Genomic DNA, 418,823 nt, shown 5'->3' with positions numbered 1-418,823 from the left:
TTTTTTTTTTTGGAAATTTATGATCCAAATGCAGTGGATTTTTTATTTACAGTAAATTCTAAAAATAATGTGTATAATTTAAGTCAACTAAAAACCAAGGCGAAGCTATCTCAATCTTCAAATTGAGACAAAATACAAACATAACTTACCTCCAATAAATAAAATACGCATATAATATATACAATAGAACCACGGCTGATGACTAATAGATTTCAAACTTCGAAGTTCTTATTGATGATCAGCTTAGGTTACTAAAAATGCAGATGGTGCCTTTGGAACTTTATAAGATACAAAATCACTTCACGTCAACAGAGACGCGTTATTTCGCATTACCGGAGATTTGTATTCGTTTTTGTAAGTTGAATACAAATTTATTCAATGATAAAGGCCAATCCACGTTGAATTATTATCGGTGTACGATAATTTAGTGATTGTTGCCTGTGCTTACAGGATGTCTTAATATGCCTGAGATAACAGAATAAATATTAGTGGATACTTAGATCTATAATATCATATGTATCACCTCTTTAATACGTGACATCGCTGGAATATTTTGAGGAAGGTTAAACAAAAATGAATTATTGAAAAGAGTATATAGTGATTTTATGAAGGATTATTTGAATTCGGGTCACATGGAATTGGTTAAAAATAATTTGGATGCTCGTTATAAGGCTAACTACATTCCACATCAATGTGTTACAAAAGAGTAGTTCAACGACTAAACTACGTGTTGTCTTCGATGGTTCTGCGAAGTCGGGTAATGGTGTGTCGCTTAATGAATGTTTGGTGTGGTGGGGCCTAAGGTTCAGAAGGTATTTGAAACTATTCTTTTGAGGTTTAGGTTACATGAGATAGTTTTTGTAGCGAACATAAAACAAATGTTTCGAGGAATATTGGTAAGCGATGATAGGGACTATCAGCGAATTTTGTGGCGAGATTCATCGTTTGATTCGGTTCGTGAATATAGACTTCGAACGGTCTCGTACGGCCTCTCTTCTTCTCCGTATCTCGCAATACGGACTTTGGAACAGCTGGCCTCTGATGAAGGGCACAATTATCCAAATGCTGCTAAGGTTCTAGTTAACGATATCTTTGTCCATGACATCGTGAGCGGAGCAGCAAATTTGAAGTCTGCACTAAAATTAAAGGATGAACTCATAGCTTTATGTTCTCGTGGGTGTTTCGAACTTCGCAAGTGGGCAAGTAACAATCCTTCTGTGTTGATTAATATTCCTGAATGTGATAAGGAACTTAGTGTGAATAAAATATTTATTTAAGAGAAAGTTAATAAAATATTTTAAGTAAATGTCATTTTATTAAGCACATTTTTTCATAAAGATATTGGACTCTATTGTCCCCTTTGAGTCACCAAAATGACTGTCTTGGAAAAATCCCAAGATGAAATGGCCCCATAACTACCGAAAGTCAAAGCTGCTTGTCAAAGAGTTTGAGTAGAGGCTGCTATTCCAAAAAAACTGTTTAACTTTTTTGTTTTGAACTGTTTTAATAGATGTGAGGATTTCGTCATTCAGACCAGATATATTCATTTTCTATAGGCAAGTTTAACTTATAGTACTTAAAGAGCTTACAGTAGGTATAGTTGGAAAATAACATAACCAAAGAAAGAAAAAATGTATGAATATTACGATGTTACAAATGAGCTAACTAAAAATGACTATGTGGTTAATTAATATGCGGTAGAATTAGGAGCAAGAGGTACCTATACCTGTAAAATCTCTTTAGTCGTCTAAAGAATCTGGGCCTGTCAAGAACTGTATTAAGTTCAATGTTAGGAGTATCTAAAGGTACGCTAACAAGTTCCTACCAAAAGAGCGATGAAATTCGAGCAGAGAAGCTGAACGGTAATGCGCATTGCAAAGACTGAGTCTTGGAATGCTGGGAATATAACTTTAAACCGAATCTTACCTTTAATCCTTTTGGAAACTCAACTTAAATAGAATCCACATTAACGGTTGATATTCATTACAAATAAATTATTTGTTAGACCATGACAATTATTACGAAATTAAGACAGAGATCCTGTTTTAGCCAATCAGCTAGCCATTTAATTGTCAATTAAATCCCACAGTGACTTGGGATCCAGGTAGCTTTTAAGTTTAACATGTTTTCTGGATATATATATCCACAGTGGATTAAATGTTTCGAATCGAAACTAATACTTATAAATTGAACAGAAGCAGAAAAAGGAAGAGATCGTCCATCAAAATGCATATTAAAATGAATGATGATTTTTTTATGAGAGAATTTAACAATTTTGCATTTTGAGACTTTTTTTCCGTCTCCTTCCTTAATATAGCGTAAAATAGAACTAAGTTTTTTAGTTACATTTGTAATGTAATTGTAAGTTTAGACAAGACAAGACATGACAACTGATCCATGATCTTGATGTCACATGCTAATAGACGTATCTGTAAGGAGATTTGAAAGAGGGGGATTATTTAAATGCAACATTTTAAATTTGAGAATTGACACATTGACACTAAGGTGAGCTGATATATCTAAAGTCATTTAAAATAAATTCTTTGATCAGCTAAACGGATATTTGGATTAAAAATACTAAGACTGCATTGCATCCTTCGTGGAAACAAATGTAGATTTGAAAAGGAATTCTCTGTTTTCAAAATATCTTCTAATCTTTTCTGTTTTATATATTCCATAACTTTACATAGAGCAATGGCTTTGAAAGATGATCATTCATTTTTAAGATCATTACACGGTAAAAAATAAAACAATTTCTACATTTATATTTATTTGAAGAAGGTATTTGTATTTATTACGAAAACGGGATGCCAAACGGTTTATCTGATTTCTACAATACGTCTAGTAATACTCTGAAAACGAGTCAAGGTACATTCAAGCTCAGATAGAGAGAGTATATTTATGGAGTCAGGAGTTACGTCATAACAGTTCAAATTATCTAAGTTTGAAACGAGGGCGAGAGCTAATTTATCAGCAACATTGGATAACCAAAATGTCACATTTTATGAGATATTCATTTTTAATTGAAGTTTTTTTTATGAAGTTCAATCGAGACATGTTTAGTCGATAAATATTCAGCTGCTGTCTTATATTTGCAAAGTTACAGTCCTACCAGGGTGGAGATGGTTGTCTTGGATGTTTATGAGCATATATCATCTTCTAAGCCCAATATCTTAATATTCTTATGATTCAACTGATCAATTTATGAATTTCATTATCAATTGAAATTCATCAAATAGTTATCCCAATTAACTCAAATATAAAATAAATTATAAAAGAGATCTAGGCAAACAACCATTTTATTTTGTATTCGACATTATTATAGGATAATGGCTACTTCCATATGCAAAGAGTGTTTCAAATAATGTTGGAACCAAACAAGTAGAACTAAAAGATAAATCTAGTACACTTTCTCTTTCAGGATTTTCATTTGAATTAAATTTGCTTTGATGTTTTTGCGAAAGTAATAATGGTTTAAAAAGAATTACACCAAAAGTTGTATGAAGTAAGTACATAGGTAGTAAATATGCCGAGGAATAGTGAAACTTTATCAGAAATGTAGAGAATGCTTAAAAACAAAATAATAGTTTTAAAAAATGTAAACACGCTTTTACCAGTGCCTACAGCACTAAAATAAAATAAAAAACATCATAATCTAGCCAATGCTCTATATTTATAATTTATTTTGTTCATAGCTGTATAAACCGTGAACTTTCGCGCTCTTGATTATTATATATGGTCTAAAATATTTTGTTTAATTTAGGTCTGTTAGTTTTATTTCCAAAAATTATCTAGATGACATTACTAGTCTTTTAAATCGCACTGACGTTTTGTGCAAATGATTTACATAGTAATATAAGTTCATAACAATAAAGTGAATTGTTCAAGAGCATGAAAGTTTAATTAATCCATTTAATAGTTCTGTGTTGACAATACCTTTATTTATAAAACAACAATATTCGATTTAATTAACAACTTCGCCGTCATTTTTCACAAATCCATAACGTATGCTAAAGATTTTTTTTTCGATTAAAGGTCAAAGTTGTCTATCTATCTATGTTCATTGTTTTGTTATTAAGAGTTACCATATATAAATAATAAAACCATTTAAAAGACACAAAAACTAATGAAGTCTTCACATATATGTCACAAACAGAGACGGAGACTAAAATTATAAATTAATTAAGCAATTCTAAGAATTTATGTAAAACATGAAGACAAAAACAAATTAAAACTTCTGGTGTCACTGGAATAGGCTATACTTGTTTTATTTATTGGTGAGGCCTTTCATAAACATGCGTGTCTCTTGAGATGTGGTAAAAAAGTGTATTGCATTATTTTACTCGACGTCATGTTGTAGTCACCTGGTCATCGATACCGCTCGTAAATATATGCTCGTAAATATCGAGAAATATCATCTATTTTGTAACACCTTCAAATACTGACTCACTTACAAAGGAGTACAAATTACTTTGGATACTAATTACAGTGGAGCAGGAGAGAATTTGTTTTGAGAAGCCCAAGTCAACTTGCTTAAAACAACCAATAGGTTGTCAAAAAATCATTCACCGGGTACAATCACATTCAGTGGAGTTTATTTTTCTTCTCATAATGAATAATTATAAATTACAATAATGTTGTAATTTACAATTATTCATTTTAAGTATATATGAAATAGTCTGGAAGCAATCATTTTATTCCCAAAGCTTGCCTAAAAAATCATTAATTTTATAATATCCCTTAGCATACAAGTTCCTTAATGATTCTGTTAAATTTTGCAATTACAAGTACTAGTAGGTAGTCATCAGGAAACAATTTAGTTACCTTGTCAGATAATAGTCATAGTTCCGGCTAATAGGGGTGACCTACGACAGTTTTTATAGATTCACATTGGAAGAAACGTATTAAAAGAGACATTAAAAAAATCTCACCCAGTTAGTAGTTTTGATGTGAATCTTAAAATATAAATAAATTTAGAATTTATAAGAATTAATTTAATGCGTGATGATGTAGGTAATAAGGATAATTTTAATTGTAATCAACTATAATTAATTTATTGATAAGCAATTAATTATACAATTGCGCAACGTGCATGCTTTGAGACAATTGAAAAGAAACTTTTTGTTATAAATCTTGTCATGGCAATTATTGAAATTCGGTGATCATGAAACATAATATTATTCTTAGCGATCTAAAATCAATATTAAATAATGTTAAAATTATTAATTTATTCCATTATTATCTAACTTGATTTTTTTTCAAAGAACGAAAGATGTCATTTAATTTGATATATTCGGTGGCATAGCAATCGTAGGGCAAGGCAGTACGGAGCGCCAGGGCCTTGTAAGTTAAGGCCTCCTATCCATACATAATATCCATACATATGAAGAAGAAGAAAAAAAAGAAAATCGTCTATAGGTATATTCTAATGTATATAAAATCAACTTGTAGTTAATTTACTTAAATTCTCATAGCATGCGCTGTTTACCTAAGCACGCCTCTACTAGGCATTTTGTTTTGAAGTTTATAATTTTGTAACTGTCATAGATGTGTACAAATGTTATTTATTGGTACACGTAACAAACGAAACAAAAAAAATAATAAAATATACTTATAACTGATATGACGGAATTTTTTGTTTAAATAAAACCACATTATTTTCTCTATTTTTATATATTCATTCAGACAACGGTACACTGTGACAATAACAAACTTAAAATGTAATTGATACACATACTACATAATAATTGATCTGATGAACTGTTACTAAATGATTTTGAATCTGTTATATGATACTGTCAACTACACGGTACACGGGTAGACATTTAGTTATATCGAAGAAATACACCAATTTTATAATTGTACTTAATGAAATACGAGAGACAGGCTAATTTAGGCGCTCAGTGTTCACTGTCCGATTACAAATAATACAAGAATTTACTGGCCAAGTTAATAATCTTGTTGCTCCTTAACCTAAAATGTGAAATTTGACATATTCATAAGAAATTAAAAACTTATCGATAAATAAAAACTTTGCACAGACAAATAATTCATAAACAATAGATAGGTACCTCGTTGTTAATAACTATTTTCAGAAAACGATCGGACAACGAACACGCCATATATCATACTTCAGTTTATAATCTCTGATCACATTTAAAACATCCATTTACCCGGTAATTATTCCAGGAACACAAGTTGTTGAAAAATAAACCTTAACAACAATAATTGCATTTAACATAACCGTATAACGATATTAACTATCGTGAAATGAATTAAAATAAGGTTATAACTAAAATCTTTACATTTTTAAATTATATTTTTATCACTCCTGTGCATTCAAACAAATCTAAGAGAGAAAAAAAATCTGTTATTCGTAGTGACACCAACTTAATATTGAGTCTTAACATACTATACACTAAATAACTAACTAATATGATGTTTAGTTCATCGTTTGAAATATCATCAAAAATAGGACTTCAGTTAAAACTAAAATGCAAAAATTTTTACTGGCTTCATAAGTATAAGGTGATGTCTTCACGAATAGTAGGTACCTTCAAATTAACACGAATCTCAAATATGAAAACACGGAGCATTAACATATACACGGAAATACAAAAGAAATCGTCATAATTACACAGGAATAATAAAAATGTCTCCAGTACATTCTGTAATAATAAGCTATAGGTACAAAATCAATTGATAGATCAAAAAGCGAATGATATTTCTAACAAGTACATACTATTTTATAATTTAATCGATACCCACGGGAAAAGTTTCTACTTAAAACTAAACAGTCACATGTAATACAATACTTTGAAATAAAAACTTTTTGGTTGCTCAGCAGGTAAGGAAAGTAAATACTTTGAGCCCAAAATGGCGGAAGGATTTTGTAACTAAAAAAAATAATAAATAATTAATAATAAAACAGTAATAGTGCAAGTTACATGTTGCAAAACAATGTTGTTCTTTACAATAAAAATATGAATATATTTATTTTATCACAAAAGTATATAAAAAGAATATATTATCGGACTTGGAAAAATTGTCATGCAATGCAGCACACGGTGCGTGTCGCCAGTAATGATTTAAATAGCTAAAATATAAATTAATAAAGTATCGAATAAAATCGCCTCGTTAGGTGTAGGTATAATATCACTACATACAAGTAATCTTTACTTAACTATCACGAAAATAATATAGTCACTTATATTTTATGTAATCGAAATGTATAGGTACTTTCAATCCAATACAATAAATTAATTAGGTAATGTTTATTATCATAACTACGAAATCCAAATGTGATGCAAACCGAACTTCAGTTCAAACAAATGGCACATTGCACGTATGCATTGTTTTCTGATATTTTTATTTATAAAGAAAATATAATAGAATTAATTTTGACGCCGAATAATCAGCTAACGCTTGCCTGTCAGGGTAATACCACATCGGCCAAATATATAATTTTATGTATATTTTTTACTATATAATAGTCATATGTATTTAATTTTTATATAATAATTTTGAATTTTTATTAATCTTACTTTTAATAGTTAAGCACGTTCAGTGCGGTCGAGCGGCGGCGCGGCGCGGGTGCGCACGCGTCGCTAACATCACGCCGCGCCGCCGCGGGCCGCTTCCAGCCGATCATCGCCGCACCCGTTCCAACACTTACCGTGGTCAAAAATTTGGAAGGCACTTTCTACTTTTTTTCAAAAATTTTAATTTACTTTTTGAACACATTAGCCTAAACTTACACAATAGAAAATATGCGTAGTAACATTTACCAAATTTACGCAATTCATCCGAAACGTATAGGCCGTTTATATAATTTTTATTTTTTTTTAAATTTTACCTATAGTTAACTTTATTTCCAAAAGGATAGCCAAAAGTTTCAACACTAGATCTGAATCGCAAATGTATTTTTAATAATTTGGTCTCATTTTATACACTAATTTCCAAACTTTAACCGAACCAGATAATCCAAATTCCAAACAATAGTGAGATATCAAGGCCACTTGAAGACTTATTTTAAACATGCTTCACGAGCTAGTTCTGCGACGAGACTCGCGCGGACGGAGCGCGGCGCAGCGCACGCCGTGGCCGGTAGGTACCGGACCGAACCGGGCCTGTTAGCAGTCCGCGCTCCGCCTTCCCCCTCAATTGTTAAATGTGATAACGCCAACGAATGTCGCCAACAATATCTAAATCATGGTATACCCCTTACGGCAAGAAGATTTGTATACTACGATTTTTTTCCCGCCGAAAGTGTGAATCAAAATAACATTGTATTCAGGAGAGGTGTTAAAACAAATTTGTACATATACACCTTAATACATGTATTCACGCTAACAACGTTCGTGGGAACGATACTGTGATGCCGGCCTGCCGGGTCGGGTCACCGGAGCGTGACGGGCGTAACCCCGCGGCCGGAGTCGCCAGCGTGAATGATGAATACTACAAATAGTTACACAGCTAATCTAAGTTAATTGAAATGTATACTCTAAGTTACACAATAGGTAGGTCAGCAGACGCTCGAATGAATGACATCCAACGCTTGGCGATTTCTGTGTTCCTAAACCTAATGGGCAAGCCGATGTTCCTCCTAACATTAACCAATGAATCTGATATAACGATTAAAATCCATTAAGATTTGCAATATTTAAAATGTGATAACAACACTAGTCGACTCGAGTCTTCTTGTATAGACAGAGATAGCCATCCCTTAGGCGTTTCGTATTGAAGGCGAAATACACTGGAGATATTTCGAAAAAGTCTGACGGAAGTCGAGTCGACGGTAGTTATGCTATCGTTTCCATAATCTAACATCTACATATTAATGCTCGATAAACGCACGAGGAACTTTAGACACAAAAAGCTGAGCGACATCGATATAATATTAATTGAAGTCAATGCGGAGAGGTCGGTCGAGCCCCGAACATCTAATTTAGCCTAACATTTGGAACAATCACTACTGGCTAAGGATACATCTATGTTACATTTGGCGATCACTAAGTCTACCGAACGTGGTGGAGTCCCTGCACGACAAACATGCACGAGTAACAGACTCGGGGGAGGCCGCAAGCATCACACCACATCGTGCTAAAGAGAAATTGACATCGACCTGACGATTAAATGGAACATACATCTATGCTTTATGTAAAGATAACATCTAGAGCTAATTTATATTCATGATTTTCTCTTACGCATACACATGTAGGTAGCTGATTTATAATGAATAGGTATACCAAACAGTCTTTTGAATCCGGCCAAATGTTTTTAATTTTGATACCTCTACGTTCACAGATGGATCTAAGACGTTTATAAGCTTACAAGTAATTAGTTAGTCCTACTATGAGCGCGGCGGCGGCGGCGAACATCTGTCGCGCCGCCCGCGCTCTCCTCCGTCCATTTACCAAAAAATATATACTCGAAGTATGTAATCGAAGCATACATAAACGACAATGTATATTGAAAATAATAATTATTATTAAACTAAAAATATTCCTTCATAATAATAATACGAAATTCGTAACTAAACAACAAGCAATTTATTGCACAGCGAGTCCATTTTAAATAATTAATTAAATGTGATAAAATAATGCCGATACAATCATATTGATTAAATACTTCCGTCTCTGCGCAGCGAGGGAAGCGCTCGCGCTCCCGCTCCGACTGCGCGAGGAGTCCCGCTCCCGCTCCGCTTAAAAGTAGCCAACAGAGTTGCGGTTCGGGACGAAGTAAGGATAAGCGGGCAGCGGCGGGGGGATGCCGACTGGCGTATGAGCCGGCGCCGCGCCCGCGGCCTCGCTTCAGATGTTCTCCGCACGGGCCTCCGCCGGAGGCGGCTCCATCTTGACTGGAAGCGGTGTCGACAAATCCTTGCCGTTCTTAGCGATCGAAACCGGTGTTTTAGGCGGGCCCATGTCAGTTATCTCAGCGACGACGTCACGTTCTCCATAGCGGCTGTCAGGACGGGGTGAAGCAAAGGGGCGGAACGGATCTGCAGGCTTCGGTGGTTCCAGAGCGTGGCCAGGTGGTGGTGGTGAGCAGAGTGGTGATTCTAGTCCGGCAGAGAGCGGCGAGGGTAGACGTGGTGACTGAAGGGGCAACGGGGGCAGTCCGAGGTGCGGCGGGTGGTCGGGTGGTCGTTGAGCAGCAACCACCATATTGCACATCTGGCGACGAAGACCATGTGCCACGGCAGCCACGGCAGCAGCGGCAGCTGCATTTGGAGATACGCCACCCTCGCGCCCATTGCCGCATGCAACAGGGTACGCGTTCTGCACGTTCATACCATCCTGTAACACGCATGCGCCAACATGGTTAGCCGCTTAACAATTAGTGACAGTTTTTCGCATAGTTACAAATATGATAAATTCGCTGATTTTAAAACAAATTTTACAAAAACATTTAAAACGTTACATACATCGTTTACCAGAAGAAATAATGGTACATCAATTAAATCTATAATAAAATTCGCTAAGGCAGTAATATTAATATAAGTACGCAAAGCACGCTCGCAAGTGAAAATATAAAAATGATTAACGGGCATAATATCACACGCATTAACAATGTCAAGAGCGAACCATTGGGGACGTTCGCACGGGGTTCAATACTGACCGTGATGGCAGGATAGACGGGGAGCACCTCCTCCTTGATGTGATGCGTGGAGTGTGGAGCGTGCGAGTCTCTGAAGACCACGGCACGAATCACACCGCGGATGTGCTCGTCTGGCCATACTCCCAGCAGGATGCGCTGAGGCCTTCCGCGACCTTTTGGTCTCAAATCTGCAATGAGTCACAACCGTAAAGCGTGAACAGACAAAGCACAACCACAAAATTGACTGAGGTTACTTGTTATGCTATGACAAAAATTATTGAATCCGATAATTGATGTCGTAACGAACAGTAACAAACTCAATAACATGTTAGCTTTATAATATTCTCAAATTCTCCACGACAAAGAAACATTTCATTCGTTAAATTCAAATAATTCTTTGATCGTATCAGGGGTAATCTTTGCAATATAAAACCGTTAATATTATTTAACACAATATGTAATCGAAATTAATTTAGCATTAATAGATTTCCCTATATTGAAGAGGTACCTCAGGAGAATATGAAAGTAGATTGTTACTTAATAATACTTAAGCTAAATTCGCAAGATAACATGTTTCAAATCGCAATGTCAAGTTTTAGACAATGTTCGCATATATAAACAATTCGCAATGCAAAATATAAATACTCATCATCATAATATAAAAGACGGTAGTTTTAAAAATCTTCAAAGTAATTCACGGGTTTCCGATTTTTCCTTAAGCCAGAAATATCAATCACAACTCAACATCGAACGTAAGTAAGTTTTCTCATTAGTCCGTTAGATGCTAGTGTCGTAAGGTAGAGTTTTCAATGTATCAGGTTCCCGTAGACCTAATACGAAATCTGAGTTCGTAATCCAATGTAGGCATTAAAAATTCTCTGTCGTCGCCAGGTCCAATCAGAAACCCGTGGCATTGGCTTAGCGAGTAGCAAATGAATGTTGTATTTCAGATATTCGTTCAGAAATGTTTTTACTACTATTTTCTACATGCACTTGTATAAATTGGATTTGAGAAAATTATTTTTTCCAACATGATTGATGTATTATCAACATTATCTCGACGTTAATAATAAATTAATCTTTTGAATTAAAATTAAAATCTGTATCGATTTTATGACAAGATTTATCGAATCATTAGAAGTAAACGAGAGGTGGTGATATAGATAACTTGATCACGTAATTTAGTAAATGAGTTGGAAATTAAAGTTTTTAGAAACTCAATTTACATACGGTTTCAGAGAGATTAAGCAATGGCGAACTCGAATAACTTTATTACCAAACATGGAATGAATTATTAAAACACGTCTTTTAATTATTATAAGGTGACCAATCTAGATTGTTAGAATTATACAAATTTCATTTGCTATTAACATAATGGTTGAGGAGTCACGTACCTGCACCGCCATCAGCGCTGGGTCCCAGCATGTTATGGACTCGGTTGGCGTAGAGAACGAACGTTGGGTATGGTATATCGTATTTCCTTGCAGCTTGAGACAGGGACAGTCCTTCCTTCAGTACGGAGAATATGGCTTCAGCCATGGTCTCAGGGCGCCAAGACTTGAGTGGGCCGCGTTCGCGGAATCTTAGGTTGTGTACGAGGCTCTGGTTCGTATTCCAGCACTTCTGCCACATCGACTGCAGCTGATACTGGTAGCTATCTGCTGGAAATGAAAACATTCTTTTTATAATAGTTGTAAATTTAGTTTTATGTCTGACAGTATCATTACACGACAATGGCAATCTTACTTATAGAAAAAAAAGTAATCATATTAGTTTGAGATTAATAACTGTGACATCGTGAAATTTAGCACATATAATTTGTTTTTTTTTTAATGGGGAAGGTTTTTAAACTATCCGATTTATCTCGTCACTAGATGGCACTGCAAGCATATCAACTTCAACTGTGGCAATTGGTGAAAATTTTAGCACAGTTGATATTTCAATGTAAGTCTTATCGGTAAATAGTTTACTAACACATTTGAAGAGGCATGGCAATGCATTTTTGATAGTAGGTAGTATATATATGTGTATTTATATACTGTACATATCATTGTATTGTCATTTTGTGTCAATAATCAATTTTACAAAGGCATATATATGAGCTTTATTTAATAAACTACCTCTAAAACATAATCAATCGGAGGTATACAAGACACATTATAAATAAATAAAAAACGTGCAAAATAATACGAAATCTAATATACTGACCTCCTGAAGATATCTGTAATAAATAGGAATATAATGATTATAGCAAAAAAAAAACAACATTATTTAATCAGTAAACTGTATTTTTTCAGAAAAGAAAAAATATAAAATATGTCTACGATTTCGTTTAAATGAAGCCGGCAAAGTTTATGTAGATTTGTCGAATTAAACTTCGTAAACTTTGCCAGATCATACCTTTCATAGTAAGATTTTAGTTTAGCAAACATTTTTCTTATTTTCTAGATATTTATAGAACACTTATTATATCTAATGTACATGAAATGTACACAGTATTTGTTGTTTTAAACAGAGAAAAGATAAAGTGTACGATCATAGTCGCATAAAAAACATATAATATCTAGAAAATGGAAAAATATATTGAATTTAACATAACAGAATAGAATTACAGACGCTTGGCTTTCAAGACAAGCTTTATTTTATCACAATCGTATCGTAACAAAACGAAAAACGTAGATCTTACACAAAGTTCGCTTATTTTATTCCGAACAATATTTTTTGGATTAATCAAATTATATTTAATTTAATTATATTTAAACATTGTGAGGAAACCTGCCTATTACGAAAGAGATTCTGAGAATATCGCTTCAGGCTCCATAAGTCTGCAGTGAAGCGAATCGTGGGCTAGGCTCCCAATTGCAGCTCCGCTTTAAAGGAGGAGCTCTGCTCGCGAAATTTATCTCAAATGTAATAACGGTATTATATATATATATATCCTTGGAATAAATAAAATAAGCTTATAACATTAAGTACATGGAGTATTATTTCAGTTTTTGTTTAAACAAAATGACAAATTAATTTAATAAGATACGATATAAAGTTTTTCTAAAGAGTATTGATTAAAAGTGAAATTCTATAATTAAACATTTTTTTTAATCAACAGAAGTTATATAACGCAAAAACTTCTTAATAGAAGTTGTAGTTTCCGTCAATATCGCATACAAATTTACAAACATCGCAACGTTAATATAAGTATTTATATAAAAAATGTAGGTATGTATTACCACCATAATAGCATAACAATATAACTTGCTATTTTATGACATATTCCTTAATAATTGAGTGTTCAAAAAATTTGACACCTATCACTACGGTACGCATTCATAATAAAATGAACCATGTAAATATTTGACATTTGCGAAAAAATATAAATCAACGTTGAAACCTATCGTATATAATCTTAATATGAGCAAATAATAATAATAATATTGTAGTAAATTACTATATCTAAAATATGATCTTAATTCGGTATACAAACTAAATTAAAATCGTAATGTATACTCGCATATTTATTGAAGTTTAATAAACGAGTTGAGCTGTAACGATTGTTGCAAAAATTATCGATTAATTATATCGATATTTCTGAATAAAAAAAATTACGAGTGAAAGTTATTCGAAACTGCAGTTGGTTTGCATGTAATTGTAAGCAGTAAACAAAGAAAGTGATGTGTCTTTTAATTGTAATATTGATGAGAAACTATATTAAATAATAATACATTAACTCCATCTAATAAGTTTAGACAGTTGTTAGTTTTCATATTTGAAATCGCTTCGTGTTTCATCCAACAGTGCTTTTGATTTGCTTTATATGTGATTGTTATTGTTATTCTGCCTATGTTTAATGAAATACTACATTAATATAAATTCATACAGTGATATTATGTGACACTATAAATTTGAATTCGTGATATATAAGAATAATGTTTGAAAGTTATTGTGCCAATGTCATTTTCAATCTGTTACCTCTATTTCTGACGTTTCGGTTGGAATGTTTGTATTAAAATTAATGATATATATATTTTTTTTAAAAAACGTTTTTCAACGTCGACTAATTAAACATGTAAAACAAAGACCGCTTAGTCCCATAAACAATTTAAATGTAACTTTGGTTACCTACAATTTTTTTTTTGAATACGATTCGAGTGTTGTATTACAAGTTAAAAACATCGCAACTATTATAATAAGTCAAGATATGATTTCGCTAAATTAATATTATCTTAATTAAAAATCGTATCATCGCGGTTCTAGTGGTAACATATTTCAATATTTTAATTGTCTCGAGTCTGCACATGGAACTGCCTTCAGTGGCCTCTCGAATTATATACGCAATTAAAGACGGAATTTGATTTTATCTCAATAGTAAACTGCACAAGTTTTGATTGCGATTACAATTACAAGCTTTTATTTAGCTTCACTTGTTACTAAGGCGGGTCGGATTTCCACATGATTGAGTGATTTTTAAATGAAATTCCAATAAAACGATAGCGCTTGTACTTGGGATGTATTTGACACTCTTAAGTTGACTTGTCCCTTCATCCGCGTATGAGTCGGGAGAGGGGGGATTTGTTAGGTACCCTATGTCCTTTTTAGTACCCCTGAGATAGAGTCAAAGGTGTGAGACGTTTTGAATAAATTAATTTTCCAATTTATTTTATTATTCAGGCTGGCAATACAATACAATAAAAATGCAAGGCACAAGGGACTTATCATCTCAGTACCCAAGGTTGGTGAAGCATTGGATGAATGTAAGGAATAATCAAAAGTCTATGGTCAGTGACGACCACTTATCATCAGGTGACCCATAGGCTCGTCCACCTACCTACGCTATATAAAAGAAACCGGACGTGATCTGTGGAAATTATATTTTTAGGGTTTAGAACTAAATTTTAACACTAATTGTAAGCTGACGTTTTGATTTGTTTTCATGATATTATTCTTTTGCAGGACGAAAGACCATACTAGTATTTTTATCGTAAATTCTCCGTCACATTATTCACCACATTCATCCATTCGATCACGGATCTGTCAACTTTAAAAATCTTTTTTTTGTTCCATACTATATAATATTAAATATACTCATACTACATGATTCCTTCGACTTTATTTGTCTTTTTAAAAAAAAACGATGTCATAATATTTATTCCTAGAAATCTTTTTTTCGTTTAACATTGTGAAAATTATAGTAGTCAAAATAATTACATAAAAATCAATAACATACGTTTTTTAATTGTATTTCTTTGTTTTAACTGTATTGCATCTGTATCTGTGTAGTACTGACGTTACATGACATTACATGACATGACATGACACGGATCAGTTAAGCAATCAATGTCTATCTTGTTAATGAACTTGGCTATTACTAATACGAGATGCACCAAAGATAACAGCCTCTTGTTCCTTAAATTAATATGTACTGCCTAACCGTATATGTCTCGATTGTGTTACATGATAACCGAGTCCATTTATTATTCGCCCTGTCACTCCCCCGATGTCGGATGTAGGGGTGAAATAATGTGAATGCTTACGTATGATGTATTCGGAAGTGGATTGACAGAATTTAATTAACTACAATATTTAAATATCGAAGAACAATAAATAGCAATTCTTATTGAAAGACCGATGCTAAGGATTTATTCATATGGTTCTTTTTTGAATCTGGAACGATCGTTTTTTTTTGTTCGTTTCGGAAAACGTCGGCTGTTGATAGTAGATTTAGCCGTCAAAGGAGAAACGAGAATACGTTGCTGTTGCTCCAATTATTATAATTATCATTAACCTTCGATATATACCTAAGCGTAAAATATTACATGGAGCTTGATGCCTTGTATACATTCTTTAAATAAATTGAAATAAAATAATCTTTGTTTTTACTAATTGTTTATTGTAAAAATCGTTATAGCCCAAGTTTCGTTTTAAGGGTCGTCTTCCGTTCGAGGAACTATTATAGTACAGGTGGTCCCGTATGTCTCGTTCCCTTCACTATTTATCAACGAGGCAATATTTTCGACTTTATGCTAACGACAGAAGAGTAAACCTGAATGGTTCTTGTTACCTTTTATTATTTGTGTGTTTTTAAACAATATGTTACAACGACGGTCGAATTTAATTTGTTTTGATAGAGAACTATAGTATCTATATTAAGCACTGGCAATACAAATATTTAACAAATAGAAAAAAGATTAAAACTTTATACAAAAATATGCACAGTTTTTTTTCTTAAAATAGTGTTCTTATTATGATATTAAATTCTATAAATGCTTGAGTATAAATTTGTATATAAATGGTTTTTAAATTATGAGCACCCAATTTAAACTACTAATATTATTAAGTATTTTCTTTAGACCTATATCTATATAATTTATTAAGAATAATTGAAAAGTACTGACAGTTCAATTATTCTTTATTGGGAAGAAATGTGTCATAAAATTTAACTAATGGTATTTCTTATAACATAGAAGATATTTTAATATTATAACACAACAGAATAAGGCACGTATTACCTAATAAGTACATAATTATATATGATTACTTGTAAACTAACAGCAATTTTAATAATAATCAGTCAAATTCAAATTGCGTTATTATATAAACTTACATTATATTTAAGTACAATTACGGCGTGATTATTCCATTTTCAAATCTATTATTCTATCAATAATATTTCTAAAGATCAAACACTTCCGCGGAAGTTTTATAGAATTAATTGTTCTTTGTTATTCTTTCTGATCGTTACCAACTCTCACCTATAATAATTTAAAAAATCATAGTTTCTTATGCCTTAATTTATGATTTTATAGGACAGCCTTAAAATTCTCTATTCATATTCTGAATAATATATAAGAGTATTCGAAAAAACTTTTACTGAATTAAGCATTTTACGTTTAATAATTAATCGGTAACGAAAAAGTAACAAAACGCTGGAAAGTTATTTCCATTCGCCAAAATTATTAATGCAACTGTTGGCCGTGAGGTTGGTTTGATTGCATTATAAAATTATTGACTAGGGGACCCCCTAGCTACAAATACGGAAAATTCGATAGATTGAAACTTAACTTGGTTAGAAATATGTATAAAATACACTTTAACTTTCTGAATCATTTTTTTTTTCGTTTTATTGATAAGCCGACAATTTTTCTCTGTTACAAGGTACAGGGGAAGATTGACAAGAAAGAGTATAGTCATCGTTTTAAAAACATTTGACGATTTAATTAATTTTATAACAGAATAATAGGCTTGAACAAAGATCTATTTTAAAGTCACAGTTACTAAAAAATATTGAAATACGATTAAGACTTCATACGTTAAATGAAAATTAACAGATTGTCCAGGATTGTAATGAATCCATAACACGTTTTAGTATTTTTTAAATTAATATATAATTCTTCTATAGTTTCGTAAAGCATGTGTCTCTTACCTCCCACACTTCCCTTATACGTGATATGTTTAAAATATTACTACATAAAAATATTATTATTTTAAAGATCAATTAAGATTCATCATCGGTATGGTGTTCAGTTTTAACTTTCGAACTTTTCGTTTTGGTTGACCCCTCGTAATAGAGCGATACTATGGAATGCTTTTTACAGAATGCCCACCACCATCTAAAACCAGTAAGACCTATGAACACAAAACTTGGATCTCTGCTTCGTCTTAGTTTTTCGACAAAAACCAGAACTTCAGCTAGTGATTTTTTAGTTCGCCGATTATATGGCGAGACGCTTGTCTCGCAACAGAAGTCTAATACGGCCCTTTCCTCGCTACTAAGTAACCCTGCCTCGTCTAGTACTGCCATTCTCTTAGATTTTCCTAATATATTATCGTACAGTGTCCCTTTAGGTATTCCATAGTGTGTAGCTGCTTGCGTAAACCTCATTCGCTGCGTGACGACCGCTTGTATCGCTTCTTGGAGTTGACTCTGCGTCCATGTGGGAGCTTTCAGCTTGAGTGTATGACCGTGGAATTCTGATTGACAGATAAAAGCAAGAACGCCACGTATAAACAAACTATCTATAATCCGTACCAATAAAGAGTCTCTTCGTAAGATAAATAGTTGTTACAAAGCTTCATAGATTTCTATTATTAGGTCTCACGTGAGAAATTTGAACATTGTAGTAATGTTTGTCCATCGGGGGAGTATCGCTGTGTATTATAAACAATAAAATAGCTGTGTAATAAAACTACAATATAATTAATGGTTTTTACAATTGCGAGCGATGAAATTGCGGCATATGTTCACTAGATTACTACCCGGAATAGTATCATTTTAAACAATAAAGAATTGACGCTGTAAATAATGGGAGTCATAGTTTTCCTAGACAGAATTTTCTCACGCCCCGACTGACGGTACTTTAGTTGTTACTTGTATGTGAATAATGTTACTACATTATTTGTACGGATTATGATAATGCAATAGAATAGAAAAATATTACAAAGTGCTACGTGCAAAATAATAAGTTATTGATCACGCAACCGGGATTATACAACTGTTTACAATTGAATAACATTTTTACATAAGAATTGTGAAATAATTTTAATTGAAATAGTATATATTATATTGTAACACGCATTTAACACTCGTGTGTAAAATACGTACGTTCAAAATAATTAATCTCGATTGCGAGAACACGAACGGAATAAATTATTAAAAACATACATAAGTGCGGAACGTAATTTTAAAATGAGATAATACCAGAACATTTAACTGACCTGCAATCGAAGATGTAGAAGCGCCGAGCCAAGCGTGAGAGTTCTCGAGCAATTTTGCCTGTGGACAAAAAACATTTTGTTAATTACATTATAGATAAAATCAGACATAGACTTTTATGACATACTCAAATCCTATTGGTAATATACGAATAAGAAATTAAATCCCAGTGGTTAGAACGCGTGCATCTTAACCGATGATTTCGGGTTCGAACCCAGGCAAGCACCACTGTATTTTCATGTGCTTAATTTGTGTTTATAATTCATCTCGTGCTCAGCGGTGAAGGAAAACATCGTGAGGAAACCTGCATAGGTCGAATTTCAACGAAATTCTGCCACTGTATTCCACCGACCGTGCAGCGTGGTGGAATATGCTCCAAACCTTATCCTCAAAGGGAGGGAGGCCTTAGCCCAGCAGTGGGAAATTTACAGGCTGCTAACGTAAGAAATTAAATTACTTACGTACAAATGCAAGAGTTATGTGCAATATTATAGTTATATTATGGTAAGGTTAGGTACATATACCTATAAAATATAACGAATATAATTGTTTTCGTCGTAGTTTCATTCTTATAAATACGTTGTGTTACTTTAAAATATTTATTTCTGTTGTTTTCTTAATAAATTAAAATTAAATCAGAATAAAGACTACATTAAATAATAAATTTTAAACAAACATATGCCAGTTGTTGCAAATGTCAGGCGCAAGCTTTTTGTAATTTTTAGGTAAACATTAAAATTTCGCTGATGAAGGTAACCGCAGAGCACTTTTAAATACGTCCACAATGTCATTTTTGTACGATGCTATGTGTCACTGACGCTGCCGGGTTGTTCCCGAAAACAGCGACATCTTGTGGCGTATCAGAACAAACATTTTGACATTATAAATTCCATGATAACAGTTTACACAATTTTCGATGCGAGCGAAATAATTGTAACCATTATATATTTTATATACGTTTGTAGTACACGTAGGTACGATGTTACAGAACAGGGCTGGCAGTTACCGAAAAATTACCTTATGCTTCTCGGGAATCGACTCCGGCAGGGGTAATATCGTTTATATTTACATAATTCAGCACATGCCGTGGTATTGATATTATATTTAGGTATAAATTGTTTGCCCGCGCGTACCTAATAATATTATGGGCAAGTCGCTCGCGCGGCGCGTTCATAAATCTATTTTATCGTACGCGAGCAATAAATTTTATTTTGGGATCTTTAATTCTTTGTTATTGAATTGGATTTTAGTGTTTTATTCGGGTAAACAAACAATACATCGGAACGTTTCAACCGGTACTTAGGGCACGTGCGCACGATTGCGACTCGCCGCGCGGCTCGGCGTCGCGCGTCAACCTAATACAATCTTTTATTTGTAGATTCTATTGTTACTCATTTACAGCTGCCCATTACAAGGCGCTTTTGTCTGCATTCACAATTAAAACTTCGATAATGTTTAGTTGTAGCGAGGCACAAAGAATGCCGCTCTTTGCGAAGGCGATTTACTGTTTCAATGTAAATAAACCCGACGGAACGATAGGCGGGAATACAGTAGCATTAGATAAAATGTCCGATCGTAAACTTCCTGTTCGAGATCGGGAGGTATAAATTAATGAATCGATCTTTTCATCTCGCCGTTACAAATGCTCTTGCACACTGCGCCGTGGAATGTCTATGAAAAAATAGTTAGGAACAAGATGACCTACTTACATATGTATGCATTGTTCAAGGGAAGTACAAGGGATATTAAATCATCCAAAAAACTATAAAGCAATCGAAGATTAGTTTAAGAAACAAAATAAAAAATAATCACTTTCATTATTTCCTCTATAATCGATATGACATTTAACACATCCGATATAAAAGATTTGTCGTGTATATTTGATGTATTATTAAATCGTAAAGCCTTTTTTGCGAATATTCCGTATTTTTCCTCTATAATTCAAAGTGCACTATACAACACCTGGGCTTGGATAAATCCCCTTAATAAAAAAAATGAAAAAAGAAACTAGTGTGCAATTCTACCAGATAAAACCTCCGAAAATAATCCTCGCATAAATGAATGTATCAAATAATATGTATACGGGGCTGGCCAGTAAAATTATTGCCAACTTTCTAATAGTCAGTAAGAAAGAAACGGTAAATGACTGTAAATAGTTGGCGGGGTTAAGGGACTGGAGGGGAAGACCTTGAAATTCATTACTAAGCGTAATTGATTGAATAGTGTTTGGATTTGATATAAAATTATAATATTTTTGTATATTCAAATTGCCAAATTAACATCTCACAGTTATAGGTATATAACATAATAAAAATTCAGAACATTTCGATTAGATATTCATAAATGCGTAGTTACAAATTCTAGTTGCGATTCTACTAAGGGAAATAATTATAGTTATAACAACAAATGTATTGAAAATATTATTAGACAATACCGTAATCTATTTGAATTTCATAGTTAATAAACACTTATTTATAATTGCGTTTTAACTTGACATCCTTTAATAATTCGTAAGTCCTGGTCGTTTAGGTTTATTTTGATGACAAAATACTCATACAACAGAGAGGGTTGTTTGCAAATTAGCTTAAAGTGTTTTTGAACTGTAACTTTATAACAATACGGTTTTAAATACTTTGCATATATTGTTTGTATGGTCGACGTATATTTCTAATAGTTCATTTCTATTTCGTGATTATAATTGTTCGATGTGACTGCTACAACGTGTTTAGCTCGACGCAACTTGTATTTTAATTACAATGTCACATTTCTCGAATAAATACATGATATTAGCGTATAATACAAACATCATAATTTATATTGAATTATTTTCATATACATTTCGTATATAATATTTATTATATTTAATGACGTGACTAGTTTGATCTCGTTTTGCTGATTTACAATTCATCGGGACAAGATATTCTCTAAATTATACATTATTAATAATATGTGTACTAATAATGACACATGGATTTGTTTGGACAAAATGTTGCCATAAAAAATATTATATTTTAAACATTGTATTAATACGTAAATTTTATTATCTCTACGTTATCTCGCATCACGGGGGGGAAGCGCGTAAAGCGTTTTTCCAGCGAGAAAAAAAAAAAAAAAAAGGCCAATAATATATATGTACCTACAACAGAAGTTATAAATGAAGATTAGGACTATAAATAATAATTTTGAATTCAGGTATAAAATTTTAAATGCATTAATTTTAAAATAAGCATTTATCAAATATTGAATATGATGTCGGAATTGTCGATTGTACTTTTTCATAACAACATTGATGGTCTGCTATACTAAACGGTTCGTAGAGCAAGGTCATAAGGTGATCGCTGACTACATCGGCATAAATTGATCTCAATTCGAATTAATAATATTTCCTCTTGATATTTTAATTAGTACAACGCTGTGGTCAGTGTTGACTGATATCGTTAATTCTAGATATTACCAACGAGAACATGAAATACTTGCTTGTCACGGCAATTGTCTAAATTTAAAGCGGACGAAATTGCGAAGCACAACTTCACTTTTATTAATATTATATTCCACAACCATATCCTAGCCAGGCTGCGTTCTCTGATATAAAGTTTAATATTAAAAAAGAGTCTCATCATTTATTAGATTACAAAAAGCGTCGATACCGTTTTGTTCTTGAATATTTTGTGCAAAGCGATCTCAAGAATGTACGAGTAGCCAATAATCTTATAGATGCTGACGATCGTTCGTTACGATATTGAAATAGAAGTGAAGTTTGACTATTTTTTCAATGATATAGACAAAATTGTCAGAATAGGCCGTATCCCAAACAACAAAATAACATTTTAATATGTTAAATTTCCTTTTTAATCGAATTAGTTGTTAGAAAAATAAATGATACTTATTTCTTTGAAATATATGAATAATAATTGTATGTTTATTTACTTTGTCGCCAATTAGTTAAAAAAACGAACATTTTAATCGGTTTGCATAAGGCCGGCGCCAGCCCCCACCACCCACATTATAGAGCCTAACGTCTAAATGATACTCCCCTTATAATAATGGTTTCAACGACCTCTGCAAAGCAATCGACGAACGCTGTACATATAATCAAAATGTGAAAACATACTATAAATGAGCGTTTATCGTTTAATTTTAAATCGAAATTGCTTTATTTTTTTAAACAATCTAGGAATGCGCTATTTTATGCCAAGAATATGTATGATGTAAAATATTTCTTAAATTTTTGAAAGTATGTTTCACTTTGTAAAGATAAATAATATTTTATTGAGGGAAATCGGTTTGTTTCATGATTTCGGCAAATATAATTCCACTGGTTCATCTCGGCTCTCCTCTGAACCGTATAAGGATTGTAATAGTGTTATCATTACACCAATCAAGTGAATTATATAAATGTCTATACAGACGAGATTACACAAAGCGGCCGCTAAACACGATGTTATTAAATAAAGATACATAGTTTTGATAACCGAGAAACGAAGAATGTTGAGAGGCGAATAGCATTACCGACTTCCCAGTCTCAAATGAGTATAATATACCTCTTATTACATTATCCTATTTTACCGGCTACTGGTCCATGTGAAACTTATTGCGTACGGAGTACGGAACGCCGTAATGTACTTCCGTATTACGAAAATTACCATCATGTATGTAGAATTACCATAATACGAATTATTCACGAAAATATTACACGTTAATATTACAACATTACCTTATAAATGAATAATGACTATATTGAATTCGTCATTGAAATCATTAATTTACGGTTGAAACGCGAAAGTCACAGATGACAACAGATGACACGGCGTTGAAATGGAATATAGCCCCGTAACAGATAGCAAGCAGACTCATCGAAGCGTAGTCGTTAATGAATAAAAAGCAACTGAACAGTGAATAGTTATTTAACACGTTCCTTCCATTTCAATAAATCGTACGAGCATTTCAAGAGTCCCACCGAGCAGCCGCAGCCGTACAAACAAGTGTTAAGTAGTACCTATAAAAAACGGGGTGGTATTATTATCGATTTCAATTTGTTGAGACACTTAAGCCGTTTCCACATTACGGGTGATTCATTTGTGTTACGAGATGGCGAAGAATGGGGAGGCGAGGATCTACTGCGAAGGATAAAACTAATCACACATCCTCTCGACGGAGGTGGGACGTGGTTGCAGTGACGGCGGGGAGGTTAAAAAGTAACATCCTGGACGCAGATCTCTTTATTGACTAACTGACTGGCAATGGTCGCGTGGAATAGTTATTAGTAAAAAAAATCTAATTTTAACATTTAGTATTTTATACGTAATCATTGTCTCTGTAGGGTTATTCCCTATGAATAAAAATATACCCAGCATCGTTTGTATAGTTAAAAATAAAATGTATCACATTGAAAGGAACAACTGTATATTTAGCGGCGTATCGTTCGTCGCGGCGTGACCGCGACCGTGCCCGCTGCCGCCCGCAGTGTGGCCGCACGTCGCCGCACCGCCTCTGCATTATCCATTTCCACATTACTGTCTTTTTGTTCCACGTTTGATTGTTTAAGCGTGCGTCGATGTGGTACCCAATGGTTATTTTTTTTTTCTATAGCGCTTTCACTTGAAATGGCTTCAGTCAATTGTGAAATATGTTGCTCTTATTGTTTCAGAAGAACAATAACTGCCTTCATTTTATATGTTTACAGTGTCTAAAGGCTTGATAGGCACTTTTCTATTCCACCCTCCTATTTGCCATTGTTGCACTGTTTCTAGTGCTATCGCTGTGCCTACGTGGGACACTATTCATGTGTATTTCATTCATTAATAATTTGCTATTTTAATTCTTATTTTATCGTTACCCGTCTAATCATACATGATATTGTAAAGTTAGATAAAAAAAAAATACATGCATTTTTTGAGTTTCCATATTTAAAATTAATTCCAATTATATCGGCTATTCTATTAGTCCTTGGTCATCATAGTACACTACCTTCGTAAAACTACTAACAAAACAATCTGCTGTATATAAACCATATGATATATTCTAAGGAGTACGTCATAATGTGTCGTAATTTGAGGGTAAAATCATTGATCAACCGAAATGAGAAACTTACATTTTCAATTTCACCCGTTTCATTTCGTAAGTAGGTAATGATTTTTCAAAAACACTATACCGTTTTTCTTTTACTCATAAAGAGAACGCCTGCATTATATATTTTAAACATTGAAAAGGGTTCTTTACAAACTTTCATCCATAATTTTAATAATTAAATCGTTATCCCTATATTGTCTATTAATTTTTAATTACAATGTAAAAAATCTGTAAAATTACTATATGGAAACTCAATAAAAATAATTGACCAACATTAAATAAAATCGTATTAAATTAAACTAATTGCAATTTTATTCGATACACTATTTTTATATATTTATTAAGTTACTGTACCTGAGTATCATTAACACATCTTTTTTAATAAGCAACAATTGAGAGAATTTATAAGAATACTTTTGGAATAATAAGAACGCATCTTGGCTATTTCTAAATTAAAAAAAAAATGAGTTTCTTCTTTGTTTTTATTTTTCGAATCAGTTGTTATTTTTTACTAAGTATTTGTAACACTTCGACGTTGAATAAATATAGATTTAGAAGAATTCCAAAAGATCTCTGAGAACACATGTCTTATACATTCACTTTGGAATGACATCATATTTATAACTGCGTACTTTTTAGTGTTACCAGTCTTAAATTAATGTTTATCAAGTATTCTAATACAAAATGTGTTATTTATAACATTTAATGGTAAGTTATTACACCTAAGTGGCATTTATTTGTTTATTATGTACTTTGGAAAATAACGCAATGTAAGCACAGATAATTTTCCACGGTCACTGTTGTATTTATCGAATGTTTTATTCCACTGGATGTGCTATTATGTCCTGCTCATTACAAAATAACGTTATAAATGCAACCGTTGTTTTGTTATAAGAAACGTTTATTATTTAAAACGTGATATTAAATTCAAGTCAGTTGTGGTTTACTAGGTTTCGGGGGTATTGTTTAAATTTTTAACTAGCAACCCTGTTTCTAGTGTTTGCTCGTATAATATTCTAAATTCGTTACGTCTTTTGAATGATTAATGTATGTTAATATAAAATTTTATATGAATATATATCAAGTGACAGAATTATTATTATAATATTAAAATATGTAATTTATAAATTATAATACGCACGAAATCATACATAAAATTTTAACTTTGTTAATTGAAAAATATTAAATGTTCCTATTCAATTAACTTTCACACTCTTTATATATAATATTATCAATAAATAAAAAGTAGAGAATAAGTAATCATTTTAATAATTAAAATAAGTAGTTCATTGAATATGATTGTTCGATAACCGGTTATAACTACAAATTTAAGTTTAACTCAATTCGCCAAGAACAAAACGATTAATTTTTAACTTAAATCTCATAAATAATCAAATGTTTTAAGTAAACCATAAACGGGACTCCGTTCTGGCGGAAGCTAGCACGCGTGTTTTTAGACGAGAAGTTTACGAAACAACACACTGTTGGGCACACAAAAGTTTTAATTCTTCGCATTAATTACAGCGCTGTCGTATCTGCAAAGTCAAATATTAGTGAGCGCTGGTACTTATGCAAAACGAGTAAGATTTTATTTAACTTCGGCGTAGTTTTGGCGCTGGTGACGATGTAAGCAAGACAAACATGTTAATTATCACCCCGGTCTCCTCTCGGCCCCCTCCACCGCCCCCGAACGGTCCCCCGACACCCTAACACTCCCAATTATTACGGCAGCGACCGGGCGCAATGACTGAATTATTTACTGCCAACTTTGTCGAACATTTGTTTTTAATTTAAAACGACTTTTATACCTACGTAGAAATTATAACAGAGATATATTATGCATTGCGAAGGCTGAACCTGGCATGATGTGGATAGAACGAACTGAATAAGTAATGTACAAGTTCCGTATTATGTCCCGTATGAAATATTTATACAGCGCTCTTTATTTCGGCACCCGTATGGGAAAACTTGCCGTTCACAAATTATTTAGTTATGTTGACATCGTGTGATCGTTACACATTAAATAGTCACAGGACGAGCAAGTAAATAATTGCTAGTCGCGTTCCTTAACACGCAATTTGCACGCTCGTAAAAAATATAAATTATTAATAGAGAAAAAACATGTATATTTCATTATTTATAAACGACTTCCTAATAAAATGTTGTATTTATGTTATGTATACTCCTTTCCAGTGATGGATGGAAAATCATTGGAAAATACAAATCTTTAGACCGGGCGGCGCTTATCGCATCGCAGAAGCAAAGTCGCGGTCCGCGTCGGAAGGTCGCGTTCATTATGCACAACGCGACTACGTAACATACGAATCGCAGCTACCAATTTGTTCATAATTCCCCCGAGGTACACGCATTAGTGATTTACGTTTAGTCAGGTACTTTCGATGTGGTAGTCGCAAATATGCAGGTGAAAAGCCTGGCGATAGCCCATGAATACGGAAAGGTAGAGCGGCTATGAATGTTGTGGTGTCACTCATTTGTCTAATTCAGAAAACAAGTTAACGTTAGCGAGCTTCATTAGCCTCTAGATTCGCGTCGTTAATGATATTTATAGTTTTTGTGTAAACTAGACAAGTACACATGTGACTGAAAATGCATTTTCTTTTGTTAGATTCTACAAGCATTACATAATTTATTATTATAGCAAGTAATGTAAGACACATTACAGCAACCGAATACATTATTATTTATTTTCGAATAGAACAATGATATTAATATTAAATACAATGAATTTGATAATTTATTTTGAAATATAAGAAAACGTAGCTTCATGAAAACAACCGTGAGTCACGGCCACATTTATTAGTACAAAATTAAACGATAACACAATTACTAACAGTCCACATATACCTACGTAACAGCCGAGAAAATTTTCGCCCGCATCTGTTTATAATTAATTTAGAACATTAATACTGCATTTTACGACTCAATGTCTATTGTTTTGTTTTCATATATACGCTTTGAGCATAGCGTGCCATTATGTTTTGTTAAATTAAAATCGGCGCTCCGCTATACCCATATTCCTTGAGAAAATGGCGGGCGAGCTCATCATTTCTTCGTAATCAAACGTAAACATAATAAGTATTCGCTATAATACATTTCATTTCATATTCCGAAACCTCAGAATAATTTAAAATAATTCGCTAACCCAATTTTGTACTGTAGTAGTTATAAAAAATACTCACGTAGCTGCCACTTAACTAAAACTAAAAGTACAGTTTAAAAATAATTACGAGCACAGTATATTGCAAGAAACATTTACAAATAGTAGAATATGATTTTAATACCGGCATGCAAAGCGTATCGGAAAAGTTTCAAAATACTTCGCAAACTTTCCGAGCGCGGACCCGTTTAAACGTTTTTAATAAACGAATGGCTGTTCCCGTTTTCAAAATATTTTTTGACGTATGTTCTTATTCAAACTACGCTCCGTTATGGGATATTATAATATTGTAATTATCGAGCAGTGACGCAGGCTAACTGTTTTCGCAGCCTAACAAGTTGTCAGCGTTTAATGCGAGCTGTCCTTCAAAACGTAATTGGAAGGGGTAAAATAAAAATAGAATTAAAAAGTGAACAACGGAACGCGCTAAAGTTTAAGCGGCAACTAATTAAAAAACAAAACGAAAAAGAAGCGTACTTCAGCGCGGGGAAACTGGCTTTCCCGAATTAAAACTCGTTCTTTTTCGCGCGCTTTCCCTTTCGTCCAGCTAATGAGGGTTAAGGACCTTCGTGTGTTGACGCCATTTTGTTCTATTTACAAATCCGTTCGCGTATTGTTGCGCCTGTGGGTGCAGCGATTTTTTTTGTCACAAGCGTGTTTTACAAGGCCCGCATTTATTAAATATTCTATGAATTGTCCCAGTCATAGCTTTGCCTTGATCATTGATCTGAAATCTAATATATTTTTGGGGGTCTATACACCCAAAATATACTAATAATAATTATTATATATTTGTTTATTAATAAAAATGCGTGCACGTATTTTTGGACAGCCCTTGGATTGAAAACTTTCTCTCCGACTACGTTCACATAATAGATGTATAAGTTTGTTCTGAAATTGTCAGGAAAATAATATGAAAGTTTAATATTAATCGGATCATCAGTTATGGGCGACTTAGTAGAAAAATAACAAACAAAAGTTATCTCTTTATAACACTAATACGATTCTTAAAGCCATACTTATGAATATGTTATTTATTTTTTATCTTAATTTAATTCTGATATTTCAATTAATATTTAATACTTAACATGGTCTATTAGCATTCAACTGACAGTGGAGTTTTATGTTCCACTCTTTATTGATGTCTTTGTCACAGTACTTGTATTTGAACACAGTATTACTGTGTTTAAAATGCATATAACCCTCAAAATCTCGCGATACGCTTAAAAAACGAGGAGCTAGGAAAATTTAAGGGGAACGACTAAATTTTACTTTACGGGAAACTGTGCGTTTTTGTTATAATGTGGTAGGCTTTTAAAAATTTATTTTCTAATTCTGTGAGACAAACGTCAAAGGTGCCGGCGCTTATGAAAGTGAGCATATATTGTCTCACGTGACCCTTAAAAAAAGGAAGCAATTTTCACATAAATTGAAAATTTTCTATTTTAAAAAATGCAGCTGTAAGTTAAAATGTTTTTAATTTTGAAACATTACAAAAATATTTCAGTGCATTTCAATCTACCTAAACGATTGCACATATATACTGGCAGTTTTTATTTATATAATAAAGATTGTTTTCTTAATATAAAAATAAAATAATAATCGAATTTCGAACGATCGAACGGAAACATATTCGGGTGTTCATTATTCGAAATCAGGTAGTACATATATAATTTGTTCTCAAGTTATGCGTGTAAAATTAAATCTCGGATAAAAAATTCATCACAAAGCTTCATCGATTACCTACGAATTTAATCAAAATGTAATTCGTTACATTAACTTAAGAGTATAAAATCAACAATTCTTAGTAGGAATAATATGAATTAAATACTACAAATAAACAAGCAGATAAAGATAAAAACGAACTGCTTTAGACTACTTGCAAATATTGCTATTATGCAATCTTAAATAATTAATTGGTTCAGTGATCTATACATTTTTTGAGCTATAAACTAAGCCTACGAAATAAATCGATTGTATTATTGCTGTGTTCCGTAATGAAGGATAGCCAGTGTAATATGAACACGAGGGACACAACATCTAAGATCCGTAACGCACTGATATAACGCGCGATTTATAGAACGCGGACAGGTTTTGGCTAAATATTGCAATTTCAAATCGGCAAAGTGAGTTTTCATGTTCGCAATTTGTGTTTGTAAATTATATTTTTAATGGCGGTTAAGGAAAATATCGTAAGGAAACATACAATTGTTTCGTGTATGAAATTCATCTGAATGATTAAATCAACCGATCAACATGGGAGCAGCGTCATGGTACAATAAGTTCTAGAAACCATTAGAGAATCCCTCATCTGGAACTTTGTAACCCTAATCGTCACTATAGGTTTTAGATAAGGTTTGAATTAGGCACTGGTAAATATTCGAAACTTATTTTGATAATAAATGTATTGAAGGTGATCATTGAACATTTAAAAAATATTATCGCGTTTAAAACTAACTCACCATCTCCATAAGCATCGTCTTATTATATTTAAACAGTCGGAGTGTAGCAAATACATTCGTGCTAAAGTGTTCAAAACGTATGTCTTCGCGTTGCTTTAAAGACACGGTGTGAGCGCAGCGCGACGAGCGTCTCAACAATGTTCTTGTTTACACTCCGCCCTCCTTCCTTTGAACCCATGTGGCCCGAGGAAACGCGGTGTAAACAAAACTTTCTCGTAATGTTTAATTAAATTAATCAGTCGGTTGATTAGTCGATGGTCCGGTAAACACGCACGCTTTGATCTCCCACAATTGTTGTGTTTAGCGGCGCCCGCGCCAGCGTTTACTTTGCGAGACAAAAGTTATCAATTATATTAATGGTGCCCATTTTGTTGCCCCGAATTTTTCTTTCATTATCATTTTATGATAATATAAACAATATATTTTTTTTAGTACAAAATGTATTTTTGTAAAATTCTTACATATTATATTGTTTTTTCTTTAATTAAATTAAAACAATAAAAAAAAAAACTATCGTAATGAAATCAAAGGAAGGGCAAAAGTATTACGAAAGATGTACGTAACGTAGCTAACCTCTTTGTTGAAACTCTATCTAACAACTTTATAATAAAAATGTGAAATCTTTTATCTTTCGTATAGATACGGACTAACAATAGCATTGTTTAGCTAAAACATAATACTTATTGTAGGTGTTGCTCGCGTGCGGCCGACAGACCGACAGACGTGGCGCCTCGGATCTTTAATGTCCGCTAATAATAAATTTTGTTTAACATATAACTGTTGGACGGCGAAACAAATGCGAGGACGACGTACTGAAAACGTCAATTTGAGATGAAAGTCCCACTCGATAGTATTCTTATTATATCTGACTAATTTGTAATCGCTGTGAGCCATACTTGTTTCTTTGAACGTGTTAATAATTATATTTACATTCTACGTTATATTTTTTATTCATATTAAAGTATAGAAAAAAGCACAGTCGTCTCCAGGCTGTATATGTTATTAGCAACAAGTGTAGATAAAAAAAAACGGTTCGTTTCTTTCGCCGGTTCTAATTCTGGGATAGATTTTTGAGAATTAAATCAAAGTCAACTTTGAAATATGTCCGTGTAAAATTATCAATAATGTAATAGGTACGTTACGCGTATGTTCAAAATACGAAAAACGTTGATCGTTATCATAATTGTAATTGGCATCTCTACATAATATAGTTTATTAATAAATACCACTTTTGAGGGCTAACGGATAGGATTCAATTGCAATGCAAGATGTCTCAAGTACTGTCGATTCAATTTGAATTTAAATTGAAAATATACTTTATTCAAACTTTTACAAGCACTCTTGTGTTATCAATGTCGACAGACGATATCAATTTCAATCTAGTAGCTAACTTTAAAATCATTTATCAAAACGGCAAAGTATAGTCGTGCTGCTATTCGTTTTGACGTTATATTTGATTAAGTTAAATCCTAGTGCAATTTGCAACGAATCGAATGTGTTTAATATATATGGTATATGGGTAAATTCAAACCAATATATAGTTGGGTGTATTTTAAAACGCACCGGTTAATAATTTCATTTTATATTTTATTAACCAAGATTGTAGACTTCAGAGCTTTATTTGGATGCAGAATTCAATTATTGAGGTGGCTCACTTGTTTTGTAGATAGCAGTGGCGTGTTCGGCGAATTGTAATTAGTTCGATTTCCGTTCCACGCTTATATTTGTTAAAGGCGCAATTTTGGTCACAATACTAAATACGATTTTGTTTGTCCGTTTAATTCCGTGAAATCATTAATTCTGCAGTATTGAATAATGTAAGCGAAATAAGTTCACTCATTCGAACTGTTATTTTGAATCAAAAAGTATCGAGGACCTTTTAAATCGAGTCGGTTAAGTATTTTGTAAGTTGGCAATATTGTTATCTAATGCGGTGATAACTTTTTGTCGTAATGTAACGGTAATTATCATTTACATATTATAATATAAGGGTTGACAAAATAATCTTAGCTATTTCTATTTTTAATATTAAATGTTACGTTTATATTATTTATCGAGGAATGCTCGACGGGTGTTTGTCATTTGACAACGTGATCTCTACGTGTACGTTTCGTGATCAGAATAATTAACATCACGAATGACGAAACTGTGAAACGCTGCTACTTATATTATTATATCGTTAATTAATATCTTCTTCAAAACACGTTTCATTGTTTGGAGTAAGTATTCAATATATTGGTATAACAGTGGTGCTTCAGTGAGGCATTACAAAAAAAGTCTTCTCGTTTACATATATAAAAATCATACATTGCATGAGCCGAGGTGGCCCAGTGGCTTGAACGAGTACATCTTAACTGATGATTGCCGGTTCCAATCCAGGCAAGCTGGGCAACCTACTGAAATTTCATGTGCTGAATTTGTGTTTACAATTCATCTCGTGCTCGGTGGTGAAGGAAAACATCGTAAGGAAACCTGCATGTGTCTAATTTCAAAGAAAATTTAGCACATGTGAATCCATCACGTATGCATCACGGAGCGGCGTAGTATATGCTCCTAATCCTCAAAGGGAGAGGTGGCCTTAGCCCAGCAGTGGAGAATTTACAAGCTGTTACTATAAATCGTACATTAAATATATGCAAAAATTAGAAAGTAAAATAATCGGTATAACGTTCGAAAACAATAACACACATTGGCATTAAGCGTTTAATGGTTTTCTTTAAAAAACAAACGAACAAAGGCAGGAAACGTCAGAAGAAAACGGTATTTTTGTTCGGAATGCCGCCGCCATCGAATGCAACGTTTTATTGCATATTAGACGTATTTATAAACCGATTGCAACACCCCCTCTACCCCCTTCCACCCTACCCGATACAAGGTTCCAGTACGCAATCTAATTCCATGACCCAATAGTACATTGATTGATCAAAATTTCAATGGAAAATGACTGGTTGCTAACTAACGAGTCGAGATTCCGATATTAAAATACTTATCATATAATTAAAGAAGAAGTTCCCTGTAAGGTTAGAACGATAAAATAATATATAGATGAATAAAATAACTGGAATGAGCATTCGTTGATTTCCATGCAGGATTAAAAATAACTTAAATGTATTTAATTACCAATGTAAGTCAACAGTCGGAAAAGAGGAATTACTGACTGTCTTGCAGGTTCTTCTCGGTGGTACATATCGAATCAGTGATCATTTTAAATTTATTGTTGTACACAGACGATTCACAAGAGCTTGCTTTATTAAAGTATATTTTGATTTGATTGATCCAGCTTAAGAAATTTTTAGTAAAAATCTGTCAAAACTAGAAACAGAATAAAAAATAAAATCTAACGTAACATTAATTGCCCTATTCACGTTAAAACATATCCGTTCGTATATCGAAGAGTCGTATCGTTTATTTCAACTTTGTTCAAATTGACCGAAACGGTTGACGTTCCTATTTTTGTAGCATTATGTATCTACAGCGATCACCCGCCTGTGAAATTGCTAACAACGAATAATACGGAGATAGCAGATCGTGTAACAATGCCTCGTATTTGCGTAAGTGGTTCTCGTCAACAACTTAGCTTGGCACTTGATTTTTCTAACTTTATTCCGACTCAAAGGAAATATTTTGCGAGCGTCCTCTGTCTTGAGATGAAATATGCAGCGGCCAAACGTAAGATGGTCTACTTTTGCAACGTTTAATATTGAATTTTAAAATAATTAAACGATTTAGTTGTGGAAAAATGTACATTAATTATGACGATTTTTAAAATGTACAAAAGGGCTTCATGATGGTTATTTTTTAAGCTAAAACAGCAAGTAACACGAAATTAGATAGATAGAACTATACAAATAAACGTATTTAATAGAATTTATTTAAAATCAATTTTGGTCTAAAATCCATATGCATCATGCTCACGGAGTATGTTACAGTTTGAATAAAAATAGCGGCAAGCAGGGCCGAAATAATAATAATAAATGTGAGTTTACCTTCGTTTTATAACAATACAACAATAAATATGCATATGTATTGTAGAAATAATATATGACTGTAATGTAACTAGTTATAAAAATTTTTTTTTTGTGTTATTTCTGAACTGATGTTAGATTATATTTAACTTACAGTGACAGTACAAATCGAAATATATGTGTGCTTCTATGTCTCTCTTTGGGTTTTGTTTTCATTAATTTTATTTTTACAAATCATATCAAAATACGAAAAAAAATATATTATAGATATAAACAAACATCCTCAGCTTCTTTCGATTCGCTGATAGTTTATGCAGCATGGTACATTTGTCGTTGCTAATATATATAAAAAAAGTTTTTAATTTTAATTTGGATCTAATCTGGAAAACAGATAATAAAATAATTGTAATAAATAAAAAGATATTTTTTAAAGTTTTTATAAAGAGTTCATAATATAAATAATGTTATATAAACATTTAATTTAATTATTTAATACGTAACGACGCAATGACGATAATATAATTAATATTATGGAGACACATATAATAAATCAGAACTAAAGGAAAACAAAATTTATTTATTACGGACGGAGAGACGCAGTTCCGCTTGCGACTATACATTCTGTACACATTTTACGCTTTTCTCGTCATAACAGAACAGATATCTTGGTTATTATACTATTTGCATACAGCGGATCCTTCGATATGAGATAATGCGAATAGCGAACGTCGGGAAAATCTTGGCAATGTTACTTTTAAGATATTATTGTGTCTGTAATTACTATGATATGTATTGCATATGAATACACGGTTGTTTTGAAATTGGAACACTGAATACTTCATTTATTACATTTATTTAAGAGTGTTTTAAGCTTGAGATATTATTATTGAACATGACTATACAAAAATGATCATTTAGGACATGTGGTCGATACGTCTCTTTAATGACTTACGTATACGATCTTTATGCGATTGTCAACGATTAATTGTGTCGAAATGTAAGCGTATGTATTGTGATGTAGAGTTACGTGTTCTGTGCACTTTACTAGCATTTAATATGTGAACTATTAAAAAAAGATAAACTATATTTGTCTTTAACAATATAAGTTAAAGCGAAATGTGAACGACTTCATAAAAAAACCGTAAATCTTTGCCACTAAATCTGGCTAAGAAGTGTACGAATGCCCAACAGCATCAATAACTTGACATTGTTAACGCTGTTTGAAGCTACGTCAGATGGACGTTTAGACTATATTGAAATATCGTCGAAAACACGAGCGTCGAGCACGTATACCTTGTTACGTTTACAATGATACACGTTTCTGTCATCTTGATATAGATATACAGGATAATGTTCTCTAGCCCACCGTTACACGGCACACAATCCCATACACGTCATAAATAAATTTCACCTCAACGATACATCATGAAGAGACGTGAACGAAACCCGCGCTGACCGCTGTTATGAACAATTTCAAACCAATAAATGCTACTGAACAATGAACGGGTCGATCACGAAAAAATCATCTACAAGGCGATCGTGCGCGGGAGTTGCACGAACGTAAACGGTAGTCGTGTTCGCCCGCCCGCGGGGCTGACGCATTGCCTCTTGCCGTATGTCACAGGGTCTCAGCCCGCTACTTTGTTTACCTGAATTTGGACGCGGAGATAATTATTTAGGTATAGCCTGGAATCCAATAATTCAACTCTATCAGTACTGTGAACTAGACATTTAAACATATATAAAAATAATGTACTGTGCTAACAATTTGTACTACTAATATTAATTTAAGATAATATTTTGCGTACAGATAACTGTCGTGACATTTGACGTATGTGTAGATTTTAAAAATAAATATCAAAAGCGCCCAGTTAAAGACAATTTAAAGTAACGGCGTAATTAATTTTCGATTGTAATTAATTCCAAGACGTTTACAGTTAAGATTCAACTCTTCTGTATTTATTTAATATTGTATTTTTTAGCTGTGATCATTAGCTATATACATTATACATGTATATATATTATATAACAGAAACTTCAAAATTATTCATAATTTTCACTAATATTTTCTATAAAAGTTATAATACAATTATACTAACATTTAATAATATATAGCGAATATAAACGAAAGGAATAAATATAAAATACTAGATTATGTTATAAAGGTTCCACGAGAAACACACAGAGCCGATAAAGCATATAAAAACCACGCCCAATTATGTACTATTAAACAATATAATCCTTTCTAGGTCGCGCATGTTATATACAGAGGGCCTTTGATTGGTGAGCCAATAATTTTCACTGTACACCTACTATCACGGAGGCTGTCCATATAACACGCAACAGGTGGCTCAACGATATTTTAATAAAAAAGTAAAACTTTTTTTTTATTAAACTAACGACTCGATAGCGATGTGTTCAGTTTACTGTGAAGGCGTACGTTTTATAGACGTTTATTTAAATTGATTTCGTACTTAAACAATGTTGTACTCGTGTAATATTGATTAACATTTAACGTTAAATGGATTGTGTTATTTGAACGTCTTACGAGACGTTCCGTTACTATTTCGATATATCATATTTTAGTTTTTTTTTTTTTTAATATTTCGAAATATTTTTGTATAAACATGCAACTTAATAATTCCTCATGAAGTATGGTATATAATTTAATGAACTTAATTTCGTATAACCGTCTGCATAAATAACGCGGACACGAAACAGCTTTTTATAATATATAAAATGACACGCGTTATTTTAAATGTACCGCGAATGTTCAACAAAAAGTACCGAGAGGTTGCATAAAGGCATACGAAATAATTTCGCACCGATGCCCTTACTACAAACACGAATATACCTTCAACAAATTACATGCTTGCATTATATTTCGTACAAAACACAAGGGCTACAATATTTTATAAAATATACAACAGTTTAAATGATAATTTATACGCCATTGTTATTCATTGATGTTATTATATGTATATTTTTCCATTGTTTCAAATCAGAGCATATTTCATGCATTTAAGTGCTAAAAGATCGTGTACAGCGACCAATCGATGCTATATCGCTTTATTGTTACTATTCTAAGCTATGAAATGGAATATTAATATGTATTTATCGCTTGTTTGAACTATATGCGTACATAGAATACGTTGGTATATTTATTTAAAGAAAATTATTGAAATTTATTGCGTTAATTTAAAATTGAAATTGTATGCATCACGCATTCAATGGATGCAGTGACGTTCATATCTGTGAATGTTTAACATTTCAAATTCAACTCACTATACGAAACTGCCAGCCCTCGTTGTGATAGATCGTTTAAATAAATATAGTTCATACTTTAGTTGTGCCTACTCGTTTGGTTTATACGGCGACACGCGTAAACATGTAGGAAATTATAAGAGAAATATATATTAGAGATGGTAAGAAATTAAATTAAAAAAAATATATAATTATGTTTAAATACAAAAGAAAAAACCATATAAAATTCCCAGGATGGAAAAAGGATGTTTACAAATTGCGCCGACCACCCGCGTTTACCTCATTTCGTAAGCGAATGAGTTCCGACAGGAATTTCACGAATTTGTCATTTTGAAGCCAGTTAAAATTTTTTCTTAATTATTTTAATGACGGGTATCCATGACGGTGGTATGAGAAATAAAATAAACATATATTTTGAAACTAAATTTCATAAAGAATTTAAAATTAATTTGCAATAAAATAAAAACGTCTGTGTCAGACTTGATAAATATATGCATTGATAAGGAAAATGCTATTTGAAGGAATGCTACTAAATTCACTAAAATAATGTTGTACCGCCTACTAGAGCATAGATCGTTGACTCGTAAGCGTTTTCGAATATCCACGTAAATCGATTTATCTCCTTAATTCATGCATAGCTTTTGATGAACTACAGTCTGAATTTGTTCGTATTGTTTTCTGAGCGTGTGTGAGTACATTCGGCGTGTTAACATAGCACACATGCAATTGCCCGTTATTTATATTTAAGACTCGGAGGAAACCGTGTCGTCGGTATAATGTAAAGACAAATATAGAAGCAGGAGAGACTCGTGGCGAAATGTATTCAATTCATATTCAATTTAAAAAAAATATCCTTTAAAATTTACGAAACGCCTATTATTTAACTATAATTTAATTGTTATCGTTGTTAAAAATTGGCCTAATTTTTTGAGATTTATTATTTACATATAGATTTTTCTATATCAAAAGGAAAGAGATAGAATACTTTTTTAAAAAGACAAGCATAAAGAAACTCTGGTATGTACAAATGAAAAATAAAAATAATAGTAAGTCAATCTTAAGTTATTTATTACAGTTTAAATAAGAAAACAAATGTGTTTGCACTTTGCTACAACAAGGCGTTTACTGTTCAAACTTTCACCTTGATTATTCTTGTATATTTTATAGGTCTCGACAAGAACCCAAGCTGACTAGTGACTAAGGAGGGTGTATGGGCTCATAATTCAACACTCAACACTAGTAATAGGCTTTCAATAATTCTAGTTAATGGTGTTATATAATTCAATACTGCATCGTGAACTCGATTCCGTGACTGAATAATAAATAAACAATCCATTATTTTAGTTCTTCGTTGACAGAATTTAATTTGTAAGAATCGTATAAATGTTTAACAAAGAATGGATTATAGCTCTCAGCTTGTTTCACTGTGATTTGTGATTAGCATAATATTTTCGATTAGTTTTGAAACCTTCTCTATGATAAAGTGCATTTTATTTATAATTCTAATATTTTTAAAAATGCAGTTTTTTTACCAGTATCACGTGATTGCTAGTGTCTTTGATATGGATTTTCCTATTTTTTAGTTCGTAGGTTCGGACATAAGCTGGTAGCTCACGTTGTCCGAACTATTAAATATGCTAATAAGTATATATTTTGAGATGTAGCTATGTTTTTTTATTGTATATGTAGGCGGTCGGGTAAATAGGCCACCACTTTTCTTATACATGGGTGCTGTAATAAATATTAACCATTCTTTAAATCGCCAAACCGTGACCTGCCTTGGGATCAAATATATCATATCCCTACAGTGGCTCACTCACCCTTCAAACCAGAACACAACAATACTAAATATTATTGCTGTTTGGCGGTAGAATAGCTGATGAGTGGGTGGTACCAATCCAGACGGGCAAAAATGCGCCAACAAGTGATTATTATGCCAAAGAACTTGTAGTTGTAGTGAGTCAAGAAAACGCTACGTTAAGTATTTTACGTTTGTTGATCTTTTAAATGTATGTATTTAACGGATAAGTCACAGTGACAGTGACGTTATGAAAATGGGGAAAGAAATAAAAGATAGTTTACTTTACTTGTATTCAAATATCAATCTTTATCAAAATAAATAATAAGAATGATTTTATGCGTTGTTTGTTAGTTGAATTGTTATTCATATATTGCAATTCGGACGAAGTGCTTTTAGAGATATTAGATAATATTTGAATAATCCCATGAAAAAATGACTATTGGGGAAAGAGCTGTTTTTAGCACATCGTGGGCGTGTAGACAGCTTGGCTCAATATTTATAGTATTAGGTACGATATTCGATTGAACAACACTATTAAAAAAAACACTAAATATGAACCTGGTATATATATATATATTGTCTCAAATAATGTAATAAATGAAATTCATCTTTTAAAAACAATAATATCATATGCCTAATAAAGTCATTTCATTTTATTTCTTCGTAATCGGGTAAAAGTCACAACATCATTGATCTTTCGAATGTAAAAATGAATGAATGTAATGAATGAATGTGTGTTTCGAAGGAATTGAATGAACAACTTTGCTTGCAACTATTACTTATAAAGAAAGTCATAAATATTTCGGAACACTGAAAATAATGTCCATTATAATTTTCGTAATGACAACACTAATCTTTTATATTTTCTATTTAAGGCGGTGTTATTAATGGAATATTGGAAAATGGACTGAAAATCCTCGATGTCGGTTTTTGGATTTTGCGAAAGAGCGAACGGGTATTACCTTTTAGGATTTAACTATAATTGATGAAAAAAAGTCATAGTTCTTTGTATCATTTTATGCAGGGATAGAGGGAGAGGCGTGTGCGGGAGAGGTATTCGTAGGCAAGCTCTATCATAAAACTTTTCCATATTCATTAGTCTATTAATTCGGCAACAGTATTTTTTAAAATTTCATAAGCATTTTTAAATTTCGATACGATTTTTAGAGTATTTAATATTTAATAAAACGGAAAACATATTTCAAAACTAGTGAAGCATGTCGAAGGGAAATAATTGAAAATACGGTTGAACGATATTTAGAAATTATTCTGAGAAGTATTCCTTAATAATCTGTAATTTATAAATTTAACGAACTTTTTTCTTTAAAACAATTTGAACAGAAAAATACACTCGTTAAAGAGATATAAAATTCCATTTCTTTCTTTACATTCTCTAACAGAATGAGCTACCGAGCGTGACGTCACTATATAATTTACAACAATAACGTATTATTATAATAAAACAAAGCTCTAACGGAATATCTTAATAGATGTTCGTCCACAACGGCGAACGAAAGCCTAATTGTCGGTTGTTAATAGCGGATCAATATATATCTAATTTGTAACACAAATGTACATTTCCACACACGTGCACACACACACTCACATACTCAAACAAAACTCTTTGTTTCCTTCCGTTTACAGAATATAATTGAACAGTTATATTAATTCAATAGTACTTAAGTTTCCTTTCATCACAAATATGAAGATCTGTTGAAGGAAATTAGAATTCAGGATTTTATATCGGCAATCAACTATAGCAAATAATAAAACTAAATTTATGACTAAATTCGTAATCGTAAGTGATTTTATTTATATTTAGTGTCACAAAAGTTCTGCATCAAACCGAGCAACAAATTCCCGCTGATTTGAACCCGATGGGGAAAAACGTTAATAGGCGCAGAGCAGCGTAGAGGATATACTAAAAACGGGCAAAGTATAATTTTGATGAGACGTACGTCATCGAAATGATGTTACGTCAAGTATGAAAAGGGATTAGAATAATATTTTGGAAAGACATATTTTTTGTATTTGTATATAAAAATAAAACTACCGCGACCGTGATTCGCGTAACCTATTTTAAAATCTTAACAGGAAACAATAAAAAAGGAATCAAACCCTTTATAAATTAATATGTAGTCAGTAACCGGAGCACGCGTTAGCGTACTACTTCGAATCGGGGCTATTGGATTACAGGCAACGATAAATAAAGACTAAAATAATGTTTTATATGTAAATACGGGGTATTGTTACAGTAACGAGGCTTGCTAAATCACAATATGAGTTTGATTTATATCTCAACGCTCCGCTTACCGCCTCCATGGGAGGGCTATAAAAATCCTGCCGAAATGCAAAGAGTACGGAATCGACGGTCGTAGCAGGCTAACACAAACATAGTTTTAGCAAAACAGTTCATATTTCAATTGTGTTAGGGGCGGGAATCGAAAAGCAGCCCGAACTCTCTGACCTGTTGCGAGGTGTACTTCTCTTAATTGGTCACTTTAAGCCGTAAAGAAACACGTAATTCATAAAATTCCAACGCGTAACGCGTAATCCGAGCGTCGAAGCAGTAAAGCCATTTACAACCATTTAGTCATTATGAGTAATCGTTTTTAAATCAGGTATTATTTGTGGCTAAGGTTTTACGGATTTAAGTCATTTAAAGCTGTCTCCTCTTTACTTTAATTTAACTCCAATTATATTACTTTGTCGCATTATTATGACGAATAAGCTAGGTATAAATATAGGGACGCAAAGTTTCAATGACCTTTTTATTAATTTATTCGAATAGGGATTTTTTTATTATAAAATGCGGATAAAGTTTCATATGGATATCGACGTCTCATTACATATTATAATGGTATGATATGGTTATATCTGATATGTATCGATATATTTTTAATTGAACAAAAACTAACATCGAAGGGCGAAGCGAATGCTGTACATACAACTATGTTTATGTATATATAGTTATTGGTTGTGTAAAATTTTAGTTCAATCTATTTTGTAGAACTATTTAAAAATTCAGTTCAATATTTGACTGACATGTTAACTTATACAAAAAAACTGAAAACTACCACAATACTTGTAAAGTGGTATTCGTATTCAGTACGTTTTCGGATCATTTACGCTATAATAGAACTTTTTTATTATTACATCAATTCGTGTAACTTCAATTACAATTTGATAATACACATTAGAATGGCATACAATTATTACTGCATAAATCTAGGTTCATTAATAGACATCTTGCGGTTCTCGTACAATTAGCGTATTGTGTTATACTCGAGGCGTCTACCTCGAGCGCGTCACTAATTATTCCAAGGGTCTGTACGCGGGCTAACAAGGTGGTAACGTGTCGATAACAATGCGAGACCATCGTCCATTGCCGCGTGTTCGTCTATCAATAATAGACGTGCTGCTTCCGTAGAAGCCACCTAATCAAATTAACGAACTAATCTCGCAACGTTCAACCGAGGAAATTCATTAATATCCTGCCTCAGTGCGAATAGATGAAAAAGTAACAGTGTGGACACGGCCGGGTCAACTGGCCATGTTTGTTTTCGCTTTTAAATATTATATGTTTTTTAATGACAAGTTATTTTTTTTCATTTAATTTTGCTTTCGTGTTCACAGTGTGGGATGTACTTTGTATCTGACGACGACCACGACGACCATAACTCGACTCCTAATTTTTAAGTTTCGAATAAGTTTACAGTAGCTGTGATTATACTAGTGTGTTCTTTAAATTTTATATTTATTGCAATGATGTCGTATATTACTTTAGTTTATCGATCGCCAATCGATATACAAAACCGTTCGGAAAATTGCTTTAATTAAAATTAAATAATTTCACTTAAATTTAAACCGCTTTGTTATGAACGACGAAAAACTATATTAATTCTTATCGTACTAATTAAATAATAATCATTTTATAAATATTTTATGAATGATGTTCAAAAAGTTTCTTATATAATTATCAGGTGCGCCTTCTATCGTAGTATGATTGAAATATTCATGCAAATTACAACGATATCTGTACAAGGTATGAAATCAACTGTATGTACTTAGAATGCGAAGCACTTTTTATATATAAGACTAGCTGAACCTTCTGGCTTTACATCTGCGAAATTTAAAAACTTTACCTTTAGAATTAATAGTCACCCCCATTTTACCCCTTCAAGGGATGAACTAAGAAGAGTAGCCTATGACCATTCCCGAGACTCAAACTATCTTTGTACCAAATATTATCTAAATCGGCTCAGCTTTTTAAGCGTGAAGAGGTTACAGACAGAGTTTTACTTTCGCAACTGTCATATCGGTATAGATTGACATTATTTAGTACCTACTATTATAAATGAGATCAATCAGAAATTCATTTGCAAATTGTTGTAACATTTAACCAATAAAATGTTTGAGTTTATCTTAATAAATGATCTCGTTCAAACCAGATTGAACCAGTAATGTCGTATATAGACGACAAATTTTTAATATCCTGTTTAGAAAATTCGTTTCGATGTAAACGCTTAAATGAACATTTTCATTTTCCGACATTAAACTAAAACGCGTTTGCTGTAGCATTCTTTATATTTATTGAATACAAAAAGTATTCAAATACGGGAGTTTATTAAGTATTTTTTAACTATATATCCGAAGATAAACGACGGCAAAGACAAAACACTTATAAATAGGCATTTTAAGAAATGTTTGCTGTGTTGTAAACTGTATAAACATACACCAAAACAACAAAAAACTTAAGATGTTTATATCTCTTTTGCCTTACACTGGCTCATTAACCATTCAAGCTGAAACACAGCAATACAAAGTATTCCTGTGTGGCGGTAGGACGAAACATAAAGTCCTACAACCAGAAATAAAAAATATTTATTCGATCTAAATAGTCATATGCAAATAATTTAAACCCGCTTAAGCCCGTTTGGCTTTGGCTGACAGTGACGTAGTTAACCAATCACGTCAATTCAACAATTCAAGCTTACTTAGTATCTTAGACTATGTTTCAACATTTTTATACATCGCAATGAATTTGAAACCGAGATGGGTAGAATGCGTAGATTTTTACCGAAAATTGCGGGTTCAAACCCGGGCAAGGCTCGAAAGAATTTACATGATCTGAATTTGTTTTTAAAATTCATCTCGTGAAGAGAGATGAGATTTTTTTTTTGCGAGGAATCATGACGGAAAAAAATCTTCCACTGTTACATTCACATAGCCGCTTTGGAGCAGCGTTGTGGAATAAGTTCCAATCCTTCTCCTCAAACGGAGAGGTTTACCTTAACAGTAATGGGACATTTAAATGCCGTTCTAATTAACCTTTATTTAACATGAGTTTTTTTTTAAATACTCATGATATTGAAATAGATAAAGAAAACTTATAATATAACATTAGTATGGCAGATTTAATTTAATGCGATGCAACCTTCAGTTAACGTGACATACGCCTATTATAATAAATTGCACTTTAATTAACAACAATACCACGATTTAACTTGTCAACGCTAAAATATGCTACGTAATATGGCATTCTAAATGTGTTCTCAGAGTTTTATTAAAACATTAAATACCACATAGTATTATGTGTGTGTAATTAGGGAATTATTAAAGTAAGTTCAGATTTATATAAATTAATATATAAAGTCTGTAAATATTACCATCATCAACATCTCTTACATTGGATTAGAACTTAATCCATCACGCTGCTTCAATGGATACCTGGCAGAAGTTTATCCGGCAAACGCGCTTTCTACAAGATGTTTTCATTTATCGCCGAACACGTGATTAATTATACACAATGCGTCAGGCGATTCTTTCCCAGATTTGAACCCTAGTCCTCAGTTTGATTTACGTGTTCTAGCCATAGAGCCATCGCGGTACGTATCATTAATATCTAAATACAAATACAGCAATAGATCTTAGGTACTAACATTTTATAAGTAAGTATATTAACGAAATATCATCGAGTCGGTCAAAATTTTAATGATCTACCCAAAAGTAAAATTAGATATAAAGAATATTTAAAATGTACGTAAACGAGAATCGAATACGAAAATCAGTCGTAAATAATAATCGAGAGGCGAGTATCGAGTCGTCACGGAAATTGCGCAATTTGACTTTACTTTAAAAGGTATCGAGACCCTGAGTGAATGTGACGGATATAGACTGAAACATATTACAATCATTGCTTCACGGAACTGAAGAGAAATTGATATCAATATGTGATTTGAAGAACATCCAACGATTTTTTATAAGTTTTATTTAATTCGAATTCAAAAATATTCTATTATTTGAGTAATCGTCGATAAACACGTATGAGTACGATTTGTGCCGTCGTTCGAATGAAAACGCTAAAAAAATCGTCTTATACAAAAGTCACAGTCCGTTAAATCGTCGTATCATGTGACATTAATTCAATGAATACAGAATTAAAACGAAAAAAACTTTATTTATTTATTAATTAAGTGAATTTTAACAAACCAGGTGTCGGTTTATTGTTAACACTCATAGACATAGGCAGCAATGACACATACACAAATGCAACTGTCCGTGTATATATTAGCTACGTACATTAATATCACATAATGTAGAATACGCTTATACGTTAACCACCGATTTCCATATACACTAATAAGTCTAATTATGTTTCTGTCGTCTAGACATCGGAAGTGTGTACTTGGCCTATTCAATAATAAATTAATCAGGATGTTTTATTGGATGCTTATAAGGCTTTGTGTATGCTCGTCTGGATAAGAGACCTAATCGGTTATTCTACCGCAGAACAGTAATTATTTGCCTCGCCAGGTATGTAAGGTGAGTGAGCCAGTGTAATTACGGTTACAAAGGAACATAATTATTATCATCTTAGTTCCTATGGTTGGCCGCGCAATGGGGTTGTACGGAACGATTAATATTTCTTTCACTACAAAATCTACCGGCGAGAGTGACCACTACGCCGGAGAGTGTTCAAGCGCAGGTCAGCGTTACGTGCTCTCTGAGACTCTAATTATCTTAGAACTAATTACCATTTTATAAGCGAGCCTACTAGATCACCAGGACAGGTAACTTTAAAATTATAGAATTATATATATTTAAAATTATTATTATATAGGTATTACGTAGGATTTTATATCAATCAACTGCAACCCTATGTTTATAGGTATGTTATGCAAACACATTTCAGTTTAATAAATTATGGTTTTTTTCTAAATTTCATTTCTAATTTAATTTTCAGTTGATAGTTTCAGGATGGACATAGATCATAATATAATATTTTTAAATGTTGCATATTTTGACATATAACCAATGTCCAAAAACTGTATGAAAATAATGAATCAGACAATATTTTTCATTCTTATATAAAACTCATTTTGTGTAAGCATTCTTAATAAAAACTACTGTTAGTTATTTTAATTTAAGATTAACCTTTTTGAAGAAACGCATAAAATATACACGTATATTTTATTAAGTATATAGAATATATACTTATATTATAATAGGTAAAGTAACCTTGTCAGCCTGTAATTTGCTTGCATATATGAGTGTGTTTAGAGTACGAGCAGATAGTTCGTTTTTCTCGATATTAATTGTATCGAATCATCTTTGATGTAAACTTAACATAACTTGACTTGTACCATAATTTTATATCTACAAAGCCTAATCGTGAAAACTCAAAATTTTACTATTAATAAATATAAAATAAATAAAATGTAACGTTAGTTACGAATACACATTTATGCAATAATAAAAACCAATGGATGCCATCGGGTATAACGATTCCACAAAAAAACAATAATAGGCCTCAATCTTGCCACAATCCTCGTCATTTCTATAGAGATAAGATTATCGTAAGTAGATCTACTTATTAAAATCTTAGTAATATAATATATGCAAATGTTTGGATGTATGTTTCAAAAACAATCACGTCAGAACGGTTGAACGGATCGGGAAGAAAATTGACACGGATAGTCAGGAATAGTACATAGGTTATTTTTAATAAATGTACCTAACAGCTACTCTCAGACGCGGGAAATAATGGAATAACAGAAAACTCATTCATACAAAAAAAAGTCTATCCGCAATTCTCGATACGGAATCCAGATATCAAACAAAACAATTTCTATCAAGAATTGAATACATTTTCTATATACTTGACATTTCGATATAATGGCGCCGGGACCGGCAAAAAGTACCCGCCATAGTTTATTATTCAAGAATTTTTCGCTCGACTCGAACCACCAGCGGCAGAACAGCAGCGTTAGTGCGTTATTACCAATTGTTTTAATATTGCCAACAATGTATTGTTTTTATGAGCAGTGTTATGGAATTGTTCAGGAATGAAACACCTACAAACATGGAGTAATCGCAAGTAATTCCTGTAGCAGCGAAAACCTTTCCCCTGGGGTGGAAGCCGCTAGGGCGTGCTTTCAGGGCTGCTAAGCACGTGAAAAACACTCTTCGCCTCAAAAACACTTAAAAACTTAACTTAATTACTATTATTGAAAAATTATCACAGTGTCGTTAAATTCAGCAGAAAATATATTTCGTAATGATTTATTCATTATACTTATGCAGTAATTAATTGTCGTTTAATAATCACCTGACTACGGCTAATTTATTTATGAAGTTATATTATTTCAAATGTTAATAGATTTTACAAGGAACATAAATGAAAATGTTTTACCTCAAACACAGTTGGTAGTGTAATTGTATAATAAATTAATATTTATTAGTATGAATATTTTATAAATGTACTATCTTTATATTCTTTTATCTTTATAATCTATAAATATATTATCTACAATCTACAAAACGTGTACAATAGGCGAGTTTAATGTTGAATGTGTTGGCTAACATTACATATGGACGAAATTAAATGAGCGATATTAATATTATACAAAAGTCGTCATTATTTGTATAAGCCAATTGACTTGATTCTGATATAGAATTAACCAATCACCGTGGGATTATATCCCGAAATCAAATAAGGTTCAACATTTTGGCCTATCGCGCTGCGTTTCACTAACAGATTTGCAACGGGATGCGTTTGATAAATAGATAACTTGACGATTCAAGATTATTATTACAACGTCCTGACGTCACTAAAAAACAACTGAATCCATTTGTCACTATTTCGACAATCTACTATAATTTTATGACTTCTCACATAAAGGTCAACTAAAATAAATATTTTTTTTATTAACGTTGCAAATTGTATTTTGTTTAAGCTCATGAATATAGGAAGGGACACGGCTTGTATTAATATTTAATTTATTTAAATAAGTATTAATGTTGTGTTTCAAAATATTAATTTTAAACGCAAAAAAATTTTTACTGTATCTGTATCTTTAATAGATAGATAAAAACGATCATGTAGTTTCTTTTTTATGTTTTTTGTCATCAACAAATCCTTATATCAATTTTCATTCCACCTAATTTGTCAACTTATAGTCTATAAAAATGCTTTACGACATAATATATACAAATAAATAAAACTCTTTTTGTTTATTGTATATATTGTATATAATAACATTTATGCTCTTATCGTACTTGCAATAAAAAATAAATAAATCGTATCTTACGATTAACAAAATTAATTCAGAACTAATTCTAAAGTAGTAACTAGTTACAAAATGTTATCTTTATTTACAACGCGAACGAGTTTCGAAATTGATATTATCTACACTTTACAAATGTAGCTTTTATAATTTCGCGTGTAATTAAGTTGTAATCGTGTAATTCTCTATTATAAATGTAATAAAAACTAAGTTGTGCTTATCGCTTATTTAGATGTGACGTATGAGTACAGCAGTGGAAGGACATTGTATATTTCATTAGGCTTTACTTCTAATTGTGTATAAATAATTTATTCATTTTATTAACGTCATGTGAATGTTAGAAATATTAAAAAAATCTTTCGTTTTTAATATGACAGCTAATGATGAATATGATTCTAAAAGGGAATAAACAAAAGAGACGATTTAATGAATGATTCTATGCTATGAAAGGTTGTAAATTTAATTTAATGTGAGGTAATATTTTGGCAGCCCTGGGGAGGGGAACAAAGCCGGCTATCGCATACTTGATGTTATCATAATGATTATTAACATGTGAAACCCGGTGCCAGGCACCGCCGCGCGCCCCAGATATGTTTGACATCAGTCAGTTATTTTAATACAAGCAATTAGAGGTTTCCACTATTCGCGCTAGCAAAGTTTTCGATTAGCCTGTGGTTGTCTTTAAGTGGATTTTAAATTGCTCGCGGAATCGATCGGCTCGGTAATGTTTCACGAAAATCGGTCGTGTTTCGTCGAATACCTTTGTCGAGTTGGAAAATATTGCCTGAACTTGTAACGGTTGTTACGTTTATAGAACTTATTAAACTTATTCTTAAAATTGAGCAATTGGTTCGACTGTTGATATGAATAAAAGTTTTTTTTTTCATATTATAATAAAGCCATAGTTTTTTATTATTCGATTCTGGTATGAGTTCTGGTGAAATTGGTTTTATTATTACATTTTATAAGTTAAAATATAGTTCGTTTAACACGAATAATATTAGCGATGCTTTTATAGAGGCAGACAAGATTTAACTTTGCTAGAAAATTCATTAAATTAATTTCAAGTCTGAAGGCGCCGGTAATGGCGTCAGAGAGCTTTAATAGCTAGATAAAATCCACTTCAGCTCCATAACTTAATCCTGTTTATTATAAATATAAATACACGCATGAATTCGCGTTTATAATTGCGGAAAGTTGTCCTGTGATCTAATATTTAACGTTAGTTGGTAACTATGAGAAATTTGTATTAAGTTTTTTTTATTAAAAATCGTATTGAACATTTTATCGGTTGCTTTTTTTTTTAAATTTAATGAGCACAACGACGTGCAATATTCGGTCCAGTGATTGATTCATGGTCAAAATAATAAGTTACGCGTGGTGCTTGAATTATAGTGAGTTAAATTCCACTACATTTTTATTAAATATAATATTATGATTATCCAGGAGTACATTTCTCAGATCATGTTACATAATGTCAGTATAAACTCACGTTTTAGTGTATTCTGTAGACAGTCTAAGGTTTGGTAAAGACCTAAGGAATTCACAATGGTAAACTGAAAAGTATGCTGATATTTTGACCTATAAATAACTAAATCAACTTTAGCATAATATAAGCACCGCATGGTGGTAAGACCCGACTGGGTAGATATTCTACCTCTAAACAATACTTAATATTGTTGTTCCGGTATGAAGGGTGAGTGACCCAGTGAAAGTACAGGTACAGGTTGGTGATGCATTGTCTATGGGCGATGGTGACCACTTACCATCAGGTGGGTGGTTGTAAAATTATACCATAACACAGACAGAAAAGTGGACATTTAATATAAATTATTAATAAAATAGTGCATAGTTTTTACCGAATTAACAAAACAAAAAAAAACATAACTGTAGCTCGTAGCTTGTACATAAATTCACACATTTTTGCCTCTCTAAAAAGGTGCTGCTGTTTTATCCCGGTAAATAATGTCCTTTGGGAGTAAAGTGTACGCACGTCAAACGCTAGACAACAGGACCACTTTGTATACGTTGTTTAATATTTCGCATGAAAGAATGGATTTATAAATATGTTAGGCGGGTGGATTTCGCACTAGTATTAAACATTATACGTGATATGTTTTCATCAAACTTTAATATTTAGAAAATTCCGTTCGATTTTTACGACGCTATCTTTGTTATTTTAATACCATTATATTTACTGGAAATATATGCAATATGTGTAATTTAGGTTTTTTTTAAACATGGCAACTCTTTAGTTTTACAAAAAATATTCGGTAAAACTGTATATTATTGGTTTGAAGAGTGAATAAGCCAGTGTTTTTACGCTCAGGCAAAAGGGACATAACATCTCCAAAGGTTAGTGGCGGATTGTAAGGAATTGTAAAACTTTCTTACGGCACCAAAGACAATGGGCAGTCGTGTTATGTAATAAATAAAAATGTATTTTGAATTTACACGTGTAATAGGATATAATACAATTAAGGCAGTCCTATACAATTATATTTCTAATAATATTCATTGAGGTTCAATTAAAATACCTACGACAAATAAAGAATACTTCCAAATGAAGAAGTAACATTAAATGCGTGGAATGTTTGTAAAATAAAGAAAAACATCGCATAATGTCACACGTAGTCAAATATCATTAATTGTTCCTAGTAAATATCTATGTGCATACATTTTTTTCCTAATTTGATGCTGTTTGTTGACCAACCTTTGTGTCGGTCATGAAAAAACATTTTTAAGTTTGTCTCTCAAGCAGTATTTTGACGCTGAAATGTTTTATCGGTAATTCCAAATGGCAACATCCTGTGTAACCTTTGTAACTTTTCGCTATCTCGAGTCATTGAGTATTTTGACCTTGAAATACATGTTGGTGGTTGTTTTTAAGAATACCATTTGCTCCTTACCAAGGTTACGACGTCTCTTCTCTAGTGGAGTATAACTAACTGCGCAGGACATTACAAAGCATAGGTGTGTGCGTAGACATGGGTGCCCTTTAATCCCTCCCTCTTACAATCCGATGAGAGGACAAATCTTACAGGAACAACGGTTTAACGTGATTTTCTTACGGGATTATAAGCACTGTTAATTTTCATAACTCTGGACTTCTACTAATAATTTCTTGATTGAAAAACTCAATAACTCATTAATGGTCCAAACCTGATTCAAAACCAGGACTTCATCATTTGCGATTCTTATAGCTAGTCAATCGAGGCAATCATTGTCATGAAAATAACGCATATGCGATCCTACTAAGAGCACTCCTTAACGTTACTAGTTGGATATTCCTAGTATCATGTTGCAAAGTAAGAACCAACTAAGAATAGTACTAAGAAAAAGTTTATTATTCTTATACATAGTCAAGAAAGAGTATTTTGAAAACCGTGTACCGAGTTTCATATATTGAGTGAGAATTGTTTTTTTTTTTTAATTTATCGCTTTGTTATCTTTGACTTTAGAAAACCTATTCTAGTCCCGACGATCAATGCATCTCATACGCTGCTATCCTAGATGCAGATTAATATGAACTAAACGAGATTGCTTTGTACGTCCGTCCGTGATGTGGAAGGGTTACTATTAACAACGTGTGTCCTCAGAGACGTAGAATGAAATGACAGTTAACTGAATGTACGTTCCGTACGTATCGTGCGGTCGGGACCGAATACTGATTTGGGTAAATTGTATTCGTAAGACGAGTAAGCCTATTTGAGGATTGCGTGTGTTTGCATTAACTGAGCTGCGGAGAGTTCGAGATTACATACGGGAATATCGAACGGGACGTCTGAAACAATATGTGACGGTCAAACATACGGCTGTATGGCATCGGGCTGCGATAATCGTTTTGTACCCACGCACCGGTTTCTCTGTTGAGGTTTTACGGTGTTGATGCATTAACAGACTGTAAGATGTCTTTGATAAAACCTAGTCCGTTGGGTTCCAACTTTACAATGCGGAATACAGACTATGGAAGATTCAAATTTTATTTAGAATACTGTAGTCAGTTTATGTATGTATAGATTTATTCGTATAGTATACAACTGTTACTTAAGCCAATTACTAAATTTTCAAATCGATACTTAAATAAAAAATATGTCTATTTTTAGCTAAGCCATAACAGAGGAAATAACGGCTTCTGTTTTCAAATAACACATTGAAATAAAGGTAGACTTTTAAGAAGTCCACAATATTACAAAATCTTGAAAATTTATCCACTATGAAAAGTTTACTTTAGTTAGTACGGATAAAGAATTATTTAGTTATAGAGTAGTATTCTCAAAAATATGTTTAGTAATCTTAATATTTTACGGGTGAAATTATGGCATGAGTCTAGTCCAGCGTCTAAATTACATGAAGCGTACGAGTTGATATTAGGATGGACTATGAAAACGAAATGTGAGAATAAATGCTAAAAGAAAATCTGGTGCACGGCCATTAGCGTATAGCTAGTTGTATTACGAACGTGCCAGCTATTCGGGTATTACAAGCCTCTCATTTTTCGTAAAAAGGCACAATGAAAAATGGACATCGCACTTTTACTTTGAAACGTGATGAATTTGAAAAAAATGATATTTTGAAGGCAACGCGTCAATAATGTTAGAAAATTTTTATTCAATATTTTTATATATGTTTCTACAATTATTATATATATTAGATAACAGATGTCCGTAAATCCACAACAGCGCGATTTTTAAGGCATTTTCTGCCTCGCACAACCACTCTGTGGAACCAGCTTTCGCCGGCGGTTTTTCCGAACCGATACGACTTGGGAACCTTCAAGAAAAGAGCGTACTTATTTCTTAAAGGCCGGCAACGCACCTGTAACCCCCCTTGTTGTGTTGCAGATGTCCATAGGCGGTGGTAATCACTTTCCATCAGGTGAGTCTCCTGCTCGTTTGCCCCCTATATCATAAAAAAAAAAATACAATTTCGATCTTATAAGATCTGTATTATCAATTTGATTAATTGTATAGAAATATTTCAATACATTCATAATATGTGCCAGTCACGTCATGAAATACGGAATAAATCGATAGTGAAGGTTCTTTTAAAACTTTGACAAGTTGAATCAAAGTGCCATTTACCAACACTGTATGCGGTAAAGTAGTTAACGAACATTGAATTTTGATGAATTCGATATTAAGTCTTGTCGACCATTTTCTTCCTTGTTTTAACGTCGAGCGTTTAGACGGTCTATATATTTTTATCATATTGTGTCGTTATTGTAAGCGAATGAGTTGATCCAATAAAATAATTAAAAATGCGTGTTTGTTTGTTTTAATGTCGACTGTATTAAAAAGTCCTGCAAAATCTAAAGATACTGACCAAATTATATTTTAAACCGAATATGTGCTAATATTTTATAGAGGTAAAATTTATTTGTAGATATATGCCGTAATTCATGATCTAATCCTAAAATAAAATCACCGGTTGAAAGTTTCGTTCCTGAGTGCTATATACATTATATTTATATCATATCATTGAACCGGCAGCATTATTATATAATTTTACCCATGCCAAAAACCATTGCCACAATTTTACCTCCTCGAGTGGTGAATAAAAAAATGTAAGTCTTTTCTTTCCCGGGAGTCAAAATACCTCTATACTAAATTTAATTTAAATCAGATCAGCAGTTTAAGTGTGAAGAGGCAGACAGACTGAAGAGATAACAGACAGAGTTACTTTTGCATTTATGATATGGTATAGATTGCACACGTTTCACGGTACGTGCTACTCGCTACTAACAAATATACCAAAATATGTAATCGATTTTATAAAAGTTAATCAAATATCGACTTTGTGGATTTGTTTACATAGACGAGAAATTTAAACGCATCATGCTTATCATTCCGCTTTAAAATTAATTACAAACTATATATTTATTAAGTTCAAAGTTCTTGTAAATGAACATATTCCATTCAGCTTAGCTAATATGTAGTTCGGCACATATCAGAATATGTGTATCTCATATTCAAATCAAAGAGCGCCCTATTAAGGAAGACACAGGTAAGGAAACTGGGTGCCAATTTACTAAATACTTGTCACGTTAACCCAATCGAATCGAATCGTAATCGTTGACGTTTAGCCGCTCTCTTATTCTACTAAAACAACGATCCCATTGTGGTTCGTTCGAAGTTGGATCGGAATAGAATGAGGAACGTATCATCGCCGTTATAAGTTAGTAGAATTGGTCCCCAGCAGGTAGCGAAAAAGGTACCCAAGAAAACGCAGCGAAGTAGCGCGGTGGTATAAGCTCTAATTCCGTCTCCAATATTGCCTATTATCTGTACGTCCTAAATTCCCCGCTTGTATTCGGGATGTAAGTGTATGATTTGAATACAGAGTATTGCTACAGTAGAGTCCCGAAATGTCGAAGACCACGCGAATTTAGTCTACAGTAGCAGCGCCTTAGTAGCAATTATTGTTATCATCCTTATATCGTGTTCTGTAATAAATGAAACAGTTTATCTTTTAAGTAATATGATTTTAGTACGTTTGCCTAAAGACCTTTTATTATATCGTCAACAGAATGCGTTAGCTTGTATCAAAGGGATAATAAAAAGATTTAAATAAAATATTAACGTTATATTAAAATTTATAATAAAGTTATCATGACATCAACGGTGCAAATGTATGAGTTTAGATTAAGCTTGATGTTAGAGCGAAAATTAATGTATTCAACTGTTAATCGACATCCACTATTATGGTCTCCGAATGTTACTCATATTCATTTACACGTAACATGTATTTAATTGAGTTCTTACTGCATGTTATTGAAAATCCATTTAGCACGAGTCAATCTCCATTTTAGCAGGATCCAGCTCGCACCGAAGTTTAGCTTATTTTTCAGCGTGGCAAAGTCAAACGAGCTCGAGTGACACGCGGGCGTGACGTTAACTGACGTCACAGGCTTTAATATTCATATAGAAAATATTAGGCGGACGGGCGCTAGTAGGGGTCGGGGCTGAGGGCCCGGGGGTCACCGATCGGCCCCTCGCGCCCGTGGCCACTCCAACACGCTCTGCTCGCCTTTAATGAACTTTATGTCGCCGACCGGAATAGGAGAACACTTCTTTGCCGGCTTTGCTGCTATCGTATGTTACTCGGAACAAAGCCCGCGAGTGAAGTCGCTTGGAAAGGGAGCGCTTGGCACTTTTGCTCTTTCTTATTGTTTTCGTTTTTTGTGAGGCGTGTATAGGTCCGATATCGCGATCGCTGCAGGTGATGAGTGCGATGTTGGGGGCGTGCAATGTCTATGTCGACGTCGCGTCGGAAGTATTTGATGTTCCCGCGAATCAACACGGAAACGAGCAATACGAAATCGCGCGGACGGGTCACTAAAATATTGATAAAAAAACCGAATCGAATGTTAGCTTTACAAAGCAGCAAACTCGCAATATATATGAATACCTTGATTAGGATCGCCAACCGTGATGACCGAGTCCAATCGGCTTATACTTTTTATCTTTGCCTGAATTACATGTTGACAGAGCGTTCATTTTGGTTTCCGTGTTCACAGAATTGTAATTATTGCTGTGAGATGTATTGAAACCTATAATAAAGCAACAATTTCCTTCATTATACTTATATATTTAGTTATAGATTGCGTTAAAGATATTAATGTCATATGATCATTGTGTCGCTTAAATGATTTTAATTTAACGCGCTTAAACTTCAAAATGTTGATAATATTATAATTGCATACAATAATGTACCATTAAACAATTTCGAAATTGTTCTTGCAAATCATAGGTCGATAATTTATTTAATAAAAATATAGTCAATTTTGTTATTCCAAATTTCATTTTATTTTATTTTAAGTAATAATTACAAAATTTAACAATTATTAATATTAAACATTATAATAAACGTATTTATAGTGCCTACATATGAAAACGTATATGACAATATTTATTTGTTTGGATGTTCTTAAAAGAATTACAAATGAATTAAGTTTAGATAAAGAGAAAGATTGAGAAGATGCTGCCTTTATAAAATCAAAACGTCGGAAAATATTAAAGGATCTACATGTACTTCTCACAATAGACTATTTAATCCACACGACAGGTCGCTTCTAAATTTAAAGCATCTATGTCCGTCAGACTGGGAACTATTTCTATATGAAACTGTGATTCATATAAAATAAATTTTAGGCCGTCAAGTTATCATTTCTTTTTGCTTACTTTTATGATAAAGGTGGAGCAAATGGGCCACCTGATGTAAAGTGGTCACAACCGTCCATAGTTAATGGCGCTATAAGAAATATTAATCATTCCTTACGTTGCCAATGCGCAACTAAACTTGGGACCTAATACGTTATGTTGCTTGTGCCTGTAGTTACACCGACTCACTCAGCTTTCAAATCGTAACACAACAATACTTCGTACTGCTGTTTAGCGGTAGAGTATCTGATGGGTGGTACCTGCCCAGACGGGCTAGCACAATGCCCGACCACCAAGTATTTACTCATCTTTTATATATTTATCTAAACATAATCCATAGTACACATCAAAGTTTTTGTTAAAATGCAGAAACGAAAAGATAATGGACACATTGGACGTATACAGGATGTCATCGCTCACGTTTATTTTAAAAACATTTTACACAGCATAAGCTACCTTGTTAGCAGTTTTACAAAACGAAATTGCAAGCTGAAATTATTACTGCAAATCCAGAAATTTTGCTCGCCTAAATAAAGTTAAAGGTTCTCTTATTATTAATATTCCACTTCGTACATGATTTTAATAATTTTAAAAATGGTTTTTGGTACATTTGTTAATATAACTACTGACTTGTTTTCGGTCTTAAAAAAAACGCTAAGCTAAATGTAATCGCTAAGCTTGCTTTTGTTTGTATAAATATTAATATAAATATATTTATTTATAAAGAACATACGAAGTTTTCTATTTTTAATATGGTACGATTTATCCGCTTAGTCTAGTCCTTTAGTTGTCATAGCAGATTTAATTTCGTATATACACATATTATAAATATACGTGCGAAATTAACGCACCGATTTTAGCGTTCTTGTTTATGATCATTTGTCCTGATACGAGAGGAGGCCGTAGCGTAGCGCCGGGACATCTAATGCCTGTTACAACTTACTACAAATATTATATATTCTACAATCAGAAACTAGTGTATTGACATACATTCGAGATATTCATTCAATGACAATTTCGCCAAAACGTAAGGGGTTAAGCTGACGCTGACCGTTTCATTCATATTACAATCTGCACATAATTCAATAGAATCCGTCAATTGTACTTATTGTTCTACCTCGGTATTGTCCGGAAGAGAGATTTGGACATTGCAAGTATTACCTTTGAACAAATTATTGTAATATATTACGCACATCGTACAAAACCAAAAACAAAAAAAAAAAAACTGTGTTTAACCTTCAAGATATACATTTTTTATAGAACCGTTTTATCTAATCCGCGCGAAGCTGCGATGAGTATCTTGTATATAATAATAAATAACGCGAAAAGAGTTTAATTAATCACTGATAACAAATTCCAAAACAGACGGCAAATTTATGTGGTTTTATTAATTACTTGAACGAATCAAGTGACTTTACTCTTGTTTCTAGAGAAGAAAAGAATTCCACAGACGAATAGCTAGATTAATAAAGAAGTTGGTATGTCGAATGGAGAAGCATTTCTAAAAGTCAATTATTTTTGAAAAACAAAAAGAAAAACGACAGTGAACAGAGATTAAAAACTTTAGACACGATTTTAAAGTAGATTTAAAATAAATAAAATATATTTTCTTAAATAACTTGTAGAAAATTCAATAAGCTGTAGTTGGGAATATACTACTAAGTTAGGTCTAAATCTTTAAGCCGATAATAGTCTAGTCTTCATAAACAAAAGCCCAATGGAATAGGCTTTATTCGGGTCTAAACTAATCTAGGATTGCTTGGATATGATGCTGGTAATATCACATCGTGCTATTATAATAAACCTACGGATTTGTGGTTGTCCTAAAATAATATTATCCTGTAATTCACTATTGTCCGTGTGTTCATTGATATCGCCCTGATTATTACAGTCAAGGTTTCGGTTATTTAATTAATTAGCTATATTTATTATGTTTTTTATCTCTTTTTTTAGTAGTAATAAATAAGTTTACTTTTATTAAGTTTTTTTTTTATTTTGTGCTGGGGGAAATTCTACTTTTTTATACCGGTTACCGTTAGTGGTTCGTTGCGTTTGCAGAATAGTATAACGACAACGATTATGTTTCGATTCGACAGTGATAAACTGTTAATTTGTTAGTAGAATTCGGGCCCAAGCTGTAATGTCTCACTGATTGGTTAAGGTTTCTCTGCTTAAGAACGTAAGACTAATACGTAGGCCGTGCCGTCAAACGGATTACCCCCCTCCCGCCGCTGCAATCTATTCACTTGTGATGACTGACCCATGTACATACATTCATACATACATACAGAACTGCTTCTCTGTTAATGTTTATACTGCACACGCAACAAAAATAAATTTATTTTAGTAACGGAACTGTGTTTTTTATTTTTTTTAATATTTATTTATTTTATTAATTATGATTTTTAATAAACATCAATTTCGATGTTTTACTTCTGCAGCGTCTCGTATGCTCTTCTTTGGTTAAATGTCGAATATCTATACAATTTGAAAGCCATAGTAAATAAAAAGTATCTAATTTAATACGAAAATAATAAAATACAGTTAGGATATCCTTACTAGGTCAGTGATGCTTAAAAACCTATACGGCACCTGTGGACCTAGGAGCTTAAGTTTTCAAGTGTTTTAAGATTTGGTACGAAGAAACACTATGAAAAGAACTTATTTTATAATATATGTGCTGAGTGCTATAGTTCTGTATGTCGCGTTTGTAGATGATTTTTTATGTTATAGTAAAAAAAGATTTAAGTTAAAAGTTGTTTATGAACCGAAATTATCAACAACACAAAACATAAGTAGTAATATAAGTTTTAGACGTATTTAATTTGACAGGATTATTTTCTAGATATATAATAAACTTACTGAAAATATTCTTAGTAATATTTTTACTTGGATAATAAAATGCTATAGGTAATTCAATCCGTCTAATACTTTACCGCGTTCTCTAAGAGATAATTATCGGGAACGAACTTCACATTGTTTTTTTTTTATATTTTTCATTCTATAAGCCGTCACAGTTGTAAATTTATAATTTTGTTCTATTTATCATTTTATGTATGATAATGCAATTTAGATTTTAATTTATTTTATAATTTTAAAATAAATTATAGGTTACGCTTTTAATAAATTACTATTAATAATTACCAATTAATAAAAATGATTAATTAATTATTATTAGGCGATCCATCGGGCAAATACATCAGTATTCCTTTCTTGCCACCATATCACGCCGTCAAGATTTACACAGTAATTATTTTTAATTCATATTTGTATATATTTAAGGACTTCATATTGATAATTCTTCTTTTTATGTAAATAAAGATGTAATAATTAATAAGATTTAAATAAATTATCGTTCGAACTTCGATAATTTGAAGATGTAAAATATTTTTGAAAGAAGGCATTAGCGACTAGCGACAATATGATTCAAGACATCACTTTAAACTATAATTACTATTTTTAAATTAGATTTCATTGTTATTAGAATAATATATTATATATTTTTAGTCTAAGACGTGGGCAGTTTAATTAAAAAATCGTTTTATTTTGTTGATAAAATATAAATTGTATTTTAAAAGTAAATACTATATGACGAATAAAAGTTACGAGTCCTACATGATAAATTTTGTTTACAGAATGAGACATTACATTTATCAGCAGGTGTCTAGTGCCCTAATGAAATGACCTATATCTGCGTTACGCCTCTAGGACGTTAATGGGAGTTAGAGGCAGCGGAGCGTATTTTTTGACCTGGATAGGGCTTTAATTAGGTTTCCCGCTCTGGTCACACTTGAACTAATCTAGTTAAGACAGATTTACGCGCCGATTTCGTTACTTTTGAGATATTTCTCGTTGAAAATTTCATACACCTATACAAAAAAATAAGTAAAAGATTGTTTTACATATTTCTAAATAATATGATCATATTTTTGGAGTAAACAATTTATTTGAGAGAATCACGTCGAGTCAATTGGTAATCGTTTACAAACCACGCCTCGTCACAACATCTGCATAGGGTACATGCCTCGAAGCGAGTCGACGTTACCGAAAATCAGTTATGGTGTGGTCGCAAAATGATGAATCAACAATTTTGACTTGACTGCCTTGCCGGGTGAGCGAGGGTGTATATAGGGGAAAGGGGAAGGGAGTTAGATCGATTCCTATTCTGCGGTAATTAGAATCGCGCTGCTAAATACAACTTGTATTCGAATTTCATATCGAGTTTCGGTGCGTTCCTTATCTTAGTTTCGTTGGATATCAAACTTAAATATTAAATAAAAACAAGGATGATTTTTCACAGTCATGTAATTATATACAGTCATTAATATTACAGCAAAAATATAGAGTGTTTTTGCTTAACATTAAAATAATAAATCACTGATATTCATTTGAGTTTCAGCCGAATACTTTTTCTTTAAGTTGGAATAAGTATTTAAAGTGGTATATTTATTATAATATTAAGTATCTTTTCACAATGATATCGTCAAAGGATGAAAGTTATAAATGGTCTTGATGTAATCGTCAAAGAGTCCACAACTGCGTGAAGCGTGAACTTCATAGACGCCTGATATATCCGAGACACGGTTAAGTATAGTACCGATTATGATAATAATTATATCTGCTACAATGATTTCCTCGCTATATTATAGTTATATATTATGTTTTTATACAACGTCGTAAAGTTTTGTTTCATTTGTTACAAGCGGTAGCAGGATATTTAACGATTTTAGAATTTTTTATCGTATTATAATTTATTTACTTAATAATAAAATTATTCTTACTTTTTATGCGTATAAAGAAGCCAGTTGAGATTTTTCATATCACTGACATAATAATATATTAAGATTACTGGATTTAGCATTTTCATCAGAAGCCGTTCTTTGACTGTACTTCGATGTCAGACACGCGCTCCCTAGAATTGTATAGTTTTAGGATTTTTTGTGTGAACATTCTTACAAAAATGTGTGTTGCTTATTGTTATGTTAACGGTACGAGAATAATTACATTAATTGTCGATTTTGTAAAGATGTATATTCGCGTTGGAATTTATAAGCTATTGGAAATTGTTACACTGTATAATATTTTGATTTAAATAGCATTGGAGTCATGCGATTCGATAAATATATTTATAATTTTACGATTACATATTACATAATACAAAAAGGAAACTTATAAAAGGTACATACGTACGAAGTCAGTTCTTCTCAGTCTTTTTATTTAATATTCTTTGTCGCATACGATATAATGGTCCTAATTCGATTTCGAAACGACATTTGGAAATATTATTATTGACGACAAGCGGAATAAAATCACATTATTTCTCTATACCGACGTTGCATGACATGAATTTCGCATAATTGCGATATAATTCCGTTTTACGATCATTACTAGATACAATATATTTCTTCCGCGGTTTTATTTGAATTCTATAATCGCGTGTTAATGTAACATTTTGTTATAAAAAATCGTAACGGTTTCATGATTGTTTGACGGAACGAGAGAATCAAAGAAGTCGGGAATATATAATTAATACACGTGGCGACTGTATGTTAGAAAATCGATCTTTATATTATTTCATTAAAACAACGTCCGCAATAAATTATTTATAATTGGAAATAGAGAGTAAAAAAGAAATTAGCGATCGAAGATAAATTAGCACTTCAACGAATTCATTCAAATAAAAAATACTGATCATGCAACGTTTTAGTTATGTATAAAACGCAATAAATATGTTAATTAATTACAGCGAATTTATTATTAGACATGAAATATTAATAGCGATTGTACGAAATCTAAAACGCGAAAAACCGGTCGCCACCGACTCCGGACGATCGGACTGATTGGGTGGAAATGACGGCTCGAGTCGGCTGGGAAAATGATCGGTATCAGTTAAAGTAGACCATTTTCAAAATCGGCACTGTTGTCCAGTGCGAGCCGTCGATATATAGAGCCGTCCCTACAAATCCCGAGCAAGACATTTTCCGTGATGCAGCCACCGGTCTCTTTGTACGGGCGCAATCAGCCGCCGGCGTACCCAGCAATTATTCAAAATACATCAGGCAATATTAGATAGGTGGGCCGGCCGATGCGTTTTGCATTGCGAATCAGTCGGACTTTGTGGAAGAGCGACTGGGGAGTACTAGTGTTTATACGCCGTCACCGACAGATTGTGGGGCCAGCCTTTTGCTAAATTGTCAGCGCACTTGGGGATTGTCGATGGCGGGACCACGGCTAAAACGTTAATGGCCTCCCGTTATCACAAAACTACGTTAAGGGGAAGGCTCGCGTGCAAAGCGGCTGCGGCGAAATGCAATCGCCGGTTCGACTCCACAATGATCGGCCTACGAGATACCAGCACGACTGCTACTATCATTATGTTCCTTTTTATTTTCCTAACACATTGCTTCAATTACAAAAAAACTCAATATAATATTTCGTATCAGCAGATCCGAACGACAGCAGTTCGTTTAAAGAATACTCTATTCTCTGTTATAAATAATTCAATATAATAGTTATCGTCAGTCGTCCGTATCTTGACGAAAATAAATTTAGCATAAAGTTATCGACCGTTCGGTTATATAGTAACGGATACAACCATCTTCGATAAATGTAGTGCCATAGTTAATGCATGCAAAGTATAATCAGTGTTACTGTAAAAAAAATAAGATTAATTAAAAAAAAATATGTTAGTTTGTGTAAATAAAAATATACAAATAAGTAAGACAGGTCGAGTGACGTGTTACAGAATATAACCTTGTACTCGATAGGATTTTAAGGACTAACGAAGCGGTAGATGCAGCCGTCGTTTGCTAATAAATGTCTAGCGATGCTTAAAATACCTCTCGGGGATTCGGGCATAAATAAAGGCCATTACAATACGAATGATCATTGGCGAAATGTTTAACTTGAGGCCTGTGTTCGCTCGCATTAGTATTCCCTTTGCGCAGTTTGTAGCTGTGCCGTACATTATTTGTATACACTAAGCATGAAATGTTGCCAAGCAAACGTGTACTATTTGCGTGGAGGTTTAGAAAGCAGACGCGGGGGCGCAGGGAGGCGACGGTGGCGGCCGGGCCCCCTTTGTACTCTCCTCTGTGCGCCTCCCCCGTGCGTGCACGGATGAGAAACACTCACCCACTCTGAGGTTTCAATATTCCATACCGAAATGCATTCAATTGCAACATTTTTAGACAAATGGAAAAGGAACTGCGTCCCCGCGCGTCCCTTTGATAAAAACTTAAGCGGAGCGATTTATTTCATTTTCCTTTGTCGCTGTGAAATTTAGCGACGAGACGAAAGTGGCCTCGGTCCAAATTTTTATTTGGTGGATGTCTATTTTAGAAAATGTCGGCCAGAAGGATGGAATCTAATAAATCGCTAGAACGACGATTTCCCTCCCTCTTTTATTTTGTGACCTCAAACTTTGTACTTCAGCGGCGTTACAAAATTGAATATTTTTCAATTTTTGCTTAAGCTAGGAAAATATAAAGTGAGTTGTGAGTTGTTTTTTTTACGTTCTTCATCGAACCCTCTAGTTTACAATGAGCGATAAGATGACATCGTTACGAATAAAAGCAATGTTTTATCAATTAAACAGAATAGAGCAAACCGCAAGAATCAGTCTATTGTCAACAATTGCGAGACCGCCCGTTGAGCGTTAACAATATTTCTATAATGTAATCTAATCATCTATTAGCCCTCGGTTTCCTGTTGAGCGCACACGAGTCCTGACCTATTGGAGAGCAAATATACATATAGAGGCTACACTTATGCGAGAGCATACAACGATTATATTTCCCGTACAAATGGTTATCATTTGTCCTGATAAAGGTTAGATTTAGTAGTTTTTATTTTCTTTAGTTTTGCTCGAATAAATAACAGAAAAATTTATTCAGTATGAGTAATAAAATGAAACAGTTAAAACGTAGTTGTAATAATAATGTGTAAGTATAATTCATAGAACGATACATAAAATCCATATTCTATTAAACGGAAAAGTACAATACGATCTTGTAAATTATTTTTAATTATATTCAAAGTCGATAAGTTAGCAACAAGATAAGTATAGCAACTTTCAAAATCGATATCACTATTAAGGGTTGACAGTACACTTATGCTTTTTAAAGACCTTTTAAAACTATTATTGCTTACGGACAAAACTGAATATGACTATATAAATTATTGAGTGATCATGGAAGGGTAACCGATCTATATAATAACTGTAGATTAATTCGTATAGCTTCGTTAATGAAATAATGCATTAACAACACTAAGCAAATTCACTATACTCAATATTAAAGGTGTCACAGCAATGCTGACCGATGAGTATGACGGATGGTTTTGATGTACTCTTGTACACCTGGATATGTTCGTTCAATATAAGTTTAATATTCAACAATTAGCATTATACATAATATTATAATTATACATAATATGTATGTAATTTGAGTTTACTTTTGAATCAATAGTTGTTGTGTTTAAAATTGATTTCAGCGGAATTTGAAGGAAAACATCGTTAGGAAATATGTGCTACAATAGTACTAACAATCCGCTTTGTAAATGCGGAAGGAACGCCAAAGTTCTTCTCAAGAGGCTTTTGTCCAGCAGTGGGTTATTCACCGGCAATGTAGTATATTTTATCAACCGTTTTATTCAATGTTGTACTGTAAATACTCAATACAATGTCTATTACTTTGCTCATTTATTCATAAACTGCTGATTAAAAAACGATATCGATGTTATAGACAAATGTTGGCTCTCATAACGCAGCATATAGTACAGGTGTACTACGTAATTTGATTACACTACCTACCAAGTCTATAAATTAGAATTCCCTTTGACATATTACAAAGTAATACTTAAATAGGAAGTTACATAATACGCATAATTTAATGTATAGTATAAATTTATTGTTTATACTTTCTTGTTTATTAATTAAATAATGCCAACACAAAAATAATAAATTGTGTCACGACAAAAACCACGAAAGTTTATCTTGTGACTTTTCGTCTCTGGATCTGCTTACAATATAAGTAGATATAGTTACTAATACAACTTGAACTGATATTTTTTATTCTTATTGGTCATTTCTGATCTACAAGTTTCGTTATCTAAAGCATTCATTAAGCGAGGGATCATGAGAGAGCCGGTATGTTGTCGGATTTATTGTTAACTGGAATATTTACTATTTTGTTCTTGTGTCAACCAACGAGCTTTTATGTGAAAGCAATTCATTAAAATTAAGTATAATTCCCTAGATAATGTTCGAATAAGTTTTTTAAAATAATATCATAGAGACTGAATAAATATATTAAGCAAAGCTTTGAGCAATTTTTTTTCGATTTAATTATGGTAAAGTGTTTTGCTCGACCACCCTCAGGAGGTATTAACTCTCCGAGGTAAATTGTGTAAATTAAACCGAGTTAGATATTAATTTTATAAAATTAGCTTCAATATGAAATGTTTAATTGCTCTTAGAAAGGAGTAGTCGGTATTAAAGTATAAAGTGAGAATTTTCTAATAAAGCGTCGTGTATTACTGAATACAGGGTGTTTTCATTTTAACGTCGAACGAAAAATTTTAACTTTTATCCGTCTTTCTAAGACAATATTATATGTTATGGTTTATATTTCAATTGTCATTTCCTCAATATGCCATTTTCATTTGAAACACTTGGATCTATCCAAAGGAGTGTAAAAAGTTTCTTAGACAGATAAGTAACACCCTTATTGCCTCCAATGTGACGGGGTGGCTGGTTCATTTTTCGCACAGAGAATTGGATTTGCGTTTCAACGGCGAAGCTAGAATTCTTGCCACCATTCCACGCGGTCATGATTTTGTAGTAACTATTTTTAATTTTAATCTATATACATTTACTGTCTCTCATGTTATTTAAATAATGAAAATTAAAAAAATATCTGAAACTACTTACAAATTAAATCATGAAAATTACACACTTTGAATATTTATCGTGATAACTATTCGTTATTTATTTTTAATTCAATACTTTGATATTACTAGTGCTGTAACTAAGCAATTTAAAGCTTTACACACAAATATCGACATATCTGTCTAATTATATCGATTCTATGGCATTAATTTAATTTTGACGTAGTAATTTTGTAAGTAAATTATATTCTAACAAAGGTTGCCGTACAAACAGACTATAAACGAAATTTCATTTATAAAGCGTGTTATAGTATGTGATAGATTTTAATTTGGAATTCGATATTATTCAGTGGGAATAATTACAGTAATTACACTTTCTGATTGCTCATTTATGTTTGTATATATAATATATTGTAAATAGTAAATCGTTCAAATGTAGGCGTTTTGTCACAAACGTACACGTTTTGGTGTTTAAATGTGTTTTATTTAGTCAAAAAGAAGCTAAGTATTTCGTTTTGTATCACGTGACTCTAATTATATAAGCGTCTAAGCAAATAAATGTTTTAATGTACGTAATTATTTAATGCCTGGGATGCAATGGCTATTTTGTAAAGCTAAACCTGAAGTGCAAATACAACTATTAAAAGTTTTAACTCAATCGGATAAATGATGCCGAGAGCGTAAAATATTTAAATGCAACTAGCACTAATTTTAGGTTTAAAATTTATTGTGGTGGTCAACTATGTGCAGACACGTATCGGGTAGGATTTTCTATTGTGATACCATGATATTTGTGAATCAAAAAATTAGAAGTAGTTTGACTGTCAGTTTTTTTTTTGTGTGTTATAATCGAACAAAATTAAAATGATCATGATTGAATTACTGTACGGTATGTTAAACTTGGCCATTTAATAAAATAAGACCTATTCCGCATAAGTTTATTAAGTATAGAGTAATATTTAATTACATAAATTATTAACATATTTATTGTAACTTTTAATTAGCCATTAAAATAAGCGTTGCGATGCAACAATGCAATAAAAATAAATTATGTTAAAATCGTACATCATTTTATGTTTTGTAACATGTTGAGATATTTAAAACCAGTCATCCGATTGAAAGTGTGTCCAGAAACAAAACTCCAGGTAAAACGACTTTATGACACACGTGACAAGAATTAGTGTCAAAAGACAAAATAAAATTGATTTACAATGAATCTCTGGTGATTGAGAAGGAATGATTTGGATAAGAAACGGTTCTGAGCTATCCACAAACTTCATACGATAGTTCGAAAGATTTGACAAAAAGTTGTCTGCTTGATGAAATAAATCCCAGAAACAATTGGTTTGAATCCAGATTTTAACAGAGGTCCTCGAAATTTCCATCATATAAGTTTCCCTCTATTATTCATATAATTATATTATATTCACCAGACAAACGAGGCAGTTTAAGACTAATCAGTATACCAGTGACCAAATCGATTGCAAAAGCTCGGTTAAAAATTAAGGTTCAAACCAAAATTTAGGGGAAAGACGTTATATTACCTAAACATAAGTGTGACAACCTCACGAAGATGTAGCTTAACATAAAAACGTCTAAAATTTAAAATTATGGACAGCCTAAGCGAATTTCTCCAAGTTATTAATATATCAGTATTCGATTTATTATTAAAAAAAAATCGTAACATCAATCATCAATTGAATTAATTCAAGTAATAAAATCACGCAATGAACATATTATATTGCAATGTATTTGTGTTAAATTATATTCCAACAAATAACATAAAACAAAATCGCGTGTCTTCGAAATTCGTCTATTTTTTGTATTACAAAACGATCCATTTTTTTTTTCAATTACGTCATATTTATTTATGAATTAATTTTCATTCCCTTGCATTTTAAATATCGAATTTAAAAAACAAAATGTTTTATTATAATCGATGTTTACCTTAATAGTTTTAAACGTGAATATTATTCATGAATTTTTATTGTGGATTGAAAATAAACAGACATATCAAATTTCCAAGCTGGATATAATAGAAAGATTTAATAAAAAATCATGGAAACAACTCTGTGCACATTAGATACAAAAATAAATGATTTTTTATTGTAATAAAGTTTCAATCTAAACTAGCGGTAGGTGATAATAAATGAAGGTATAAATCGGGCAGAGTCGGGGGCGTAGGCCAGTGCACCATAATTTGACTGTTTAATCGGTACGTGCTGCATATTGGGCGCAATATTTAAGCGAATCAGGCGATAAATTTCGTTCGCGCTGCTCGCCTTGATGATTCACGAGCGGTTTGTCCTACGAAATAGATTTTACCATTTTGTTTACATTGTTTACATATATTATTAATTCCGTATCTACTGTTAACTACGTGACTGTCTCGTCGGCTTAGTGATTAGCTTCGTAGTGCATATAACGAGGTCTCAAATTCGAGTTGAAATAAAAAGACAAATGTAACTTTTATCTTTTAAGAATATTTCAGTCGCAACTCACAACCCTGTTAGGAAGTAGACTGTGTTACGATCCCGAGCTTCGGAAGTCATGTCCTTTAGTACCGCGTCTGAATTCTTCCCGATCATGTCGCATAGCCGTCCCATGAATATACTCGTAGTAAAATAGTTTTTACTATATTCATGTGAACACACGGAGTGTTTTATTCCTTTAGATCGGTCATCATAACCGAAATTCGCACGAATACAATATTTTATTCGTAAAATAATATAACGTTTAATTGGGTATATTTATATCTTTTAATTTGAGTAGCAGTCATTTTTCAGTTTGATTTGATAAAGTAAATTCTATCGCACAAACTTGAATCTACTTATCTACGTTCTCTCGTCATTATAATTGTTTACTATATTTATTTACTAAACACATTTAGGAACACTCGAATTAACCTCCTCGAAAACCGCGAAGTTTAAATATCTTATTCGAATCAAACTAACATACCGTTACACATTTTGGACGTGAACGTCTTGAAATTAGTTTTTATAGCATTTAAGAAAACTGATGATAACCAAATCGGGGTATACAGTTACAAATTTATCATCTCCGTCCAAAATTTTATGACGCAACTCGAAAGACAAAGGATCAAAGAATTCTTAACGGATTTAATCGCGTATATTAATTATTTTATTTTAACATCCCGACGTTTCGAGCACTTTGCAGTGTTCGTGGTCACGGGCAGACTGGATGTTAAAATAAAATAATTAATATACGCGATTAAATCCGTTAAAAAACTAGTTTTATTTCAATGTGTAATAATCGCGAAAATCTAAGACAACATTATCAAAGAATTCGTTAAGTTGAGTGAAGATCTTGACACATCGCACGCGGGGTAGGGCGTCGCGCCGCCACTCTGAGGTCGTTTCGCTGCATCATATCCTTATAGTACTAATGTTGACTCAGAAAGAAGCTACAATGTTTTATTAAGTTTCACTTGTCAGCAAAGTCTATCTATCTATTACGTATATACATAAATCCATGTCTGAAATAAATATACTTAATATAGGAAATCGGCCAATGTCGGCCTATACTCGTCAAAAAGCCAAATCAAAATATACAAACTATAGTGTTAGGCTTCTCAAGAGCAATCAAGTGATACTCATATAACGTAAAAGAATGATGTCGTCTGAGCGGATATCCCAAGGCGAAATATGTCTTAGATCAAAAATTCTTTAGCATCGCTAGACAATACTTCTATTAATTTGACGACTCTCAGAAATCTGTATTATATTTGTTTCGTACTATTATCACCTCTTTATTTGATATCCATTCTTAAGTCGATGAAAGGTAAATGTTGTCATCGCAAATAAAAAAGAAATGCGAAGGACTTTCTTGTTTTATTTACAATAGTCTTACGTTTAATCATAATCATACCTGATGGTGATGGTAAGTGCTGGTGTAGTCTAAGACGCTTGCCTAGAAGATGCTAATTCGTTCTTTCCGTGTATCTAAATGATCATAGTAAAACACAGACGCTATGATATCTCATATTTTCGCTATGCGCAAGAAAAAGGAAGGAGGTTAAAGTTAAGGAAGTTAAACGCTTATTTTATACTTAAACGTACCTGATCTTGATATAAAGTGTAAAATTGTTCAAGTGTGAAGTACTGCTTCACCTTGTTTAGGATGCCAAATTTTTTGGCAGCGACTATAGGTTTAGAGTCGATAGAAGTTTGTAGTGGATGCAATCGTGATACCTTAGATCAATTTTATCGTTAAGTCACAGATAGTTGGAAGGTAAAAGGACTTTGGCAGTGAATAGCACCGTACCCGTTTTAGTGAGGTTAAATTCTAAATCCGTACCACCTGGAGACCATCTATGTCAGAAAATCGCTTCTTGAATTTAGAGTTCAAAATTATTATGACGTACATATTCAAAGAAAATATTACCTGTAACGTACGCGTATTTACATAAATTTCGCGGCCGTATTCACGACGCAGCGTCACCCCGATTTTTTGTTGAATTTTAATATCCACTGGCAGCATTGTCTCGTATCTCAATTAATAATATTATGAATGGGTTACTTATTATGTTTGAATGTCTGTTACTCAAAAACGTCAAAACTGCTGAAATGTATCGAATAAAACTTAATAAAGTTTAGTAAGGGATAAAATACGTAACCTGTTTTGATTGCTTTTTAATTTATAAAAATTAATTTATATATTTTTTTTATTTTCATTTATTTCTAATACGAAACGTTTATAAAACGGCTTATGTAGTATGTGTAATATATGTTTTAAATAAAATCTACAGATATTACCGTATATTTACATTTTTAATTTCAGTGCAATTTTCTAATGATACAAAATAAGGTGGACACACATTTGAGCACCCGCCTTTATAAAATTCGTTAATGGCTAATACGCAAACACCGTACACGGAACGAGCGAAAACAATGATATGGGAAATAAAAAACAAGTTACAATTTCATTACGTTGCATTTTAAAGTAATATCTTGCCGTAAGCGAATTATAGCTGAATATTCAACGAGCAAACGGTCGCGGATAAGCGTGTATGCATCAAATATTGTATTATTAACGCCCCTATTTAAATAGCAATACGGTTTGTGCTCGCCGGATACTGCCTCATAAAGTATGAAACACTCCCGTTAAACGATTCAACCTATAAAACGTATAGCGTACGTTTAAACTACAGATACTCAAAATTAAAACTGTTAAAACAGTAGAAATTTAAATGAAAAGACATGGATAAGTTGATATTTAAGGACCGGCAAACGCGCTCCGCGACTTGAACATCGGGGATGATTTTTATATACGCTTTGGCAGATATAAAAACTTGGAATTCCTTTGAAAAGAAAAACACTTGGCTTTTTTCATAAGCTCGGCCCGTTTCGCAGGTACAAATAACGTTTTAACGCTTTTGTATATAAATAATAGAAAAACGAGATACGTCACGTGTTTAATTTGTTGTTGAGTATTATGAATTGCGTTTTTAATATTATGTTCATATGTATCTAACTATCACAACGTAGGTGCGTAGCCGTCATATATCATATATCACAGTCAGGGTTAGAAAATGAGGAGATTCCTCACACACTGGCGTTTTACGTCGTCGTACGTCGAGTCGTCCGGTCGTCGACATCTAATTTTTATAATAGAACAAAAGAAGCAAACAATGGGTATGCCGAGATATAGGCAGAGTCGCAACATAACACAAGTGAGCTTATGTTTGATTGAACGCATAAGAATGTGGGGTTCAGTCGGTGCCGCGGGTTAGACAGAGAGAGACGACCGGGGGAGAGGGACGGCAACATCGCAATTACCTCGTGAGATTGTTGAATAAATTTACATTCAGTTGATTGAAATAATAATGAAATTGCTAGGGCACACTCTGTAGCTCCGTACGCGATATTTAAATTAATAATAAAATCATAATGTTACACAAATCGCGCACGTGATACGCGCCGCCATCTCTATGATAATTAGGTTCTTTCTCGTGCCGTCTTTTGTTTTGAATAATTCAAATTTAATTCAAATTTTCTGCGAGTATTTTATTTGACTCCCCACCCTTATTACTTTGATAATGAGATGCTTGAAAATAAAATGCACTGAAAGTTAATACTTTTACTTAAATCATTAAAAAATATATGTTATTTAAGAAGAGCATACTTGCACATACACTTGAATCATCGTATGAGATAATTGGAATCCAGAACTGCCACCGATTCAAAATAAAGATTCTACCGAGAAGAATCGTCAAGAAACGGAGTAAGACAGATCAGACAGTTGAGTCAATACAACATTTAAATATATTAACATATTGCATGTACATTATCTTTTATAATTTATAAAAAAAACTACATATTTTTAGCATTAAAATAAAAAATGTACAAGATAATTATTCTGCTGTCACTCTTTCATTGTCACGTTTAATTTTAAACGAGGTATACTTAGTGCTTTGATAATTTATAAGTAAAAACACAGTAAATGCTACGATGCATTCAATTACTTAAAAAATAATATCTTTGATGTCAAGGAGTGCAAGTCGTTAATTACGAAGAAATAGAAAGAAAATTAAAGCCTCACACTTGTATCGGAAATTAATATACCGTTGAAACAACACACTTTAATTTGTTCTTTATTAATATCACGTAATTGAAATTAAATTTTTAATAATATATAATGAAAATTGAAAGCTTATTATCAACTTATAAATGAATAATGTTTTCTGATAAATAAATGCACAATTTAAACAGCATGCATAATTATTTATTTATAAAACATACAAAAGTTAACAACGCCACAATCATATTTTAGATTAAAAATAAATGAAACATCTTACACAATATTAATTCAGTAAAAACATACTGTATTAACATTATTATCGGAATAACGAGGTAATACACCGTAACAAAAGTTATTATGTAAACAACAAAAATGTTACGGTAAGAAAATTGAGAAAAAGTTCAGACGCGATGTTTTAAGAAACATCACCCTTGACCTAACTCAAGGGTCAACAGAACAAACATATTGGTAACTATTCGAACGGAAAAATCGGGCGACCACGTGACTTGACTCGACCAAGTCACGGCGGTCTCCGGCCGCGAGTTATCCCATGTCGAGCACGGGTCTAGCTAAGCCGGTGCGGATGTTTCGACCCTGACCTAGCGCAAGTGCTGGGCGGGTCACGCGGGTGGGAGGGTGACACGGGGCATTCACCTTGAGACGTACGATACAAGCGATCGCGAAGGGGAAATAGGTACCTATCTCTCAGAACCCCCTTTCTCTCCTGTTTCTATACAATTCGGTCCACTACTCTAAATCTAGCGTCAGTTCATATTTTGTTTACGTTTTCGATCGATTGTTTTATGACTTGTTTATAAAAACTATTTACTATAAGATAAAATTATATCCTGAAATGCCGGACCTGATATAGACTTTTACCTCAAAACCTTGTAATTATATATTTGATTATCTTTGCGCTGGCGTTGGTAAGCTAAAATATATTCTTTTCATGTCGATATCATTGATTCTGTTCAACTTCTGTCAAAAGCGGTTAGCACAAAAGACCATTCAAATGCTGATAGACTGTGGCCAGCTGGCTGGGATTAGAACATTGAATAGATATTCTGAGCCTCTATATATAAAAATGGACGAAAACATTTCGACAATAGCTACGAAGATTCGAGTTAAAATCGTCTGCATCACATAAAAATTATAAGTTCTTTTTTATACCAAATAAACAGTAAGACTAAAAATTAATCCAATTAATCACTTTACTCGATTCTAATCAACAGAAATGAGAAAAATTATACAATCATTTAATTGACTTATGCAACGAGCTTACAGTAAACAGGTAGAGCGAATCAAACGGCACTATTTTCAAGGACTAATGTTCAACATGCCATAATCATAGGCCATACACCTAAACATTTAGCGCGAGATCTTAACACAATTTACTCAATGACGGCTAAAAGCAGGTGTAGGTGTTAAATTGCAATATCCACGTTCGGAAACGTCGGCATCACAGATGTTGCCCGCTGATTAGTTCTGAGGAAGTGGATAAAGTAGGACGTGGCAAAGTGACCGGAGTCCGCATCCGTTGGCGTCCTAGCTAAACTGACTAACGACGAACGAATTAGTCCTTATTCTATGTTCCGTGCTGTTCGTCTTTTACGTTTGTTGGTGTAACGAAGCTGACTGTTTATGATTTATCTCGCGATCTACAAACGGCAAAACAAAACAAGCGATAATAATATATGTACATTTTCTATTTTCTTTTTTTTTTATAAATGTGGGATTTAGAAAGCGTTATGTTTAGACACACCCAAGTAAAGCTTTTTAAATTTATAAGTTATTCAAAAATTTATGATGCATTGCTTTTCTATGAAGTGATGTTTTTAAAGTTAATGTTCGTAGTTTCATGTAACCCAGTGAATGAAATACGTGAATCGTAAACGAAGTACACTTTTTCAATCCGGGCAAGTATAGCTTATTTCTCAAGTAGTTCATTTTTGTTTGTAATTCATATGATGTTCTGCAATGAAACAAAAAAATCTTGAGGGTTCATGTGAGCTTGGTATAATTCTGCCAAATTTATATAAAGCAATCCGCAGTAACTTAACAGTGAATTATAGTAGCAGATTATTTTAAATAAAACCATGCTACAAAGTTAAAATAAATTAATCTACTTCTAAATTTAAAATTATATAATAAGTAATGAATGCAAAAATTAATAAAACTTCAATCACACTTGAACAAGTATTGGTTTCGAGGGAAGTTTGACATTTATCTTCTAATATCAGCATTGTGATCCACCGGAACTTTGAATATCTATCCCAGACATTTTCCCAGGCTTCCACGTTTTTGACGTTCGAGATGTTCAGTTCGGATACCGATAAGACCGGAGATTGAACTAAAATTTATTTATGAATCATATCATCAACGTTTGTTGTAATGTGATCGTATCGTATATCTGACTACCGTATCGAAACTGTCAGGAATTGAAAAATTCTAAGTAAAAGTCAGAGTTGACGTTAAAGTATTTATTAGTTAAATGTCAGCAAAACGACTTACTTTTATTTTTCCTTTACAAATTCTTCGTATCAAACATTAAATATAGACGTAAAATTGACTTTCATCGAAAGCAAAGTCGAAATTTGCGTCGTTTATTTCAGTAAGTCGTAAAGCAAAAGGGTATCAAAACAACTTAAGATTACACATCATTTAAAATTACCTATTAAGATTAAAACACGGATACATGCGATGTTTATACTATATTTTCTTTAGTGGTAAATTTGTGATTCATCTTATATGAAAAGAATTGTCTACAATATCATGGGAGTATAAAATATGTACTACTAGTTGATAATCCGTAGCGGAGCGAGGCGCGTTGAAGATCGAATCTCTATCTTATATTTTTATCTAAGGAATATTTTTTAATATGGAACGTCTGTAGCCGCATGGTATTACCGACTATAATACCGTGACGGCAAACGACACGAAGATATAAACCTTTGTATGAGTTCGTGTGACACATATACCTATCTTATAAAGATTAATTTTATGATCTCTTTGTTTTTATATATTAAAATTTATTATTGTTTATTCGTTTTCTATAATGATTAAATATTTCAATAAAAATCAACCTTAATGTTTTCTACCTACCGAGTCGTCGGCGGGTGCCTTTGTAATTATTATACAAATACAAATCAAAAGGGTCTTTGTTTATACACTCGCAATGTGAGTTACACTAACTACTTCTTACATCGCTACACGAAGTTCAACCTCAGAAAATGTTTAACTCCTAAACCTGTAGAGTATTTATATATTTATACGTAATTAATCCAATTGATTAATAATAAATTGTAATGAATGATAAATTAAAAGTCGAGTGTAAATATACAGTTATCAATGTACGCTCTGTGATGTTGAACGACATGAGGTGCGAATATAATATCCGAATAGAAATTGTTACGTATGACAAGTTAAGATGACTTTTGTTCAGTATATATAGATTGACTTCAATTTATATAAAAATATTTGATTGATTTTTAATTTTTATGTGTGATATATTGGTTAAATTATATATTCCAATAATTTTATATACTTAATGAAGTTTTCTAGAAATATGAGTAAAGAAACACGCTGAAATTATTAGACACAATTCTCAAGTGAAGTGTGAACTGTTATTGATTATAATGAAGAAAAACCCGATAAAAGAATATAAAACAATAATTAACATAAAATTGTGAAGAAATCCGGAACGAGATGCGGAGACGGTGAAAAAACTTAGCCTCGGTCTGTTACACGTTTTAATGAAACTATAAACAAAACGATAAATATATCGGTATACGGTATATCGTCCGAATAATCATTCAATCAATCAGCCGTCCTTCTCACACTTGATTGGAGTGATAGAGAGGACTAATTATAGTAGTTCGGGCAGCCATCTAAAAGCGTGACGTGATTTTCACACCCGCGATATATAAGTGCAATCATCAATACACTCACTTAATTAAACACGTCACATAATTATAGCTCGTATTGCAATCATACAAAGAGCACTATCGTATAAACTCAATGCTCCAGCTAACGTAATAAAGCTACAAGAAAGAGTGCAGTTATGTTCTGTTTTTGTTTAATATAATAAATCAATGATGCGTTGTTTCTCAATTATTATTCTTCATTAAATTATATTTTAATTATCTTATTCTCGGAGTGTAATTTAGAAATTTATATTAAACACGTTTGTCTAACTATTTATGTAATCGATTAAAAATGTGAGATCTTATTTGTATTGTCGCCTTAGTTAATTGAACATGTTAAGATCTTTTTTTACTTTGAGTTGATATTTAAGGTACGATAAATGTAATTTTATTTTGCATATAAGGAGATTAATTAAGTCAATTGAATTAAATTAGACTAGAATACCATTTACGTGAATACTACGAATAGAAACAAACGACCAGCTTACACTTGGCATGAAATCGTTTTAAAAATGTGCGAATAAGCGAATACCGTAAGCGATAACCTGTAATAATATGAATAAGCAGTAGAATAACGCGTCCTAAATGTTGAATATAGAATAAGATTAGCGTCTGCCATCTCAATCGCGTTAAACGTTGCGCTCTCAAAGCTAATTCTCGCCGGTGGATGCACTATGTCGTTGACGTTTTCCGTCACCCGCCCGAAAAGCACTTTCGGAGCGTAAAGCCTCCGGAGGGCGTGGGGGTGCCCCCACCTCGACTTCGAAAAAAGGCGATGCACTTCGAATTGTTCCTTTTATGTCCGCAATCGATCGTTTCGGTAAAGCAGCGAGTTTTATCTGTCCGGCGCGAGGCCTTCACACGTGGTAGCCTAATTGGGAGTTCCTGGGATATTCGATTAGAAAAAATGTCTCTTTAGATACTGTGGGTGGGCGTGGGAAAGGTGCGGTTCCTGGTCGCTGCGCCTCATCATTTATTCCGTCCTAATGCATCGAGAAAAATGCAGCGACTATACATGACTCTTATAGAACGTTTTATTATTTATGTTCATAGTTTATTCAGCTTCAAGCCTGTGTCAAAACGGTTTGAACGGCGTGTGCTCTCCGAAATACAGTTCGCGTTTGTACTTACCTGGGACTTTGATGACTGCTTTATTTCCGGATTCTTAGTATTAAACTTTGCTTACCTGTAAGAAAAAGAGTACATATTAAAATATTGTCGTATAAACAGGTGAATTAAATATTAGCAATTATAGCTGTAAATATGTTACTCGTGATAACGCTAAGTTCTTTTGTTGTTAGTCATTACAATGTTATTAGATCGGGCTATGCTGTACTTTCTTATTTACCATCTAAGAACTCATCAAGTTGTTTCTCGCCCAAAAGCAATATATTTACTAGTTCGACGACGTATTTTAGTCAAATACATTTAATATTTTATTCTTGGCTATAAAATTTATAAATGACTGTAAAAATATAAGTATTATCTCAATATCTATTCAACATACATTTCTTTACTGTGGAATGTTTTATGCAGACGTTCATAAAGACGATTCATATTTATTTTATACATGAGTTCCGGTCGCGATTATAGAGTGGATGGTTTTATTCATTACTTAGAAGGAACTGTTTAAATTATCTGTATTATTTATATATACATATATATAATATATAATGAAATCTTTAGTAACATAAAGTGCAACGACCTGGGAGTTTTGAGTTTAATTAAAAATATGTTGAACTGAAGTAATAGTTTTTTTATTGAAATAAAAGAAAATAAATAACTTGTATTTATAACGATTTTGACTATTTAAAATAAAGTTTAGAATATTAAATTAGAAACAAACTTTGAAAATTATTAACATTATTATAACATAATTTATTTAACTGTTCAATATTCTTAACACAACTTATTTAGTCTAAAGATTTTTTTTTATGAACTGAAAAAAGCGAATTCGTGTGTAAATGTTGTTTATTTAAAAATGTTAACTAAAACTATTTTGATATTGATATAATCGAACGGAGTTTTTACTTAACAATCGATAAAAACTGGATTATCTTTGGAGTGTAACGGATCATGATCGTAATTATGTTATACCTACACGTTCACGTGAAAGCAGCAATTGTTGTTATATGAAAATTTGGTGCCGCACTTCACAAAATGGTCGTATAACCGACGACATTTCAGTTTGCAGTTAACGATCGTTAAATGCAAATTTAAAAATGTAAAAAGAACAATTATCTTACACGTCTCAACAATACAATAATTTCAATAAATATTATACTGGCAACATTATAAGGGGCTTGTTAATTAGCAACACTGTTGCATCCGTCAGAATGGATAATTACAACACGATTGCATTAATTTATTTTCATTTAATTGTTATCAATATTCATAGTAATTATGCTGTCTACTGGACTTTATGGTAAGGATGATTTTCAGTGATTGTGCGATATTTTAATAAACAAACATTGATACTCCGTAACAACTTACTAGGTATCGTATTTCATCTGTGAAATTTTCAACTCTTACGGTATTGCGCTTTGTAAATGTTATCCTTTTTTTCGTTATTATCTATCTAGTATCGAGTTTTTTCTTACGTAATATCTGCATGTAAAGGTGATAGCGATTTTTTTTTTTCGGGTATTATTTTTCGGCAGGAATTATTCGAGTATTCCATTTGCCCATTCGTTTTACTGGCAAAAAGCATAATCTTTCACTATGTCGAGTTTGATTAAAATCCGTTCAATCGTTTTCGCGCGACACCTACGTGCATGACGGATGAATAAAATGTTTAAAAAACATATGGATTTATCTTCTATTTTGATGACAATATTATAATATATTATCAATAAATATATACGTAATCAGAAGCTTTGCTTTAAATGTCGTCTTCGAGAACATTTCAAACATCTTATTTTGTTTTTCTTATGTATTTGTAAACCTTAAATGTATAAAAAATAACCTTTCACAGTTTATGAATTTAATTATGAGCAATTTTTTTGAGTATTATTTTAATTGTTATACTAAGCCCTTTAATTTATTAGGCGCCGTCATTTTTTTTTTGGTTAATTAAAATAAATTTATAAAAAAACATTTTCACATAATATTATTTATACAAAAGATTCATATAGTTCTGTTGAAACATTAAATATGTAATATAATTTAACATTATGGCTTCAATCAAATTAAAAGGTATATCCGATTTATGTTCAGTACTACAAACTACTTTTAACAAGTTCTGATTGTACATAATTGAATTATTATTAGCTGAACGATTGTACAGTGAACGTCATGTTAGTATAAGAAAATAAAATTCACAAGAATACAAAATGGTCTGTAAAGACTTAATGACAGAGTGCAAGGCAAAGTCGTTTCTTTAAATCAATCGGCTCGTATTACGAAATTAAACAAAGCCTCAGGTTCAATTTTCTCCATATGTCGCCTTAATTATTTACTAGGTAAGCATTTTATCGGTTTATTTTGTGCTTATCTACATACAACTAGTACACACAATATGTTTATGTTTTACGAGATTAAAATAAGTATTTTTGTTTTGAAAAGGACGTTGTGACCACGAAATAGGAAAATAAGATACGTCCTTATGTATGGCCGATTTCAATGTTAAACACGAACGAAGATCCATTATTCTTGCCACCATTACGGGTTTTATACGCCCAAAGAGAGGTTTTCGTCCCATTCAAATAAAAACAACACTCTTGCAGAATTTTGGCAACTATTAATAGAAAAAAAAATGACACAAATCTATTCTGGCCCTCGCAATATTGATATTCCGCGTTAGATAAATTGATGAGTGTCGGAGACTGCATAAAGGCCTGTCGGATATAACTTACTCCTCCAATTTTCGTTATAATATACCTAAATACGACATTTTATTAAAAACAAAAGGTAGTTAAGTATTGGATAATAAGTGAGGAAAGTACAAGTTGGAGTTCCTTGGCTCTCCGAAAATGTAACGGAAATCGAAGTCAGAGGTGACGGTATTTATTAGTACAGATATAATCCGAACTGTAATTACGTTCTTATATCAAACAGAACACCGTGTAAGTGCCGAGCGCTATCTTGTATTTTTCTCTCATAGAAATTTTATATGGGAAAGGAAATTTCTTACTTTATATCTGAGAATGGCAATTATCTAACGTAATATCTAGATGAAAACATGACGTTAAATTTTTATTATTTTACATTGGAGAAGTATTGAGGAGAATGGTCGTCTTTATCGGTCGCATATAAAATTCAACGCGTGAAAACGATTCAAGTAAAGCTTGAAATTCCGTGGGCTTATTGTTACTGTTAATCAGTTTAGGGATACAAAATTGAGAATCCAATCACTGTCCACCGTTGACTATTGCATTTAATGCTAGTTTTCCACTGAAATAATTGCAACTTTTTTAAATCTGTAGAAAGTCTCCGAATAAAGACACTATAGCATAAATTTGTCGAAAGTCGAGTAAATTTGTAAAAGCTATTGTCAGCGTTGATAGCACAAATGTTGCCAGTTTTCCTTTAGTGGAGACACAGGTTTAGGTGCGTCCAATTAAGCTGTGATCAAGTTCCATGCCGTAACTCTTGACTATAGGTGCAGGTTCAAATCGTGATTTGTATTAGTTCAATTTTATGCCTAATAAAACTTTTGTTTTAAATAACTTAATTATTTTATGTTACATTACATGTTTATATGGCTAGGACTATTTAGTTAAATAGATTGTACTTAAGCTTTTTTTTTTAATGTTATAGGGGCGATAATAAACGAGCAGGAGGCTCACCTGATGGAAAGTGATTACCACCGCCCATGGACATCGGCAACACCAGAGGGGTTGCAGGTGCGTTGCTGGCCTTTTAGGAAGGAGTACCCTCTTTTTTTTAAGGTTCCCAAGTCGTTCGGAAAAACCGCCAGCGAAAGCTGGTTCCACAGAGTATTTTAAATGCGAAATATCATATGTATCTTAATCACAATTGAACTGCTAAACAGAACATAATATGGCTTTGGAAGTACTTCTATCTAAAAATAACACGATTTAAGAGGTGATAAATTCACCTTGCGAAGATCCACAACCCTCTCTGTGTTGGCTGAGAAAGATATCACAGGTCTGTTCAGGACGTCTCATACTGCACTGATTACTAACGACAGACGGGTCGCAAAACAATTAATGCGCATTAATTAAGTAAAAAAATATATTCTCAATTTATTGCAAAAACAAACCGAAGGTTCCCTTGGTGTTCTGAAATTTGATGAGCTGATGTCAATAAAAAAATCTTGCAATACATCAGGTCAGGACTAAAAAGTGAAAATTACGTAAATTTTGCTTATTTATTTATATTACTTCTAATTGTTTTATACATTGTTTTTTTTTGAAATGCAAAGGAAATGCTATAAATATTGTAAATGAAATTATGTCTATTTTTAAGATTTTTCGATAAATATTATTTGAAAAAGGTTTTAATCCAAACAGAGTCACTATTTTAATATCATCTCAACTCGTTGATCTCGGGGTTTGCGGTTCATTGATGGTATTCGTATACTGTTTACTCTGCTTATGTACATCTTATCTTCGTTGTTTTTGTATCTATGTACAATGTGCAAATAAAAAACTGTTCATTATCCTTTTCAACTCTCTCAAATAATTTTATTTTTTGTTTGTTTGCCAGACAAAGACGATTTTAAAAAAAAAAACAAATCGATTCGTGCATATTCATGTACGTTTTATATTAAATTATGATTATGGCCAAAATTTTGAAAATTAGTTGAACAACAGAATACATAAATTTTCAATTCAATTTAAATCGATAATATTACGCGTATATTATATAGTTTACTTAGTAGCATGTGCGATATGTAATTTATGTATCTATTTGCAATTTAATCATACCTCATTATTATACATTTGTTATATATAATTTAAAATTATTATCGCGACTACGTTTATTATATTAATATTTGTATTAGAGTGTAGTTCACTACGACGCATACGAAGTAAATAATGAATTTTAATTTAGTTACTTGTATTGTACTTCTATAAGGCTAAGCGGTTTGATAAATAATAACGTATAGTTAAATGTTTAAGTTTGAAAATAGAACTTTATTTTAAAATCGTTTTGAAATTTATTAAATAGAATTAAATTTAAACTTTTTGTCTGTCTGCGTGTCTGTACGTATATACTTTTTAAATAGCAAAGACGACATTTATGTGTTAATCGAAAATAGCAACGGAAAATGGAAATAGTTTTACTCTAGTCACATATTGCTATTGCTTCATTTAAAGTTCTGATATTATTAAAATTATATAAGTTATTATATGCAAAATATATAAAAAGATTTAAAAACATATAATTAACTTAAATTAATTTATTTATTGTTGCATTATAAATGACGACCTATCAATAAATATTTTAACGTAATGAAGCTTAAAACACGAATAAAAATATTCTTTATTACATATTAGTACACCGTATCTTTGAAAATAACATAAAATTAAAGAATATGGACTCAGTAAGGAGATTCTTTCAAAAAATGTACGGATTTAAGTTAGAGTCGTTACATACCAATACATATTAATTTAATAATTATTAAAAAGTAAAGTAGCAGGATTCGCATTCACAGTGTGTTAAATAATATATAAATAATAAATAAATCGTATCAGATTAACACAAAATACCTAAAGTAACATTACTCGTGTATTTTTTTTAAACGAGTAAATGACACTAATTGAACGATGCATACTAATACAATCTATCACTAAATAGCGTAACAGTGGGTAAGCAAAACAAACGATCTAATTGTATTCTATTCAATTTCTATTGTAATTTCATTATTCATGCAGCGATGCCCCACTTCAGTGCGTAATTTAAAATTTAATAACAGCAAAGTGCGCTCGCCCAGCACAGCGAAAGATAACTTATTGCATTTCATTTTTTTAGTACCTTCCCCCGGGTACACCTTTTAATATTTGACTCTTGCAGCTAAATCATCATGAAAAATGAGAAAACGCGAACAAAACAATTACTTTCACGATTCAATCGCAAATATCCGCTCGTAAGTACGCGATATTGTACTACGTGTCGAAGTCGAATGAAATGAAAACAAATGACACGTTCAAAGTTTTAAATTAATTTAAAATAATATGTTGTCAGCGGTAATCATCTTAAATGTATTCCAAGGAATACAGCGTATGTTACAGTTCGCATTGAAATAAGACTTTACATGGAATTTATGTTTTACCTACAAATGATTTTTAGGCCTTACCTTCGCGAATGGACATTTTTTCCAATCTACATTCGTTTCATTGTCACGGCTAACGCAAATGGAAATGGATGTATGGAGTGATGCGATTCAATCCTGGACTCTACCCAAACCAAAAATGATTTATATGATCACTAATTGATAGAACACACGAATTCGTAGTCACGGTTTCAAAACGTCCAAGCTCCAAAATGGAGATAAAAGGTAAGTATTATGATAAAGAAGGTCAATAAAAATGGAATCGTATAATTTATAATAAATCAAGAAGATTTTTCGAAAACATGTAAAAATAGCTCACGTAAATTTCTAAATCTTATTAAAAAGTCAAATTTGTGGGTCAAGATTTTATTTTTCATGTAATACAGTTTCGACGTCTGTCTGTGCGTCTGGTAGAAATAGAGCGAGCTAGGCCGTGCAAAGATATTGCGTACAAGTAAAGTTTTGCAATACAAAGATCCATTGTAACGCCCTATATTCTTGGCTATTTGGTAATATCACATGAATAACGCATGAAATGTTAATGTACATATATGCTATCTTTCTTCGTCGGGATCTGGGTCGACGGGCCTGTGTCATACTTACAAATATTAATAATAACGGCGCGAAGGAAGGAGACAAATAATTTGCGCTACTGAATAAATATTTAAAGACATATCGCTTTTTATTCATTCTTGATGTTTTCACTTAATACGATTCGGATCGTGTGAGCTATATGTTAACTATGTTGATGCGATAATACTACTAATATAATTTGGTAGTTTTATGCTATTTTATAATCGCTAGCTACTTTGTGGTTACAATACAATCTAAGGATCCATAGACTAAGGTCTTAAGGATCAAATCAAAAGCCAATGAGTATCGATAGAACTACGTCCTGATTAAGGTAAATATTGATTTTAGATTTGTGATATTCTTTATATTTTTAATAATGTAACTAGTAGTAGTTGTTAAATTTCATTTAATACCATTTTGGTGACATTATTCATAATTATATACATCTCATTAGGACCTTGTCAAATTTAATGGAACGACAACTCTTCCGTTAGGTGATCTTTTCTAGCAGATCCGTTCAGACTTCAGTTCCTCTAGTCTTTTAGGTTACATACCAACTCTTCTTGAAAAACATAATTCGTCATATTTGGATTCTAAGTGCTGCCCTTATTAAATTATCATTGAATACTTTGATCTATATACGATTTGTAAAGTTAAAGCCTAACATCCTTATGGTTCTTAATCTTACGATATTATAAAATTCGCCTTTAAAAAAACCTGAAGGAACTTAATAAATTATATACGTGACATATACCTAACATATGTAGATGTAAATAAATAATCAAAACCAAACTCAGACATATGTATATATACGATTCACAGCATGTTATTATGAAAAATTTAAATCAACTTTAGTCTCTATAGTTGCAATTTACGTCATTGTTCTCGATGTTACAATGCACATTTAGTTTTATATTTAATTACCTACGCGCTAAAGACTATTTTGGAATGTAAATTAAAAAAATAATTGCGCAAAAAAGTTAGGATGCATTCGTGCTTAATCACATTACATCTTTGGCTTCGTTCATTCGTATTTTTTTGGAATATACCGTCATTCCCCGCGGACGGAGGAAAAAAACCCTCACATTGTGATATATTTCCTACAAGCATTGTTTATCACAGATACTCTTATCTAATTACTGTAATTTGCTTATCTTTGCACTCGATCACAGTGTGTGAAGTGAAATAAAAGCAATCAAATAATATAATTAGTTTAAAGTAACCAAAGTATCGTTAATGATTTTTAAAGGTTTTATTTAAACGTTCCACATTAAGAAACTTATCCGAGCTCTTGGCGGTAACTCGTACACACACGCCTACTGTTTAAATGCATCATTACACGATGCAGCGCCGCAGAATCACACATTAAATAAGTTTATATTTTACCAAGCGTAACATTATCGTTTGGGTTGAGAAGAAATTCTGTCGATCTTTACAATTCTTTTTTACATTACGACAACTCGCTCGTATTTCGGCGAGGCCTATCCCAAAGAAGAAAAGCCATTTACAAATATCAGTCACTTTTAATATATTCGCACCTAACACATAGCGCAATCGAGCGATCATCACGACCAGAAAATAATCAGACGCACGCTTCAATGCCCAATAAGATATAACGTCGCCAAGTTCTTATAACAAAGGAAAACCTAATAACTTTTATTGATACGTCAAGAAACATTATAATACAGTCGTATAAGTTGAGGACGATAATCATTATATTTAGACGTGGGACGTGAGTCTGGAAATTAGTACATTTATGTACTGTACACCACAGTACTGAATTCAAGACTCGCCCACTTTCATCGCTAATTGATAAAACAATTACGCCATTTATCATCAATAAGAAATTTAAGTATCCGATTCCACGGCACACCCTTCATTATTTAACGTGAAACAGAATTGTCCATTTGTTTTAATTTACGTTGAAGCGTACGTATAAACAATTAAGAATATTGATACACTCCGTATTAGCCAATGTTCGTTGGCATATAATTGATATTAAACCTATGTAATTGGAATAATAAAACACACATCGCTATACAAGGCGTTGTGACATACATTATTTAAATCAATCTAATATTTCAAATGTCAGTCTGTTTGTTATTTAATCACGACCAAGGAACCGTTTGTAATGAAATTTGACAATGATGATTTGAAGAATGTACGGATATCAATTATGAGAATTATAAATAACTGTGAAGGCGGATACCGGGAATAATTAAGGAATTAACATTCAAGTAACTGTTATGTTAATATTTAATTTCTTACCAGAATTATCAGTGGTAAAATATTAAGTAATATTTTGTCGATCGCTCGCCTTCAAAACAATCTATCCTGAAACGTTTAAAGAGAAATACAAAGATCCTTTTCCATAAAATGTGGGCTCAAAATAACTGTAACGAAAGCTATAAGGATTAAATCGTTCGAATCACGTGGTATTTACAAACCGATCCGTATCAGGTATCGGTGCAAGTTTGCGGTAAAAACTAACTCGGATTGAAGCTAGTCAACGCGATAGCCCGCTAATTGCCCGGGCCAATTATTACGCCACCAGGCCACCTGTCCACTGAGGCGTTACTCTAGACTTGTTATAGATATGCTATGCTTCAATACACTAACGAAACGTTTCAGTCATTACGGTTATTTATGAATAATGGAAGTAATTGTCCAAATATATGTATATGATATTACTACACATTATTCTAGTAGAGCTAATATATTTTTTATTTTTTACTGAAGGATATTTTTATTCACATAAGCGATTAATATTTATGAAACAATAGCTATACGTCCGGTTTACATTTACGTTACAGGAAATTATATAAAAGTACTTAGGTCTTGTGTTTTTTTCGGCCAATGTCGTTCCAGGGCGGACACAGAACAAGAAGAAGCCAAAGTTTCATCACAATTGGATCTATGATTTCAGAACGCATAGAGGACAAACGAGGTAAGAGGTTTAAGAGGTTAAATTATGTCTTTTTTTTCGTTCGTTTTATTTCCGCGCTATCAACTCACCGTTGTCACTGCGGCCGCTTTTGATACGTGTTAGTGGATAGTGGGCTTTACTTTACTATGGCTGCGAGCCTTTTTGGTCTCACTAAAATCCGTCCGATGTTTGCCCTCCGACCTATCTATCCCGTTATTAAAACGAAACGTAGCACGTTTACGCGCACTCGCCGCGTTCGAAAATATTGGATTCTGAATGGTAGAAAAAGTTCGCACGGAAGAAAACGTTGCAAAATGATTGTGGCTTATATTGCCCACACTCGTGTCTACTCTCGAAGCACGGTTTAATATCGTGTGATAACTGACTGTATTTGTACTATATTTCGTCCTTATTCTATAATATTACGTTACGCCATAATATAAGTTTGATTTCATCTTTAGTCGGTCTTATTAATCGTCAAAAATAAAATAGGAATTAAATAACTCTTCGATATAATGATTATTACGTTTCTGTTTTCTATATACCGCCGATATTAAATAAATAGCCGGGAAACTTAATAAAATATGAACATATGACTGGCTGAGCGTTTATTTCCTTTGCCGCGGCAATAAAACTGCGCCCATAAATATTTTTAACCCATATATTTGATAACTTCCATTAGAGATACAAATAAAAGTAAAGTATCGTAAATATAAACGGAGAAAATATTATACAAATTAAACGGGGGAAATGTTTTGGGTACTTTCGAAATGAAGATTTGTATTGTATTTTTACATTTACGCATGTCATTTTTATTTATACTGGCTTTATATCGGTAATTCAATTTATATCGCTATGATAATGGTGATTATATTTATTTCAGTAATATCGTATTTCACTGTGTTAAAAAAGTACTGAACACTACGGATTTCACTTGGTGGTAGGGCTAGGTCTCGTCTGGGTAGGTACCACCCACTCATCTTTATTCTACCGCCAAGCAGCAATAGTTTATATTGTTGTGTTTCGGTATGAAGGATGAGTGAGCCAGTATAACCATAGATAAAGGGGCCATAATATCTTAGTTCCTTAGTGACGCATCCACGATGTAACGAATGGTTTAAATTTCTTATGGCGCCAATGGCGGTGATGATTATTTATCATCAGGTACTTGTCCATCCACCTATAATTTATATGAGTGAGCCACTGTCACTACAGGCACAAGGGACATAATATCTTGTTTCTCAATGTCGGTGACGCATTGGTGATATAAGGTATGGTTAATATCTCTTACAGAGGGCGTCTATGGGTGGTGACCAATTATTAGATATACCATCAGGTGACTCATTTCACGTCAGCCTACCGGAAAGATCACGTAGGACTAACGGCTTAACATTTGTCGCGTCCCTCCCGACTACTACTGAAAACTACTTAGAAAACTCAACTTTCGCGTTATCTCAAGATCTAAAACGTTATAAGTTAACCAACGTACATACAACGGGAGTAGGTCTTAACATACAGGATATCCAGCAAGACGAAAGTAATATAAGTAAGTGTTTATAAAACCGTTTAAAGTGTATAATTTTCTGTCACTTCCCAGTAACATATATTATGATGTAATTCATAAGTAGATTTGACGTTATTATATTACTATTGATTATTTGATTCTACATATTATGACGAAGGATATTTTTATACTTTGGTATATATATTCGTGTTTACCGCAAGATTCGGTTATACACCGCAAAAACACCTACAATTCTTGTACACGCATTATCAGATATATTAAAATTGTTTTGTGATTATTATTAAAATCGGTTCGTTTTAAATTTTAAAATAGATAAATAAAAGAAAAAATGAAATTTTCAACGCGGTCGTCGGTGTTGTGATGTATGGATGAAATCGCATCGTTCAGGTATCATTTCGATGTATACCGGCGAATGTTATAGGATTCCCTCTCCGGTCGAATGCCCAATGTTTATCTCTTTTTGTTAACATCAACGTTTGTTTTATTACGTACATTTATTACCACATTTTATGTATCATTTTGATTTATATATGTGATATCAAAATACGATATTTCATAGCGGAATCATAGACACCGAAAGCGTACCCAATTGACCCCACGTAACATTTTATTACTGCAATAACAGCGATGTTCAACGCGACGGTTTAATCATTAACTTTAAACGAAATTAAAAACTTCCCTTAAAATGTTACAAAGCAAACATTTCTTTATTAATTTACGAATTAACAAGAGATAAATAAATCGAGCATAGTCGGGGCCGACGATAAATGTATTCACCCGTTTTGTTAATACTTGGACATTTAAATGATATAATAAATTTGCATTATCGTCGCCGGCCGACAAAATTGTTTTCAGCCTCGTGTGGCTTAATCCATTAAACCCTGTACATTATCAGCTGGTTCCGTAGAAATAGTAAAAATTAGCATTGAAAAACTTTAAAGAATAGTGATTCAGAATGTAGGTATAACTTATTTCTTAAATTATGATATGATAAATCCAAATATACTGATATTATTAAACTCGAATGGTTGTATATTTGAACGCCTTAGCTGAGGAAATTACCGAAAATTTGATAATAAATTGGGCTAAATAAGTCTATTATGAAGGAAGGTTCTAGGCATCTAGCGGAGCAACCATAAACGTCAGCTGATCTAGAAAATTGTAAGTAGTTAATATGTGTATCAAATATATGAAACGCAAAGTAAGTCGTATCCCACGTCTAGTTATGAAATAATCATGAGAATTAATCTTTAGAATATCTAACTTAAACATTCTTTTAAAAATGAAATAAGTACTTCAATTTTATTGAAATTACTATTTATTTCACACTATTTGAAATTTTGTACAAGATAATAAAAGTAGAGATATTAATAAGAATATGAATATAAAATTTTAATGTCAATGTCATTTATTAGTCAATAACAGTATTTGATTTCATTTCGGTGTAGATTGCGACCAATAACTTACAGAATATTAATATAGGTGGTAGAATTAGAGTACTTATTTCCGATGAACTTATTATGCTCTACGTTTAAGAAACAACGAAACAGTTGTACAAAACAATTTTCTTTCATTATTTTAAAAGAAATTGCTCAGCAGTTACGCCGATCTTAATACCGGTTTGGATAGGAAATGCCTTACTTCCAATTGCTCTACGATGTCAAGGTGAGTGAGAAGTACAAGATATAAATCGCTCAGACTATAACAGAATATTGCCAATTACTAAATATACGCTAATGCCTTTAGAAGAGATGATCGCTCCATATGATAATAATATTCTCCTTGTAACTTTTCGTATTATACGTAGAAAAAAATGAAAGCAATAAATGAAAATATTATCTAGAAAATCCAGCAGCATTATTAGCGCCAACTGTGCAGATAAAAAGAAGAAAGGTGTACTCTCAATGAGATTAGCTTTTATTTTCACGAGAGCTTTAAAAGGCCGGGCTACGTGGATCAGTGCGAAAGGGAGGAGAGCGTACATTGATACACGATTCGTTGGTCAGAGAACGATAAAAGTACTATAATTTAAATGTGTAAACTACAAATAAAGCAAATGATGTATAATATGAACAGTACACTTTTGATTAATTAAAGTATAATTCATATAATTAAAAACATATCAGTGAAATATGGCATGTGATTAAAAAAAGTATTTTGACAGATACTTATTTGATTTGTAATTAAGCCGTGTCATTTTAAACAGTTTACACATTTAACGAATTTATTTAAAATTAATAAAGACGGCCAAAGAAACGCCCGAGGCCATGGGTTGTGGTACTTTACGAAATGTAAACTATTCCTTAAGCTGACAATAGTCGCCATCTTTTGAATCCGTTAAAAGAAAGGTTTTTGTCTTAATAAGAATTCAGAGACGTTAATTTGCCGCTTCTCGGTAAGTGTGGTAACCACTTAACAACAAGCGGCAAAATATTTTCACTTTAAAAAATATTTAACAATGGCTTAAAATTTCGATTCGCCGCTATGGGAAATAAGATATCAGGACCCCGTACATATAATTACACTGGCTCACTCACTCGACCGTTAAACCGAATACAAAATATGTTTGAAAAGTAAATGAAAAGACCACCATCGACCATATTTAAGTATATATGTAAATACGTGTGAAGTGGCTGTTACTTAACAAATAACGATGGTGGTAAAATGGCTGAAATGTATTAATTGTTAGGATTTTAAATACAGCAAGGACATTTGCGAGCATTTTAAGTTGCAAGCAGTTGAGAAACACGTTGGTGTGTTTCGAAATGAGTATCATAAACCGAAAATCGAAAAAAAAACAAACGTTATAAGTGACCGTAATCGGAAAATTAATGATAAACTATGCGAAAATGTATTTACTAGTTTCCATACATGGAATAATTTACTTTTTAAACAAAAAAATAACGCGTAATGTTTTTATAATTAATTTTTTTACTAGTTCCGTAAAAACTTGATTCAAACGCGCACATTTTTTTAACACTTACGTACGCACGATTTGGATCCGTTATAGAGATCAAAATATCTGACTATGTCCTTGAAGCGATCAACTATAAAATGACGTTCATGATTAAGACGGATCCAATAAAAATGATAAACAAAATAAAATACCATGTGTAATGTTCTAAAGTTTGACGACTTTGGAGATCGTCGAGTGTCTTCACGCCTTTCTCGGCACTGTAATGTCCTATGTAACGAAACAAAAATACAATGATTAAAGGTAAATATAGCTAAATATATCTCGAAATAGTTGACCGTAAGAGCCAGTCTAGATCACGTGAATTTTAACGGAAAATAACAAGACTTTACCCGGTTAGCACCAGTGAGTTTTAATGTTTATAATTTATGTTTGAGTGAACTTGTGTGTGAATGTGACGAATAATTTAATTTCTTCTCATTCGCATCGAAACATCATGGAATAATATCCGAGACTTTTCTTCGATGTTAAAGTGAAATCCGACTCTACAGGCAGTGGTACATTTACAGAGAACTTTAGTTGTACTAAAAAATCAATAAGTCACGAATCATAAACGCAACATAAGCTTAGAAGTCAAATATTTGTTAATCAATGCACGGAATGGTCGCCAGTGCTCGAAGTTAAATATAACTGAATCGAATATATACGTCGAAAAACAAATATTTCATCAAACAGTTAATTGTTTCGCGAAAAAAGGTTTTGAAACTAACACAATACATCTATGGGCCGCATTTAACGGGGCGCGAAATAAAATGAAATCTATCCGATGGAATGTACAGTCAGCTGGTTAAATGGTTTAACAAAACCAGTACAGCCAAGCTTATGGACAAAAGCAAATGTAACGTTCAACAACTGGCTTCGACCATCATTTCGTACAGCTGAGTGTACCCAGGGGTGCATCCTTTTGATTGTTGCCATATTTCACCCGCAAGCTTTCCGATTGTTCGGAATATCATTTTATAGGTAACGTCATATACTCTTTATGCGTTTCACTGATATGTCACTTTTTAATAAATATATTTTTATATTTTTAATAGTTCGTATTAATATCAAATAAAAATAAGACATATTTAATATAGTATATGCCTATTCTATTCTTTATATAAGCAATTCCAATTTAACCAATGCACAAAACTATGAAATTATTTTATGTAATTTATATTTTATACTACATCCAAATTTATTTTATTTAAATTTTAATAAAATGTATTTGTATAAATAAATGAATACAAAATTGTCATATATATTTATGTATCACTAATATTAGTAACAAAGCAGTCGCTGTGCCCGCGACTTCGTGCGCGTTTGAATTTTACAAATAAGTTATTGTTGTAGCCTAAGTTACTCCTTATTACATCAAATATCTGCCAGTTAATGTCCCGTTAAAATCGGTTCAGCCATTCCATAGATTAGCCGGAACAAACAGACAACACAAAGAAACGCAGAGATAGACAACTCCGTCCGCCGTTCTTAAAGAATTGTCGTCCCGTCGGACCATGACCGGACGGCGGATCCGGGAGTGTTGAGATCAAGTCTTGGGACAACAGAAGCGCCCCAGTAAGTCTCTAATAATTTTTTTTTGTTTGAAGGGAAACCGCCACGACAGTGAATCCGAGCGCTTGTTGTGCTTAAAACGTGCAAGACATGATAGTAAGGGAATACGTTATGATAGTGAGGTGCACTCTACCTGTGTTCGCGCACGCAGTCCTGCACTGTAATATCTACTTCGCAATCGGCTAGTTTCTCTTGAGAATGGCCGCCGTGGCTTAATCGACATTTACATTTACAATTAGTACTTTCTGATGTATATTATACATAAATTAAAAGATTAAAATGCGTAAGAAAAAGCGGAAAGGTCACTTATCTTAATTTGTAGCCGTAACGGAAAGCAACGGCTAATGAGCTTTCTTAATTTTATTTGTAGTTTAATAAACGACTAGAACTCCATTTACACTGAAATGTATATTTAAGCGTATGAAAACATACCACATCAATGGGGCCACATAAACCAACTTATGAAGCATTGACTATTTGCCGAGAATTAAATCAAATTTAAACAATTCTCAGATCCAAAAGTGGCCTCAACTCACCAGCGCGGATCAAATATTGACCCGCGTTCAACACGTAAAATTTGCCCGCGAAAAACATTCGCAAACAATATAATTACGACACGACCGAACGGGGACCGAAAGCGGACGGTATAGTTCACAAATTAGTTTGGCAGCGAAAAATTTAATTGAACGGACGATTCCGATGTGCCGCGTACGGTGATGTATTAACATTTATTGGTTTACAAATTAAAGATAACCCGGACATCGCCCGCGGCGAAATTTGCACCGTGGTTTTTTTTAATCGACGAAAGTATGCGCTGTATTAAAATCGCGCGCTAATCGGTAGCGCGAAGCGTTTATTAATGGACGAGCCCTTTTTTAATCTGTAGTAAAAATGTTTCGAGGTGCGTTTGCGACCGTTTCGCGTTTGATCGATATGAAATTATTTCCTATAAATTATGCAGCGTCAAGGCTCAAATTTATCGCACTTTATTTACAACTTTTATTTGTTTCAATAATATAAACTGAAAACGTTCGAAGATTAACGGCTTTCACATTTCGCGAAATACGATACGTCCAATATGTGTAAGTTGCTCGAGGTGAAAAATGTACAAATACAATTTACAAAAAGGCAAACGATCAAAAATTATATTTCACTTATTACGAATATGTAAATATATTAAATGTTTATTGAATAAATCAATATTCATTTGCAGAACGTATTCATTTTTATTAAATTTGTTGATAATTTTGAGAACAAGGTAATAATTTCGATGAAACATATATAAACAGGTATTATCTGAACTCTCAGCAGCGTTGCTTCTTATAGTAGAATTATAAATGTAAAATATTTCAAATTATTAATATTTTTTGTTTTAAATTAAATGAAACGTCGAATTAAAAGATTTTCATTAACAGCCTCTCGTACTAAAATCTGTTTAGTTTATTGTTTATTTATGCTGAGAATATATTAGTTTGAAAATTGTGTATATTATGACAAGTACTTCTGTATTTATATTTGTCGTGTACAATAAAAGACGTCCAATCTTTTATAATATTCTTTATTATATTAAATCATTAATTTAATTATGAACATATAAATACGGCTGTAACTCTAAATCATTTCACTAATAATAAATAGCACTGGAAAAGTAATTTAGTAAGTCTTTAAGAGCTATTAAACGCAATCGGATTATTCGTAAATAGGCAGGCTCCCTGTCCCTAACCGCACACGTCCTATCATCCTCAGATTAGTCCTATTCTGTTCGTCATTCGCAATGCAATTGATACGTTGTTTTTATGAAAATATTCTCGTCTAAAAAAGATCAAATCAATTTCATGATTGGATTCGGATTTGTTTTGGATTACAATGTAAGTTTTCAAAATAATAATCGAGGAAAAAATAGCTTTATTTAATTTAATAATTTATAATTAAATAGTATTGAAAAAAATAACAATTCAAAGATTATTTTTTTTCTTTTATAAATAACAGTTATCATTATTATCAAGTCAAAGATAAACCGATCAGTATAATATTAATATCGTTTAAAATAAACTTAAATATATTCCCAGTATTAGCTAAGTGACTATAGAGACGAGCATAGTAAGACTCATTAGGTATTCCTTACATTGATAATGAGCTGTCTATTATAGTGTCACCTTGTGTCTGTGGAATCACTGGCTCACTCTAACTTCACAGTAGTAACACTCTGTAAATATCCCGCCTCAGACCTCTAATCTCGAGGAGAAGGCTTAGATCTTAACACATGCTTTCCTTTATCACCGAGCAGACCCCGAGATAAATTATAAACAGAAATTGCTTCATGAAACATGGAAATTTATATTTTTGTTTACTGATCGGCGCTAAACTGAGCCGGTACACAACCCTACCTGGTTATGCATATGTACTAATCACTAATCAGAGATAGAGTGCATTTAAGCACGATTTTTGCCATAGTGATCGTATATTGATGTATTTGGAATTTAGTTGTTGTATTGAATCTGTGTAATCTTCTAACCTACATTAAGGATATTTATATATCTCTGGAAGAAGTGACGAAAAGTATATACTTTGTCATTTACGTAATTATATAATTTTGTTCTGTATGCTACTTACTCTGTGATGAAATGCAATTCTTTTGTAATCTTTATTAACTTGCAACGAAAACCTCACAAAGGAGTTCTTATAATATTTTTCTGAAGCTCTGTAGAAAAGTGCAAAGTGTAAGGTGAGAATATCTTATAATTTTACAAAGTAAAGTATAAAACCTCTTCTGACGGTAGCATATTTTTTTTTAAATACTTTTTCTGTTTTGACGAGACTAAGGCGACATTTTTTTAGCCATTTTATATTCATTTTGTGGAAACTAGTTTCATTACCTAAAAGGTATTTAATTACTATGTTGAACTATATAAACATGTATGTTTATATGTGTATAGTTAGAATATTTATAACACTTAGAAAACTATATAAAAAATGTATAAATTATACATAAATTTAAATTTATATTGTCTTTCAATTTACTGGCGCTGGAATTGCAGCTGCTTCTCTCTATACGGGCATCAATTTCCTTTTTATATGGAACTTTTTAATAAAACGAAATATTATAAAATTAATATTATAAAGGAAAGATTTTATTTATTTTTTGTAAAATGGTTAACAACAATCATAAAAAAATCTGATCAATTTAATTTCATCATAAATTCTTCGCCAAGTAGTATTATTTAGACATTAATGGTGTTTAGTATAATAATATATAAGCTCAGTTTATAAAAATATCAGGGTTCGCGGATATATATCAGCGGATATATATCAATTGATTTTTTCCTATCTTCTGAACAACACTCATAGATCTATGCTTAAGGCCAGACTCTGAATGATTACTTTTTATGATTAGTTGATTACAAATTAATATTAAAATAAAATTTGTTGATTTATCTCACAAGCAAATGAAGATATAATAATGAAAGATACTTGTTTTTTAAGTGTTCATTAAAATTTTCTTTCTCAAATAGATAGACACTAATTCCTTTGTTACTTTTTTTAAATAATTTCGACACTTGTATTATTGTACAAATTCCTTTCACATTTTTAAGTCTTTACAGAATTAAATTCGTTTCGTTTTCTTAGCTTGGATATATATCAGATATATATCGGATATATATACAAGTTAATCCCTTAAACATTATAGTATGTAAAAAAATTTTCGTTGTACAGGTACTGACGTGTAACGCTTCCAAATATAAATATAATTTGTCCGCAAAGTTGATGTAGAGCGAAGTGCTTTAAAACGAATTTTCAGGGATACTAATACAAATTTTAGTGATTCAAAATGAATCTAAAAAGAAATATTCGTTTTTCCACAAAACGACCGTAATTTTATTCCCGCAAAGCTGAAACGACTCTGAAATAATATGTGCTCTACATTTTCCTACTTAGTGTTTTGTGATTATTATATAAGCTAATTAGTATTACGGAAGAGACGATGTTTAACTTCTGACTCAGTAATAAGCTTCTTAGATGTAACATAAATTACATCAGAAGACTTACTCAGTTCATACATATATTTCGAACAATACATCCATCGTTATTTTATTCAAAAGAGATTCTACGCTTTATAAAAATATTTAATATTTTAAAATATTTTAGTTTCACATAAAATTGGTTGATTGTATATTATTTAATGTAAATTCCGAAACTAATATCGAAGTAAATACGAACAAGCGACTATAGAATACTTCACGCTATTGATTACAAAGCCTGCCATCTCAGTAATGCCGGCTTACAAATCGCCGAATGACATCTCAATCTAGTGCTGTAGCCGGCTATATTTATGGGCGTCAAGAGCTCCAAAAAGACTAGTTACGTACCCCGGCTCGGTCGTGTATTTTTTACGTTTGCACCAACGTAACTTTGCGTCGGACGACTTTTGCATATTTCACCGTTTTGTTTCGCCGTGTCAAATAATTTATTTCAACTCGCACTGTATTCGAGTCTGGACGTTGTTTAGGACGTAGCTCTGATTGTTACATTGTGTGGGAATGAAGTTTGCGATGCTGTTATTTTTTTTAGGAGAGTAAATTTCATAGAAATGCACCTTTATAACGCTTACTAAATATAATATTCGTTATTCAGAATTCGACATTACATTAAACTTACACGTCTATACAAAGTAAATATAATATTAAATCGAATTTGATGACAATTATTTGTTACAGTAGACAAATTGATGAAAATAAATTAAATATGTATATTATGTACGTATTGTTATGTAAGAAACGTTACGAGAACGCAATACATATCAAACGAAGAATTTTGTATTTAAGTACAAACGTCACTTGAAATAACGAATTTGAAATACAATACAACGAGTATTTTATTTCTATTTTCTTTTAGGCGAGATGAAAAAAGGACTAATCTAGCTGCGATTACTATTGACAATGAAACAAACCGACCAATGGAAGAGCTAAAGGTGACAATGGGGGATAGTCGAGGTCCAATAGCAATTGTGAGTATCGAATGGTTTCATTAGTTAAAACGCGTCGACTGCAGACGGTAAATGGGTGAAATGGAAACTTTTGAGGGTGGAAACATGTAGTAACTATCGCCTCAAAATCAGACAATCGAAGGAACGACAATTATACCGTACAATAAATAGTTAAATGTACAATTCAAAAACATTGAATGATAGATAGATGTATGTAGTAGTATTAAATTATTTTAAGTTAAAATTGAATTATGAAGCGTAATATAATTACCATTATAAAATGAAATTACGTCAATCATTTTAATTTAACGCTATTAGAAACGCGTAAACGCATCGTTCGATATTGAATGTTCAAATATTTGGTATCAATTGAAAATCGTGTTACATGACATTTTCACACGAAAATGAATGAAATCTATTCCAAACGATACACGTTTCGAATCAAACGCACTTGAATACTTCACACATTCGCGACACATTCCATGTCAGGGCGAGAATTAAAACTATTCTGTCGATTTAACAGTCGAATAGCATTCGAGTAGCGAATCGCCATTTATTGAGTAACACGAAAAATCGTTAGTATATTCAGTCAATAAGGTAAAAGAAGGCAATATGTATTCGTAACAGATTAGTTTAAAAGACAGTCGGGAGCGACATGGGACACAATCGAGCCTGCGGAACGAATAGAAAACGACTGAGATCAATTAAAAGCGGCCAGGACGGGAACAGGGCATGGAATTAAAAGCTAAACTTCGTTACCATCGTGTTATCATCAGAATTGAAAGAAACTTGTTACGTCTATGTAGCTATGATTCCAATTTCAAAGCGGATTCGACGCCTTGATTGGTTCCCGGTGTGTACAAGGATTGATCGAGGAATACGTGATTCTTGCCTATTATGACTCAATCTCCTGTGTTTGCACGCAAAATTGTCTCCGGCTACTTTTTATAATAAGCGCCGTCTCGCAACTGTCTACGGATCCAGCGTGCCAATAGGCCTATCTATCTTCTCTAAGCGCTAGCAACTTTGCTTGGTAGTGGGGCTTTCTGCAAGCCAGTATGGAGGTAGGTACTATCCAGCCATCATATGTTCTACTGCTAAACAGTAATACATAGTATCGTTGTGTTCCGGTTTGCAGGCTGAGTGAGCTAGTATAACTATACGTAAAAGGGCCATAACATCTTAGTTCCAAAGGTTTGTGGCGCATTCACGATGGAGCGAATGGTTTAAATTTCTTATGGCGATGAAGATGATGACCAATTACCATCAGATGCCTATTTGTCCATCATATAATTTATACATAAAAAAAATATAACGTTTTTCTAAAAGGACGTAACTCAAAGAAAGTAAAACGCAAATAAAACGGTATCTTTCACTATGGTACCGACTATTCAACCTATTTTTTATTTTTAATTATCATTCAGTTACTACATCGAGATGTCATATCTTAACTATTTTTGAGGAGAATTGAGGAATTGTCGTCACTTAATGCACATGGAAAATATTTTTAAATGTCGACATTAAAACCATTTTCAAATTGAGACGGAAATAACAATACATAACGATATACATCAGAAAACGAAATGACATATACTTATGTTTTTTATCTCGAACTCAAGTTATTAAAGGGCTTCCAGCTGCAGTACTTATTGTTAAGACAATAAAAACTAAAATATACTAACAGTTTACATTGTTAACGCTTAGGGAAGATACCTCTATTGAAGTTTGATAAAAACATTTCAAAGGCGACGCCGGATGCGTTTATAAATGGCAAAATATCTTCAAGTTGACATTAGGGTCTATTTATAATAGTCGTAAGAAGTAAATGTGAGAAATTATTTGTCACCTATTCATATGCTTTTTATGTTAAATATAACAATTTATACGCGCAACGAATGCAATACCATTTTTGGTTGAGTCGAAGTTTTTTAATTTTATCTCGCTATGAATATCCAAAATTTATTAACGCATTATAGTTTGAATACATGTTAAGATCGATCATTTTATAATGTAGAATAAAACAATAATCGAGCAATGTCTTGGGGAATTTAATTTTAATCTGTTTAAAAATGAAGGACGAATCTGACATTTAAGCTGTTTTAGAAAGAAAATCATAAAGTCGGCACTTATGCCCTAATAAGCATTTTATTGTGATTGGATTGCAGATACATTGTTTGTCGTTAAATAATTAAATGTATGAACATTGTTAATTAATTTACTTTGCTTATTTCGCTTTAGTATTTAATAATATTTAATAATTTCTTAAGCGCTCTATTATATATTTTCTGGTCTTGTAGAATTCGCAGCACGAACAACCAAATCCTTTGAGATATTTAAAGTGACTTTTTATCGTTGAACTAATTTGTATACGTTAATTATTTAAAATAATTAGTATTATGAGGATATCATTTAAGATAAGTACATTTTTAATTTTAAAATTCTACATATTTAACTATATTTTTCGTTACCCTGGTCGACGTGACCTAAGTTTATAATTAATTCGGTCTTTGCGTACACATTTTGGACATTAATTTAATAAAATTATAAAAAATATATATAGAGAATCGTAATTTAATTTGATCACACTTTTTTGTCCATTAATTATTTAAATAAAGTCGATGACAGCTTACACTGGTTCCTGTGATATATTCATATCACTACGCTAAACGTCACTGCAAGCGTTTTCGCGTGGACGAGGATTGTCATTACAGTAAGGGTTACACGCGTGACGATTTTAACATAAACATAACAGCATAACATGGCAATTTCATCAAACGGTCTACGAGAACACACGACGTTGATGACTGACGTCAAAACTGTCGTTTACATAGTCGTGACGGTCTACCAGAATGTATTTGTCTTTCAAACAGATCCAAATAATTTTATACTAACAAAAGTAAATACGAAATCGCAAAACAAGACCATTTATACCCAATCATTTAGAGACCAGATATGATACGTATTGAATTACTGTAACTGGTGATCCCCGTGACACGAAGCGTCAGCAACAAAAGTTTTATCGAAGTAAATAAATATCGCAAATTTGACGATGTAAGTTAAGTCAGTAGACATCTTCGATCCACTGTAATTATGCAAATGGTATTCGATTATGGATCAAAATCGTACGTTACATTTTCCCTCGATTAACGATCTTCAAACCCGATTGATTAAGGCAAGAGTACTTATCTATACCGTTGCAAAAAATGGTTCAAGTTCAGTAGCTTTTTATCGAATAATATGATATTTTGCTCTGTAAAAAACCGTCTAAATGGGTAACGACTCACTCACCACATAGCCGTAGATACCACACTGCAATACTTAACATTATGTTTCGGATTGAAGGGTGAGTGATACTGAATGACGAGCACGAGGGCCATAACTGCTTAGTTCCCAAGGTTGGTGGCGAATGTGTGATATAATGGATGGTTCATATTTCTATAATCCAACAGCTATGGGCTTACTATTAGACGGCTCGTTTGCCATACTGTCTCCTAATTTAAATTAAAAAAATATATATTTTCAATCCATCCTATTTCGAAATTCGAATGCATTGAATGCATAATTGCTCAAAGTTCTCGCTACGTTATACGCTAACCGTTATCAATATCTAAGTATAGCTCGAAGACCACAACAAATACGAAAACAAAAACACCGCACCGTAAATAACAATCGAAAGTTCCCGAGTTTCCTTCAAAGCGTAAATAATTAAAAATAAAACAAAAAGGTAATTAAAACACGCCTTTGAAAGCGGTAAACAGTTATATCCAACGTAGCGCTGTCGCCAACTCGCAGTTTTACGAATAAATAGCAATACAATTATAGAGAACTTTACGATCAAACCGCGCATTTAAACTTCTTAATAGTAATGTTATGAACATTAATAATTAGATTTATATTTATATTGTATGGCACTAGTTACATAAATAATTGTAGGTCTCGGTCGATCGGTTGGATGGTATTAGAACTGTCTTTTTAAAAACTTTATCAGTAATTGTATTGGTCAAGCTAGGTCACCATAGTCTTTAAGCTTGGTTTTCAAAATTCACGTTTAAATGTAATCCGATTCATATGTTACGTTTATATATTTTTTGATAATCATATGCTATATATGTAGGCATGTTTTTTTAGATGTCGCTTATCATGTCAACGTAGGTGAAGAGATAATTGTCGGTCCGGGCGCTTTAGGAGCGAACGCTGCCAAAACTGTAACAGATACAAAAAAACAACTTTGTATGTAAAACTTGTATATTTGCGTATGTTCACAGCACTATATAAATCTTCCGTCGATAAGTTATATTAGCAAAGATAACATATATAGGAATAAAAAATATCAGTTAAGTCGTACTAAAACAAAAACAGTAATAACTCGATTATTCAGATCGATACAATAATGTTAATTACTACATAATTTTTCCAAAAATATTACGAAACGAAACCCTAATTAAATCCTTGCGAAGTCAGGACGCGTAGCGAGCAATCATATATGTGAGAAAAATTTCAACGAGCTACCAAAAAATAGTCATAATTAACGTACAATTTATTTTTAACATTTTGACAATAAAACTCATAATGACACCTTAAAACAATATGCACTCGATCACTCTTACCTTTAAAACGTAATAACGGGAATATTTATTTTCATGAAACAAGTAAAAAAAACCTTATTGGATTTTGTTCTCACTGTCCTTTCAACGTATTTTCACGTTAAACAAGGCAGAAAAAGGAAGAGGCAACTTTATAATATCGGGTAAAAAAACACGCGGCGACACAGCGAAAAGTCAAACAGTGGACGGACAAACAAGCCTTGGCCGGGCCATTAAAATTTATCACCGGCTACACAAATAGTGGCAAAACCGTATAAACTTTGTAAGTAAGTTTGGTGTTTATTAAATAAAACATTTGGCCGTACTTAGTGGCGACCGCTGAAGGTACCTAACTTACTCAAAACTAATACATAATTTAGTGAAACACGCCATGTCTGATGGTTTATTCAAACTCACATTTTCAGTCTCGGCTAGCCATATTGACTATACATAATGCATATCAAGAAGCCAGACATATATTGTTATATTCTACTAAATGAAATGAGAATATATTAAAATCATCGAACTTCATTTCCATTTATAATATAAAAAACCATTTATAAATCTGTTTATAGTTATTTATATTACTTAATACAATAAACATCTAATATAAATTGTATTGTAAGAAATCTCGCTTGAAATATTCTACGTAAAAAGTTCCAAGAATCTTCAACTCCAGCACAGCTATAGCGGTGCGGTATTGTGTAACAAATTTTTACATTTTACTTCTTTGGTTTCTTTCAGGAGTTATTTAATATCACTTTGGTGTTGTCTCAATTGAACGGAAGGGTAATATCGCGCTTTGATTCTATACTACTTTATTTTAAATAAAAGTCACAGAAGACCTTTTGACAGTATACAATTTTTTGTTAAACTTTTGTTATTATATTCTTGAAAATATGTTTTCGTTTATTGAAGTGTTTAAAAAATCTTACTCTTACTCTACGTACATATCTCTGTCGCGCTTGCTAATAACTCGGCGTTGTATAAACGAAATCAATTTGTTTTGTTGGGTATCAGAGGGACCGGTTCGTTAGGGCGAGTTCCAGCAGAATCAATCGTGCACCGCATCACAAATATGTCGCGTGCGTTAGATATGAGTGACCATCAATATGGACCCGATTAGACTGGGAGAGGGGAGGTATTATCTTGAGAGTGAAGGAGCGTTAGTCGCGTTGGCGTGCATTTTGCATGAGCCGGCGCTGACGTGCAAGCGAGACAGCCGCGTGAGAGGGACGCCCTCTGGATCTACATTTAAAGCGCATTGTAAGCAAACGCATTATTAATGTATCTGTTTTAGTTGTTGGGGAGTACCGGCGCGCCGGGCTGCCAAGAGCGGCCCGAGTTATTCATGCTTCATGCATACACCATTCATATTTGATTCCTTTTAATTCGGAGCGTCTTTCGTCTACGAGGTTCGTCGGTGACGTTTCATTTAGCGAGCTAGTTGCACGTGTACCTACGTTACGCGCCGCGTCACTCCTATGAATACGTTAATGTGTAAAAAGAACTCACATGACAACACTTGCAATTGGATTCCTTTTTATTTACTTAGCTCTTTATTTATTCAGCTATATAATGTCAATAAAAATATACTAATAAAAATCCGTTCATTAGGTTATATAAGTTTTAATTGAACTTTATTTTATTGACAAATACATGAAGTATTTGATATAAAAATAAAGTTTCGAGTTAATAAACAATTTCAATAGCTTTGAAAGGTAAAATATTGATAAAGTCGAATGTAGGAGTACAACAGACGATGCTACACGCATCAGACTTCGATATTTGTGAACTAGAATGGAATTTCGAACGTATAACGGGAAGTATCGCAACGCAAGCAAATAGAATAATCGTTAGCACAATCGATTCAATGTGACGCGCATAGACACGCGAGGGTTAAAAGGAAAGTATTTCGAAACAAACCCGCGACTCAAGGCGGCAAAGCCCGCGCTCACAAAGAGTCACTCCACAATTTTCTCAAAAAAAAAACCGCGCGCGAGCGCAAACGGCACCCGGAGTGCAATTCAAATGGCTCGACCCGCACGTACGTACATAAGTTATTAAAAAAAGTGTGCCTTTGCCGTAGGTTTTAATAAAAATAGTCGTCTCGCGCAACCCTTTGTCAGAACATCAGAGGAGCTTGTGCCATACCTCTATTAATGTGGGGGCTGCCTCGAAGACGCACAGGGCCGCATTCATACGATACATTAATTAGCAGCCGAGCGACCGCTTCGCTACGCTGCCCTGCTTACCTCATAAACCATTTACTCGTACCGAATTATCAAAGTACACCGATTATTATCGCTAAATTAAAATATGCCATAAAAACACTTTCCCGAGGGAAGGAACTGAAAGAAATCGTAACAAGAAACTAAAGGAACGGCTGCTTCGAATTGCAACAGCATTTTCCCATTTACCGCTCAGCGGAAAATTCAATTAAAAGAAAAAAAACGTTCTTAGATTTAAATTACGAAATCGAATTTATTTCTGTTGCTCATACTTTTTCATATTTGGAGAACTGGGTTAGGGGTAAATAAATTGAAACTTTGCCAGCTGCCACACTGTAGCTTATGTAAACAGGATTGGAAGCTTAATTACGACATTTATTAAGTGTAACTAAAAACAAGCATTCTGCCAAATGTTTAATGCTAATGTATTAAACATTAAAACACTCCATTTTTTTTGAATGACACTTAATTTTGAGCAAATAATCGTAACAAATATTTATAATTCATAAAAACTAAACAGCTCTCATTCGAAAATACGTAATCTCTGATCTGATCTGATTTGATGTGTAAGTACGAACAAAATAAATAAAAAAAATCACATCAAGGTCGGCCCTGTCCTGTCGCGTCTCGTCTCGTCAGGTCGCTCCGCGCGAATGAATGGGACAAACACTGAATTCTTTTTCGTGAAAGACCATCACATCGCGACATTCGCTCACATAATAATCCACAAACACGGACCCGTGAATGGAGCTTTAACCTCTCAAAGTAGCGCGCTTAAAAGATATATAAAGGATATAGATACAATCTCGGACTTCAGACATAAACATAATAAATTAAAAATCTACACATCATAAATATTATTAATCTTTTTCACATTAGCAACACTATAATCATTATGATTGTATACATTAAAAAAGATAAAATCAATATTAATTACAATACCTAATTCAAAAATATTTACTGTAAAATATATAAATAGGTAATTTAAAAACGGAAATGCCTTTCATACTAATAAATAGTAATTAAAAGATTGTGTTAATCGTTCAAAGGAGGCCGGAAAGTATCCTGGTTGTGGCCGTGGCTAACAACACCCCCTAACCCCTGACTCCCAGGTCGTTTACGCCGAGTTTGAAGATTATGTCAATGATTCATAATCGCCGCTACCTGGTGAGGGGGATATAGCGATGGACATTGAAGAAAATAAATAGAATAAAATATATAGAGTCAGGTAATAGATACGACCCAAGACTCTTTTAATAACTGGCCATTGTAAAGTCTTGAGCGGGGAATTGAATTGTAAGATTTCTTTTCAATTATTTGTAAAGTTTTTCTGCGCGATTTCAAAAGCTGAATTGAAATTCTGAAGCGCTAGATAAAACTATGAAAGTAAAAACGACAAATCTTGGATGCGCTTCCTTTATTAAACTTTATATAGGAAATGATATCTCTTGAAGTAAATTGTTTTTAATATTTCAATCATTATAAAGATTCCAACGTTGCAATTTACCGCTTCACCGTTATAACGACACTGCGTTAAAAAGCGTTGAATACGTGTGAGTACACTTCTTATTCCATCTCTTAAATGATTCATAATAGTTCTAGTATAAACAAAAATACCCGTTTAACAAGTTCACCACAGAAACGCTAAGCGCCTCTCCAGATTTACATGCAAAACGATATCCCACCGGATGTGCCAGTAATGATAATGTTTTTTCATGGAAGGGGTCATACAATTTGCAGCATTTTTCATCTGACATAATCTTAACGCGTGCTTTGTATAAACGGAGACAGGTATGTGTCAACTATGAATTTTGAAACGTGCACACACTACCGAGAGTCGAAAGTCGTATAAATTTAACAACACACATCACTTAAGATATTAATGAGTGCATCCGTAATAGACGAAACATACACATGAAATTCAAATTTGTACCGCGGGTCGGGAGCGGGCTCTTCTACATATTTTAGTAGGCAACGGAGTGTGAATTAGAATCTTTTGTTAGCATTTAGAACGTCAGTAGTGGAAAACAATGCGTGTCTAGTAGTATCTCAACTTACAGCACATCTAAGCTAGATCAACGTCACGCTAGCTCGTAGACCAGTTTCGTAGACCATCTACGACGTAGCGTGGTTTGTTCTACTGATTGCTTATTTCGTGCATAATGCGAGGTGTTGCTCGGAAGTGTTAGTCCATGATAAGGTGGAGGGCGCTACATAGAATTCTCAAGTTTCATGCATATGAGAATACTGACAAACCTCCTTTGTGCCTGCAAAAACAAAGTATAACTATCGTATAAATGTGTGTACAGCATAAGTTATATTAACAATTTAATTAATATATTAGTTGAATAATATTTATATTTAGTGGACCTTGTATGTATGACTTTTGTTCGTGAAATTTTGAAAACAATATTAAAATTCTGTTTAAAAGTGAATAATTTTATTTTTTTTATTATTGGATCAAGGAGCGTTCAAAACAGTGCTTCGTTCAGGTATAAAGAAATTCGATTAGGGGTGCGACAAAAGATTTATAGTTTCTATAGAAAAAGTAATTAGCGAAAACGAAAGAAAGCCGGGCGTTGGAAAAGTCATTGGACATAATTCATAACAAACAGAAATAACGGGAAGTTCGTTCGGCGCGGGTAGGCAATGAATAATTCCCTAACTGCGAACACCCTTCACCCCCCCTCCTTCCCCCTAACGCCCCAGTAGGGGCACCGCGAAAAAAGTACACGACCCGGTCGAGTTTTATAGTCCGGGGAAAAATAGGAGGTAGCCAAAATATCTATATACGGTGCATACAAAAAGTAGAAAAAACTACAATCCCGCTGGCATGAATAAGTGAGTGGACCTTCATATAGAAAAAGTAAGGCAACAAAAACAGAAAAAAATCGTGGGGATGCGGCACAAGGGGACGGAAAGAGGGCTGCACCTCGCGGGCGCGCCAAATCCTGGTACAGGTCTATTAACTAACAAAAGAGTAACACTTCGACGGCATTCCGACCGGCGCGAGCGGGAGCGGGGCGACCACCGAAGCCATTTCGCCGCTCGTAAGAGGTACGTGAAACCATTTACGCTATTAAAGATTGCATGCACACGGCCCTTTCTCGATCAACTTCCCAATGAGAATTACCTATCGGTGCAATTTTGTTTAGCGGTTTCATAACACTTTTTTTTTGTAATTCTATAAATTAAACCAATTGTTGTATAAATAACAATTCTTACGAAGGGAAATAGAACTTCGCCAATGCTCGGCAAATGATGTCTACTGAGAAAAACACAATGTGCAACGATCGTTTTTCAACGTCCAGCTGTGCATAAATCAAATACGGCCAATACAAGTGGAACAACGTAAACATAAACACTAAATTGCATGATTTTTTTCTATATACATTGTTCTCGACAACTGTTAATGTACTGTTAACGATTTCAAAAAATTACTTTTATTATCGGCTAATATCTTGATATGAGTTTTCTTTATGCGCTTTATCGTATACGATATTGTTTGTGTGTGGAACGTGTTTATGTGTGTTACACATTAAACACACATCAGCGTTTATTAAGAGTAAGGAACATTTCGACACCTACAATTTATACTACGCTAACTCGAATTTTAGTGAAAATCGTTTTTTTTATGTCAAGTTGCTTAAAATATGTTATTTTATACGTATTCATAAAATCGTGAAGAAATATATAAAATTGACGAAATTACAAATTTATACAACGCTAACTAAAGGCAATTTTTTAAATCAATAAATTTATATAACGCTAACAATTATTAGCGAAGTGTACGCACACTTTCGAGTTAGCGTGGTATAAATTGTTGGTGGCAATTTTTAAATTCACTCAATATTATAAAAATTAACTTTATTAAATTTTACAATGGTTGAACTGTTGGTGTATTGCATGTTTTCAATGAACTTAACGCCGCTGTCAGGATTGTAACACGATTATTACTTAGCTCTATTATGAGTTCCCTGTATCGTATATAAAGGCTATCGGTTGGCGTCACGTCGGCGGGAAGAAGTTAATGTATAAAGCTTTTGACCTGAGCTTGGTCGCGTATCTCGTTACTACTAATTATTACTTGAGACTAAAAAATAACCTGACATGAAGTTAAGCTAGATTATATATATGTATAACAGACACTTATGAAAAAGTGACGTCAGAAGATTTATAGAATTAGGCATTTCCTATTTAATTCAAATAATATTTAAATTCAATGAATATAAGTCTAGTTGATTTTTTGTTAAATCATAAGTCGTTGAATACTCGATAAAGCCTATTAAATTTTAAATTCATATCATACAAAACATATGAGGCTTCGTCGTAACAAAAGCAAAATCTCAGTAACTTAGAGATTTATTTAAATGCGTCACAAAGGTATGCATAACATCTAAATACACTATATACCGCGTATCACTATATTAATGGATTGGGAGTACTCTTGCGAAATTCAATCACAATGTGAGCATAATAAAAAAAAACATTATAGGAAAGCCAGCGCAAACACGACGTAATACCACTAAAATCTAGGTACATAAATACATCAAAGGACATAGAACTGTATTTCTAATATTCGGAACGCGAACTGAGACGCGTTTGTTATTTAACAGTTTTTAAAACCGATCGACTTTGAACAATTTATTAAATTCACTGCTTAAAGCACTTCTCGTATATACGAAGATACATTATGTTATTAATTTTTCAACAGCTATTTAAATATTATATTATTACAGAATTACTTTTTTATAAAAATATATGAGATATTCACATCGTCATGTAAATTTGTATTTATCCTTGCGAAATTGGAATTTTATATCAAATGGGAATTACATATTAAATATGACGTGGCATATAATAACAAAACGTTGGAACACGAAGTTATAAATAGATTGAATACAAACTTGAAGTTCAAACTTTTCGAAAAAATAATACCAACATATTGTTCATCAATTTATTTTAGTATACAATTTAATAAAAAAAATGTAATAACTTAGAGTGCATACAATACGGACCGTAAATTAGAAATAAAACGTAACATAAAAATCTTAAAGTATAAAGATCAAAACTCATATTTTTCTAATACATTGTAGGGTTAAGTGCACCAACGGGGAGAAGTGGTATATTTAAAGATTAATAGACATATACTTACAAGCGTATACGTTTGCTTTTTGACTTAAAGTTGATTACATGTGGATTTAAAATAAAATTTTTAATTATGTATTGTATTTAAGTGTTTGTGAATCAATTCACGTACAAACGTATCAGACGATGATTTCTGGACTGTTTTATTTCATAAGTTAGCCATTGTTTCTGTGGCCGGTGCTGTGGTCGGGTTTATGCTTTTATTAAAGTGATTAAATATCATGGCGTAAAGCCAGCGACGCCAGCCGGCTTAATTTCAACAGATCGAGTTCCTTTTTCGTAACCCATAAGTTAATTTACAGCGGTTCAATGACTTGTGGCGGCTTGAAATAGTGAAGTCTCCACAATACCATTGCTTGATATCATTATAAGTAATTATCGTTTTATCTGAACACTTCGTGTCATGTTTTAATAGATTTATTATTTCAATTTCGTACGACGTTCATGTTAGGTATTTTATACATCAACTTTTTTAATTGCGTGTTTATGTCGGAACTGGGAACGAAATGCCTTCAGCCCTTTCAATCATACATTGTCAGTCTTTAATAGTTTGTATTAACAAACCCGACAGCTGACAATTTAGCACTAGCCTTGTACCTCTTGCTCAGTTTGATCTACTTCGAATGTTTTATTCTTCAGAAGTTAAAACATATTTTTGTAAATGTTATTTTGCCCGTGCATGCATAAGTACTACTGTCGATTCAAAGGCTTCGCTGTCATTGCTATGATATTACATTCTTTAGAAAAAAAACAAAACAATGGATAAAACTTTAATCAAACGTCATCCGTCCGCACCGTTCGCAGTAATCACACCAAAATTCGTGTGACGTGGATTAACTACGAAGATAAAAAGTCCGGACGGCGCGGCGGTGCACTTATTAATAAAAAAAGCGAACACAAAGTGCAAAATAAAAAAGATGCGATTCAGTCTTCAATACGCCATACCATTGTTTGAATAAAAGTGGGCCACGAAACAGGCGGCGAAGGGAATCGGCAAGCCAACCACCCACGTCATTAAACCTGCCGCGACAGGCAGACACCTCTGAAGAATGTGCTCTTAATAAGTCATCAGCTAAGTAAAGCTCCCGCGCGAGGGCGAGAGGGAGAGAGGTGGGGTGGCGCGGCGTTCGCACAAAAAATGACACAAAGTATAAAATCTGCATACAGTAATGGGAGTAGTAGCCTCTGAGAGGCTGCGGCGTGCAGGGATCAAAGGTGAACAGGCCTCGGCAGGCCTCCGCGGCGCGTGACATCTGCAATGTTAGGCTTTATTAAAACTTTGTATCGATTTTGTACGCTGCACTATGTGACGACGTTTTTGTTAGTTAAAAGATTAAGTAACTCTCAGAAAATGAGCGCTCATTTTATACGTACGCTATTTTAATTTTCTCACAATAATTTGATCTGAATTTAGATAGCGGCGCGAACATAAAGTAAATGTATTTCCTAGTTAGTTTTCGTGATTTAATGTTCATACATTGATGACGTACCGATGTGACGCGGCACGTAACCTTCTGATTTAGGTCTAATACAGGCGAATTATTTTGATAATGCACTAAATTTTGGATGATGCTGAGCTGAATAGATAAATAGTTTTAGGTATCACCTACCATAGATTTGACCGTTTGTGTTATAAATAGAATAATTCCGAGCGGGCTGTATTTATAAATTGGCCTCTGAATAAAGGTCAGTTGTGTTTAAAGATTACAAAAAGCGTATTCAAAACGACGGAAACACGTGTTCCAATTATTTTCACAATTCAAAATTAGAATCGCACAATATACGAACGAGTTTGCACGGTCAAAAGAATTACCATTGTTTTATTTTTATCATAAACTATTATCCTAAGGTTTTTAATACAATCGTCGGCAACAAAGAGTCAAATGGGAACAAAAGCGGTACTGAGTGGTTCAGGACTGTCCTTACTCTTTGGTGTCGCGTCAAGTAATATAACTCTTTCTCGTTGTGATAACGCATTGTTCATAGAGGGAATTACTTTGTCCCCTCCGTTTTAACCCGCAAGTGTTACCCCCATCACTTGAGAAAGACACTCAGGTGAAAAGCAGTCCGAACTCGTGAACATTACATCGCTCACATCAGCGCAATAATTAATTACAATTATTACCTAATCTTAATAAAATAATATATTATAAATATTCACGAAGAAACGATTTCATTGCTAAATAACATAATTCATAAATGCGAAATTTGTAAATCACATATAAAATCATAGCAAAACATCTTCTATTTAAATAATTGACGAGCCTCTACAAAAACACGTCAAGTGTCGTTTGTATAGAGCAAATAAATGCACGACGCGTCGTCGTCACTTGAAAAAGTAATATTGAGAGGTAAACAAGCTCATCTATCCTTAATTATCGGGAAAGTAACATTCGTAATAATCAATTTCGCGACTGCGACCTAACGACTGAAACACTTACTTGCCGTCGCTCGAGGTTTTAGAAAAAGGGGAGAGGGACAAATAGCTACTCGCGAGTTGATTGCAGCTCAAAGCGAAAGTTGTAAATCAAACGGAAATTTCAAAGATAGTTAAAATATGTAATATATAATGACAATTTCAATGGTTCTCCGCGAGACGAGTAATTGATGGTAGACGTTTTTAAAAGCAAAATAATTAATTGGCTAAGCCGCCGTATGACGGCTCTTTGATACCAATTGATTACCAATTCAAAACAAGAGGAGACAAATGGGTTGAGATTCATTAGGAATTTCTCCATTCATTCTTGGTGAGGCTCAGACTTATAAGAGACTCGAAATGAAATAGATAATTCCTGTGTACGGGATATCGATCAGTTATTTTTAAAATGTTTCAATTACAAAACTGACGATTAATTACATTTCCTCCAAAAATCTATTTTAAAATAAAATTGTATACAATAAAGTTTAAATTAATTAATTAATAATAATGAAATATAGAAATTATTACCGTTGAGAAATTTTAAATTGGAGTGAGAATAAACAAAACAAACAAATATTTTGAATGAAGCATTTAAATCAACCTACATAAGGGCTCATAGAACACTATATACTCAGCATTACCTATAATTTTTATTTGAAAAAAAGTTATTAACGCCGTCGTCGCTAACGGATGTGTAATTATTAGTTAAATATGTAGTTCAAACATATTAAACATTAATCGGACAAGCGGTTCGTTTTTTAATTGGTCACGTTCAAGTATCGATTTTGTGAATCCTCCCCTCGGAAGCTCGCCCTGGCCGGCCATAAAAAAATAAACGGCATTATATTTTGGACGTTCGGCTCCGAAACGATTGTCGTTCTCTCTCGCTTCGCTTTCTTCGTCCTTTTCTTTTTAATTCGCCGTATTTTTATTTGCTATGATAAATTGTAGCGGCGGGTGGGGCCCCCTTTTGTTTCGGTAATTTTTTATGTCTGGTGTTTCGCTTAATTGCGTGGTGGTTTACGGAAGCTCATTGTGGCTATGTGGGTCAGACTCCCAGACGACAGCATGACCCGTTTACCTTGCAACCTTCTCATGGACGAACAGACAGCTACAATTAATGAATGTGGAAATAACGACCTACTTTTTAAATGGAGTTAGAACAATGAAAAATTAATTGTGATAACTATATAACGTCGGTGTGCGGCCAGCTTAAACGCTGCACACATTTCTTTATTAGATTCAGAATATTTTTCTATTAACATGAAGGCGATGGTTTCATTTACTATAGTAGATGTCATAATTGTTTTCACAAAACGTGTCAAGGTAAGTACGATAGAGTGACATAATTTAATGATTATTATTTTTATTTAATTGAATTATATTTCTTGCATTATTTAATTAACCAATTAAATTACTACACGCCACATTTCCAATAGAATGTTAATTTAAAAAACCAGTGAAAAATTAAATTAAATAATAAAATGTTATTATTTATAAAGTAATAAAAGTTTGTGAAATGTTTACGTTGAATTAATTACTTTTTATTATTCATCACATTGGGTTAATACTAAATAATATTTGACGAGAAATATTGCGATTACGACAAATTCTGCGAACTGTATCGTCAGGACTATTATTCAATGTCGGAAGAATAGAATGCGTTCATTATATTGTGTTCGCGTAAAAAGTAAACATTATATAATAGCAGGATATTGCGATCCAGTATCAAAACTATTAGTGGCAAGTGACACGAGAGGTATACGACACCGGGGATTTGTATATCTATATTGTCTTGTCGTGTTATGATATAAGCGTTAGGTGTCTTATTTGATTTGAGATATCAATTTGCGATCGCTTACCGATTATAACGTTTTTAGTAATAAGAATCTCTTCCGTTTTTCATGTTACGAGGAGTAATAATAGTTAGTTTTATAATATGTATACACCCCCTAACTAAAGAGGGCTGTTATAAGCGGGTTGAAAGTTAGGGTTAGTATGATGGGAATTATATAACAAGAGAAAATTCTTTAAAAGTACGTGAATTTTACGTACGCCGCTTTACCTCAATTTTAACATAAATCTAAAAGAAAATGAATTTCCGAAAAACATCCCGCTCTTAAACGCGTTGCACTCGATTTTTTCCGAACAAAATCCCATGTAAGCATCAGAATCTATTTTTACCCGAAACAGCGTTCTAGTTTGGAAGTAAAAAAATCTTCTGTGAACAAAGTGGGTCAAAAAAATGCTTTGACACTTGCCTTGTAGTCTTGTATTGGGAATGTTTCAGGCGAGAGCTTAAAACCAAGTGCAAACAGTTTTTTTTTTACTGTCGAACGTGAGTTAATAATTATGGTCCGCTGCAGTCGCCACATAATTGTCACATCCCTCTTATGTCAACAATGCCACCCCCTGATATAATAAAAAAACACCCCTTGAATTTTTATAACATGCATTCCGCGATAGACGATATGTTTGTGAAGCAATAAAACTAATTGCACTACAGTATATTACCGCTGTCAACAAACTGTTCCTTATAAAGCCTCAGTTATTCATATAAGGTGACGACTGTTACAATAATTGCTCATGAGTATGACTTTTATATTTTTCTTTAAACGAATAAATATAAATTGCATCGTCCGTCACATCAATTATGTAAACAAAAGAGCATTTCACTTACATTTGCACATGTTTAAAGGTTCATAGTTCGATACGAAAATATATATACATATGAGGTTAAAAAATTCACGTATGAAACATAGACATAGCCGATAGAACGCCGTACGTGCCTTCGTTGTAACGGAGAATCGAGTTAGTCGTTGAAGCACTGACGTCGTAATGTGCATAATTCGGTAAAAGTTTACTCGCCACGACGACCGACTAACGCAATGGTCATTCGTATTAGGCCTCGGTAAAATTTATTATCAAATATGTGTGCATACATAGATGGCAATATTATACATGAACAAAATTAAAAAAATATATATATATTCCATATATCCTGTAACAATGAAACATTTGACTATGTGATTTTTATTTCAATAAATTCGACTTGTTGCGATTATACTTCAGATGAAATTTATGATAGTTGATTGGTGTAAAACAAAATAATAATCCTAGCGGAGATTATAATATCGGAAAAACTCTGACGAGAACGTAAACAAGAATATCGTTTGTATATTATAAAATTTGCTAATTAATATTATTGGTAATCCTAAAATGTTTCGACCAATTAATAATAAATACAAAAATAAAATAATAAGACCATTTATTTTATTACTACACGTTTCAAGTTACAACAATCGTTACATTACACAATAACGGCGTGTAATGTTGATTACAGAAACTTACAGTAAAACATTTCTGTATCTTTGAGCAAAAAAATGAACCGGTAGCTTCTTAATTTATCTATTTTACGGTATCATTGTGAAATGGTTTTTGAACGGCATTCAGTTGGAAATAAGATTTATTTAAGCTAGAGTCGGCGGCCGATAGGACGGCGGACGTGCAGCTGTTGTAACGCGGAATCGAGTTAGTGTCTGGAGCTGATGACATCGAGTAATCTGCATCATTCAGTGAAAAGTTTCCCGACCGGAGACCACTAAGTCCTTGTAACGTATCTCCATAATATTTAAAATACACACCACACTTTGCATAGTTTAAAGACGTTGATATAAAAAATATACTCGATACAAAATTTGCGCTGAGTTATAGCTGATTTATATTAAAGTAATAATATTACATTAATTCAATTACACTTTTAATGTTCGCTTAAAATCAAATAGAAAAATGCATTTTGATTTATATTACCGGAGCACTTAAAAGTAAAAACGGCAACGTAACGCTTCAGTTTCAATGATTCAAAGTATGAATACGCTAACAAATTAAATCGCTGTCTTCTATAGGTATATACTTGTATTTATTGCCCGTAATACTTTTTCGGTTGCGATGTGAAATTGCAATCGTGAGGGCACACAGAGAAATAAAAACCTTTGATTAAAAAAGTTGAGTCGAGCGGAAAGTCAGGCCTCAAGCTTGACTTTCCGCTTCAATTTCGAGTTGCAAGTGTTTAGAAATTAAAATGCGAAAAACCTGTCCCTAAAATCACGAAGACTCCAGTTCGAATCGCAAGTGCTGTGTTTGATTATACTCTTTCTACACGCGTCCATTTAAGATCTTGACCCACTTATATATGCCGTCGAAAGTGCATGCTTAGTGTGACCGCGCGTTATGCCGCTCTTTGACAGGGCTCGTACGAATGCTCTCAGACAGTCTAGTAGGTTTAGAAGATAGAGATCGTCGAATATTTTACGATACTTTTCCTTAGTGTTTACTGAAGGCTTTCTATTAGTTTTAGAATTAGAACAGCGTTTGTGATGCTCTCACAGATAGCGCGACAGGCTTCGGTGGGAGCTTGAGCGCTAGCGGCGGCGGGCACGTCGTAGCCCCATTAAAACTGCTTCGGGCCCCGCGCGCTCCGCCACGACCGTCCCTCCTCATAAAATATTAAAAATTCAATTGCGCTTCTCTTTATTTTAACTCCCTCGCCTCCTCCGCGACACCCGCCTTCCCGTACAATATAAAATGAAAAATGTATTCGAAAAATAACGTTCGCCTATTATTTATAATTTGTGCTATAGGTACTCCCTGAACGGCCACCCTCCGAGTCAAAGTTTATAAAATACACTTTTGAAACATTCAGACGGCATTCAGTCCTGGAAAGCCGACAAGCTAGCGAGAAATTTAATAACTAAAGCTGTTTTGCTGTCATTAAAGATTAAAAATAGTTTATTTAATTAAAAAGTTCCTAAGCAATTCATTTAACCTAGCTTTAACCATTCGAAAAGGAATCATTTTAAAGGAGTAGCTGTTATGATAAATTTTAACAAATTATCTTAATTATTTAGAATGATTAGACATTTAATTTAATTTATTAAAACATTGGTTAGATTTAAGTATTTTGGCGCGTTATTTTTCTTACAAATCAATACTTTCATAAAAAAACTAGTGTCGTCTAATATTCAACTCATATTTATTCCAGTCGAAGTATTCAAAACAAATCGTTCTCATCCGTTTAATCCGTAACATTTTTGAGTTTTTTTATGATACGAATATTTCAACGATGCGCTATTATTTCCCAGTAGAAACACACGAAATGATGGAGCTATTTGCAATTGTACATATTTCATTCAATCAATTATAACAAATCATGTAAATATTCCAAGCGTAGATTGAACGAAGAATTTTATTATTTTGTTATTAAATCTTCCAATGGAACGCGATGGTTGGCGTATAGGCATTAAAACTAGTGATATTGCATTCGAATTTCAAAATGCGAGCGAATATTCCGCGAAACATAGACAGAACATTGACACTCGGCGCGAAGTGCAAACGACAAAGATTCGGCCCTGTCTACACCTTCCCTCAAAACACTCGAGCTCTTTTGTTTCAAAAGTCCATTACGGAGGCGGCGTTCACAAAAACGCAACCAAATTTGCGCAATTGCAATAACTAGTGCCTTTGTAAACTTTTTCGCTTCTGATTCTTGTGTTATTTTCATTGTAACAAAGCAAATTGACCACAGGTGAAATGAAAAAAAAAGCACCCCCTCATAGTATATAATAATTGTGTTAAACAAACGAACGTAAACTGTTTTAAATATGTATTTTAATATTGTAGTAATATATGTTGCAATTGAGACGGTAATGTATCAAATTTCTATCATTGCAATCCTTTGATATATTCATATAAATTCTGTCAGGTTATTAATGTTGGCGTTATTTACAAAATTACAGTTTCCACGTATAGGTAGGTAGGTAGTGCCAACAATTCATCGTTTAGAGTAAATAGGGCATTGTTATACCAATAACAGTACTTACTTACCACCGGCCGCTCGACTCTAATTCATTTCAGCTCGAAACCAAAACAAAATTGTTCGCTTACCTGAAAAAAATGAACACGATTCAATCAAATAATTCAAATTTATGAAACCAATAAAAATCTCTGTATTCTAAATTAATTGGTAATAAAACGGTAACATAACGTAGAAAGAGATACAGTTCAAACAGAGCGTCACTAAAGTTACGCGTACGCGTAAAAAAGGATATTTTTGAGTCGCAAAAAAGGATTATAAAAATCGTTATGCTGTTTATAAACAGGGTGCAAACTGCGCTCATATCGCGACGCCGCTCGCTATTGTTACCGCACAAGTTCAGAGGACAATTTTTTACATTTTTATTACATACTAGCTTAAACTGTTTCGTTGAGCGAATGTTCGTAGGTGATTCGCTATAAAGTTAAAAACAATGACCAAAACATAAAACTTTATTTTTTCCTTATTAACTTTAACTCTAGTTTGTTCGTTATTTGATAGTCGCGGAAATAATTCTAGTCCTCTTATTTAAAACAAGGTTTTGAAATGTTACAGCACCAATATTATATTCGTAGTTTGTCGGAAACTGGACTCGGTACTGTCATATTAAACAATTGGAACTTTGTATTTGTAAGTATTAATGAACTTTTTTGAAATCTACGATAAAGTTCATTAGTACTTATAAAAGTCTAGACAGTTCGTGGTATTATTTTTGTTGGATCACGTGAAACTACTTTCAATGTTAAATAAAATATTTAAATATTTGAGATTTAATTTTGAATTATTTATAAAATTCATTATAAGAAGAACATTTTGAAAGAAACATTTTTTTTCTACTACTTATTATTATTACATATATAATTATTTTAGTAAACATATACAGTATGCAGTACAGAATACAAGAACCAAAAAAAGTCGTTGATTATTTTCCTCATAAAAATAAATCAATATATATGATTAATATATACTTATGTTTAATAAAAGAACGTAACAAAGTGAAACGCATAAAGTTCTCACAGAGCAATAGTAACTGCCATTCGCAAAATACCGCATCGCATACTCCGATACTCGTGCGACCTGCGGCGTATCGGTGGTATTTTCCAGATTTTCAGCTCTCAGACCCGAGGCCCGAGGCTCTGTTAAGAATCCCACTGGTCCGCGTTTGAATTTCGAACGGGTACGTCAGATATGCGAACAGTAATTTCGAAACACTTCATTACACTGCGAGCTGATCGCGGTAACATTGTAAGCGCGTTTTCGTGTTCAGCTTTCGCGATTTTTGTTCGTTTCAATGATAGCTGGGTTAAAATTCGGAAATTAACTTCTCTTTTACGAAAAACAAATATAAATAAAAAAATAATATAAAAAGGTTACTTATTTTTTAGTTCAAAGTATAGAAGAAACGAAAAGACATTGAATTAGTCGAAAAAAAAACAACTTCTGTTGTCTGCTACAAAAGGCGATATGCTTTTATATTTTGACAATAGCTTCACAGCTAGTGTTAGACGACTGGGAGGAAATGATGTGTCTATCATAATCTTCGGGGGACATTGAAAAGCTTGGGAAACAGATGGAATTGCTAGCACGCATTGAAGAATGAGTGCGTGCAATTATCGCGTTTGTTATAAAGCCTCTTTGTAGATTACACATCTGTGATGTTATACTAAAATAGTAAACGAGATATAAACACTAATTCATATGAAATAGACGTATTGATTCCAAATCGTTACTTAACTTGCAATGTAGTGATATTTTTTCCATGTATTATATACATTGAACTATGTCTTCGTTTATTCATCTGTCCATGATATATACAAATCGTACAAAGTTTTTCCAAGTTTTACTATTTAAATTTTAGTACACGTATAAAACGTAATTTGAAGATACCTAATAATTTAATTTCAATATGTATAATAAAATAATTATATATATTCTGAGAGAGAATGATTACTTTCTTAACGGATAGTTAAAAATGTGCATCCTAATATTCAACGTCAGTGCAGCTTTTAGCGAGGTCGTCGTAAACATAATAAACTGAGCGGTGGCGAGCTGCGCGCGATATGACAATGCATTATTTTGCAATATGCGATACTAAAATTGTCTAAGCACAGCACCCCTGCCTAAACTAATGCACACAGAGACGCGGGGCACGCACACCGATGCGTAGCTCTTGCACCCCACAGCACCGCTACGATACAGGCTGTTCGAATAATTATTGTTTAGAAGTTTTAAATTTACGAAAATATTTAAACAAGTTATATAAATATTTGAACATGATAATCTATTATTAATATTCGTAATATGAGTCAATATATATAAAAAATCTATACAATTTTCAACAAAGATAAACTTTTAATTATATTATTTTGTATGTATGTAGCTACGGTACACAATACATAGAATGAATGAATGATATAAATCCGAAACAAAAAAATAATAAAAAGACGAATTTACATACTAGTAATATTTCTCTGGCGTTCTAATACGCGTAGGCTTCCAGCCTGTATACCGTGTAGGCGCGGCGTCTATTTGTTTTGCCATAGCTTTGTCGGCCTAGGGACATGCAGGTCATTAATTGTTGTAAACGCCAGCTCCTAATCGATAGCGCGCAACGTTCGATTCCAGTTTATATTAATGCTATTTGTGCTAACCGTGCCCACTATCACTCTAACTACCGCTTTGACACCGTCATTGCTTTTTGTTCGTACGCGGCGACCACCTTCATGTATTTATGCGGCAGGTGGAATAGGTGACAGTGATTTTTTTTTACTGTTGCGCGATCAATTATAAGTCGTATATACTCTGTTGTTGATAATTTTTTTCATAAAGTTAAGGAGTTAAGAGTGTACTGATAGTGTTACAACGTTTTTAAAGCAGTATATGCGATTTGAGTAGTTATTTGTACACATTTGAGATATTAATAAATTTAACATACTAAGTATGCATTGATTAATATTATTTTTTATATCAATTATCAATCTATATACCCCCTGTATGTAAACTACTTTTAACTTTTTTTTATTAAAGATAAGTACGTAAAAAAATGTTTAGGTCATTTAATAAAATAATAATTGTTATTGTATATAGCGGCTTTTCAAAATAAATATTACTCAGGGAGTAAGTTGAACAACGTCATTTTCTTTTTTCGCATGTAATGTCAGAATAAAAGGTTATTGTTTAACTAAACAACCGCTAAGCAACGTTCTAAGGAAGGTCATGTATAACATTATAATAATTATATTCAATGGAAAGTGAACAGAAATATTTTATTATAGATAGAAACCTTTACTATTCATTAAAGAAAACCGAGGAAATAATTAATTATCACTTCGATTAAATTAATTAAATTGTAATTGTAAGAAATACATGTAATAGGTATATATATTATTTATATTTTGTATTCTAACGCAGAACATTAATTGGAATAAAATTTGTACATAATTAAACAAGAGAATGCAATTTACGAAGAATATTTGCTAATACATTAATAAGTTATGAGGACCTAACGTAATTACTTAACGAGAATACTCCTGAGGCTTCAAAGTTAAGATTCATTATCTTATAGTGTTATACGCATTAATTATAAAAATATGCAAAATTAGTGCTACGGCCATACCAACGGAACGTACGATCTTTGAACGTGTATAAGATGTATAAATAATTAGTGAAATTTTATTAGTAGAAGCCGTATAATTTTAAAGGTGATAACTGTTGTAGTAATCGTATAGCTAAATAATACTTCTTGATTAATACACTAGCTAGTCTCCTTACATTTGAATATGAAGAATGGGTTCAGTTACGTAAGATGGGATATACGGCGATGAACGAACACGAGGATCACCCCATGTCATCATCACCAGACGATTACAAGATATTTCATACGAATCTCCCTTTATAGATAACTAGTATTTTCCCGCGGTATTTTTTCTCTCAAATAATAATATAGTGATACAGTGTCTGCTTTTTCTATTTTGGTTTTGTGTTTTGCTTTGCATTATTTAATCATTTTATATCAATGTAACGTCACAATTTCAATTGATGCTTACTGAGAATTAGACAATTTTTGATTAGATCTTTTGTTTATTTTTTTAAATATAACGGTATCTTGATTGATTTTTTTAAAATTTTAAGCGCTATTTCATGATACCCATGTTACGCGAGTATAGGGTACATTTTATATCTTCTTATTACGCATATCATTTCACCAAAAGAGCAAGAGGGAACACAATAAAAAAGTTAAAAAACAGACTTGTCTACGTGGGTACTTTGTTTTGCTAAACTCCGGTTTAAAGGGTGAATATAAATACAGGCACAAGGGACATCATATTTAAGCTAATGGTTCCGTATAGTCTGCGCATTAATGGTGCTTGGAATTATTTCAAGCAATTTATCAAATATTTGTATTACTTACTCTTTGAAACAATTTTAAACCAAAAATTTACATACTTAAACTTCTTACAGTGCCTGCCTTTATGGGCATAGCCGAATAGTTATACCCGTTACGTCACCACATCTACCTTAAAATATACATATACGAACAAAAAAACAACGTCGATATTGATTAAATAACATATCAACAAGATGAAGTCGATTTGTTACGTTATTTAGAAACGTATAACATTTTTTGTTGCTAAAACATGTTTGTAGCAAGTTTCGAATAAGCTAAATTGTATATGAAATGACATATTCTGATAAAACTTGTAAACATTCTTTGTTCTCCGTTGTTGATTTAGTGTAATGAGAACACAATCGTTTATAACATCTGTTTCGAAGTAAAGTTGCTGGATTACTTTACTCGATTTAAACAAAGTTTTTAAACATAAACATTTGTATACTCGGTCGCTCGGTGTGCATTGTTAATACTTTGTGCTATTAGATATTATTTCGCATAATGATATATGAATTTTGTAAATTATATTGTAGGTGCTAGCTCTAAGGATGCAGATCTAGATGTCCAGGGTTCATCGCCGGGTCGAGCCACTAAAATATAATTGTCATCTCAACGTCATCGTTGATTCAAGATATTCTCGCTAGTAGCATTAAAGATGGCAGTGTTAAAACTAAAAGCTGTTAGTTCGGCCACTGAACTCGCTCCAGTCATGATGGATTGCCATGACATCAGATTATTCCATGACGCAATAGACCTATGTTCTCCTGCATTATTGTCGATGTCGTTGAAAACGATATCATACCGAAAGCACACCTGTCTATTTTTTCCCTGATTACGACTGAACTCCTGAACCGATCGTGACATGAAGTCTGGAATTTGTATAAGGATATATACGACTGCATAAAATTAATAATAATTTTCGTAAACCAATTATTACACTGAGAATTGCGAATTGAAAATTAAAATTTAATGAAAACAAAAACTATTTAATGAAACATTAGTATATAAATCTCTTAATTTAATAAATAGTAAAAACAATACTGAGATATATAAAAATAATTATGTTGTGTGCATATTTAAAATATTAAAATCGCTACCCGCTTCAGCTTATGCCTGTACCATGTGATGGACTGTATTCAATTTTCAGCTAGTCGGTATGCGTGTAACGAGCGTATTATTTGAGCTCGATTTCTAATCACCATCGAATTTGTAATAATGATTTCCTCTAAAATATAGGACGATTTAACGAATGCATAGACAAGCCATGGCATTTCTTGAGGATTCACTTAAAGCGAATATCTGTAATGAAGTGAATTACGCATCTGACGAATTAGTTTATAATCTATAGCTATTGTCTGTTATTAAGACAAAAAACAATCAAATAATTTCGAAATAGAAAGTTATTAAACATAAAAAATGTACATTTCCTTACATTTTATATGAAATGAATTCAATCAAATGTATATCGTTCGAAAGAATTGTCATTAAAGTGAATTAAATATTGAAGCGCTGTTCAAGCGCACGCTATATCAATATCATATAATATTAATTAATTTTAATATATAATCTAGCCGCTTGATATAAAAATACAATATTTTATGCTTTTTTTTCCTTATCTAAATATATTTGTGTTGTGAATTGCAAGTTTTATATGTATTCAAGTTATGTTAACTACTCACTCCATTGATATGGAATTATCATATTATTATGAGAGCTACAAGATAGACATTGACTATACAGCGTGTTTATATATTGAATAATTTATGAGGTAAAGCTAATTATGTCAACATAGTCGGAGAGAAAACGCTCGGTCTGGAGGCTTTACTGTGATCGCTTATAAATTTATTACGTAATAATCTACCTAGTAGATATACATATATAAATACCTACTAGAATATACACAAAAATGACAATTACAGACTAATAAATCATTACATATTATAAAACATTGTCTGTCTGTCGGTCTGAACGCGATAAACTCAGAAACTACCAAAGGTATTTTCATTCAGTACGAAATGCTTCATAAAGAAGACGTTGTTGATTGTTAAAGATATCAAGAAAAAACATCCAGGCTGGAAGCTTTCCTTGTGTGCTTGTAGACCCAGTGAAAGTCGGGCCGAGTAGCTAGTGAATAATTATAATTACATTAGTTGTTGATTCGATTCGATTCGGAGAGAAGTCGAAGAGCGTCACGGGGCGTGGGATAAGCATTATCTACAGGCTAAATGGCTTGGCGTAATAGTCAACGTATTTAAAATACCCGTTCAAATACACTTACAAAATAGCACAGACAGATATTTTGTGCCCTTGAAATTTTTAATACAGGCTTGCCCAAAAAGAAATTATATATAAAAACTTAAAAGGAATACACAATAAAGTCTTAAGTACTGGAGATGGGTCGGTTAGCTTATATAAAGGATGTTGAATAAACAAAAAAAGACAAATAAGTAAATGAATGGAAAAATACGCACAATTATATTAATCATATATTAATAGATACCAACTAAGTAATTGCTGTATAACAAAGCATGAAACGCAATTCATGTGGCTGTAATTAAAGTAAATAATAATATTATACAGGTAAGCGTTTTAATACGTTGTCATATTAATATATTAAGCATAAACAGAGGTAACTTCAGTTTTTTTTCAAAAACTTTATTAAGACGAGGTTCTATAACACCAGTGGTACCTATTTAACATAGTACAAAAAACAGTTTTTAAAAGAATGTAATGTCGTGTGTTACGTCAAAACCCCAAATTCTAAATTTAAAATATTACGCATTATTTAAAATAAATAAATATAATCGTGATTTTAAATTTGGAAGTAAAGAATAGATTTCTATTTCACATATTAGGCATGTTCTACACACCGCCGCCCGCCCTTGTCCGCGCCATCCTAGACCGATTCAATTTTCGTGCCGACCGCTATCGGGCGGAAATTGTTGAGAGCCCCTTGGTGCCCGCAACTCGAGTTGTGCCGCTTTGAATGTTCTGTTGAAAACGACCAGTCTATTTAGGTCCTTATGTGTATCTGTATTTAATGGAGTGCTATTCTATTTTAGAGTGGAATGTTATTTTTTTAATATGTTTTGTGGAATTTATAAAATAATAGCGACTTTTTTAGTTAAGATTGTGCTTGATATGTACGTTATATTAACATTGAGTACGCTTATTTTTTAAGCGTGTTTTTCTTACCTTATCATGACTTTAATAATTTTCTAAATAAACAATTAAGGTCTTGGTCTTGTTTTTTGTTCAGATGTTATAAAAAAGTAACGTTTGAAATAAATTTCACAATAAAACTGATTATCGATGCTAGTTTTATAATATCGCGTGACGCGAGAAAATGTTTTCTAAAGTAATTGTCATTTTTCATTAAATAAACGATATTGTAACTGTAATAAATGTTAATAACTGTAATTATGAGAAAGACGGAGATTGGTTAATGACTTTTATTTATATAAGAAATTATCGTCGCATTTCAAATTTAATTGATTTTTAGTGATAGAGGTAAACGCAATTTTACTTACATAAGTCTATGGATTGGTGTTAAAAGGGTCAATATCAATCAAAAACAGAAATATACGAATACAAATGAATAAAGAACGAATATATAAAAGATTATATAGTTATATATAAGATTAATACTAAGAGGAATTTATTATAAATGTCAGTCTATCCGGCCCATATTTGTACGATTAATACGGCAGCCAAGAATACATGTTTAAAATTTTATGCATCTTTCTCTTGAATGCATATTAATGTAATCCATTGTGACAATCGATGTTAGTACCACTAGTAAGCTTAAATAATATGTGATCTAAATAAGAATAAGGACGTCAATGACCCCGACCCGGCAACTGATACTTGCAAGTACTGTTTACAAAAAAATAAAAAAAATATTGCATTTTATAAGTAGTGAAATTAATTGTAATTTTGTAATAACAATTACATGTATTACCACAAGTTTTTTTTTTTTTTTAATAAAGATATTTTTACTTTATTTATTTTTAATAACATCTTAAAGTTCACCATTGTTGATAATAATGATGATGTTGACGACGATGAGTACTCTAAGAATGATGCAAAAATGAGCATTTGTAAATGTTGTAGAGTTAGCTTTATATTTAAACTTTTGAATTCAAGGAAAGTGAGGAAGGTAAAAAAAGTGTTTTGTAAATAATTTTCTTTCAAAAATGTGTTTTTTTTTTCTAACCATACTTAACCTCTGCTATACTGTTTTACTGCTATAACAATACAACATAGCGAAAAATCATTCTTGTTATTATTTCGAACGCATTGAAATACTAACTGAAACATATTATCTACTTAATATAATTCTAATATTTTAGAATTATTTTAATATATATTAATATATATTTTCGCTATGTTGTATTACACTGACTAATAGACAGACTGCACGGCCAATTACAGCCTTACCTGTTGTGCCCATCAGGATTAAATTTTACATGCAAATTTCTTAAGGAGTTACGATGAGCTAAGAGTAAGTCTTGTCACTAAGTTCATCACCTAAGAGGGTGAAACTTAGGATGAAAGTTTCTATGGAAGATCCGTACAAAATGCAAATACAATAGGTATTAGTAGTGAAATTATTTTTGAACTTATATAATAATTTATTGAATCGTCAACTCAAAACGTATAAAACTATTAAATCAGAAATAACAATTACTTTTGATACTAACCAATGAACTTGCAAATGTCACCCTGAACGTAGTCTAAATACTATTGTCGATTAAACTGACAACTCAAATAACGCTTGATTCAATTACTCGAAGCGATCTCTATGACTTCGATTTATAGGCTTTCAAATTTTAATTCGAATCCTATTACTTTCGACCGGCTCAGGAATCTATAATGGCACTCGTGCGCGCATTCCAAATTCATAAGCAATTGAAAAGCAATTCGTTGATAAATACAATTGCCGGGCATGCCGGATGCTCCCCAATTGAACGGGATATTATCCATCTATTGCAATTCGAAGCTGCCCCATTACCTTGCGCCTACGTCAGTCGGCGACACTTCTAATCAATTATAACATTCCTGTGGGCCTAGACAAAGTTACATAGTGATTGACGAATTAGTTTGCAGAAACGACCAAAATGTATTGAAATGACATAAGTATTATTCGATATGCCATTTGATCAATGACGGACGGATGGAAACGACTTGGATATTAATACAATACTCTAGGCCAATTCTCACTTCGAAAATCGATTTCATTATCTATCGAATACATTTGCCGAAAATCTCTAAAGTTAGGAATCGATTTTGGAATTATTTTCTACATATTGCCTTGTTGGTCCATTGTCTAGGTGATAACTACAATACTCGCCGTCCAAAGTTCGTTTCTGAGTCAGGTTATTAAAAAACCGAAGATTTTTTGTGAGCTTTTAGTACGAGCACGAAATTAATGATTTGTAATTTTATTCTCACACCTTGTATGTCAATGATCACTTCAAATTGAACTCTACAATGTACCATACATAGCTAGTCCTCGAGATTATCTGCTGTGGCCAAAATTCGCTCAGGAAGCCTCGAAATTCAATGTAATTGTCTAAACGTGCTGTTTTCGTAAATAATTAAATACGTATCCATTGTCAGATTGGTTAATGAAAGAGATTGATATTGTCTGAAATTACTAAGAAACCTGTAAATAACATTTAATTTTAAACATAGACCACGTTTTCTTTATACATAAAACGCTTGATTGAGACTTTCAAAATTGTTGGAACTTTATCTCACGCATCGACATTTATAAAAAAAATTATAAAAACAACAAAATACGCGCTTATAGAACCTTAAAGTAATATCATATGGCAATTGCCTAAGAACAGAAATATGTTGATGCAAAAAAAAAAATTTCGAAACATTTAGAAGACAAGTGACATTAAAAATTATGTATAACATTTACGTTTTAATTTCTTGTTCGTGTTAAAATGTTTGATATGTAATCGATCCCTGATGCAAGTCATATAATTTATCGTAATCTAAATACTCATTCTCCATATAGGCTATTTGCAGGAACGACAATTGCGACAAAAAACTGCGTGACATTTTTATAACATTATTAGAGTTCTCTTGGAGTTCGTTTCAAAAACTATTAGTTATATTTATGTACAAATGTACTCAGCTTTCTTAGACCTGATTGCCCATTTGTGTGACACGGGTAATTAACTCAGTGGTATTGAGTTGTTGCTATTATTGCAAGAATATCAAAATAATGTTTTTTTTTTTTTATTTATGTGATCGAAGATTTTAATACAGTTTGAATTTATCTTTTATATTTTTGTGTTTAAGTTTGTTTTTAAATGTCAATTTTTTTTTTATTGACTCATTGGCAGTTCGACGTTGTCGCTTTATAAAACTTTAGCACAATTTTAAACTTTGTTGGCCGGATCTGTTTCATATGATTATTAATTTTAATTTCCATATCATGTATGAGACGTCAATTAATTTGATGGTTTATGACCAATAATTTTATGTATGACGTATCTAGCTTGTCGGAACCTCGGGCGAAACCCTCAGCGTACAACTCAATTCGTACTTGGTAACTTTTGTAATAATCCAACCGGAACATTACGTCTGTATTTTAATTACGTAATTTGTAAGAAACCGTGTATTTATTAATTTTTTTCGTAATTACATTTCATTTGTAAACTTTTCCAAAAACCATATAAAGATGATTCTCTTTTTTTATGAATAATAAAATTTGTCATTTATATAAAACGAAGTGGCAATAATTAATACATAAAATAAAGAAAAAGAAACGTTTCACGTATCTATATAACGAAATATATTAATAATACTTTAGAAAATCAAAAGCAATGCTCATTCATTGTTTTGATTTTCGTATTCATAGTAACACTATTACGAATAACGAACAACACTAGTCTTAGTTATTCTACTGCTAATTAAAACAAATTAGTTTTTGACATATTATTAAAATGTAAAGAAATAATCTAAACGTAATCGAAGTCGATCATTTAATTGCATACATTATTATAGTGACGCAATAGTAACAATAAAGTACGCAAACACTCTACCGAAAACATTTCTAAACACTCGTAGATTCCTACAATCATTAACGAACGATAGATCAACAAGCCTTACAACGTTATACCGAATCATACAAACAAATAGCGCTGGACATATTATCGACGCGTGTTATCAACGTTTGCCCCGCATGTCCTGATCAAGCATTGTGCTGGATCGCATTACTAAAAGTGAATTAGGAACACTCAGGTCAGGTGTACCCGCACCTGCCTTTACGATAAACAATGGGCGTACAGATATCATTTATCGATAACGTAAATATAATTTGCGCTTGACATCATTAGCGCTTAATTTATTTAATGCTCGGTACTGGAGGATTTCATCTTTTTTTTGCAAATTATACGCGGAATATGTTCAATTTTATATTACATGTAACGAATGTTTTTTTTTATCTTCGTAAGTAGGAGTAGAAGTTTCAAAAGTGTTTTTTATGTTAAAATAAAAATATTATGATTGTAATTATGAGAGATCAGCCAACGACCACAGATGTATTTTGATTTTCCTACATTTTACAGTGGTTACAATATTATTTATTATCTGTCAGTGTATTATGAAAATAAATCTCAAAGGCGAAAATGAATTGATAAAAGTTGTGAAATAAAGATTAAAGTTTTTAAAAGAAGTCATCGACAAGCAACAAAACGACGAGAGGAGGCTGGGGACAAAGCGGTACTAATCAGGCGCATTTGTTGAACGTCACCCCCGCGTCCTCTATTGCGTATAATTAACTGGACCTGAGAGTACACTTTACCAGTGATTGATTTCGGATCTTCTTCCGGTCTAAATTATTAATAATAATTAAACAATAACATCTACAAACTATGATTTTGATTTTTAAATAATATCAATATCTTGAGAATCTCTCGAAAGTGATAGTTTAATGTTCAAACTATTAACTAGATTATTGAGACGCTTACAAATCATATTATAGCATTTAATTTTTAATGTAATCTACAAATTTACGGAAACTCACTAATTAAATTTGTATATAGAAATGTTCACAAAACGTGAGAGAAAAATAGATCTTAAGTGAAGGTGAGGATCATAAATGATACGTGTATTAATTTTAATAATCACCATTTGCATTTCTTTATTCTACGGAGAGTGCAAAACACTATGACAAAAGATTTACCAGATTTTCACAGCAGACATATCCGATGCCAAACTTCCTTGGGAATTGTTTTTTCCGTGTGTTAGTTCCTCGTATATGGATAATTACGTGCATACGTGCTCGAATGATGGACGCGTTTCACGAAAAATCCCTTAGCAGGCTCTTATGACACCCACGAGTTGATGGGGTGGCTCTATTCTACTCTACCGGAACCACGCGGCAATTTTGAAAAGGTAATGTCGTCATAAAAAGGTTTAAATCATAATTAAGGAATTATCTCAGCACAACGTCGGGGGATTGCTTGTTGAAAATAAGGGAACAATGCTTCAAAGGGAGATTCGCTTATAGTAGTTACAAAAAAAGTAATCAAGAACCCTCCTCTAAAACATCATTACGCTATTTCGAAATCAAAGTAGTTTTAAATAGATTTAATTACTCTGTAGTCTGTAAATATCGACTATTTATATTAAATATATTCTAAGCTAATATTCAGTAAAAGCTAACTTTAATAGCTATGTTGAGATAATAAAACGGACGTAACTTTATAAGGGTTGGGGTTACGAGTGATTGACGTAATAAGTTGTAAAAGGCAAGGTCGTACTCGTATTATTATCAGACAATTGAATATTTGAAATAAACGCATAATACCGTATCATAGAAGTCGAACTTTTCATTTCTTGAGGTCTTCTCAAACACCTTATAAAATCTATCGACATATCCAATCTAGCATCTGACGTGTACCTTTACAACAACGATCGAATACAAAAAAACGATCGAGACCAGAAATCAAAAGTGTTATTTACTTAGGAAAGCGCACCGAACGTAACATAAAATTCATATTAATAATTCAGCGGCACCATTACATAGCTCCGGAGATGTTGAATCGACCTGAGGAAACTACGCTCTTAAATATTTGATCACAGGCGTTATATGTATTGCAATTTTCATTAATGATTGATAAGGATTTGAGTTGGGGAAGGCAGGCTGGCCAACGCCCATACATAACTTATGTCACCCGTGCGCTGCTAATCTCAGTGAGGACCAATATTGGTGTATATAGCGAACGTACTGTATTTATTGCCCCAAACCAATGAAATGCAGCTTAAACAGGTATAATTAAAAAATCTAACTAATTGAGGGAGTGCCTTAAGCACTAAAAAAAAATACGAACGTAGGCGAGATTAAAATGAGATTATTATTTTTAAGCATTAGTATATTTATTGTATCTCAAGTTATTAAGCTTGCGTAATGAGGTTAAGATTCTTTGAAATATTAATCTTCAATCAAAATAACTTTACACATTTTTATTGAAATTATTAATAAATCAACAGAGCTAAAAGATAAATTATGACGGCATAATAAAAACTACTCATTTAATAAATGGTATCGAAATTAAAAAAAAGGATTTCAAAATGAACGCGACTCACACCACACTCATTATAGCTATTCAGGGCTTAATTATAATAGCGCGAATTACGTAGTCATTATAGGAAAAAATGAAAGTAATACTTAATCGAAAAATCTGTACATCGAACATCATTATACGTACAAAGGGTGCATTGGCTGAAAACCGTTAGGTACAAGTCTTTTTACAATGGCCGCGTCAACGTGCTACGTATTGTAGTCGCGAGCGAAGTTTGCTTTTGTTGATTGTGAAGTTGAAGGTATCGAGGCGAGATAGTGACGCGTTTGTTCAAAGGACCTTTGATGGCGAGTGAATTAATCGGTGGTTGTCCGCGCGTCAAAATGATCGCCCCCGAGATAACTGACAGTGGCAGTGTGGCGTCGTATGCGTTCCACCCGTCATAGCAGTCGTACGCGACACTCGTGGACACAAGCACCCAAAGTTTAACGCAGACACGTCGACGATGTCAAGTGTTTATTTCAGGTTAATCTTACTGGTATTTATGTATGTATGTTTGACTATTACTCACAGATTCATATTATATCTAATAAAACTAGATGAACAAGCGACCTTGTGGAAGTTAGAAGTTTTAAATTCGCTCATAGACCTATCTATCTCTAATAAGATATTTAATAACGCTGCTATTTTCGGCTTTAAATAACGTATTAACCTTTAATGAAAAGATGAACAATCATTTAATATGTTCTTTCCATTACAACATAAACCAAGTTTTTTTTATGGAGTTACGAACACTTAGACAAGATGAAAATTACAAAATATAAATCCATATTTTTAGTCGAAACAATCGATGCGGTAATTAGTTGTAAAGCGTGAGAATATTTAGTAACGAATATTTTAATAAAATAGCTTAACATATATAAACTAACTTCGCACTTTTCCGAATAACCAAAATTTTTCAAGCTCGTGATATTTTACGGTAAAAATTCACCAATATAGGTATGTAGTTATACAAGAACAATAGTAGATAACGAAGAGCGAGTGTTTGATATTCGAATCAACGTAAAAACATTCGGTCATCGCTGCCAAAACCCGCGCTGGCAGAACACATGTAGATGCCAAACAAATAATTTGCCAGCCAATAACAGCCAATGGGAAAATAGTAATTTATACGGCACTCGTGCTAATCAGGAGTGTGATATTCGACAGTCGGCAAGATAAGTTGCTTATAGCAATAATTATTACAAATTAAGTGTATCTATTACACTAGCAGACATATATACGATAGTAATTATATTGTATGTGTAATATGACACATTCCCTAAGCACTTACAGAGGATATATAACGTTGTAATTTCTGTGTGCTCGAAAAATAATATAAATATTTTCGTATTGACGCGCTAAAATGATAATTTGAATGGGTCGATTGTATAGATTTAAAAAAGCAAAAATACATTACAATGTTCGGTTTAATCCAAATTTTTCATTATTCCAAAGTTTTATCGGCGTGACATTTTTAATGAAAAACTCTATTGATATATTATGTAATATATACTTATAAATTTTCTTTATATAACCAGTACTAAGGATGAGTGGTTCTAAATTTGTAAGAAATATTATATAATCTCTTACAAAGGCATGAATTTAATATAAGAATAGAGAAATAGACTAAAGTATCATCTAATATTCATAATAACGAAGGAACTTGCGTTCAAGAAAGTATGCTCTGAAGAAAAGTATCACAAAGAGGTCTAAGATATGTATAAAGTATTCTATGTCTACAAACTTTAAAATGGACGTATTTTTATTAAAGATTTTAAATTATACGATGCACTAAAATGTGAGAGAAATTCTTCTGATCTGGACCAAACGTCCTCCGAATTAATAGATTTCTCGATCAATCCACGCTACGTGTTGCAACCTACTAATTCTAAATTAAAGCTCCAATCGCTCTAACGGAAAATTCGCTGCGGCGAATATTCGCGTGGCGAGAACGGCGACGCGTCTTGCTACTGAAATAAATGGACGAAAATGTACCAAGCATGCCACGGCCAGCGGCGACCGACGGTGGCGGTGACCAAAAATTCTAGAGAATATTTATTAATATTGTTTAAAATTTCGCTCTCGATTTATAATACACGCGGTCATCACAACCGACCGAGCGATTTGCCGCTTCGCGTATCGCACCGCCGTTCGCGCCGCTCGTTCCCGTGACCAGGCGGTAAGTAAGTATGCATACGCGATTGTAGATTGAGCCGCGTTTACAGTTCGAAATCCCGGCCCGAAATTATTGTGTACTTTCCTCGGGGCCCACGCGTCCCGGATATCTAATCTGCAAGCGTTAACTCGATCGGAAACAATGTGTGCGAAGCTTTATGTATTTCACAGAGAAGAGTTAGATACGGACGCAATAAACGAGAGGACTACAACAGTTCGACTGTTTGCTGCATTCGTGATCATATCAATCGACTTAAATATTCATACGCTCTCAACACTAACGAATGTTGGGTATTCACTGCATATCATGTAGGTAATGCCGCACGTAGACGCTCACTGAGAAATTCTAATCTGCGTATTGATGATACAAAATATGACATATAACAAATTTATTATAAAATAAATATTGATATTATTCGAATTCAATTAATTCTATATTGTAAATAGAAATTATTAATCGATTTTATTTCTTACTTTAATTAAATATAATCAAAATACGAAATGGACATTTTTCATATCGATTACTCCGAATTCGTTTACATTTCAAATGATTTAAAATTTACCTCTTAAATTATATTTTTTTTAATTTATAGCCAAACGTAACGTATCTAATATCGATTTGGTGTTAAAGCAACCCGGTAAGACTGGCTGTATTTCTATACAAAATTTGTGTAATGCTGATAGCAGGCAGTGGGAGCGCATACCCCCCGATCTAAACAAGCGGACATAGGAAGTATCGTTGCGATGCGTAAACAACGGGGACATTTTGCAATTCTGATTCATTATGTGCAGTGCACAATAGACGAACGCGTCTTCATAGGGATTCAAAGTACCGTAACGTTGTGATTCAATATGCGTTCCCCACCCGAGGGGTCACTGGTTCAAATCCTGCTGCACACAGCCGAGGTTTCGAGTACTTATTTTGTGTTTCAAATATAATCTCCGGCATATAGTTAATTGAAATTGTCATTAACGTAACAATAAAAGTGTGTGTCATTGTAGTGAACACGAATCATGGATGGATTCAAATTAAACAATAAAACGTAGAAACAATAAACCTAACACGAAATGTAGCAAATGTTGGCTTCCTTATTATACTATTCGAGCAAGCTTATACGGCCTTCACATCGAATTAGAACAATTAGACCGAGTAATTTAATTATAATAAACCATTAAATTGATATTACCCACTAAAATTAAAATGATTATCAATTAAGAAATAATATATTTCGATACATCAACGAAACTGTTCTGTTATGAATGGCAAAAATACATAGCATTGCTTGTCAAATCGACACGTTTCAAATAATTCGTCAACTACAAAGATTTCTCTTCAGTTTAATTCTAATAGACGAGAATGTGAGGAGTTGACAAGCAATGATCAAATATTGAAGTAAGCATGGGCAGTCATACAACATTTCACGATGTTGTGTACCTATTTAGCTTACACGCTCTCAATTAAGGACCTCCATTCTACGAGGCTTTGATGAAGCACACCCTCTTTCGTTATAGCTCAACTTTGGACCGAACGGCCACATCAAACAAAGGACTCGATTATTACGCACACAACGCTCGATGCACACGACGACAATAATCAAAATTATTTTGCGCGTAAGTGTATTGCACACGTGACGCTTACGTAAGTATCCAATACAGAAAAGAAAAAACATTTTTTATTGAATTAAATATTCGATTATTTAAAAATCGATTCGTTATTTAATATTATAATATCTAAAGATTTAACAAATGAATCGCACGAGTTCCGCGCAAGTGATGCCGCGGGTTAGAACTAATTGTCGTAATATAATAATGAGGTGATACGACATATATATATATATATATATATATATATATATATATATATATATATATATATAAGTGTGATCGGTTCACGTTAATGCCGAATAATCGAATGAATCGATAATTCGATAGGTTTGTATACGTTAAACATTGGCGTTATCAAATATCTGCTCTCAGGCGTATTTCATAATTACAGCTCGATTAGTCTATCTAATTCCTGCGTATGTTAGCCAATATGGGTTCCTCGTAAGTATTATTAGCTTAAGTTATACTATTTACAAAATAAAATAATTAAACTATTTAATATATTTTTTTTTTAAATCAAAGATTGAGTTCCAGGAAATATATCCTTAAAACTATTGACAGTTCCACAATAGCTTTATGGTTGATTAAGAATTTAATGAGTTTCTAGTTTTTTATTTTTTTTAAACATAATTATTAATTTTAGTATAATTAATTGCACTTTTTAGTCAATTCACAAGTCGAGTATTACACAGTTAAAATTATTATACATCACTAAAACGTATTGAATATACTTAGATATCCAAACAATTGTAATCTTAAGTCATACCGAAAGGTTGAAGGTCAGGAAAATTAATCAGTCGACTTGGTGGTAGGGAGATACCATTCATTCATCATGTATTCTAACGCCATTAAGTAATACTTCATATTGTTGTGCACACAAGGGACATTTTAATCCCCGACGCTGTTGGTGCATTGGCTTTGTAAGGAATGGTTAAAATTTCGTAGGGCTTCTATGTATATGGACAGTGAATAAAATAATCTTTAATGAAAAATTTTATTAATATCATAATTGTCTTATTCCATCTAGATATTTTAATTTCTTAGAGAAATATAAGGATTCAATTTGAAATAAATCACGATATTACTTCCAAGCAATTTAAAAGGATCAGTATGAAAATTATTGCGAAAAAATAAACATTTTTTAATATTAGCCATTTGTGTAAAGTTAAACATCACCAGTCGCGATAAATGGAACGTACCTACTGAATTATTCTAATAGGTTTATTATAATTTGATTTAAGAATTCATTTTTAGCTCCCAATGATGATTGATATCAACGGACAGTATAATATCACGCTGCGTAACGGAACGACTAACAATTTTTTTTTTAAATTACGTCAAATTTCATCAAAGAATTAGAGGTTAATTAAAATCCGTCCAAAAACACGAATACATGATAGCACAATTTATAAACTTAAAGAACAAATTGGCACTTGCTCGAATTCGAACTGTCCTGGATAAGAACCTCGGTTTAGATTTACAGGATCAACTCGTCCTTACACAGATAGATCAACTTATGTATAATCACATCCAACTAACAAGTCACACTACTTCTATAGAACTAAAACCCGAATTGAGAGGAAAACATGACATAAACGTATTGGACGTCTAATGAAGGCTGATTCGAATTGATGTATCGATTGTTTCGTTCTCTAGTTGAGGCAGGTCGGGTTCCACGCCGAATGGCAGGCAAATTTTTAGCTCCTATCGATTAAGATGTAAGGGCGAAAATGGCGTACACTTCATTTGTCCATCGTACATGGGGACGAATTGCCGATAGAAACAGGTAATACGTATAATGGTTTTGGGTAAAGAGGAAAGTGCGTCGCAGGATTCAAGCTAATTTTGGAGAAGGCATTATCGTTTATTCACGTCATTAAATTGATTTTATTTTATGTTACGGTGGCATCTATTTTCTGAATTCTAAATTGCTTATAGAAATTAGTACATACCATCAACTCTAATTTAATTTATTTTGTAACTAAGTCTTCATATATATAATTGTTTTACTCGGATACTACGATTGCAGCGTAATTGGTGCAATCAATTTTGAACATACCTTGCAGAGTTAATTCACCGAGATTTTGGCCACGCTAGAAAATAGATTATTCGTATCTACCGTATATCAGAGCAAAACCGCTGCAAATCCAAAATGGGCCGTACTAATTCGTAGCTCCGGTCGGGCCTTAGCGCAGAGGCTGCGTGAGCAAATCAAGTTTGCTATGGCGCATCCCTTGATAATTTGTTCTAATTGAAATTCAAGTCATTGACATGGTCAACCGACTTAATCGAATATCCCAGAGCATACTCGTGTGTCTGGTTCGACGTGCTGCGATAGTACGATAGGAAAAATGTATATGACCTTCGGATTTCCTATGTCTCTATTTTAGTGACTTTACGATTATTGCGTAAAAGAAAATGAGATAAATTGTCGGAACTTTACAAATCAACGGTCTTTGAATTTGAGAAATATAAAGATTACCAATAACGTCATAAAAAAAACATAAGTCGTAAAAGCGCACAAATTCCTTAAACATGAACGAGATACAAAGAATCCTGATGATTGTCTTTGAATAATAAAACGACTTTCGCTAAAAGTGAAACATCATACTTAAACTCATAACTATATACAAAGCATATTATTTCGTCACAATTAAAGAGCTGTCATTTTATTTAAAATCACCGATTAAGATGTGTTTTTCTTATTATGATTAATGTATAACTTCCAAGAGGCAATCTTATTAACGATAAGTGTGTCCAAAAAAGTAGCGGAGAACAGGCTCAATATTAATGACGACCACTTTCCGCCACGTCGTTCGTGATTTCTCTGTAAATAAATTTCGTAAAAACTTTCGCAACGTCAGCCTTTCAAGGTTTCATTTTTATTTAGAAATATGAACAATAAAGTGTATAGAGAGAAATTAAAGTCAAAACCTGGCACTCGTTTGTCCATCCACGTCGACTTAGTCGGAAAAATGTGGCGCAAATAGCGCGGAATAGTTCCACGACCCGCGAAAGCGGACTCTATTCGGACATGTGTTAACAATTCAGAAGCGAGTGGAGTCGAGTAATGTTTGTCGGTAAAAGTTGCGGGCCGTCCCGTCACGGCGGGCTAACAGGTTGCCAAATTTGCCACTATTTTTACGTGTCCCGTTCAGTGATGTGACGGCGCACCTGTTGTTTGCCGAATTAAACAAAAACGCCGCGCTGTCAATACTCGATAAAACCTATTTAAAGCTTCGATGCCATTCAATCTCGCTGGATGATTTCATAGAGCAAAGGCTTTTAGTTACGCTCCGATGTCACAGTGTAATTTGGTTACGTTGGGCATCAAAAACGCAAAAAGAATTAAGTGCTTTTTATCCAGGTTCTTTTCATAAATAAATTTATAAAATGTAAACATTGTGAACTTTGAATATCTACAACGATTCTTAGTTCTTGGATAAACTAATGACGGCTAAACTTGACTCTATATACTCTGGGTAGTTCATAATTTGAATGTATAGAATCTATATTTAATTTAAATTATTTTACAATCTACAAAATGAATGTTGCACCTCGTATGCTGTAGGCGTCGTCAATTAAAAAGATCAACTAATCCTTTATTCGACTAACTACATAAAATATTCACACTACATGACCTGACAAAAGCTCACGTAAACAACAGGTTTACGATTTATCCCCGCGTATCCATGTGTCAGCGAATTTAAAACTGTCCCATCACTAGTGCGTGAAGTGCGGTGATCGGGATGATCCGAGCGGGCCAATTAAACGGTTTTTACGTAGCCACATATTTGTCCCGGATAATGCTGTGCGTGTCCCGGTGCGATGCGGTGTGGGGTGACGCTATCGAATTTTTAGACCACTAGTTGCGCGGATTTAAATGAGTAATACAAAACATTTATGTAGCGCTGGAATGACTTCAATACCTATTTGTGGCAAATTTAACATATCGTTTATCGAATAAGTATCGTTGATGAGAGTTTTAAATAATACTTAAATACTTACAAAATATCTAATGCTTAATTCCACTTCGGCTAATTTAGTCTCGGATCTCGGTGTTTTACAGCCACTAGTTGCGCGTTTTTGTCCACTGGTTGCACGGTTTTAAATTGCATGAGCATTACGTAAATAGCATCGAAGTTAATCTGATTAGAACATGATAATTAAAAACTGTTAGAGGAAATAAATGGCAAAACCTGTATTGAAACCGGGTTCAGTGAATATGTTTCTATAGAGTTAATTTTTTCGTCGGTGGTTATGTTTTGTGCGAGTTTGTGTGGGTTCTTTGCTGACCAATTGTTCTAACGCTACATAACAATTATTTGTATGTATGTACGATGTACTGCATATTGAAGGTACACGACATCATGTTCCCTATTTGGTGGTGAGTTGACGGTGCAAAAAGTGTTTTTTCTACAATTGGTCAAATTACTCGAATGCCTACCCGAGTTATTGACAAAAGGAGTAATGCCTAAGTAATTTTCACGTTTTTCATAAAAACGTGCTTTGGTATAATAAATAGCTGCGTTCAATTCAAGATAAACTCAAAAGAAAGCATTATTCTTATAAAATAAAAGATAGGTAATATAAAGTGTTATATATCTGAATGAAAAATTTACGTCGTCATGATAAATTTATGCTAGTCGATTCTAGCATCCAGTGCGCATAATATTTGATTTATACACACATATTATACATGTTATTCATCGTATATTTGAATGTATAATGATATTGAAATCTACTGAATCTACTTCATAAAAAAAAAAATTAACTGACTGGCTGACACAAAACGCCTAAACCGTTGGGCCTTACAATTTAGCTCAGAAATTCGAATGTAGATGTGGAGGTAAATAAGGGATGAATGTTTGTATGGAAATTCGTCAGTCCCGAAATGTGGAAATTGGTATTTTCGCTTCTGTTAATAAGTTAATCATGTGTGTAGCGTTCTTGAAAATTCATCACCTAAGATGGTGTAGGTGATAAACGTTTCTATCGAAATTAGTGTTGTTCTAAGTAGAAATATGGAAAAGGGTGTCGCTTGTGAGTAAAAGCCAATCGTTTTAGCGGTTTTTAAATTTCATCCTTTAAGTTGGTGAAATTGGGAAATAAATAAAGTTTCAGATACATAAATAACCATGCTGAATATAAGAAAACAAGTATTGCTATCAAATTTACGAAAAAAATATTCTGTTTTAAATTCGTAAAACTCAACAAATTAAAATAGTACAGTAGACTACTTAGCTACCTACGCAAAAAAGGTATTATTATTTTAAAGTCGTAAAATAAGCAAGTTAATTACCGTAATAAAAAAATGTTTCAAAATGATATCAACTATCTTAATCTAACATTACGAGTCTAGTCGTCATTAAAAAATAATCCTGCTATATTAAAAATACTGAATTTAAACCTATTAGGTACTATTATTGCAATCGAAATTCTAACATCCAATACTCCTGCCTTAATTTTCTTGCGTGGTTGTGATTCTATGAATGAGTTCATAAATAGGTGAATTAATTTTACTTTCAACTCGATTATTTTGAGTCGAAATTACTTGGTTTATCGGTTATAATTTAATCCTACTAAATTACACTAATACTATGAAACAATCAATTTAGCGCCAAGTGATCCGTGCAACCGAACCCAACCAGCCTACTTACTGCATATATACAAATCACTACAACACAACGCTTTTTTCATATGTGTGTTACAAACTATTTTTTACATCGTCGAAATATTTTCTTTTTTTATTCTTGTCTATTCGATCACTGGCTGTGTTCACAGATTTATTCGCCTCGCCGTTAAATAAAAAAAAGTAGTTTGTCCATACAATGTGCATACTACTGCGTATATTGTACGTAAATGATTACAAAGTTTTATTAAAATCAGAGACAAGCAGGAAATGTTAATATTCAAAATACATATAATTATTTAACAACCACTGTTTTCATAACTTTCAACATTATTATGTAACAAAGTTTGATATACACAAACTGTGAATGTCCCACTACTGAGTTGAGGCTTTTCCGTTAAGAACATTTGAAGCTTATTCCGGCTGCTCTAAATTGTTTTATACAAATGTGGCAGATTTGCATTTCGTATGGAAGTCTACATAGATTTCCTCACAATTAAAAAAAAAAAAACAAATTAAGAAAATGTTTCTGGTCAAGAATTTTTCGAAGCAGGAATTAATATAATGTTCAAAATATCAATAAATATTGTACGTCGCATACAGTTTCTGGATAGAGTTTTACATCAAAGCCTACGCAGGAAGCTACTTATAAAGTGTGCACTTCTCTTTACACTCTTCGTTTTATATACGGACAAGGGTCTTTAGCTGAGGCGAAGGGTTTTGAAAGGATACAAAAAAGATCGTTTTAGATGTTACTTTACTTACTTTTAAGATTTTCAAATGCTTTAAATATTAATGATAGTTATCCGAACTACGTATTATATTATGTGATTTACATATATGTTTTTTTAAGTATTTTTAAACGACTAATTATGAAATTGTTTATATTTTGATACATATATACACGCGCTAATCATAATTAATGTATCGTATGTATAATGTGCAGCATATATGTATAATAATAGAGGCTAATTTATTTTTACTACAAAATAACATTCATGAAATTTCAAAATAACAATTGTGAAAATTTCCAAAGACTCGATATGAATGATGGCCATTCAGGTTCAGTACTGCAAGCCCGGGCAATTTCATTAATCTCGATATCATCTTGAACTGACTGACTGACGCCGTGACGTCACGTCCGACGTCACATGCACCGCTAAGTGTCCACCGACACCCATCCAAGAACATGCACGGAATAATCAACTCTATATCATTTCATTTAGTCAAAAAATTCCATTTATCCACGTCGGTCACACGTTGATTTTTTAATTGAATATTCGTAAACAATTTAAAGGCAATCAGGATATGGAGACCACTATATAAAGCTGCAAACATGCCAATTTAAATGTTAACGTCACAGGTCTATCAACGTGTCAGTTAAATCAGTGAAATGATGAATTAAATTCCGTGTAAAACTCGATACCGACGTCAAATGGATTGAGCCAATTATTATATCAAACTTCGCGATTGAGCGCGCGGAACTGCTACATGTACGGGATAGACGAACATACACCTTCTACTATCTTAGTGCATTGTTTAATTTTGTATTCCCAGTTTAAAAATTTACTTCTACTATATATTAGGTATGTTTTTTTTTTAATTACAAGATTAATCCAGCTCTGAACGTTACCGTGGCAAACATTCCGATTCAAATAATGTTTGCATAAAAAATATTATTCCTAATTGCCTGTCACTTAAGGCGATGCAACTGACGCGTTGCAAAGTATCGAATTATGAGGCGTTCCGCCTAAAATATTGACGAAACAATACAAAATCGAAAGTCAAAAACACAGTCGGTAATTAATTACACGCAATGCCAATAGAAGGGACACGGAGCGTTATACAGACGCGTAATTCTAAATATAATCGATCCTCCACCCTAATGCATTAACGGAGTCCGCTGCGACGGGGGAATCATCGGCCAAATTTTTATTATGCATATTTTTTAATTTTATTTTTTTCACCCCCTCGCCGCTTTGTGACTGCATGTGCCAGTATTAAATCAATACCGTCCGAGGCGGCTTATTCTTTTTGCTAGTATGGGGCGAACGTTTGGGCTCACCTTCTGAGCGCGCGACTCTAATGGAAGGTCGACGTTATGAAACTCGCTACATTCGAAACATGGAGTCATATATTTTGCATCCATTTTTACCAGCCTCTGCATCCTAAAACATAGGCCGGCTTATGTTTTAGAGATGAATTTCACCCTGATGCGGCAGGACCTCGCGCGGAGATGTGTGATTTTAGTTCGGAGCTTCATAAAAGTGCATCAGTTCCATTATTCATTTTACTACGCCGAACGTCAAAGGAATTCCACGTCTTCAAAAAAATAAAATCGCTTTCACCCTTGCGAATATTGAGGTTTCGAATTTCGGTAACGATATTCCCGTATGCATAATAACATTTTAGGCAATACATGCATGATCAGGAAAGTACTAATTTAAAACGTATAATATCTCCGAAAATGTAATCACAGCTACAACGATTCTTATTAGCAATCTACAAGAGTTTCCTGCGTGTCATTCTTGTGCTAACACTGTCAATAGGGACCGTCTGTCACGATCGCGTAAATTGACCATTGAACATGCGGCGCCGAGTGTTCGCGACGGTTCATCGATTTAAAATCTAAAAATTCGATCGTTTTTTTTTTTTAATTTTATTTAAAGTTATTCAATGTTTAACTATACTTGTCTTGCAACAGAAAAAAGTAACTATTTAAACAACCTCGATGTATTAAATATAACAAGATAAAACAAATAAAATAAAATTGTAAATTACAGATACTTAGTACGCATAGGTTGATGAAAAACGAAAAACAAAAGTATATAGTCATATAAAAACCTTTTTGCATTTAAAATTAAAAATGGATACGAATTGTTAAAAAATGTCATTCTAGTAGTGATCAAGCTGTTTTGGAAGCAAGTAAATGTCAGTCGGCTATTACGTGAAGGTCGGTAGCATTCGCCATAAATTATTCATTAGACCGCCGATCGAGATTCATTTCTTTAATATCTAATAAATGGTGACTAAACAACCCCTGGATACGTTTAATCCCCGACGTGCTTGCGACTTATCGATGAAATGCTCTTGTTAAAATTTTTAACGTTTTATAACTTGTGTTGTATACGCCATCTTGGCGTTGAAAGAAATATTTGTTTGTAACACAATCTATTGAATTTTTTCCGATATGAAACCAACGCGCATTTAGAGTCCAAATCTTCTCAAGAGGGAGTAGATGACGTTACTTATAAATACGCTACTGTGTCATAATTATTATAGTGTAAATTTAGACTTTAGAAATTCTTTTGTCTACCGTTATTTTATTACACACTGAACTGAATATGAAATTATAAATAGTGTTAAATAAGAAAGATTGAAATTGCAAATACAAAAATGTATTAATCAATTAAGCAGCTATCGTTGTAATAATATCGATGGAAACTATGTCACATCACTACTTCAAAGTTGAAGCGCTATTAAAGGTAATTTTATAAAGATAATCGCTTAAAAATCGCCTTGTCTAGTAGGTACATATCAATGACAATCGCTAGATTTAATGGCATCGTAGCGATATCCAATATAAATTGAAAGACATTTTATTTCTTTTAATATTCGTCTTGTTATTTTAAAAATGGAAACAAACAAACAATATAAATAGTTGTACATAAAGCTGCATTTACATGACCTATTTTTATAATTAGTCATATTTATGATCAAAACGATGTTTTGTACATTAGCGTGGAGCAAGGGACAGACAGTCTGGTTCATGGATTGTAAAAAAAAAAAAAACGAAAAGCTACGGAAGGAGGCAGTGTTACGTGCCAAAATTTTCAGAGCTCCTAGTCACGGGGATGCATGGACGCAAATGCAGATATATGGTTTCCTTTTAGCTTTACATCGGAATAAAAATTGGTAACGAGTTTATACGTTTCAGCGTTAATCTTCATGGTAACGCTGGTAGAAATATAAAAAAAAAGTTATGTAGATACTTGTAGAGATAAAGATACGACTGGTTTCGTTTGATGTTTTCGTAATATTTTTAAGTTGATCAGTAATAATTGTACTGGCCTTTGTTTCAACGTTTACAGCATGCGTTTAAAAGTGTTGTTCGAGAGGTATGATCATCTTGTTATTACAATGACAAGAAAAATATACTGCTTGTGACAGTTTTTGATAAAGTCCGATACGGGTCGCGAGTTTGATTCCAGTATTTAGTGTACACAGTTCTGAGTATGTATTATTTTCATTAATCACCGAAGATCCGGTTACACTTATGACAAGACCTTGAAGATGGTATTTAATTTAACAAAAATATATTATATTTGTTAGAGCTCAGACGGACCTTTAGCTGAATTTTATACAAAAACCAGTAACCATAAATGTTTATCATTGTATATATTACTATTATTGTATGTCACGTGCAATATACGAAAAAGTTGGAAAGTGACATAAATTTCTCCAATGATGTGACGTCATTATAGGTAAGTAAAACAAAAAAAAACATTTAATCTGATTATTTTATTTTTTAAATCCAACAATCGCGCAATATTTGACAGACGTAATTCTTTTATTTTCATTTTAACGATTCTTTTTTTAAAACACAAATAAGCAACCAATACAGTTAACATGCAGTTGTATCCACACGGTCACTAAATGTTTTATTCAGCGACAGCCACATTGAAACCCTTTTGGGATAATAAAGGTTGGAAATGACAGCTTCGATGAAACGTTTTAAAAATGTAGAAGAAGCTATTATAATTTATTGACACCAGTACAATAGTCGTGTCGTCCGTTTGTATTAGACGTTTATGGGTTATTAGCTGTACTAACTATCATTTGTAAACTACAATATTGATTTTATACGTCATTTACACAATGCAGTAATATTATAATGACATAATATTCAGGTGATCACTACTGGGCTATGATTGCTGTTTGCATGGCTTTTATATCGTTAGTCTTTTTTTATATAGTGTTGTGCATTTAAAATAAACATTAATTTTTATTATCTTTTTATTATCTGCAGCGATAGTATTAAAAATATTTCGCTGTTATCAGAGCTATCATCTCTAAAGATTGTAAAGATGCACCTGTATTATGTATGAGCTAATTTTAATACTTATTTGTAGCAAATGTACGAAAGACGACTTTTTCGCTTTTCAGTTGCCCTTTACAATAACGCTTATAACAGAGAAATCTATATTCTCCACTTTAAGCCAAACAGGCTGTGCGGTCCCTCTCTCTGCGGACAACAAAAACGTCATAACTCATGTTATTATAAATTCAAAAAAGACATATTTTAAATTGTTACTCAGGAATCAATACAACGACCCTCGACACTGAGGTCGCTTTTGCAGCTCATTTTGCTCGTCGTATGCGCAGAGAGCTGAAACCGATGCACTGCGCACACACTTTACTCGTCCGACCCCACGAGTTATATTTCACATTAAATTCTTCCCCTATTGTTCATTCGCACCCATTATAATTATTCCGAGCGGGATATAAAACAAGCAATCTATACGCGGTCCCGTCTAAGCTGAGATCGAAGGGGTAGCTACAACAATAACGGATTATAAAAAAAATATGCACAATAATAAATTTCATATTTACGACAAAAATATTAAAAATTTTCAGACGAATTTGAGAAGAAAACACCCTATGTTTTCGTTAGAGACAAAAACAAGTTAAACGAAAGAAACGAACAAAATATTCGAATTAATTTCATCGCGTATTCAATAATGCTACTTTTAAAAGTGTACCTAGTTTAATTCAAGCATTGGCTAGTACATAAATCAAATGATTTTTCGTTTCAACCAACGTAAAAGCCAGAAGTAATCTATGGTAGACACATATTAGATTTTTATAAAAAATCACATTTCGTTTTTCGTACCAAATACGAGCTTATTTCTTGAGTTAATACTCGAAACATTAGCACAACGGAAAATGAAAAATATAGATAAAACTGTGAAAAAATTGACCAGCGAAATTGGAAAATATAGTCTATACCCAAACTGGTAAATTAAATGATTGAAATTTTTATTGCGAGTTTTAATACGAAAAGAGCTAAGTAGATTGAGCGTCGCTCGTCTAGAATTCACACTACTTGACCGATCCGAATAAAAGGCGCTTTCATCTCAGCGTCTCAAAGTATTTGTCCCAAATATCGGATTACGACTTTATAAAGTAAATAGCAGCAGCATGCAGTCCTGATGCTGGGCTAAGGGTTTAATTTAGAGAAAGTGTCTTCTCCATCATTTTCCTCCGATGCAAATTATAATATGTGTCTGGTTCCACCTCACACATTCAAATTACCTAACGACGCTCACTCTAACCGCAGAAATAAAATAGTTTGAATCCGTTACCCTAGTTGTGAGAATGCAAAGACATTCATTTCATTCATTTCATTCATGCAAAGACATTCTCACCACTAGGCCATCCCGATCCGATTCCATTTATAGTATTAAGAATAATACAATTTATATTTCAAGTAGTATCCTATTACATACTAACAATTACCTTCTGAAATTAGTAAAGTTTGTAAGTGTTGTTTAACTTTAATATTAGTTTAACAAGTTTGTTCCTGTACGTATTTATAGATAATTAATTATGACGATACGGAAACGTATAGTTAGTTTGTCTTTAGTAATTTAATAATGACGTTCTTCAAACCATTATAATTACACGTACCTATGTATGGTTATGAGTGTATCTACTTTAGCGAAACTAATTTTCATTATTAATTGTTATTTAATTAAGATTAAAAAATATATTTTTTATTAGAGCCGAGTTGACCCAGTGGTTAGAACGCGTGCATCTTAACCGATGATTTCGGGTTCAAACCCAGGCAAGCACCACTGAATTTACATGTGCTTAATTTGTGTTTATAATTCATCTCGTGCTCGGCGGTGAAGGAAAACATCGTGAGGAAACCTGCCTTTATCTAATTTCAACGAAAGTCTGGCATATGTGAATTCCACTAACCCGCATTGGAGCAGCGTTGTGGAATATGCTCCAAACCTTCTCCTCAATGGGAGAGGAGGCCTTAGCCCAGCAGTGGGAAATTTACAGGATGTTAATGTAAATTTAGAATTAATTTCATATTATAAAAACTATGTTAAAGAATCGATGTTTCCAGCACTTATAAATTAGTTGTGTAGTGGATTTTTTTATTGCCCTGCATTCAGTATGGCTTCGAAATTGCATTTATATCTAGATGAAATCATTAAATGAATTTCTTTTATACAGCATCTAGTAAAAGTAACGTGAATAGTTTACCCGTCGTCTGAATTAAGCACGGACACAAATTTCAAATAAGTATATCTTATTTATAAATGTTTCTCTTCCCGTTCACATTTCTCCGATCGAAATGTTAATTGCGATTGTGTTTGTATGAGTTATTATACGTGAGTTATAGATTTTTGTAGAAAAATTCTAGGAGCGTAGGAACTTTTTGTAATAAGTGAATTTTTCCATATTACGGTCTCCTGGAAACCTCTGGGAAATGGCATAAATATGCAAACATAGCTTAATGAATACACTCAATAGAAGCGAGCTCATACAATAGCATAGTATTGCACAAGTACAGCGACACAGCAACCTAGCCAGCAACTCGTATAGCTAGCATTAAAAAAGGGTTTTGTTAAAATCATCAAAACGCGCCAACTGAAAACGTCCACAGCGCACGTGGAAGTAAAATTAGCTGCATAAAAAATACTACTTTTATTGCCCCATAGAAGGCATTCAGGCAGTGTTTCGCTAATTCACAGAAGGGCTGAGAGCGCGAGTTTCACACTTACGTGAATCAGTGCGTGAGCTAAGTAAATTCATAGTGCTCCAACCGCCGGACTAATTTAATGAGAGGGCCTTTTCAACGGGCCGCGCCCCGAGAGCGTCATACGTCGCATTAAAATGAGATTTAACACTGAAATGTCATAATTAAGGCACTACACCGCACCCGCACCCCGCGCGCCTCACCCGCGCCGCCTTCTCTGCGTGCCGATGAAAATGTTTGAGAACAAGCTACTTAATTATTGTGACTCTTTGCCTATAAGAAATTCTGATTTGTGACCTGGGGGAGCGAGACGTTTTAATAGTGCGAAGGTAGACGAGTTATTTCTCGAGCACCGTTCGAGTTCGGTGTCGCCGTCTATGAGGATAACTCACCTTCAAGTCAATACGAGCGGAAGCGATACACGTTTTGCAGCGCAGTATGAGTAAATATACTACACGATAGTAGTACAAAAACTTCTGACCGAATTATTGTCAAAACATGAGTTACAATTTGTAATCTCGCTTGGGGCAGTCGACGCGGCGCCGTGTTTACACGTGCGTTACGGTACATCGAAATAAATTAAACTTTACGATTCGCGTACGAGCTTAAATAAAATTAAACGCTCCTTGTGATGCTTTTGATAGAGACACCGTCGTAACACATTATTGCCGGCGCTATAACGACATCATACAAATTATCTCGACTACAAACGATGCGACGCGGCACGCGACTCGCAAACATTTTTAGAGCTATTATCCGGCGCGAAAAATTCAGCGACGCAAAGCTTTACCGCTTTCAATGATCCACTAACGTGCGACTGACGTTGAAATATAGTGAAACTACAAATTAAGAGACAATTCACACCACTAGGTGAGCGTGTAATTTTTGAGCTCGCGGCGACAGAGTACATTGTCGCGACGATGAAAGGGTGCAGTCGGCGCTATTAAAACTTACGGCGATACGCGTGAATATAAAAAAAGTATCGTAGACGGTGCGGATAAAATAAAAGCGTTGGCACACGAAGAAAATGAAAGGGGTAATTGCGGCTACGGCCACAAAAAAGCCAGAGCACTAAACTAAAAGAAGCTGTTAGCGTTTAAGTCGTGTAACAATCTGAAAGGCGTAACATATACTGGCGTATTTATTCAGCACCGGGCTCGCTTTGCCGCTAAAAGCTTCACCTATGTTTGATATTTTTAAAGACGGGAAATGCACAACTTAATACCGACTTTCTTTGAGATGTTTATTGAGCGGAATAGCAAAATCGACGACAAGTACCTTAATGTTATTCTCTTTATGTTTAAAGAGTTTTAAGTTAGACTTACCGATCCGGAAAAAACCGATAAACTGTAAACCTGCAACCGGCAACTTACCTGGAAATATAAAACATTTTTATTAAATAAAATATATACAAAGATCTTCACTTAAATTACAAATTAGACATTAAATTACTTATTTGATTTACTTTTTAAATCGTAAGAATCTTTAGCTGAATAGAATATTATATGTGAAATTTTAGCTCCAGAGTAAAACATACAAGAGTATAACTATAAAAATTCATGTAAATTTTTAAATTATCTCGACTCAAGAAGGTCATGGTTGCTCTGTGCATTGAATATAAAAGTACTTTTTTTATTGTTAATTATTATATGCCAGATTTGTCTTTAAACATGTAGGTGTAACCTCTTACATCGTACAAGGATGAATGAACCTAATACAATTAATTTTAGAAGTCAACAATTTAGTAATATAGGTATTACGACAAACTGAATATCAAAATGTTCAATTATCTACTTTACGTTTAATCATTAATTCAAAAGGCAATTAATTTTATTCTCAATTGCAACAAATTATTATTTAATATAAGCTTAATATGTTTAATTAAATAAATTAATATTTATAAATGATCATTGCTATAAAAAGCCGAACATATTACGTTGTTTCGTTGTGAAATAAATAAACAATCGTTCATTATTTTATAAATATTTTTTAAATAAAAATTAAATGTAATGCGGGTCGCGATAATATTATACAGGTCTCTTTAACATTAATGCAGTGTATAATTTTTAATACAGACATATTTCAACATAAATACAAATCGTTATCATTTATCTTTTATAACCATCTTTCATATTCCGGCGATGTCCACGCATCGTATAAAAAGAGCCGGTCTCACCAAACACTTCGACTTCGTGAATTGTATAGAAAAAGCGTTATAATGGAATCGTAAATCACGTCGTCTGTGTCTAATTAGTCCTCGCATTTAAATATACAAAACTTTATTACTCCAACAATTCTTACATTTTTAAACGTACAAGCAACAGCGGAGCGCTTAAAATCGTACGTACGTAGCGCGTAATGATATACGCGTTACGAACGGAGACATCGCGCACGACGAATTAGCTACATAGATTCGTGCATTTTAAAAACATGTTTGTACAATATTCCTTTGTCCACTTTCAAAGAATCGCCTGCTAGCTGGAAGATGGGCCGGGCTCTATGTAATTAGACCAATTTAAATCTTAATTAATATTAATTGTCCGACGTCGGAACGAATCTGTCGTAAAGGACCATCGTGAAAAAAAGTCTTAATGGAGACGCAGCGTTTTATTACATTAAAAGAATTAAATACCACGGAAAATTGAAGTATGTTAAAATTCGAACAGTCGGCGGAGACGCGCGGCGGCGCGGCGCGGCGTCTCTCCGGCTTTGACGCGCACTCGAGTGCACACGTTACGTTCCACGGGCGAGACTTTGTTCTCAGAGTTTTTTACGCGACTGTACAGTAAAATAATACTTGCCTCTATAAAAGCCGGGCCCATTGTTGTCGCTTAAATATAAAATGATGCCCCGTAAGTTCTCTTAACGCGGATGTTATCATTTATTATTCTATTACATTACTTAGTCATTTCAATGTTGTATTTCGTTCCGGCGTTCGTAACGGCCGAGGCCGACGAGAGACGCAGAATTATGCATCCACGTACGTATTAATACGTCAAAGGCAGGCTAGCGACATTTGTTGCTTTTATACGCTTAACTAGGACAATTCCTAATGATGATGGGAGCTAGCGGAAATTTGATAATTTTGTGACCGAGTCGGCGTATCTAAATGACCGCTTTAAGAAATTGTCACAACACATGAAGGTAAAATTCGCTATTTGTCGGTACGAACTGGTGCGTAGTCCTATGTTTATTTTACTCGAGATAGAAAAATTAAATCACAAGTTCAGTACCCTCGCCCTCTTAATCATATTAATGCACAGAGCACCTGCACATCGCTTAGGTGCCTATTATTCTCACAACAGAAAAATGAAAGGGTTTCTGGGTACGTAACGAAAAAATGCATGAATGTACATATGTGGACTTTGATGACAACGAATGAGGAAGCGGGACGAGCGACTGTACCCCTAATTGTCGAGGAAATAAAGGCGACCAGCCGACCCGGGCAGGTAGTGGGCCCTCGTCGACGAACGTACACGAGGATAATTTATTTTTATTTCGTCATAAATATTAATGAGATTATCCCGCATAATGTAAATGTCCGCGATGTTGGCAAACGAATATTATTTATTGTAAAGTTTTCAATATTATTTTTTTCAACCGACTACTTATACAGACTTACCGCCCGACGATGCGTTACGATTCCTAATTAATAGAACTTAAGTTGATCTTTAAAATTAAATTTTAAACACTTTCGACTGTGATTCTCCTGCGAAGAAGTGACTCATACAACTTAAAATTTTTAATTATATTTTTAATTGCCATGAAATGATTACTGACAACTACAAATTAAAACGCAGGTAATAAATAAAAACGCTAAACGATTTTTCTTTTTGGTTTCAAATTTAATATATTATATTTCATATTGTAATTCGATTATTAATAAACTTTCTGTTACGATCGAATCGTGCCATAATCAGAATTGCCCGCATACATAATATATGATAAGAATAATTTCACACAGATTGGATCTTGTTTTTATTAAAAATCTCATCTCTACCTACCTGTATTCGGTTTAAATTCGACGCGTTATATCTTCGTCAACATATCATATTTATTTATATTAAATAACTTAAAACATATGAACGATATAAAGAAAACAAATAGCATTTATGGCATCTGAAATTGCAATAAAATGTAAACATATATACGAAAATTTATTGCATACTCGAAACGTAATTGAGTTTTATTGTAGTAAAAAAATATATATACGAGTATAATATACAATTACGTGTAATAAAATATTATACGTAGGTATTTTTCCGTTTACAACATTCTTTGTATGCCACGATAATATCAGTTCGATTTACTAATGTATCTTATTACCGTCGTCACAGAACTCATAATCCAACGACGTAACTTTATAGCCCATTGTACTAGACGTTAAAAATCTGCAAAAAACATAATTATCACACTTAATCGTAATGGTAAAGGTTAAACTTAACTTATATAAATAAGGATTATACTATACATTCGTTTAAGAGTCGAAATTGCCCAGTGGATAGGTTGCATCAATCACAACCGAAGGTCACGGGTTTCAATACCGACAAGTAAAACTGACATTTAATGTTCTTAATTTGTGTTTATAATAACTCATATCGTGCTGGACGACGTAATAAAATATAGTGAGGATACTGACATGACCTGGACGATATTCAGTCACGTATATGAGTATCCACCGATCCACATTGAAGTTCGATGGTGGGCTAAGATTTCTCCTCCTTAAAAGGATTTGAGCAGCGGTTTTATTTTATATGTGTGGATGTAACGTTTCTATGAAAATTATTGAGAAACTTTTATTATGAAAGCAATCATTGATTTTGGTATTATAGTACGGCAATGTTTTAGGTCAATATATCATTGAGTCTGGCTCCCCGGTATCGCTCAGTTGCTATCATATCATAATTTACTGTTGTAGTACAATTTGAAACATACCGCATTTATTTATTTAAATTACAAGTAGACATATTACGTATATTATAAACTGATGATGACGATTATTCATATAAAAGTATGAATTGACTTTATCGTTAGTTTTTAAACGCGTTTATAAGGTTTTCGATGTTATGGAATCAAGAAACAACCTTTTTAAGAAGGTACTAAGCAATACAATATATTAAATAATAATATACCAGGGTAACAGATATGTATAGGATAGCCTACACTTTTATTTCAAAGGTGCACGTTGTCTAATCCATTCCTTGAAGTTAACTATTATCATTACGTAAATGTAATAAAACAAATCAAATTTTAAATCGAATACAGTCTGAATCTTTTAGATCTAAGCGTATAATAATTTACTTCATTCAATAAAATCTGCTTAAATTATAACAAATCATTAAACACAATCAAACAATCTCGCAAGCACGACCGTCGACCAACTAGCATTTAAAATAGCTCCGGAACGAGACAGGCTCTTAATTATATGAAATCATTTATATAAATATAGTTCGAAATCTTTTAGCGCCGTATATCATACGGGCCCAAGGTCGGCATTCGCGCAGCATCGCAGCGAAAGCTATAATTATAACAATTAAGAAAAGAGTAAAGAATAAAATGTTGCAATTAAATACGAGAGGCGGTAAAAGTGGCGCGAGGTTGATACGAAATAATAGGAAGAAAATGCACGGGGGACGACAAATGGAAAACAATAATTAGCAAGAAACGGTTAACGTACTCGTACATACATTAAGTATATTACTAATGAGTTATTTTATGTCCATAAAAACGTTCCCATTCCAACAAACCGGAAGAGGATAAAAAGGGCGTTTTTTTGCGTTATTATTCGTGGGATATTACAGCTTATGAGATTGAGATAAAAAGGAAAGTTGCGTGTACTAATACGGTCAACGATATGGTTTTGCTGAGGATTGTACCGGGCGAGTGGCAGCTGGTCGTAAGGCGGATTACTCACGATCGAAACGATATTTTTTTTGGTAATATTTTGTTGTACGTTTTATTTTTCTAGAATCTGATTTAAATAGACAATTGGTTTGTTTTAATATTTATTATTAAAATACGTTTGGTTTACTTTGAATTATAATCATTAGTGTCAGTACCACGAACATTAAAATTTCGAAATTGTTTCATTCTCGTAAATTTCTTACAAAAAGCATTCTCAATAAATTATTAGAAATAACTAATTAATAATGTTTTTTTTAGTAAACAGTTAAATATTACAATAACTAAAGTGTCGAAATAAAGATGAGTATGTTTTGAAAATTCTACATTGTACGACGTACGGACTCTAGACACAGTGTCGTCGCGATGTGGATGTCCTACAACGTTGTTAACAAGCATACGTCACCCACACTCATCTCGTCATGCCATATCCGACGTTAAGACAAAAAAAAACTATTTAATCCTCGACTTTCGTAAGACACTTAATTGACTAAATTAATAATGATCCATACGTTGCGACTTTTTGTTCGTTGTCAATGACTATCCTTGTATTTGATTATTAGTTTGAACGATGACGTCGTTATAATTATGTAGATGCTGATTTTTTTTTTACTAACAAGGCAATTGTAATTGTCCGTACAGCCCAGATATATATATATATACATTAAAAAAATAATGCATTATAATTCACAAATATTTATCATTTTTTTATATTTATAAAACTAATTGTTATGGTATGCAAAAATGGATAATAAACTATGTCATATTTAAAAAAAAAATGTCATAACTCGTAACAGGAACAATAGTTAAACGGACAAGTTGTTACTTAGTATTCAAATGACAAAGCTATTAACACAAGCAACACCTGGCGCTGGTGTCGATATAAATAGGGGTCGTGAAGAATAAAAATGTTATTGATTTCATATTTACGGAGCTACACGCCCCAAATAATAATTAACGAATATTGTAAAGCAATTTTACATTCATTTTTATTATCTGGACTAGATAGACTTTAACAGGACTATTTATTTGACGGGCTTTCTTAGATTCTGTCATATCATGTTAATTTGATATACGAATACGCAGTCATAACTTTCTTTTAAAGAAAACAGCGATTATGAATTATTAAAAATGGACGGTTAAAATATCACTTCGATCCCATACTATGCCGGTAGCCAAAGAAATGTTTACAAAGAACCGAGACCGAGAGAACGCGCTTGCCGGTACCATTCTTCGTCGAAGCAATAAAAATATAAAGATAAATAATTATAATAACACGGTAGATTAGATACAATGTTAATTAGCCCATTGTTCGACAAAGTGAATAGATATCGGGTTTTAGTATAAAGAAACGCAGTTGAATAAACCTATCACAAAAACTCGGTACTCATAGACGACGCACACACGCTCCGAGGGAAAATTATATTACATACGTACCGGAGCACACACGCTTAAACAACAATGTAGCCGGGAAGGTCGCGGCGCTATTAATAAAATGAAATAAAAATAAAATATAATTATAATTATTCGCCCGCATTCGTGCGCCGGCGCGAGTGTCGATAGCCCAGTGAGGGGAACAATAAAATATACTTTAATTAGAAGCGAGTCGGTGTCGATGTCGGTTCCGGAGGGCGTTGAACCGCTGTGTATACATTAGGACAACAGCGGCTATCGATCATTTTTCGCGTAAGTTCACGATACGATCGCGTCACTATGGGAAATAGATTGCTTTCATGAATGCACGAATTAGCACGTTAGCTTCGGAGCTGTCGCGAGGAAATGGTCTTTCGTACAAATAGATCATAACGACACATTTTGTAATGAGGTGTTAAAATCGCAACTTATGAACTTCTGCGTCGTTCGATATGTTAAAATAAACATTGCGCTTCGGAAATGTTTATTCTTTTTTATGTTACGAAAATTAATTTTAATAAATTGAATACAAAAAAGGTACGCATAATTGTCGTTTAAAATAATTAATGTCAGTAGGTATAACGAGTCATCAATAAGTAATTAAACCAGCCCTGCAACTTATACATTATTATAATTATTTTATAAGCGGCCTAAAATATTGAACTTTCCTTATTATTGTTTTAATTAATCAGAAAACTTGCGCTCGTAGCTGAATCATCGTTTAATCGTCGTCGTAGACGGACTCCTTAGAAATTTCATTTAGATTACTTGGCTAGGTACGTGAATAGAGGCATCGAATTCATACGGAATAGATTTTTTATAGTATTGCCATGTGTTAAATAAGAAATATATTTAACGGAAATATCAATATAAAAACCTACGTTTAACATTAAAATAAATTCTTTACAATAAACAATAATTTAGTTTTTTATTTCAAACTTTAATCTAACCATAAAATACATTATAAGCCGATATTGTACAGTAGCTAACAATGTTAAAAAACATGATACTAGTGACAATATCGAAGATTTATTATTTATATATACATAATATACATCGTGCAAGTGTTAATATATTTAATTACGTTTGAACACTTCGTTACAATGTTATATTCCAACTGTAACCTGTTCCGCGGATCACGATACCACTCGCAATAATTCAATAGAGTTATTAAACATACATACATACATTTTTATTTAAGCCGCCTTAAAAAAAAAAAAAAAAAACGATAATAAGTACAATATCGCAGACTGTAATTACGAATTATAATTCTTCCTTTTATTAATTTTAAACGGTACACGTTTCTGTTTTCTCTTGTATTATATTATTGTTGAATAAAATATCATATTTGATTATCAACTCACCTGTCAATGTTGACATTTTCGATGTTTTTTAAGTTATAATTATTGTCCCTGTAATTAGCTGATTCGTTTTTTATTTAGTCACCGTATATATATATATATATATTTATATATAGACAACCTACGTTTCCTCAATAACGAATCGATCTTTATGCTTCATTATCATATATCTGATTGATAAATTTAAATACGAACCAAATATGTATTAACAGATCTATTTAACATTATTGACATGTTACACTTCTTGTCGTACTTAGTTAAATTTCTAGAGAATCAGGGAAAGGTTCGCGAGTTCTTAATATAAAAGCAAAAACCGTAGTACCCACAGTAATCGAAAAAATTTATAATTAAAATCGCAGCGCGAAATGGGAAGTTTGATATTATTACAAAGTCGAGCGCACGAACTCTGCCGACTAGTAAAGTGAACATTCAAAAACAATCTGCCGTTTTAAAAAATTCTCTCAGCAAGGAGAGAAACTATGCAAACGCAGGATTAACAAGAGCATTCGATGCACGCCGAAAGTAAAACATTTGTTAAAATAACAGGTACAACTGTGTTGCAAATAAACTAAATGCGTTGAGTTATCCGTTAAAATGTCGATAGTTATATGCAGGCACGTTGTTTCAGTTAAATTAAAACGATTCGATCGCTGTATCAATCTTGAGAGTTGAGAAGTATGCGAGAACTAGTACCAGCACCGTGTAATAGAGATAATAATTAGAATATCTGCCAAAACATGCAAAAGTTACGTCCGAAATGCCTATATACGGTAACTCAAAAGAGCTCATACCGTCTTCCATAAAAGCACATAATTCTTTACGGCTAACGAAGCAGGCACTCGTCTTGTTTATTAGAGTATCCGGACATGTTCGTCTATTGCATTTAACCTTCAACGACTATATCCACGTTCGTGAAAGGATGCCAGGGTGAACCAAATTATAAAACAAGCATTTCCGCATATGGCGAAAATAATGCAATATCGTCGCTAGCTAACTCCATTAACTGGCTTTAATTTCATAATATCGGAAAATGGCGAGTAACCTTTCATAACTAGCCCTCAGATAAAAAGTTGCCTTGAAATTTTCTGGTTCATTGTATCCCGGACCGGAGCGAGTCTTTTCATCGTGTTCTATTTGATGTCAAACGTCGACATTTATTATAGCGTAAATATCGATATGACAAAATTTAGACTTAAAAAAAAAATATGCTTTTGATATATATTTATATATAAAATTTATTTTAAGAAAACAAATGGTAAATGGTACGTAGTCACCATCGCTAATAGATATTATAACTGCGTAAAGCATAAGCCACTTCGATAGTCGAAACGACACCAACCATGAGATCTTAGATGTTATATCCCTTGAGCCTGTAATTATACTGGCTCACTCAAGCTTCTATCCGAACCACAGCGATACAGAGTATCAATGTTTGGCGGTAGAATAATTGATGAGCGGGTGAAACCCACCCAGACGCTTGCACAAAGCCCTACCACCGGGTGATCAAAACAATAACATTAATAGCAGACAATACCACCCTTTCATAAGCTTCATTTCATATAACAAATATCACTAACAAGTTAAGTCGCAGAAAATTCTTCTAAGATATGGAGTGAGTAGCTCAAATGCAATTGTTTGAAACGTAAGTTTATATCGCCAAGCGTAATACGCTTGAAATATCTTGAAATATCTATTATCGTGTTTTCTATATTTCTCCTACAATGTGTACCTCGAAATTGACGTACAACTCACTAGTTTACTTTTTCTTTTCTATCATCTTACCTTCATTTTTCAAACAATTCCAACAATACATGTCTCCGAGAATACTTTGCACTACTTAGAAATGAACGCAAAAGAGTAACGTGATATGTCGTTGAATAAACTAATACAAAGTATATTAGAAAAATATTGAATTATGACTTTCTCTACACCGATAAATAATTGAGCCATTATAGCTTAAATAACCCACTTGCTACGTTGAATTCTGAATCAATTCTCAAGTTTGTGAAGCAAGTATACAAGCTTAATAGATCGCATTGAGTTGGACATAACCCTATATTAAAGAGTTTCCGTAGACCCGACTCTAATAAATGACAGTCGCGATTTATTCCCAAACAAAATCTCAAGTACAAAATTGAACTCTATAATATTATAATAAGTTCGAAATTGAATCGGCTGTTATTTTAAATTCGCGATCTTACAATGATACCAGCAATCCTCGGCGTATTCAAAAGTTCTGAACCCAATTGATATCGAGCAGGCGATAACATGCTTTATTGTCGGCAATTAAGGTTTGCTGTTATTTGCGTATAATAAGGCAGTTATCACCTTTATACTCGTAATGTAAGTTGTTCCTAAGGACGTCCATTACAGTCGCAATCGAGCCACACTACCTTTCTTATCTCTTTATGAAGTAGGCAGTTGATACATATTATTATAAAAAAGTAATTCTTGTGAGTATTTTTACAAGTGATCCGTTCTGGTTTAATGGTGATGCAATAAAAGATTTTCCTAATAAAATAACTTAATATGTATTATATTAAGTCGCGTCAAAAGACTCCTTTGTCTGGACTAATACGCGGGACATTTATTCTAATTTATTACTAAAAATAAAGTAAAAGAAACACTTAAGTCGATTTGTTACAATTTAATATTGCATCAAAAATTAATTAAGCTAAAGATATCACTGATGTAACAAAATCATAAGTCAATTCGAAATATAAAATAAGAATACGCGAAAGGAGACGGCGATATATCCAATAAGAGCAAAAAATATGTCATGTAACAGAATAACTAATTAAACGAGACAAAATTAAAACACTAAAACGTTGTTCAATAATTTCATACAAAAATTTTAACCGTCGACAAAACCGGCAGTGTGGAACGACCTGACTCCCACATACCTCATTTGTTATAAGCCACATTATAATCACATATTGTATCGGATAATAAATAGAAAAAGCGACAATAGGAATAACGAGTCACAAATAGACGTCTAATAATGAAATTGTATGTATATAAATACAGGTTCGTGTGTGCGTGCCGGTCTGTGGGATCGTTTAATAGATGCTTTGGGTAATTTAATAAGGTCGCTTCCGTGTGCTTTGCATATTGTCGTTGCCACATACATCTGGACGTATTGGAATTTCATCAGAGCATGCTTAGAAGATACAGAGCCCGTGATGATCATAAGTTTTGATCGGTTCAAATTCCTCCGTCTCAAGAGTCACACAGACTCTTCGTCGTGTTAAAGTGAGTGCTGTTGATATCTTTCGTATAGCTTGTTCTCGAAATTCACCTATAGACCAGTTTTGACGAGTTTTAACCAATTTTTGGAAGATTTTTTAATATAAATAATAATCATAATTTATTTACTAATATCTTCTATTTTTGTGTTAAATAAATACTATTTTCATATATATTGAAGCTTACGCAAGCGAGGTACGTATATTAGTCGGAATAAATGCAAGATTATAAAAAAATAGGTATCTCGTTTTACATTTTAAGATTTTGCAAGTAAAGATATGCTTAACATAATTTTATATTCACTAATGTAAATTGTATAAAGGACTGCGTAGATTATTTGTCAAGTTTAAAAAATCTATGTATATCAGAATTCATTTTATGTATGTATATAAGAATAAATATATCATATTAGAAAGTAAACTGGGCGTAATTGCTTATAACATAGGTGGATGTACAATTAATTTTGTCAAATTGAATTCCTGGAAACTCTAGTTGCCCGAAGGACCAGGTCTCATTAAATAGAGCAATAAATAAAAATCTTATAAGTATCTTGTATATTTTATTCAGTCGGAATAAGTATTAGATTTTAATGTGTACAGTTTATTTATCGTAGATTTTGATTCCGATTATTATAACTATCACCTACTGGTAATCATAACACGTAAGAATGGAAATCGTTCCGCTCTTCGCCGTTCATTCTTAATGAGTTGAGGTCAAGGAAAGAAAAATGTAAAGATATCACAATCAGATACTGGGTAAGTATTTTTTAAGGAGTTATATTATATTATATATTATTTTTTAGATTTTAAAATAACGTTAGTATATTTATATGTACTCTTGGGCACAACTAGCTGCCCCTCTATTGTTGATTGAAATTCATAGCCAACGCATTCGCTGTCCACTAACATATCGCTTAAAGATATTTTACTATTAAACATACAAAAATAGAAGATAATCGTAAACCGTATCCCTTACGACAGACTACAATAAATCATTGAAAATCATAAGAAATCAAAGCTCAACGAACATCGAATGAATCTATAAAACATTCGATAATATGGTACAATACTCGCCCCGTCGCGATGTTCATAAACGGTGTAGTCCCTTTTTTCCGTCATAAAAAGATCACCGTATACGCAGATCCAGCAACATAGTATGCGCTAACCTTAAATAGCAATTGCTTATCCATTTCCCAGTTTTTCTTAACAACCTCGTTATAAGCCCGTCATATTGAAAACAAACTCGATATTCGTAGGCGAGTTAATATTATTTTAGCATTCGACTTTAATTAGCCCTTTTCACGAATAAGGTGTTATTACTTGACACCAGTCGGACGCCCGAGTGCCATAACTCACTTCAAGATAACCATAAGTCTTATGTCTATCACCATAAAGGTTATTGTGTAATAAAATATTAATTTATCGATTATTATTTATTAAAGCGTAGCAATAAAAAAATATTTAAATGGCGCACCTTTATTAGGTTAAAGTCGTAAATATTGATGTGTTGCAAATATTTCTTTTTTCAATTAATTTCGCTTGTAAAAACGTCTTTTTTTCGATTCGTTCGTACGATATTATGTATGACGTGTGACATTTAAATTAGTCTACAATATACTTTTAAGCTTAAATAAATTAATCTTAAAACATACGTTTGTTTCACAACAAAACTAAAAACGTATTGACGCTGAGATACGAAAAAAGCAACTTTGAACTCGGCCTCGTCTTGATATTTACCGATGCATTTACTTCATACCATTTGGTCTTATTCGTATTAAATAATAAAATACAATAAAAACGACTCATACATAAATATTCCGAGCGCTCAAAAGTGCAAAGATTAAAACATCTCCGTACAATGTATAACTCATGTTTGTTATTTAGCGCCGAACAATGTGGAAGGAATTACACCATAAAAAGTAGAACCGAATTCAGCGGATCAATAGTTTGAGCACAAACAAAGTTGGTTTCCATGCAGACGGTGCAGAAAGTGCTCGGTGGGCTCTTGTATTTTTAATATCCCCCGCCCCCGGGCCCCTCGGCCGGGCCCCCGTTTTAACATAATATAAAATTATAAGCGACATGAATCACGATAATGCGGCGCGGGCCTGTGTGCGCGGCCAATTCACAACTTTGCCGAGACTCACTCCACTACCTCCCCGCCATAGACTATCGGGTAGCAGTGTCCTTATTTATTTTTATTTTTCTTCGAAGTTTGTCAACTAATTACTTAAGATAGTTTTAGTGATTACTGAATATTCTTTATTAAGGTTGATGTTTGGTAAACGACGTAACTTATATAGATATTCAACGATTTTGCAATTTAGCATATTTTGAATATTTTTTTTCTTTTTTTCTACGAGTTTGCTTGCTTATAGTACATGTTATTGAAAAAGTAAGAATATCACAGTAATCTTATTTTTCTTATACATATGTTAAAATAGATTCAATAACAAACGCATAAAATCAATTATCCTTCTGCCTTCCTTACTCTGTGTCGCCTCGCGCGGCGCGGGCAAAAAGAAAAGTTTAATTTTTATAAGACAAGAAATTTATTATAGCTGATGGTCGTGTCGACTTCGCGTTCCTTCGGAAACGGAACGTAAAAATCGACCCGGCGAACTTGCACACTGTGACCCGAAATCCGACATTCTCCACCGCCTTACTTTAAACCATTATTATTTTATACGGATGTCAATTTCACAAACAATAGCCTCTGTTTATTATTTTATATTGATCAAATTATAATTAAACTGACGAGTTAAATTAATAAAATATAAATTAAACTTCCTATCCTTTAAGTCAGTATGGATGAGGTCAACAGTTTAAGCACAATTTGTTTTTTGACATTTTACAAGATTGAATTACTCTAAAGAGAATCGGCAAGAATATCAGTACTAACTCCAAAGAGTCATAACTCCTAATATAATCGTAGTTTGTTTCCTAAGAAAATATTATAAATTAGTTATATCACAAGGAATATTAACTATAAATTTATTTATGGTTTTTTTTTAATTTCATTTGTTTCTCAATGATATATAAAAAAAAAAACAGTAGCTATTAATAGTTACCAAATTACATTTTAAACTATAAGTTTTTACTTGGGAGATGTCTGCAAGATATGTTTGTAATGTTTGTAATAATAATGTTCTACTGTTTGTTAACATCCCAGAATCTCTGAAGCCGTAATACCATTGACTCGAAGAAAATAACTATAATCAACGAACAGTATCAATATCAGTTAGTTATCTGCTAACTTTTCTTCGGCGTACTGCGCAGATAAGTCCTTCTATTAAGTATAATAAATGAGGTTTCACTGAAGAAGTTTCGTATCGAAAGTAATTCCTAATGATTTTAAAAATGAAATTAATCAACTTCGAATATAGCTGAAAATGAACTTAAAATCGAAAAATTATTAATATCTTTATTGCGAAGACTTAATACGAAGCCCCAATGCACTACATACTCTGTATCCCTTAGAAACATAATATATAAATATAATAACTGATACCTTTATAAATTATCTATACTAATATAATAAATTATAAACTCTGTCTGTTATCTTTTGGTATGGAGATAGTTTGAGTCCCCAAAATAAATATAGGCTACTTTTTTAATTCACCTCCCGAGGGGGTAAAATGGTTGGTCACGGTTTGTGCGCTATAGGTAATATTTGATAAATTTCACGCGAGTAAAGCCGCAGGTTCAGCTAGTAATAATAAATAGTGACGATGATAAATTGTAAATGGCAGGCTAACCTGGCGTGGAAATTTGAAAATAGAAATTTAAAATTCTATAAGGGTTCATTTTTTATGCCAATATTCAAGCGAGTATATGTGGGCTTCAAAAGCTATTGTATCCGTACAATAATCAAAGTGTGGCACTATTATATTTAATTTAAATTAACTTATTAATTGACGTTTCTTTTGCGAATTGTATATTGTAAACTGAATGCTATATTAATAAGTTCTAAAACATAATCAAAATGAATTATCCGCTTGCACAGTGTGCAAATTTATCTAACGAATTCTTACTAATTATATATTTATTGAAATTGCTTATAATATGTCTAAAGTACTGTATAATATAATATAGATTACTTTATATTAAAACAAGTAGCATAAACAACGACTCAAACCTTGTCTATGTTCTTAAAAGCTTTTTAAGACCGTGTAATACGTCCAAATTGTACAGAATCAAATTCTTTATAATCTTCATTAATTATAAAAATAGGACCTCCAGATTAGGCCATGTACACGCCATGTCGGGTACGTGCTCTAATTCATAATGAAACTTAGGTAGCATAAAATTTGGTGATTAAAACCTGCGCTTCATTGCAATTTAAAGAAATATCTCTCTTAAAAAATACCTTTATGTATCAGAATATTATTAACATAAAATTCAATGCAATAATTTTTTTTTTCATAATATAATCATAGTTTTAATCTACGTATGTTTTGATTTTTGATTTAACATTATTCATTGAATTATATATTTAAAAATTTGCAATCACTTTCAATACTCGACTGAATTAAGAAACTGGAATGTGCAAGATTTATGTTGAAAGAATAAATTAAATATTGTTATTGGAACCAATGTAAACATTCATTACTAGTGATCGCTTGCAACTATACTTGTGTTTCTCAAATAGAGATTTAATAAATATTTTTCATATTGATCTCATAACATTTTTGTTTCTTTTTTTTTTTAATATAATCGTTGTCGAAGCCTTGTTTGTTTATAATTTGTTTTATGAACGCATTAGATGCCATGTCTGTAACACGTGTCATATACATACATATATGGTATACATGTATATACCAACTAGGAAAACCTGGCGAAATTTATACAACTTTACCTACGGCACACAAACGGTCGAAACGGTGTAAAAAAGCCTAGCCTATATCCCTACCGGGGACTCAAACTATTTCAATACCAAATTTCATCTAAATAGGTTCAGCGTGATAAGGTAACAGATAGAATTACTTTCGCATTTATAATTAGTAGATATAGATAGTCGCTAATACGAATTGAGACAAGCAAAAGTATGTCTTCGCTTGCACAATCAATTTAAGTAATTCATCTCACGTTTGGCGGTAGGATAACATCTTAAACTTAATCTGCGTGGTGGAGTTAGGCATTAGTCCAGCTGTGGTTTATTTACCGCCTGTAACTTTACGAAAATCATTTGCCTGTAAATGCAACAAACACAAAACTCAATATAACTTTATATTAGATATATTCGATCTTATTTATTTAGCGTAAACATTTACGTCAGATGTATTATTGTACTGCGGTGTATTAATATAAAAACAAGTTATCGTTTAAATGTTAATCGCACATTAAAAATATTTCCTTATTTTAAAAGAGAAAACGGGAATATATTCCTTTAAGTGATTGCATTAGAGGCTCATATTCGGTTCGCCTTACCACGAAATAAAATTCGAAAAAATAACGTACGCTACAAACGCATATCAAATTAATTTATGAAAACTTCAGAGGAATGTGAATGAACCTTTATTTTTAACTCGAGGTTAGTGGTTGAAATAAATCTGACCGAAGATATGAAAAGGTCCTTATTTCCATTGTAGCTTTGTTCAATAATTTAATAATATATAAATGTGCTACTGGTGGGCTTCTCCTTCGAGAAAAAAGGTTGGATATTATTCCACCTCGCCGCCAATGAAACATGTGGCATAATTTTATCATAGGTAGGTTTCCGTGTGATGTTTGCCCTTGCGAAAAAGTTTTTTTGAAAAAAAAAAAAATTAAAGCTGGTAACTGAACTGAACCTGGTTTGACTCCGCTATCTTCATAAGATTCACTTGTTCTAACTACGCAGCAATGTCGGCTATCGATTTTTTTAAAATGATAAGCTATAATTACTTTAGTGCACTGTATCCCTAGAAATAGTTGGATAGCTTGATGGAGAAGTCTATTGGCTTTTTTAATACGATTAAGGAACTAATCTGGAAGTGGAACAGGAAATGCATTGCCAGACACTTAAACATCGAAGTAATTCTATTTTTAAAATTGAATTAAAATAATTTAATGTAGTAATAAATTTACCTTTTTTATACTACTTCGAAGACTTGCAAATGGATTACTTTGTAATAATCGGTCAACTATAGACACTGATAAGTTTAAACCCAGTAATCATCATTCCCTTAAATATGTGATTCATCTCTTGTGCTTGTAATTATAGAGTCTTACTTTATTTGGTAGTATATTAAATAAAGAAAGAATTATATAAAATTTAATTATTAGAGTTCGCACGTTAAATTACGCAATTGACTAAGGATACGAAACGTATAAAATCGTTCCGATTTATAATCAACGCACAATTAAAACTACGGAATCTAGAAATTTGAAATGTATGTTTATTTCATAAAGCTGGTTGTTCAAACCGGTGTATCTATGCAGAAAAGATTTTTGTAAATCTCAGCTAAGTATGCATTATATCCGGACGGATGGTAAAGCTATGTTTAGGTAATAGATGTTTTTGATTGAAATCCAAATAAGCTAGTGTAAATGGGTTATAAATATGATATAACTAAGCGGCTGACACGCGAAAACGTTTTAATTAACTCAGAAGACGGAAATAGTCTTAAAAAAAAACAGCATTTCTTAAAGTTTTTACACCAAGACCTAAATTAAAATATAACGTGCATTTCAGAGAATTGCACTCAGCTTTTTGTACTGAGAAACAAACATTATATAATTGAAATACATTCAAAATATATACTGGGTAGATATACATCGTGGATTAATTTATTAACATATGGAAAACGATCACGGGGTTGTCTTAATAGACATATAATATATGTATGTTTCGTCGATTCGCATTCAACCAATCTTGGATAAAATTGAATGCATTTTAATCAACGATTCGACAAAACATTTTTTGCGAGTCAAGTATTTATTAATAATGCATTTATTAAATTTTCCTTTGAGTAATATTGAGACAATTTAAAAATTTGTTAAAGCATTTTCAAAGTGGAAACATAAGCTGAATTGATATTCGTGATTGGCGTTTATAAAAACAATACAAATTTATATAAGAAATTTTACCAGGATCTCTATCGAGTATATTTATACTAATATTAATGAGGCGAAAGTAACTCTATTAAAGTCTTGTTGTGGTTCTTTCACGGTCAATCAACAAAACCGAATTTTACAAAATTTCGTATGAAGCAAGCTTGAACTACAAGGGAGGACTTAGGCTATTTTCAAGCTAACACCTAACGGCCAATCCATTCGAAACGAGCGAACCTGTGGGCGCCAACTTGTAAACAGTTATGTATATTGTATAATGAAGGATGAGTCTTTATAGTCAATTGAGTACCAAAACTTTCATTTTAGTTTTTTCATTCGTCTAGAAATGACACATTTAAATTTTCGATGTTTTGTTGTTCGTTAAGAAATTATCTACAATGTGAAATTGGTTTGAGCCCATAGTACTAATAAGATAATTTACAGGTACATTGTGTATACTTTTAATATTTTTAATAAATAATATTCTAATGTCAATAAAACACTGACCTATCCTAACTGAAATTATGAATGCGTGAGTATGTTTAATTGTTTGTTACGCTTTCACGTCTTAACTAATCAGCTAATCAAGCGATGATCATGAATTTTGTTGTACAGTAAATGACTTAGGGTACCTAACACCTGCTCCACCTTCCTAACACGCGGGCGGAAACTCGTATATAAATTGTGTATAATTAATACGTAGTATATTTTAAATTAATCGTACAACAAGTCCTATTTAACTATCGGAATGTACATCATAATAATTTTGGACATTCGTAAAATCATTATTAAAAAACAAAACGATAACAGACAGATTCATACAATAAGGTTAGATACATTTATTTTCTCAAAAAATTTACATTTAAATCACTCACAGAGAAAATAACAAAACAATTTGTAGAAAAATTAAGTCGAATCGATATACATAATACGATAAATATGACTATAATCTAATAAAATCAGTACAATGTAAACAAGTATGGATATTTTTTTAGTGTGAAGTAGGGTAGTCTAGTTAAAAAATATAGTGCGTATACAAAGTAATGATAACTAAGGAAGGTGACGTATTAGATTTATCCGATGTTTTTGTATTGGTGTGTATATTCATTCATATACATACTCACACTACCGATGTTGAATGAAATAAATAGTATGACATTACATTGTTTAACGTAATAATTTAATAAGTCACGTACCAAAAAATAAATTAATTGTACCGACACATTGCAGCTGCGTTGAAAAACCTGAAGTTAGAAATTAAAATTAACCCCCCAACGAGTCTTAATTGGCATCGAAAATAATTAAAAAAATTCCGATTCTTGACGACGCGTCGACACGAGAACTGACGAAGGGAGCCGAGCGGGCCCGAGCCGAAGTAGACATTGTCGATAATTACCCGTGCTGCCATAATCGTATTTAATTACAACTATACAAGTCAGAATTGCACCCGTTTGAAGTATTCATTATTAATATTAATTTACCATAAGAACGGGTTTTGAGTGGAGCCCGATAACTCTGGTCGTGCTCAATTCACCCTGCAAAAATTATACGATAGAAATATGTTACGCGTCGGCTATGTCTACCCATTCACACGTAACATAGCTGTTATTCGATACTTTAGCCCACATTTATTGGAAAGTTTTATTTTAAATATTACAAAAAAATAAAATAAAAGAAAAATAACTTATTGCCAGCAGTAGAGGTCGAATCAATAGGTCTTTGAATATAATAATATATATACATAAAACCGAAAACAATTAAAAATAAAAATTGCTTTTAATTCGATGAAGTGCGAACATCGCTTAAATAAGGCAACCCTTGTAAAACGGTTGACATTTGAAACCTAATAGGATATTTATATCGATAATTATTTCATCCACCGTGAGTACAATGGTTGGAAAAAGTAGCGCGTCCGTATCTACCATTGCAAAAAGTCGCTTAGAAATTTTAATTTTTACAATCTATTGAACAATGTCTTAAACTTTTTTTTAAATATTATTATGTACTTAATGTCAAGGTCTGAACGTATCTGAAGGTTTGGAACTTATTACATTTATACACAGAACTTTCATCCGGCGCATCCTCTCTTCTCGTCTCGAGGTTTCCTTAACCGCCGAATAAAAGATACATTAACATGAGAAATCAGTAGTTCTTTCCGAAATTTAACCTGTAAGGCAACATGTTTTACCAAATAGGTCACAGTGGCTTAGCTTATCCAAATCAATCCATAACAATAATTTTTGGCTGCGGCATCTCTCGCTAGTTGCTGAGTCGTAGGTTCAAGCTATCTTTAGAGCAAATTTCATTGAATTCGGTTGAACGGTTTAGCACTGATAGATAGATAAAATTACTTCCGCATTTATAATATTTTTATAGATTGCAAGTATCTTATTGCATTAATGTAATATTTTAAAAAAAAAAAACCGAACCCTGAAGTCAAATGATTAAAAAGCGATACGTCTAAATATGTAAATATTTGTGAGTGGCATAAAGTTCCACATTATTGATATACTCACATCCAATGAATGTTTCATATTAAATTGCATAAGTTCAGTGTGATCACACAGACTCGCCTCGGGGAACTCGTTTAATTTATACAAGACACGCATATAATCGTGTATAACAAATTGATTTTTAATCAGACGATTAGATCGATTACGCGACTATGTCATGATATGTTATTAACTTATACATTGTTTATTTACGAAATCGTTTATTTCAACTAAACTTTTTGATCAATCAAATAATATCTTCTCTTAAAACTTTCTTTACGTGAACAAATTTATCGTCTAGCGGAAACCGAGGCCGTGGTGGATTTTTCTTAACTATCTACTGTACAATTATTGAAGCAATATTATTAATCAGGGAAATCAGTTGAATTACTTTGTAACGAAATAAACTTATAACAATTTATTATTACTTTTGATAGTTCGAAGCTGTGTAGTTACACTTTTATACATACAATTCCCCTTATTGGTTTGGTTGAAATGTTTGTCGCAAAGACGAATACGTCGATATAGCAATATTATACCTTGACATTATAATGGAAATGTAGGAAATATAAGATTTATCGATACACAATATTCATACATACATACATACATATATGGTAACCTATTATATATATTTCATGTTTTTCTTAAAGGCTAAACATAATTAGTAATAAAGAATTTAGACCGACCCGCGCCCCGCGAATAAACAAATATAAAAATTTATTACAAAATCGCGCAACATAAGAAAAACACCGAATATCAGTAACGTAGCGGGCGCGATAAAAAATACGTTCACTAAATAAAAAAAAATCATACGGCAAATTTTTATTATTTCAACATTTTATTTATCATCTAAATCGGCGTTTACGACGGCGAACAATGCCGAGCTCCGAACTGAACAAAAGTGGGACGCAAATAAAGAAAACAATAAAATTAGAATACATAAACACATAAAAACGGCATCTAGAACATTCGCGGCGGCGCATGCGTCCCGAACCACCGCACATTACTTCGCAGCTCCAAGAAATTAAAACCAGTGTTGCCAAACTATCACTTCCTATTCCCTTACATATGAAAGATAGAAGTTACTCATTAAAAGACACACCCTTAAGGGACGCAACAATTATTATCACCTACTGGCAACACTGCATAAAATTGCCAACTCTTCCGCGATTCAATTATTATTCTTATTTATCTCACTGTAGAAATATTTACATCTCGTCGTTTTACTGAAAACAATTCACACCGAAATAGTTTTCTACAATCATATTTAAATTACGTATCGTCTTAAATTAAAAAAATAAACTACTTACAGTATGTAAGAGTGAAATATAAAATGCATCTTTTTATACGCGCGAATTCCTCATGATGCGCGCTTGGCTGAGTCACATTATTTTTGCATTTATGCATTTTTGTATGTGTATATTGGTCGAGTAATTGAGATAAATACAATAATAATGGGAACAAAATGAGCTACTATTATGGTTAACCATTGTGAAAAATTGATTTTTAGAATTATTTCATTTTGCAGCGAAAACGTTGAGTCCGTATTCCATTAACGAAATAAGTCTGAAAAGTTCACTTCGCCATTATGTAGATGAGTTGAAAAAGTTGTTGCGAGCCAAAGTATTAGTACATTGTCGAACAATTACATACATTAATCTGTTTAAACCTACTCTCGAACGTAAAATATCTAAAACGAATATAATATATCCCACGTCCTGTCAAAAATGACAGTTTTATTATCAATCCAGTTCATTTGACACAATAAGGTCTCGAGAACTTTCAATGTAAATCTTAATAGCAATACATCGCATTATGACGCGCTATATAACACTATATCGCCTCTAATCCATTGCGCGAATACTTCTAAACGGTAAGATCTTGAATATTATGGACATGATAACACATACTATATAGAAAAAACTAAAATAAACCTAATAACCTTGTATTAGAACCTTAAGTCGTTTGCAGCGAGAACAACGCTTGAGAACTTACATCGTCTGAGCGAGTACTGTCGCGTAGAAAAGGATCAAAGCGAGGAAAGTGTTTGTTGGATTTAAACTTGATGTGTTAGAACGTTCAATGTATTTGAATACATCGTAACTTGAACTTCAATAGGCTTGAATCGATACAAATGGACACATACATGTATGATATTTTTACTTAAATGTACATTTGTGTTAACGAATTTTAATTGTATCTAAGATGGCCTCAAAATGGGTTTTTTAACCAGAGCAAAGCGTCTTATGTTTTGCCTTACATATGTTCATACAAAAACATTTTCTGACATTACATAATGGTTTAATCAATTAGTATAGACAAGTATTATGACAGTTCCATACCTTGCAAACGTTTTACAAATTATAAATTAATTGATAAAAAGGGAGAATAAATCAGAAATCGATAACTTGTACGTGTAAACACGGTTTTCGTTTGTTCATAATTCATTAATAACGTTTAAAATTTAGATAGTTAATATCGTCGATAGTAATGAAATGTAATCCTTTAGCTTTATCGAAATTGTATTCATATTAAAATTGAATAGAACAAAATATATGTGATAATATTGTCAGAATCGTTGCGCGTGAATGTACGCTCACAATAATACATATACACTTGTATCAGATAAAATTATTCAAATGATACGATCTATTGTTTCAGAAACAATGATAATATTATAATTTCATATGTACGGCAAATATTTATGTAAGTGGGGTGGTGCAGTGGGATATCGGATATGTATTCGTTGTCAATGAGCTATACCCGCGACTCTGTTCGTCTTATCTAGCTCAGTCATTGGGAACGTTACAGACTGTTCAACGACACATTGTACTTCTGTAAAATATATGTAATGTCCTTCTGCATTTCGACCACAGCAGCTGAACTCGACTCAATAGACAGAATAGCTAGATATAATAGAGCTCCAAGTGTGTGCGTTACTAAATACCTTTCGAGATACGTGAATATCGTCCACTTAACTCCGGATGGCTAGTGCTGTATAAATTTTAACAAAAAGAAAATTATCGCTATTTAACTAACGAAATTTAGTCTTTATTCAAAATACTATGTATTATACACTATGTATTATACAAATTTCATTGTTTTCTTTAATAATGATTCCATATGACAACAAAATTTGTTTACATAAAATATCAGTATCGCCGCTTTGTGATTGATTTATATTAAGCTTATTTGATTACTGGACCTTTTTGTTCAGTGTACATATAGTGTAAATTCATATACAATATATTTCAGCCTTTCAGTAATAAAATGTCATATCAATATCAACACCGATCAATATAGGTTTTATAATGTGGAGAGTTATATTGTTGCCGTTTTCGTCCTGAGTCCGATTGAATTCATTTTTTTTTTTTTAAATAAAACACACGTAAGACATTCTATTGTATGTGTTTATATTGTAATACGGATTTCTGTTTGTTATTTTCAACAATATCACTGTAAATTTTAATTTATAAATGACGTATGTGCGTTTATATCAATTGCGTATATATATAAATAAAACGAACATTTAAATAAATTGTAGGTCACTTAAATCCGTAGGTGTCGTAAGGGCAGACTAAAGGAGTTTTCCTCAAGCGCTGTCTATCAATCTAGCGCGTAACCGCTTCAACCACCCGTAGGGTCGCGGGGAGTAAACCTAGTAAAAACATTCCCAAGGAGGTCGGTCGTAAAAGTTCGCCAAATCTTTTTTTTTTTTAATATAATTTACTCACTACCCAAAATAAATGGGATAAGGGTTATAGTCACGAAAAAATCTATCACCAACTTATAGTATATGATGTTTTTGTTTTATGATTTACATCAAAATCGTATACTCATCTATCAAAACGGGACATTTAAATAAATTGTAAATTACAATGAACGTACTCTGTGCCGTCGACCTCGCCGTCTCAAAACATAAGGACCAGTACACACTGACTCCCGTTAACTACTTCATAATTTATTCATTGTATTCCGAGTATTAATTAAATACTATTGAGTCTTAACTTTAAAGTCTTATCTGCTTTTATTAACAAATTCCTATAAGTTAGTAAAAACGTTTTTTAATATTATAATATTTTGCTCGATAATATTATAATATAATACAAATATTTTACAAATGAAACGATTTTTTGTTATAACATAAATTGATATGTACAAGTGCCTTAACACACACACGAAGACATTACTTATAATTCACAATTACATACACAATGTGTTATATGTACACGAATATAAGGTGATACATTCGAATACAGGATCACAAATGAAATCGACCTTCGCATTATAATGGCGATATTGCTTTATCGTAATAAATGACCGTCGCGAGAGTACCTACTCGATGTGGCCGCGTTATACAATATATATTAATTGTCGAAAGAGAAATAAAAGTTCAAATTGTAAAACGACTATGTGTGAAAGCATTAACACCTTTATTTGGTCATTTTATCGTTTGCACTTTTCGGTAAAAAGGGAATCCTTAGGGTGGAAAACGTCGGTCCGTCTCTAATGTTCGCGATTTGTTAGATGTTGTCTGTGGCGCATTTATTTGGAGTGAAATAACACTGAATTGTTTTATTTACATTGATACCTCAAGCGTGGAAGAGGTTTTGTAAAATGTAAACTGATATAGCATATTATTATACGTAGGTACATTTTGTTCTATTGTGTTTTAAATTAAATATTATTTGATTTACGAGTCGGATTGCGACTTTACAAAATTGTATTAGAATATTAATAATTATGTTGTTTTATTTGTTTATCATTATTTCCACTTGTTTTATTATGATTTTAAACAGAACTCTGTACATAATTTGGCGTAAATAAAGGGAGCAGTTCGTCGTTTGAACGATTGAACTTCAATTTCGCCATTTTTAAATATGAGTGTGCTATGTATTTTATATTATTGTTTGTTGAGCTTTCGTATTCTAAACACTGAGTCGATCATTACGAAAATTTTCATACGCATTGCCAGTTGCACAAAATAGAACATAGGGTACCTAACACTTGCAATTTCTTCTGAAACGTATTCGACACCGCAAAAAAATTTACAACTATTGTGAATATAATATACTTGCTCGCGTAATATCATCATTTCTATTTCATTGAAATAACATATAAAAGTAAAACGCCGTGTCGCTCTGAGCTGATCCCTGGCATATATCGATCACTCGTCTATTGTACTTGTCAGTTCATCCCACTTAAATAGTGAATAAAGAAAACGATAACACGTAGTAAACAAACAAATACGAGAGCCAAAATCAATTGTTCTCGACCTCATTTCCCAGACCTTGACCGTTATGGATGCCATCGAACTTTAATCCCAGTTCCGCGACACCGAAGTCGTTTCAAATATCCGTCACTGTTTGTGGACTAGTTACAGTCGGTAAATGTCCGTACTTCTCTCATTCACTTCTCATCCTTTCCTTTTGAGGAATATACTTAAAAGCATCCTACTAGGTTGCTGCGGATCGTTAGGAAACTTAGGTAACTAGGAAAGGTATTTTTCTTAAATGCCAATTAAGCACATGAAAATTTATTTATTGGTCACGTGTTCAAATCTTTGGGTCGTCTCAGTTCATTTCTGATCAAACTATACTTTAATACATTGCTAAATATTGATTGATAGTCAACTTGGATTGTCTTCGGATATGAATATCTAAGGGAATGCACACACGACGTAGGCCGATACCAATATTCAGTGCACACTGTTTGTTGTCAGGATCTCGTGGATTATTCACGTGACCTTGAAATATGAAACCGATTAAATCCGAAATGCCACGAGTATAAATAATTTAGATTTTTTCACAGTACTCTAAAATTGTAAATAACGTTAGATTATAATCTATCTCGCGAGATTGTAAACTGTCGAAAGATTGTGAACGATGATTCAACTACCAATAAAACGCATAAAATTTCGATAGTTTATAATCTTTCAGTTAGGTTTGAGTTTATATAATTTAACCGAAATAGAAATTTTGATAGATTGCAATCTGACGAAAAATAATGTGTTAAATATTGTTAGCGGTACGCTACCATTCGCAATCTTTTGACAGTTTACATTCTCGATAAATAAACTATATTATAGTCTTAAAATATTTAAAATTTTACGGTGATACATATAAGAGCCTCGAAGGTTTAATAAGGGTAAATAGAATATATGCTGTCAAGGAATTTGGATCAGAAGTGCTATTCTATAAGAAGAAGAGTCTTTGGAAATCGTCTTACGCCGTTACGCTTTTTCGATGCGTGTAATGTGTCTCCTTTAGCAGTAATTATTACTATCAATTTTACCTATGAGTTACATATATTTCCCGATTCCGCAAAAGTGTGATTAATTCTCAGTTGTTGTTTGAAAGTATTTTTAAATATTGCATAAAAAGGCGAAGTAGACGCAATAAAGAGTACTGGCTCTTCTGGCTCAGTACGTGCGGAAAGATCGCTTGGGGCTATACAGATTGTATTATTTATATTTGCTTTATTTAAAACGATATCTGCATAAAATCTTAATTGAGGCTTTTTGACAGACATGATAAAATAATATGTATATATTATTTAACACTACTGATTACTGGCAATAGTTTGGGCATTTCATTAAGTTGACCTATAAATACCCCCTCTCTGTAGGGACTTCCCCTGATTTTGAAAAAAAAACTTAGGAACTTAGTCCACTACGCATCACATGACATGTGCCACATGCAGGTTTCCTTACAATATTTGATTCAGTCAAGAACGAAACGTATTATAAACGCAAATTATATACATGAAAACAATTTTCCGATAAAAGAAAAGCGGTTAGAAGTCCAGTGGTTAGAACACGGGGCCCATTGAGAATATTTAATTAATACTACTTAATTTTGACTTATTGTATTAATATGAGCATTTAAGTGGGATCTAGATAACTAAATGATGTAACATTTTAAACTAGGGAATAATTCTCAACTTTACTAACATATAACATAGATGTTAACATATTACCATTGAAGTTGGCACATATAATATATACAGACAAGCCTGTATTAAAACAGGGTGGAGCGGGCGCAAAGAACCTGGACCTAACCTTGCCTCATCGATAAGGCGTCCAAGACATTATCTTATAAATATTTTTTTGGGGGGAGGCAAGAGCACAAAAACTGCTTTAATTCGAGGTCTTGTTGTGTTTTTGGGGCAAATATATGTTTACACGGATGGTTTATATATTACCTTTAGTTCAGTTTTGTTCATCTGAATATTTCAAAATACTATCATGTTTGAAAGAATTATTTTTTTCCAATAATATTTCCAAGATTGCAGGACGATCATCGTCCAAGTATTCCTTATACGTTTGCTTGCATTTAAAGCTGTTTCTTTACTCGAAGACATTGGCCATCTTAAGTTTAAAACAAGTTTTATAATATTAATTTACATTCAAGTAACTAACAAACTATATAATTTTATAGGTTCCGTAATATAATATTAAACATGTCATTCGAAAACTTAACCATTCAAATATTATAATTAATTCATCTATTACTATTCGTTGTTCAATTCCTTGTTCAAAAACATATGTTTTACACATACGCAAAAATATACATAAAAGACACTCCTCTCTCAAATAATAAGTAATTTTCATCTACTAAATAAACATGTACGTCAAATTGAATGTATTTATTGTTTAAATATCTTATAAATTATTTATTAATTTAAGTAACAGGAATAAATAAATTTAACAATTTAATAATTTTTATTTTCGCTTGCATTTATACTGTTATTTAAAGAAACTTCATTCTTTATTTGAAAGCGCTGGTCCTTGGATATAGTAGGGCATTTTGAAAATGCTTCTGAGTTAGATAGCCCGTTTATTGTCATTGGTTATAGAATATATTCTGCCACCGTACGACTAAAGTACGAATAAGGACGGGGTAACCTTTAACGCAGTAAAACCGCGCGAAGCAGTTAGAATTTAATATGATAAGAAACAGGTAGGTACGAATTACTATCGTAATGAATTAAAATATATGTACATAGAATGTATAATCATACAATCTACATTATAAACAATTGAAAATAACTGCAATTATAACTCCGATGAGAGTATTTTACATTGTGAGTGAAAAAAATATTTATAAATAGTATAAGGTTCAGTCGGTCGGAAAATAATTACTCCTGTTGTAAAACCGTTGCTTCATTAAGGGGGAGACGTAGATACTAAGTCGCGACCGCAGCTATCGATACACTTAGAATAACGTATCACTTATGGTCGTGGTTTGAGGATTATTTTGTTTGTATTACTTAAGCTGAAAAATAGTTTTCTGTTCTATATGTGACCTTTAAAAGTTACAATTGTTCATATTAATAAACGTCATAATAAAGAGCTGAGATTTTCTAGCGGAAAAAAAACCCTAATTGTTGAGTTACAGATTTAAATGAGGGCAAGCACTGAATTTTCATGTGCTCAATTATAGTGTTTATAATTCAATTCATTCTGCATGTGTCAGATGAAAGTCTGCCACATGTGTTTCCCGTATTGGAATTGCTTAGTTGTATGTGCTCCTTATCATCAATATGAGCTTAGCTTGCTATGTTTGTTTGTCAGTTTGTTTCGATACATTCTTCCAAGCGTAAAGTCACTTCCATTCCCCCACAGATCGTATACTTTGTACGATGGTTTAGTACCGATGGCAAAATATTTTTATGGCTCCAAACGAAAGGAACTCCCCCACGTTTAACAGCACAGACGCGAAATTTTATAAACACATTCAATTGTCTATGTGCTTCCAAGACAAAACTCAGTTAAACGCTTATAGGAAAATAATAGGGTAGATACTCAGTACGCTGGGATATTAAAACGTTCCAAAGACTCAAATTACTGCATCTCAAGCTTTTTCGGGTGAATAGAATCACAATCGTAGACGTTATGTAATGTGAAACGTCTATTTGAAAAAGACCGACTCGTATGCCGTGACGGCAAACGACATGACTCTCTCCTATACCCTCAACCTCCTCACCGTCGCCGATCTCTACTGCTTCTTTACTTTACGCTTGTGTGTGTGGCGCGCGTATACTACGTATATACTTCGTTGCGTCTACTAATGAGTCAGACTACACGCAATAAAAATATATTTATTATATGTAAACTATTTTACTCCATATTTATGAATTGATTTTCTTTAATTATTAGTTCTTGCAATTAAGATTAAATCTGTTCGGTATTCCATGCCCACAATTTATAAAAAAAATATCTTAGAAAAGCAAACGATTTAATTAACGATTAAACGTTTTTAAGACAAAATTCTTATACACTGGGATTGTATGGTGTAATTTTCGTCCACTTCGTTATATACTAACTAATACAAATGATAAATATAAAGGAAAAATATAATGACAAAGTAGTTATATGTATATTACAAATAATAGTTGATGTCAATAATACTTTGTAATAACAAAGTATTATTAAAGGGTCATACAAAACAATGTCTACCAGATAACCTAACGGTATAAATAAATAATTCACTTCACAGGTGACATAACTATGAAATATATTTATAGTTGTGTATATCTTTAAAAATCCGTTTTACTCGACTCGATTTTAGTTGATGAATTCACAAATTGAATCGGAAAGGGAGCGTCAGACATGCTTTTTTAATTAGCACAAATCGAATGCAATCGTTTTTGTGAAAAAAAATGAAATGAAAGAAGGAAGAGTCGCTTGAATTTATTAGCATCATGTTTATTAGCATGACGAGATAAGAAAAACCTTTTTTGTAAAAAGTTATACACGATTTCATAAATTATACTAATTATATTTATATTAAGATTTGTCTTTATAATAATCGAAATATACTTAATTCAATTAAACTTTAATAAGTACTGTTGAGTCGACTTTGTATAAGGATGAAATGCTTATATGTCAAACTAACGAAATTAATTCGTTTATATTGTAATAATAATAATTATTTTATGTATCCTCTGTGGAATTCAATGACTCTAGCTTTTCGTTTACAGTGGTCCACCTTAAGACATAATACTCTATACCTACTTAGTATATATTTAAATAATATCGTTAGTGCATAGCAACAAGAAGTGGATCTGAGTCTTGCAGCGTTGGAAGTACATATATATCTATATATTGGTACGTGAAGGCATATCTTTGTACCCCTTTTTTAGTATATAACGCGCAGCAGTGCAAGATTTGGCATCATTTTATAACTGGCTTACACTTTTAGGCCGGAACACATCAATACTAAGTAAGGTAGGTAAAATATGTGATGAGGCACTGGTATCACAAAGTATGTGACGAATTCATTTCGCATGTGTATATGCGTACCCAAGAGAAGAGAGCTTTGTCCAGCTGAGACATTAACGGACAGACCTATACGTTTAATATAAATAAAACTGTTAAACGATTCGATATACCCAACTAAACAAGCTTCTTACTTTAAAATACATATTAATTTAATAAAAAAAAAAAATAGTAACTATAGCGATGTAATCGTAAAATATATGAAATTATTGCCCAGCTGCCTAATAATAATACTCAACAGTAAAGACGGCTCAATGATACGGCGCGTTCGAACGAACACTATATTTAATTTGCGACATTATGTATGCATATTTTAAAATTATACAGAACCAATAAATATGCACAATTCCATCTCGTTGAGTGGCAATTAAATAGGATAGCGTTGCTTCATTGCTCTGTAATCTATACTTACAATTCATGCTAATTATTAAATCGATGACAGCGCTTTACAAGAGTTAAAAAATAAAATACGAAATATTTACATACAAAATTTAATATGAATAGTATGTGCAAGTAAAAGATTTAAGAGATGATATCACAATTCACGGAACATATAACATATTTTCAGCATAGCGGAATTCCATGGAATCACAAGTTACCTTTCATAAGTTTAAAATACTGAAATCCAACATCGAATAATCGAGAAATATATTACATTTATTTACGGAATATGAAAATAATTTTAATTGATTGCTTATCACGTATTATAAAGAAAAATAAGAACATTGGTAACGTTAAATGTATAAGATACATTTATAATATTAATCAATATACCTACACTGATATTATAACAGCGAACGTAAATATGTCTGTTACAGTTAACGGCTAAACCATTTGATTTAATTTGGTATGAAGTCAGCCTAAACCTAAAGAAAGGGCATAGGCTGCTTTTTATACTAAAGCCTACTTTGAGTGAGATGAAATTTCGCACGGGGTTCCCTTCTAGAACGCAGGAGGATTTTTTAAATTAAACTCTTAAGGGGTTTAATTTGGGATGAGAGGTTGTATGGCAATTCATCATTTCTGATGTTACGTTTACGTTAATGAGTTAAAAACAGGTATTGATGATTTTTTTCAAATACATAATCAAAGGTCAAACTGAGGATGAATGTTTGTATAGAAGATTGTCACTCTTGAAAGTTAGAAGTATGGAAATCGGTGTTTATGCTTTTTTGTGTGACTAATTATATTACCTGAGTGAATGAAATCAGTAGTTCAACTTTTTTAAATCTTATATATCAAATATAAAGATCATCCCTTAAGGAGATCAAAAAATATATATATTCAATTATAATAAATGAGAAGACTTGTTTGCAATGGCTAAATGCTATCTGCTAAATCAGTATACACAAGACTTATACCACGCATTTCTGGATAGGTATAAGTTTATAATATTATCCTAAATACAGCAGCGTTTCGTCCTTTCACCAACTTAAAATTTTTGACTTTTGGTGTGACGTGTGCGAATTACATGTCCTTATAAAAAATAATCTGCTAACGAGACTCATATTTCAGCAATATTGAAACTGTAATCCGACATTATGCGTCCTCCGACCTTTGTGTATCATAGCATGTACAAAGTATATACATCCTGTATATTTTAGATCGTATTTACTTGAAACGTAAAGAATATAAGCGATCAAAGTATTATATATTATTATATATAACTAATTATCGGTAACGAATATGTGAGAGGGGGAAGGGAGGGGGGTTTCGTATATATCAAAATATTTTATTAATATATAACTGATATTTGGCCACGTATAGCTGTGCGCGTGAGAATAGGGAGGAGGGGTCGGTTATGGCATCCGTTCCTGTTTTTGATACAAATTTTGAAAAATGGGCATTTTAAAATTTATATCAATAATATTAATAGCAAATGTTATAGAATGGTTAAATCAAAATTTAAAGTTTTGAATTTATCGGAGAATAAGTCATAAAAATTCAATCAAATTGTAATTTCAATAGGCTTTCAAAGATATTGTGCACGAAGCAATTTATTAAGAAATTTCGCTTCTATGATATTGGTACCCACAAAAAGCTTTGTTTCGTATTATTGGATACGAAACCCTTCTACGTGCCGGAATACTTAAAATTCTAAGCAAAAGCCATTATGAATTCATCGTTTATTATTCAACAATCGCAAGAGATAGGTTTAATCGGACAGCATGGTCTATTGATTCTATATGCATTATGACTAACCTATACAAGACGTTAAGAAAAAATATTTAACAAGCTAGTTAACCGTCCTGACTTCGCACGTATTAAAGTATTTATAATACGTTTGTATGAAGGACAGCGAAATAAGGGAGAGAGATTCACAGAACACCTTAACAAATTGTCGTCATAATCGGATGAAAAGTTTAGAAAAGCCTTCAGAACAAACGAAGATTATTTAAATTTTACTTAAAAAAACATCACTAACTCTTGGAATACTTCCATACAATGCGAGATCTTCGTTAGGTATGATTGGAGCTAAAAAGAAACTTAAGTATAAAACATTTAATAAAGCGAAGTGCAACAGATGAGTGCAAATAGATTTTAATATGTATGAGTGCATTGACACTTGTAGGTAATACAACGATCAAAGGAATAACACCTTTATATACGTCAGTATAAAGTACACTATCGTTTCGATGACGCGTAATAAGTATTGACAAAGGTAATTTCGCTCAATCAACACTAGTGATGTATAATCGTGATTTATAATTTTTTTATACATTCTTATCTGTATTTTTAAATCAACTCCACACACGCATAATTTGATTTACTATTTTTAATTAATCAAGAAAAAAATATTTGTTTTAATTAACTTTTAATGTTCAAATAAAGATCGACATTTTGTCCTAATAACTGAGCGTACAGTTAGATGGATATCTAACTATTTATTGATTATGATTTAAATGTCGGATTGGATGATAGTATGGATTTTATTATATTTTCTATCATCTTTTTAAGCCCAGACAATAGTCGGTGTCAGGGAAATGTGTCCCGATAAACTATTATCTTTCGATGTATATTGGAGGAATATTAAATTTGGACGGTTAATCTTAAATTAAATTTAAATATCATAAAAAATGAAGTATTAATAAAAGAACATGTACATTGATGTACGTTGACTTTCATTCTGCCAATGACAACACACGTCATGTAAAAGCTAAAAAACCATATAATTTCTTTGAAATTTGAGTTTTTTTTAGTAATGACCTATCGACCAGCTGAGCCTCTTCTTCGGTTATCAATTAACGAACGAATTTCAACCAATGAATGACTCCTACTATTAATTGCTATACAAATTTATTTATTTTTATATCATATGTAATTAAAATTATTCTTATATTATATTACTATCCAGGACAAAATGTAATTAAGTCGTTTCACCCTATTTATGTCAGAGCATCTGCTGAAATTGCAATCGATTTTTTTTTTGTATCGGCACCGGTATAGTCTTCGCAAACCTTACTTGCCAATATAAAAAAAGAGCGCGTTGAAAATTTTTCCTTGTTATTACTACTTGATAGTCGTGAATTTTCGTCACTGGCAGTTATCAAGTTATTTGGTACACGTTTAGAGATTTCAAAAACGATTTTATCAAGAATATGTCACACGTGGTATATTATTTGCATAACATTTAAATTGTTTTCAATAGATATTTCGGCACGCAGCGTCCCAATATTCAAGGCTTCGGCTTTATCCTATTATTTACAATAACAGACGACTCTGATACGATCTACTTTATAAAAAATGACGCTTGTCTAACTGTATATCTATTGAAGTAAAAATACTTTTGACATGTGTTCGGAGAAGGAAATCATTGCGGATGAAATTCTTCCTCGTATGTACCCACTGCACTGGAGCAGCTTGGACGAATATATTACAGTCCGTTTTTATAGGAGAAGCCCTTACCCAGTAGTGGGATATTTACGGGCTGTTATTTTTGTATATATTTACATAAAAACTGTTATTTTTTATTAATCATAAAACAACGTTTCATAATAAATGAACTTACTACGCAAATTGTCTGCGTATTTCTTTTTACACACAACAGACACAATGAATAATTTTTATTACAATTGATAATCGATCGTACGAATTCCGATTCCAATTACTAATTAACATTATTACGCTACAAATGTACAAAGTAAATAAGAAGATATATAAAAAAACGAACCATTGTTTTCTGAATAGCCCTACGATTGAGCGAGCCGATATATATTATGCAAACTAATTTTATACATATAAGAAAACAGAGTTGAAACAAAACATACTATTCGAGACCTTAATTCACGCGATAAATAATACAGAGCCACTCTTCACTGCAACTTGAATACAAATTGGATAATTAAAGTTAAGCGGTGTACGTATATAAACCAAACACATCACATCCCCACAACATTGAAAGCACACACGACCGGGCAACGCAACGCGATCTCTATTCACAATAACCGGGTCGAAAGACACGGAACCGGTCGCATAAATAACAGGAAACAATTCTATTTGGGATAAAAATTGTGATGATTGCGTCCATTGCTTTTTCACGTTCGTAAGTACAAGTAAATAGTCAATATAGGTGTTAATAGAGTCGTACGTACATTAACCGGTTAGTTTATAATATATATAATCACCGGGTAAAATATTTTTGTAACAAAAGTTCTAGGTGTTCTTAATAAATTTCTTCAATACACGAAACGGGAATTTGTATAACGAAATTCCGATTTACTAAAAAATCATATTTGTTTTACATAGTCCGTTCATTGAGAAAGTTTATAGTTAGAGGATAAACGAGACGGCTATTGCGTATTAAAAAAATTCATTACGCTCTCATGCTTGAAGACAATAATAATAATCATTTGATCCACGCTTTAAACGTATACAACTTTCTATCGAGGCTCAATACTTCATAATGACATTTTATTTAGGCGAATTAAATATATATATAAGATTTTATTGCTTCAGCGATGACTTCTAACATCGACTGTACACTAAAACGCGTCACGGAAAACTACACGCACTAAATTTTCTTTTCTAAATATTTCCATAGTAAAAACTCGTTAATATAGTTAATGTGTGATGCGGGCCTGTGACTTAATTCATCATACGCTTTAAACGACGCCATTCGAAATAATTATTTTTATAAAACGTATAAGAAATATTTATAATTTGAGATACAAACACTTGGTCTTAAGACTTTTTGGAGCCCATCTGAGTTACCGCTAAAAACCAATACTTAGTACTGCATTGTTTCGGTTTGAAGGTCAAGTGGTCAGTGTAATTACAGTTATGAGATACTTAGTTGTCAAGGTTGGTGGAGTGTTAACAGTGTAAGGGAAGATTAACGTTATATATAATACCAATATCTTTAAGCGATGGTAGACTAACTTAAATTAAAAAAAGGATACGTTAAACAGGCGTACAAAAATCAAATTCTTCTAAATATATCGAGACTACATTGTACCCTATTGTCGAACCAAGGTCGTACGTTATAATATTCTGGACTCCGTGTATTTATGTACCGTCAAACCGCATCGAGTAATGTGCCGCATTTGTGCGGTTTGATATTGCGTTGATAATATTTTATTTCCATAAAATAATAAAAAGAAACGTATATGTCACGGGGCGCCCGATAGACGTGAAACATCGAAATTTATGGTTATTGTGGTAACAAATAAATAAATATTGAGAAAAATATATAAAAACATGGTTACGTGAATAAAATAAATATATTTTTCTTTTATTATAATAATATAAAGACACCGAAATATAGTATGCGCCACGCACATCCAAGAAAGTAAGAGCGACTGAGGAGAAGGAGAACGCCAGAAGAGAGTCGATCGTAGCCCCAAGGAACGCCAAAACATTGTATCACATCAAATATTATCAAGGCCGCTTCCAGTATGATCTTTAATATTTATTTTCCACCTACCACATATGGTTACCACAAAGTTATGAAAAACTACTAAGATTATAATCTTTTAAATATTCCAATTTAATTTAAATAATCAAAACCTCACACGGATCCACTCAAAAGCTGTGTTACAAACGAATCAACGAATAAACATTCAAATAAATAGAGGTAATATTTTAGCAACTCGAACAAAACCTTATAATTATAATATATCAAATTCGCAAAGATCGCGTTGGGTCAAACAAATCAAGCAAAACATTAGTCAAAGATTGATCTCAATTAACGTATTATAATTTAAACGTTCTTGCCTACTCGCGGCCATGTGACGAATCTTTTCAACGATCAGCTTTGTGAGCGACACAATGTAAAATCCACTTTACTTGTCCGCCGACTGACACAATGCTCCCAATGAGTCACAATAGTGAATTAAGTATTATTTTAAATTGACGTAATTGAAAAATATGCAGTCGCTCGCGCGCACTGCTCGAATAAATTGATTCATGTATAATATTGGCAAAGATTAAACGTGGCGACAGGTGGGACGATAATTACGACTATGTGTTAAACTCACGTCAATTCAAACTTGCATTTTAATTTACCTTTTAAGTATAATATGTCAATATAAGATAATGTTATGTATCTTTACAAACACAATCTTTAATTAAATGTACATGACATTTGATGACTCTTCATAGTTTTTTTTTTTTTTGTGATCATTGATATATTATTTTTAATGCCTCTAATTAATTACAAAACACTTCTATCGGTTTTAAAAATGCAATTGTTTTATCATGTATATATAAATCACCCTTGAGTGTTTTTTTTTTTTTAATTTTCGCCTAACAAATATTTGTATTTGCATGGACAGTGGTTTTGTCAGTCATTGTGATTAATATATTTTTTCTTTACTTCGATTGTCATGACTACATTTCGTTTAATCTGTGCCCGCGCGAGGGCCAACGTACCGACTGACGGCCACAAGGCAAATAAAATGTTATTAATACCACCATGCTGCAAATAGTCATTGCTGAATATAAATTTTATTTATTATATTTTATTTAATATATAATAAATGCTCATTAATATACAATACATATTAACTTATATATGTCTGATAATTTAATTTACAATGATTTGGCATGAAATATATGTATTTACGTTATATTGTAGTCTATTTGCAATTCTGCTCTGAAACATGCAGTTTCAAATCATATTCTGTCTCATGTACCACTATCTAAATTATCTCAAATTCATCATATTACGAAGAGGCCTCTTACCCACCTCTGGGATTAATCAGCTGTTAATATACTCTGTTTTATTTTTACTCGCCTTTCAAATAACGTATCATAACGTATCACAATAAAAAAAATATTATCATCTCAAGTTACAATCCGATTAACATTACTACAAAACAAATTATAGAACACATGTAAAAATTATAAAAAAAAATTACCCTCGCCGATATCGAACCCCGAAACCATCGGAGCGAGGACAGAACACTGTAATTATGGACGTTATAAGCCTTTCGGAGGGTTATTAGCATTTTTTTCTAACAAAAAATATAATAATGTTAATAACAATGTGGAAATAACACCGTCTACGTGACTATACAATAGTTTACGACAAAAACTAAACTAAAACAATCTAAAAAGACAAAAGTCCAAAATACATTTGTATATTTTCAATTATTTAGCGAATAGAGACACATCAAAAATGTTGTATTCACATAACACTATCTATGTAGTAATCTTAACAATTTGCAAGACTCGGCGGTCATTAATAAAAAAAAAACGTGTGTTTTTTTTATATGATTTATTAGTTCTACAATAATAATCGTTACATAAAAAAGGTACTTCATGCTTTGATCATGATCGCTGCTTATAAAATAAAATTTAGATTAGTAATATTAAACGAAATTAAAGTTTTTATATATAAGTTTTTATAGATGTAGTCAACACAAAACACGATAAGAATAATAGGCGACTGATCTGTCATGTAAGTATTCAATAATTTGTAATGATTATTGTAATATAATTTACTTTAAACTTTAATATTATCTATAAAACTATATTTCAACCGAGACGGCTCACCAGCATAAACGAAGATGTTCATTTCAAACCCGATTATTTTTAATTATAATTCATCTCACGCTGGAAGTGAAGTACAACATCGTGAGGAAAACTGCATCTGTTGGATGAGGATATGTCACATATTTTATGTACCCGATCTGAGGAAGCAGAGGATGACCTAGTTGGTCATTTATAGGCGATTACTTGTTTTTTCAGTCGATTGCTGATGTTAAGTGGTTTCCACCGACAAAAGTTAGTGTAAAAAATATTTACCTACACCGAAAATGGACAATTAACCACGACAGTTAAACTGTTTTGTCTTTTGTGCCGATAATTACACCGGCTCACTCACCCTTTAAACCGCAATACCGCTATAGAAAGTAGGTGCTTTTGGCGTTGTATTTCAACGCACAGATAATTCAGTGGTACCCACAAAAAGTTTTCCCATCTGTAGTTTTTTTTATGTTACATAACTTTTATAGTGTAATTAATATTTATAAGTTCCTTTAAAATATTAATAATATTTTTGTCAAAATAAGTCAGTTTAAAAACAAATGTTTGCGTTACCACAAGTCTGAACCTGTCAGAATCTATTTAAATTGAATTCGAACATGTTGAAATAACCGTGATAGCGCAGTAACCACTTGGATGTTTTCGAAGATCACGAGTACAAATGATACATTAAAATGTATTTAACAAAAATGCGCTTTCATTCGTATCGAAAGAAATGATAAAATATTACGTGTTTAATTAGAAGAAGAAGTAATTCTTCTCTGCTCCAGAGATATTGATTGGAATTTGATTAGTAAATTAGGTTCCAAATCTTTAACAATAAGAGATGCATTTGCGCGCGGTGATATCACGGGATATCTACCACTAGCAAAATATATATCAAGTTAGCTGCAGAGGAAATATTCTATTGCCCATGTATGCCAACAGAGATGGAATCTCCGAAGTGCTGTCAGCTTCCTAACAGTCACTAATATACCTATGACAGAAAAGTCTTTTTCTAGATCCGACTTGGAATTAAAATCCGGGTTATCGAGATCTGAAGCCTCTCGACTAACTAGACAATTTATTGCATTATAAACCATTAATTTGTCGTACGTTATATTAAATTAAATTCAAATCAAATATCAATAGTGTAAATAATCTTAGGTTTTACTGGAATATCTTAAGATTTTCCAGTAAAACCTAAGCTAAGATTTACAGATTATGTAAATGTAAATGTCCATAAAATTTTGGGATTTGAACTTTTACCATCATTCACTTGGTAAATCTTAGGATTTACATGTCAGGTTAGGTTAGGTTCGAATGGTAAAAGTCCGAAGAAGTCGTTACTTTATAATAAATACTTACATTTACCAAGACATGTCGGTAAATCTAAGGTTTTACTGGGAAATCTTAAGATTTACCTTAGTTCGAGTTCTTACAGTGACATATATATTAAAAATAGCTATATATTTAGTTGTAACATTTCACATATAAATATCGAGTTCCTTATATAATAACGACGAAATCCGCGAACAAAATCGACCCGTAAACGTTGTATATTTATTTATAACGTTAATAACATGATGGCTAGCGTCGGCCGAGCATTAGGGCATATTATTTTAACTTATAATACACACGCAAGCAATTATAGTCCATTCCAAATGATAGCACCGGTATACTTATTACGACTGTTATAACTTATACGATACAACCTGAAATTATTAATATAATATTCTGATCATCTTGACTCGATCAACTTTGTTCTCGCGTCTTTGTCTGTATATATAAAAATTAATTCAGTTCAATAATCGAATGTATGTTCAACGGAAATCGACGAAGTCGCATAGCGTTTGTATGTACATAATGAGTGTAAATTACATATGTATTTGATTTATCACGTAATCAAATAAATCAATCTTTATTCGAGTAGTCTTTTACAAGCACTTTTGAATCGTCATTTAAGAATCTATTTAAAGTAAAGCTACCACCGGTTCGGAATGTGAAGAACCGGCAAGAAACTCAGTAATTACTCTATTTCAATATCTAAAAATACAGTCATGTCAGTTAAATACAATTATATATGTATGTTATGTACTCTGCCTGGAAGTCAACAAGCATTAACTCCACGCTTTTTTATCATCTATATAATCTTGTATCGAATAATATGCCTTCCTTACCAATGTATTTTTTTTACAAATGATTTGAATTTATGAAATGGCAAAGTTAAAAATGTCTCAACAATTGACCTATTGAATTGAATAATTTGACGAAAGCGAATTTCGAAATCGTTGTGACTATTGTCGGTTGCACTTTGTCTAGTCCCCTTTGCAGTGCTATTCTGTAAGAACTCGCTTTGTACCTCACGTCTGACGTTTGTCGGAAATCGACTTACGGTGATACGTCATTTCTTTAAACGTTATGATCATACTTCCACGTCTGGAAGCACGATCGATTTCTAAGGTAAGTTTTCGAGTTTTATATTACGAATAGTTCAATCGGTCAAAACAATAAAACGTATTGTTTTATCACTAAAATTTTAACAAGCTTGATTGATAGAGATTTTTATAAGCCATTTCAGAAGCATTCCAATTTCGAGCGTCATATCAATCAAAGGTAGGGCTGTGTCGGTATGAAAATTTTGTTGATAAGGAATCTTTTATACTAATCACATTAAATGCTTATAAATTATTCATTACATTACATTAGCAGCCTGTAAATTTCCCACTGCTGGGTTAAGGCCTCCTCTCCCTATGAGGAGACCACGCTACTCCAATGCGGGTTGGTGGAATACACATGTGGCAGAATTTCGTTAAAATTAGACACATGCAGGTTTCCTCACGATGTTTTCCTTCACCGCCGAGCACGAGATGAATTAAGATGCACGCGTTCTGGGCCACTGGGCCATCTCGGCTTCGATATAATATATATATATATAAATTATATAGGTTATTATAATTATAAAAATTGCAAGCATCTTTCACATTTACTTTGACGATCGGTTGATTGAAGCTTGTCATTCATTCGTTCATTCGAACTATTGTAATTGACTCTGTCCAACACGACAATCCAAAGAAAGAAGTGATGGCTAAATATATAACAGTTATTAGTATCAACGTTATAAAACATCAATGATCACTTCGCATAAATTGAATACCACTAGATGCATAATGGAATGAACGGGCGACCTCTTTTGCAGAAGCCACAAAAGATGCACCACTGCACCAATTGGTTCCAAGCAAATGAAACTGCAAATACTATTTTAGTTATAATTTATTTTTATTCATACTAATATTTTAAATGATAACGTTTGTTTTTTTTGTTGGTTTGTCCTTTCATGTAACGATTAGCAACGGATTAAAGTTATTAGCGTCGTATAACACTAGATCTCGAAGAGAGACGAAGAGACTGTCTGTCTGCCTTTCACAGCCAATCCACTGCATATAGTTGAATAAATTTTGATATGGAGCAAGCTTAAAATCCAAAGAAGGATATAGCCTACTTTTTATTATTAACACCTGACGACAAAACCCCAAAACGCGAGCAAAGCCGCGGGCGATACGTAGTTAATTACATTTGAGTTTGCATTAAACGAGAATGTGGATTAATTCGAATCGAATAGTGAGAAAGGAATTAGCCGAGAGATTGCGGTATACTTGATACGTATTAGTTGTATTCTCAAAATTGTACTAATTGATATTTTAAACATCATATAAAAATAGAGCCCTTTGATATGAGAGCTGGCAGAATTATTTACAATTCCTGACATTGTAAACGCGCCGCCAGTCACAGGACTCAGATGTTATGTCCCTTGTGCGTGTAATTACACCGGCTCACTCACTCTTCAAACTGGAACTCGGCATTACAAGTTATTGGTGTTTGGCGGTAGTCTAACTAATACTGATAATGGTAACTAACGAGTGGTTGGTAATTACCCTGACGGGACATTCCGTATTATATATTATCCGAGATAAATAACGGAAATGAATTTAAATTATTTTTCTGTTGTTGAACTGATCATTAAATAGAAAAAAGAAACTTGAACGTAAATACTACACGAGTATCGATGTAGTCAAGATTGTTTATTTTTCTATTATTTTTAAAGACTCAAATATTTCGTTATAGAAAATCTAATTTATCATTAATTCATTTTTGAATAATGAATATGTTTTAAAATTCGTTTCTAGAGATTGTAAAAAAATTGCAGAAGACGCTCTGCAGTACTTTGCTGGTTCTATTGGCGTGATGTTCCTGGAAACATCACGCTAGTGCCGTAGATCAAGGCCGTGAACGAAGAAAACAAAACAATAATTTTTATATTGCAAACTTATTATGTATAAATGGTGCAGACTTGCACAGTGCTATCTTATGATACTGTTCTTAAATTTTATTTGAATAAATATGTATTCCAAGTTTTCTTTCTTATTTTAAATTCTAAAGGTTATGAACGTAATACGAACGAAAATTTAAACCACCATTTTTTTTTATTGTGGTTCATTAAACTTTTTACAATGGTGTAATAAATTGAAGTAAATCATTAAAGTAAAATTATGAAGAGATTATAAATGTAAAATAATTAATTTGTTAATGAATGTTAAAGATAAATAAAAAAAAAAAACAAGATAATGCGATCAGAGAATCAGTGTTTCATAGTCTGAATTTTGACCGAGAATGTTAACAAGCTAAAATGTATATGTTAACTTTTGAATAATCTCACGACAACATACTAACTTTATTTGGTGGTGTTACGTAAACATTTAAATTTGATCCGTAATTTTATGACTACTACATTGCTCGTACATATAATAAATTAATATATGTGTGTGTACGTACATTATAAAATTACAGACAAATAATAAAATCTAGCACATTTAAAAAGACAAATCAAGTACATTTTCATTTTGTATAAATGTCAGATGAGAGAGCTTGAATTTATTTACACATATATTATTTATTTATAGATACACTACAAACGACATATTTTAGGTAATGTATTGTATGTAAGTATTGTATTTAGTTTAACGTTAAATATAGAAAATAACCGCATTATAATTTAGACGGCAAAGAAATAAAACAGGCGACGAAAGGTACGATACGAAACGTCTTATCCGCGGCTCTCGCGAACATAAAGACAACCGTCGTTTTAATATGTTTGGACACGTCAAAAACATTTTATATGATCGCCTGTACCTATGTGTAAATTTAGCTGAGACATTCTGTTGGTAGATTTTTTAGTTTCCAACTAAACAAACAGACGGACAGTTCAAACACGCTATGTTATTGTGAACAGATTTTTCATTTCGTCCTCTATTCTATTGTTCGCGGCGCGCGCGCTCTGCCTCGCTACACGCGATTATCGTCGTTATTTATAAATACTTAGAGAATAGTTTCCCGTGTACCGACACCGTGTGACATTGAAACTAAAATACGGTTCCATTTAAATTTAAATATAATAAAAGTATAATGGCCGCTAAACAAAAAGTCATTTTATTGCTGCTCTCATATTTTATTATTTTCTCATCTTCGTTCGTCCGACCTAAATTAGTCGGTCGGTATTGGGAGTTTTGATTTTGCATACAATATCACTAGAGGAATATTGTATGCAAACATTTCTTGCTTACCTTATCGGTAATTGAGTGTACGGTGAATAATAAAACATAAGACGGAGGTATTAAGTTTAGAATCATTTGCGACCGATCGAGTGATAAAAAAGAAAATACTCTTATTGTTTAAATTATGTTACGATTTACTCGACCGAAAAGTGAATAGAATTTATTATTTTAGTTCGAATTCAAAACACGATCACAGTGCAGTGGAACAATAGATTATTATTATTGTAGCGTGGATGCGGACGGCTATTTGTATAAGATGCGTCCATCTTGCGTCTTCGGTAGGGCTGGTATAATCGTAAAATTCGCGCCCATTTTGTATCTTTCATTTTTAAAGATCGAATGTTTACAATCTTTATAATCTATATATATTATGTTATCACATGTACCTAAATAGTGATAAAAAATAATTTCTTTTAATTATTTCATGTAACAGAATCTGTTAAATCAGCTTAAGGAAAGTTATTATAAATATTTTGTAATATAGAAGTTTGGTAAGGATCGATTTTTTGTAGCTGAATTTCAATGTAGTTGCAGCCCTGGGGCTGGGGGATAATAACCGTTATCGTATTTATAAAGGACAGCGTTTGAGGGTCAGTGTGGTACGCGGTGGTACGCGCCCTAGCGCATTGTTCGTACGACCGAAACGAGAGCGTGTACAAGTGCCAACATATGTCTTATTTATTGTTACGCTCGTTTACGCCTACGTCAACATATGTTACGCGGTTAAGTCAATTAAGAATCGACCAATATACATATTCAATGAGTTTATCTAGATCGTAACTCCAGCTGTATTCTTAAATTACAACCTACTCGACGGTCTATTTGATTGAATTTAAATGGCAATTGGATAATTGTGAAGATCTATTGGTACATTGTTACGGACTGATTGGGGATGCGACCGCCGCGAATTCTAAGCGTGCTAAGGCAATTTGTCGAACAGACGCGCGACTCGCGGCTGTAGGAAGTTCGCAGTCGTTCGCAGCGCATCGCCGCGACCCGCATTCCCGGTCCGCACCCCATTACAATAATCTGTGAGCGAATGAGATGGCAACATTAGAAGCGAACGGTTGCCATTACGTCGAATAAAAAGAAAAGTTATTATATTTTTTATTGGGGAGGGCCGCCACCCTCGCCGCCAAGAGGGTTATTTTTATTTTATTCGAAAAGTTTATTTTCCGTTTGTTTTTAACTTCTATATTCGCGACGCGAGAGCTGAAAGTCGCGCGGCAGGCACGCACGCACTCAATGACTCACTAATGCGTGCCGCATCATTATATTTTTATATTTAAACTTTGCCAGGGAACAACATTAAAATGAGAAAAGTTGGCCCCGTATTATTATACGGCGGTGCGGGCGCGGGCGTAGCGCCACCGGCTTCCGATCTCGGTTTAATATCGCTCCACGGCTTAATACATTCGCTTTGTTTCAATTTTGTTTACTGCTAACTGAGTATTATTCGATGGAATGAGCTAGTAAACGCTAAAATAAATTCCTCGCGATGCTAAAACTTTAACCGCCCGACTTACATAAAATATGACTATTGCATTAAAAAATTGTAACCGTAAGCATGAATGTAATGTAAGCAGCTCAGTTGTTCATCAGTATCGCCTAAGCCTAATTTTGTTATAACCAGTAATTCCCAAATCATAAACCAACATTTCCGTTTATACCTTTGTACGACACCACTTACAAAAAATGCACATGGAATAAAGCATCAAAGCCTTCAAAACGCGCGTCGATCCGGAACTAACCTGATCCTTAGAGACGATACTTAAAGATTCACGCCCCATGTAAGTCCGAAGCTCTTAATATCCGATCAGCGACGTCTGAGTGCAAACAAATTAGGTGTCAAACGTGCGCGACCACCGTGTGTGCGGGGCTCCCACCTCCGACCGCGCATGTTGGCCTTTCCTCTTAAAACCTGAGGTAGTCTATTTGCCCCCCAAAAATAAAGTAGTTCACCAAGATTTTTAACAAGTAAACCCGAAACGAACTCGATATACAATAGAACGACCAGCCGAGCACTATTGACTCACTATCAATACCAGACTAAGCGTAGCTAACAATAAGGGCGGGTAAAACGCATCTAATTGCTGTTAAAACATTCGAACCTCGAACACAGTACGATTTAAAAGTGATATTCTCAAACCATAAAGCAGTTTCACATGGGCATGTGAAATATTTATCTTAATATTATAAGTAAACTTAAAGGCTGCCCGGCCCTTCTGCTCTACGCCGCGTGGGAGGTCTTGATACTTTCAATAATAAATATATTTTTTTTTGCTTGTTCATAACAAAACAAAACATTATTTAAATATATAGTTTAAAACAATGTCTACTGGAAACAACAATCATCTTACCTACATATATTTAAATATTACCTTCAGTGCCTATTAAATATAATTGTTAAATTTGCCCATTTTTTACCTCAAAATTATATTATGATTCATGTTAGAATTAGCGGTAAAGCCGAGGCCACCGGTGCAAGGACAGTACACTTTAATGTAGTAACAATAGCTCGGCAACTTAAAGATTATTATTAATACAAACTCGATATCCTATCAAGTTTGTATAAATGCTAATGTTTTAGATCATTCACGCATTTGGCTCTACAATTAAATGACGCGTACGTCTCGTTGTCACGCGGTAAGCATATATTCGAATGTACAGTCCTTATTTCCAGACCCAAGATACAAAGATACACGGAGAGCATATCCCTTTTAATTGTAACTTATTTATTGTATAGTTTTTATATGTCACCAATACAGTGTAACAGCGTTCTTTAAAAAAAGAATCATTAATCAAATCAAATTATTTAAAGTTCAGCTTATTTGGAAACAAATATTAAATAATTATTATATTACATTGAACCTGGACACTTCCAACCGTAGCAACGTTTTTGTTCGACTGTAATTCTTAAAGTTAGCAAATACAATCAATCAAGTATCAAATACTAGCAATCCGAGTAGGAAATTTCAATTAGGTACATAGTAGTGGAGGCAGCGAGGCTCCCTTCGCGCCAGGCCCTTGCGCGCCCTTTGTTTGTGAATACATTTAAATACTATACCGTAGCGGTGCGTCCGGTTTTAAAGAATAAACACAGAACATCAATATTTGGACACAAGCAATAATTTACGAACGTTGTCCTTTTTCGATGCTCTGTTGCCACCCCCGGAACGAAGATGGCACTGATATTGGATTGGACATTTGTAATAAAAAAAAAACTATTTAACATTTTGTAACACGGACGGACGTTAACGAATGCTTCGAGAGTAGCCGTCTCGTCATCCTAAATATTTTTAAGACGAATTATTTTTAATTACAAAAAGGAATCGCTGATTTATTAATAAAAACTATATTTTTTCATTAAATTCCACGTCATATTATCATTTGTTTTTTTTTTTGTATTTTTGGACGATGTGATATTGTGATGAAAATACATTATCTTTTAACATTCGATTACAGGATTCATAGTTTACGCTAGCTATTGAACGTACCTTTATCGACTAATTTGTAATTTGAAAACCGGTACTTGTTAGCGTAACTGTGGCGGACAATTAGAGATGGATATTGACAAGAAAATAAAAATAACCGGCTAGATGGCTGCCAGCAAACAGATTTATGATTGATACCACTGTATCTCTTATATTTTATTCAATAGCATCAAATTTAATAGCAATATTGCGGATATTTTCGTTACACTACGGATTTAAAAAAAATTAATAACCTTAATTTACCAATGGGGTCTTTTAAACCCCACTAAAAAAAAACTACAAACAGCAGCAGTATAATACCTATATGATAAGGATAAAATCGTTGCCAAAAAGTTTGGGCGTATATGGATTAATTACAAGGTTGTAAATTGTTGTATGCGAATGATAACATCACACACATGATTATATTAATAAGCAAGATTAGAGCATCAATAAGAATTTATCACGGTACCGTCTTTTAAAACATCCTAGTAAACTAAGACAAAGAAATTTCACCAAAAGAAAAACTACAGATGTTAATTTAACTCTAACTTAAAACAATACTAGCCAGTTAATATATGCGACGTTCAACGTTAATATTTTTAAATATTATAGCTCAGTATGCTCTATCTCAGATCTACAAACAGATGGTGTAGTATTGACACCAGGGCGGCACGGTTAGGGTTTACTTAAGACATTTTTGATTTGAATGTAAAATCTATGAGATGGATTTCTTGCAAAAAGACTTATTTCAAACTACTGAACTTTACCTCCAATTTTTTTAATGTACTCTCAAGATATATATAAACTATTTGTTCTGCAATTGGAACTAAATTTTCAAATTATAAAAGACACTCACACACTGACAATGACAATGGACGACAAAAATAATTGGGTGTAGTTGAAAAATATGCATCTGTACTGTACGTATGACATATAAGATTACAACTTTAATACATATTATACATACAAATTCTATAAATCTCACTCCGTATACTCATATCTCTGTTATTAATATGTAACTAACCCTCCACGAAGTTCAAACTGTTCAAATAAAACTAAACATTCCCTAAGCAAAACACTCTGTAGGAATTCCTTATCCCTGTCTTTATATTAAAACTATCACTAGCCGTCGTAGCTTTGAACGAGGAAAGTTAATAATATGTATTTACTCGTATATTTGCTTTTTCAGCGCGTAATATTTGTTTAATGCCACAGACATGTATCATCGTATCAAGTCGAAATATAGCTCAAGTAAACGCTCACGAACATTTTTCATTTTAGAAGATTATTGTAAACTAGTGGTCGGCTTCGGCTTCGCTCGCGTAAGGTTTGGTCAGGCATAAATTCTTTCTTAGGGTTCAAACCTCATACCAAATTTCATCGTATTCGGTTTAGTTGTTTGACCGTGAAATAGGAACAGACAGACGTACAGTCAGAGTAACTTTTAAAATATTAGTAAAAATGTAAACTACTTTATTCGATTCTACGGCGATCGAAATCAATATTTACTCTTTTCAATCAATCAAATAACTATGGTATGTTAATAAAATACAATTTAAATATCGTGCCAGTAAATCAACAAATACATAATACACACTTTTTTTTATCAACTACGACTAAATAATCTCGCTTTGAATAATATGCTAGATTTATTTATGTTTTCTTTTTAACATATGATTAAAATTTATGATTTTGAAAAGTAAAAACATTTATAATTTAAGCAGAATCGCTTCTTTGTTTTTGTATAATAGACTAAACTTTGAATTTATTGCACGTATTTCTTAATAAATAGTCTTTCTAATACCTAGTACCTAGTATTAATATTCTCTATATTGTAAGACTAATTCCGTCAAATCTCAAGTGTAATTCAAGTCTTGCAATTTCACGCGCTTTTAATTAATATTGCATACATAAATATATATTATACCGATTATATTTCTGACGATTTATAAGTACGACTTAACTTCTTAATTTTGTAAGATTATACTGTTACATAATACATAACTTTACTAAATTGTCGGACTATCTAACCTGAAAAGAATCAATCAATTTCACCAGTTTTGTAAGATAAATATTATCGGTGAACTAAACCTTCGTATTGACTATGCAACATAATTTGTTTATATATTTATTTCCATTTACTTCTAAGTAATTGTAGCAGTAATAATAGCAATTATGAACAAATTATTGCGTGTATATATTTAGCTTACAATCATTACAATAACAATCTATTATAAATGATACTATTGAACATTTATATATCACTTTATCATATTAAAAGTGGTAGAGGATAGCGAGACTTCCATAAATGTACCTCACTTTTAGTTACCTGTCTTCCCTTCTGTGTTAAAAACAAAACACGCCAGATTCATAGATAATAAATCGAATCAACCGTCCAGAAAGCCTACAGGTTTTATTATTCGCTCAGTCAATGAGAGTAGCAACTGATTTAATAAATTACGCAAAGATATCCGTAATTTATTTCCCGAGTGAGACTTTAAAATAGTTCTCGTTTAATAAGACAAGCTGGACAATTGTTTGATGAATTATAATGTGGTACGAAGGTCGGTCACAGCATATTGTGCCAAAACTTCGAAATTAATAACTTCGGAAACGCGCATAATGCCACGGCATTCCGATCCCAAAGTGCTGGTGATAAACGCCAAATTCGTATCGGACCCGAGCGGAAATTCTTTAATTTATATTTTTCTAGAATAACAAGTCATTGTACAAATATAATTACACGTTGAGAGTATAAATAAATAAAAGTATACGCATGCGAAGTGTACGGTAAATATACAAGTTTCGGCTTCTTAAATTTTGAATCTTAAACTGTTGTTAATAAAGGCTAGATTGCAACGAAGTTCTAGAATACACTGTTAGCTCACCTCAACTCCTTAATCTGATATACAATTGAACCAATTCTAACGAATGACCGTCAAATTGATATAATAACTGTAATCGTGAGACAATCATATTTATTGAGAAAAATACACTACGGTACTGTCTGGCAATATGCTTATTATTTACTTATAAGACTCTATTCATGTTTGTAAGGCACAATATCAGTTATCAGAGAGAATATATCAAAGAAGAATAACAGTAAATTTTATATTTTTACTATTGTCTGAATAAAAATTTCGAACACCAATGAAAAACTAGGTACATTTTAAAATTTGCAAGAGCTTTGAAACATCCTTTGATTAATATTAGGATATCGGGTTACGACAAACTGACGTTTTTACGTTACGCTGTTTACATTTTCACGTTGAAAAAATTAAAAAGGATTTTAGGTTCTCCAGCGCCGAGTGTGAGCACATCGTTTGATCACATCAAATGATCTGAAGAGTAGGATTCATTTATAAATGTATAATTGCATTAAGAATTATATTACACAACCGACAGTGAGTTTATTTTTTTGATACGCTTAATATCTTTAATTCGTACGATATAGCGTACTTATCACCTCTAAACAACCCCTCACTACACTCTAGTAAGTAATGTTATTTATCTATGATACCTATAATGCAAATACGTATGCGTTATCTGTTGTAATATTTAAGCTTATAATTTTTTAACTGCTAAGTATTTTTTTAAGAAAAAGTTTTGGAACTAAAATCTACGCTAGTTCAATTTCTCGTGGAATGATATGTGACCGGCTTTAAACTCGCTAATCACGTGCTATAATTACTGAGACGTCTCGACAAAACACCGTCGGCCATATCTACTTACTTGTATTTTACTACGTGTAGTAACTTTCGTTGTTAGTCCATAAAAAGGAAAATATCAAAATATAAATATAAAGGTAATTATATATTGTGAGATATATTATCGCCAGGGGCTATCGAAACACTCTATTGACATATTTATAATTTAACATAAACACAAATTTAATCGCGAACACAGCTTTACGTCATTCATAAAACTACATCAAAAACTAATTTAGGTACGCCAGAGTTATAAACGAAACGAACTTATTCGATTATATATAAATTACGAACATGTATTTTAATATAACTTCTACATTTAATAATTGTGTATATAAATTGTTAGAATGTATCATTTTTAAAAAATCTTACCGTTGGGTCCTTCTTAATATTTTTATTTGAAACATATTTTGGCGCGCCTTTAGCGTAAGATCACGTGTGCCGTGACGGTAAACGGACATACCGTGTAACGTTCTCACACCGTCACGCTCTCTTTTCTTCTTAATATTTATTTATAATAACGAAACTGTTTTTATATTAATTTTATCACATATTGTATTATTCTACTTTTCTTTGATTATAAATTTATTTTACACCAATTTCGAAGTTTCAGATAACGCGTCTCGTTTTTATTTTAATCTTTTTTTACGTCGTCTGCTTTTCCAAATCATTTATCCAATTCAGATCGATCTTTGCACAATTGATATTGACACTTGCAAGAAGGTTATTTCGTCCCCTCAAGGCACAGAAGGTGCCGCGCGTGTCGTATCGGATTATAGTTTACAAGAAAAGGTAAAGAGATTTAATTAATATGTACTTGTACACGTATGCCGGATATTAATTAGTACAACTTGGAGAGAATTTTGAGGCAAATCTACTAGTGCTTAATTATATGGAAGATTAAATTATGAATAATATTTAAAAAATAATGGAGCATGTTTAATTTCTGGAATTAGGTTTTTATGTTTACCTAATTATGGAAATGGTTTTTTTTTTAATTTAAATTTCAAATACATTAATTAATTATTAAATGCGACGTGAAATAATTGATTATTGTTAATTTTTATACGTATAAATCGATAACCATTCACGTATTTTATTAAAACACAAAAAAAAAACACTTAACAATTTTAAGTTTTTCACTCATATAGCCTTCTACAAACATAATATCAAAGAGATTTATGTCTTTATCAAAATATGTTGATGAAAATTGAATTGCCGAAAGATAACTATGATGGATTTAGCTTAATTACAATATTATCTAAATTTCGAAAAGAGAAGTAATTTATAATACTCATAATTACAATAACAGCCCACTATTAAGTACTTACATCCTATGGACACCGATCAATACACGTAATCCTTATAGTCAAGGAGATAAAGTAGAAAATACCTTAGCACGAACGATGTACGACGCTAAACAAAATGCTGTCTATAAAAATATAATATTATTTAAGAATCAGAGCGTTCTATATTTTTTTATGTACGCTCATTTAACTGTTATAATTAATTCAGTCGGTACTAAACAAGGCGAATTTTAATATATTCGTATAGACGGCAGTTAAGTTTTATGTTCGTTAGTCGCTGACAAAACAATGGTAACTGGTGCTCTCTGTGTCCGTCACGGATCCGTGTTTCACTGGATGCGATACTGATTTTATAAATTCACTAGTGACACGCAATGACTTCGTTTGAGCGCGTGAGTATTTTTTATTTTTATTTTTTTGATATGGACTTCGTTTTCTTATGACCTTCTTCATATCATTACATGTATTAAGCTTTCGTAATTGATTAGGTTACATTAATTTGTTTTCATTTTTAGCTATAACATTAATTAAGGAAAACAGAAAAATATATATAGGAAGGCATCATTCAAAATTAACTAGCTAGAAGTAGTATTACTCCACCAGCTTGTCTTTGAACAAAATTATTCATTTACGAAAATTAGTATAGATACTTATTTTAATAATATTCACGGCATAATTAAAACTTTTTATGTTCATACAAAAAGAAAACTATATTTCGTATTGTCATATCCATATTTATTAGCTCCGTGCTATACCGCTTTGTAAATAACTTTGATCCGACGTTAGATAACGTCCATTACAAGGTAACTGCTGTATTTTATCATATATGAATAATAAAGAATTGCACTTTTTTCTAATCTATTTTTAAAATAACTGTAATAACACAAATACTAAACGCAATTTCGGGGAAAAACCAGTATAAGATTATATCGTCCGGTCAGAGCAGGGCTTGTATGTACGAAGTGCTAATTAAAAATATAATATTTTATTCACGTGAGTGATAAAATTAATATTCGACGTGTAATTACGTAGAAGTATTACGTTAGTTAAGATAATGGCGAGAGTTAAATTTTTCTCATATTTGTAGACGTCGCGGGTGGCCATGTTATATATTTTTTTCTAGAACATTCATTACTTAAGTCATTCGAAACTACTGTTGTACGTCATGTAATTCTCGATGCAATGTATCGTGTCAGCGATCTATCAGCCCGTAGTGCATTCTACTGAATCCTTATTTCTATATCTCTTAAGTATTCTTTTAAATGTATCTTTTTCTGTGCTATAACAAAAAACGACTAATTGTTCGTGTTTAAAGCTTATTAATTATTAGACCTTACAAATGTGATACGGTGCGGCCACGTCGCGGTGTTAAGGAGTTCATGTGGTAAGACGATACTAGATTTTAATTTGTACTAATGTAAAAAAGTGTTAGTACTCAGGAGCTACCCGTCCAATTTGAAAATTCATTTTTGCCTTATGCAGCTCAAGGCACGAGCAATCCATCAAACTGTAGTCGGTTAATCATTAAAATGCAACATTAATTTATATTTCAAAGTCTCTTTGATTTTAAAGAATCGAGGTCAATTTGTTAGTAAATTATTGTACGTAATATGAATAAAATTGTCACACAAAAATTAACATTGCAATCTTTTCGATCCGTCCAAAACGTGTGAACTCGAAACGGAATGAATAAGAATAAGTCTACCTGTTACAGATATATAATTAATTAATTATTTATGAATTTTACTATCCGTAGTTAATTAAACTTAATCATAAGTCTCCATATAATATAAGCGTCGAACAAAAAATATAATAATTACTTTTAAAAATGCTAGACAAAAACCATCAAATAATATTTTTATAAAAATAAATGTTTTTTATTGGAAAAACCGGAGTTTCATAAGTGCCGTGATGTTCCGTTTGTTGTTAAGCTTATGTACTCAACAATACTTCCGAGTAAACTGGGCAATGATTTATTTAGATTGAAAAATTTGGTTCACAGAACCGGCGAGATGATGGTCACTTCGTCTGACCGGATTCGGCCAGAGAGGGATTATAAAGGTGAAAACCACGTGGCATATTATGCACTCTCATAATCCGATGAGACGACAATTCCAGTAAGACAGGAAAAAGATCAAGTGCTGAACTGACGGCTTTACGTGTTTTCCGAGGCATTGAAGTGTAAATAAACGTTCCCATTGTTCAGTCCGGACTGCTACTGAAGATTCGACGGTTCGAAACGGGATTCGAACGCTCTGTGACCTTACTTACTTGACCAACGAGGCAGTCTGACTAACGTTATTATTATGTCAATGTTTTAAATTTGATAGAGCCACGAGACGTTACCTACTTCGCATATTCTTTCATCTATTTTTTTTTATAATATCGGTAGGCGGACTTGCAAATGGGCCACCTTATTGTAAGTGATCACCACCGCCCATAGACAATGGCGTTGTAAGAAATATTAACCATTCCTTACATCAAATGAGCCACCAACCTTGGGAACTAAGATGTTATGTCCCTTGTGCCTGTAGTTACACTGGCTCAGTCATCCTTCAAACCGGAACACATCGATACTGAGTACTGCTGTTTGGCGGTAGAATATCTGATGAATGGGTGGTACCTACCCAGACGGGCTTACATAAAGTCCTACCACCAGGTATATATTGCAGGATATTATTGATTTATTTATTATTTACTTGAAATATTTTGTTCCGTTCGAGCGTGACCGCTTAAAACGTAACATTAAAATTTATGCATATTAATTATTCGGTTATTATTTTATCGTTTCAAATTTCTCAATCCAAACAATACTTTCTTATATTATTTTCCAAAGGCTTTTTATTCTAAAGTGACATTTTGTTAACGTGTTTTCAAACGGCTTTACAATTAAATAATTCGGCTTCCTCATTTCTTTGTGACTCGAACTTTTTATTTAAAACAATACTTACCTGATTCTTTCTACTTTGACAATGTAACGAATACGTACCTGAAAAAAAACAAATAATTATAAATATTACAAAGAATACGGTGGGATATAAAGTAACGGGCTGAAAATTTCCCACGAGTGGGCAAAGGTCGCCTCGCCTCTATGGTTTGGGCCTGATTCAAAGTTTTATGTCTAAGCATCTATAGTACTATATCTACCCCACTGACGACGTCAAGATGAATTATAAACTGTAGTGCTTGCTAAGATTCACGTGTTCTTACCCTTCATCTATCTAGCCTCGTTTGTGTCATAGTCTGACAAGTTAGAAATAGATTAAAACAGATTTATAATAAGCCAGCAATATAGATAATAAAATAATTATATATTAAGCGTCACGGATCATTTTCAATTTTTTACTGTTGATAGGGACATTGTTACAACGTCACCGTAACTAAAGTTAATTAAATCATCCATTCATCAGCCTTTAAAGATGCTCTACTGGACATAGGCCTCCCCTAATTGGCGCCGCTCCGGCTGGTCCTGTGCCCTGAACCCAGTTAATTAAATATTTCGACACTATCAATATTATTTTCAACCTTTTCGTACCTAAATAATAAATACATAAATGGAAAACAGTATTTAAATTTTTCTGTCAATTAATAAATTTAAAACTCATGTCATTACGTTTGTATATTTACTCGCGGAGGCGCGCGAAAAATGATAAAGTATATTTTAGTCGTATCAAATTATTTCAATTTGTATAGTCGGATCTTAACAGAGTTCCGTGTTTAAATTGTGTTTATAATACATCTCGTGTGCGGCAGTGCGGAAAAGTATATCGAGAGGCCTTTGCACATCCGCGGTACATTTATGGACTGTTCCTCAGAGATTGTGTGCAAATGAACCATTTCCAATCTCTACAATTTTATTCTAGGATTTAACTTTTAAATGTTCAGTCTTAATAGAAAACTTATTAATAGAAGCAATAGTTATTTTAGTAAGACGTAAAAATGCACCACGCACGAACTATGATGCGTAGTGAACTAAAGAATATTTCGTAAAAATCAAACAAACGAAATGTTTATAGTTGAAATTAACGCACATTATGAGCGTACGAGCAGCTTCCAAAGTGACTCACGAGGGAGTTGCGGTTTTAGAAATAGCGGTAATAGACGAAGACGGTAGAATTCCATTTAAAAAATCTATCCGGTTTATTACGATATTAACCATTTTTATACTAATATTTTTCTCGTGTAATTTACAGTTAAATCTTACAAGATCAACGTACAGGTACCATATTTGTTTTGAATAGAGATTTTTTGTTGCTAAAACTTTGGGAGATTCCATAATTACGATTCTCAGAATATATTAAAAAGTTTTATTATATATAAATAATTCAATAATTACATATTTAAAAATAAAAACAGTGTTATTTTACCATCTACAATTTTAAATAATAATAATATTTTTAATTACGACTAGGCCGTGCTGGTGCGACCGACGAATTTTGCCACGCAAACAGCAAGGGCATAAGGAGACGCAATGGGCCGCGGAATAGGCTAGGCACCAATAAAATTTAACCTTTAACGGTACCCGAGATATAATGGACAATAGAATGGAACGTACGAGGAATTTTTCATGACGTATCCTATGATTGTTTTTTGCAGTTAATAAAAATATTTGTCATGAGTATTTAAAGATTTTTGTTATTCGATTGGCTTGAAAACCGCGCCGCGGTTTGCCGCTTCGCTGTCACAGCGCCGTCCTTGATCATGGCCAAGCGATTAACTTATTAGTTTTGTTGATGTAAGATTAATAGCGATATCATTATTTTTAGCAAAACCAACAAAGGACGGTATCTGGTATATACTATTTACTAAAAGACTCACCAAAATGCGCTTCATGTTCTGCTATAAGTTTTATGTGAATAGATTTAGTAGTGTTTTTTTTCAAACAAACAAACTCGTACTTATTTATTTAATTATAGTTATATAGTTAAGAGTTTAAATGACACACACGTGAGAATTTTGATTTAAAGATGGTTCCGCATATGTCCTGCTGAGCTTAGTCAACATATGGCTCCGATCCCGTAATAATATATTCAACGTAGGACACAGTGATTTTTGTGTCAATCAAATTGACAGTTACGGTTAAACCGATAACAATTTAAAATTCAACCGATCTCTAAGTATCTAAAACGAAAATTTTAAATATCAATTCAATTTCAAAATGATATAAATAAATAATCGAAAATATTCCTTAAACATTAAATATAATAAATATCATGTACTAACGCTGTAAGCAAAAGTATTATTTTCCATTAACATATGTCTACGTCTTGTTAAATAAATAAATAAAAAAAAAGATAACGGCTAACTATGAATAAATTTAAATGTAATGTTGAATAATTAGTCTTATTTTATTATAATTAGTGTAAAATATCGCATCGATGATTAAATCACATAAATATATACTTTTAATAAAGTAAAAAAGTTTTTAATCATATGTAAAACAATTAGAGGACGCGGAAATAAAAAAAACCGCTCCGCTCATCGTAACGTTCACAGTCACGCCACGCATTTCACGTACACGTCATTCTAACTAATATTTTCCACTCGGCCCATTGTATATTGTTAGCGTTTCTTATTAAAACTTTTGTTTTTTAGCCTACTTATAGCTGTGGCCTGGAAGGGCCGAGCGATGAGTAGATATGCAAAACAACCTGTAATTCCATTCCGTAGTCAACTTGAATACATTTCGTGTAATTGCCGCGGCACTGTTATTATAATATATAAATAATAAACAAATTGCATCTGTTTCCTTCAATTACACTGCCTACGTATTAAGCTGGTTCGGGGCGGGAAGTAATCTTTAATGTAGTTGCAAAGTTGCACGGCCATTAATCTAGTTTTATCCGGTTATGCTGTTATTTATAAATTCAACTTATATAAATATATGCGTATATAACCGCATAAGGAATTGTATGAAAGTGTAAAGGAATACGGCACGATATACTAATTCAAATACTTTTAAATATTTTGATATTATGCATGTCTTCCGTGAGCCTCGCTGATACATTTTTATAGTTTATATTATTTTTGATTGAATACAATTTGAATACGAATAATTAACTCGACATTTTTTCTCCGGTACCCAGGCTTATGCCGCTACAGGGTATTGTGGGATGTGGGACTAAATCCACCGCGATGACCGTCTTCATCACGGATCGCAGTTACTGTGTATCGTGTTGATATAACACTTTTGCGGAATTTCCCGTGCTGTGCTCTCTTCAGTAGAAGAAGGTGATCTATCGCCCCTCTACCCGCATTCCTCGCTAGTGCGGTAGCGAGAGGTCAACCAGGCTGCCGTCCACCTTAGTGCTGTCTTAAATACGATCACGAATCATAACATTGTAAAACGATGATTCAAAAGTGCTCTAATTGAATAGACTTTTGATTTCGATCTAAATTTAACACGATTTTGAATAGAACTTGGTAGATTATTCCACATACTTAAATATATCTTTATATCGCTCAGCTCCGCTACATTTTAGGGAGTTAAGTATTGAAACAATAAAATGAATAATTATTTACGACCCGTACACTATATTACGGTTGCAGCTTACCGATTCTGCTATTCGAAATTATCGAACAAAAACGCTTCGATTCCAATTTTCTCGTACGGTCGTGTTAATGTGTCGTAAAACTCCATTATAAGTATTTATAAGGAGCCATAATAGGTACCTTAATTATAGAGTCGATAGTCGAGCGACTGTGGCAAGTTTAAAGAAAAATAATAAGTAGACATAATCATAACAACAAAGTGCTATTAACGTCATTAAAAAGGTGCAAAATTATACACTAGATTATTCCATCCGAACGAAAACAAATGCAGAAAAGAAAGAAAGGGCCCTTTTTTCCCGCCTCAAGAATTATTTATCGATAAAACGTTGTCCGATTATATTATTGGACTTGCCGCAGTTGCTTTGTACAAATATTTCTATAATCAAATAGATGCTATTGAATTTTATCCGTATTAGTTTGCAATTTCAATACGCTTAAGTGAACACCTTATTCGCTAATAACTACGTTACAATATTTATAATTATATAAAAAGGCTAACACTATTGTAATAGAAGCATTAACCTCGCACATTCAGACAGAACTAATCAACTATAACCCCGTGATAATATAATCCAATGAACGGGAAGAGAATTTACTAAACATTATTACGTTATAAGTCTCTCTTTAAGGTAAAATTTTTATCTCGACAAATCAAACTTTAATGGAGTCTTCGCCATTGTGAACTCTATTGATCACCAATGACTTTGGTATGTGAATCTTCACGGAATGTCATCGGTTTCTCTTGGCCGCGTACATAACCAATACATTATAATCTTTGTAATGGAACCAGAATAACAGTTATATTTCATACAAAATACTGAGAAAGTTACGGAGAAATCTTTATCATATTCGCTAGACGTACCAGCTTCACACGGATGCCGAAGGCAGGACGAGATGAGTTTGAACTTCTGACTTACACAGATAATGACCGGTTCTGGTTATTTTGGAAAACATAGAAGATCGGAAGGGAAGCGCCGGTGTGTTGGCGCGGACAGGGATACCGCCGCGCATACGCTGGAGGCGTTTCCCACATGGGATGTGGAAAGATAAATTTTGGTCCGCAATGTTAGAGGAGACCTCTCCTTGCGAGACAATCTACATACCACCATACGAAAAAATAATCTACATAAAACGTTAGACCCGTTGAAAGTGTTATTGCTTTTCAGCAAAGCAAGACGAAGACTAGACGAACGCATCGTATCGAACTGAAACTCAGTACATATATTCTCAACGTTCCGCGTCTGAAACCGTGACGGACTAGTATATAGTAACATAATATGAACATAGAATTACGTACTCTCCGGAGACGCTCGGTTGCCTTCACTGATATATGTCATAAAACATAATTTGCATCTGCTAATTATGTCATTGGCCGTGTCCACTCATGCGCCGTTATAAAATGCACTACCACACATACAAACGTACGACGAACGGACATGCAACATTTTTTCGAATGTATAATTATTAGCTTTTTACCTTAGCCATGTTTGTTAACGGGTTGAAAAGGGTTGTACCAGTTACCAAATATTAAAAGTACCAGATAACAAAATATAATGGAATATTTGCCTGGATTGACCATTTAATGATATTACGTCGGCGTATAGACTCGTCATTTATAGACAAATGGCGGATTCAGGTAGATTAAATGTTATATTCGATGTAGAAAGCGGGTTAAAGTGTGTTGTTGTGTTCGATGTTTAGTTACTAAATTCATTTACCGAATTAGTAAATAACACAACGCAATGCAATACTAGCAACACATTGATATCAATCTTTTTGAATACGACTAAACGTACATTTAAAAGATAGATCATTAGGACAAAGAGATAGAAAAGAGTTTATTACCTTACATTTTACCGACTACAAGTAAGTTTATCAATTAAACAATTATAAAGTTTGTATTACACAAATACAATTGTAAAATCACAAAATATAATTTATCACAAGACAAATTAAAATACAAACTATACGGTATATACAATACGGAATTTCGTTTTAAAATATCAACTGTTTTTAATTTATTACATTTGATGTCGTTGTGACATTTTTATACGCAAGGACCTATTTTATATTGAGCTTCGTACGGAGTATGGACAGGGTAACCAGATGCCCTATATTACCAAAGCATTACCATATAATTTTATTACTGGCGACATTATGAATGACTAGATCATGATTAATGTTTTTAACCGATTTCAAAAAAGGAAAAGGTCCTATATACGACCCGTTTATTATTTTTAACGCCATTATTTCTTTGAAGTATATTAATGGCAATATATCTTTTGTTTTTATTGAGTGATATATAGTTATTATCTGTAGCTAATAGGATGTATTATTAGCCGCGTTGGACACAATAATCGTGTGTTACTAGATAAATAAATAAAACCAGAAAGGAAAAAAAATTTTTTTTGGATGTCTTAAGTTATCTTCAAAATTCAAATTTAAAAAAAGTGAATAGTAATAGTGAGTAGCAAACGAGCAGGGGGCTCACCAGATGGAAAGTGATTACCACCGCCCATGGAATTTTGTATACGTTTTTTATTTTTTTTCTTATACAGCCCTAGTACTGCTATCTAACTGGCCAGTAACTTTTTACGCTCTCTAAAATTTATTCTTTGTTAAATCGTAATACTTTAGTTAATTGCAATCAAAGAATCCTCTTTAATTTTCTGAACATCTACGGCTGAAGCTCTTCAAAATGAGACCATAACCGATTTTTTATGTGCAACCATTAATATATAAGTTTCTACTACATCTGTCTCTGTTATTAAAATATGTCACTCAAAATTAAGTTAATTAATTAATTTTACATTTACCTTTTGAAAATTAAGTACTTATTATATTTAGCAAAAGTCCTTCAACCATATAAACTAGTATGATGTATTTTTTAAATATAATTATATACTTAATGTGGATCAATTAATTTTAAATATCTAAACAGTTTGCATTAAAAAAAGGTTGTCATGTACCTGGCGCAGCAATCTCTCACTGGGCTTGGTGACCCAAAAAAAGGGTCGACTGAACTATCCACACTGTTTACCTCCCGTATCGGTTAAATATTATGCAGTCTGCTAATAGACCAGCTTCGTATCATTTATCTACCTAATAAAGCCTTTCAACGAAGCAAATCATTATACAATAGACTATGTAAGTTAACGGTAGTTGCCGTTTAATTATATAATGTACGACTCAATAATCACAGCCGTAACTTTTTTCATTGTGAATGATCTATCATTGTTTATAAAAAATAGGTTACGTACGTAAATGACAGTTGTTCGACGGTACTCGCTCAGCGGAAATTTTAATTTTAAAGTCGACACGATATAATTTAAACAGTGATCAATTACGAAGGTAAAAAACGCACCTGACAATTAATTATTATTCAGCAAAAATGTTTTATAAGATATGATACAGAGACTTCAAAATTAATTTTCTAAAAGTTTTTTTTTTTTTTATAATTAGACGTTCCGAATTTCGTAGACAAGACTAACCCTTATTCTACCTCACAGGAACTGATTCGAATTTCATGTGCTGTTCTGAAATTTTACTTCGAATATTAAAAATTTTCGAACTTGTTGCGAGATACTGATTAATTTTTTTAACAACTTATAACAAGGCGTAGTATTTGGTAACTGTTCTTAAGCTTAAAAAAATATACGATGAGTCAAAAAATTTAAAACGAAGCTTGTTTTCAATTGGTTCCTAAAATGCAGGAGTGGTTGCAAAGTCAATATTATTCTACCGCAGAATGAAATACAATATATCTAAGGTATATCATTATTATTAAGAATCTAAATAAACTATATTGAATGAGATGCGTACAAGACCTAGTATCGTCATTTCTCAGATAAAAGTACGTACTAATTGTAAAATATTTTACAAAATGTTATTTAAAATGTAAAATAAACTCATAGGGGCTGTAACGTTATAGTTCGCACACAACCCTACCACCCGTACACATAAAACATTGAAAATATCAGAAAAGCAGAGCTCAAAGTATATTATTATATCACCGATAGACAATAAATTATTTTAAGATATATTTACTAGTGAACTAAAACAAAACTAAAATAACTAATACAATGTACATAATGCTTATGCCAGCATATACACCGCTTTTCGGATAAGGTGTTAGTGCGTAAAATAATTTACAGTAAGACGCACAGCGCAGTTTCTCCTCTTTTAAATTTAGACATGGCGTGACAAGCGAAAATTTAAAGTTCTCGTATTCTTCAATTCATTAATCTTTGATGATATTCATATCTTTTAAAAAACCGTAAATAGACGTCGTGTCAAGCCGCTTCTTTGTTAACTGCTAAATTATTTTCGGGCTAAAGAGCTTTCAAATGAATATTTTGTTGATTTTTTTATAAAATGTAAAGAGGCCAATGACACAGTTTTATGGTCTAAATGTCTTTTGGAATATATGTACGACTACCTATGCACGTTTCAGACGAAACGAAATGGATGAATTTCAATGAAGCCCGACGTGGGCAATGCTTAAACCAATAGATTGAAAACTTTTAAATCCGAGTAATATAATTACGGGGTTCCCCAAAAATATTCGAAAAATGTTTAACTTATTTTCGTAGAAAAACGAATAATTTCCTTTTTAAAATTGTTTAAATCGCAATTATTGAAATTCCCAAACTCCAAGTTATTATAATCAAAACTGAATATGAACGACTTTAATACATTTTGTTACTGAAAATAATATTATACCGTAAATTCGGCTAACACCAATGGCGTGTAAAAGCATTTCATAACGCATTCAAGCAGCTGAAGCGCTTTTAAACAAGAATTTTAAGGTGAACGATATCGTTGACAGTGTTAAAATATATGTATTAGGAACTAGGTTTAGGTGTTTTTTAATATGATCGGTTAGTGTGAGAGTTCGCCATCATATTCTCGACGAAATTTATAGCTGTTTTTTTTTTTTAAATAAACAAGGCGACGATGTAATATTTTCGGCTTAGATTTAGTACGTATTAGAAATAGGTAGCAAAGGAAGAATCTGTCTAAAAGGAAATAACTTAAAATATAAATAAACCGTCGAAATACAACAAATAACAGACTGAAGTTAATATAAATATTTAATTACCACGTTCGAAATGTTTTTATAAAGCTTTTGTTAGAATAATTCATAACTATGAAATTGAATAACGTCGAGCTATATATAGAAAATGTAGTTTCACTTCCGAACGTGATTTATAATTTGATCACATTTACACTTTACACATAAACCTATTTTCACTAAATAGAAATGTTTTTTATTTTAACTATTGAGTATGTATTTTTAAAACAATTTCTCTACTGAAATACTCCGTGAATCATTGCATATAAGTACTTTCACATTCTAATAAGTAGAAATTTAATAATACTTGATTTTGCTTATCGGTCGTTTATAGTTATAGTAAAATAAGTAATATGTATTTATGTGGAACTAAATCAATTGGAAAAACTATGAAATTCTGATTATTTATTTATTAGTAATCCAACAGTGTTTCAATAGTACAATATTAAATGTTTTAATATTTTTTTTAAATGGCAACTAACATATCTGAGAATATATATGGATCTATAAGATCATGAGACTTTAAGAATACGAGACAGTAAATTTGTATGTAGGTGAGTGTGACGTTGTTGAAAACAACGGACTGCTTGTCAAATTGTTTAATTGGTTCTGTTGCGGTGGATTAACAGTTGAATCAGAATAGTCGGCTAATACTTTTTTATGAAATATATGGAAAATGGGTAGGCGGCTCATCTGATGGCTAGTGAATACTAAAGCCCATGGACATTTGATATACTGGGAGACTTGCAGGTGCGCAACTGGACTTTTAATGACTGATAGGATGACAATAGACTAAGCGCTGTTCCCTGAGGACAGTTCTGCTAAATACCGGGAAGGGATCTTCACTTTTACTGGATGAAAATTCCACATAATATACAGAATTATTTTACAGTTATGAAGCTATTCTTCGTCCACTTAGTCCATGATATAAACAAATGAACATTACAAATAAAACGCTTCTATAAGAGACCAGATAATGCTGAATCCATACCACGTGTAATCAGTTCAGTATAAAACTAATGCATTAATAAGCGAACACGTATATATATATATAATTATATTTGTTAGGGTAAAGACTTTTTATATTGCCACATATTAAAAAATACACCGCTTTACATATGCACAAATAAAAAATATTCTTGAATAATATCTCGACCTGACGTTGTACGAGCACATACTTTTAATCTTTTATCTTCAGGCCTTTAATTGGGAGTGATAAGTCGATGTGCCTGCAAGTTTTTTATATATAGTATTTCAGTACAACAATTATACTAGTATAATTTTTGTGCACAAAAATCAAACAATATCGAAATATAATTTTCGTAGGAGAACTTTGAGAAGCACACACCTACTTAAATGCATTACATACACACATATCTATACATATGTATGAAACTCAAGAGGAAAACATAATTAGAGAAGATGCGATACGTGAGAGTAACGAAATTTAGGAAGGTTGTAATGAGAATGTCTCATTAACCGTATAATTCAACTATAATGTAATAAGTTTAGAACTTATACGACCGATTATTTCTATAAAACCAGTACTTGTTAATTTTAGACACACTTAACCGGGTTGGATTATAATATTTCAAATATAGCCAAGAGTTAATAAAACTATATCATTACGTTTGACAGTTACCATAGAATATATAATATCACATTTAAAAGAGGATAAGAGAAGGCCATTTTAATAAAACGAATTTAAATATATTAACAGAATATTTATGAATGAATGTTTAGGATTATTGGTTAAATTACGTCTAACATTTCGATAACTGGAAAACCAGATAGCAATCAAATAAACTGTCATTTCATTTCAACCACAAAATGTATAAAGGCGTAAAGTGTAGTTAATACCAAAAACTTCAACAATACAAAACTATTGCGGGCCGTGATTAATAATTGGAAATGAATTTACGTCGTTAATTGTTTATTAACCTTCAACCTTTCTATCTCAATTTAATAATTGCTTCATTTTAACATCACTTGGACGTGTTAATGTTTTAGTAGTTAATTATAAATAATATATAAATTAAATGTTGAATATGCGCTGTAGAAATAAAACTGTACATTTATAGAATATTTGATGAGATGATTAGTCGAAGTCAGTTTATTTAGTTATAGGGCCATATCGAATATATTGAGTTATAAAAATATTTTTCTTCTAGCTTAGGTTTAAGATGTAAACACTTCAAGATTTAAATTAATCTTGTTACGGTAATAGTTAAACCTTCTTTGAGTGCTAAGGCAATATCAGGCTCATATATGAATAAAATCTGCTACGTGTTCACCACATTAGAACATCATGATATATACTCCGAACGAGAGATGACCTGAACTAAGGGACTTTATAGTCTGCGTCTTTATATATTTATATGCACTTTAAATTTTAATATTTATTCTTTAAAGCCAATCAAACAAGCTTTCAGTAGAAAGTTCGACGTCTTTTGATTGAATCGAAGTTTCAAATCGTTAAAAAAACTTTTTTATTTTCTTAATTTTTTATCAAAATTAGTCAAGTGAAGGTTTGTAATGATCTTTTAGAAAATACTATAATTTATTTTCATTATCATAATTGTCACCGTATATGTTATAAGATTGCTGTGAAGTGTTCTCGAAGGCTGATGTTAGTAGCGAGTAGGATGATAAGAAAGTTTGAAATCAAAATAATTTCTCGTGAGCTGGATGCAGTATCGTCGAACATTTGTAATATATGAAATAATTTTCATTAAAGTGGAAGCTGAGGAATTTATCAATGAGCTCTTGAAGATTTATTGGAAATACTTCAGGTGTTTGGCCTTTGTCTAAGGAAATTTTAAAGAATTTCTCAATATAATAGCCATTTCTAGATAGCTTTCTGGTAAAGCAAGCGTGACTTGACATTATTAAAACCTTTATTGGAAAGCCGGACGAAGAAATATTATATTCGGCATTAGCATTCTCTTTAGAAAACCTTTCCTATTCTATTACGCTTTTATAAAGTTTTATTAAAAAACTAATCTTCTTCGGTGACTCTAGTTACTTTTAAACTTAACTTCTTGACCATCTTTTAAAACTATCCACTTTTATACGCTTAAAGTTAATAATAAATTGTTGTATAACCTGATTTTTTAACTATTGTTAACATTTTCCGATCCGATAGCATATGTTCATTAATTTGGATAAATACTGATGAGTTTTTATATTAGTTAAGTTATTGACGAAACATTTAGGAAACTTAAATCTACAGCTACTACGCAATGAAGCAGTTTACTGGAATAAACGGCAAAATCTTCTTAAAAGAGAAAAGTTATTTTTTCAAAAGTAAGATAATTACGTACTAAGCAGAAAATTATTTTACATATTAGTACCATATTTATTAGTACCATACTAAGAACAAAACGCTATCAAGTAAAGTATTTGATAATTTTGTACCCAAAAAATTTGCATCTCTCCGTCATACTTATTATTATGAAACGGATGAAAATTACGTGAGGCTGCGCTATGTTCATTAACACCATCGTAATATTAAGTCTTGTTACTGAGATCAAATCCTATATAAAAAGTATTACAAGGTAATCTCAATCTAATATATCTCTCTTTGACTACTCTTAATAAAATATATTCTGTCTTCTTGAGTAATGTAATACACACGCAGACAAATTAATAATATTCTTTCGTATTTATATTCTCATAGTTAAATTGATCTCAATAATAATAAATGCCAAAGTATGTTACTAAAACACGCTCGAACAACCAAATCGTTTATGTCGTGGAACCACAAGAATGTTATATTTTAATTTACGAAAGGCAAGCGACGGCTTTCTACTACTTTACTTATAAAAATCACATTAAATATTTTATATCCATTATAAATTTACAATGTCGTTTGGATCTTAAAACTTGAACGCTGTGTCAAAACAAACGATCTTAAGGCTTTATAAGGGTTAGATTATGTAAGTGTATACAACCAGTGAAGAGCAGAGCTATGTTACGGCATCAAGCGTGACGCGAAAGCGTTACATATGAGAAATAAGGAGAAAATGTTCTATTACTTTTAGGTTTGGGTTCATATGTACAATTTTAACCACTTGATAAGCTTACTTATTTTAGTCATTTTAAGTACTTAACATAATTGTATAGTGTAATAGAAATATAATTGATATTAATTCACTCCCGTAGAAAATTTGCTTGTAAAACGTCTGCATAGTTAAGATTAACATTCAAAATCATACACTAACATACACTACATTTTGTTATACGTGCATGATGTTCTAATGTGACATCACAATTGTTGCAATTAATTAATAAATAAATAAATTATGTTAAATCATTTACAAACACAATAGAATGTTATAAAATTATTTAGCATAAGATGTGAAGATATATCGCTGTTTAGTTTGGATGGATCGCAGGACTAAGACGTTGTCGCGTGTTGTTCGTTGAAGTGCAAGAAACAAGTGCTGATTTCATCTCTACGCTTGTCCGTTCAAGACTGTTACGTTTTGTGACTTAATCTCATTGTTTGAACAGTTAAATGGATTGTTATCCATCGATTTAAAACTTTTTAAAGAACCCTTATGAAGTGGGCCATTATTATACAGGCTGTTAGTTTTTACTAATTATAATACAAAGATTAATTTTCTATGAAAATCTATGACTGATTTATTTTAATTCGGTCAAAACAAAACAACATATTTATATATCCGTGTTTCAAACTATCCGTCTATTTTATATAGGTCATTGCCACGGTGTATTTATCTAGTGTAAATAAAAAAAACACAACTATGACACGTAAAACTTCAAGGTCTATAATTCGAGTGCATCGTTTCTATATGTAACGTTTCTGACGTTAAAATGTTTTCTTTAACGTAATGAGTTAAGCTGTAATTTGTATACATAAAAATTACTGTAGGTACTAATGTTAGTACTCTGCGTTTCTAAGCCATCGATGCGATCGAGACGAAAAATTGGTTTTCTATGCACGAGCTAAGATTCCTTACCTAAAAAAAAAAACAAAAATATATCTTCGTCTATAATTTGTCTTTTAGTTATGTTAGTTTGTAAATTTAATATAAATAAAAAAATAATAATCCATTTTTAAAATAATTACTATAAATACAATATAAATAATATTTACAAAGCACTGAATACGATAACTTCTGTTAGATACGCTAACAACCACTAATAGTGCTTGTAATAATAAACACGTGACAACGCCTAAACGGTATTTAAACGGCGTTTAGCGTAAAGTCGAGCCCCGAGGCAACGTGTCTAGCTCTTTCTCGTACCTTTTTACGTTATAGCATTTTATTAAAAGCAAAAATAAAGCTCATCTACAACTTGATGAACTATTTTTAGTTCTAAATATTCATAGTCATATTTATACTATATATTTACTAATATTATAAATGCTAGAGTATATCTGTCTGTCTGTGCTTTCTCGACTAAGCCACTGAACATATTTTGATGAAATTTCGTACGGAGTAAGCTTAAGCCTCAATAAAGATATTAGATTTATTTTTTTTATTTACCTCTTGAGCTGTTAAAATATCTAGTAGTGAAATATCTTGACAGCACATATAACATTTACAGTTTTGATACTAAAAAACTTTATCTTAATAACAATCGTATCCAAAATTCGTACACCAGTTGTTAAAGGAAGTAGCCAGGCCAGGAGAAAATATTTAGCAGCGTGATATTAGCCTTAAGGTTTAAAAGATGCTTTCCAATTGCCTAAACGTATGGCGCCCTAACGTCGCACTAATCTATAAATCTACTAGACGGATTTGGACAATATTTTAGCGTAAAATCTACGTAGCGTAAGGTCATCTACTTAGAACAATAAAAGAGGTTACAGATGATATGACATTACGTTATGAGCGACGGGGGCTCGATTTGAATAATATTAATTAGTGTGATAAAGAAAATTTGATTTTATATTTACGAATGATTTTTTTTTAATTGAAAGTCTTTTTATACAAATTCAACTGCCAAGATTATTACTTTATTGCCAACTTTAACAGCCAGTCTGTTATCCGACCGTACGTACATATCGATATCTTCTAAATTATTCATTCGAATGACGTCGTGTAACAGATAATTATCATCTATATCAAATGTCCAACTTAACTAATATATTAATTTGAATAAGGATAAACAATAGTGTTTCTTTCCGAATCGGTAAAATTTCGACAATAAATAAAAAGTGTATTGCTTCTATAGAAATGTATCTAAATCTATAATTTTGAGAAAGTGGTACATATTTGTGGTGTGGTAAGCATAACTTTTAATAATTATGAGTGTATCTCAGAAGATACATGTTATTGTGAACTTATTTGTAGGCCTCTTTAATACCTTTAATTTTCGGGTACATTGTTTTAATGTATCACCTTTATTTAGTTAGCTTTAGCCAATAAACCGTATTAATGTTTAGGAATGATTTAGAAGGAGTATTATAATATAAATATAATATAAACGTTATTAATGACATATTTTATGTACCGGTAACAATGTAACACGTGTAACTTTATATTTACTAATATTCTTGACGAATTTACGCGTCATATTCGCGAAAGTATATAAATCGGCATTCATGACATCATTAATGTAACAAATAATAAATTACCCAGACACGTGTTAACGCGTAAACGATTTTAAAACTATGTTTAACGTAATAGGCGACGGCCCCGCGGGCCAATCTAGTGTCTATTTGTTTTTATTAAACTGTTATTAAAAGGTATATTCTAGATTGTAACCTTTAAATTATTCACCTAATGGTAAGGTAAGGTACCTTTGAATATGCTGACAATTTAATATTACTGATTATTTTCGATCAATATTTTTCATAAATAACTACAAAATACTGATAAAGTTATATTATATGTAAGAATTAACTCATAATTCAACGAAGAACTCAATTGTGAAATCGAAACGTGACACAGACGATAACATTTATTGGTTAGACGAATTTAAATAGCGAATCGGTGTAAGTCGATTTTTAATATTTCACGAGTGAGATGAAAAATTATTATTATATCGATGTAAATATGAATTGAATTATATAATGCTATAAAAAAATATAACATTACCAATATTCAACTCCGAGGTCATTAAACGCTGCGTCTACAAACGCCCTAAGCTACAATCATGTTCAACGCCAATACACCTTTAAATTGACATTCGCATCGAATATAATATTAAAATAATAATCAAAACACCGTCTTAGGTAACAAAGTGATAGTCTTATGATACTCACCGCGAAACATTATAATTGAACACTTAACATTTTAAATGCAAATTCGGAACCGCAAAAAAAAAAACAAATCGTTTAATATGTACACGTCTTCGACACGTATAACGTTTAAAATATTCATAAGGGATTCTTTAATTATAATAACATCTGGATTTAAATTATAAACAGCAATATAGCACCGTATATCTGGGTACGCTTTATAAATTTTAAAAACGCGCCAACCGTGGATAATTTGTCTAATCGTGTTCCGTCATAATTGCATATTATATGTAGTTTTATTTATTCATTAATGTATGTTTAATCTAGCATTAGTTGAGGAGAAAGCTACGCGTTGAATTGTCGTGTTTCAAATCAAATTTAGAGATAATTTATTTATATTGTTTTCTGACGGAGTTAATAGTGTGAGGTAACTTTTTCGTCTAGATGTGGTTTTATTGAATCAACTCTTAATTGTTTTTAATAAATAACATATTTCATATAAAAAGTTATTAAATAAAAGCGTTAAAAGTTTCAACAATAAATTAAAAAAACACGAATGCAATTTTAAGGCTCACTCATACGTAACCCCAACAAAACTGGACTGATACGTTCAGACAGCACGAATAAACAATTATTATTATTATGTTGAATATTGTCATTTATTGAGCACCGACCGGCGAGCCGGTCATTGAAATATCATCGGGTCTGCATATCTTGCCGGAAATCAGACGTAGTACCAGTAAGTATAAAGGTAAATTTATACAATGTAACGAAATAAAATGAGCCGCTTAAAAAAAAATATTTCATGTTCTCAATATTCATAATTTATTTTCTTGTTTTAATTTTATTTTCGTATCACAAATAATTAAGTGATTGTAACGTGTATTCCGTATTAGTATAGCGCACTTCGCAATCTTGATAATTGACATTTTTAAATTTTAACATAATTTAACGAGTTTGTGCGTCTGCGGTTCTGCATATCTACCTATATGTATGTGTAATAAGAAAACAACATGGTTTAGTTAAAAAATAACCTACATAATATGTAGGTTATTTTTTTGTATTAGGTTATGTTGTTTTCTAAATTTCATAAGTTGATAAAATGTCACAGTTCAACTAGAAATTTAAAAAAAAACATGCAACAAATTAAGCGAAATTAATATTATGATTATTATCGTATAATTAATATTGTTTTATTTGTATATAATGATGTAAGTAAAGGATTTAGAAGGATTTCTTTTGTTTTAATTAAAAAACAAAAAACCTAATTGTAATCGAAATGAATTATAAATTGATAAAATATAAAATGTTTTTTCCTTTCTTAACTTTATATATTTTATCCGAATTCAATTTCGGAAACGGAAATTGTTCAAGTCTGTCGTCGCCTTATATTCCACAGGTGGCTGGCGACCTTTAACAACATCTCGAGACACGAAAAACCTTAGAACAGTTACACTAGAAATGGCTCAATCGTTATTTAAATAATTTTCCATAAAATACATTTATATTATATACTAGCTAGCCGTCTCGACTTCGCACGGATTGAATATAAACAGGTTTCTATTGAAGGACACATTGCTTTTTTTTTTAAATATTTAGGTAAACATATAAATATTAATCTTTATTTAGTAGAAGATTAGCTCTTACACGCTCGCTTCGCTGAGCAGGTAAAGAATAAATATTAAATATAAATAAATATTGGACAACATCACATACATTACTCTGATCCCAATGTAAGTAGCTAAAGCACTTGTGTTATGGAAATCAGAAGTAACGACGGTACCACAGACACCCAGACCCAAGACAACATAGAAAACTAATGAACTTTTTCTACATCGACTCGGCCGGGAATCGAACCCGGGACCTCAGAGTGGCGTACCCATGAAAACCGGTGTACACACTACTCGACCACGGAGGTCGTCAAGACCTCCGAAGAAGAAGGATTTACGGAATTCCAATTCGTCGATTGGTTATAGTCATAGTCGTTCAGTAGTTTTCACTTGATTGTCACACAAAGATAAAATATCATTACATATTCCTCTTCGTTCGGGTTGCAGGAGGTTCAAATAAATCGGGCGCCGATATATATTGCTGATGATGGTCAAGACTTGAGCGATCGGAGATTGTTTTTAAAAATTTGTTAACGCTTGTTGTACTTCAGACAAAGCTGATTATGTATTTATAAAAGATAACACGAAATTTAAATGACTAAAATAAATACTAAATAGTACGTACGTAGAAATAACATAAATTCTATAAAACTTCGGAATACAAAGGCATCATCATAGTAATTGATAACAGCATTTTAAAACGGCTAACATGATATACGGACGATATCTACAGAAATCTACATAAATTACGTTCGGTTACAATTAATTTGAACGTTATCAATGGAATTACGACAAATTTGAAATAAATAAATAAAACAAATGAATATAACCGTATTTGACATTTCGCCATCTGTAATTATAGTAAGGAAGGTCTAATTGCACATGCAATTAATCAATTAACCAAGCTATTACAGAGTAATCCTTTTAAAATTTACTTTTTATAACTGATAAGAAATTATGAATTACTTTGAAGATAATGGATACAGGTATAATATGATAAGGGCTGGTATACGACATTTGAAAATATTCTACGCTCGTTTTTGAATTGCAAAAATTGTTTATTAATTTTTTTAGATCCACCTTTACCGTGGATATGTAATTCGAATCATTTCAGATCCAAAGACAATGAATTTTCATACCCAGGATAGGTTCCAGACGAAGGAACTCCTCAACCGTAACCAGCATTGACAAGAAAGTTTGTATAAACATTTAATTTGACAAGCCGTTTAAGTGTCGCCATATTTAAAAAGGATATTGTTGTAAAAAAACATGCAAGCGACCGAGCGACAATGATGCATTTATTATTTATATAAGCTTTTAAAAAAAGTTAAATAGAAGTCAAACATCATATTTTAAATACACTACACAACTTTCTTAAACTTCCGATACACCGGGAATTCTATAATAATATTCCACTATAAATACATTTTAATCTCATGTCAACTACGTTAAAGGTAAAGAGAACCTTGGATTTAGAATAAGTCTATTTTCAGGCAAGATATTTCATTGACATGAACTCTGTAATAATGACTAAAACTCGATGGCAGGGCTTTGTACAAACTGGTTTGGGTAGATACCACTCACTCATCATATATCCTAGCGCCACACAGCAGTGCTTTGTATTATTGTTCCGGCTTGAAGGATGAGTGAGCCAGTATAACTGCAGACACAAGGGACAAAATTACTAAGATCCCTCGGTTGGTGGTGCATTGGAGATGTTAGGAAAGACATCAGTTTCTTACGGCGCCAATATCAATATGGCTGTGGTGAGCACTTACCATCAGGTGGCCCAATAGATTTAATTAGGTTTTTTTTAACAGACAGAGAAACATAAAACGAATATTTATTATCTTTCGGTCAACGTATTAGATATATGAAGGCTTAATGTACCTATTTACTTTTACGCCTACCTCGCAAAATATACTTACGTATATAATACAGAATAATATTGACGACCTCCGTGGTCGAGTAGTGTGTACACCGGTTTTCATGGGTACGCCACTCCCAAGTTCCGGGTTCGATTCCCGGCCGAGTCGATGTAGAAAAAGTCCATTAGTTTTCTACGTTGTCTTGGGTCTGGGTGTTTGTGGTACCGTCGTTACTTCTGATTTTCAGCTTTAGCTACTTACATTGGGATCAGAGTAATGTATGTGATATATGTATGTATGCTAATGACAAAATAACATACCATTAGCGTCACTAAATACGACTATAGACAGAATGTAAGAATAGCATTTACCTATGTAATACAGAATTCAAATGACCATTATACCATTAGCAGATAAAATACGACGTAATGATGAAGTAAAATAAATAAGATCTAGTTTGAACTAGTTTTTTCTACTAATTTCCAGTTTCGCTTAGATCGTGTTTAATCTTATCGATGTAAAATTCACTCTTTGTCTGTCTGCATCTGTACTAGCTTCGCCGAGGAGTAAAAAACAAAGAAAAAATATTCATTGGGGGTCTTACCATGCTTATCAATTATTCTACCAAACTGCTGATAAACAATGAATACTTTTTTTCTCGGTTTCAAAGTGCGAGTGAGTCGGTATAATCACAAGGACAACTATAGATACAATAAGGAATCGTTCCTACTTTACTACTTCTTTCTACTACGCGTTCTGCAATGCTACTGATCTATTTCCGAGATGAGCACTCACTTTCAGATAGCAAATATAACACAGGCCTTATAACGCATGATTACATTTAAACGTTTTGCAGTAATGAAACGTTGTCGTATTTTAACGTCATTTACCGATTAAGTTGAAAATTTGGCATAGGTACCATCAATGTATTATATCGCTCCACCGATTATATTTCAAGGGGATTTAAAACATATAAAATTTGATAGTAAATAATGTCTGCTATTTTTATGATCTATGAATGAAATTTAAGTTTTTTTTTGTGTTTGTCAAAGACAGCAAACTACACAGCCTACGTTATTATATACCGTTATTAATACCTGCCTGTAATTTCTTGACTTTAACAGTCGAACAATAAACTATTAGTAAGCAAATTTCATCTGAATTTGCTCCATGCTATACAATACCTACATGATTTTATAGACGAAAAAGGCGTCTAGGTAATATTCGTTGATATATACATTATACAGTATATTTAAATGTTATGTATGTACTTGACTTTGTAGTTTCATTTAAGAAAAAGTATAATTGAATTTTTTGTCAGTTCTACTCACAATAAAATCATTATTACATAACGATTCAAAATATATATTTATTATCATAACTCTATATGTCTTTCTGTTGCTCCACCAGGCGACCAACAACTAAAACACGAGCGAAGCCGCGATCGATGTCTCCATTTCATTCCTAACAACTTAAAAACGGACGTACCTGAAATACCGTTTTACAATCACATTTATTTAATAGCTTTGATAGTGTTACTCAATGTGGTGCAATTCCGCGATTATCATTGCCATTGGCTTGTTAGTGCGATTAATTTGCGGCGTTATAATATTGGATACTAATTACTTTAGCTAAGTGGCCGTGTCGCTTTCTATGGACGGGCAGGGAACGTTGGGTCGGATTATATCGTGTTATGCGTTAGATCGCTTCATTAACGTCGTCCATTGAAGAAATTAATTATATTTCCAACGAATGTTTCATTTTATAAATGTAGTTCGCATTAAAACTATAACGTCATATTTGAATTTTGCGAACAAACCTGTATAATATAATACTCTTATTATATTATTAATGTGTGTGTATTATTGGGATTTAGAGACATTCGTTCGTGTATTAATTATCGTTCGAAATTGTTATATTTTATTACAAGTGAGCTGATACAATAGTGTTTTTTCTCTATTTAAGAATGCGGTGAGTGCATCTGTATCATCTCTTACAAAACTTCTTTCACCGACGGTTCTCTGACAGTTATCGTGTTAGAGATATAAGCGATAAGACTACCTTTGTCGTAATTGCAATGAGTGCATCATTTGTTTTTGATTATTTTAATATAATATTATATACATAATAGTAGTAATACTTACAGTATATACAATGTTTCTCTCCCATTCATTCATTTTACACTCTTTCTCTCTCTCTCTCTCTCTAACAAACAAACACATAAATAGTGTGTATGTATGTATTCTAGGCCGCTTATTAAGCTTATATCGTCAATAAATGCAAATACTTCCTATAATAATATAACATAAGCTTACAATCCGATAACAAAATCGGTAGGAATAAGGTCGCGTTAAGTACTTTTTATTTAATACTAGGTGTTTCCTGCGACTCGGTAGGTGTTGTGATTTCCTGTCAATCACGTAATTTGCATACGTTCCTTATCAAGGATTTGATTATGTCAAATTTCAAGTATGTATCACGGTAAGGATTTATATAAATAATAAAATTTTTTTTGCATGGCGAGGGGTAGAATTAAGCTGTATCATACTAGAAGTATGATCTTAGTACACGATAAATAATGAATTTGATTGCATTGAATCGATATCGTCAAGACAGACTAAATATTTAGTTGTATATTCCCGGTATTTACTGTCAGGGTCGCGTCCTTGCATCCTCGGGATGCCCGAATTATTGGATACGCGATTGTGACCTACTGTCCTCGCCGATTGGCAGACAACATTTAACTAATTTACTCTAGGTAGACCTACTGTCGAATAGGCCATCTAAAGGTAAGTAGTTACGACCGGTATAGTAATTGATACCGTATGAAATATAAACAATTTTTACGCCGTCAGTGCGCCGCCACCCATGACTATGAGATATGTCCCTTGTGCGTGTAATATTAGCTCATTCACCCTTCAAAAACCGTCATTAATAATTGTTGCTATTTGGCGATATAATAAATGATGATTAGCTGGTTACCTCGATACATGCGACCCAACAATCGAATTTCCAACGTTTTAAGAAAATAATAATAATAATGTTAAGTTCTCTCCACAAAACATGATCATTCAATGATTAAAAAGTGATATTTATATCCATATCATATTCCGAATGTGTGAATTTTAAGTGAACGATTTTCGTGTGTTATTTTATAACGATAAAGCGTATATATTCAAAAAGCATATGTAGATCTATTTCAATCATCAGTGTACTAAAAATAATCCCTTATTTAATTTACGAAAAGGATCTGTATCGCCTTTGTCGATAACGTTATATAATATTATATACTACATATTAAACTTTTTTTTTTTAATTTATTGAACGAATGAATTAAAATATGAGTTTTCAGTTTAAATAAAAACTCTATACGAATGTCGTGAGCATTGCATTCCTTAATAACTTTGAAATCGAAGGCTCTCATCTCCATCGAAGTTTTAAACTAAGTTGTATAGAAATAAAAATTGTGCCTCGATGTTTTTACTTAACGTCTAAACTTACGTATCAAGTTATAGAATAGTTCAAGTGTGTACGTTTCTTGGGCTCGAAATAAATATTAACAAAAATAACTTCTTTAAAACAAACGTTTTAATTTAATTGCATTTATAGCGATATATTATTTACATGTTTAACGTTGCTTATGAAAATAATGTTACCGTTTAACATCAATACCTAATCAAATCAAATTAATTTATTTAGTATTAACATTTACTATCTGAAGCATTACACTTACTTATTGACTGTCAAAATAAACACCACCACCGAAAAAGAAAATACCCTGACTGGAGATGAAATGGCGAAATAAACTCGGCGGCTTTATGTCTTTTTATGCATGTTTACCTACATATATTGAATATCAAGAAATAGCCAGGACGCGATCGTTTCATTCCCAATGTGTGCTATCAACCATGAACTCACTAATTGTATAATAACGTCTTGCACACAGGCGTTCTTTAACATTATTTTGTTTTAATTTTTCAACAGAGGCATTTAGAACGCTTTCTAGGATCCTGTTGTAAAAAAAAAGAAACTCGCAGTCCAGTAACAGAAGTAATAAGTTTGTGTTTGGACTGAATATATATTGAGTTGAGTTGAGTTGAGTTGCAACAGTTAATATCTTGATTTCTTTTACTCTATATTGTGCTCCGGTTAAGGGTGAATAAGCCCTATAATCACAGACTCAAGGGATATGACAAATCCAGCGGTGCGCGCATTGACGGTCAGGCGTAGTTTATACTTAAGACGATTTAACAAAAGGAAAAAACAAATTAAAAAAATATATTGCAGGTATCAATCAAGTCGAGATGGCTCAGTGGTTAGGAAACATAAATCTTAACCAATGATTGCGGTGTCAAACCACAGCAAGCATTAATTATTATGTGCTTAATTTGTGTTTATTATTAATTCCGTGACATCGTGAGAAAACCTACATGTGTCAAATTAAAATCTGTATCATGGGTATCCACTAAACCACATTGGAAAACCAGGTGGAATTAGCTTCTGACTGCAGTGGGACATTCAAAAGCACTCTTAATTTTGATAAAGTTTATAATGTAACGATTGTTTAAAATTTATTTACTATACAATTTAAATGAATCAACAATCCCAAATGAGTTCGACTTCGGCTATAAAATAGATACAGTAAGTATTCATGTGTATGTTTTTCTTGTCTTAAATATGAAAATCACGTTTTTTTATTATATAAGAATGATTCTCACTTATTTCTCATGTCGGAGATGCGTTCAAAAACTGGCCTAGATAAGATTAAAGGATTAACTTTATTATCTCCGTGTGTTTAATCATTGATAATAATCCGCGGACTTACCGCCATATAGTCCAAATAATATTATCTATTGTTATTAAGGAGACTTGAATATATTTAATTTGAATATAAGATGTCGTAAAGATAAGCTTAAACAACATTGAAAAAAAATTGCAATTTTTCTGTTTTCCTTTCGCGGTTTAATTATTGTTTACTGAGGTACCGACCTTACTTCTCTTTCTCATATATATACATGCATATCGCAATTTTATATACCTTATAACCCTTTAGAGAGATGATATAGCAAGCGCCCAGGGCGCTCTGAAGCCGAGATCTGTGACGTTGTATGTTATAGCAAGCAAATGGGACACGGCGGGCGCGGTGTTGTTTAAACGTGGCGCGCTATTTGTTTGGTGACAAATAAAATGTGTAGGTATGAAGCATACGACACTGAAAGAAATATGTCTGAAATTAAAAAAAACAGTATGGAACGGGTGTTATATTTATCAAATATTATAAGTACTTCAAATTATTAGACAAAGACAGGTGTTTTATGTGGGTAGAGTTGTGTATCGTACATAGGTGGGGTTTGGGCCCGGGACGTCGCGTCGCATGTCTCGAAGTCCCGGAACTTTTCCAGATTCAACAGAATCGGGACCCGGCTATTCTGTTAGGCTGTTTCTATAATTTGATTAGCTTTCTACGGTACCAAACGTCACAAGATATTTTTTTTTTAATTTAAATATTTACCACGGCAAATAATACTTTATGAAGTCTTTTTTTTAAATATAAAAATATATTACAAAATTAAATTATATAGTATATACTTAATGTTTTTAACATTTTTAGATAAGATTTTTCATTGATTTAATAATATTAATATTAATGCAGTCAGTCACTAGTCAGACACTAGTGCCATGAGATAATCTCTACGTCCGGCCCACGAGTGGGCAAATAGGTACAACCAAATTCACATCTACAGGTCGTTCGAAAGTTCGCCCCAATTATTTTCGACGATACTACTTTTCCAACAACGTTGATCATTTGTTTGAATTATAAATCAAAATTGATCACGTGAACAACTCCGTGCTGACCTGAATCTGAACCTAAATATATGACTGAAGTAATTAATAATTGCTTGAAATTTAAATTCCGATGAATTCCACTAAGGTTCTATATTTAGGGTTCCGTAATAAAAACGGTATTTTTTATCGCATTTTATAAATAATTACTGAAGTGAACTTGTTCGAACATGTTTACCGTCTTAGACAGCAAAAAAACGGCTGACAATCAGAGTAATTTATTTTGGCCCGCGGCTTTAAGTAAAAACGTGCGCAAACGCAGATTTATCTCTTTTCTCTACCTTGCCGATGAGACAATCACACAAGATCAGTAAATACTGATGAGACAATCATACAAGATCAGTAAACCACAATGATCAATTATCACGTACTTGTCCGTGATGTAAAAGCTTAAAGTTCGCAGCAACAATATTTTTTAGACCTACGAAGGTTTTCACCAGGGATTCGGGATTTCACGTATTAAAAGCAGCCACCAGACCAAAGAGGAAGTCATTAATGTTTCTAACGCGTATACTACGACTGACCTTTTAAACGCTTCGTGAACCAACATCGAATACAAATGTAAATAAATCTATTATAAAAACTTTTAATAAATAAAGCAAGGCAAATCCGTCTTGACGTTATTCCCAAAATACACTGATTGTGTATTATTTATTTACAAAAAAAGGCATTTTTTTATATAATGTCCTTATATGTACCTGCTTTGTTCAATAATAAATATTCTTTTATTGCGCGCGCATATATACTATCCATAAATAATCAACTACACGGTTATTTTTTAATAAACGATTTAAATAAAGAATGTTGAACTTCCTTCGTGACGTTTACAAGTACGTATAAAATCAAAAATATTTCTTTCAAAGAATTAAAAAAGCAACGTGTTACGTCTTAATTAGTAATATTTATTCTGGCTGTCCACGCGTAAGCGGGTCACATGTACCGACGGTGTAAGGCTGTTGACACAAGAGCGGTCACAAGGATCGACGGTGTAAACAAAAAAGACCTTAATTCATTTGAAATGGCACTTTCCTCTTATCTCTGTTGTTTTAAATTAAAACAATAAAACAGATAACGTGTGTGCACTGGCTTATTGAGCCTAGTAATGAGAATGGCCGATGTTTGTCCAAACACAAATTGTGAAAGATATAACTTTGTCTTATTGTGTAATGTAGACTCGCGGGCTGATACAAGTATATTTTTTTTTCATGAGAAATAACATAGCGGCCGTTTGATCTCATGTTTGATTAACAAAATTAACAAACCGTACCTTATTTGAATCGCCTTAAGGACATCGTTTGTTTTGCAATAATTAGGTATGTACTCATCCGAATGAACGAAGTAAAGTTGGCATCGGAAATTACATTCATTAAATTCAATCAATACTCAATACTAAAAAGGGAAAAAATTGCCACGGGACGCTCGGCAGACGTGAAACATCGAAATCGTTGGTTATTGCAAGAATTTATAATTAAAGAAAAGCAATAAATAATTATGAAGACAAATAAATCAAAACAAAGACTTTCCTTAATATAATTAAGATTTTTTTATTATTATTATTTTATTATTATTTCAATAGCGACGGTGAGGAGGCACGATGACATAAGAGATCGTCAAGCCGTTTGCCGCCTTACCCCATATGCTCACCAATAGTTATATCACATCGAAAAACTTATTAAAAAAACAACAAACACATTCGTCTTCATAATATTTAAAATAGAAAAAAACGTCGCGGCTCCGTTACTACACCCGTCCCAAACAAACACGGGCATTTGCTCGAATCGTATTTAAATCGAGTTATCGCATAGAGCGTTTAATATTTTATGAAAGCAAGTAGCGAGTCTGGTTCGTCGACCGCGGTTGACACTTATTCGAATTTAAATTCCCGATACCCGCCGAATAGCTACCGGGATCACTCATCCATTCACGCGGACGACGCGAAAATATCTTCATTGGACTGGTTCCTTCCAATTAGCTGTCGGACGATTTAATTTTTCACGCACTTCAAAGGTTTAATTCTAAATTCAAATTTAGTTTCCGAAATTCTTTAAACGGTTCACATGGAGACAATTCTGCGGAAAGTATTTCAGTATGTAAGATTCATAAAACATCTAAACTATTCATATATTTCCCTATGATACATCACAAGACGCAAATGTAAGTTTTGCGCAATTGGCTCGTGCAAAAAATCTATTACATATAAACATCAAACACATAAACATCTCAACGTAAACTGTCAATTGAATTGTTTTCCATAACGCAAATGTATTGCGATCACGTCATTGGGCTTCAGCTCAAACTAGACTCAAGTATGAGACAAGACAAGGTTCGAAGTCGGAGCTGTCACTAAGTTTCTTAAGTAATTGCGATTATTTGGATATTTTAAAGTAACGCATGTTGATCATTAAAATATATTCACTTGCTTATTATAAGAAATTATAGTAGGTTTTTTATTATAGATAAATATTATCGTACATAGACTTCGATTTAATGTTCTCGGTAGATTGTGTTATTGTCGGTCAATAATGATATTATTTAGACTTAAAACCTTTCCTTTTACCGGTTTTTCCTTTAAATTTTAAAGTAAACTCACGCTCGTAAAAAAATAACATATAATTTTTTTAATTTATTAAACAAAGGCAGACGAACAAATGCGTAACCCGAACATAAGTGGTGACCACCACCCGTAGTTATTGTAAGAAATATTAACCGTTCCTTGCACCTGTAATTACACTGACTCATTCACTATTGAAACAGCAACACAACAATACAAATTATTATTGTTCGGCAGTAGAATGACAGACATGAGTGTGTGGTACCCATCCAGATGGTACCATAAGCAATATAAAGAAGTGATAATTAGAAGACAACGACATAAAAATTTCGTAATTTATATAAAAAAAAAGTCGCGGATAAATTATGTAACTGAAACATGAGCGATATTAAATGAAACACACAGTTCGATTCTAAAGAACCGTGAATTCTATACACGTTATATATTTTTTAATTTCACGCCCAAATACATATTAATTGCTGATATAAATATATGTTCAATACGAGTTTACAAAGGAATTATATTGAAACACTTTAAAACAATTGAATTTCAGAGCAATCACAACCTTATTCTTCCACTAAAAATTATAACCAACGAACGAAAAAAGGGTTTTTTGCCCAAGCGTAAACAAAAAAAAACGAGCGATTCTGTTGTATTCATTTTAAATAAATTTCAAATTTTTATCATTTACAAATAGCAAAATATTTATTGTTAGTTAAAATTAAAACATTTTGATAACATTTTATTTATTTACCGTCAATTTAATTCCATCATTGAGATTTCCGTCGCTGTTCTCAATAAATTATTTGTAATGTTTATTTTTTCATAAACAGAAAATCGTTCACGACTAATATGATGGAATATGTAATAACGAATCGAATATTTAATAATGATCAGTCAAATTCAATACGAAGAGATAATTTCATATGATTTTATTGAAACTGTGAACAGTAACCAGATCAATGCTAGACGTGTCAGTTACAATTGCATTGCTTGATTTATAATTAATAAAATTATCTTTAAATGTAACTTTGTTGTATAAATTATACAATTATTTTTACATTATTAGTGTTTCTGAAAATAGTCTACAATATGATTATAATCACGGTTTTATAAGAAGACTTAAATAACTATCCTATCCTTTTCCTCCCAGTTACGGAAATGAGATGGCAATATTTAATCTTGTCAGATCTGTTTAGTTTAGAGATTCTGAATCAAGCAAAAGAATCGATAAAAATAAACACTCCGTCTAAATAAATCAACGAGGACGATACTGAGGTCTTCGTCAACCCTTTATAATGTGCTCCTGACCCATCCCGGCCTGCCCTTCCTCAATTGAGACTAACGAATTGCGCAGAAGATACATATATAAGTTTGGCGAGATATCCTTTTGGAAAGCAGTCGCAAATAAAATTCTTATTAAATATCCCGTTTGAATTATAACAGTAACAAAAAACAAAACCGTATATAAAAGAAAGAGACAGAGGATACAGAGGGAAAGGTCGCCTGGAGGGGGGAGGGGGCATGCCGCTTTTTCCTAACATAACCATTTCTAATCCTTCACTATACTGTAAGCCGCGTAATAGAACTTCGTTCCAATAAATGCACTTTCTTTGAAAAAACAGGTGCTCTAGCGAGTACGCATATACAGGTGTACTCTCTATTCCTTACTCTCGTGGTCTTGGAAGTGCAAACTGACACGTTCACCGGCAGTGTTTTTAATCTTTCCAAATCCACTAAGAATTTATCGACAGAATATACCAATAAATTTTGTTTGCTCGATTCAAAATTTAAACCCGAGACGTAATGATCCCTGAACACTAGCAACTAAACCGACGAGGTAGTTACTAAAATCGTATTGGATCAATTGGATTGGGAACCAACCGCTTCGTACCTATATACAGTTTACGGAAGATTTAAAAGGTATACAAAAAGATGATTTGAGTCCAATTTAGTTTGCCTAGAATTATCTATTTTGAACTGCAATACTGTGATGAGAAAATAAATTACTGAATTGAACGAAAACTATATCAGAGAATATAATTTGACACTAATGGATGCGAAGCGAAAGACAGTAGGGTTTTGTGCTAGCCCGTCTGGGTATGTCCCACTCATCAGATATTCTACCGCCAAACGGCATTTCATTAGTATTGTTGTATTCATATGTCTATGGTAGGTGGTGACCACTTACCATCAGGTGGCTTATTTGCCCGTCCGCCTCCCAATTACATAAAAAAAGAAATTTTGCCGTACCTACCTAATAACATTATCAAACCTTACCGGATTAAAATTTGGTAACTTTTTTCAAAATCATAAAGTTACCTCTACATATTAAGCCATTCACTATTTTGACGTGATAAGATTGAATACTTTATATATATATCTCGAATGATGTCTGATTTACTTTTAAGGTGACGTCACATCCAAATTAGGTCATGCGCTTATTCACAAAAACAATATCAAGTTGTGAATCATTTTGAAATGTAAATAAATTATCGTTATCATAACGACTAACGAACAATTGTTTTAGAGTTGTTTAGTATATTATTCAGTCTTCGCGTTTCGATAGTGAAACAGGGCATGCGCTTAATCTAGGAAACTAATTAGCTACCGAATGCTATGCTTTCGGCCTACATTCGAATATCACCTCTATATCAGAATGCGATAAAGTTCTTTTCACTTCGCACATTAATTTTAAACGTGTATAAGGTTGTAAAGGATTTATTTGGCTTTTCACATTTAAACTTTAAGATAAAACAAGATTCGGATGTACAGTTACATTAACTGTAAAACATACCATTTCGATTGAAGTTATCTTGAGTAGCGGCATTTTAAACCTATGTCGTTGTTAACTTACCTACTTTTATAAAATTAAAAAAAAAAAACGATTTGTAATCATGTATTGTCTGTTCTATCTAGCTTAACTTTTGCATTTATAATATTAGTAGGATTTAATATTAGTATACGTCATTGAATTGAAGGTTTGTAAGGCTTTCTAACTCGGCTCCGATTTGAATAGAAATACACGTGGAAGTATTTAATAACAAATGTAACTTACGTCGAAGATTTCCTTTAGAAGTGAGCACGAGAATGAGAAGTGAGAACTCCGTGATGCTTTCCCGGGCTAAATCCGCAACCTTGATTACGGTTTTTTATTAATGTTGGTAAAAAGTCCTATTGTAATAATCGTAACATTTATTTAATTTTAGTTTTATTTATATATTATCTTTTTTGACAGCATCTAGACACATTTAATGAATACGTCATTACGAAGGCCGGGTAGGTAACTGCATCGGGGCGCATCGACTGGGGCACCTCGCCAGAGATGAAGAGAATGGTAATGTTGAAGTCAAATATTACTTGATTACAGTGCTGACATAGCATTGTAGGTAATATATTTAAAAAAAAAAAATCATAATTATGTTATGGTAGAAAAAATATTTTAGAAAGTTGTTAAAGAAGTGCTTTGCCTAGGGGCCCCGACATTGATAATCTCGCCTTGGTTATATCATTGTAAGAGAACACCTTTACCAGAGACTGGGATATTATGTGCTTGTAATTTAATTGGTTCAGTGTAAATTCAAAGTAGAACACGGCAACACAAAGTAATTCTGAAATGATAAGAGGGTTCCTGCCTAGTTGGACATGTTAAATTGATTCAAATATGCTAAGTTTCTAGACATGAACTTGAGGTATGATTAGAGATGGGTGTGAACCGTATGAAGATCGGAAAAATAATTTAGCGAGCCATTGCTAGTTGCATATATATGGATTTGTTAGATTACGCTATTTTCAACTGAGTTAGATTACATAGACTTAGATTTAATTTGTGTTAATAAAAATCATTTCGCGCACCCTGTCGAAGGAAACCTGCATGAGGTAAATGCTCCAATAGGAAGAACTTCTAGAGGCCTTAGTCCAAAAGCAGAATTATGTCACTTCATACTACGTATTGTACGTTGGTACCTGGTAGGTATATTAAGTAAGTACATTCAACTTTAGTTTGAAAAAACATCAACATTATCATTCATCGTTCAACTTAAGTATTTTATAAGACGTCAATAACACGATCTAAATGAATTTGTAATTTTTTAATGTGTGGATAATCCATCCGCCTCCTCGCGTGACAATGATATATAGACAATTGTTTTCTACGAGAAACATCGGCGCGTGCACATGCGATGATAAACTATAAACCTTTTCAGATCTTTCTAATGAATATATATTTCTATCAAGTCCTAGTAAGTAGTTTTTTTATAAACCACATTGTCGGTTGCGTTGTCACAATTAATAAACATTTCAGATTTTTGAAGTTTACCTACGAATCTGAAACTTAGATACTAACACGGGTTATTCAATGAAAAAAAAAATCTTCATGACTGAATTTATTTTCTCTCATCATAAGAACCTAGATTTAATTTATGAAAATGGCATTTAAATAATTAAAAAAAAAAACAACATCGAATGCAGCCATAAAACCACGTTTATCAGAGCTAAGACGTCAGAATTAATCGAACAGACTATAATAAATAGCCTTATCGGCAGTATAAATTAATCACTGGCCTAATACTTACTATATTTTTTTTTCTTACTTTTTTAATTACGCGCGTTAATTGAAATACGTGTCGCACGTGTTCTTTCACGCTTATAAAGCTTTACTAATGAACTATTGTTTATTTTAATATTTATACATTTATGAATATGTTTATAGATTTCTAACTGGAACGTACTTTAACAGATTACAACGAGCCATAGGTATGAACGGAGAAAGCTTTGAACTAAATTATTAAAAAAAAAACATATGAACGATGGTACCTACTTAGTTAGGCATTAAAGATTAATCGTGTTGACGAATGCACAAGATAACGATGTCATCGAAACCTTTCGCCGTTATAATCAATATAACAACTAGAACGTCCTTAAAGGAATTTCAATATTTAATCATTTATAAATTTTAAAAGGTATTTGAATCAAAAGAAGAACGAAATATATATCTATACATACTTTAAAATCGTGTATAAAAACGATTGGTGGATTTTGTACCACACTATATCTTACCTAGGTACCAATATAATTATGTGAATCGACCAAACTATATTAATTTTTATTAATGAGGTCTTCGCTGTTTATGTTATATTTATTAAATGAATATATATTGATATCTCTTAAATAAACAATAATACTGATCAACCCCTTTCATAAATTCCAGTCCAAGCGACATTAACGAAATATTAGCTTCCGTGAACCGACTTCAATGAACAACGCGTCGCTATAATCAAGAAAGTCCATCAAGTCTTCAATAACAAAAATTATTGGAGAAATCATCAATCATTCAGTAACAAAACTCAGCGGAAGAGGTATTACTTAAATGATGTTATTTCTAGTGTAATACATACCTATATAAGCACTTTTAGATATGTGTCGTAAGTTTTTATTTAAATTAATTATTTTAAGAGGTCAATGAACTCATAAAAATCAGATCGAAAAAAAAAAAAACAAAAAGAAACATTATAAGTGAGCGTTTAATATTGAAGACCCTTCGGTGTGTAATTATTTATGATTTCTCAATGTTTTTGTTTATTTTCTTACGAATATGACACGAAAAATAAAACATTTTTCGAAACATTAATCGTACGTAACACGACAAACGCTTCGAACAGCCACCGCAAAGTCAAACCCGCAGTTACATGACTAATTGAACATTTAAACTTCCACCGTAACGCCCTAAGTTCAAACTGACTGAGACACGTGTCGCAGTAGACAACGAGACGACTTGGGGTTACTTTAACCGACTCTGAAAAGAGGTTCTCTTTTAAGCCGTATGTTACTATTCGATTGATTTTATAATTCATTGTATCCTAATATATTTAAAAAAATTGCCTGATTAAAATTAAATAATTTAAGTACGATATTAACGGAAAAAATAATGTCCGAAATACATTTTAAATATAGAATTCATTTGCAAAAATAGTCTGCCTACATAACTTTGTACATACTAAGGATATTAGATATTGCATCAAGGTCCTAAGATTGATTTTTCATTCGCTACATTTAATGTAGACTATTATAGACCTATCTATAAGCAATATTTAATCAACTAAAACTAAACGATATTACACCTAAGTTTAAACTTTAATTTATTTTATAATTAAAGTAATTACTGTTGTACTTAACTGTTATATTCATAACACTTTTGGCAAATACCTACTGGCAAACCTATTACATGCATAACTACGTCTAAATGAATTTTGCATGCTTATATGCAGGTATGTAACAGTTTCGGCGTACGTTAAAATGAACTCTCAAAGTGAAATTACAGCGATGTTAATATCAAACGATGACAACAACGTCACGTCAACAACTACAGCAAGCGAGTGTCACGTCGCGTCGCCGGTCGCGACGTCCTGCGCCCTTCGATTGACGCCCTTTTACACACAATAACTATAACGCCATGCGTAGATATAAATATACATCGATAATTTGTATTTGAAATGAAATAATGATTATCATTTAAATTTAGAATGTAGATGTACAAAAAAGAAGCATGTTTGTTAAATTTAAAATTTTGAATGATTTAATTTAATAAAAAATTAATAATTAATAGTTTTATGTTTTTGATGTCTTCATTCATAATTATCAAACGAACGGGTCGCCAAAGCGGCGTAGGTATTTAATGTACGTAATAAAAACTTAACGGAATTAAACAATACGTTAACGCAAAAATACAAAGAAAATCGTAAATATACAAATGTTTAAAATATCGATAAGAAGCTATTGTTGCTCAGGCATTTTTCGAAATGCTGTTAATTTTGAACTCAATAGCACAAACATTCACTTATCTATGCTTATTGCAATGCTAATTGTGGTAGAACAATATCCTTTTGTTATAAGAAAGACCCAGTTTTAGTTCGCAAATACTAAATTACTCTCACCAACAACATTCAAGAACAATAGGTCGAAAACAATTTAATATAACGCATTCGAAACGCTGTGTTGCCACACTTATAAAATCCTACCGTTTTAGTAGATTGCAATATTATCACCGAAGCATGGATAATTTATATTTAATATTATATGATTATATCTACATACTCGAATGCATAATTTCATTATTAATTTATTTGAATTTAGAACGTTTTCAAATATTGCTCGGACTTGGTACTAACGAGATTACGATTCGCGTAGTTTTTAGACGTACGTTTTTTTTGTTTATAATATACAGACTTGTGTATGATTTTGTAACGTATTCCTATAGTATTTTATTTTTATTCAGTAAGGATATTTTCTTAGTGTGTATGTGATTTCGATATCTAAAATATGAATTAATGTAAGCTGACATTAAACTGGATGAAAATATTTGTGTTTGCAGAGATTGGCTAGTTTACAGGTCCGGAATTAGTGATCTAGATCTAGACAACGAAGTAATGGAGGCCCTTAATTATATTCAAATTAAATTGAAAAAAATATTTCATACATTTTATTCAATAATTTATTGCGATTAAATTATCTCAACAAACATTATGTAAATACATATAGGTACCTACTTTTTATAATTACTCAGAATTTAAGGTACCTTCGTACTTACTTGGTACTTGTAACATATTACTGTACCTATAAATGTACCTACCTGCACAAAAATATATTATCTTGAAATTGTTAATTTTGACCAAACTATGTTTTGTTTAGATGTTTCAAATGTCTCTAGAGGTGGTCTGCTCTGGATGGGCTCCCCCAAATCCGGCTCTGGTAGTTAATATACTTTTACCATATCTCACGTCTCATATTCTCGTGCACAAGGCGTGTTAATAAGCTTACAAAATGAAATGCGTTATAATTAATATTTCAAAGAGTAATAAAACTATTAATTATACGATATTTGATATTGTTTTTTTGCTTTATCAGTATAATACGTTAAAAATTTATTAATAGAAATTTATGTACCTGTAGTAGGTACCTATATACCTTGGTAATTTTTATATACATGATTATTTTAATTTATTTAAGAAGTGACCTATGATTAAATTTATCTAAATGAAAATATATTATTTGATTATATGTAGTAATGAATTTATAAATTCAAAAAATATTAAAAATAATATAATATTTGTTAAAATGCCTTTAAAATAATTCCTCAATGCGAAATCCAACATTTATGGACGTATGACTCTTTAAAAGCAATATCACCACGCGTGCTTTGTTAGCAAAGTTAATAAAATTTGATAAAAATAAATCTAAATATGTACTAAGTAATTGGTTTGATACTTTTATTTATATATTATTATTTTATAACAATTTTATACTAACAAAATGTATAAAGTTACCGTCTCCTTGAGCAAACTTAAAATAGTGAATCTTTGGCGCCGCGAGAGAATCGAAACAATGTCCTAGTATCTCAAACAGCTGAGCTACTTGGCTGCGTTGTCGCGCGATTTAAAACCTTATTACTATCAAATTAGAGTCGAAACTAAATCGTTCACATCCTTCAATAAACAAAAATATCAATAGTTATCGTAACTATTTAAATTGACTCTTGATCATCTTATTATTATTTTCGAAGCGATTGAAAGAGACGTTAATACCTATGAGATGATGGTCGCGGCAAATAAGCCTTATGCAAAACACAAACAAATACGTAAATACCTATCTAATTAAAAAAATATACCCACAGGCAGAAATGCTGATGGATGAAAAATCGCGAAATAACACAAAGTACAACGATACTAATAAAATTGAAATGAATCTCCGCATCGTGAAAGTTACGAAAATAAATATTTAATAACTAACCGTTAAATAAATAATTCCCGCGAACAAAATGAGCTAATAGCGATTCGGAAAGGAAATTTTGCGAGAAAGGGGCGAAAGAAAGGGGAGGGAGATGGCGGGAGAGGTTTTCCACTTACCCGTTCCTCCTCGCGGATCATCTCGGCGATGCCGGGGCGGATGTCCACGTCGTCGACGTGCAGCGCGGGCGCGTTGGGCGCGTCGGGCGGCGCGTGCAGCAAGTCAGCGGGCGCGCCGGCACCGGCGGGCGACACGCGCGGGCTGCCCGCCGGGCTGCGCTCCGCCGATCGCCGACGAGCTTTAGCCGAGGCGCCGCCTGGGGAATCGCCCTCGCGGCTGCCAGGCCGCTTTCCAGCGCGGGCTTCCAGACCGCCGCCCGCCCGCAGCACGGCGTGCTCACCGCTCACATCCGTCAGACCCCTGATCTTCAGGGTCTCGGCTACCTTCAACAGCGCGGTGATCTGATCTTGCGACACGTTGATCTCTCCACGGTACATGAAATCTACCACCGCCTTCAGGTCGCAGTACTTAATATCGCGCATTATTATGATCGGGTGCCGGCAGGGGTTGTCCATGAACAGGGTCTGGAAGTAGGGGCTGCATGCCGAGAGCACCACTTTGTGCGCCTTCAGGCTCTGACCCTCGCAGGCGAGCGTGACGTCCACGAAGGACTCGGTCTGGAGCAGCTGATCGAAGCAATTGGCGAGATTCGTCTGATAATTATTCCATCGGAGACAGAACTGCTGGGGCGAGCCGTCGGCGGCTTCCCGGCCGTCCATCGCCGCGGATTCCTCCTCGGCCGGCATGGTTTTAGCGGCAGCGGGCTCGCATCTGCAATATAACGCGTGAGGAATGAAGTGCGCGACGCATGCACCGCGGGCGACGACTCGCGAGGCACTGAGCGGCGGGCTATCGTAGCGGGGCGCGCGGGCGGGGCCGGAGGCGGCGCGTGCCGCAAGCGAATGGCCGCCGCGCGCCGCCCCTCGCCACGCCCCCGCGCCCGCGCGCACTCCGCCACCCGCGCTCCCCCGCCCGCGCCTGCATCGATCGCGCGGCGCCCGCGCACGCCCGCGTGCACGACGTGCTGCAGCACGCCTACTGCACGACTAGCTCCTACTAGCTCAGCTCTACCGTGTCATTTGGACTACGATTGAATATATCTTATTTAATAATTCCTTTTTTGATATGATCGCATTGCGATTTCAGCATAAACAAGATACATTCGTGATATTGCGAGAAATTTTGCAATACACGCAGAATATATCATTGATATTTTGTATCCCAGATAATACATGAACTGCAGGAATAGAATATTTTAAAAAGCCTGTAAAATAGTTAAATAGCAAGTAGGCATTGAAACCCGGGGCTTGTTTGATTTACTACTTTCGTTAGTAGGTAAATATTAGCACATACCTAATTATAAATTCTAAACGACATGACTTTAAAATGAGAAAAACGGGGGACTACAAAATTCGATGTGAATATGGAGTAGGTACCTTAATTTCAATGTTAATTGCTACCTGCTTCGTGCACAGGTTCCTATTTGTGCATGTAGTAGGTAACTTCCTACTTAGAGGTACAACTAGGTAAAGAGTATTTGATGTGAATAAGCTAATAAAGTAATTTGAAAGGTATGATTTAAGTCACTATAATGATAGTATATAACTGGTGACAAGACAACACATATAAAATACTCCTAGCTCGCTCGCTTCGTCACTGAATGACATACCTAGCACATCAGGTCGCGAGTTCAAATCAAAACTTATATTACTTCGATTGCTATATTTGTGTGGAATTGCTCTCAATACATATAAAAAAAGTCTTAATTGTCACGAAACGTAAAGTTGAGATGTCCTTATAAAAAGTCTATATTATTAACTATTGTGTATTTGGACTTTTTTATTTATTAGGTAACGTTAAGTTTTCGCAGGTTTCTCTCTTTCTGTCATGTTTGATTTGATATTAGAAAGAAAAAGATAGCGTTGTTTTAATCATTTACCCCCCGTTCTACATTTACAGATACAACTGTGTTGTTTTGAAAAGAAAATTTATCTATTTCAGAATAAATATTAAAAAAAAACTATTCAGTAAAAATAATGAAACTACTTACTACTACTGAAAAAGTAATTGTTGAAAACACATGAACGCTGATGAAACATTTTTACTATTTTTATATTTATTTTAAACGTAATATTCTAAAAGGTATTGTATTAAACAGCCGGTAAATATTGCACCTGTCAAAGTCGTCCTCCTTAGTAACATTGGAGCATAATCCGCCACGCTGATGTAATGCACTTAGTATTCAGCTTCCGAAAATCAGATGAATTATACCTAAATGCTAATTAATCATATCTATGACATCACAGTGGAGACTAAACGGATTTGAGAGATCCACGCGTTCTATTTCCATCCCTTGCTTTTATTAAACTATCGACCTGCCCCGACTTCGCACGGGTGAAAGTAACTAAATAGACAAAGAGACGTACAGTTAGCAAAAAAAATTAAGTAAGTATATTCATTATAGGTATAGGTATATTTTATTTATTTATTAGTTTATATGTAAATAAAAATATGACCGATTTAAAAATTGGTTCGAATTTTAATTATATTGTTATTGTTTTTTACATTTGTTTTGTGAAATTTATATAAGTAGATCCAAATTTCGGTAAATTTAACTGTTTTGTTCAAAATTGTACTATAACAGACATTTAGATTACGTAATGCTTTATTTAGGTATTAAGAAACATCAGAACTTCCCTACACTTAGGTAGGTACCTATATCTAAATCAAATAGATATAAGTATAAATATTTTAAGAATACATATTTTTTTCTATGATATCGGTTGGCTGACGGGCAAATGAGTTACGTGGTAAGTGGTCACCACCGCCCGTAGACATTACCACTGTAAAAAATATTAAACAAAAGATTGTTTCATGAACATGGGCAGTAGTTACACTGACTCACTCAATCTTTAAACCCGAACACAACAATACTAAGTAGAGTGGTATCTATTGCTGCTTGGCTGTAGAAATTATGATGAGTAGGTGGTACCTACCCAGACGAGCTTGCATAAAACCTTACCAGCAAGTAAACCTACCTACTACATAAAATTTAATGCCTAATAACAATACTGTAACACTACAAATCGCTAAATACATTTTTATGACAATACTTAAAAAAGTATGAATAAAAGTGAACTAAAACAATAAATTAGATTAAAATGTAAATGTCTAAAACAATATATTTATAACAAAATAAATATATTAGTAATATTGTTGTAAATATATTCTATATGATGCCGCGCATCGTTTCATCGTTATTTTATACTAGACTGTAAATAGATATAGCTATCACTCAATACGTAGATTTGTAAACTGTTGCAACGTTGCAGATTATCTACAACTTTGCGATAACAGTTCGTATTGTTGATTGCACTCAGTATTAGTACAACAATGTATGCACCCCAAGATCGTTTCGAAAACACAACTAATAAAAAGAATTCTTGAAATCTTTGGAAAGCATAAAAAATCACCGAACATTCGAGATCGAATTCATACCAACAAAATAATAATAATAATTCAATTAACTTTTTTTCTACTTGGTGGTAGGGCTTTGTGCAAGCCCGGCTGGGTAGGTACCACCCACTCATCAGATATTCTACCGCCAAATAACAGTACTCTGTATTGTTGTGTTCCGGCTAGAAGGGTGAGTGAGCCAGTGTTATCACAGGCACAAGGGACATAACATCTTAGTTCCCGAGGTTGGTGGCGCATAGGTGATGTAAGGAATGGTTAATATTTCTCACAGCGCCTTTGTCTATGGGCGGTGGTGACCACTTACCATCAGGTGGCCCATATCGCCCGCCAACTGACGCCATAAAAAAATAAATAAATAAATTTGAACGAGTACTCTCTTATGTCAAGGTAACATCTAAAATCTCTTTTAACCGAGGTGCAAGGTACGTATACAATATTAACATATACACAAATGGTGTGGTACCATCTGACGGTCAACTCTAGAACCGCGCACGCTCATTGGTCAAATCAAATAGCGCGCACTTCTCCGGCTTCCTGTTACACACTTCCGTCCCTTTTCACGAAATCACTGTTTACAGGAAAACGGAAAGATATTACACATAAAAATTTAACACAAACTAAGTATTTTATAAATACAAAGATATATTTTTTTTTATTATGACTGTATTTATTATAGTTTTAGCAAATCTTAAGTAGATATAAATCTATTTAAATATCATATGCATTTTAATAAAATAATCCCTACAAATTTGATCTAATTGGTACTTTTTTCGCTGTTATTGTAGGTATTCATAGTCGTTTCACGCACACTAAGACATCTCATTAGCACAAGCGTTGAATGAATAGAACTATTAATTCCGTTGATTAATTACGTCACAAACCGTGCAAATTCGACAACATTATATTAATATCATAATGAATAATAATCGTTGTTTTTTTTTTAAATTGTAGTATTAAAACGTATTCGATACATTGCCACATATAAAAATTGGAACATCACATTTTTAGTAATAATCTATCTCTGATCAGCTTAAACGCGTAGATACCACGAAATGACGTTCGCTCTAAAAACAGGAAATGAAACATGAGTCAAACAAATTGCATTTTTTGGTAACTTTCTATGCGAGGCTTACAGACTCAATATTTATTAATAAAGGATATTAATTTTTTTATTAATTTATTTCTGTCATTAACTAGGTACTACTGAATGTGTGCTTACTGATACTTTACTAATATTATAAATGAAAATGTAACTCTGTCTGTCACCCCTTCACGCTTCAACCGCTGAACTGATTTAGACGAAATTTGGTATTGAGTTAGTTTGAGTCCCAGGAAACGGTGGCTACTTTTATAAAATCACTCTTCGAGGAGGTAAAATGATGAGTGACGGTTTGTGTGCTACAGGTTCCAGGTGTGGTTTACACGTGTTTTATTAATTCCACGCGGGTAAAGCCGCAGGTTCTGCTAGTTATCTATAAAATCTTTATATATGACGGGATATTTATTTTAAATATATGTAATTCTATACTATACTACCGGCTCGAACCTATTTTATAGGCTATAGGTGCGATAAAACGCAAATAAACACTACCCCTATTACAGGTCAATAATAAAAGTCGCTTCATATCTTTTTACTTGATTGTAGAGCTTTGTGCAAACTTGTCTAAGGTTGGTACTATCCACTCATTAGACATTCTACCGCCAATACTTAGTATTATTTAGTTAGTGAAGGGAGTAAGCTAGTGTAACTACAGGCACAAGGGACATAACATCTTAGCTCCCAAGGTTGGTGGCGCATTTATGTGTTGTAAGGAATGGTTATTATTTCTTACAGCGCCATTCGCCCGACCACATAAAATTACATTTAATAAATCTAATACCGTAAAACCTAATACTTAGTAGGGATTTCGACCCGTTCGACTAGTTGACTCGTATAAACTTAGTCATGTAGACTAAGTTTATACGAGTCAACTAGACCACACCAAATGCCCAAGGACATACAAAGAAACACCAATGCTGCTCGTGACTAAACCCTAATAATTAAAAATAAATAAACTTCAATCAAGTAGTTCTTTATAGCACTTTTGTACCGTGATGTTAAAGAATTCAATTAAATGTAAAGCTTCACCGATTCACAATGTTGATTCTGAAGAGAAAAACTTCAGTACTCTTTCTTAAATAAAATAAATACACAGACCATTATACCTAGACATTTTAATTGTTATACCCTGTATGGAAATCAAACTCAATACTTTATTATCACTCATACATTTCTGCAATGTATAGCTGTATCTGTTTATATACATATTTTTATTTTTTTATAGTTGTAATGGAATAGGCGTTTGTCTTCCATTTCACCCGATGGAAAGTGTAGATGAAGACGAAGGTGGTACACGCCCATCCAAAAGAAACCTGTTCACTCTACTCTTAAGGGTATATATGATTGATATTTATGAATAGATGAACTAAAAGATATGATCAAAATTTTATTACAGAAATGAACGTCAAGTGTTCAGTTCCTGGTAGTATATCTTGACTGCGGAGTCGGATACTTGCTGGTGTAACTTTATAAATTTATTTCAATGGCGCTTCGCTGTTGATTGTCAAGTTTGGACCATCTGTAAGGCGCCACAGAACCAGAAGGTATCTTTAAAAACTTTTGTAGGGCACTGCTTGCGCCTGGTATGCTTAAGACGGGACTATGTCGCGGGTGGTATGGGCGTATTGCATTGAAACTGTAATTAGGTGTTCATTAAACCATCCCAAATGGAAATATTCTCGAACTCTCCAATATTATAATTAGACTCTTTTCAGTAGAACGATAATAGTATCGTTATTTCAAGTGTTACCATAATAGTTACTACAAAAACAAACAAAATTTAATAAACAAGTTAGCTGTCGAACTGTTCTAATTGTTGTTCTGTAACCTGAGTTTTAATTAAAGTATCGATAAATGTGGATTCAATTGAAGTCCCGAAACTAGTGATTCCTAAAAATACTGTTACATCGGTTATATTAAATACACCATTTTTAATGTTCGTTTAATGAGAAAAGGTATGTAAAAGGAATGATAGCCCAGTGGTTAGACTACGTAAATCTTAGCCGAGTACTTCTGGTAGTCAGTAGTGGAGTCAAACACGAGGTAGCAATCATGGAATTTTTATGTGTTAATACCTAGGTATATTGCGAGCTCAGTGCTGCACGGTGTAATAAGCTTCAAGCCTTCTACTGTAAAGCAGAAGGCCTAAGTGGGACATATACAGACTGTTACTTATTTTATTTAACATGACCATAGATAACGAATTACTTTTCTTGTTTATTTAATTGAATGTATTAATGATGAACAAACAGATTATCTACGATGATGACGCAGCGACGTATTATGTTTTAGTGAATTGAAACATAAAAGATAAACTATCACCAGCTCATCTTTTATAAAATATATTTAAGTAAATTAAGGTATATATCTTGATAATATTATTCCATAAGCGTAGGTATCCCTATTTAAAAATGATATACTTTTTTTACGTCGCTGTTAAAACGCGTCACGCGTTTCCTTCACGTGGAAGTAGTGGAGGGCGCCAAACACCAGCGGTACCCTCTACATACGGACTCCTTTCCGGCGGGCGCCACGGGATCGCTTTCGCATACTATCGTGACCGTCAGGTTGGCCTGCCTATGCGGGCCTCCATTTCCAATAATATACGTATGTTAAAGAGAAAGAAATTAATTTAATGAATGAAGACGGGACGAAATGACTCATTCAAAACGTTTTTCAAAAAATATGTCCTTAAAACTTAGAACACGCGGTAGAAGTGAAACGTATTGCGTCTGATTTACCTAAGCGTTACAAAAAACAACGACGTTTAAATTTAAACATTTTTGCACTTAAAATTTGATTTATATTAATATGATAATTAAAGACAGATTAATTACTTTAGTTGTTTAACGTAAAGAAAATACTTTATTTTGTTTAGATATAGTCTTTATACGTACATATATTATAAATCTCCTGTACGTGTGTATGTAAATTAACTTCTAATAAACGGTTGGACCGATTTCGATGAATTTTGTGTGTGTTTGAGTAGGATTATATTGGACCCGGTAGGTGGAACTGCAGTCGGAAATTAAATACAATTCTTATTACGCCCGAGCGAAGTCGGAGTGGCAGCTAGTCTTTTAAAGAATGCCTTTATAATCGGCTGTAATTTATATAACTGGATATAAAAATAAGTACCCGATTTGTTTATTTTTTATAAAACTTGTATTAAGCACTACCTACCTAATTAATTATTTTTATTATTTTAAATAATGTAAATATAAAAGAACAAACTTAAATATGTACGTAACTAAATTTGTACTATGAACAAATCATTCAGACAAAATTAGAAAACGAGGACACAATACAAACTAAAGTAACACAGCTTATAAAAACTTTGATGTAAAAAAACTCTTATATATAACTTTATAACACTAGTGAGATCGTTTAATTAATAGATAGATTATATTCGATTAATTTGACATCGATGTTAAGATGAGCTATTTGATTAGCCGTTCAGTAGCCGGCCAATAATTCTTGGTGCAACATAAAACGGTTTGTGGCTACGACCACACCTGTGTAACCAAGCGAGATAACTGCATCAAAGAGCCTTCGTACGAACTTGGGCGCACAAGTGTGACCACGGCATTCATATGACCAGTTCCAAGCCGACTTCACACGCGTGCAATTGAACTATTTCAACCAAAACATACCAATGTATAATATAATTATATTCACAGAAAAAATGTTCTTAATTTGAATTTTGATCGTTTTGACCAAATAAAAAAGGTTCTAAGCAACATTATTATAATTCAAATTTAGATTTATATTATACATAATAATAGTTATAATTAAATTATTTATAAGAATTAAATGTATTTTGTTTTACTAATTATAATGTTTAACGAAAACAAGTTTAATTCAATTTTATTTTTTAAGATAGTTCATATATTTGTGTGTGTGTGTGTTTTTTTTGTGATATTATAATAAAAATTAACATATTAAATAAGAGAGACAGAAAGAATTATGCATGTTGTAATTGCTTTACCGGCGGAATTATTGTAAGCGGGAACTTTTTTTTTAAGAAGAACTTCCGACCGCGGCTTATCCTGCGTGTGAGGTTGGGGGGACAGTGTCGCAGGTGTTAGGTAACCTATGTCTTGTCTTTTATGTATATAAACTAGATGATCGGGATTACTATTTAAAATAAATAAAATATCTAGCGAAAAAATTAATTGGCAAATAATTGTGGTTTAATTACCATCTAATAAATATATCATACCTGCATGTCGCAGGTAACCTTAAATAGTCATTCAAATAACAGCCTAGCCTTTGTATTAAACGATGTCGTTAAACAAGCGGCCTGCATGACATTTAGCCGATACATCTTCCGTTCGTAGAATATTGAAATTTGTTTTAGACTCATCTGAAAATAGACATAGACATTCTAAAAATGTGTTGAAGTTTACCTACTTTATAAACAACACTATAAATATTTTATTTATTATCATTATTGACGTTTTATATTTTGATTACGATTACCTGTTAAAGCGTTACTAAAGCTTGCAGTTTCCGTCGTTAGCATAACTGTAAACCGTAATTGAAACTGTGTAAAGGAAACAAGAGCACGAATAAGTGCTGGGGTTGATTTTTTTATTGACTCGCACTAATAGAATAAAAAATAATAAATATACTTCGTTCCTTATTTTGCAGAGCGTCGAAGAATACTAGGAGAAGTCTATATAATGTACTAGCGACCCGACAGAATGTCTTACAACGTTCACAGTTCACATTAGACTATACAAACTGCTCTGCGTTTTAAATCTGTAATATCTTCGAAAATATTCACTTAAATTACATGCTATATAGGGCCATATTGATCTATATTAAATGCACAATGTATTAAGGTACTTAATTGGGTAAGGATTAATGCTGTATTGCTAAGCGTACATAGGGACAGACAGCGGTAAGCTACTTTTATTTATACTATGTACCTAATAGTAATGTATTATATCATACTAATATTTTTAAAATGTATAAGACATAACATATTCTATCAGCCACAAGCATATCCATCCGAGCGACCCAGTTTAAGCTATTTTAAAGGTTTAAAACCTCGTGTAAATGCCACATTTATATAAAATACAATCTATACATTTTACGGTATACATATTTCAAAAGGCAACCTTTATTTAATCAATTATATTTATATAAAAGGGGTACCTGTCGAAGCGTATGCTTATTTACCTATAAGTACTTTTTATAACAAGACCTGGCTTTCGTCTTTTCTTATCCATTATATTCAAATATATATATAGTATAATTGTTTTGATTGCCTTCTTGGCTAGATTGCGAGGTTGCGGATCCCGAGCCCCGAGGTCTCGCATTCAAACCCGTGGTCGGGCAAAATAAGTGTCATTTTCGCAAGTTTAAAGTTTATTTCCAGTCCTTTTTATAATACGTATAACCATGACTTATGATTGATAAACGCTGCCTCGAACTATTTATAAACTTATAAGTTTAACATAAAAAATGTTTACGTGTTTCGTTTCTTATTTTAATAGTGAAAAGCATCCGGACCGAATACAATTTTTCCTAACTACGTTATTGCGTAACGACTACTGGTAAACACACAATATATAGTTTTTGTCCGTCTTTTAAATGTATTACCCAAATGTATTCGAGTAATGACAATAAGTAAATAATATACTCGAGGTCAAAGAATGTCTATGAAAGTTTTATCTGTACTATTTTCGTTTAAACCACTTAACGGATTTTGATACGGTTTTTACTGATAGAAAGAGCGATAGATGATTTCTTTTTTAAATGTATAATTTGTAAATATTTCGTACAATATGGCTGTACTTTGACTGTGTGTACTATAAAGTTGTCTTCTTCCGTTCACATGGCTAACGGTGGCTAAACCTCTGGAGATAAATTAAAACAAGGTACTAGAAAAAGTATTTGTATATCGTATAAGGTACACTACATAACTTCCTTTATCTTTCGATTACAGATTAGTTAAAATTCCCGTATTAACTACTAAACCTTATTCAGATACGTCAGTTCCTTTGGGCCTATAATATAGATTAAATTTGTCTAATACCTACTCTATATCATTCAAATGAATACTTTAGGAGATATCACCGATTCCAGATTACATGCAATCAAAAATCGTTCGCTGCAAAACGGGCGGTCAGATTAAAATTACCCAAATTTGAATCTATAAGCTGTGGACAATTTTTGATATCTGTTTCACAATAATATTACGTCTCAAACTAAGTTTTCCAAACAAACTAAATAATAAATCAACGTTAGTTAATATTTAGGTAATATTTCTCACTTCACATCTTATTTTATTTCGTAAGAAATTGACCGTGAGAAGTCGGTGCGAGTTGCTAGTAACTAATATATTTTACAACATTTATACTTACGTATAAAGCTAAAGAGTTTGTTTCAACACACCCACATCTGGATCTATCAAGACAATTTATAAAAAAATGAGTTTCTATTGAACAAGTTATACTATATGTAATATCACTCTACGATCTAGGAGGAGTAACGTTTAACGCGTGTTAAACTACACGGAGCTGCTAGTATCGTACGAAAATAAATAAGTCCTGCCCTGGCTTCTCGCTTCAACACATAGACATGATCCGTTGGCATGCGGATAGTTCAGATATGGAAACACATATAGACCTTATATTTATACCAATAAAGTTGTATGAATTCCACTAGAGCCTTGCAAACGGCATTGCCGTTGATCAATAAAATAACCTAAAATAAAACTACATATTGACGTTCCTATTTAAAATACTAAACTAAACTATGTATCGAAAATTTAGAATCGAATTTAATCTTGATAATAATGGGATTGCATAAAGTAGACCGATATGCGTATTAAAAAGTTTAATTTTAGACAAATAGAAACGAAATAGATTCGATTCACAACGAAACGCTTATAACTTCGATAATGCAGTTTATTTTTTGTTAGACTAGGTTAGTGTCTTTATAATTTCCGTGCAGGTTATCGGGTAGTGCTGACATCGGGACGACACGTTGGTGCCGACATCGGAGAGAGTTCGAATACAATTCAAGAGTTTACCGAGCCTTCAAATAGAGTCTCATAACATATGTTTCTATAATATGCTAAGCATTGTGGGACTGTCATATTCACTAATCACTTATTTAGACATAATAATTGTTAATGTATTCCATCGTGTCTGTTAGATAATACATAATATACATATATAGAGAAAGCAATTCCGTTCCAGCCAGGTGTTCCACAACACATCCTATTTGGATTTATTTTTTATATGGCCCGCTTTAATTGGTCACCATTATATTTTGTCGGGGGAGACTGACTTTTCCCATTAAATCCATGAGTTATGTCTAGGGTATCGAAGTTCCAAGTATTACGAGATAAAACAGGGCATTCATCTGCCATAGTACCAGTAACGCGAAAAGGTAGCGCGTGAGTCGTATCGGATATACCAATTTATTAATGTACCATGGAAGATATGTTTTGCGCGTTGGGCTCTTGGGGGTAAGAAAGACGTACGCTGTGCCAGCAAACGACGTGACACTCTCGTATGACAGCATACTATACTGATTTAAGGTTCAAGCCCAGGCAAGCACCACTGAATTTTTATGTGCTTAATTTAATAATTCATCTCGTGCTCGTCGTTGAAGGAAAACATCGTGAGGAAACCTGCCTGTGTCTAATTTCAACGAAATTCTGCCACATGTGTATTCCACCAACTCGCATTGGAGCAGCGTGTTCTAATATGCTCCAAACCTACTCAAAGGGAGAGGAGGCCTTAGCCCAGCAGTGGTACATTTACGGGCTATTAATGTAATGTAAAATGTAATGATATACATCACTTAGTATATATATAACATTAATGAGATATATTTATTTTACTAATGGTACCCTATGTTTTCTTTAATTATATATTGTTTCAATAACCATTAAATTGGATGTAACAAATCTTGCAGGCGTCATCATAAAGGCGTGACGGCCACTTTTTTTCTTATTTAGAGTCATTGCATTAGTATTTATATGCTAATTACTGCAAAGTCTTTTTTCATACTAAGTATATATTTAATTTATGTATGCATTGCCATCTAATTTGCAGTTACAATATGTTTAACACCGCACAAAAATTTCAATAATTTATTAGAATCTGTCTTATTATATAAAATACATTTGGATGATAGTTTCTATACAACTAGTGAATGTTTTTACACTTAATTCCAATATGCGGGATGTGTTTTAGTTATGAGTAATTAAAATATTATAATAATTCGTAGAAATGAATAAGAAACAGCTCTTTGGTTTCGTTTGTTGTGTTTGTAAACTTCGATAGTTTTAACGTGTAATTTAATCTTGACGTTTCAAATTTAAGTGCTAGGAGGAATCTGTTTAACACTTTCTAGAATACCGATATACAGATAAATTAATTAGAGTTTTTGTTGCATCGTTCTTAATACAGTACAATATAAATAAGATGTATATTCAATTAAAATAAAATAAATAAATAAAAATAGAACAACTATAGACATCTATTACTTTACTGATTCTCAGTGTTAATTGGCTTAATATTTTTTATAGAGGATCACTTTATTTCCAATACGGATATGCATTAAGTTTTTCAACTTTATTATGAATATTTAATTTCGTCGTTCCTTTAATAGTATCGCTATATTATCTTTTTTACATAACAATACATCACAGTATTTTTTAAATTGTTAAATTATAAAAGGCGTGCATATTTAATTCAATGAGACGATTAATGAAAACAAGATAAATATTGAAAATTACAAAATAATTTAAAAAAAAAACCTACGAATAAACAGCTGATTCAAAACAAAATCTCAATAAGAACGTGCTTGGCTCTAAATAAGATACAAATATAAGTTTATTTCGAAACAAACATCGAAAATATATTGCACGCCAGAAGGGCATAGAGAGTCGTAGTGAAGGAGTATGGTAACATAAAATTGTTCTACGAAGCCGGTTGTATGTTGGCACAGCCGTATAAAATATACAGAGTGGCCCTCGGCGAGCCGTAAACAAATACACACGGAGAACTAAACTACTAGACAAGACTTTTTGCAAACGCATCGCGTTTTGTATTCCAATGTCGCAGTTTTATTTTCTCATATTTCAAGTTCTAACTAAATTTCTGTATACTGTTATAAAAATACATCACTAAGTGTATCGAAGTGAGCAAGACCCTAGTCAATTTAAAAAAAATGCTTAAATTTAAATAACTAATTTTATTTTTACTAGTAACGTTAAGGATCTCAGTAATCGTTTCTCAAATGTTGGTAGGTACAGCTTACATCGGTGCAGGAACAATACAATGGTATATAACCGTTTGTGTATTTGTACGTTTCTATGTCTGTATACAATTATTATTATTACTTAATTATTATAATTATTACTAAGCAGTCTGAAAGTGTTTTACGCAGGCATTATAAAATGAGTTCATTGTTAACTATGGAGGTGTACTGTACGCCATTCACAGGCCGTTAATGTTAGCTTTAGATCTATGTAGATAACATTACAGATATACGAATTAAACATGCTCACGTTCCGTCATTCCATGTAATATGAAATTTGCTTAACGTCCGATCTGACACATTCTAAAGTCAAATCGTAAAGGGTTGAAAAAACAGTCTGTGTTAACAAAAATACATAACATATCAACAAAATATGACATACCGACAATGTAATTTAATTTTATGTATTCAATTTAAATTGATTTTTTTATTTATTATTTTGGGAAACCAAATGGAACACGGCATGATAATTGACAACAAGTGATATTCGCCCACTGGTACCTACTGTATTCAGCCGGTTAATATGTCGCCGTCGACGTCATCTAAAGGTGACTTCTAGGATGTTACGGTTCTAGAGCCTCTTTCATATAATTACACTATTACTCCATTCAACCCGGAACAACGATACAACGTAGGTACTGTTTTCCGATTTAAAACGCATATAGACTTTTCTCGTGTATATAGGCGACTTGCTCTTGCTCGACTTCATAGTTTCCTTCAATATATGAATGTATGATGAAATCATTGATATATTATAGTCAAGTATTCATTAGACTGCCAGCTAAGCAGAAAATATTTTTCCACTGTAACAAGAGTTGGTTAGTTCGTTGACCGCTTGTGTTGTCGTCATCACACATATCCAATGACGCTAAGGCCGGTTACATACTAGCTAAACATTATAATTATTTCATATACTATGAAGTGCTAGTAATAGATACGTAACAAAACTATGCCGTGGACACCGCTATTAATATTTAATTTTTGGTTTTTTTCGTGTAAGTTCTATAAAAAATATCCAGTAAAACAAAGGTATCGACAATTATTATTATTTTAGATAACCACGACGTGTTGTCTTAATACGGTACTTCTTAGTAAACGTTAAAAAAGACCTACTACGATTCTCTAGTAAGCTTTGAATAATGAAAAGAAATTATTTAATATTTTACCATAATATATAAATACAAAGACCCTTATATAATAGCCCTATCTTTAATTCGTTCCGAAAACCGATACGACCCAAAGGTGAGAAACACTAACACGTGTATAAATCCGGGCAAGCATTACAAAGTTTCCACGTGCTTAACTGTTCGGCGAAAAAGAAAAACATCGTAACGAATTTTGTATGTCCGTTTAAGCTGTAATCGTGGTTGTATATTAAACAGTTTTAGGACTTCCAACCTGATTACTTCAAGTTTAATTATCTTAACTGGCTAAGAAACAAATCATAATTAATTTAATTCTTATTTTGATGTTACAATTACAGTATACTGTGGCAGAATAACATTAAACCAATGACGAATACGTAATTAAAAAAAAAAACATATTAGAAAGAGACTGTCAAATCATAAACACGGCGGTTTTAAATCAAACACGCCACATAAAATGTCCATCCGGCATTTTTTTCATTATTTTACATCTCTCATAAAAGTATGTGACGACAAGTCGGGTCACGCGAGGGTCATCAAATTAAATTGTAGCATAAACTGGTCTAAATCGTAACCTGTAGTGGCTGTACGCTACACGTTATTAATTAAGTTATAAAAAAGTCATAGGAAAATTAACATGTTTATGAGTCAACACTGAGTTGATTAGTTCTTTGTTCTGTTAGCGCCATCTCTTATCGCGTTTAGTAAACTTGCGGACAGTTTAAAACAACAAGCGCCTTTTGGTATATAATGAACAGAAAATTTACTTGTTCCTGATAAATTGGTGATATAATCTTTAAGTTTTTTTACTTACTGCTTAATATTGTTAGTATTTCAATGTTTATATTATCTACCACCAGATATTTTTAAGTACAATTATCATCCTAACTAACATTACAAACGCACTAGTGAGTTATTTAATTAATTTGTTTCATATTTAATCGACTCAAGCGATCATTTTACATACGTTGTCAGTAATTAATAAAAATCGATTTATTATGTGATGGGTATTCAATAACAGCTTTAAATAATACCGATTTCCGACAGCTAAGCAAATCTCTAAGTTGCTTTGAGAAGTTTTGGCTCTAATGGTAGAATTCTTTATCATAAATACTTAGTGAAGATGATTATTATGTTCATTATCTACCATGCTGTTTCCAGCAAAGACATATAACACAAGTCTATGCGTAGACCTACGCAGAGAGTACGTATTACATTACTCTCAGATCTGAAGGCGGACTAACGGCTTTACTAGCTTTCAAGGAGCGAGAGTGTAATGCTAATTTTCAACTACCAAGCTACATATAAGAATTTCTGCCTTAAAAATATTTATTTTATGACTATGAATTAGACTCAAGCATACATTGTACAATATGATATTATATATTTAGGTCATGTATATGATATAAAGCCTCCCGGTGTTGCGGATGAGCCTCCTGTTCGTTTGCCACCTTTGACATAAAAAAAAAAATATAGAGATATATGTAATTTTCTGATCGCTATTTTATTAACTTCGTTTGTAATGAAACCCTGATTGAAATACTTGAAATATTGTTAGTAAGTTTTTGATATATTAAATAAAATAAAATGTTTTAATATTGACGTTTTGCAAAATTTATTTCACAGCTATTGTATCGCTCGGTTTCATTGTTATATTTTAAAATTAAAAAAAAAAAATTTAATTAAAATTTAATAAAAAGGCACGTAATGATTGATATCTGGTTTAGATGAACAAGAACCGGACAACTATGATCATAATGTTCATGTTTATATTATTTATAAAACCAAATATATGAAATGAGCACTATACAAAACAAAGAGATATATTAAACAACGACCAAGCCCGTATCAAGTCGAGTAACATAATAAGACTCGAGGAACTAATATTTGTCCACCATATTTATAAAGTCGGCTTAATTGCCTGTTCTGGAGTTTTCCGAGTATCGTTGGACTTGATGTGAGCCGCCAGGAAACTGAGTCACATCATAGAGAGACTTAATGTCGTATTGTGGTTAGTACTAAACCATCTTATAATAACTTTGTACCTATAATAAAATTAATCTTTCAGTAGCAAATCAATTTGCACGAATGAGTTATAATCTGGATCCCTTTACATTGACTTGATCAATTGCTGAGCGTAGTCTCTCCTCTTGAAAAGGTTCCGAATAATTCCACCACGTTTTCCAAAAGGGGTTGGTCACACACGGGACAGGATTTTAATGCGACTCATGTCGGTATGTTCACGATGCTTAAACACATTATATAGAATTTAGATTAAGATCTTACGCGAATTTGACACTGATATCTTCGGTTAAAGCCACCACTTTGCCATCTCGACTCATCAAATCGATATACCGTTACAAAAATATTTCATAGATAAGCCTGCAGGCCATAACAAAACTAAAATATGTTCAACAAATAGGTTCCGTGTACAGCGAAAGGACTGGCAAGCCGATGTTAGGGTTAAAACGCCACATCGAACAGTAGGCATACCTTTCAACAACATTGAATTTTCGAATTTAATAACAATTCACCTCAGCTCGCTCAATCTCTATTTACTAAACACGGTTTGGATAAACTTCCAAATAACAGAAACCGGATTTTGTCATGAAATTTGGCATAGATAACATTGGACTACCCAGGAGTCACCTTAAAATGATTCTTGGCGACTCGAACTATTTTACAAGCAACAATTAGAACATTGATTAAATAATAATAAAGGAATAACAATTAATGTTTTATTAAAATTAATAATTATTAAAAATTAGTAATATTTCTAATGCTTAAATATTTACTTTTCAATATTTAAGTACACGGAATTATCAAAAACGCTGTAAAATTATGTCTTTAAGTCATAAAAACTTTAATACCGATTTCTGCAATCATCTAACATCAGAAATGACATACATATTTTTTATACAAAATGACATTCCTTTTTTAAACCCTTTAGGGTCCTCTCTTAGTATATTACATTCGATAAGGAATTACTGTGATAAATTTAATACTGCTAGACCCACCGATTTAGGAAGCACGTTATATGCTAACAAATAATTTTTTAAAATTTTATTAAGTAGATTTAACAGTGTCGAAAAAGTGTTCAAACTATAGGCGCAGAATGGTCAAATCTTTTCCGAACCAAAGCGTTTACCAATGCAGCCAACTAAAAAAATCGAATTCGCGCATAGACAAAAATAGAAAACAGTAAAGGCTTACACACAAAACACGCGGTTTCATAACACACGCTTTACGCAAGTGTCGAAGTGACACGTATTTAATTGGCAGCCGACAGATTGACATGTAACTAGGGTTGATATATCAACAAAAATATTACAACTTTGTGTAACATTATTTAAAACAAATAATGAATACATTTAGGTAGAACAACGTTCTTTTTATTCTATAAGTATTTCTTGCCGTAGTGTTTCATAATAGACTTTATTCAATTAAATATATATAATATAAACAAATATATATTCAAATACTTCGCTCAGCAAATATGTCACAAAAACGTAAAATTCAAAAAGGACCGCTCCTTCAAATAGTAAAAAGGTCAAATCGTTAGGACGCGTTCATTTGAACCGATGATTGCGGGTTCAAACGCGGGCAAGCACCAATGAATTTTAAGGTGTTTAATTTTTGTTAATAAACGAGATGTATTCGTGATTACATAGATAGAGGAAGACATCTTGAGGCTTGTGTATAAAATCAATGAAGAAATGCCAAAAATAAATCTTAAAAGAACACCAAAAAAGTCGGAGAATCTTATATACATAGCACGAAATAAAACCCATTTTTCTATGGCTAGTTTGATGCACTTGAAATAAAAATATTAATTTGATGTATTTTAATTTAATTATATTATATGCGCATGTACGCTTACATGTTATTTGTTAGTTGATTTGACATTAGAAGGCTTTTAATAAACCTCTGTACAGTCAATAGCTTGATGAATTCCTGCCGTGATTCATGAAATATGACCGAATGTTAAGCTGAGGAGGTATTCTGTAAAAAGAAGCTCGAAATTCACCGAAGAGCGTGTGATGTCAGAATTTTATACGTGACATTGGCTATTATATTTTTAGGATAGACGTATCACTGTAAATCGATTATCAACTTTTCACGAGTAGGATACGAAGTGATTTCTTACAGAATCGCATTCTAAATATACACAGTATACTTCAAGTATGACAATTTACTTTAGAAATAAAATCAAGTCGATAAATAAACGTAAAATGAATAATATATATTATTGGATATCGTGCTTAGTGCAAGCAATTATTCCACCGCTGAACATCAGTATTTAGTAACGTTAAGTTACGGTTTACGGGCGAATACGTCTATGAATTTCTTAGTTCCTCGGTTGGTGGTATATTGGTGCGGTAATTATTTAATACAACAAGAATGAATATCCGCGTTGGTGACCACGTACCATCCAGAAGCAAATTTACAAGTCGGAAAATTGATTATTGAATTTAAAAAAGTATATTGTAACTAAGTGATAAGGATAGAGCTATATCGCTTAGCCGAAGTCTTGAAGATTATTTTAAAATGACATGCGGCCGTCGAGTGTTATACTATATACAGTGAAATAACAATAATATTATGGTAATAATGGTAAAATAAACATTAATATCATGGTATGTTCTGAATAAAAGGGGTCGCCTGGAAAGAAAAACCTTAACCTGGGTTCTCTGACGAATAAATTCGTTCGGGAATCGATCGCTAAGAAAAACTCCACTAACTTGTTTTTTTGTTTTTAAAAAATAGCTCTAGTATTTAAAAACAATTAAGATCTTCAAACACAATGATACTTGCCTAGATTTGAACAAGCTACCTTCGGCTACAATCCACGGCGCAATTAACTTAAACTCGGTTAACAGTTACTTAAACGTCCTCGTATTCTATTAAAAATTGATGTTTAGCTCAATACATATATGTTTTATTGTATTCATTAAATAAAACTAACAAGGTATAAAATACAAAAAGTTCGTGTATAATTATTTTATACTGTCTTAAATATATATAGGTACAGCAGATTTTATAAAGTTAAGAAGTAGATGTACACTAAAGTAATAAAAAAAAATAAAAGAGAGAAAGATGAAATATAAAATATGTTGCAATTGTCCACCGTCAAACGTCTAACGTCATTACTTCTCAACCGTCTATATAATAACATTATGAGTAATAAAGGTACACAAATAGAAAGTCTTTTAATTTTGAAATACCAAGAAAACATAGACAAGCGGATATGCCACGACGACGGGAAGAAACGACGCAACAAATGTGGACATGGACATGTAGGCCGCAAACCAACACCTGATATTATAACTCTTGTGTATTATTCATCACAAACACGAGAAATGAGATATTGAAAAGAACTATACATTTTAAGGATAGCGTATGTTGCAACAGTTGCCACAAAAGGCTAAGATATTGTACGACCTTTCGCATGACGAGGGATGACGAGACATTAGTAATAATATCTATTTTCAGATGTTCTTTAAGAAAATCCGTGTTGCTTGCCTGATCTTGTACCCGCAATCGTATGTTAAAATGCATTCGTTTTAACTACTAGGTCATCTCGACTCTTTATTCGAGTAAACTCTTTAAGCGCTTTATAATGTATATAAACAGTACCAAAATAAATTGCAAAATATAAATATATTAGATTTTCAAAAGTATCTGCGGAATTTTATAAAGGAAAACCTTGCTCCGGAAGGATGTATTGACTTTGCAGTCGGAAACACAGCATGCATGAAGGACAATATTAACGACTCGTACACATATGTGTGCGTTTGTCTATGTCGCGGGAATTACTATATAGATTTAATTTTGACGGTAATTATATATTTTCCATCATACTTTTGCAAGTATATGTAATATAATATCTATATCTAGATGATACGAAGTTGCAAACAGCGGTTTGTTATACGTTATGTGTGACTATGGCATTTACAAGAGAGTCTATAGAAAATTACACTATTCTATGAACGGAAATATCTTCCGGCATCGGTTGAATTTCATTCAGGCTACTGGTCGAAATTAAAAGGCTAATTAAACCAGTCAGCTGCGATAAAAACATCGTATTATGCACAGCTAATGGTCGGCGTCTGAGAGAATACGTTCCTGACGGTCCATGATCGAACGTATAATGTAACTTTAAAGTGGAAAAGAAAACGATAAAATATTAATAATGATCACTTGCATTACTAACGAACAAACCACACATAGTTATAAGAAATGGTATAATTAGCTTAATTTAATTTTAAGTACATATACTTTTGAATCCAAACTGCGCAATTACTGGTTTGAGTCAACTGTTTATTTGTTGTAATTTGTATTTTTTTAAATAGCTAGATAAACTCGGACATCATCCACCTGATGGTAAGTGTAATATATGGTGAATAGGTCGTAACTACCTAGATGGTCTTCTACAATTTCCTGTTACCAATTACATAGAACTAACTGATAGATATCAGGAACGCATCCTTCCAACAGTTGAACTTTAGTAATAAAATGTGGACTCACAGAAGTGTATAGAACTATTATCAAACTTCGTTCATAGCTTCCGCCAATACTATTACCAATTTCTATTGTGTGCTTACTTCCATATTTAACTTTCTATCTGTATTAAGTTATAAAGTGTACTGTTTTACGAGGAAATTCTTCACATCAAACTTGAGATTGAATTCTTGTACTTCAATACTGGACACAGCGTGAGGTACAGTCCGTGTATATGCGATATAATTGCATGTAACAGCGGTTTCACGTGGGTTCTGTTTAAGTTGATTTTAGAAAAAAAAACTTATAAGGTAGCGAGTCTTTGTTGAATTATTATTAAGTTTGATTATAAGATTCATTCGCTTTCGATATAGCGGTTGGACGGCAAGAAAGATTCAAGTGAAGCACGACTTTTTTAAGAAAAATTAGGCTTAGATTATCCTATAAAATTAAAACCCAAGATTTAAAGAAACGGTGATGATCTTCGAAATTATAACGAAAAAGAAAATCTCAATTAGCACATTTTGGGCAAAATTAGCATTGAGACTCACAACATTTTTAGTTAATATACATGTCAATGTATTGCTTTTCTGAATTTTTAAATCACATAACTATGATGTGAACACATCGTAGTTATTAGGTCATTTTCTAAATATTTTTCTTATGCCCAATGTTTAATATTAATTATTTAGTTGTTCATAACTAAGTAGTATTGTGATAACAAGCGTGTATTTTGTTTGTTGAACGCATAGAACGTAAGGTTTTTCGGTTACGTCAAACATTAATTTACATTACTACAGTACCTACTTCAAATATTTTTCTAAACTTTCTAGGCCAATTTTAATGATTAAATTTAGCGGGTCTGCTCGTTTTCCAATATTTTGATTCCTAGTTATATATTTAATAACAATTAGTGCCCCTTCCAGAACTTGCAACTCAAACATGGCATAACAAGACGGAACATAAAAGAAGATCATACATATTATCGAACACAAATTATATATTTAAAACACATGAAATAAATAAGCTTTGATTATGCATCCGCTGACAGTCGGACCACAACCCACGCAGCCGCCCCACCTAGACTTTAACATTTCATTCCATAAAGCATTTTAATGGAAAATCGATGATATAATTCAATTACTGGGCGGCACGGGAGCCACAAATCCGTTTCTTTTCCTTTTAAAGAAAAAACAATGTCGTTTTCTTGTTGGAAAATAAAAAGGCACACCGTAATCATATTTCAACGACTCATTTGTTAAATGGGTTAAGTGACTGTTGTTTGCGAAGCGCCATGGTAATGACGATTCGTTCAGCTTAACAGAGATAAATAAGCGCTTTTTATTTTATTAAATTGAAACGATTTCAATTATTTTCTTTCATAATTGTTTTAAATTAACGCACTGAGAAGTCTTACGTAAATAATCCGGGAACGATATCTATTGAGATTCACTTCAAGAAATTGGTATGCATTCCTTTCATTGGCATCTAATATATCCAATACGCATTGGATCTTATATGTCGTTATGGTATGTAATTACACTGGCTCACTCACACTTCAAACTGAAAAACAATAATGAAGAGTACTTATTCGTAGTTTGCGGTAGAGACCCAACGGGCATACATATATCATTATATCCACGTAGATAATATGACAACTCCTTAGGGTCTGGTTAATATGAAGTGTATTAGCAGTGTGATGAAATATTATGATTCTTAATATCACTTCCGTCGAGTGACACTGGCGCATATTTGTAGAATTTTGTTGCAGTAAGAACTTACGGTCCACAAAAATATGGTATAAATAACCGCTATGCTAAATTAAATCACACATTTCAGGTTGCCCAGGTATTATATTAATTTAACTGCGGCGACACCTTGCGGGCTCCAGGCGGAGGTTTACCGGATCCGGGTCGAGGCGAGGAACCGCGGCAACCGTTTAGGGACCGTCAGGCGGATCAGGGCTCTAGCCCAACAATCCCTGATTGTTCGATGGGAGGAGGAGATGGGGTCACCCACGGTGGGCTTGGCATCAGTGAGGCGATACGTCCCCACTTGAGTCGCTGGGTCAACAGGAAAAGGGGCACGCTCACTTTCAGGATGACACAGGTACCTACTTACCGGGCATGTATGCTTTGGTAAGTACCTGCACGGGATAGCGCGGCGGGAGGTGTAACCCTCTTGCCACGAGTGTGGTGCGCCAGTGGATACAGCGTAAGGAGGGCCCAAAGGCATTCCCTGGCGGCGACTGTGGGCGGAGACCTCTCGCTGCCGAGTATTGTCAACGAAATGCTCAATATTGTCATTTACAATTTAAAGGTGCTCTAAAGCGCAACCTATTGGAATACAGTACATTGTATTGATTGTCAATTTGTAAGGGCGAGTGAGTCATTGTAACTAGAGGCACAAGGGACATAGCATCTGAGTTCCCAAGGTTGGTAACTCAAATGTAAAACACACTAACGTTTAATATATAAACATGCCAAGTTGCAGTCAGTGCAATTAATCTGATGTAATGTATTCTTAGATTTCCAAAAAATACTAATAACTACCTGTATTTTCAGGTATATTGGATAAACGGTACCGCTTATAAAGATTTATCCGAAGACATTTCAAAGGTTAAATAAAAATTACAATCAAAACTTCGTCTTATTTTATTTTATAATTTTCCCGTCGGAATACATAGGTTTGTATATTTTATAATGAGCCGTTTCGTGTTCCAGTTAGTCCGGTTAGGTACGCATCCAAATCTGCCAAATTGTATTTGGCAGAATATTTCATATTTGGTTTCGGTTAGGGTAACCGAATATTTGGTATTCAGTAAAACATTTACACTCACGACTATATCTATAAATACGGGATATATAAGCTCGAAGTTATATGGAGGTGTCCAAAATACGCTTAAGAGCTTAAGGCGACAGCGCAGGGAACATATCGATCGGTGTGTTCCACGCGATCACTTGGATCCGTTTTCTGTTTTCCTTATAAGAATAAATACAATTATAAATGTAATTTTTAAAATCATTGACGTATGCGAAATAAAAAATTAAATGACCAGCCCAGATTTACCTTAAAATCATACAACATTGAATAAGAAACAATTTAATGATCACGTGCGATTTTGGTCTTTGGCACAGTACAGTTTAAAGCATATGGTGGCCTGCGTGTGTTTGACAGACGATAACTTCGGTCGCTGTACGAATGTTAATATTGCGACCACGGAACGCTTCAGCGGGACTTCGAGCTGCTGCCAAGGATTCAAGAAAGAAATATTGTAACTATATATGTGTCAGTATACCAAAAAAATATAGAATATTTATTTAATTTATATGTTAAATATGATAACTTGACAAATCAATGAGCCGCTATTTTATAATGCCTAGGTGTATAAGCAGTGAAGTTTCGACCGCTTTAAAAATTTATGGACGTGACAAGTTTGAATACCATGTTATAATTAGTAGACATAATAAAAGTTCTCTCTTCTCTGTACATGTACATGTACAATTAAAATAGACAGCAATATTTCTACCAGAACACTATTGGAACACTATTAACATAATTAATTTATTATTATTATACTATTATAATTGGATCGTGTTGTGCAGAATTGTACCAACAGAAGAACTAGTAAAATCTGTGTAAATTTGAAGAGGAAACTACTTTAATAGTGACAGTAACCATGTTAAATTATATAGACATAACTATAATGTTATGCTCAATTAAAAACAATTAATAATTTTCTTTGTTTTTTACCATTTTTTATGAGTGCATCTGTGGTTTGGTACATTTCTGCAAAACACGATCCAATTCCTTTCTGGTAATTAATTAGGAATTATATATATAGGCGAATATATATAGGCGAAATTTTAAACATTATGATTGGTGTGATAGAATTCATCATACTTAGACTTGAGTTTAGCGACCTTAAGTCACCTGGAATAGTTTACATCCAATCGACATTTCTGTCACTCAGTAACAAAATGAAATCACTTAAAATCTTTAATCACTAAAGATCTAAATAGGCTATATGCATTACGAGAAATTATCCAATTACTAGTTTCCTTTCATCTCACGGTTAATTTGCAGCTGAATACAAATAAAACTATGAATCTCATATATTCAAATAAAACTATGAATCTCATATAATCTCATATCGAGGTCTGTTCGATAAATTTCTATTAAGATAGAAATTTTGATTTTGAATACACGCGCGTTATTAAAAATTGCATTTGCTGAAACAAGATTAATTACCACTTACCAATAGGGTCAGAGCAGTAGAAACTTTTTACTAATTAAAAAGGAGTCTGCGATGCTGGGGGCTTAACTAACTACATTACTTTTTTTAACCTGAGCTTTTTAATTGCCGCATCCACCTTTATTAGCACACTCGTGCGCACCCGCGCTCAGTCCCACGCAGACTTTTGTTCTCTTTGTGACGGCTTCGCGTTATTATTAAAAACAATAAATCCCTGAGCACCTACCGCTAATACTTCGCTTTCACTTCGCACACCCCTCACTACGAAACTAGTGTAACTAAACCTGCATCGTCTTAGTAATGCCGATCGGATATATGACCGTTTTATGGCTAAAAGCTAGAGTGAGGCTGTTAATAGTTTTAGTCGGCTATGGCGTTAGCCGGCCAAAGCGAGTCAATGAAATTCGGTTCGCATCATGCGCTATAGCTATATGTTGGATAGAGTAATTGTTCAGATAGGGAGAGCTGACATCAGGGTACGTACTCTTGTAAAAAAAAATTTACTTTGCTTTGACCTGTGATACGGACTTTGTCAGGTTAATTTGATTATGTCGTGCCTCTTTGTTAAATTAAAAAAATGTAAGTGAAACGTTCTATAAACTATATATTCCACTTGAAATTAATTTTACTTACTTTGATGAATAACCTTTTTTTTTCTTTTTAAATTAATGTAAATTATATACCAGAAAAAGCTTTAATAAAAAAATTTTATAACGTTGTTAAGAGTTCTCTAATAAAGATTTATTTTGAAAACTTATATTGAATTTACATAAAAAATTTAAACTTAAAAAGTTATTTTTCTAACTTCTCTATGACGTTATCTAAAATATTAATTCGATTATTTTAAAATATATGTAAATTCACCGTCACCCGCCGTATTTTCGAATCTATTAGTCTGAATTTTGTAAAATAATACAGAAGATGATTAAACATTAATACATAATTAAATTTATAATTTATAGATTACAGAAAAACCTATAAGAACTCTATGGTCATAAAATGACAATATTTTATTCTTTGAATGTTGTGCGCACAAACTTATATTCGCAGTTGGAATGTAGATCTCATACATTCCAAGCACATTCCAAATGTACTTGGTGGTGGTGCTTTGTACCATCCTATCATTATATATTCATCCGTAAAAAGCAAAAGTCAGTAGGTATTGTTGTGTTTCGGCTTGAAGGATGAGTGAGCCAGTTATTACAGGCACATGGGACATAATATCTTATTTTAAAAACGCTGACGTTGGTTGCGAATTGGCGATGGTGACTACTTACCATCAGGTGACTCATTTGTTATATCTAATAACTTATACCATTTTTCTAATGTAAATACAATTATTAAAAAAAAGATAAGTAATGACGATTGTAGTTTAATTTAGTTTGTCACAGAATATAAATACTAATCGAAATTAATAAAATATTAATTGTCCTGTCTGTCATGTTGCTTTTGATGCATTTGTTTTTTATTTTATAAATCGAAATTTGAATTTTTTTATGCTTGCTTATGCCAGGCAGCATCATAATTAAAGTTTTATTGGAGATATATTTCAAATCTAGTATTCAAATGCAAAATTAGCCGAGATGGCCCAGTGGCTAGAACGCGTGCATCTTAACCGTGGTGCCTGCCTGGGTTTGAACCCGAAATCATTCGGGTTCAAACCCAGGCAGGCACCACTGAATTTTCATGTGCTTTTTGTGTTTATAATTCATCTCGTGCTCGGCGGTGAAGGAAAACATCGTGAGGAAACCTGCATGTGTCTAATTTCAACGAAATTCTGCCACATGTGTATTCCGCCAACCCGCATTGGAGCAGCGTGGTGGAATATGCTCCAAACCTTCTCCTCAAAGGGAGAGGAGGCCTTTAGCCCAGCAGTGGGAAAATTTACAGGATGCTAATGCTAAAAAATAATAATGCTAATGCTATGTAAAAATGGGCATGTACGTGCTTGTTTACATAAAAAATAGGACATATAATCTTTATTTCACCCGTACGAAGTCGATGATTGCAGCTAGGAAGGAAATAAAATTATTAACCGTATAATTCGAAGATATGTCGTTAGTTGTAACGTTTTAATATCAAACTGTACATCTTAATATCTGTGTACCACTTGATATAATATTATTGATCATTTGTACGAAACTAATAACGCTTCATTTATGAGTTAGTTATAGTGTATTAATTGCAAATAGTTATAGTCGCGGGAGATGCATGAAATTGCATTTTAATGCATCTATATATTTTATTGACGAATTAACTTCTAAATCAGTGAATAGACGTTAACGAAAGAACATCTATTATTTTATTATTATTTTCGTATGTCAATTAAACAGTTAGCAATAATATAGCGAAAAAGCATTTATATTAATACTTAAATACTTTCGTCAGTCATTATTTGATATGTGTTCGAATTTCAAATATATATACGCTTGAGCGCCATGTTGATTAGCAAAAGAAGAAATAGTATGGCATATAGCTAATATGTAATCGTTTAACACAAACAAGTAATTTTTCTTTTTGAGCTAAAAGCTCAAAAGGGTATTAAGCTTGTAGTCCAGTAATACTTAGTAATCCCCTATTGTAGGTTCACACGAGTAACATAGACCTAGATATTACTATTGTGTACACTCGAGCGAGAAAGTGCATTAAGTGATGAGACATAAATTACAAAGATAATAACATATATTAACTGAGAAAAAAAATAATTATCAAAATGTGATTTGAATGTTAATATTATTTTAAAACCATATTAGAGACGGTTGTTATTAGTTAGAAATCGATACAATAATATCCTCACGAATACGAATATGCAGATAAACACAACTGGGACGCGCAATGACATTGTATAAACACATATCGAATAATGAATAAGTCAAGATCAATTAGTAAAAATGTGTTTGTCCAAAAATAACAACCAGTATGTAATTATTACAACTTAATTGAAATCAAAGTCACCACACTTTTGAATCGTAATGTTGCAAAATTGTACTAAGCGTACAGCTACCGGTTCGGAATGAGAAAAGAACCGATAATTAATTACTCTTCCCCAACATTTGAATACAAATGTCAGTTAAATACGATTAAAATATCGTGCGTGAAAGTCAACTAACTAACTAGTCAACAGACAATAAAAAATAATACTTTAAATCTACTAAGAGTCTAATCAGAGTGCAAACAACGAAATATTAAAAAAAAATCATTAATTCTTATCATTCGATCATTATCGTTTAATAATAAGTTAATACTTTTTCGATCGCCTGTACTCCGTTGTCCCTCATATGCGGCGTATTATTAATGACGGTGGTTGTAATTAAAGTTAACTCGTAGTTATGTGATGGCGGACAGTAATTCCTCTTTAGTTCCGTGTTTACCCCAACAATATCTTAGCGTTCCTCCTGCTTTATGGGACACTGATGCGAAAATACCATTTGCTGATCATAGCTATGATATACATTAACCTATATCTTTACTAATAATACTCGTAAGTAATCATGCGTGTCTCACAATATACACACAGACACATTACTTAATATTACTGTGTGATAATTGTGTTATATGTTATAAGTCTATGCTAATATTATAGAGAGGTAAATTTTGTTCGTTTGTATGTAGGAGGTAATATCTGGAAATAATAATTCAATTCTAAAAAAAACTCTGGCAGAAATCCTCTATTCCTGAGCGATATAGGGAATAAAAATATATATATATTGGCCAAGCTTTTGAGAATAGAACCAATATACATATGTATGTATATGGTAAATTTTTATGGTACATTAGCAACTTGCTTTGATTCTAGTTGTCGTCCACGGTTTTAGGGGTCATCGGATGTTAGGTATAAAAAGTAACTATAGTTACTTCTTCTCTTAGATATAAAAAGTAACTATAAGTTCTTTTCTTAGTGCTCAAGCTTAGTTAATACCAGACTTCATGACATTCTGTTCAATAGTTTGACCGTGAAAACGTTACAGACAGAGTTCCTTTACATTAACAATATTAGTATATATTTCTAGAATCAAAATCAATCAAAATAAACTTCATTAAATTAGACTCTTTCAAGTACTATTGAATCGTTATATTACGATATTCTATTAAATATAAAAATGTCACGCTATAATCTATATGATAATGTTGATATTTTATTGGCGAGGTATTATTTTATGCTATATGTGCAAAGAAATCTTGAAACATCTATAGATCGCAACGAAGAAAGGAAAAGTGAAAAAAAACCTTCTATCACACCTGATTTTGAGACACGAGGGACGTAACAAATCAGTTCCAAGGAGCATTTCGTTGATTGTGTAAGAGTAAGTAATTTTTGAAATTTAATTCGGCGCTAATGCCTGAGCATCAAAGATCACTAAATTGAGCCATATGGCATTAAATTCCAGTCAAGCCGAATTTGAGCAAAGAATATAGAAAGATAATAAATAAAAATATTTATAAAAACCACAAGCGATACACTCGCAATACACAAATATCAAAATAATTATGACATAAACAAACATACATATTACGTGTATGTCAAAACAAACTAGTTTTACTTATTATTAACAGTCTAACCATTGTAATAAACAGCGCCGTTCAACTAGCGACTTGAATGACATTCGGCCAATGCATCTTCCGATCATAGAATGGTAAATTACCCAATTTCCTTGGGACATACCAAACATATGTTGAATGGTAAATTAATTATCTCAATATTTAAACAAAAATTATGATGGAACAAGATATAGACAGTTATACACTATAAATTATGTTTTATCGTACGGTTTTTATACTATTAAATAATATAAATTAATAATAAGGACATCTATGAGGATATAATAGACGAATTCAAGTATCAAAAGTAATTTAATTTTAAATATAAACAAAGGGAAAGTTAATATCCATATTTAAAGAGGACAAAAAAGTTTTTTCGATAAACATGACAGCAGACAGACAGCAGTGTCACGAAAACAATAAATGGTGATACGTATAACGGAGCTATTTTAAATATCTTATCTTAGCCGTTCAAACTTATGGACTCCGATATTGGAATAGGTTATACCGAGAAAAACTTTATTCATCTTTGCATCGATGTCACCAGTGCATGGATTAAGCCCGGCTTTGTGGTCAACGATATAGGGCAGCATACAGGACATTTCTATACAGAAAAATGAACGCATTCCCAGATTTAAATTCAGAGTCCTTTGTCCATATCAGAAGCCAACTTCAGAGTCCGTGACTACGTTCTCTTATAAATAACAAATTCAATTAATATGGTTTCACATTTAACAAAAGTGAAGCCGGGTTGATCTATTGGATATAAAAGTTTCGCGCTAAAATTCCAGCAAGCATTATGTAATGCAATTTGTTTTTATATATTATTATCTTCTTTATTAAAATGAATAACGTGTACTTTAAAAAAAAATGGCCGTCATTGTTCCGTTAATTTCAGAAATAAAGAATATCATAAAACATTTGTTTCTATATGTTTTTCATGATATTAAATCGTAATTAATTTTAACTGACTTCGATTCATCTCTTTGTTACTTCGGTTGTTTCCTCCTTGTAGTACTAATTATCCTTTCGATACGAGTATAAATCTATTTATTGAAGAAGGCCCGCCTCTCCGCGTTAAATAATGCCGCTTTAATTTTTTGCAAACAAGTTTCCGATAATATACGCGTGACAACTTTTGTACCTTGTGGAGACGAAATAACCTTCTCGCAAGTGTCAATAGCAAGTGTGCAAAGTTCGATCTCACTTGTATGGTTTAGAAAAGCAGACGACGAAAAAAAAACATAGATTTTCGTTTATAAAATTCTCACGACAATTATAAAAAACAAAGTGTTATTTAGTAACGAAGTATATATCATACGCGCCAAGAGGAGAGGGTAGGGTAGTTTGCCGTCAAATTAGTCCTGACCCAAAATAACCTAAATATAAAACCTTTATAGTTCAATGGTATACAGGTTGCCAAGTTCTATACTGAGCCAATAGGTTAAATGCTGGTGGTGTGTGTGATATAAGTAAAGTTTTTTTTTAATTTTCGCGCGGGTGCTCTGTTACATCTAGTTTGTTATAACTTAGATTGACAATTCAATTAATGTCTGCGTTGGTACCACCCACCAATTACTTATAGGTACCGTTTAACATCACAACTTAGTATTGTTGTGTTCTGATTTACAGTATAATTACAGGTACATGAAACATGACATATTAGTCCCTAAGGTTGGTGACGCATTGCCTATGAAATGTATATTTAATATTTCTTACAGCGTCAATGTCTATAGACCTATCAGCCTACTATTAGTTGATTCATTTGCATGACCGTCTAGAACTTGAATATTTAAGTCACTTGAAAACTTTGTTCTAACGAAATGTACTCGATATCATATTACATAATGTCAGCGATGTATTTAACTGCTTTTATATTCAGAAACTGAAGGATAAATTGTCATATTATGATATCATGGACGCCATTAGCGCATTGACAACCATTATTTTTACAAAAGTGCAACATACTATTATGTGGGTTCACGTAACGTCCAACGTGTCAGAATTTTTCATTGAAAAATTTCCGTTTGAAAATACATAACAAAAATTCGTTACCAGTGGGAATGCACAGGTGATTGTTTTAATAAAATACGAAATTCGTATTATTTATTTCAACACACGCCTCGTTATCTTTAACCTTAATTCCTAAGGAAAAAAAAAACAGAACTCGTTTGTGAATTCTGAAGATAAATCATAAAAACGAACTCTTTTGATGTTCGAAATCGATTTTACTGCATCTCTATTTAAAATCGACTAAGCCCACCCTTTACGCTAACGTTTGGTTTCGACATTTTTATTTGATTGTATATTCATTGTATAAACACGAAAATGATCTGACTTATAGATAAAAGAAAGAAAATAACTTCAGCACTAATCAATATCAGTTATTGTTTTAATGTCCCAGAAGACCAGAATGAGTTTGTTCTTACAGAATAGCCCCACAGGTAGCTGTTTGAATCACAGTGCATGCGTTCAAATGTGGAAATTAATAAGATTAATTATGGATTTGACGCACCGTTTGAAATCTCTAATTCGTATGCAGTTAGAATTAGGATGACTGTTCATTGAAATATAGCGTCAGGTAGCGAAAGACTTGACCTTTAATATATTTATATAAAGTTATTAATAAATTAGTTATTAGTCTTAATATTTAATATTTTTTACTTATGAGAATGAATATAGAATAATGTGGACTGTTAAAACGTTTTCGCGATTTACTAAGTTCATAAAATAAAAACATAGGATTGGAATCTATTGAATTTTTCACGTAATCAAATTGTTACGGAAGAAAAATGGTAAAAAAATTTTCGACTAGGACAAAAAATGTCTCTTAGTTTTGACATATTTATATACGGCGAGGTTTTTATACACAACATTAAATCGTTTATTTATTTCAGCCAATATCAAATTCGTCCGGATTTTAAATTTATATTTTGAAATGGTATTTCATTAGTTTTATTTCCGCTTTCCTGAGCCACCAAAGCGAGGGCAATTTGCTGAAGACAATACTGATTTTTAATCTACTAGCCGGCCGCGGCTTCGCTCGCATTTTAGGGGTTGCTCGTCTGGTTTTAGGCATACAAATATCCTATATCCTTCTTTGGAGTTCAAGTTTGTTTCATTGCAAATTTCATCAAATTCGGTCCAGTAGTTCAAGCTATGAAGGAACAACAGACAAAGAGACCGATATACGATCAATATAGATAATTGCAAACTATAGAGTTATCAGTGCACACAGTGAGGGCTCAGTCTAATTAATCGCAACTAAATATTCGTTATTTGTGTTTCCAGTGGTAATTCAGGTAGCCACATTGAAATGGACAAGGACGAACTCAAACGAGGAACGTGCAACGTGAACTTCATGTGCGATGCAATAAAGCTTTAACTTAATGAATCACATCCACAACTGGTTGAATACATTTGCTTTGGAACCAGTTAGGGCATTAACAATTATTATATGCCATATTTTTTAATATGGCTCTATGTATAGAATACAGTTAATTCTGCGCAACCGCGAGTTTTTTATGAGCTGTACTTGTAATCTCTATTTTAAGTCAGTTTGAACTCAGTGGTGTATGGAAATATCATGACGTGTACGTATTGAATTAAATTTTGCCAAGGGCACACTTTCAGAGGAAATTTGGACCTTATACCGGCAAGTGAACATTTACAGGCATTTCGAAATATTCATTTAGAACTTAAATATATTTTAACGATTTAACTAGATATATAATAAGAAAAAAGATATTTACCTGAAAATAGAAAATAAATTTTTGGAAGGTATTTTGAGAGGGGATGAATACGCTGCCGCTGACCACGCGCAGCGCTGGGATCACTGGCTCGTTGTCGTTGCGTAGCTCTGCTGCGATGTCCTCGTAGCGCTGCCTCCCTGCTCCCGTAGCCCTGCTGCGATGTCCTAGTAATCCTGCTGCACTGCTATCGTAGACCTGCTGCGATGTCCTCGTTGTCCCGCTGCGCCGCTCTGGTAGGTGTGCTACGATGAATTCGTGGTCCTGCTGTGCTTTTACGTAGTTTATCCTGTAAAGATCGTAAATCGGACAGCTCCGCTATTTATTATTCGATACTTCTGATCCTAGGTTTTGTAAAATAAATCTTTGAAATTGTATGACCTCTTTGCGCTGCGTAGATTATTATTCTGTAACAAAGAAAAATTGGCGTTAGATATAATGATTATTATAACTTATACGACAATTAATAATAATTATTGATCGCGTTTACTTCATCGATTTTCATACAAAGCAACACGTTTGAACATTCCAGAGTAATAATTCTTTATGTATTATAATGAAATTAAGTTAAAAACATAAATAGGTACATAGGACACAAAAACAAATAAATAAAATTATCACAAAACAATCTAAATTACTAATAGTCTAAACTTACAAGTAGTAAATTCGAAAGTACAAGTGATAAGCGCAAGTATTTAAGAAATAATATAATATAATTTTTAACCGATAGTTCTATTTTCAAATTTCTTGTCGAACCTCAAAAGAGAACAATGCGTTAAAGCACTGAAGAAATTCAGATAATGATTTTATTAATTTTTTTTTTCACAACAACTGTTCAAAGGTTGGATGGACAAAGCCAAAAGCTTAATTTTCCATTTACCGCTTATTAAACGTCGTCGCTTGCAATACAATACAATTCTAAGTCTAAGCATAAAAAATAAATAAAGAAATAGAAATGCAGAAAAGGAATAATGATACAAAAGTTCCTATCGCTTAAAGAGCAATTATTCTAGACAACAAATGAATGACGATGCAAATAAATTGAAGCGTTTATAATCTTTTCGAATATAATTCAACTAATTAATTAATATTATTTTTATAAAACTACTCTGAATGATTGTTTTCATTCATTCTGAATGCATTCTCGCGCCCTTCGTCCAGTTGAGTTGTAACTATTTGTTGATAGCATAGTTCATTTTACGTCAAATTTGGCGCGCGAAATATTATCGACTAATTTTTCGGAAATGCAATGCATGAACTTGTATTATTTTAAAATAATCAAGATTCAATACAATAGGTATATATATCTAATATCCCGCTTCGAAGCCAACTACTTAGTTAACAAGTCATCTCTGTTATTTTAAGAATTTTTAAATACCTATCCCATTTACCTTATAATTAGGCACAAAGCTTGTGGTAGCGTTGCGGTAGACTTACACATAAGTAGACTATTTACTTTTGTTATACTGACGTCGTTTTATGAACTGTAAATATATAAAATCGGAATTCATAAATCTATACATATTAATACATATGTAATAGTTTTAACCTAACTTAATTACCAGTATTTAAATCAATAATAATCCAAATTTATAATATAACCTCTCCGAACTGTATTGTTATTAAACTCCCTATACAGATCACTTCTAAGTATCAATATCTAATCGCTGTACAAACCTCATCTACGTTGAAGTTGCACGGTAGAAAGTAATAGAAAACGTTATCGAATATTATTAAAAACAAACAATTTTTATGGAACTGGAGATTTGAAATCGTTAAAACATGAATGAATATAAGGGTTTGATGAAATTGTATACGTCACTTAAAAGCCATTGGTCGAGTATTTTTGATGCGAGCAGGTAAAAATATATACACATTTATAATCCGTGTTGATCATCACATGTAGTGTACTCTCGTACAGGAAGATTTGTTCGTGGTCAGTTCGAATTGACTGAGAGAGAGCGGCGGCTCAATTATTCTGCTAATCGAATTTCCTTGTCGAGTAAAGACGTTGGCGCTGGCTGCCTTTGGACCAACAGCCAATTAAGTTATGGGCAAACGCATTGGACAATTCCATTAGAACTATTGTCTACGTACCTGACTGTTAATTGAATTTTCATATATGAATTGTGATGATAATATTTGTAATGGTTCACCGAATTCATAATGAACCAAATATATATAAAATGATTTTTTTTATATATCGAAGTCTATTATAAAAATGCCAGATTCATTCGATCGTCTTTTATTTAATTTAAACTTTAATTTAATTTGCATATCAACCTATTTAAGAATAATTACGTTTATAATTCATAATTGCGAACATACCTCGAAACTGGAATATTTGATTTTACCAAAACGTCAATACATTTAATAATATTAAAAGAATTCAAAGATAGATAATGATTAAAAACCGAAGAACTAAAATTTAACTTAAGGTATAACACGACTATAAATAACACACATTGTATCATCCAATATAAATACAAATAATTGAATAAAAATATTTTTATATTATTTAATAAAGTAATATTTATTGGAAACAAACCTATTTATAAAAAGATATGACCTCATTACATGTTTATCCAAGTTGGGAGCATGTATTTATTCATCAAGCATTTTCAGCAAACACCGTTGCGTCATATTACCTTGATTCGGTATGAAGGGTGAGACGGTGTAATTAACAACCGACATATAAGATCGTTAGACTGTTGGATCTGTATTAGTTGCCGGCTCCATTATAAAACATATACTGTTATAACACCTATGTACCTACATATATTTAACCTCCACTTCTTTTTAAAGACTACGTTTGGAACTTCTACCGCGCTCCTCCAATGTGATCGGTGGAAACATGTAGGTTTTTTCAAGATATTTTCGTTCATCGTTGAGAATGAAATGAATTAAGCACATGAAATTTCAATGATACTTACCCGGGCTTAAACCCGCAATCTAAGATTAATATTCACATGATTCTAGCCGGCTGACCATCTCGATTCGCAAAGAAGTGACTTACTAAAGTTCATTACAAAAATAATCCTGCATCGAGCGTCGAGCTCCTGCGGTTTGCACAAACGATGAAAAGAGTCAGTATCCAAATGAATAGATCGTATGAAACCATTCAAACAAAACTCTTTTATAATCTTATTGTAGAGTAGAAAAATGAATCAATCTATAAAGATAAAATCTATTTCCTATTGAACGCCAAAGGCTACTTTTTATGGAAGTCGTCAAAGCGAATCGGTTTCCATTCGCCTCTAACCACCGTATCAGTACGCTAGATATGTCGTTCTGCGTATACTGTATAGCATAATCTGCATTATGCACCCACGGGCCCACACTGCCCTACTTAGTAGGGGAGAGCCCGTCGATACAGCTTGCCGGCCACAATCATTGCATGTTACTGTAATTATGAAATTCAAGTTGTTTTATTAAACGTCTTTTACATCGTAAATAGTTTAATAAATATAATCTTTGTGAATAGTATTATATTCTTTATAACTTTTCGTTCGGTTTTATGGAACGATTCGCCGTATCTTAAATATTTTATTGTTTGTTTTTTTTTTTAATTTGTCTATCTGATAGACGCATGTAGAAAAAATAGTAATAATATTTTCTTATTTTTATTAATACATTGTGTTTCATTAAATATTCATAAGGAAAACACTTCTAAAGTATATATCTATTAGAAAACAAGCATATTCTAACATCCACGTGCCCACGCAAACGCACACAAATGCACACCCTTAACGTCGTTCTAAAAAAGAAAATCATACTGTAATTAACTCAAAGCATAAAGATATTTCAAATTATAGTTTAACGTTTCGTACGTCACATGTAATAACTTTTATAGAAAATTAATTGTCCTGCTTGGGTATATAATTATGTATATTAATTGTCATGGCGATCGCTAGAACAGTGTAATAGCTGTTCTACAGCGCCGTCTAGTGGCGATTTTCAACAAATGATTGTACAAAAACCTTCCCCATAGAAAAAAACATATAAGCCAACTTTTAACCGCATACATTGATTTTAGATTTACAATCGCTAAGGAGTTTTATTTCAGACCGTTCAACATGATTACCATTTATATCTACCCTTTGATTTTATTAATGGACGTTACCTTTTTTTCGACATTTTCTTTTTAAACTTTGTTAATTTTCTTTTTCGTCCTGCACTGGCAAAGGTGGTTACTTGGTTTTGATGTTACTGGATTTGTTAAACAAAACTGTTTTCAGTGTGAATTAGTCAACTTTTATTTAATACTAGTTGTCGCCCACGTCTTCGGTCGCGTTTTAGGAGTTGGTTCTCGATTCTTAGGCATAAAAAAGGAACTAATGTCCTTCCTTGGAGTTCAAGCAAGCGTCATACCAAATTTAATCAAAATCAGATCAGTGGTTTGGCAGTGAAAGAGCAACAGAAAGACAGACAGTCAAACAGGCAGAGTTACTTTCGCATTTATAATATTAGTATATACCATCTCCACATTTCGTTTGCGCATGCGTAGTATGAAATGAAATGTTCATGTTTTAGGACAAACAGACAAAGTTTTTTTTTCTATTTTAGTTTATTTTAGAGTTTGAACCATTTCGGATATAAGCAGTTAATCAGATAAATAAAAAAAATAAGCTTTTCTTTTTTAAATTAACATAATTGTTTTCTTTTTTAAATACAATTAAGGTAATATTTGTCCGGCATGAAATAATCATACCTACTTCTTCTCATCTCTACAAAATATATTTATTTTGTTGGGTAAAATTATTCATCAATCTTTAATACTAGATTCACATTTATTGATGCCTTAAGTTAAAAATGTCTGTCAAATATTTTTATTACATAACAAGAATGAATAAATTATTTCGATAATTTTTGTTAAAAACACTCATGTCACTTGTGTTGTGTGTGTGTGTGTCACTAATGTTTTTTTTTGTGATTATTTATAATTACTGCATTTTTAAAAAACAACAGATTCCATGTTGAGCTACCACATAGCTGACGTAGAAAATAATTTCCATTGATAGTTTATTACATGCCTACGCCATTGGCAAATATTGGAACAATGGAGTTAGCAGGAAGAAAATGTAGAAGAAAAAATTCAATAGCGTTGTATTGAGGGCTGCGTGGACGCGGGAATGCATTTATTTTGCAGCCAGCATTTATTATAGCCGCATTTATAGCGAGTTGAGGATAGATATGACGTTATTCAATATCGATTTTATCTATAAGTCAGTACGAGGTCTTTGTTTGAAAAGTTATGTGTGATATCAAAAAATGTTACATTAAAAAATATTTCCTACGTTTATTAAATTCCCGCTGTACGTTATCCGCGCATTATATAATTGGGACTTTAATTAAACTATAAATGTCGTTATAAAAACCTTATGCATTTTCTTTAGATTTGCACGAATTAACGCGCGCGCCTCCATAGGCAAAATGTTTTCGCGATTATTCCGAAGTATTTAGTCGATGTTTAATAATATTAGAAGATTTTGTCACTTACCCATGAAATCTTATAGTCATTGACTAGTGAAATAATATGAGCCCAAAAATTAAATGGTCAACATTGTTTGCCAGGCGAACTTTGTGTTGGTATTATTTATAATATGCCACAATAGTATTTAAATATTCCGGACAGATTTTGTTTTTCATGTATAGACTTAAATTTTATAATTCAACGTCCGAGAATTTACCCCATTAATAGATTTTTTTATTAAGACCATTATTTTCGCCCTGTCCGCCATTATGATAAACCCTGGTGTCCATTTATATGCTGTGTATCGTATATGAGACGCCTATTAGCAATTGGCTTTACCAATGATTTGGACGTAATCAAAAGATGTAAGTAATTGTTATTTCTGTTAGGTTCGGCCGGGACATGAGAATGTCAAAAATAAACTTTTGATAAAATCCCAGGACATACTTTAAACTCTGTTACATATAAAACGGCCTTATGAATAATTCAGTAAAAGTAATTGATAAATACGGTAATGGGTTTTTCTACTTAAATGAGAAATTACCTAACTAATAATCTTATTATTTGTTGTTTAACAAATATGAGAACTAATTTAGAAAATCACTTTGAACTGAAACTGAATATCCATACAAGGTGACTTTGGAAATTATCTGTGTAATATAATTGGGGGCGGTAAGTGACGAACAATGCGATTGATTTCATCAAAACATTTTTATAATAGAGAAACGTTATCAGAGGAAATTGAGTCCAGGAATTTTGGCAGATCTACCAGACATCAAATCATTTAAAAAAAAATCTAAATTATTCAATATCAAGCAAAATAAATGTAGGTGATTTTATTACTTTTCATGAAAATTAACATATTGTTGTCACAAAGAAACCTGACCTTATTTTTTATTAATATATTTTGACAAGACATTTAAGATATCAAATTTGTGTTATGAGTTTTTACGTTTTTAGGTAATTTTACTAAAACACTTATTGAATTAAATCAACTGCAACTAGTTTAGTTGATACACTAATAATTTAATACATTTATTAATTACCCGAAAAGTCTATAAAAAACAAACACGACTTCTACTCGAAAAATGCTTAACTATGCATGAACATAATCCATCGCTGTTTGTTATCCGCATCTCTCTAACCATCTAAAGTAATCCAGTATTGTATAATGAACACTAGAATTTGATGTAAAACAACCGATACAAATCCACGTTAAAAGAAATCACTGTCAGCCTAATGTTATTTGGAATACGTGGAACCACGATTCCGAAGCGTGATTCCCGCTCCAGCTAAACGTGTATACATTACCAATAAAATGTTGTACCTCTATAGTTCTGATTATGGATTCATATTAAAGACACATATAAGTTTTATTAATATTAACATTGCATAGTTTTTGTTCGTCCATCACAAATAATAAATAATACGGAGAGAATAAAAGATTATACCAATAATAATATTTTGTCTACACAGTACGAATAAATGTCATAAATATGAACCTACAAAGAATTAAATTTTTGAATTTGATTTTTTTTTTTTTCTTAATATGCGAATATGTCTATTAAGATGCAATCTGTATCACACGGAACAGCCTATGCATTATCGCTCGCACTTGGCTGGTTTTATTTCATTACGTGATTAAAGCGATCGTGTCTGTGCAAGCATATGTACAATGTAAGTGTTATTGAGCACCTAAATACAAATGAGGTTATTCGTAAAGGTAACCCATGTGTCATACGGTTCATTGCGACACCAAATTGGCATATGAAGTCTCTCTATAAATTGTGCTATATCATAACAGAGAAATGTTTAAGGAATCTTCTATAGAATACTAGCAATACGTTCACGTACAGTGAAAAACTACAATTAACTGGTTTGGATTGGTTTTGTAATAAAAAAAAACCTTCTCAATAAAAAAATATAAATATGTAAACGATCAAACGAAGTCGAAGTATGTTAATCTCAAACAGACCTACCAACGTTCATTTCATTTATACGATATTTAGAAACACAACGGGTACCATTGAAAATTCAGCGTTGGGTTCTTGGAACCCAACTTAGAAGCTGAATGGTACCTTTAGGACACGTTAACTATCATTGTTTTGTTATATTGTGTTTTTTTTGTAGGCTAAGTAATATGTTCTTTGTTTTTGTTCTATTATTAATTTTTTATACTTTTTATATTTTTTTATAATTATGCCGGCTCCTAAATAAACATTTCTTTCTTTCATCTTTCTTTATTTCAAATGACGAAAGATACAAAATCTGGTCAGTCTTTAATTTGTTAACAAGAAACTATATCAAAATATTTTAGTAGTAATTTTGATATTCATATACTATTCATAAAAATGGAAGTATTTAAGAGCTACAGCGAAGCAATCGAATTGTGTTTGCATAAATGATTGCCCGTATTGTCTTTATCAGCTCCAACTGACCACAAAAAATAAGGCGCGTTTTCATCATTCAGACCAACCAATTCTGGCAATTCTGTTCATTTTTATATTTTAACGATATAGGTAGGCGGATGGGCAAATGGGCTACCTGATGGTCACCACCATCCATAAACATTGGCGTTGTAAGAAATATTAACCATTCCTTACATCGCCAAAACTCCACCTATCTTGGCAACTAATATGTTATGTCACTTGTGCCTGTAGTTACATGGCAGTGAGCCATCACTCATCACCGGTTTGAAGAGTGAGTGTGTAACTACACTGGCTTATTCACCATCCAAACCGGAACACATCAATACTAAGTCTGTTTGGCGCTCGAATATCTGATGAGTGTGTAGTATCTACCCAGACGGACTTAGATAAAGCCAAAAAAAGGTTGAACGGGTAAAAGTTGCCTAAATAGCCGCTCCTTTAAAAATTACTACGCAGGTTCAATAGATTTTATTCGTAAACAACAACTAATATTAGCTGTCAACCATATATCGCGGCTTAAGTGTAGAATTTGCTGTGAATCTTATGTCACAGAACGAAATATGCTTCCGGAAAAACTAGAATAAATATTTGAATAGCAAAATTACGCTAAACTCCAGGCTACACCGATGATTGTATTACTAACAACTCTGAAAATTGAGACATACTGTTCGCATAGCAATCCAAAGCTGTAACTGGTAGACAATGAAATACAAATTGAAGTACAAATCTTCGGTTTCATCAATGCCCCAAGGTTCACTGTAATATTTCGAACTAAATGTACATCACAGACTGCAAACCGAACGCATGTTTCTGAATGGAGTTATTACAAAGTGTGTTTTCGTATTGTTCTCTAATTTCGAATTTGGCTACAATAAACATTGGACTGCTGCAATTACCTACTTCACAATAGAATTTCAAACAGCAACACCTTCTCAATTTTGAATGCGTTTCATCAAAACCCAAATCTACATACTACGCATTATATAAACATAGCAATATACGCACGAGCTGAGCAATTCCTTTTCATGTTGACTATTTTTTAATTAAATTATGTTTTAGTATTGTGCTTTAGTTTTCACTAAAAACTAAAATCATTGAAAGGAAAACAAGATATATTACCCTAGGAGGGTAATAAGCGATTGCGGTGGAGAATCTCTCTGGGATTGTATGCTCAGAACGCACGCCACCAGAACAGGGATATCCAGGTAGCCTACCGAATTCTGGGGGGGGGGGGCGTCAATTTTGCACTCAGTTCGGAGAAAAGCGGATCAGGCATAATAAGACCTTCCATCCTTCTGTGGACGATCATACACCTTCCCTATTGGACCTTCTGCTGACTTCCCATCCGTCTGGCAACCAGGATATCGTCGATCCCCATCTGGGCTCGACGGACCACTGTTTCATCAGGAGTACTATGCACGATACTCACGACCTCGCTTCGTGGGCTGCCATCGAGCGTGGCATTACAGGTCAGTAGATTGGGATGCGGTCCTCCTTTGCATCTTACCATTGTAGCAGATTTGTTTCTCATCGAATGATCCAAATGTTATTGCTGACTCTGTCGCCGATGTGGTGCTTCAGGGTATGGAACTGTTCATTCCATATTCTGCGGTGCCCATCGGTGGCAAGTACCAGCCCTGTTTTGTTTGCTTCTGTAAAACGGTACCACGCCGAATGGCAACGCTACCAAGGCTAACGAATCGGCGTTTCGTTATATAAATATCAGTGTGTACAGAAAGGAATATAACTGTGCCTCTAGGTCCTTCAAAAACGTCATTGCTAAGGCGAAAAATATAAAATATTTAATAAACTATACTTTTTTATTTATATGCAAGGTAATAGTCATAATCAAATCTAGTCTAGTCATTTATAAATGATAAAGATACAAGAAATGCCACTAGCGAAACTAGTAAGTCAAAGCTGTTTTAAGCTAAAATCTTAAAAAGACTCCTCAGTATAGTTTTCGCGCTGTTGAGTAGAGTGGGTTGCTCCAGGGCCCTAGAACGTCATATCGGAACAATTAATATAATAATGAAGTGCTTTAATGATGTGCCCGATGCACATTAGAGTACTTTAAATGCTTTCGAAAACATGATATGCTTTTAAACGCTCTAGTATTTGAAACAGCCTTATATATTTAACGTCCCTATCGAACCATAAGACGTTGGGCCTAATCTAATGATAGGCACAAATAACATAACATCTTGGTTCTAAGAATTATGCCGTATTGGCGGTGTGAGTGATAATAAATAAAAAACAACCTTAATAAATTATAATAAATAAAAAAATAACCGGCAGCTTTACATGATTTGAAGTGCTTATAAAAGTATACTTTAACAAGGTCTATTTTGATTTTGTTGAATGCCCCTGAGTGACGAGTTAAAATTTACCAAAATAATAATTAAAGATATGCATTCCAATAATAATTTAGTATGTAACATTTGAACGATATAATATGTAACGTTTCTTGACTGGACCAGTACAGCGTCACAGGTGCTCCGATCATTAAAAATGGAGCAACTGCTAGGCTGAGGAGGTGTTAATAATGCAGACCCGCTTCGTCCATACCCTTAAGTGATCGAGGCTTTGTGCACTTGTTAGGGCATGTTCCATAGACGATACTGCTTGTAAACAAATTTGTTCGATTTGCAAGCATTGGGTGAATTTGCATCTCGTTAATGTAAAGGCTATTCGTGTATTAAGTAAGGTAATATATGGAATTTAGATAACACAGAAGTTACATATCACACCTTTAGAACGAAAATAAAATTAATTTAAAATCTATTTTTTTTTTTAAATATTATGATGTCAATGTCAATAGGTACTCGTACTATTACTATAAAGTCTGGAGCAATTATCAATTACAGTAGAGACGCCGATTATCCGAACGCCGATTAACCGAATCGCCAATTATCCGAATCGGTCCTAAGCGTAATATAAAAAATTAAAACCAAGTAATTTTTGTTCATTTTTATACTTTGTATTTCTGTTAAGCCCTGATGGGGTTGCAACTCACTCTGATCGAGATGTTCAAGTGAGCGTTGTAGTAGAACTGTGTTTCTTAAACTTAATAAAGTTTATTCTATGTGTGCTAGTTCGTTTTTCTTTATAACCGGTCTATGTTTGATTATCCGAATTATCGTTCTATTATATAAATATAAATTACTTGGTAGTAGGCTTTGTGCGTCTGGATATTTACCAAGATCATATATTAGACGCCGTATAAAAATAATAAATAGGTATTGTTGTGTTCCGATTTGAAGGATGAGTGACCCAGAATAACTACAGGAACCAGGGAAATCTCAGCAACCGTACTTGGTGGAGCATTGTTAATGAAAGAAACTATTAATATTTCTTACAATACTAATTCCTATCGGCAGTGGCGACTTGCTATCAGGTGGCCCATTCGACCGTCAAAATACCGATGCCATAGTAAATAAAAATGACATTAACGAAGCAGATGTATAAACGAGATAAAAAGTAATCCCATCAAAATCAAATTAGATATAATATTATTTATGTCGCGGATTTGACTTAATTCTGTAACGTAAATATTTTTAACATCAATAAAAGCTGTTTAATGTATCAAAAACTAACGAGTGAATTCGTTTCGGCATTGCTTTATGGCTTATGTATTCACACACCTTAATTTGCTAAGAATTTAAATGATTAACCCAATTAGCTTAGTTATGACAAGGTGAAAACATCACTAATTACTCGCTCAGGTCGAAGCGTTTCATACCTACATATATAGATGATTAAAAAAACTAGATTTATGGACAGTACATTATGCAGAGTTGTTTACTATAAATTAATCAGACCGACATGACAGTCTCCTGATGCACCGCGCCTTTCGCGATCAGACTTCTTGACAAACGTGAATTAATGACGGAGGAATACGAATAAATAAACTTTCACGTGTCATCGTTGACATAGTAAAATAACAAAAAAAAAACATCCATATTTTAAAATGCTTCTTTGTGTTTTAACATAATTCATAAATCAAAAACAAAGGATACTTTTTAATATTAAACTTAACGACGAATGTCTATTTCACTAAAATTAAAACATTTATGTTTTAAAATAGATAGTCTTAAATATAAACAATAAAATATTAATTTTTGTTTTTAAATAATTTAATACGTTAATCGTGGAATTAGCACACGAAAGGCAAATATATGGGGCGCGCCTATGACGCACGGACGGACAAACACACGGGCTATAAAGTATTACTTTATTGTGGCACCGCCCTTTACAATCATTAGGCTATGACAAATATTGGTCATGGAATTTACGATTGTTTACTGGTCACCGGTTTTATAATGCTTCACCAGAAATCGGTAGCTTATTATTTTAAAATTGGTTATATTCCGAGCCTGATCGCAATATCCTAGATGACAATGTTGATAGACTCCAGGGCAGCACTCACTTCGTGTAAGGATATAGTTCCTACTCGTTTCAATACCGGCATCATATATGATGAATAGGCGAAGTGAGTTTATAATTTCTTCTTCTACCAGTACAACTTTATTTCCACTAGCTGTTGTGCTCCGGTTAGAAGAATCGGTGAACCAGTGTAGCCCAATATAGGCGACACACGTTATATATATACCTGGTACAGAAATAAAAAGTACGTGTTTACTAGATAGTGTTTAAATGTACCCCCGATAATTACAGTACGTAATTACTGGAGAAAACAACATGCACGTGACGATAACTTTAATTAAACTAAAAGTAATAAAACTAAATTAAGTATCACATTAACAATGAGGTGGATTGTGATAATAACGATACAATAACAATAATAATATATCTTAGGGTCAATAAAGCGATTGTAAGAAACGCATTCGCTAGAGTGTTTTTTTTTGGTCGTTTCACGTTGCTAGAACTGTTTGTTCTCTATGAAAAACTCTTTAATTTGAGCGGGTAATATGTACAACCTTATTCATTCTAAAAGTTAATTATAAATATTGGTTAAAGATTATTTAAATCGGATGATTTTTTTTTACCTTACATCTTTATAACATAGATTGCATGTGTCAGAAGTTGAGTCTCAAATTATGTACGAATAATCACCCAGAGAGGTAAGATCCTCTTCTAATTTTTAAGGTCAATTTGCTTCCAGAAATAGAATTCAAGACGTTTACCCTTGTATCTTTAATTATTTTGGCTTACTCGTAATCTCCTTTGTGATCCCCGGATTCCCCTTAAATTTAAGGGGAAGATTAATAAGACTATGGTCAGACTTGCTGTCCTATATGGCTCAGGGTGTTGGGCAAAAAGGATGAATGAAAGACAACTGCATACAGCGGCGATGGAAATTTTAAGAGGCACACCACACATTTGTGGTGTTATGCAAATTAAATAGATAGAGTAAGGAATGAGTATATAAGAGGAAGTCTGAAAGTAGTACCGATAACCGAGAAGTTATGTGGAAGCCGGCTTGCATGGTATGGGCATGTTATGCAGAGGCATGTTGTGAGGAAGGTCTTGAAGATAGATGTAGATGGACATAGAGGAGAAGACGATATGGCTGTAATGAATGTACTTGTGAGATGACGCCTGTCAGAGAAGTATGGAAAAAGATGACATGCTGCGCCTACCAAATAAAATTGGGATAAGGGTAGGAGGATGATGATGACTCGTAATTCGAACCAGAAAAGTGAAATAGCATCAGATTTAATAAGTCGACGAGTCAGGTAACCATCAAGAAGGATTTCCAGCAAACTCCGTATCAAACAAAATATAAAATTACTTCAAAAGGCTTTAAAAACTTACAAATGTCAGTTCAATATAAAACTACTATCTTAGAGTTTAGTGTCTAGCGAGAACTCGCAGGGCAGCGGCAATTCTTTTAGAATCGTTTTCTTGTTTGTTTTACATAAACCCACGTAACAACTTTGCAATATTAATATTTTTCATCTTCTAACGCTTGATAATAATGACTTTAGTATGAAATAAAATATATGATGAGAAATTATGCTACTATTATATGTTTCGAGTAAAATTGTATTTTAGTTTTCTCTGTTTATTTCGTCGGATATCTTTTATTTCGTCACAATGATGACGGAGGATTTGGTACAGATTATAGGCGGTGCATTTGGAATCTGCCTTTGAACAAAGAGTTTAGATTCCTCCTTTGTACGATCATGAACTTTTTGTATGTTACAAAAATAATCTCCTCGCAGCCTTTGTCCTTAACGGGATTCATTCAAATTAAGTTCGAGATGAAATCGTTAACGTTCGTAATTAATTAATAAACAATCTAATTTAATTCTCTGTCTCTAAGTTTCAAAATTCGAATAAATGTAGACAATATACCTATAGTAAAATGTAATTAATGATAATTAAGATAATATTTTTGACGACATATCTTTGTACATCGGATCGTATAACTAGTTTTTGATTAAATCATCAATTTAAAATAACTCATAAATATACATTTCGAGGGTTTTTAACCAAACACTAATTTTCAAAAAAACTTTACAAAATCTACCTTAGAATATGTTTAATATGTTTGAAACTGTTTAGAATATTCGAATAAACTTCGAATAAATCCACTGATTGTTAAAAAAAAAAGAAGTTAGGTATAAATACTCTTTACACAAATTTAAAAAAAAAAAGAAGTTTTATTTTTGTTGATGTTGACAGGTTAGCTTGTACAGGGTATATCAATTTCTTTTAACCTTTTTTTCTGAAAATAGTTATACCAGCTAAAGAGACCCCAACGACTAGCTAAAGAGACCCTAACAAAAAATTACTTTCGTTCGTAACAAGCACTTAAAAATGATTTTTAATAATTAATATTTGTAACAGTTACTGCCTGTTATTCGTGTCCCATCCGTCCAACCGATGTAACATTGTACAAGCGTCTATTATTTTCAGTGTTTCTATTTATTTTGCTTTGAAGCGATCAAAAGTCTAAAAAAAACGGATAACGCTTGAATCTTTAGGGAATTTTGTGTTGTATGTATTCGTTTAACTTTTTACAATTTTTAAAATCATTAAATTAAGAAAATAATATGTTCATCAAAAATACATCTGTCAAAAAGATCAAGGTAACTTGTACAGGGTTAAATGTCTATGTTAAAACCCTGCACCGACAGATGGCGTTAAATTACTAATTCGCGTTTCTGATTCGCAATTTCGAAAACTTTGATAAATTGACACTGAGTATATACAGTCGACAACTCGGAACGGGACAATAACTGATCAACTTTTTCACAGGTATGTGAACGTTGGGAAGCACTGCCTTTGTCACATTCATCATTTGATCCCCGATTACTTCGGGCGTGAGCACTCAGAAACTATTGTAGGGTTGAGGATATTTTTTTTCTATTTACATCACTAGAGAGACGGATTCGCGATACAGACTTAGGTGTATATAAATTTTTGAAGTTATTTCTTGTTCAAGTTTGAAAGATCACTTCTCTCTCCTAAGAGCTTCCATGAAATGCGCGGTATAAATCGATTAAGTTATATGAAACTATTAAATGGTAAAATGATTTGTATCAGTTCCGATGAAAAATTTGCGTTCGTTAGTATTTATTAATAATAAGTCCCTCCTATATAATTCCTCATGAGTTAAAGTGATATTATTAATATTGCAGCCTTTAACATCACTACATCATAAAAATGATGCAGTAAGCAAAATGTTAACACAACGTATTATTTTTTACTATATCTACGTGCAAAATACATAATATCTTTCTTAATTGTAGCGAACCAATCTCCTTTGAAAATGACTGCCTCCGACGCTTAATATACATACCTACATTCTCTCTCTATCTGCGAATTAACATTGGACAGAGAGAACGAATCCCTGTTCCGGAAGTGGGAATGCCAAGTCGATATTATAAGAGGAATTCACCGGAAATCGAAAATCCCTCCTGCAGTCCTTAAACAATTGTTATACATATAGACAAAAGTATCAGCCTCCTTTACAAAATAAAAATTCTGTAGTTTTAACAAAGAAAAAAATATCTCGCACACATTTATGAAATTATTATGTTAAATACTACTAATATATAAAGTAGTATTTAAAATGATAAATAACTGTATATATTCGAAGGATTTTGAATTTAAGGGCAAAAAATTAACCACTTCTGTTGTTAGCAATGTGATTTAACGAATATGAATTAACATTGGTTAAAATCTCTATGATTATTTCCTTCGACTCCACAAGGACTGATTTTATGAAGGAAATATAGTCCTGCTGTGAAAATAGTGCTATAAATATAACCTTTTTATATTATTTTAAATAAATTTGCTACTGGGAATTTATTCTATAGAAAAAATACAAATACAAAATAAAAAAAAATGTAAATATTTAAATTAATAAAAAAAAATAGTTGTGTATAAACATAAGTGATTATTGTTTCAACCCGTCCGAGTGGTAGGAACGCATACGAAGATATGTGTAACATTGGTAAAGATGGCATTTCATTCGATAAAAGATTATACTTACTTATGATAAAAAAGCGTAGAGTTTATGCTTGTTGACTTCCAGGCAGGAGAAATAACATACATATATAATTGTATTTAACTAACATGACTGTATTTTTAGATGTTGAAAAAGAGTAACTACTGAGTTTCTTGAAAGTTGTTCTCGGTAGAATCTACATTCCGAATCGGTGGTAGCTTTACTTAAAATAGTTTGTTAAATTACGTTTCAAAAGTGCTCGTAAAAGCCTTCTTGAAAAAAGTATATTTTGATTTGATACCAATTACGCGTTTGCGATAAAACGTCTTTATTTGTAGTTATATATATATATATATTAGGAATAACGAATAGGAATAACGTAGATTTGAACTATTAAAAGCATTTTACCTCTTTATAATATCTATAATATAGATGACGATAAAAACAATTATATAATTTATTTAGAATTACGTGTTAAAAATAAATTATAAAATCTAATAACATATTCAAAATTATCAATCAACTTAATAACCTTACTGCAATAATTATAATATACCCACAAGATAGCTCCGACTACCGTACATGTACCCGAAACCCGAATAAGAAAAATGGAACTACTTTTATTTTCCTTAAAAAAGAAAACGACGTGGTTGTCGAAATTTAATTACGGATGGTCCCCGTTCTACTGTGATACGTATTCGTAATCCATGAACGTAGTTTTAATCCATACACCATAGAGTGTCCATGTCGGCCAGAACCTACTTTTTATTCACTTTCATTTATGTTAAATATAACACTATCGTCTTATACTGGAGACAGGATTACATCACGACCCTAAGATGAAACTTATTCATTGCATAGTTATACCAAATAATTAAATTTGGAATTTGGATTGCAAAAGCAAAATAATTTTAATTAAACATTAACTAAATTAAATCTTACTGATTTAATTGTAATTTATCGACTCTGTAATTACAATGGTTTAAATTTGTAACTACTGAGTTTCTTGTCGGTTCTTGGTAAAATTTACTTTCCGAACCGGTGGTAACTTTATATTGAATTTAACACTGTAACATGATGATTCAAATGTACTTTTATCAGCTTTTTTGAATAAAGAATATTTTAGTTTTGATTTTGATCATCCAACACCGGCTTGAGGCTTTTTGCGTGTCTTTTGTAGCAGTGGTGATATAAGACGAAATTATTATTTATTTGTTAATAAATATTTACAAAGAAATAATAATAATTATGATAATCATTCACACAAATGCATGAACAATGACGATGCACGAAGAAGTGGAACATCACACGTGCATACATTAGTACTTACTTAAGTTATTTTTTTTTTCCTTTTTTTTTTACAATATAAATTTTCGAGAGTTTCTTAAAATTTTATAACGCTCCATTAAATGCTTGTTTAAAAGTTATACATACATACATACATAAGCAGCCCGTAAATGTCCCACTGCTGGGATAAAGGCCTCCTCTCCTTTGAGGAGAAGGTTTGGAGCATATTCCACCACGCTGCTCCAATGCGGGTTGGCGGAATACACATGTGGCTGAATTTCGTTGAAATTAGACACATGCAGGTTTCCTCACGATGTTTTCCTTCACCGCCGAGCACGAGATGAATTATAAACAAGTTTATAATAGATATATATTTATTTATATATGATTATAATAAATATATAGAATTTAAAAGTTATATTTATATGTTATTATTTTTCTACGAAACACACAGACGTCCCGCTCCAATTAACCATCACAAACCTTCCCTAACCTAACCCAACCCTCGATTTAAGTTGTTTTCCTCAAAACCTTCCAACCCTGAAACATTGTTTCTATTCTTTAGGGTAATTATGAACTTATCGCGTCGATGAATCCATCTCAGATCAGCTGATAAATTTCTTCTTTCAAACATTAATCATCCATAAATAAAAAAATAATATATTTTAAGATGTGTCTTAAAATACTAAAATCAGAATCGTATACAACATTTATCTGTTGATACTGTTGAGCAGAACCAAACCAAGAAGAACCACCAGTAAGAAAGAAACTCAGTACAGACTTTTTTTCTCAAATGAGAACTGTTAATAACTATTTACTAGAATTTTATTCTCAACATACATTATTAATGCAGAAAATTCTAAGAATAATCTGAGATTTGTATTCTATATATGATTTAGAGCTGTTAATTTTTGGTCAAACAAACAACAGAATCGATGTTAAATTAAAATCGACTGATATTTTGTTTGGGTACCAAACAACTCGACAGCGAATCACTCACCTGCCTGCATAGGGACCGGCTAGATTCTGTTCATGCCATATAGAAAGATACAATAACAGATCAACGGGTCTGTCACGACCAGCACCGTTTCATAACCTTTCTGTGAGTTGCCGATTGAAACGACAGACTTACTCCCTGCATACCCCGTTGCTCACTAATGGTTTGATTTGCCCCAAGGCGTCCGCACGTCAAAGTCGTTTGCGAACCGTAATACACAAAATTCAAATTCACAAAAGTGATTGGCGGCGACGACGGGTGCAGATGCTCCCCGCCTCCCCATTGGTCGATCGTAACCAGATGTAATTCAAATATTGTCAGCCTCGGAGAATTTCACCTTAGAGCAATTTGTTTTCACGGGGAGCATTATTACGTTAGCTTGAGGTGGATTAATAAATATATGACCGAGTAAATTGATGGGTGTCGCCGTAAAATTTTCCTGCATCATTGAAAGTGAAAAAATAACTTAAGTGCTATTTCTTATGTAACTAAAATAAATATAACATATATATCTAAATAGTATATTTTTAAATGACAAATATTGATTTATTAGTTTCATACCTTATGTATTTGAGTGTACCTTAGTAATGTATTTTCAGTAAGATTGAAGTAAATCGTGAGTCTCTTACAAATTGTCTTTCATATTCTTAATACATAAACATCTTTTTTTGCATTCAAAAGACAAGTCATTTCGTTTTAATTACCGATGCAATTGAAAAACTAAGAAGGAATGCGTAGACTTGATACAGGTCACTTCATGTCTGTAATAACATATAATTTATATCTTAAAAAGCTACATTATTGATTTGGAAAGTAACTACTGTATTTATAGATATGTTCAAGTTACGACTGTAACAAGATGAGCAGTAACCATAAGGTTTAATATTATGCAAACATAACACATACACACATATTAACGTACAAAACTATCTCATAAAAACAAAGCGACAAAAGAAATAAACATAGTTTCCGCCCTCGGCTTCGTCCTGGGAGGAAACTGGGGGGGAGTACAGCCATATTACCTTATGCATAATTTCATGATGATCGATGGAATAGTTAAGACTTGAAAACTTAACAAAAAAAAACGAATATACAAACTAACTTTTGCATTTATAATATTAGTTAATGCTTATATTCCTATTAAATCGGTATTAAAATAAATAATAAAATAGTATCGGTAATGCATTAAGGCGTGATCACAATTGCAATCTATTTTATTGCAATTATAAGGTATGGTTAGACATCGTGTCTGGTGACTGCACCTACCTTGAATTAACGCAGGACAGTCTGCCCGGTTTCCGCACGGATATTAACCGGTACGGCGGAGCACGCGACTGTCGCTTACTTATGATATTTATGTAATTGTATCATTATGTAAAGCATACCATAAATTACTGAAACTCAAACTCAAATTCTTTTATTCAATATATAAGTATTACACTTAATTATTGATAGTCAAATTAAACACTACCACCGGTTCGGAAAAGGAAACACCCTGACCTGAGAAGAACCGGCTAAAAAAACTTAGCGGGTATTTTTGTCAAACTAATGAATACACATACTGAATATGAATAGAAATAGCCAGGAGGCGATCGTTTCAATCCCAAGGTGTGCTATCAATGATAAACGCACACAAGCGTTCCTTATTTTTTTTTAATTTGGCAACAGTAGCATTTTGAACTCTTTCTGGGATCCTGTTGTAGAACCGTTTACATTGTCCTACAAAAGACTTACTGACTCTATGCAGTCGAGTAACAGTAGTAACAAGTTTACCGAGTGATTGTACCATAATATAAAAAAAAAACAAATTGTCCATCATTTGAATTAAACGAATCGACAAAACAAACTGACAAAACTCCTGTAGACAACAATGAAAATGTTGGAATAAAGTTTACAAATTCCAGTTGGATTTTATACCCTATATAAAAAGTCCTTATATTATTAAATGTTAGAATAGCATACTTGAAAATGTAGGTAACATTCGTAATGAATATAGGACACAAAATAGCATTGTACGCAGACTACATATTCTACAGCGATATACCACTTAACCCTCGTAAAGTGGTTCACAATTACCGTAAAAGAATGTAACATTAGATTTTATTGCACAAACTTGCCTCACTAGTTTCCCTTTGAAATTAATAAACAATGCATATTTGCGTATAGTAGACCCGTGCATGATAAATCATGTGGACAGATCTTGCGACCAGTCGGACGATCGGTCGCACTGGACTTCTCTAAACAATAATTGCAAGGGAGAAATAATAAAGTCGGCGCAACGCGGTCCGTATCCGCTTGCAATAAAAATGTAAAACGCCACCGATAAGCGGCGAATGTGAGGCCGTAGAGCGGTAACAGGGTTTAAATATCGATGAATATTTATTATAATAAATTAATTCACGTGTGCGTATAATTCAATAGATACAAATATAGTTAAGATTATTTCGATAGTTTACATTATACTTTATGATTGTATGATGTGATTACATCGAGAAAAAGTTCCTTATTAACAAATTTACCAAAATGAGAAGTGGTCATATGCGAGTTAGTTTTTTTTTTAAATATTTTAATTCTAAATACGAATATTTAATTAAATAAGTACAATGAAGGGAAATATAAATATGTTAGGATGAATTCATGAAACGTGTATTCGCAAATCTGCAATGACAAATGGTGCTTAGTTGTATAAACATCGCCAAAAGCAGCCTAACGTTGCGTTTAAGCTGTTTTCTTAGTATTCAATTAGTGTGACTGACCCGTTGATCTAGTGGCGTATAAGAGCGTGGATCTCCTGGGTTCAAACCCAGAAAAATTTTACAATGTTCGAATCCTCGGAAAGCATGTAAACTGTAAAACTTTTCAGTCGTATTAGATTTGTCGTCCCATCAAATTATGAGTCAGATTTGGATACTTATACACTAAAATAGTTATGTCCTATGCAAGCGGATAGTCTCCCTTAAGAAAGGCTACCAAGGCCGTAATCGGTCAGGAGGACGTCATAATTATCATCCTAATTATTCAATTACAAATTACTATATATAACGATGTTACTATTGTAGGAGGCAAGTTAATAAAAAACCCATATCTTAAATAAATTATACGTTCGTTAATACGTTAAACCTTATCTAGATATAGTTACGTACACGCGACAATGATACAAAAATAGATGTAAAGAGGCGATTGGAATAAGCTGTTAACGGCGAACCGAATAAATAAACACACTGAAAAAGTTACAACAGAGCGTTAAGGAGAAATGAAGAAAAAATAAATTTTAAAAACACTTGCAATTCAGACAAAGGGCCGTTAAATAAGGATTTTAAGAATTCTGTATATCATTTCACATTAAATGCAGTTAGGCAATCACTCACATCATTTCAAAAATATTATATTTTATACTGAGTTTTCATTCTAAAACATATTTTTAATTTATTATTTAGAAAATCGAAACAAAAACTAATACTAACGTAACATGCAAAGTTACGTCAATTTTTTTGATTGCTTGTTACAGATTGTTACAGATCTTATTATTGCAAATAAATATGAAATATCTACTACGCAAATACGACGATTTTCTATAAAACTGTCGTTACACATTTGTTCGATTATGATTACAGTTTCGAGATATCTATCAAATTAGAGAGAGAAAAATATCGATATAATTAGTTGTGCAACGTCACGTCACTAATGTTAGGCTGCTTCAGTTTTTGCGTCCGGATCAAACCGCCGGGTATTTTGTCACACAAAATATAAACGTAGCCGACTTCCTTCCTTCATTGGCGGTGTTTATCTGAGTGATTAATAGCGCCTTGTGCCGCGGCTTTCAGCGGCTAAATGTAAATTATGTTTTATTGTAGAACGGCAGATACACTCGTGAATCGCCGGTAAATTTATATTATTCCATTAAATCACGCATACAACTTTGTACGCGCCCTCATTCGTACAGACAACTTTGTTTCCTTATTTAGCGCTTAATTAGTTTTAAATCGAATCGAATCGAATCAAATTCATGATTTTCTCTTAACCGATTTGGGTCACGGCGGCCATTTTTAACTAATAAGCAAGTAGCCTGCGCATTAGGTATTATTGTGTTTGCAAATTACACGCGCGCTTATTATTCCGTCACTTTCATCAACATTCAAGTAGAACTTTACCTTACAAGCACTTTTGAACCATTTTTTGAGATTCTATGAAATATGAGGTTACTGCCGATTCGAAATGTAGATTATACCGTAGAGAAAAGGCGAACTCAGAAATGAACTGTGTTTTTGTGATCTATGATACGGACGCAAAATATCACGACATTATAATAACGTCAAAAAAAAAATTAGAGTTCTATCCATTTAATAAATTAATATGTCAATGAAGCAATAGTGTGGCAGAATTTCATCTGAGACAGGTAGGTTTTCTCACTATATTTTCATAATCGTTGAGCACGTGATGAATTATAAATATAAATACTGCACATTAACTCGGCGGTATTACCCACGAGCCCCCTGTTCTGGCCACTAGAACTAAGCCACTAAGCAAATGAGTAGTTATATTTTCAATGACTTAAATAAAATTAACTTTAAGAATAAAAGAAAAATAGAAAAGAACGTGTCTTTCAAACATGTGAAAGGTTCAATAAATATCAATTTCAATAAAAACATTTCAAAGCGATGTGACAAAATATGGTAGGGGGAATAGCGTAAGCATCGATGGCGTCGTGTACAATATATAAGAACGCTCCGCCTTAAGTTTGAACGTTTATTTATTCGCGATTAAAATGTAAAGTGGAATCTATCGAAGTTCGTGAGAAAGTAATGATAAATACATCAATTTTAAGATCAATTCGCTTTCTCGTGATACCGAACTGTTTATTAGATGGGATATAAAGGATCGGGTAACCGTAGCCGTGAGCGAGTCCATACTTATTGAAATTACATCTGATTGTGCACTGTAATAACTGACTGGAAGCCGGTAGCCCACTTCGCCTTAAAATTAAGCAAGCTTTTTGTTTGATACGGACGAATTAGATGTTTTATATGTAGACGATTTGCATTCGACCGCTGTGTTGCGGGTGAACTTCGAAGTATGGGCAACGTAGGATGCGATCGGCTTGGTCTTGTTGTTATAAATTTTTCTATGTCTAATATTCGTTTCTTTCTTTATTCTATTATCTGTATATGTATTTAAAAAAATGAAAGCTATTTGTTCACACTTTACTTGGCTTATTGTTTATTGGGTTGCAATATTTTTTTTTCAAATTAAAATCAAAATTTTATATTCCATACCTATAAAATATTATTATTATCTTTGTATTAAGTTTTTAGTCATTTTTTTCTTTCGTTTAATAATGTAGGTAGGCAGACGAGAATATGGACCTAATAGTAAGTGGTCATGACCGCCTTTAGACATTAGTGCTTATATAATATTCCCCTTGTAAACCGGAACACAACAATGATAAGTTATAATATTTTAGTATTAAACTATTAGGTACGTACCAACCGTACGTATGTAGATGGTACACACAAAGCCCTACCACCAAGTACATACAAATTACTTTGAATAGAACTTCAGTAATAAGTAATAACCAATGAAACACCTTTTATCATCTTTTATAAAAAATCATTGGAAACGTTATAGAAGTATATTGCCCCGTCCTCGAGAAACAATACTATGAACTTTTCCCATTTCATAAGGTTAGATTAGCAATACCTATATATATATATATATATGATAGAATAGTCACAATAATACTAAGTATTGCTGCTTGGCGGTAGAACATATGGGTTGTACCTACCCTATATTTACCCTGTGGTATATTTAGAATCAGCATTGCATCCGTGCGGGTCGCTAGTTTTTTATATAATAATAATACATATTACACATGCATTATACAAAAAAAAAACATTACACGCGCTACCATGCGTTGGAGACAAACATACAAATATACAAATTTAATACTAACTGCTGCACACGTCTTCGCTCTATTTTTTGGAGTTATTCGTATGGTGTTAGGCATAGATAGTGCTTGAATTTCAAACTTGATTCATACGTATTTTTATCAAATTCGGTTCATATATATACTTACAATTTTAAGCAAGTAAATCGTGTCAGAGTATACGTATATTTTAGCCAATTGCATATGAGCAAACCATTAAAATGTTTGTAAAAAAATATCAATTCAATTTCCTCAAAAGTATCAATAGGTACCTATCACGTTCTATCATATATTCAATTTTTCAATTAATTAAACGGTTTCTGAAAAATAAATTTACGTTTACACTTTTAATTTTGATTTAAAGTTGTAGATCAAAAATTATTAAAAAAAATACATTTGAAATAAACATAGGATGTATGGTATGATAAATTAGCATATTAGGGTAAAAATATAGAATAAATCTCTTTGATTGATAATGATTATACGAGTATGATTTTATATACGTGAGTTACGCCAGTTTGATTGAATGTGGCAGTGGACAAAAGTTTTGGTTTTTCCATTTTAAGAACAAAAGAAAACACGCATTATACTATACAACATTTTAAAAAGTATAGTGTTTCATTAAAATGTTAAGTTTCATATTTAAAGTACGGATAAAGTCGAGAAGCAACTAGTATTATTTTAATTATATACAGCGTTAAGTTACGCCTCCTCGCTCATTAGCCACGCATAGCGAATAATATAATAAATGCCCCCTTGTAGCTTACTTGCTCACTCTAATTGCAGGATCGCGAGTTATCATTGAGCATCGTTTAAAAATATTACAAGTGTCTCCGTTCCATTTTTAATATCACTTCAATATATTGTCGACGTGTTTAATTTTTTTGTGGGAAACCGTATAATCCAGTCTTTGTGGACTTTTGGAAATTAAAACGAACCGAAAGGGTTATTTTTGGTAATGTTATAGTAGATATAACTATCAACGGTAGGTTAAAAATGTATAGGACCTAAATTTTAGGACGTGAATGAAGTGACAAAAAAGTATCTTATCATAATTCTCGTATCAAGGCGCACAACCGGGATATGGCAAAAAAAAAACGAAAACAACCCTTTTATCAAGATGGCGGCGAACACACATAGGAAATCGAGGTCAACAATTTAAAGTTAACTTTTTCTAAATCCCGTCTACAACATATCTAAAAATCAACCTATTTTGATTGGACTATTACTTAAATATTACTATAACTCTAATTGACACATTGACCTCTAATCAAATTAATAATTTTGTATGATAACAGCTAACTGTTGTGGTTTTGAACGGGTAGAATAAAAATCTGATAATGGTGGAGGTACTGTTGTTTTAGCAAAGCACGCCAGTAAAGATCAGATGTGTTCCTGAAGAATCATAGATAATTTTCGTTAGTATTTCTATTAAAAAGTAATCCGTTCATTATTTCTGACATAAAACATTTCCGTTGTCATTCTCAAGATTCGGTGGTTCAACTCCGTTTGGATCTACGAGGTATATGTCCTAAGTGCATAAAAATTTCGGTAGCTTTTGTTTTTATTTACAAAAGTCAGACATATGTAGTGACTTCATTTTAAAATAAATAAAGACGATTATTCACGTGCTTTTTTATAATATTTTTTGGTATCTCTACCGGCGGACGGACTGACAGCAGTCCGTGTACTGTATCTTTTTTTATAGAAATTGGATTTATGCTATTTTAATATGACAAAAATGCTAAGCATTTATTCAAAAAAATTTTAGGAATTTCGAAACCATGACAGATTTTGTTTTGATCTAATTTTATTGTAAGCTAAGATGACGTCTTTTCGCACGTTTTACATTTGTTTTTCTTTTATACAGACATAACACCGCTCTCTACCCGGCCAGTAACTTTTTTCCGCTCTCTAAATTAATTATTTATTAAGTCGTAACAATTTAGTAAATTGCAATCATTAATCCTCTTTAATTTTCTGCACATAAACAGCTGGACTTCTTCAAAGTAAGACCACAACCGATCTTCTACGAGCAGCTATCGTCCCATAATCAATGGGACAAAAATCGGCTTACGCTTTTATATATGTGATACAAGTTTTCTTCATAGACTCTGAATGTTATGTCAATCTTTCTTGAAGGTATTATTTGTCTTTTTAACATATATGTAATTTGAAATATTAATTTACAGAAAACGCTTTAAATTAATAGAAGTAGTGATGTCAGCGTCCTGACCGATTTCGGTTACGCGGTCAATCTCAAGAGCGATTTTCAGTAGAGGGGATCTCAAGGGAGGGAAAGAGAGCATATAATAGTGCACAAGTGTGTGCTGTGTGCAAATATAAGAAACCAAACAATTATTGTGTTTTTTATGATTTTAAATGTGTGATGACATACTTATAATTGAGTGTATCATGCAAGCAACTAACGCCGTTATAGTTAATTTTTATTTCCATACGAAATCAAATTTAATCAAATTCCTTTATTTTATATAGAACACTTACACTTACTTCTTGATCTACAAATTAAACGCTACAATCAGAAAAGAACATTTCTGAACGGAGATGAACCGGCGAAAGAGACTCAGCGGGTTTTTTTAATAGGTTTTTTTATCAGTAATTTAAGGACTGGATAATATTTCTTTCAGTGGCAATGTCTATGTTCAGTTGGAGGCCACTTACCATCAAGTTTACGTTCATAAATAAAAGAAAATAAATCCACCACCAACTTTTGCTTTAAGAATAAGTTCAATTACGTACCGGTAGTTTAAATACTTTAAATATAAAATAATTCAAAAATGCCTGTAGTTCGAAAAACGCGGTCAGTTTCGTCATAATTGATTTCTAAATTCCATCCTAATGAGCTCTGTTATAATGTAAAAGTGTATATCGAGGATTCGATACGCAAAAAATATTCATCTTTCCGCACGGTAGCACGTGAGATAGAAAAAAAATTCTTCTCTTTCTCGCAAAGTGCGGTGCGTTTAACAGCGATTATAACGCTATTACATATTATTTTTAATACGCAGATTTCTTCGGGAATAACATATTAATTATTCCAAAGATTAAAAATAGTTAATTTTTTTTACTTTTCTAGTTACAAAATATATTATATTGCTCAGTAGCAGAACTCGATTATAATTATTATTTATATCACAGGCGCCATCTACTGCTTCATATAATAAAAGACAGTATTTTATCATCTCAAATATACTTACCCTTAGTCCCTTCACAGTCATTACTGAAACATTAAAAATATTTAAAAAAAATATGGATATCACGGATGATGGAGCCCGGCAGGTGATACGAAAATTTGCTATTCGGGAATCTATCGGATGTTGGGAGCGATGATGACTGAAGAAATTGTTGTTGAATATGAATGTGGAAATAAATTGTAATTCAAAAGAGCAATAATAAAGCACGTTGAAATATCGACCAGTGCGCGCAATGTACCTAATGAGTTTATTTTTCAGGCTCGCACTTTAAACATAAGCATCTATGTACTGAACATAATATAATAAAATAGTTTCGTTAGCTCGCTGTCACTAGGGCTGCAACTGATACCGTAACATAATAATCAGACGCGCATCGTGGGCAGTGGGAAGTGTAGGCAATGTAAGAAAACGATACAAGTTGTTGTTTATTATATTTTATAATTCCTAATGAGGGAGCAGTGGGCTCGGAGCGCACGCTCTCGGTCATCAATATTGCATTTTTTTATTCAAATAATATGTTTTTTAAGGAAATTTTGCGTACATTTTAAGTTTGAAATGTTGAACGTTACAATACTATCGAATGTGTTTGACACGATAACAAAGACAACATAATATACATTATTTATATTATTAGAAGACAAAATGCGAAAACTAATATATTGCATTTATTCCGGTCTGTTACACTTAATTTAGAATTAATATATGATTCTGTAGAAGGAAGACGCTTTTTAAATATTTTGCCTAAAAACAAGGGCCTCATATTCAACAACCAAACCCACAAATTAAGCAGAGAGAGTTTTATCCTTTTAAATGTATCTGTCTGTTTTACGCTCTTATTTTTAATATTATATAATTTTACATTGATATACTTTAACACTTATTACAAGTTATTAAGTTCAGATTAAATAAATGTTTATAAATAAGCAGTGGCAAGCACCAGACGATAGTAAATTCAACTTGGAAATACTGCCAACATTTAAAAACAACCGGTCGTGATATTTCATATAAAAATATTTGTAGCTCATATTACATACAAGTCGACATTTTTAAATCCTTTTTCAACGAATAATATCCATAATAATACGTGTAAACGCTTTATTAAATTTATTTGATTAATAAACAAAACATTACAAACAAAAACAAAAAAAAATTGTATATAAAGCATTGTTTTTGTAAAATACTCCATTAAAAAACTTCTTAAGCAATTTCGATGTACCCAGCGCTCGCCATCGAGAACTTTCGAGCCCTGAGGTGGAAAGAAATAAAGCATTCAAAGCGAAGCCAAATAAAAGCCTGTGATTTTAATACAATTAAATCTAACTTTATAAATTTAATACTTTCTTGTTTGGAATGAAAGGTGGTCAATTGACTCATTATGTAGGAACATTTGTTCAAAGACAATGCGATTGTTATTGCACTGTCACTGTTTAGCGGTCAAATAATTGATGAGAGGGCCTAACACTGGGTGCCTATTTATTTGTGAGCTATATCTTAGAATGCAGTAATGGAGTAATTTTTGTTCCCACGGCATCGCACTATTACACATAGCAAATTGAGCATTAGTAATATAAATTGCGCTATTTCCAGCTGTCAAAGTAAATCCTTACTAACAATTCAGCCGGTTACGATGTGTTCGCTCGTATCTTGTTATCTTGAACATTGTCGATTATTATTATGCAAGATTTTGTGACATCTACTTACATTACTAAGTACCGCGGTTAATGTTTAAATAACAGAATTATCATTGTTGCATAAAACAAATTTGTGTATGAGGAATAGCTATTTATAAAGGTAAAGGAAAATCAATCAAAGGCCGCCTTTATCTTATTGGAGGAGGTTTACGAAAGATACTCAACCGACATATCCTGCATATGTTTTCCTTTACCGCTGATCACGAGATAAAATATTTAAAAAAGTCTTGGAACACCTGGTTCGGACCAAGTTGCTTTCCCTATATATTGTGTTTTAAAAATTATATTTGAATTAAAACAATAACAAAGAAGTGTTTGCTCTGGGCCAATGGCTCTTTTTTGCATGCTTTTAAAATCTGGCAATATTTTAAACCGAATCCAACAAGTTAATCGAACAGAAATTTTGCGCACACTTTGACTGTTCACAGTAATTTTCATCGGTAGTAAATTTTATTGACATCTAGTTTTCGCCAGCGACTTCGCTCGCATGTGGGAAGGGGTGAAAGGGGGGATTGTACAATCTTTAATTTCCCAATATAATTTTCTATAGGTACTAAATGCAAAACTTCATGACAATAATCGGTTGAGTAGTTATGATACGCATAGTGCAAAAATTCAATGAAAGCTTTTTATAAAAGACTTATTTAATATCAACTAGAAACCTAATCACAGAGAGAGTGACAGAGATAATTAGTACGAGTATTATTATACTCGTACCATCTCTTTCTTTCTTATATCTATTTATTAAGTAAATTACAACATGGACTAAACACCTGAATTAATTATCTCAACAGAACACACATCGAGGTGTTACGTCATTATAGATGTAAACAACATTTGAATTTAAAATAAACAACCTAATCAAAAGTCAAAATAAGACCACATAGACATAAATAGGTGTTAGTTTGACGTATATAGTACCTAAGGGTAGGATAGTACATAGATATGTATCACGTAAATCATAACGGCTGGGTATATTGGGTATGAATTAGAAAAAAAAATGGACTAGAAAATGTGACCCCCTCACCCGAAATCCGGATAAAACTGGTAATAAAATATTGTTGCTAAGTAAAACGACGCATGTAGTTGATCAGACGGGCCTGCATATGAAATTACAAACTACCTACGACCAACATATTTATAATAGCGATTGCATATACGCACATAATTGGTTGGTATTTATATTAAGATGTGGGAATTCACGTTGCGAATCGTGTTCGGACCGTATAATTCTAACTCATAAATTTACAACAAATAATACATATTTCAATGCAATTTCGCTGATTGATGTCAAGTCGTAACATTACCCGAGACAACGTAATTCATTCAGGTTCTTTCGTTAAAATATCATGCAGGTTACTAGTGCATCTATTTATTAATTTTGATTATCTAGAGGTTAATGTTACATGTAAAAGTCCCACTGCTGGGCATCCTCTTCCTTCTTTAAAAGGCTTAAGCCAATGCGGTTTGGTGGACTCTGTGACAGTTTTTTATACGAAATGCTGGTCTTCTTTCTTTTTTTCAGCACCGCCGAGCACGACATGATTTATTAGAAAGTTCATAGCTTGCCCAGGTTCAAACTCGCAATCATCGATTTCTAGCAGTGAGTGAACGCGGCGTAATAGGTTACTAGTTCATCTATTTATATATTAAGATAATTTATCTTGAAAATAGAAATAAATTAAAAATATCTTTGAAGAATTTCACACCGATAGACATAAGCCGAATGGATTGAATGTCAGCTAAGTAAAATGTAATTTGACTCACAATTTAATCATTCGTAGCTAAATAAATAAAAATAAGAAAATATAATAAATAAATACACATATATAATAAATAAAAAAATTAATAAAATAAAATAGTTCTTTTACCGGTGCCGAACCCACTTTCCGAACCGGTAGTAGCTTTACGTCTATAAAACAAAGTCGTATGACACCTTGGTCTACAGACAGATACATCTTGGCTAACTTCTTCGAAATCTATAAATGGATTTTGATGCGGTTTACACTAACAGAAAGAGCGATAAACGAGAAAGTTACAAACATATATGTATGCACAAAATTGCTGAACTATGACATTTTACAAGTATTTAATATAGATTAAAATGGTCTCTCACGCTGTATCCAATGAATACTTCAGATCATATGAATTAATCCAAATTACGTGCAAAAAAAATTGTTCGCTGCGAAACGGGTGGTCGAATAACTGCGACTGTAAGAATAAGAGATTGACCTTAGCAGTTAAAATACTCAAATTTGAATGTATAAGCCGTGGACTTATGTTCAAATAAAGTTTTTCAATCGCTTTTTTTTTCAGTTACTAGGATTGCTTGACATCGAAGGACGATTAAGTGAAAATTATTGGGCAAAGGGTATATCAACAGCTCACGGTAAAGAACACAAGATATTTTTTTAATAAATTTCTTTAAGTTGTAAAACATTTAGCTGTTGGTGTTGTCATATCAAAAATGCACAAATTCCTACTATGCATTTCTTTATTTTTTCATAACATCCTATAAATGTTGTAAAAGTGTTTTCAAGATAATTTAGTATATGTTCAAAATATCAATCCAAAATGCGTAACAATGAAATTTTTTATTCGTAAATAAAAATTGCTTTGCTATCAAAACTGAATCATCATGCAAAATTTCAACTCTATTAGGCAAGAGGAAATGGTATTTCTAAGATTCGACATATACAAACTGATGACATTGCAAGCATTTAAAAAATAGGAAATAGCTTTAGCATATCAATATATGTATGTGCTTATGAGTATTTATCTCCATCAGAATAAACTAGATACCTGTAATTTGTAATTTGGACTAATATTTACGAGGGTACATTTTTTTTTTTATGTCCCTAAAAAAAATTCCGTATTATTTTTGGACTAGTCAACGTATTGGAAATGCAACCGTCGTTCCGGCGACTCTGTCTGGTCACCGCTGACTAATCTTGTTGACAAACTTAAAAATAGTTTAACTGTGGCTTCTTTACATTTAAAATTTAAAATTACATATTCGCATTGGATGATAATACTTGCGTAAAATTACAGTCAGAACTTATTTTTCGGTACATCTATTTTTGTCTTTGCTTAAAACTTAATTCCTTAGTCTAGCTTAATAGCGTGTCTTTGGCGGAATCTTCTTATTGTAACTATGAAATCATCTCTTTCTCTGCTAACTCGGCTGACTGAAATGACTGTACTGATCTGCTCCGACTGAAAACTGGACAAAAATATCTAATCCCCGGCATAGAATCGCCACGCTGGTTTTGAACTTTTACTCGGTATCTTGTGAGACCGCTCAAGCTATCGTCTATCGTCGCGGTAGCTTACGAATCTCGTGAGGTCTCAGAACGATTATAATATGGGTTGTATAGGAAGACTCGGCTAATACTCCCCTTATACTTAATCCCACCACAACATGGGGAAAGGATTCTGTGACTACATTTTTCAGGGACAACAAGAGAGATTATGCCATGGTCAATGTGACAAAACCTGGTTCTTTACATTCTAGGTAATGAAATTTATGCGAATAATGTCGAATGTTTTTTAAAGTCCTCTGCATCAAACACAATTTACTAATATGTTTTATTGTGTAAATATTATCAGTGCGATCCGTGCTTTGTAAGACATGTAGAATATTACGGTGTCCTTCTACTAAGACGCACTACACACATCTAGATGGCACGATATCAACCCGTCTATGACTTCGTCAAAGGTATAGAAACTGTTTTCTCAAAGGAGGTTTTGACCGGAACAGTCCTGACTGTAACCTTTATATTAAATTAAAAACAATTTGAACTTAAATTATTGATCGAATACTATTGAATAAGCTATTAATGGATGTGTAGGTGGCATACTTGGTATTTGGCTTATGTTAAACATTATCAAAATTGATCACCGATTAAAAGAATAAAACGTATCTACCTCGTCCTTAAACGTCCGGACGTGACTACTAAGCTTGTGAGTAATTAGAAACACCAGCTTTATACGGAACATTCTCGGGAAAATACTACAACTTTTAGTATCTTTATTACGTTAGCTTACTTACGAGGCGTATGGCGTTTGTACCTAGACGAAACAAAAACAAGTGTTACTCTTTTAAGGAATAGACGAAAGGCAACAAAAGGCCATATTTCGATAAATTTGTAAGTTGAATAAAAAAATCTCAGATTAATTTAGTTCAAATCCTGTTTAAAAGCACGTAAACATTCAAGCCAATGTTCAGTCATGCAATACAACGATTATATATAAATATAAAGCTATAAATGATAAATATTCACTTCTGTAGAAATCATGACCGCTAGTAATTGTATAAAAAGTATCTATGGCTCAATTTTTTCAAATAAACATAGATGTAAAACAATGACATAAATATTGCACGTCATTTAAATATATATTAATGGCTTTTAACGCGGATCATCGTAAAACATTATTCCAAGAACTCAGCAGTGGGACACGATTGCAAAGGCACGCTTCCATAAATAAACAGTTCTGTGGGCAGACAGCCGACCGATGATTTTATGCTAAGCTCTCAAGAAACATGAACAAACGTACGTCTGTCACATCTTCAGACGACCCTTTTGTCCGAGGATGGAGGCCAGAGTCATAGGTATAATTGATGAAATTTCTCTGTAACTCCAAGCTTTGTCGGCTACCAATGTACGTTGTGTAATCCATCAGACTTATCCGTTAGCACCTGACTTGACTTCAATGGGTAAATATATTCGACTATTATCAATATGCTTAAGACGAGCCTATATCTCATACACATTTATACCACCGAGCTCATGTGACATTTAAAAAACAATCTATCCCTTTTTAACGCTAAACATGAGAATGAGATGCGAATATTATTTCTAGTTCTGTTATATTCACAACAAACGACAAATATTATTTTGTTCGTTTACGAAAATACATTTGTTATTAATATGGAACTTAAAAACACATAAGTAGTACTTGTAGTTTAAGAAAAAAAAAAATGCAACAGAATATAAATAGGAATCAAGAAGCAACAGAGTTTAAGTAATTCCGTCAAGCGAGATATATAGAAGTTACAGTATACAATTCGCGAAGCACTATTACATGCTCATTTAAGCACAATTTCGGTGAATCGACCCCTGAACGGCCGTGTTCGTTCAAACCACCGTAAACTGAACGGTATAATGCTGGCAGTTCACACTTGCAGCGTTTTACTAGTCGTATTACGTTTTAGATACTTGTTATTCAAAATGTTTTATGTATTGGAATAATTATACCTGTTTAGTGCTTGTTACTGCTTATATAAATGAAAAAAAAAAAATAGGGAACTACGAACAATGCCTAAGTGTGATGGTATAGAACTAAAAATATAAGCTCCGCGTGCATTAACAAATAATATCTAATTTATTATTTATTTACTTATTTGTTTTCTTATATCAATCATCTCACGCACACTAAGACATCCCGAGCTCAAGTACGAGCGTTACACTAATGCAAGCCGCCTACGCCTATAGCCTATTCCAATGGAAGTAGGAATAATATAAACAAACCTTAGATTTACGAATTTCATGTGATTTTCTAATAACTCAGCTATATTGTGCACGATTAAGAGTTTATGATTAATATATCTTTATTTATAATACAACACTATTACACTTAACTACTTACTTCCACTTTAATTTTACTTCCAAAATTCCAATAACAGTTTTGACGATGTTCAAAATGCCATTTTTTCGCAAATATATGATTAATCAACCATCAATACAGCGTCAATTTGCTGTCAAATGTTGTTTATTTGGCTTTTTTCCTGTTATGGTTGGAAAAAAGTATACCTACCCTCAGGTGACCTTTAACAAATACAAAAAAAAAACGTTACGATTATCACCAGTGTTACTCCACCCGTAACTCAGATATGTAAGACGCCCCGCTGTGTCGTGGAAGAATTTGAACAGTTGCCATCGAGTAAACCCTCCCATATACCACAGGGCGTACTTTGCGGGCCCTAAAGTTATTAAAACGTTAAAAGTTATAAAATAATTAGGGAACGCCCGCGGTGTCTTTATTGAAAAGTGTTTGGAGAATATTAGTCGGTCTTAAAGTGGATCCCTCTTCCTCGTGATTGGAAATAACACATTCAAAAGTAATCACGTCTAACAACATTATAAGTACTGATGGAAATCTTTTATTTGCAACAATTTCATAATAAAAAAATATGTCATTCTCTTTTGTTGTAAATAAATTTAAAAACAGTTTTAAAGATATATTGTTTATCTAGTTATATTTCTCGTAAATATTATTGAGATTTATTCGTCTGTAGTCCGATCTTGGAATAACATACATAACTGGAAGACATTTCTGGTAGTCACAGAGCTTTCTAGCTCAAAGTCTCTTCAGCATTTAATACAAATCCGAGATAGAACATTGCCAATTAATAAAGCAAATCTATGTACAGGGATTTGTCAGGATCAAGGATAAAGACCGAAATATCGGTGCTAAAGGTAAAGCTCTAAATCCCATTGAGTGTCCATACTTGTTTTCAATAATGGTGTAAAGTTTTCTTGATTATACAAGAATCGACTTCATTAAGTATATTTTAATGTAACGGCCCAAGGGCCGAAATTGCATTGCAGATTCAAACCCGCGCTAACATCAATTATTTTTCATGTGCTTAATTTGTGTTTATAGTTCATGTGTCAGTTGAGAATCTGCCACATGTCTGTCCACTAACCCTCAAGGTGAAATAACCTCCAAACCAACTTCTCAACAGCAGAGGATGGATATGCCCAACCATGGCGTGACATTTAGTGACTGTAATTACAATCAGTTTTACGTTTGCTTTTCCGAAACAGATATGTTTAATCGTAACATATGTAAGCTTAAAAAATGATTATGCTCAAACGGAATATATTTTTTTAATGTATTTCAATTGTTTTGCTTTACTTTATGTAAGTGTAAGACTATATTTATTTCTTTATCTTCTTTACCTTTTTAGATTTAACATATTAGTGGTAACTAATGGAAACTTATATACAGTTAGTTATTACAGTTGAATATACTGTTTCCCTTCATAAATAAATACAACAATGATATGTTTGTTGGTACCTTTATCAAGATAGACGTCTCGATTTTACCAAGAACTTAAATCTATCTTTTAATCCTAACCTTATAAATGAGAAAAGTGAATTTTTATTCGTTTAGTACGCTTTCGCGGTGGTAGGCCCAGACGAGAAGGACACTACTTAACACATGCCCACTTCCCTTACACGTAACGAAACCGAATCTATAAAACAATGATTTCATTGTATAGACATGGGCTTTAGTAATATCCTTTACCTGGATAAAATACAATCATGAGAAACATTTTATTGCGTTTTAAGTCTTGACCGACCAATTATTTTAACATACTTAAACACATACATACGAAGGTAATAAGTCTGCCTCGACTATAGCCCAATTAATTAAAAAACCTGCAATTTCTTCTTCAGCGAGCCTCAATATCTCCCCTCTGAGCTCGGCTTTGTACCCTGTTATTATATATTAGTATTTATAAACATAAAATATAATTTTGACGTCAAAAGGAATTTATTTATCGCATGAAATGACCGACAGCGTGTAATTTTTATCGTATTAAGAGAGACTATCAGTAAACATTTAATATATTGTTGCTAACTATAAATATGTACAAAAGCCTTATCGATACATATAAATGGAAGTGAAAATGTCTGTGTGTGAGCGAATGCTTCAAACGCGGAATAGGATTTCTATTTCTTGGTCAATAGACGTCATTATTGTTAACTACGATGACGTTAGTTTTTGTATGTATTTATTTCGAAAAATATTCCGTTAATTTTCGGATTTGAATTACTTATACTTAGTGGCTTTCTCTCGATTTCCACCACGGCGACAATCCTCAAGAGAGACAAGTCATATGTTCTGCACAGATGGCGCATAAGTGTGTGCGCAAACAGAAGTGCCCTCTCCACTATTTCTCTTCATAAAGAGATCTGGCAGGATCAACGGTTTTACGTGCTTTCTGGTGCACGGGAGTGAAAATATTACTTCTAGATTCCAGTCTACTACTGGAATAGCTGGATATAAAATCGCAAAAACTTTTAATGGTGGTTTACACCAGGTTGTCGAGATCCACGGCCTTATAAACTATCCACTAGAACTAGAGAGTCTACTAACTATATATACTATAATATAACTATACTATATGTATACGATAATCGTCATCTTAGTGGTGAGTTAATTGATGTATCGTTTGCGCGATCCGACGTCTGGAATGTAATTGGTCTTCGGTATTCTGACGTCTTTGAATATTATATTTTATATAAGTAATAATAGCGGTTTTTTTTAAAGGTTTGTTAAAACTAAATCATGATAACGACTGTACAGCCTTATATATCAAAATATATGTTCTTTGTCCAGCGTCATTGAATTTTAATAGCTAAATATAATTTTATTTACAATGTAAATTTTTATCAAGAAAAACGCATTTTTTCATACATATGAGTACTTCGGAGCCATGAAGTTAGAAATTTTCAGCTGTTATTCTTTTAGACAGATAGATACTAGACTAGTACTGATTGGTTACATTTTCTATTTACTTCTAAAAGAGCTGAAAACATTTGGAATTAATACAAGTTATGGCTATTGTTTTATAAAACAAGTTTTACTTCGATTAATCGATCCGTAAAAATGTCGATTAAATTAAAACATTTCAGATTGACATGTAAGCATTTAAATAATTTAAAACATTATATCTGCATTCTATAACGTATCGCTTTTGAAATAAACGTCGGTATGTATTTTTTATGAACGTTATGTGATACAATTCTAGACTCGTCCTTATTTCATTTTTTTTTTTCATAAAAATAAATTAAAAAAGAGGACGAAGGCTGAAGCTGGTTTTAAAATAACATTATAAAATATGAACACTTCTTATTCATAATTTAATATATATTTTAAAGGAAGTTCAAATAACGTCCTTGACATTTTGATCAGACAATAATCGCCAGTTTTGTTATTTTTATCTGTTTACTTTTAAAATGTGATCGACAAGAATGTAAGCGAAGGTTCCTTACGAGTTATTAAACATTTAAAATACTTTGTATTGGATAAAGTTTTCCTTTTCCTTTTGAATTACTTTTGTCACTATAATTTTTGCCCTAACTTCATTCAACGCCATCTTTTGACTGCTACTGAAACTACGTAGCAATATATTTCCAGAGAGCGTCCTCTAGTGTTTATGTAAGAAATTACTATTCAACATTGTTTAAGAACTAAAAACAAAAATTTTTACGATAATAATATTTAAAAATATTATTGGCCACTTGAATAAGAATCCAATAAAATGTCAAAACTAAAAAAACTCATCATGTGCATTTCTGTTTTAAAGTGTAATAAAAATCTGTTAAAATTTTATTATGTTCCGCAAATAAAAGACTACTCAAATAAATAATTTATATATCGCGTATAATTCTTCAACTTAAGTCCAATTACATCAAGATTTAAACAACTACGGACACGTCAAAGATTAAGAGATTAATTACATAAAGTTTTATACCTACATTCGTACAATCTATTATGTTAATTGTAAATATTAGCAACTTCCAAAAGGAAGGAAAGTATGTCATAGGACAGGAAGTATGTCATAGTATAATAATTAAAAAATATTATAAATAAAAATAAATCAATATTTGACGTAAATCATATTATAAGCTTTGTAAGAAAAAAAATATATATAAATATTAGTTTTATGTATCAGGATTCCATTTATTCTTATATTTTATATAAGCATATTCAAATTTGTTAACTCAATAAGAACAAAAAAATATCAAAGAGTACGTATGTTAAAAGTACTTGTTTGAATTCATGTTTGTATGGGCACTATCGGGTACGAATTGCGAGTAAACGCGCACTTTTGAAATTATAATTAGTTGGATAAAAAGTACTGACAAATAATTATACGTTAAATACATACTATAGGAAATTATGTCATACTTTTAATTTTACAAGAATAGTATATTCATATTATTTAAGTCCATCAATTTTACACACAAAATTAGCGCATACTTGTATGTAGTCACTATTGTTATCAATATTTACTTGTTCTTACTAATAAGTAAATCAAAGAATAATTGAGAAGAAATTATTGCCGTCACTATCACGTCGATTTCTTCTCCGACGAGATATAAAAAGTCGCTAACCAATTAATCTATTATTATATTATGTTATAATTCGAATATTTTTACACGTTTATTTTAAATTTCCTTAATATTTCTTAAATACTAGGGTTCCGAAAAGCCTTAAGTTATAAACAATAGATTATAATATATGTTATATATGCCGTCGCTGATTTTTTTCGTTAGCATTTCGAAGATCTACAGTTGACTCATTTACGTTTTATGCATCGCTTATACCTAGTTTCGGCAGATTTAGCTTCGAAAATGCTTGCACTGAAAATTGTTATCTTAAGCAATATTTAAAAATAAACAGAAAATTAGCACGCCCTATAATGAGAAACTATATGAGTATATGTTTAAGTAAAACCGGAAATAACAAACGTAGATTCAAAACGTATGTACATTCCAAAAGGATGAAAAGTATTTTTCCCACTTTTGAAACACGTCTTACAATCCGAATTGTGAATGGGTTTTCAATGGAAGCTAAAATGGAATCATAATTTATTGTAATGACGTTAAAATAAAAAAAAACTATTTCAGTTTCTAATATTCTATCTAATTCCTAACGTCATTAGTAGTCTAAATATAAAGACGAGTTATAAGTCTGTCTGGTCTACGTAATAATCTTTTACGCGACGATCGCAGGCGCAGGCTCACCTACCTGGAAGGCGGCGCGGCGCGGCGGCGACGGCGCCTGCGTCCCTTTCGCTCAAGGCTACACGTGCACACGCAATTATAACCCTTACCGCAACCCCGCGCGGTCTACACGTTGCGGAATTTCGCTTGCGCAGCGAACAACTTTTTTTGAACCGTGCCGGACAATCGAGTCTTGAACTAAAGAAATAGTAGTTTCATTCGCATTATAAATAAATATGTACCCGCTCTTTTTAACATATTGAATTGATTCGCTTCGTTCCATTTTAGATACATAACACAGGTTCAATAACATAATTAGAACATTACAATAGTAGAAAAAAAATCGCTATGCAACAATAACATGAAAACGAAACATAAACAAACCAATGCTGTCACTGTCAAAGCCTCGTGCGCGGGCTACGATATTTTCGTTTGCTTTCAAATATATTTTTATAAATGACTTACCTTTGATTAGAGCGTAGACTTCTTTCCTTTTATCCAGATATTTGAGAGATTGACACTGATTTTCTCGGTGAAGACGTGAGAGACGATTATTTAGCGTCGAATACTGGGTGGAATATAACGGGCTAGGCGTCGGCGCAGGTGACAGCGCGACGCAAGCGCCGCGGCGCGCGACGGCGACCCTGCGTAACTTGACCCCTCCGCCGTCCCCCTCTTCACCACCGCACCCCGCACCCCCACATCCTTTTGCTTCGTTCCAGAGTGCACGGCCGCGATGTCTTCATTATATTAAATATTTCTTAAACGTTTGATTCGTGATTTATGGCCATTCTTGATATATCAGAATTCTAGCGAAAAAGTCGCTTTATATGACGTTTAAATTTATTAGTAATATTAGTATAATAAGAAATAAGTACACAGGGAATAAGTTAACGAAAACGGTTAGTTTTTCGAAGATAACAAAATAATTCCTAAGTATTGTAGTGGTTAAAATTAAAATTTGGCGCAAACTGGTTGTTAAAACTTTTAAAACGTTTAGACAATAAATTAAATTATCTGTACCGGGCTTTAATTATTCATATATCATCCTGGCTCAAATTGTAAACTAATATTATGTGTGTTTATAAAAGGTTCCGTGTGTATGGTTATGACCCAAGAAAAGAAACAAAGAATACTAATACAGGCTTAACGTGCTATTCGATTAAAAACATATGTATTAACTAAAACATTATAATATTTCTTAAGTAGGTATGTAAATGTACCTTATATTATGGAGGGACCTCTGTCAAGGAGTGACTTCTTCTGTATACTCTTATGAGATCTACGTAATTTCCTCAGATAAGATCTGACAGACAGAATTAAATATTCCGTACGAAATTTTTGAACCAAGTCACTTACCTATGTTAGTATATCTATATTTTTATTCTGTTAATCTTCACCAAGTTATTATTAAAAAAACTGTACATATTATTTAATATACAATAGAAGATTAAATGTGCCAAGTGAGCATCACTTAGTATTACACTGTAGATTATGTAATAGTAAAAATATTAACAAAGGACTCGTTACACCATCTAATATACTTTGACCCTTTACGTAAAAACTTTTGGAGTTAATAATAAAAATTGAGCATAACAAAAAATGAATGAATTAATTAATTTTTAATTTAACGTTATAGAGTAATTGTGACAATAAAATGAATATTGACTTGTTTGTAATCACATATAGTTTTAAAAATAATTGAATATTTATTTTGCCAACTGATAACATCGTACGGGGCTGCAGTACTTATAGTAGTATACAAATGTATCAATAATCAATCTTTCAATTGGTACTTTTACGCTTAACTACATTCATAGTTCATACTCGGATCTTAAAACATTACCATCTTTACCATAGAGCACACGGGCACGTGCCCAGGGCCCCGAAAAACCAACAATTTGTTTCACACGTTTATCCTCACGTTGACTGGTATACATTATATTTTCGAAATTGTCATATTTGTAAGAAATAACTAACATATTTATCAAAAGGCTAGTGACGATAGTCGATATTAAAAGTTGAAAGCTATAGACGTGCTCTTCATGATAAAAAGAGATATACTAAAGCCAATAAAGTAGGAATCTGATTGTACAACCAATCAGATTCCTACGAATTTACGAAAATTATCGCACCGTTTATTTTGAAACTATACTCAATTGTTTGTACATGGTAGTAAATATCTACAAAAAGGGCCACAAATTCATGGGTACCCAAGGGCCCAGCATAACTTGAGACGGCTCTGTCTTAATACAAATGCTGTATTGATGGAACGTGCTCAGAAGATTCCTAGTCTTGGCTCAAGATACTCAGATAATAACGCTCAGGAAACACCGGAGGTATAAATAATATATAAATATTAAAATAGTGTTATACAAAGTTCACGCTTGAAAGAATGACAGAGAGATTACATCAAAAAAGTAACACAACGCAAAGATTTTTCTCTTTAAAAAACCAACAAACATAATAAGTTTATTTTTATTATTATATTTTAACAAAGTAAGTAAATTTAAATATCCCAGGGCAGGGCTGCTGCTGCGCCAAGGTATCTTCATATTTTTTGGGGAGAAGGTATGGAGATCACCACCAAGCGGAGAAGTACCTACATATGCCAGATTTTCTTCACATGTAAATTTACTCACCACATACTTCACCACCGATCACAAGATACATTTAAGAGCATGAAAATTCACTGATATTACCCGGGTTTGAACTCGGAATCATCGGTTAAGATTCAAGTCTTGTGAACACTTAGTCAGCACGGTTATTAGAATTTTATTAATATTCAAAACACAAGAAAATTCGAACGTTTCGAAATATATTCTTCCACATAGATTACGTAAATAATACACCTTAGGGTGGCGAAAACATTGCAAAATAATGTTACATGAATCAACTAAACAATCTTACAAAATCTACGAATCACGCTGAATAACAATAATGACGAGTTCATTACATGTAATAGGAGACGTTTAAATATTATATAAATAAGCGTGTTGTTAAATATTAACGTTAAGCAAATTAAGTAGCTATTTACTTACAAGTCATTCAGTAATTGAATGTAATTTCGTTGCACTTACCCGTGTCAATTAGGGATGTGGGTAAACAACTAATAATTCTGATCTCATTTGTATTAAACATAATGACCAACGTTATTCAGCATCATTATGGGGCTACGTGATACGATTTTACAATACGTTTGACGATAAATCACACTTATTATGAACAACTTATATACTTACCTTATTATTAAAAGGGTTTAATCGTTTTCTAACCGTTAAGTACTCGTACAAAAAGAACACTTCTATATTTCAATTTACGTCACGAAATCCTGAAATGTATTTCCTAAAGTAGGTATTCTAATTAAAAAAAAAACAATCTGTAAAGAAAAATAATAAAGGTATACTTATCCACATTAATCGCGTGGTATGTAGAACTTAAACACACACTCACACATGCATAAACACACACTCACACATGCAAAATAAATGTAAAAAGAGTTTTATAAAACCCTGCTATACTTATCGTACTTTGTAAATCAGAACAAACTTGTGTTAACATTTGTTTGAATGGAAGAATATTACATAATATTAAGAACTCCTTGTGTCTGTATTTACTCTAGCTCATTCGTTCTTCAGAATACAATAACGTTACCCGAAGACGGCGAAATATCTAATAATAGATGAGTACGAATAAGTAAGATATTCAACGATATATGTGTTTATGTTTGACGTTATTTAATTTACAAGTAATATCACTTTGATTCACTCCTTTCTTTTACACCTCATTAGCTCAACGATGTTTATTGTTTATTATGTAAGACAGTTATTATGAAATAAATAAATAAAACATTTAAAAGAAACAGAAACCGATCAAATAAAATACCAGTAAAATGATACATTTATTACGCAACTTTAAGAATTTATATAAACCACAAAATATGTTAATAAAATTTACAACATCTTTAAAGATGTTAACATGTGATGTGATCATAAGGTAAGACGCTGCCTATTCCAGTCGTAAAAGGAAATAAACGTATCGACTCGATATATAAATAAATTAATAACTCGATAAATCGACTTGAATGTAACTTCCAGAGTTCTAATAAAAAAATTGTCGACTTTCAATAATTTATTTCGCAAATTAATCGCGAATATCCTAAATTATTCAAGACCTAGACCAATGATATTGCGTCAATTCAATTTCAAAGATGTTTATTAATTATTATGATTTACTCCTCTTAGTTGGAATAGACAGTATGTATTTATTTACAATAATATTTACTTAATTTTGATGACTCCATGATCAAAATTATCTCTTAAATGTAACCCACTCGGGGTTACATTTAAGAGATAATTTTAGTACGTTTTTCGTAATGAAACTGTAGAAAAAGTTCTGGTTTTTTTTTTTACAAGCTGTAAATCGTGAGTTCTATAATTTAATTCAAAATAAAAATATTGTTGATTTATAATTAAAACAGTTTTAGTTGCGCAAGTTATTCGTATCGGATTATTCTAGTTTTACAAGACAGGTTATCAGGTTTCACCATTTCACGTCGTTACTCACATAAAAGGCATTAGTGTCATATTATGCGTTCCGTTATACAGAGTGAATAATAATATAAAATAAAATAAAAAAAAAAAACATCAAAGAAAAAAGTCAATTAATAAAAAAAACGATTTTTCAAATCGGTTCAAATATAATCGAATTTTTTGTTTGTGGCATTAATTAGCAGACCTGCAATTTGGTTATGTGATGGTAAGTGGTTACCATTGCCCATAGAGCCAACGGTACCGTTTGAAATTTTAACTATTTCGAACAGACTCATGCACCACCAACCTTGTGCCTCTTGTTGGCTCACTCACCTTTCAAACCAGATCAAAATAATAATAAGTACCTATTACTGCTGTAGAATATGTTTATGATAAGTGAGTTGTGTATCTAGAAAGGCTTGCATAGCCGTACCACCGTAAGTTAGAGAGCGTATTTGTTATTTAAAACAAAAAGAACATTGAATAAAGATATTTTTTTATGTGAAACAAATTTTGCTTTAGAATAACCCTTATTTTAATTTACAAAAAATGATTTTTCTTAACATTTTTAAAAAGTGCAAAGTTATATAATAGGCATGAAAAAATTTAAAGGACCATAAAAAATATCTAATTGCATATTATTTTATATAACAAAATAAATAATAACTGCTATTCATACTTTTACGCAATAAGTCATTCTGTATAAAATCGTAAAATAATTAATAAAAATTCATTGTTTAAATTGAAATTAAATATATATATTCATGATAATATATATCAATACAAAATCAAATAATACAAATTATGAATGAAAGGTTGGGTTATTTTATAATATCTATCTCTATTTGACCGGTCGGTCAAGAATGTAAATTCTACCATGAATAACCGGGAAAATCACGGTATTTGCAATTTTTCTCAAATAAAATTACATTAATTAACGCCTGTTAATGAATTTATAGAATGATGTGATTTATTAAATGTAATTGAAAATATAATCTGTCACCCAGATTTGACAACATTTGAGATAGGAGAACTGAGGATGTGCATAGTGCTAGTATTAACGGCAAATACAAGGGCCATGTCTATCTAATGGCCTCAATCAACTACCAAAAATCGTGAGAATTTCTTGACAGGAAAGCATTATAAGGATAGCTTTACTTATTGTCTGAAATTGTTCCGAGACTCGATATGAATCTGCATTTGGAATTTGGAATACCTCTTGACCGTAAGGGTCGCCCCACACGAGCCACCGGCCATAACCACAAAACGCCGCCACCGGCATATGTCCGTAGTTTTCTTAATTTTTTCTATGGACTCGCCGATTGTATTGTGGCGTCAACCGTTTACGGCGTTTTGTGGTTGTGTGTGCCCGGTGTATCGTGTGCGGCGACCCTAAGACTTACCTGTTCGTTGTGATATTCTAATAGACCTACTTAGACTAAAATAAAATATATTAATATGTTCTTTTAAAGTACCGCTGTATTATTGTTTGTCGAACACATGTTTTCAGTGTTAAAAGCATATTACATAAGTATATATTTTTTAATTCAAGGAAGTATTTATATAATCCGTAGACAAAATAAAACGAAAAATATATATATAGCAAAAAAAAATTGTTTGATGTATTTTATTCTCAGTACTGAGACTCCGTTGTCCGTCCGTCGTCTCTGTCACCAGTCTGTATCTCGTAAACACGTTCACTAATGATGTAAGTATTTCTGTTGCCGCTATAAAGTTTATGGAAAATTTTAGCTCAATGGGTGTTATGTAACTGGCTTAAAAATATGATTCAAGATTTGAAGTTTAAAATTAAAAACGACTCTGAAAACTAGGGCTTCTTTTAAATCAGATACATAATATTAAATAAAGTCCTCCCGCCGCGTCTGTACGCGATAAACTCATAAGCTACCAAACTGATTTTTATACGGTTTTCAATAATCGAATAAGTGATTCACGAGGAATAATTTATTGTAATTTTGTGCAGATTGGCTGAAATATGAATACGATGATGATTGCATATTATGATATAAAATTATTAAATGAATGAAATAAAATACGTCTAACATTTATTCAAAAAAGTAACAAAATTCATATTTTGTATTGTATCAGTATTTAAAACAAAGTCGCTTACTGCTGTCTTTCCCTTTGATCTTTAAAATCACACAACAGATTTTCATGTGTTTTTTTTAATTGATAGATTGATTCAAGAGTAAGGTTTATATGTATAATACACGCACAATATAGTAGAGAAACACTGATTATTTTAGAGGTTTTTAAAGGGATATCATAAATATTCATACATACATTGCAAACGCTGGCTGAACCCTAGGAGATAGATCAAAATAATGTACTACTGTATTGTACACCTTAAAAAGATTTTCAAAAAAGTTCGCGATGGTATGTCTATCTCTAAGGGATAACTCACAATAACCATTTTTTATCCTTTACTTTTTACGAGAAATAATGGCTTATATTCGAAGCAATTTTAAGCAATACAGCATTTATCCTTATCCAATTAAGTACCTTAAATACATTTTTCATTTAATGTAGATTTAATATAGATATTATGTGGGCCTTTGCAGCATGTAATTTAAATATTTTCGAAGATATTACAGATTTAAAACGCAGAGACATAGCGGTTTGTATTGTCTAATGACAAAAAAGCTGTGAACGACAGACATTGTGTAGTAATTAGTATATTTAGTATCAGCATTGCACACGTGCGAAGCAGGGTTGGGTTAGTTAGTTTTGATATAAGGAATGACTGGGATGAAATATTAACAAGACACTAAAGGTAGGGTTTTACTTGATGCAGTATTTTAAAATAAAAGTCGAGCTCCCGGTCACATAATATTATTTATTTGTCTGCGCATACGGAAAGCTATACCATATAACTTTAGTAAAAATAACAATTTTGCTCACCGACAAAAAGGGTTTCAAATAATATCTAAGCTAAGTTAATAATATACGCTTAAAACACAAAGTTAAGTTATGACTTTTTTGACATTGACATTAAACTATTTTTGAGGTGTTGTGAGGTAATTCCAGTTTCTGAAACATTGGTCGTAGTCAAATTATCTTAATCTATTTTTTAATCTTAACACTCATTGGTCGCCTATTGCGTCATCAGCTCCAACCGACCAATGACCGTTCGTATAAAGCCAAATTAGTTAATTGGACTTTTTGAGCAACATTTCAGACACTGGAGCTTACTTATCATTTATGCTTACATCACACACGGTATGTTGAAGAAAAAGCGATTGTCTACAATAAATCAACACCCATTATTCGATCTTAAGAAAAGTATACATTTATAGATGACTAGCTGACCCGGCAGACTTCGTACTGCCATAATCGATAAATAAAAAAAGCTAAACTTTCGTATAAAATAAATTTTCAAACAAACAATAGGAATTCGTAATTAATAAAAAAATGCTTGATGTAAATGAGGTTTTATTATTTATTTATTTTTTCAATTAATTACATGTATAATTATATATTACACACGTCAATAATATATAATTTATTATTTTATTTTATTTTTGGGCTACTGTATTTGTCTTTCATGGATCACAAATTAAAAGATACGTCAAATTGCTTCGTTGCTACTTACATAGCGACCCATCTGGTACTGTGATACTTCATAATTTCCATCGGTTATAGCGAAGACGGCCATATCGCTACCTTTGCTAACATATTTTCATATGTACTTTAGACTTCACAGAGTTACAATGTTCTACATTAATGTGAGTTTCAAAAGCTTTGGACAATATTGGCGAGTATGGCACAATCCAACGATTGTCTACATGAACATTTTGTCCTTTTATCCTCACAACTACCAATCGACCATTGTCCGCATCTGATCGCCGACGATACAATGAGTATCCATCTTTTACCGTGATGGTTTCAGCAATAAGGTCTCTTGGGAATCGCTTCGAACACTTGCCGTCGACCATACAGTTGAAAACTCTGCAAGGTCTATACCTTTAGTTCGAGTTTAGATACAGATAGATACACAATTTTTATTGAGCACTAAACATTGATGTTAATTGATGACATCGGTGTTTTTTTGTAAGCTTTGCGTCGTCCTAAAGGGAAGAAATTATTAAATTTGAGAAATAGATGTAACGATGTTTTAAATAAAGCAAAATCAATTTTAAAACATCTATGTTTTATTGTCTAACGTCGATGATCATCGAAAATCAATAATAATCGACCATCCCTATTTCTAAGGAAAAACAAAGTTGTTTTTATTAATTTTCCTAGCATTATTATCATACTTACTCACCTTCTAAACCTTCCCTGGACTTCAACAAATAATTCAAGACCAAAATTAGCCAAATCGGTCCAGCAGGTCTCGAGTTTTAGCGAGACTAACGAACAGCAATTCATTTTTATATATATAGATATTTAAAGTAACTATGAGCTTGACTAGTCACTTCATACTTTTAATAAAATAAATCACTAAATGGCCGATCATTCGCTTGTATTTTTTTCAAAATGTGGAAACTAACTTTAATTATTGGCAGTAAAACAATACGCGGCTTAGCTTCGACTGCCTGAATTTAGGCTACAGTGGCCATCCCCAATGAACACTAGGCAGCAGAAGACATGTATGTGGGTAAAAGCAATCTGTAGTACCTTTTCACATGTGCGCAGTTGCCGGTGTTAGATACCTCACATACATGTACACGGTTTACGCGCGGTAATTGGCGGCGGCGACAATCGAATTGGACGATCCGCGTCAGCAAAAACTTGATAACGAGGAGCATACCGATGCCAATAGCGTCACTTCGTCGGGATCGGCCTCGGCTTTCGCTTTGGGATCACATGGCTGAACACTATCAACACCCATTCAACAAATAGGCCAAGCACGAGAAAAATTAGAAAAAATTAGTCAAGAAGAAAGATTTCAACAAATACAGGACGATCAGAATGGGCTTATTAAAAAATATATTATTGAAGTTATCATGCTTGAAAAGTTGAAAAAAACTGGAAACACAGGTCGATGTGGTAACTTATGAGACTGATTACCTGGAAAAGCGAATAGATGACCACGACTCTTAAAAAAGCTGAAGTCTTAGTTAAATTGAGAAATCGTCCTGAACACGTGCCAGCAGGTGGTCCATAGGGCGTCTGCATATTTTATTTAAAAAAAGGCGAGGTGTCGTGGTACACCCGGTAAGGATGAAGTTGCTCTATCTATATAGGTATTATTTATTAACTAACAGACGGAATGAAATAAATTAATAACCTTTGTGAATAATTCAACGACAAGACTTTAATTTTTTACTAAACATTCTGCGTCAATAATAACAAAAAGTAAGTTACAATATTTATTAGCGTTGAAAAAATTTAGAAAGAGTAAGAGTAGGCGTGGTCTTTCATAAAGTATTTTCCTAACGTGACGATTTCTACCAGTTCACACTACTGTGAGCCGCGTAAAAGTTCGTTCCAAAGAAAAGGTAGCATTAGCAGCCCGTAAATGTCCCACTGCTGGGATAAAGGCCTCCTCTCTCTTTGAGGAGAAGGTTTGGAGCATATTCCACCACGCTGCTCCAATGCGGGTTGGCGGAATACACATGTGGCAGAATTTCGTTGAAATTAGACACATGCAGGTTTCCTCACGATGTTTTCCTTCACCGCCGAGCACGAGATGAATTATAAACACAAATTAAGCACATGAAATTTCAGTGGTGCCTGCCTGGGTTTGAACCCGAAATCATCGGTTAAGATGCACGCGTTCTAGCCACTGGGCCATCTCGGCTCAGAAAAGGTAGTATCAATATTAATTTAGAATGGAAGAAATGTTTTAAGTATAATAGCAAGCTGTTGAATGTGCTATACGAGTTCATACATGACTATGAATTCGGTTGCCTCGTCGAAGCCGTGTTCGTTACCTATGGTTGACGACGACATACGGTTAAGGCATAGTCAGAGTAAGAAAACCTTCGTCAGTTTTCAAATTCATTCATTTATCAAGTCGTAAACTCTTAGTACATTTTGAAACTAAAGCATTAAACCGAAAACTGCACATAAAATTAAACTAACATAGTATACTAGGTTCAAAATAGTGTACATTGCGACGCAATATGTCATACTCAATCGGTAAAGCAGATTATCGCGCATACTGAGCACACGAAAATAGACCTTAAGGTGACGAACCTTTTCTTACCCCGACTGTACTTGTAAAGTAACTTACTTAAAGGCATTTACAAGCTACCAGACCCGGCTTCTCATGGGTACGATCACGTTCTAAATAAAACGTTTAAATAAAAGTAATATTTAAGCAAAGACCTCTTCACACTCTTTGGTGACTTCTCGCAAATTATTTACTTCTAAATAGGTATAAACCTTCTCCAATAATTTTAAATCCTAAATAACTCATAATACGGAACGTTCGTTAAGTCGAAGTTTTAAGGTTGTGAAAGGTATGTATGTACATGGATTATCTTTTTATTGTTTATCTTTAGGTAGTACACACAATACAACAGTTTCTGTGATATTGTAATTTTTGCTAACATTAACGACACGTCATTACTTTTGAGAGTTGACAGAAAACGAATTAGTCCTATACACATACACTTATTACGCTTCAAGCAGTAATTGATTTGAGAAAACTATGTATGACTCTTATTGGTGATCGCTGGGTTACTATTCAAGTTAATTCAATGTGAGCACTGAATGAGTGTAGTCGTTTTACTACTGTAAGAAATATATTGACAAAGAGTTAAAAATACATTTAAACATAAGAGGTACGTATCATAATGTAGAACAAAGTTTCAATCAATATTGTGTTGCAATCAAAACTAATGTATCATTCTGTTACACTTCATGAGATAAGGCTAGCCAACTGTCCTCCTGAGAAGAAATTGATACATTATTCCTTAAAGATGCGTCAATGATGGTTAATTCATACCGTGTATATAATTTCACTCGACATATGTACGTTTTTTCAAAGTGTTTTTCTTTACCGTCGAACACGTTCTGAATTATAAATATAAATTAGGTATTCTTTTTCTCTTTTAAATGAATACTAGCAATCGGCGGTATTAATTAAAAAATTACTAATAATCTTATTTACCCCTCTTTTTAAGCTTATCACTTGTGTTAGGATTGGGGACGACAATAGACCAATGGGTCAGGATCGATCCTGCGACCTTTTACATCGCTGGCCCGTAATGTTAGTGACGCTTTAATTAATAATTAATCATACATACATGTTTGTTTGTTTATACCACCCCTTTTAATGATTACGTTATGTTTAAATTTTATTCAGATTTTCATTATAATTTAAGTAGTTGTGGAAAAATATATACAGCATGAGTCCTGTCATTTGATAAAAACAATTGCTTTTGTAAATAATTTAACATAACTTTGTACATTACATTATTGCGAATGCTTACAAGAGATTACCAAACAGGGAACTACTAAGTTAGGTAACATTTTTTAGTAGATATTTTTGTCGCTGTTAATCGTTTTTTTCCAGATTTTTAAGGAACGTTTATACGACTCCAGTGAGTCGTATAAACGTTCCTTATATATATATTCGTATATATATATATTTTGTTAGTTAGTGGTTTTTGAGGATATGGTATAGGTAACGGATGGCTAGCGCTCTTTGTGTCCGAAACCTTCTTTATTTTAACATGATTACTTGATATTGAATAAGTTAATAATATTTTTTTATAAGATACCAGTTGGCGCACTCGGCTTCGTTCGCGTTTTAGGGTTTGATCGTCAGATATTAGATAAAAAAATCTTCATACGAAATTTCATATAAATCGGTTCACCGGTTTAGCCGAGAAAGAGAGACAGACAGACAGCAAAGCTACTTTCGCATTTATTATATTTGTGAAGATATTCTAATTGCACATTAATGTGATGATCATTTGAATACAAAATTAATCATGTCCGGTGTTTTATTTCATTTTAGTAACATTCAATAATGTCGGATGATGTAACTGGCACGCCTGGCACGATGTAGACTGACTAGTCTGGCACACCCTCAAGACGACGGTGTTCGAAGAAAATGAGCCGTAAGAGTCCAACTTCATCGTCTACCTCGAGTGATGACCCCATCCCAAGGAAAAAGCGTAAGGTCGCAAACATTCTAAGAAGCTCATAACAAGACATAGGCTTTACAATTTTATTGGCGAATATTGATCCGTCCAATAAACTTGAACATTCCATATGTTGGCTGTGGAAATTTAAAATGTGTTACGTCTTTGTGGTTGAATTTAAAAGTTATTCTCTTGTCATTTTAAAATATATTAGGTTTAACAAAACTATAACGAAATAGTACCTTCTGGGCAAGACTGAAGATAATTTAAGGACTGTTTTCTGAAGAAAAACTATGCAAATATTTTTTTTTAATTCAGTTATGTTAAATATATATGACATTACTGGCAAAAAATGTTAACGTTAATTATATCTATTAGTATTAACAATCGATTGATTAGGAATATAAAGAAGTGTTTGAATGTTCAGAAACAATGTTTTTACCTCTGCGTTCTGTAAAAAAATAGAGAACTTAGAGTAAAGTTGGGAAAAGTCCGCCAAACGGCCAATACGAACGAGACTCTATCTTGTACACCCTGTGCTTGTGTGCAGTTTACTCCCGATTGATATTGCGGTTTTAACAGAATCCCTATACCTTATCAAGTGTCAGTTTGTAAATAATTCTATTAGTTGCCAATAGCCTATCGCACCATGAGATTCGGTCAGGTGAAACAAAATTTGCAGCAGTAACGGAAGTTCCAAGCCTGGTAGTTTCTACAAACTCTGACAATTTCACGGATTGACGAGATATTTCAGCAAATGTACTAAAGGAAATTGCGCGATCCCTACAATTTTGCCTTAAATTGTATTGTTACTAAGTTGTAGTGTAGTAGCGTTTCGGGTCTTTTGAAGAATAAGCTTTCGAATAACCTTTTTATATTTTTGTACTCTTGAACGACACCTCATACGAACTGCTGGATCTAGCATAGGATAGTCACATTGATGCCAATGTAGCTAGAATTTTGAAATCAATTGTGTAAAGAAAGATGGTAGACCACTTCTAAATAATAGCATATTAATTTCTATCTACAATTATCTTTCTGCATTCTTAAGGTACATATAGTACACCGATTTAACTAACTTTAACTTTATCCGTGCATTTAAGATCTACACCGATAGTGGTGGGAGGGCAAGATAAACCATTTAACATTGTATTTGTTGTCAACAGAAAATGATTTCGGCTTTGAACACCACCACGACGATAAAAGTTATAATAAAAAAGATATCAAGTTATACAGAAATAAAGAAATGATTCGGATTCCTGAAATTACGTATAACATTGGTGATTTGGTTAAAGTTCCAATTGAATTTTTTAATAATGACAACATATGTACAAAGCATTTATCAAAGTTTGTAGGTCCTTACAAAGTTTCCGAGATTTTAGAGAATGACCGCTATAGGATAACTAATATTCCCGGTTTAAATAAAAAACAAAAACCATATACAAATGTTCTTGCGGCTGAAAGTATTCGGCCTTGGATACACGTACATCATTCGGAAAAAAAGTGACTCTTGCAATAGCACGTTTAATAATAATATTGATTAAATTTATTTTACTTATCTTTACTATGAGTTAAGTTTGTAAAGTTATTATAAATATAAATGCAGTTACATCAAATTAAAAGGCATTAATTGATATAAATCAATTAATACATTATTCAAATGAAAATGAAGATAACTTTTATTATATTCTAAGGTATATATTTTTTTGATTTTCGGGAATCACAGCGGATCGTATCTTCGCAACTAGATCCATGTGCAAATTACATAGTAAGAAGAGCTATTTTTTACTTTTAAAAACTCTTAAATTATAGAAGAAATTATACTATGATTTCTTATTAAAAACAAATATTTCGGATGATAATGTAGTGATCCTTAGAGCTTAACTTAGAATATCCTTAACGATAGCTCCAACTGTCTCCTCCGACAATACGTCGATGTTCCGTTTTAAATAAATATACTACACTGTTCCGACTTCCGGTAACAAATATTATTGGCCGTGAATGCAATCTAATTATCATCACCATATAACTTCTCGAGTTAAGCGTAATTCAATATTGATTTATGGGTAAAATTCTTCAATCATTAAATTCAAAGAAAATCCGACTCCTTAGAATCTGCGTTGATATATAGATCATTTACTACTCTTGATACAAAAAATATTTATTGAAATTATTATAGCAGGGCTCGAAAATAGTCATATTTTAACTAAGAAACAGTAACTGTAAAATAAAATAAGTTTATAAGTAAAATGTATTTAATAGTTTTTAATATATTGGTCATGTTTAAGTATTATATTTATGTTTATATATTGTTTAAAAATAAACGATAACTTTCTAAATTCATTCTAAAACTTACTGTTCATTATAATAACACTTGAATAAAGATTTTTTTTTTATGTCAATAATACTTACTCGTCGCCATTTAGACTAAATTTTTTCCAAAAGTTTGGATGGATAAAAGGATAAGTGGCAAATGATATTGTGTTATTTGAAATAATATTAAAGTGATAATAATATATAAATAAAAGCAACCTCTGAATACCACCTTTAATATTATGTAAATTAAACCTTGTAATACTATCTATATAAAATAAATATTTTTTAATAACACCAGAGAAATTTAAAATATAGTGAGACCTGTATAAACGTATATAACTAAATATAAACCTATATATCGAAATGCTTTTTTAAATAATTAATTCTCCCCTCTCAAAGATTCAATTTCTATAATTTTGTAAATGGTGACTAGAAAACATAAACAGAATAAGATTGATGATAATGTAATTTATCATCAATAGTATTATGTATTGAAACATTTAATACCTAAGTGATATGTTTTTTTTTAATAAGTGTTACTGGGACACTTGGATTCGATATGGATATATTGTAGTATAGTTTCTGTCAGATATAAATTATTCTGCCGTGTTTTTAATGAACTAAATTACACTCAATATTTTATGTATGCTTTAAAAATAATAAAACAAAAATAACTTGAAAACAACTGATTTTATTAAAAATGATAGTACAATAAAAGCAAAATAAGAGAAACAGGATATAAAAATTACATAGAATCGAATTTTTCTTGCGCCTCAATAATATCAGTAAGTGTTCGAATAGACGAAAAAATAAAACTCGAACTTATTGTTGAACCAACTTGATTTAATTTGTTTTAAATTCATCATCCAATTTTCTAAACTAGAACCGATCGTTACATAATATGTACGGTGTGGGCCTAGACATGAGAGTTTTTCGGCTGATAAAATCGATTATTGAGCCACGTTATTGATAATCGATTAAAAAAATCGATATAACTATATCGATGATATCTCGTTGATTATCAACGTATTATTTAATTATTTATATACATAAACAATGAGTAAATTGATTATTCGGGTGGTTGTGTAACCGCATAGTACGATTGTGGCTACCTCCACCCTCTCATTCCTAGGCGCCACTTAGGCAAGCAAGGAAATTATTACATTAAGTCTAAATACTAAATTACATAGTAAATTGATGGCGTAAACGCATCGCTTTTAGTAACTAGTGACAATAAACAAGAAGACAATATAAAAAATAACACCCGACTGCGCGTATTAACAATTTCACTGTAATTGACTCAGACACAACGTTGACAATACACAAGTACCTATCAAACGTCTTCTATGAGTATAATTTAAAAGCAACATCACTAGTTTTAAAGTATATAAATAAATATTGAAATAAAATTTCAACAGGTTTTTTTTAAATACAGATAATTTAACAAAATGTATAAGATTAAGTCTTCATAACAAAATCTCAAAGGTGTACTGCAGTCGAGTACAAATAAAAATTGGAGAAAGTCCGCTGGAAACGGGTCTGAAAGCTCAGTGCAGTGGTGGGAAAAAAAGTACGCTCGCAACGGAATAACTACGCCCGCCCGTGGAAAGATAAAATGTCAAAGCGCCACCTTGGTTTTAACCTTTTTAACTTTCCACTGACGTTATTAAATACTATAATTATTAAACTATACCTATTCTTCAGTCTTCGTTTAATTATTTAATCAGCAATAGATAACGCGGAGTCCGCTTCCGGTAGTAGCCGTCGAAATGTCGGAGACCGTACCAAGGTGGCGCTCGAGACTGCCCACCGATCCACCGTTTATATTATTTAATATATATATACACAACAAATGTTACCTCTTAAAATCTAAAGCAGGTCTAACCAACACGACCTCACGCACTCATTACACTCAAATCAGACTAAAAATGACAGACACGCCAAGGGTGCATCTGTAGTTGTAAAACATAGCAAGAGTGAGTGGCAATGTTGGTTTCCCTGCAGACATACAAAGATCAGATTGACTTGATAATGATTATGCAAATTCTAACATCAAATCGATTATTGTTTTAATTTGGTGTTACAATAAGTCTGATATACTTCAATACATTATAGACATACAATTATCTTATGCGACTATATTTCAAATTGTTAAATGATAAAATTCCTGGCCATTGATTATACATTTGATTATATGATTATATTTTCAAAAAAAAAAAAAATGTATTATATTCAAAACAATTATTATAAAATTATTTAATTAATATTATTATCATAGAATTAATATTATTGTATTAGATTAAATTTATATTGCAAGTAACACATTTGATCCGGTATCTCGTGGCGCTTGTCTTTCAATAAATTAACTAAACAAAATTAATTATATCATTCAAAATTAGATTAATCAATTAATAAAATTTTAATCAAATTACTAATATTACAGAAAAAAAAAACTGGCGTGAAATAAATGTTTCAATACTTTATAGGGGATTCCCTAATAAATATTAAATTAAAAAATATATATAGTTTAATACAGATCTGATAAAATCCTTACATATTGGAAATATTCGTATACAATTGATATGTTTCATAGGTTATACTTTGCCCATCATGGTCAAACAATCAAACAAGTAAACATATACATTTAAATACTGTAAGAGATGAAATACTTGCAAAACAACTCAATAACCATAATGTATGGTATGATACAGTTATTACTGCTGTTACTGTCATATTATAAAACTTTTTACAACAAATGCATTAATTATACTTAGTTAATGAGTATTTGTTTAGATTACGAGTTATTTAATTATTATCTAAGTGACGAAGTATATGTTACAAATTGTCAAAGACAAACAGATAATTTCACTTGACACATTATTGATCAATTGGTTTTCAACTAATAAGTAAATTAGTTCTCTATAAAACAAAATAATTACAACTACGAATATTTCCGATTGGTAAAGTTTGTCCGATTGCTCTGTAATTTAATGACATTCCAAAAGCCTTCCATGCGAGTACCCTTTAAATTAAATTCTTTTTTATTAATGTCTATTTTGACATTTGTGTCAATTCTGTTGTAAACACTCCACTAATTTGTCAAAAACTAAAAAATATTTCTATCTCTTTCTTTTTCATGTGTATGGTTGACTTTATAGTTTATTACAGTAGAGTATAAATTGACATTTCCATCTGAACAAAATTTAAATTATAATAATTGATGTCAATCACGCCAGTATAAACAAATAACATTCCATTAAATTCCAACTAAATAGTAAAAGAATTATTACAATTAAATTGAACGAAAACATACCTACTTAAATAAGGAGTCAAATTATAAAATCATCTTAACGTAAACTAAAACTAAGATCCGATAACCTCATAACTCTTTGGGATAATGAAGCAAATAACAATGTAACAGAAACTTGGCAATGTGAGATTGTACAGCGCCACCAGTTACAATGGGGTTAACAGGCAAGCGTAGACCAAAATCAGTGTGAATAGTATGATATAGTGGACCATGCTATATGCCATTGAGAAAAAATCGTAATAACTATCTGTTAGAACTACGATGTAATTATGGATGGTACTTTATTGGTATTGAATGTAAAGGTAATCAGAGTACACTGTGAATATGAATACGGTCCTTCAACTCTTCCCATGTCAAGCCCGGTGGGTAAACTTTGTATTATTAGTTTCACAATCCACTTGACGATGCCGTCTGTACGCTTCTGGTCTGCTCAAACTCATTGAATGAGATCAAATATTCATTCCGTTCCATAATAAAGTAAAGGAATTAATGAGTTGGAATATTTAATCAAATGTCTTATACCGCTAAAAATGACGATGATGAAATATGTTCAATGCATGAGTAATTATTATGAAATATGACCTTGAAAAGCTGTGTTGTGCAATACTGGTGCTCACTTCAGCAAAATATTACTTTTCGCTTGCTGCCCTAATACATTTCCAAACTGATTCGTCATTCATAGCGGATGAGGCTAGTGACCTTCCTCATTTCCTAGCAGTTCCACGGGGCGTACATGTTGGCATATCGGCGCACAATGCGCCGGTTGAGTCGATGCTATTCATCACATTTCCTACAAGCGCCGGGTACGTCGAAATCAAGCACTAGGAGCTTCGTCTCTTCAGTACCATTACGCGAACCGACGGCACAAATGAGCTTGGTCGCGGAAGCTCGTATACGCCAGACGACGCCTCCAGAACCTCCGGAACTGAGTTCGACGAGATTCCGAATAAATTCACCAGTGCGCACGTCCCACAATTTGACGGTACCGTCATCGGAAGATGTGATCACAAAGCGGTTACTCGATTGAAGGCATGTCACAGCCGATTGGTGTTTATTAGGACCTGTGAAAAAAAGATTGAATAAGTAATACATAAAACAAACTTTTCTTCCTCATTCGTTGAATTTAAGCTGTCAATTGAAAAATAAACATAGTAGACGGTATATATATAGCATCTATTTTTTAAGGTAATTATTGCGACTATTTCATTCTCCTTGATGTTTTACATTCATATAAAATCAATGAAATTTATTATTCTAATGGCAATCATTATCTGTCATTTGATTTTGACAAGTGCATTAATTGATAAAAATATGTAGCGACGCGTCCATGTAAAGAGCAATCTAAAAAATAACCCATGTAAAAGTGTTTTGCTAGATAGTTTTTTATTATAAGAAGATTAATTCAATATTTTGTTCATTGTTGTTACTGGAAGATTTACTAAAGATTAAAGAAATAGAAGAAGGAGGTTTGTTGTTGTTATTATTATTAATTACCCATACATACATATACTAGCAATGACGAGTTTTGTTGAAATTCATCCTGCGCTTATGTATTTTATATACACCATTTTGTCATTAACATGTACATAATCTGATTTCGAAAATGTTTATATTGAACTAATACATTCTTTCAAATCGTATTGTGACATTAATTAATTATTTCCATTTTTTATTACATTGATTTTATTTAAAACACTTCTTATAAGTGGTGTGTGTTTTTATAGAACAATATGATAATTATTCTTATTTTGAACAGATTTGTCTAAGTCCTTAAAGAATTATATAAATAAACCTGGATATTTGTCACTTTAAGGTAAGTTTTAAGGTAAGTTTTAAGAATTGGATAATAACAAAATTGTTAATAATTTTTCATGAATTTCAGCAATTATTTTTATTTTTTAATTGATATACGATTTATTTGCACCCTTTTCAGGTGTCCTTTTTTATATTTGGAAGTATACTTTGGAAAATTATTTGATGAGGATTGAGGAGGAAAGAGAAATCTCTTTCAAACGTTTTTTAACTTGATAATTCTAAAAGATGTAATTTTAACAGATTTATTTGTTCCATATAATGTGATCACAGTGTGAGTTGGAAGTACTTAATATATAAGAATTTATTTAGAAATTGACATTCAAAACTGTTCATAAGGAATAGTGTTTGATATATGTGGAATCATCACTCGAAACTTTTCGATTAACATAGTTTTCTTGACCGTGTTAATCGATCTCGTTCATGTCTATAACACTTGACATTACCAAAATAATCTTTGTCCATTAAACATAATTACGAACCACACAATAAATAAAACAAGTTATTCAATAATTAAATTAATGCTGAATAAATACTCTTAAGTATTATTTTATTTTGGTTTCAGCAAAAACTTTAGTTGGGTTTTAATGGTTCATTGGATGTGATTAGGGTATTTATAAATTTGTTTTTTTTTTTGTTTCTGAACTATATTTTTTCACTAAATCTATTTGCTGTTTTTTTATTTTGATTTATGTATCTATTGGATTATCATAAACAATTTGCCGATTCCCAGGGCATTAATCTTTTAAAATATTTTTATGCTAAATTTTTCAACCCTAATTATTTTTTTGGCTTATCAATTTCTAACATTACAATTTATATGCTGACAGATAATAAATAATTTATAACAAGAAAAGGTAGTAAGTAAAAAACTGTTATTTATAATGTACACTTTCTAGCACATCACACATATCATATCATATCTCAATGCCTTCCATTTTCATACATATAAAAATATGAAGTAGGATTCAAATCTTGATTTTACCTTCCCAGTGGATATTACTAGAAATAATGTTCTTATTTAATAATTATTAAAAAGTTTGTATTATTATAAACATTAACTTAATTTGATATATCCAAGGATCATATATATACCTTAAATTCATACTAAGTAACTAAATTTTTTGGAATTTATCATACAGAAGATAGTAAGTTCAAGTTTCTACTTAAGACATACCTGACAGTGTGTGTAAGCAATGGCCAGTTGTGATATCCCATACTTTGACAGTGGAATCAGCGTTGCCGGATACCAGTATATTAGAGTGCAGCTCCATTCCAGAGGTGAGAGACTGGTGACCTGTGAGGGTGTGTTTCAGCTGTCCAGACTCAACGTCCCAGACACGAATCGATGTGTCCAGAGATCCACTAACAACGTGCACACCATCAAACTGAAAAATTATTCAACAATGAAACATTTTAGACTATAAATCCAAACCCAAACTCCTTTGCTAATTTTATGTTTAACGATTTATATTTCATGAACATGTTAACAGATGATAACTTTAGAATGTTTGAAACCTTTGTGTTTAAATTAAGTAATTATTAAGATTATTTTTACATTTCTTAGCTGACTGTAAAATTGTGAAGTCAACTTACCGAAACCGGTATGTCCTTACATTCCAGTTTTAAAATATTTATTGGTAAGACCATTACAAAAAATATTAAAAATTGTTACAAATGATATAAGATTATCAACAATATTAGCACCAGTTTCAAAAGTAAATAAATTTTATCTAATGTAAGCTATGTTGTCGGACAAAATTAAGTTATTTTGCCTCATCTCATTAACATTCATGGATGCTTTGTTGTACCTCTTTTACTTCAAATATATAATATTTGTGATGTGAAAGATTAATTTTATTACTCTCTGTATATATAAATCAAAGAGCTCTTGATTAATTATTGTTATTAATTGTTGAATAGGTGAATGTAGACTGGAGTTGTCATCGTGCTTTGGAAACATATATTTTTTATTATAAATAAAGATATATCAATTAAGGACTGTTTGTAGTGCATAATATAGCAGACATATTTAGCTAATAGCATGTAGCATATTTGATAACTTTAATCTTTTTCTGATTGAATATACTTAACATTACTTGCCAATGAAATTCTTAAATTATTAATACCCAAGTGGCATTATGATTCATATTTTTTTTAACATAACAAGGTTCCATAATCTCATTAACATTGTAAAGCATATTTATGTATATAATAAGGGCACGTCACTTTTAAGCTTAAACAATTATGATTACAAAATAACTTTGTAATGTGCAACACTAAGTATGCATGAGAAAAAATTGTTCCATGTGCTTTATGAAAAAACTAGATATGTTAGTATGTTATACAATATTCAAAGATTCAATTTCAAAAGTAGCTAAAATCATTTATGTATTTAATAACAACTTATATCATATATAAAGCAAATGAGATGTTTCTTATATAATAATTTATATACATACATTACTTTATGTAAAGAGACAAGTCTAAAATTATTAAGTATGCTTTTTTTAATTAGATATCAGATAATTTATTGATATATACAATTTTGTAGTATATTATATAAAGTTATAACAAACAATTGTTTCTTTTTCAAATATAACTGAGATTTACTCAGGTGAAATAATTCACAGGACTGATTCTAATTCTAGAAGTTTCTTACAATTAATTATTGCAAGATGCTTTTAATATAATCAGTCTACTACCACATAAAAAGGTTGATCCACTTACTTGTAAGCTATATACCCTGTTTGTGTGTCCCGCGAGCGTATGAAGGCACTCTCCAGTCTCTGGGTTCCAGACTTTGACGAAGTAATCATATGCACCGGAAACTACCATCTTGCCGTCGTATTGAACACACCGGACTGCCGCTAGGTGACCGACCAAAACGCGGAGACAGCGACCGTCGGGAATCGACCAGACACGAAGCGTTGCGTCACGGGAACCGGATACAACCCTGAAAAATACGTTAATAGTTTTAGCAGACTTTGATAACATAAACCGAGTTGTTATTTATACATTTTAAATTAACGGCAATATGTTGGTGATTAATCGCTTTGCTTATTTATTAAAAACAAAATAAAGCTAACATTCTGTTGAATATTATATATTTTTATATATATATTTCTCAATCACAGGTCAGTGATCATTACATGACGCTATGTTACTTCTAATGGTAATAACATGTTACTTATTTTTATTAATTATAATTTATTAAATAACAGATAAATTTAAAAAAATAATAATAAAAAAAAATATATCAACTCGTTTTTATTTCTTATACATACTTAAAAAGAAAATAATTAGGTATATATATTCGCGAGCTCTTATCATGGCTATAATTAGGAACAGTTAAATTAGTCAGGTATTTTCGTATCGAGTTTTAAAATTAATATATCGAAAGCAAAGAGTTTAATTTAAAAAAAAAATACATATTTGTATTCGAACGCTTTTGCTCCAATTTATATTTCATTCTATGTAAAAAAAAATGTTGCATACAAATACGAGGATCGTCGCTTTATGAACACAATTAGTATAACGACAATTGTTTATGAAGATATACAATAACATTGCAATATAAATAAATCAAATATTTGTTATTATATAATTATGAATGTTATCAGTTACTTCGCAACGCATTTATTAATAAATATTTCACCTTGAAAGTGTATAAGAGTATAATAAACAAAGTATTTAAAATCGCTCGTTATATAATATAAATATTGCATTCAATAGAGACCCCTTATATAGAGACGACGTTATTATAGCATTATGTCATCAGTTGGTTGTAGTTTGCTTGGTCCCTCCGGTTCCGATCAGTCTTATCCCGTTTTAAATCAATGTATAATTCACGTAATTATCGCCGCTATGCCGCAGATTAAATAAATACATAAAAATCGCACGTATTTTGTATCCGACGCGACACATCTCACGCATTGTGTAACATGTTTATAGATTTTATTTGGAAGTCGACGTTTAGGAGCTCATTCCAAGATGCTGTTTCTAAACGGACTTTTGGATACAGAAATGTGACAGATTTTCATGTGTCAAGATCCATCACGATGCTTTCCTTCACGAGTCACGAAGTGAATTAAAAACATAAATCAAGCACATCAACATACATGTTTCTAGCCCGGATTTGAACCAACAATCTTCGGTTAAGATTCACGTGTACCAGCCACTGGGGCTCGGCTCACCATTATCTTGGTAGACTTAAAATAATTACACTGAAGGGGTCGTTTTATGACGTTAAAGATTGGAGTGTTGTGCTCTTAAAATATTTTTTCTAATAGTTTAATCTGTCGGTATAGAATTATAATTGCCTTAACAATTATATACATTGTAAACAATATCAGAATTAACTTATAACACGTCAATTAAATATATAATTGAACATAGAAACGACTACTGTCGAGATGTTAATGAATTTATATTTTTCCTTTTGTTATTCATTTCCTAAACACACAATCTCATAAATTAAAAAGCACTTCGAAGAACAAACAATGATTGAAACAGTATCAAACAAAATAGAATTAGAAAATAATTGAGAACAAGTTCGCCAGTTAAGGAGCTGTATCTAACAAGTTAAGCCTCTTCTAGTTTCCTTTCGCACGCGCTAACAATGAAGTATCTTTTGTTATTATATGAAAAAAACAACCTAAAAGAAAACATTTATATCTGAATTGATATATAATTGATACAATATTATAACTTTTAACTTCACAACGGCGCAGTTGCGCTTCAGTTTTGTATGACTTAGGACTTTATTTAAATAGAGTTTTATAAATTCAATTACAATAGCTTTCATTCGCTCGGCTAATAGTTTTATATGTTTATAAAACGAAGCATTTCAAACATTCCATTCGCAAAATACACAAAGTTTTAGCAACAAAAATACTATGACATAATTAATTGCATATAACATTTATATATTACAATAATATTATTCGTAATCAAAAACAGACTTATTATATATGTAAAATCAATGTAATTTATTTATTATATAAATAACTATAGTGATTACTAGTTATGGTGAATTTTTGGTAGCATTTTTACCTTTTCTGATGCAAATGCATGCAACGGACGGTAGATGTGTGACCAGCTAGAACTTTAAGGCACTGTCCGGTTTTCGCGTTCCATACACGCAGGGTCCGATCGGTAGAGCCGCTTATGACGAGATCGCCTACCATCTGCGATGACCACACGCCACCAGAGTGACCCACGAGCGTTCGTAGACACTGGAAGAAGATTTTAATAAGTATAACCAGACAGCTGATCTGTAGAGTTTGCCATGGTGTTCCGGCACAGCAGAACAGACTTCAACAAGTCATTATTATAATACTCTAAGTTGATATACGATTAAAATTTATAAAAAAATGTAACGATTGCAATAATTAATGAACATTTTACTTAATAAAATATAATTGATATTTAATTTCCGCTCGGCGTTTCGCTCGCGTGTAAGGGAGGGACGGATCTTTGGTTAGCTTTTTTTATGCCTTTGCAATCGTGTGAGCATAAATTCACAATGTTCGGTTGAGCGCTACTCAGTTTCTCATTTAAGATATTAAACAGGATAAGTAATACAGCCATAGAGCCAGAGTTTGGCCTTTGGGAAACGAAGTCTCTGGTCAACTTTCGAACTGAATATACATATTTATAACAAATTCGATTCTCACCTTCCCAGTAATGGCTGACCAGACTTTCAATGTGGTATCGTCACTTCCGCTCAAGATTCGGTTCCCGTAGAACTGTAGACACGTTATAACGTGCTCGTCATGACCACGCATCACAATTGGATTGTTCACTGGCTTATGTAGCCAATTGTCCTGAATCAGCGATTGGCGCATGTAGGCTGCCTTCCAGGGGCTGACACATCGTGGTAATGACCTGGGCATCTTTTTGAGGGTAGTGAGACCTATGCGATGGCACTGCTCCTTCCATAGCAAATTATCATCAGCCAGGAACCTAATGAAAAAAAACGTGATATATCAATTAGTAAATTGTATATTATAATTGTGTTAATTTATGAAAGAATTTAATTTTGTATGTTATATATTTTATTACCAACATCAGTTATATATATATATATATACATATAGGAATTATCATTAATTATTATCCGACCCTTTTTTATTTTTAGTTAAACATTTTACTGAGGCAAAGTATTCAGCATTTATATTGGAGATTCTTTAGAATAGATACTAAGTAAACAAAACAAGTATCAGTTAGGAACAATTCTAATCTCGAAGGATATCAATTAATCTCTACACACCCAATATTTATTTATATAATTCGATAGCGATTAAATCGTCTAATCTCTATACATTTATTTCATTGATTGTTTGTTTATGTTTAGAAACAAAACTAATTTCAATATACATCTGTATAAATACAATTCCTTACCTCCAATACCGACAAGTCTGTGCAGCTCGCAATAAATCTTTCGGCTGCAAATATCCAAGAACGGTAAGAGCCAGTTCCTTGGGCAGGAGAGATATGAAGTCCCTTTGGAAGAGAGGCTCGATAGCCTTCATCATGTAGCGAACGTGACTCGCGGCACAGCGGTTTATCAGAGCGTCGATTGCTTGGATCTTCTCGCCGTTAGACCATGATTGAAATCTAAAAAAAGAGAGAACTTAATAATGCGAGTTTCGACCCAATATACGGCATCGTATGTATTACTAGCGTTAGCTGATTTTTGTCCCAGTAATTATGGGACGATAGCTGCACATAAAAAATCGGTTATAGTCTCATTTTGAAGAGCTCCAGCCTTAGTTGATCAGGATTTATTAAATTGTTTTTAGAGAGCGGAAAAAAGTTACTGGCCACGTAGAGAGCGGCGCTATGGCTCTATAAAAAAAAAAGCAAATGTAAATCGTACGAACAAAAGTCGTTAGTTTGCAATGAAATTAAATTAAAAAACCTGTCATAGGTTTCGAAACTAGTAAAAATCTGTTGAATAAACGAGAAGATTCGCGTGTGATCCTCTAGTTTTTTATAACGCGTGAGGGCATTTACAACTACAACATGGTAAATGAAACAGTCGATAACATATAAAAATGTAAAGTAAACATTCAATAGGGTCTCGTTTTGAAATGAAATGAACGAAAAGTTATAGGATTCCGTTATGAAAAAATCAGCGACATAACAGACATTACGATTTGAATATTCGTTTGACAAATTCCAGTACGCTGAAAGACCATAATCGAAACAGCGCAACGTAACATTAAGCTTCAATTTGTGGTCAATTTCATGAATCACTCAATCATTGTTCGACCGACTAAAATAGCCGAAATGGATGAGGATAATAAAAATGTCCTAATTACGCATCTAAATACATTGTTGTTTGTAATATTTCGTACAATAATCTTTGGATGATTATAATCTTTGTAATCCGAATATTTTTTTCTTCACACACACTTATTCGATAATATTATCGAATATTCACACTACTTTTTTCTTCACGTTAATCAGTATCACGTATCGATGGTCATGCAGCGTGGTATTTAATGAGGAACGCTCGAACCTTTTCAACATATATTGACTTATATAATAATCAGTGTTAAAAGAAAATCAAAAATCCACGTGCCTGATGATTTTTATTGATCAGTTTATTTACTGTTATTGGTACTGATTTAGCGTCAACGTAAATAAAAAAAACGATCGAGTTCGAGTGCCTCTTGTGCAATGTTGGTTCCGCATCCGTATTTATTTATGTATTTACGAGAAAAAATAACAGGTACCTTTCCGAAACGTGAAGCTCTTCTAGTATAAGTTTTATTTTGTGTTCAGTATTGTTTTAGTAAGGCATTTCTAACACATTCGTCTCATTTAATTTAAAACCGATAAATGAAATACTTACTAGAAATTTCAAACATTTTTAAGTTTCTAAAAAGTGTTTATAGACATGATTACATTTTAAATATAAACAATAAACCTTTTTTAAATGCTAGCAACAAGAGCCAAAACGGGATCGCAATGTTATTGCGAACAAATTTAAATTTAAAACACTACTTTACATGTATGTAATGCCTAAATATTATCCAGACAGCTAGCCAGCGAGATGTGCTGAATAAAAAAACTTTACAGAATACATTAATGTTTTTCCATTATTTTGGGCATCGAGTGAGAACGAACCGTAATTTCCTTATTCATGTATTAATGAGCATTTCAGCGAGACTGAAAAACAAACCAAACGTTCGAAAGTCGGCTTATCTACAAATGTTGCTCAAAGAGTGATTCGTAAAACAATTCGGTGTCTTCTACTTTCAAATGTAAAATCGATGATGATAGAAAGGGATAGATATCCGATCATCTGTTAAACGACGATAAAACAAATCTTAGTTGTATAGAAATACTATAAAATAAAAAAACATAGTTATTGAATTTAATATAAATATTTTGAGGCAACAAGTTGTGTATAAAAGTTTATCCCTGTTAAAATTTCACGTTTTAAAACGATTTACAGCGAAGTTCCCTGAAAATCGAGGTGATAACTTGATAGCATTAAAAACCGCCGACAGCTTATAATGCTCGTGTGAGCATCGAACACGCTAGCTCTACCGAAGATAAAGTTGTGATTCCGCGTCGCTGCTAACGCGTAACAAGTTTCGCAAAATTTACATTCTGCTTTTCCAAATTGGTTTAGCGGCGAGAAACTAAATAAAATGTTATAACATTTAAATTGATTGGAGAGATTGCTTTTAATACTTTCAATTTTACATTTGTACAGCAGTTTTAAAATTTTCAGATATTTATTCTATCGCGTGAAATGTTATTTCAAATGGGGCGCAAAATATATCGTTGGTTTTACTAAAATATTTACTGAAACAGTTGTTAAATATTTAAACGTTTACTAGAGCGAATTTTATAGTCAATTTTCTCTTACCTATTGAGCCACTGCTTTAGTTCAGGAGGTCCCTGAACATTGTTAGTTTGAAGTGCAATATTGGCGTGTATGTTCGGCCATTCTGACCCCGGTCCGACGACAACGCTTCCATCTGGACAGAATTTCTTCGCTGATTGCGGCCGAGGCGGCTCGTAGCGTCTTTTTCTCTATAAATAAACTTTAATTAGAACCTTCGTACTAACTCCACATATACATATATCGAAAGAACACACTAAAGCGACAAATAATTCGTACATATTTACAAGATATTACAAAATTAACTATTTTATAAGTCAAAAGTAGAAGATTTAATGATACACAAAAAAACATAATCCAACAAGTTACGGTAGACAAAAACGTTTTTCAATATTAGAAAATTGAAGATGGATATACAATATGTGCTCTATCAAACAGAAAACATATAGTAATAATATCTACGATCTATGTTTCAGTGTCGTACATCTAAGTTCTCCAATTACACTTCATCTAGAAGGTTTCATAATTTGTCGACCATCAGTCAATGAGGATTGATATCGTCGTAAACAGTTTTATTACTAATTTTTGAAAATGACACATCACTCGATTTTCCAGAGTATAATAATGCGACATCGATAAATAATCACTTTTGCTTTAAGTCCTTTGAGGATTATTGCGTTATCTTTTGAGTCGCGTAACTTTATAGATATTTACATAACAATATCCTATGATAATTTCTAGTAAATAATATATAACATTTATTCATATCGTATATATAACATAAATGAAAGTTATGTGAAAATATTATGGAAGTATAAAATGACACTTCAAATCTGCTTCTAATATTCCTTACTAGATGAAAAGTATTCAATTTAACTTTTATCTCATCAATCCGACTGTCAGTGTGGTATTTGAATACCAAATCCTTATGATAAAAAATTACGATAACTCTAATGCTAGACGGCTAGAATCAGAAAATAAGTCTCTCGAAAAATATTACTTAAATAACTACAATATGATGACAAAATCTTCACATACCCAAAGTCTTTCATCCGGCTCCGGCTCGTCCTCCTCGTCATCGTCCTGCAAACAAAACCATATTAATATTTTATCTATTTGTCGTTTCTGAACATTTAATCCGCAACGCAAAACTTGAATTGCTTTTAATTTGCCAACAAACAACACTACAGTTTGATGGATTTGTAAATCTACTGTAAAAGTTTGAATAGCAATGTTTGATAACCAATATAAATAAAAACAAATATAATAAATATTTATATTAAATGACTTGTCCGTTTTTAGGTTTATCTGTGATATAGATAGATAAATAATGGCAATGTAATTTCCCTTAAACATTTCGTCGATCTACAAATCTAAACTAATATCATAAATGCGAATGTTTGTCTGTTGCTCTTTGGGGCCGAACTTTTTTTATACACAACACCATACTAACGAGAGCATCGGCGACATTTATTTCAAAATCGGCAATTTGCTTACCGAATACACTCAAATATATAATTAAGCGTAATTAGTAGAGCCATACTAATCTATATAAAAGACTAAAAATCCGTTATTGCGTCGAATTCTGACATACTTTAACAAATCAATGATAAATAATGAATTAAGCCTCGTAAAGAATTCTATTATTCGTAATTAAAACGAATCATGTATATAACAGTAACAGTAAATAAACGTAATATATAAGTAGCACTACATATAGTGTTCCGATTTAAAAATTTAAACGAGAGGATGGTAGTGATGAGCACATAAGCGATTTACACTCAACGCCCTTCATGAGGATGTCCTGTACGGTATGAGGGATCCGAAAACAGCGTGATATATAAATAATGACGGCAAACACGTCGATCTGTTTATAACGAATATATTTAAAAATAACGATTTGTGTACAAATTATCTACCCATTACACTGAAAACATCCTTTGATATTAATTTATTAAAGATTAATTAATTATTATTTATTTGTTCTTATAAATAAAACAATAATAATAGAATACAATCGAAACGTCATTCACGAAATTTTTAAACAACAATAAATGTTATAAGATAATTATCTAGAGGTCAAGAGCTCTTTGGCCTTATGACGGTACATAATTAGTTTTATATTAAAATTGTAATATTAGATTTTATAACGAGCGTCAAAGGAATTTAATCCTAATTTAACTAAGCGGTTATGTAAACATTCAACTTTGTCGAACACGTTGGTCGTTGATATTATACAGACCACCTGGAACAGTACACATTTGACATGGTATGTTTTGCGGTTTTGCCACTACGAATTAGCTCCGTGCTGTCACAAATGAGGTTACCATTAAACCTCCACGCACGTTTATTTACATATTTATTTAATATTTGAACTAACGGTTCAAATAGCAGAGTGTAAAACCAATACATATTCAAATAAAATTTTAAAATAAATATGTTATTTATGTTGATACGTATTATCCGTTCTGAAATTATTAGCTGAATTAATATGAAAGTTTTTATCAACCTCTTTATAATAATCAGATTTATACACATTACTTACCTCATGCGATGAAAGACACGTGCACCACGACTCCTCGTTGACATCGTCATCCGAGTCGTCATCGCCGTCGCAATATTGGTAGCTCTGAAACAAACCATGACTATTTAAATACAACTTTATACCACACAGGTTTCGTTATTATATTCATCAAACAATGTAAATATAAATACTATATGTATATGTGTTTACAGAGAGATAATATTGTTCTATGTACGTTATGTAAGACACTTAAGATCATTGAAATTCATTTATTAAGAACTTAAGATTTAAATTGTACATAATAAACGATACCAATTTTTGTGTTTTATGTTTTTAACAAAGCTGTTATTTCATTAATGATTTTTTTCGTTTTCTTTTTTTGAATATCCTACCGATTATATCAGTGTTTTTCGTGCAAATTTGACGTAACTAATATTTATAAAATGAACTATGTTAATTTTTTTTCTTTAGCATAAATTTGTTTTGTTGTCGAAATAAACAAGTGTGTCGATTTTTTTTTATTAAAATACCCAATTTAATGGTATTACGAGACATAAACAAAAACATATGACTAATTTAATATGTTTAATTATATGTAGACCACAGTCATTATCGACAAAAACAGGCCGAGAAATTCAAATAAACCGAGAAGGCTGATTTTTAGATATGTTGTAGGAGGGGTTTAGAAAAGCTTAACTTGAAATTGTCGACCTCGATTTTGCTATGTGCGTTGGCCGCCATTTTGAAAATAGGGTTGAATTTTTGTTTTTTTGCGATAACTCGGCTGAGCTTCGTGATGCGAGAATTATAATAAGATACTTTTTTGTTGCTTCATTTACGTTCTACAATTTAGTCCCTATACATTTTTAACCTACGGTTGATGTTTATTGAGATATCGAGAGCAAAATCTCAATAACCGTCAACTGTTCTTAGCCCTCCCTACAAATAATTCAAAAATAAGCTTTGTTCATTTACATTTACATTACATTTCCTAAAGTATATAATGATTGGACTAATGACTCTACGCAGGCTCCGCATTAATGAAAGCGACTGTTCCACACGTGTCGAAATGAAGGATTGCCGGATGGTGCTCACCAATTGAAGGAACCCTACATTCCATAAAACCTGTACGCTTTTAAATTATACCTGAATTCGATATTCAATTCCCACTAATGGTTGTTTTATCTTATTATCAAATTACTCTGTTATTTTATCAAATTACTCTTTAACGGATTTTGCAACAAGCTACACCTACGTATTTAATACTACAAAATTATATTAAAATTTGTTTATTTAACTTTTATATCATAAATATATTTCTTTTTAATAATTTTAATTGTAATAACGCTTTGTTTAATTGAGAATTTAAAAAATGTGAATTAGTTTTTTTTTTTTATTGAGGATCGTTCGGATTTTTTAGACGAAAAATATTGTGCATATGCAAAAAAAAATCATTGAGCTGGCAATTTTTCATTCCGATTGGCATAAATTTCATTCCTGTTCATTTCTTTTATCATATACATATACTAAAAATATCTCCTATGTTCAATAATATTTTGATTATATACTTGTTTTTACATTATATGACAATTTTACTATTGTGCCTCTAATGGAATATTATATGTAGAAATGGACAAGGCAATACTCTATAATTGATAGCATAAACAGTAAACACACCCTATTGGTTCCGCTACACAAGTCAGTTCGTTTACTACAAATTAACGTAGCCTTCCCTAGCCTAGTTACGAAGACTCCACGACAAAAATAATCAATACACGTGTTCGATGCATGCATTTTAAATTCTGATATTAACTGGGCAGTTATAGGCTCGTTGCAAATTATTCAACCTTAACCAATTACAAGCGTCACCCAACAAATTAAAAACTTGAATGATTTCAGTATTGCAATATTAATTAGATCCCGACATACTTTAGCTTAACTATATAAATGCATTATTTATCTACATCTAATCTCTTTCGGACATTTTAATTATGGCTGCTGTCAGGTACATTGTATAGGAATTGTCGGGATATTTTATCGCGAAGCGTCTACCACCTGTCATCCGCTCCGCAACCCGTCACGCACACGCACCGGTAACCTGACGGGTTGCTAAGCCTTTGGTTTTTTCGTTTTAAGATTTTTATTTGAGAAACTAAAAACTTTTAAAACCCTTCTCTTAAATTTCTTGCTTATTCAACGACTGAAATTTCAGATTGCTTATTGATAGAGAGATTCTCATTCCAAATACATTTGGATGGGAAGCATTTTATGATTATGTAAATAACATAAATAAATATTTGACAACAAAGCAATATGGCGTTCCCGGGTGGTTTCGGTAGCCTATGACTTAGAGGTCATATTCCCTTTGACATCTTTGTTGCAATACATGACATGAGATCTTTTGTAGGATACATTTTGTAACTACAACCAAAAACCTTATATGTATATATTTAAAATTCATTAAAATAAATGTAACGTCATTATTTTACATTTTAGCTGATTACAAGCTATAGCATAAATATTACAAGCCATAGCCCGCAGTTTTGTCCGCATTATTGTTTGAGTTCACGCTTGTTTATTCATATCTTTCAGTTTAGAATTAAAGGAAACATATATATGTTAAATAAACATCCCTATTAGATATATATTTATATGTCCCTTTCTTCGAATTATATTCGAAAATATTGCAATAGTCCTTTAAAGTTTATTTAAAAACAAACAAAATAAAAGTAATATTAAAAAAACAAAATGTGGAGAGAAAATATTAAAAAAAAATGTGATAAGAAAAGCCTTAACACAAACAGACAAGAAATAATCTTAGTTAATATTAATATTGAAAGAGTTTTACGCGTTCCGATGAAACTAAAACTTGTCATATATTATAATTTGAAACCAAAATCCGCACACGAGCCAATACCAATTCAAATAGACAACGTCAAAGTTCAACTATCATATTCACGAATTTAAATGTTTAATAGAATCATATCATAGGTTTAACAGAATAAAGATGAAATCGTTACGTGTAGTAAACCGAAATTAGCACTATATAATGGATCCAAATACTAGAGGAAAAAATTTATAAACACACCTATAGATATTTTAGTAAAATAAAATATTAAGACAAAACTCACAGATGACTTGGAGCTGCCACTTCCATTCCTCTTGCTGCTGTCATCCAATCCTAATAACTTCTCAGCATTTGATGTTGAAGGAACAGTGAACTCTTTACTATCTGAACTAGAACTAGAAGCATTCGAACTTGACCGACCTGATTGTCCGCTACTATCACATATATCAGAATCCCCTGAATGTTCCATCAGATCACCTTTATACAACTTCCCCTTAGGAAAGTCTTTCTTTTCTTGTAAATTACTACTCAACAGTTTTTGCATAAAATCTACTTTCTTGGGGGGTGGCTCTACAATTGAGTAAAGTGGAGTTCGGGAGTATATCATGTTTTTTATTGTGGCATTACTACCTTCACAATCATCAGTTTTGCTGCAACCTGGTAAGCTAAAGTCATTTGTTATCATATTTGAGAGTGTCGATATAGTCTCTGAACTAGACGCAAGACTTGAATTGGCACTCGATAAGTTACCAGAGTAACGTGGTCCTGCATTTATTTCCCCATCAACTATCATACTGGAACAATGCTTTAGCATTCTATTTTCCTCCTCAAAATCTTCACGTTCAAGATCATCAATTTTTTGCCTAACATTACATGAATCGCCCGACTTCTCAGCAAGCCTGTTGTCACAGTCAGTCTCAACATTTTCATATGAGATTTTGTTTCTCTCGTACAAGTCACACTTGGAATGTGAACATGATGGTTCCATTCTAAATATAATCTGAAATTAATGCTTTGTGTCACAGAAATATTCAATTTGTTTAATATTATGCTAAAAATTTACTAAAACACTTACTGTTATCTGCTAATTGTAATTAGTCCTGCATGGGTGGTTTACCTAAAAAAAAATATATATATTTATTTGTAGGTTACAATTTACCTTATATGAATGTGGTACTCTTTTTTCAATACTACTTCTTATTAAGAACTTATTTATAAACAAGTAAGTATTTGGAGAGTAACATGCCTTGTATGGTATATGATTCACAACATATTCATACTAGATGGAATAAAACTATTTAAAATTATATATACTTGGAAGCAACTCTACATAAGTTGTTTTAAAATATTAGTATTAGTTTATTTGATAGACAATGGGCTGAATGAAAAGCATATATTATAATATACAGAAAGAAATTTCTAACATATATGACTCTGTTATTGGTGGATTAAATTATACATTTAGCATGAGTATTTCCATGTCAAGGTAAATAATGCAATGAATACACAATGTTGACTGATCTAGTATAATTCATCGGTACAATTAAAAGAATTACTTTTTTTTTAAATACAATAATATGTTATGTAATAATATTAATGTTGGACTCTACCATTTATAATGAGCGTATGTACACCAATATTATCTGTATATAAATTGAACTCATATTAAAATAAATGCAGAAAATTGTCTTTCAAAGATTAATGCCGCTCATTTGCTGTTAAAGATATAAACAAGTGCTTACTACTTTTAAAATTTTAACATAGTCAAAATATACACAATTCCAATATTACTTTACTATATATTTCTAATATATTACATTGTACGGTTTATATAAATATTATAAATTTCTAGGTCTATACATCCTAGTTCTTAAAATTTCCTTTCATGGATAGAGAAGTTTTTCTTTGAGTGTTAATGAATGGTTTAAAAAAAATGTTTTCTCTGTTACATATTAAAGAAGCAATTCTGCATCTGAATATAATTCATATAATGTGAAAAGTTTAATATTAATGTTGAAATGTTGAAAAATTTTTTTTTTGATCGAGTTTGAATATTGTGTTTGCATTATTTTTAATACAATTTAAAACACTTCTGTTACTTTTTTATAGTAATAATATAAACATATTTTTTTATAGTATAAAAACAAATCAAACATTGACAAAAAGATATTTTTGTTGAAATTAACCTAAAATACTGTAAATAAAAAGACTCACAAAGCACAAAAGATGATTCATTTGACATTGATTTTGTAGCAAATTATTTAAATACTTCTGTCAATAATAAAAACAATGATTGTGTATGATGTTATATTCAATTTTTAAGGCTCAATTAGTAATTAATTATAGAACTGAATGTAGTCACAAAAGCAACAAGTTACTAGCATGCAAAATGTATGGAGACAAAATGCACAATAACTTCACAATCGGTCTCACAAGGCCATTACTGAATACCTATCAACTAAACCACTGTCAGAATCAAGGCCAAATTAATCTTGTTCCTCATTTCATAGAAAAAAGGACAGAGAAAAACAAATTAAAGAACTATATGCTTTCACATCGAAAGAAATGTTGATCACTTTAAATCACGTATCATACGTGATTCGTCTGTTACAAATGCAGGAAATCGAACCATGTGTATTTAAACTAAAAAAAAAGAACAGCGACATAAAGGTCTCCGAGCGTGAGAATATTTTTTTTTCACGCGGTGCAGGATTCACATGCACTCGTACTAACAAAAAAAAAATCTCCTCAGGCAATTATCCACGGTTTATGGCGAAATTCACTGACCTTTTCGTAAAAAATCTATCAGATCCAGCCACTGACCTATATAATAATAGGTATAGTTGTATGCGCAGAAACGCACTGCCAGCTGAATAGCTCTATCTGGGATTTTGAAAGGATAAGGTGTGAAAACATAAAAAAGTGGAATGAGATATAACGAACCCCATATCCGTCATAAAATACTGTTTAACTCACTCACCTGTACGATTTTTTATAATAATGAATGCTTCATTGGTTGTTCGTGTTATGTGCTTGTTTCAAAAACATAATAATATACAATGTTAAAAATCGTACAATGTTCAGCACTCTATTTTTTCACGACCAACACGGTGGTGGCCATCCATCGACCATAAACGTGTAGAACGACTCACGGATTCAGTAGTAAGTAGTCTGTGGTGCTAACTGTAGAGATGTAGATTAAGTAGGTACTTAGTGTTGTCACATAAGAAATATACCTTAAGGTTTTAAAACGGCGCCACTGTACATTACCGAAAACGTTATTTAATATCAAATGTTTTGCTTTTAAATCAATTATTGATACAAAAATTAGGCAGGCAACTTTTAGAACTTAAAAACTTTTGTTAGATATTAAAATTAAACAACTCACAAACTTAACTATTAGATAGATTAAAAATATTTTTAATTCGTTTTCTGGTGTTTTTGTTACAAAATATAATAACATTAAAAATCCTTAAAAACCCTAAGACATCATTATAATACTTACCAATTAATTTTTAATTTATTTATTTGATGTACTTAATGCAATAAAAGGTATCTCAATTAAATCAAATCAATAAAATGATCAGCACCAAACAAAAGCTTTAATTTCAAAACCAATAACCCCAATGAAAAACCTACAGTCTTTAACAAAATAAAATGTCTTGTTGTTTTATTATTACCATTGAGAAAGTAAATCAAAATCAGTGAGACGTTGTAGAACAAAAGTTCGTTTTTTAATTTTCTTTTTATCCTTGATATTTTCTGTATGTTTTTCTTGTTCTTTAGTTACAGCTTTCTTAGTTGGCTTTTTACCCGTTTCTTTCATTTTTTCTACTTCACATTTCATATCGAACGGACATTCGTCAGCGGGATATATAGGCATCATGATTACTGGTACATAGTTTGATTTCCCACTTACTTTCTACAAAGTACAAGTGTTTAAGTAGAGTTTAGATATTATACATTATTATTTATGTAATTAAAGTAAAATACAGTTTAATCCAATAAAATGTCGTCTCAGGCAACACCATATTTGATACAAAATACAATTTATTTTTGATCAAGTTATAAAGTTGTTTAATTAATAAAAGTAAAACAAATATCACAGAGACTATCGTAAATTGAGGTAAACATTGAACAGAAGCAATATTTGATTAATAAAGACCTGATTTTCAGCTGCACACTGACAGCAATAACTTTGAGCGGCGGATATTGATTTAGAATTAACTAAATGTTGGACTACTGCTTTTAGCCTTTCTTCGTCCATATTATCTGGTTTACAATTTTCCCATTTGCCCTCTGAATTCATTTGTACTAATAATGGAGCTGACATATCAAAAGCGTCAAATCCTGGTCTAGCTAAAGGACTGAAAAATATTTAAAGGACGTTATATTTATTTGAATAGTTGTATATCAATAGAAATAAAAGAGCTATTTTGAGATACTGCTTTAAGCAGTGACCAAGGAAATCATTGTAAAAAAGTATTCATTATTTAGATGAAACTCAGCCGCAGTTTTATCCATCAACCGAAATTGTTGGAATAAACTCCAAACCTTCTCCTCATGTGAAGCGATGCCCTTTGCTGAACTTACTGCTTTCCATTTATCGTAAGCAAACATTTACCGTGGTAATGTCGTGTCATCGAGTGGTCTTGCCAGTCGCAACTCGTCTTATTGCCTATTGTTGCTTGGTATTACCAACAACAAATACGTCATTGACAAGATCAGAATATAGTATGACACACAAGTTATTCTGGTATTCATTTTAAAAAATACAATTAGGTAAGGTAAGGCTGTGATTGTATGTTGTCACAGTTCTCACATGCTTTCCTCGTGGATCAACGTACGAATAGTATTTAATTAAATTTGATCAGGTGTTTATTAAGCAGTTGTTGTTGTGAAGACTCGATATTTATCCTAGAGGTAAACAAATAATCTAAGTAATCGTTATTTTACTTACACTTTAGCTATTTTATCCATGTTATCAGTCATTTTCACTTTTTCTTACTCTATTTAAGTTTCAATGTATTTCTAAATAACTTTAAATTTATTCGAAATGTGGTATTAATTTTGAAAAAAAATTTTTTTGTATGTTATCCTCAAATTATATTTTGTCAAAACTCATTAAATTTGAACAGAAGTTATAATTATAAACTTCAGCCAGCCTTATTGAATTTTAACGAATAAGTATTTATATGTATGTAATATATAATTATAATTGTATCTGTGTCTAGGTATTCATTTATACGATATCTTAATCTACAAAAACAACTCAATTATAATACTGTTCTTGTACTGGTAGTGTACCGTATTTGAACCGATTTTTAATCACATCCTAAACATTTTTGGTTGAATCAGAAATGACCAAACAACTACTTACTAGATTACTAATAAAAATAAAATTAAAAATTTTAAATACCCCCCCGACACAAAAAATAAACAAAAATTAACATTATATTTTAATATTATAATTATTATCGTCACGTGTATTATGAAAGTTCAAATATTTTTATCATCCAAGCGTCGTCGTCTAAAGTTTAAGACTTTTTCCAACAATGATCTAATTAATTATTACGAATTACATTTAGGTATAAGATTCTTGCATGCTCTACAAAATGCCGCGCGCGGCGAGCTCGGTGTGCGGTCTCCCGATGACGACGCGATGATGACACTTGGAAAATAAAAATATTCATTTAAAATCTAAACCTTAACCTAACATGTCATATTTGAAGTCATGGTTACCTTACCATACACTTTCAATGTCATTGAAGTAGCACGAAACCAAATTTCGAATCGATAGGACATATATGGAAGGCAGTCAGATCACCTCATCAACTAATAAAGAGCTGATGATCTTCAAACAGCTGATCAGATCATTGTTACCTTACCATACACTTTCAATATATTGAAGTAACACGGAACCAATTTTCGAATCGATTTGACTTATGGAAGGTAGTCATACGATGATCAGCCAAATGGCTGAACAGATTTTCATGAAACATGGCTAAGAACACTCGAGATAAAATGATCTATGACAAAAACTAAACTACCCTCTCTTTTTGCGTCAAGGGTCAAAAATAAAATATAACATAGTTATTCAAAGTCTTTATATCGATACGCTGTGGTAAATTGCTTTACTAAAAAAAAAAAAACGATATTACTGTCTGAGATCAGTGAAAATTTGCTGCCCACGGTTACGCTCATTTGGTTATAGTTTTCCGCCTTCTTGTTTACGTCTTTTGTGACCGATAGTTTTAGGAATAATATTTTCTGGGTATGGTTTTACCTTCTAATTAAAGACCACGAGATTATAGCTTTGCTTTAATATGTCTTTAACTAGCTCTATTCTTATGGTGCCATCGAGCTGCCGCTTAAATATGCGGAGATAGAATTATTAATAAAATCATTTTTAAATTATTGCTAAAGAGAGAGAGAGTTATTAATTTTGACCATAAAATCAACCAGATAGGTAAATCAACGGAAGCGTCAGTCGGGATAGTCGGGTCAGCCGTCGCCCGTGTGCAATCCATGTTCTTATAGCGATCTCCGCTCACTCCAAAAAGAGCGCATGACACAAGTATTGTGAATATATCACTGACTCTATCAAAACATCACAAATCTGCTTTGTTATTTCTTGTTTTATCCTTTCTGCTGCAAATAATATTAATCAACAGGCAGTCAACAAAATAAGTGGTTGTTGAGGTTGTGACATGGATCCAAAGGATTATAAAAAATATTATTTAACGGATTTTAATATTTTTTTTCTACTTAATTCTGCGCAGTTAAAAATATTTTTTGAGTTCAGAAAACTTGCCTAAAGTTTGCCAAATAAAAAGTAATTGATTATGAAGTCATATTTCAATCCATTAGAGTATATCCACATGCCGAAAAAAGGTTTAATGCTATCACAGAATCTCAGGGTTTCGAGTCGTCATGCCTAATGATACTAATTTTATATAAGTTTGCTTAAGTTTACATTTTTTTAAGCCGAATGTTTGCTATATTAATTAAAAAATACACTATTGTGTTTTTAATTAGAAATAATAAATGAACAAAAATATTTTTGGTTACTATTTACTACTTATAGTTAGAAAGTAGTTTTTGTCTAAAGAATCATCTTAATAATTTATTTGATTTCTAATAATAAACCAAAAATCTAAACCTAATAAATACCCTTAAAACCTTACATTACCCGGAGCATTTCTCTGCAACAGTTCAACTTTAATTCACAGTGCGCTACCAGTTATGATATAAGGCAACAGGCGAATGTTCAATTTAAACTTTCGGATTGTTGTGTACAATATACTAAAGGCGAATGCTCTTCTGTCAGTGAGGTAGTACTATAGTTTAATGCTCAAAATCGAATCTTAGATTGTTATATTAGAGATGAATTCTCCCGGTGTGGGACCACCTTTCAGTAATTAATATTGGTACAAGGGAGGTGCAAGTACTCTATTCCAACCATAACAAGAAAAAAGCAAAATAAACAACATTTGACAGCAAATTGACACGATATCATTGGTCGAGAGCTGGATTAATCTATGATATTCATTATGGATTTGCGTTTTGATCGTCGAGGAAACTGTTATTGGAAACAAGTAGTTAAGTGTGTTGTTTTATAAATAAAGCTATATTAATCATAAACTCTTAGTAGTGTACAATATAGCAGAGTTACTAGTAATACGCATGAAATACGTAAATCTAAGATTTGTTTATCTTTTTTCCTACTTCCATTGGAATGGGCTATACGTTTAAAGAGCCTTGTGAGATCTGTAGTTATACTTTATTCCATTTCCAACCAAAGAGGAGAAAAGCCAAATAAACAAGATTTGACAGAAAATGCATTTGTCGCGATTTCATTGGTCGAGAGCTTGATTAATTTATGATATTTTCTATTTGCGAAAAAATTGCGTTTTGGACATAAAATTAAGTTAGTATAAATAAATATATATTAATTATAATATCTTAGGAGTTATTAGCAAATAGCAGGAAATACGTAATCTAAGTTTTATTTTTATTCCTACTTCGATTGGAATATGCTATAGATGAGTTATAATTTTCCTATATTTCCTAAGGGTAAATGTTGTTAAATAAAATAAAAACATACTAGTTATTATATATTTTCGAAACTTTTAATTAGCGATGAAATATACGCCTATTATTGAATTCAGGTAGGTATTAGTATACATGCAAATTAGTACCTACTCAGTTACCTTTATAAGACAAAATTAATTGTAATAAAAATGGTTTTTTTTTAACCAATCAGGTAATAGGTAGAAAAACAAGCATGATATGTAATATTTTGTCAGAAACTATTTTATTTGAAAATTATATAAAGGAAATTACAAAGGAATGTGAAGAATTGAATTCAAATTGAAACCAGGTATATTTTTTTCGATGTAAATATAAATTAAAACATTATTGTATGTAATTTGTTACATCAGCGAATAACACGAACCTACCCGGTACCTACCAGGTAATATGTAATTTTAATTTTTTTATGTTTATTTTTCTGCTACCATTGGGACAATAAATCAAAGTCCGTATGTCTACTCAGGAGCCAAGGTTTTGGTTTGTTTAATGGTCCTTTTCCTTGTTTTAATTCGCCACCTTTAGTCTTATCGGTTTTCTTACACGAATGCCAAATAAATCTAAAACACAAAAAATATACATGAATACGTGAATCAACTATATTATAAAAGGTACAGTTTACATGGAGGAGTGCAAAAAGATAATATTTTTACATAAGACTTAGCCGCGTACCCAGCGGGTATCCGTTCGGAAACATTATAGAGGAACCAACCGATTTTTCGGAAACATTAAAACTACAGTTCTTTGGTAACCTAATTTTAGCTATTTCTGTATTTGCATTTTCAATAATTAAAATCTTGTCTATAAAAAAGAGGAATCCTTACAAAACTTTCATCCCCAATTTCATCCTCTTAAGTAACGAATTTTCAAAAATGCTGCTAGATTTGAACAAATTTTACAGACTACATGCGTAGTGTACCATAAATTTAATACGAAACTTAATACTTCATAGTTTACGTTCATAATACCAAGTGCCAAACAATGAACCAATGACAACACACCACACGTCATGTCAATGTTTTGATTTTTTTTTGTATTTTGTTGTTCGATAAGGTATCGTCCAGCTGAGTCTCATTTCTTCTATCTTTCAAATCAATGTATCATATATATATATATATATATATATGAATTTTACCTAATATAAAACGGGTAAGTTTCGACAGTAGTGACATCTACTGTTATATTTATAAACTACAAGCCTACCTTTTTGTGCAAAAGTAATAGAGCGCCATCTATTATACAATCTTATAACTAAGTGACAAAACCGTAACTGAAGTGACTTAAGTTCGCTTCAGTTTGATTCCTGTAGATGTCTCTATCTGTCTCTTAGACAATAAAAAATGTACTGTGCTATATCTACGAGTTGTAAGCAAGCTTTGGCAAAATCATGAGCTAGCAATTTAATTACTAATAGAGTCTATTAGAAACTTTACCTTGGAGTCCGAACAGTTTGATTGTGGACAGGGCACTTATATTCCCAGTCTGGTAATTGTAAAATGTAAATAATCTCCTCGTCTTCTTCAGCTTCTTTACGTTTTTCAGATTCGGTTTTTGCGTATGGCTATAATAAAAGAAATCTTACGAAAGTATCATATTTCTAAATTGAACAAATCACTTCTCATATAGGTACTTTATATAGGTATATTATAAAAAGTATATGAGGTATTATAAATTATTTTAAATTTTGTACTAATAATCAGAATCATATAGATTAAATAAACACATACAAACACACTAGGTGCAGATATTGCTTCACTAGGGTCGAGGAAGCCATCAAGAATTTGCTGGTTAATCTTATATTTGCGGGCTAAATTGAAGTGCTTTACATCTTCTTGGGTCATGGGAAAAGTGATGAGAGGTCGCCTATTAAAAATACAAAAATTAAACTTTAACTAAATCTTTTTAATAGGTTCTTAACATAATAATATTGTATATTTTTTTATATTACAGCCTTGAGGAGGAAGCATTGTTGCAAAAGTATTGTTTATTTCTTCGAAATCACGCAAAAACTACTAGTCCGTCTGAAGTGAAACTTTAACATGGTAGGTTTTAGAATGTAAGTACATAGGTTACATAATATTATTATGTTTCATAGATTTTATTTGTCTCGATTTTTTAATTAATTGCAATAAAAATAAATAGGATTCATTTCCCTGTTATTAAACATTGTATTTTATATTTATGCGTATGCGTTTTTTTCTTCATTTATGCTTTTAATTAACTTGGTTACCTGAACGGATCAAGATAAAGGGCTCGTTGCGGTAATTTGAAGTTCTTTTTAATGTAGTCTTCATCGAGGAGTTGGAAATCGCTCTTAGCTGTACTGGACGCCCCTCCCATTGCTCGGGCTGGTGGTAGCCGAGCTGTGTCCTTTTCAGGGCCACGTGGCACGAGACATATTAGGGGTAGGGAAGATTTGCCGGGAGAGCCTGTGCTGCCTCCAGTGCCGGTGCACGTGCAGCAACTGACATAAACAAATTTTAAGAAGATACATTTTAAAGCTTTTAATACTATAAATAGAATACTTAAAATAAATAGTATAGGTAACTAAGATAGGATAATAGTAATAACAAACTAATATTATGTAAATAAATACAACCAACCTCGCCATTTTTTAATTCGTTACAAATGATTGTAATATTAAAAGAGTTATTGTCCCAAGGTTACCATTTTTAAGTAATAAGGGTTTTTTTAATTTTCAATATAATTTTACATTATTTATAAATTATTTTTTATAAAAATGTAGTTTGACAAAATATGACATGATGTATTGAATTTTTATTTTGTCGTCAGCCGGTTAGATAGCTGAATACTAAAAAAGGTTATTTACAAGTAGGCTATTTAACTTTTGTAGTAAAAAAAACGAAGGCTTCTAAGAAAAATCGTACAATAGTTATGAACTTTTAATTCATGGTACGTTGGAACCACATATTAGAAGGCTGTATACTTGTAACATGTAGTTACTGTTTTTTTTTTAATATTGTCATATTATTCGGGAAATATAAATAACAAAATACTTATGAATATCCTTCATTACAACAGCCTCAATATGTACAGATGGCTTGAATTTGTTTCTATTTTACCTGAAAAAACAGGTAAAAACACATGAAAGAAATTTAAGCATCATCTCAATCTTCAAAGTTATCTATACACATATATACTTTTTTTGAGGTCCGTTGTCTATGACATTTCTAAAAAGAAAAAAAAATTGAAATTAGATCTATGATATTGCAAGCGTAGCGGCCTTTTCTTGATTTACGAAAATTCGCTTTTCTGATCGTTCCAAATCTGAAATGATCTTAGTTTCTAACCACTCTGTCCTTTACTTCTTTTAAATCAACAATGAAGTAGAACGTGTGCCCAGAATTATACTTGGATGGTTTGGTTTGCATTATGGTTTATTAACAGTTGCTTTACGATATATTAATGATAATAATATTTATAGGATAGAATATACAAATATATCCAATAAAAGCGGATATACATTTTATAATACAAGAAATTAAACAAATTAGTAATCCGCTTTCCGCTTACATACGGAACAGAGAACATTTTGGGCAATGGCATATATAATAAGATACCGGAATATATAATCAATGTACCATTTACCAAATTTAAATATTGTATTAAATTAAAAACATAATTAATCAATAAATCTTATTATTCATTAAAATCATTCTGTGGATAAAGGCACCTGGTTTAGGCTTGAGTTCTAACACAGGACTGATTAAACAATAATTGTGAATACATAAACAAATAAAAAATACAAATACAAACAAAACAATAATTATAAATCTGGTTATTTAATAGAGCAACTTTTTTTATTGTAAAGTTTCCTTGAATAAAATGCATTTATTTGTTAATTTCTGGTTTACAAGTTCCTTTACACACAAAAGCTTCTTAAAGATTGTTTTTTAATTTTACAATTGAATATTTTTGAATGTTTTCTGCGTTCCTGTTCTAAAAACGTGCTAAGTGTCCCACAAAACATTTATTTAACCTTGTATAATCGAGTATTAGTTACATATTAGTGCTTATTCCTAGTGTTAACAATATAGTATTTTGCGTACATAGGTATGTAACATTATCAAATATATGTATTATGCATATATTTTATTCATAGCCTCATTGAACTCTCGAAACTCTAGTGCTAACAAGGAATTCTGTTGTTTCGAAACCATCGAATGTATATTTACAATTTGTATTTGGAGTAGTCAATTTAATAGGAAGTTTCACAGAGTATTATTTACATCGTATTGAGTCGTCAATTTAACGTCGAATTAGGCGATAGCTATCATTTTAACACCACAGGCTATCGAAATAAACACATCGTCATATATTAAAATACGTGTTTTTTATTTAAAAAAGCTAAAGAAGAATCATCAGCAAACTATACTATCTCATGTTTTTATTCTAAGACATGGGGAGTCATTACATTTAAGAGGAATGGACCAAGAATAGATTTTTAAGAGACCCCGCAAGACCGTTTTCTATTTGGATCAACACTCTGAACCCAGATACGAAATGAAACGATTGAGTGTAATACCGTAGTGACATAGTTTGCTAACCAGCGTTTCATGTTACACACAATCAAATGCCTTAGTTAAAATACAAAATATCGCTCAAGACATCCCGTGACTCCCAGGTCCCAAAATATTTTTATCACAATCAATAATATTTTTCTATTTCAGTATTAACGTTGAATGAGTTCGTGTAATTGGAGACGTATCATATATGTTCCCTACGTTTGTAGCGTATAGGTAATAAGGAATGATTAATATTTCTTACAGCGCCAATATCTATGGGCGGCATTGACCACTTGGCAACCCAATTGCCAATCTGCCTATCCAATCCAGTTATGTTATGTTTCCAATTTTACAAATCTTTCCAATGCATACTTATACTGTCTGTATATGGTTTAAGAGGTGATCAGTGAAAATAATTTGTGTCTTCTTCTTTCAAATGCCTTATCAACGAGGATAGAAAGAGATACATAAGTATTTTACTGAACATTTACCTTTATAAGTAAGGTCTTAATATTCAGCTTTGACTTAAGATATGTCGACTTACAATATATTTTTTTAAATTAATTACGATCATTGGCAAAAATACAAGTTATAAGTAAGATAATCGAAATACATAAAACTTACTGTTACTATGATATATTAGAAATGAAAGAAGAGAACTTTAATCTACGTATAAACTACGTCCACGAAAAATACGAAGCAATAAAGTATTATTAAAACTGAATACAAATTAATATTGAAACTAGACAAAGTATTATTTGAATTCGTTTTATGTATATGTATAAAGAATGTAAACAATACTTTACTATATTAGATTTTAAACGGAGCGCTTTGGATATAAGGAACAAATAAATAACTTAACATTTAATAAAATCCCCACAAAATTGAACAATATTTTAATATTAATAAAAGCGTCGGTACATATAACTTGTTATATAAGAAACCAATCATAATTTTTCTAGATCAGAACATCCTCCGATGGAGGCAATAAATTCGTTGCCGTGGGCGATAAAGAGACGTACGTTTGGTGTAATATACCCACCTATATAATATAAGACCCGATATATGGAAAGCCCAAGCTATTGTAGCTCTAATGTCATTCTAATAAAGACGCTATTAACTTATTATTATGTAAAGTTCTGTTCGAGAATTTTGCTGGGTGTAGAAAGATTGTCCGTTGAAATTGACGCGTGGCGGTCACTGATCGCTATATTACGCATCAAGTCTGCGAACGTAGGGTACGTTGAGTTTGTTTGATAAAACTCCCTCTGTTTAAACCTGTCGAATCAATAGCGGATTAGACACGATATTAAAATCGAAATGTTCCGGCATTAGGAACGTGAATTACCTATAGGTGCGGATAGCTTCTCTGTAAACCTTTCATAGGCATGTCAAAGATGGTGTCATATAGGTACTAAGCAAAATTGAAACTGTTTATACCTACAATTTTTAAAATAATTTCAGCCTATATATAAATAGGCGAAGATAAATTATTCGGTACCTTTTTTCTTTGCTGTCAACCGATGCTCTTTTTTTAGTTCGGTTACGCGATTGCTTTGGACCATCTTTAATTAAAATAATTAGAAAAAATTGTCTTGTTAATTGTCTTGCCAAAAAAAAAGATTATTTTATTTTTTATTTAGTTCGAGTAAAAAAAATGTCTACTCATTTATTAATATAGATTCAAGCACATTGAGAATTTAATATACGAAAATTGTTTATACATAAATATGTCACTAACAACTACCCATATAAATTAATGTAGAAAATCAATATAACTTAAGCAAAGAAAATAAAAACGAAACTGATTTAATCTTGTCATGATCAAGTAAATCTGAATTAAAAGAAGAAATTAATTTGTGGAAAAAGACGACTTTAATATTATCGACTTCGACGTAAAAACGACGCATTTTGTTTAATTTGACATAAAATATTCGAATTTTAACAAAAGTTTCCATTCATAAAAAGTGTCAAAGGATTTTGTTTTGTACATTTTATCGAATGTGAGTTTACATATGAGTTTTATACATCGTGCAATTCTACACATTTGAACAGTATTGATAGGTTTCCGACTCTATCCGAGCCAACTGCGATTATTCCTAACAAAAACGAACCACAATTTAATTGTAACTGAGAACCAATTTAACTTATTTACATCAGTTAAGTTACGATCTCGATTGTATTCCGATCCATCTTAGACCGACTTTGTAGAATAGGTACACGGCTGAACGGCGTCGATTATGATAAACTGTCAATTTGATAGTAGAGATGGAACTCTGGACTGCACTATAAAATATTGAGACTCGCTTGTGAATTCAGACGCCTATATCTATTCCGCGCGTTTGTTTTTTATTTCCATTTGAATATTTTAATAGACTCATTTTTAATTTGGTGGTAGGGCGTTGTGTATGCCAGTCTGGGTATCTACCCACCCATTATATATTCTAGCGCCAAGCAGCGATACTTAAGATTGTTGTTTTCCGGTTTAAAGGATAGCCTAATAAAATATAAGATAGGAGGAGGGAGCTTACAAACACTGCGATGGCGATGTGACAAATCGTTAAAATTTCTTACGGCGCCAATATCTATGGTCAGTGGTGACCACGTACCATCAGGGTGGCCCATTTGCCGGTTTGCCTACCTAGATTATAAAAAAAAGAAAAGTTCCCATTTTAATCAACATATTCAATGATCTACTACTAATGTTATGATGATGATGTCCTGATTGTTAGAACACAACATGGATTTTGCATTTTTTTTAATGAAGGCCAACGATGGAAAAGTCAAAATTTTACATATATTGAATTTACATTTTTATTTATTGAAAAATACTACGTTTGAACTGTAAATTCAATAAATACAAAATATACCTAACATTTTTTATTTAAATGAAATAGAAACTTTGACAAATATGAATTGTTTGAATATGAACTGTTTATAGTTTCGTTTATTTGAAATGTATGTAACTTTTTTAGCGTCTGTTTGTAGATTCATTGCTTTGATTAATCATATAAATTATAATTAGCATCACTGTCAGTCGAAATACTTAAAATTAATAAATTAAATAGAGAGAAAAAATAGTTACCGAACATCAAATCGTACCAAATAAGCCTATAATCGAAGTAGGTCTGCAAAACACGATCCAACGTAAAGTTATCTTCAGAATTTGTTTACCGTCGGATATCATAGCACCTGTTGAATTCCCAATATCGATCAAACACTCCTTGTCACGCATAACGATGTTATTCTTTTTGTTACGACCCTTTTTTGTTTCATCCTCTCTATCAAAATCAGCTCTGCATAATTTCGATCAAATATCCTTAATGTTATCAACGTTTAACGTAAAATTTTTGAGGTTTGAGTTCACTTTGACGTCGTATTTGTGATACCGATAATGGTTATGGTTATGATCCTATAAAATAAACTTCAATTATCTAACTTTTAGGGTAAATGTTACCATAAAATTATATAAAAACCTTGCTAATATTTTTTGACAGCTTTGACGTTCACGTTACGCTTATTTAGAAAGGTAAGTGATATCCATACAAATAGGAGTGTATCATTGTATGTTATTACCTGTTTTAATATATTATATGTCTAATGTAATGAAATTGATTTTCGTTACCCATTGTATTTCGATGGGTAATAAATTATGACTAGGTCAGCTGAGAATCAGTCCTTGATTGGAAACACATTTTCAGAACAAAGCCTTTAACTAAATCCATTAGCAGTAATTTCAGCAATAATTCGTAGCATGCATAGTAAAATTGTGTCTATAGGATAGGATTATATATGTAAATTTATTTTTCGCCTTGTATTTTGCTTTTATTAGAAACGGAAAAATCACTATGCTGTCTTATCGCCAACACAGTTATCTCTCTCGTAAGCACATAGCTAATTTAATTATTTTTGATCGACTTAATTATAAACTTTCTCTTATATATAAGAAGCTGCTCTGCGACGTTTTAGCAGCTGTCAATGTTAATAAGGTTATATATAGTATATAAATTGCACTATAAATGCATGCAAAAGACATTACTATCATTGTATCACGTTATAGATTGCTTTGTTTGAATATACTGATTCATTTAGTATATCTTGAAAACTAAACTACTTAACTTACTAAATTACGATACAACCATCATTCAAGCCAAGAAATCCATCGACATTTCTTTACACTATAAATATGTTTTCTACCACGTGACCGGTTGGCTCGCGACAATTTCAAGTTGACGACATTTTAATTAGCCTTATTTGTCGACCTTTATTTATTCAGACGAAGCGGTTTATTGAACAATCATTAGACTGTCAGCGGACTCATTCCTATGCTTAAGTTGTGTGTCGAAAAATTTAACACTTTTCTAAACACATTGGTTCATTATTCGTTCAAGAATGTTTTAATACGTTTTAGATTTAAACTAAATACATATATTATTCAATTTTCTTCATAAATCTGGTAGTCGTGATTTTGATTTGTTACGTTTTTAATTTGTGAATTATAGTATAAAATTTAATAATTAAAACTATTTTGTATTCGTGTGTGTGCGTGTATATTTGTGATAGTGTGCAAATAAGAAAGATATCAAGAGAGTAACATAAAAAAAAAACTTTTTTTATAATACTTTAAACACAAATGTATTTCAACAACAAAAATAGCTGCAATGTTATTTTTGTCAAATTAGTATTCGTTGTTTAGATATATAAACTTACGAATAAATAAATATATATATGTATAGGTATGTATAAACATTTGTTTTACAAAGCGTTGTAGTAATGTAGACCACTGCAGTGACCGTGGAGTTTTTATTGAAACTTTTCATTGTAACATTGTTATTTACACCATTGAAAATTTGGAAACTTAGTACTACGTAATACTTTTGTAACAAACCCCTTTTCATTTGAAATATCTGTTGCGCGCCTTGGAAATAAGACCGGCTTGTATGCCGTGACGGCCAACGGCATGACGCTCATTTATGACGTCACACACTCTCCCTGCCATACATTAGCAGTCTAAGGCCTCCTCTCCCTTTGTGGAGAAGGTTTGGAGCATATTCCACCACGCTGCTCCAATGCGGATTGGTGGAATACACATGTGGCAGAATTTCGTTGAAATTAGACACATGCAGGTTTCCTCACGATGTTTTCCTTCACCGCCGAGCACGAGATGAATTATAAACACAAATTAAGCACATGAAAATTCAGTGGTGCTTGCCTGGGTTTGAATCCGATATCATCGGTTAAGACTTACTGTAGTCTGTACTGTACACCCAGAATAAATATATTTATTTTATTAACGAAGCTCTATGTTTTGATGTATTTGAATCCACATTCATTAATGTTTTGCTGTAATTATAAATTCTTTAAATAGCCATCAATTTCGCTGTGTTACATTTGCCGGGCTTTTCACGACGGATGACACATTTTTTTTAATGCTCCATTTAATATATATGTTTTGAAAATCATTTCATTTTTCTGGAATAAATATCAATATCAATAATATATCGATAAATAATAAACAATACCTCTTTACTTTACTAGTAGTAAAGTAAAGAGGTACTTTACTAGAGCCGAGATGGCCCAGTGGCTAGAACGCGTGCATCTTAACCGATGATTTCGGGTTCAAACCCAGGCAGGCACCACTGAAATTTCATGTGCTTAATTTGTGTTTATAATTCATCTCGTGCTCGGCGGTGAAGGAAAACATCGTGAGGAAACCTGCATGTGTCTAATTTCACCGAAATTCTGCCACATGTGTATTCCGCCAACCCGCATTGGAGCAGCGTGGTGGAATATGCTCCAAACCTTCTCCACAAAAGGAGAGGAGGCCTTTATCCCAGCAGTGGGACATTTACGGGCTGCTAATGCTAATGCTAATGCTAATGCTAATGCTTTACTTTACTAAAAATGTACGTAATGTGTACATGTGAATGTATACGCAAAACACGATTGCTGGCGTGAAAATTATTTCGATTGTCGGAAAAATCAATTGAACCTATTTTATCACGATCAGTTCTCGAGTGGTGATAAGTGTCGATAAACTTTTGTTATCGAGTCGTACATATCAAAAGCTTTGATCGCGTCGCACACGATGAGAACACTATAAAATTTTATGTGATTTATCTCAAGATAAATTGTTATAATATTAAAATATTAATAATAGAAGTTTAATTAGACATGGTTCTCAGTCCACTCAGTATACGATATTGAACGAAATTGTACAATTAATTTATCATGAAAGTTTTACTAAAGTAAATTTACTTGGTGGTAGGGCTATGTCCAAACCCGTCTGGTTAGATTCCACCCACTCATAGTATTTTATTCTGTGTTCCGGTTTTAAGTGTGGGAGAGCCAGTGTAACTACCGCCACAATAAAATCTTAGTTCCTTCATTGGTGATATGAAGAAAGATTAATATTTATTGCCAGTCCGCCTATCAAAATAAAATATCTGGACACATTTTTAATCTACATTTATCCAAGGTATAGTTCTAATACTTTTATGATATTTTTTATTAAGGTTCGTGATGATCTAACGACTTGTATGGCGTTCGATATTTTATCTTATGATAAAATATTATAGCATCGTCGTGTGTGATGTGCTTTGCTATGATCGAAACTTAATATCTACTATGTTACCTTTAGAGTATAGTTTGAAAACTTATTCCTAAGTTCCTTATATTATTATATAAATAAAACTTGGTGGTAGGGCTTTGTGAAAGCCCGTCTGGATAGGTACCACCACCTCATCAGATATTCTACCGCTAAACAGCAATACTCAGCCTTGTTGTGTTCCGGTTTGAAGGGTGAGTGAGCCAGTGTAAATACAGGTACAAAGGACGTAACATTTTAATTCCCAAGGTTGGTGGCGCATTGGCGATGTAAGGAATGGTTAATATTTCTTACATTTTCTATGGATGGTGGTGACTATTTACCATCAGGTGGTACCTATAACCATAAAGAAAATCATATTAAGTTCGTGTCTGCGCATAAATTGCATGCAATATTTATAATAGACATAATAATTATATAGACTTGGAAATACAACAGATTTTAAGTAAACTTACTTATTATGTAAGGTAAGTCATATCATCAGAGATATTCAATATATTTTTATACATCAATTTATTACAAAAAAAAAAACTAGAACGGATTTTACGGTTATTAATTATAATGTGAACTGTGGTTTAAAATATTAAAATATACATCCAACAATACGCACAGAAAACTGTGCGTAATATTTTTATCGAAATAAACCAAATTAGACCCAAACTTACTTCGAAAAGTACTTGGAGACATTGTTCCTCCTGTTTCAATAGTTTGAAGTTGCTCTATAAACGGCTTTCTATAGCAGGCTGTAACACACTGAGGCTAACAACTCTTAAAACAATAACTGGCTAGACTCGGGATGAGAACCCAGTACCTCGGGATCTCTAGTCATATAAGTTAGCCACTATCTACTAATCTTTAGTGCTAATTTAAATAAATAGCGATATGTTATATGTCCCTGGTATAAATACATCGACAAAAAATCAGAATCAAATTTGAAAGTCAATTTTAAATAACTTCTTCAATAATATAATGTTTAAATTTAAATTTATATACATACTTACTTATCTTAGCTGATGTATGTAATATTGTATACTTATTTAAATTCCATAAGTTTCATCTCATTGTTTGTTTCCCTAAAATATATAAATAAAATAAAATAAAAAAATGCTCTAGTCACAGATTTGGAGTAGGGTAGATCATATGTTCTTTAAATAGTATGAAAGTCGACCGTGTCATTATTGCCGACCTTCAATTACAACACGACTTCCATTACACCTTATCCTAGTTTATTTCTTTTACATGAAGTTTTTTTTCGATAACCATATTAACACATACAATCGAGAATGAAAAATAACATAAAATGTAATTTTAACCAAATGATAAGATCTATAGCAAGCGTACTAAAGTTCGTAACTTTCATTAATATGGTTTTAGTACGCGTCCCATCCAAGTTTTGGCGATGGGTTTATATAGTATAAGAAACAATTGACGATAAATTATATGATTTTATTTATTCTTTGATAAGTCAATAAAACTATTTCGTGTATTGAATAAAAGCATGTAGTTAATTTATGTTGAGGTACACACGTTGCTTCTACGTAGGCGACTAAATATTTTTAACATTTTTTTTTTCTTTTCTTATCGTGCATCTACGGTAGTCGAGTCCAAAATATTCTGCCAGTATCTAGTTTTAATAATTATTTTAGTTATAGGATTTATACGACCTAGATATAATATAGATAAATATGTATGATATCTATCATATTGACAGGTGAATGTATTAAATAATAAAATTATTAAAAAGTATTTGATTGCCGAATGAAATCAATTTTGTGTTTTTAGTTAGCCATTTTGATTTACACATCTTTAAAGTTAAATTATATTAATTGCTTAAATTAAATAAACTAAAACAAATACAAAGAAAAACACGGTGCCGACATATTAGTCAACCAAATAATAATAAAAATATAAATTGAATTTACATTTGCAACTACAACAACTCGATATTCAAGGTAGCCTTTTTTAATTTAAAATAGTTAGACGAACTGGTAAATGAGCCACTTATAATAGTCATTGTCAATACGGAAAGGTTAAAGAAAGAATGATCAAAGTTGCAATTCGAATTGGTCAGAAAAATATTAATATCTCATAATAAATTATATAAATAAAAAACACTAGCACGCTTCAATTGTTGCTAAAAATTATAAGAAATAATATCCTTTATAATACAACGACTATTAAAACGTTTATCGACTGGATGGAAAAATGTTAAAATGCCAAAAACATCACGATTATTGGACAATTTCATACCCGTGCTTTGATAGGGATGCTCCCAATATTTCGCGCCAATATGTTGCCAGCGGGGGACGTACGTCAGGACACAATGCGTTGTGGAATTTATGCGTCTAGGGGGCAACGCACGTGTTGTACTGCTAGTGACTATAATTTAAATGTAAAAAAAATAGGTACTGATATATTTTTCTATATTATTCTATGTTATACATATATTTGATTTCTATATGTATATAATATTGAATCATTATGAGATTTCCAAAACTATAGGTTTGATTGATCTGAAATTTAACATAGTTACTCCTTTCGTGACGTACAGCGTAGAGTCTCTCAGAAATATTTTTTGAAATTTTGTTTCAAATTGGAGGGATAATTTTTTTTATGAATTTATATCCGTACGAAGTCTAGATGTGTAGCTATTGTAATAATACCCTAGGAAATCAGATAAGCCGTGTATTCGTTAATTACAATACGTATATTTAAAAAGTTTCAAATTTTATTGACACAGAGGAATTAACATTTTCGTTTTAACGTTAAGCTAAAAATAAGAATTATTCCAATAAGAATTATTCTAGTATTTTTTTTCATCTCAATGTTATAAGTATTATTTAATATGGACCTGTCTCGTGTATAGATTCCACGTTAAAAATCAAAACGCGAATAATTGTTACAAACTGCACATTCATAAGGATAGATAATTTAATTTCAAATTCTTTAACGTCTTAAAATTTATAATAAAAGATATAATTTCAATGTGTCATGATATTTATATTATAAATTGATTATCGTATAATCATATACCTAGATATAAATTTGTTCATTTGTATTACCCTAAGTCAGTCACACTTCGAAACAATACCTACTTGTGATTGTACTGTCGCGTACAAAAGTCAATGCGAATTTAATTCTAGACCAATAAATGTTTGCCATAACTATTAGTACATATTCTCCATTAAAAAGTTGACTTATTTAAAAAGAGAACGTAGTTATCACAGTTTAAAATAATATTATTTATATTTAATGAAATGATTAGTTTTATTGTTATTCACGTTTATCTTAATTATTTGTATTAGGAGTTAGAGTTAAACGTCTGATTGACGACATCCCTAAAGTACGGAGTAATAAATTGACCTTTAACTAAATCTATTATATTGAGGTAGTTTGTCTCGCTACATACTTATATATCAACCGGAACTTTTATTAAGATCCTACTTAAACGTCCCTCGCATTAATTCCCGTAATACGATTAATTTCTTTTATACCAGATTATATAGAACTCAATTAGGAAAAAATCCATCATATCCAAAATATCATTGTTATCATATACATCACCTTTAGTAATCAAGTTAAAGATTTAGACATATGTCACGATATTTCTTTCTAGTCCTAGCTTCGCACGGGTGCTACGCTGATACTAAATATACTACAGAATGTCGTTATATACTTCAAAAACTTTCATACAACCTTCCAACATCCCGTTTTACCCCCTTACTACTACTACACCGGATGTCTACAACTTACAAGGAACTTACCTGCCAAATACTTTGTAGAGATCTACAAAGTTGATATGTCAGTGTATATTTACTAAGTGACGAAGAGTTAGTAAGAATTATAGATTAAAATCGTAGTAAACATTTTTCTTTTAAACTGTCCATTACCGCAACTGCAGTGAAGCGCGTGCGCGACGCAAATCGCGTGTCAAACCGTGAAATCGCGTATGATGCGTTCCGCCTTGTTAGCTACAGCTACCCCCGCTTCCCCTCCCTTCGCATCTCCCTCCTCCGTGACGGATGAACCTCACCCAATTTCTGGGCACCGTGAAAATACACAATACAAAACGATATTTGACACTAGTGTAAGAGGACACGTCGTGTGAGATGTAATGATTTTTTTCACCTTAATCGCTGATCAAAGGAACCTGACAGGCGCAAAAATTGAATGACGGAACAAACTGGTTATCTTTTAATATTTTTTTTTAGCAATATTATTGACCTCTATAAATGTGTACACATTGCACGTACTTATCCTTCCAAATATAGCCGACGATGAATATACTGTATAATAAATCGTATGATATTGGTTTCAATAAATTTTCTACAGGTATACCCTCCGAGTGACGTTGTTGTTGACGTATTTGGCTTAGGTTGAAGTTAGTCACTTATATAGACAAAACCAATCGTCTGGGTAAATGATTATAACAATAATAAGGATAAATTTAACTGATTAAAAATTCTAAACGTCAGTATATGAATTGTTAAGCAGTATCGAGTAAGAGATTATAAAGTACAAACTACTGCTACGTTTGATTTTCCTGAAAGATTAGAATTGTTTTATAGTCGTTTTGGCAGCATACATACAAGTGAAACTAATGAGATGTTAAGAAGTGTAGAGAATATAAACACTTTTTATACTCAATGCACAACCAAGTATAAAGTCAAGATATTATCTCCATTGTACCTAAAGTTAGACACACACTGAACTAATGTTGCAAGTGTAACAAGACTTGTCTAACTGTGAGAGTTTTATTATATATTTTCGTGCTAAAGAGTATGCATGCTACTCTGATGTCAGATATTAGTTGATGTATTAAGAAGAAAAAAATGGTTTGATTTGCCTTCCATTTGTACGAAACGCACGTATCTTTGATACTTATCTTTGGCGTCTTGTGAAATAATTCTTGTTCTGAAAATGCGATCTTTTTTCTAAGGTCGGTGATCATTGAGGCAATGCCACGTCTCTAAATAACTAACGGGTGCTTATTCCAACCATTGGCGCAGTTTTTTAGTCAAGAGATCTTTCCTCGACCCACGCTTCGTTTTCTTTGGATCGTACCCTGTATGAGTTGGAGAAGATAGTATTTTCGGTTTCTCATTATGTAGCCGAGATATTCAAGTTTTATTTTATTAATAATGTGTTTTTTTCGATCTATGTTTTATATTTTCACTCTTCAGGATATTCTTAACATTCTCCTGTATATATTTATTTTAAATTCTTCTTCAATTTATATATTATTGCTTCAATCGTTTTACAGCTTGATTATGTGGTCCATACTTCAACGCCATACAAGAGAAAGGAGAAAACATAACAACGTGCTAATCTCGCTCGTAACTGGATGTTCAGCTTTTTATTAGAAAGCATTACGGGATATAAGCATAGAACAATTATGCGGTACCATATAATATTAAGACTGTGGTCTCCTGTAGCGCTAACCCAACATAAACCTAAATAATATTTGTATTGGCTGACTTTTTGTAAGGGCGGTCCATTATAAAGTAGAGGGTTAGCAGGTGTCATATACTCGGTTTTGACTGTAATTGATAATCAGGCCATACGTTGTACTAATAGAAAGACTGACTTTATGTACAAGCATGTGAAGTTCGCTCCGATGTTCGATCTCAACAAACAATAACAAAACCTTTTCCATAATCGATAAACTTACAAACACATCTTGATTAATATCCAGCATCTATATTAAGAAATATGATACACGAAGTGGGTCAAATAATACTATATGATTGCCTTCTGAGTTAAATTACTTCCGAGCCATCCAATAAGCTTATTTGCCGGTAGGTTCTATTAAACAAACTGTACTGACCATGTCCCTTAGTTAAATCCAGTGACAAAAAAGTGTTCGATTTTACACTTCTTTTTAATTAACTTCAAGGAAACGACGTGTTCATATTATGTTTAACGTGTATTACGCGTAATGCGTATATCCTTTAAAACGTTGAATAGTTAGACAAAATGTTTCTATACGATAACTCAATTTTATAAACTTTTTTATGTCTGTACGTAAAATATAGATGTATTATGAAAATCATTAAAATACTATTCCGAACTAGCAGACCCGGCCACGCGTGCTTTGGTTACGTTATACGTAGAATTATATTGTATGATAATGTTTAACCAAAAACCTCTGAAACACGTTGAATATAATAGTACAAATTTCACGTTAAAGGTATTTCTATTGATATATAAAATTATGAAATAAACTTCAAAGATAAATGACGCCAATAATTTCATTCGCATTCGGCATAGGTAATTGTCGTTTATTTTTGTAACAACTGTTTGGGTCCTCTTTATAATAATCATATTAAAGTCAATGATTAGTTTAACTTTCTTTATAGTAGTAGAATTTTTGCGTAATTAAAATTTTTAGTATGCAAAAATTTAGAAAGTCGTCCCATCTAAATTTCTTGTCTTTTCGATATTTTGCAGATATTTATGTGTAATTTGGTATACATACATACATACATGGCTGTGTTTGGATCCATTTAATTTTCATTGGTGAGTCCGAATCACTATACACGAACAGGGCCGATTTTTTAATCTATAATTTCTTATAACCGGAAAATGAAGTTAAAAGTTTTAATTTAGCACATAAGATTTTGTTTCGAAGATTGACACATAGGCAGAGACTATGTTTGATGTTCTTTTCATTCATAATTATTCCATATACCGCAAATGCATCGTAACCATATGATCTCAGACGATATGTCCTTGTAATTTGTAATTACACCTCACTACGGCTCACTTCGACATGGAACGGTATAGTAACAATTTAGCATAGGAATTCTACAGTGCTGAATTGTTAGCTTGCACAAAGGCCCACTGGTAAGGCACTATCGAATTCTCTTTCCATTTTTGAATTGTTACAATACCCTCATTTAAATCGTACACAAAGGACAAATACCTTTAAAAACAACTTGAAAAACAATAAATGATAAAGCCATTTGATACATAGTGTTTTGTTTGAATCGATACGGTATTAATTAATTACACTTGTCCCCGCAAAATTGAATTATTATTACGTGCACAATATGCTATAGTATAGGGGCCGTATATTGTGATGCACCCTACTTTCTTCGGATCCCTCGCTGCATACCAAACGCACGTGTTTTATTTGAATATCGGGGGTAGTGATAGCATAATTAATTGTTTTTGTTGACATTAAATGGGTTTGATTGATGTATCTAAAACTATTTTTTTAGTTTTACGGAATTTTTACAATTACTTTGCTTTGGAATAAAATATCCTTTATTTCGCAAAGGAAAATTGTATTTATATTTTTATTATTATTAAAGATTATTGTTATTTAATTAAAGTTAAATCACGTTAATAATTTATTACATTAGTTCAATTTATTCAAATAATTTTCATTTAAAAAAATATACAATTTAATATATTTTTTAAGTCACCGATAAAAATTACGAAAGCTCATATTATAAGACTCTTATATCTAAATATGTTACCTACTCGGTAATTTTTAATTTTAATTCTTATTCGTATACTGTTAAGACTTTGTACTAATATAAAGATCCTTAAGTAATTCAGATAAATATCATATTCTGAAGAATTATTATTAATGTTAATTTCTTAACTAGGAGTCATTTAAGACTTCTGACAGCTCTATAAATTGTTAGGTCTGTAAACAGAAGTCGTTCAAAGAACCATTTTCCCAAAACAATATTATCAATTGTGTTTTCATGAGAAAGGGTAGTATTCATATGTATTTCAGACTAGTAGACTCACTATATGGTCAATCAGAATATCTCTAGTTCAGTTTAATTAAATTTATCTAAGTGAGTCTCTTTTCGCGTACAAATATTTAAAAGTAACAGTAATTAAATTTTACTTTGGAGTTTCTTATTTATAGACATATTAGGTGTTCGCTCCCGTTTTAGGGGTAGGTATACATACACAGTTATATTCGTATTGATAATATTAGTATAGACTATATACCTTCTGCCCGCAGCTTTACAGCGGTGCCAGGCGCTTGGAAGCCTATATGTTGCCGCCCAAACCAAGCCAGGTAATTAATTTGATGAAAATTGTGATTAAATGACATTAATGAAAATGGTATTGATTAACTTAGAACCGCGACATTATTATTTTCGTCTCAAATATAATAAATTACAGTAAGGTAATAAAGATATAAATAAAATATTATGAAAAAGTTATTGATTGTCAACGATAGGATCGTTCGCCGACCGCTTTTCAAAATTATGATTTATTTCAGATGATATCTGGTCCAATTTGTATACAATAAAACACAAAGGGCATGAATATTTTTTATTAAATGCTTGCCCGTATCGCTTCTTCTAATCAAAAAGTCGCACAGAAAATTGGGTACTCAAATAGAAAATCATAAGATGTAGATCTTAAATTAATTATATTTTTGTTGAAAAATATTTTTGTTTAATATCTAAAATGTAATAAGAACCATTGTGTTCTTACTGTAAGTTTCGGAGCAATCAATTTATAAATATTTAAAATAACGATTTTAAATCGATATTTAGATGATAGCATTGTAAGTATATGAAATTTGAAAGCCTTTTTATTTTTACTAACGTAGTCATTACTCTATCTAGACGGGCTCTCTCATAGTGTTAAAATTTCGATTATATTTTAAATAATTTAACAGATTGATGCAGAAAGCGTTTACTATTAAACGTTCAACAAAAATTATAAATATGAAAGTAAACTCTATATGTCTGTTACATTATCAACACTAAAACACTGATCTTATTCGAATTTTACTTTGATTGATTTTTAAGTTACAGAACAAAAAAACTTCCGCATAGAATTATAATAATTCTATGCCTGATATAATTGCATACTATCGTTTCTTCCGGTACGGTATAAGAAATATACCTTGGGTTTATGTTTCTTAATTATCTGTTATTTAATGAAACAAAGCATTAGCATTAGCAGCCTGTAAATTTTCCCACTGCTGGGCTAAAGGCCTCCTCTCCCTTTGAGGAGAAGGTTTGGAGCATATTCCACCACGCTGCTCCAATGCGGGTTGGCGGAATACACATGTGGCAGAATTTCGTTGAAATTAGACACATGCAGGTTTTCTCACGATGTTTTCCTTCACCGCCGAGCACGAGATGAATTATAAGCATAAATTAAGCACATGAAAATTCAGTGGTGCCTGCCTGGGTTTAAACCCGAAATCATCGGTTAAGATGCACGCGTTCTAACCACTGGGCCATCTCGGCTCATAAATGAATGAAACAAAAGACGGATACAATTTATATATTTCACATAATTAACAATACATAATTGTTTTACAATAATAAATACGGATATTTTATTTTCATTTCAATTACAATTCATGTTATTAGTTTAGTTTCTAAAAAGTTAACGTATTGATGTATTTGCCGGAGTTAACGCTACATAGAGTTACGTAAAACTGTATTTATACTAGTGGAAGTTTGAGTTTGTTTTAGTCGAGCTTATGCAAATATTACTAATTCGATTGATTACTTTGAGCGTATAATATTCGATGGTCGGTTTTTTTTTTCGCGCATCAATAAACACCAATTTATAAAGTGTCATTTCGATATTATATAATATATTTGCATATTTTCGAAATCTATATTAACGTATTTAAAAAAAAAAAACATGAACAAAATATTGTAGAAGGCATTTTCTACCGGTCAACCTTTAGGTTAGTGAGAAATAACTGAAGAATTTAACCTTTTTATTAATTGTTTAAATAAATGGATCGATTGTAAACATGTATATCAAACAGTATACACATCAAAATGTCTCTTATTCCTTAATAAAAGCAAATGTATGAACGTTGATGAATATCAAGCATTTGGACGTGAATATATCTAATTAGTTATAAGTATTATTTGCAACGTACAACTTTTGACGTCATTTAATTCTTTCTTTCGAGAAAACGATAACATTTATTTAAAACCGAAGTCGAATCTCATATATGCGAAATTTGGATTTTCATGGGCAACTTTTCACGGAAAACACGGAATCTGTGAAAATTCTTTTTCAAAAATATGAACATTTTAAGTTAATCGGCACCTGAGACTTCCAATAAATGTGAAATAAAATTTATATTCGAAATTAAGACAATATCTTTGCGATTTTTTAAAATATATTAATCTACTTTAAATGAGAAGTTTATGCTAATGATGTCAAAGGAAAGGACGAAGGAATTTTGTACCTCGGTGCTTTAAAGCGGTTGTATAAAATTATATCTAAAATTACTAAACATTTTATTTCAAGAAAATGAGATACAATGCATTTAATTTTTAATTACCTACATGTAAGGGTAACCTTATACTAGTCCCATGTCGTTATTACATTATTACACAAATATGTATGTATGTTATATACATTATTACACAAAGTTGAACTATTTTTTTGTGTTTTTTTTTTTACTGAAAGTAAAAAAAAACAGTTTTGATATTTATATTTAAACGTTATCATTATCATTCTAGAGATGTGTTTTTGATAGTTTAGCAAAGTGAACTTTAATGGTATCTTGTGATTCTTAAGATATCTCTCCCTAAAGAGACTCACCAGGTTCCATTCATAAGATAAAATAAATAAGCAAATCCTCTGTTATTTATTTAGAAACTTAATTAATTTAAATTCGTTATAATCCGAATCCGAAAAACGCCTATGACTAATATATCCCTTCGTAAAGTAACTTACTAACTTCCGATTAATCATACACTAGCTCAACCTCAGAATTAGTCCAATTAATTATTGTTTACGTATAAATAATTGGAATTGGAATAATTTTAGTAAAAAATAACATGCAAGACGACACACGTGAATCTTAACTTACGACTGCAGGTTCTAACCCGAGCGAGCGCCGTTGATCGTATGTGCCTAATATGTGTTTATTATTGATCTCGTGCTCGGCGACGAAAGCTGCGACTGCGAGGAAATCGAGGAAATCAGTCGACTTTCACTGAAATTCTTACACAAGTGTATATAGCATATACGACGCAGCATTGGAGCAGCAATAGGACATTGGAGCACTCACTTTAACTTTTCTTAGTTAATTTGACGGTCGTCTTGTAATAAGCACTAAGTTTTTCCAACATTAGATGTTATAACATCTGTGTACTATAGTAGAAGCGCGCTTATAGCCCACCTTTTTGCAATACAGATTATTGTTATTTCTTACAATATATTATGTGTATAAGAGCCGAGATGGCCCAGTTGTTAGAACGCGTACATCTTAACCGATGATTGTGGGTTTAAATCCAGGCAAGCACCACAGAATTTTCATGTGCTTCGTTTGTGTTTATAATTCATCTCGTGCTCGGCGATGAAGGAAAAGGTCATGTGGAAACCTACATGTGTCTTATTTAACGAAATTCTGACACGTGTGAATCCACCAACGCATATTGGAGCAGCGGGGTGGACTATGCACCTTCTTCTTAAAAGGAGATGAACGGTTTTTATAAAAAAATATATGTGTTTAATATTAGGTATATATTATTAATTTATTATTCAAGGTAAGTATATTGTTATTTGTAATTTTGAATGTTCAATAATAACAACGTTATATTAAACATAGAGCTCGGAATGTTCTACCGAGAATAATTGATTCTACCGAGAAGAGCCAACGAGAGCCTCAGTGCCTAGCGACATTTTTCCAACAATGAAATCAAAAAGGTACTTTTTGGATACAATAATATTATTAATTATTCTCAGAATTACACTTTTGAGTGAACTGTTCAGTCTTTCATAGAAAACAAATATATATTTTTATATGCTTAAATTTATTCATCAAAGGTAATATTCGACTTTAAGTTTCTGATCGTCGAGTCTGCAGATAAGGAAAAACAGATCGGAAAAGGTCTGGCATTTTATTTAGAGCCAGTTTTTAACAATACTAAATTAAGTTTATTCTGTTAAAATTTGAGCTAAGATAATGCTGAATTCAAAACAAGATGCGACGGAACGGAATTTCCATTTTTATCTTTTTCATACCAGTCCCGAGAAACTAGTGGCACGCCCACCAAAATGATTTTTGGGTGCAGGGGTGGGGGGAATGGGGGTCGTATTTCACAATTAAATTTTTCTGGCGCGATCTCAGTGTGTACGCCGAGCTACGCCGCACGCTTGGGGTGAGAGCTAGAGGTGCCCAAACTTTAACAAATTATATTGCGAAAGTAGCAATTTATTTTTCTTAGTATATTCTCAACCACTGTATTGATTAAAAAATTTATCATCATGTTTTTTAAACTAATTACTTTTAAAAGTAATGTAAAAGAGTCGTTTTAGTTATTACTAGAGAAAAGGTATCATTACATAAGCATTGTTTTGGCTTACAATCGGTGTACAATAATTACAAAGTGATGGTCAAATAGTAAATTTTCATATTTCTGTCTCATGGTTGTCATATACAGATATGAATTAGCAGACGTAATCACAATAGGACCAAGTATATAACTTTGGGAAGCGCTGCTCGTCGGTTTAATATCGCAACGGCGACGACACGGCGTCACGTGCGCGCAAAGATACACTAACACAAACGCGTGCATCTGTGTGGGTGACCTGAATCCCATGAAGACTTCGACATGTTATATCCCTTCTTCATTATATATATATGTTGAGAGGAATCTCCGAATTCGTAATATATCGTTTTCTTATGAATAGTTATTTTTAAGTAATAAAAAAGATGCATTTCTTTATATAATAACAATTTAATTATCATTGGTAAGAAATTATCTTTATACTTTAGTTGTTTGATTCAAACCACAGTAGAGCAGCGCGGTGAAATGAGCTCCCAGATCTCGTTATTTTCTTTGTAGCGTTAATAATTACTAGAGCAATTAAAAATTCGATCTTTGCATATATCTATACACTAAATAATCTTTACATACTAGGCAAAGAGTTCGGTACTTTTTTTTTCTCTGTTAGTCAACTGATGTCTTACGAAACTTATCAATAAAAAAATATAAATAAGATTTGAAAAAGATGTTCAAAATCTGAAAATCCATAAATTTTTTAATTATCATAAGTTTTTTTTTTTAATAAAACCTCGTTAATAAAATATTGAATACGTATGATTAGACACGATTGTTTTTTACGTCTCTAGGTAGGGAAGAAGACGTAATCTAATAAAATAACGAAAGTTACTTTACCAAGCTATTTAGCGAATGATTTTATTTAACTAATAGTGGTGCCCTTTGTTGTGGGCTTCGCTTGGAATTTAGTTTGTGATTATAAGGGTACATACATAGACACATACTGAGACTTTATTATTACTTACTCAAACAAGATATAGCCTACATAACTTTCGGATAAGGTAGCTTTCTAATATAATTTCAGAGTTTATCTTTCGATTACAAACAAACAGATCGTTCCGCGTGATAATATATAGGATACAAGTAGTCGCTCGCTCAGGGAATGGTCGTTAGTTGTCAAGTTTGATCGTGAATGAGTTACAGACACATAGACAGAGTTTCTTTCGCTTCTATAATATTAATATAGATCAACTATTTTATAAGCATTGAAATGCATATAAATGTACAATATAGGTAGATATAGTAAAGAAAATAAAAAAAGCATATAACTTTGAAAACACGTTTTATTTGAACCTTGAATCACTTGCAAAGAGAGTGTCTACTAAAGACATAGGTATTTATGAATCAGTTTTCTTTATAACTTAAGAACATATCAATCATCGTAGTCCTTAAAAAAACATCTAAAGTCTGCCAGAGCTATGACGTCATTATAAAAATCCCATCTCAAAGACCACAACACTTACGTGCAAAACAGTCAAAGGTTCAGCTTCTATACGTTAAGGAATATATCTAATGCACGTAGCTGTTTATTTTTAACAAGTTGTTAACCGTGGCTTCGCTCGAGTTTTAGGGATCGATTATCAAGTGGAAGGCATAAAAATGTAATCCTTGGGGCTCAAGCTTATTACCAAATATTATCAAATTCAGTTCCACGGATTGGCCGGGAAAGAATAAAAAATGAAAGAATAAAAAACAGAGCTACTTATCCTCTTATAATAGTGGTACAGCAACACGTACCATAATAGATGGTGAGGTCTTGGATGTCGGTTGATAAAATGTTTGTATTTTGGCGCAAAAATATTATTTCCACTTGTAAATATCTGCCGATGTGTTTAACCTCTCTGGTTGCGGCGCCTACCCATTCCAATCTTGACAACTAAAATTAATAATATTATTATGAATATTTGCATGAATATTGCATGAATATTATTTCCTTGTTCACAGCACGGGAATAATTTTCATAAGCTTACTAAAATATTTACCGGCAGAGCGGAATTAAACTCTGTAAAATGTTTTCATGCCGTTTTCATACAAGATATGTTCATCATCTTCATAGTTGTAAAATAGAAATTCCACAAGGTACGGAAACTCTACTATGTCCAAAAGCATGCAAAGGCAAAATGCTTCGTTCACTTTTCATGTTCACTCAAGTAGATAACTGTTTAAGAACTCTGTTATAATCTGCTTACGTCTGTTATAGGAGTTATCCGCCTTTAATACGTTCATTAACTTAGTAGTCATTAATTCCAAGACATGCCTTTGTTGATCTGTAAGTACGAGTATCAACATTTTTTAAAGTCAATTATTATTGACTTATACTCAATAAACTTTAAAACAGAACTTTATTGCGGTACTAAATATTCAGGACTCACAAACTAAATCTAACAAAATGTCATGTCGTAAAATTTTCACGCATTACAGTTTTACTGATAGAACAAAAAAAAAAATAACAATATATAATAATATACTTGTTTTAGGAGAATGTAAAACTCGATATACTAATCAAAACAAACAATGTATATTATTAATTATAGCATGTTGGAATGTTGTTATGGAGCGAGAGATGCCAATGCTGCCGATGCTTAATTTTTGATTAAAATCGATTATTCGAATCGCTCGGGAAATTGGTACCTTAAATTGTTAATAATTTAATATTAAGAATAATAAAATATTGAATTATCGTCTTCAAATATTATATCAATTTATCACAAAAATATCTATTCAACTTTGTTCTCATCAATTAAACTCCGATGAAATAGACACGTAATTGTAATTATAATGTCATGCAATTAATTATGACATTAGTTGACAAACTGTAACTTAAGTTTTTTTTTTATGTTATAGGTGGCAAACGATCAGGAGGCTCACCTGATGGAAAGTGACTACCACCGCCCATGGACATCTGCAACACCTTGAGCATGCTTTTATTGCTTAAGTCTGATTAACACTTCAAGTTAGTCAAATCAATATGATATTTTAAAAAATAAATTTAATAATACTTATGTGATTCTATTTAAAACAGATATGTAATGTTAAAATTGTGTCCAATCAAAAGGGAATGAGAGAGAAAATGTATACCCGTCTTTCAGTGGCTGTGATTATTAATAAAACTACATTTACTAATTTAACTTATTTATTTATTTATTCTCATTAGGATAACCAACAGGCGATACAATATTACATCGAAATATAAAAAAAATTATACGTTAGTCTTACCAAATCTACCAATATTAATCTCTTAAATCAATTGCAAAGAAATGGCTAGTAGTATTAATAGTATTCTTATAAACATTCGTATCGATTATATTAGGTCAGTCTAATCTGGAACTGATTACTACACTTAATTGATATATTATGGTGATTTAGTACTTCTCTCATTAAATCAATGATTGAAATATTTTTATCACAAATGAAATACTAACTCATAGGGACGAAAAATAGTTTTAGTATTATTTTCATCTTGGATGAAATCACATGAGATTTTTATCTCATCAATACCAAGAATGGGCATTCTCGTTTCGGCTACCGGGCGAACACTTGTATAAATACAATGTCTATTTCGTCGTAAGTAAGTTCGATTCCGTCAATGATATAATCGTTTAATAGTATGAATCAACAAACGTTTCAGGCGATCTTATATTATCCATGTATTTGATTCCTATTAATCGGATTTTAATAAAAATATAACAAATTACACTACTTATTTTTTGAATTTATAGTTTAAGTCATAATACTTAGGGTTCAAATTAGTCCGCGCCCTTATAAAGGGGTAATATAATTTATTACAGTTGGTACAAAAATGGGGATACTTTAATGTAACAGGTGCCTCCATGCTGTGCGGTTCAAATTATTAGAAGATTAAATAAAAAATACTTTAACATTAGCTCTTTATAAAATAAAGTTACCCTATGTTAGGAATTTCTTGTTCAAAGGAAATGTTTTATTTTTATATAGAGTTCAAAATATTTTTAAACATACATATAGCGGACTTTGTTCCGTCTACTAAAATAGTCTTTGTGTATGCGTATAGCACCTCAATATAGTATTTCGATACAATTATTAGTTATTACTTATAATATAATTATATGTTGTTAGCTACCCGTCTTCGCACGTGTAAAACAAGGATTATGCCCTTTGCATTTTTTTTTAGTTTATTCTCTCAATACGAGTTTCCTATTTGGACCGGTGATAGTATTTTAACAATTAATAAAGTGCAATGCTTTCATATATAATAAATATTTTTACTTTTGATAAACATTTTCGAACCGAGTTTTTTCACGTACATAAGCAAATATTTAATGATATTATCGTACCATTTTTAAAATAACTCACTTGAAATAAATTAATTTGAAAAGTGTAAATGACAATATTTATCTACATAAAATATTTCTACTATATGCGTTATTATTTATATTTATAAAACCGTTTTTGTGTTTATAAAAGGTTCGTTAACATTAAGATTAAATGACTTTTAGAAAATAGAAGGGCTTATATATATCGCAGCCATCTGGTTGAATCTGCTATTTGATTGTATGACTAGCGCGTTAATTGAATGGCGATATTTAATTGTATGATTAAAGGACAACCCGTCCAGTTGTTTCATGTAACGTTCAACGTCTTGACTGAACGTCATTTAGCGTAGTCGTTGAATGGGATATAGCTGACTTTGTAATGTTTGGTTAGGTTAGGTTAAAAAATGAACATGAACAATAGGAAAAAAAATTACTAAAGTACAATCACCTGCCTGTTTTACGACCGCTCTGTTCAAAGGGCTATGTTACAATCCGCTAACTAGTTGGACGTTGAGTGACGCTTGTTCAATCAACGTTTGGCCGTAGTCATTCAATTAAATGTCGTCCTTCAATGAACGCGCTAGTCATAAAATCAAATAGTAGATTCAACCAGATGACTGCGACATATACATATAGAGGTGTCGGATTTATAAATTGGAAATGTAGGAATTTTAAGGTAGCGCTATTGGAATTTACCTAAAGCACGTATGTTACTCTCGATGTGTTCGCATTCGTATTTTGACAGGCAATTAATAACGCTAGCGAGCAAGTGCGTCGAACGTGACCGGGAATGTATCATCAATAACACGTATTAGTGTCACTTGTATTGTTACTACCCCTAATTTGACCCGTTCACGTATGACGTCGCGAGTTTCGTTCGAGGTAATCTGTTTAACGACTTGTGTAGACTTAAGTTTTTGTTTAATTTTCTAGTGGAATATTTCACTTCATTCAAATAAATATGAAAATATAATAACGTTATTTATATATGTTGTTATATTTTTAAATCCGGTTTTGTTTTTTTTTTTTTTCAATTTAATAAAGACACGGGAGACTAAGGCAATCCTGAAAGCGCTGTTGCTTTCAAGGTAGCACAGCGTTTTCAGCTCTTTTGTTAACTTTTCAAATTGAGTTTTAAAAAATGCTTTAATTATTATAAGCAGCGAGTAGGTCCGTAGTATAATAATAATTCTTCAATAGTGGTTCATGCATAATAACAGACAATTATATAATTAGGTGTGAACAGTACAAAAACTTTGCAAAAGTACGTACGTAATCGAAAATATTTCAATAGTCACTAAAAAAATATTAGCGCGATTGAATACATACAAATTTTCATTTAGTGTTTGTAGACTAAAGTCAGTAATATTCTTTAGTAGTCCGTATATTCGTTTTTGCTTTAAGTTTATTGGAAATAACAATGAAATTACTATAATCCCTGCATGTGCGAAAGCACCCGAGCCTGTGTTGTGATCTGATGTCACGCTGTCCTTTTTAATCCGATTGTGCGCATCTGTTGAAGATAATTTTAGACTTATCTCAATACACAGACTGTTAAAATAAGCTTTATTATAATGTATTAAGAGTGCGAAACATATATTTATGCTCAAATCATAAACTGTTGTCTGGATGTCGTTTGAAGTATTTAATCATATTACGTATTTTGTTTTGCAATTAAATGATTATATATATCTTAAGTTTATTTTTGTTTATATATATAATATTTTAATAATAAAAAAAAATATGTGCTTAAATATATACAAATATATCAAATATAAATAAATAAATAAATAAATATTGGACAACATCACTTACATTACTCTGATCCCAATGTAAGTAGCTAAAGCACTTGTATTATGGAAATCAGATGTAACGACGGTACCACAAACACCCAGACCCAAGACAACGTAGAAAAGTAATGAACTTTTTCTACATCGACTCGGCCGGGAATCGAACCCGGGACCTCGGAGTGGCGTACCCATGAAAACCGGTGTACACACTACTCGACCACGGAGGTCGTCAATATATATCATCACAAGTAGTTCCACGAGGCTCAGTAAGAGTAGGAACGTCGATGGTGGCAAGAGCCCTTTTTATTGTGTCATTAAGAGAACCGTGGCAGAAAAGCCTGTCTGAACTCTTTGGGCAAGAGAAGCCATGTAAACTGAAAGAGTCCACCTCCTTTCCACACGGGCATCTGTGCTCAGAGCACAGCGGTGTTCCCAGTCGGAGACCAATTGATATGCGGAAACATTCATTATCTAAAAGTGTCTCAAGATATTTAGAGGGTAATGAATTCAACCAGTGACTTGACTAGAAGTCTGGCACAGTTTTGGGCACTTGTTAAATTTTGTGTCAAACTATGTAGTGTAACGTGGACCAATGGCGAATCTCAAAGTTTTTGTTTTGTAACTTCCTTAGGAATATCATCATTAGGGCAATACCTTTCAGGTCTCTATCGCCTCAGTGACATTTATGACTATGACTGATTTTGATTTTAAAATTTGTGAACAATGGCCTGAAATGCTCTATGTACAGAAAAAAGAAAGGCCGGAACGGGAACAATTTAAATTTTCCTAACGCCGATGCCACCAAATGGAATGGGAAGTATAGCTTGAGTCTAAGAATACTCATCAAGAGATAAATTTAGATTTTTTTCTAAAGTTTTTTTAAGGATGGCATCATTTGATTGGTAAGACTAGGATATTTCCAGATTGGGCTCGCGCGTATAATGTACATTAATTTTGGAACAAAAAGGCAATGTTTTAAGATGGTATAAGCTATATGAGAATTTAAAATGCCCAATCTGTCAACATTGTCCGAAAATATTTTAATTTTATCATTAAGAATAGGTTCTATGGCTTCATCAAATAGTGGTGCACCAAAGAGGCAAAGTGTAAATTTATGAATAATTTTTATGTTAGGTGCAATTTTATTAAATTAAAACTAATATTTGTGGGAGTTAAATTGACCGTAAAAAAATCACATTTAAAAAAATACAATTTAAGATCAACTTTATCGAATAATTGTTTTATTGTTAAATTGTTCTTAAGTTGTATTTTAACTTCGACTGAAATACAATATTTAAGTACCTATTTTTAATTAAACTGAAGCAATGTTATTGCTAGACAGATAACTTGTATTCGAGTATCGTTAATTTTATTTATCTCTCAAGATATCTATCAAGACCTCTTGAAATGTTGTTGATTAAAAAAAAAACTATTTCATTTTGAACGATATAATATAAATAAAATAGAGTTATGGCATTCATACGACAGAATCATAATTTATTTTATTAAAGGACTTCCTTTCAGCTTGCAGACGATAGAATCGACTCCGCCTTCGTCTTTCGCTGAAGGGCGAATGGAGGCTGAAGAGTTTGTCTTTTCGCAATTTTTTCGGTAGATAGCAACAGTATTCTCTTCTCCTACCGCGATATTCCAAAGACTGGATAAGCAGGCCTCCAATATCTTGAGTAATGCTACACCTGGACAACCCACCTAAGTTCCAGTTAAGCTCTTATTTTGTGGAGTAGTAGGTAGCTGTTAAACCTCAATTAATTTAGCAGTAAAGAAGAATTGTTGAGATTTTGAGATAATTTACTGCATAAAGAGCATAAAATATAATTTTCTAGCAATTTTGTTTTTGTCTCTTAAAATACCGGCAATTTTCGAGAGCAAGTACTTTAAAACGTTAACGCCAGGAATTGCGAACGTAATGCAATTATACGATAGAATGCTCTTACCTCGAACTTTTATAAAGAAAATTGTGTTTAACATTTCTCAGGCTTACTAATTTTATAATTACTATTAAGAATTATTTGATAAGGAAACTAACATAATGTACTTAATTCAATCTACAAAGACGAGTCCAACTATTCGCTTGAAAGCGATGTGCGGTGAGCTCAAATCGAGCACGGCACGGCAATCGTAGACAGCTTATATTTCACGTTGCCGAGGATCTTGAGTTAGAAAGTCACCTTACCTAATATTTTTGTTCTTTTTCTTTTTTTTTGGTAGATATAATTAATTAATTATAAAATCACAGCAAATATCTGATACGATAATTGCCTTGATTTGAATTAATTTCTTACAATACATTTTATTTAATATTTAATAAATGGCCGGGAAACTAAAGTCACGAGGAATTTTATTTTTACTGGACGTTGAACGTTGATAAGGCGTTATTAGAATTTTGAAGCTAATAAATACATATATTTTTTATATTTATCAGACAGATCAGACAGTAATTTTGATTGTGATATTCTGAGTATCAATTTATTTATGAACGATTGTGCCTCCGGACGTTTAATTTGAGTACACTCAGACGTACGCCAATGGGAAAATTTACATACGAGATGAATTCTATCGGCAGTAGGTACACCGCTGAAATGCTGGAAATGTTTGATATTCCTGGAATGTGATCGACTTGGAACAATGCGGTTTTGTTTCAAAATTGTTGTTCAAAAAGTTCAATTAAATTGTGTCACAACTTGTTGTCAACCAAATTATTTATTTTCTTCCGTTAAATTTCTCCATAAAAATACTAAAGGTTAGCGAACCCTGACGTCATTAGGCAGAAAAATAAATATACTCAAATTGTTTAATTACATCAATTCACTGCATTTCGTTTTTGATTACAAGACTGATGTTGAATTGATGATCAAATTATCAAAACAAAGCAAAGCTTGTATTGGTTACTGCAATAAAATTCTATTTAGTTATTGTAATATGCCTATATAACGAATACATGCCATTTTTTCTTTTGCAAAAATAAACAAAGCTGATAATGCTATGACAAGGAAATGAGACATGTATGATTACAGCATGTATTTTTAGGACTAATATGCGATATCAGATCATCGATTACATTCGGTCTATCATAATATATTGTCTTCTCAAACAATCAAATGAGAATGCCTGCGTTTCGCTGAACACGCGATGCTTCTGTGAAATTAAACACACATGTAATCTATTTGTGTATTTCACAAATTTTTGGACGATTGGACAGGAAATATTTTTCGTCGTTGTACTCGCAGGCGTTTTATCAGTTTTGATTACAATTTTGTGTTTATCAGACGCAGTTCAATGCGGTATTAAGCAATAGACGACTTAAAAGCTTGGCGTTTTTTTCACTATTGGAACATATTATTCCCTAAAACGTATCAAATTATGTGTTATTGCTTTTAAAATTAGCTCATGAAACATTTGCAGTAAAATTAAGTGACTTTTTTTAAATCTGATTTTTCTGAGTATTCTTTGAAATTGACCTGCTTTTTCCATTTTAAGTCTTTTCCAAAACAGTAAAGACCAAAAAAGTCATGCGTTTTCATCGTTCGAAGCGTGAGTCAAAGCCATACGTAAAGCCCTGAATTTTTTTTTAAAGTTTTTCTTGAATATTCCTATTTCCTGTACTATTTATTGAGAAAATGAAAAAAAATACATAGTCTTGTTGATCCAGCTGTTCCCATGACGCAAAATTACCAACAAACAACATTTAGTTTATTTTTGTTTAGATTACAATGACGGGGGCAATTGACACCGAAGCTAGAATGCAGACAGATATTGTGAGGCATGCGTAAAATTGATATTTGTGTGATGTGGAATACTTGATGCAGGCAATAGTTACGTACATCATGCATTCCGTAGCAAAAACTACCTCCTAAAAGTAATCAAAGTATATGCTCAAAATCAAATTAGCCATTTGGTATTTTAAATAGATCTATTACTCGACCTTCAAATTTAGACCACTTTCCAAGTTTTCAGTAAGTAAGATAGATAGCTAAATCATTGATTATTTTACGTATGAGAAAATATCAGTTCCACCTGATAAAATTTGTTATTGCTTTTATTGCCAGTGCCAAAATTGTTTTTATGGAAGACATGATAAACGAACCAGTAGCTCACCTGATGGAAAGTGACTACTACCGCCCATGGACATCAGCAACACAACACAGGCTTGCAGGCTTGCTTTAAGGAATGTGATATATCCTATCTTTGTAGTTTTATTATAATTGCCGGAGATCTACTTTAGAAGATCTCTGGCAAAAACCATGAAGAAACATGCTTTTACAGATTTTTCAGTATACTTTTTTTAGATCTATACTTTTCTAGGACAATGTGTTGGTGTATCTCCTAAGTTTAGCCAAAGTTTACGAAGTCTTTTGATAAAACACCGTCATTGTTCAATAATTTAGTACAAAATATTTACAAATTATATATTTAAATTTTCGTCATTTATCGTTATTTCTTTAAGTGAGAATCACATCAAACATTAATACAAGATAATATAAATATTAGGATTAGTAAGTACTGGTCTTTGCTGTTTAAGATTCAATCTGTAAATATGAAAAAAAAATGTTTAACATAATTGGTAGTATTAACTGGTGATGGAATTATTTATAATTGCATAATTTTTAGTCATACTCATTAAATAAATATGGCTGACATTATTTATGAATATAAGTATTTATTTAGGGTAAGCGTAGGTCTTGTCAAAATATAAAAATGTCGCTTTTCCATCGTCAGCATATACTCGGTGCCATTTTGACCTGCCTTCCAACATTGTATGGTCATTTAATATATTCCATTAAGTAAAATTAAAAAAGAGACGGTAAAAATATAAAACGCTCATGATTATGAATGAGTATAAAAAGTGAATGGCGTAAATTTTCATTTAATTAACGTGGACTCATTTAATTTAGTTTCAATAAAATTAACGCTTGGGATTAATAAAATGGTAATGAGGTGCTGGATGCCCGCGACGGGGAAGGCGTAATTTATTAAAATCACAATCGTCCTATAAATTGAAGAATTCAGTGAGTCTGAAGTTTACGTTTTATCACGAACAGTGTCCAGGAGTTCATTCGAAGTGTGGAGCGCCTGCGCAGAGACAACTATTTTTAAAAAAACTGCAACGACTACTCAACATTTTTCTTTTTTTATTCATTATATAAAAGTTTTAGAATTATTTTCATAACTTTCATTTTTATTAATATTTTATATTCTGTTTTGTGAAACTTAATTGCAACACAGCATAACATTGTGTTTAATAATACATAATTAGTCACCTGTTTTCTGTAGTTCCTATTTTCATTTCATTTCATTCATATTTTTTACTTTAAATTCCGTTAAGTCAATATTGAATGTGCTTGATGGCTCTTTTCCATGAAATCGTAATCGTGGATCATATATTGGAGAACCTTAATAAAAAAAAAACATATTTATATCAACAACGTAGGCATTAAATGGTATTTTATTTCTCAATATTGTGACAACCGATTATGGTAAACTGTGTTATATTGTTATAGATTTGGAAAAAACTATTGCTATTATCATAAACAAATTCTGTCTTTTATAATAATGCATCTTTCATTCCGGCTGCTCTATAGCCCACTTATCACTTTTATTTTAATAATATGACAAACAGTTAATCTTTTTCTATTTTATCGATCTCTTCATTTTAATTTTTCGGCTAAAAAGATGACAAGCAAAAATTTTTCTTGATTTGATCATGTGAACATGATGAATACTTAGTGATTATAGTGCCCAAAAAACGAGAAGGACCGCGTCTTTTTTATATATTTAGGCGGGTGGGCAAAATATGGGTCAACTAGTGTTAAGCTATTAGGTTGTTAAGTGTTAAGGGTACCACCGCCTACAGATTTTGGCACCGTGAGAATATTAACTATCCTTAGGATCGACAATACCCCAACAAATTTGGGAGCTAAGATGTTATGTCCTAGTATCTGTAATTATACTGACTCACACATCTGTCAAACATACAAAGAACGAAACTATACAAATACACACAACATTACTAAGTATAGACGTATAGTAAGGAACACAACAATACTAAGTATTGGTGATGACGGTAGAATATCTGATGAGGTACCTACCCACCTGGGCTTACGCCAAAGACAACAGACGGCAACATGCCGTTTACCATAAAGTTTTTTTATGTCATAATGCCCATTCTCCGCCGCCGCGCTCTATTACCCTGTTTGATCGTAGTGCTTATAATAACATATGTTATTATAAGCATATATTGTAATAATATATAGCATATACATAAATACTTATGTATATGGTATATCTAGACACGCGGTAGCGTGTCAGCCAAGTTCTAGTATAGCAGAACTGGCGTGCAGCACCGTGTGTAATATTACACGAACCATTTGGAGCCACTTTTGACCTCCTCATAACTCAAAAACTATTTGACATAAATGTGTCAAATTTGGCTCATATATTGACACTTGCGAGATACATATGTGTTCCAAATTTCATAAGCGCATCTTAAATGGTTATTTAGATATTCACGTCTAAAAATCGTCATTTTTATCACTGACTGACCTATAGATCAAAACTATAACCTACTTCCAGATGACCTAGAAAGTTGAAATTTGGCATGCAGGTAGATAATTAGGCCAATATAAAGGAAAAAATCTGAAACTGGTAATTTTTTATCATTTTATTATAATTTTTCATGTTATTGGGTCTATAGGAACACTTATATACTTAGTTCCTGTAATAACTGTAATAAAAAAAATGATGTAAGAACCAGCAATCAAAACTTATGACAGTCAGTCTTAACGTGGATTTTAAAGGCCTTCACGTGAATATATAACAAGTTGAATACCACCCTTAAGTTTTTTAAATCCAAATATTTCCGTTTTATTACTAATTAGTATAGCCGACTTTGGTATTTATTACGTTATTAACAAGCATTTAGCGCACATCAATGGTGCAAAATCATTATACTTAAAAAAATAATCATAATAGGCATTTCGGTACACGGCGCGCGACGCGATGCCAGAACAGCGGGATAGGAGCGTTGCGATTAAACCTTAACGCGGACGTGTCTGAGCGAGTGGCAACCACGCTCATAAGAATTATTTCAATGCCTTCCGATGGAAGCTGCCTAGTCTATTCGACTGCATATTTTTTGTTTGAGTATACTAGTATACAACAATAAAATAGGTTTCGTGAGACTGTAGTAGAGTATGTATTTCGTAACAGGAATGATTTAAGTTTGTACTCTAGCGCTACAAACGGGTATCCGTATTGTTAGGAAGAACAGTATCGAGCAAGCATGCTGATGTCAGCAAAGGACTGGTGAATGGGTCCAATGGAAAAATATAGAAGGTACATTTGGAACGTCGACAACAGCAATAGCGCACGTAAAATAACAATTCAATTTAAACATAATTTAATTTGCGAACTAGAAGTCAAAACCAAATTACAGATATTAAGTAATGTACATATATGTTCAAAGGAAACTATTCTCTATTTGCTTAGCATATTCTACTACTATACACAAATCACAAGGCCTTCGCCTTGACGGTGCTCTTTTCGACATAGACTCCTCTATATTAAGTAAAGAGCAGGCTTACGTTGGCCTCTCTAGAGTTAAAAACTTAGATGGAGTACATCTTATCAATTTAGGTCCAAGTCAAATCAAGACACAAGAGAGCTCTATTGTAGAGTACAACCGTCTGCGCACGTTATACCACCCCTACTTGGCCAAATTAAGTATAAGCAGAAAACGCGTAAAAAAAATCCGGACACTGAATGGGCAATTCACTCGAACATTTCAGAGGTACCTACAAGAAAAATAAGAACGTATCAAAAAATTATACCCCGTAAACATAAGAAAAAAGAATAGTTTAAGAAAAACCATTTGGTATTAATTTTGTTATTAATAAGTACCTACTAATAATTTATAAACAAAAAGTAGTGATATCCCATCAAAAACATAAATGTAAAAATGAGAGCCAAGTTAAATATTATGATATATACCTTGGTTGTTGTCTTCAAAGACAAAAGAAGTGAGATCTAAATTTATGCCAAGTTAAATAGTCCTTCCTGAAATTTACTTATAACTACATAAAATATAATTTCTTCTTATAACTTGGGGTAATATATTGTTGCCTAAGGTCTGACTTGGCTAGTTCTTATATGTTTATAAACACAAATTGTAGGTTGTGTTTAGAATAACAAATTATAACTCAGAACATCTAAGAAGGGTGGATGTCAGCTCAGTATTGCTTAGTTAGTATATACGTACATTAAGAGCTGCGATGGTCCAGTCACTAGAAAACATGAATCTTAACCAGATATTGCGAGTTCATATCCAGACAAGTACCATTGAATACTTGCGTGCTTAATTTGTGTTTATAATTCATTTGTAACAGGCTTAGAACTTACGAAGGCTATAATATAATTCGTATATGAGAACTAGCCAAGTCAGACCTTAGGCAACAATATATTACCCCAAGTTATAAGAAGAAATTATATTTTATGTAGTTATAAGTAAATTTCAGGAAGGACTATTTAACTTGGCATAAATTTAGATCTCACTTCTTTTGTCTTTGAAGACAACAACCAAGGTATATATCATAATATTTAACTTGGCTCTCATTTTTACATTTATGTTTTTGATGGGATATTATTATAATATAAAGAAAGATATATTTATTTTAATAATAAAACTTTGTGTTTATTTGTTTTTCTCAATCGTTTTTTTGTGTGTATTTAATCTGCGTGGCGTCCGGTGACGGTTTCGTTTTTTCCTTTCATAGGAATTAAAATTTATTTTAACTATAAAGTTTGATTGAAATCGTATCACCTTAAATGAAATATTTGTTAAAGTTAAATTTATTTCGTTGAAACAACAACCGAGTATCTTTACATTCATATTCATTGTAACCTTAGTCTGTTAATTTTCTTGTTATGATTTCAAATTCTTTAAATTTATTTAAAGGAATATCATCCGTCCTGGCTGTAGATAAGCATCACATTCGGGTACAATAAATGCCTAAATTACAAAATCATATATAGAACGACAACAAGGCAAGGATTCAATATAACAAATAGTATCTACTTAATATATAAGTAAGAGGAGAGAATTTATTAAATTACCTCTCCACGATGTGAGCACTTCTTAGTTCATTAGATAACATTCATTCCCATGCAGAGCCTCTACTTTATTCCAGCCATAAGAGGATAAAAACCAAATAAACAACTTTTGACAGCAAATTGACGCGATATCATTGGTCGAGAGGTTGATTAATCTTTGATATTCACTATTGATTTGTGATAAAATGGCGTTTTGAACGTCGATTGAACGTCAACGAAACTGTTACCGGAATTTTGGAAGTAAATTTAAAGTGGAAAGTAGTCAAGTGTTTGTTATAGTATAAATAAAGATATACTAATCAATGAATCTTAGTAGTGCACAATATAGCTGAGTTATTAGCAAATCGAATGAAATACGTGAATCTAAGTTTTGTTTATCCTTTTTCCTCAATGGAATAGGCTGTAGATTGCCAAGATTAAGCAATCTTAAACAGCAATTTTTCGTTGTTCCAAAAACTGCTTAGTTTTTGGAACATATAAATATTTCCTGAAAATTCCGGGTTCAAACCCATAAGTAAGTACATATTTCATTTTTCATGTGCTTAATGAAGTATTTAACTCTTGCTCGTGAAAGAAATGAAGGTCATGAGGTAGATATTTTTTGTATAATACAATTTTCGTGTATGAGACGTTTCTCAGAAAAATTGGGTAATTCATAGTCACTTAGTCTGGTCTACGCTACCGTAGATTTAATATTATAACATTTTTATTATTAAATTTAATATTATTATAATTATTGTATGTTAATATATACCTTCATTGGATTTATTTGATGTTCTGATGAAATTAGGTATAGATAATATTAGTTTACTGAATTGCGGTTGATAGGTTTCTGTGATTAAGTAACTGCTCTGAAATGATCAAGATTTTTATAAAATCTGAAAATCCTCTTACTTATACAATCACCTTACTACGTTATCAGATAAATAATTCGTTTCTTATTTTCTTGGCTTTGCTATTAATAATTAAGAAATCTCCTATGAATGATTTTATTAAGAAAAGTTCAACGAGGCTTTATTAGTAACAAGTACGTGTATACGCGCCTGCTACGCCTGTAGTCTATATTTAAAGCGAGCGAAACTGCGAAGTGCAACCGTGTATAGGTTTCATCTATATTGGTTTACTAGTATATTCAGTTAGACATTACAAAAAAGAGGGAGTATGTAGATACACCCTCTTTTTTATACGAATACTAATGAATTGCCTACGCAATTCACACACGGTAGAAAGAGACAAACGAAAAAAAAGGAAATATATAGTTGGTTTCTTTTCCTTGACGCATTTTCATTTCATCGAGTTTTTAATGTGATTCTAAATAACTTTCACAGTTTATAGGAATAGTTAACTAATGCAAAGAGTTTATTAAATTTAATTCATTCCCACATTTCGTTTCGCTATAAATAATTCATACAGTTTTGTATGACAGTGTTAGCAAAGATCGGCAGTAGTTAATCCGTAGCTATTACCCCGCATTACGAAGTCATATTTTATATCATACAGTAACAATAAAGACTCCGCTGCCGTCGACCCAGGCTTTAAAACTTACGCTCAAAAATTCTTCCATATTAACTGTGCCATTTTGAGCCCAATGATAAGTATAACAGCTCAATTATAAATAATTTTATTAAAATAATACTTCAAGGGAAATTGTACTCTATTGTCACGTATTTAAAGTATGTTTTCAATGTTATGTTTGATCGGAAAGGTTGTTAGGTGCGGCCGTGGTGACGGGTAAAGTAGGGTTACCAAGTTAGCAGAATATTAAGGACTACTTCCGATCAATAATTAAAATGTTTATAAAATATTATATAATTTATTATTATATTAACTTTATACAAATTGTGACTGTATAATTTAAGTATGTGAATTTTATAAGGAAATACAACGGTAGAAAACTCTTTACTTTAAATTTTTAAGGTTTATTTTTGTATTAAAACAGTTTTACTTTTGCATACATATCAACCAATGAGAATAAACATCTTATATTTTTTAAATTAACAATCTTCAATGATATATAGAATTGAAATGACGAGCTTAAAAATTATATCATCCAATAATTATGGCGAATTTAATAATTGATGTATCATTGTCTCATCAATCATTCTATATGTAGGTATTAATGGCAGTTTGACTTCGATGGCCGATGTTCTGTATCCTGTTTTTTATTATTGCCTCCCTTACCGACGACTATATCTGAGACAGACACAGTCTCAAATATGATTCTAATCAATGATATTGTCACGTATATGAATACTGTGTCTATTATGGTAGCTTTGAAGATAGTAGTGTATGTCACTAGTTAACGCTATTTTAAAACCTTACCTATAATTTCTTGTTTTTAATGTAAGCCAATTTCGTCCTTATTAACGTCATTATTTTCATACCAAAGTTTCTGATACAAAAAGTTATCTCTCTAGCTTAGATAATTAGTTACTTTATATATGTCGTCTTTAAAAAAATTTACAAAACAAGTCTAAACATATACGTTGTTGCAATTCTTAAGTATGATATTATGATATAGTAATAAATTAATTATTACTAATTACAAAATAAGATTAAGAATAAGATTTCTGATATATATACATTATTATTAAGATTTTGTTTTTAATAATTTTGACTTCTCACTTAATAACTCACCATAACGATATTTGTTCATTATATATCCACAAAATGGTTATTTGAAAGCATCCCTACAGTCGCGTGTCGCCGCCGGCGCGACGCACGTCCTTAAGCCAGCGCATACGCCGTGCGCCACTAAACGTCAAACGGCGATTGATAATTCGACTGCGCCCCGTGTTTGCTGGCTTTATTGCCCTGGGTTGTAACCATTGTTGGCTCCAATAAACCTTCAATAAATAGTGTCACCCGTTTTGCTGGGAAAAACAATATTTTTCCTCGGTTTGCGGTGTTTGTACGATGATTGCGAACGTATTTACAATTGCTATACGTCGATAAAATTGCAAATTATCACCGGCAACGATTTTGAATTCTATAGTTCGTGGCTATATCGGTTGGAGAACAATACAATAAATTTAACACGATACGCTTCGATAATTATTAAATTTTTAATATAATTTAATTTGATACCTACGTTTTGAAGTTCAAATAATGATATTTGAATATTGTTTAGTGGCAACAATATTGAATTTAGGCAAGTAGGTAAGTAAATGTTAAAAATCATATACAGTCTTTTGATATTATGATGAAATTATGAGTAATTTGCTCATTAGGCGAGAGTCGTGATACAATATAATCACACAAAATCAGTCATAGCTTTATAGCTCACAGATATATGTACTACAAATATACAGCATGTTGATAATTGTCAAATCTTTAAACAAAAAAAAATTACCATTCGAATCGAAGTTTCAATAACACCTGTATAAATAAGTGAATCGTAACAAGGATTATTCAAACTGATTTTAGCTTTTGCAAGGTATTTTAATCATTACGCTCTGTATATAAGGCTCACAGTTGCTTGCTTTATTTTCGTTTGTAAATTCGTTCATGGTTTACGCGTCAATACGCGTTATCTGGTGCTAAAGTAAATACTGTAGGTAATTTCGTCCGAACACAATGATACAAGGTAGATAACGGCAAACTATTACAATTTATCGCCAAATGTACTATTCCCACTGACGTCATTCTTGTTTTCATGGCGTCAATAATTTATTGCTTTATTGAATGATACAATAATGTTTGGTTTAAAACCCTAATAATAGAAAAATAAACGAGCAAGAATCCTATTTTCTAACTTACTAGTGATTAAGTTTAAGTATTATTATAATACTTTTTTACTATAGCTGATGACTTATATAATATATCAAGCGAGTCATATAGGGTTTACCAATACGAAACATTACATAGTATAATTAACATCAAAACATGTATAAAATAGTACTAAGTTATAGATGATTTGGCGAAGATTGAAACATTAACTTAAAATACATTATCAGGCTGGGAATAAAACGTTATCCTATTATCGGTCATCGAGTTTAAAAAGCGAACAGCGTATGCATGAATACACTGGCGCTTGTCATCGGACAGTCAAAAGCGTTTGAATTTAGATCGCAAAGGGACAAGTGCCAATATAGATGTTATCTGTGCTATAGACGCGCGCGCGTTCTCACGGGTGGCGCGTGCACGCTACATACCTGTGTAGATTAAAAAAATACACAGATATACCAATAGGTAGTAGCTCTTTAGAAAGTTTATATGTATCTATATGGTTATTTTTTTTTTGTTATTATATTAATACCTTTTATCTTATAATTAAAAATAAGCACCAGAAATTCCCGAAGCATCAATCAGTATTATATGAAGTAAAAATAAAAAATTAAGTTATCCAAGCGTTTTTACTCACATACCGCTAAAATAAGTTTCGTTTCAAAAACAGTGGTGACTTTAACCTTAAGCAAAATATATAAAAAAAGACTAAAACGAAAATGCGCATCTACAATTTCAATAATTTTTAATCTATGACTATCACACCCCATTTGTGTACTCGAAATCTGTTACAAAGAATCTTTGTATGGGAAATTAGACTACATGCCAGGCATGGGAGTATTTGCAATATTTGATACAAATAAATACAATCCTTTTAACGTGAGTATTGCTAGGGATGTATATATTGTAAGCATCGTTTGTCTAGTGGCTGTGATACTGTAGATTTCGAGGACACGAGAAATTCTCAGTAACAGGAAGTTGCTAGTTTACACTCTCATGCCTCGGAAAGGAAGTAAAGCCTCCCTGCGCCTGTCAGGTAGATATGTATATTAATTAGGTATGTTTCGTTTATACAGTTTATTTATTTATCATTTTATATAAATATGTATGTGATATATCATATATGAGGAATGTGAATAATAATTTTATTGTGAAACCTAGATCAACATTTTTCTACGGCTTCTTATAGATTCAGCTTTGGATAATATAATATTTACATTTAATAGCCAAGGTCAACATTTTATTATACTATGTAATGAAGTTGCACGGGTCATGCGAACTATCATTGTGCATTATAATTAAAATATTAAGTACTCCTATTAGTTCCAGAAATATAAAATACATCAAAAAAAATCCTATCAATCAATTGTGAAAGTGAAAAAACTGTCTGGTATTGGTGGCTTAGCAGGAATTATCGGAGATACAGAAAGCGACTTTGTTTTATCCTATTTATAAATACAGATACTAATCTTATTATACAAAATAAGTATTCGTCAAAGTACAGACAATTAATGGAAAAAATCGAAACGAATGTTTATTGTAAATATATATAATTAAAGATAACCAATAATCAATAAATAAGGTTTTAAAGGAAATAATTCTTACGTGAATTAATTTAAATATATTTTTAATTAAAAAAAATACAGAGTAAAATAAACATAACAAAAGCAAAACATAGGACCTCGTAAATATATTTTATCAATATTATAAAAAAACAAGCGTAAATTTTTTTTAATAAGCGATTAAATTCGCGAAAAAACATATTCATTAATTTTAACGACAAATAATTAAACAATTAAATCGCATAAAATCTTTTTTGAAATAAAACACCGAAAATGCGAAATACCAAAATCATGATCCGGATCTTCGATAATATTTTATTTAAAAATTAATCCAGCATCTATTAGGTGTCGGTTTAGTTTGTCGAATTTCGACGAAGCTCACGCATTTATTATATCTAAAAATATACGATAGGAATCTGAAAAATTCGTTTTAAAAAGCTTTTGTCGATTTATGTTTTATTTCTATGAAATATTTTAAAATGTAAAAAAAAAATATTTGTTAATAAAGTAAGCAAGCATATAAAAATAATGGAACAAAGCTTAGTAAATATTAGTTTCAGTAGTTATAATGAAAATTATCATTTTATATATACGTATGTAAGATAAAACTCAGGGTCCTAACTGATTTTTACCAGCGAACCGAAACTTAATGAAACGAAGAAAACGTCCTGAAGTTTCTGCGAAGTTTTGATTTTCAATGACATGCGATACATTCGCCCCACTGTTTATTGTGACCCTGACAAATGAAAGTAAAAATAATTAAATGTATTGGTCATTAGAAAAATATAACGCAAATTTGTATTTATATATTTTTGTTAACCCTACATGAATGCGAATTCTGCGAAAAAGCGAAAGGAGGCACTTCTGACTTGAACTTTAGCATAAGATTTTCGGCACGGAATTTTTGAAAACTGATATTTGAATTACACAGGGATAACGAGAATTTATTTCATCATAAAATTGTTAAACAAAATTTAATATATACTCATATTAAATTTATATATTTATCATAAATAAATTTTACATTAATCCCAATTCACAATCGGAATTCGGAACGTGTTAGTTCCAAATACAAATGAAACTCCTAAAATTGATTTATTCATTTCAATGAAGCTATCTCATTATTTCGCAAACCAATAGCCTGAGTAATTATGAGGCATGTTGGTACCTATTTATGTTGCAGTCAATACTATTAGAAAAAAATTTTAAAGTGAGTAAGACCACTATTATCTAATACACACACAATTTTATAGAGAAAACTTCAAGATAAGAAAAAACGCATATAATTAAAAAAATGGCGTCCAACTGCTTAAAGTAGGTACATTAAATTTAGTATGATTGATACTTTTTAACTGTAATGTTTTCGCCGGAATTAATTTACATTGGAGAATTTCATAGAACAAAACATTAATGGAAATGCCATCAATATGTATATGTATATGTGTATATGTATTTAAATATATATCTAAATTCGTCCGTCTATACTTTCTGTTACTGTTTATATGAAAAAATGTTAAAATTATAACGCTCACTTGTCATAATTTTGTTGATTAAATTAAAAATATATATACTTATATATATTTTAAATACAAATCTCAAAATAAACACATTTTAATCTGTTGATTCTGGAATCAACAGATTAAAATGTGTTTATTTTGATATAGAAATGCCTGGGCATTTAAACGATGAAATCACGAACAGAATTCAAACTGTACAATGTTTTACAAATAAAAAGTATGTTCGTACAATAAATAAAATATACCTATGCTGTTTTATAATTATATTTATCTTTTAGTAAAGTTAAGAAAAAATACATTCTCTAAGTCATTTAAAACAAAATGTTATTTATCGTGTAGCCTTTGTCAAGTTCAGCGAGAATGAATGCTGAAATACGGTAAACGAAAGGGCCTTCATCTTGATATTCGAGCAACCGTGTATTTTTGATATGCAGTGCTATGAAAAATATTTTAATTTACAAACATATTGAAATTTTATACGAAATTTAATCATTTAAAATAAAATAATAGACTTATATATTATAACATATTATTATAAACGAGTTTAAAACTAAGCAAAAACAAACATTACCGCACGATTAACACAAATATAATTAGCGAGCAATTAGTATAGTAGCTAGTAAATACTTTGTTACGCTTGCTAATTGTATTAGGTACGTAAATTAGCGTCATACGAAAAGTTGATAATTTAGTCGGACATTTTTTTTTATTATAACAATTAGGTGGACTAACCTTATTCTTACGCCGCTAGCCTTGAGAACTATGATATTATATTACTCGTGTATTCACCCTGGCGCACACACCCTTCAGACTAGTACAAAACAGTACTAAAACTGCCCGCTAAAACCAAACATAATTGTGATAATATTCATATTTTCTATCTATTCAAGGTTTGACGCTTAGGAGTGTAGAGGAGTCGACACTGTTCCAAAGCTGGTTGCAGGTGCAGATCTTTCTCCTTTCGAAACCCTTACAATATAACTCGAGTTAAAATTATTTAAATTAAATTTATTTAATAAATTTGAAACTGCAATCTTCGGTTAAACGTCACGTGTTCTTACTACTGATGCATCTTAATTTATTTTACCTAGTTACTTGTTGAAATAATGAACCTTATTGTCATGATTATCTTAATTAGGCAATTGTAATCCACTGCTGGACTCAACCTATACCAAAGGGCGTCGAAGGTCATTCATCCTAGCGGTATAATATAGGTAATTATATTATTTTTTCTGACTAGTGTGCGCACATTAGCTTTAACACGTAAATAATAAAATAATATATTTCAAGACGTAGAAATAACATTAACTTCGAGACAGATTTTATGATGAATTTATTAATTAGGAATTACGAATTACGTTATTGATCACTCAGTAATAATTAAAATAATCGACGATACCCGTAAATAATATATAATTGTTATTTATCTTAACAAATAAAAAGTACGGCTTCTCTGAACGATTTAGTTTATAGGCAGTGTTACTCTCAATCATGTAAAGAGGCTAACGACACTCCAAACATCCAATTCTGTTCAGATATTTAAAAGTTAGGGTGTAATAAATATATATATTGTGTGGAAACATTACAATCCTCTTTGGTCAATCGTCATTTAAAATTTATAATAATATTCTCCAATTATTATATTATACAAATCAAAAAATTAAATTAAAACCTCTCCCGTGTTAATAAAATTTCTCCAATCTTGAAATAGTCATCCAGTCATCGTCACTTATTCACGAAGGAGTCGATTTCCGAAACACCGAAACCAACTAACATCAATGCAAACAACTTCGAACTTTTGAAGCGGTAAGCAAGAATTTGATCTCATCGATGTCTCGCTGAAGACGCGGTAAAGTTTCGTATAGTTCCGAGTTCCCGATTCCGTACTTTTTATTATTATTCCTTGAGACGTTTTTATCGACTATAAAACGAGACTATTTAAGAGTCATTTTTAAGTAATTTATTTTGAAATGCTATAGTCAAGAGATCTGTTCAAAAAGGCGCTAAATGTAGAAACAAATGAGTTGAAACACCAAATTTCATCCAACGGATGAAGGTTGCTTTCATTCATCACCAAGGACACAACTAAGCAAATGAAAACTTAAAGGTTCACGTGTTCCAACGTCACACCAGTACTATTTTCGATTTTATCCACAAAACTGTTTTTGTACGCTTACATGGCTAACGCTGAAGCCTTAGGAGATAAACGAAATCAATGTAGTAGAAAATTGTACGACTTAAAAAGGCTTCCAAAAATGTCCTCGATTACATGTGCATACTATTTTTTTCTATTACAGATTAATAAAAAGCTATAGGTTATTTGCAAAACCATTTTCAACAATACATCGTTAATCCTTATTTAGATGAATATCTCAGTTACTTTGGGCATTTAATGCAGATTAAATTATACCATATCATCCGAATTAATACTTTAGAAGATATCACCGATTCCAAAATATGTGCAAAGAAAAAAATTCGTTCGCTGCGAAAAGAGTAGACGGATAACTGTACAATAAAGTTCTGACGTTGCCAGTTAAAATTAGTCGAATTTGAATTTGTAAGCCGAGGACATATTTTGATCGGTTTCACATTAAAATTACAACTCAGACCAATTTATACCTATTATTCATAATTGTATTAATGCCATACTTATATATAAACTCATAAACAATTAAAGGTTATGAAATAAATCTGAGCCGAGATGGCCCAGTGGCTAGAACGCGTGCATCTTAACCGATGATTTCGGGTTCAAACCCAGGCAGGCACCACTGAATTTTCATGTGCTTAATTTGTGTTTATAATTCATCTCGTGCTCGGCGGTGAAGGAAAACATCGTGAGGAAACCTGCATGTGTCTAATTTCAACGATATTCTGCCACATGTGTATTCCGCCAACCCGCATTGGAGCAGCGTGGTGGAATATGCTCCATACCTTCTCCTCAAAGGGAGAGGAGGCCTTTATCCCAGCAGTGGGACATTTACGGGCTGCTAATGCTAAAAAAAAAAATGCTAATGCTAAATAAATCTGCCTCCCAAATATTTTCTTCCTAAGAGCACTTTTTATTTTCTTTATTAATAAATTGTGTTTGTTTATTGGGCTTTCAAACCTTATCTTTTCGACCGATCAACTTGAATTTTTGTATAAACTCACTGGGTTACAGTAAAGGACATCGGGTATCTCGCACTTGATAAACACGCGAGCTGTAACAAGTCGTGCTATAAATATCGAGGCTATATGAATAGAACCAGTGATGATGAAATATCATCGTTGAAGATATTCAATAATCCACCTGCAAACAGCACATCAATATACGAGGCCATTGAAACGTAATATCGAAATAATGAAAAAATTCGGAATGGAATACATTTCGTATTTTCATCACGCCAGCCGCGCCGTAGACAATATCGCGATATTGAAGACTTCATTGAAAAAAAATGTTTTTCAAAAGAGTTGAATCGAGTTTCGTTCAAAGGTCAGCAGTTGCCCGTCCCTAGTTCTTCAGAGTCAAACAATAATTGAATTTACTTATGAGCGCAGTATCTATCACGTCCATACAAAAAAATCATTTTTTTTTTATTTTACTTTATTAGGGAAACAAACAGTACAAGTCCTTCTTAAAGCTATAACAAAAATTTGCACATATACCAATAAAGTTTCCAATTATAACTAAAAACATAATAAGAGCAGAACAAATGAATTATAATATCTAATATAATAAGATCGAAATCGAAATCCGGCCAACCGTTTACGAGGATTTCAGTTACGTGTCTATACAGGAGATCTATTTATATATAAATATATAGTGGTGTTAAGTGTTTTGAAAAAACCAAATTTATTGAGCTAAAAAACATTAATATCAGTTTTTATACTTATGATTTAAGAAGAAAAGACTATAAAATTAATAAATACTTTTTCACCCTTCAACGTGCACCTGTTAATGGTATTTGTTTTTTTTTTTTTTATTTGTATCTAATCACCAAGAGGATAGGTTTGGATTAAAATGAAACATTGTATTAGCGTTGCGTATTAAACTGTTCCGCCATTATTCGCTTGCAATGAACTTGCTCGATCTCAGTAAATTTGTATTACCTACTGATACTGCCAGAGTATCAAAGAATATCACAACTCGTGTAACTTTTTGTTTTTAAAGATAATATCAGTAAAATACAAGTTTATAGATTTTAATAAGTAAGTTTTATGATGAGCAAGGATGTGTTGCATCAAATTAACTAGAAAAAAAATTGTTTATTTTATGTTTGCAAATTTTAATTATAATTAAGAAAAAAAATCAAGGTGACAGAACGGTGGTTTCGTCGTATCAGGCACCAATCGCCTATTAAATTCTTGATATTGTAGAGCATTCTGTATCATATACGCGGATGCGTAACTGCATAAAGGCTTTTTAATTTAACTATTTCTGATATGTACCTACATATATTTCTAATATAAACGTATAATTTTAGAATGAGTTGTTTAAAAACAATTCAAATTATCCAATAAAATCAATGAAATCAAATGTAGGTATTATAACCAATAAAGCATTTACAATCAAGCATTTTTGAATCGTCAAAAAACTAGAAGATCAACCTGTAATAAATATATTATTGCGTGGTTATTAATCGTAAATTCTCTTACACTCCTCTTCAACCATAGTTTACAGGTGAATAAATATTCAAACCGGAGCTTCTGATTATTTGCCAGTAATACAATATTATTAAAGTATGAATTTCATGTTAAGATGTCAAGCGAAAAGAGAAAATAAGTCTTTTATAATATTTAATATTAGCGTTCCGTTTGTTATAAAGTACGTATTCAAAAGTTTAACTTATAAAATCTTTGAAGCGCTACCATTTCATTTTGTCCTTTAAACTTAGCCGCACATTTTCCTCGGTAGCACTTACAATATATCTTAAAATATATAGTATCACTATAGCGGTGGTGTGTACATCGTACATTAGTTACATTTTAAAAGCCCATACAGTACTAATTTGATCTGACAGAAAGTCGGTGTGACGATAAAACCAAAAAAAAAGTATTTGTTAGCTTAGATTCCATAAAGAGTATAAATATGTGATAGTTAGTTCGTTTACACTTTTATTATAAAAATGTTAACCATTCGTTTCGTCAGAAATTACCAATATTCGAAGCGAATATTAAACAGACTCTTTCACCCTTCAAGCCCGAACATAACAAAACTAAGTTGCTGTTTAGCGATATAATATTTATGAGTAAATATTATGGGAAAAAAATACAAATAAATAGTTATATTTTTTAGCCATTGTTGAAGATAATCCCGGACAGGCAAAAATAAAAATAGTGGTAAGAGCTGTATTCAATTAAATAAGTGATTTATTTTAATCCGACAAACGCCTTCATTTTATGAATTTGTATAAATATTGATGGTATTGCGGTTTAATTAATTATTAATCAGTCTTCACATATTATCAATGAAATCAGAAATTGAATGAATGAACTTACACGATATGTTTAATATGGTACTTTAAAATTAATTTCCAGTTCGTCTTGATATTTGCTTAGCTGTCGTATGAAATGACCGGTTTGATTGACGCCACTCATCACGAGCGGTCAGGCGCTCTGGGCGGCCTTTCATAAAGACTCCAGCAGCGCTCTTGACGTCGTATCTCTATTGAATATCGCCAATACGAGAGATTTATTCATTGAAAATCTGTCTATATTCCCTTATGTTGTACTTTATCTATATAGAAAATGTTGCGGAAAATATCGATCAAACACTATCACATTAAAATATGATTATTCTCCGAATGTCATAAATATAATTCGCTTTAAACTTGCCAACATAATGGCAAATAGCCGTGATTATGACGTAGTTACATTCACGCAACAAAGTAGGAAAACATATATAATGTACATTTAAATACAAACCTAAGCAAGGAATATACAAATATTTATTACACACATATTCCAGTACAGCAATAAGCCAATGTTCGACCGACTGTTTGAACAGTATCTTAAGGGCGGCGATACACCACGGGGTTCCAGTAATGCCCTGATAATAAAATATGCCTTAAAATCCATTGTGATAGGCAAAAACAGCGCCGATTTAGCTTTAATAACGGTTGAAACTAAATTGAAATCAACTATTTATGAGTTCTGATTATTTATTTTGCGATAGTAATAAAACTGCAACGTAAATTTACCCTTATGTACAACGTTACAAAGAACTTGTCTCTTTTACTACGGGTAGTACGAGTTGCACGCACCAAATTTTTATTCCTAGTTTTTAATGTAAAAAGACTATCTAATTTATTTCAACTAATATTACTAAATTTATAGAAATTACTTTAGATATTTTTGAATAAGTAATAAAGTTTTAATATTTCCTTTAAGTTTCACGGCATCATAAAAAGGTATAAGGTTTAATTTAAATCCAGGATGCATAATAATTATTACATTATAAACTAGGAGCATGAAAGAGATTTGGGTTTTATTCTAGTACACGTCTCCACTACAGGTTGATAAATAGACTTGATGCGGAATTTTGACATTTCCACTCAACACGTAGAGATTTTCTAACAATGTTCGGCTGCAGATCTGGGTGTTATCTCTACTGGACCATGATGACTATTCTCAATATGGCAATAGGAAGGTTTTGCTCAGTCATGAGATATTTATGAACTATTACTTTAAAATAATACAATGGTAATTAGAAAAATAAAATCAATTAAAGTGCGACTTAGTACATAAGTATGACATTTGTTACCTTTACAATTTATCTACCGTAACTAAATATTTATCTAATTGATAATTCCAAGAAGTCAGTATAACAATAATGATATTTGATAGATCAGCTCGGTGTATTCTATAAAAAAAATTGCGACGCTTAAAAGATAAGTACAACGCATCGTCGTACAAAGCGCAATAAAAATCTCGACCTACGGCAAAGCTGACGTTATTAACTATGATAAAATAACCGTTCTTTTACTCGGATTTGGCCCCTTTGCGTCAATAAGCGCGGTCTGCTAAGGCCCACAGTCGTTCAAGTGGCTGAAAGAGATTCAATATAGTCGAGTAGGGTCCGAACGATCTATTGATCGTTTCGTGAAAACGTTTTGTTTCCAAGTTTAAATGAAAATGATTGTAATAACCGACTTCTAATTACGGAAAGTACTCCGTTTTTTAAGTAGACACTAAATCACTTTAACGTGTATTCTGCCGAAAGATTTTTTAGTTTATAATTTGTATATATTTTTTTTTGTTAAATTAAATTTGTGCCTCATAACTAGTTTCGCTATTCAAAGTAGAAATGCCGCTCGTAATGCCCGCACGACGTCAAAGCTAATGAAATATATTTCATAAATTTTTCATCTTTATAATACATCAATTCTAACAATTATACTAAATTTTATAAATTTCCGTTTACGAATGCCTAAACGAATAGATGAGAATAAAATAAAATAAAATAAAATCTATATCTAATATAATTTATAAAAAAATAAAAAGCTTTTCTATATTGGTAGTTGAACGCGATCGAAGTCAAGGAAAGTCGACAAGTCTGTGATAAAATTACTAAATAGTAACCAAAAATGAGCTATTTATATTTTGGCTTTGTAAACTACCCCCGACGGGCACGTCACGTGACGGTCGCGTGGCACGATTTAACTAAAACCTTCCCGCCCCATTCATTTAAACATTATCCATCTATGAGTTACATATTGTATTTCTATGTTACAAATAAGATAAATGTTTTCACCTGTTTTTGCATTTAAGCAACATTACCGGCCATGTTATTTAGTTTCTCACGGTAAATTAATCATATTTAACAAAGAAATATTTCATTAATCATATTTAATAATAGAAAGAAAGAAAGAAAGAAAGAAAGAACACTTTTATTTGGGACCGTACAAAAATTATAAAAATATATATAAGTTACTTCAAAATTAGAAAGAAAATAAAAAAAAGTTAACCAAAGAAAAAAAAACAACTTAAATAATTATAATTTACTTTACTTTACTCTGTCCAATGTTGCAGCAATGTAGACAAAGACTTTTTCTACTACTTATATAATAGGGAGGAATTTAATCTTAAAAATGCAAACACAAAATGCTATAGGCAACCTGCTTAGACAAACGCTAATAATAAGCTTTCTTTGTGATATTACGTAGCTTATGTACAAAGCTTAAAACTATTTAGTTAAATTGAACAATTTTTTTTTTTTTTTAATTTTGTCTGACATTTTATAAAGTTGATTTGATACAAAGTGACATATATATTTACCCTCACTACTCAATTAATGTACTGTCAATATTATCAATGTCTTGACAGTTTCATAGTGATCTACATTTTTCTACGAGCCCGCACTGATAAGTCGATGCTTTAAATTTTTTTAAATAAGCAATCCTACCTCGGTTTGAAATAACAAGTTCATGTACAAATAGATTTTAAATTTTTTACATATTTATTATGTGACATTGTATGCGATATTATATGATAATTTATGTCTAATAGCATTTTCCTGAAATAAAAAATTGGTATATTATGTAAATAAACAATTGACCCAAAATTTGTTCCAAACAAGATAAGTCTTAAGAAAAGTTTATGCAGTAAAAACACAAATAGAAAAATAGTGTCAGTTATCAAATAATACGTCAAATCAACACCGGTTTAGATAAAGAGGCACTAATACTACTCTGGGGACGGCTTCTCAAACTCCCCTTTGCCTCAGCTACCATTTAGCGGGAAATGCAACATAGTTCTATCGTTCAGTTATTCTTATAATATTTTTAATAAAAAAATGTTTTTAATAATACTCAAAAGGAACTTCTTTTTTACTTAAAAGTGATTCTAGTACTTGTAGAAATAGCTATTAGTTAATAAGTATTTTCAGTATTTTTGTAAGCAACTTACTACATATAGCCTATTGCAATGGAAGTAGGAATAAAGATAAACAAATCTTAAATTTACATATTTCATGCGATTTGCTAATAACTCAGTTATATTGTGCAACAATATTACACTTAACTACTTATTTCCACTTTAATTTTACTACCAAAATTCAGATAACAGATTCATCGACGTTCAAAACGCCTTTTTTTCGCAAATCCATAGTGAATATCATAGATTAATCAAGCTCTCGACCAATTATATCGCGTCGATTTACTGTTAAATGTTGTTCACTTAACTTTTCTCCTTTTATGGTTGTAATAGAGTATATGTTATACCGTCCAGCTGATTTAATTATTTATATTATATTATAAAATTTATATTATTTTATAAAATAAAATAGAGAATTCCAGTAACGATATGACGTTGTCAACATAGCTGAGATTTATAACATATTTTAGCGATTTAATATATTTCACAACGAATTCGCGTTAGTAAAACAATATAGATCCTTTGTGTCGGTAGCATTGCAATGGGTACTCACAATAGCAATGGTAAAACATTTTCGCTGTGTTGTATATTTTGCCGACCTGTAGTTCTTAAATCGTTGAAATAGAATTAACGTTATAACAGAAATAAAATAGCGAAGCGGACTTGGAATCGACTTTTATATATCAAACTTGCCTTTTGAAGGCGTCGTAAAACCTTTGATTGGTATAATTCACGTTGGAAAATGCGTGTAAGTTTCTGGCTTAGCACCAATAATAATGTATAAGAGAAGTCGGTGGTCGAATCGAAATATTTCTTAATTAAATAAAAAATGCCAAGCCATTAGTATTGCACGAATGCTTGACCGTAAGATAACTGAGATAATTGCTCTCTCTACTCGACTGAAATAATTTATTATTATCGTCATGCCAGCTATTCAGTAAGATGAAACTAGAAACCCGCTGCAACACACGAGCGTGAAATTTTGGAATGTTACAAGCGAAATTGACATTTTAATAATTATAAAATTATAGAATAAGACCGTAAGTCGATTCTCAACATTTCACGAGTGAGATGTAAAGTGAATTCTAACATAATCACGCGGCAGAACTATTTTTTGTGTTTAAAGAAAAATCTTTAGATGTTTTATTCCAGCCCACCCAGAATTCCCGTATTGCATATACTTTATATTATGTCGGTATATGTTAATAAGTATGAACTATTACGAGTTCCTTCAACATTTATAAAATTGTTATAGGATTATTCTAACCTGTGAGTTCGTTCGGTTAAGATCTACGCTTAGATAGTTAAGTTAATAATATAACACGCTATTTTTTGTTTTTTACTTGAAAAATAAATGTAAAAATTAATTTTAGAATCAATCTGTTATTCAAGCGTCACGTAACAAACATTGTAACAGTTTGATCTTCAGCGTCACGCTGCGCCGTCTGTGCGTCCCCTAGGATTAGAAGGAACTCTCGCGCACGCGGCGCCCCACGCCATCACACGGCGATTAAATCTTTCCATACGAATTGACTTTTATTTACATTTAACGACTGGCTGGTTACACGATAATTGTAACTATATTTAAGAAATCGTTACTGTCTTAATTATATTTCTCATTTCAAATGATTAGGTAATTAAATATGTAAAATTAAATAAAGAAATACATACTTATACTTTTATAAATATTTTTTTTTATTAAGTTGTGTTCGAAGAAGGAAATTTATTTAACATGCAACTATATATTTACTTATATACTTATATATATAATATATATATATTTTTAAATATAATATGAACAATAATTCTACTCTAATTGCACCTAGCTTCAGAATACAACGCCGTAGTTAAAATCCCAGGTTTAACGATCTGTATATTTATTTAGATCGGTTTAAACTTACGTAGAACGAAGGTAAGGAAATATTCAATTCATTTTACATGCCCATTACTGCAAGAACTCATCGAGGCAATATATAGTTTTGGTAAATGAAACATTTCTCAATCATATCGATGAAAGTAATAAGTTTGTCCGTTGGTAAATAAGATTCTCTGTGCTCGTGAATCTATTGTGGTAAAAATAATTATCACTAGGTATATGGTTAGTACGAAGATTCTACAATAAGTATTTCGAAGTGTAATTACTTCTAATTAATACAATAACTTGTATATTAAAATAAAACACACAATCAATGTAGAAATTTTAAATATCAAAAAGTCAATTCTGCGTTAGCAGATCTACAACGGAACACATCCCTATGTTTACAGCAGGGGTAAGCCGGTCCCTTTTCGCATAAGATTCCTGACATTTCAAGGGGATATGATCTTAGTTCCCTCGATATAAGTTTGAAATTTCTTTGAATCTGTTAAGTATTACAGATCACCCGTGTCGGCGGCACGTGTGCTGCATAGCCTTTATTGACGTGAAGCAGCCCAAAGGCAAATTAAATTCCACCTGTTCTTAAAACATAGCCGTCTTTATTGGCCCTAAAATATGGTTTATTCAATCATACGAAATAGTTAAGATATCTGATCAATCAAAATATTACGCTGAGTTAAAGTTAAGAACATTTTCAAAGAATTAAATATTTTATGGGATATTGTTATGCGTGCGACTAAAAACTTAAACGGTGAATATAAACGTTGTATTTTGAAACGACAATTTAATTATACACAATATCATAAAAATATGCAGAATAGTAAAGTCAAAATTATGAACAATAAAATGGAAAGCATAGACGTTTATCTATAGATACACAATGACTAGATGACTAATATGTTACTTACTATATTCAAATCATAAGAGAAAAAAAGCCAAATAAACAACATTTGACAGCATTGGCATATACTTATAATATATTATAATTGGTCGAGAGATTGTTTTGTTATCGCAATTTTGCAACTAAAATTAAAGTGGCAATAAGTAGTTAATTGTAATAGTGTTGTATTATAAATAAAGATATATTAATCATAAGCTCTTAGTAGTGCACAATAACTGAGCTATTGGCAATACGCATGGAATACTTAAATCTAAGGTTTGTTAATTTTTTTTCTAAAATTCTAAAATAAAAAAGATTAAATAACATTATATCAAATATTAAACAATAATTCTTTATTCCACTATCATTTAATTGTAGACTTATATATTTATGTTATATTATTCTACCGCCAAACAACAC

General features: G+C 32.2%; 4 protein-coding genes and 1 long non-coding RNA gene across 8 annotated transcripts; all 5 read right to left on the bottom strand.

The window, feature by feature from the left end:
• Window positions 1-5,657: 5,657 nt before the first annotated feature.
• Window positions 5,658-256,271, bottom strand: LOC125075780 (protein bric-a-brac 1-like). Of its 4 annotated transcripts, XM_047687530.1 has the most exons (6): window positions 256,267-256,271; window positions 244,740-245,444; window positions 19,312-19,369; window positions 11,997-12,263; window positions 10,624-10,790; window positions 5,658-10,301 (listed from the first exon to the last, which is right to left on the bottom strand). In XM_047687530.1, the coding sequence occupies exons 2-6, from the start codon at window positions 245,424-245,426 to the stop codon at window positions 9,813-9,815; spliced, it is 1,668 nt and encodes a 555-aa protein (XP_047543486.1). In that variant the 5' UTR covers window positions 245,427-245,444; window positions 256,267-256,271; the 3' UTR covers window positions 5,658-9,812. The 4 variants fall into 4 exon arrangements, with proteins under 4 accessions (XP_047543486.1, XP_047543487.1, XP_047543489.1 ...); XM_047687531.1 differs by lacking the exon at window positions 256,267-256,271 and having other exon boundaries at window positions 11,997-12,260; window positions 244,740-245,513; XM_047687533.1 differs by lacking the exons at window positions 5,658-10,301; window positions 10,624-10,790; window positions 11,997-12,263; window positions 256,267-256,271 and adding an exon at window positions 17,778-18,567 and having other exon boundaries at window positions 244,740-245,513.
• Window positions 256,272-278,742: 22,471 nt separating this feature from the next.
• Window positions 278,743-319,570, bottom strand: LOC125076166. Its single transcript, XR_007120290.1, has 3 exons — window positions 319,441-319,570; window positions 279,115-279,140; window positions 278,743-279,022 (listed from the first exon to the last, which is right to left on the bottom strand). It is a non-coding gene; the product is annotated as an uncharacterized LOC125076166 (long non-coding RNA).
• A 15,004-nt stretch (window positions 319,571-334,574) lies between these two features.
• On the bottom strand, window positions 334,575-356,396 carry LOC125075793 (F-box/WD repeat-containing protein 7). The gene is made up of 12 exons (XM_047687554.1): window positions 356,227-356,396; window positions 354,322-354,363; window positions 353,530-354,246; window positions 350,420-350,503; window positions 348,913-348,957; window positions 347,899-348,065; window positions 345,414-345,629; window positions 344,687-344,975; window positions 344,064-344,245; window positions 341,739-341,964; window positions 340,186-340,396; window positions 334,575-338,257 (listed from the first exon to the last, which is right to left on the bottom strand). The coding sequence occupies exons 3-12, from the start codon at window positions 354,232-354,234 to the stop codon at window positions 337,971-337,973; spliced, it is 2,412 nt and encodes an 803-aa protein (XP_047543510.1). The 5' UTR covers window positions 354,235-354,246; window positions 354,322-354,363; window positions 356,227-356,396; the 3' UTR covers window positions 334,575-337,970.
• A 430-nt stretch (window positions 356,397-356,826) lies between these two features.
• Window positions 356,827-358,338, bottom strand: LOC125076094. The gene is made up of 3 exons (XM_047688045.1): window positions 358,207-358,338; window positions 357,412-357,613; window positions 356,827-357,168 (listed from the first exon to the last, which is right to left on the bottom strand). Exons 1-3 carry the CDS (start codon window positions 358,236-358,238, stop codon window positions 356,923-356,925), a joined length of 480 nt encoding a protein of 159 aa, XP_047544001.1. The 5' UTR covers window positions 358,239-358,338; the 3' UTR covers window positions 356,827-356,922.
• Window positions 358,339-361,536: 3,198 nt separating this feature from the next.
• On the bottom strand, window positions 361,537-364,033 carry LOC125076033. Its single transcript, XM_047687968.1, has 5 exons — window positions 363,941-364,033; window positions 363,568-363,801; window positions 363,065-363,200; window positions 362,771-362,898; window positions 361,537-361,897 (listed from the first exon to the last, which is right to left on the bottom strand). Exons 1-5 carry the CDS (start codon window positions 363,946-363,948, stop codon window positions 361,762-361,764), a joined length of 642 nt encoding a protein of 213 aa, XP_047543924.1. The 5' UTR covers window positions 363,949-364,033; the 3' UTR covers window positions 361,537-361,761.
• Window positions 364,034-418,823: the final 54,790 nt, after the last annotated feature.

The sequence above is a fragment of the Vanessa atalanta genome, chromosome Z (assembly GCF_905147765.1).
Source record: "Vanessa atalanta chromosome Z, ilVanAtal1.2, whole genome shotgun sequence".
Lineage (NCBI taxonomy): Eukaryota > Metazoa > Arthropoda > Insecta > Lepidoptera > Nymphalidae > Vanessa > Vanessa atalanta.
Note: the sequence above shows the minus strand (reverse complement) of the source record. Positions and strands in the feature narration are given on the sequence as shown.

Excerpts from the sequence above, each read along its gene's own strand:
- LOC125076033 (XM_047687968.1), bottom strand. Across the intron at positions 363,201-363,567 it reads CTTTATCTTGATCCGTTCAG|GCGACCTCTCATCACTTTTC; the intron begins GTAACCAAGTTA and ends TATTTTTAATAG. Across the intron at positions 361,898-362,770 it reads CAAACTGTTCGGACTCCAAG|ATTTATTTGGCATTCGTGTA; the intron begins GTAAAGTTTCTA and ends TTTGTGTTTTAG.
- LOC125075780 (XM_047687530.1), bottom strand. The coding sequence starts at position 245,426 with ATGCCGGCCGAGGAGGAATCCGCGGCGATGGACGGCCGGGAAGCCGCC. Across the intron at positions 19,370-244,739 it reads TGATCCGCGAGGAGGAACGG|GCAAAATTGCTCGAGAACTC; the intron begins GTAAGTGGAAAA and ends TTTTGTCCACAG. Across the intron at positions 10,302-10,623 it reads CCGTCTATCCTGCCATCACG|GATGGTATGAACGTGCAGAA; the intron begins GTCAGTATTGAA and ends TGCGTGTTACAG.
- LOC125076094 (XM_047688045.1), bottom strand. The coding sequence starts at position 358,238 with ATGACTGATAACATGGATAAAATAGCTAAAGT. Across the intron at positions 357,614-358,206 it reads ATGGATAAAATAGCTAAAGT|TCCTTTAGCTAGACCAGGAT; the intron begins GTAAGTAAAATA and ends AATATTTTTCAG. Across the intron at positions 357,169-357,411 it reads AGTGTGCAGCTGAAAATCAG|AAAGTAAGTGGGAAATCAAA; the intron begins GTCTTTATTAAT and ends TGTACTTTGTAG.
- LOC125075793 (XM_047687554.1), bottom strand. The coding sequence starts at position 354,234 with ATGGAACCATCATGTTCACATTCCAAGTGTGACTTGTACGAGAGAAAC. Across the intron at positions 341,965-344,063 it reads ATGCATTTGCATCAGAAAAG|GGTTGTATCCGGTTCCCGTG; the intron begins GTAAAAATGCTA and ends CGTATTTTTCAG. Across the intron at positions 338,258-340,185 it reads TTGCTTACACACACTGTCAG|GTCCTAATAAACACCAATCG; the intron begins GTATGTCTTAAG and ends TTTTTTTCACAG.